We start from the raw sequence: 477,846 nt of genomic DNA, 5'->3' as shown, positions 1-477,846 counted from the left end.
GGTTCCCTTTTAACACTGTTCATTTCAACCAACTCTAAAACCATTTAAAAGTGGAATAATCGATTAAAAGCAACAAATCACATTTCACGCAACACACGCAGAACCGTTATGTCGCCGAATAAAATAATTGATATTCCTGTAAATTTGTTATACGACTAACACGTGACGAGGCCCTACGAGGTGTAAATGTTCCTTAGATTTTTTAAGCAAACATTACCGATTTCTCTTTAATAGCGAAAGATGGCATCGCCTGTGTAAATATAAACCGAGAAAAAAAACAATGTACTTTACATCCAAAACGAAGGCCATTTTCATGTTCAACAACTAAGCCAACAACTAATAGCAAAAGAACAACCACAAACACACACACTTGAAGGCTAATTAAGTCAGTTTTAATTTCCTGTGCTAAGCATTTATCCTGCAACTGATTACACTTGTTTCTAGGTTTCTGTAAGATATGTGTATAGCGATCGTCGTTTAGTTACAATTCCTGCTCAATAGTTAATGTTCAACTATGGAATGTGAAAAATATAAGTACTAATTACCGTTTTGATAAGCGAAAGCGTTGTATTTCAACCGTCCATCTGCTGGAACAGAAGCACTTCTTTTCCGAGTACATTAAGTTACTGAATATGATTCCTAACTTTTATACTGGAGGGAAACCGACTTACCTACTGCTGCAAAACTAACTCGAAAACGAATGTCCATGGCAGAACTACACATGAGAATAGAGTAAAGCTAATTCATCTTGAATATCCGAATAACTAGTACCAGTAACGTGAAATGCATTCAAATTAAATCAATCATTCTACACACTAAACTAAATATCTGTGTAATAAGAAGACACGTGTATTTTTCCGAAATCTGTGATAAATTAAAGAAAATATTTCATAAATTGAAGAACATAAACCTTGTCCATACGGAATACGATTAGTTTTTAAGCTCAGTTAAGTATCAGTACCACGTACACATTGTTTTAGTTCAAGTTTAACGCATTTAAAATTTTAGTTGAATAGCATTTTCTATACTTAGTAAAAAATGAACTTTTTGGTTTTGTTGTTCAAGCAACAGAGCAACGAACATTTTTCGTTATTTTTTCCCCGCTGGTTCGATTTGTTGAAGAAGAAAAAAAACTACTAGAAGAAAAAGACTACCTTCTGTTTAGCATACGAAATTCGTACTTCATCAAAACAAGTGAAAAAAAAGAATCTCTGAACACGTTAGAACGAATTAACTTTTTGTCGTAAAACTATAGATGTAACCAGCAACATCAGAGAAAATGGAAACAAGTATTGACATCCACAATGGAGATGGTAAATCCCTACGAAATACAGATAATTTTAAACTCCAAAATAGTAGCAAACAAATGAACAGATTTAAAGACACTATATAAGCTAAGGATCTAAGCTGCAATTATATTTATATGATAGGACGTAATACTGAAGCAGACGGACGAAATGAGGGCGAGTCCTGCCTTCCCGAGGGCCGCCGCAAAGACAGAAATCGAATAGCAGCAAATTTAAACATTAAATAGTAAAAACTGAACAATTTCCAAACACACAAGACAAAATCATACACACTATCGAAAATAAAATCACTATTTCTATCTGGAAAAAATATAAACTAATAGAAAGAAGATAAAAACGAAAAGATTTAATTATAACAAAAAAAACAAAAACCCCCAACGCAATCATTCCACCGCTGGATGGTTGAGGAGAGAGGAAGTATCTGCATATTTTGTAATTTACACTATTTGCAATTGTACATCTTGACCTACTGTAAACAATTTCGAGAATCAAACGATTGAAATAAAATCCATTAAATGTATGTAATTCGAATGTGTTTCATTATTGGTGTGGTGATATTTGAGCATCCCGATTAGCCCCGGCCGGTGTACGTTTCAACTTTTATAGGACTGACTGACAAAAATCTGCCTATATGCCTAATGACGGTTGAGTACATTGACAGCTTCGCACGGCGGTATATGCTTCTTGATCGTAACCAATGTTTCCGTGCGCCGTGTTGTCCGCGGTCACAAGCGTTCCCACCCGAACTCATCTACCATTTCTAGTTCATCACCGTCAACGGTTACCGTCAGTGAGAGGTGCGAAAGCGAAACTCATCCTTTCATGTAATTGATTTCGACGCATTTATTGGTAGCCTAATCTACCTAGACTCCGCTTTCTATCTAGCATAGAATGCTTTCGCCGTCACAAAGCTCCTGACTATAATATCAAAGTCATCTGCGAGTCATCAGTCATCACCTTGTCTCTCAACCCTCGCCGCGTCTCGAAGGGACTCGAGTATGTCCCCGAAAGCGCATGAAACACTTGACTCGATTCAATGTGGTTCTGATCAGTCGTGCCAGTTTGTCCGGTAACACGTGTTCCTGCATAATCTGACATAGCATTCAATCGAGACTGAATCGTATGCTGCTTTGAAATCAATAAAGATGTGATGCGTGGACGCCGTTGCGTTGCACTCTCGACATTTCTGCAAGATCTGTCGGATGGTAAAAATTTGGTCCGTCGTACCGCGAACCCCCATGAGGGATCGAGTCCGTCTATTAATTTCCTACGAAACCTACCGGCGACAACCGACGTAATAGGATCTTCTAGACGGTGTTTACCAGCGTTATTCCGCGATAGTTGCTGTAGCCGAACCGATTGTCCTTTTTGTAGATGCCATGACTTCTTGGTGATTTGACTTCTTGGAGATCACGTGCTGGACATGACTATATTCTGTGGGAATTTCTAATTTATCTTCCATACCACCTCCTTTTGCAACTTCGACTTTGAGATGTTCATCGAAGAACTGCTTCCAGCAGTCGACAACCTCGCACACGTTTGTGATTAGATTCATTTATTGGTAGTCAGCAGCAAACCAATTACTTTGTATTCCCCGGGCCTTTTCACCTGATACCGTGGCCTCTCCGATATATCTTTTCCTCGTATAGCTGGAAATCTTAGAGTAATATGTGTAGTGGTATTTCGAGCTCAGGTTCTGGTGTTTCCGGACAGGCCTCGACTGTTGACTGTTTATATCATATCATATCGAGAACATCGTTGGTTAGTATGTGATTTTATCCCGGGGGGCCCTGTAGCCGCAAGGTTACCGAGTCTGCCTTGACAAGCGAGTGGTCGTGGGTTCGAATCTTAGTAGAATCAGGCCACTCGATGTTAAGTGACTTTAGCATGGGTTTATTCCCAGGCCCCTCCTTATTCTTCCTTCTGCATTCTGCATTTACTAACAATGAAAGCCTCTTGCCAGGGCAAGTTGTAAGAGTGGTACTTGCTTGAGGTGCGAATGAAGCCTCTTGTCCAAGGACAAATTATAACTAGTCTCCGCACTACCTGGCTCTAGAGCTAGATTGGTTGAAAAGTAGTAAGAAGCGTAGAGGGAAAAAGGGGTGAAAACACACCGACACTTTAAGCACGGATAATAAGCAGTTCGCTCACTCTATAGCGATACTGCAATAACAACGAAGTGCGGAACAACACCTGGATAAGATCACAATAGATCAAAATGCTGGTCGTAGTGATAATATCCACACACAAAAAAAATGTGATTTTATGGGACGCTTGTTGTTTTCCAGCCAGGTATTATAGTTTACCACCCATATACTGTAAGTATGGGAAAGCTCACACTGCCCTGCTAGCTCACTCTATCTACTCAGGGTCGTAGCGTGTTCGGGGGACTCAGTACCTGCGATTACTTACCATCACGAACCAACTGAAGCGGACAACAAAAGAGAATTTGATAGAGAAAAGGATCGGCTCTTTAGACTTAAAAGAAATTATTCATCTTAAACGTTTATTAAACCAGGTTTAGGGTCACGATGCGGTACCGATCAGGAACACGACGCGTTGGGGCCCATCGACGACATGCAGAACGACGAGAGGGAGAGGGGTTACATACCATGACCGCTTCACGGTCAAACTGTGGGTTTCCGAAGCGATGACAGGCCAGACGATCTTACTCGATGGGTATTCTTGCCCTCATCGGGGGTAATCCGCTTGATAACGCCGGCCAATCCAGAACCGGAAGCAGCTAACGTTGCTTATCTTCTCGGGGCAGTCGTCCGTAGAAGCCACGATCTCCCCTATTGAACAGGATCACCTCAATCACGAACAGCTGCTACCTTCCTATACTACAGCACTGCACTAAGTCTTCGAAGAGTATTTTTCTTCGAAAAATGGCTATCGGGATTTTTTCCCCGTTTCACAACCGAAATTTAACTTTTCGTTCGGTTTGGTTCGACGATTCAAAATTTAGCTTTTGTCTGCTGTCTAGTTCGAGCTCGACTGATCTCGAACGATTTCTGCCTTTTCCTCACGATGACATTTTCCACCCTCCATTTCCCTCTAATCTCCGACGATCTCCTCTCTCCCTTTTCTTAACCGGATGTTCAACGATCGCTAGCGACAACAACTCCCTTTTTTCGCCAATTCGCTGAACCGGTTAAACTTCCAGGGCTGTGCAGGATCTCTAGGGGTTAGTTTAGCGGTTCAATTTTAATGCGGACTATTTTGCCGTCTTTTGCCGTTGCGGTTTTTCCGGTACATCTGATCTTTCTGGTTTTTTGTAACCGTTTATATGTCGTGGCCGCCCTCTAGACGGTATCACGGCTCCGTATGAAGCACGTTCAATACCCCAACGTCTGGTCTGCACGTTCCGGGGTGGGCTCGCAAGGCCTCTTTTAGGTCTAGGTGTCAGCCGGCGGTGATTCCACGGGCTTATAAACGGCCACAATACATGGTTCTTTTTTTTCGCAATTTATCGTAGCCTAATTAACGGTTGTTTTTTATGTTAGTAGATGTTAGCGAATACTTAAACCTATGTTAAACAAAAAATACAAATTTTGAACAGCAAATAAAATTAACAATTAACGACAATATTTAAGAGCCGATCATACACAAAACAAAATATTGACAAACTTACGAACTAAAAACGCTAAACTAAAAAAACTCTTTCATTGTACCGATCATTTTGAAAGTGATCGGTAACAATACAACCACCGGAAAAGTTGTGGTTTCCTATATCGGTATGACAATTTTTTTTGTCGGAAGGTTGGACCACTGCGACCATTATTTTGATCTGTTGTCTATGGGTCATTCTACATCAAGTGACAGAGAAAAAGTTCAAGCGTGTAATCGACCCTCACGAATTTGAACCAAATTTTGCCAGATTGTTCGTTTTCGGTCAGAGAGTGAAAAGCCAAAACTTGGTGCCGATCGAACATTCCCTCGATTAATGGGAGCACCTCCATTTTTAAAGAAAATACCCGTTTTTGTCTAAACCTCTTCGAAAAAGGTATTAGTTATGAGTTTTGATTTAAACTCAATTTGAATGTAAATTTAGCATTTTTTCCTCAATGAATAGAATTTGATCTAAAAAACTTCATCGTGTTTCACAGATTTTGTGAACATAAAAGTCACTCATAGCCCCGCCTTGAAAAGAACGTATTTCACTGCACAGTCGTCCGGCAACCTTACGACATGACCAGCCCAACTTTCGCTGGGTGCACAATGGGAATCTCTCCAAGTAGTGCATCTAGCTCGTGATTCATACGCTTGCTTCAGTCACTCAACGCTTTCCTTTTGGACTCCGCCAAAAGTAGTCCGCAACACTTTTCGTTCAAATACGGGTAGTGCACGTATTTCCTCCGTAAGCATAGTTACTGTCTCAAGTCCGTAGAGGCTGATTAGCATTTTCTACATCGTCAGCTTTGTGCAGCGACGTATGCTCCTTGATCGAAGCGTCTTGCGGAGGGAAAAGCAGGCTCGATTTCCAGCTTGAATGGGTCGTTGGATCTCCTTACCCGTATTATTTTCGACGGTGACCAGATATCTCAAATATACCAACTCATCAACCACTTCCAGTTCATCGCCGTCAATAGTTACTGTTCGTGGGAGGCAAACGTTACTTTCTCTGGAGCCTCTTCCTACCCTCCTATATATTTGGTTTTCGATGCATTGATTTGTAACCCTATCCTCCTAGCCTTCGTTTTTAATCTGGCGTAGATTGCCTCCACCGTCCCAAGGTTTCTAGTAATGATGTCGAGGTCGTCTGCGAAGGCTACCCAAGCAACCAAAAGTTCGAATTTCACTTAAGGAACAAACTTGAAAGTTCATATTTGGTTCAAATTTAGTTCCGCAGAAATTTCTTGCTGAACAACCAGACACTACATTTGTAAACCGAACTTCATTCTCATTAAAGTACCGTTAATATCTATAGCAACTTGAAAGTCTAATATGCAGCTTGAAAGTTCAATATGCAACTTGAAAGTAACTTAGAGTTCGGATAATGGTGTCTAAGGAAGGTTAACAAGCTTTATGTCTATGGAGGTATAGCTCGCTAAGCAGCTTTACTCGCAATTAACCGAACTTCAAAGTTGCCTCGAGTTCGCTGCATAGAGCGCTAAGCAGCTTCTGAAGAAACTTTGGCAAAGGTTTATAAAACAGCACTTGCAGTTCTATTTTTATACTTTTCCATTTTCTACCTCCTCCTCCTCCTAACTTTTGTAAAGTCGGTTCATGCGATTAAGATAGACCATTAAAAAAAAGCCTAACTAACACCGACCGCTACTGGATTTGAACCCGAGCGTTCCTCGTTGCATGCCTATCCTGATGCATTGCGCCATCTCTGACGCCGCTAGTGACATGAATTTTGCCGATGAGTTGTTCTTAAGTGTAAGTTCGTTTCGGGGCTGTGATAAATGAGAAATTAGCACATCGAGTAAAAACGATGCAAATCGCATATTCCAGCAACGGAGCAGTGGTATGCGTCTAAGTTACCGAAAAGAAGTACTCGAGTTCAAATCTCCGAGGTTTATGTTGGTGGTGTGTGGTAAGTTACAATAACGTAATATTTATAAAAAAAAACAGTCGATTATTAACCGAAATTAAATACCTTAGTTAATGAGAAATGTCATGAATCTGCAAAACAGGAAGAAGTGGGAAAATATTCCCCCAATCTTTTTTATTTTGAAAATTATTGGAGTTTCTTTTTGGGCTGAACAGTGTTCTATATAGCGACTTAAGTGAACTTTTTGCGAACTTTCTAGTTCTGTTAGAAGTTACTTTGTATTCCCTTCGAAGTTTAAACATCAGATACGAAATTGAAAGTCCGGTTAATTACTCAAAAATGAAGTTGAATAGAGTTCTATTCATGATCATTTCGTTGGCTGATTAAGCCAAAAATCCCCTTTTATCGGAACTTTTGGTTACTTGGGTAGGAGTTGGCTACTCTTGCTGAAAATCGTTCCTCTCGTTTCGACGCCCGCTCGCCGGATCACACCTTCAATAGCGATATTGAATAACATACAGGACAGTCCATTCCCTTGCCGCAACCCTCTGCGCGATTCGAAAGAACTCGAGAGTGTCGAAACGCGCACGTAGCACATCACTCGCTCCAAAGTAGCTTTGATCAGCTGCGTTAGTTTGTCAGGAAAACCGTACTCGTGCATTATCTGCCACAGCTGTTCTCGTTCAATTGTATCGTACGCTGCTCCGCAATGCACAAAATATGATGCGAGGGCACGTTGTCCATGATTTCTCGGAGAGTAAAAATTTGATCCGTAGTAGCACGGGCCCTCATGAAGCCCGCCTGATACTACCCTACGAATTCTCTTGCTATTGGAGATAAACGACGCAACAAAATCTGGGAGAGCACCTTGTAGGTGGTGTTGACCAGCGTAATGCCGCGGTAGTTACAGCAGTCTAGCCGGTCGCCCTTTTTGTAGATGGAACAGACTACGCCTTCCACCCACGCCTCCGGTAGTTTCTCTTCTTCCCAAATCCTTGAAATCAGCCAGTGAAGTGCCGTTGCTAGCGGTTCTTGGCCATTTTTGTAGAGTTCTGCCGGGCGTGAGTCTTTTCCGGCGGCTCTATTATTCTTCAGCAGATCGATTTCTCGCCGGATCTCTTCGAGATTCACATTGTCAGGTTTTGGAGTGTCGGCCTTGCGAGTTTGGTTTACCTTCTCGTAAAACTTGCGGGTGTCATTAGCCCGGAATAGTTGTTCTAGCTCCTCACGATCTCTGTCTTCATTCTGGCGCTTTTTCCTCCTCAAAATCGTGGCCAACTCATTCCTCGCTCGTCGATACTTGGCCAAATTTTCTTTCGTGGATATGCTCAGATAGTTTTTACAAGTTCTTTTGTCCTCTCTATCGCTTCTTGGCATTCCCCGTCAAACTCATCATTTCGTGCACTCGAGGTTTCCACGCCTAGCACCGCGGCTGCGGCCTCGTTGACGGCCGAGCGTATCCTACTCCATCCGTTTTCGAGGGTTGAAGGTCGAAGCATCACCAAGCGTACGTTGATGATGTTCGAGAAAAACCGGCCCTCGATGAGAATATGGTCGATTTGGTTCGAAGTTCGTTGATCAGGTGATCTCCAGATGACTTTGTGGATATCTTTGTGGGGAAAGAAGGTGCTTCTGATCACCAAGCCGCGGGAAGCTGATGCATCGCTGGCCGTTATCGTTCGTGTCGGTGTGCAGGCTATGGGTCCCGATCACCGGTCTATACATTACTTCCCTGCTGACCTGGGCGTTCATATCCCCGATGACGATCTTGATGTCCCGTGGTGAACAGCTGTCATACGTTGCCTCCAGATGCACATATAACGCTTCCTTCTCGTCGTCGGGTCTACCTTCGTGTGGACAATGCACGTTTATGATGGTGTAGTTGAAGAAGCGGCCTTTTATGCTCAACACGCTCATCCTCTCCTTGATCACTTGCTAGTCCATTACGCGATCTTGCATTTTGTCCAACACTACGAAGCCCATTCCCAGCTCGCTGGTGGCTCCACCGCTCTGGAAAAATTGGGCTCTGCCGCCCCGCATCCTCCACACTTTCTCACCTCTGCGAGAGATCTCCTGCAGTGCCACGATGCTAAACTTTCGGGGTTCTAACTGATTGAACAGCACCCTGTCGCCGCCAACGAAATTTAGCGATCTGCAGTTCCAGCTTCCAAGCCTCCATTCCATGGCCTTATTTCGTCGCCTTTGTCCATGCCGAATGTTCCGGGTAAAATTTTCTTGACTCTTTTTAATGTTTGTAGATAAGTAGCGGTACTAGGGCTTGCGCTACCAAGTCTCGTGATGGGACTGTCACCTTACAGTGTCGAAACAACACTGTGCCTCCTTCCCTGTTGGTATACGACCTTAGTTTCCACCGAAGTTGGTTACCCGATCTCCACTAAGGTTGCTCGTATTCCGGCTGGTACCACGTGGAGGTAGGGGTAGGAGTTACTGTATAAGAGGCTAAGGACCACTATGGGGTCTGTTTTACGCATTATACAACTATTTACCAACCCCTTCACTGGTGTGTCCTCTTAATTTTTAATATGGTAGCAATTACCATGATCCTTATTGCAGTGTAGCTTAGCTTAAAATGTTCCTAGCGAAAAGAATCTGGACGGAATTGATTGAAGTTCTGATCTGAATTACAATCCAAATATTTCCGAAGAGCTTGTTTAGACCATAAATTTGAGATTTTAACTTTATTCGCTTCCACATGTTGAATGTGCCTTCCGAAGCAGAGAACGAAATCCGGTAAATCCAGGCAAGAATATCGATATATCGTTTTAAACAAATCTTTCGATTCTGTTTTCTCTGTTCTCACATCATTCCTCGTTTAGCAGCCATAAAAAGCTGCATAATTTTATAGCAAGCTACACAAGTAACGCAACCGTCTCAGACACAAACCACCAAGGGAACGGTCATAAATTACATAACGCAGATTTTAACATGTTTACAACATCGCTTTTCGTAATTAAGGCTGTGAACCATTTCACGAAATTTTTAACTTTTTGGTTAAAATTTGACAGTTCGATGGTTTTTCGAAAATAACCCTGCTCGGGAGCATGGTTAGTTTTGACCAAGGTTTTGACAGTTCGATGGTTCGCATCTGAGAACCAATGAGATATGCACAGGTGAGGAAGAGAGCTTCGACGTGTTTCACTGATTTTTGTTGCATTTTTTTTTACATTGGTATGGATGCTTATCGCTAATAAATTTCTTCAAACAACCCGGGTTGAAATGAGATGAATTTTATCTATCAAATAAAAGCAAATGAACATCAAAAATTCATCCAATTTTAACTCGGAAAGAATAAACAATATTTTCATCCTCACCTTATATGCTCTCATTGAGCAGAAAAAACTATCAATCCGTCAAATATGAAATGGTTCGCATTCTGAATTGATTTTAACCACTCGAGGAGAAATAACCATCGAACTGTCAAATTTTAACTAAAAAGTTAAAAATTTCGCGAAATGGTTCACAGCCTAAATCACGTGTTCGCATTAATGTGTTAAGGGGTATAATGCGGCGATTTTTATACCCTACAAGAACTATAGACTACAGAGGCGTCGAAGCACTTAAAAACTGCTAAATTTTGAATCGAAACGGAGAGGTACTTTTATTTAGAATGAAAATGAATTAGCGGTTTTTGGATGCCTTGACGCCTCTGGCACCTTACCACACTGTAATATATGTACCTGTGCTTTACGTAATTTGTGATTATTCCCAGGCTAACGCTATTACCAAGGTGGCCGCTGTAACGGCGATTACGCGCGAAAGCGACATCTGCAATAATTGCTATAAAATTAAGTTACCATCGTTAGCTTTAACCAGGCATAGTGGCACAGCGTAATCAAGACTACCAAAATCATATCTAGTTTTAAGAAAATGTTCAGAGAATAATTTTATAATTTTATATTTATATTTAAGTCCCAGTCATATATAACTACTTCAAAATCATACAGAAATGCGTTGAATTTATTGTGTTTTCTTTCCAATATATCGCATGTAAATGAATATTAACTAGTTAAATAATCTCTGATGAAATATACATTTTATCCAGAAAACAATTCTGATTAAAGTAAGCTAAAACAAAATTTGAGAGAATAACGTCAAACAGAAGTTTTGTCCAAACATTAGTATGATGTAACCCCACTGTGCCACACAAACGTCACTTTTGTAATAATAACAAAAGCATGGGAAAAAAGGGAAAATACAACAGTACGGCATTTGAAGCATTTAAAATCTAGGACTTTAAAATATTTGTAAATTCAAGACTGGATTTAGTGCATTTTTATCTATAAGCATGGCCGACATAACGGGCGAAGATACAGTCTGGGATGATTTAGCTAACATTCCAGCTGATCCACCAAAAATGCGAGAAATCTGTGACAAATGCAGGTAAGTTTTTCATTGATGCCATATGGGAAACTCAAAAGCACCCTTTATTAAATAAATAAATTCAATTAATAATTTCTAGACGTCCAATGCCGGTTTGTTGGTGTTCTGCACTTCCTACTGAACCGTTAAATCCTAAGAGTCGCATTATATTGCTACAACATCCGGCCGAAGAAAAGCGAGCTCTGCGGACCGCTCCAATGCTTTCAGTTGGATTAGCCCCGGGAAAGTGTCTTATTTACAAAGGTGATATTCTATATATTATTACGTTCAAAAGTCTCTACAAATCACATATTTAACAGGTAAAAAATTTCCCAAATGTGACTCCGAACTGGAATCCATTCTCACCGATGAAAAATCGCTACTTCTCTATCCCAGCGCCCGGTCGATTCCGATCGAACAACTTGACCAATCCGAGGGTCCATACAATCTCATCCTAATTGATGGCACTTGGCCACAGGCAAAGGCCATTTACGCCAGCTCCAGTATACTGCATGGAATGCGGCAGGTTAAACTGGTCAGTTCGGGCAACAGCAGCTACATCATCCGAACGCAACCGACGGACGGGTGCTTGAGCACGCTGGAAACTGCCATCGAAGCGCTTAGCATTTTGGAACAGAATGCTAGCTACCGAGAGCAGCTGCTGCGCCCGCTGCATGCCCTGTGTCAGTTCCAGCTGGACAAGGGTGCGGTCACGCATCAGTCCAAAGAGTTTCTCATCAAGCATAACCAGTATCCGAAGCTGATCGGTAGGCGGCTGAATAAACTACTGCGGAATGCCGAACATCTAAAGGACACCAATCATGATTGGACGGAAAGTGAAATAAAACACTGACGGTATGTTTTTTACAGGCTTTTATTGTTAGTTTCCTCTTTATATGTATGAGTCATAACATAAAATAGAGAGAATATGGTACGATTTATACGTTATATACATTTATTCTACGCATTTTGTTGCTGTAAATAAATCTATTGAGTTAAGGAAAAATAAATAGCAGATATTTTTATTTTGATACATTCCAATTAGTAACGATTGATTTTTTTATCTCTTATTAAGAGCTTAAGTTGAAAACCGAACCAGGTAACAGACGTAACAAGGGCAGGATAATACCAATTTTTAATTTTGGATTTCTACCGAGTGCTTCATTAGCGGCTAACAGTTTTTTATCTACGGTGTGTCAGTGATAGGCGCAAGCCAATAGAATCCGTGGAGTGCGTTTTTTGTTCTTTAACAAATGAAGCTTATGCAGTCTATGGTCTAGTTGGGTTAGTACTGATTCTCTTATGCTATATACTATGTATAATATGCTTAAAAAGTTACAGTTTTACCTCTATGGTTACATTCGAAAAAATGGGAACGTGTATGGTTTTCGTTCATTTTGCTCTGTCTCTGGACAAGCTAAACAGATGTAAGCTAGTAGAGCTGTTGTTTCTACCATCATAAAGTGTGGATAATTGGTTTGCATATACTGTTTTTTGTTTGAATATCATATGAGATCGGTTGTTGTATTATATTTATCCAATTTGATTCGTTCTACTTTCGTACCATCATCATCGCAAAAACACTTTTGTTGTTTTCCTTAATCTTAATACTAATACTTAATCGTCTTTTCATCATTTCTGCTGCTGACTAGGTAATTCCACTCGAAGCGTAACCATAAAAAGCGTTTTCTAAAAATAAATACAGCCACACTGTCCTAATCTGCGGGTTCAACCCAGGTACAATTGAACTTTTTGCTAAAAACTGACATACACATACCTACGTATTTTTGGAGTTTTACTGATCGCAAAGAATAGGAAAAAATAGGCTCATGCCAAACTGCAAAGGATCATCTTAATGTTTCATTCCACGTTAATATCTGAATGTTTGCGCGCTATGATTTTGCATATCAGGCTGGCCCATTGTAAATGCTACATAATATAGTGGGGTTGTAAGATTGTTCTAAGAAGAATTTCCGTTTACAGCATAGTTTGACACACTTCATACTACCTAAACAGCAAATCGTTGTAGGCCAATCAGTCAATCAAATGTTTTCCTTAAACCATCCGAAGTTGCAATGTTGTGATTCATGAACAAAATTTGCCCTGTCGCCAATTGGATCTTTTGTTATTCATTTTTTTTTTTGATTATTTGCACCCGTAATTCACGCTAGGGTCCGGAGACATTTACGAGTAAAAATGTCTCCTACTTATTAACATTTATTTAAGATGTCGTAGCGGTTTTTCACAAAACACTTCTTCTGCTTCTTCTGCTTCTTCTTCTTTTTCTTCTCCTCCTTCTTCTTCCTCTTACTCCACCTCCTATCTAGCAAATTAGTGCCGTGGTTAAATCGTTAAATCAAGAACTCGCCTCCATTTCATTCGATCTTAAGCTACTCGTCGTCAATTGGTAGTGAACGATAGGATTTTTTTCAAGGAATGCTGGCAGCTCGTGACTGAGGCACCTGTCCCAATCTCTGCTTTCCGTTTGTACTTCACATCTTCTGATCGAATGCGGCAAGTATGTCTTTCGTAAGCATCTCTCAAGTTCGTAGTAGATGACTACCGGTTTTATTAGCATCGCACGGCGGCGTATGCTCGTTATTCGATATGTCTTGCGGAGATTAAAATAGGCCAGATTTCCAGCATAAATATCTCATAGCATCTCCTTACTCCTCACTGGTGTAGTTGTTGGAAGAGATAAGAGATTTCAAATATATGATCTCATTAATAACTGCATGGTCATCACCGAAAATAGTCACTGTCCATGAGATGCGAACGTTGTCCTTTGATGCTTTACTTCATTTAATTCTGATACCTAGCAGGTTGCACCATACAGCCAGAGTATCTATTGCTGTATCAATATTTTCTCTCCACTGTATCCGTTCCTAGGCTACTCGTTGCCAATTCGTTGAGCGTCTCGCACACGCAAATCGGCTTCAACCACGTTGGGCTCCTCTATTCTTGGTGCCGGTGGGGTTATTAAAGAGAACGGATTTCACTGCATAGTCGTCCCGCATTCTTGCGACGTAGCTAACCCGCCATAGCCTCCCAACTTTCGCCAGGTGAACGCCACTCTACGCTTCTCGTTTGTACTCCGTCAGAAAATAGTTCGCAGTACCTTTCGTTCAACTACGACAGATGCACGTATGTCTTCCATAAGCGTTTTGTACTTCGTCAGCTTTGTGTTGCTGTTTGAACGAAGCGTTTTCCAGTAGGAAAGTAGGTCCGACTTGTTGTCAGCGGTGACCAGAGATTCCAAATATGTGAACTCATCAGCCTGTTTCAGTTTATCACCGTAAATAATTACTGTCCGTGGGAGGCGAACGTTGTTCGTCGGAGCCTGCTTCTATCATATGTTTGGTTTTGCTCGTACGTCGTAGCCTCCGTTTTAAGTATGGTGTAGATTGCCTCCCCAGTCCAAAAGTTTCCAATAATGATGTCGAACTCATTAGCGAAAACTGGTTACCTTTGCGGGAGATAGTTCCTCTCGTTCCCACTCGACAGATCGCACAGTTAGCCTAGCATCCACTTTACGTCTGCCGTCGTAAAGTTTCAAGTGGTAGCATCGTTCGCGAAGCCCAGAAATTTCCTTCTTGCACTTGCTGAAAATGGCGCCTCTCGTTTCGATGCCACAAGTCCTAGTTGGACAATCTACAAAGTTACGGTAAATTTCTGCCTGCTTGTGATACCAACTGCAACTAGGGTATGAATCATCTCAGTGGAGAACCCAAGGTCGTTTCTTGATAGGGAAGATGGCGTCTGTCGTTGCCCATTAATACTACAAAAGCGGAGCTTACCCTGGGGATCTGTTTCCAGGTAAAGCTAGGCATTTGACGGAGATAAATCTACTGTGCTTTACCGTTACCCTAGGATTTGTGTGTCTGCACATCATACACATCACACTAAGAGCAGTGCACAACAGCATTGGTTCTAAAGCTCTACTAAGAATAACTAAGTAATTACGAATTGCACACTCTACAGCGAACAATGCCTCATAGCTTGCACATTGACTTTCAATCCGAATCAGCTTCTTCTCCTCAAAGAGACTGCTACATTCCAGGTGTTACAACCTTTGGAGGCGTTTGGGGTGGAATGAATATCGCCATCGAAGAGTTCGAAAAGGCACTAGATAATGTAGATCTGCAAAACATTTGGCGCTCAAACCAGATTACCAGATTACCGAAAACCCGAATTATTGACTCAAACGTTAAATCCGTACTGCTGTATGCTTGCGAATGAACTGCCTTCCAGTTGGCCTCGAGGTATGATGCTGGCCTAATAAGCCTCTGGGAGACTGGGAGCAACTGGGAGAGGCTCTTAGAGTCAATAGGATCGTAGCAACGGGCCCTGCAATTGTCCTGTACTCTAACAGCTCGCTACGAAGTCTGTCGTATAAATCCAGAAGGTCAAGTTACGATAACGGAATGTAGCATCTAGGCTTTGCTTTGTATGCCTGCGAAACGTGGTGCGTCTCAGCGGAAACAATGCAAAAACTGCAGGTATTTATTAATCGGAGCCTGCGATATATCATTCGTGCCTGGTGGCCTGACAACTGCCACTGAGGAACCACATCGTCGATGTCATGAACGGCCGATAGCAAACGAAATTCATGAACGTAGGTGGAAGTGGATCGGTCACACCTTAAGAAAAGGAACAAACTAGATCTGCATATAAGCACTCGGCTGAAATCCGCAAGTGTAGAAGAGGCAGACCTATACGCTCATGGCGACGCTGCTTAGCCAACGACATCAGGGCTGTAAACTAGAACCTAGCCTGGCGACAGGTAAAAGCCATCGCGGGTAACCGTCGGCAGTGGAGATCTCTGATTTCATCCCTTTGTTCTGCCGGACCAGCGGGCATGTACACATAAGTAAGTAACTAAGATCAGCTTCCCCGTTTTCATTCACAATTTGTAGCCCCGGTTATCGCACGACAGTTCAACTTGTCACCTGTAGATCGAGCAGATAATTCCATTCTTCCATTCCTGCTTTCAGCATCCAAAAAATTCTTACAACCAAACGTTGCAGACAAATGGCCAGCTCCGCTCCGAAGCTATTGTTCTCAGTCTATTTCTTGTTCTTCAGTTGATTGATGGCGTCCTTAACTGAAGTATTAGATGTGGGATAAACGACTCTTTTATAGAAGCGGAACTGAACGGTTCATGGTTCAGGTAAAATATGTTTCGCGAACCGAACTTCGTGTTACCTTCGGTACGTTCAAAGAACCTAGATTTTTTTCCGGATCCGCTTGAATATTCTTTTCTGCGAATTGATTCATTTGAACGCCGTTCGCTTGCTTCTTATCTTTGCCACCGCTACTAAGTTAATAATATGTATTTGATAATTATCCATTCTGTAAGTTACTGGTCAGCCTCTGCCGCGAGCGTTGCTGAGACTCCCTGAACAAGCCTCAGGGTCGGCACACTTTCTTAAACTATCTTCTTCTTCTTCTTCTTCTTCTTCTTCTTCTTCTTCTTCTTCTTCTTCTTCTTCTTCTTTTTCTTCTTCTTCTTCTTCAGCATAGAGCCGGGGTGGCTCGTGCTGTTTCAAGCAATCGTCTCCATTCAACTCGGTCTTGGGCCACTCGTCGCCAATTTCCTAGTCGTCTCAGAAGTCGCAAATCACTTTCGGCCTGGTCGAGCCTGGTCGTAGGGCCCCCTGTTCCTGGTGCCGGTGGAGTTGTTGAAGAGGACTATTTTCGTCGCACTGTCGGCCGGCATCCTTACGACGTGTCCGGCCCACCGTAGCCTGCTAACTTTCGCTAGATGTACGATGGGAGTCTCCCCAAGCAGTGCCTGTAGCTCGTGATTCATACGCCTCCGCCACTCTCCGCTTTCAGTTTGTACTCCGCCAAATATCGACTTTCCGCTCCTCCGTGTCCTCCGTGAGCAGCGTCACGGCTTCAAGTCCATAAAGAACTACCGGTCTAATAAGAGTTTTGTACATTGTTAGCTTCGTGCGGCGGCGAACGCTTCCTGATCGTAGCGTTTTACGAAGGGCAAAGTAGGCCCGATTTCCTGCTTGGCTGCGCCGCTGGATCTCCTTACTAGTGTTGTTGTTCGCGGTCACCAGCGATCCTAAATACACGAACTCCTCTACCACTTCTAGTTCGTCGCCGTCAACGGTTACCGTCCGTGGGAGGCGCGCGTTTGTTTCCTTTGAGCCTCTTCCTTTCAAGTATTTGGTCTTCGACGCATTTATTTTTAGCCAATTCTCCTAGACTCCGCTTTCAGTCTGGCATAGATTGCCTCCGCCGTCGCAAAGTTCCTGGCTATGATATCGAAGTCATCTGCAAAGCCTAGAAGTTGGCTACCCTTGGTAAAAATCGTGCCTCTCGTTTCGATGCCCGCTTGTCGGATCACCCCCTCAAGAGCGATGTTGAACAGCATGCAGGATACACCGTCACTTTGTCTCAACCCTCGCCGCATCTCTAAGGGACTCGAGAGTGTCCCAGAGATGCGTACGAAACACATCACTCGATTTAGTGTAGCTCTGATCAGTCGCGTCAGTTTGTCCGGAAAACCGTATTCGTGCATCATCTGCCATAGCTTGAAATCAATAAAGATGTGATGCGTGGGCACGTTGCACTTCCGACATTTCTGCAAGATCTGTCGGACAGTAAAAATTTGGTCCGTAGTTGCGCGAGCCTCTTAAACTATCTAACCTGGATTTTCTTCTGCAGGGCCCCTTTTCTTCACCATCGCAGCCTGTACCACCTTTTCAACTTTCCAGCAATCGCGGTCGCCCGCGATCGCCGCTTCCAGCGTGGATACACGTCGAAACTCTTAACCAGCGACGTATGTCGCTAATTGCGTTTGAATTCCATATAAACTATCGTTTTTACAGCGCAAGTAGAATACAAACAGGCATTCGCGTTCACACAGTCACAATTGATTTGCAGTCCTTCTCCAAATCCTGATTACAGCGTCATAAAAGTACACACGAAAGAAACTGAACGATGAAACGCACCAATCGCACAAGGTAGTCATTTGGGACCGTTGATCTTCCTGCTCTACTTCAATGAAGTCAACCATGTACTTAAAGGTCCTCGTTTATCCTTCGCGGACGATTTGAATACAATTTGTTGCGTTTTGCTCCAAGATTGATACAATTTGTCTTCAACGAGAGTTTGACATCTTTATGACTTGGTGCAAGCTGAACTGCGGTTCAGACGCTCATCAATCCTGAAAAATACTGTCGACCAGGTGAAGGATCTCGGCGTTACGGCATATTTTCTACATCGTGGACAAGGCACCCAATAGATTGCGAATTGTTTTCCGCATTGCTAAGGGCTTTTATGATGCAACTCCACTCGTCCATTTGACTCTCGAATACGGTTCCAGGTCGGTGAGTTGGTGCAACGCCGTTTCTTGCGCTGTACTCTCCACTTGCGAAGTTACAACAATCGATGCCGATTAATCCACTTGGACACGATGCAGATACGAAGGAACATGGCAAGAACGCTGTTTGCCGTCAATACGTTACAGAGAATAATCGATTGTCCGGTCATTCCTGGGGCGATTGATCTGAACGTACCTCCCAAGGTACTGCGAAATAACTCGATGCTCAGAATACCATTTCAACACACGAACTACGTACGTACGTTCTTCCACAAATGACGACTAAGAACATTGTTTGTCCCCAAGTGAATTCTATGACTGTAATTGTTATTAGTTTAAGTTACTCAACCATCATTGGGCCAATAGTCTATTGATGTCGACATAATAAATAAATACTAAATAAATACTGTTACCACATATTTAAATCCTGCAGGTAACCTTTAATCGATTGATGTACGGTTTCCTAAAATACGAATTTCAGTTTTTTCAATGAAGCCGTAAAAGAGTGGTAGCAATTATATATATTGACGTGGCTTTCAACGTTAGCCACCGTTCAGATTTGTTAAATGTCAAGGTTAATATATTGACATAATGGAACATTGTAATGTACATAAGTTTTAAGCTACCTGACGTTCGTGATTTTAATTGGAACGAATTTGCTTTTAATGTTAGCCATGCCTTGTAACCAATTTTCAAACATATGTTAAATACTTCTTTTAATTTTTTTTTGCGCGTGTTATGGTGCTCATTTTGAATTTATAATTATGTCTGCCGTAATTTCATTTTAATGAAAAAATTGATTTGGAATTTCAGCAAACAACTTTTCAGTTTGGGTTTTACTTTTGCCTTTCCCTTTTTTTATTTTGCGTGGCATGAAACATTAGAGATTCTTCTTTGTTTAGCGGTGTGGGCGTAGTGGAGCATTGAATGATAAATTCTATGCTAGAAAACAATTTTGCTGACGAAAATTATTTACAAAAGTATTGGTGGTAAAATAAAAATTACCTTCCACCTCTATGAACAGACAATGGTAAACGACTGCTCCTGCTTTCGCATTTCATTCACCTCCTGTCTTATCCACTTTATATTTCTGTCGTAACAACCACGCGCTTTGATGTCATAACGGTAGTCAGTCATTACTAAGTATAATTTTCTGCTGTCAATAAGTTATCTTTAAATCTGTGTATGTTTATAATATCATCATACCGGTTACCACATTAAACTTATTACTAATTGTTATTATACATCTATGCAATGAGTATCAGAAAGTTTCTTTTATTCTCTTTATACTTCTGGTTTGTTACTAACTGTTTCCCTCTACAGAGAAGTACATTTTCGTTATGTCTGTTTTTAATTATTACAATTTCACTCCACATTTATCAACGTGTGTGTATGTGATTTCAATTGAACTGTCACAGTTTGTCACGTGTGGCCGTGATAACAGGCGAAGAACCTTTCTTTTCCGATTGCAATAGGTTGTGCACTTTAAAAACATATTACGTACACCGCTGTGTAATTAATTGCTTTAAGCAATTGATTTTAATCGATCCTTTCAGAGCACACACAAGTTTGAACCTGTAAAGGCTAACAGGAAGCTCATATTGCATTGGTTTTGAACCAAATAGTTGGAATACTTCGAATACAGAACACACACGGGGTGTCCTATTGGGATGACAATACTCTCATCGTTCCTGTCAAAAATCTTGCAACTACTTCAGTCCATAACCAAAGGAATATGAGGACTTCGACTTCGGTTTTCAAATCTCTGATACGAAAATACCGTGCCCATGTTCGTTTTAGTGTCATTTTTTACTTGATAATAGTTTCAACATGAGCACACCGATATTCTAGCAGATAATGTTTAAATATGCATAGCAAAAAAAGGGTGCTGCCTTCGAAACTTTGAGACTTTTTCTCTGCTCTTAAACCTTACGGTAACGTCTATATTTAGCTCTCATTTTGTTTTTTGTTTTGTTCTGCTAACTATTTGCTCATATTCATGAAATAGTGCACTTAGCATGACAGCTACATTACTTAACTGTATTTCATTCAGATTTTTTATTTTATCAAGTTATACCGTTGACTTCAGTTTGAATTGAAAATGCCTGCATTATTGATACAGTTTTATGCGTTGAATCTTATTGAAGCTTGTCTCATGTTATTGGTCTATATTTTCAAACTACAGAAGCTTTATTCGTTAGGTGATTCCAGTCATTTGTTAATTATTTTTAATTTGCGTAAATCGCTCTGTAATACAGAGATTAATTATCAGCAACATTACTTTACTAATAAGTTGTGACAAATGAGCCTTCTGAATGCATAAATTTTTGAAAATTATCAAACGTTTGTATTTGAACAGAAATTAGGTTCAAATTATGACATTTTTGATAGCCAAACAAGAAATATTTCATCAATCGTTGAATTCACTGTGTAGCATCACTTTGAATATCAATTAAACGTCAACACTTGTTCAGATGCTGCAAAACAATAAAACTACCTCGGAACGTTATCGATGCTCCCCGCTTACTCCCTTAATTTGTGCCAGTCGGCAATCTGTCGGCGGGGCGAATTGCACACCTCCTTCCAGTGATTCAATGCCGACCCTGTACTACGTGGCCCGCCCAGTTCCAGCCGGCCGATAACTTCGTTCTTCGTTACCCGGTCCCAATCGAGCAGCATCAGTTCGAGCGAAACGCCTTCCAACGTAGCTCCGGTTCCCTCCGTAGACGGGATGTCGAACGCGAAACTCTCGTTGAACACCGGACTGAGCGTCCGCTTCTTGACGTGCGTTTTCTTCTTCGCGATTCGCTGTCCATTGTACAGAAGGTAGATCTTAACGTACGGGTCAGCCAGTCCCGTCACGTCCATCCGCGGGAGGTTGCGAGCTTTCAGCAAAACAACGGTCAATCTCGCGGCGGCCGGTTGCCAGCAAAGGGAAATCAACAGTTCACCACGGCCTTGGGCACGTATCTTCAGACTCCGCGGTTGAATTTCACGGCTCAGAGCTACCTGTTGATTCTCGATCTGGTGCAGGTCGATTCCGCTTAGTGGACACACCACTTCGCCAATGACATCATCTCGGCTGTAACGATCGAAACTGAGCACAACGAAGTGCAGCGACATGCCGGCCAGCTCGTTCAGTGTTAATCCATAGAAAGTAAAGTCTTCATCATACACCGGATTGCGAGTATTGCGGACGACTCTGAAAGTAAAAGGTTAAATAAATATCAATTGCAAATCTAATGTTATTTCAGTAAGGCAAAGTTTATCAGCTGTAATCAGTGAGTTTGCAATTACAGAAGAAAGTATTTGGCCCACGCAGCATAATTTAGACGTTTCCAACCGGCAAGCCACGGCTGTTTGGAGCAAGAATCAAAAATACCTACCTTCGCACCCAAAGGCAACAAGTAGAATGTTTTATCGTTTACATTTGCCGGCGTTCTTCAAAAATTTACGTAGAAAGTTTTCCAGACAGCAGTAATCAGTGACGCAATCTCCATCGATTGTTGCTGTTGCTGTCGTACACAACCCAAGCATACAAAAATGTGCTTTATTGCCATATATTGGATAGATTAACGTGCTTTTAAAATAAACGTGAAAAAAAATTTTTTTTTTTTGAGGCTTTCATGCTACTAATAACGTTGATGTAACGGGCAGCATCATAAGAAGATTGTGATCAAACCAATAATTATTTTTCCAAGAAAATGCATTCAAAAGAAGTTCAAGTTTTGATTTTCAAGCAAAAATAATTATCTGGACGAGCACCAGGTGAGAGGTAATCCATTTTTAGATTTTCATGCTAACGCAACGCTTTATTCGAATGGATCAGATCTGATCGAATGTATTACAAAATGCAAATAAAAGCATGTAAACTACCCACAGACATTATTTTAGGTAAATTATTTTGTTTTAGATGTCTCTTTTATCAAAACTGAAGATGACTTAAGTTTGCGAAATAATTTTAGTCGCAATTTCCATGAATTCTTGTTTTTGACAGATGATAACTCTTGAACGCATGGTCAGAAAGTTGTAATGTTGGTGCCAAAATGTTAAGAAATCTATTCTGGATACATTTTTCATATTTTGTATTTAAAACAAATTTCTTATGTGGCTATGAAGGCTGGTAAACGGCTGAATAATGAGTACCGTCGGTACCTTGCGCATCTGTAGGCATAAAATAGAACCCACAGTGGTTCCCAGCCTCTTATTCAGTAACTCCTATCCCTACCTCCGCGTGGTGCCAGCTGGGATTCGACCAACCTTGGTGGAGATCGGGTAGCCAACTCCGGTGAAAGCCAAGGTCGTATGCTGACAGGCAAAGAGGGCTCTTTCGAGCTTCATAGGTCCTCTAGCGAAACAGGGGGTGGTGTGGCAAGCTTTGCAAGCCGGCGGAAAATCATGGACGAGAACAGTTTCCCCAGGAAGCTCATCAATCTGATCAAATCTACGATGGATGGTACACAGGGCTGTGTTCGGATTTCGGGTGGAACGTCAAGTTCATTCGAATCACACAGCGGGCTTCAAGTTGATGGTCTCTCATACCTGCTGTTCAACATAGCACTATAAGGTGTTATGAACCGAGCGGATATCAACACGCGGGGCAAGATCTTCAACAAATCTAGTCAATTCGTCTGCTTTGCCGATGACAAGGGTATTATCAGCAGAACTTCTGTGGCGATGGCAGAACAGTACACCAGAATAAAGCACGAAGCAGAAAAGATTGGGTTAAAGGGAAATACGTCTAAAACAAAGTACATGCTGGCCAGCGGAACCGAGGTCGAACGACACCGCTTGGGCAGTAGTATATTGATCGACGGCGATGAGTTTAAAGTAGTCGATGAATTTTTCTACCTTGGCTCACTGGTAACGGCGGACAATGATACCAGCCGTGAGATTCGTAGTCGTATTATCAGCGGAAGTCGTGCTTACTATGGGCTCCACAAGCAATTGCGGTCGAGCAGACTAAGTCCCCGTACAAAGTGCACCCAGTACAAGACGCTTATTAGACCGGTTGTTCTCTACGGGCATGAAACATGGGCAATGCTCGAGGAGGACCTGCGAGTGCTCGGAGTTTTCGAACGACGAGTGCTAAGAACGATCTTCGGCGGCATACAGGAGAACGGAGTATGGAGGCGGAGGATGAACCATGAACTCGCACAGCTCTATGGCAAGCCCAGTATCCAGAAGGTGGCTAAAGCTGGACGGATACGATGGGCAGGGCATGTTGCAAGAATGCCGGACAACTACCCTGCAGAGATGGCGTTCGCCTCAAATCCGGTAGGAACAAGACGACCAGGAGCGCAGCGAGCAAGATGGTTAGACCAGGTGGAGCGAGATCTGGCGGAGAGTACTCGGTGTCCCAGGAATTGGAGAGCGGTAGCCCTCAACCGAGTTACATGGAGAAATTTTGTTCAACAGGCGTCTTAGGACGGCAAGCCACCTAAGTAAGAAAGTAAGCATCCAAAAGAAAGCAACGATCTTCAGCAAGAGTAGCCAACTTCTAGCCATTGCAGACGACTTTGATATCATTAATAGAAATCTTGGGAGGGTGTCAGGCTGCCAGACTAAAAACGGACACTAGGGGGTTTGAGTTACAGATCATTGCATCGGACAACAAATATATTGTAGGAAGAGGCTTCAAAGAAAACAATGTTTGTCTCCCACGGACTGTGACTATTGAGGGCGAACTGGAAGAGGTTGATGAGTTCATATATTTGTGATCTCCGATTACCACCGACAATAATACGAATAAGAAGATTCAACGATGCATTTAAGCTAGAAGTCGAGCCTACTTTTCCCCCGCAAGATGCTTAGATCTAGGAGCATACGCCATCGCACAAGGCTGATGATGTAAAAAAACGCTAATCGGACTGTACGGACTTGAGACAGCAAGTTTGCTGTCATACGCCATATTTGAAAGAAGGATGTTGCGGACTATTTTTGGCGGAGTACAAACGGAAAGCGGAGAGTGGCGTAGACGTATAAACCACGAGACTACGTCGTACACCAGACGAAATTTGAGGGACTACGGTGGGCCGGCCACGTCGCAAGGATGGCAGAGGACTGCGCAGTGAAATCCGTTCTCTTCAAGAGCCCCACCGGTACCAGGAATAGAGGGGCCCAACGTGCTAGATAGCTCGACCAAGTTTAAGCCAACTTGTGTATGTCGAGACGCGCAACGAATTGGCGACGAGTAGCCCAGGATCGAATACAGTGAGGGGAATGCTTTTTTTTTTTTTTTAGAATGGGATTTGACTACTTTGTCCATTAATTTGAACTTTTGTAGAGGGGAATGCTTGATACAGCAAGAGTCACCAAAAGTGCACACACACACACACACACACACACACACACACACACACACACACACACACACACACACACACACACACACACACACACACACACACACACACACACACACACACACACACACACACACACACACACACACACACACACACACACACACACACACACACACACACACACACACACACACACACACACACACACACACACACACACACACACACACACACACACACACACACACACACACACACACACACACACACACACACACACACACACACACACACACACACACACACACACACACACACACACACACACACACACACACACACACACACACACACACACACACACACACACACACACACACACACACACACACACACACACACACACACACACACACACACACACACACACACACACACACACACACACACACACACACACACACACACACACACACACACACACACACACACACACACACACACACACACACACACACACACACACACACACACACACACACACACACACACACACACACACACACACACACACACACACACACACACACACACACACACACACACACACACACACACACACACACACACACACACACACACACACACACACACACACACACACACACACACACACACACACACACACACACACACACACACACACACACACACACACACACACACACACACACACACACACACACACACACACACACACACACACACACACACACACACACACACACACACACACACACACACAATATGAATGTATAACAGTGTAAATACTGGAGAAGAAAATCAGAGAAGATTCGCTACCATCGTACTCTGAGAGACTGAGCACAATTCCAACTGTGGGGATCTCTCAGCGGATAAGCCAATACACAGCACCGACACTGCACTCAATTACCAAAAGTACCCTGTGTTAACAGGACTCATACGAATTGTGAGTCTCGGTATAAGGATTTGCCTTGCCAGCCTCTATTGACGGTGATTCCACTGCAAGGCGACACATCGTTTACTCAATCCTCAAATTAGCGTTTGCACTCCATTTTGGAAGCGGTTCACAACAGCGTCTGATCCGAAAACGGACGGCTGAGTCAAGAAGTCAAGCGGGCTTCAAATGGTGAGTTGACAACCTGGAAGGAGCGTCAAACACAGCTCTGGTCCTCACAAGCTCCCGCCTCACGCCTCCACGAGTCATATGATACCAAATGCGGCGTAGCCTGGGCAATGTTGTCAATCTGACAATAGCGAAGTGAGGAGGTGCGACGCGAATACTGGCGCGGTAACCATAGCATGGCGGTAGAGGAAATGCTTCGTCAAACACGAGCGTCTGTTCACCAAGGAGGTGCGGCTCAAACAGCGTCTGTTCTCCATGTTAGGGGCGGCTGATTATTATACTCGTCCTTGTGCCAGCAGGAACTCTAAACAGTGCTGTGCACGATGGTCCTCCGGCGAGACAGGGGGTTAGGGGCAGGCCCAACAAGCCGCCCTGGAAAACTAAAAGTTACCAACAACGAAGAAGAAAATAGGGATCGGAACAATCGGCGTCGACCCACGCGACGAAATAAGGACTACGATTGGAAACTCGGGACATGGAATTGCAAATCGCTCGGCTTCCCGGGTTGCGATAGGATAATATATGATGAATTACATCCCCGAAACTTCGAAGTCGTAGCACTGCAGGAACTTTGCTGGACAGGACAGAAGGTATGGAAAAGCGGGCATCGAGCGACTACTTTCTACCAGAGCTGTGGCACCACCAACGAGCTGGGAACCGGCTTTATAGTACTGGGAAAGATGCGCCAGCGTGTGATTGGTTGGCAACCGATCAACGCAAGGATGTGCAAGTTGAGGATTAAGGGCCGTTTCTTCAATTACAGTATCATCAATGTGCATTGCCCACACGAAGGGAGACCCGATGACGAGAAGGAGGCGTTCTACGCGCAGCTGGAGCAGGTGTATGATGGCTGTCCGCGACGGGACGTGAAAATCGTCATCGGTGACATGAACGCGCAGGTAGGACGGGAAGCTATATATAGACCGGTAATCGGGCCAAACAGCCTGCATGCCGCAACGAACGACAACGGCCAACGATGCGTAAATTTTGCAGCTTCCCGCGGAATGGTAGTCCGAAGTACCTTCTTCCCCCGCAAAGATATCCACAAGGCCACCTGGAGATCACCAGACCAACGAATAGAAAACCAAATTGACCATATTCTAATCGACGGTAAATTCTTCTCTGATGTTATAAACGTTCGCACCTACCGCAGTGCGAATATAGATTCGGATCATTTCCTAGTTGCAGTTTGCATGCGCTCAAAACTCTCGACGGTGCATAACACGCGTCGAAGTCGTACGCCGCGACCCAACATCGAGCAGCTACGAGTCACCGGAGTTGCCCAGGAATACGCGCGGCAGCTGGAAGCAGCGCTACCAACGGAAGAGCAACTTGGCGCAGCAACTCTTGAAGATGGTTGGAAAGGCATTAAGACCGCCATCGGTAGCATTGCACTAGCGGCACTAGGTACAATGAATCCGAACCGAAGAAACGATTGGTTCGACGGCGAATGCGAGCAATTAGTGCAGGAGAAGAATGCAGCACGTGCGAGGATGCTGCAATACCGTACGAGGGCGAATGTGGATCGATATAAACAAGCACGGAACAGGCAAAACTCAGTCTTCCGGAGGAAAAAGCGCCAACAGGAAGATCGGGATCGCGAGGCGATGGAAGAACTGTACCGTGCTAACGATAAACGGAGGTTCTACGAGAAGTTAAACCGCTCGCGCAAAGGCCATGTGCCGCAGGCCGATATGTGTCGAGACTCAGACGGTAATCTTCTCACGAACGAACGTGAGGTGATCGAGAGGTGGAAGCAGTATTATGACGAGCACCTTAACAGCGATGTAGCTGAACATGGAGGTGACGATATGGCAATAGATCTTGGAGCACGTGCAGAAGACGACAGAATACCAGCCCCTGACCTCCAGGAGGTAGCAGAAGAGATCGGTCGGCTGAAGAACAATAAAGCGGCTGGGGCTGATCAGCTACCCGGCGAGCTGCTGAAACAAGGCCTACAAGGTACTCTCCCAACTTTTATGTCGTCGACTATCACCATTTGCAAAGGAGTTCGTGGGGCAATATCAAGCGGGATTCATGGGTGCCCGTGCCACCACGGACCAGATTTTCGCGCTTCGGCAAGTGTTGCAGAAATGTCGCGAATACAACGTGCCCACGCATCATTTATTCATCGACTTCAAATCGGCGTACGACACGATCGATCGAGATCAGCTATGGCAGATTATGCACTACTACGGATTTCCGGATAAACTAACGCGATTGGTCAAGGCGACGATGGATCGAGTAATGTGTGTTGTTCGAGTATCAGGGGCAGTCTCGAGTCCCTTTGGATCTCGAAGAGGGTTACGGCAAGGTGATGGGCTTTCATGTTTGCTGTTTAACATCGCTTTGGAGGGTGTGATAAGAAGAGCGGGTATAGACACGAGTGGCACGATATTCACGAAGTCCGTCCAGCTTCTTGGTTTCGCTGACGACGTTGACATCATTATACGTACCTTTGAGAGGATGGCGGAAACGTACATCGGACTGAAAGCTGAAGCCAAACGGATAGGACTTGTCATTAATGTATCGAAAACAAAATACATGAAAGGAAGAGGTTCTAAAGAAGTGAATGCTGACCTCCCTCCCCGAATTCATTTAGACGGTGATGAAATCGAGGTGGTAGAAGAGTTCGTGTATCTGGGCTCACTGGTTGCCGCAGACAACGACACCAGCAGAGAAATACAAAGACGCATTATGGCAGGAAATCGTGCCTACTTTGGACTCCGTAGGACGCTGCGATCGAACAAAATTCGCCACCGCACGAAGTTAACAATCTACAAGACGCTGATTAGACCGGTAGTCCTTTACGGCCATGAGACATGGACTATGCTCGTGGAGGACCAACGCGCCCTTAGTGTTTTCGAACGGAAGGTGTTGCGCACCATCTACGGCGGAGTGCAGATGGAAGACGGAACGTGGAGGAGGCGAATGAACCATGAATTGCATCAGCTGCTTAGGGAACCACCCATCGCTGCCACTGCAAAAATCGGTCGCCTGCGATGGGCTGGGCATGTCGTGAGGATGTCGGACGACTGCCCGGTTAAAAAAGTTCTCAATAACGATCCGACTGGAACGAGACGGCGGGGCGCGCAGCGAGCAAGATGGATCGATCAAGTGGAAGGCGACCTGCGGACCCTACGTAGACTACGTGGCTGGCGAATTGCGGCCATGGACCGAGTAGAATGGAGACGACTTCTTCGTACAGCAGAGGAAACCACGGCCTGGAGCTGATTAAGTAAGTAAGAGTCAAGAAACATATTACCTCGCGCGCTAAAGCCAAGGTGCCAACACCATTACAAGACTTTGTAGCGTGACCCTAGAAAGACAAACAACACAAAGTCTAGGTACTACTTGCCGTTTTCAAAACTTGAGCTTCTGTTTTTATTCAACAGACTTCGCAGCCAGCTGTTAGAGTACAGAACGATTGTATGGTTAGAACTATAGTAGTTAGCAGACTCTAACAGCCTCTGTTAACTAAGATTCTAACATCGGCTTGTTAGACAAGCGTCGTACCTCAAGATCATCAGGGAGGGTCCTAGTAAAGCAACTTATCTCAATATAATCACTCCGAACAACAAAGAAAATTGTACTCAGAACATTAGGTGTAGACCCAAGCAATGAAATGAAGAATCATAACGGAAGGTTGTACCTGGAACTGCAAATCGCTGAATTTCATCGGTTGCGACAGAGTGCTCAAGCAGTTAAAGCCCCGAGAGTTTGGCATTATAGCACTGTAGGAGCAAAGTGTTGGGGCCTCCAACAAGCTAAGAAGAGGCTTTTTAATGTTGGGAAAAATGGTAGATCGCATGATGAACTAGAACGAAGGCCAGTTGAGGATGAGCGGCCGTTTTCTTTAATTACAGCATCATTTAACGCGCACTGCCGCACAAAAGTGTTCTTCACGCACCTGGAAGTAACACACCACGACTGTTAGCTACGAGACAATAAGATTGTCGTCAGAAATATGAACGCCCAGTTCGTTTGGGAAGTTATATAGGGTAACGACCCCAGAAATCGCCCCTTTTATCAGGTTTTTATGTTGTAAAATGAATAAATCGCCATATTATTATAAAATCAGCCCTAAACTCAGACAAGTATGACTATATATTAATAATCTATTTATTTTGGCCAAACGGAATAATGAAAACTCAAATTTGATAGCAAAAGACTCAATTTTGAGCAGGAACCTCTAATACCACATTTCGCCCATAGCGATCCAAAATTCGTCCCCCATGTGACCCAAATTTCGCCCACTTGTTATTTGTTGCAAATTGTCCAAATAAACTCAATTATTTTGTTAGAATTGTTGTTACTATTATTTAACGTTAAGATTATGTCTATCCAGTGCTTAATATGGCAATCAATTTGTATCAGGAATTCGTTAAATGTAAATCTAAATTGAAATGAACTGATCACCTCCTGATACCTGATGCGGTAAAACTAAAAAATACAGAGAAGGTGAGTTTTTACTAAATGTTTATTTTCATTGCAGTAAAATAAGGCTTGTGATACTCGTCCAAGATATTTAAAATGAATGGTCCTGCTGGTTCTTTTTCTGGTCATTTTTTGAATTCATTGATATGTGGGCGAATAAATACAATTCAGTGCATACGGAATGGCACAATGTTTATTTTGATAGTTTAAATAACCTTATAGGGTAGATGATCCATTAGTTGCGCCACTAAGAACAATATAACTTCATTTTGCTTGTTTATTGAGCTATATGCTTCAATTAATGCTTGTGGGATATAAATTTATCAAATACAAGGTATTTGTCACAAGGCAAGACAATTGCTTTCCTTGTACGAGAAGCTTTATAAAGAAAAAATGAATTTTCCGATTCAATTATATTGTACCAACAGTTGCGCTAATGTTTCCTTAATTAAGTTTGATGTTCCTGTAATTGTGTTATTCCATATACATTGCTAGGTTGCTAAGTGAAAAAACATCGTAGCAAAACTATAGATGAGCGCCTATAGTTGTGCGTTCCAACTGCGCGTTAGATTTTGGAAAATTGGCATTTTAGCAAATAATGCTTTAATTTTAAATGGTGTAGTCTAACTACCAATACTTCTAAAAGCCTGTTTTATATAATGAATGTAATGGTTTTATCTAAAATGCTAAGGTGACGAAAATATGCATTAATAATGAATAGTGGAGCAACTATTGGTACTACCACAACTATTGGATCAACTACCCTATAATGATTTACTGTGAAAAAAATTGTTTAGTAAATCACTGTCTGTAAATGGGTATGCCGGTTTACTGTATTAAATATTCCAGCAACTGGGAAGCATACCCATCTTACCTACTCAACTAGGAATACTAGGATATTTTTTGACATAACTTGAAATTCTTAGCTAGCATTTTTGGTTAGACCGGGTTTGTAATGCTAAGATATTAGAGATTTCATAATATTATCGAAATATTCTATTTTATCACCACGATTATTTCTTTGTTGTCTGCATTGCACTTTAAATACTTTTCAAAGGCTTATCCATCATAACAATTTTTTGCTCTTATCTGCTTTAAAATAGTAGACGGTTTTTTCGCGTGATTTTCCAATAGTCAGATTTATTCTCATGACAAGAAAGATTGTGATTTTTGAGAATATTATGCACGTCTTACTAATTCGTGCGGTTTTAATCTTATTATCAATTTAGATGTCGATTATTGCTAATTCAACATTTCGTTTGGTAAAAATCCTTATAAGCCCATGTTTAGAAGGTAATTCTTTTGTTAAATGAATTCAAGTGAAGATATGATGTGCTTTCTGCATCAAAATATTATTTATTCGATACTTTTACTCACCATTTTGATAAACGTAAATCAGCGAGCAAACTAATCGATTGTGACTTGCCTTTGTTTATGTGTGGCATATTTGTAAATGTTTGATAGATGAGGGCGAAAACTGGTTCCAGCAGTAAGTTCGGTTAAGTATATACAGATTCGACCGGGGCGAATTTTGGGACTCATGATTTACAATACCCGGTTTTCGCCCAGTGCATTTATGTTCTATTTTCAGCAGAATTACGATAAAATATTAAAATAAAAGCACAATTATGACATTTGAATCAGATATAACCAAATTGATGCTAAAAAAGTGCAAGGAGATACGATTTTTCGTTACTTTTCCGCAATTTTATTTTGCGTGCTCGTTCTTGAGAATGGAAAAATCGCGTCTTAAATACAATACCTATTTTTAAAACCACAATTAATCATAAAAATAAATAAAACAACACAACGAATTCTATTCAAATAACTGAAAACTGAGTTAAATTGAATATAAATTAGACTAACAACTTAAAATTCAACTATGTATTGAGTTAAATCACGGGAATACCAATAAGAGGGCGAATTCTGGGTGGGGGCGAATTGTGGGGTTCTTACCCTATAGATCAGAGACTACTTTCTTTCTTCGCAAAGATATACACAAGGCCATCTGCAAATCGTCTAATCAACGAACAATAAATCAAATCAACCATATTCTCATCGATGAGGTCCGGGTATTCACCAACCACCCTACCAAATTACATTGTCTGCCACCAATAGCCCGAGGATTTCTATGGAATTGCTAAGCGGACTTCATAAGAGTCCACGCCACTACGGACTAAATTTTTAACTAGGCAGATGTATGAGCCGACACAAGGAGGCTCCAGTTTCGGTCACTTACGCTCATTTGAAATTATCGCCTCATAGAAACAAAATCTGTAAAAGTCAGGAATTGGACTTTTGTAGAGCTGGTTATAATCTACAACCTTTCCAGCTGTTTGAAAAGTAAAATGCTACTAATAATCAGTTGATTAGAGGACTGTTTAAAGTCTTACTCATTCGATACTCAACAATTGTAAAATGTTGACCGACAGATACCTAATAGCGTTTTGATTTTTCTTCATTTTGAATTCGGCTTAACTTTCAATTTTAAATTAACAAAACATAAAATAGTTGTAATTCTTATTCAAAATGTCCGAATATCCCTGTAGCTAGAATATTTAGGTGGAAAATATGAATGGCACAGACGTAATAAATATCCGTTCCGCTTCTTTCATTGGCATTCCAAGCACCGCGAACTTTGCCAGCACCGTGTGAGATGCTAGAACCCACCGTCAAATCCCACTCGTCAGGTAAATCAAGGTCTATTTTTGGAACCAACCTTCAATGGATTATTCTCATTGGATGAATGGGTGTTTTGTTACCGGCTAAAGGAAGGCAGGCACATTACAAGCCCCACGTGTATCCTCTGAATGAAACCAACATCAAGTGGGTGTCGGCATGTTTCATTGACGCCGTCGCATGTATAAACGAAAAGCTTATCGAAATTAGCTATAACAGCTTCATATTAATCATGTTAATAATCTTTTAGAATTCTAAGTATTTTAAAAAATTACAACCTAGTTTGAAGACCACCAGCAAACGAAAAATACCTTTCAGTTCAGGTGATGCACTTTTATTGCGCATTTGCAACCCTAAAAATAACCATCGTTTGCCTGCCCGGGGTTGGCCTGATTTTGTAATTTTTCACGACAGAAAAGTGTAGCTTGCGAGAAGCCCGGTCTGGCGCTTTTCCAACACAGCGCTGGCGCTGCTGTCATTGCTTCTTTCTAAAGATGGGGGCGGACGAACCGTGAACTGGGCAGCTTTCACTGATACCTATAGGATGAAAGATTTTTCTCCATAGGTACTGAAGCAACGAATGTAATGGTACGGTAAATGAGGGTATGTGTTCTGTTTTAAAAGCATTTAAAATTCTTTGTACTAAAATAAACTGCACAGCTATTATTGGAAAAGTAATTACACTGATAACTGGTTTGCATAGCAATTTTCTTAACAGTCTATGGGGCAAACCACGAAGCATAAATGATAATGGAAGTCACTGTGACACCCACAACACTTTGCTGAATGAATGAAAACCTACCTTGTCTTGACTTTATGTTGCTTATCGGGTAGCAGCTGCAGTTTCACGTATGGATCCGTAGCTGTTTGCTTTACGTTCCCGTTGCCATTGCACAGTGGTCCACCGGACGGATCCGATCCACTGGATGAGTTATGATTCTTTCCCGGCAATCCTCTGCAGCGAACCACAGAAACGACCAGCGCATTTCGATCAGCCAAATAGCGTAACTTAAATACAATTGAGCCCAGCTTCCCGTACTCGGTTTCGTTCTCATTCCCATCCACAGTATCACCATCCGGCGATTTGGGCTCCAGGTGGCTCTTTTTGGGTGTTAATTCATTTTCCTCGCTGTACTTGGTGGTGGTCGTTGTGATGGTTGCCGTCGGGTTAGTCGGTATACAGCTCTGTTCCGTGGGCGACTGAGCCGGCAGGTGCCCTCCCGGTGGGGGTTTGATGCCCGTGGGCGAGGGTGACTTTTTCAGATATTGCGGAGGCTGACCGCTCGGAGACCGTACCGCCCGGGGCGGTCGCGGGGGCTGGAATGGAAGTGAGGATACCTCGTGTCCGGCCTTCTTTTTCTGTCGACGGAAACGCCTAGCACAAAAACAAGCCGTGACTGCTAGGATCGCAGCCGCTGTTAATCCGAGCACCGCTGGCACCACTGAAATTAACACAACATAATCTATACATAAATAGGATCGATAGTTTGCACTATAATTGATTGATCTTAATCTTTGCATATGTTGCGGTAAGTAGCGGTAAAGGAGCAACTGTAAAGAACGGCTGGTAGTGAAGCAAACCGTGGACCGTCGACGACATTTCACACTCAATCAGAATGGCGTAGAATTAAACGACCAAAAAGGAACGTGATGAATATCAGAGATAAAACGTGATTGTCTATCGTCTTTCCGCCTTCAAAGGCAGCATTCAATATCGTAAATGTGAATTGAAAAAGGAGCCTCTTCAGCGTACTACCGCATTACGATAATGGTACGATCATTAAACGACAAACAAATGGATTCCTTATCGATGCTTGAGAGTAGCTCAGGGACCTTTTGAGTTAACCTGCATTGTTCCAAGTAGTGTCCCTTTTCTTTCGGATGGAATTGTGCTCTTTTGTAAGTTTACTGGGAGCATATTCAAAACAAAAGTTATATATTATAGGTATTTTTTCTGTTCTGATAAACGAAAAAGGTGAAGTGAGAATAGTTTCATGAATAGAAGTTTTATTATAAGCATAAAACTGATTTTGAAATTCCACAAATCAATGACCCGTATTTGAACTTTAGAACATATTCTACACTGTTAAAAATTTAAGAACAAAATGTCGGGTTTGATATTTTTAAATTTAAATTTCTTAGAGTAACATTGCTAAATTAAAACCTTTCAAATAGAAAGCAGTTAAAAAACATTCCCTGATAATTTGAGCTAGTCGGATACTAAATTGCATTTCCCTGCGAACACGACAATGTGGCTGGCTGCAACTTATAATGCGGGCTCCCCATTCATTTTTCTTTTTGAGCCGGGAATCAAAGTGAACTCCACCGCGTACTAGCAAAATGTTCTCGAAAGTGTCGTAAAACCGTGAATGCGAGACTATTTTGTTTCAAAAAGTTGCCATAAAAGATGATTCGATTCGATTCATAATTCACCGTCATCTAGCATCAAGAACAACGCTAGAAGCGCAAGAAGATCGTTGTCATGTTCAAGCCTTTTGAGAACCAGGCCCGTCGTGTTGCATTCAAACGGAATTGAGTACACAGTAAGATGGGATGTCATTATCTCAAATTTTACAGTACGAACGAAGAGCCAGTCAATTGAAAAAATTGATTGCGACAATCTGCAACGGACCAGATAGCTAGGAATAGTTTTAGATCGTTGACGTACACCAACGTGCATACATCACCCAAAAGTAATGCTAAGACTTCAAAGTAAAACGAAAAAACTAACAGGCCTATATTGCTGCCTTGTGGCACCTCCGAACTGTTGAAGAATGAGAAGGAAACTTGAAGGCATGAAACTGAGAAACTGGGCCACTGTATAAGCTACTGTGAGGAACCAAGTCGTATCCGACGGTCCATACTGTCAAACAATGTTGTAATGCGAGCGAGAAGCAACCGATGCCCACTCACACGCGAGTATGAGAAGTATAGCATCCAACGCTTATGACACTGCCGCAAGCGTACGACAAACAACCGCAGATGCTGTGTGCATACATTCTGCTACCTACTCACTCGCGAATGCACAGCCTCGTAGCGTCTTTCTGCACAACTCACTCACGAGGCCAGCAACTCGTGAGCAGCCGACAACCCGTGAGGCCCGCTAGGTTGTATAGATACAGATTTTGCATTGCTTTTTCTTATCTTCTTCATTTTACGCCCATCTTTACACATGCGGTTGAGAGTGCGAGCCCTCGCGAGGAATGCGAGCTTCGCAACACTGCTGTCAACCCGATCAATTAGAGATAACAAATTTATAACAGGATGAATTCTACATAACAAGGTTTTTATTACGAAATCTGCTTAGCAGTTTGTTATAAACTTGGTCTCGTTAGTAGTTAAAATAACAAAAAATTGCAGCAAAATCCGATCTAGGCTTATCACAAATATATCAAATTATGATATAATTCGATCTAGTTTGTATCAAGACCTGTCAAAAAAACCAGAATTCGGCCCTGCTTTATAAATAAAATGTAACAAACCATATTATAACTTAAAGGTAACAGAAGGAGATAGATTCGTTGCAAAACATCTTGTGTGTCGGAGTTTTTCTGTTACATTTATTACAAACTTCGATAGAAATATCAACTGGAACTACAATTTTGTAATATTTTTATGCTACACCATAGTATTTATGCTACACCAATTTAAACCTTCTGCTTTATATGCTAGTCGACGTCGAAGTTGAACGGACAGTTAGGGCAAACAGATCGTTCTGGTATAAATCTGTGTTGATCGTTAGAAATGTAACTTTTCGTATGACAAATAACAACAGACCCAAGTAACAATTTGGGTTTTATTACACTCTCATGATGGCATTTAAGACCAAAATTGGTACAATAAAACTTACATTGTTGCTTGGGGAGTTTAACTTCAAATCTAATATATAAGAGCCTTGTCATATTTCCGTGGTGAAAATCGCAGCTCGCTCATGCTTTATACAAAACTGAAACTAATGCATGTTCCACCTGTACAGATACCAATATACTCTTGTTAAAACCCTAACGCCACAGTAGGCAGTGGCTAATTAGTACATAAATGTAAACAAAGACTCAAACAAATTAAGCCAGTTTGCATTCAAAACAAGTATCAGCATGATCTCATAAAGTTTCATAGAGCTAGAGGTACATTTAAGCGTTTTGATCACACATTCCGGTTATCTCCGTTACAGTGAATCTAAATGGTCACAGCAAGAAAGTGTTTTTCATCTAAATTAGAGCAAAATAGGGTAAGGTATCTCCGATTCACTCTCAATTAGACTCGAGACGACGCATGCGGGCTACAGCTAATAGCTTATACCGTGGACCCTCGTTCGTTTGACCATTTTTAATCTGAACACTTTTTAATTTGAACCCCGGTGGTTTGCACGACGTGCAAATTAAAAATGGCTCAAATGTCATTCTCAACTTGACATCATTTGCTTATCCAGACAATGCACATAAGTACGATTTGTTTGTACTGATGTAGCGTGTTTAATATGTTTCACGTTGCGTTTTCCCAACGATTATGAATCATAATTTATGATAGAAATCCGATCGGAGAATAAAATATTCGCTGCTTGCAACTGCCAACTGCATCAAACCACCACAACAATAACAAAGAGCAGGCCGACCAGTTCATACAAGTTCCAGAATATTTGGAGTTGTCAATTGTTCAAATTAAAAACTAGCTCCGTTAGTTTACATGAGGAATCGTTCAAACGAACGGGGGTCCACTGTATTACGCTAGTTATGCCGCGACAGTCCTTTGAATTGAGTATGTTTCCCGTAACTGCTCCCAGTGTTGTGAACGGCGTTGCATTCGCTTTTCAGGCTGTCCATAATTAGTAACCGGATAAAATACAAAAAACGAGACAGGAAAAGATGAAAAACGCGCCTAAAAACGTTGTAACACAGTTCAGAAAAGAAAAAAACAAGAGGAAAATCAGGACTGCAAAGGCTGAACAGACTAAAGATAGAAGAAGAAGTGGAAACAGAAAAATAAGGAAAACGTGTAGAAGAAAAGGAAAAACGGGACACAAAAGGTAAGATAACGAAAACGAAAAAGAGAGAAAACGTGACAAGAAAATTTTCCAAAAAGACAGACAGAACGAAAAACAATAAAAACTAGGAAGGAAATGAAGGAGAGAGAGAGAGAGAGAGACGATAAAGAAAGAGAGAACCGATAAAGGAACGAGGAAAACAGGAAAAGAGGTCAAATAGGACGTAAGAGGAGAAATATTGAGCAAAATAGGCATGCGATGGGAAAATGGGACAGAACGGGAAAAATAGAAAAACAAGAATAACGGTCCGAAAAAAGTTAAAACTGGAAAAGACGAACAACGGGAGAGCGAAGAAAAAAAGGGATACAAAAATAATAAACGTGCTAGAAAAGAAAAAAACAGGCATAGATGAAAGACATTCGAAGACGAAAATCGAGAAGGAGGAGATTTAGAAAACGACGAAAACAAGAAACGGAAAAATGAAAAAAGGAAGAGAGATGACGGAAAACAGAAAAAAACATAAAACATGTGTGAAAAACAAGAGGTAAAACAGGATTGAACACAAGAAAAAAAGTAACTGGAAAACGGAACAATGAAACAGAAAACTATTTTCTGTGTTTTCTGTTCCATTGTTCCGTTTTGCAGTCAGTTCAAAAGGGAAATTAGAAAAAAGAGGTAAAATGGAAAGAATAGTGGAAGCAAAAATCGAAAAACGGTACAGAAAAGAAGTAAATACGGAACAAAAATTTGAAAAAACGGGACTGAAATAGAGAAAAAAGGACCAGAAAGGCAGTATAACGTGCAATGGTCTGCACAGGATGGCCTGCTAACCTCACTTTTTGGACAGCCGCAGGTGGTTTATTTACATGATATTATATTTCGACATGAGGTTTCTACTGTCACTCGACGATTAATGATCAAATTATCCAGCTTTTATTGAAGAAAAAGTGCTTAAGATACATTTTAAAGCAATCGACACAGCAATTTTTTACGTTGACTCTAATCGAAACCGCAAGATGTGATAAAATTCATATAAATAAACCATCCGAGATATCATTTGACAGCAAAATGACGATCATGCATGACGATCATGATTTATACACTCAAAAGAATCAGCACGTTAAACTTACGTGAAAATGAAAACACGTTACGGCCGTACGATACCACCTTCAAAAGGTTATTATTAGAGTTAAGAAAATTAGTCACAAATTTTCATTCACGTGTGGGTATTTCTATAAGTGTACAAGAGAACTTTTAAAGCCATCAACGCGAATTACACAATAAACATAAATGGGAACTATCGTATATTGCAGATCGCAAATTTGGTTTATAGTTTTTTTGTTCAATTAAAATTAATTTGGCGCCGCTCATTAAATATGTTTCACAGAGCCAGTTCTGGTGGTAGTTTATTGGTTGAAAATTATTTTTCTATAAAATTATTTATAAGCGCCGAACATTATATGATTTTATACCCAAAGAAATTTCACAGCCACCTCAACTGGACCAAGCATCAGTAGAACGAAAATATTTGACCAAACCGATACGCTTTGCAGATACTGCAAATCGATATCAATAAAACATGGTACGATTTCATCGTTATTGTTTATGCCACGGACGTTCAGTAAACATGGCAAACATATATGTCAATCAACTGAGTGACGATAAAAGTTGGCCAACATGACAAACTCGACAAATAGGGTTGTTTTAGCAGTAGTGGTCTTTCTCCCTCTTCCTATACTGGACTTTCTGTTGGACTCGAGCTTCATACACACTAAAGATGTACTTTGAATATATGATAAAATCATATGATACAAGTCAGTATTTTTATTTAATGCCTGTGTTTCGAATGTCTAAAAAATGTTTTTATAACCAAGCCACGAAACACCAAACCACGCTTCATAATTATTGCAACAATTTTTAAAATATCAGCTACAGAAATGTCACAAGATGTATTATTATTGTTCAATAAATATTGTGTCATATTAACATAAGCCGACTACCAATAAACCCACCCTATTCTCGGCTCAAACCTATTGCCATGTATGTTGTTGTCACTCAACACCCATTACGCCATAACTTCATTCGAGTTTTCGAAAGTTGATACACACGGGTTGGCTAAACTTTGTCGGAAATATTGTTATAGCAAGTTGCAGAATAGTCTGGTTAGCCTGTCAAGAACATTTGCTCTACATTCACGGTAATGATGGTGAAAGGTTTTCACGGGAAACCCCATCCCGACCGTCACCGCAACATTTTAGCGAAAGGCAATTTAATAACTCAATGCGTTGCAGTAGATTTGCGTTCACTCAAATGTGATAACATCATTTCATCATCACCTTCAGCACGGCTGACAGAAATCAAATTATGCTTTTTCACGCACCTTACGGCCGTCGGTCGGTGGCTAACGACATCCGACGTCGTCGACACGTCGCAAGTTTATTTCCCCAGTCGGCTGGTGTGAAAATTGCTAACAATAATAATGGCAAATGATAGCGAGCAGCATAAGGAAGCAGGTAAATGTCAAAGCAATAGTGTCTTGTTGGATAAATGGTTTCTAATCGGCAGTGAAACACCTTGCGTCTCCATCCAAGATGTGAACGAAGTGGAACTGTTGGTATTTTACCTGGTTGTGTGGTTGGGGTATGAAATTGAATTCCTGAGTTGATCTGCTCATGAAACTGATTAATCTGTTCACGGAAATGGAATGGCACTATGATTTAATAGTTTTAATCGTCTTATTAGCCTGTGGAAACACGAACTTATTTACATTTGCATAAAATCCAAACTACTCATTGCAGTTCAGTTGATTATATTCAACACGTCATTCGAATAAAATCATAAACATCATATTAAAGTCATGTTCTTGACAAGCAACCGGATCAGTGAAACTCCTATCAAAGGTGCCACTCTGCCCCAACTCGTTTGTTTAGCACGAAAACACGTGAATAAAATTATCGACCTACAATCTGATTTGAGCGGACGCACGCGTATCCATAAATACTGCTGTGCCACTTGAATAAACTTCAGCTGCTGCTTCGCGGTGCAAGGATGCACGACCAACATCAACAGGCGGATAGGGCTGTGGCAGAAAAGATGGATGGGTGGTTACGAACTGACTGAACCTCGTCACTTTCTCGCAGTAGGTCTGTAGGTGGCATTTGTTTTTCGTTCCAGTCACGCTCTGCAGAAAACCGTGACTGGTTCATTGGTGCCGGGACCAAAAACTATGCTTTTTTCTAGTTCTAGAGTAGTTGAACGTGACTAGTGTTCCACTGGAGTTAATCTAACCTTTACCGAAAACGAAAAACGCTGAGGTACAGCTACCGCAACAAAAATGGTGCATAATTGAATTATGTTGATTAACGAACACGGCGATTTTCGGTAACCAATAACAGGCAGTATTAATTATGATAACAAGATAAAAATGTCGGTGGATTTCAAGTGCTTATTTTCCGACCTAAGATATCATGCGAGATATAAAAGTTAATTAATAAACTGGTGCTTGCAATTACTCATTACATTGCCTTTGGTTACAAACGTCTTTCAGACATGACCCTTCTTCATCGACAGACTTCGTAGGCGGTTATTATTGTAAAAGGCAATTACGGGCCTAGTGGCAACGATCCTACTGACTCTAGCAGCACCGCCCAGTCGAAATTTGAACAACGACGACTGAGCGGTAACACTTTTAGCAAAAAACAGAAATGGAAATTCAAACAATGGAGTTTAAGAAAATTGGCAAAAAAAATTTTGTTCGAATTTGTCTTTTTCCTCGTTGGTTTTTGCATGGAAAATAATAACGTAAATCTGAAAATCAAAAATAGATTTGGTTTTCACGTTTTAACTTTAGGAAAAAATGCTTAAAACACTTTTTTTTGCTTGAATACTAAAATCTCATTGTTTTTTTTTTAGCCCCTCCCCCTTCAGTTACCCAACACCGGAAGAGCAATTTATACTTATAAAAATGGATTTCTGTCTGTCTGTATGTATGTATGTCTGTCTGTCTGTCTGTCTGTCTGTCTGTCCGTAAGTTCCTTGTAGACTCGGAAACTACTGAACCGATCGGCATGAACTTCCAGAAATGTCAGGAGCAAAACGTGCCCAGATATCACATTTTTATTTACTTCAAAGCAGCATACGATACAGCCGATCGAGACCTGTTATGGCAGATACATGAACATGGTTTTTCGTATAAACCATCGCGATTGACCAGATAAACCAGAGCTACATTGGATTGAGTGATGTGTTTCGTGCGCATCTCGGAGGCACTCTCGAGCAGGGATGGTTCGATCACTTTGACTCAATTTTGATTCATCAAAGTGATCGAACCATCCCTGCTCTCGAGTCCCCGAAAAATGTAAAAATGATACAAAAATAATGCTGAAAGGTCACCACCACCCAGGTAACTACTAGTAAATATTAGTTTAGTTTGTTTATTTATCCAGTAGCGTAAGGAAAACCTTATTTATATGCTATTTCCGAAAGTCACTATTGGTAATACTAACAAAAATTCACTACTTATTATAATAATTTTCGTTTAATACTTATTACATTAACATTAAATTTAACGGTTCCGAAACTCTAGGCAGCCTGCTGCTTCCGATGTCGATTGCTTAACAGTAGCAGGCAAGGAGTTGTAACCTACCGCACCTCGTACGAATAGCGAATTGGAGTAGATGGTAGTATTATTGCACAGAATGATTAGGTTTTGAAGGCGACGCCCTTGGGTAAGAGTATAGATGTTGCAATGGGCAGCCGATCAGGTTTTCATGCAGATGACTAACATGAGCGAGGCGTCCAAGTCCATATACAAAGCGAATACAACAGTTCAGTGCAACACGTAACCGGTTCATAGAGCTAACACTTGGGTTGACGTGCAATAGATCTCCGAAAAGAAAGTGAGGCAGTATCAAGGCCTTGAAAAATTTGAGCCGAGTGTCTACAGGAGCAGCAGATGCACAACCATGAAGCGAACGAAGACAAGCATAGATTTTGCCACATTGCTGGTTTAAAGGACCGTCCCATTGGAGGTCCGCTTGAAAAACAAGGCCAAGATTCACCGCTCGATTCGTCCAGGCAATAGTTTGGTTGTTCAATGTGATTGGTGATGGCAGATCCATCCGTGTGGTATTTCTGCGTCTTCCTCGTATAAACAGTACCTTACTCTTTGACTGATTAACGTGTAGTTAACTGGTTTCTTTGGGACCACTCTGGAATTCTGACAAGATCTGAGTTCACCATTTCAACGAGGTTTCGAAGGCAGGTATCCAGGCGGCCAATATATAATTCCACATGGTCCGCAAAAAGTTGGATAGAACAATCTCGTAGAATTGTAGTTAAATCGTTAACATGGCAGCAAAACAGTAATGGGCCAATCACCGAGCCTTGTGGCACACCAGAGGTGCAGTATCCTATTTCAGACTGTAAACCTCCGCAAAATACAATTTGTGTTCGTTCTTTGAGGTAAGACTTCAACAAACTCGTAGCAGATCTGGAAAAATTGAATTGCGTTTCCAGCTTCGTGCATAGTAACCAGTGAGGGATCGTGTCGAATGCTTTAGAGAAACCTAGTAAAAGTAGTATAGATGATCCTTTCATATCAATTGCGCTTGCCAGGGCATGTGTTTGTTGTTGTTATTAAAGCTTGCTTCATTTAGAATTAGAACAAACTTTTGCTCATACTGTGGCGCTCTTGGTGGACGGATTTGGAAGTTCTTGGCGCCCATGTGTCGAAAATTTTGTTAGCTTCACCTATATATTTTTGACATTCCGCAAAACGACTGTATTTTGTAAACAAACAACATGGAAGCCGAAAGAAGGGAAACAATTGTGCACAGTTATTTGGAAAATCCACTGTGGTCTGCATCTAGGCTAGCTTAACAGCTGAACTTGTCCAGAAATACCGTATGGCGCGTTATCAAACGGTATGAGGAAACATTGACGACGATTCGGAAGCCTCAAGCTATACATCGGACTGGCTCTGTCGACCGGAAACTGCGTGGTAAGATTTTGAAGACCATTAAGAGGAATCCCAATCTAACGGACCGTGATTTGGCCAGAAAATTCGATGCTGCCAATAGTACCGTGAGGAGAATTCGACTCCGGGAAGGAATCGAGTCGTACTGAGCTAGCAAACAGCCAAACCGAATCATAAGACAGAATAGTTGGACCAAAATCCGTGCTCGAAAGCTATACGACTGGGTTCTAATTAAATTTGACGGGTGTCTTCTGATGGACGATGAACGCTAACTTCGGGCAAATGTCAGGTCAAAAATTTTACTTGGTAACGGCTTTGGAGGATGTTCCAAGCAAATTTAAATTTGTTTTTGCCGACAAATTTGCACGAAAATTTATAACTTGGCAGAGCATTTGCTGCTGTGGCAGAAAAACTAAACTTTGTTACAAATAAGGCAATGACGTCGCAACTGTACCAAAAGGAGTGTTTCCAAAAACGAATTTTGCCGTTCATTCGATTCCACCATTATACGAATAATTTTATCCGTATTTTTTCATAAAAGTCTGAAGAAAATGCTACATTTTTGCAAGAGAAGGTCTCCAATTCAATAATAAACAACTGAAATACACGCAATTGTTATCGTTCCAATACTATCTGAAGCAAGTTTTAGCAGTGCTATTCAAATGCAAGCCAATAAGTATTCAAGTCACCTTAACTGCAATTTAAAAACTACTGTGGCAAAATATACAGCTACTTTACATCTTATAGTGTTGATAATGCTTATATGCAGCTGATTACCGACAAGAAGAATTTAAAGAGAATTTTGGGTGCCAAATTAATGCGAATAGGCTGTCAAAAAGCTAATAAACAACAACGTGCAATATAAAATGCCAGAAATGCTAATAAGGAAAAAATTGGCAAAAAATAACACAAAAATAAGAAAAAATTAATACAAAAATGACAAGCGTAACACAAAAGACGGATTTCTCGCCAACTCTTCTATGAGGTTGGCAGCACCCTCTCAGATTTCAGTAAAACTTTTTGTGTGTAAAGAGTTCATGTAAATAAATAACTTTGCATACTTAGTGTTGCGTATTTAGATGAGGAAAAGAATGGTTTACTACTGACTACACTAAGTTTATTAACAATCAAATACGTTAAGTAGTTAAGATTCAAACGACTACATTTTGTGACCCGAGAATAAAGAATGGTGTAATAATCATTTCCGCTTCGGCTGACAGTTGTCAAGAGTGCCAACTATCGAGTGCAGGGTTGAGCACAGTCATTGACTCGAAGGGCCTCAACATCTCCCTTTTCTCTGCAGAAGTACGGGTTGTATCTAGTGGGCATCCGGCGGATCCGAGTGGACCGACGGAGCGGAACAAGCGGGCGGTCCCGCGGTAGACGTGGCGCAGCAGGAACCGGTTGATCTGCAGCGGTCGATGACCCTTCGATGAACTTGAACTCCTGCAGCAGGATATGCAACGGCAGGTGATGGTTCGACGAAGCTTCTTCCATATGGACCACGACTTTAGTGTTCCCCCGAGCACGAAGTTGATTGGTGTGTGATCTGATTAGCCTGCTTCCATCCAGCAACACATTGTAATTGACACTACCAACACGTTCGATGACGGTACCAGCTAGCCATACGAGTTTTCCATGCTTGAGAGTGCTTGCATACACTTGATCGCCTTTTTCGAAATTTCGCTTCTTTGCCCCTTGGTGTTTGTTGAATTGATTTTCCATGTGCTGATTTTTCTTGAGAACGAAATCTACAGCAAATCCACTGTGGTCCGGTGTTTCCTCCCCATCAAAATTTCAGCCAGTGACAGTCCATACGGAGCCGACTTGTTCGGTGTTGACCGGTAAGCGGACAAGAAAATTTGCAGAGAACGGGAAATAGAGTTTTGCGTTTCTGGCATTATTTTTCTTAAACCTCGCTTCAGAGTATCCACAAAGCGCTCCGCTTGTCCATTGGACTGCGGGTGATACGGAGCGGTGCGTATGTGCACGATGCCAAGAGACTCGCAGAATTCTTTGAATTGGCTGCAAGAAAACTGCGTTCCATTATCGCTGACAATGGTTTCTGGCAGTCCGTACCGAGCGAACGTTTCAAAAAGCAGTTCGATGGTCGTCCTACGGGTGATGGTTGATGTTCGGATGATCTCTGGTCACTTACTGTAGGAGTCGACAATGACCAGAAAATACTGTCCTTCAAAAGGACCAGCATAATCCACGTGTAGCCGTTGCCAGGGATGACTAGCTTGTGGCCATGACGAAAGTAATGTTTTTGGCGAGATTTGACCACAGATGCGCAAGCGCTGCACGACGAAACGAAATTGTGCACATCTTGATCTACGCCGGGCCAGTAGACATGGCTCCTCATCACCGACTTCATCCGCTCTTGACCGGGATGTCCTTTGTGGATGGCCTTGAGTACGGGTTGCCGATACACTTTCGGCACAACGATTCGACCAGATAGCATGAGGCACCCTCGCACGAGAGAAAGTCCTTCCTTGCGAGCGTAGAACGGACGGAGATCATTATTGACTTGCCTAATCGATCTAGGCCAACCAGTTTGCACGTGTTGCATCACTTCCAGAAGCAGCTTGTCCTTGTTAGTGGCAGCTTGAAGGTGTTTGAAAGTGACCGGCAGAGCAGTTAGTGCTGCATTTACGGTGGCAGACACGTCCTCTTTCATTTGAACCGAAGCAATAACGAAATCGTCATCTGGTTTTGCTCGCGGGTCAATGAGCCTAGATAGGATGTCCGCATAGCCAAAATCCTGCGTAGCGACGTGCGTGATATCGAAATCATACGACAGCAGAATGAGGGCCCATCGTTGTAGGCGGTTGGTTGTATGGATTGGTATACCTTTCTTGGATCCAAATACTGCGACCAACGGCTTGTGATCGGTGTGTAGGCTGAATTTTCTTCCATATATGAAGCGATGAAACTTGGTGACACCGAAGATTAGCGCCAATGCCTCCTTTTCCACTTGACCGTAACGCTGTTCTGCTGGAGTTAGCGTTCGGGAGGCATGGCACACGACTTTCACGGAACCGTCTGGGTATCGATGCATAAGACACGCTCCGACTCCATGGCTGGATGCATCCGCTGCGACAATCGTTTCGAGGTTAGGGTCGTAGTGTGCAAGCAGCAGATCTGAACGGAGCAAACTTTTGAATTGCTCAAATGAACGTTGGCAGCTCTCATCCCAGTTCCATTTTGAATCCTTTTTAAGAAGTGAATCGAGTGGGCGTCGTAGATCGTGCATGTTGCGAACAAATTTGCCATAAAAATTTATAGCGCCGAGGTATGATCGCAAGGTACTGACGTCGTGTGGGGGCGGCATACTATATATCGCTGCTGTTTTGACAGGATCGGGCCGGATCCCTTGATGGTTGATGATGAAACCGAGATAGTGGATTTCCGGCATGAAAAAAGAACACTTTTCAATGCGCAGCGTAAAACCCCACTCCTGGATACGTTCCAGCAGCTTCAAAAGACGGACTCGATGTTCCTTGGCGTCCTTTCCGTGCACCAGTACGTCGTCGAGGTACGTTTCCACTCCTTCCAAACCAGCTACCATGGCGTCGACGATCGTTTGAAACGTGCCGGGGGCAGATTTGACACCCGGTGGCAAGCGATTAAACTCAAACAATCCGCGATGAGTATTGATCGTGAGGTACTGTCTGGAATCTTTCTCGACCGGTATTTGCAAATACGCATCCGATAGATCGATGTGCGAGAAGACTATGCTGCCGGAGAGTTTGGCAAAAATCTCCTCGGGGAGCGGGAGAGGATGCTGATTGGGCTGAATGGCGCTGTTTAGGCCAGTAGAATAGTCAGCGCACACTCTTACTCTCGGTGGCTGTCCATTCACTGCTTTCTTACGAACGGCAACGATGGGTGCCGCCCAGTCAGAGAACTCCACCGGCGAAATGATTTCTAACTCTTCCAATCGTTTCAGCTCAGTCTCGATCGGTTCAAGTGCGGCAAACGGAACAGGTCTTTTACTACGGAAAACGGGCTGAACATCCGGCTTCACATAAAGTTTTGCTTCTGTTTTATTACAGCAACCCAGTGAATCCGAAAACAGTTGCGGAAACGATATTTTCAACCATTGAACGTTGTCGGTTGCTGCCGTGACGTTGTTGCAGACCGTGCTCAGGGGAACGTGCCACAGGTTGAAGAGTTCGATAAAGTCGAGGCCTAGAAGATTGAGATTGTGAACGTTGGTAATAAACAGTTTACCTGAACGATGAACTCCTCTCAGCATAACGTCACAATCAATTTCTGCGATGAGCGGTAGCGGTTGACCTGAAGCCGTCCGGGCTTGTTGTGAAGGTGGCTTAGTTGATGGTCGTCCGATCCGATTCCAGTTGTCTTCGGTGATGATGCTGATGTCTGACGCGCAATCTAACTGGAGCTCAATTTTGACTTTATTTACAACAACGCAACGGTGACGTATTTTCTCCGATCCCGAGCAGCAACTTATCGAACGGAATAAATGCCTTTTGTTTGTGGGGCTTGTTTCGATTTCCTTTTCTTGCCTGGATTCGATGACACACAGTGGCAATACCCTTCTTTGTGCCCAATAACGTTACAATCATGGCAGCGATGGTCTTGGAAGGGGCACTCGCGAACATAGTGGAGCTGTCCGCATTTCCAACACGGCGTTCTCGGTTTATTGTTGCTATCACTATTGTTACGATGAGCCGGATTGTTGGGCGTCGGTGGGTGTTTAAATGCAGGCTTAGAGACGACTGATTTCTTCGGGTGCTTGATCGGATTGATAGCGTTGACCGATGCCTTCTCGCTTGGGCACTCCACGATTGAAGCGTCTTTCCGAAGATTGATAATGCAATGACACTCTGTGGTGAGATCGTTGAGCGTCATTGATTTGTTGCCTTCCAGCTTAGCTAGCAGAGCGGTCTGGATCTCAGCATCTTGGGGTGCATGTAGGCCACAAACGTATATTAAACACTTGAACTCGTCGACGGAACAATTAGCAACACCGAAATCTTCGCATAGGCGATTCACAAAACCGGCATACATTTGAAAGTCGTCGGAAGCTTTCTTGTTAAGCGTGAGGCAGCGGTATCGCTTGCAGAAAAGGGATACGTGTGCACTAAAAAGCTGCTTCAATTTAGACACCGTCTCGTCGAACGAAAAATCTCGTGTGGTCTTCGGGAGAATGTGGTTCATGTACTCCGCATGAGTACTATCACTGAGTTTGAGGAGCAGCAGACGTGTTTTGGCGGCATCATTGAGTTTACCTGCATCGACCCGAAATGTGTCCTCATGACGGGTGTACCAGTTGTCGAATGTGAGGTTAGACTCGGGATCGTAATGGAATTCTGTCATAGAATTGGCAAGAGATTCCATGCGGGCATCAGTCGATGATGTTCCTGCGGCAGTCGTGGACATTGTTCGGCTTATAGCAAGCTCGGACAAAATCTTCTGCTGTGTACTCATCATTTCGATGAACATTTTCTTAAAATCCTCATCCATTGTTAGTGTGACGGTGTGTTGTAGAGCGGACGAACGAAATTTACCGCTTGATCACCGTTTTCGCGGGTTTCACTCACAATCCTCGTCGCCAGAATGCGTATGCGTATTTAGATGAGGAAAAGAATGGTTTACTACTGACTACACTAAGTTTATTAACAATCAAATACGTTAAGTAGTTAAGATTCAAACGACTACATTTTGTGACCCGAGAATAAAGAATGGTGTAATAATCATTTCCGCTTCGGCTGACAGTTGTCAAGAGTGCCAACTATCGAGTGCAGGGTTGAGCACAGTCATTGACTCGAGGGGCCTCAACACTTAGTTTTTCGAAAATGGGTCCAGACCAACTATAGGAAAGTCCTTAATTTTTTTTCTCTTTTTTGTTGTAAAAAATATAACTCGAAAATTATAGGACCTACAAAAAAATGATCTATGGGTGACTTTTAGAAAATCTTCTGAATTTTTATTAAAAAAATACTGAAAAAATTAAAAATAATTTCTACACTGAGAAAAAAGCTTTTTAAAAACTTAAAATCGATTTTCCAAAAAAAGCCATCTCAGAAATTTATGAAATTTTTTTTGAAGGTAGATAGTTATATGACCTACAATTCTTCCATACATTGCAAAATAGGCATATTTAAGGGAAAAAAGTGTTTCTAACAAAAACTTTTTTAAGTCCTTTCCGGAAGAAACCGTATTTGAATATTTTCGAAAATTATAGCACCTACAAAAAAGTAAAGTATGAGTGACTTTTATAAAATCTTTTGAATTTTCATGAAAAAAAAAACTGAAAAAATAAAAATCATTTCTACACTGCAAAAAAAGCATTTCAAAAACTGAAATTCGATTTTCCAAAAAAGGCCATCTCAAAAAAAGATGAAATTATTTTTGGAAATAGATAATTATATGGCCTACAATTCTTCCATACATCGCAAAATGGGCATATTTAAGGGAAAAAAGTTTTTCTAACAAAATTTTTTCCGGAAAAAAGGTATTTCAGTATTTTCGAAAATTATAGCACCTACAAAAAATGATCTATGAGTAACGTTGATCTATGAGTTTTTGTTAGAAAAACTTTTTTCCCTTAAATATGTCCATTTGGCAATATATGATAGACTTGTAGGCCATATAATTAGAAGACCGCAAAAAAATGTTTTTCTTATTTTGGCAAGGTTTTTGCCCTAGTTACTCCTCTGTACAGCGTTATAATTTGGACAAGTTTGGGTCAATTTCGGTTTCGTTCATTTGTTTCATTCATTTCATTTCACTTTTTCCTAAAATTCAATTTAGAATATTGTTTGAACCCTACTCAAAGAAGGTCTCTTAAGGTTTTACCTCGTAGCTCTATCAGATGAGTAATTCTCGCTGAAACGGGACACCTTCTGACACGAGGTGTTTAAATATTGGAGCTTTTGCACTTGATTGGTTGCAAATGGTAAAAAATAAGAATTTCACGTTTAATACCTCGAAACAATGGACCTTCGTTCGCCAAGGGGATCGAAATTTTCAAAAAAAGTTGAATTTTTAGCAAACTTTGAAGTCTAAATGATGTGATATTTCTTAAATTTGCAATAAAACAACTTAAAAAATGGCAAAAGAAGAAGAACAAGGCATACAAATGGAGTAAACATTTTTTGGTGACCATCTTGGATTTGGTCGCCATATAGGATTTTATCAAAAAATCACCGTTTTCGCCATGAGTCACCCAACCGATTTTCATTTTAGGACCATTGGAAAGCTGAGAAAAAATGCTACAAGAAACTAAAATCTTTTATTAGTTAAACTAATAAAATTAGGTATGCATTGGCAATAATTGAATAAACTACCAAATATCTATAGCATTATTATTGTTATACAGCACCATTATTCTTATACTTTGGAAATTAAGATAAACTATAATTATCATTAAATTTAGTTAAAGTTACTAACACAAAATCGAGAAAATTTTGGTTTCAAGTCAAAATAAAATTGAGGAAAAATAGTTTAAGAAATAAAAAATATTAATTTAACGATATTACGCCATGATGACTATTTAGGAAGCTAAATCGGAAAGCACTTAACTGGCCAAATAAGCAAGAATCTGAAGTAATTATTTCTGATTTGTATTATATCAACTGAACCTTAACTGAACCTTAAGTTTTCTACAGAAATGGCAACATTTTGACACGAGGATCATTTTTAAAAAGGATGACAGCTTTCAATTTTTGTCATTACCTTTATCACGTTCAATTGCTTATTAACAAAAGGGGTTTACTGCGTATTGCAAACGTTTTGTACGCCGCCTTCTACTAGGATTTGGGCACACTAGTGACTTGCTAAGCTTATGACTTTACTTTAAATTGAAAACATACATATTTTTGTCAACTTTTAATTTGAGGATGGTGAGGATGATAAATACAGAAAATGCGACCTTGATCCTTCGCCCAGAAACAACCGCTAAAAGAATCAATTTGTCATTCTGGTTGGTTTTCTCGTGAAACCCACAATCAATACAATTACCGGAGCAGTCATTCTCTCATGATGAACCGCTAGACAAATCAAAAAGCAAACCGAAGTATATGATTAAACCGAAAGCCACAATAGTCCACACAAAAAAAAATAAACCGACCGCTCTGAGGATGAACAAACATCAAAGTGCCATCAGAAAATATGTCGAATCCAACACCCACACTGAACCAACAGTTCAATTTTTCCCAACACAATCTCTCTCTCTCTCTCTTTTGGTTGGATGACGTCAAACATCGGCCCGACAAGCCCGGCGAGAAGGTGATATGTGTGCAAGTTCGACGATCCCCTGGGGGCGCACCACCTTTTGCCTGCTTCCCAATCGGCCGAAAGCTTCCCTCTGAAACTCTGCATCATCTGATTTCATAGCATCGTATAGATTTTTGTTACAAAGCGAAATTCTTACACCATTCCTCCTCCTGGCTCTTTGCCAGCTTTAGCCCTAGTAACTTTGCTGAATAACCACCCGGCGAGGAAGGACTTTTCGAGAATATGCCAGCAAATAGAAACAAATAAAAAAGAGATATTAAATAAGCATCATTGCCCCTGCAGGTTTCTGAAATAGTTGCAACTAAACAACTTTTTCTCTTTCGTCTTTCACTTCTTTTTTCCTCTTGTAGCCATTGAAAAAAATGCACTATCTATAGAGTACTGCGGAAGTTTCAATAGTCTCCTCACTGAAATGAAGTTCAGTGCATAAGGTGGGGATTCCAGTTTATCAAAACTTGAAACTGTCCGCTCTGAACTCGGTTATTATGCTGCCTTTGAATCGTCCGTTGGTTGGCTTAACTCGAAATAGCTCATTAAACGGACTTTTTTATCTAAACGCTGCGACTCTTCTTCTGTCCCATACAATTCGACCAGTAGAGTTCATCTCCATCCAAATGCATAGCAGTCATGTACACAGTTCAAATACAGCTGGTACAGGCTCATTTTTATCCTTGCTTGCTGTGAAAAAGCTGTATAGCTACAATGCGACGCTGCCGCTGTGAAGTACCACCAACTCTTTGAGTTTACACGATTCCGCTCGCCGAGCAGGGAAAATTTACGACGACCATAAACGGCAAGATATATGGTTCTTTGCCAAAAATTTATGATTCACATGACTGCCTCTGCAGGAGACAAGTAGGTACCACAGCCGAAAAATGTTGCTGATCTGGTAGGATAACTTCAGCCGGACTAAACATGTGCATTCAAAATGGCTTGTAAAAGTTTCATACTCGACACGAAGCGACAGAGGAAGCATACCCCGGATCGGAATCGTGTGAGAAAAATATATAATTTATGGTTGATTCTGTTGTTTTTTATAAAGTAGATAAAGGAAAAGCAAAATGAGATTTGGACTTACTTATACTTTTGTTCTATCATTTCGAATTATTCTACCTGTTGATGTTTTTCCATGTGTATTGACACTTTAGCAATAAAACATCTGAGATTTAGTTTACAACGTAAATTTGGATTCCACCTGGATGGTCAATTATTTTTCAAAATCTGCATACCATTTTTCCCAGTTCATGCAATGTTCGTTCTTCACAAAAGTACTAAATTGAGATCCTTTCGTGTTTTTAGTGAAAATTGTCGAAAATTTGTACGCAAGTTGCAAGACAACCATGCGTTCCGGTCAGTCCTGATGTAGTGGTTAGCATTCACGCTACTCACACCGAGGTTCCGGGTTAAAATCCCAACCCTGCAGAAGTCTCGAATGGCCCAACCTGTTAAAGTGACTGTAATAAACAAAACCATGCGCTCCCTTTTTCTGTGGGATCTATGGAGGTATCTCATCAAGCTGGAATTAGCGACGTGCAAAACAGTGGTTTTGATTGTACATTGCTCAACACTTAGAAAGTGAAGTTAGAAGTGAGTTTCAACTGAAAATAATAGCTAATTACTAACATTTTCATAATACCTAATCAATTCGATGACAAACCCTCAAACTTTCCGAGCCATTACGTAAGCATTAAGCTTAAGAAGCTTTTTTCTCAACTTGCTGTTTTGACGTACGAAACGGACCTGTCGATAATGGCAGTGTAATCTATTCGCTCTACCGCACACCGTTGAGAAAACATCGAAGGACGACATATTTTCCTTGAGCACGTCACATCGACGCGACCGGCGGAGCTTTGTCGATAAATCCCACGTGCAAAAGATATCATCCAACCCAGTGGTACAGCAGACAGTGCCATCGTTTCACGTTTTCCAAGCACGTTCATCTCGGCCGGTAACGGTAAATAACGTCTTTGTACGGGCATTCGAAATTCAACCTGACATTCAGCATCGTCAGTATTACCCGTCGGATTGATTAACCGTTGAATACAGAAATGACTAAGCCCGATGTTTTTCTAGTGAAATTGGAGTTGATTACATTTTATATTCTACTAGCCCGATCTTGCTAGGGATTCAAAATTAGCCTGACCAACCGAAAATTCGAATGAGCCGAATGGTTGGTGAATGGCTGGGTAATGCGTAGGGAAACTGTGGGTTAAATGAACAAGTAACCAAATTATCAGCAAATCGATTAAAATCTATTTCAATTCTACAATTACCTTCTCCTAGGAACATCCCAATCTGTTATAAACGTTTCGTGCTGATCATAAACTGTCTAATCATCTAATCAATGTGAAAACAATTGGAATAGTTGAAAATATTAGCAGAAAACTGACTTGTAGAGTAATATTCACAAGCAGTAAATAAGTCAAAAAATTAAATTTCAACTATCGGTATCATTTAGTGTTGTTTACTTATCAATATCCTGTGAATCTATCAAAAGTTTTTGGAGCGTCTTAGTAGAATACGAAACCTGAAATTAAATAAAAAAGACAACTTATCCAGATAAGTTCTACTATGTATATTTCTTCGCGACTATGTATATTTCTTGTGACATGTCGCGAAGAAATGTACATGTTAAATTTAATTGGATAAGTTTTCTTTTTTATTTGATTTCAGATCTATTATTTGTTTGTGTTTATATGTCAGGTGCTTATACCTGATAACTATTTGTGTTTTGAGTTCATTTTGCCCCTCTTTCATGATCATTTTACCCACAAAAGATCAGAATTAGATTTGACGGTTTCGAAAATAAAGAAATTACCAATAATAGTTATTTTTCAAGCATTGTTATTTTTTGCTTTGTAGAATATGAGTCGAGTTTTCTATACAATGCATGCAACATTTGGTTGACTTCAGACGAACGAATGGGGAAATTGCTAAGCGTGCTCATTTACCTTACCTTTCACTCTAAAAAATCGACGTATCGCATCCACGTGAAAAATAATGTAAACTTCTGCACAGCAACCTACATGAACTTCAGGTAGTAGTTAATGGGAAAGTTGATAAAATTTATCGGGATCGCACGTAAACCGGTTAGTATGAGTGCAAGTTACCAATAATTTACGTGAACGTTAGATGAAAAGTGCGTTGGATGAGAATTACCCATGTTTTCACGTAAACTTGACGTGCCGATTTTTTTGAGTGTACGCTTACCTTATCGGAATGTACGGGTTAAATAGACAATGGTCCTCAGCCTTGTGTCCAGCAACTCCTATCCCTCCCTGCTCGTGCTACCAACAGGAATAAGAGCAACCTTCGCAGAGATCGGGTAAACAACCCCGGTGGAAACTAAGGTAATATATAGGAGATAGGGCAGGCATTCATGCGATAGCTGAGTGTCGAACTGAGAGCCATGCCAGTCACTTGACGGTCCTATATTCCACAATCCACCAACCAACTGATCTCCTGCTCTCCAGGTTAGGAGCGGCTCACGACAGCGTCCGATCTAGAGCGAGCGGCTGAATTAAGCTACGTGGTATCTCGGCACTAAAGCTAAGATGGCAACCTCATCACGAGACTCGGTAGCGTGGTCCTAGTTAAGGTAACTTATTTAAACAATGTTTGCTACAAACATTCAAACAAAAACGAATAGGAATATTTGGCATCGACCTAGACGACGAAATAAGGACAACGAATGGAATCTCGGTACTAGGAACTGCAGATCGTTCCCAGTAAACATTTTCAAATGCATATCAGATCAATAAATGAGTTATATGTACCTATATATACCATGAAAAATCGTATCTGATGCACAAAACTAGCATATGCGTACTAATTTGGAGGCCATATACGTACTACAAAATATACGTTAACAATTCAACTGTATAAGTCTTTGTATGCGATAAGATACGACTCAAAGCGATTTGTTTTATTATGCTATACAATTCTGTACTGAAAGTCGTAGGTCAATCACTTGCTATCGTCAAATACGATAGAATATAAACTTATGTGCGTTTCATTAGACTATATTTACGACACTGAATTTATTAAAAGTCAATAACGATAATTTTCGTACATTGATATACGAGTTGGTGTTTGCTGCGTTGAGTTTCATAGAAGGCGACAGGATGCTGCTCGAACAACTGGAACCCCGTGACTTTGGTATCGTAGCGTAGCACTCAAGAAATCTGTCGCAGAGGAGAGAAGGTTAAAAGATCCGTGGCATAAAAGGCCCAGTTTTACCAGAGTGATGAAGCGTTGCCATGAAAGAAATGTATAGACCACTGATAGGGCCCCAGAGTCTGCACACCGATACGATCGATAATGGCTAACAATGTATAAACTTCGCACCTTCCCGACAGGCCTGGTGATCCGAAGTAACTTTTATCCAGGCCAAGATGTCCACAAAGCCTCCTGGAGATCACCCGACCACCGTAAATCAGATTGACTGCGTCCTCATAGGTCAGACTGGTTCTTCTCTAACATCACGAACATACGTTCCCTACGGGGTACGGATATTAACTCTGACCATTACGTAATAGCAGTATAATTGCGCTCAAAACTGTCAAAGCCGTCCTCCTCAGCTGAACATTAAACAGCAATCGGCCAAGTACTATCATGGGAAGTGCCACATCCGGTGCACTGCCTTCTTCCGAGAAGTTAAGTGCTTCAAATCTCGAAAACGGTTGGGCAGAATACGCTCGGTCTTCGGAGAAACCGTTACCGCGGTACTAGGTACCGAAATTGATGGGTTTGATGGGAAATACCAACAAGCGGTGGAAATAAAAAAAATAGCTTGGCTAACTTATATGCCCATTGCCGCTAAAGATTGGCTCAATGTTGACGAGCAAGGGAGCAGATGGCCACGATCCTGAGAAATAAAAACCCAACAAACATTTTTATTGAATAACAGATTATCAAGCGCTTGTTTACTGGATATTAGCTGTATAATTGTTGAATAAACTGCTCTTCAAATAAAATGTTTGTTGAGAAGCGCCAGAAAGAGTACAGAGATCGTGCAGAATTAAAACAACTATTTTGAGCTACTCACAGGCGTAAGTTTTCCATGAAGCTTAAACAATGTCGTAAGGGCTACACAACGAAAGCTAAAATTGGCGTTTTGTCTTCGACTCATCAGTATAGAACAGATTGATTTGTAACGTCATCAACGTCAAGACGCAATGTCGAGTAGGCTCACTCTTCTCGACTCCATCTATAAAAAAAAGGCACTGTTGCGATTAGCGCGCCATATCGCTGGTAAACCGCGCTTAAAGATCCTGTTACGCCTGCTGTCACCGATAGTACAAGGTATCATAGGGAATTGTTAGGCGGGCTCGCGTCACTGCAGACCAAATTTTCACCATCCATGGATCCAGATCCAGATCTTGCAGAAATGGCGGGATTATAACCTATCTGCGAATCACACCTTTTGTGACTTCGAAGCAGCATACGATACAGTTGATCGAAACCAGCTATGGCAGATAGTACACGAACCCGGTTTTCCGCACACACTGAAGAGACAGTTCAAAGCTTACTGGATCGAGCGATTGTTTCGTGCGCATCTCGGGGACACTTTCGAGTTCCCTGGAGACCTAGTGAGGCATTATGCAAGGTAACGGCTTACTCCGCTTGCTAATCAGAATCGCTCTGGAGGAGGTGATCCGACAAGCGCACATCAAAACGCAAGGCAGAGCGGAAAGTGCTGCGTACGATGTATGCCGAAGTACAAACTGAAAGCGGAGAGTGACGGAGGCTAAACAACAGGCACTGCTTGAAAAGATTCTCACCGTGCATCTGGTGAAAGTCGATAGAGTAATACTTTTCATTTGCCGTGTTTATGCTTAAAATCGATCAAGTGGTGCAAAAGTCATGATGTTTCATAGTTAGTAAGGTAGGTAAAAATTACGTTTTTGGGACCACCCTTGCTCAGAAAGGGCCAAAGTACGGCGAGTCATCTTGAAGAAGGAGAATGTAAGAGAACAAATATTCGTCAAGAACGAATAAGGCGATTATTTTATAAATGTACATTCTGATTACTATTGTAGTATAAATCAAATAAAAACAATTCTCGTTGACTGATTATTTTTGTAATATAAAACAGATAAAAACAATTCTCATTGAAACGGGGCCACTACTGACACGAAGTTAAGAATATTAAAAAAAATATGCTTGATACGTTGGCAATGGCTAAAAAATGTAAATCACACTTCAAGCACCTCGAAAAATAGACCCCTCGTTCCCCAAGAGGCCAGAAACAGTTTAAAACAGTTGATATTTCAACAAGCCTTGACATTCTTATCATCTAATATTTACTAAATTTGCTAGAAAATAAATAACAATCGATTCGCTTTTGTGAAGAAGATAAGGCAAATAAAGTGAAAAGTTTTATGGCAGCTGTCCTGTATTTGTCAGAATTTATCAGAAAATCGCCTTTTCCGCCATCAGCGCATTAACCGATTTTAATTTCAAACTCGTCATTGGACAACTGAGAAAAAAATTATAAGAAACATGCATCAAATTACAGTAATCATATGCTGCAATATCCCGCAATTGTCAAGTACTCTAACAGTTGGTTGGAAAGTCTACCCAAGCAACAATTTGGATTTTATTACACTCTTATGATGGCATTTAAGACAAAATTGATCTTGCAGACCACCATAAGAGTGCAATAAAACTCACATTGCTGCTTGGGTACCGACTACAAAACTGAAGGTGAAATTTCGAAAATAGAATCTTACCACTTAAGCTTTGCTTTAATTTACAAAAACAAACAATATTTGAACTCCATCGGACAGCAATCTGGAGCAGCAAAGTAGTTCCCTATTTTGTCAAAATAGTTTTCTAGTAACATTTAAAGTGAATTAAATGCTTATGGGCTTGCATTTAAATTGCGTTGGTAATGCTTATTTGTTACCAATCTTTACTGTACTGTACTTTAATACTGTAACATTGAGGAAAAATAGAAAAAAATTAAACTTTGGTGGACCCAAACTGTTTGTGCTCTTATCGTTGAATACTGGATCCCTTAAAAAGGAATATTAAATTCCACTGTGCGCCCATTAAATAGTTCAAAAAAAACTTTTAGACTCTTACGGCTGACACTAGTACAGGAAACAATCATAATTCTCTGTTCTTGACAATCAAACTATCTACCTACTTTTGTTTGCCAAGCTTTTATATCACATGCATTGGCAACGGAATGCAATTGATTTTCAACTGTTTTCCAATTTTCATACTCTTTCTTTCGCAGAACGATTCCTCGATTGGCACGGTCGTAGGCGCCTTTTGTAATCATCCTTGAGGCATGACTTGAAACGAGCAACAATGCACTCTGTCGGGTGAGAGTATGCTGTGTCCGTAGCTTAGGTACGTATACGCGACTACGGCACAGCATCCTTGAATTGGTTTTGTTTCTTCTTTTATACTGTTTTCCACTTCATATTTCCAACGGGAAACCACGGACGACAGAGGTCATATTGATATTGATTTAGCATGCAATAGAGGAGATGTTTTGAAGAAGAAAAATGATAGACGAAGAAAATCGAAGGACAACTCAATAACTAGGAAAAGCTTGACTAGGTTGTGCCAATGAGCTGGCAAACATTAAAAAATTGAAGAAGAGTATTTCAAACTACTGTTCATGAAATAACTGTTCAGGAAGAAGAGTATTTCAAGTTACTGTAAGCTATGGACATAATTAATAAATAAATTATTAACAAATTCAATAGCTAACTGCTTTATAATTAAAACTTCTCTTCAACAGAACGCTAATCGCTGATAAATAAAGTACTTCCATCGACACCAAAAGAAGTGGTAACAACAACTTGGTTGCTTTTCATCTTACAGTACGATACACGTTCTTAAGAGTGCTGCACAGAATTGCGACTCCTAATACACGCCAATCAATTAACTTTCATCTCTCGTAATTTGTTTTAGTTTGGAGAATCCTTGAACTGTCCTGATTGACCAGTGTAATCGCTCTGACGAATATCTCAATCTTCAGTTGTTGTTTCGCACTTTACCTGATGCCCTTGACCTTACGCTATTAACCTTAAGTCAGTCATTTTGTTGCTTCAGCCTGGCATGGAGATGATTATGGAATATCGATTTATCTCCCAGCGGCAGTCTGTGTTTTGATAACAAGAGGGTGGCACATTTAGAGAAGGTTCGACGTTTGATATCGCTGCTAAAAGTGAGGCAGTGAAGATTCGAGTCTATTTAATTTTGCCAATTCTTTGATTATCTAGGTAATGAAAGTTCATTCAATTATAGTTTGAGTTTTACTCGAAACTCCAGCACAACTAAACTTTTATTTCGGTTCATTTATTATAAAGGAAAATCAAGAGTTAAAATAACCTGATCATCTGTATGATAATAAATTTTCTCGAATTAGTTTTAAAACCGTCGTTCAATCACCAACTTTTTTTTCTTTTCTCTTTCTTATCCCACAAATTGCAACGCATGATTCATCGGAAAAGTTAAACTGTTTCCCATCACGCTCGGCTAGTCGTCAGTCATGGATCGACGCCAGAAGGCGGAAGCCAACAATTGTGCCAAGTCGAAATCATATTCATTATGCATAATAGGCCGACCCACAAGCGGCTGTCAGCCATGGTGGCTCCATGCAAAATTACCCATCCAAGCTGGAGGTTTACTGTTCGAAAGGAAATTGTCGAGAGCGTACGAGAGAAACAGAGAGAGGGTTGTGTTGTGTATGACGCCAAAGCTTCTGCCTATAGTCAACCTGCAGTGAATTGGGGTGTTTCTGCAGTTGTAGTGCACTATTAGGCGTTGATACTCGCTTCTTGCTTTGCCCGGAAACTGGACCGACTGGAGCCATCATCGGTTTTCCGTGCGATTGGAATGAGTCATATCCTGGGAAGAATGAGGGGATATAGTACAAATGAGACATTGTCGTGTTGGTAAGCAGATGATTGTTCCCTTTTATTATATTGTTTACGTAAATATGATTAGAGCGCAGATTCGAGTGTAAAGTTTTATCTCACTTATACGTTGTTTGATAGCCAATGCAAACTTTGAATTGACAGTCTGGTATCTGATGATAGAGAAACATCGGTGAAAGTGGAAAACAATGTTACATTTTACCATATGCTTAAACGCGGTTTTGTAGTAAATTGTCTATAATTTATGACCTGCGAATAAAATTTTGATAGAAAAAAATATCATGCTGAAACAATTGATGGCTTGATGCGCAAACAAGTGCGTTGGTTCACCGAAATTGAACAGTTCCTCCACCTTCGAAAAAGTTCTAATGCATTCAGTAATTGGCTCGTTGTAACCGAATGCGGTCCGGCTGCGTTTGTGACTAACTCGTGGATAGCCAGTTTAAATATCAATTAACTAACGTTCTCTGCATCTAGCTATCTAACTAGCTAGCCACTCTACTTTACAGTTATTTGTATTCTTGACAGAAATACAATTGAAATTCTGAAAAGAATTGCAAGTAACTAACTGACACAAAGCAGTAAATGAAACGCTCAAAAACTTTTCGCGGATTAGACAGTCGCTGATTTCCTCGCTTTGAAAATTGGTGCGTTACGTCGCATGAACCAATATGCCTTCAGCTCTGTTTCCGTGCAAGACAACAGTTCCGAACAAATTCTTGCAATACATAGATGCAATCTGGCAAAAGGAAAGGATAATCGCTCACTTTTCTATAACGTTTCACTTTCAGGACACCAAATTGGACTAGGTTAAATGTTCAAACGATAAAATCGGTTGAAGGGGACTCAATCCCGGTGTAGTGGTTAGCATTCACGCCTCTCACGCCGAGGACCCGGGTTCTATTTCCAACCCCGCAGAAGTCACGAATGACCCAATCAGGTATCAGCATCTTTGGCTCGAGCAGCACGTTTCTCACAGTCATGTGGAAGATTTGTGCCTTGCCCATCTTGCCCGTGTCATCATTTACCTGATGAGGACGGAAAGGAAAACAGGAGGAATAGGAAGGGGTGGATGAGGAATTTGGACAAACACAAAGAAACACATACATACAGAGAGATTTTTGTACCCCCGAGGAGATACTGGAATCCTTGGTAGTTAACTTATCAATAGTACATCCCCTGGGGGGTATACTCATGATAAATAAGAGCCTATAGCTCAATACCGCTTTCGGTAAGAAACATCAAAATGTCTCGTAATCTTAGTTTCCTAAAATCCGATTAAGTTAAGACGTAGGATCCAAGGATCCTATGACGCAATTGTGCTACTGCAGGACAGTTGCAAATTACGTGATAAGGTGTACCGTAGTCGGATTCACATAAATTATAATGATATATAGCCGTATGATAATTTAGTCTGTAGTGACCAGTCAGTGATCTGACAAGAATACTGCAATTTAACTTTGAGTGTTGCAAAAGAAATTTCGCAACCTTCTCACAAGGCTTAACAATGAAACTTTTCGTTTGACGACCAGTTTCAAGATTTTCCCAATAACGTTCATGTTCAGATGAAAACCAAGATCGAATCTTTTGTTTTATCCAACATGCCGCAACATGATAAAGCAGGTTCCGGTCCGAAAACCGACTTTTCTGGTCCAGATCTTGCTAGTTCATCAGCCCACTCATTTCTGGTTATACCAGAATGGCCAGGAACCCAAGCCAGATGAACGGCATTTAAAATGCTTAGTTCTTCTAATTGGGTGTGGCAGGCGATGACTGTTTTAGATTTAGAATTAGCCGCACAAAGAGCTTTTATAACGGCTTGACTATCAGAACAGGAGTAAATAATCTTGCCTATCAGTTCTTTCTGAAGTGCAAACTGAGCTCCGCACATAAATAAATTGCAAAGATTTCTGCTAGAAAAACGGTGCAGTAACTACCCAACGAATAGGATTCCTCCAATTCTAGCTCACGGCAGTAAACACCAGCATCCGCGCGACCTTCGTACAGGGAACCATCAGTATAACAGACCACATAGTCGGAAATTTTCCTTTCCATGTAGCCTGACATCCACTCCTCTCTAGGAGGAAAGTCACTTGAGAATGTCCTATACGGGACGCATGAGCGTTACATCGCTAGGAGCAAGGGCAAACTTGTCCTCAGCAACAATTTGCGACCACAATCGAGTATGACCAGTGGAACCGTCCACAGACTGCCAAAGGCCAATCGCGTGTAGTCGACAAGCACATATTAGTCCCAAGTAACATTTTTGTTGTATAATAGCTTATCAAGCACATGTACCACGGGAATTAACTGTACAATAGTTTAATAAGCTACTATACAACAAAAATGTTTCTTGGGGTGCCTCTTGCTTGCAGGTGGAAGTGTAGGGGTTTAATATTGAATATTAAGACAACCATACGCCAGTATTGGTCTGACAACGACCGTGTATAACCAGTGTATGTATTTGGGTTTAAGCCCCCAAGAGTTGCCAATTGCTCGTCTACATTTCCCAAAGGCTATGCGAACTTTTTTTATTCGGAAATCAATATTTGTGGACCAGTCAAGCTTGGAGTTGAGAATCAATCCCACGTACTTCACCTCGTTCACAACAACAATATCCGAATCGTAAAAGCGCAGAGCGCGAGCTGCATTGGTATTTCTACGTCTTGAAAATAAAACGATAGATGTTTTGCTCGGATTTACCGAAAGTGCAGTTTCTCGGCACCACGTTTCCACGACGCGTGGAAGTCATTAACTCAAATAATGTGCTTATGCACTTTCCAACTACTAGGATGAGATAGTCATCCGCAAAACCATATGACGGATCGCCTAGACCATTGAGTTACCTCAGTAGACCATCCGCCACAAGGTTTCATAAAAGAGGCGAGAGAACGCCACCTTGTGGACATCCACAAACACTTTGCTTCCAAATGCTTGCTTGCCGTAAGGACGAAAAAAGCAATCGGTTACTAAGCATTTGTTCTATCCACTTTATGATTATTGAAGGCACATTATGATAACGAGCAGCCTCCAAAATGGAAGCGAAAGATACGTTATCAAACGCGCCTTCAATATCCAAAAAAGTTCCTAAGCAAGATTCCTTTTGTGATAAAGTAACCTCAATTTTATTCACCACATCATGTAATAAAGTGGTTGTAGATTTGCCACTTTGATAAGCATGTTGTGCTGAATGAAGAGGAACTTCAACTAAGCTTGTTTCGCGGATGTGGTGATCAACAATCTGCTCGAGTGATTTAAGCAAGAAAGACGTTAGACTGATTGGTCTAAAACTTTTTGTTTGCTCGTATGTCGTGCGTCCACCTTTAGGAATAAACTTAATTGTTATTTAGCGCCATTGAGTTGTACATCCCAACAGCTGTACATCCCAATAGCAATACTACACACAAACATCTTTCTTAGAATGTGTTTGAAGTACTTGAGTCCTTTCTGCAGTAGAATAGGGTATATTCCATCTGTTCCAGGAGATTTGTATGGAGAGAACCTGTTCACGGCCCACTCAATCGCTTCAGTTGTGACAAGTCTACGAGTAGGATTCCCTGGTCTTTAGTACCAATAAGTATTGGACTAACATTCCTTCCCACCCTACCAGGACCCGCATTCGGACGTGGCCGGCGTCGGCATTGATCAGCATGCAGGGACTTGATAAGGTTGCACAATGAGGAATAGCGTGCTGTATGCTTTTTCCAGCCATCATTTTGCAATTTTCATCGCTCCTGGTCAATAACAGAGTAGCAGCACAAGGGCGGTATCCTATGCTTATGCTTATGATTATTTTGATTACTAAGAGTATAAAAGATTGTTATAAGTATCCCGCATTTTGCACCTTACTGGACACCGTAGTGTAAAAGTGTGACTGGGTACAAAAGTGCGACATGGTGAAATCGCTGAAGTAAGAAAGAGAAAGAGCGACAACGGCAACGTTGCTGTTTTCTTTTGTCATATACATTGGTGTTAAGGAAAAACATCTAGATTAATCTAGGTTCAGCTGCAAAGCACAATATGTTACTATAAAATTGCTGGACATTTTATCCATCCAGCGACATATTAACAATTATGTTTCGTTCAGTAGTATAGTAGCTATTAGCATTTGAAATCTTTAATTCAAATGTTACACTTCTATTTTCTTTTTCAAAGAGTGCTACCCGGTATAGTAAACAAAGACGTAGTCCTACGTCAAAATACCTTAATGTATTGGACATAGGATATCTCAAATTGTCCGGAGAAGAAGAACAGGATTTTCAAATGCAGTAAAAATAAAATTTTTGGTGGTCATCTTGGATTTAGTCACTATATAGGATTTTAAGAAAAAAAATCGCCGTTTTCATCATGAGCACCCTAATCGATCTTCATTTTGAGACCACTATTGAAAAGCTGAGAAAAAATGCTATTCGCAGCATAACTATTTCTATGACAGACCGGCTACGACTGAGAAGAGCTGAGACTGGTATGCGATTATTTTACTAGTCGATGGCCTAAGTAATCGCATAGCAGTCTCTGCCTTATTTTTCATTGAAATTTCCACAAAAAAAAATGTGGTAAAGGTCTATTTCATTATATTATGTAGAAAAAATAGGAATAAACCACAATATTTAATCTAGCGAACCATGTTGCTCCAGCACTGCATAGAAGTAATTTCCTATTAGTGTTCTCTTTGGCTATCGAATCTTTATTCATGATTACTATAAAGTAAGGAGGGGTAAAAGTGCGATGCGGGTAAAAGTGCGATTCAATGATTTATCAGTGCAGATTCCGAGTAAATTTTCTACATTGGCATGGATCGGTGACTACTTTGACAGCTTGAATCTAACATAAACTTTGGTTGCTTACGAAGCATAGTTGCTGAGTTATGTGCAAATGTTATTTTAGGGCGGTTTTGATGTAATTTTTCGTTATACGGCAAATACGATATCAACAGGAGGATATTACTTGTTGAAAATTTGTAGCAGCATTTTACATCACTCACATATCTGTTTTGAAAATACGGCGAAAATAATTTACAAAATATATTTCGCTTTTCCGTAATTTAATCTAACCCCGTCAAGCGCCTAGCGGGGTAAAAGTGCGAATCTGCACTTGATCAGAAGAAAGAAGAATTTATTCGGCAAAACACTATTACCGCAGATGGTTTGTAGTTGAATGTGAAGAGATTGAATTACTGCATCACTATAAAATATATTATGTTGTAGTCCTTCTTTATATCTCACGAAAATTGACGACAACTTCAAACATCGCACTTATGCCCCGCCCTACTCTATAGCCAAAGACCACCACTGGCAGCGCAAAGGTTTCTGTCGAATTTGTCAATATCTGGACGGATCTATTTCGGAACCATGTCGATGAAATAATCTCAAGTACTACAAAAATAGTGAGCAAATTATTTCGATTTAGGAAATATTTTCCAACAAAAGGTTGCATGTCAGCCCGAGCAGGAGCGAAGAGCAAAATAATATCAAAACTATATCAAACTAAAGTAAAATACTATATTTTGTTATTGAATAGATATGGAGATACATTGATAGCACATTTTGATATTAAGTAGATATTTAAAACATTGTTTGTAAGATGAGTTTAATAACTGATTTTGTTATCATATCTTATTGTGACCTTAAAATGACATTCGATATATTTCATAATTTTTTTTTGATTGAAGAGATTTTAAATTATGAATATTTTATAAAATTAGTTTTTTATATGTCATATGCTACTACATTTGTTATTCAATACCTTAATAATACTAAAATATTTTATTCCAAACTCTGAATACAGTCATGTTGCTCCTTTGTTATTCAAATAACACAAGTAGTTATTCTTTTGGCCTTAAAGGAACAAAATTTTGATATTATTTTTTGTTATTTTACCTACTATGTCAGCCAAGACAAGATCAAATTTTGATATGAGTTATTCGATTTCCATAACACATTTTGATATTAATTTGCTCTTCGCTCCTGCTCGGGAGTTACAACCAATCAGAAAGTGGATCAAGTTTGGATCAACGTCGCGATTACTTCCTGGAACTTTCTTTTCTAGTTACCAATAAGCGATTTTGTAGCATTTCGTGGTGCTCTATCCACTTTAGAGGACAAAATTTTTCTAAGACCTTCGTATGAAGCACAACACACATATTTTCAATACCTATCATGATAATTGCATTTCATGAATCATTTCTTGAAGAAAAGTTCACTTAAAAAAGGAAAACTTGAAATCGGTACGCAAGGGTATTAAATGGGGAAGGCAAACACGAAAGCGACCAACATAGCTCTTGCCATCTCAAGCCCCTACCTAGCGCCTCCTCGCGGCCATACCCGGTAATGCTCTATTGACTAGCTAAGCTAGGAGGTGCGATGCTGCGTGGTTCCCGGCTGCCTGATTGCAAAACTGCGATTTTGGGCAGACGGCTGAACCACACGAAATCGGTACGCAAGTTTTGTATATTGCTGATTGCAAGGAAAATTATACCATCCAAAGTGCGCAATCGCTCATAAAAGTGCTATTTCACATCAAATCGTTTCGGTATCTTCGGCGCACTTTTTCGTAGCAATAGGCAAGGAAGCAATAAGTGCGCCGAAGAGACCGAAACGATTTAAGCTCAAATAGCACTTTTATGAGCGATTGCGCAGTTATTGATTGGACAATTTTCCTTGCAATTAGCAATACACAATTAGAACTCACAATATTTTTGAAGAGTTAGCTTTCACTGTAAGAAGTTTTACAATGATTGCACATAGATAGTAAGAGCTACTAAAACTGCATAAACACGGTGGCCCAACTCTAATCGCATTACCCTTCCTGCTTCAGATATGTCCAATCAATTTGATTTCAAAGCTACTGAGAATCTGAGCTTTCATTTGCACTTAATATCTGGACGCACTGTTCATTTTACTATACAACTAGTGGTTGGATTTGGAATCTTTTGATAGCGTTTTTTTTACAAAAGTCTCCTTTTTATCTTTGTTTATTTTAAGAGTTGAAGTTTGGTTACATTTTATTCGCTTCAAAAAATGTTGTGACAGATGGAGTCCGGAAGAAGAAAATTAATTTTGGACACCCACGTTGAAAATCCAGCATGGTCGAGATCAAAAATTGCGAAATCATTCGAATTGATCAGGTCTACCGTATACATTTTTAACAACAGTACCGTCTTGAGAATTCGTCTGCGTAAAGGTTATCGTTCACTTCGTGCAAAACACTGAAGCAGAACGTAGTGGCTAAAAGTCACGCTCGAAAGTTGTCCAACAAGGTTCTGACGAAGGACAAGGGCACATAAATATATGAATAAGGATTTTGGGCACCTTCCAGCGCAAACGTTCTTTGTGGTCAATACTCAAGGAGATGTCCTCAGCAAATTTAAGTATGTTTCTGCAAATTAATTTGCCAGGAAACTCTTGGTCTGGCAAGAGATCTGCAGTTGCGGCTGGAAGTTTTATAAAATTTGTCACAAACGACATATACCGACGCTTAACGAAAATAATTTTTCCAACTCCTAAGTGTGAGATAAACGAGTCTTTTTTCGCCTCTTCACATCGAGTTGCTCACGTAAAATATTATGCTATTACGGTCGAGATGTTATCCATCAGGAAGTTAGTTAGGGAGGAATAATAAACGTGAATATAACGTGACCCCTAAGTTTTATGTATCCTGTTTGCCATGTTACAATTGTTTTGACCGACGTTTGAAGTGAACGTAGAAGTTTAGTTTTATAAAAATTTGCATGTCTTGATACTTCATGTTATATGCAGGATTATAGCTGATGACAAAACTAGTATAACTAGCCATTAAATATTTACATATCTCGGAAACGACTTAGTATACTTGAAACAGACTTGAGAAAAAATGCATGAATTTTGTATAATGCGTTGCCAAGTTTGTTTGAAAATAAAATAAATTAGGGTGAAACACTAAATCAATGAACGAATTTGAACAATATTTATCTCGAAAGTGCTAAATATTTTGATATTAGTAGTAAAGCAAAATTGAGAAACCGTGGTAAAATTTAATAGCAGAGAAAAATTTCTTCATGATGAAGGAGATAAGATTGACAATCAATGCGGCTGTAATATTGCAAAACTGAGACTGAAAACATGATCGAGAATTCATATCTGATCCAAATCAGTTTTCAGTTAAAAATGTGTTGGTGTGAAAGACCATCATTTATAAAAGTAAACTCTTTAATAGAAAATTAAACCAGGATTGGAATGAAGAAATGTTACGATCGAATATGTAAGAGTTTTTTTTTTTCTAAAAATCACTCATATAAAGATGTCAATGGATGTTATCGAATTAATTCAATCCGAACATGTAGCACCAATATATGCCAAAGGTTTTACACCTATTATTTCAACGCTACGGATTATAGGACATCAAAACCGAAATGAGAAACCCAATAAGATTCAATTTGCCTCATCCCTCCATTCGCTTTATGTAATCACATACAAATCAATTTAGCAGTCACGATTGGCTTGCTGACGGGGTCAACTCAATCCCCCCGTTATCCGGTAATCGTCATTTTTTCTCTGTAACAGCCACTGGATTATACCTTAACTTACCTCAACATATGCAAAGATTAAGCGACTTCAAATGTTAGCATAAAAACAAAGTTATTTTACCAGTTTCCAGTATGTTCATATCCGGGCCGTGGTCGCCCATTTTGCGTCGTTTTTCACCAGCAACAGACTAGCTCGACAAACACACGACTCCCCTTTTTTATCTGCCTCGATGTCGATGAATATTCCAGCTGGCAGGAAAATCTGCTTCCGCAGCTCGCACACAATTTTATATTTCACCCTCCACTGTGCACTGTTCTCAGTACGGAACCACTAAATCGATATCTTTCTTCCTGCCTTGTGTTAGGCACTGGTTCATGAGTAAGATTTTCCTTGAATGATTATCCTGCTTCTATTTGTCACTAGCAATTGGAGATTCACTCAGAAAAATAATGATCTGACACCTACTAAATATTGCGACACTTTGCTAGCAGCAAATTCACATCCTTATTTCCACTCTGCGGGGGTGAACAATTTTTCTTTTGTCCTAGCAAAACCACCAACCGCAAAAGTAAGCAGATCCGTCCCGTTACAACTAACTGCTCATTGATACCGTTCGATACAGAATGAAGATTTTTGGTCCTTCCAATGCAGCAGCGCTTATGGCTGCCGGAGAAAGCTTTTACCTACCGTTTTGTCAAGTTTAGAGAGCGCTCTTATGTAGTGTGTGCACGAGAGAACCGTTGACGATCGATATTGGAGCAACGCGATGCGCGCAGGCGTCTCCATCATTTCGCACCCACCACACACGGCTTTCGCGGAATGGAGCGAAGCTTTCGGTGAAATGTCAAACAAAGTTTGCACTACTGCGCCGATTGTTTTTCACCGGAGCGACATGTAGATGAGTCTGTTTTTGTTATTTTTGTGTAACTCTGTTTTGGACTGAATATTGTGGTATTGGTGGCAGGAATCCGAGTGAGCTTTCACACACATGATGTGTGACGAAACCGGAGGGCTTTGTGTCATATGAATGAAAAAAGTATCCGTATGCACCACTTCTACAATATGCAAATCTGCGAAACTACTTTAATTTGAGCCTGGCTGAACTGAGTTTCAACCCTAGAGCGGTCGCGCTAGTGTACTGCGTACACGCGTTTTCGAAAAACGTGAAAAAAATCATCGAAATTTTAATCAAATCACACCGGGTTTTGGTTGGATTCGAAGATCTACTCTTCCTCTTTCTAATGATGCCAAAATATAGCAAAAAGAAATAAAAATAGTGGTCGAAAATTGCTATACTCAGAGTACACCAGCGCGACCACTAACGTAACTTTTTTGAAATGAAAAAAGTTAGACAAGCGGTCGCATCGTGTACTGAGTACACGGCGGGCAATAGCTCAAGTTTGTGAAGAGTTAGAAGGTTGCGACTTCCGACCAAGTTGCTTATCTAGTTAAGACACATCCGGTGACATACAACAAAGTTCGGAACTGATTCGCTAGATGGCGCTAATAATGAAGAAATTAAATTCATTTAGGAATATTTTAGAACCGTAATGAGCTAGAAGGTTGCTATTTACTACAAAGTTGTTTGTAAAGCCAAGACGCATTTGGTAACGAACACTGAAGTTAGGAACTAGTCCGCTAGATGGAGTATACTTACTTACTTATGTGTCCATGTCCACCGGTCTGGCAGAACAAAGGGATGAAATCAGAGATCTCCACTGCTGACGGTTACCCGCCATGGCTTTTACCTGTCGCCAGGACAGGTTCTCGTCTACAACCCGGATGTCGTTGGCCAAGCTCCGTCGCCATAAACCTCTGGGTCTGCCTCTTCTACGCTGTTCTTGTAGATTCCAGTCGAGTGCTTCTCTGCAAACCTCGTTCGCTCCTTTCCTCAAGGTGTGTCCGATCCACTTCCATCTACGCTCACGAATTTCTGTGGCTATCGGCCGTTGATGACACCGACGATGGAGTTCCTCATTGGATATCCAATTATCAGGCCACCAGGCACGAATAATATATCGCAGGCACCGGTTAATGAATACCTGCAGTTTTTGCGTTGTCTCCGCTGAGACGCACCACGTTTCGCAGGCATACAGCAGTACGGATTTAACGTTTGAATTAAAGATTCGGGTTTTCATACGTAGAGTGATCTGGTTTGAGCGCCAAATGTTTCGCAGACCTGCAAAGGCACCCCTGGCCTTCCTGATCCGTGTGGCTATATCAGTCTTAGTACCACCATCGGGCGTTGTTTGGCTACCAAGATATTGAAAGGCGTCTACCTGCTCAACTTGTTGTCCCGCTACTGTGAAATTGGTGGAATTGTCAGTGTTCAATACCATAGACTTACTTTTCGCTACATTGACTGTGAGACCTGCTGCCTGGGAGCTCTCGGAAAGGTCATCTAACTTACTCTGCACATCGTTTCGGCGTTGTGCGAGCAAGACAATGTCGTCGGCTGGGTCGAGGTCATTTAGCTGCTCCATCGTTAGAGGATTCCAAGGCAATCCTCGATTTGGTCTACTGTCAATTGCTCCAACTAATATCTCATCCATAACGATGAGAAACAGAAGCGGTGATAAAATGCAGCCCTGTCTCACGCCAGCAGTAACTCTTATGGGGTCAGACAAGACGCCGTCGTGCAAAACCTTGCACGAGAACGCCTCGTACTGAGCCTCGATGAGATGGACTAGCTTATCTGGAACTCCTCTACGCCTAAGTGCGCCCCAGATGTTTTCATGATTGAGTCTGTCGAACGCCTTTTCGAAGTCAACGAACACCAGCAGAAGAGAGTCCTGGAATTCGTTGATCTGCTCCAATATAATGCGGAGCGTTGTGATATGGTCTACACATGATCGGCCAGCACGGAATCCTGCTTGCTGCCGCCGGAGAGTAGCGTCGATCTTCTCCTGGATCCGGTTGAGGATTATCTTACAGAGTACTTTGAGAGTAATACAGAGCAACGTGATGCCACGCCAGTTACCTCATTCCGTTAGGTCTCCTTTCTTAGGGACTTTGACCAATATGCCCTGCATCCAGTCCACCAGAAAAGTTGCGGTTTCCCAAATATTGCTGAAAAGCTGATGCATCATCTGGGCTGACAAAGATAGGTCAGCTTTAAGCATTTCGGCTGAAATACGATCTATCCCTGGCGCTCTAATGGATTTTATACTCTTGATGGCTGCTACAATTTCATCCAGCGATGGTGCCTCCGAGTTGACGCGATTAATTCGACGAACTGTAGGCGTCATACGCTGCTGGTTTTGTTGGTCTCTGACATTTGAAACTCGGAAGAGATGTTCAAAATGTTCAGTCCATCGCTTAAGCTGTTCTGTACGGTCAGTCAATAGCTGACTAGCTCTGTCCTTTAGCGGCATCTTTGTATTCATCCTGGCACCACTAAGGCGGCGAGAAATATCGTACAACAAACGGATATCACCATTGGCGGCGGCGGGTTCTCCTTGTTCTCCTTGGATTTCGCCTCTCTCCGCTCGTCGATCTTCCTCCAAGTTTCATCCGAAATCCATTCCCTCCGCCCGCTGCGCGCTTTGCCGAGTGTTTCATCACTTGTCGTGATGAAGGCGTTCTTGATGCCGGTCCATTGTTCTTCGACGGTTCCACCAGGTGGCAACTCCGAGGCTCGAGATTCAAGTTGTTCGACAAAGGCCCTTTTCACCTCAGGATTCTCCAATCGGCGGACGTCGTAGCGGCATCCAACTTTTTCCTCCCGTCGTTGGACACGTGCGACGCGCAGACGTATCTCAGCGATAACAAGATGATGGTCGGATGCAATGTCAGCGCTGCGTATGTTGCGTACATCAAGAAGGCTCCTTCTCCATTTCCGGCTGATGCAGATGTGGTCGATTTGGTTTTCTGTTCGGCCGTCACGGGAAACCCACGTGACTTAATGTACTGGTCTATGGGGGAAGAGCGATCCACCAATGACCATGTCGTTATTACCACAGAATTCTGTAAACAGCTCCCCGTTTTCGCTCATCTCTCCTAGGCCATGGCGTCCCATGACGCGTTCAAGGTCCGCGTTGTTTGAGCCAATCTTCGCGTTGAAGTCACCCATATGAATTTGGATGTCCCCCTTCGGGATTTTCTCAACCACGCTGTTCAGCTGGCTGTAAAAGCTCTCTTTCTCCTGCAGGTCGGCAGCATCTGTTGGCGCATAGTACTGGATTGCCGTAAGGTTCCTAACCCGTGTTCCGAATCTGGCAGCGATTATTCGCTCATTTATCGGTTCCCATTTCATCAGGGCCGCATCTGCCCCTGGGCTCAGTAGGAATCCAAATCCTCTTTCTCGAGTAGCATTTTCACCTCGTATGCCAGAGTAGAGCAAGACTTGCCCGGATGATGTCCTGTGCAGGGCTTAAAAAGGGATCGCAAGTTGAATGTGACTGCCGTGAATGCGAACTTTCCGCATTCAAACTCCGATTTTTGAACGATCATTTGACCGTTTTTTTAATCCAGTCAAACTGCCGCTTGCGCTGCTGCCGTCGTACAATTCATGCGGCATCTCAGCAAAAGCAAACAGTCGATCTCCCGTTTTGCTTTGCGCTTTGAGAATATAAACTGCAAACTGACTGGAAGCATACGGTGACGTATTTTTTCATTTCTCTTTTTGTCTCCAAATCGGCTGCTCACAGTAAAAGTTTGTCACCCAGACGTCGGTCCGACGCAAGCAAAATATTCGTTTGTATTGGACGGAGTCCGACCGACTTCTTCCATGCACATGTAGTGGTTGTTTTTTTTGTAGTATTGAATCATACGATTGTGCGGTTGCTTTTCGTTAGCGTGGTGATTGCCAGTCATTTGACTGTTTTGCAGTCATTCGCTGCTCCAAACGGTAAAGGCAACTTGATCGAAACGAAAATGTCAAAAAGTTTTAGAAGCCGTTCGTTCTGCAGCGTACAGTCGGCGTTTGACTGAGCAAAATGCCAGTTGTGTTATGCATAGCATTCGTATTCCACCTCTAAACGGACGGTGTGAACTTGAATGCGCGTTGGTGTGACTGCGGTAGAAAAAAAGGATCGGTCGAAGCCCTGGTCCTGTGTTCCCCAGTACCCGGCCAGCGGACCTCGCTCAGCCCCAGGATTTTAAGCTTCAGGCGGCTAGCTTCCCTTGCAAGTTGAGCCAGCTTGCCCTGCTGGGCAAGGGTCAGTATATTTCATATGGTATATTCCATATAGTATATTCCATTCCAGATGGAGTATACGGTGAAATTTAATTCATTTGGCGATATTTCCAAACCATGACGAGATAGAAGGTTGATGTTTTCGACAAAGTTGTTTATCAGGTCAAGATACTTCCGATTATGGTAAAAAAAATTCGGAATTAAGTCAGTAGTAGGTGGAGATGATGAGAAAATATGATGTGAAAATTGCGAAACCATGATGACTAGAACACTGCTGTTCACTACAAAGTGGTTTCTGTAGTCAAAACACGTTAGATAACGCATCATTGCACAGTGGTCCAGAAACGAAAGTTAAGTGGAAACTTACTTTTGCGGCTAAGCGTTTTATAATAGCTCTCTACAATGTTCAGCAAAGTTGTCCAACTCTAAAAGACAATTAATGTGAAATCAACGACTAAGTTCCAGTTTGGCTTGTAAACACATAATCCATAATAACTTTTTATAAGAAAGAGATAGAAGGATAACTTCTTCGACAAAGTTGTAGCCAAAGATTATATAAGTAACTTTGCCAAAGACATAGTAGGCGTATTGTTAGGCGTTTCTAACTTACAGGGTGTTTTACAACAAGACCTCTCAAAAATCACTTTTTCGCTCATTTCTTCAAATGCAGTGGTTTTATTGCATCATAATGTATTACAAAGTTTGCTATCTTATCAAAAGACATATTTTTGTAGAACATTGTATGTTGAAAACTCATACGTATAACGAGTTCTAACGTTTTCCCTGTGTTTTTTTAGTCTTTTTTGGAATAGAATATCTCAAAAAGGGGCAAACGAAAAAAATCAAACTTGGCCGTTTCTGAAAGCTTGGAGTTTTATCTCAAGCATATGTGAAAATAAAAAACTGGTTTTTTCTCTAACTCGAGTAATTTCAATTTAATTATTTCATGTTTGACCATTTTCTACTATGCAGTATTTTCTAATATCTTCTTGAAGACGATTAAAGTCAACATGTCAATAGTAAAAAAGAAATTTGTCGTATCTTGACACAATTTCTTCTGATTGTCACGTAAAATAGTCTTCGAACTCCAGATATAACATCAGTTTTCTGTCAGCACCAGCTGTTTTTGATAAATATCTATCTTTCAATTTTCATTATTTTGCAAATATGCTCAATCTACCATCAATAATGTTTTAAAATTAATTTTCAATAAAAAAGCAAAAAATATTGGTTATTTCATACGTAATATTGTTAACTGTTATTTTAGTTTTATTCCATTTTTTAATAGCAGGTAAGTATATCAAAACAGGCAAAGAGGTAAAAGAGAAAAAAACCTATAGATCCTTTTCGAACTTCAACCATCGTATATCGTTGATTTGGAAAAAAAAGCGTAGTCATTTATTTGAGAGATTCAATAAATGTTTTGTTTTCGAAATATTTTATTATTGTTAGCAATATAATAATTTATTATATTAATAATTGGTTTGCGCTTGGTGGAAGCTCCAGATTACGTGTACAATAAGAACGATTTTGTATTGCAATGACTGGATCGGACGACAGCAGGAGGTGTTTGAACACATCCTCCAAATTGGCAATCCGGTTAAATTTTCTGACGTGAAATTCCCTGAACTTACAAATACATTTATATCGCGTTTCCTGTACCTCTTCGCTTCATAACGCTATGAGTTGTGCCGTGGCCTTAATAATATCTGCGCCGTGTACTAACAGTATATAGCTAATATGGAATTGAATGGGAAATAATCTCCTAAACTACTGAATTACTTTCACGAACATTTTAGATACTAATTTAAAATAACAGTAACGGTACCCTCAAATCTTTTGACAAAAAACTCCAGGACTCTAATAGGATTTGCTTGAAAATGTTCCTCCTTTTTTACTACGATCATAGTCATGTTCCTGTTCCTAAATACGTATAAGACATCAATTTTGAAGACTTCTCAGCTTTCTGACACTAAAGTAATTTAAAAGATTACTTTAGACTAGAATCAGAAATATCAATATAAAATTTAATTTCATGTGCATATATCCAAATGAAGATTTCCATGACTATTTGTAAAATAATGAAAATTGTAAGATAGATATTTATCAAAAACAGCTGGTGCTGAGCTCCATTTGCAGAGAGGACGATACGACAGTGATTATTTGAAATCCAGGATAACTGCTAACCAGAGTACAGTAGTTCTGTGGAGACCAAGGACCTTCACTCTAAACCACCGTCGAACTAACTACGCGCGCAATGAACCAGCCTGCCGCTGTATGCAGCTAATGAACAATTTTAGAAACATACTAAACTTAAACATGTCATCTGATACTATTAAGAAAAAACTTTCTGGCTATTTCTGAGAGGTCAATTTCATGTACACTAATACCACTGCATTTTATATTATTTTGTATTTGGTATTATAATTTATATTTATATGTATGGATTGGATGACGGGCGAAGTCCATATATCTTGACAATAAACAACTGTAAAAACTACCGTTATAAAAACTTATTTGATGAATATTTCAGCAGTGGTTCGAAAACTAGCACAAGGTCAAAAAACTAGATCTCTAAACTTATCCGGAGTTCGAAGACTATTTTACGTGGCAATCAGAAGAAATTGTGTCATGGTACGACAAATTTCTTTTTTACTATTTACATGTTCAAGAAGATATTAGAAAATACTGCATAGTAGAAAATGGTCAAACATGAAATATTTAAACTGAAATTACTCGAGTTAGAGAAAAAACCAGTTTTTTATTTTCACATATGTTTGAGATAAAACTCCAAGCTTTCAGAAACGGCCAAGTTTGATTTTTTTCGTTTGCCCCTTTTTGAGATATTCTATTCCAAAAAAGGCTAAAAAAACACAGGAAAAACGTTAGAACTCGTTATACGTATGAGTTTTCAACATATAATGTTCTACAAAAATATGTCTTTTGATAAGATAACCAACTTTGCAAGACATTATGATGCAATAAAACCATTGCATTTGCAGAAATCAGCGAAAAAGTGATTTTTGAGAGGTCTTTTTATGAAACACTATGTAAGTTAGAAACGACTAGAAATACGCCTACTATATCTTTGTCAAAGTTACTTATATAATCTTTGGCTACGACTTTGTCGTGGAAGTTATCCTTCTATCTCTTTCTTATAAAAAGTTATTATGGATTATGTGCTCACAAGCCAAACTGGAACTTAGTCGTTAATTTCGCATTAATTGTCTATTAGAGTTGTATAACTTTGCTGAACATTGTGGGGAGCTATTTTGAACCACAAAAAACTTTCCACTTAATTTTCGCTGCTGGACCACTGTGCATTGTCCTTTTCATCATTGATTGCGCTGTCAATTCCAGCCAATCAACAGCTATTTATAGGGTTTCCTGACAGAAGCAATTGATACGTATTGCTTCAACTTTTATCAAAAGACAAGATGAAGAGCACAGACTGATCAAAATGCTTTTGGCGAAGCATTCGTCGTCTACATCGTCTAGCCAGAAAGATCAGCCAGGAAAAGATTCCTGGAAACCCGCGCTGTGTTTCCATCACATTGTTCAAAAATATTTTAGAAAGTGTTTGAGCCCCTATTCTTCCCAGGGTCGCTAATAGGTTTATTCGAAAATCTGGCAAACACGAATAAATATCTGGCTAAAATCTGGCGATCAATTTGACCGATGGGAAGGACTTTTTTGGGAAACGTCTTGCCAGTTTTGTTCAACGCAGATACAAAATGTTGTCTGAAATTAGGAGTGATGACTCTTTTGCAGAACGGAGAAATAGAAATCTGGCAAAAATCTGGGACATTACCAAATATCTGGAAGATTTTGCACTTTGTCTGGCATGCAATAAAAAATCTGGTAAAATCTAGATTTATCAGCAAAGCAAAACCATGCATGGGAATAAACGTCCTTCAGAACTTGACCCTTCTTTATCGATAGACTTCGCTGCCGGTTATTAGAGTACAGGAAAATCACTGGGCTAGTGCAAAGATCCTATATTCGTACAAGATTGTCGAAAACCGTAACCTTCTATCTCATGCCAGTCCTGAGATATAGCCAGTGTTATTCGCCGTGTACTCAGTACATGACGCGACCGCTTACGTAACTATTTTTAACGCGACCGCTCTAGGGTCTTACCTTTGTTAGCCGCTTATTTGATTCAGAAGATAATTCTTGTGACGGCCGAATATACCATTGACCATATATGTATACGTTTGCCATACAGAAGGTTGCCATATATGCTATACCATGAAGATAAATATCTAATGTATGTTCGCCATAATGTACTTATGTCGTTTGATAGATTTTTTTTGTATGATGACCAAGGATTGAAAATGGACCATTCAAAACTTGAAAAACTGCAGGGTGACCATGTGTTTTCAATTATTTTGCTAGAGGCCATTGACTCAATTAAAAAAAGCTGAAAACGGCTTAGCGATTTTCCAGTTCGTATAGATTGAATTGATGCGAGGATTAAGAAAAACTAACTAAAGTTGGTGGAGCTAGGATAAACAAATAAACTTGATTATGTGACCGGTGCTTCAGACGGCAGGTAGTCGGCAACACTCCCACACCCCTATTCTGCATTTCGTTCTTCTTCGAATTTCTTCGAAATCGAATCTTTCGAATCGTAAAGATTTCGAATCTTTATTTCGTTCAACTTGTATCGAACGAGATGTGTTACCCATTTGATTTTACTGGCAGAAATTTGATAAAACAAGAATAATAAAAGATAACAGAAATCATTTTACGGTACAGTTTCGTAGTCACCGTAATTTACATTGGAAGTTTGGGTTTATTGCCAACAACTTGAGTATGTTTTCGTTCTTAATCATCGTTTTGTCTTTGTTAAACCTTTAAGCTAGCCGCATTTTTCTAATTGGCGCTGAGAATGCCCCTTTCTGAGCTGGGGTGGTCACAAAAGTCGTCATTATGGCCAACCTTCCTTGATTTTAAAATTTAGAACTTTTGAATCATTCAATCGATTTCAATCATTTGATGCCACAGGGAAGAAATTTTAATAAGATTTTCAGAAAGAATCATGCCAAGCAAAGCAGCCAAAATATTGACAATACATATTCGTTATCCGGTGTTTTCATGGAGTGTAGATCAGGGAGACCCCAATTGCCTATTCCCGTCCTATCTAACACAAATTATTAAAAGTATCAGCATTTTTATGACACACAATGCAAAACTAGTTATTCCCTAATATTTTAGTTTGTTGTCTATCATACGCGATCAATCAAAGTGAGCTGAGATCTATTTAAATGCTTTTTATCATTAAAGAAGTCCTACCAGCTAAATTTCCTACGTTTTTTCGTGCGACGAAGAAGAAAATGTCAACTAATCGTTTTAATTTCCGTCATTCATAAATGAAAATAACTCACGCAAGGCATTGTCGTTATTCTACAGCCAGGAAAACTTGCCTGACCTGCAGAAATTTTGCAGAATAACATTTGCTATGCCGTCCTACACAAAGACATGCGCGTTAGCTTCGTAAACATGGTTGTGATTTTTAGTTCGGACGATGAAACATTTTGATGGACGGATTTTAAAACGAAACGACGAATTTAAGAAATAAAGTCAGTTGCGTAATTTCAATCAAATGCTTTAATAATCGCTTTTCAGTGATTTCAAAGTTAACGGATCGGAAGGTAAGTGTGTTTTAGTCAAATCAGCACAAGAATTTTTTAAGTATTCATTAAACACATCCAACAAATGATGAAAATTAGAATGGCTTTACTTACTACGACGGGAATTAGAAATAAACCCTATTTTTATTCAGCCAATGGCACGAGCCACCACGAAATGAATTTCCAGGAGAATTATGTGTGACCGGATTCGTGTACGCAAAGAGGCGGCAATACGCAATCTAAAGACGTTGAATCCCTATAAAAACCTGCAGTTGACTCAAACACTGAATAATAACAAACGCAGCACGAAGTGTATGTAGTGCAAAGAAAACTTTTTGCTTCATCGCAGAAAAATTTTCCCTTAGAGAAACAAAGAAAAACTCTACAGCAGCAGTATAACAACCCTAAAAGGACGAAGTGTACCTTAGCAATAGTTAAACTTTTATTGTACAAAATAAATCAAAACTTAGCATTACAATAAATAAGATTTTGATACGATTTCTGCTAAATAAAATAGAGAAATAGAGATTCCTAAGTTTCTAACTCGAGTATCGCATGCAATGGATGCACATGCGAATCGAATTAAAGCAGACACCTTGTTCCATTGAGCTTAGAATTGTGCTGTTATTTTTTTTTCTTTTAGTTAGCATTACCATTGTTTCTTTTTATTAACTGATAAAAGTAATACATTATTTTGATTATTTTTTCGAGTGCTACGACAAGTGCTTTTAGATCTGGTTTGATTGCAACACCAACTTCTTTGTCCCTTTCTCGACTTGACTGCGTCAGATGTTTTGTTAGAAAAAAAATCCTCCAATAAAATAAGGTTCTTCGCTTATTTTTGTTATAATATAACCTATATATTTAATAGTATCGAATAAAAAATCTTTTGATCATGAACATGATCTTGTTTGATGACTGAAACAACAACAACAATACGGCTTTTCATCTTCTTTTCGCGTTTTCTTTTTCTTTAAAAAAGCGATCTCTTACTTTTTACTTACACAAATGATTCTGATAATTAGACACTAATATTTTCCTATGATAAAACATGAATTTTTCTAATCGGTTCTTCAAGCTTGTCGGTGTTCGGGGCGTCGAATTCTTTTCTCTTCTCTTGTGATTGCGTACGGTACTTGATGGTGGTGCAATCGAGTGCGGAAAACTGCTGCACGAATTCCAGGTAGGACTGGGAAAACTTATCAATCAAAAGGCGCGAGTGCACCGGCTGTGGCAAAGGTGATCGGAGTATTTTACAAACAAGACAAGTACAAGACAGCTCTTTCAGTAACCAGCCAGCTCGGCGAAAGTGGAATCCATCTCGTCGGCCAGGGACTTGTACCGGTCCTTGTTGGTGCCCAATTCGTCTACAGGTGGGAGATAGGAAGAAAAAAGTGACAAAGAATGATGTTAGGATAGGAATTTGCACAAAACATCCTCCGAACAATATACAAAATGAAGATGGTACTGCGAAGAAGTTCGGTTTTTTGGAACCCTTCGGAAAATCGTCCAAAATGCAATAGGAAAATAGAACAGCATCCGATCACTTGTCTTTCGAGCGTCCTGCGGGAAAATGTTAGCACTTTTTGAGTGAAAAAGCAAAAAACAGCAAGTTAATTTAAAAGCACAGCAAAGCAAAAATGGCACATTTTTCGTAGAATATTTTGTAAACAAAAAAAAATCAAGTATCCCAAACCGGTGTCTGTTCGGATTTTTAACCGCTTTCAATATTCGACCAGTGCACTGCACTGGATAAAACATATAAACGAAGAAATGTATGGTTTTCGATTTGAATGGCGCGCTTGTGATGATTTTGAAAAAAACTAAATTGTTATTTAAGTCGGCGTTGTGTAAAACTCAAGTACTTTCACTAAGGCACTCACAGAAATCTTGCAGGAATTTTGAGTATTTGAAAATTAATCTAGATTCATCTGGTTAATCTGGGATATTCGATAATACAATTTGAAATTTCTATCTGTTCATCCAAAATCGTATTTTCAAAAAAATTAAATTCTTATGACAATTTTGCTTAATGTTGAATGGTGCATACTTAAATAACAATTTTGTTGACCAGTGACACTAGCACCGAATTCGTTTATTGAACCTCGTTTAAAACTAAAGTAACCAGTTTAACAGTACTTTATGCCAAACTGGATGAACCAAGTTAATAAACGAATTCGCTATTATATTTACAATGGGTGAACTCCAAAATCCAATCGCAAGTATGCCTGACGATTCAATTTGGAACCAATGGAACAAGAGGAAAACATTCTGGATGGTTCGCGGTATGAGAGAGAAGAACAAATTTTTCTGCACCAATGGAAAACTATTACAATCGTCGTAATGAAAACATGTACACATGAAGTATAGAAATTGTTCAGCAAACAACAAAACAGTTGAACAGTTCGTACGAAACAAAAACAGGAACAAACTTAAAGAAAAAATAAAAATACTCGAACAAACCTAAGCCGGATAACCATCTTTTCTCCAACAAAAAGTATTACGCCAGGACTGATTCTCAATAGCGATCGATTGCTTTACATGTGAAAATCAAAACAATGGAACTGATACAGGGTGTTTTGCATCGATTCCACATGGTGTCCTTGCCCACCAAAGCGATATGGACAGAAGCGAAGAGAAGGAATAAAAACGAACCGAATCTTCTGGATTTGAGCTGTTGACATTCTTGGCTGGCGGAGGGTTTCGAAATAGGCAAGCTGGTATTGGTAACAGTGCTATTGATAGTAGTAATAGTAGTAGAAGTAGTAGTAATAGCAGTAATAGTATTGGTAGTAGCTGGCTATCGTTTGAAAGATTAGTATCCAGTAAGTTCGGCGAAGGTGGAATCCAAGTCGTCGCAGATCGCTTTGTACTTCTCCTTCTCGTGCATGAGTTTGTCTGGAAAGAAGCGGTAGAGAAAGGAGTTGCGGTTTTATAACAAATCCTGTCAAATTATTGGTGATGGTTTGTACTGCTGTCTGCTCTCTGATCGTAGCGTGCGGAGACTGTGTGTTGATCGGTGTGTGAAGAGTACAGCTTGCTTCGTTTGGATATCGTTGACATTTTCAATTAGAATATTTACAAAGGATCGAACACGGCAATCCGTAGAAGTTGACATTTACGAGGAAATATTTACATTTGGAACTTTTTGAAATTTTAACCAACCCGATAGCAATTAAAGTGCTGGAATCAGTTAGCTGATGGTAGTTGCGCAAAGCCTACTTAGACAAACGGTTCATTAAATCCATCGAGTGCAAAATAGATTTGTTACACCAACGCACAACATCAGTTAAACTATCTACCGAGCGTCGGTAGTTGTATTATTTTTGTTTGGTAGTGTGGATAAGTGAGCGCTACATCAATCTATATTATGTCATCATTATCAATAGTGTACTGGTTATTGTTGGTGCTTTAGCAATTGAGAACTGTCCATGGAACGTAGACCCTCGCAGAATCCATCGTACCCAGGACACGATCCCACATCCCCATTCCCTCAACCTACCTTCTAGTCTGTCGACTTCCTTCTGGAGTTTCTTGACGTTCTTCTCGGCATTCTCAGCACGAGTCTCAGCCTCCTTCAGCTTGATGGTGAGGGTCTTCAGCTGGCGCTTGAATTCCTCGACTCTCTGGTTGGCCTTGTCTTCCGATACTTCCAGAGATTTGAGCGAGTTACCGACAACCTAGTCAATAATGTCAAATTCGTTAGCAAATCCTTCCCATCAAAGAAGTCCAGAAGACAAACCTTCAACTCTTCCTCAAGCTCCATGATCTTGGCCTCTCCGGACTTTACACGGTCTTCAGCGACTTCCAGCTCATCTTCAACGAAGGCCAGCTTGCGGGACACTTCATCAGACTTGCCGTCAGCATCTTCAGCGAGCAGACGGGCTTCCTTCAACTGGTTGGACAGCTGATCCATACGCTCCTCATCTTGCTGGGAACGGTTCTCCAATACTTTGCACATACTATGAAACAAAATGGGAACCACATGAATGCAAATTTTCCACCCAAACTAACTCTACGGCTTCACGTACCGGTTGTTCTCATCAGCCGACTGGGTGGCCTCCAGCAGCTTGGACAGTGCAGCACCGGAACGTTCCTCGGACTTTTCCAGATCCTCCTCAACCTGTTGGACCTTGCGGGTAAGAGCGGCTACGTTGGCCTCGGTGGCGGTGAGGTTCTTCTCCTTCTCCTCCAGGTCCTTGTTGGCCTGCTCTAGCGAGGCCTTGAACTGTTCGTGATCGCTGGTGACCTGGGCCAAACGTTTGGTCAGTTCAGCGACCTCCTCCATGATCTTGTCAGCACGGAGATTGGCCTCCTTGGCCTGGTTCTCGCAGGTATCGGCTTTGTCTTGAGCATTGTCCTTCTCAAGCTTCATCGCCTGCATCTTCTTCTTAATCGCGTCCATGGTGGATGGATTTTCTGCTTACTCCGGCCTCCAAACGAAAGATTGACCAACCGCTGTTACTACAAAGTGTAGAAAGAAGAATAGTTTTAATTGATTGAACTATAGAAAAATTTAGGTCGTAAAGAGATTTCTGCTGATTATTTTGGAAGAACCAATTACTTGTATGATACTAAAATCTTGCCCTGTTAGTCATCTACACCCCAACTAACAAACAAACATTTATAAAGCAAATATGTTGCGGCTTCGACTGTTTACCATATCCTAAGATGTCCAACAACAATTCGCAAGCCAGGTAGTGGAAGACCAGCCAAAATTATAGGCGCAGAAAGACATCGTTCTCTTTCTCGTTTCTTCAACAACAAGCCCTCTGGTATGACTATCAATTAAGATGCACCAGACGAATGTTTCAAGAAAATTTTGATCCCGTTTCTACAAAAACATCATGCAGATGGACAATACGTGTTTTAGCCGGATAGAGCATCATCGCATTACGCCAAAAACACACAATCATTCCTGAATACCCGTTCGATCCCATTTTTACCCAAAAACTACGAACCGAAAAATCTGTCTCAGTGCGCCCAGTCGAAGATTTCTTCGCATTTTTGAGTTCCTTGGTGTACAAAAATAACTGGAGAGCCACGAATTGCAAAGAATTGATTAGTAGAATCAAGAGATGCACTCGCAAAGTTGACATGACAGCCGTACAACGCTCCTGTTTCAACGTCTAACGAAAGCTTCGCCGAACAGCCGATTACCGACCGTTTTCAAATGTACACTAATTTTTTCTCAACAATGGATAATGTATCTTTAATTTCGGTAAATCAGATCTTCTTCATGTACCTTTGTCTTTTTTTGAAAGCTTGAGAAAAAAATTCCAAAATTTTAGTAACTACCCATTATTTTAACAGACGACCGTGGAAGCCACCCCATCGACATCTCTATATCGAGCTTCAGTGAACGTCAGCGACAGTATGTCCTGGGCTCAAAATTTGACAGCGGGCCCAAATCAGACTGCTGGCAGTTGAGTGAAACGCATTGCTGACATGCTTTCTTATTTTCGCACCCACGAGATGTTGGCAGCGAAAGCATGGTTGCCTGCCGATGGGGTGGTGGAAGCAGTAGTTTGATGGATTCCTGAACGGCGTGCATGTTGAGGCTAGTCTAGCGAATGGCCACCCCCAACGATAGCTGAAGCTAAAGAAGCCTTTTATAATGGGAGTCTTTCCAACAGACGGAGGGAACGGTAGTAGAAAGTAATAAAAACCAAGGTATTTATAATAGTTAAGTCGAGTTAACGGCGTGTGCCAAATAAATCAAAATAAATAAACCACCTTGTTTTGTTTCGAAAGGAACGTTGCCGCTCACGGTTTTCATAGATCTAAGGGAGTTATTATCAAAATTTAGTCGACTCAATTAGTATCCTTTAAACCGTGGATTAGAAAGACCTGAACACCCTTGACGTTGTAAATGTGTGCACGATCATAAAATAAATAGTTTTAAGACCCGAAAACCAGTATGATTCTCGATCAGCGTAAGACCCGAAATATTCGGGATGAGTCTTGCAGCTACATATTGCTTTGAGATCCGGAAAACGGGATGATTCTCGACCCATGCAAGACCCGAAATATTCGGGATGAGTCTTGCAAAATTATGTAATGAGCCCCGACGAAGATTTGGAATGATCCTCAGAGTGTCAGTGAGACACGGATTACTTGGGATATCACAAATGTATGAGTTGTAGGACGAAGTACGCGAAGGAAAATGAGGCCCGTAATGTCTGGGATGGCCTTCAAATAATCAAATGATTTCACATTTGAAATTTTTATAATAAAATTGCTTCCGTAAAATGTGATATCTGCTGTCTGCTATGATTTGCAGGTAAATCAAATCGTTCCACCGTTCATTGAAACTGATGAAGGCCCCCCAAGTAACAATACTGGTTTCACTACACACTTATGACGGTTCTGGTGACCAAAACTGGTCATAAAAACCACAATAAGAGTGCAATAAAACTCAAATTGTTATTTGGGCCTATAGCTGTTCAACCAGAAAAATGACGAGAACACTTCGTTGCCTTTCTTAAGTGGACAAATACGATCACGAAGAACAGCTTCCATCTATCGAGCGTCTTGCGCTAGTTTGAGATCAGGTGTTCTGCCTCGTCTCTACACATGGCAGGTATATTATGCAGAGCTTGCAGGATTGGTTTGCCTTCTGGCAACCGAGAAGTATTTTTTTTTTTTTTTTTTTTTTTTTTTTTTTCTGATAGGATTTGCGCTTGCTATTAACCGGGAATGTTGTTTTGAGTAGTTTTAATTCTTTACAATTTCAGTTCATCTCCTGGCACTGTATTCGGGATCTCTGATACCGCCAACAGCCAAGTTCACCAGAATACGGAGGAAATGCTCCAGTGAATATCTCAAACCGGTCCGTCGGTCGTTCTTTTCTAAAAAAATAAGCAACGGCCTTTCTTTCCTGTTTGGAAGTGCCACTATGCAGAAAAAATTTGCGGTCACCACTCCAAACCTTTCAGTGGCCAGCAACTTCTTGATGAAGGAAACGTTGTTGAATACTCGTGGTTGCGGCGCACAGTAGGACGGCTTCAAAAATAGGCGGACATCAGTTTTTACGTAGAAACTACTAAGTTTCCTGCATTTGTGTGTTCACAAAAGTTTCTTGATTTTCGAAGTACTTTTCTTTTATGCCAAAACAATTTGCATTAAGGGGGTGGGTCAATAAATAATCAATTTAACTTTTTTATTTAAAGCTAAAAATAAACAAAGCCTGAAAAAAGTTATACAAAATGTTATTTAAGGAGTTTTTACTGAAGAAAGAAAACTTCTGTCCCTTAAGGGAAAGAAGTTTTAGTGCTACAAACTAATGTATCCCCTTAATACCAGTTTTTCTAATTTTGTTTTGGTTATTTTCATTTCTACGCAGTTTTGATGTTCCACGAAGTTTAACATGCTATGAAAATATACCTTTTTGCGGATAGAAGTGTAGCTCTACTCTTCTTGGTTTTCGAGCTATTTCAGCTTTTGTCTAATTTTGAATCAATTTTTAAGGGGCTTTATTAGAAAAGGGCGCAGGTATGCGCAGCCAATCTCCGCCACTTTACATACTGCAATGTAGTGTGTTTCCTTTCATATGTGTGTTACGGTGGATCACGGTGGAACATTTGAGAGCCGTCCCACTGTGCGACGTCGAGAAAGCGGCTTTCCGGCACGCTTCGGAGACGGTGACTCGGTGCGCCTTGCGATCTATTACTCGCTGGAACCGAACAAAAATTGGAACGATCAGCAGAATGCTAGCAATACGTGCGAGTCCGGCAGAGCCTACTATCTGGAGTTCTTGCCCGATAAGTGTTGTTTGTCCCATGTACAAAAAGGGCGATCGGCTAGATTATTGCAACTACCGCGGTATTACCCTGGTCAACGTCGCCTACAAAGTTCGAGAAAGATTATCACCGGAAGAGGTCTTAGAAATCAGTTCTTTTGCAATTGAGTGCCTAGGAAAGCGGATCTAAGCAAAACAACATTTTCAACGAAATACATCTACCTATACGTTAATAAAAGAAAAGAAAGATATAGATAAAAAGAAGAGAAAGATGTAGGATCGAGTTACCATTGAAACTAATAAACATTCATTCTGTTTCCAACGGTTGTCTTAGTCACAACAAACATTCAGTAAAAATACCAGTAATGCTAATAAACGGTTGATTTACTACTTATTTTTATGGTCATTGATTACCCGGATACACGCACTTGGAGTTAGTGAAAGCATTAAAAGTGGTTAAATCAATTAGAATCAACGTAATAAAAGTATTTGGGGAACGTTTGTCGACAGTCCGAAAGCGTGGATCGCTAGGAAATCGAAAGCCGGAATCCATTGGGATGACAAACAGAGTAGCCAGTGATTTCAAGCGGAACTCCAACCTCTCCGTTTGAAATGTCGGTTACAAGCTAAAAATGTCGTCTACAAACGCGCATAGACCTAAAAACAGGGACCGGACCGTTTTTAAGGCAGAAGTTTGGTACGGCTGCCGGAAGCAGGAGAGTGGCAGACATTTTTAAGCATATGAAACTGTCGAAGTTCGCTAAGAGATATCTGGTTTGGCAAACTATCTGTAGCTGTGGCTTGAACAGCAACATTTTTGTTGCAAGCGAAACCATCAATCAGAAAATTCTCCGGACCGATTGGCAAGAAAAACGGTTTCTGCCTTTTTTGAAGCATCACTATTGTTCCGTGCTGCTTTGGACGGATTTGGCATTTTACTATTTCGAAACATTGGCCATGTAGTAGTCAGTCACCAACAACCTGCAGGTAGTCCCCAAACACAATACGACAGATAACTATTGAAAGCAAAACGCCAGTTTTAAAGAACCAGGCGTCCTGCAGTGAACAAAGTGGACGAAGTGGCCTTATAGAATGGCAGGAATTAAAGCCTTATGATGGCAGGAATTAAAGCCTTATGATGCAGGAATTAAACGAAATGTCCGGCAATTCCGATTCGGTCTACCGGAAGCTTAGTTGAATACATTTTCTGTATTTTATAGAGTAAGGAGGGGTAAAAGTGCGATGGGGATAAAAGTGCGATTCAATGATTTATTAGTACAGATTCCGAGAAAATAACTACATTGGCATGTATGGGCAGCTACTTTGACAGCTTGTATGTATCGTAAACATTTGTTGTTTTCGAAACATGGTTGCTGAGTTATGTGCAAATGTTATTTTAGGGCGGTTTTGATGTAATATTTCGTATTGGTTATACGGAAAAACGATATCGGCAGGAAGATATTACTTGTTGAAAATTTGTAGCAGTGTTTTACATCACTCACATATCTTTTTTGAAAATGCGATGAGACAAAAATATACTTCGCTTTACATTAATTTGATCAAACCCTGTCAGGCGCCTAGTGGGGCAAAAGTGCAATTCACGAACGGGGCAAAAATGCGATTCATGGACGAGGCAGAAATGCATAGGTGATTATATACAGTTTTAGGCACTATATTACAGATGCTAAAATGGAAAATCAGCCGAAAATTGTATTTTCCACAGATGCTGGCCGAAGTAAAACAGTGTCTATCCGCTGGTGAAACAAATAAAAACCTTTGTTAAAGTTTCGATCTGACGGAGGCTGCAGCACACCAGCGGAAAACAGAAAAAATGCAAATTGAGAATATTCCTTTCCGAAACAGATTGAAGATATTATGGTTTTGTTAGCTACTGCTCTGCCAATTTCATGGATTCGAGCACCCCACTAGCGGGGCAAAAGTGCGATTCAGTACTTGATCAGAAAATGAAGAATTTATTTTGCATAACACTTTTACTCCAGATGATTTATAGTTGAATGTGAAGATATTGCGTTATTGCATCAATATAAAATATATTTTATTGTTGTGCTTCTTCATATCTCATGAAAATTGATGACAACTACAAACGTCGCACTTATGCCCCGCCCTACTCTATTAATTAATCTTCGAATTAAAAGAATAATTTGAGTCTTTTACTAGAAATTCAGTCAACTTGCAGGCAGTTTTGTTCGACCAAATTTTAATAGTAACACTCCTGCTTCAAAAATTGTAAAATCTTCGTTGAGGACTCGTAAGAATCATAAGAAACTCTTATCGTTATCTTTATTTTAATTGAAGTCGCAAAGAAGTTGTTGTCAAAAACTCCAATTCCGAGAAAAGGCAAGACTACAAAATACAATTCTCTCATCGACTGCAACTTGAGCAGTAGTGGATCTTTGATAATTGTATTGTTTCTCATAGGAAATTTGAGCTGATTTCAAAGAAAGTTTTAAGTTGCCCAAAATTAAACTATCAAAAAAACTATCTTATTGTGCACCATTTGTTCTAAAGCATAGCACAAACATAAAGACGCGCCAGGGCACTTTCAATGGTTAAATTATTTTATTATTGGATATAGTGTATTGAGTTTTTTAGCTATAGTTATTAACCGATTATGAGCAATAAAATGGAACAGCCCTTGATCCGAAATCAAGTGAAATCAAAGTAATAACACAGTAACATGCTTCTCTTTCATCATCTTATCCATCTTTAGTCACGTCGTGCTCAGATCGTATCGCTAAAATAATAACACTAAACGGACTAAAATAACATTTCAAATCAGCTATAAACTGCTTCTGGTTAGCATTTCAACCCAGTTTTGCTATTATTTGAACTTTGAATATTTGAACCATTGATTCGCTCTTGCTTTGAATATAAAAATAGAAACAAAATATATGAATTACACATATATTTTGCTTCCGAAATCGCGTGTTGATTCTGTAGTGTACATGACTCTTGTGTTCGAAATCTACTAATACTAACAGCGAGTAACAGTACTAAATTATAATACAGCTCGTATAAAATTGGAACGAATTTTAGAATAAACAACTTTGCTATAAAAATGTTTCTAGCTTGGCTCAATGTGCGGATATTTTTGAACGAATCAAAATTACTGAAAATTGAAAATTCCAAAGAAAATGGCTTTATTTTACAAAAATTTCATACTTAGATCTCGAAAGATTTTAGAATGGTGCACCAGCATCTATTAATGTAGTAATTTACTTTTATATCATCAATAAAGATAATTAAAAAATCAATTACTGGCACGTTAGTTTTTTCGGTTTGAAATCCTTTTCAACATTTTTTTCAGTCTGATTCAGAGAGATAACTTTTTATAGCATTTAAAATAACATAGCCAATCTTGGCTAAACACCCCCATTATTAATCCATTATTAATCTAAGTCGGGCTACAGTTTCAGAGCAATTAGTCAATGACGGCACACACTAGAAGTCGCACGACCTCTAGTCTATCGCAGCTATGCTGTCCATCCCAGTCGACAGGCGGGAAAGTGTCAGCAGGTGTCATCCGTGTTGTTCGTGTCGTTAGACGAAATTTTCCAGCTACAATTTCTATTTATAATCACCCATGACTGTTTATTGAAGCACACCCTACATTCACTGTATAGGCGAAGTTCGGGACAATCTGTTTCGACGTTTGGCAGGCCCGAAAACGCCCGATAGGACAAATATGCAGGATCGTTTGGCAACCTACACACTACCTCAATGACTAATTGAATTGAATGCGTGTGTCTACATGTATGTGTATATGTGCGTGTCTGTGTGCAAGTGTATGTATACGGGTTTTGATTTTTTGAAACAATTTTCCGACTTCTTTTAATGGCCTCGATCAGTGCGCATTCGTCGCCGTTTGTTTTGCGCACACAGTGCGTTACTATTATTAGAACACGAGCTTAGCCTGTTCGGTGAAATGTTGAGGTTTTTTCTAAAATCCGTACTGCAGGTCCATAAGTAGGCAATGATCTTCTGCTTTTCCGATAGGTATGCGCGAGACTCCTCGGATCGGCTGTGCGCAGAATTCTGCGCACATTATTTATATTAATTACACACGCACACTCACTTGCACACGGACGCACACGATGGATTTTCCCGACGCCTGCCACCCAAATACTTTGTGCTACCCTCCGTGTCCGTTGCTTAACTTCTGTCTGGTATATTTAACCATTTTATAATTGTGTTTCTTCGCGGTACTATTTTTGAAAAATTTCACGCCGCAGCAATTACAACACCTTCATTATCTAACAGCAACCCGTCGATGTCCATCCAATTTAAAATATCTGTTCAGATCGTTGGCAATTATCCGCATAGTTGAAAAATTACTCAACACCAGTCATTAGCGCTCGCCAAACACCGTAATTCTTACGATATTGGCCAATCAAAGTCGAGATCAACGACCATAAATACGCTCACAGATTTCTTAAAACATAAGCCACTAAAATTGCACTTTACTGACCAACACCCTACAGGATAAACTGGAAATTTAAGCCTAGTGCACAGTTTTAACCAAATTAGACCTTAAATTATCAGTGGTAACCTACTGTACTCGAAACCTAAAATTCGAAGAAAAAATCAGCAGAAATTTCCCTTTGACGATTTTAAATCTGGGATTGAACGTAAAAAAACACACCTAACCTGAGCGCTCTCACTCAAATCCTCGCTAGACTAAAAACACGATAGCACTGAGTAGCGCAATACGTTAAAACGCCCGTTGGACCCTGGCGCTGTTTGGACACTGCACCACTACAGTGCCACCGCGGCACGGGACGGGAGCTGCAGGCCACCGAAGGACTAGCAACTTTTCGCACTGACGTCATCGATCCGATCAAGCCGATCGTTCTATTCTTAGCACCGCGTTCGGCTTAGCACACGAGTTTCCCCTGAATTTCTCCGAGGTGAAAATGCGTCCGTATGCGTTGACTACGGTTTTCCCCTTAAACCGGAGCGGAGGTCGAACGCACACAGCAGTACGGGCCTACGTAGAAAATTTTCCGAGCAATCCGAATCGCGCACGAAGAAAAGGCAAAATTTTTGCGCTATTTTAAAGCCGGTCGGTGGCAGCCAAAAGGAAACATCATTTCGGGTTTTCTCCACGCAGTCGACCCACATGAGGTGAAGGAAAAATTTTTATTGAACGTTTTTTTTCGTTACCAGCAGAAACTGCGAACGGATCGCGCCTACACAATGTGTTCTAATTTTGAAACTGCTCCTTCGGCCAGAAAATGGACCGAATCCGATCCACCAAGGTGTGTGATCATCGTTTCGAATTATGAAATGGTTGCACACGTGAATTCTGCTGGTGATTTTTCACCCGTACACGTATACATACTGGTGTTGCTTATTAATATAAATTATAATAACGATTTTTGTTCGTTTCGAAAAAAATTTAATTTCGCATCACTATTATTATCAATCAAGGCATAGACCTACAGTTTACATTGTAATATTATGTTTTGTTCAATTCCAAGAAATGGTACTTTGTTCACGGACACTCGGAGGCTTGTGTTTATTAGATGAAAGAATTAGATTCTATTTTTGGAACGTCTATATTTCGTGCAACTTTTGGTTTGGTCGAATATGGAATGCAGCTGAGCTGTGCTCTAGTGAATTGTACAATGAATTGAAAAACTTATACTTGCCTGGCACATCGCGCTGCAATGAAAAATTTTTGACCAGAAAGTTGCTTGAAATCGATTTTCACGTGAGTTTCATCGTCCTTCAAAATACATCCGTTGAATTTCGCCAAAACTTCCTCGTTCAAACACCTAGCACGCTTCTTCTGCTTCAAAATCTGCTTCAAGTGCCGATTAAAATGTTTAACCCTTAAATGCGCACGCTGAAAAAATTCATGTAAAAAGAAAACTTAGGGTATTGCATTGTCGTTATCGTCGGGCCACTGTTATGGTTGGGCCACCATGATTTTACAGTTTTAGTAACTCATGATATCTATGATACAACCATTGTAAAACTTCTTACTATGATAGCTAACTTTTCACAATATTGTGAGTTCCAATCGTGTATTCAAAACACCCGTACTGAATTCAGTGACTAAATCTTACAAAAATAGTTTTCCAGGCGCAATGAACTTTTCTTTAAGAAATGATTCATGAAATGCAATTATCGAGATAAATTTTGAAAATGTATTAAGTGTGTTGTGCCGCACACGAAGACTATAGAAAAATCGCCTTACTGAAATGTTTGGGAAGGCAAAGGTGAAAAGCGCTATTTGTAAAGGTCGGGCCACTTCAGTAGTCATGGCTGGGCCACCATAATTTTAAGCGCAGAAGCCCAATGCTTACTATGGGCTCCACAAGCAATTGCGGTCGAGCACTAAAAGCAGACTAAGTCCCCGTACAAAGTGCACCCTGTACAAGACGCTTATTAGACCGGTTGTTCTCTACGGGCATGTAACATGGACAATGCTCGAGGAGGACCTGCGAGTGCTCGGAGTCTTCGAACGACGAGTGCTAAGAACGATCTTCGGCGGCGTACAGGAGAACGGAGTATGGAGGCGGAGGATGAACCATGAACTCGCACAGCTCTATGGCGAACCCAGTATCCAGAAGGTAGCTAAAGCTGGACGGATGCGATGGGCAGGGCATGTTGCAAGAATGCCGGACAACTACCCTGCAAAGATGGTGTTCGCCTAAAATCTGGTAGGAACAAGACGACCAGGAGCGCAGCGAGCAAGATGGTTAGACCAGGTGGAGCGAGATCTGGCGGAGAGTACTCGGTGTCCGAGGAATTGGAGAGCGGTAGCCCTCAACCGAGTTACATGGAGAAATTTTGTTCAACAGGCTTTGTCTTCGGACGGGAAGCCACCTAAGTAAGTAAGTAAGCAGAAGCCCAATAATCGCTAGAGAATGTCAGTCACGTAAAATGTGATAAAATAAAGCAAAATTAATACGATAAAAACCTAGATTTTTGTTGTTTTTTTATTGCAGTTGTACACTTCGGTAAAGGCGATTGTAGCAATATTGATTTTACAAGATCGCCAAAATTTCGCACAAATGCAATTAAAAATCGGGTATTTTGAGTATAATATTAGTACACACTGCAGCGCTTTTTGTCACTTTCTCTGGCCCTAACACCGATCATGATCAAATTGGTCTAGGTTTATCGCGGTCCTAGTGACGTTGAAATTTAGAAAAGCATCGTTTCTCGATTCGCTAGTATCACAGAAAAAGATCATTGACATTTTGTGCCTTAGACAAGCCAATGACGACGATGGTTGGCTGTCAATCTGAATAGGCATTTATTCAGACCGCTCAATCCTCACTAACTAAAAATCTGAGCTCCTGTAAACAATTCACCGAAATGCCGATTTTTTCTGTTATTAAAGCTTCAGAACCACTAAAACTGGAGCCCTGATCGAACTAATAAGAATGCCGTTTATGCATAAGGATCTAAGGAACGTGTGCAACTTTACGAATTTTTGTTTCTGAGCTCTGTGAAGAAGGGCAGATAATTGAATTTTCTCTGGCTTAGTGCCTATGTTGATAGTACGTTGCAATATGTAATGTAAGTGTGGGACGGCCTGCTGGTTTTGGATACTTTTCGATTCTTTCCAAATTCATCGATATTTAGAAAGTATCAAACAGTATGCATCGATTTAAAATTATTAAAGATCACGAAAAACGGATCGATTTCGATTCAGTATCGGTAGTATCGTAACGTCACTACGCGGTCCTAAGGAAACTTGTGAGATAAGGAGCGTTTATCACTTTTTCTAGCGCACTTTTCTAACACAGACATCATATTCGTTTAGGTTAATCGTAATACGTAAAAAATCTTGTTGGAACGTTGGAAGACTTCGTCCGCTTTTTGGTGTACTCGCGGTTTAAACCGGTTCAAGTTGACAAGCGTTATTATTACTCCCCGATTTACTACTAAATGGCACCGAAGAATATTTCGATATGATCCTGGGAGAATCGGTATGTAAATATTTTTCCAAAGGCGATTTTGTACAGATACTAGACTTTCAGGTTCTTCGAAGTGCCCATTTAGTTTTCTTTCGCAGTAATCAGCGTACATTCGTTGAAAACTCAATTACTACAAGAAATCCTAAAAAAACCGGTTTTGTTTTTTGACTATAGAATTGGAGTTCCGTCATCAAGCGTAATTGTACGGATATAATTTTCGGCATATTCAAAAGCTTTTTTATATAAATCAAAATTTTTGTCTGATAGCGGTGCTTTAAAATCAGTATCGATTTCGTACATAGTATAACCTGAAAAAGTTAATCAAATCATCGAATCTGTAGAAATCAAACTCGTTTTTGGCATTTTGAGACTGATTTAGTTAACTAATAAATTCAAGAATGCTTAGAATTACCTATGTCGAAGTGGTTGTTGAATAATTCCATGAACTCTATCGTCCCTCGGCATTCACTAAACTTTTCAATACGGATCTGCATAAATCTCAGAGCATCTGCCACCGATTGGCTGATAACCTGCACAGCTAGGATAATCTACATTTTATTATTTTCAAAGTGCATATGATTGTCCGTCAGATTACTAGCTATGCGAAATCCTTTCACGTTTTTCCAATCATTCAATCCCGCAATGTGATTCCATTTAGCGGGCCCGCATCGAGTCTGCAATGTTCCCTTTATATGTAGGCGATTGCGTATTAATTTGAGCATCTGAACTAATAATAACAATAATATGTTCCACCGAATGCAAACGAAACAACAGTTACAGCGGATAAAGCGTACTCACTGGACTTTATTTTAAGTGACAGTAATGCTTCGCTTGTAATTCCTGGTTCACTTCCGACAGTAACATACCAACGTGCTTTATATTTAGGTGTTTAGGCTTTAGGAGAGCAAAAGTGTAATGTTGTTGCAAATGTCCACAATAGCTAGATGTTAGGTAGTCTCGATTTGTGATTCACTAGTTCCTTTATTGGTTCCAAAATCCTATAAAAATAATAAACAGGTAGGTATATCTCTGAAAAAACAAATGATAAAAATACGCGCAACCCATAGTGCATCACCGGTTGACGATGAGATAAGTCCTCTGATCCGCAAATTCATGAATACAACCTTCATGCCTTTTATTTTATGCTGTGGTTTTCTTTATTGCGCACGAGCCCTGACGAAAATTATCACGATCACGAGGTGACGAAATCTTCGACGTAGGACTACGTCTTATGGCAAGGTTTGGGATAGGGTGTCATTCCTAAAAATCAAAACATGCGAGCGTCTCGAAAAAATGAAAGATTTTGAACGCTAGAGCTCTGTCAATTCTGAAAGAATACAAATTGTTTGAATATCAATCAATTCATAATAAATGTAGCATTTATGTAGTTTTTATTACAATTTTCGTTTTCAATCACTAAATAGTGAAAATTAACGAAAAGTTTCAAGGTCAAATGTCTCCATAAATTTTCTTCATGATTACCTTGCTTCACAAGCAGAGACGACAGTTAAATATATCATATTTTTAGTGTGATTTCTGGTTTCCTTTTACAAAAAAGTTCGCAAAACTACCCCTTTTCTTCAACCGGTTTTATCTTTAAACATTGAATCTAGTCCAAATTGATGTCCTGAAAGTGAGATGACGTCATAGAAAAATGCTGCTTTGTTGGTTAGTTAGTTACTTGCAGTTTGAACGTAGGACTACGTCTTACGGCAAGGTTTGGCTGGGTAGCGTGGTCAGGTTTTGAACGCTAATTGCTTAGCGGTTTCCCGATCGATTTTCAATATTTTTTCACCAATCGATCGCAACACCTTCTAAGAATTGGCTCAAATGAAGAACGCTATTATTTCGTAAGTGTACATTATTGAAAAACTGATAATAATGAAGCATTGTCCAAATAGAAATCCTCACATCCTGATTGGTCGAAGAAAAGACGTCATCATGGTTTGCACGTGCTTTTTGCAAAAAAAGTGACAGAAACTCCTCGTCCTAATAGATACTTTACGGCGTTTAAACCTATCCCAATTTGATATCTGTGCTCGGGAAGTACCTCAGAGTGCAAAACCACCCCTCTTCTTCAACCGATGTTATCGTTCCAGCATTAAACTTAGTCCAATGCGATGTCCTGAAGGTAACCAATTTTCTTAAAGTATAAAACCAGCCCTTTTCTTCAACCGCCTTCAACAATTAAGATTGAAATTAGTCCAAATTGATGTCCTGAAGGTGAAACGTCAACGAAAAGTGAGCGGTCATCCTTCCCTTTTGCCAGATTGTGTCCATATAGATACTGCAAGAATTTGTTCGAAACTGTTGTCGTGCATTTGTGCATGTGACGTGACGCAGATTTCTCAATGCGAAGAAAATCAGTGAGTCTCTTATCCGAGAATAGTTTTGAACGTTTTATTTGCTGCTTTGCATCAGCATCATTCTCAACCTGCAGTGTCAACAAACCCTATATATGCTGCATGTAGCATGTATACATGAAGAATCGTATTATTACATGGATATATGCTACTATCGCCACAAAGAGACTTGCGTAGTATAGTTACTATATATATAGTTCGGCGGATAGAAAATCGGGAGCCAAATAAACGTCAAAAGCGGAGCCAAAAGCTTTTCAAAATCCAAAATGCTGGAGTAATGTTAAAAAAACACACTTTATTTTCATAGAACTAGTCATTTTCAACACCCGCCAGTGATTATTTTTCGTAAAAACGTGCACATTTCACCATAATTTCAAATTTAATTTCATAAATCAGGGATGCCAATTCGCCTGGTTTTCTATCCGCCGAACTATATATATAGTAACTATATTGCGTAGTCCTGCGTCACCTATATGCGGTCGTGGCTTGTACACAACCTCTCTGATTTTTTTATTTGTGGACAAAGCCACTTTCATATACATACTTTAGGAATACCTTAGCATCCATTGTGGACCTGGAAATCTCGCAATAAACGGTGAAAAACGGGAAAATCGCAATACGTAAAACCACGGCTCCCATCGCTTCCGTTGATAAACAAAAAGCAACACCGCAGAAAAGCGTACTGTCAAGAAGTGAACTGGCGTTGCAGAAAAAACAGGGGTTAGGACAAGAAAAAACAAGTGTGCAATAAAACTGGAAGGGGTGTTTTACGTTGCTCCAATTATTGAACTTACGAATTTATCGGCAATTTTAAAATTAGGCAAAGACCTCAACACTCATTGAATATAATATGTTTCTATCAATGCTACAAAACCAGCATAACATGTTTATTTGCTTCTAACAATCGGTGAAAGCTTATTTTGTAAATCACCTTCCTTAATAATTTTGTCAAGAAATCGTTTTGTGAAAGTAAAATTGGGACATAGGTACGCAAGAAAGTGTATTACTACGCTTAAAATCACGTTAATTTATAGGAATGTCTCTGAAGCTTCAGAAGTTCCTTAAAAACCCCTGAATCAAAATCCGACTAGTGTTTTTCTCATCACTGGTCCAAACTCTACACCAGTGATGGCCAAACTGCGGCCCGCGGACTGATTTGAAAGATGGTGGACTTAGGAGAAAGTTTTTTGATGACATAGGAGTCTCTCAGTTTAATCGTTATGCCTCGTGCATGTTGTGAATTTGAATGCTTTTTGGTTTAAATTTTATGGTGATTCCTAGAAAATGGTTTTTGTTGTCGCCTATTTTACATTTTGTTATGCACATGAATGGCCAGAGATTATTGCAGCCCGCGGCATTCGGCGGGCGCGCCCGGGCGATCTGATTTGGCCCGCACCATGCCGATGCCTGGGCACCACTGACCTAAACAGAGGTGATTTCTGATAGTTTTTGGTGGTCTTGTTATTGACTGTTATGTTTTATGGAACAGTCCAAAATTTCACTAGCTCGATTAGTTTTTGAGTTACGCAAACAATTCTGTTTCATTTCTATGAGAGTCCTTATCCCCCTACCACAGGGGTATTTATTTATTTAATTGCTTAGTCAACAGGTAAAAAATCACCCCAATGACAGATTGTGCTATATAACTATAGATGCATAAAGGTACACACGCATAGACAACATAAATTAACATAATACACGCTTAAAACTACACTTATTAGTTTGTCGAGATACATTAAAATTAAATACGTTATAACATTTGTTGAATACACGAGACATGCTACGCATTGGCTCGTTAAGTCCATAATTTCTTCTCGCAGGACCAATGCTGAGGAACGAATGGGACCGAAGATTACGGCGACGTATGCTGATATCCAAGGTACTGAGCAGCGCAGAACAATCGATGTGTCCTTGCAAGAGATCACCAATAAAGGACGCTTTTGCTACATTCCGTCTCTCCTCTAGTAGTTCCAAATTAATAAGCATGCATCTGCTTTTATAGCTAGGCAGATTTAATGGAGCCGTCCACCTGAGATGACGTAGAGCGAAGCGGATGAATTTTCGCTGAATAGCCTCAATGCGTTGAGTTTCGTTCTGGTAATAAGGAGACCAGACGATGGACGCATATTCTAGGACAGGTCGCACAATCGAGCAATATAGAGTTTTCAGGCAGTAAACATCTTTAAACTTCTTCGCAAAGCGAAATAAAAAGCCCAGCTGCGAAGAGGCTTTTGACACGATGTAAGTGACGTGATCCTTAAAGGTTAGTTTAGTGTCGATTAGGATTCCCAAATCTTTGACTGTTGATTCGCGCTTTAACTGCACACCCTCTAAGGCATAGTTAAAGTGGAATAGTGATTGTCTTCGACCAAAAGAGATTATCGAGCATTTGGATACGTTCAGCGACATGCGGTTCATTCGGCACCATTCTGCGAAAACTTCCAGCTGTTTTTGTAGGAAAAGTGCATCTTGTGGTTGTTTTATAGTATAGTATAGCTTTAAATCGTCGGCGTACGAGAGTTTCATGCAATTCAAAATGAAATTGACATCGTTCATATATGACAAGAATAAAAAAGGCCCAAGATGACTCCCTTGTGGAACGCCGGACCAAACTGAGAACGGAGATGAAATATGATCACCTATTTTAACAGACATACTCCGACCGCTTAGGTAAGATTGGAGCCAAAGAAGCAAATGTTCATCCATGCCCAGTTTATCAAATTTAGCTATCGCTATTTGATGGTTCATAGTATCAAATGCTGCGGTTAAGTCTGTGTATATTGCGTCCACTTGATTGCAAGTCTCTATTTGTCGTATTACAAACGACGTGAAGCAGGTTAAGTTGGTTGACGTAGATCGTTTTGGCATGAATCCGTGCTGATCAGGCGAAATGTAATGTTTGTATCTCTGGACTAGCTCTTGAAGAATAATTAACTCGAACAGTTTAGAAGTGGCACTTAACGCAGCAATGCCTCGATAATTCGATACGATTCGCTTGCAACCTTTCTTAAAAACAGGAAAAACATACGATTGTTTCCAGCAGTTTGGGAATACGCCTGTAGCTAAGGATAAGTTAAATACTGTTGCAAGAGGTGTCGCAAGGGTCTCCATGCAGCGTTTCAGAATGACTGACGGGATACCGTCAGGGCCGTGTCCCTTAGATGATTTTAAGGCTTTTCCAGCTGATAAAAGCATGTCAACGGTGATAACAAACGGCAATGCGGGTGCAGAAAGTTGGGGAACATTTCCGGTAGCGACAATTACATCCTGCGGTTCGAGACGTTCATTTGTGAACACGTTACTAAAATGAGAACGAAACAAGTCTGCGATGTCAGCAGTGGAGTCAGCTTCGAATAAACCATTGGACATCATAGAAGGCAACCCTGATTCTTTCCGTTGCTCATTCACGTGGCGCCAAAAGCTTCTAGGGTTTGCCTTGAGGCGGCGTTGCAGATTGTTCTGGTACGCGTTATACAGGCGATCGTTAAGTAGTTTATAATTAGCATTTGCTTCTAAATATCTTGTCTTCGTGGCTTCAATGCGATGCTTACTGTGTTGTCTAAGGGCAGCACGTTTCACCGTTTTAAGATCGCGGTTTGTCCAGGCTGGTTTAGATGATACACGCTTAGTTTTTACGGGTACAAACTGGTCGATAGCATAAAGGATAATGCTAGAGATAGTCGATGCTGCGAGATTGGCGTCATGATCGCGAAGGGCCTCGTTCCAATCAACAAGTGTAGAAAAATCGTTCATGCCGTGGAAATTTGCCTTAGTGAAATCATACGACAGGCTTTCAGAAGTGTCCCGAAAGCGTAGTTGTGGGCTAATCTTTAAATGCGTAAGCAAAGGAGGATGATGCCTACAAAGCTTTACGAGCGGTGACGGAGCCTCGATAACCAAACAGTCTGCGCATAATTCATCGGCAGCGAAACATAGATCAAGCGTGCGATGATTTTCGTTTACAATTCCACTTATCTGTTTGAGTCCAGCGGTGCAATATGCATCGAGCAATTTTCGCGGTGCTATTCCAATAGAGGACAGAGACGTGACCGGAAAGAAAGATCCGTAAGGGTTGCACTGCCAAGTAATCGCGCTTAAATTAAAATCACCAAAAATGATAATTTTATCTCGGGGCCCCAGTTGCGAAATAATCCAGTTGAGTGAATTAACATGTTTTTCAATTAGAGTTTCATCGTTTACTCGATCAGGAGGAATATATACCACGCATAGATAGAGTGTTCCGTCAGCAGTAGTAATTGCGACCCATAATTGTTCAACCGCTGAGCAATCTGGAGGATTAACCGTACGAGACTTGAAACATGAAAGAACAGCTAACAATACACCACCTCCTGTGCGTTTGAAACTATTTAAAGACGACCGGTCCTGTCGATATACGGAGTACGAGTCGTTGAACAGCTGGTTCGTCAACGTATTCTCGTTCAACCACGTTTCAGTGAAAGCGTAGACATCATAGCAGGCGTCGCTGAGGGCTGACTGGTACTCGGCTAGGGTATTGTTTATTCCGCCAACGTTTTGATAATAAATCAGGACATTCGACGTGGCTGGTGGGACGTTGCTTGCTAGGGGTGCCATCCTAGGAATTGAAAATTCATCAGAGCGATGGTTTCCGATACTGTTAGGATACTTGCCATGGAGGGCAGCGTGGAAAACCCCTTCGCCAGCACTAGACTCAGGGCCGGGACGACTTGGATGGCAGGAACGAGACAATTGCGATTGCGATTCGGAGACTACGGCAGGCTCGACTGAGCTAGGCGGATCAGGGGTTTCCATAATGCGTTGTGATAGACGTCCCGGACCGGATGACGATAAGCTTAACTGACTTGAAGTATGACGCAGAGGCGATGACTGACTTGAAGTATGACGCAGAGGCGAGGGGTATGGGGTCTCAAACCAACATAAAATAAATTCATGCCTCCAAAATCCTACACATGCCAAATTTGGTTTCGTTTGCTTGATTAGTACTCGAGATATCAGAAAATTTGTATTTCATTTGCATGGCAGCTCTCCCTCTTAAAGGGGGAGGGGTCATAATTCATCATAGAAAAAATTCCTGTCTCCTAAAACCCTCACATGCCAATTTTGGTTCCATTTGCTTAAACAGTTCTTGAAATATGAGGAATTTTGTTTTTCATTTATAAGGGAGCCCCAACGCCCACATGTCAAATTTATTTCAATTTGCTTGATTACTTGTCGAGTTATGAGGAAATGTGTATCTCATTTGTATGGGAGCCTACCCTCCTAAATGAGGGAGGGTCCTAAGTTATCATAGAAAAAAGTCTTGCATCCAAAAACCCCCTCATGTAAGCTTGGTTCCAGTTGCTTGATTACTTCCGAATTATGCAGAAATTTGTATTTCATTTATATGGGAGCTCCCCCCCCTCTTAGTGAGGGGAGGGGTCTCTAACCGTCACAAGAACCTTCTCCGGCCTCATATACCCCTACATGCAAATTTTCACGCCGATCGGTTCAGTAATTTTCAATTCTATAAGGAACATACTGACCATTTTTATATATATTCCATTTTTATATATAAGATACAAAGATTGTTAACTACGTTTTGAATCGCTCGTTATATTATAATATTGCGAGCAATTCAAAACATTTGATTTTCTCGGCTTTCTTTTCTTGTGGTTAGGCTTGATTTGCTCTTTTTGCTTCGTTTTTGCCTGTTTTACTACAGCCAAACAGCATTTGAAAAATGGGTGTATTGTGCAATTGTAGAGTTAATTATTACCTACAATATTGTTGAAAAAAGTATAGTTTTACCTTTTATATTTATGGCTGTAGCAAAAAGAGCGCTCTTTAATTTAAAATTAGAATTTTTTTATTTGTCATACATATCAATTTACATTTTCATGCTCGAACTGAGGACATAATATTCGAATACAGACATCGACCTAATTCGATATTCTTTTCGATAAGTTCGTTAATTCGCTAGTTTGGTAGAATCATTGTCATTCCATCGATAACTTCGCAGAATATCGTTTCGTGCAATTTACTCTACTTTAGCCAGGTAAGCAATCGGTTACTGAATGAATGATCATCATAATCATAAACATCATCAGCGTCATTGTGACGTCACCGATTCCGGTCCACAATGCTGCTGCTGCAGTGCATCACAGTACCTAGTTGAGAATTCAAGTTCACAAAGTTCGCACGCGCTTTTTCAATCCAGTCCAAAGCTTCTTTCTCCTGCGAACGATATAGGTGAATCCCAGCTCTGGCACAAAACAGGTTTCGACGGTCGGAGATAACGATTCTCGCAAGAAGCATCAGTGACCATCGTTTTTTCAGGAGCTATGAACTCCTGCTTCAGTGTGCTTTTTCGGACCGACAGAATCAGAAGCGCTGTATAAAGTGTGTCGCTCTAATAAATGTGGAAACGCAGCTCCGAAACAACAACGTGGAAATGCATTGTGTTGATCTGGATCGGTGCTGAATTGATGGCTCCTTCTATGCAGTTGCAAATTCAGTGTATGTATTTTCGATTCGCTGGGGGACAAACTGTGCGCCAGTAATGATACTAAAAATTTGTTTGTGACTTTCGTTTGCAACTGATAACACAGCCGAAAATGACCTTTCAGTCGTGACACAAACAACAGTTGATGTAAGGTATCACAGTAGGATGCACGTTAAGGTTGTTGAAATTGCGTTGATCGTGGAAAACTAATGATGCATAGAAACGTTGCGTGTCGGAGGGAATTCCCATCGCTAATAGTGCTACCAATTCAATTATCTGATGCACGGACGGTGTAATTACGCTCATAAACTCATTTGTAGCGCAAACGTGCCGCAAAAAGTGTAACGAATCGACTACCTTAATTACTGTCAATAGTGTTGTAATGATTTTATGATTGAAGGCATAAATTGGGAAGTCCTCTTAACATAACGGAAATGCCTGATATACCTCCAAGTCTAAAATCTTCATTAATCAGTAATATTTTAGTCGACGCTTATTTATGTATAAATCCTTTTCGATAGCATTCTTCCGAGATCGACGAAAGGTTTGTAACTTCTACGAATGGAAGTGTGCCAGCGGACAGTGCATCGAGTCCCACCAGCTGTGCGATGGTGTGGTCGATTGTAAGGATAAATCGGACGAAACGTCAACGGCTTGTGCTTTCATACGTTGTCCGAGCTATGCATTTCGCTGTCAGTATGGTGCATGCGTCGACGGAAACGCCATGTGCAACGGGATCAAGGAATGTACCGACGGTTCCGACGAACATCTGCACTGTCCCGGGTACAGTGAAACGTTGTTCACTGCCGGGAACTGTTCGTAAGCTCGCTCCACTAGTGAAAATGCGATTCAACGGAATTCATTTTGCTTTTCGTTTTAGGAGCATGGAATTTCAGTGCCAATCAGGGCAATGCATTCCAAGCGACTTGGTTTGTGACGGTCTGCCAAACTGCGACGACGAATCCGACGAACAGCAGAAGATCTGCGGATTGACATTCTGTCCGTCGTTTGCCTTTCGTTGCAGCTATGGTGCATGCATTGGCGGGTACTCTAAGTGCGATGGAGTCATCGATTGTCGGGACGGTTCCGATGAAGACGAGTTGCTGTGTGGAAAACCCCCGCCAACAACTACACCGAAAATGTTGAGTACGACAACAACGACTACGACCACAACCACGCCGTCACCGACGGTAACCGGAGCCCCAGGCTCATGCTTGGTACCTGAACAGCCGTCGAATGGTCATATTGTCCTCGACGAAATGGCTAAAGATGTTCTAATCAACAGTGGAGAATTTATCGAAAACTTTAACTCAGTGCACGTGCTGTGCGATGACAAATACACCATCAAGGGAGCTTCTACTATCACCTGTCTCGACGGAGAATGGCTGGATCCGTTCCCACAGTGCGAGCGTAAGTAATGAAGCGTTTTGAAACAACTCAACTTAACCAATTCCGATTTCAGGATACTGTTCGGAAATTCCAATCAATGGAATTACCGTCCAGCCAGCCTGTGAGTATCAAAGAAAACAAATCACGTGTAAACGTCCCCTACCTCCGACGACCAGAGTGCGTATCGACTGTAAGGTAGGATACCAGAAACCGGAAGGTCCTATTAACGAAACACTTACCTGCGTAGATGGTGTGTGGACTAGTCCTGTCTTTCGCTGTGAACCCGTCTGTGGAACGCCAACTCCAGACGCGGAAGCGTACATTATCGGAGGCAAAAACGCATCCATTGCGGAAGTTCCTTGGCACGCGGGTATTTATCGCAACTTGGAAAATGACACCGTGGATGATCTAAAATCAGACGACTGGTTGTACATTTGCGGTGGAACAATACTTACCGAGAGGCTGGTGGTAACGGCTGCCCACTGCTTCTGGGACGTTACGTCATTCCACAATTTAAAATCATTCCTGATAACCGTCGGAAAGTATCGACGAGATCTGAATGCCATCGAGAGTCTGCCAGTGCAGATCATCCGGGTGCGGGAACTCATAACACAGCCCCAATATCAGGACTTTTCCGGTTACTACAACCTGGATATAGCGATTGTTGTGTTAAGTGACTTCATTGTATTCAAGTCGCACGTGAGACCAATCTGTTTGGAGAGAAACCTAAGGACTGAAAGCGAGAAGCGAATCAAGCCCAACAGTGTCGGAAGAGTCGCTGGCTGGGGATTGACGAGTTCGGGTGGTCAGCTTAGTCCGAACCTCAAGATGGTCGATATTCCGACCGTAGACTACTACACTTGCAGAGATTTTTCCCCCGTTTCCTATCGGCCATTTTTGACCGGTGATAAGTTCTGTGCCGGCGATCCCGCGACAGGTAGGTCTAGCTTTCCGGTTTAACGTAACCTAATTAACGTAGGATGACATTCGATCTAATTCATTTTATGCAGGAACCAGCGTCTGCCAGGGGGATAGCGGAGGTGGTTTCGCCCTCGGTAAGGAGATAGCTGGTGAAACCGTGTTCTTTCTGTACGGTGTCGTTAGCTCGGCTCCCCGTTCGGCCAGCGGAAGCTGCGATAACAACAAGTATGTCGCCTTCACCGAAGTGCAGAACTATATTCCGATGGTGCTGGACGCCGAGAGTCAATATCCAGTTATTTAGGTTAAGGATTGTCAAAAATTTGTTCGGAACAATAAAACGATTCATGTTGATTTCGATTTGTCTATGATTTATAGTTTTATTCTTTTTTTACCGGAATGTCGCTAGAGAATTATTTCATCAGTTTCTGTTTAGAGTTCTCTCTGTTCATCAATCACAAAAAGCTTTACGATAATAAATTATTCTTTGATCATCACTTCGACGCTGGGTTCAACACGTAGCATTCTGCTGCTTTGGTTCAATTCGTGGCTTTATTGTAAAACGAAAATTTACGCTTATCTCGTTACGCTTACTTATCGAATAATGGAATGTAAAAATTCAATATCAAAACAGTGCAATTAGTTTGCAATTCTCAGATGTCGGTTTTAAAACTGGCAAGCTTCCCAAACAATCAAAGGCAGTTAAGCGGATTATTTTTAATAGACACAAAAAAAGAAATCTTTTAAAGATGTTCAAGGAGCAACAAAATCTCTCGTTTTTATCCAATTCAAAAAGCTTACAATCTAGACGAATTCATCGCATATAAATGAATTTAACTGTCCTTGTGCATGCATACAAGTGTGTTTGATCGTTCATTTCTAAATGATCCAAGCATTTGGTCACCGGTTCGCTTGTAAATATTGTCCCGGACTGCAACGACTAGGAGGTCATTCTTGGTTAGCGTTAAATGGTGAGCCGGAAAACAAATGTGATGACTGATTGTTAGTAGTTGTTTAGTATCCGGACAAATCGGCAAAGGTTAAGTCCAATTCGGCAGCAATTGCTTTGTACTTTGATTTCTCCTTGTTAAGATCGTCTGGAAAAGATAGATTAGCGCGGGTTAGTAAGGAAAATGGTTTGATGAGAGATTAGTTAGATATTTTTCGCGACATAAATAAACTAGCAAAAACAGACAATAGGTTTCATGGTAAATTACTTTAGTTTAGTATTAAGTAGGACCGACACCTCTATTTATTTTTTTATTTTACAATTCATCTATAATCAGTCTTAACGAACTAAGCTATAATAAACTAGAGCTTCACCAAATTCAAAGTATTGTTCAACAGGACTAGGCGTTCTAGTACACGATGCCATCAGTTCATTGCGATCAAATTCCGAGAAGCACCAAAGTCATTCACGTGCTCAACCCTTTTTAGGACATGGTTGTCAATTTTGTAGTCGAAAACTACTGGTGATTTGATTTGGTGGAACGTCATAACTTCGCATAGCCAAGTAATTAATTTTGCAACAATTTACAAACGTATCCAAGAGAAGTTGAAGACGGTGACAATCCTCGACGCAAAGAATCATCTAGTAAATTTTAAGGTCGTTAGCATAAACCAGTCTGCAGGCTTTTTCAATGACAGGCCTCGAATCCTTGTTGGTTAGAAGAAATGTAATGTTTAGCGCTACAAGCTAAAAACATTGCTCATTATTATTTTAAAAAGTTTGGATGCGGCGGACAAAACCACGAAAGTTTCTGACACTATTGAATATCGGGAACATGAACGAATGCTACCAAACTTTGGCGCTCTGGCCAAAAACAACGGCTGTGAATAGTGATGGGAACTATCATTAAAAATCGCTACTGATAACTATCAGTAATTTCAGTACGTTGCTGATAACTATCAGTAAATATCAGAAATTTTACTCATCAGGGCATTGAAGTAAAAAATGGCAAATTGTAATATTATAACTGCGTTCTTCATTGTAAGTTTACTTTGTAATTTACCAAGCTGGTTTTATGGAGGCTCGCACAACTACGAACCAGATTTTTACCACCCAGCAAATATGTTGGGAGCTCATCATACCTACGCATGACATGAATCAGTCGATCAAGACCAGCAATTGCACTTACTGGATGAACACGGTTTCTAAGATAAACTGACGCTACTGACCAGAGCTATTGGATCGAGTGGTGTGTTTCGTGCACATCTCAGGGACTCACCCGTCGAGACACGGCGAGGGTTGAGACAAGGTGACAAGATGACTGATATCATAGCTATGAACCATGCGATGGTGGAGGCAACCTACGCCAGGTTGAAGGCAGTAGTCTAGGAAGATCAGATTAATAATAAATACGTCAAAGATCACATACATGAAAGGAAGAGGCTCTAAGGAACCACACGCGTGCCTCTCACGGATGGTAACCCTCGACGGCGACGAACTAGAAGTGGTAGATGAACTCGTTTATTTTGGATTGCTGGTGACCGTGGACAACAGTAGTAAGGCAATCCAGCGGCGCAGTCAAGCGGGAAATCGAGCTTACTTTGTCCTTCGCTATACGCTACGATCAAGAAGCATATGCTACGGTACGAAGCTGATAATGCACAAATTTTTTATTAGGTCAGTAGTTCTTTATGGACTCGTAAGGTCGCTCATAGAGGATATACGCGCCCTTGCCGTGTCCGAACGAAAGGGTACTGCGGATACTTGGCGGAGTTCAAACTGAAAGCGAAGAGTGGTGGAGACGTATTAATCACGAGCTACAGGCATTGTTTGGAGAGAATCCCATCGTACATATGGCGAAAGTCAGTAGGCTACGGTGGGCCAGACGCGTCGTGAGAATGTCGGATGATAGTGCGATGGAAACAGTTGTCTTCAACAACCTTACTGGCATCAGGAACAGGGGCTCAATGTGCAAGATGGCACGATCACGTCGAAAGTGATTTGTGACTTTTGAGACGACTGGAAAATTGGCGACGAGTGGCCAAAGTTCGAGTTAAATGGAGGCGACTGCTTGAATCAGCGCGAGCTACCCCGGCTTTAGGCTACTAACGATGACTACAATATATTGTGTCATCCACGTTTATCGTACGCAACTACCGACTAATAAGTTTAATCCAATTAATTTTTCTAACGGGACAACGTGTAACTATATCAGTAAATATCAATAATAGTGAAACCTTACTGATACTTAGTGATATTATTGCTTACTGATAACTATCAGTAGTTAATGATAGTTTTCCCATCCCTAGCTGTGAAACCATCATGTCCAACACAATACGATGTTTTCAATGTCAAGGCAACATATTGTTCTTGATGGTTATAGCCAGCATCCAAAAGCACAAGGAAAGTAGATTTTTCTCCACAAGTAGGCCACATCTGCTTAAACACATCTAGGTTCCATAACTTTTCGGAAATAAACTGCAATTTTTGACAGTTCTGTAGCCACAAATATAAAAACTCGATTGTGTGCCTGTCTAAAGTAGACAACATGGAAACAAGAAAGAAAAAAAAACTGTACACAGCCACCTGTAAAATCCATTATAGTCTGTAAATAAGATTGCAAAAATGATGAGATTGTCCACAAACATCGTAGGACGTGTACTGAAAAACTAAAAGCACACATTAACGACGGCTCGAAAGCCTCAAACCAAACGTCGGAGCGGAACTGTCGACCGAAAACTGCCTAAGAAAGTCTAAAGGGTCATCAACAACGGCGAATAGGTCCAGTAGGTACCGCTAACAGTACAGTACGAACTCCCTTCGGGAAGTTTAGAATCCTACCGAGCCGAGCCAGCAAGCAACCAAATTGATCCCTTACTTAAACAAAACAGTATGGCCAAAATTCCTGCTTGAACGGTTTACGATCAATTTGATCGGATCAAATGCTGACCAAATTCGACAGACAGCATTCTCATGGACGCTGGAATGTTCGTGAAGCTGGACTTCAGGTCCAAATGAAGAATATCATGTGGACCAGTCGTAGGTCCACCAATTTTGGACAAGGACTACCTACGAAATTGGAAGGTCTCATACGTCATCCACGAAAAGGGCCATCCACACGAATACGGCAATTATTGGGACGTAACTAAAACTAACCTCAACTCTGCATACAAAAATTCTCTGCCGTATCCTGTTTCATACACTAAGGTTGCAGCAGAAAACTTTTGTTGATCAAGTAATCCGTAAATTCATGGTTAGGAGAGGCGTACCATCCGTCATCTTCAGCGATCGAGCTTCGGGAGGCTTTGAAGACCAAGAACAGCTCATCTAAGAGTTCACGACACCCAACACGGAATGGACTTTCATCCCACCGGCTTCCCCGCACATGGGCGGCGCTTGGGAACGCATGATCCAGAGCGTGAAGTCAAATCTGGATAAAGTGAAATGGGGAAGGTTTCCAACTGATGAAGCCCTACATAGTACGCCTTTGGAGATCGAAAACATAATAAATTCACGACCACCAGTTTATCCAGTGCGAAGAAGCATGTTCCACGATGGACCAAATGTTCACCTTGCGACAAATTCCCCGCCAACTGTCAGGAGAACGCGAATTCCGCACAGTAGATCCTGTTAGACATCTACTACAGTGCAGTGACGGCAATGAAGCAGAGCATGGAGTCAGGCTCGTATTACATGGAAAACAAATGAAGCGTGTCATTAGGTGGATGCCCATCAATAACCGTCTATGTGTGTTGAGGATTAAGGGCAAATTCTTCAACTACAGTCTAATAAATGTGTACGCAACGACGTACGACAACCGATGACGTAAAAAGGAGTTCTATGATCTTCTCGAAAGGGCATATGGAGAGTGCCCAGAACATTTGTTTGTTTTATTTGTTTGTTTTACACTTCATCTGATTTATAAGTCTAAATGAACTTACTCTAATATCTATAATAAATTTATTTTCACCAACCGCTTAAATTTACTCAGTGATTCGCCAAATTGGAAATACTCCTCAACACAGCTAAAAACTCTGACACACGATGTAACTGGTTCGTTGCGGCCAAATTCGGTACGGTGAAACAGGTTAGTCAGCAATGATGACGGCCTCAAAGTCCTTTCAGCTGCACAGAAATTCATAAGCGACAGTAATTTCGGTGAGTCAATTTCTCCATTTAACAGTTTGGCCACGAACAAAGCCTGTTGAATCTTACGTCGACATTCTAATGTATCTAATCCAAGCAAACGGCAGCGGTCAGGATACGGAGGCAAATTGTTTGGGTCACGCCAAGGCAGATTACGTAGAGACAGTCGTATAAACTTTCTCTGAACTCATTCAATTCGAAGGGTCCAATACAGCTGGTGTGGAGTCCACACTATACATGCGTTTTCGAGGATCGGTCGGACTAATGCGCAATAAAGTGCTTTGAGACAATGTGGGTCACTGAAATTTCGGCCAATTTTGGCTATAAATCCAAGCTGGTGCGTTGCTTTTGAGATTATCTGTGCACGATGACGATCAAACGCCATTTTCGAGTCTAGTGTGACACCAAGATCGTTAACGCAATCGACCCTTCTCAATACCTGACCGTTAATTCTGTAGTCATATACGATCGGCGATTTGATACGGTGGAATGTCATAATCTCGCATTTAGTAATGCTGATGGTCATGTGGTTTGAACATGACATAGAGATGGGGTCATCGGGGACACAAATGCACGGGACGGACGCAGAATTTTTTCGTGCCGTTATTGGTAGAGAAAGCCTCCATCTTACCACAAACGACAATGACCTGAGGCTAATCAACTTCGCTGCAGCCAGAGAAATGTCTTACAGTAGTACCTAATTCTGTACGACGAAACATTCGGAAGCATACCTGGAAACACCCTAATGCAGAGGCATGCTCTCAGATCCACCATGTTCTGGTTGATGGCCGGTACTTTTCAGATGTCACAGATCAAACTAAGACTAAAGTAAGCAAAATTCGCGCCCGGCGTCCAACGTATTTAAGTCGAGACCACCGAAGAAGATGCGAATAAATATTCCACAGTTATCAGCGGAAGCAGTTGCTGCAGAGTACTCTCAGAAAACTGATGCGGTGAACAAGTTGGAGAGAACATGAGCGATTCGGGTAGTACACAGGGCTTGAAAAGGGATCGCAAGTTGAATGTGACTGCCGTGAATGCGCACACTTTCCGCATTCAAACTCCGCTTTTTGAACGATCATTTGACTGTTTTTTGCATCCAGTCAATCTGCCGCTTGCGCTGCTGCCGTCTTACAATTCATGCGGTCTCTCTGCAAGAGCAAACAGTCGTACTCCCGCTTTACCCCACTTTGCGCGTTCATATGAAGAATCTGAACTGCAAACTGACTGAAAGCATAAGATGGCGTATTTTTTATTTCTCTTTTTGTCTCCAAATCGGCTGCTCACAGTAATAGTTTGTCACCCTGACGTCGGTCCGGCGCAAGTAAAATGTTCGTTTGTTTTGGACGGAGTCTGACCGACTTCTTCCATGCACATGTAGTGGTTGATTTTTTTGTAGTATTGAATTTTTGTAGCTTTCCGTTAGCGTGATGACTGCTAGTCATTTGACTGTTTTGCAGTCATTCGCTGCTCCAAACGGTAAAGGCAACTTGATCGAAACGAAAATGTTAAAAAGCTTTAGGATGCATTCGTTCTACTGCATTCAATCGGCGTTTGTCTGAGCAAACTGCCAGTTTTGTTATGCATAGCGTTCGTATTCCACCACTAAACGGACGGTGTGAACTTGAATGTACGTCAGTGTGGCTGCGGTAGAAAAAAAGGATCGGTCGAAGCCCTGGTAGTACAGCTGCAGCCTAGAGTACTGAATTGAGAGACTGGCCATGTCATTCAAAAACTCGAATCATTAAACCAACGACACTCACTGATTACGTGAAGGGTGTGTCGCTGGTTTTATGATGACAAGTTCTCGCGAGCTGAGTTACCATGGCCAGTCTCTGTATTCAGTACTCTACTGCAGCCACTTCCAGTGAGAGGTTCGTGGTAGAGTGCCAACGAGTGACCGACGAGTAGAATCGCGCCAGAGCTCTCATATTGGTTGCAACTGTGACACACAGAGCAGAGGGAGAGAGAGATATCGAGAAGCTAGAGCTACCGAAAAGAGACTTCTTGCGAAGGTGGAGAATTGCTTCGAGAGACACGATATGAGAGGCTTCTCTATAACGATCAACGGAATCAGAAACCGTACCGTGTTAACTCCTGTTGTGAGCAATGAAAAGGAGGTGAAGCTAATACCGAAAGATCGGAGGTGGTCAGGCGTTGTAAACTACATTCCGATGTACTCCCAAGTAACATTTTTGTTGTATAATAGCTTATTAAACTGTTGTACAGCTGATTCACGTGGAACAAGTGCTTTATAAGCTATTGTACAACAAAAATGTTACTTGGGCTGTTAAATAATTAATAAGATAGAGCTGTCAACAGAAATAGGATAAAGATTGAGGATGATGGATAAGCTGTAAATCCACCAACATTGGACAACCTCAAAACAGCAGCTAAAGAGCTGAAAAACGGCAAAGCATAGGACGGCATCCCCGCCAAATTGGCGAAATCCATCAAGTTATACTTCAGGTGCGGACTTAGGATTGTAGGATTTACCTACAAACTTCTCATAGGAATGTCTCAAATGCCCTATCAACAAAAAGTGCCATCAACTCGAATTTATCGCAATTATTTGGACATAACTCATCTTAACTCTGCATGCACAATTATCTCCAGAATCCTGTTTTATGGCTGTAGCCATAATAGGAAACCTTTGCGAAACATGTACAGTTTTCCAGTGCAGCACGACCCACGATGGACCAAATACTCACCTTGCGACAGATCCTCGAGATCTCTAGAATCCAACACTATCCGTTCATAGACTTAAAGACGGCGTACGATGCAATTAGGCAAAATGAGTTGTGGCGGTATGAAATGGGGAGTTACCTGGAAGAAGCATCGAATATAGATCTGGCTCTCTCAAGCTTCTACCTAGCACCTCCAAGGTCTAACCCAAATGATGACGATCGATGGCCATAACTGGAAATGCTTCATGTACACACTGGAGCAGCTAGACTAGGAGGTGCGAACTTGAACGGCTAAACCCCAGGTGAGGGGCGGCTAAAACAGCGCCTGTCTGAAAGCAAGCGGCTGAATATGAAATGCTGTATCCCGCAAGATGGCAGACTCATCAGCAGGACGTGAGTTTCGCGACTCCGGTAAGGAAGTATACCTAAACTTTCACATACCACGAGCAACGAAAATGGTCATACGGAACGGATCAATTGATATAGGACACCGCCAAAGCACAAGGAAACGAATAATAAATAATTGGAAACGAATTCCTCAAGACCCGGAACGAGCTGGCTTGCTTGCTCAAGAGCTACGTCGATCCGGATTGGAGATCGCTTCTGGAGATCGAGCGTCACTTCTTTCAAGTACATGTATATGTACTACCGTATCGCAACTTATAAATCCGGCGATGTTACGGACAAGTTCTACGACATGCTCAACAGGTAGGTCCTGAGCGCTCAAAACATGACGTGAAAATCATTATTGAAGTGCACGCATTGCGCAGATCGGGAGGGAGGCATTATTCCGTCCTGTCGTTGCCTGACATAGCCTTCAACTGTCGACCAATGATAACGGTCTAAGGCTCATAAATTTTGCCGCGGCCAGAGGAATGACGTTCTGCAGCACCTATTTTTCACATCCGAATAATCGGAAACACATCAGGAGGCAATCAAATCGACACCTTCTGGATGCCATCGATGTACGGTCTTTTCGGGAACCCAATATCGACTCTGACTACTATTGCGTCGTTTGTAAAACTCGTGCAAGGTTGTCGAATGCGGTGAAAACTCGCATTGAGAAGACGCTGCGTTTCATCATACTGCAGTTGACGGCAGATGATGTGACAACGAAATACGCCAGAAAAATTGATCAACGAATCGCAGAGCAATAGAAGGAAAGGAAGACTGAAACAACTGCTAGAGAGGTGGTAGGCACTACACGCGTAAGACAGTGTAACTGCCGGTACGTCAGAACACAGAAAGGCTTATACAGACTAGAGCTGTGGAAAAAGAACCCACCATCTAGAAAACGCAAGTACGAAAAGCACGTGGTCACCGCCACAAAGGAGCGATTCGCCAGTAAAGACACACGAAGTTGCTACAAAACGGTGAGGAGCAAGAATTTTGTCTTGCTCGTGACGTGCAATGATAGTGCTGGCAACCTGCTTACTGATAAAATGGCTGTAGCTAGATGAAAGAAGCACTTTCATTAGATGCTGTTGAATAGAGAGGTGAACGCGGAGATCAGCTCGAACAGGATAAGAATTGTGAGCGACGGTCAAGCTGTGGAACTACGAACACAGGAGGAGGTTAAGAAGGCAATCAGTTAACTGAAAAACGATAAGGCTGCAAGGATCCCAGCTGCACTTCTAAAAGCGGGGAGCGAGTGGCTGTACGAAGCAATCCACCAGATCATTGTCAGGAATCGGGATCAAGAACAAATGCCGGAGGAGTCGTTAGATGGTCTCATTTGTCATATTTTTGAACAATCGATCGATCCCGTATTTTGTTCTGTAGACTGAGACCATAAACCTTTGTTGGCGAGTGCCAATCTGCTTTTTGTAATGGTCGCTCCACGACGGATCAGATGTTTACTCTGCGTTACTAGACAAGTTACGGGAGTACTTGCATACTCATTATTTATTTACAGACTTTAAGGCGGCATACAATTCAGTCAAAGGTAATGAGCAGTGGCAGATAATGCTAGAACATGGTTTTCCAACAAAACTATTTAGTTAAGCTGAATCGCGTGATGCTGGATGGGTCAAAATCATGCGTCAGAATAGTGGGTACGATTTCAGCTGCTTCCGTGACGTTGGATGGACTGAAACAACAGGATGCACACTCTAACTTGCTATTCATCATTGCCTTGGAAGGTACAATAAGGAGGGCGAACGTGGTAAGAAACGGGAGTATCACCAAGAAATCTCACATGTTTCTTGGTTTTATGGATGACATCGATATCATCAGAATCAACCGCAGAGCAGCGGAAGAGGCCTTTAGGCATTTCAAAACGGAAGCAGTGCGACGAATTGAAGCCGCTAATCAGGTTTTCTACGGATTACATAGCCAGCTGAAGTCTTGTAGTTTACAAATTCACACAAAACTGGGACTCTATAGAACACTAATCCTCCCGATGACCTTTTACGGACTTGAATCCGGGACGCTAAAGGAAGCTGATCGACGAGTGTTTGAGGTTTTTAGGCGTAAAATATTGCGCTCAATACTTAGTGGCAAAATGAAAAATGGTGCAGATGCATGAACCACGTGCTGTATCAAGTGTACGTATATGCTGTTATGGTGAAGGTAGTAGAATGTGGCAGGCTGCGATGAGCTGGGCACATGTCCAGAATGCCCGACGAACTCACAACTATTTTCAGCGCTGCTGGGGCTCAGGAAGAGGCCGTAGACTTCGAGGCAGACCCCGCATCCGATGGATGTGCGCTGTCAAGGACGACGCACGGTCTGCTGGTATTTGAGGGAATTGGAGAACAGCAACCCAGGGCTGACAGTACTGGAGGATCGGTGCAGGATTGCTAACAAGCCATTGCCACTTAAGTAAGTAAGCAAACCTGACGAGAAATTCAACAAAACTATCTTTAGCTGAAAATCAGGAACAAGCCGTCGACTTCGGGGTACCGTCTACAATATTGTACAGCCTACTTGAAAGCCAAATAAACTCTATCGCATTGCTATAAACGGAATGGTATCCTCTATCTACTACGTTACGTCAACATATTGAACCTGAGGTTAAGAGAAGCGCTTTAAAATTATAAAAATCATAAAGATGCTTGATGGGTTGTAAGGAAGGAAAATAATCCAGCAGAATTAACCTGAAGTAATTCCACTTATTTCCTTCACTGCACTATGGTCCAGAAAGCCAAATTAGGTGGAAAAAATTGTTTACTCAGTAATCGTTGATTTTAGACTATTTACGTCTTAGCAAAAAAATCTTGTTTAAGGATGCCGCTTTTTTTGGCATGAGCTATTTTAGGGTGACCCTTAACCTTCTGTCTGTACAAAAAAATACTTACGTTGTCTGTACATTGGGGTCAATTTGACCCCAAAATTCAAACTGCTATAACTCAGCGAAAAATAGACGGATTTCCGAATTTTTAGATGTTTCAGAAAGGTAATCCAATGGACTAAATGATAAAATTATGAATGTCGACTTGGCAGGGGGGACCTTTTACAAGGAGGGGTTTAAGTAAAGAAAAGTCGGAAAAATCGGATTTTTTCAGATTTGTGACGTTTATATCACCAAACCCTTACCATCTAGAACAATGCTTTCTTCTACAAAAATATGCGCGAACACGAGATCTTCAAAGTTACTTGTGACATTTTACAGGATTTGCTCGCTAGGTGGCGTTTGTCCGGAAAAATCGATATATTTTGGTCGTAAATTTTTTGGGTTCTACTCGTGTAAATCGTTCTTGTTCACGCTAAAGTTGATTATTTAGACAAGATACGAAGTAAACATAGTCCGGTGGTAGATAAAAACTTGGTGAACGGCTCAGAATTCACCCGCCAGGTGGTGTAAGTGTACCATTTTATTAATATTGTTCCAGGTTAAACAAGATAGATGACATGCAAGTTTCTTGTCTTCGGCAAGATTGGTCTGGTCATTCTATAATAGACAATTTAGCACAATATTTAATGACTAGGTGGCACTGCTAGTGTGCTTTTTGTTTTGATTTATTCATTGTGTATGAACATATTGTTTCGACAAGAGGGCGTCGCCTTCGACATTATATCGCAAAATAAAACTCGTAACAATTATTCGCTATACTATATAGCTAAGTAATGTACCAAATCAGGCAAAATTTATGTTAAAATGATCCGCAACAATTGAGTATAGTACCGGAAAAAAATGAATACACCACTAGCGTCACCTGTCGACTGAATTTTGTACCAAAATTTTCAGAATAGAGTGGTCTCGACTATTTGAACAATTATGCCGTGTACAAAAAAAAATATATCTAGTCAGTATTCTAACCTGCTGTAAAAAATAAAAACAAATGAAGCCCCAATGCCACCTAGCGGTCAAATTCTGAACCACACTATAGGTTTTATTTGTCATAAGATCATGTTTACTGCAAATCTTGTCTATCTGTTCAAATTTTCCGAGAGCAAGAACGACTTACACGAGCAGAATTCATAAAGTTATGACAAAAAAAGTTGATTTTTCTCGCATAAACGCCACCTAGCGAGCAAATCCTGTAAAATTCTGCAAGCAACTTTGAAGATCTCGTGTACGCGCATAATTTTGTAGAAGGAACCATCGCTCTAGGTGGTAAGGATTTCGTGATATAAACGACACAAATCTGAAAAAATCCGATTTTTCCGACTTTTCTTTACTAAAACCCCTCCTTGTAAAAGGTCCCCCCTGCTAAGTCAACATTCATAGATTTATCATTTAGTCCATTGAATTACCTTTCTAAAACATCTAAAAAATCAGAAATGGGTCAAGTTTTCGCTGAGATATAGCAATTTGAATTTTGGGGTCAAATTGACCCCAATGTACAGACAACGTAAGTTTTTTAATAAACTTGTCGCAAAACGTAAGTTTTCGAAATTTTTTGATCAAATAACTACTATAATAAAAGATCTCCGGTAGACACATCTAGTCACGAAAGAAGTAGATTAATTCATTGAAAAACAAAAAAGTTATAGCTTCTCAAAGTGGCCTGGGGTCAAATTGACCCCAGTGTACAGACAAAGGGTTAAATTAACCAAGATCCAGAAATTATCTTCAAAACAAAACAAGATAGAGCGATATTTACTTCAACAATTTTATAGCTTGAAGTATTTTGAGTAATATTGCAGAAGACAAAATCCTTCTATCTCGAACCGTTTCCATATTAGAGCGATTTTCCTGAGTCAAGTTAGGGTGACCCTGCTATTTTGCGATTTTTCTCCATAACTTTTTTATTTTGCATTTCTCGCAAAACACTTCCTCAGATGACTTTTGAGACTCACTAAGACGCAACTTTTGGTGAAAAAAGAAATTGGCTATCTAATTTACTTCTACACTTATATTAAATTTTATGATAAAAATAGGCCGTTTTCAAATGTTAGTATCTCAGAAAGGTGCAAGCAGAATTAAAATCGGTTAATTGCGTTTGAAAGATCGTGATTTTTTGTGCATAATATCAAAAAATTGGAGAGTGGATTTTTGTCTATCTCAAATAAATCAACTTTGTGTGGTTTTAACATATTTAAGTATATAAAAGTAAACGAGTTGCGCCATAACTCCGGAAGGCCTTGACTGTTCTTGATTAAACTTAGCGTACACTCTTCTTGACATAAGTAAATCAGCACAGGGGGTTGACAAAAGCGGGGTGGTCGCTAAAAAGGGGAGGGGGAGGTACAAATAAGTAAAAGTGGCTGTAATTATCTTGCATTTAAACCGTTATAAGTTGTGTGAGTGGTCCAAATCTAAAAGAGAATGTATAAACTTAACCTCATGTTTGTTGACTTAAACTTCATAATGAGGTTAGACATTAAAAACGGTAGACTATCCAATAAACAGAGGGAATGGTAGACAAAGTAATGAAATCATATGTGTTTCATAGTATCATGGAGTGAAACTACCGAATGAGAAGTTTAAATAGTTTTCTACCCGCGACGGGGATTTCCGTGATTCGCCCCTCCCCTTTCATCAGAGGCCACCATTTTTTTGTCTTTCAGCCACTTGTACATCTGTTTTCGATAAGATTGAAAATCTCAGGCGAGCGAGTGTGAAAAGCATAGCATCCAAAGCTTACTCCACTGACGCAAGCCTACGCCAAACAACTGCTGGCACTGTGTGCATACATTCTGCTACTTACACACTCGCGAGTGTACAGCCTCATATCAACTTTCTACACATCCCGCCCGCGAATCCAAAGCTCACGAGCTGTCCATAGGTCGTGAGCACGAGCGGCACACTTGGATGTATGGATACGGATTTTACTTTTCTTCTTCATTTTACACCCTCGCTTACACACGCAGGTAAGTGTGCGGGCCAATGCGAGCGATGATAGGTATCAACTGCTGGGTTGTAATGACAAGCGTAAGCAACGAACGTGGCTGATAACTAAATAACAAAGCATTGCAAAGCCTAGGTGCTACATTCCGTTATCGAAGCTTGACCTTCTGTTTTTTATACGACAGACTTTGCAGCCAGCTGTTAGAGTGCAGGACAATTGCAGGGCCAGTTGCTACGATCCTATTAACTCTATCAGCATCTCCCAGTCGGGATTCGAACATATAACGACTGGCTTATTAGACCAGCATCATACCTCGAGGCCAACTGGGAGGTGATAACTAAATACGCTATGGCAAAAACTTGTCGCAGTGTATGAGAATATCAGAAAAGAAATCCGAAAGAAATGCTCATGCATATGTGTTCGTTAGAAGAAAATCGTGAGACAAAATTGGACCACACGAATGCGGGCTTCACAACACTACGTGTCAGTTTGCAAATTCTCATAATACAAAAACAAAGCTTTTTTCCTCATTTAGACATATCTACCCCTCCCCTTGATTAGCTCTCCTCGGTCAGCGGCCATTTTGTCTACAGCAACTTGTACGTCTCTCCGAAGATAATGAAAGAGAAACAAAGCCTTCCTTATATTGTTCTACTTCCGTAGTTGTGACCCTCCCATCTTTTCACACGTTCTTCATCTGGCTTATCTTGGCTGGGAGATAGCCACTTGTACAACTTCTAACAGACCAAATGCAAGATATTATTATTATTATTATTCTATGTTTGAGAGGTTTTCAGCCTGTGGCTGGTTCGCCCCTTAATGCAAGATGATCGCAGCCACTTTTACTTATTTGGACCTCCCCCCCCCCCTTTTTAGCGACCACCCCCTTTTTGTCAGCCCCCTGCGCTGATTCACTTGTATCAAGAAACTTGTACGCCAAGTTTGCTGAAGAACAGTCAAGGCGTCCCGTAGTTATGGCGCAACTCGTTTACTTTTATATACTTAAATATGTTAAAACCACACATATTCAAAGTTGATTTATTTGAGATAGAAAAAAATCCACCCTCCAATTTTTTGATATTATACACAAAAAATCACGATCTTTCAAACGCAATTAACCGATTTTAATTCTGCTTGCACCTTTCTGAGATACTAACATTTGAAAACGGCCTATTTTCATCATAAAAATTAATATAAGTGTAGAAGTAAAGTAGATAGCCAATTTCTTTTTTCACCTAAAGTTGCGTCTTAGTGAGCCTCACAAGTCATCCGAGCAAGTGTTTTGCGAGAAATGTAAAATAAAAAAGTTATGGAGAAAAATCGCAAAATAGCAGTGTCACCCTAACTTGACTCAGGAAAATCGCTCTAATATGGAAACGGTTCGAGATAGAAGGATTTCGTCTTCTGCAATATTACTCAAAATACTTCAAGCTATAAAATTGCTGAAGTGAATATCGCTCTATCTTGTTTAGTTTTGAAGATAATTTCTGGATCTTGGTTAATTTAAGGGTCACCCTAAAATAGCTTATGCCAAAAAAGTGGCATCCTAAATCAAGATTTTGTTGCTAAGACGTAAATAGTCTAAAATCAACGACTACTGAGTAAACAATTTTTTCCACTTAATTTGGCTTTCTGGACCACAGTGCACTGGTTGCAAACTTTTTTATCAGATATCTGATTGTATTTTGGAGAGTGAGCTGAAGCAACCGAAAAGTAAAGAAGATGTGCTCAAACAACTTTATACAGGCAGCTATAAAAAAATCTCGATTGAAAAGTGGTATCTACAGCCTCTGAAATAATAAGGATATTCTCAAATCAAAACCAACGATACCAAAAAAAAACAATTAACTAAAGCTTTGTGAAGAGATTTATTCTTGTTTTTAAATCATAGTTTTTCCTTTTTCTAATAAATAAATATCATAATACATCGAAATATAAGAAGATAGTGACGCGCTCGTGCCCGATTGAAACCATTTATTGCTTCCAGTTTACTTTCATGTTAAAATTTTCACTTATTTTTCTTTTCCAGCAACAGCTACGAATTGTACACTAAACTCTTCTTCTCGTCGCAGTCGACCAACACATTTTGGGTGTAAATCAACATCAATAAGAAACGTAGATATGTGACAACCACAAATTACAAACTGTAAACTGTACGATTCCCGTTCGCAGCCGATGGTGGTAATGGTTTGCAGTGACTTGGATAAGGCTGACTCTACGGGCATTCTTCTGAAGCAATGGCAGATGTAAACGGTTACAACCGGGACTGATGCCGGATTGGTTGACGGGCGGTGTTTTGTTTGCAGCCGTTGTTGTTGTTGCTGCTGCTTCTGCTGCTTCGAAGGCAGCCATTTTTGCTTACTGTTAAGATGATGTTCATGTTCAAAAGAATTTCTATCAAATCGATCGCTCTTGGTTGTTGTTGTTGTTGCAATCGAGCTCAATGGTGAAACAATGGTGATGTTGATACTGGTCCGGTCGGCTCGGTCGGTTGGCCTTGCTGAGCCGTAACCGCCACGGTTGTGCGAGCTTTCTATTCCTTGAGAATGAGCTCGACGAAGGCGGTGTCCAGGTCGTCTCCGATCTCCCTGTACTTCTCCTTCTCCAGGACGAGTTCGTCTGGTTTTCAGGGCGTTTTTTATTCGTAGGGAATCAATGGTGTAACGGAAGAGAAAAAAAACACAAATAGAAGAAAATAAAGAAAACAAAATCAGAACTAATGCCAAACGGATTTGCTGGGGAAAAAATATAATTGAATAATAAAATTGTAACGTTACCTAATTTGCGGTGAGGTTAGGAAAGCACAACTCTAGCTTGAAAATAAACGGTGTAATTAAATGATAAGCCATTCCAAAAAAAGATTCGCAGTAGTTTCCGGCCCCATCGTGTACACGTGTCTCGTTGTTTGCTACGCGTTTATCTGGGTAGGTAGACGTGACAAAAACTAAGGAAACTAAAACCGAGCTCAACAGCAGCGTGAGGGGGATTTGCACACTACGAAAGTGTCCTGCGGTGGAAAAGTGCTTTTTGGAATATAGTTCAACCTTTAATACCTACGCAGAAATGTATCAATGTCTGATTCATGGAGTTTAAATTGACGATGGAACGTTTATATATTACCGTAATATTCAAAAATCTTAAGTTAAGTTGAATTAATGCGCGATACTAATAAGTTTAGTGCCATTTCTAAATCCAACGACTGAGATTCCGCCTTAAAAAAAATCTGCAATATTGGCTTTTCAATATGAAGAGTGCCTTGTCGCCTCTGCAATCTGTAGTCTTTGTAGCTGACTTCTCTACCCTGCAATATGGGTTTTCCGGATCAAGAATATATATTAGAAATTAAAATTCGATGTCAGATGCCATGTTTAAACCCAAGATGGCGACTGGTTGTTAAACATTTAACAAGGAAGTCGCAACTTCTTAGTACGACAGTTGCTGTTCGAAGTATTATAACCGCTATTTAACATCTTGCAGTCGAAGCTAGGAGTTTACGAGGTAAAAGTATATGAATCTCATTTCATTAAACATATTTACATATCCTACTAGAATTAGATATCATTCTAACTAACTAACAGACAGAACTAACTTTTCTTCGATTAACCTCTACTGTACGTATTTTTCTATCTATTTTTACTGTATTATTCACGAGTTCAGAAAGTTTATCAATTTTTACAATCATTTTCCTAATCCAGAACTAGTACCGTTTAAATTTAATAAAAGAAAATGAATTCTGAACCATTCGTAAAGCACTTTTCCAACGCAGTGTTCCGTTGCCGGGAGTGGTTTCTTTTTCGTTCGGTTTCGCTTGGGTTTTACTGAAAGAACAACTACGATAGTTCGCGGAAGCTTTCGTCAGTGGGAAGTAAACTAGAGGAAATAAAACGTTATATAGTAGAAATCAAGCAATTAATTTTATTTTGAAAAATAAACAATAGCATAGTAGAAAAACTAAAACAGTTAAACGGAAAACTCTGTGATCGTGTGCAACAACAAATGTAGGATATTGCGGTAGGAAAGAGAACCATTCTTATTTAGTTTGTTCTGATAGGGCAGCGCAATAACATCCATCGTGCGAAACACGTTAAACAAAAGTTAAACGAAAGTGGTGATAATTAAAGAATAGAGAGTCAGGGAAGTGAGAGTAAGCGATATTTTGATGGCATGGCTTAGGACGCGGGCGCTTCCTCAGCTGGGGCGGCTTCCGCTGGAGCAGCCTCAGCGGGGGCTGCTTCCGCCGGCGCTTCTCCTTCGGCAGGGGCAGCCTCGGCAGCCCCTTCAGCCGGTGCAGGTGCATCGCCTTCGGCAGGTGCTGCACCCTCGGCCGGAGGAGCAGCTTCGGCGGCGGCGGCGGCGGCGGCGGCTGCGGTAGCTGCTGCAGCTTCTGCGGCGGCCGCTTCCGCAGCAGCAGCAGCCGCTGCAGCAGCTTCCGCGGCTGCCTGTGCCTCCGATTCAGCAGCCGTTTCGGCGGCAACATCTCGCGGTGGTGTAGTTCCAGTTGCCGAGCGCACGTACGGTACTTCGGCGCCCTCCGGTGGGAAGTGCTTTTGCAGTTCGAACGGGCTTGGAGAACGCGGCTTGACGGCTTCTGCTGGGGCTGCCTCGGCAGCACCTTCCGCTGGAGGAGCAGCACCCTCGGCGGCCGGAGCTGCCTCGGGTGCCTTCGCCGCTGGTGGCGCTGGTGGTGGAGTTGGCAGCTTTGGTGGCGGAGGCGGAGTCTTCGGCTTCGGACGACGCTCGGTCCAGATTGGCTCGACGCCCGGAATAAGGTCGACAAAGGCAAAGTCCAAATCGTCGCCGATCTCGGCGAAACGGATCTTTTCGATAATCAGTTCGTCTTTCGGTTGCCAATTGGTTTTTGCATTCGTGCGCAGCGGAGGTAGTCGTTTTTTGATGGTTGTTAGTTTTTGTTTTCGGGTTTATTGGTTTTTTTTGTTTGTCGAAAGTAATGCAGATTAGGAGGAGAAAGAAGCATAACAGAAGCAATAAATATAAGAGAAAGGAAATGGTACAGAACGAATACGACATTGAGTTCAAACCATATTTACACAGAAGGAAAACGCACGCAAACTCGGCTTTAAATAAAATAATATATTATTATAAACACTCAATATGATATTGTAGTTGCTGTTGTTGTTGTAGTTGTTGTGGTTGGTGTTAATTCCGCTGTTTGCCCTAAAACTGTATGAATTCTATGATCGACACGTTAACTTATGTTTGTTTGATATGGTGTACATTCACACCGGAACGGAACCAATTCAGCGGCGTTTAGAACTGCTAACCCTGTCGAGAATGTAAAGCATTTTACGTACGCAGAGTGGAATGAAATTGTGGAATAAAATTTACACTGCTCTTAAAACTTACTCGGTCGCTTAATTTAGGTTTCTGACACAAAAAAAAAGTAAATACTCTCAAAATGGCTATGCCACACAATTTCAAGTGCTTTCAAATGTGGCTCGAAATCGATCGGAAAAAATGTTGCTCTACGGCAACCAAAAGGCACTGTAACCGCACGTTTCCGATACTTCTTCCGATCAATTTTTCACCGTCTACAGTTTTTTCTTCGTCTCTGGAATATCTCATTTTGTTTCTTAAAATATTAATATTTAAAAAGAAAAACTGCTTGTTCATAAATTACTTCATTTCATCTGTTTCTCATCCTTTCTAATAAAAAAATATATACGGATAACTTATTGCAGAACGAAACGAAACAACTAAAACTTGAGAGGAAAGAACCTACAAGAAGCAAAAGAAAGCGCGGAAAGGAAAGCAATGAGAGAGTAAACAACATGGTTTCTAACATGTCAAATCAAATCGTGATGAAATGTTCGTTAATTCTTGGTTTTCCTGTTTTTTTTTTCTTGTCCATAACACGGCGGTGTTATCGATTCGACTCTGCTAGTATGAAACTACTTAGAACCCTAGGCTAACTATAATCTGAATCTGTTTCTTCTGTTACGCTTATTACTCTTACGTTTCGCTACAGGCGGCAGCGACAGCGCTTGTTTTGTGCAATTTATTATTATTGGTTAATTATTGATCGACTCAATAATATTTGCTCAATTGCTGACACACGTACGCTAAACTCGTTTTGCTTTTCCCGTGCAGCTGTGTGTAGTTAAATGCATTCATTTCTTTTGATTTTTCGTGGTGCAGTGCAGTGGTCTTAAATGCTGTACACATCTCGATTCAATTTGCGTTTTGGTTCAACTGTGTTTAAAGCGAACACTGTTCCGGAAGACTCGTTAAAAATCGGGCACAAATTTAAGGCAGACAAATAATAATACATTGCATCCCCTAGGTGGTTGGTACATCGTAATATAATTGTAACAGTAACCGACGGTTACAGGGTTTATCCTAAAATTTGAAAACTGATTGATATCTATAATTAATACTCCACTTTTCAAAATTAAAGTAAAGAAAAAAATGTCTTTTGATGGTTGTTGGCGCAAAATTGCTCTGTTGGAATGTACTGTAAATCTCTGTTTGGAATTATACTGATGTTTCCTCTTCTTGTTTCAAGCAATATCTGTGCGGTGGCGACGGATGAGAGCTACCGGACACGTGCGGTAGGTGCTTTCCGCAACTTTTTTGTTCTATTTTGTAGGTTTGTTGGTTCTTGCCCGAAAACAACAGCTCATCGATAGCAAGTGTGACAGCAGCAACGCGCAGAGACGAAGTACAAATTTCCTGTTGCTCGTATTTGTTGGTGTTGCAGAAGTATAAAGAAGAAGAAAACGATTTTTTAACGGCACCCGAGGACTAGTGGGTCCATCTTTTCCGCCATCTCTCTTTTTTCCTACTCTGTATGTGTGTGTTTGTTTTGATGGGCGACGATTGCTTCTAAATTACGAACCCGCTTTTCGCTGTCTTTCGCCGGTCTCTTACATATTCTGAATGTCGTGCAGCGTGGCTTCCATCTCCTCCTGGAGCATTTTGTTTTTGGCACGCTCGTGCATTAGTTCGTCTGGTGGCCGATGGGTGGCGTTGCGGTGTTGAGAGTTGTAATCAAAGCAGAAGTTTGTTGTCGTTTTGGTGTTATGGTTGTATTGATTTCAGTAATGGAAACACAAAAAATCACACAGCACATAAAAGTACGCAGTTTTTTTTGCAGGCAGCCGGGTTTAGTATAGAACAACATCAAAACAAAACGGGTTGCGTTGGTTTTTGTTTAAGGATTAGGATCAAAACATGAAAATAAAAATGAAAGTTGTGAATTAAAATAAAATTTAACGAAAACGTGGATTCCTTAGGAGAGATAGCATTTGATACTGAGGTAAATAATAAAATAGTATTATTGAACAAGTAAATCAAATCTACAAAAATATCAAATGCCTTCTAGGGAAAAGTTGCTGCCTAACTGAACTATATATTTTGAATAGAAATTGAAATACTAGATGAATCCATCATGATAGTTGCACTTAAATTCTTTTCAAATATCTAGCAAAATTACAACTGTTGCAATTATACTAGTATCATTCGTTATCATCAGTTTTTAGCACTAGAAAACGAAACACTCTTCAACAAAACTATGCGCGTGTTGCTTAGTAAGGATTAGTTTGTACTTTGGCTTTCTGTTTTGGGTGTTTGCTGTCTCTATTTGATTCACCTCTTTTTCATATGTTCATATGTCATGTAAATCACAATCGAACCACTTACCTTCGAGTCTGTCGACCTCCTTCTGCAACTTCTGAACGGAACGCTCAGCGAATTCAGCACGGGCTTCAGCCTATATTCGGAACAGCGCAGCACAGGATGTTCCAGGATGGAGACGGAGCAGGTTCAGATCAAGGTTGAAAAAAGGAAAAAAATACGAATTAGTTTCAAATTTCTTTGACCTTTTATTTTATGTAGTTTTTTAGAATACCGGCTTCATAGCTTAGAGATATTTTAATTTTCAAAAAAAAGCCAGTATTCTTTAAACTGTAAATCATAAAACTCAGAACTCCTGCATATCGAAGAAGAAAAGCATGCAATTTTCCCAGTGTTATAAGCAAACAGCAAAACTTTACCATTAAATCTAAACGAATTCACTTAAAACCAAACAAAGAAAAACAAACACCAATCCCTTACCTGTCTTAAAGACGAAAAAATAAAATTACTGAAAACATAGATATTTAACTACACTAACGAAAGATACACTTAAACGTCTAAATTAAACCCGTTTACATCCTAAAGCTACCAATCACCCAGCGCACCAGCGACTCCCACGTACGAAAAAAGCGGGCCGAAATTTGACTATCACGCTTCAATTTAAATGTCGGCAATCAATCGTCCGCCGTCCTGCACCCACACAATCCAATTGAAAATTTCGACCGTTCTACCTTCCTTCCGTCCTCTTTCCACCCACCACAGTAACAATAACGGTGCGGTGCGTCCTGCCCGCGTGACCGATATGAATTAAGCTAGGCTGTAGATATAAATGCGAGGTGCAACCGAAAAAGTGAAACCCATCTCAAATTGATTACTTCCAATTACCGTGAATGATGATAAATGGATTATGTAAGACTTAATGTTTGCTAGTTTAGGATGATGGCATATAACGAATCCGAAATTAAATTGTATAATAGTTAATGTGTGCCCATACAGGTTTACCCGATGATTTGGTTTATAATTCAGTTAATTAGTCTGGTAGTAGGCAAGGTAACCACCGTGTGTCGCTAGTATCAGCTGTCAGCCCACAATCGCGCGAATTTCGCCCAAAATATTACGACCTAACCTTGATACCTTTTACAGTTTAGAACAGTTTAGAAATTTAAAAAGAAATTATTTCCCTAAGCAGAAGTTTCGAACTGGATAACGAAATAAAATTCTAAATTAAAAATACAGGTGACAAAAAGGTGCCACCCAAAACTAGTTAACCCCATTACACTTACGTTTGTCAATTTGTCATTCAACTGATGGATTTTATCTTCAACCGAGTCACGTGATGCCATAGCCTGTAAGTGTTACGTGCAAGTTTTGTTGTTTTCGACAAAGTTGTGGTAATAGAAATGAGAATTATTTAGTAACTCATTACTGCTGTTGTTTAATTGGTTACACATTCGCTTTCTATTGTTGTTTTTTTTTCTTTTACACTATATGTGCATAGGTTACGTCAGTTTGTCAATCGGCTGCATTATGGTCATACTAGTCACGTGGTGGAAACGGTCTCGAATGATGACGATGGCGGTGACTGAATAGCTGAAGTACCTCAACCAGTGTGCAACAAGAATGCGACTTTCAACATACAGTATGTACATTAATCTTATCGGAATATCGAAAGCATCGAAAAGTAGACGCCGACTAACGCAAAGATTAAAAGGGCGGTTGATTTCACAGGAAAAACAAAATCGAAACAATAACTGTGCCTAGGCTTCGGAACAGTTCCAAAGCAAAGATCTGTTCAGCAATCGAAGATGATCGATATAATACATCAAATCTTATCTATATTCGGCAAGTAAAACGCTTATAAGCGGCATTTTGCTGTTTTTATCTTATGTCAAAGAATAATGTTCAATGACATTGGATTATCGGTATGTTACTATCTGAAACTATTTAAATCCATGATTAGATTGTATTCAACGTAAGACACTATTTTGACGGATTACACACGAGATCCACATCATTTTCCAAACTTTTTATAACGGTAGTCTTTCAACTAGACTTGGAATGTTAGAAGAAAGTATTGAAATCAAGACCTAAACAGGAAAGAGCGTAAAATTAGGTAAGGAAGGGTCATTGATGCAATGAGGCTCGCCAGTCCTCTATGGTTCAAGCGTTCCATAATACCGGCGAATCATGGGCCCTAAGGGATTATAAAGGGTGTCCACTATAAAACTGCAACACACTCAAGTTGCTCTAACTTTTGAACCGTTGGGTAGAATCAATTGAAACTTTGCATAGAGAAAGCTCAAAGCGCATTGTTTATACTGTGTGAGTCTTTTTATCAGGTGCGCAAAGATACGCCGTCGGAAGAACAGCTCGTTTGCGAAAAAATTCTGCACAAGTACATCGAAAATAAGAATATGTCACATCGTGCCATCAGTGAAAAGTTAGGAATCCCAAATTCTACTTACTGCAAAGGTTAAATTTGATGTTCCGGAGAACCTTCAAAAACAGAAAATGTTGAACTTTGCCAAGAAATTCTTGATTTGGCAAGCAATTTGTTCATGTGGAAAGCGGAGAACACCTTTCGCGACCCCAGATACCATGAATATAGGCAGGTGTATTTGAAGGAGTGTCTCCAAAAACGTTTTCTTCCTCTTCTGAAGTCTCACAACTATCGTATGATCTTCAGGTAAGATTTGACTTCATGCCATTGTGCAAAGACCGTGCTGGAGTGGCATAAGGCAAATAATGTTGATTTCGTCCCGAAAGATTATAACCCCTTAAATAAACCGGTGCTGCGGCCAATAAAGAAATACTAGGCTATTATGAAGCAAAATTTTCTGGAACATCCTAAAGTAGTCAAAACTGTTGAACAAATGAAGAAAGTATGGGTAAATATGCAAACCATGTCGATTGAGATTGTGCAAAATCTCATGGATGGGGTTACGGCCAAAGTACGGGCATTCGGGTACGGAAACGAAATTTAATAAACAGCGGACAAAAATAAAAGAGGGTAAAAAATGCGTAAATTTTTCAAGGGTGGTGTCTTCGGAGAAGTTTATATTAATAAAATACGGCGCATCTTTCTGCACTATTAGGGTGACCATGAATTCACCTATTAGGGTGATACAAACTTTTATTTTTTTAAACATTAATTTCAAAAAAAAATCCTCCAAAAAGTTGCTGAACATACTAAAATAAGCAACTTTGCTGAATATAGTAACTATCCATCTCTTACTGGTTGCGAAATATAAGAGCACTGAAGTCAATTATGCACAATAACTTTGCACACGAATCATTTATTGTTTTCAAATATTCTACAAAGTTATTCAGTATGTTAAAATACACATTTTCTGTGAAGACTGTTATTCACGCATATTTAATCAGATATAAAGTATTTAATCAAAAAATAGCACATTTTTCTAATATTTTTTTCCGAGGATGCTTCGGAGATCTTCTGACAGAAATATTTTTTTAAAACAAAATATATACCCAAGTAACAATTTCAGGCTGATCAAACGCTTTTATAGCTGATTTTATTCAACCTGTGGCTGATCTATGGTTTAGGTTTAGAAATGAAAACCTTTTTTCAGCTCTTAAACATCTAAATCTAGTGATTTTATCAAGCTTCAGGCTAATTAATAGTTGCTTTCGAAGCTGCAATGAAGCTTAATAGAAACTTTTTTGCACTTTTAAATAGCCAATTTGCGCAATGCTGTCAATTCTATTTCTAGAACGAGAAATAGTTTTGCAATCTACTTTTCCAGTCGCTTAATCAACGCTTCATCAACCTTTATGCTGCCAAAAATAAATCTATTTTTAAATTTAAAAAAATGGAACGCGTCATTTTTATTTCGCCGTGAACGCGATATTTTTAGTTTCGGATAACTTTAATTCGTACAAGTAAGCTAGCTAAGCTAATTAAAAATGCATGTCTTTTTTCCGGGAATTGAACCCGCCATCTTTTGATCCATAAGCAGTCACCGTATGATCCGCCCCATTTGCATCTGCAGAACAGACAGTGAGAATATCTTTACACCTGAAGCCTAGCCCGTCTAGCGTGAAGCAGTCGATAATGTCGATAACTGACAAACTTTTGCTGTCAGCCGAATTGCGAAATTATATGATGTGACAGTATGTGTGCTGTGAGCCGAAAGAAAACTTGGTAGAAGTTTGTAAATCCACTTTAACACCCTTAAGCAGATTTAAAGTAGTTTGAAAGCTGTGAGCCTAATAAAAGCTTCCACTCTACATTTTAACACCTTTAAGCTGCCGTAAAACGGTTTGATGTTTATGGTTGTTTAGAAGCAGATTGTTTAGCAGATAAATCCGCTAATAAGCTTTTTTATCAGCTTTTGGGAGAGAACTGGTTTGAAAAACTTAAAGTAGCTTAAACATCGCTTATTTAGACACCATTTGAGTGCTTACTTTATGCAGCTTTGATCGCCTTAAACCAACCCTTAAACAGCCATTGCTCTTGCAATTCAGCTACCGTTGTTACTTGGGTAGTACTTTTAACTAATAGTTGTCTGGTTTGCATTAAGTTGTCCGATATTGAATTTTTTTTTTGAGTTGTGAGATTTTTTTATATATATATCATAACTTATAAAATATACGTCCTAGCGACAAAACGTCTTCAGAGAAAATGTGTATTTTACCATACTGCATAACTTTGTAGAACATTTGAAAGCAACGAAAAAATCGAGTGCAAAGTTATTGAGCATAATTGACTTTTAAGGGCTAGAACAAACTTTTTTCTCTTAAATATTACAATTTTGCAATGTATGGAAGACTTGTAGGTTACATAATTACCTATCTTCAGTAAAAAAATTCATTTTTTCAGTGAGGAAATATTTTTTTCAGTATTTTTTTGTGAAAATTCTTAATAAGTATGCAAAGTTGCTTATTTACACGAGCTCTTTAAACACACAAAGTTTCATTGAATTCTGAGAGGGTGCTGCCAATTCCACAGACGAAAATCCGTGAAATCCGCAGATACGTAATTCGTGAAAGACTTTATAGACTTTCAACCAAACGGTTTCCACAGTATAGTAAACAGAAAGGAACTAAGCTCATACGATCTTGTTTGACTTTCCTTAAACAAGAAACCTCTCAGGTAATAGTAGCATTCCAATCACAGACATCAGAGCGATATACCAGAGATATACACGAAAAAAATTATGGAAGGCGTCTTTCAAACGAGCTTATTTGTTTGATGAATTAAGCAAGCATAGAAGTTCTAAGTTAAAGGAATGGAAATCCCATCCGACACTTACGCGTTACCATTTTAACGGGAGGCAGTCCCAGTAAAATCCCACAGTATCCGGAAGCAGTTCCGTCAAACCGAGCAGTGCTAATTTAAGCACAGAGACTTCCCATATACATAATTCTGCATTTGGCAGCAATGGAGCGTCTAGACATAGGGCAAGTTTTTAAAAGTTGTACTGGCTGGATGCGCATGAAGAAGACTCTTGTCCATGGGCAATTTATAACTTGTTTCCCTTCCTGATTCTGCGAGGAAGTGAGAACAAGATTGGTATTGCAAAGTAGTAAGTTTCCAAGAAAAAATACACACGTACACACATCTTTTCTTTGTGTTGAACTCTGCTTTACCGACGGTGAAGCTTCTAACCAGGGTTAGTTATAGAAATGGTACTGACTCGAGGTGGTGCGTAATGGAGCCTTTTGTCCAAGCGCAAATTATAACTAATCTCTGCACTTCCCGGTACTAGCGAACGAGATTGGTTGAAAAGTAGTAAACACCATGAAAAAGAACAAATAGGGTTGAAAGCACCGACACGGACAATACTCGTTTCGTTTATTCTATAGCGATACTGCAAAAAGAATGAAGTGCGGAATACAGTAAAAACCTCTGGACGATATCACAGTAGATCAAAATACTGATCGTAGTGATAATGTCCATGCAGAGAAAAGGCGCATTTCAAACAAACTTATTTGTTTTCTTCATTGATGATTTCGAAATAATAACGCCTTACGAACAATTAGCTGGCATCGTTTGAATACATACAAAAATTTTACAAAACTACAACTGCTTGTATCGAATGTACATGAGCGAATGAAAACTTTAACCATGTTTTTAATGCGGGTTCCATAAATATCTCAAGAATGATTACTTTTATTGTTTTAAAGGTGCGGACGTGTAACCACAAGGTGACAAGCGAACGGTCGGGGGTTAGAATCTTAGCAGAATCAGGCCATTCGATGTTAAGTGGTATACTTTATTTTTAGGCAACTCTATTGTATTCCGAATTTCCCATTGAATTTTGCATTTGCAACAATGAAATCACTTGCTAGGACCAACTATATAAATCCAAGTGACTGTTTTATTACATTCGTCTAAATTATATTATGTTCCGCTAGTGATTTTCATACCCAATATCATAAAACCGCTAATAAAACTATGAGTTCCAACAGAACTTCCTGGTGACCGCTATAAAACTACCTTCCGAACAACTCACTCTTTAGAAGGTTTTTAGAATCAGGTTATAAATTCAAGTAGCTGTTTCACGCTCTGCTGAAAGCAGAAACAAAATCGAATTTTGTTTTCGCTGCTTGACAGCCAACGCCATAATTCAATAAAACTTTTTGCTTTTCGCTCTGGTAAAAAGCTAAATCAGTCCGCTACTTGTTTGACAACTTGAAAATACATCTGTGAACAGAAAAGTTAAAGTTTTACATTTAGATCATCCTAATCGATTTGGTTTATAGTGGCCATAATAAAATGTTCCATAGAATATTTAATAAATTTTTAGCAATCTCCATTGGTTTGTAGCATATGCGCATTAAATAAAACCAAAGGTAATGAATAATATCGCAATAAAACCTCTATAAAATTCATCTATATATCTCTATAAAAGCAAGCGGCTTTAGAATTATTTGCTCTTCCGAAAGCCAATCTTTTGTAAATGTCACTGCCATTGGTAAACATTTTACAGTTAATCAGTCCTTATCATGGCTACCAATATTAGCAATTGAAGATTTGTATATGTTTTTCTACACTTGTATTTGATGATTCTCCCATTGAAACCCAATTACATGCAAACCTCGCTTCCAATGCTAGGTATTTCGTAGTTAATCGGGGGTATACCATAACTGGTCTTTAAAGAGTTATATTGAAATTCATGCAAAGATTCCAGATTTCAGCATTAGAAGACGAATTGCGTTATATTCGTAGTCTTACGTCAAGACGGCGCCCACTCCACTAGGCACGGATCCTTCTACTTTTTCTTTATAAAATTACTCCTACAACGTATGTAACTGCCTTGTCCAGTGGCAACTATCTTGTGTTTGATAAATTAATTCAAAAATTAATTGAAGCATTTATATCCTAGTGAACAAGAAAACCGGAATTCTATCAACCAAGTATACACATGGATATGATACTGCACAGGCACATGGATATATTCCATCTGTAAGCAGATCTTTCACAGCGAACCACCCAATATTTTATTTCACAATTTATTTGACCATCACAGCCGTCTTCTCTTGTTGCTATAAAACGAAAAAAATAGCAATTGCAACATGGATTCACCCACAAGGATAAGGTACGCTTGTCGTGTCTATGAAAACAAGATAAGATATGGTAGATAGCGCGTACACGTAACCGTATAAAAGTCAGCGTGCAATATTATGATACCGTTGAATTGAAGTGATTCATAAATGTAGAAATGTGTCTTTGCCCCGTCAAGTTACGCCATTCGTGCGAAGTACGAAAACACACAATCTGTGCTATTTTTGATAACTATAAACTTGTTACATCATTCAGTATGAAACTGTATCAATTGAAAAGATTAATATGAGACTGTGAAATCAACCGCTTGCATTAGTCAATGAAAGAAAACTTCAAACCCAATCGCTTGTTTGAAATACTTTCGTTGAACTGAACTGGATAAACAATTATGTCCCTCCGCTTCAATTTTGGACAGAACGATTTTTTCGGCATATTACTAAATGAAGGGTATTAAACATAACATTGCTAACTACTATTACCATTCACACATCCTTATACAATATACACTTATCTATAAAAAACACGTTACAAACAATAGATAAAAACAAGACAGACAGCAGACAGTGACAGAGAGAGAGAGCAAGAGCACGAGCCAGCTCGTACGGACTACGAAAATATAAACTAGGTGAGACACACTCCAGGCCAGCCGAGAAGCTGCTCTCGTGTGCTGAGAACATGTGCCGGTGTACCCCCCTGCTTGCAGGTTGTAGGCCACATAACTAAGCTAATACCTCCTTGAGACGCTGGTCCAGTATTCTGACTTGGCCGCCGTACGTTTCCTCTCGTTGCGTGGCCTGATCCGAGACGACGATCCGAGCGCGACGTCAGGATATCGATTTCGTTCGATGTTTACGACGGCGTTGGTTGGTTATTTATAACGTAATGGTTAAGGCGTTATGGCGCACACAGAAACGCGCGAGCGAGCAAGGGTTAGCGATCAGTTTAGAGACGTCAGAGTAATAAAAATAAAGAAAAACAACAATCAAAACGGTCAATTGATTAGTAAATGTTGAACGATCTTCGCCGACAACGGGGAACTCTATGGGGACTGGTCGGTGTGGGATTAAATTTTCAAGAGTTAAGTGAAGTCGCGATGGCGATGTTCAACAACGCTCGTTCAAGCCGCCAAGCGGCTGTTGAAAGAAGATAGTGTTAAACAATCATTCGTCAAAAGTCAAAAGCAGAGAAAAACAGAAACACAACAAACACACACACACACACGACAAAAAGAAATCTTTTCGCCGGTTCGGTGTGTACCTCCTTTAGACGGGTGGTGAGGGTCTTGATTTGGTTCTTGTACTCCTCCTCACGTTGGTTAGCCTAATTGTTTCGGGTTGGCGGTTTGACGTTCGAAGACAAAGAGTCGTTTGTAGTTTTGTAGAAATTAAAAAGAACAGAAGATTTAAAATCTAATAAAGGAAGGTACATATGTCTAATGTTTCCTAGTAGTATCCAATTGTCATAGATTCGTAGTTTGTGACGTTGCTGTAGCGAATGAGTAATCCTTTGGTAGAGGCAATGGCGACGAAAATGAAACTAGAGTATAAACTGGGAAGTCACACCAACTTCGTGCATGTGAATTCCTATCTCCACTTTCATCTTCTGCCATTTTAGATGGATGATTCGAGTAGGCGAAACATACGAGAAGAAATTTATGGAAATGTTGCTTGTAAAAAACAAAGCTTTAGATGAACTGTCCATAAATTTGTTCTCGGATGTCCCGTCAATTGATTGACTATGGTTCCTCTGACAACGTAGGATCACATCCGAATGTACAAGTTCAGTCATACCTTTTCTTCCGACACTTCCAGCGACTTCAGGTTGTTACCGACAACGCGCAGCTCTTCTTCAAGCTCGACGATCTTGCTGTAAGTTTTGTAAGGAATTGAAGAAAATAAAAAGAAAAAAAAGAGAAAATAGATCAGCACTAGGGCAATGAAACTGATATGTAAGATCACTACTACTGACGGACAAGTTCGCCGAGAAATGGAAAACGTCAGATCAAAACCTTGGAATTTCGCACTTGGCTGGACGTTACCGGGGATCGTTTGGGATCAGGTTACTCGATCTATCTTTCATCCCGCTCGACGAACTTTTCTGTCAGAGCAATGTAAATAATCGAACAGTAGTTAACCGGTTATTTTTACAGCCTATAATAGTTAGTAGCGAGTGCAAGCTCGACGCACAAACCTTTCGTTCATTTCAACCTTTTCCTCGGAACGTTCCAGGTCCTGTTCCATGAGGACCAACTTTCTGGCCACCTGTTGCATGGTTCCAATCCCGCCGCAGAACATCGCAGAACGGTTGGTTGGCAGATGGCAATATCACACGCACACAAAAATACGCAGAATAGCAGGCAGACAATAGCAGCGTTTTATTTTGGGTTAGCATTCATCGGATTTGTGTCAATCGTTCCAAGTGTGTAGAGATTGTTGCGTGTAGATTGGTTGGTTAGTTTTGATTTGTATCACATCAATTGGCAGCGCAAAACAACACATCACATTTAATTCATCCGCAGAGGTGGGACGACGTCGATGAAAAGAAAATCGTGGTTAGAAAATGTTCACACAAAGGTAGCAAGTTATAGTTCCGGGGAACAAGAGCTTTCCGCACGAGTGGGCAACACACCCGCTCGAATGGGTCGGCCCCAGCAGCCCCGGTGGTATTCTTATATAGACTAAATTAGATACAAAAAACTGCTAGCTAACTGACTCTTAGATATTCTAGTGATTAGATGAGATTAGTTAGTTGGGTATTTTAAAAATTCAGCTAAAAATAAATACAGCAAAAAGCTTGTCGTTTTAGCTCCAGCGCGTGCCACTCTCGATCGATGAGTTGCTCCTAAATTGACTGTAAATTAGAGATTAATTTCCAGAGACGAATACAGTGCAAATTTATGTGCCGAGAGAAATTTATATTTATTGAAATAAAATTACTGATCGACATGCGCATGAATGCTATTTCAACCCATAATATGTGTTATGCCTTTTATGTATTAGACGCAACCAGATAATTGGCACTAAAATTAGCTTTTCAACTGTAAACTACTGTATGAATGATCAAGATTGCTTCATTCAAGCAAATGTATAGAAAACTGAACGCGAAGTTCGTATTATTTTTAAGCTAAAATTTATTACATTTTCCGCATTATAACCACGCAAACGGCAACCTAAGTGTAATAGGAAACACTGAATCTACTATCTTGTATGTGTAGAGGGCTATTGCTATAAATTAAAATGCTTAATTAATGCTGACTCGAACGGAATTTCAGTGTAGCAATTAACTGGAACCTTATCGCTGTTTGATACTCGATATATTCAATTTTAACAGCTGCTAACAGAGCAGCGGAAGTATTTTCAAGACTACGTTGTGTACGTCAATCATCACAGGGATGCTACATTAATATTTTTAAGACGACGCTGTTTGCACAGACTATTTGAATACGTTTTTGTAGAAAAATCTATAGGTTTTCAGAGGTGTTTTATCTAAGAATTTGCAGAATGATTAATAAAACGAATAACCTACAACATCTTAACTACTTCCTGTAGATCCAATGTTCCTCAAGGCAGCCGGCTGCGGTATTCAAAATTTATTGAGATGTCATTTCTAACTACTTGGAACGAATTCTCTGTTTGAGAGTGTAGGTTCTCCTCACGCAAATTTCTTGTGAAACAGCGTTGCATTTCGATCAGTTTTTGATTTTTGGTATTTGGGTGATTTAGATCGTGATTATGCCATACCTACCATTTGCACTATATTCTCCTCTTTCTGTCTACTTAAAACAGACGCTGAAAACATTTTCCAAAGGCAGTAAAAGAATAGAAAATAAACTCCAATTGAAACGTTTCCGGCTGATGCAGCTCCGTAAATTGTCGCCTTAATTTCCAAAAGCGTACCTTTCCTAACAATATGCCCAAAATGCAATCAATTTCAGGCGGTGTACAAAACAACATAGCGACAGCGATTGTTGGTTGTTAATGTTGGATTATTATCATTTGGCGTCAAAAAAACAACAGCAAACAAAAACACAAACGCGAAATACGACGCAAGCGATCCTCGGCTGGTTGGTTGGTGTCAACCGACCAAAACACGTACCCTTCACCGGCTTCGGCACGTTCCTCGGCACGCTCCAGATCGGCTTCAACCATGGCCAATTTACGAGCGACCTGGCGCGATGATTTGTCGAAATACGATGCAAGTCAACGGGACATGACGGGGCGCAACGGGGAAAGAGGAGATAAACAATCCAAAGTTAGGAAAATTGATTGCAATTTCAGAAGATCTGCACTCCATGCGATCACGCAAGTGTCACGCAATGAATTTTTTTTCCATGAAGTTGTTAGACCGAAAAAGAAATAACGCTTTATGGGTTTTGGCCACGATAACAATTAGTAGCGTGAGAAATTGAAAGCTGTATTATATGTCCTTAGAATGCTTGAAATAATTTTTCTACCGAGGAGTAACCTTTACACTCGAAGCTGATGTTCTTTAGCCGGAAAAATGCCTAAAAAGACTCGATCCACAGATGTGAGTGCTCAGTGATTTCTCTCGTGCGTCATCAGTGATTGGGATTTTCGGATAGCTGCAGCAAATAGAGAGCACTTGATGTAACGAATTACTTCAAATATGAAGCCATACACTAAATAAAAACAAAACGAAATATTATGCCACCATTATGTGGGTTATTTCACCTCAAGCGTGCGAACCACATGTTAACGGCCTTTTTCAAATAGGAACCAAAAACTACATAATCCTTCGAAATAATGCTAATCTGATATCTTACGATTGAAAACAGTTGTATCAAAAGTGATATTTTTCGACCGAAAGGAATTTGAACAACCTATTGCTATATTTAATATTTTTTGAAACGATGGTTCTACAATTGATGAAGGGACGGTAGGGGAAAGAAATGAAAATTTTTGGTGAAGGAGGGGGAAGAGCGGAAAGGAAGGGAGGGGGGGGGGGGTATTGGTAGCTATGCTTGACAAGTAGTCATTTTGACTCCTACCTTTTGTCCAATGCTGGAAGGTGCATGAGTCGAACCAAGCTGTAATCTGAGATTATAACCGGATTCGAACCCACAACACCCTCCAGGGCATGTGGTTCGCTGGTACTTATACCTTTGAACCATAGAGGCGCTGGACAAAAGGAGACCGCAAAATCCACTTCTCAAGGATAGCTACGCGTGTTGGTTGTGTTATCGACACATATTGTGCCGCTTCCTGCATCAATTGCAGATTACCACCGAGCGAGAAGTTTTAATCTAACTACTATTTACTTTCAGGACGACGGCACTGTGCCGGCCCTTACGACTTGCAAGGTACTGCACGTGACGCTGTTCGTCCGTCAGCGTATGTTAGCCGCGTTTCTCGGCGCGGGTTTTCGAGGGAAGGCCCCGTTCCTATGTAATAGACTAATCTCAAGATTTTAGTCTTGACCTTGGAATGAGGTCATACATATATTTAATATTTTTTGAAACGATGGTTCTACAATTGATGAAGGGACGGTAGGGGAAAGAAATGAAAATTTTTGGTGAAGGAGGGGGAAGAGCGGAAAGGAAGGGGGGGGGGGTATTGGTAGCTATGCTTGAATCCGGTTATAATCTCAGATTACAGCTTGGTTCGACTCATGCACCTTCCAGCATTGGACAAAAGGTAGGAGTCAAAATGACTACTTGTCAAGCATAGCTACCAATACCCCCCCCCCCCCCCCCCCCCCTTCCTTTCCGCTCTTCCCCCTCCTTCACCAAAAATTTTCATTTCTTTCCCCTACCGTCCCTTCATCAATTGTAGAACCATCGTTTCAAAAAATATTAAATATATGTATGACCTCATTCCAAGGTCAAGACTAAAATCTTGAGATTAGTCTATTACATAGGAACGGGGCCTTCCCTCGAAAACCCGCGCCGAGAAACGCGGCTAACATACGCTGACGGACGAACAGCGTCACGTGCAGTACCTTGCAAGTCGTAAGGGCCGGCACAGTGCCGTCGTCCTGAAAGTAAATAGTAGTTAGATTAAAACTTCTCGCTCGGTGGTAATCTGCAATTGATGCAGGAAGCGGCACAATATGTGTCGATAACACAACCAACACGCGTAGCTATCCTTGAGAAGTGGATTTTGCGGTCTCCTTTTGTCCAGCGCCTCTATGGTTCAAAGGTACAAGTACCAGCGAACCACATGCCCTGGAGGGTGTTGTGGGTTCGAATCCGGTTATAATCTCAGATTACAGCTTGGTTCGACTCATGCACCTTCCAGCATTGGACAAAAGGTAGGAGTCAAAATGACTACTTGTCAAGCATAGCTACCAATACCCCCCCCCCCCTTCCTTTCCGCTCTTCCCCCTCCTTCACCAAAAATTTTCATTTCTTTCCCCTACCGTCCCTTCATCAATTGTAGAACCATCGTTTCAAAAAATATTAAATATATGTATGACCTCATTCCAAGGTCAAGACTAAAATCTTGAGATTAGTCTATAACCTATTGCTTCATTCTGTGATCGATGCAATGAACAGTAAATAATTAAAAATGATTATGAAACGATTCTTTTCGAAATCGTTTATTTATAAAACCAGCATTTTGGAGCTCGCTAGGTGCTAAGAGAGGCATGTAACGCCAATTGCATTTGAGCATGAAAGCCTTCTATTCCAGGGTGGTACGACAACTTGGGGCAATCGATAACTCGTTATCAGAAAGCGCCCACAACATGCATTGATAAATAACCTTTTCTGGTCGGACAATTGCAAGGTGATTCATATTACTGTTTCATAATCATAATCAACGCATTTGAGCAAAAAAAGTATAAACCAAAGCTGTCATTTTGGTTTAATTTTTTACTCAACTTATATCAATCGCAATGTCTCTTATTGCTTATAAATTGCTTTCATGCGAAATCGGCCATATCCATAAGTTACCCCGAACCTGTCCATTTTTAATACAACTTTGTACATATGCTGCTACCACAAGCTGTATTTTTCATTAAATTTTGACTTATTTTTTACACAAATTTCTGTATTTAGTTTTCATGCCATTATAATTTTTTTTAAATGAAATGTGTCAAAAAGTCTTGTCGGTCAAATTGGTTTTATTAATGACTCAACCAGTATAATAATATGTAGTTGGAAAAATATTTTATTTTACATAAAAAAAACTCCAGCTTGAATAAAGATCTTGTAAATATTTTTATCCTCTCCCGTGAGGAACACCTAAGAGTGCTTCAAGGAAGTAGTGTAGGCCCTGTTTCATTCACGACATATATTAATGTCTTACTTGCACCTTAACAGTTCTATTATGTCGCAAGTGCTGACCGAGACTACGCTTGAAATGCTGAATGCTAAAGGTTCAACTATACAACGCTTTTTTGAGCACCTCCACTGATATCTCACCAATGACCAATGACAATACTTTTAACGACGATTGAGGTCGTCGTTGGTCTGATCCTCACAGACGAGAGACCTTATGTGACCTCACAAATAGTAGTAACCAGGTGTCAAGGGGGGCTTCGTAGCCGCAAAGTTCCAAGTCTACTTTGACAAGCGAGTGGTCGAGAGTTCGAATCTTAGTAGAATCAGGCCATTCGATGTCAAATGACTTTAGCATGGGTTTATTCGCGCCCACCCCCCTCCCACCTCATTTACTTTTCCTCTATGCTGAATAGTAAATTTACCCACTCTTGACAGTGCAAAAGTCCCTCCTATAGTTAAGTGTACTGATCAGAGGAACGAATGAGTCCTCGCCAGGGACGGCTATAATATGGGATAGTACTGGCAGTGAAGAATAAGTGGGTAAAGTAGATCAAGCTTTGAAGGAAGGGGAAACCCCAACACATACAAGCACGCATAAAATTTAATAAGCATATCGCTCATTCAATAGTGATTATAGCAAAAAGAAATGCAGTGCTGGTCATACAGCAAACACCCGGGCAATATCACAATAGATCAACTACCGGTCGCAGTGATGAGTCCACACAGAAAAAAAACCAAATTGCTCACTCTAACCGACCAATTTACATTTCAAAATAAGAGGTTATTTGCCTACTAAGCTCGCTTTATTCCTGTAAGGAAACTATCACTGCGATCAATCCTAATGTCAGTCGCAGTATTTTCTGTATTCCGCACTTCGTTCTTCTCCGTAGTATTGCTATAGAGTGAGCGAACTGCTTATTATCCGTGCTTAAGTATCGGTGTTTCCACCCTTTTTTCCTTCAATGCTTTTTACCAGTGTTGCGAAGGCCTAACTCGTGATGTCTAATTTTCACTAACGCGCGTTTCGTTCTATCGAACACACTTGCATAAGCATTCTCTTTTAGACATCTTTTCTTATTTTTTCACGCACTGCGACGAATTTTTGCGAGCGAATGTTTGGCTATCAGCCACGGTTGTCGGAGACGCACGTCATTGCACCTCAGCAGTTGATACAACATCGCTCACGAGACCCCACGTGTATAAACGAGGACGTATGAAAAAGTGAAGCAAAATCTGTACCCATACATCCTAGTGTGTCGCAGTCGCAAGCTGTAGGCATTGGCTTGCCTTGTGAGCGGGCTGTGTCAGAAGACGCTACGAGGTTGTGAGCTCGTGAGTGTATAGGTAGAAGAAAGGATGCATATAGTCGGGTCGGGTAAGAGTGGCATCGTTTGCTTCCCGTTCGATTTGCAAAACTAAATTTTACTACTTTTCAACCAATCTCGTTTTCTAGAGCTAGAAGTGCGGAGACTAGGTATAGGGCCCGATCCTGTAGGTCACGTCTTGCAACTCGACTCGACTAAGTCACTGTCGAGTGTCGAGTGCGGGGAAAACGGGCAGCATAGCGGCTCGAAGAATAATCAGAACAAAGCAAGCTCAGGCGTCATTTGTTGACGGTTGAGTCACTACCTTTTTACCGATCGACTTAGTTAAATTACTCAATAAAATCGTGTTCGAGTCGAGCAAAGTAACACTCGACGTGCCTTACAGAATAAGGTAAAAAAATTTGCTTTTAGACAAGAGGCCTCATACGCATCTTGAGCCGATAAAAGCAAAGCAAATCCTAGGTACTAAATTCCGTTTTCAAAACTTGTCCTTGTTTTTTATTTGACAAACTTTGCAACAGCGTCGTATCTCGAAGCTATCTGGCAAGCTTTAGCCAGTACCATTCTCATAGCGTGCCCTAACAAGACGCTGCATTTAAATTAATTTTTTTTTATATTTTTGAGCGATTCTACTCAAATAGGAGTAAAAAGGAAAAAAGAACAGTTATTATGAATTTACAAAATATTCACACTCGAGTCATTCGTACGAAAAATATTCGCTTTAAAATAGTTTGTAAAAACAAAATACTTGGCCAATGCATATTTTGGCTGCTACTTATTGCCTTTATCAGTGCTGTGGTAAATACAGATTTCAGTATTAATATGAAGGGAAGATGTCTGAAAATAAACCCATATTAAAGACACTTAACAGCGAATAGGCTGATTCTACTAACATTCGAACCCATGACTACTCGCTTGTCAAGGCAGACTCGGTAACCTTGTGGCTATAGGGCCCCTCGTCTTTTAATTAGTCCATTGTTTCGCATGCTATGTGGCATGTAGTGCCATCTTGTTGAAACTGCATATCAACTACATCCGATGCTTACGTTTAGGATGGAAAAAAGACCGTAATCATCGACCGCCAGGGGGTTCCACTGTTAATAACGTGGCAACCTAAATTCCTCAAACTTGTTTGTGTAATTTGTGAACGTTGCTCGGGTTTTCCATAATAGAATGGCTCTCATACTATTGTTTTGACACAAATAACGAAACCGCTATAATCTTGAAAAACGACCCTCCAAAAATCGTACTTCACTTAAATAATCGCCAAAAAAATGGAGTGGAAAGGAGGGTAAAATTACTACCAAGTACAATTTGAAACCGCATATTTGAAGGGCGGGGCATAAGTGTGATGTTTGAAGTTGTCATCAATTTTCGTGAGGTATAAAGGACAACATAATATATTTTATAGTGATGCAGTAACTCAATGTCTTCCCATTCAACTATAAATCATCTGCGGTAATAGCGTCTTGCAAAATAAATTCTTCTTTCTTCTGATCAAGTGCCGATTCGCAGTTTTACCCCACTAGCGAGGCAAAAGTGCGAATACCGCGGTGCAAAAGTGCGAAGTTCGAATCCATGACATTAGCACAACAGTAGGTAACAAAACCATATTATTTTCAATCTGCGTTATGTCTCGGTAAGGAATATTCTTAATTTGAACCTTTCCTATTTTGCGCCGGTGCATTGCAGCCTTCGTTAGATCGAAACTTTTCCAAACGTTTGTTTTTTTGTTTCATCAGCGGAAAAACATTATTTTCCTTCGGCCAACATCTGTAGAGCACACACTTTATTGCAGATCTTACATTTCTAGTATCTGTAATATAGTGCCTAAAGCTGTATGTAATTAGCTATACATTTTTGCCGCGTCCATAATCGCACTTTTGCCCCGTCCGTGAATCGCACTTTCACCCCGCTAGGTGCTTGACGGGGTTAGATTAAATTACGGAGAAGCGAAATATATTTTGTAAATTCTTTTCACCATATTTTCAAAACAGATATGTGAGTGATATGAAACGCTGCAACAAATTTTCAACAAGTTATATCCTCCTGTTGATATCGTATTTGCCGTATAACGAAAAATTACATCAAAACCGCCCTAAAATAACATTTGCACATAACTCAGCAACTATGCTTCGTAAGCAACCAAAGTTTACACCCATCCATGCCAATGTAGTTTACAATTTACTCGGAATCTGCACCAATAAATCATTGAATCGCACTTTTACCCGCATCGCACTTTTACCCCTCCTTACACTATATGGTTTCAGGAAAAATTGTGCTTCGTAAATGAGGTCAACCTTCATTTCCTGTTTCATCACACATAGCACATCGTAACAATTCCTAGGTGAGAAAAACCTGGGTTACTTCCAACAGGACCACTGAATAAACAAACATTTTTGGGAGAATAAACAAACGTTTTTGGGTTGTCAGTGTTATGCTTGTAGCGGGGTTGAAACTGTGAAAATACCCAGTGCGAACCCGTGGTCTGAAAAGTGCAACCCAGAGCGAAACTAGATTCAACATGAGTGAAAAAACCAAAGGTTTTGACAGCCGTTCGAATGGAACTAGAGCGAATCTAGGTTGGACCTAATCAAAACAAAAACGGTATTATGTACAAATTCTTAGTGATGATGGCTACTTATATTTATTACAATTACAAAGTTAGAAATTGAATCCGCTGTCTCAAAGTTTCTCCACAAAAATTTTTTTGTCAGTATTTATAAAGTTTCGATCGGTTTTGCTTGAAGGATTTATTTTCTTTGACACGAGTTAGACTCAGCTGACTTTGTACCAAACCATAGCGTTCTTCGAGTTAATGTACCGATTTTAGGTCCGACCAATCCAACCAAACCAGTTCTATGTTGCCAACGTATCTGTTATTACTTACAAACGGTTCAGAAAGTGTTTTACATATAACTATATACCTTTCCAAACAGTCGTCTCGCTCTCGATTCTGCATTCTGATCATAATCCTTGCGAACTGAAATTCTGCACTGATCAGAATCAAGTCGTATGCTATAACACATGTTAATCAGAACCAAGAATAGACAATCTGATCAGAACGAGTTTGATCAACAATATGTAGAAAACTGGACCAAATCTAATTTATGTTTCATTGGCTATAGATACTTACGCATATCGATTTTTCACCCATTTGTTACCAATTCTTGCCTTGGTAGAAAGTAATATATCCGGTAATATTTGACTCCCATTATAACCTGATTCAATCCACGGAACTCCTAGCTTGGCAAAAAGAAACGGATTATTAACCTAGCAATACTGCTTCAGTGACCCTCCCTTCATCTAATTTTCCACTCTGTTCCCTTCACGTCTTGTCCCGCACTGGAAATAGGGTGTAAAACAGCTTTGTTTCTTTACTTTTTTCTACCATTCTCTTCATTTATTGGAAACATTCAAAGGAAGATTCTTGTTATGTAATAACTTATATTAACCAAACAAAAAAACGTAACAATATTACCTTTGAAAAACGCCAAAACTCAGGGCCGAAACGTCAGGCAGTATAAAATAGCCCTTTTCGAAATAGACCGTTTTTGAGCGATTTCGGTATCTATGTAAAATTTTAATATGAAAATATGGTTAAATAAGATATGCATGAGGATCTACATCTTGCTTACGTCTATAGATGTGATCTGTTGCTTCAAGTTTAGTATTTTATGATATCAATTTTTTTCCTTGGAACAGTATTATCGTCATAACTTACCCTCCTATGAAGCTCTATCGCAGTAATAAAATTACCTACGGAAAACGAATTAGCTGTTAGTTCCTGAGACATTAAAATGTGCATCCTCTTACTCTCTTAACGACTTTCGGTATCATCCTTCTAGTTAATGACTTCTTGACTCAAAAAACGCGACTCAACTAAAAATTGCTTAAGATCATTGCCACCGTATTCAAAACCAACAAATAGATTTTTTATACTTTACTATACACTTTTATACTATACACCATGCCCTGGCGGGTGTTGTGGGTTCGAATCCGGTTATAATCTCAGATTACAGCTTGGTTCGACTCATGCACCTTCCAGCATTGGACAAAAGGTAGGAGTCAAAATGACTACTTGTCAAGCATACCTACCAATCTGATTTAATTTTGATTTCGAATCCAATTTTAAGTCAAATTTCAAGTAAAATGTAAGTCCAATTTCAACTCTAATTTCAAGTGTAATATCAAATCCAATCCCAAGTCTAATTTAAAATCTAATTTAAGTTCACTTTATGTGCAATTCTAATTTTAAGCTTTAATTTAAACTTAATTTCAAATCCAATTTCAACTCAGATTTGAAGTCCAATTCTAAGTCTAATTTAAATTCTCATATTAAATTCTATTTCTAGTCCAATATCAGGTTCGATTTCATGTCCTACTTGAAGACCAATTCCAAGACTAATTTAGTTCCAAATGTAAAAACTTTCAAACTCCATTTTAACTTCGCTTTATTGTCTAATTTACAGCACAGCTTCGAATCTAATTTCATGACATTTTCAGTTTGAAGTAAAATGTAAAGTACAAACTATTCCAAATTCAAGGCCGATTTCACATCCAATATTAAATCGAATTTTAAGTACAATTTTATGTCCAGTTTTTAATTTAAATTTCGGTTCAATTTTAAGAAAAGCTACAAGATAAAATTAGTCTAAATTCAAGTCTAATTAGGCCATTACAAATATTTTAAAAAGTTGTTGTCCCTCCGGTGTTGGGCCACTGAACGGGGGCGCGAAAAAAACAAAGTGAATTTTTTAATCGAGCAAAAAAAATATGGATTTTAGGCATTTTTATTTTAAGTTTAAACGTGAAAACCAAATCTATTCTTGCTTTTAATATATACATTGTTGATTTCCATGCAAAAATCTACGAAAAAAAGACAAAAACGAAACAAAAATTTTTTGGCCGGTTTTCGGAAATTCCGCTGTTTGAATTTCCATTTCTATTTCATGCTAGAAGCTTTAACTCAACTCGTACACTCATTTTTCAAGTTTTTCAGGCTGTAGAGCCTACAGACAATTGATTTTATAAAAAAAAAATTAACTATTATTCTACAAATTATTTTTTGCCCTCCGATTTTTCAAGCCAATTTCCAAGGGGGGGATGAAAAAAACTTTTAAAATGATTTGCAATGGCCTTATGTGTTTGATGCCAAATCCAATTCAAGCCTAATTTCATGTCCTATTTTAAGCCAGATTTTAAATCAAAGTTCAGGTTCAATTTTAACTTTAGTTTCATATTTACTTACAGAGTAGTCTACTCACAGTTTACAATCTAACCAGCTGGTTTTTTGTGATAATGGATTCGTCATCCTACGATTTTCCTTCCAGAATCCCATAATTGTCGCAGCTGGACATATCAAAGAAGCTTCTTTGTGTTTTTTTACCGCAATCATTTCATTACATTTGTATTTCATATTCGTTTCTTTTCAGAATTTATTAGAAAATATTCTGATCAGCAAAAAGTCAGTGCCAATCTGCGAAAAATACTAAATTGCAAGAGAAGAAAGTGCTGCATGTAATCACTTTCTTATGTCTGTGGTTAAATAGTTGCAATAGTTTTTGAAAATTGTAAATTACCATAATCGCCCATCTTCGCGTTTCTGCTAACGGGCATGTATTATCTAACATTTCCGATTTTGTTTTTAAATATTCCTGCTCTCAAATATTCTAGTATAATTGTAAATAATGACGAAGATGTTCAACGTTTATTTGAGAATGATATTTGAGAAAAAAATAATATCATGGTCATAGTAATGTAGTAAAAATGCACAGAACTAGGCACGGTGACGGTGCTTTGCTGTTGGTAAAATGATAACCTTATCCATACGGTAATACGGTAATATTGAACCTATGTTCAAAACCTCCAATAGTTTTTGGCAAATCCTTGCAAAATTTCAAGACAAAATAAACCACTGCAAGCCATCTCCATTTTATGAGAATCACAATAAGACACACGAGAGAAATCACCAAGCACCTGTGAAAGAAGAACAAAATAAAACACAACACATTGCGTTTGCTTTTAAAGTGATCACTAGTATTTTTTATTAAATAGTTCCAATGTTTTTAAAATAAGATATATTTCATATATAATTTCTTCATCATTCATTAGTGTATAGATTAGCATTTTTTTCTTCTCATCTCAATCAACAGCACATTTTAATTACATTCTTTCCTAAACCTCACCGGATCGAGTTCCGTTCGTAGTGAAAACAAACACTTCCCTAAGAATAAGGCCTTTCTCGCGTCGCTTCCCGCCAATGCATATCGCCTTTTCATTAAACCTGCAATCGAGTATCTCTAGAGGTATCGCTAGACATTTGTTCGCACCTCACTTACACGGCTCGGCTGATTCGATTAATTAATTATGTAGAGTTATTGCATTCCTGCGAACAGTTGCTACTTGCTTACTAGGCTAGTGTGATGTAAATAGTTTGCGATTAGGTATGGGTATGGTAAAATCATCTCTATTACTGGCCGACTGGGCGATTGCAAGTGTGTAATTCATAGACCGTCGTCCTCCGCTACCGATTATGGTATTTAAAACTATCGATCGTGAGCAGGAGGCCGAGGAAAAGGAGGGTGTGTACAATTAAGACATTCTATCACGTTTTCCGGTAATTAATCCATTGATTAGAAATGATTTCAATTATGTTACCTATCCTGGACTCAAATTATTTATCGATTTAAATCAGAGTACGCGAAAAAAATCTTTTGTTAACGGTTCGTTTATAAAGCTGACATCTAATGATTACTGGTTAGTTTAGTGCAATTTCAAAAATAAATCTCTTCCTGTTTTTTCGCCTGCCATAACTTATAAGTTGACAGCATATTCAAAGGAGTGGCCCCTCGAAGGCACTCGTGCTTCGGTTAAACATCTTTGCTTATAGAACAACAGTAACTTAATGAATGACAGACGACAGCCTAACGGGAAGAAGGCACTTGAGTTCGCACGTTGCTGCCTATGTCTAACCTAGTGCTGGTATCTGATCACAAATGTGCTACTTCGCTGTTCGAGTGTAAAGTCTCTTCGATTTTTATTTTCTTCCTCAAGCGTTTACGTCTCACATACCATATGGAAGGAAAAATATTTCAAGCATTTTTTTCAGTTCAAATTTGGACAAATTTTAGTGTTGCAAGCTCTGATCTGGGGAGACATAATCGTGCCTCCGTAGACAACGGAAGCAAGTGACTGTGATTAGTTGCACAAACGAAGGGGACAAGTAGTGAAGTAATAAAAACCAAAAAAAAAGATGACTAACGAAAATAATGACAATGACAATGATTGGATGATTCCTTAACGCAACGGTTCTTAGCTTGACTCTGTGAATCGTAGACAGCATTCACACAGACATGATTTTTGGTTAATTTCCATCAATGTCGAAAACCTACTAGCTTTAAGTTTTCTTGTTTTATTGTTCAGTAGTAATTTCAAGTAATTTAAATCGAAAATTGACGGAATTTTTCTGTGATGCAACTGTCTACTCACACTTCATTATACAAAAAAATATAGATTAGAGACGATATGAAACATTAAACAGCTAGGAGCTGTGCAATCATACATTTATCATACCTTATCATAAAAATAATAAGCTTTTCGAGGGACGAGTCTACATTTTATTCTATCGATTGTCCTTATAATTCAAAAATTAGAAAAAATAGCTGCTATTCTGATACCCGACCATTACCGTTTGAACCGTAACTTTCCTTATTGAACAGGATCAATTACCAAAATAGACCATATTTTGCAGGTAATTTCATTCCTTAAGACGCTAAAAGTAATAGTACACTTTGTTACTAAAACTTTTTTGCATCTACTATATTAAGTTAACTACCCTAGATAATTTTATCTTGTTTTGTTCGAGATTTAACCAGTCGTTCAATTATAACATTAGATCTTGTTTGCCAAATTAACTTTCTTTTATTGAAGTAAGATCAATACCTAAACATTGTCTAAACACTTGCCTACAGATATATAAACTGACAAAATACGGTCATAAATTTCCTAATAATTGGCCTGTCCGCTGCGCGCAATTAGGTTTCACCAGCCTTCACCTGCTTTATCTTGCACAGTCTTTGCTAAACTCATAGTTGATGCTGATCACTGATGCCTTGTTTTCACTTTCGTAACTAAAAGACTAAATCGCTTAGACACACGCGAGCCGTGTTTGCTCCTTTCGAAAGATTACGAAGGTTCGCGTGCATTCGCACAAAGAGTGGTAAACTAGCTGCTCTTTGAACCTATCACGTGCCCGATCTTAATCGATGGTGATGGCGATGCTGATGTTGATGATTTCAATTAAAAAATGGTGACAAAAAAAAACAAAAACAAACAATACTACTAGATGTGAATATGAAACAACGAAAACGTCGAAAGGAAAACAATCGATAAAGATTTGATAGGGAAATAAATCTCGGTTATAACAAATACAAGCAACACTTCTTCAAGTAACGTCTGACTTTTGCACCTCATCGTATTTCTTGTCAGCCTCCTCAGCCATGAAGCGGGCTTCCTTCAGCTGGTTCTCGAGCGCATCCATGCGCTCCTCATCGGCGAGGGAACGGTTCTCAAGAATCTTGCGAGCACTGCGGAAAGCCAGTACATGTGATATAATAGTTCGAGAAACAAGTGACAGGAAATTTGGTAAAGAGAAAAATAACAGAAAGATTGGCTGTTGTTAGAAAATCGTTGTCAAAGGCTGAAAAATTTCGGACATTTTCGTTGGACGGTACTGCTGCGGTGCTTAAACGAGGGGTGCTGCCGGCTCCATGTTAATATCTGTGGAAAAATCGCTGAAAAACCCTAACAACCCTAACTAAGTTTGAACCAGTGGGCTCGGCGGTAAATCCTTTCCCACCGGTTCACCTAACGCTGGCCGAATCCACGACTGTCGTGGAGCAAGATAAGCGCAATAGAATCGTATACCTCTTCGTATTTTTTGTCTGCTTCCTCTGCTATTAGTTTAGCTTGGGCTAGTTGTGCTTCCAGTATCGCTACCCTATCGTCCTCCATATTTGTACGGTTTTCGAGGGCTTTCCTAATCCTGTGGAGGGGCGAAGATTAGTGACGGTTTGTCGAAGTAGACTGTAAACAGCTCGATGATTTGAACAAAAACAAAATAGAGATAGCGCGATGGCAGGTCAAATATGTGACGGATGACGTAGAACGCGTAGTTTAATAATTGATCAGCACAGAATGTGTCTTTAAATTGAGTGTTCTTTACATGAACACATCATTATCGAAAAAATAGAATAACGAATCGGCATTTTTCGTTGTTTCGAAATTTATTTCTTTACGAGCATAACTTGAATTCAAAAATATTATTTGTTCGAGAAAGGTACTACTTTAGTACCGAAACGTCAGAGATATATAACATTCTCTTGATGATTTTGCTGTAAATATTTCTAACATTAATCCAATTTAGTCGCTTCCAAGTAGAATATTCATTGCCAAAAAAGAGTTGGTAGAATGTTTCATTTGGGATAACAAAAAACTGGTTGTTACAATTGCTTCAAAACAAGATTGAGCGATGAAGTTGCAAGACAGCTCCTTGAGGAGTCCTTTGAGGTTTTTCCACAAGAACTTTGACCTTTAGCCAATGATCTCCAAAACCGTCTTATGGTTGGGTTCAGAAATTAACGAGTCGTATTATTTGTAAACCATTTTTGAAGCTAACTTTGAACAATATAACAAATCGTAAAATGCAACAAGGCATGAGACACTAATTTTCTATCACGACAATGCTCGGCCACATATTGCCAAAGAAAAGCAAAGCAAAGTATTGGCGTTACATACAGACGGAATTTACTTTTTTGTTCGACATACTTCGCCACTAAATGTTGACGCACATGACATTTGCGAGGCATAGTGCAACGATCCTATCGACTCCAACAGCCTGTTCCAGTTGAGGTTCGAACATACGACGTCTGGTTTGTTAGACCAGTGTCATATTTCGAGGCCAACTGTGAAGTTGCCACATATTGCTATACGATACCGATCAGAAAATACTTGAAGGGAATGATTGTAAAGTTTCATCTGCCCTGCCAAATTCATCACTTATTTCGACTGAAGCAAAAGCACGACATTTCTAAGCCAAACATCAAAAGTTGACCTGTTTTGTGCAAGGTGTCGGAGGGCTAAAGCCTTTGTCCGATGCGAATTTTATTTGCTGCTTAGAAAAATTATTTGAATGTTTTATTTATTTAACCGCAGTTGCCTCATTGTCGTGAAATGAATCATTGAAATGATTTTATGCTAAGAACGATATGATACGACAACATTAGAATCATTTTTTTTTAATTTCCGTCAGGTTTTAAGGTGAAATTTTCAAAATAACCTGCTGAGTAGCTCAGAAAAATTTCTTTGGAGTTTCCTGGGAAAATTGGAGACTGATTTTTTTTATTTTAGCGAACAAAATTCTATAAATTTCTGGAACCCACGGGCTCATTTTGAACGATAATTTTTACACTTGTGCAGGGATGGTTCCTCCTCAGAATAAAACAAGAGAAGAGAAAAAGTCACACTTTATTCAGTCGCGATTTATGTTGCTCCGTTTTGTTTGAACTTTTCTCTTTTTTACTGATCGCGATTGCTCAGCAACCTGCTCATTGTTTTTCTCATTGAGGAATAAACTGAGCAACAAAGTGTTAATACACTTTTTGGCTGACTGTTTAGACTTCTCGCAGCGGCAACAGTGCTAAAAATGTTGCATATGACGATGGTGGATGATAGATATGGCAACAATGTAATTCCCGTGCCGTTGCTTGCTGCAGTACGAGCGCACAATGAGAATCTAAAGTTTGTTTATATTTCTCTTTATTTATGGTCTGTTTCTCATTGCGTGGATGTATTTATCATTTGTGGCAGAAGTTCTGCTCATTGCGTTGAATGAAAAAAGTTGCACTTCTTGCACAATGAGTGAGGGAATGGCAAGCCTGGACTTGTGAAAGTACGCACTACACTACGAGCCATGCTAAAATGTTTTGCTCCGTTCATAGCTAGCATGCTTCCCGATCAGATTACAGAATTGTAGCTCCAGTTGATATTTCTATCAAAGTTCGTTATAAATGTGATAGAAAAACTTGCGACACACAAAATGTTTTACAAAGATTCTATCTCATTCTGTTATTTATAACATGATTTGTTACATTTGAATTATAAAGCAGGGCAGAATGCTGGTTTTTACAACTCATCTTGATATAAACTAGATCAAAAAAGCAAAGCCTTGGGCTTAAACGTCTTTCTAAGACTTGACCCTTCTTTAACGACAGACTTCACGACCGGCTGTTAAAGTACAGGACAGTTACGGGGCTTGTGCAAAAATCCTACTGACTCTATCTAGCAGCGCCGTCGACTAGATCAAGATATATCACAATTTAACATATATTTGTGATATACCTAGTGCGGATTTTATTACAATTTTTGTTATTTTAGCTACTAACGAGATCAAGTTTATAACAAAACGCAAAGGAGCTTTTGTTATAACATATTCATTACTCAGGACTCCTTATGTTGTAAATTTGTTATTTCAATTTGATCGGGTCTCGATTTCAGTGCATTTAACAGAATTGCGGACTGAAACGAATACGGCACAGCTACTCGGAGTCAATATCATTTGTATGTGTGTGACACTATTATATGGACCCGGAGAGCACCGTGCGGCACCGTGTCACAGCACAACAGCCGACAAATTTATTCATTTATCAAAGGCGCCCAACTATCGTTCATAAACATGTGGGCTATCACCGTATCGCACCGAACACTAAGTTTACGAGCGAAACCGTACCAGCCCACGAGGTCATATCGAACGAAAGTACAGGGACGGAGCCCATAGCCTGAGTGTTGAAGTGTCTAGCAGGTCAGTCACATACATAAAATATGAATGTGCTAGTGCTACGATCCTAAGTGACTCTAACAGCCTCTCCCAGCTTAGATTCGATCATACGATGACTGGCTTATTAGGGGCCATCCATATACCACGTGGACAACTTAGAGGGGGGTGGGGGGTACGTGAATGTCCACGCTTGTCCACGCAAGGGGGAGAGGGGGTATAGAAAATGTCCACGTGGACAAGCGACATTTTTTTCAATAAATAGAATTTCAATTTGTGCCTTTTGAATTAATTAAAATTAGGTCACGACGTGTATTGTACTTTGCCTTACAATCAAATGCACCTCGCCACGAAAAAGAAAATCCATTGACAGCGTATTTGAAAAATAACTTCTTAAAATTTCTTGAACCACAACGGAGAGGTCTTGTGATGTGTAAAAGTCAGCGACCAAGCTGAGGTACTCTGGTTGGACAGGGGTTGAAGCAGACGAATCTTCAAGCGAAGGTCAAGCTGGAACAGGCTTTCCTGTAGTCCATCATTTATTTGCAGTGGACAAGATTAGCATGGATAGAAGAACTAGATCTAGATAACATGCCTAGTTTAGCTTGCTTTTACGTGAGCTTTTTTCTTAATTTTTTTAAATTACAGAATAACGCAAATGAAAACAGAATTGAGTGTAGAATTTCACATAAGAAAAAAAAAATGTCCACGTGGACAAACAATGAAGGGGGGTGGGGATTGAGTCAATGTCCACGCTTGTCCACGGAGGGGGAGGGGGGTGTTAAAAATTGGCATTTTTGTGTCCACGTGGTATCTGAATGGCATAGACCAGCGACGTACCTCGAAATGCCATCTGGGACAGCACCGGTACTGCATTCAATTATCAAATGTACTCGGGGCGATGCATAAATGAGTCAGTAGCAACCGTGTCGCTCTGAGCAAGTCTAATGTCGTTTTCGTTTTTGCGGTGTAGCTACACCGGTGTAGCTTTTTTTGCACCAAAACTGTTCGTTTTCGATTTTTGTGCTACACCATTGCTACACTTTTTCTGCACCAGCTACACCAGAAAAAAATAGAGTGTAGCTGGTGCAGATAGGAAAACACCAACACACCCATACCACGACATCACTACTGCTGCACCGCGAGCGTTCGTTTATCCAGCGAAAAGTGTAGCACCAAACGGTGTAGCTACACCTCACAAACGAAAACGGTATAATAATAGTCCCGTGCATTACAAATTTATTTAAAGACAACTGAATACAAAATTACATATATTTTTCAGCTGAATAAACTAGAATTCTGAATATAGGACCAGAATTCTGTCATTATGTTCTTGCTCACTAGGAAAACTAAAATTTCTCTGAATTTACTGAAATCTGGATATAGAAGTATGAAATTTTCAAGATCATTCCCTTTCATAATGCAAAAATCTCCACCTGCAATATATTACAAGATTTTTATTTTATATTTGCTATGAACAGCTCGCATGGAAGCAGCAAAAGAGGATTCCCCATGCGTGCTCCCTTGGTTTGCTTGTACAAATTATCTCTAAAAGAACAATAATTTTCATCCAAACAAAAGCGTATACACGTTAACTGTGCATTTCCAAATGTCTATGCTCTTTTGTGAATCAGGACACAAAGAACGCTGTAGCAATTTTACAGATAACATTACTTTTTAGAATTTTGCTTGGCTGAGGTAATACATTTAGTTAAAACCCTTGTTCAAAAAGTTATTTCGTTGTTGGGAGAATTCGAATAAAATTTTTTTTTCTAGGCAATCAAAATTGTCATATTGAATATTGCTGAGAATATAGTTTCTAACTCAGTTTTCAAACATTTTAAGCTGAATCTCTACATAAAACAAAAACTATTTGTTTATGGCCTATTAATAGGGATCAAAAATTTTATATTGACAATCACATTGATCGTTATAAGTATTTTACATCTTCCATTCCAATAAACAATACTGAAATGTATTACAATATTAATTAGTCTTCTAACGAAATTCTGTATCATTCTGTATGAATTCTACAATTCTACATTGGCTTCCTTTTCCTGGAAGACAACAAAAACATATCATCTAAGTTGAAGTTCAAAATATTCTGTAACAATCAATCATTGAAACTAAGCAACAGACCTTGCCATCACATATTTGACCACTACCGAAACTGAAAACGCGACCGTATCAAACACGGGGCAATACATCGCTTCGATCTCCAAATTGTCGAGTCGAACAGGTCGTCCCGAACCTGTTCGCACAGCAGCGCGCACCACAAACAAGTACAACCTCTGCCAGGCAGCACCGGCAGTAAATCGAACCGTCAGACAAGACACTGACTGAGCGCACCACCCTTAGCTCAGTCAACGAGGAGGAATCCCGTCGGGCCACTTACCGTTCGCTCTCGTCAGCGGCCGCCGAAGCCTCTGACAGTTTCGCTGTGGCGGAAGCCAAACGTTCTTCCGAACGTTCCAGATCTTCCTCCAACAGCTGAATACGACGGTTCAGAGCGGCGACCTCAGACTCGGCCTGTAAAGGAAAGAAGAAGAAAAAGATAGTAGATTAGTAATGCTGTCATTTGTTTGCGCTGCAAAAACTTCAATAGTGAAATGACTAATCCTATTAGTGGCTCATTAGAATCGGAAGATTCAATGCTTCGTCCGTTCATTTGCTGCTGATACTGAGAAGTTGGTAACAGAGGACAATGTTACTACAATGTTATTGTTGTAATACAATCCAGCTAAAGCTTCATTACGTTCAGCGGCATTGCTCACGAATAAAAAGGTCGCACAACTCGCAGCTGATGAAGCAGCAACCAGTTAAATACCAAGCAAACAATAACAATATTAATGCACACGATAGATGAGACCTTTAACGGTTAGTGCCCGTCCTGTACTATGTATTCTGGTTAGAAAACGGGGTGTGTTGCATAACCCAACCAACCAACTAGCCGGCCAGACCAGTCGGCCGTTGTATTTGCATCCATTGACAGTTGAAATAAAGCATGCGACTTTACGGTCTGGATGGATGGTCCGTCAGCTTGTCAAACCAGAACCATGAAATATTTTCCGAAGGGCGCCGCAGCCAAGTGGGTAGTGATTTCAAGCTGTATACTATTAAAAAATGCAACTGCAGCATCATGCTGGGAGTAGCGTGGCAAATACCGGTACGCCGCAGTCTGTACAGGTAGGTATACGATTGCCGAGTAAACCAGTTCCGGACGATTGGAGACATACACACCAGCCAGAGCCCGTCCATATGCAGAGTTGGCGAGAGAGTGAACTTCCATTCTTTGAATGGAATTTCGGCCGAAAAAGGCCGAGTTGAAACATGAGCGCGCTCGCTGACAATGTGACGGAAGTAATTTTTTATCCAAAACGTTCACCTCATTGGTGAAATCGTGCTTCCTGTCTGGGCTCTACTGGTGATTTAGGTCGACAAGTGAAAAATATTGGATTTTGATTAGTTACTAAAACCTTTTTTATATTGATGCTAAAAACTAGCACCAAATTAGCTCGTTTTTGAAAAAAATAGACATATTCAGGGATGATTCGATCACTTTGAATCCATTTTAATTCATTTGACAGTATCGTCTCAGTCGAGCAAAATTTGACAGAGTTATGTATAAGATATTTGTAGAACTAGTTATTACCTTTTGTAGTTATGGGGCTCCAATGCTAGTAGCTCATTAGTAGCTAAGTGAACGTTCAACGTTCAGCTCAATAGCGATATTGCAAAAGAACGAAGTGCGGAGTACAGAAAAACACCTAGACCATATCCAAATAGAACACAATATTTGGTCACAGTCATAATGCCTATGCAAAAAAACGGAATTAAAGCAAAAACTAAAAGAGGTTAGAGGACTTCACAAAATAAAATCCTCTGCAAAATTCAAAAAGACTCCAAAGGGCCCCAAAACACACACACGAAGCGCATTATTCGATGCTGCTCATCCGGACTAACTTTATCGTACACTGCCTTGAAACAACAAATTTCGAGGCACCGTCATTCGGTATCCTCACGACGTGACCGGCTCACTGTAACCTCCCGACTTTCTAGTCTCACGTACGTAAAGGAAATCCAGTCTAATTTGAGTTTTGTCCGGTCTAATTTGAGTCTAATTTGAGTTTTGTCCATCGTAAGTCTCTAATTCTGACCTTCCACCGCCATCAGTTCAACCAATTTTGATATTTTTCGAACCTTTCTCTAAAATCCAGATCTTACAATCTTCCGAAGAACAAAAACATGCCTTAAAATAGTGTTCGGACATTACTCACGCAAAATATCACCGTCCTTTTATCTTTAGTGACTGGATTTGCAATGAACTTGGGGCGCTAAAATACTCCATAATAAAACCTGCAGGCCCTTAATCTGCTTTTGATAATCTTTGCTTTCGTATCATATAAAACACCTAAGCGGAAGTGACGAATTTAAACATAAGCAACGAACATACAAAGCATTGTAGATAAAAATTATCAATGACTGATAATCATACATATTTTTAATATTTCACTGGTTTAGTCATCGACTGTGTTGACCAGCAGTCGATTTCAGGTGAGCATTTATCTTAATGAATGTAAATAATGAGGAAACTTGCAGCAGCAAGTTATAGTCATTCTGTCACATCCACAAACACTTGATACGTTGATATCACACATCAATTTAGACACGTGCTTACCCGCTGCAACTGATAAAAATAAACTAGGAGTCAAATGCAACGCGTTCAACCTGTGTGCCGCCCTTGAACCGGCATGTCGCATGTGTGAGCACCATAATTGGATGCAGTTTTCGAAACTGCAGATTATGTCACACACATGATCTACACTAATGAGGCCATACCTGCCTGCTCTACTACGAGCTATCATACAAGGAGAGAAACTTCTCGCCAGCTTGGTTATTTATCTATCAGCTGGCCAGAGTATTTGTTGGTCCCGGATACCGTTCTACTTTTTTAAGTGACATTTTTCACAGCTAAACCACCGATAAGTTTCGGGATTTTCATACGATCTTGATTTTCATTTACTTTTTCTCTGTTTCATACATTAGCTTAGAATACTCAGCGAGTACTACGAGCACAAAAGTAGTGTAACAACTTCTAACAAGCCAATCACTCACGAGAAGTGATTTCACTGCCTTAATTAGTTTAATGAAGTTATTAAAATGCTCCAACACCATTTTTGGACTTTCTCAACGGCGGCGAAAGGAAACCTGCCCCGGTATTGAACGGTTTAATCATCTTACATCTGGAGTGCAGATCCTAAGTGGTCACATTACTTTTCACTGATTTAAAAAAAGCCTATGACATCATCTTCTGTCCGGGTTGTCTCGAGAGCACCTTCGACGAACGGCGAAAATACCTCCTTCAAGGCCGTAAACGGAAGTAAGAAAGCTTTCGACTTATATGGTCATATGTCTGCGGTAAGCTGAAGTAGCGCAAAGAAGGACAAGGTGAGATTTGCACCGCTGCTGTCAAATACCACGGTATTATAATTGATCGAACAAGATATGCGTCATAGGTGGTGGCGCACAAACGGCACACACAGGCTGGCTGACACCAGAGATCAAATACCGGTTCCCTGCGAAAGGTTTTGTAAGACCGAGCAAAACGAAGCATTAAAGCGCACGCTTTCGCTTTCCGTTTATCGCGGACAAGATGAAAGTACCGTCAAGTAAAATGAGCAATATGCGAAGCGGATGTACATTATGATACATGCTAGGGTTGATTAAATGAACCCTGGACATATTTGCATTACAATTCAATAGTTAATCAGATGGAACTTGAAAATTTTTGTACGTTTGTCTACAGACGACCTAGAAAAACTCACATCCGCAACAATCGGGCTTCACACCGACCGGCTGTAATAGACTCCCCGAAAAGGCCAAACTGTGGTGCGTACCGTATTTGGAAATCCTTGGCCGATTGTTCCAAATCGGTCACTCTACAGTGACACGTTCGCCATTTAAGCCACTCATCACGATCTTGCATCATTCATCACAAAGCCTGACATCATCGTCATCATCATCATCATCATCACCGACAAGCATAATTCTACTGTTTCCGCGACTCAAGGTCAATCGAACACCATTAGAGCGAGCGTCCGATACGTCGACTTCGAAACTTTTACAACTAAATATGAACGAAAGCCGGAGGTAATGTTAGCGGTCATATTGTTTTAGTCCCTGATATCAACCGGACTACCGGAGGTTAGTCGAACTTCACCGCTGATCGCGTTCCGGATGAATAAAACATGTGCGTTACGAACGATTTAATTCCTCGATTAATGCAATCGCACAAAAGACCTCGCGACTCGAAGAGCAGCAGACACTCTGCAAGTGTGCCGGCAGATGGAACCCACCGGGGCGTGGTAACCATGCTGCTTTTTTGCTGCTTCATGTACCGCGTGTCGTGAGAGAGTCGCGACAATGGCAAATCTGCTGGTTTAGAAAGACAGCCGTTGCGAAACCTTTCGCGAGGTGACACACCAACCAACAAGCTTACCGAGCAGCTCCGTTCGTCGGATTTCGTCTACGTCAGTAGTCGCGCTTCTACCGCGGAAATGTATGCGGTCATCAAGAATTTTATGGCTATGGAAACAAACCGTCCATCCACTCATCATGATGGTGTATGATGCGGGTTCACTAACATATAGGCTTTCTTCGGCGATAGACAACAGATAGTGGGTAAGTGAGTGCAGCTACAGCGGCAGACAAGGCAAAAGCTTGAGTTCACCACTACCACTACCAGCAGTGGGATTGGTATCCAAACGGACTGTTAAGCCGGCTTTTGGTTGTAATTTTTGCATTTCTTGAGAGCTGCATTCGTCAGTGGCATAACAGGCGAAATAAAAAAAAGCAGTAACAAAAATGCAAAAAAAACTTGCATTACACCTTGCACCAGCTAAGAGGAGCTATGAACTCACCCACAAGTCTATGTGGTACTGAAATATTACACTCAATTACATAAACTTTGCTCATCTGTTGCCATAAGAAAATTGCGGTTGATAACGTCAGTATTGGGAAGGTAACTGTACCTTTTCATTTGTGTTGTCATTAAGATGGATAAGACCATTATTGTTCATCTTGCCAAACTCTACTTTAATGAAGTTTGGAATAAGAATAACCACAGTACAAGGTGTGAAATGGCCAGCGACCCCTGCTTTAGCCCACAATTATGAAGTTAAAGAAAATTCGTGGTGAACAACAATGACGTTAAGACATTGACGATTACTCAAACGGTTATGTAACGAGCTCTGTCTAAAAAGTTGTAAGACCTTTAATGTTCAAAAGTGACTGTAAGATTTCAGTCTCGCAAATTAATTCATATTGGTCGAATATGAATTCCCCTTGTGGTGTGCCCCAAGGTCTAGTGTTAGGTCTTGTACTGTTCGCTTTATATATTAATAATCTACCATCACATTTACATAGCTGCAGAATTCACCTTTTTGCTGATGACAAGGAACTTTACTTTGACGTTTCGAACTTTCCGAAACAAGAAACGAAATGAAACTCTGGTTATAATCGCAGAATGGCCACAGAAAGTTTTTCTCAAACTTAATGCTTCTCAGACTCAAGCCATTTACTTGTCGAGGAGCAAACTAACTGAAGTGAAACCTGGCAACTTCCAAATAGACTATTAGGAAATGGTATCAGGTTTTGGTAGTGCTCCACGTAATTTGGAGTAGGATTCCTTTGTACTACAAGAGCGTAGTAAAATACAGTGGACTCTCGGAAAAGTTAACTCTCTGAAAAGTTAATTGTTCAGAAAAGTTAAGCGAATATCAGCTCTCATGCAACGCTCTAAAAGTTAATTTTCGCCTTAACTTTTCTGAGAGTTTGAACTTATTGGTTGTCCAAGCGTTCGTCCACACTCACGTGTTTTACCTTCTATCTTTATTTATCATTTTTCGGTTTATTGTCGCCCTTCCACAGTTTCATACAGAGTCGCACCATAACTGGGATTAAATTAAACTCTTATACTGGACAGTTCCAACAATAGTTCAATACGGGCACATAGTTACTTCAGGATTATTGATAACATACTGGAAAAGCGCAAACTCTGATTGAATTTTAAATGCAAAAGAAGGAACTAAAAATAAGCGCGAACTGACTACGAAAAAACAAAAGTAAACTAGTGAACCGACTATTTTAAACTTACTGAAAGGAACTAATTATTATTTCATAAAGATCTTACCACATATTTCTTTTAATTAGAACTTCTAAATACATAAAAATGTGTATCCCATATCCTGGAATGCATCTTACGCCTTTGTATTTATCATTTTCAATGATTTTTAGGACTACTCAGAAAAGTTAATATTTCGGAAAAGTTAATCGACCCATTCTCCAATCGATTAACTTTTCCGAGAGTCCACTGTATATGCAACGCTTTGCTGTCTTCGTCGATATGCATCCTTATTTAACTCAAGAATACATTTAATGCTCTTCAAATCACTTATTTTACCTCACTTAATGACTTGCCCTTAGCTAAATATTGGCGTACGCTCCCGGTAGATTGAAAGTTTCTCTTAACTACTGTGTTGAATTCACATTCGATTTTAATCGAATATCCAAGTGTGATTCACTTGCAGTACGAGCTGATTGGACAACCCGGAAGGGGTGTTACAAAAACGCGCGAGCATCTTAAGTCACACTCCACGATTCATTGTTATTTCTTTAGACAAGCAACTTTGGTCTGATATTTGCAATTCAAAACGATGTTTTCGTTCGTTGAGAAAGTAACGAAGCTGTTCGAGAACCAGTATCTTCAATTTTCAACGACGCAGGTATTTTACCAGAATATCGTCATGAGAAATCCTGTGATAAATCATACCACATTCCCAATATTTAACGAAAAAATCGAAAAAGTATAATTAAATTTATATTTTTATGTTTTGTGCACACACACACAAACATTTCGAGTCGGTGAGTTGGTCAGTGGTGCATTGTTTAGGGTGAAGGCTTAGAAATGATAAAAAGTAGGTTTTTTGTTCACCTTACTTAAGACTGTATCAGATTCGCGTGTTTTTATTCTAGACTCCATTGCGTCAATTTTCCAAGCTTCCTTTGCGATATATCTTGTAGCTTTAAATTGTTCCATAACTTTTTGAATCAACCAAGATTTTGGTAGCATCGACAAAATTAGAAGATTTTCTCTACTTGAGATTTCCTTCCATTTTCTCCGTACTCGTAGTCTGTCTGTCTGTCTGTCGGTATGTTCCTTATAGACTCGGAAACTACTGAACCGAACGGCATGAAAATTTGCATGCAAGGGTTTTTGAGGCCAAGGAAGGTTCTTATGATAGTTAGAGACCCCTCCAATCCCTAAGATGGGGGGCTCCCATACAAATTTAACACAAATTTCTGCATAACTAATCAAGCAAATGGAACCAAATTTGGCAAGTGGGTGTTTTTGGAAGCAAGAATTTTTTCTATGGTGGATTAAGACCCGTCCCCTCTTTAGTATGGGAATCATGACTCCCCCCTTCAAGAATACAAATACAAATTTCCTCTCATCTCGAGAACTAATCAACTCCAAAAACTTCCGTCGGTTGTTTATTTGTTTTCTTAGGCTTCTATTACTTTCCTTTAGTTGAGTCCGAAGGAGCGATAGCGAGTAAGGGGAGGATTACCCCTGCGAAATGAAACTTTCCACGAAAAAGTTTTCCGTAAAATGGTACATTCCGCGTAAGGTTTTTCGCGGAATGGTATTCGGCGAAATGTTATACAATCACGGAGAATATTTAAATTCTATCTGCTCTGTTTTACCTGGCTAAGCGACGGGGGCGGAGGGAGGGTGGGATTTGTTTGCTACTTTACTCTGAGAATAAATTCCAAATTTGTGTTAAACTACCCTTGCTTTCATAGTTACGTAACTGCCAAAATAAATCATCTAAGGATGAGCTCCGCAGAACCTTGCAAAACTCGAGATTGTGACAAAGGTCATCCGAGATTCACGATTGATGTACAACACAGTTTAATTTGTGGCAATACGAAGTTTGTCGGGTTAGCTAGTTTATCTATACCTATAAACATGGATTTCTGTCTGTCTATCTGTCGGTATGTTCCTTATAGAATCGAAAACTACTAAACCGTCGGCGTGAAAATTTGCATGAGGGGTTTTTGGGGCTGGGGAAGGTTCTTATGATAGTTACAGACTCCTCCCTGCCCTAAGGGGGAGGGGGGCTCCCATACCAATGAAACACAAATTTCTGCATAACTAGAGAACTAATCAAACACTTGAAACCAAATTTGGCAGGTGGGCCTTTCAGGGGGCAGAAATTTTTGCTATGGTGAATAATGACAGATGGACATGCCTAGTATAGCTATAGCCACGTGGTATAAGGATAGCTCTTTAGCTGGTACGACTAAATAAACAAAACATTCGTAATCAATTCTGGAATAGAGGCGTTAGCAAGCATCAAGTGTGATTTCTCACTGTATTGACTTGAAATCTGGAGATTAATGCGGCAATGCACAAATTTTATAATCCATTACCTAAGTTTTCACATGAGACTTCAGTTTCGATGGGATTCTAATAGAATTTCGATGCAAACTGTTGAACCTGAGAGGTGGTTGCACGATTTCAAAACTCATTTTACGTTCAGGATAGCAAATTCGTGTAGGTTGACATAAGGGAAGTAATTCGTGACCTTTTGGGACAGGGAGACCTTGTCACTGTTTTTCAGAAATGGAAACGAATTAAATCGCAAGTGTATACAGTGGTCGTCCCAGCCCTGGGAAGCAAAAATATGCTTACACGTGATCGGTTGAGTTATCAATCATGACAATGGTTGACGTGTATGCATTTATCAATAGTGAATGTTTAAAAATAAAATTTTTTCACTATATTGTTCAATTCACACAAAGATTATTGATCGACTGATGATAACTTATTACGAATTGGTTGAGAAATTACTAGAGTTATTACCGCTTAAAACCTAACCACTTTTAGTGACAACAATTCTACCACAATTTTGCTGCCCATAAATGCATAACAGTCCCATCTGACTTTTCACCACTTTTGAGATAAACCTGGGAATGATCTTTAAATTAACTGTTCTTTCAATATTTCAAACAAAAAAGTTATGTTTGTTCCCAAGATGTTGAAAAAACATATCAAACTATGTCAGTCCCATATTACAAATGAACGCATAACAGTCACAGTAGTAAATATATATCAATAAGCATCTGTTTTTGGGAAATGCCTGGACCGATTCGCCTGTAGCAAGTACCAAACGGAAGATTTTATGGCCTAGAAGAACACTATTGAGGAGAATTTGGATCGGATGTACGATTCCGAAGTTATAGTGGGAACAAGTTCCGGAATATATGGGACTTGAACATAGAAGCACCTTGAATCACAACAAACCCATCATCTGACACCTATAAATACACTGATTTGCAAATCTAGACTATTGGTAGTCGTATAAAGTGTTCAAGACGCCATTGACCACATCTAAACATGTCCGTGAATGTTCCGGATTGCTCTACGGGGATCAGTTTCTGAATTTAACTAAAATACAACATGTGACATCTCTAAGTCAGTACTCGAAATTGCAAAACTAGTTTGAAATAGTTCATTTGTTGTCACATATAGTGTCCAGGTTCACATTTGTCATACTCGGACACATTCTGGGAGTGTTCAGGATACACAGGAAAGCGACCAGCTTCTGAGTCAAACAAACCCCATCATGCAACCTCGCTATAAACTCAATGTAACAAATTACAATAAAAAGGAGAAAAGGCCAGGAAGAGATTTGAGTCAAAAAGGACATTTTGAACAATTGAATTGAACGAGCACGTGAATTATCAAAACAACGACACGTGGTCTTGAGAATACTGCCGAGTCACCGACAATGCAAGGATCAAGGCATGCTGTGCCTGTGACTGTTATGCGTTTATTCTTGCTTATTCAAGCACAAATAAACGCATATCAGTAACTTCGGCAGTTTTTCTAAATTTTGGAACAAATTTTAGGTCACTTGTGCACAAATTGTTTGTAAAAGTATTCTGTTATGTACATTCAAGTGATTTTATGACGATTTGGACGATTTGTTTCCAAAATCGATTCAATATTAAAGAAAAATTGTCGTGGCTTCAACAGCGCTTTTCGTAGTTGCACGATTTTGCAGATGTGAGTCACATGTGACTGTCTTCCATTTATGGGCAGTTTGGATAGTAAGTAGACCATCGATACAAACGATCGCACGGAGTGAAAGGTTTTGCACTTTTACAACGTGATTTACTTTCAAAATTTCACATGGGCTTAGGTAGAATGACATCAAATAACTCCCAAGTCTCACCTATTGGAAGTGGGGAAGCCCTGTCATTTTTTCCGAAACGGAACATATCGAAACTGCTGGTGTATAAAATCATTGTCAAGGGTCTGAGGAGCAAAAGAGTATAGTTTTTCATATTAAACTAAGGAAAATATTATACTATCAAAAAAATTTCACAATCAAATATTATTGAAGTCGTAGACAAATTTCTGATTAACTTATAGATTGATTAATGCTAATATCTTTCGTTAAATAAGTAGAACAAGGTGAACAAGTTATTAACATTCAAAACCTGACCGCTTTTTGGTCCCCATACCAAGGTTTTAAAATTATAACTAAACCAGATTACTATTGAAGCACTCGTTGATTTGCCAAACATTTCGTAAAACACAAAAGAAATAATATATCCAAAGGGCTACAAAACCTGCAGCACCACGCCATCGAATGTGGTGGAAAAACAATCGGTAAAACAGTTCAATCCAAGGTGAGTTAAAATAGGTGATCTAGTTTTCACAGTTTGTAGAAGAGAAGTGCGCGGAACGATTGGTTAGCAACCATCGACGTTGTTTATACATTCAACAGTTTCCGCATTGAAAATTTCGGTGGTCGTCAAGAGTAACCCAGCGGGGGTGAAAAACAAATTTGAACATCAGAAAACCTCTCTTGACTAACCTTGGTTCAATCATTGAACTAACAGAAATGAGCCTACTTCCCGAAGAATAACAAAGTTTACCCACTTCTGTGTGCACTCACACACTTGGCACCCATACATAGCAACACCTCGCCAGTAGCGATATACCTCGTCCCATCAATACTGAGATAGCCGTGCCCAAAAGCACTTACTACCGGTGAACGGTGTTTGCTCTGCGTACGTCAAAAGCCGCATACTGGCGAGGCACGGCGGTGATCTCGCTCGGTAGGGTAAAGTGGCCGCAAGCTGCCACTGGCTGGAGCAGAGCGCACCACAGTAATTGTGCTAGTAGTGGTGGTGCCTTTGTACGGCGAGCGCATTTTATGACTTTGACACTTCAACCCACCGTAGGCATGCGCAAAGCGGAACATCCCTTCGACTGTGGATGTGAAACACCTCTACCCGTCTTAGCTCGCACATCATTTCAAATTCCAGACCAAAAGAAAAATATCTACTTCTGGCTGGCTGGAGGCATGACCAACACTAGCTAAGCTATCACCACTAGGGGCGAGCTGAATCTGACTCTAAATCGTTTGCAAGGTGGTTGACTGACTGAGAACGGTACCTTGCAGAGGGTCAACCACTTGTTATTTTCAACATAGAGAACAATTAATTTCATATAAAATGAATAATGTTTGCGAACAGTTCTGTTCAAGGGAGAAATAATACAACTTCTCAGGAAATGCTTATTTAGTAGAGGTATCATTTCATCGGGACGGGATTGCCTTCTTGCTGCTGTAGTTGTGTGAATTTTGCTACCATCGAAAAATTCCAATTTATATCTTCGTTCACCTTCTTGTCCAAAAATGGTGCATGCAAGGACGTAAGCGAACAAAATTTTATGCTGCTGTCTGCTGATGGCATTGGCTGGCTGCTGTTTTGACAGAAAGCTCCCGTGCACAAACACCATAGCAAAACAACGTACTTTTTCGTGATAGCACTCAGCCTGTTATCTATTCCCTGAATTAATCACTTCTATTTTTATTCATGCTGATCAAATATATAGTTTTCATTTATTGTTTGCATTAAACTGGTTGCCAAATCAACCTTCGACAGGCTTTATTAACTGTCCACTTACTTCCTCTCGTCGCATGACCTCAGCTTGCAGCTTTTTGTGGAATTCCTCGCATTCGTCCTTGTACTTCTCCATCTCCTCCTTGGTCTGTCGCATCTTCTTTTTCAACACATCCAATAGGGTGCCACTTTGTTGCAGATTCGCAGCCATGATTCTTCTATTTGTATTTTTCTTATTCGACTTATTTAGACGTAAGAACTAAAAACTTATGCTAACTGGAATTTTTTCTCGAATTCCGTGCTAAGCTGGCAGAGGAACACAGTTGTTGCACAATTTATTTTAATGGAACTAGAAATACAGAAACATATTTTCGGCACTCGTAAGAAGTTTAATCCGCAAACTTCTCACGAATGAAAATTCCAACTAACAAACACACTAGCGCACTAATATCACTTGCACATGTTCAGCAAGTCAGAACTAAACAATTTTAGCTTGCAAACCCAACTTTTAAACCCCACTGAAATCTTTAATAGATAATATTCACTAAATCAATCACGAAATAACATAAATTTTCATATCCAAGTTGGCTGCCAAACAGGGTAACGAAACTTGATCCCACAGCCCTTCCCAATTCCTAAAGCACACTACGTTGCACAGATATGTCACATTCGCCAACCGGTTCTAGTAATCCAAATCGCAGCTATATTTTCTACTAATAAACACCTAAATTAACGGCAATTTTTGAAGAAAAAAACTGCATCTACAGCTAAAGTGCCACAAAAAGCAATAATCCTAGGGGCAGTGGTTAGAATGGCCACGGTAGAAACACCACTTCACACGGTAGGCACAGTACTCACTTCGCCAACAACTACTACAATACTGAACGGCGAGCCACACATCATGAACCGGGACCGTTCGTAACGTAGCATAGCACATTCGAATGGCAAGATGGCGACGCGCCCAATCGGCAGCGATGCCGTTTTTCCGGAATTTAGTATGTTGTCCAGCTCCAACATATAGGTTTTATTTACTTTGCCGATAAAAATGTTTTTAAAAATATATTTCATCAAAAAATAAGCACAAAGATTGAATGAAAAATTCAACATTTGTGCGATTTTCAAGTATCTATTAAGTTAAAGTAGTAATTACATCTCAAAGTTTTATTGATCTGACATCGATGCTGTACAACCGAAACCATTGCGATAGTTGTATGAGTTACGCTTACTGTTAATGCCGCTGGTACGGGAAACCTTTGCAACTACATGCAGAGATACTTGAAACTGTTTCAAGCTCGTCTGCGGTTCATACCTTGCAACACTCCCTTCGCACATCGTGTCAAAATAAGCACACACTCAGGTAAAACAACTCCGTCGCCGACCGGCCGAGCGCAAGCAGCCTCAAATTTGCGGCGACGGCACTAATCCTTAAAAGGACATAATTACCTGTGGCCCCCATTCGTTGTACACGATCATAAATTGGTCGAATGTTCTTGACCTACTCTCGCGCCGCGATGATAATGGTTGATGACGGTTGATGCCCACCTGATTCGTACGACAGCCCGCTGTGAGGCAGGAGTTCGTCGCTAGGCGAGCGTTCATTCAAACTTTTGAAAGCCTTTCATTCGCTTTTTTTTTTGCAAAGAAACGGTTGGATGGTGAGTCACTCGCGGCAATACGACCAGAGTTGCCAGTTGGCATATCTGAAATTAAATTCCAAGTTTCAGGTGCATTGCAACTACAGAGACTATAGATTACAGAGGCGCCGAGACACTCAAAATCCGCTAAATTTTGAAACAAAACTGTTGAACCTGAGAGGTGGTTGCACGTTTTAATAACTCATTTTACGTTCAGGATATCAAATTCGTGTAGGCTGACATAAGGGAAGTAATTCGTGACCTTTTGGGACAGGACAGGGGGACCTTGTCACGTGTATACAATGGTCGTCCCAGACCTGGGAAGTAAAAATAAGCTTACTCGTGATCGGTTGAGTTATCATTCATGACAACGGTTGACGTGTATGCATTTATCAATATAGTGAATATTTAAAAATAAATTGTTTTCACTATATTGTTCAATGCACACAAAGATTATTGATCGACTGATGATAATTTATTACGAATTGGTTGAGAAATTACTGAGTTATAACCGCTTAAAACCTAACCACTTTTAGTGACAACAACAATTCTACAACAATTTTAAATAGTAAGTAGACCATCGATACAAACGATCGCACGGAGTTTAAGGTTGTGCACTTTTACAACATGATTTACTTTCAAGATTTCACATGGGCTTAGGTAGAATGACATCAAATAACTCCCAAGTCTCAACCTATTGGAAGTGGGGAAGCCCTGTCATTTTTTCCGAAGCGGAACATATCGAAACTGGTGTATAAAAGTGTTTTTTGTTAGATTATAGTCACTTTAACAGCTTATGTCATTCGTGACTGTGTATAAAAGTTGGTAGATAATAACTAGTCCTACAAAAGTCCCATATGTACTATTGACAAATTTTGCTCGGCTGGGACGGTACAGTCAAATGAATCAAAATTGAGTCAAAGTGATCGAACCATCCCTGTTAACGTTTCTAGCGCGAAACAGACACGTAACGGCCGAAAACCAGTAAAATTTGTTTTTCGATTTTGTCGTTGTTTTTTGGTTGATTTTTACATAAAGAAAATAATGGCGCAGGTATATAAAAGCAAGAATTTATTTGGCTTTCACGATTAAACTTTGAGTTAAACGCTTAAATACAGGAAACTTTCGGAAAAGTTCACTCTCAGAAAAGTTAACTAAGTTAAGTTAATTTGTTTGGACAAGTTAAGCGAATTTCAGCTCTCGTGCAACACTTTAAAGAGTTAACTTTTTCTCAACTTTTCTGAGCGTTTGAATTCGCTGGATGTCTTAGCGTTTGTTCACACACGTGCGATTACCTTTCTTGTTTATTTTTCAATCTTTAGATTCACTGTCGCTATTCCACAGTTTTATGCAAAGTCGAATCATATCCGAGATTAAATTAAACTCTTGTTGCAGTCGCTTGCAAGTACAGTTTGATACAGACAGTTACTTAAGATACAGTTACTTAAGGATCCTTGGTAACATACTGAAAACGTAACACACACACAAAAGCAAAACCATGGGTATAAACGTCCTGTTGAGAACTTGGCCCTTCTTTATTGGCAGACTTCGCAGCCGGCTATTAGTACAGGACAATTACGTGGCTACCGCAACGATCCTACTGACGCTATAGCAATACCTCCCAGCCGAGATTCAAACATACGACGACAGGCTTGTTAGGCCAGCATCGTTCTCCGAAGCTAACTGGGCAGCACACAAGTTCATGTTGAATTTAAAATTTAAAAAAATGGATTCGATTAACTTTTTTCGAGATTCCACTGTATTTGTGCTTTTTTGTTTTTTTGTTTTTGTTTTTTGACCCTCTTGAGTTTTCATGAAACCCACCTCGGTGGGACAAAAGCTTTATTAAACATTTATAATAGCCTAATTTTATTCAATGCATTTTTATTTTTTTTACTGCTCTGACTCATACTGCTACATGTCGACAAAAAAATGGATGGTCATGGCATCCCTGCTTGCCACTGTGCAATAGTTTGACGAGACCCATTCTTCACACTACCGTAGAATTCAGTACGATACAGTTGAACACAAGCTGAAACTGGAGAACGCACACATTCAATTGAACAAACAAACACAAACAAAGAAATGAATGGTAGCTTCCAGCGTTTGAACTAACACACATGTTAACAAAATAACTATCTGACTTCGTCACTGGGTGGGTGGGCACTGGAATTCATGCGTTTCATGCTATGATGAACAACGTGAGAGAATCGGAAGGGGACTTTTATGTTTATTGTTCTCGAGGACTAGGGGAGAAATGTGTTCGAAATGCATTTTGATAAAAAAGCAACTAAGCCATAATCAACTGATACTTACTTAGTAAAAAATGAATAATTAATTTCGAGTTCAAAATTTTTAAAGCTCACATCTGAATACTTTCCTAATTATTCAATCTTTTCATTCAAATGGGTGAATAACAAAAACATGACGACGGAACCAACAATAGAATCAGAACACCTGTAAAAGGGTGGCGCTTCCGTTTCAGTTGAGTTCCTCCGTTCCCGCGTTGGCCCATATGCCATGCTGTTAGAAAAGCGACATGCAGGTTTTCCCCTCGCGGAGTTTTTTTTTAACACAGGAAGATCTATACGACAACGTTCAATATAGCATTGTTTTCAATGCTCACCGAAGACCTCCTATCATCATTGTAGTATGCAGTAGGCTATGCCACACCACGCAACGCACGAATCTCGATTCAATGATCGTGCCATCAACAGTAAAGCGAAGTTCAAATAAATTAAATTTATGCACGTATGCGAGAACATGGCGCAAAGTATGCTAAAGTACCCCCGGGCGCAGGCCGGATTGGGCCAGCAGAAGAGCGGTGCACGTTTTTCAACCGAGCGACCACGCGTCGCAGTCCAATGAATCCGAGCGAAGCGCGCGACCTATTCAGCGGGCATTCGTCGTGATCGATCTGTCAGCTATTGACGGATGATTGAACCAATAAGAACGGTCAGGCTGCAATGTGTTCAGCCAACCTAGTGTTTTGGACCTATGGTGAATACATAGTTCCAATGTTAAATTATGACTCGGATAACAGAGGCCAAGAATTTCCGATTAAATTATTTTTGTAATAAACTGAATTAATAATATTGCAGCCAAACTTGTACGAAAGGAAGCGAACGTTCAAACAACGATGCACCTTCGATAAATGTATAGCACGAGCGTCCATATGGCGCCATCGAAAATAAAACTTTACTCTGTCGAGCTCTCTACGAACCAGCCGATGCCCTTGACCCCCTCAAAAACCTGGGACCTTTTCGAGACTTGACGCGCCGTGGCGCCATCGAGTAGCGCTCGGTTTGCATCGACCAATTCGCTCGCTATAATGAACAAATGCACAATCAAGCTATAACCCCCCCACGGTGGGGTGGCTGTCATCCCCTTCCGGTGGTGTTAATGCACACCACCGAGAGCCGATCTCCTGCCTGTCCGACGTACATTTATGTGTTTAGTATGGAACCGTTGTGACATTGTAGACGTCGTCGTCATCGCCACCGATGTCCGAGCGACCGCCAGTCAGGGTCGATTAGTTCACAAGAGGAAAACGAAGGGAAAAAACAACTCCTTAAAAGGAGAAAATCACACCGGTAGTGGTAGATACGTTGCTAGCAGATGGTGGAATTAAAAAACACACAAATGTGAGATATGTATATCACGGTCGCACTCGAGTTTACTTCCAGCCTGTAACTTCAATCACGTTAAGCTGTTTGGTAAAGGTTGCCACAGCCGCCCATAACCGGCTCGCTTGGCTAGGCTAGTTATATGCCATGATATTCATAACAGCGCAAAACTAGTTGCAGGTATAGACAAGCGCGCAGCATCGCAAAGAACTGCCTATCTCTAGCTATGTATATGTTTGCAAAGAAATGATGTATGGATTAACATCGGCTCAGTGCCATGCGAAAACGAAGTTAACCCGACGCAGCATGGCGCCCTAGTGAACCATATATGCGGCAGGGGTTGCATTGCAGTGAGTCATTAGGTCAACCAAGCCCGAAGCTGTAACGAAATCCTAATTGCTAATAAACAGCAATTATCGGTTCAATATAATTTTCAGGTTCTAATGTGCTGCTATATTAAATCACATGGAAGATAAACCGTCAAAGATGAAAACAGTTCCTACATCCACAATTATTTTAATATTAATAAATTAAATGTACAATTTTATTTTTCGACTATGCTTTACAAAAATGTGCAACAGAAATGAAATTATCTGTTGCCTTTGTATTGCTTTTTCTGACAACCAGTTGGCGCTCGTGACAGCTAAAAGACTGACGTTACGTACGGAGTCGCTTAATTAAATAGCAAATTAAACGTATTAAATGAAGCAATGAATAAATCCATTAAAAATTTCCAACTAGGTTTTCAATGGATTCATTTTCTGATCCCAAAAATGTAATCCCCGAAAAGTCATTCTTGGTGTGACTATTTTTAGATCCCAAGCACCACCTCGGGCAGAGAGAACCACCGAAAATCCGTGCGAATTCGGCATGTGCAATGTCGTCAGCGGCGAAAGCACTCTTATTTCCGCCGCGCTGGATCGACGGTACTCGTTTACACAACAAGCATGAATTATTCATTCCAGATGCATACCGGGCAGCTTCTTGCCGGCCTGGCTCAGCTGTTCCGTGGCGTGCTACCGTGCAAAGGCGAGGTACCAGGGCACGGTTTTACTTCGATTGTGACAGAACATCGGACCAGAGTCGTGCGAAAAAAATTTGCTTATCAAACGCCCAGAGGGCCAATGGAAATATGTTGAGTAGTTCTTTGAATTAGAAAATCGGTCTAGGTGACTATTCTGCCCCGAAAATGTACATCTTAGTGTAGATTCTTACGGATTCCGGGTAAACGGGCATACATATTTCAAACTTCTAAAATCGCAAATTAGAATCAACGAGGTAACCGAATGTCTGAGCTGTTTTGAATTGTGACTTGAATAAGAAATCAGTCCATTAAAATGTGCTCCATTCTTTCAGGCGTTAAACTTTCTCACAGTTTACTCGCACTCAAGAAATTCGCAGATAGAAGATGTTCGATAATAAAAAGCAGGTTTCCGTGTTTTGCACTGGCGTACAACGCCGACGATGCGATGGTTCGCATTTTTTCAAACGTCGACGTTCTCGTGAACAAGAGAAACCGCAGTCCAAAGGCTGAGGTCGGTTCGGTCGCCACTTGAGCCGCACCCGTCCTGCTGCAGCTGCTGGTGCCGCTGGCTGGCGCGCGTTTAGGCCCGGGTTTGTGCTAGGTTATCCGCTAAGCTACCGGCAAAAGGCCGTGAGGAATTAATTATTGCATTATAGCGTACGTATAAATATTTACACGATTTTCTCTCGTATCGCACCTTTGGTTTGGGTTTATCCATAGAACAGTGGCACCAGCAGAGCAGCAGTAGCGCACTGCAGAAGCGAAGAGTGGAGAACCGAACCGTTACACAAAACCGGGCTGTTTGGTAACTGAACTGAACAGAAACCATGAGGTTTGAAGGAAAAACAACAAAAAAAAAAGGAAAATCTAAGCACACCGCAATGTGCGCAAAGTGCACTACTTGACTGCCCCAGCCAGCAGAGATAGATAGTATTGTTAGTCGGAATGTAGGTACCTACAATGGCGGAGGGCGAAATGGCTTTTGATATTCAAACAGAAAAATCGAATAATGGCTGCATTGTCTTCGGACGGGTTTGACTGATTTGTGAGGATGGATTCCATTTATGCCTTCGAGTGAAATTAAACGAGGTATTAAATATGCTCATTTCTCTAAGTTTGGCAGAAAATTTACATGCTTATTCAAAATGTCCAAATGCGTCATTGCACACCACCCATTTGACCTACTAAATAATGGCCTTTTTTGAACATCAATACTTTTCTTAATCCCATAATTACATTAATCGGTAATTTGTTGCTTGAATTACTCACAAGGATGTTGAGACGAATTTGACTTCATAAAGAACCTAGTGTTTAGACGACAAATCAACTTATTTTACAAGACAGGTTTTTTTTATCGTCACTTTAACAGCTTAGGTCATTCGTGACTTCCGCGGGGTTGGGATTTGAACCCGGGTCCTCGGCGTGAATGCTAACCTCTACTCCGGGATTGACCCCAGACAGGATTTTTGTCACCTTTAGTCGGAATTGGCCGGAAGAATATTTCTTCATGATGAGAGCTTTCTGGTAAAAATTTAAGTACTATGTGGTTTGATTTTTTGGAAAACATCAAGGATAGAATTTTAAAATGAATCACTGCCCAATTAAAAAGTCACATTTAAATTTCAAACCATTTCTTTTTTTAGCATAATTTCAGCCAATTTTAATGCTCCAAATGAAATGTTGTATGAAAAAAATCATGACCATTTACATGCGTTGGATCGACGAACAATAGAGAATTAATGTTATTGAATTAATGTTATAATGTCAATGTCGTTAAATTTATCTGTGTGTCATATCATTTGGTTGAAAGTTAGTTTGAAATATATCAAAATTCTTCTGGCACATTCTCTGCTTAACGTCACGGATTTTCTCCGACTAGCGATAGTTTCTTCTCCATAGGTTCCCCAAATTTCCGCCAAACTCAAATATCACTATAGATTCTGGAATTTTCGATAGAAATTTGTGCTTTTCGTTTCAAATTAAGTGCACATCTTTGAGAAATAATAAGGCATGAATTGGTCACTATTACCCGTTCGGAGAGCTGATTCGAAAAATTAGAAACCTCGAAAAAAAACTATGCGTCTTTTGAAACGATCAGCGAATCACTCTACTTTTTTACATCAAAAGCCCAGAAATAATGGTCCGCATACGAACGGAGAGAGCAACATCTGGAGAGTACAGCCGGTGAGGTAAAACTTGCTGTTTCAGAGTTTCAAACACGGTCTAGGTAAAGGTACAGATGTGTAAATGAAGGACCCGTTGATCCATCCACTTAAGTTACAGGATCTTAATGGTACCAGCCCGGATCGAACAACCTTAAGGGACATCGGGTAACCAACCGTGGTGGAAACCAATGTCGACTGCTGATAGGTAACGAGGCACTAGGACCCGACAACGTCGCCTTCAATTGCATAGCGTCGCTTAACAATGAAGCAGTGAAGCTTCAGTTTCAACAGTATCATGATCGCTTCAGTTTCAAACTGGTTTCAGTCAGCGTCAGCGGCACTGGCTTCACTTCACCATGACTATCGGTTTCAACTTTTCATTTGTACTTTTCTATCAAATATTCAGAAAAAGGCCAGCAACTATGAATGCAAATGAATTGAATTTTAGTAACATTTCCTACAATGCAACGCATACTAAAGTTAACCTTGTCAATGTCGACAAATCGTGCCTGACTTTCTGTCGTCGTCAATTGAAACAACCACCAACTTCAACTGAAGCTTGCTTGAAACGTTCTTTTCAACAAGTGAAGCAAGTCACTTCATGTATGAAGCGAAGGTAAGAGAAAGACAATTTCATTTATCTGTTTCGACGATGCCTGACCCTGGGAGGCACTGATGCGAATGAGTGTTGGCTCGAGGAATAGCCTTGCCAGCCTTGTACGTTTGCTTCTATGTTCTCCCTCCCTTTAATCCATCCATTGAGCCTCTACACTCCATGTTAGGAACGGATCACAACAGCGTCTGACCCGGAATTGCTGGTTGAGCTACGGGACCTGTTGTTTCGGAAGGCCAAGATGATAACCACCTCACGAAACTCGGGAGCGTGGCCCTAGTAAGGCAATCTATCTAAATATAAAACTCCAGAATTTCATAGGTAGTGACAGAGTGCTGCTTGCCCAGCTAGAAACTTAAGCTAGAAGTTAAGCGTTCTGGTACTACAAGAGGTCTGTGGTTAAAACCAGTAGATGTGGAATGCGGTGGCAAAACCCAACTTTACCACGAAGGTAGACATGACGTCGAGAATGAAGCAGGAAGGACGGTACGATACTGTTCGCCACAGAACCACTAACATCGTGATCAGGGATACCTGCTATAGTCGGCACACCGACACACGAACGAGCACGGCCAGTGGTTATACTCGAACATCTTTGCCACAGAGACCGGTGCTAGATGACGCAGTCCTAAGTCTCCAAATTACTGGTTTTAGACGGCGAATGCCATCAAGCGACAGTGTGGACCAAGAGGAGACTTACCTGAGCATTGCCCTCAGTGAGACTTTGGCCAAGTATCGATACGCGGAACAAGCTCACAACGATCATGAGGAGGAAAAAGCACCGGAAGATGAACAGAGATGGTAGAGGCACTAGAATTCGCCAATTTTATAGTGAGAAAACAAGGAGCCGCCTTCCGCCTTCATTTAGTGTTCCGGATCCCGATCTTCACTAGATCCGTCGAGATATCGTACTCAGAAGACTAAAAAACCTGTATAACTAAACCAATATGATAAGTAGCCACTAGTTACGGTACTTAATTGGGTATGAAATGGGGAAGGCAAATGAGCGTCCAATATAGCTCTAGCCATCCCAAGCCCCTACCTAGCGCCTCCACGTGGCCATACCTGGTAATGCTCTATTGAGTAGCCAAGCTAGGAGGTGCGTTGCTGGGTGGTTCCCGGCTGCCTGGTCTCAAAACCGCGGTTTTGGGCAGACGGCGGAGCCACACGGCCTAGCTAATAGGTAAGCCTAATAAGTTATTTTAATTATTTTTTTCGTTTTAGCTTATGAAGCATCTCCTGCTATATAGTAAAAACTGGCCAAAACGAGTTTTAATACTGCACATGGATACCAGAATGAAAAATTAAATTAACTTTTAAAAATTAAAATTAAATAAGAAGCATCTATGGAACCCAAAGGACGCTACTCTATTCCATACGAAGGACTGCTGGTGAGATTGTTCTATTTTTATCATTTATACCACATTTCATCTTAATATCATATCATATATTAACAGTATTATTATTGATATCATAAATGTGGAAGGCTGGATGACGGAGTGGATTGCCAACCTGAATCCTTAAGGTCTGAAGCAAATATGGCACTTCTCAATTCAAAACAAACAAATCATCACGTGGGTTAAAGTTGGTATAGCGAAATTGATTATTACATGGAAGGATCCTAATGCTGGAAGGCGACTCTTATAACCCCGGAATGCGCACAAGTGCCTCTGCTTGTGGGTCCGCCCAATCCCTTTTGGCCCTTCTATAACAGCATTAGTGTGAAATTCATTTGATAATCAAATTTGGATCTACTGTAATTCTACCCACATACATTGGCAAGTCCTTGAAATGATGGTGGCTTTCCCCTACTACTACTACTACTAGTTACGGTACTTAATTGGTGAACTTCCAGATTTTGGAGAAAAAACTTTCGAAAAAATGAATGTATAAGCAAATTGTGAATCTACAGAAAAAAACTTCTCAATGCCGCCTACAAGGTGCTCTCCATAATCTTGTTACGACGCCTATCCCGACGCCTATAGGAAGTTCGTAGAACAATACCAAGCGGGTTTTTATTTTGGAGACTATGGGTAAGATTTTGCTACTCCGAAACATCAATCCGAAATGTTGGGAATGCAATAAGCCCACACATCATCACTTATTAACTTTGGACGAACACTGACGAGGATTGGGATAAAACTTAATGCGTTGAACTTAATATGGAGGTTGAGTTTAGATATTTGGAATCTCTGATCACCACCGACAATAAACACGAGTGAGGATCAACGACATAATGAAGCTGGAATTCGGCCTAGTTTGCGATCTGCCAAATTTTTCACATTAGGAGCATACACCGCCAACAAAATACGTATGAACAAAATACGAGTATGAAACCGGAAAGCACCTAGGAAGAAACAACCAAGTCGAATGGCAACAGCTGTGGCGGATAATGCACAAGTACGGATTTCTGTTTAAACTAATGCGACTGATCAAAGCTACTCTCGAACGAGTGTGTGCTCGAGTCCCCTTAAATAGCTTTGGTCATCCTGGAAATACTTTAATTTGTAACGACTAACCCAACGACTGTTACTAAATTATCATCTATGAGGGCAGCGCTTGGAACGAGAGGTCTGCGCTTCCTTCCTTCCGTTTGATTTCAAGGAGCTAAATTGCATTTTGTATCATTTCTGGTTCCAATTTGTTCTTTGAAATTCTCTTTGCTGTACATACCGCGTAGTTGTCCTGGCCATTGACAAATAAAACGTTAAATTAAAGTAATCGTCATTTTCCAGAATGCTTTCAAGAATTGGCTGCGTTAGTTTGAGAACGAACGAAAGTACTATTCGTACACTCAATCTTGAACAGCAATTTTCATCAATTTTAATGCAGCGTATGATACAGTCAAACAGCTAAGGCAGATGATGCACAAGTACGGATTTCTGTTTAAACTAATGCGACTGATCAAAGCTACTCTCGAATGAGTAATCTGCTCGAGTCCCTTTGAATCACAGAGGCTTGCGACAAGGGAATAAACTACCGTGTATTGTATTTGACATATTTTCCGCTGACATATTTTAACATCGTCCGCCGTCCGGGTATCGAAACGAGAGGTAAGATTGTCAACAACTTGCAAGTTTCACAGATGAGTTCGAAAAGAAACTTCGGGACGACGGAGATAATCTAGGTCAGAGTAAAAACGAAGGCTCCTAGCTTAAAATTTAGAAAGAAAATCACTACAACTGGTTGCACATTCGTTTCGTGGCGATAAATTGGTTCTTCCGATGCAGGTAACACGAAAACAGAGTAGGCCCAATAATTAGAAACATACCGAAAATACCATCCAATGCCCTATGAAAGAAAAAAAAGCTGCAAAGAAAATAACGTTCGACTTCCATCAATTGTTAAGCGTAGAGCGAATGAAACCAATCGACACATCCTAGCTGTTTCGATAAGAAAATAAACAATCTACTAAGATCGTTCATAAGACAGAGCACTTAACGAGGACTAAAACTAACACAGAACCGAGTATACTCGTCTATTGATCCCATCTGGTGATAGAGTTATTAAAATCTGTCAACCGGGTTGATTTAAAATGTCTTAATCTACTGAATAATTTTCCTAAGCACAGTGAATTTTTATTACGAGAAACTCAAAGTATTCAAGATGAAGTTAACAATCTGCAGCGAAGGTATTTGGGGCCGGCAAAGTTGGTACTATTTTATAGTTAACATAAAATTGGTTACTCTTTGTTCCTGTCTTTGAGGGTTATTTGTCCAGATTCGTGACGTACAACCCAAGGTAGCAAAAGCCCAAACGGATGTTACTGACTGTACAATTGCAATAAGGTAATACTAAATCCAGGAACTTGGAAACTGCTTGACGGTTGTTATCTTATCAGCATTTGCACTTTCTTTTTCTTCCACTCATGACAATACTCATCTGGCAGGTAAACCCCTGTGCATGTTCTATTTAAAAAAATATCAGGTAAATTTTGTCAAGACCTTGAGTTTTCTTTTAAACGTCCTTTAGGTGTAATCTGTTTGTGCTTGGAAAAGTGTATTCTAAAGTATTTTTAGAACCACTTGTTAAAAATGAAACCAAAAAATTGGTCGGTAATTGTCGTAAGTGAATATGCTTTTGCAGACAGACAAAACTCACAACTCACGAACAGTTTAAAGCAGGAAAATAGCTTTTCCTTATTCCCTTTGCCTTCATAATTAACTCTTCCGAAGTGTATACCTAATTAACAAAATTTACGCTGTGTAGAAATGGCCTAATCTAAACCCTATCTCAGCCGATGTGTTATTTTCATCGCCACAAGAGCACAATCTATCCGTATGGCCTTCCGTTCGGATTGTCTACGTCTCTAGAGTACCGCAAAGCTGTCGATGATCTCATCATAAGCCAATTAGTAGCGCATTCTTCACGCGCAGCTACATATGTACATGCCCGCTGCAGCACGGACGGCGCGCAATCATTTCTCTGTAAACAAAAGCAACCGAAATATTACTTGCTAATACCGGGACAATTTTATGCAGTTTTCCCTACCGCGCTCGATACGATAGTTTTTTTCTCTCCTCTGTCTCGGCAAACCCCACCTAACTAAATCAATTTCAATTTTGATATTTCTATTTCTAGCGATAAGACTGAGTGATTGTCTCGAGGCAGACAACCAGCGAGCAAACATCGAAATAAAAAATGCAAAGAAAAAACATAAATTACACAACCTTCCCCTCGTTGTTTGTTCGTGGCTGGCAGCGGAGACCTGGTTTTACTTTACCCTACCGCAGCGCAAAAATTTTACGGCGTCTTAAAGTTTTTCTGTGATAAAAGAAAAACGCTTTTCATTACCACCACCCACCCGCCATAAAGTGATGATTACGCATCTAGTCTACACAGTGAAAGGGTAGGGTGGGTACGCACTTTGCCACTTCCTCGAACCGAGGAACCGAAAGCCTAAACAAAGCATGCCACGGTCACACAAAGCACACATCATAGTTGACCGATGTGCAAAGGAAAAATCTAGGTCTTTGTTATTGCACAGCATCGCGATCGCACGTTGTTGCGAGTACGGGAAATTTTCACGAATAAACAAACCGATTCACAGGGCACACCGAAGAAAACCCCATCCGGCTCGCTTGCCTGCTGCTTGTATCGCGACGACGACGTCGCGAGATGAATAAAATCAAGCGTGCACTCATACTTCTTCGACCGTTCGTCTTGTTTTTCTCGTTTCTTTTCTGGGACGATCAGTTCAGTGCACACCGATTTTTGCTGTTTTCTTCACATTTTCGGGTGGGTTTATGTGGGTTGAAAAATGTACCGTTCTGCCACAATCTGGCGTTCGCGAGGAAAGGCATTTTGATTTTTTTTTTTGGAAAATTTCCTCTCGCTAAAAATAAAACCATTCTGCTGCTATAATCTGCCTTGGCTTTGCTCACTCTCTCGCATTTGCAGGCCGATTTAGGTTTGTGCACCGATTTGTTGCTTAAGCTGACTAACTTCAGTTACTTTTGCGCACCGAACAATTTAAATTTCTTATATTAAATATGAAGGTATACAACCGCTAAATTATGGAAAAATCGCGGAATAATGCAATAGACAAGTGAAAATATGTGATATTTACCCGTTTCAGCTGTGTCTTCATGATGTTGTGCAGCTCATTCCGGATGATGTTGAACTTCATCATTGTGTCCGAGCTGAAAATGGATCGTCCGAAAGCCAGTCCCGGATAGTCGGCGCATCTTTTCTGCCTCCGATGTTCCCGCTCGGCTATGACTTCCGTCCGCTCGCTGGTGCAGCGTAGTTTCGCCCACTCGGCCGCATCCGGATCGTTGTCATCACCCAAGCCGCTATCGGTGCCACCACCGTCACACGGTGCCCCATCGCCCGATGCACGTTCCCGTTGTGCCGCCTTGGACCCATCGGCCGTCGTACGGATTTTCTTCCGCTGCTTTCCGGTGCTGCTACTGCCGCCAACCGTTCCGTCGGAATTTTTGGAAGATTTCTTACTACTACTAGATTTTTTCCTGCTAACACTAGCGTTGCTGGAATCATCCGAGGACGGACTCTTTTTGCTACGTTTCAGTTTTTTGCTGATTTGCTTGACTAGCTCCTGGCCGCTGCTCACCTCGTCCAGCTTTATTACCAGCGGTTCCCCACTAGCAGCACTGCCACCTCCGTCATCATCGTCGTCGTCTATTACTATTACATTGCTGGTAGTGCTATTGCTTAGATCGCTACTAACTAAACTATTGCTGTTGCTTTGTTGCAGTTGTTGTTGTTGTTGATCAACCAACTCATCACTTGGCTCTGTCAACCGTTCGTCACCCTCCACAATGATATCGATGGGATCGAGAAACGGTTCCTCTTCCGCATTGAGATCCTGGCCCAGATTGCTGCTATTATTATTTACAACATCGTCGTCATTGTTGCTGCTTACCATTTCGTCGTCATTATCAGCATCGATTAGCATTGGTGTTTGTTGTTTTTCTTTCTCCTCATCCGCCCCCGCTCGGATGACATTTTGCAACGGATTAGCATTTTCGTCGCTACAGATGATTATGTCTGTGTTTACCGTACCGTTGCCAATCAGCAGTGACGACGATGACGAACTGCTGCTAATACTTCCTCCTTCTCCTCGGACTCCGGTTACGCCCGTCGAAAATAGCACGGCAGGTAGATTTGCTCCACCGTCGAAGGCACCTCTAAGCGCTGCAATCACGTCCTCCGCTGGTACATTCGATTTCCGGCTGCCCCCGAATCGGGGGTGATGCTGATGACCTCGTTTTCTACCCGTACCAGCTCCTCCACCAGATGGAACGGGATTATTTTCGCACATTTTATCAGAAGCACCACCATCGGCCAAACTTGCCGAACTCGTCGATCGTCGTCGTACTTGTTCTTGTTTTTTACTTGCTGCTGTCACTGACACTGAGCTACGCCTGCCAGTTGCTGGTCTCGCTGCTCGGTGGCGTTTCGTTTTCGCCGAGTTTGCTCGTACCGTTTTCGCCTCCGTCAGCTCGACGCTGCCACAGTTGATCGGCACTAGTGCTGCTCTCTCATGGCCAGCACCGGATTTACCATTTGATATTACCGCTGCACGATTTCGTGCATGTCGTGTTTTTCTCGCACGTCTACCACCGGCATTACCTCCGCTGGGAACACGCTTTTTACTAGTGAAGCAACTGCAACCACGTTTCCTGTTTCCATACGATATCACGCCGATCATTCTCCAGTCGGCATAAGTAAACTATCGTTTTCCACTACTGGCAGAACCTGTTTTGTTTTGTACTTTCTGCGCCAATACACACACTGTCTGTAGTTTCCAATTTCCAATCAAATGCAATTATCGGTTGCCACTTAGTGTTTCTCCCTTGGCCGTGAGGAAACAGAACAAAATGCGGTTTTCACTGCATCCCGGCTCTTCCAACAGTGTGCCGGATAGTGTACTCATGTCATGAATGAAACTCCGTACCGATCTCGTGGGACCAGCCGTGAGCCGTATTCTTATAGTTCTTGTTCTTCTTCCCGCTGACCCTCGTCGACGAAAAATTTTCGTTCGTGAATCGCATCCACCACCCCCGCTATGTGATGTCTTCGTCGGCCGCCACGCCATACAACCACAGCAGCCAATAACACCGATAAACCGTTTTATAAAATTAGACGATGATTAGTTCTGCCGATCCCTAGCGAACTCAGCTAGTTTCGGCATGAAAGTCCGCTTAGTCATGACGGACAAACCATTCTAGGAACAACATGCTTCCATGCCGATTCCTCATTGGCGTTTGTAGTTACAATAGAACTCAAGTCATGCTACGAGGTAGAGAAATTTTCACATATTACACGCGCATGTCCCGAAAAGACGTCAAACATGACGCCATATTTAATGCCGATCTGATCCTGCGCACCAGCGCGCACGATCCTAAAAATAGTTTCAAACCTTAGTTCGAATCATTCCTGTAAGCTACAGGTACATCTTAAATAATTCGTTTTTACCAATCCAAAAAATTATCGCACCATGCTAGAACGGTCAATCATTCAAAATTATATAACAAACTATTCTCGAGATTGCATATTTGCATCCGATTTTAGCTGACGCGCAGGCGACATACCTCGGCCTGCACTCGTTGCACCATAAACCGTAAGTGCAAATTCCACCGCACACCGGCGGGGAGCTAAATTTAAACCTTTTGCTTAGTGTATACGAAACTATGGCACGCATACTTGACCGACAGAAAAAGAAAACGGATGCTTTACGTTGGATGGAAGCCATCTTGAAAATTCCGATGTCTTCACCGCCTTCAGGCGAGATATAGTCGTTGAGTTGGGAAATTTATGTGCGTTTTATTGAATGAAGCTGATTTTTCTGCGGATGAAGATAATCGGTTTGCGGTATAACAGCTATTGTGAGATATGAATGAAGACGAGGGCTAGATGAGTAAAGGATATTTTTTAAATTTTTGTTGCTTAATACTGCGAGAATTCAACATTTCAAATTTCGGAGTCGTTGATATGTTAATTAATATGAAAAATATGTTACTTCATATATTACAGAATCTGTGTAACAACATAAAATAAATCAAAATTTGCTTGAAGAGAGAAGGTGGATTCTTGTACATTATACAATGTGTACTGAAGAAGCCATTGCTGCTGTGCACTGTGCAAACGAGGATAACCTAAAAACAGCGACATTTTTGTTTCCAGATTGAGTGCACTTAATGTGGAGGAGTTGTGATTTCCACAAGACGGTACAGCATGTCAAAACGCGCGTGCTGCAAATGATTTATTGAAACGAATGTCCAGCGCACAAACAATTTCACCAAATGGACTTAGCTTTAAGATCTGACGATTTTTGGTGTAATGCAAAGTCGATAAACGATTGACACCTTAAGACAGGGATGGTTCTATCACTTTGACTCAATTTTGATTCATTTGACAGGTCGTCTCAACCGAACCAAATTTGATACGCAAAAAATCTAGTTGGGACTGGAAGGCTTCGTCAGTTTTTCTGACGTACTTCTCAGCCACAGATATCAAATTGGTATCCGTTCATTCGTCGCAAAGAATCTTCGACCTGTTGGGACGGGGAGATTCTGTCACTTAAAAAAACACGTTAAAACTTATACCGTCATCCGGGGATACTTGCAACACCGTGGTTACTTGCAACACTTCGGCGCATCGCGCTTTTGACAGCTCTAACGCATTTGTTTGTTAACATAACCATTTGTACCCAATGCCATTTTAAAGAAGGGACGTTTACCTATTGTTTAGTTAGGTTTAATCCATTACATTGTTGTTTTGCTTGTTTTTATCCGATTGGAAAGTAATTTCACTTTCAGAGTAGGAAAAATGGATGTTCAAAGTTGCGTCAGTTCATTGACATGGAATTATTTTTTATTGTTTGGTTCCTGTACACAATAAGTGCATCATATAAGCTAACAAATAGCAACTTTGAGCTTTGTTTATATTTTAAACTTGGAGAAGAAACGATGAATTCGTGTCGTAATAGTCGTAGTCGTAAATTATCGTAATAGACAGTATGTACAAAGTAAGTTTGCATCTTTACGATGTTATTTTGTCTACCACCATCTCCAGAAAAATTAAAATTGTGAAAAATTCCACGTGCCTTGAAACGGCAATTTGGAGCCGACATGCTGCATTTTCGCCGAATATCTTTAAAAAGGCGATAGACGAAATTTGGAAACAAAAAACGCCTCCACTATCTCTTGTTTTACTACAAACACATTTAAAATATCTAAAAATAGTCATTCGCGGTTTGAAATCAGATATAAAATCATAAGAAATGCAAAATCAGAAAAGTGTTGCAAGTAACCCCGTTTGCTGGGTAACTTGAAACACCCCTATTTTCGGTTCATTCTACACATTCATTTAGTTTATATTCTTTTTCATAATCATAAATCAAAAGTACTGACCACTATACAAGTTTTGGCTACTTACACTTGGACCTAAACGGTATACTTCGAAAGTTATACTAAGTCAAAGTTCAAAAGTGTTGCAAGTATCCCCGGATGACGGTATGACGTTTTTCAACCAATCACGAAGCGAGGATTTCTAGTTGGGTAGTACTTCATTATTTTCAATTTTTCAATATAAATCAATAGCCTTATTTATTTGGATCGACCCGTAGAAGATTTTCTGATCGATTAGTGCAAAAACGTACAAAAATTGATTAGAAAATCGCTAAGCTATCAGCGTTCAAAAGCTGACCACTTCCTACCATCATGCAAGACCTAGTCCTACGCCAAAATCAATCAAAAATTTAGTCTGTCGGAATCAAAACTGTAGCAAAATCGGTGGACAAGACACTGACTGTCTGAATAAATCTGAAGAAAATCTCATGAAACCTCAAAATTCTCGAGCAGTCTTGAGTTACTCTCGATTTCTCGAAAATGTTGATTTTGATTTTTGCCATCTCGATACTTCGGCACCAACTTTTCAAAAGTTTTCATTTCTGCAAAATGTAAACAAACCAAGTGAGGGTTTCAGTCCAGCAGAAAAGACCCCTCACTCGGTAATATTTTGCAGATTGGCCCTTTTGAAAAGTTGGTGCCGACTTGATCTACAAAAGTGAGCGTGAGTATGTTTGTACGTTCCACCGCAACTCCGGAACGCCTTAACGGTTCTCCACCAAACTTGGCACATATGTTCCTTGATATAAGGAAATTAACACTGGGGGTTACCATAACTCCGAAACACCTAAACGGTTCTTCATCAAACTTGGCATACATGTTCCTTGACATAAGGGAATCAGAACTGAAGGAGTTGACAAAAGGGGGGGTAGTACATAACAAGTAGGGAGACCGTAACTCTGAAACGCTTGGACGGTGCTTCATCCAACTTAGGACACATGTTCCTTAACATACGGGAATCAGCACTGGGGGGGTTGACAAAAAGGGAGATCTCTAACACGGGGGAGGAGTGGAACAAAGAAATAAAAGGGGTTGCGTTTCTCTTGCATTTAAACCGATTGCAGCTGTGCAAGTGACTTTGAGAAAAGAGAGGGGTTCCACTGAGGAGGAATATATGGTAAAAACCCTTTATTTCGATTTTCATAGAGCAAACCGATGCATAGTTAGCTACGTGTCAGAAGGAGGAGCTGACCGCGAAGGTACCGACAGGTATGAGGGCGAAGAGCGTGAGTATGAATGTATGTTCCGCCATAGCTCCGGAACTTCTGAACTGTTCTTCATCATATGTTTTTTGGCATAAAAGTATTAACGCAGGGGGGTTGACAAAAGAGGGAGACGGTCTCTCACAAAGGAAGAGAAAGGTTCAAATGGGTAAAGGCACCCCTCTGATACTCTGTCAAATCTCGACGGACAGGGTCAGTACGCCCTCTACGGATGACGGTGGTAACTTTTAAGTTGGATATGTGCCATCACTCTTGCATCACAACCCTAATGACATCATTGTATGATATTCTACATCAACATCACACGCATACATTCCTTCTATGTCCAGTCTTGAGTTCTGGAGTCTTCGGTAAAGGGGTACCCCGCTTACGAAAAAGTCGGATGCCTGGCAGAAATCGAACAGAACCAGTCTTCATTTTTCGCTCGATTCTCTTTATGTCAAATGTGACACTTTGAGGCAGGAGAAAAGTGATTCTTCAGTTCTGCAGTTTCTTGTAAAAGGTAAGAGAATAATATGGAACATAATAAAGCAGGTATAATTTAATTGTTAACCTGTTTATTGCACGCTTCTTGCTGCTACAGTCCGCTGCTGCTACCCTCCAAAAAAGGAGGGAAAGCTGAATCGGTTCAAACCCGGTTTTTATTCGAAACCTCTGGCAGAAATCCGGCAGAAAAACCAATCGTAATTTCTGCTCGAATCGGATGTTGCATTTCTGCTAGTTTTCACGGGTGACGGCGGCCAGAAATCCGGCAGAATGTCTGACAGAAAAAGTTTTTCGCTGCCAGATTTTTGTTCGATTTCTGCCGGACGCGCCTAAGCGGGACATTTCTCTTGCATTTGGAACGATAACAGTTGTACAAGTTGCTGGATTTCTGAAAGGGGAATCGGATGGCTATTCAAGGAGGAGATTCCAAAAACGTAAAAAAGCTTTACTGAGAAGAAGACAGATTTACAAGTCATTACAATATTACGAACATTTTTGTTTAAGAGTAGCTTATTTAACTATTGTATAGCTAAAACCAACAGAACAAGCGCTTGATAAGCTGCTATACGGCAAAAATGTTCCTTGGGTTATGCCGTCCGCCATTACGGCCCGTATAGATTTTTTCGCGTGCTTTTAGTTAAAATCCCTACAATATGTTCTGCCTCGCCTATTTTTTCACACTCTGGGTTGCCCAGTTTCATAACGATAATCAAAGGTAGGCATATTAGACCGATTAAGTAAAAGTTTGGATTGCTTTTTCCGTGTAATCCTTTTGGGAGAAGTAACTAAAAAACTGTTTACCACAATAGATCAGAATAATGGTGCTAAACTGTTTTATATATACCGGATGTAACCGAAACTGTTCATGCGGATTGGTTGTATTAAGTACCCGAATAAAAATATAAAATAAATACAAAGTAATTTCTCCTAGGTGCTCTATAAATTTTTCTTAGAAACTTGTATCTAATATTTTGAATCAAAATACGTTAATACCGATAATATTTATCTCAAGAAAGTAGAGCAACGGTGAAGCAAAATATCATTCACTGAGTACCCAAATCAATCAAAACAGGCTAAAAGCACGTTGTGAATGAACAAAGCACATTGTTAAGCTCTTTTTTGCGACTTAACTCGCGAATCAAATTCGCAAATTAACGCCTCATTTGTACCTTGTATGCAGAAAAAATCAGGTCAATCAGAATGGCAGAAATCAAAACTGTCTACTTACGTTCTGTAGATTCTTCTCCTTCTCCTCCAGCTTGACGTTGACGGCCATCAGCGCTTCCTGCGTCTGATCCAGATCATTCTCAATGGCCTGGATCTTCTTTTGCAGCTGGCGGGCCTCTTCTTCGGCCTTTTCCGCGCGCAGATTTGCGTCGCGGGCCTGCTGTTCGCAGAGAAGGGCGCGATCCAACGCGTTATCCTTCTCCAGCTTCATCGCCTGCATCTTCTTCTTAATGGCATCCATTTTGGCTGTGGATTTGAGCTTTGCTCTGCACTACACTAGAGATATAACACTAGGACGAACCGCCGAAAACGGATTTAGCTAATTGCGTATGAACACTGGAAACACCGCGAAAGCACACGTGACCTGTTTGGAAGAAAAAATGAAAACCGTTATTTATGAAGCGAAGTAAACAGACCATTTTTCATGAATTTCTGAGAAATAAGTGACATTCGAGGACACTGTTCAACCCATACCAATTGCAAACTACTCTGACACGTATCACTGAACGAGGACCACCCAAAAGCTAAAAATCTACTTTCACCCAGCTGATTCCGCGTATCAGTGCATTCATATCATCGAATTTCAATGCGTAAGTGCAAAAATAAAGACGTTGTCAATTGTTTCTTCTTTCGTGCAAAGCAAAAGCTCACCTGGCGTTAATCGTGCAGAATTCGATCAGGGCACTAAGCGAAAGAGTGAGCCTGACTGCAGTCACGGAAGAGCAAAACAATAAATTTGCGCAGCCCCTCAGCACCACCAGTGGGGCACAAAACCGGACGGGATCTGCCTGCCTGAACACTTCAAGAGGCTAGCACGCGCGAAACAGTACTTGCTCACCATCGTCGTCGTCGTCGTCGTCGACGGAGCAACGAAGGCGACCTTGGCGGATGGCCATTTTTGGTAATCGTCGAGAGCATGAATTTCAATTTGATTACCTTATTATGTCAGAGCCTGAGGGGCAAGTCTTGAGCATGGCTGCACGTATCAGTGCCGGTACTGTTGCTGTTGTTGTTTTTTTCAGCCGCGAAAGGTTGGGCTTCTAGCACTGCCGTCGCGGACCCTGGGCATATATTGCATGATCAGGGGGCCAAACGTGTGCTGATCATGGGTAGGCTTCCTATAATTATGTCAAATCTTCAATGGACAAATGAGAAATGATCTACTTTTTATGGTAATGAAGCGTTTTGTCCTTTCTTGTTATCATTTTAACTTTCAGGGATTGTTTTTCGGGGAACAGAAATATTATTATTGTTTTGTTATTTTTTTTTAGATTATAGTTACTTTAACAGCTTGGGTCATTCGTGACTTCTGCGGAGTTGGAATTTGGACCCGGGTCCTCGGCGTGAGAGGCGAGAATGCTTGTTTCATCAGAATTGAATAAACTTTTTGGAAATGGATTTTTATGTATTCTTTTCTCGTTTAATGTAGCTCAACAATTAGTTGGTTGCTTTTGAAGATTTTCGAAATGAACCCTAACCACAAAATTATTAAGAAAAACATTCTTCATACCAAACTGCTCGTATTTACAGGCAAATAATTAACCAAGCATGGCATTAGTGCTGTCACCACATCATGCTTACCAGTGATCATTGATGTTTAGCAAATCATTTTCAGCCCACTCCCAGCCTGTCTAGCAGCACCGGGTGCAAAAGAAAAACGAGCAAAAAACCGGTAGCCGTCTAACCACAACTAAACTCAAGTGTACCCTACTGACTTCAAAGTCAGTGTCAATAGCTGGTTGCTGTAACGAACGCCACTGCCCCCTTTCTTTGCGGTATCCACACTACGAGTTACGAGCACTCAATTAGCAGCAAATGAATATTGTTAGCCACAGTGATAGTAGCTAGGTTCTTTGCTGGTCGTAACAAAAAATTCAATTAAGCCAACCGCACGTCTCCATCGATCGTAAGAAACCAAAATAGTTTCCACTCATCATTTGCAACATTCCGCACCTTGTCCATAATAATCAGGTAATAAAAAACTAGAACACCGTCACAGACACCGTCGAAATCGCATTCGACCGCGGCTCCAGCCGGCTCCAATCTATCACCGGCCTAATCCGATCCGAAGGATGTTTTTGCGGTCGGAGCAAACCTATGTACGTACGTACGGTAGATTTATTAGTTATTGCCCGTATAAGTACCGGTTTTGGAATGCTTTATTGTGAACTTGCATCTTCCTTATATGGGTAAATCGGGGTGCACTTGTGCACCCAGTTCTCACCACAAGTTCACCTGTTTCGGTTTCGGTTACCACCCCCTGCTGACCGAAGTTTCCTTTGTGGCGACAAGTTTGTTGCTGTTGTTGTTGTGGTCGTTCAGATACATCGATAGCTGTTATTGGTGTGACTTATGAATGTTCACACTGAGGCGCCTCGATTCTGTGAACCAGATTTGTGGCTCGGTTAATAGTTCAATAAGTTTTTAGGTTTCCACCGAACTGGCAGTCCCAGCAGTTCATTTCAGCAAAAACCCAGAAACAAAAGCAACAACTAGCTGACAGGACGTGACATTTTTCAGGGTAAGCCGCGAAAAAATAATCGTTGACCATCCTTGAGCTGTTCTCAATACCGCCGCTGCCGGGGGGAGCAGCTATTCGGAGCACTTACGATGACGCGTTTTTTACGACCTTCAGGGTCCGCATTTTTGTGGACCAGTTTTGGTCCTTGATCGGGATGGGAGCGGTACCACGTAAAAGCACCGCATTTCTGACAAATTACCAGGCGAATAAATTGCGGGCTCCATAGGCACTGTGCACAGAGAGAAAAAAAACGAAATAATGTAGGTACTTGATTTCGTCGAAGTGTACTCTCGAATGTAGCGCCGATCAGTGAAAGGTCAATTCGCTTTGCACTTCTTACCATACTTTGTATCGTATACACTGGAAGGATCGCTCTGAAGGTTTATGAAAAAATGGTTAATTATAAAAAAAAAACACCTCAATAGTTTACGCCAATAAAATGCCGTATGTCATATTGATTAAATTGAAAAATACCCTTGTAGCAGGTTGTTTTACAGCTGAAAGGAATGTAGATCTGAACAAGCATCTCTTTGTATAAACATCAAGTGTTGTATTCATCATGGGTGTTTTATTATACAAATTTTCCTCACAGCAAAGTAGAAAACAACTCCCGCTATTGCTTAGCCTGATAAAATAAAGTGGAAAGCATTTCAATATTCACCATCATTACAAACCATTTCGCCGAATACCATTTTGCGGGACACCAATTCTCGGTTGATCATAACGCGGAATATGGAGTTTCGCAGACCATTTCGCGAAAAACCTTACGCGGGATGTACCATTTCACGGAAAATCTTTTCGTAGAAAGTACCATTTCGCAGGGGTGACCCAACTGTAGGCCCTGCAGTGGCCGGCACTTCTGACGGCAGGTCGCCTGCAGGAAAAAATTCCTGCCTCCAAAACCCCCCACATGACAAATTTGGTTCCATTTGATTAATTAGTACTCGAGTTATGAAGAAATTTGTATTTCATTTGTATAGGAGCCCCCCCCCCCCCCCCCCCCCCCGCTCCTAAACTAGGGAGAGGTCCTAATTCACCATGGAAAAAATTCTTGCCCCCAAAAACCTTCACATGTCAAATTTGGTTCCATTTGCTTGATTAGTAAGTTCTCGAGTTATGAGGAAATTTGTATTTCATCCCCTCTTAAAGGTGAGAGGGATCATAATTTCTCTTCTAAAGAGGGGAGGGTTCTCAATTCACCATAGAAAAAATTCTTGTCTCCAAAAAACACCCACATGTCAAATTTTATTTCATTTGCTTGATTAGTTTTCGAGTAAAGCAAAAATTTGTAATAGACTAATCTCAAGACTAATTCAAAAAAATATTAAAAATTTGTATTTCATTTGTATAGGAGACCCCCCCCCCCCTCTTAGTGTGGGGAGGGGCCTCTGACCATCATAAGAACCTTCCCTGGCCATAAAAACCCCTATATGCAAATTTACACGCCGATCGGTTCAGTAGTTTTCGATTCTATAAGGAACATACGGACAGACAGACAGACAGAAATCCATTTTTATAGGTATAGATAATGGTATAGAATTACAGTAATGGTTCATCTTACCACAAATAACATTTTCAGTAGAAATAAATTAATGATTTAGCTAGAGAGTACCAGTCATACCACAGATACGCGGGAACTACAGTCATTAATTTGGGTGTTTGCCTAAGACTTATTGACTTTGCCACCTCCAAGAACATGGTCGTATGAAGTTCCTTCTTCCGGCATAGGTTCCTACAGACGTATACTTGAACAAACAGAATCACAGATCGACTATCGGCTCTTCTTAGATATCATGGACGTCAGATCCTATCGAAGCGCTAATGTTGAATCGAACCGTTTCCTAGTGATGGTTGAAGCAGCCAGATGTCGCCGTAAACTATGCACATTCACGTGGCACAGAATCAGCTGAATGACCCAACAAAGATTTGTGTTGAATAACGACTTATCAAGCGCTTGTTATCCGGTAATTAGCTATACAAGGGTTGAATAAGCTACTAATCAAAAAAATTGTTTGTTGGGGACTGATTAGATGATGAATGTAAGAGAGTGATGGATGAGGAGAACGCTGCGCGAGCGGTCAACGTGCGCAGTGCCACACGTACACACGTTAGAACGTGGAAAGACACAGACTGCAGAAGATGAAGCGAATCCAAATCTACCGGGAGAAAAAAGCACTCCCGGGATGAGCACAAATATGCGGAGTTGGCGCGACTGCGTCGTTCTCCGAAAACGCAAAAGTTCTACCAGAAACTGAACGGATCCCGCAAAGGTTTTGTGCCGCTTGCCGAAATGGGATGGAATTTTGACGGGTACAAGGAGCACTTCGATGAACACCAGATTGGCGCGAAGGCAACGGACCATGGCGGCAGGGAAAACAATTTGGATGGTGCGACAAAATGGCATCATAAAATTTGGCCCCAGTTGGCCTTGCGAACAGATTTGTGCCGGCTTATCAAGCCGACTTAGCTGAAGGACAATGGTTAAATATTTATACTGCGGCAGATCCTCCATTGTTCCATTTGTTCGCTGACTTCAAAGCTGCATAAGATACTATCCACCGAAAAGAGCTATGGAAAATCATGGACGAGAATGGCTTCCTCAGGAAGCTTATCAAACTGATTTGATCAACGACACGGTGTTCAAAATACCGTTAGTAAAGTTTTTGTCATCCCACCTTCCCCCGCCCCCTTGAGCATTGAATTGAAAAATATTGAGGCAAAAGAATAGTTTGTGCAATATAAGTTGAATTATTTTTATAAAATGAATTATTTGTGGGCTCAAAAGCCTAAATAACTAGAAAATAGAATGTACGAGTTGATTTAACACTTCTAGCACGGAACAAAAATGGAAATTCGAACAATAGATTTTCGAAAATCAGCAAAAACAAATTTCTTTTCAAGTATTTGGCCTTCGATGCATTTATTTTTAACCTGAAATCCTCGCTTTAATTTAAATTCTTTTTATCATTAAAGAAGTCCTACTAGCCAAATTTCCTACGCTTTTTCGTGCGACGAAGAAGAAAATGTCGACTAATCGTTTTAATTTCCGTCATTCATAAATGAAACTAACCCTGCAAGGCATTGTCGTTATTCTACAGCCAGGAAAACTTGCCTGACCTGCAGAAATTTTGCAGAGTAACATTTGTCATGCCGTCCTACACAAATACAAGCGCGTTAGCTTCGTAAACATTGTTCTGATTTCTAGTTCGGACGATGAAAACTTTTGATGGACGGATTTTAAATAACGGTACGACGAATTTAAGAAATAAAGTCAGTTGCGTAATTTCAATAATATGCTTTAATTATCGCTTTTCAGTGATTTCAAAGTTCACGGATCGGAAGGTAAGTGTGTTTTAGTCAAATCAGCACAAGAACTTTTGGAGTTTTCATTGAATCCATCCAACAAATGATGAAAATTAGAATGGCTTTACTACGGCGGGAATTAGAAATAAACCCTATGAAAAGCAAGAATACATTGCGTTTTCACGTTCAAACTTTAAGTAAAAATGCTTAAAATTCATATTTGTAATGGCCTTATTAAAAAATAAAATGGCCGTTAGCCAATTTTTTTAAAAATCATTCGACGAATTTTTGAGTTGCGCCCTTTTCAATTTTTAAAGGGCTGATTGCTCATAGAAAGTAAATAAAAATCTTCAATGCCACTTCCAAAATGAATGTAAATCACAGCCGACATTGATTTTTTATGCAACATATAACAATTGGAAACCATTTAAGGAGTTTTACGCTGTATTGGGACCAAACGGATCCAAGCGAGAGGAGCAATGCATCACAATTTTGGTCGCATGGCGTGAAAACCTGAACTACTGGCACGTCGCGCTGGTTTAAAAGCTAAAATTCAAAGTTACTAATTCACCTGTCACTAGCATAATAAATGTATTCGGCCACGTTTGCCGACAGCCTGGATCAGGAAGGAAACAAAAGTCAAAAGCTGCAGCTACGATACTATCCGACAGATCTTGCAGAAATGTCGGGAGTACAACGTGCCCACGCATCACATCTTTATTGATTTCAAAGCAGCGTTCGATACAGTCGATCGACACCAGCTATGGCAGATAATGCACGAACACGGTTTTCCGGACAAACTGACGCGATTGATCAGAACTACATTGGATCGAGTGATGTGTTTCGTACGCATCTCTGGGACACTCTCGAGTCCCTTCGAGACAAGGTGACGGTGTATCCTGCATGCTGTTCAACATCGCTCTTGAGGGGGTGATCCGACGAGCGGGCATCGAAATGGTAGGCACGATTTTTACTAAGGGTAGCCAACTTCTAGACTTTGCAGATGACTTCGATATCATAGCCAGGAACTTTGCGACGGCGGAGGCAATCTACGCCAGACTGAAAGCGGAGTCTAGGAGAATTGGGCTAAAAATAAATGCGTCGAAGACCAAATACATGAAAGGAAGAGGCTCAAAGGGAACAAACGCCCGTCTCCCAAGGACGGTAACCGTTGAAGGTTTATCCAGCGTCACATCCAAGCGGGAAATCGGGCCTACTTTGCCCTTCGTAAAACGCTACGATCAGGAAACATACGCCTCCGCACGAAGCTAACAATGTACAAAACCCTTATTAGACCGGTTGTTCTTTATGGACTTGAAGCCGTGACGCTGCTCACGGAGGACATACGCGCCCTTGCCGTGTTCGAGCGGAAAGTGCTGCGGACGATATTTGGCGGAGTACAAAAAGAAAGCGGAGAGTGGCGGAGGCGTATGAATTGCGAGCTAAATGCACTGCTTGGGGAGACTCCCATCGTACATCTAGCGAAAGTTAGCAGGCTACGGTGGGCCGGACACGTCGTAAGGATGCCGGACGGCAGTGCGACGAAAATAGTCCTCTTCAACAACCCCACCGGCACCAGGAACAGGCGGGCCCAACGTGCACGATGCATGCACCAGGTAGAAAGCGATTTGCGACTTCTGAGACGACTAGGAAATTGGCGACGAGTGGCCCAAGACCGAGTTGAATGGAGACGTGTGCTTGAAACAGCACGAGCAACCCCGGCTCTATGGAACCTGGAATCCTGAAGAAGACACAAATACTGTTTGAAACGAGATACAGTTTAGGGCAAACTAGTACAGATTCCCAAAGCAGGAGATAAACGAAAGACCCGAATTCGGCTCATTCAATCAACCGGAAGCTTAACTGTCAATTAATTAATTTACGCGCATTCTTGTTTGATCAAAATTTGCTCGTAAAACCCTTTATATTGCTTTCATTTATACAAAAGTTTAAATGGCCCCACTTGCAAGCTCACAAGATCTCTTCTCCCAGAGAAAATATCCGCATCACTACGTCAAATAAAATTGTAGCAATACCTGATAAACAAAAGAAAAAAATGTGAATTTACACATTGATGTAAAATAATAAGAATTTAATGCCTTTCTTCTTCGATTTTCATTAGAAACGAATTTAATTATGTCTTTAATTTACTGGTTCTTATTTAAAATCTACGGCAGTAAGCAAATAATTAGTCCAAAAATAGCATAAATCACAAAGAAACTGAGAAACCTGCAAAGTGTTTAAACCAGCCATTCAACTTTCAATGTTATTTTTCTTTAACGAAGCTTCGAAGATCTGTTAAAAAAACGAATTCAAAACTAGCTGATGGATATTGGTATATCATAAAAAACCTCACAACATAGTCAAATCCTTGAGTACAAATGATTCTGTGATTTAACCAGATCTCGCGCCTTACAACTTCAAATTGGACAGTTTCAACACCAAAACTACAGACCATACTGAGAAGAAAAAAATTGGATAACCTCAAACATAAGATCGCATTCTTAAACAACATCGTATTCTTAGCCCGGTCATAAGCCTGCTGCTGGGCAAGGCGACTGACTGACACAACAAAACAATAAACCCATAACAATTTGACATAGCAAACGCACCAGTTTAGCCAACAAACGGCACCGGCAGCAGATCAGCAGAGGGTCCAAATGGCGAGTGCTGCAGCCGGCGATCGAGCGACTTACTGCCGGCTTGGCAGTTTGGTTTCGTTCACGCGTTGTACAGTTGCTGGAAGTTGCCTGAATCAGCGCAAAAACTTTCCGCGAAAGTACTCGCCTCATTTGCATTCAATATGTGTGTACTTTTGCGCGCTCAATTTGGTTCTCGTTTTATTTTTCGTTTTTTTTTTGTTGGTCGCTGGAATGCAATACACAATTTTTCATCAGAACATGAACGCACGCTGAAGTTGGTTTCCAAGCTGGGAAGGCTGCTTGGAAGGCAAATCACATATAATGCGTTCACAGACTGCGAAGGGGGGTTCGTGATACGCTCCAAATAAGGAATGAGCATTTTTCCAACTGGATATAAATACATCATCCTCGCGTGAGCGACGAGCAGCAACTGCTGGGCATCATCTTCATCGTTTGGAGGTCATGAACGGGCGACGACGACGGTGTTTATGGTGCGATGTTGCGCACATTTAAATGAACAGTTCGCAGTCCGTCCGGATGGTTGCTGACAGGATCGTGACAATATGATAAATTCCGTCAGTATTTCAATTCTGTGCCGCTGCGCTGCAGGCTGGGTCGAACAAGTCGCATCATAGTTCGAGTTCGATGCCGACCTACATGACTAATCTGGGCCAGACAGATGCTGCTGGGCGGTCACTATACTGTTGCACGAAACCGATTGAGATTTTTTCTCTACTTACAATATATGTACTCTTCTTACACTTGACAGGTTTATGCAGTATTGTGCTTCGGTCAAGGATGCCTCGATCGGCGCGGAGACACAATCGGAGAAGATGTCTCAATGAACTCTATACTGCCTCTATTGTAGGTACGGCGCGCCATCATACAGGTAGGTATCGCTCTACCGGTTTGGGAATTACAAGCAGACAAATGACATCGTGAGCGAACCTGAATTACCCATTCAAAACGCATAATACCTTTGTTTACAAGGCAGGTCTGACCGCCTGAAAGGCTCGTATCCCAAATATGGCATGGCGGGTCAGCTGATGGTAAAGACCAAGCACCAAGAATGCTTCATCTTGATTAATTTGATTTGTGGTTTTTGATGAAGGAGCCCGCGGTGCTTTTGGAGTGTCTCAGTTCCAAGAAAACAATACAAATAGAGACGTTATTCCAACAATAGTATAACAGTAGAAAATTATATAACAATGAATGTATTATTTTCTAATGTTTTTGTGTTAGGATTAGTTGAAACGTTTTCTATTTACTCGTGTTTTAGGCAGGTTTAAATATGCCTAATGTGTACAATCCATGAACACTGCTAAAGTAGTAAATACTCATGCCTAACTAAAGTAACACCTAACGAAAATGTTTTCAAATGTGCGTCCGGTATTGAGAATTCTAACTTAAATCTATGTTCACTATGAACATTTGTTTAAGCATTCTGGAAATTACCTGTTTCTTTTTCAAAATATTGTTGCGTCTTAAACCGCTCGTCAGTTTGGTTAATAAAGCGATCTATTTAAAGATATTTTGACATAATATTTGATAATATTTTCTATGGAAAGTGTTATTAAACAGTATCAATAAATTAAGGTTTGACGGGAATGGCAGAATGACTATCTAAACATTGACTCGAGGGAGAATTTAACCAAGTATCGACAAACGCGGCTACAGTTGACCAAGATCCTGAGAAGAAAAACGCACCAGAAGGAAGACAGAAATAGTAAAGAACTAGACAAACTAAGCCGGGCTAACGACGTGCACTAGGTAACTAGGTACGAAGGTAAACCGATCTCGCAAAGGTTACACCTCGAAACCTGGCATGTGTAGAGACGTGGAGGGAGACCTGTTCAAAAACAAGCGCAAGAAGGGCCGGCAAGTGGAAGCATTTCTTCGATGTGCACCTCAATGGCGATATAATCAAAAGAGGCGAAGCGGAAGCTAACCTATGAGTATCCATAAGCGGCAGTAGCATTCCTCGGAGAAATCCAACGAGAACACGGATAGCTGAAGACTAACAGAGCCGCAGGAATGGAGTAATGGTACTTAATTGGGCAATTTCCAGGTTTTAGGAAGATGTAAAATTACCGGAGGAATGAATAGAAGGAGTACCATTCTTGTTCTTATTCCGAGGTGCTACCCCATATCCTGTTATATCGTCGTAAGAGATAGAATAATAAGAGGTAGACTTTACGCCATACGACGAATCAGGTATTCATGCTCCAACACATCCTTCAGAAATGCCGCAGATATGTCGTGCCCATTGGAATTCAATCCCGGTGTAGTGGCTAGCATTCACGCCTCCCATCCCGATGACCCGGGTTTAAATCCAAATATTTGATAAGTAGGAGTTCAAGAGAAAACATCGTTTGTCTTCAACGATGCGATGAACTTGATATAGTTCATGAGTTAATATAGTTAGGATCTCTGGTCACTGTCAACAACACAACGCAACGACGCACTCAAGCTGAAAATCTAGTTAATTAATCGGGCATCCGCAGGAGTCGCTAGCAACAGAACTTCACTTGATAATTTTAAAGATTTGGGAGGAGGAGTACCCCGGAGGAGTGGATGGAAGGTCTGTCTGGTCTGGTCTGTCTCATCTCCAAAAACGGCGATCGGCTAGATTGCTGTAATTACCGCGGCATTACGCTGGTCAACGCCGCCTATAAGGTACCCTACAAGATTTTGTTACGTCGTCTATCCCCAATAGCAAGAAAATTCGTAGGGCAGTATCAGGAGGTCTTTATGGGAACCCATGCTACTGCGGATCAAATGTTTACTCTCCGACAAATCCTCCAGAAAGGTCGGGAGTACAACGTGCCCACGCATGATATTTTCGTGGATTTTAGGGCAGTATACTATACAGTTGAACGAGAATAGCTATGGCAGATAATCCACGAGTACGGTTTTTCAGACAAACTGACGTGACTGATCAAAGCTGCCCTGGTGCGAGTGATGCACTACGTGCGTCTTTCGGGGGGCATTCTAGAGTCCTTTCGAATCGCGCAAAGGGTTGCGTCAAGGGGATGGACTGTTCTGTATGTTATTCAATATAGCTTTTAAAGGTATGATTCGGCGAGCAGCCAGTGAAACGAGTAGAACGATCTTCAACAAGCCAACTCATAGGCCTCGTACAGAGTAAACGCGACAGCGACGCGACACGACTTCGCTCACATTCGTTTGAATACGCAGTCCAAGTAACAATTTAGGTTTTATTACACTCTTATGATGGCATTTAAGACCAAAATTGGTCTTGACGAGCCCCACAAGAGTACAATAAAACTCACATTGTTGCTTGGGAGACCTGCTTTCTGCGAAAAAGTGCTGCGTATTTAAACGAATGTGAGCGAAGTCGCGTCGCGTTTACTCTGGTGGTGCCCATAGACTGCACAACCGACCTCGGCATCGTTACTAGAAACGTTACTAGATATAGTGGGGAAATCTGTTCACCGCCGACAATAATACGAGTAAGGAGACTTAACGACGCACTCAAGCTGGAAGTCGAACCTACTTTTCCCTCCGCAAGACGCTTCGATCAAGGAGCACAAGCCGCCGCACAAAGCTGACTATATACAAAACGCTAATCAGACCGGTAGTCCTTTACGAACGTGAGATAGTAACTTTGCATACGAAAGACATGTGTGCCCTTCCGTATTTGAACGAAAAGCGTTGCGGACTATTTTTGACGCAGTACAAACGGGTAGCGGAGAGTGGCATAGGCGTTTGAACCATGACTTGCGGGCACTATTTGGAGAGATTGCCATCGTATACCTGGCGAAAGTTGGGAGACTACGGTAGATGCGGCGTGACCAGGGTGAAGCTGACTTGCGTGTGTCGAGACGCGCAACGAACTGACGATGAGCAACGCAGGACCGAGTACAGTGGAGAGGAATTCTGGATACAGCAAGAGCCATCCCGGGACTCGGTTGGTAGAAGAAGGAGAGAGAGAGTACCCCACCCTACACTCCTGAATACAAAGCGAAAATCAAAGCGCACAGGACGAACTTGAGACTGTAACTTTGCTTACACAAGTCATTCATGTCCAGGCCGTGTTTGGACAACAAATGTTAGGATCCCTTTGAATTCCAAAGGTGATGCAGGCGCAAGGTGATATAGGAGTATGGACCACGAGCTGTAGCCAGACTTTGAATATCTCCCAACAAACATTTTTGTTGAATAACGGCTTATCAAGCGCTTGTTACCCGGTAATTAGCTATACAACAGTTGAATAAGCTATTAATAAAAAAAATGTTTGTTGGGCTATCCGTGGTACACCTAGCGAAAGTTGTAATAAAAATGGACGACAACTCAGTGAGAGTTCTCTTCAAGCACCCCACCGCACTGGCGCCAGGAATAGAAGGGCTCGACTAGATTGAAACTGACTTGCAAGTGTTCAGATGCTCGAGGAATTAGTGATGAGCCTAGCCTAGGACTGAGTGCAATGGAGACGAGTTCTTGATACGGAACGAAATCTAAATTGCTTAAGAGGAAAAAATATTCCACTCGTTGTTGGGCTTATCATCTTGAAAAACAAACAGCTAGTTCAAGTTTGGTATACCAGGCTACGTAACCCGTTGGGGTATAAACGACCCATTGAAGTGGCTGCGGCCGGAAACATCCATAAATTTAACGCAAGTAAATAAGCGATAGCCGGCATACTAAAGATATCCTGAGGCATCGTTTTCAAAATTATGCATGTAAACTCCCAGTTGGCCTCAAGGTATGATGCTGGTCTAATAAGCCAGTCGTCGTATGTTCGTATCTCGGCTAGGAGAGGCTGTTGGAATCAATAGGATCGTAGCAACTGGCCCTGCAATTGTCCTGTATTCTAATAGCTGGCTGCGAAGTCGGTTGTATAAAAACAGAAGGTCAAGTTTCAATAACGGAATGTAGCACCTAGGCTTTGCTAGGTGCCTAGGTGCCGGTAAGTACCGTCTACCAGTATATCCCCACAAATATGGCTGAAAAACGCTGGTAACGGGCTCTATGTTGGGTTATTTCCAAGATTAAGAGGAGGAACTGCAAGTATCGCAGTATAAAGTTTGTAAGCGCAGCTTACAAAATAATTTTCCAGATCCTACTACGACGTTTGTCACCGATAACACATGGTTTCATAGGGAATTACCAGACGGGCTAGTTCATACCACCTAGTTAGCTCCGAGCTAATCGTGATGTACTCTAATACCCGACTGCAAAGTTTGTCGATAAAGAAGGGTGTTAAAGACGTGTATACCCAAGGTTTTGCTTTTTATCAGGCGAGCTTTATGAGAGCTTGCGCCAGTGCGGACTAAATTTTTACCATCCGATAGGGCTTCGATAGGTGTGTACGTATCATATCTTGCTCTTCACAACTATTGACTTTAAAGCAGCATGCGATACAGTCGATCAAGACCAGCTATAGCAGAAAATGCGCGAATATGGTACTCCGAACAAATTGATGCAACAGTCAGTGCTACATGGGATCGAGTGATGTTTCATGATTCATCTCGGGGACATTCTCGAGTTTTCTCGAGACGCGATGAGGGTTGAGACAAGCTCACGGCTGACGCCTCCAGCATGTTATTCAACATTGGTCTATTCGAACGGACATCGAAACGAGAGGCACAATCTTCAGTAAAAGTAGCCAACTCTCCTGGGTTTTGCAGATGACAATACGACATACTGGAAGCGGCGTCTAGTAGAATTGGGCTAAAAATAAATGAATCGAAGACCAAATACCTGAATGGAAGAGGCTCAAAGGAGACAAACACGCACCTCCCAAAGACGTTAACCGTTGACAGCGATGAACTATAAGTAGTAGATGAGTTCATGTATTTGGGATAGCTGGTGACCACGGATAATAGCACTAGTAAGCACAGCGGCGCATTCAAGCTGGAAAGCGGGCCTAGTTTACCCTTCGCTACGATCAAAAAGCATACACCGCCATATAAAGCTGACAATGTATAAAACGTTCATGTTCATTAGGCGAGTAGTTTTTACGGATCAGAATCAGTGACGTTGCTCACGGAGGACTTACGCGTCCTTGCTGTGTGTGTGAGCGAAAGGTGCTGCAGACGATAATTGATGGAGTACAAACTGAAAGTTACAGGCACTGCTTGGAGAGATTCCTATTGTACTTTGTACATCTGGTGAAAGTCGGTAGACTACGGTAGGCCTGACACGTGGACGTCAGTACGACAGAAACTTAACAACCACTCTGGCATCAGAAATAGAGGGTACGGCGTGTAAGGGGGCTCGACCAGATTGAAGCTGATTTGCGGCTTCTAAGTCGCCTCGGAAATTGGCAATGATTGGCTCAAGATCGAGTGGTCTACTGCTTGAAACAACACGAATAAAACGAAGGTGAAATTGAACGATTAGAATGACTTCCATACCCCCTATATATCCAAAAGAGGCTGCAAGGGAAAAGTTTTTGGTTTCCAAAATTAGATAATAGTATGTATGTACCTAATAGAGTCGAGTTTGTATCGATGCGAATATATATGAATTTCAATGTGCATGACCAGTAATAATGACAATGTAAGAATTGAATGTAATTAGAATGACCAATTTTGGTCACTAGAACGGTCGGACTAAAATTATTACTAAGTCTGATTGTATGCGACGAAAATCTTACTGTCATATTTCAAAATCGTTTGTCGAATGTTCAATTGTAGACCTTCTAAACCAAACCTGACAACAAGCTGCCTGGACTATTTTTATTGAATCCTAAGATTCTAAACTTCCATGAATTTCGCACCCCCAAAAGGCAACAGGTGCTGTACTACAAAACAGCATCACGATACGCAGCAAAGAGTTAACCCAGTGTCCGGTGGCTTCCAGCAGCAAGACATGGCGAGATGACGGTTGCCAATGGCAATGAGCGACAAAGGAAAAAAACAACCATTCGTTAAATGTCATACACACGGACGTCTGAATCCCCACTGGCCATGTCGCACAGATTTGCTTCAATCAAACCATACGGCGCGCCGCGGCGCCACCGAACGACTCAGAGCAAGCGAGACTGCGACTGCGACTGCGACTGCGTGCTATGCGCTGCGCACGCGGCACAGAACGGGCGGTGGTCGTCGTCGGTTGTTTCGCATCCAAACCGCACATTATTGTAGGACGAGAATTTTTCCGGCGCAAACGCAATCGAGCGACGTCTCAAATCTGAAGGCGATTTGTGCAATTTCACATTTGGTGAAATGTTAAAAATAGAATTCAGTTACGGAAAACAGTTAACAGGTAGTGCTTGTAATCAACGGTAGTAACACCGTTCTGATAAATACAAGGAGACAGTCATGTATGAACCTTCGCAATGAACACATACACAATTGAGATGATGCAACTGATCCGGTTGCATCTCCGATCCTGAGAAATAAAAACAACTGTGTAAAATTTCATAACCGACTAAAAGGGCTGCGGATAAAACAATCGTGTTTCACAGACCAACAGAGTAGCAGCTTGAGCGAGCTACGAACTAAAAATAGCGCGGTAAATTTCGCCTCGTCCCATTTAAGTGTGAAAAACTTTGACCAGACGCTTTTTGTATATTGCGGGCACGAATCGACTAAGATCTAAGTACACAAGACGAATGTGGAAAGAAACGTTTAAAAATAGGAGCATAAATTCTGACCCGATCGTTCTTTAACAACATGCAAAAACGCGATTGGATTCTTGAACAGGATCAAAGCGGTCAATCAAAATGTAAATGATTCATAACTGTCACCAGAAAGCTTTATAGTTCAGTTTGTGCCACAAGTTAAACTCAATAGGGAACTCCTCGTCAGTAATAGAAATTGTGTTAGTAGTTTGCAATTGATACCAATCCCGTGAGAATCCTTTATAGCTTCTCTCCTTTATTGCTATGTTAGGCAAGTGTCTGACACTATCAGCTGATTGTCTTCCGAGTTCTGCAGGCATTACAAGACTTCACCGATAGCACGTCACACACTCATACCCTCCGTGTCCTCCGTCACTTTTCACAGAAATCCTTAGCACAAAAACACAAACAAAACATCACTTTTCTGAATTTTGCTGGACGACGTACTTCCTTCGATTATGTTGTAATTCAAAAATTATTTAACCCTATATTCCGTCCAGCAAAATCCTTCGCAAAAAAAACCCAAAAACCTCGCCTGTCTCGTTTTTCTAGCAAATCTTCGAGCAGCGCGGCTTACTTACACTTGAATCCGCGAGTTTAACCGTTTAAAGGCGAACTGAGAAACGTTCGCAAGCGTTTTTTGATAGCGGCGCACTGTTTTGCGCGAGCCGGGACCGCACCAGCACCAACACCAGACAACGAGCGTGCGTGTCCTCACCGGTGGCACAGTGAAAGCCGCGCGAACACACCAACACACCGGAGTGCAACGGCGAACCCGAGCGCACCCCACCGCCATAGAACGCAGCGGATCGCACGGGTCGGCTGGTGTCCCCACCATCGGATTTTCCGAGCCGAGGAAAAATCCCACCACTCGCCATCGCCACCGCAGATGCCGTGATATGCTAATACAGATACTGTGGCTGCTGCGATGGCAAGCAAGGAGGCGCCGTTCTTCGGGCAGCACGCGAGGCATGCTCGGCGAGCAACGATCGACATCGGCTGTGCTCTCTATAGGTGGATGTTACCGAGTGCAAAGTTGAGCAAGATTCCGTATCCCAAAAAATCACATCACCCATATGACGTCACTAATTTTGGCACGAATTCAGTGTCTATCTAATAGTAAAGTATTTTCTGCTAAAAGGTAAACGTCTGAAACGCCTTTGAAGTTTGCAATGTACATTGTGAATCATGCAGATTACCTATCGATTAACTATACAAGTCAGATTTGCGGAATGCCAAGTGTCGGAAATGTAACGTTAGTTATTCGTTTAACGGGCAGCGGTAGGGTTTAAGGCACAATTTCTTGATCTTGATTCTTGAGATCTAGATTCCGGATCATAGAATGTGGAAAATAGAATTCACCAGTACGTAGCAAAATTTAGCCTCGAAAAAAAAATTTCTTTAATGAAAAAACCGGTCATGTGCCATCATTAGGTATTAGTTTTTCCGGTCTTAAATCAGGAACGAAACATAACACTGTCGTGAATGTTTTACTACTAAAAGATTAACAATTGATGAGCAACAAAACACATAGGGTAGACGCACCATTAGTGGTGGTAGTACCAGTAGTGGTGGAAACTTGAATTATTCCTTTATTTTTGCAGATTTTGGTACAAGTTTGATAAGTATCGAACCGCCAGTAACAGTATTATTTGATAAATATCAAACTTGTACCAAAATCTGCAAAAATAATGGAATAATTCGAGTTTCCACCACTACTGGTACTACCACCACTAATGGTGGGTTCTATGTATTTTATAATTTTCCATGATCTATAACATAGTTTGTTTCGGATATTATTTAGAGTTTTCCACCTCCGTGGTAAGCTTTGTAAAAAGCATTTCGAGATAATATTCTTTCAGTTTTCATTAGAAAATATTGTACAAGAGGTATGGTACAAGAGGTTGGATTTAGTTTGGAAAAGCAATGTTCGATATAATCGGAAAATTTACATTGGAGTTTTGTGGGAAAATTGGTGAAGTCGAATTTTTCATTCATTATTCAATTTACCATGAGCAGCAAATCCATAAAATTCCGGGCCTCTTCGGTCCCAATTGTTCGATGATTTTGCAAATCAAAACTATTGTTGATTTGTAATTGACATGTGTAATGTTAGCCTGTAACTGCTCAGCGGTTGGGTAGGGAAAAGGCAGATGGGGAATAGGGTGTGAGTCTCTGGGCTAAATTAATACAAGCACGTAACTTCACTCGGGGACAGCAATAGCCGTTTGCTTCACGGATAACTGTAACCAAAGGGATAATCTAACCATGTTCATAGATGCTGTAAAGGATCAACCAAACAACCAATCAATCGTTCCAAGTGGAAACCAACAGATGAGGACCGCTGACTCCCTTTGAGTCCGATTCGCGGACTGCAATAGTATTTCTACTATGGGATAAGGTTCAGTGAAGTTGACAAGAATAGGTTCAACGTCTACCTTGCCATTTTATTCTTCCCTGACCCTACAATGTTTATGCTTAGTCTAGACTACTTGCGCGCTTTTCATGTTGCTGATGTATACTGTACACTATCAAGGCTTTCCTCTCTCCTTCGGTCCGTTGTTAAACTTGGCGTTTCACCATCCTCGGTATAGAGCGAGCCGGTATGGTTACCCTCGCCTTGGCTAGTGGGATGATTCTGGCGTGGACTGGCTTCAACCGCCCCGCAACGTAGTGTCGATCTCCGGTATTTTTTTTTGTATGCCAGAAGGGCATTGGGTTAAAAGGCCACTGCGACAGTCTTATCTCCGGTATTGCTGGCTTTTGGAAAGCAACCAGTATGCACTGATGGTGGACGAAGTCGATCGTTACCGCCACGGATGTACGCAGCGAAGGTACCTAATTTAAACGATCCGATATCTGTGAAGACCAGAATTGAGAATAAAAGACCCCTCAAGGACCTATTCGAGGGGATTACCTATCGTATAACTTGCCTATAAATTTAAAATCAGTCTTTAATATCACATATTAACAATACAGGCCATTTTATCTATTAACAATTACCTATTTTACAATTTACACAAAACATTATACAGATAATACCAATTTAAATAAGTTTTCGCATGTTTTACTCTGTTGGATGTCCCATTTTTTCGTCTTTTCTGTTTGTTTATTTTGTTTTTAGCCCCCTCTTTTCACTCCCTCTTTTTCTTGTCCGTTTTACCTTTTCCTTCAGTACATCTTCCTGTTTTTCTCATCTTCTTTTCCTTTTCCTGTTTTCGTGTCATTTTTCTTCTTTTATGTTCTATTTGATCTCTTTTTCCCGTTTTTCTCGATTCCTACATCGGTTTTCTTATTTCTCTCTCATTATTCATCTTTTCCCTTTCGGTTTCCCTAGTTTTCTGTTTCGTATTCCCTTTCTTATCTCGTTTTTCCTTTCACCTGCTCGGTGTTTTTTCTTTCTCTGTTCTTTTCTATTCTGTTCCAGTACACTTTTCGCCCTTTCCGAAGTTTTAAATTTCCTCTGTTTCGTTTCCTAAATTGTCTCGTTCTTCTATCTTTTCCCCATTTCTACTCTTTTCCTATTTCGTTCATGGTAATTTCTATCCTATTTAAACATTTTTCTTTGTTTCGGTCCCAGTTTTCGTCTTTTAACGCTTTTTAACTCCTTTTTGTATCCCGTTTTTCGATCGTTCGTCGTTTGTTTTTTTTTTCTTTTGTCTATTCCGTTTTTTTGTTTCTTATTATGTTCTGCTTTCCTGTCCTGTCCTTTCCTGCCTGTGATGTGCAATGGTAGTGCCGACAAAACGGCGGTAGCATCCAGGTGGAAGGAGCACTTCCAGACACTGATGAATGGAGAGGTAAATACGGACGTCAGCAGGGACAGGATAGGAATTGTAAGCGATGATCAAGCTGTGGAGCCTCCAACACAGGAGGAGGTTAAAAAGGCAATCAGTGAGCTGAAAAACGGTAAGGCTGCTGGAAAGGACGATATCCTGACTGAACTTCTAAAAGCGGCGAGCGAGCGGCTCTACGAAGCAATCCACCGGATTATTGTCTGGAAGGAAGAACAAATGCCGGAGGAGTGGTTGGATGGCCTCATTTTCAAAAAAAACATCGACTGGAGTGTAAAAACTTTCGAGGAATTACATTGCTCAATTCTGCCTACAAGGTGCTTTCCCGTATCCTGTTCTGAAGGCTGAGACCGTTTGCGGAGTCCTTCGTCAGCGAGTACCAAGCTGGTTTTTGTGGTGGTCGCTCCACGACGGATCAGACGTTTACCCTGCGTCAGTTGCTAGACAAGTTCCGGAAATACAACTTGCAAACACACCATCGGTGTGTGGACTTTAAAGCGGTGTACGATTCAGTTAAACGAAATGTGCTGTGGCAGATAATGCTAGAACATGGTTTTCCGACGAAACTAGTTACGCTGATTCGTGCGACGCTGGACGGATCCAAATCATGCGTTAGAATAGCAGGTGAGACCTCAGCTGCTTTCGTGACGTTGCGTTGGATGGACTGAAGCAAGGGGGTGCACTCTCTAACCTGCTATTCAACATTGCCTTGGAAGGTGCATTACGAAGGGCAAACGTGGAAAGAAATGGAAATATCATCACGAAATCTCATATGCTTCTTGGTTTTGCGGATGACATCGATATCATCGGAATCAACCTTAGAGTAGCGGAAAAGGCCTTCAGGCACTTTAAAAGGGAAGCTGCGAGATTGGGACTTATTATTAATCCCGCCAAAACGAAGTACATGGTTGCTGGTAGGGAACGTGGGAGTCCAAGTGGTGTTGGTGCCGAGGTGGAGTTAGATGGGGAACGATATGAAGTAGTGGAGGAATTTATGTACCTTGGTACACTCGTGACATGTGACAACGATGTAAGCCACGAAGTGAAACGACGAGTTGCAGCCGCGAATCGGGCTTTCTACGGATTACATAGCCAGCTGAAGTCCCGTAGTTTGCAAATTCGCACAAAACTGGCGCTCTACAGAACACTAATCCTCCCGGTGGCCTTTTACGGATACGAATCATGGACTTTAAAGGAAGCTGATCGGCGAGTGCTTGGGGTTTTTGAGCGTAAAATTCTGCGATCTATACTAGGTGGCAAAATGGAAAATGGAGTGTTGCCACTAAAGTAAAGTATGTTCTGCTTTCCTTCCTTTACTGTCACGTTCTGTTTTTCCGTTTTATCCCTTTTATCTTCTATTTTCATTTCTTTCTTCCCATTTTGGTTCCTTTTTGGTCCCGTTGTTCCTCTTTTTCTATTCTACTTTCTCCGTTCTTCTGCTCCCGTATTTTATCCATTTCTATTCCTCCTTTACTATACCGTCATCCGGGGATACTTGCAACACTTTTGAACTTTGACTTAGTATAACTTTCGAAGTATAGCGTTTAGGTCCAAATGTAAGTAGCCAAAACTTGTATAGTGGTGAATACTTATGATTTATGATTATGAGAAAAAATATAAACTAAATGAATCTGCAGAATGAACCGAAAATAGGGGTGTTGCAAGTTACCCAGCAAACGGGGTTACTTGCAACACTTTTCTGATTTTGCATTTCTTATGATTTTATATCTGATTTCAAACCGCGAATGACTATTTTGAGATATTTTGAATGTATTTGTAGTAAAACAAGAGATACTGGAGGCGTTTTTTGTTTCCCAATTTCGTCTGGCGCTTTTTTAAGGATATTCGGTGAAAATGCAGCATGTCGGCGAACTCCAAATTGCCGTTTCAAGGCACGTGGAATTTTTCATAATTTTAATTTTTCTGGAGATGGTGGTAGACAAAATAACATCGTACAGATGCAAACTTACTTTGTACATACTGTCTATTACGATAATTTTCATTTTTACAAGTACTGCAAGCCGCGCCATATTGGAAGTAACAACACGAATTCATCGTTTCTTCTCCAAGTTCAAAATATAAACAAAACTCAAAGTTTTTGTGTACAGGAACCAAACAATAAAAAAATAATTACATGTCAATGGACTGGTGCAACTTTGCACATCCATTTTTCCTACTCTGAAAGTGAAAATACTTTCCAATCGTATAAAAACAAGCAAAATAATGATGTAATGGATTAAACTTAACTAAATAATAGGTAAACATCCCTTCTTTAAAATGGCATTGGGTACAAATGGTTATGTTAACAAATAAATGCGTTAGAGCTGTCAAAAGCGCGATGCGCCAAAGTGTTGCAAGTAACCCCGGTGTTGCAAGTATCCCCGGATGACGGTATCGGTTTTTTCTTTTTTTCTATCCAATTGAAGTTTCTTTTCTTTTTCTTTTCTTCTTTTTCTTTAAGGTGATTCCATCTTTTGCGTATTTTTCTATTTTTCTCTTCTATTTTTTTATGTCGTTTCTCCGTTTTTTCTCTCACGTTTTCTTCTTTTCCTCTTTTTTCTCAATTTATGTTCCGTGTTTTTTTGCCATTCTGTCACAGTTTTTCTTTCGTTCTTTCTTTTTTTTCATGTCAGTTTTTATTCTTTTCTCTCTCACCTTTTTCCCTTCCTTACCCGTTTTTTCAGTTATTGTAACGTTTTTCTTCGTGGTTTTTTCGTTTTTTCTCCTGCTGTCTCATTTTTTCTTTCTTGCTTCTGGAAAGCAGCAGGAGACGGGTTACCTCTAAATCTATCGGTAATTCATCTGTGAATATGCTATGAAAATTTACTAACATTTTCATAAGAAACTGTTTGCTCTAGGTTGTTTGGTTGAGATATGCTTTTTTGAATTAGGTAAAAATCGAGTTTTTCAGCTCTAACTCAGGAACAACAAAAATGATAATATTAAAAGATTCTGATTAGAAAGTAACAAACAAGAAAAAAATATTTCGAAAAACATTCATGTGACAGAACTGAACTTGTTCTTGAATTTGTCTGTCTCTTGTTTGGAGTTTTTCACCATCACTTAACTTAAGATTGGACTTAAAAATGGAAATGAATTGGTTTTTAATTTGACTTGAAATTAGACTTGAAATTATACTTGAAATTGAACTTAAAATCGAAAATAGAAGTTGAAGTTAGAGTTTGACATGAAACAAAATTGACCTTAAAACATTAATTGAAATTCGATTCAAATTGCATTTGAAATTGTGTTTCGAATTGGATTTGGAACTAGTTTGAAAATTGAACTTAAAATCGATGTTGAAATCCATGTTTACTGTGTTTCTTGTCTGCGTATTGTGTAGGTTGTGATACCCCAGCCGGCTTCAAGTAGAGTTAGAAATAGGCTGGTACATTTGCACAAGCTCTCTTATTCGCCAACTTAGACCACTTCCTCGGTAGTTTTTTTCGGATGACCGTCCGATTTCCTAGGATTAACGAAACCTAGGGACTGTCTCTTAATTTTAAGTCCGAGTAAGGACAGCGTATACCTCGATGATCAGCTCAACCAAAAGCCGCGAGTATTTCTTTTTTCGCATCGCGTCCCACCTTATGAAACAGTGTACAGTCCTATTTACTAATACTCTATCCATTTGCCCTAGCATTTAAGTTAGGATCGCAAAATAAATCGGCAACAGTCGAAACCGAAACGTTACGGTTACTTAACACATTTATGCACTGGCTGCAGGTTAAAATTTGACAATGAGAAAGTTTACTTGTCATGACAATCTACCATGAACTTTGCAGAACATTGAAACAGCAAACAACTCGTGCAAAACTTTTCTATGCGTACAGATTCATTATTTCCTTGAACTGTTTGTCGCACTATCCAATCTGCGAAATTTAAGTCAATGAGCATCGTTGGGAAAAGCTGTAACCTAAGTACCTAGTTACAATAAAATAATTGGACTAACATTAGGCTATCGTGTTGCTCTATTTTCTGCTTGCAAAATCCCATTTCTCAAAAATCAAAGCAAGTGGGTGCCATCTCGGTCGAATATGTTCAAAAATACCACACACCGTACGCATCCACCAACCGTGAAACGAGGAATTTGTTCCCGAAATCGGTTCAGCTGTGGGGTGTACTGAAGGAATGAATAGAAAAGCGGGCGTATTTTTAGTCCGGACGGACGTGTGCGCCAAGGAAAAGTTCGTTGAAAATTGTCATTCAATGTGGTCGTATTTCAATGAATGACCAGTTTTTTTGCAATATGGACCTAATTTTAAAGCCACAAACGATGCATGGAATGCACGTTCATTTAGTCACTAATAAGATACTAGCATTGTAGCGCCGTAACTACAAAAGATACAGCAAAACTTTATTCAACAAAATTATAGATAATAACCTGTTCTACAAATGTTCCATACATAACTTTGTCATATTTGGCCCCGTTAAGACGGTACTGTCAAATGAATCAAAATTGAGTCAAAGTGATCGAACCATCCCTGTTGGTAACAAAATCACTTGAATTGACGAATCAGAAACGGATTTACATTGTATCATTTTCCTTCTATTTCTCAGTCAAACATATGTGTTCTAATCGAGATCAAATCGTGCAATATTTTGACGAACGCAGCTAGACAATAATATCGCACGACGCCTGGTCTGAAGGCTGTTTCTAAAGGTTTGCAAATTAAATTACGTTGCTGTCTATATGTGGTGCTGAAAGCCGGTGCCGCCTCGAGCTGTCCAACCAGCTGATGCCTTCGAAGTTATACCCATTTTAGCAAAGTCGTAAATTGTCGCCTGCTAGTCCAGCACCCTTTAGGAGTCACACGAGAACGCGCCTTGGCGCTTTAGATTATGACTTACAATAATTAGAAGCCTGAGAAATAAAATCTATTAGCGGCTTAATTGCCCGGTTATTGTAGCACCTACTCAATGAAAAATATGGCGTGTGAAATTCTGTGTTCAATAGCTTTTGATCTAGATTAAAAAGATCGTCCAGCTATTGAGAATAGCAGTATTTTAATAAATGTCAACGTTAAGTGGCGCTCACTTCGACTACCTATCTAAGTTTAATAAGAAACCGTTTTGCATCCAAAGTGACCTCAAAATGTGTGTACATATATTGAAATGCGAATAGTAAAATCGGTTCCGTACTCCCTCGTACCTTTCACAGTATACTTTCCGAGCATTCGAAATGTTTTTTCGTGCCAAAAATAGCAACCTTCGTACAAACGTACAAATGTTAGCAACGCAAACATAAACCCGGGGAGAAAAATTATCCTCGGTGAGTCATTAGCTCGAGATTGTTTTGCTATGTAGTCGTGCGGAGCTCGTCATTTTTCTTTGCTAGATAGATGTGGTGGCATTTAGGTACAATAAACTTAACATGAATTTGAAATTATATAATGGTGCTTTAATATCAAGCTCTAACGAAAAGATGCAACATTTAAATAAAAAGGGGTTGAATAGAATACTCGATTACCTGATAGAGAATTTTCTAGGCAAAATTTTTAACATATTACGAATTTTACGAAAAAAATTGATTGAAAACTTAGAAAAATCTTGGATACTATTTTTGTTCTATTTTTCTCATCACAACCTCTGAAATATGCTTCTTGAAATGAATCGCAATCATTCATCTAGCCACTTATACAACTACCTTCAGTCCAAATGCAAAAGAAGTGCACCCATATAATAGTGAAGAGAAACAAAGTCTTTTATTTTTTCTTATTTTAGCCTCTCTTCCTTGCTGCAGATCACCACCCCCTTTTTGTCAACCTCCCTGTGCTGATTCTCTTATGTAAAAAATAAACATGTGTGTCAAGTTTGATGAGGAACCGTCTAGACGTTCCGGAGTAATGGCGGAACATACAAACTGGGGGACTCCGTAGCCGCAAGGTTACCGAGTCTGCTTTGACAAGCGAGTGGTCGTGGGTTCGAATCTTAGTAGAATCAAGCCATTCGATGTCAAGTGACTTTAGCATGGGTTTATTCTCAGGCACCTCCATTTACCCTTCCTTCATGCTGAATTCTATATTTACCACCTGAAGCCTCTTGACGGTGCAAATGTCCCTCCTATAGTTAAGTGTACTGGTCAGAGGTACGAATGAGTCCTCGCCAGGGACGGCTATAACATGGGATAGTACTGGCAGCGAGAAATAAAAGTGGATACAGTAGATCAACCTTTGAAGGAAGGGTAAACCCCAATACAAGCACGCATAAAATTTAATAAGCATATCGCTCATTCAATAGCGATTATAGCCAAAAGAAATGCAGTGCAGGTCATACAGCAAACACCCGGGTGATATCACAATAGATCAACTATACTGGTCGCAGTGATGAGTCCACACAGGACAACAAAACATACATTCAAACTCTCCTATTCATAGGGTGCTCTCGTAGATTTTTTTACGTAATCTGTTCCCAATAACAAGAAAAATCGTAGTGTAATATCATGCGGGTTTTACGGGGACCCGTGCTACTACGGATCAAATCTCCGACAAATCCTGCCGAAGTGTCAGGAGTCACATTTTTATGGATTTCAGGGCAGCATACAATACAGTCGAGTGTGAACAGCTATGGCAGGTAATGCACGAGAATCGTTTTCCGGACAAACTGATGCGGCTAATCGAACCTACCCTGGAGCCAGTGATGTGCTAAGTGCATATTTCGGTGGCACTCTCGAGTCTTTTCGAATCGCACAGAGGGTTACTGTCCTGTTTGGTACTGTAGACCCCCATTAGGTTGTGCCTCGGAAGAAGTCTCTCTAAGATGAACTTCAACTTTTCTGGAGATAACTCCATTGTTATCTTTGGATCTTTGATCTTCGTTATCACAATGCGGTACAATGTACCCCAGGGGTTAGCATCAGCGTCATGGCACAGCTCTTTGTAGCAGTTCGCTTTGCTTGCTTTTATCGCTCTTTTTAGTGCGGCTTTTGCTGCTTGGCACACCAACCTACGAAATTTTCGCTCTCTGTACTCGTCTTCTGGCTCTGAAGTAGGGTAAATTAACCATTTGTGGACCAGTTAGTTCTTGAGTAGTTTTCTTCCACGCATTATTTTAAACTGATAATGCTAAACACGCAACCGATGGCACTGACAAATGCGAGTAACTTTCGATTAAGCCTAAAAAAATATCAATTTATTTTGCAAGTCTCTATATTTTACACATATTATAAACAGATTGGAATGTCCGTTTTCCTTTTATGGACCTCAAGGGGTTTCCAACAGCAATGATTACTACGCACCTTTGAAAAAAAATATTTTTGATTACTTTACTGATTACCTCTGATTACCAGTAATCAATCTCTTGTGATTACTATAAATAAATTGTGATTACCAATGATTACTTAGGATTATCATTGATTACTCTACTGATTACCATTGATTACCTAATTAATTCGTAAATGATTACAAAAGTAATCTCTGATTACTACGCACTTTTACGCCTTACTGGAAACCCCTTGATGGACCTTTTGATTTACAATAGGATGGCGACCGGGTCCATTATAGGAATTCTAGTGTATTTTGCATGGACCAATGACGACATATCACATTGTTAACCATGAAATGAACCATAGCTTGTTGAAAATGTCGATTTTAAGGCATATAAACTGAACTGTGTGTGTTATGTTTAGTACTTTTTGTTTCATGTCATATATCCTCGAAAATAAGAAGCACAAACTAATAAACGCCAAAACTGCACCCGAGGTCCATTATAGGTAAAGGGTCCACTATAGGTTAACTTACCCCAACTACTGCGGAGGTTGCTGAGTTATTGATCCCACCATTACACTGATCGACGTTCGTTCTCGGGTTCCAGCTTTCTTAGCATGCTCACATCACATGCCCTAACTAACATGTTTGTATACCCTTCCGCACTTCAATTCAGAGGCTCACTGTCCGTTCTAAGTGCCTCGACGAAAAGATCCTTGTCGAAGTTTTTCGTCTTCCATTTCCGTCCAACTCTTTTTGCCCACCTTACTGCTACGGTCTCTTCCCAAGTAGCACACTTTAGGTCCATTTAGTTGAAGCAACCGTATTACGACTGAAATTAGTCATAATTCGGTTACCACAACTACTTCGTAACAACCGTGCTAGTAGGGTTGTTACCCTACGCAGTACCGGATCGCCTGATGATCGCTGTAAGTATACTCCTCGGACACCCTCCAGTTTGCTACTAGCGACGGACTGCAAAAGGTAACGTCGATGGTAGATTTACGACCGTCATTACGCAAAGTACTACTGTGTTACCTGACTCATAACGAATATACGTTATATACGGGGGACGGTCTCGTAACTCACAAACTTTGTGGTTTTTCGTTTAATAGATCATAAATTCGAATAGAGCATACAAATATCAACTATATAACATAAGAAATTGCATGCTTACTCCAAAAATAAAAGCATAAGAGATTTTAGAATTTCGGAAATAGGGGTTCGTATCTACGTTCAACAGCGCTACATCCAACTTTGTGAGGGCTTCTAACAGGCTATACCCTCTAGTATTAGTCCATGTACTACCCCACTCTACTGCATTGCATACATTACCCTTCCGATGATTACAGGGCTTCTTTCGATGGGCTACTCCGTAACTGTTTCCAGCATGTGATGGAACTACTCCGTTGTCTACCTAGAAGGTGCCTAACAACTGCATATGAAAGTTCCGTTGATTTTGGCAATCTCGAAATCTTCAAACGCGTCGGAAATCACCTTCTGGATGGGATCCTCTATCTTTAACCCAGTTACCGTTGTCGGGAGGTGGGACTCGATACGGTTCAGTAATTATTAAAACGTCGCACTTAGTTTCCGTTGTCGACTGCAGCAACAGTTGCTGTTCGGTGTCGCAATGGTCGAGATTGATTTGGGTTGCCTCCATCAATGTTGGACAGCCAACGCTGCTTTGTACGCCTGGCAATAACAACCTTCCGTCATATGGTTGTTACCATGCTCTTTTCTGCAGAGCAGGTACCTTGTTTTCTTCGTGCAATCTCTTGCAATGGGCCCCTTCTATTCTGTCAGGGCCTTTGCAGTCTTTCACCAAATGACCGAAGCCAAAGTAACTCTTGGGGTGGTTCTCACTTTCTCAGGGAGCACACTGACCAGCCGGCTTTTATCCTGCCTACTTCCAACCAGGCGTGTTATTTCCTCACTCATTGTGCAAAAAGTGCAACTTTTTTTGTTCAACACAATGAGCAGAACTGCTTTCAGAAATGAGAAATAAATCCACACAATGAGAAACAGACTAAACATAATGAGAAAAACTGACGCGCAGAAAAACTTCTTAATGCGCTCTTTAAATGAGCAACTTTCGGTTTTGCTCCCGGTCCTCTCGGTAGCTATAGCAGTAAACGTGAAAACAAAACAACCGGCGCGTACAGCAACTATAGACTCAGAGGCGTCATGACAATCAAAGGTCGTTAAATTTTGAATCTTAGCAGAGAATTACCTTTGTTTATAATGGGACTTTCCTGTTGGTGCGCGTCAAGAAGCAAATGCATGGGAATTCAAATGTTGTCATATCTAAATAACATTTTTCGCACTGTTGCCATTGTGACATGCCTAACCATATGATGCAGTTGCGTTCACGGGCAGCCACGCTCAACTGAATATACTAAATGTAAGAATCATGATTCAACTGCATTAATGGATTAATATTTTTCTGATGGCAATGACCGCTACTGACAATCGTCGTTTTTTCTCAACGCACTACCCATGTTAAAACTACCCGTAGTAGTCAGCGCATCGCATCAACGTATTCAAAGTGTATTAACATTCTCCTCAATGAGTAGCACAGTGTGCGGTTGCACAACTGCGTTCAGCAAGAAAGAGAAAAGTTAAAATGAAACGGAGCAGAATAAATCGCGTTGAAGACTGAGCACAGTTTGAATTTTTCTCTTCTCTTTTTTTCTTCTGAGGAGGAACCATCCCTGGTTCCAACAGCTTGTTTGCAACAGCCATCACGATCGATGTAGTCTGCATACCACTATATCTTCTACGCATCTGGATCCCATCACTTACTGTACTTTGAACGTGCTCTGTAACTCCCACTGCGTAATGATTTCATATATGAGATTAGTTTCTACATTCGATGACTGACTATTTGGGATAGGGCTCGAACATTTGCCTCATTTGCCAAGTACTTTTTGATAAGCTCCTGGAAAGGCCAAACTCTTAATTAGCGGATCTCTCTGCAGCTCGTAGAGCCCTTTTTTATGTGCATCTGGTCTTTACCATACTCTCCCCTAGTTCCCGCAGTTACGGGTCTTACCTTACTTTCCGGAGAATTTCTGCGCACGTAGTTTTGTCCGTAGCATCGCCCTGACATTGCTCTCGACGACGCTTCGGTTTCTCCTTCGTTTTATCCTCCTCTTGCTGCTCCGTTTTCCTATTTTGGTTTTCGACAGTACCACCTGCTGCTTTCGCCAACCTCCTCGAGATCTGCCTCTGGTCATCCTTGTATTTTTTGACACCCTCGTTCTCTTCAGGTGCTTCCCTTTTCCGTTTCTCTGACCTTGGATTTGAAGGGCCCCTTGGGGTTTTGTGTGCGCACGCGCGTGTGTGCATATTATAAACTATCAGTCGTCGTCATTTTACACAGTCAGCTTGCTTGAAACGGTTGCGTTGAAATGAAAAAATTCGCTTCATGTATGAAGCGAAGGCAAAAGAAAGTCAGCTTCATTTATTTGTTTCGACGATGCCGGGCTATACGAATACGGGGATCTTTGCGCTTTTTTAGTGTTCTGGCCAATAAAGGATCTACCAGGAAGGGAAGTCTTTCGGGTGATACATTGATTAAACAAGCAGATGAAATCACACCGAGGACCCGGGTTCAAATCCCAACCCCGCAGAAGTCAAGAATGACATAAGCTTGTTAAAGTGAAATCTTCATCCCACTATCTTCGAAAAGTGGGATTGAAAATAGAGAAGAGAAGGTATCTATGAACGATGATGGAGGATGACGTTACGCAAGAGTTCCGATTTGGGGATGGTGGAAAAATTCGTGAAGAGACTGTAGGAGACCGAGGCATTCATTATGCTGCAAGCTACAATGCCAAAATATTTGTGAATAGTTAAAGATGGGTTTCCCTACTATAAATTTGAAGAAATGAAATGAATGACGTTCGTCAAACATCGATGAAAGCGGAAGTTTTTTCATTTGTTGGAAGCGTTGGCAATAAAATCCGTTCTAGTAAGGGAAATAAATCGCTAGGCGTATTATGTCTGCCTTAATTCTATTTTACCAAACAACAATACTGAAGCTAATATTTGTTTTTTTTTTGAAACGATGGTTCTACAATTGATGAAGGGGTAGGGAAAGAAATGAAAATTTTTTGGTGAAGGTGGGGAAGAGCGGAAAGGAAGGAGGGGGGTATTGGTAGCTATGCTTGACAAGTAGTCATTTTGACTCCTACCTTTTGTCCAATACTGGTAGAACCATCGTTTCAAAAAAAAAAATATTAATATATATGTATGACCGCATTTCAAGGTCAAGACTAAAAACTTGAGATTAGTCTAATACTGAAGCTAAAATTGGATAAAAATATTTACTGAAAAACATCAACATTTCTATCGATTTCGAATAATTTGCCAATACCGGTATTTTACCGGTATTACCGGTATGTTCTACGCTAATACCGAAATACCGGTTTTCACCAAAAGCGCCCAATACCGACAGCCTTACCCAAGCAACCAAAAGTTTCAATAAAAGTGGATTTTTTAGCTTAACCAGCTACCCAAATTATCATGAATAGAATTCTATTCAGCTTAATTTTTAAGCAACTAACCGTACTTTCAAGTTTCAAGTAGGAATGCTAAGCAACTTTTAAACAGAACTAGAAAGTTCGCAAAAAGTTTGCTTAGGTCGCTGTATAGAACGCTGTTCTGCTCGAAAAAAAACTTCGATAATCTCAAAATTAAAAAGTAATTTTCCATTTTTCCCTGTTTTTTTCTTAACTAAACCATTTGTTTTGGTTATTAATGATAAGCTTAGATCGAAAACCTAGATCAGAAGAATAATGATTGTTTATTAATATTAATTTATTTTCATAACTTGCCTCGAGTTTCGAACTCGAGTACTCCTCTTGGTAACCTAGACACATACCACTGCTCCATATGAGATCTGCATAAATTTCACTTGATGTACTGATTTCTCATTTACTGTAACATCAAGGACAGCCCCTGGTTTCATTTTGAACTTGAAAGCCATGATCTCAACTTGAAGTTCAGAAATAGTACGCGCAAAACTTGATCCGAACGTGAAAGTTTTAAAATAGTACGCGCGAAACTTCATCCGAACGTGACAGTTCAGAAAAAGTACGCGCGAAACATTTTTCGAAGCGCGAAGCTTTATGTGAACTTGCGTTTGACAGTTCACCAGTTTGTTTTGAATGTTTCAGCAGGAGCAAGCGATATTTTTTTCTGCAGCAACATTTTTCGCAAAATCCAGGTTAGTAATTATATATAATGCAAACAATATTGACTGACGCAAAATTAATTACAGCTTCATTGATTACAGATATGCCGTTTGCCGTAGTCGAGACTATGAACGCAAGGGGCCACAATGAGCTTCCGGCGGTGCCAGAAAAATGGATCCGAAGCTCCAAATCCGGAAACTTTAAGCTGTGGCCCAATTCACAGCGAGTTCAAGATGTGAAAAAAATGCTTCGGGATGCCAACATCACCCCCAAAAAAGCATGACTAAAATATAAATGTACAAACGGAATGGCATCCGGTCCTGCGATGAGGCGACTCTCCGGCGAGTCCTCATCAGATGCGCGGCCAGCCAACAGCCAACGCAAAAAAATGTTAACCAGAATCCTGAGATTTCAAAACAGGCTGGTTCTGGATAGTGCAGGTCTGCCTCTACCTCCAGTAATTGCAAAGCTGGAACCACCAGTCACTCCACTACGACCAACCGCCGCACCGTTGCAGCCAGAGGACAATACAATGCATCCACCACTCGCTTGACCGCAAGCATAAAACAAACCATTTCTTTTTATTGCTTGAGAATAATCCATTTTAGGGTAAGGAACGAGTTAAGCAGTGTTACCTATTTTAATCAGTTGAACATAAATGATCCGAAAATGCACTTCTTTATTCATATTTTCAAAATCTTTTGATAGGATCATCTTCACAAATCACTTAACCATACATTTGATTCACACAAACACAATTTACTGGTTTTCCGACAAGGAATACGATGAATTAAAAATTGTTGTCCAAAAACGTACATTTTTCAGCTGCTCTTCAGCAATCGCCACCTCGCTACTAACGAATTCATCAAATTTTCAGCACTGATTACAACCACTCTGAAAGTCAAGCACTCAATTGTCACATACCATATTATTCAGTCTCTTTTTTTCTATTATCTAAGGCTTTGTCACTAGCCAAAAGTTTTATTATTTTCTAACAAAACTGAAAACAAATTCTGAATTGACGGAACCTGTTCACCAGTAGCAGCAGCTGCAGCACAACTGATGAACTATCGTGTTGCCAAGACACTGTTTCGGTTCTGGAAATAAGAATTTTAAGTTTGAAATTAACTGAAACCTCCTATGGTGAAAACGTGGTTCAATACTTTCAAGAGAAATGTATGTTCATAATTAATTTTTCTTTATTAAAAACAACACAAAAGAAAGCTTTTGTCAATAATTTTCGAAGATTTTCTCAGTGATTTAATGAAGCAACGATGTGTTTCAATGTTATTTGCTTTGACAACACTGTTCTAAAGTTAGATCGTGTGCACTTCTATGTTTGCCTCTTTTGTTCTCCCACCATCCTTATGAACAGCGAGTGAGACGTCAAACTCGCAGTTTCGCATAAGAATACCAGAGAATAAAAGAGACGACGAATACCGTTTGCCGAACGGTGCGGTGAGTGCATGCCCCGATAAACAATCTAGACAGATGGCATTTTACGCATCTATGCCGATACGCTATGCCGATTAGTAGGTCGCGGATAGGAACGCGAACTTACTGAATAGGGGGAAAAGTTCGAGGGGTTTTTTAACGGGACGTAAAAAAAATCAGATTTCAGAATTGCTTAAAATAGCACCTTGCGGGTGAAAATGGGTTCGGTGTGTTCAAAATTAGTTCCACCGCTCCAACTTTTAAAGCGAAAAATCAAAAGTTTAGCTCAACAATAGTGTCTTCCAATGGTAACAGCTTGAAGAACTAAAGATAGCAAGAAGATTGGTATGCTGATATCCCCCACTTAGTCAACCCATCGCTTGTAATAAGGTAACACAATCAGTGACCCGCTTAGACTGCTTAAAACTAGTTCTTTACCCTATGTTTTAATACCGGAGTATCAATTTCACTATTCAATCAAAACGCCGTTTGAGTGTCTTCGTCGAAGTTTCGCTTCAATTTCAAACTTTCAAATCGCATGCTAAACTTTCAAATCGCTCATTAAACTTTTAAGTCGCATGTTGAACTTTCAAGTCGCATGATGAACTTTCAAGTTGCTACAAATATTAACGGTGCTTTATTAGGAATCAAGTTCGGTTTAAAAATGTAGTATCATGTTCAGCAAGAAAGTTGAACCAAATATGAACTTTCGAGTTCGTTCCTTAAGTGAAATCCGAACTTTTGGTTGCTTTTGTAGTCCGGGCCTACTTTGCCCTTCGCAAATACTGCGCCGTGCAAAGCTGACAATGTACAAAAACCTTATTAGACCGGTAGTTCTTTATGAACACAGTACTGTGATGCTGCTCACGGAGCACAGACGCGCCCTGCCGTGTTCGAGCGGAAGGTGCAGCAGACGATATTTGGTAGAGTACAAACTGAAAGGGAAGAGTGGCGAAGACGTATGAATCACGAGTTGCAGGTACTACTCAGAGAGATTCCCATCGTGCATTTGGCCAAAATTGGCAGGTTGTAGGGATACCGAACGACGGTGCGACGAAAATGGTTCTCTTCAACAACCTCACCAGAAATAGAGGAGCTCAACCTACAAAATTGCTCCAACAGACCGAAATTGATTTTTGATTTCGGAAACGTCTGGAAAATTGACGTAATCGAGTTGAATGGAGACAAATGCTGCTGACGACAATGACGACGACATTGTCCGACACAAGCGAACGTTTTGCTTGCATCTGTCCCACGGAGTATATCCGAATCTGTCGTCAGAGCATAAAAGGAAAAACTAAAACAGAGAATGATTAAGGTGCTATCGTATCCGGTGCGGACGGTGCCACCCAAACACATATAGCACTGCACCAAACAGAATCAATTGGAACTGAAGTATTATGTCATATTTTTTCTGATGAGAGTCAGTATCGAACACTATCAATCTCGTCAGCTTTCGCAGTAGCGGGAGGAAGCTAAGTGGGGTGTGGAGAAAGGATGTAAAGGGAGTAGTGCGTATCGGTGGTGTCCGCAAAAAAAATATATCATTCGGGCTTGGTGCACTCACATTTTGATCCTTAATTCGGAACTCCGTCGCGTTGGATCGAAATGAGAAGATGCCCGAACGAAGACTGTAGGGAGGCACTTAACTGTTATCCGCAAGGACAATACAGAAGCTGAAGTTTTTGGAGCGCCTTAGTAGAATACGAAACCTGCAAATTAAATAAAAAGAAAAATGTTCCCATTTACATAGATACATAGTTGAATTAAATTGGATAAGTTTTCTTTTTATTAAATTTCCAGGCAATACAGAAGCGTCAGGCCCTCGGTTTCACGGCGGTGTAGGCTAGCAAATGTTATTCAGACTGTTGATGCGAACCTCTCCTGGCGGTAAGTGACAGCCATGGCGCGTGGCCGTCGATGGGGTAGAAACCGGACTTCATCTCTTTGTTAGTAAATTGGCAAAACTACAAAAAGGCTTATTTGTCTCATATTGGCCAGATTCCAGGTATGTAGCATAATTTTCCAAAGCGGAACTTTTTGTCATTAATATGTTGATTTTGCGAACTAGTGATTTTCATCTTTGGTTATCGGCATAACTCTGCGATGGGAAAATTATGCGACTTCTGTAACAATAAATCTTGACCTTATCAGTGCAATATCGTCTAATTGAAATCATTTAAACATTGAAATTAAAAACCATTAAGCTCATAACGTTAATGACAGCTGGTAGTCCGCCTTAAGAGAGCAAACGAGGATTGCCCGTCAGTCGAACTGTTTAAATTATCCCAATTTGGTCAAAATCACACCAGGCATCTTACCGCTGCTGCCGCTGGGCCCGACGCGACGGTGAGGTTGAAGTAAGTAAATATTTCGCATCCGTTCGGCTGCATGGCTTGCATGACAGCTTTTCTGATGTGCATGCTATTTACACATGCGCAGGCAATAAAGGCGACCGTTCGTAGATTACCGGTGCAGTATTACCTGTACAAGGGAAGGCATGATTCATTCAATCAAAATTGAAATTAAAAGCAGCTTAAATGGCAGTAGAATAATTATGCGCTAAAAATACTAAATATTTTCACAAGATGCAACTAGATTTGTCTACTTCAAAACGGCAATCAATGAGCGGTTAGCCGGTTAGCATTTGAGGTTTTTCGCAATTTGATACAATGTATTAGCGTTTGATTCTGGGAATAATTAGATTGTCCTAAAGAGGCTTCTTCAATAACAGCGTATCAACGTAAAAACAGTTACGGATGCTGTCTCAAAGTTAATTCAAGATGTCATTCCAACTCTGCGCCCGGCGTCGCTTTTCACGATCACGTAGATTGCGGTCGGAAGATAAGCCTCGAACCGCACACAGCCCTCTGCAAGAGCAGAGGGCTCCCATAAACGAAGGAGAGAACCCCGGCTCGCGTGTCTCATCGATGACTCGACGACAGCAAGGTCGACCTGTTGGTGAACCGAATCGAGCCGGTCAGCCTGCAACGCAGTTTGTACACCCGATGCGATGGTAGTATGTAATGGCTTGCGTCTACGGTTCTCAGTTTAAGTTATGACCATAAGCATTGCTCCTCTCTGCAGCGAAGATAAAATTGCTGATTAATAATTTTTCTCCTTGTTCGACAGATTCAGCCACTTGCTCATTTGTTAATTGAATGATATGGCCGACCTCCAGCGAGCTGCACCGCTCATGTAGTGATCGCGGAACGGTTGGCGACAAATCACGGACTTCGACGGATGAGAATAGCGTTAAAAAAGTGTCTAGCAGCTTTCTGATTTTGGATGTTTCAAACTAGGTAGAACGTAACTAGTTCGATTCGCTGTGGGAGATTCTCCGATATGAATTGCTGCTTTTTGCCGCTGTGACAGGTGATAGTCCTCGGATTACACATAGGTGCGCTGAGTGTCTAGAGAGTTTCAGTTTCAGGTCCTTTCACAAGCATCGATCTCGATCTAGGTATTCGAAATAGATGAAGTAGGACATTTTCCATTCGGGGAACTATATCTATATCGCTAGCAGCTAAAACCATGCTGTTTTCAACCCAGATGTCACTGATACGAAATGACGATCAACAGGGCATCTACTTTTCAGGGCGCAATTACTTATTTTCAGACATACCAACCAGAAACTTTATTTATTATGTGCCTTGTTTATTCAAACCTGGGGGAAAAGTTGGGTTCGCATCCGGTTATAATTGGTTCCCATGATTGTGGAACATGATTGTGAGGAACGTGCTGCTCGAGCCAAAGATGCTGATACCCATTAAAGCTTGGTTTAATTCGCGAATCTCCCGGCTTAGGTTAAACGGAACGCTATAAAAACTTAATAAGCGTTGCTTCAATTTCGTCTTCACGCCTTATCTCCCCTGAGATACTATCAACACCTTTGTATCATTACTTTCTTCTACCGTTCCCTCCGTCGATTGTAAAAACTTGTTTTTTTCTGATGACTCCGGATCATTTTTCATGACTTTTAGACTATCGGTTGATTTATCCTCGGAACAGTCATTTGAGAACAGGGGTTCTTTGAAAGTTGTTTGTTGGCACCTACTTGTATTTGTTTACAATAACTTAAAGCCTGATTTTGCTTCAAAATGACAAACAATAAAAATTAAACCAGCCTAACTCGCATTACAATCCAAAAAGAAAAATATCCTAAATGACCGTTCCATGGACAAGTCAGCAAATCACCCTCAATAAACAAAAATAGTCTCCTACTGTGATTTTATAATCGTGATTTCGAAATTTGATTTGATGAAATTCTAATTGCATGCACCTAATTTCAATATTTTAATCAGATTGGAGCATACTATATCTATGAGGATCCAATGTCAATACTTTTTCGTTCAGTTGAAATAATTACAGAGGAGTGTTCTCTATAGATTCTTAAAATATACCGTTCATCTGGCTACATAACAAATCTCGTCTTACTAAACATGTTCACACTCGCCTAAAAACCAATGGGTTTTCAAAAGCAAGACACAATACATATACCTTCGTAAAATTTAAATTTTAGAAACGCTCCATTATTTATTCGCAGCCACTAAAACAAACAATCTATTTCGGGTAAGTCTTGCAACTTTGGTTGCACAGTCTAGCGGCTCTAACGGCTAACTGAGAAGCTTGAACTTCTTCACGTACTTCTGAACGACCTCCTTTCGGTAGGGTTTTAGGGCGATGCAGGTGGGTATATTTTCCGGCTGCTCGATCCACAGTTTGTGCGCTATGTCGTTCTGCTTCAACACCTCAGCCAGACCGAGTAGCTTCTCGGCATCCGGTGCCTGCGTGGGAAATAGAAATGTTGAAACGATAGAAAAAAACGGGAAAAATGAAAACCATTTCGCATGTTAGTCGGCGGTCGAGAATTTCACATTTTGCTGCGAAGCGATAACTTTTCTTTACGCTTTATAAATAACTCGAAATACTACTACTAGGAATATCAACCCACGCGCTAGCGCTGATTCGTCATGCGAATGGAAGGAAAAAATCTTTGAGATGGAACAACATACTACGGCGGTGGCGACTCGTGCTACTACACGGAGTTTTTCGTTCTACTACTCGTCGAACCAAGCCGTCGAATGACGAGTAATTTTTGTAGGAGTTGGTTTTCTGTTTACCGAAATAGTTTAGTAAAAAAATCTGGAACAAACGCTCGGGGTTTTGTATATCAAGAACGGTATGCAATCACCCTTGGTGGGCGATACAGTACGCTCAATAAATATACTGTGTTCGCAAAAAATTATGTTTCCAAAAATAGGTTCTCGAACCAACCTAAAACGAAAACATAGTTTAAAATGGCTTTTCGAAACCAATTTATAGCTTTGGTCTTAATGACACCTGTCAAACGTTGTAGAAATAGATGACCACAACTAAAATATACAGGGCCGCTACATTAGAATATAAAACACCAAAAGCGTTAACGTTGGTGTATCTGCACTCGTTTTACTGCTCAATTTGCTTTGAATACAAAAGAATTTTTAATGAAAAATACACCAAAACAAGCAATAAACTGATTAGGTACCGCCATCCGGGGTGAGATTGGGCCAAGTGGGTGAGATTGTGCCAAAAACCAAAAATGTTTATTTGTGAAAATTTATTATATCTTTAAAAACTGGCGACCTAAATACAAAATGATCTTGAACATAACATATTTATTCATAACTTAGAATGAAACACAGATAATATTAGCAAACTATTTAGCCTAAACAGGGTTTCAAAGTTCACGATCAAAAATACTCGGAAATAACGCTTGTAAAAAATGTCCCGTATAAATCGCATCAACTTGCTATTTTGACAGTATATAAACTAATCATTTACAATGTATTGAAAGGTTATTATGCGTTGGATAAGTTTTGATTACGAAAATGATATTTTTCGAAACTTTGTACTTTGCGAGCTTCACGGGGGTGAGATTGTGCCAAGCCATAATGATTGATCCAATTTGTGGATTTCACATACACAACAAAAATACGTCAGTATACACCAGACCACTTACATTCTCTACTATTGAGCACAATATTTTGACAGATTAGATTGCATCATCCATTTTGGAGCAAACAGCGTCATAGGTCTGCTAAATAATTTAAACTAATTTTTACTTTTTCTCTGGAAATGTCAGATGCTTTGAATAAACACTCTAATATAAGACGCATATATTATACCGTGTATAAACTGCCAGTTTTAAATAGGGGGAGGGGGTGGGATGGGCCACATGTTTCGCGGCCGCCGGTTTTCGAACGAAGTAATGGTTACTTTTGTTAAATGATCATATAGGTATGCCACCTTAGGATACACGCCCTCCATGTATCTCCCCCTGTTAACCCTAGAAACGCTACTGGCTATATAAAGGCTGTTCATTGACTACGAACTCATTTTTAGTTATTTCAAACCTCCCCGGGTTATTTTCGTTCACACTTTTTGTATGATGCGTTGTTTTTGACCGACCGCCTGCCCCTAATAGTCCACTTAGTTCATGGACGGCCCTATATGAACAACTTTATACTGACATTTATGTGTATTGTTTATAAACATGCTAATGTTCACTGTTTAGGTATTTACCTCGACTTTATGTTTTTGGCACAATGTCACCCCCTAGAAGGGGTGAGATTGTGTCAAAGTTCATGCACTTCCAGTAAAATTAGGTTTCATTGTAACTAAGCCATCTCTACGATAGTTGTTAATTGAACAATTTAGTATATATTGACAGGTTTGAATTCAACTTAGTTTCTAAATTGTGTGTATACTGAGCTAAAGAACAAAAACATATGCTTTTTTGGCACAATCTCGCCCCGGATGACGGTATATATCTTTTAAGTGGCACTTGATCACTTTTAAGTTAGTCTTGAGTCACTTTCAGTGCAAAGCATTCTTCGCTCAATTCTAGAGAAGGTTATGCAACTTGGACCCTTAGAAACAAAAAAAAAGACGTAAAAATTTCAAGGCGCACATCCACATGGGATGTACCTAATGGTAACGCAGGACATATTAGGACATTAGGGGAGGGAACGGGAGGGTATTTTCAGCCCACTAAGCGACTGCATCTATTTTTTTTGGCCTATGGCCTAGATCTAGTGGAAGAACAGGTGGTTTTGACGTTCTTTTAATAAAAAATAGTAGATTACTTACAATCTCAAGAAAATAGTTATAACATATTAAAATTGTATGTCGGCAAAATATTTTTATTTGCGAAAGAAAAGGCAAATAGGCTGAATTTAGAAGGATGCTGAAAATACCCTCCCGGAGCTTATTTAGTTTTTCATTTTTTTTTATGAGTTTCTTAGAATTATTGGTTCTGCAATTATGATTTAATAATAATTCAATGTTGTTCAACAACAGGTAAATCATCCAGTGGCATTTACATTTACTTTGCTATATGCGGTAATTTTTTTCCTTTTTTCATCAAAAACTCAAAATTTTGGAAAAATAGCTTCTACTCAATAACCTAAGAACTGGTTCAGCAGAGTAGTTTGAAAGTTATATCTATATATGGAGGAGATAGCTGCAGGTTGAGATCAATTTAATTTTCGGTCCATAAAACTTCATCAGCACGTTTTATTTATGCGTTTTATACATCATTGGAAAGGTTGCAAAAATACTTGATTTTAGAAAAATAAAGAAATTATGGTCATTTCCGTGAAGGGGGACCGGTCATTTCCGCCTGAGGAAGCAGACCCCCTCCAGAAATTTTCCACATTAGAATTTAAAAACCGAAAAAAATCAGAGTAATGTTCCCACTTCGTAGATGTATTTTTTCACTAGGCCTCGCAAATGCGTATTTGTCGTCGTCGTCCGTAGCCGTCAGTAGCCCAGTAGTCACCCCGGTTCATGCTGTTTCAAGCAATGTTATCCATTCAACTCGATCTTGGGCCACTCGTCGCCAATTCCCCAGTCGTTGCAGAAGTCGCAAATCACTTTCGACCTGGTCGAGCCATCTTGGACGTTGAACCCCCTGTTCCTGGTGCCGGTGCAATTGTTGACGAAAACTGTTTTCGTCGCACTGTCGTCCGGCATCCTTACGACGTGTCCGGCCCACCGTAGCTTACTGACTTTCGCCAGATGATGATGGGAGTTTTTTCAAATAGTACTTGTAGCTCATGGTTCATACGTCTCCGCCACTCTCTGCCTTTCAATTTGTATTTCGCCAAATATCATCCGCAGTACTTTCCACTCGAACACGGCCATGGCGCGTATGTGCTCCGTGAGCAGTGTCATGGCTCAAGAAGTCCATAAGGAACTACTGTTCTTCGTACGGTGGCATATGCTTTTTGATCGTAGTATTTTGCGAAGGGTAAAGTAGTTCCGATTTCCCGCTTAAATGTGTCGCTGGATCTCCTTACTAGTATTGTTGCCCACGGTCACCAGTGGCTCATCTACCACTACTAGTTCGTCGCCGTCAACAGTTACCGTCCCTGGAGCCTCTTTTTTCATGTATTTAGTCTTCGACGCATTTATTTTTAGCCCAAACTTCCTAGACTCTGCTTTCGGCGAATAGGCCCCTCAAGAGCGATGTTGAATAGCATGCAAGATAAGCCGCCACCTTGTCTCAACCCTCGCCGCGTCTTAAAGAGACTCGAGTGTCCCCGAGATACGCACGAAACACATCACTCAATCCAATGATAGCTCTGCTTCCGAAAATTCGTGTTCGTTCATTAACCTCCATAACTGGTCTCGATCGACTGTAACATATGCTGCTTTGCAATCCATAAAGATTTGATGCGTGGCCACGTTGTACTTCCGATATTTCTGCAAGTTCTGTCGAATGGTAAAAATCTGGTTCGTAGCTGCGCGGGCCCCCATGAAGTCCGCCTGGAAATTCCCTTCCCTACGAAACTCTGTGCTATCGGTCCGACAGCCAGCATAACAGGATCATAATGAAAATTTTTTGGAAGGTACCCCCTAGGTCCCCTCCAGGAATTTCCTAGTTACGCCAATGGTTCTAGGTGCGATCTTGTTAGCGGATATAGACCACTAGTCGTAAATGAATGTTCATATCATCTGTCAAGTTTTGTTAATTCTGTGCCCTGTGTCAATAGTTATCAAATGCGATAAATATGAATGAAAATAAGTAAAGAATTACCAGCATCTAACTGGAACGATGTACCAGGAATAAATGCCTACAAATAATTTAAGAATAAAAGAACAGCGACAGGGTGGCAATTCTATCTGCGATTTCAAATTCCTGGTTGTTTTCGTAGCCGATTTTGAAAAAAATCCTGGTTTTAGAATATAACATAAAATTAGCTACAAGAAGGGTATAAAATGGGGAAGGCAAACGAGGAAGCGTCCAACATAGCTTTCGTCATCCCAAGCCCCCACATAGCGCTTCCACATGACCTTACCCGGTAATGCTCGATTCAGTAGCCAAACTAGGAGGTGCGATGCTGGGTGGTTCCCGGCTGCCTGATCTCAAAACTGCGGGTTTTGGTGACGGCTGAACCACACCATCTTGCTAGTAGGTAAGCTTAGTATAAGTTATTTTAAATATTTGTTTCGTTTCAGCTCATAAAGCACCTCCTACTGTACAGTGAAAACTCTGGCCGAAAAAGTTTAAATAATGCTCAATGGATACCAGAAGAAAAATTAAATTTATAATGGAAACACACTTATGGAAACTCAAATGATACAACTCTATTCCATTCGAAGGACTGTTAGTGAGATTGTTCTATTTTCGCCCATATATATTTCATTTCATCTCAATGATAAAAATCATAGTGGCAATATTTAGTAATCTTCATATATTGCATATGATGCTCAATTGCTATGAAGGCAGAATTATTTCATAATCATGGGGCCTTGCGGACCCTTTATTGTTAAATGGTTCGCACAATTCAAGATTTAGCTTACAAAAGGTCGCATAATCATCCCTTTTGCATAGTTTAATCAACTATTTGAAAAATAAATGCAGGGTCTACTGACGTTGTGTGGGAAACGTAAAATTACTGAAGAAAACAGAATAATTAACTAAAGTTTTGATTGTGATCATTGTGATAGAGGAAATGTGCTTGTGATTAACCTTGTGCGTCTATTCCCAGGAGCGGCTCTCGATGGTAAATCCGGTAAATCCACTGCAAGGCAAAACATGGTTTCCTCAATTTACTGAGCGTCTGCATTTTCTGTTAGCGGCAGTTTTCGAGAGCGTCTGACCCGAGGAAGACAGCTGAATTAAGAAACGCTAAAGGCGAGGTAATAGCAGCTTTCAACCTTAGGACGAAAGATCGGACAGCTGAAAATTAATATTAGAGCCACCTGAAAAGACTGACTCTCGACAGAACTGTTCAATCGTGATTAAACACCACTAGTAACGCCACTTCATTGGATAATTTCCATAATTTGGAAGGAAAAATATCAGAGGAATGGATTAATGGATGGATGAGTGGTTTAGCCCATCTACAAAAAGGAAAAGGAAGATTACTATAATTAGGTATCGCTGCATCACACTAGACAACGCCATTTAGAAAGTGCGCTATCACAGCTTGTAACATAATCGAATCCCAATAACAGCAAAATTTGTAGGACAGTATTAGGCGGATTTTGAGGGACCGCGCGGCAACGAACTCCAACAAATTCTTCAGAAATGTCAGGAATACAATGTGCCCACACATCATATCTTCGTCGATTTCAGGATAGCATACGACGTGCAAGGATACGATGCAAAGCAAAGCATACGATAGCAAGTGACGTGACAAGTCCAATATCACTGCAAATAACATTTACATAGCATCCGATGCAGTGGCCTATTCTGTGAGGCGAGTGACGTGACAACTCCAATATCACTGCAAATGACATTTACTGCGCTGTTATGTGAATCAAGTAACGTGCCAAGAAAGGTTCTTCTAGAAATTCTTAGCTCATTAATAAAACGTGAAAGGCAGCTGCCATGTCACGTTGCTTACATCACAGAATAAGGATTCATTATAGGTTTGGATAATCTCCGGCCAATAATAATCTTGCGAGAATGTTCCTACCAAATTCCCTTACGTTTTCAGTTAAGGTTTACTTCAGCCTACTAACCTCCAGCACAACCTTGTGCATGTTGTCTATATCCTTAAAGTATTCCACCGTATCCGGGTCACTAGCGTAGGTATGTGCTACAGCGGAAACGGCATGACAACATTGCGCTATCACAGCTCCTTTTGGCCATGTTCTGCCAATTTCGCCATTTACTATCACGTACTGGGCAATCCTTGCTGCGGCCGACATGTTTATCCTAAAATGTATATTATTCTTAGGAGGTAGGATTAATTACAAGTTATTGCCACATACCGAATAAAAATTAAGAAACACAACCGGCAAATTTATCAAACTGGCGGATCGATGACTGACTGCGACTGTTTACAAACATTCAATAGAAATATACACTCATATTGTGATATAATAAATTATAAGATGAAATCAGTATTCCCGGGATTTTTTTTCGTAAATGTTTTGTCATCGATTTTTTTTTAAATATTGCTGATTGCATGAAAAATTTTACCCCGAAAGCGGATCCCCCAGCTTGGGTAGCGATAGCGAGTCTCACTCTGGTTTGGATTAAGGTATTGTGCTTTGCAGCTGTACCTGGATAAATCCAGATTATTTTCTCTAATGCCAACGTATATGACAAAACAAAACAGCAACATTGCATTTGTCACTCTTTCTCTTTCTTACTCACAGCATTCGCATTGTCGCACTTTTTGTGCCAGTCGCACTTTTAGACTGCGGTGTGCAGTAGGGTGCAAAATTCGAGATAATCAACAGAAAATTATAATCGATGATAATCTTAAGATAAATATTTTGGTAATCGGAGATAATTGGAAAATTAACCAAAGGTAACATTTTTAAAGGTGCATATTAATCATGTGTGCTGGAAAACCCTTGGGTTGAGCTAAAGCTTGGATGTCTGTTCTCTGTGATATTATTTAAATATCCGGAGTGATTCGCAATAAGGGCGCAACTAACAAAACCTCATTGTTTACAATGAGGAATATCACTGTGATGATTTGCCAGTACATCTTCAAGTCTTAATTTTAATGAAAGTTACTAAAAACAAGTTTAAAGACATAAATTGGTGTAGTTATTCTACAATTCAATCTTATAATTTCACAACATCGCACAACATACAGCTTAAAATTTGTGCGAAGCTCAAATTCTAAGTTTTATAGTTGAACACCTTGGAATGAGCCTCAACGCATTTTGACAATGAGATTCTCCCAGTCCTGTTTTGCCTTTGTCGTAACAGAAATTATTGCTTTTATTTTCACCAGCAAAAACCATGCGATTCTTCCAAGTTTAGCTAACAGACTGATTTACGAATTTCAATCCTCGCTTTTTCAACTCTCGGTTTCTGCTTCTATCTGAAAGCCGAATATCTTCTCCCTCTCACCAAAGCGTTCGGTTGTTGTTGCTTACGTTCAGAAACGAATCGATTTTTTTCCGATCGGCAGTGTACTCCCGTCTTCTTTTTTTGCGACAATAAACTCGGCTACGAGCAAGCTGTTCTACAATAGCGATATATCCCACGTATTCTCCCGTGATTGCTCTAGTCAACGGTAAGTTAACGTCAATGCCGAACTCTTGAAATTTATTCCCACATATACAAGTGTTCTTCTTTTCTTTTATGCCATTTTCTCTCTCCAGAACTAAGAAAGTAATTATGTTTCGAGTGTGTGTGTGTATGTTTCTTGTAATTTCATATTTTTCCATTACATCACACATATCTACTACAATATCCTTCGCCCCTACTCCTTGTTCTGAATTTATTTATTACTATTTCATAAAATTGGTTTATCTTGATTTTATTTTAATTTTTTTTAATTTTGTAGTTTCATTTATCTTTTATTTTTTTTTTATTTTTTTTTTCAACATCAAAAGTATTTAAATATATGCAACTGCTCGACAAATATCATAAAACTTATTTAAACAAAACTTTTTTGCTGTTTTTGTTTAGTTCGTTATTTTCGCATTAGCTAAAAATCTTTGACTTATGTGATTTATATCGCATAGTTGCATGGTCTTATAGTGACTCAAATCATTAAAATCATACAATGTCCAATCACTGTTATCATATTTCGGAGTCCTATCGCTCCTTCAACTCATTCGGAGTCCAATTGCTCCGTATCGGCCCACAGTGTCCAATTGCACTGTTACCACATATCGGAGTCCTATCGCTCCTTCAACTCATTCGGAGTTCAATTGCTCTGTACAGATTTACAATTCAACAATTACACAGTGTCCAATTGCACTGTAATCTTTTAACTCATTTGGAGTACAAATACTCTGTATCGACCCACAGTGTCCAATTGCACTGTTATCATATTTCGGAGTCCTATTGCTCCTTCGACACATTCGGAGTCCTATTGCTCCTTCAACACATTTGGAGTCCAATTGCTCCGTATCGGCCCACAGTGTCCAACTGCACTGTTACCGCATCTCGGAGTCCTATCGCTCCTTCAACTCATTCGGAGTCCAATTGCTCCGTACAGATTTACAATTCAACAATTACACAATGTCTAATTGCACTGTTATCATTTAACTCATTCGGAGTCCAATTGCTCCGTATCGACCCACAGTGTCCAACTGCACTGTTACCGCATCTCGGAGTCCTATCGCTCCTTCAGCTCATTCGGAGTCCAATTGCTCCGTATCGGCCCACAGTGTCCAATTGCACTGTTACCACATATCGGAGTCCTACCGCTCCTTCAACTCATTCGGAGTCCAATTGCTCCGTACAGACTTACAATTCAACTGTCACACAGTGTCCAATTGCACTGTAATCATTTAACTCATTTGGAGTACAAATGCTCCGTAACGACCCACAGTGTCCAATTGCACTGTTATCACATCTCAGAGTTCTAACGCTTTTTCTACCCATTCGGAACGTAATTGCACCGTATCATTATTGGCCAAAACTATTCAGCGTATCGTTTTTTTATAATCATTATCGGTTTCACCATCATAAAGTTGCTAAATAATCATCAAAGTTCCAAATCATCATTGAAGTAACAAACATTATCATTAAATAACTTAATCATATCAGCAATCAAGTCATCAATTAACATAAACCTTCTTCAACCTTCAACCCATCATCAACAAGATATAAAATCATCATCATGTTATTAAATTATCGTCAAGTTCCTAGCATGATCACCACCAATATGTTACTATCCTATTTTGAATCTGGCTCTTACCTTTTTGTCAAAGTCAACTCATTAACAGAAATCTCCCACTATTGCTTATTAAATGGTTATTAACAAGTTACCAAATCATTGTCATCAATTTACAGAATCAACGTCCTCAAGTTATCAACTCATCGACATCGAATAGCTAAATCATCATCCTAATCCATTAACATCAAATTACTAAATTATCAACAAATTACTGAATCATCATCCTCAAGTTACCAAATCAAAATCATCAAATTACGAAATGAGTTACTACATTATCACCATTAAGTTTCCAAATCATCATCAAATTATTGAATTATCGTCATCAAGATACTAAATCATCATAAAGCTGCCAACTCATCATCATCAAGTAACTAAACCGTTATTATTATCAATTCAAGTTACGTAGCTACGTAAGTCATCAAGTTACGTAAACCATCATCAAGACACTAGAACATAATTCTCAAAATATTCAATCAACATCATAATCAAGTTACTAAAACAGTCATCAAGATACATAAACCGTTATCAAGTTACCAAATCTGTATCATCAAATTACTAAATCATAGTCATCAAGCTGCTAAACCTTCATTGATCATCAAATTACTAAATCGTCAAGTTATAAAATCATAAGTAAGTTACTAAATCATCATACTGTAACTGATTCATCATCAATCAAGTCATCAAGTTACATAAAACATCCGAAATGTTGCTAAATCATCATGTTACTAACCTTTTTTCCAACATGGCTTTTACCTTTGTTTGTCGCATTGATTCATTAAAAGAAATCTTTCCCGTCATTCTTTAATTGAGCTTACCAATATTTATCTATCATCTCTCCAACTCGTCTCCCATCTAATAAGCAATTCTGCCAGCAGAATCTTGCTTCACTATCTTCAACTGGGTGCAAGTGCCCATCCTTCATAGAGCGCACTCGTTAAATCAAAATTCACACTTTTTTCCGGAAAATTCCACTCAAAATTAACTTGCAATAACACAATTTATCAACAAAATTCGCAAAACACATGGTAGCGCATCCACCATCTATGGACTAGTTCTTTTTCTTTGTTTCTTCAACTTTCAGACAACGTATCTAAACTTCGGCAGAAGCTAAATCTCTTTTTTTTACACATTTCTGAGCATAATAAAACACATAGGTACGATTTCATCACTTTGCACAATGCGACGCCTTGCTTCCAGCTCTATCATATTAATGTTATCAAACCACTTCGTTTCCTTGAAAACGTCTACAAACTTATTTACCGGCCCGTCGGGAGCGTTTACTGCGCCATGTCGTAACAGAAATTATTGCTTTTATTTTCACCAGCAAAAACCATGCGATTCTTCCAAGTTTAGCTAACAGACTGATTTACGAATTTCAATCCTCGCTTTTTCAACTCTCGGTTTCTGCTTCTATCTGAAAGCCGAATATCTTCTCCCTCTCACCAAAGCGTTCGGTTGTTGTTGCTTACGTTCAGAAACGAATCGATTTTTTTCCGATCGGCAGTGTACTCCCGTCTTCTTTTTTTGCGACAATAAACTCGGCTACGAGCAAGCTGTTCTACAATAGCGATATATCCCACGTATTCTCCCGTGATTGCTCTAGTCAACGGTAAGTTAACGTCAATGCCGAACTCTTGAAATTTATTCCCACATATACAAGTGTTCTTCTTTTCTTTTATGCCATTTTCTCTCTCCAGAACTAAGAAAGTAATTATGTTTCGAGTGTGTGTGTGTATGTTTCTTGTAATTTCATATTTTTCCATTACATCACACATATCTACTACAGCCTTGTTTTGATTTTTTTAATTAGTTTCGCCTGTTTACAATGCGCCTGTGTTTTGAAAACAACGCAGTTTCGCTCTTCACTATCGACTGTTTACAAAACGATTTGCAAATAAGCCTGTCACTTCATAACAATGCAAGGGGCTAAACTGCAAATTGTCTTTTGTTTTGATTGAACACTTCTATCGCCCATCACTAAAAACTTGTTTTATATCAGTCTAAAGCCTAGTATCGACCTGAAAAGAAATGGGCAAAAAGATAGGCCAAGAAATGCTATAGAAAAGATTTTCCGTTTGCGATTTCTTTACCAATACCAATACCAATACCAATATGCACCTGACAAGAAATATTGTTTCACTTTCAGATGGCGCAGTTTAACATGCAAGTGAATTGAAACGTCACTTTTCCGTACGGAATAATATCCGGCGCAATTATTACTACAAGAAAAAATGACAGATAACTGCTTGCCTTGCAGTTGTCAAATTTTCTTCGATAAATAGCAAAATTTTTTCTTGAGCTGTTTTCTTTTCAGCTGGATACTAGGCTTAACAATTAAAACTGAAGAAAGGATTCTTGCCAAGGATATTATCAGTCTTTTTAAGGCTGATGGTGTAATAAAACGATTTGTTTACAATTTGCCAGTTGAGCCCCAATCGCGAATCACTCCGGATATTTTAGTTAACCTAAAACAACAATCATATTGTTTAAAATATCCAATAATTATTGTACAATTATGGTAAATACTTACCTTGATACACAAGCTCGCTGAAATCATTAATCGCAACCAAGGTTAGTCAAGAGAGGTTTTCTGATGTTGAAATTTGTTTTTCACCCCCGCTGGGTTACCCTTGACGATCACCGAATTTTTTAAAGCGGAAACTGTTGAATGTATAAACAACGTTGATGGTTGCTAACCAATCGTTCCGCGCACTTCTGTTCTACAAACTGTGAAAACCAGATCACCTATTTTAACTTACCTTGATCGCAACCTTCATCACAACTTTCTAATTCCCGGATTCAACATTTTAAAACGTTTAAAACACAATCTGGCAACTCAGACTAGGAAAATCGATTCTTTATTCACATTTATCGATTTGCTTGATTTTCCCAAAAGCTTCTTCGACTGTCATAATCGTTTTCGTAAGCTCTTAGGCACTAAACATCGGCATTATTTAATAAACAGACAGAACTGAATTACTGAATTTATCAAAGCATTTTCATTATTTCCTTCAGATTTTCAAACCGGAATTGTAACGAAATCATGCCACCCAAACTTAAATTCACAGAAGGTAATAGCTAAACCATAATTGAAGGTTTTGTTTTAATAATTTACATCTTTTTAGGCGAGAAAGTTCTTTGCTTCCATGGACCGCTTATTTACGAAGCTAAAATGCTGAAAAGTATGGTGATGAAGGATAAGCAGGTCAAATATTTTATTCACTATGCTGGTTGGAACAAAAAGTATGTATGACGGTAATTCGTAAACCGGCGTATTCTTTATCTTTTTCTTCTACTCTAGTTGGGACGAGTGGGTGCCGGAAAATCGTGTACTCAAGTATAACGATGCAAACGTTCAGCGACAGCGAGAAGTAACTAAATTGCACTCTTCTTTGGCGGCTAAGAATAAGAAAGTAAATGCCAAAGCTAAGAAAGCGGACACCAGCGCTGGATCTAGCAAAGATGGAGATTCACGGGCGTCAACTCCGTCTAAGGAAGTAGCAAAAGAAAAAGAACATACACCAAGCACTTCGGGCACTGCAACGCCTACTGCTTCTAGTTCCAGTACTGCCACCACAAGCAATACACCATCCACTACGAGCCGTAGCAGATCATCCGCTAAAACCGCCGCCGCAGCCGCTGCTGCTGCTGCAGCAACACCAACCCAAACAGCAAAAGAAAAATCTGAAGAGAAGGAAGCACCGGCCGAGAAACGCAAATCTGAGGATACTCCGGAATGCTCTCAAGCATCCGCTAGAAAGAAACGTGGTCGCAGTGATACCACTTCGTCAAATGTTGAATCGGAAGATCAATTTCTGTCAAAAGTTGAAGTTAAGATAAAAATTCCTGATGAATTAAAACCCTGGCTGGTGGATGATTGGGACGCAATCTCCCGACAGAACAAGCTGGTAGAGCTACCGGCCAAAGCTACGGTTCATGAAATAGTTGATAATTACGTTCAGTATAAGAAGTCCAGCAAAGCTTCGACGGCTTTGAAGGAGAACGCCGTCCAAGATATTGCAAATGGAATCGTCGAATATTTCAACGTAATGCTCGGATCTCAATTGCTGTATAAATTCGAGAGGCCACAGTACGCTGAGATGATTCAGCTGCATCCTGGCGTACCGATGGCAAAGATATACGGCTCGTTTCATCTGCTGCGGCTTTTCGTTAAGCTGGGCTCGATGCTGGCTTTTACGGCACTGGATGAAAAATCCATTCAAACCTTGATTGGCCATATACAGGATTTTCTCAAATATCTGGTGAAAAATAGCAGCACATTGTTCTCGATGCAGCAGTTTGTGAACACCAGCCCGGAGTACCATCGGAAAGCGCAATGATTTTTGCTCACGCTTCATCGCATCGAGATGAATCAGTACTTGGACTCGATATAAGAATTTTATTAATTTTTTTAAGTTGATTACTAGTATCTAAATATACATGCTACTATATGTACTCTACCAATAATAATCATGAAATAAAAACTTTAATTTAATATATGAATCAACAATATTGCTGTATAAAATGTAACCTGTTTATTATAATTAGTATAATATACTTATTTCAAATGGTTGAAAATCTTTGTATACACTTAATCGGTTCGGTAAAATTTTACCGAAATCTAAACAACAGAACGTTCGGTAAAATTTTTTATTGCACCAAACATTATTAATGATCTGTAAACGTCGATTGGTACCATCGAATTTTTTACCGAACGTTCAGCTGTTTAGATTTCGGTAAGATTTTACCGAATTCGGTGCTTTTTGTTAAGTGTGTAGCATACTGTCTTATTTTGTATTCCAACGGATAGATGGTCGAAGAAAAGAAGGTGGTATTCTCCATTCCGCCAGCAATATCAAATGGGGGAAAAACGCCCGATAAAATTAAGATCCGTCAGAAAACAGAACGAGGATGATAGTGATTAACTATCCGCCTTTTCGCGCGCCCAATGGCGGCTAGTGGGTACACTTTTCGACAATGTTTATTTGTTTTTGGAAACTCCGCTCACGTGCGCTTGAAACTTTTACAACAATCAAGGCTGGAAATATCAACTTGACGTGAATAAAGTTGCCAAAGGCATGCTAACGTTTTTCAAAAGTTGTACCCACTAGCCGCCATTACGCACGCGAAAAGGTGGATACTGTACTGATACTTCTTAAATTATTCATAAAATATCGATACTCTTCTATCAATAGAACATCTTAAATTACGTAGTAATGCAGCTCTGTGATGGGTCACTAGCATTGATAAACGCACCAACAGCAAGTTCGTCAAATAGGAAAATAAAACTTGAATAATAAAATTCTTGTTACGTAAAGTGGTTCCGTGGTCCTCAATGAACATTATTAGTAACGCATCATTCACAAGCCCCTTTGTCACAGCTCTGCCCAATGAAAAAGCCCGAGAAAACTCGATCAAAACTATTCTTCTTTACCGACAGCGTTCGAATTAGCGAGTAGCGACTCTCTCGCCGCAGCAGTCGTAAACTTTTTCGTCGACGCTGTGCCGCTCTAAAAGCTTTACCGTTCTTCACAGCGAGCGAGCTTTTTTTGTGTCGGCGACAATGAACAAAACAGTCTACGCAAAGATGGAGCTAAATTTTGTAGGAAAATTTTCAATGTAAAAAGTGCTAAACTAGGTAAAAATTCTAGCAGAAAGTTCTACCTAGACTTACACCCGGCGATTAAGGATTAAGTGAAGCTCAAGTGAAATGATATGCAGCCTTCATAAGCGAGGTGGGTGGTTAGATTATTATGGCTACTGTATGAAGGCAATCTGCTTGTAATACTGGTAAAATTGAGCCGTTCGTGGTAGAAAGAGGTGAGAGATACGCGGAAGCAGCCATCTTGGGAGCCAATCGAGCAGCGAGAATTGTCAAAAGGGAGCCAATCGAACACGCATACTGTTTGCTTAAATGTTTGATTAACAAGTATTGAAATAGTTATGAAATCTACTTAAGCTATTGTCACGCACCTTGAATATTATACTCGGACACCGTATGTATAAAGCTTTGCAATGCATTTTACACTGATTAAGTTGAAAGATATATCGCTCTATTGTGCAAAATTGATGTAAATAAAACAAGCGAATTATGTTGAAAACAATCAAGTCACACTGCTACAGCATTTTGCTCTGCAGCAAGTGCTGGCAGTTTTTATACACTGATGCCAAATCGTTCTGTTTTATTTGCATCAATAATTTTGCGCAATAGAGCGATATATCTTTCAACTTAATCAGTGTAAAATGCATTGCAAAGCTTTACACTCAAAATAATTTTCACGTCGAAATTACGTGAAAAGTTATGTGATTATTTTCCATCTAACTTTTCCCGTACTATTTACGTGAATTTAACGTAGTTTGCATTAGTATGCGTGCATTTACGTGGAAATCAGATAGATGTTATTGTATTTTCCAATAATGTTCAACTGAAAGTCACGTAACTCCCTGTAGAGAAATTTATGTGATTTTTCACGTGGAAAGAACGTGTGGATTATTTTGCGTGATATACACACTGTGTCCGAGTATAATATTCAAGGTGCGTGACAACACCTTAACCCTCTAACGGGCAACACCGTAAAAACGATGCGATCAAGCTCACGACTATTTTGTCATAAAAGTACACAGAAAAAACCTTAAGTTCTGATTTTCATGCAAAAATAATTATCTGGAGGAACGTCAGGTAAGAAAAAGTCCAATTTCTCTTTCTTTTTTCATGTCTAACGCTCTGCCCAGACATTTTTTTTAACTCAGATATATTACAAAGTTAAAATAATGCATGAAATTCACTCATAGAAATTTTTTTTAAGTCAATCATTTTATTCTAGATGTCCTTTTCCTTCAAAAGTAAAAAAGGGAATATTCGCGCATTAATTATTTTCGGGATTTTTCGGAAGTTTTGCTTTTGAAAAATGATAACTTTTGAATGCATCGTCAGAATGTTATGATATTAGTATCAAAATGTCAAGAAATCTGTTTTGAACACATTTTGCATATTGCCAATTATAAACAAATTTCGTATGCGGCTCTGGAGCTCCAAAAGAGTAGAATCAATATGTATAGAATGCCAGTGTCGCTGTTTTACTACAGGACTCATTGTGGTAAACATGGTGCTAACAATCTGTATCAAATCTGTGAATCGGGAACTTCATTGTCAAAGTTGCTCATTGTTATTTATCTGTTCTTTATCTGTGTGCTGGTTGGTGCTGTCATCAGTGCGCTCATCGCTGTGTTTTCATGGTTTTCATGCCAGTGAAATGTTTTTAAACGTTCTTTTTCTTTTCGTCCGGATGTATTGAATCCCACAACTGCGCCCTTTTGCACCGATTTTTTCAGAAATTTGCAACAAGCAAAGTTTGCAATCACATTACTTGGCAACCATATTTGAAATTTTAAACTGGTTGTCAAAGTTTGACAATGAGATTCCCCTTTTGATGAATCTCAGGCACACACACATATGCATATATAATGTAAATACATTATCTGAACATGTGTGATGTTTACCACACGCACTGCAGCGACACTGGCATTCTATATATATTGATTATACTTCTAAAAGCGAAAGCCGTCTACAGACGGTCTAACCCGTTAGAGGTTTAAGTAGATTTCATAACTATTTCAATACTTGTTAATCAAACATTTACGCAAAAAGTATGCGTGTTCGATTGGCTCCCTTTTGACAACTCTCGCTCGCAAGATGGCTGCTTCCGCGTATCTCTCACCTCTGAGTATTTCCATTCCAAACTATCCAGCTTTTTACGAGCCATAATGGCGGACGGGTTCGTAATATTTGAACAGCATTTTTGACATTTTCCTAATACATCGCAAGTTTTCTTTCCGTACATTCCTTTAGTTTTACCGTGAACACGCGGAAAGAAAACATGCGATGTATTAAGGAAATGTCAAAAATGCTGTTCAAATATTACGAACACGCCCGCCATTATGGCTCGTAAAAAGCTGGATATAAAGTTCGGCCGATAGAAAACCAGACCAAATGGCATACCTGATTCTTATCCAGCTTTTTACGAGCCATAATGGCGGACGTGTTCGTAATATTTGAACAGCATTTTTGACATTTCCCTACACTTCTCAAAAAAATCGGCACGTCGCATCCACGTGAAAAATCATGTAAACTTCTGTACAGCAACTTACATAAGCTTCATATACTAGTTAATGGGAAAATTGATACAACTTACCGGGATCGCACGTAAACTGGTTAGTATGAGTGCGAGTTACCAACAATTCATGTGAATGTTACATGAAAAGTGTGATGGATGAGAATTACCTATGTTTCACGTAAACTTGACGTGCTGATTTTTTTGAGTGTAATACATCGCACGTTTTTTTTCCGCGCGTTCACGGTAAAACTAAAGGAAAGTACCTACCCCGTAACAAAGTGACAGTTATTAACAGTTTCCCATAACACCCGCCAGTGTCAAAAATGTCGCGACGATCGTTTTTACGTGCCGTTCAAAATTGACGCACCTTCGATTTCCAAAGGAAATATTAATTTTTGTTACGTTAAATGTGAACGCAAAAAGCTGTCTGGACAACGATTTGAAAAGTGCGTGTTGATTATTTCAGCATAGTTTCATGTTTTCGGTAAAACTGTTTGAATTCTTGGTGGGTTGTTTGATTGATTTGTTTACAAGATAAAAAGCGGTATTTATTACAAGATTGTCACTCTTGTGTACGAGTTGTCTGCTGTAAAGTATTTAAATATTGCTTGTTTCATTGAAAGTTATCCGCTGCGCAATTCAAAATGAAATGCTCTTTCATGATTGCTGGATCGATTTTGTCGTTAACAGAACAAGTTAAGCAAAATTCAAGAGTAAATCCAAGCAATTGAGATCGTTGCAGTTGTACAAAAACACTCTGTTACATGACAGAACTAAAATACTCTATTGAAATAATAAACCAATTCAGATCTTATATGCACAAGGGATTTTTTTGCCAAAACAAATGATAATAAACTCTTTCTACGATATTTACGCCGCTTTCAAACATCTGTCGTGAACCATGAACCAGCAGTTTTAGGTACGTTTGATTAGTATGGGAGCTGTCACATTGTTACCGGGTTGGAAAGTACGGAAAGAAAACGTGCGATGTATTAGGGAAATGTCAAAAATGCTGTTAAAATATTACGAACACGTCCGCCATTATGGCTCGTAAAAAGCTGGATAGAATTAAAAATCAGAGGGGTTGTGCACAAGACACGACCGCATATGTGACGTAGGATCACGTAAGTCTCTTTGTAGCGATAGTAGGATGTATCCATGTATATAATAATACGATTCCTCATATATACAAGCCATGGGCGTAGCGACGGGGGCGGGGGGGCGGTGTGTTTGGGGGTTCAAACCTCCCCTGGGAGAAAATTTTTTATACACTTTCAAGCTTGAAATTTCACAGCCAGCTGTTGTTTAAAGCATAGGAAAATGTACGGGGCTGATTGTACGATCCCCGTCGGCGTCGTGAACTGGGAACTCGGTGGTTCGTGCTGTTTTAAGCCCCATTTAATTCGATCTTGGGTTACCCGTCGCCCATTTTTCAGGCATCTCTGAAGTAGCAGTTTTTTACTTAAAAAATAAAAAATGTCGCTATAGACCTGGACGAGCTATCTCGTACGTTGAGTCTCTCTGTGCCGGTGTCGGTGGGGTTGTTGTATAGAGCCGTTTTCCTTACGACGTAACTGGTTCACTGTAGTTTACCGACTTTCGCCAAATGTCTTCCCAAGCAGGGGATGTTGCCCTTGATTCATGTACCTCCGCTACTCTTCGCTTTCAGCTTGTACTTCGTCAAATGTCGTCCGCAAAGGCGCGTAAGTCCTCCGTGAGCATGACCTATCGGTCTAATAGGGGGTTTGTACATTGTCAGGTTCCTAAGGTGGCTTTTGCCTCTTAATCACAGCGTTTCGCGAAGCTCAAAATAGGCCCATTGCACCTGCTTTGCAGTAGTAGTGCGTTTTACATGAGCAGAGCTAAATTTCTTGACAAGAGATGTTTATCTCCTAGTGAAATTTGGTCTGCTAATCCCGGGAAGGTTATCGGTTTCATAAACCATATTATGCCTGACTGGGAACGTGCAGGAGCAAATAGCTAGTTGTCTATAAATGGCAATTGGCTTGCATGGCCCGTACGGTAACAGGGATATACTACAAAAGTTCAAATTAATGGACAAAGTAGTCAAATCCCCTTCAAAAAAAGGCCCGTTACGCTTGATTATGCCGCTGGATGTCCTTATTTGTGTTGTTGTCCGCGGCTACCAGCTATCCCACATACACGAGCTCATCTACCACTTCTGGTTCGTCGCCGTCAACGATTACCGTCCGCGAAAAAAGCACGTTCGTCATTTGGTCCGCGTTAAATCAGACCAGACCGAATCGCAAAATTTAAAAGAATGTGTTGAAACTATTTCAACAGGATTTCCGGAATTATGATTCTCAACGAAAGTAAATTCACCACGTGATTCGTTTGTATAGTGAGAATATAATTTTCCTGCCAACAAGATTTATACATAATGGTATTACTAGCATTGCGATGGATATTAATGAATAGGGCTCGTAACTTACGTTTACTATCCCTTTTTTAGTTTCCTCTAGGTTGTGCCGAGTATATGTTGTTCAAAAGTGGTTCTATATAAAAGCGTGAATTATTTAATATTCTCGTTCTTGGCATTATCATTAACCTTACCACTGTATCGGCGAAATCTTAATTTAGGTTAGCAAATTATTGAACAGGTTTAATGCAGATTGTTCACTAGATAAGTATAGATAATAAGTATTAATTAACTTTAGATATTAAGCACTAGATAAGTTTTTCAGTAAATAAGTAAGCTTTTAAGTACTTTAACGTTGAATATAGTAGCAGTGGTTTTTCTTTAGCTTTAAGTTTTACGTTGTATCAGGAATCGAACTAGACATCTATTGATCTTTACCAAACATTTGTTTTTGCAATCTGTCATTCCTTGACGTCTTTTCTGTCGCCGCAGGGCTGGGAGCAATCGGACAGCTATGGTAAGGTAAGTTAGCGCGTCGGCCAAATGGGGTAGGCCAACAGAATGAGTTAATGACAGCAAACGATCAAGAATTTTTTAAGCTACATTTTACTCTAATAAGACTACATAAATGTTGCAAACAGCCAGTGTTATGAGATGATTTCGAACAATTAATAGGTACAGCTACCATACAGAGCAGTAAATTTTGAACGCGTTTTTCTCGAAATAAGATTTTTGTTACTTGGCTCGGTCTGACTTAACAACGACCAATTATTAAGTTATTATCATTCATGTATTTGGTCTTCGATGCGATGCGATGATTTAAAGCCCAATCCTGCTAGGCTCCGCCTTCAGTCTAGCACAGATGGCCTTCGTCGTGGCAAAGTTTCTGTCACCGGATTAGCCACCTGGCAAAGTCATCTGCTTAGCCAAGAAGTTTGCAACATTTACTGAGAATCAAACCTCTCTTTTCGAAATTTGATCGTCGGATCACCTTAAGAGCGGTGTTGAGAATCATACAGGATAAGTTGTTCTTAAGCACCCCCGCTGCGTCTCGAAGAGACTCAGTTCTATAGACTTTAACAGCCTCTCCCAGCCGAGATTCGAACATACAACGTGTGTGGTATGCAGCCACCTGATAAATAAGTGTATAACACGTATCGTGAAATATACGACAGACTGCGCATCAGCATATCCCTCAGCGCCAGCCCGAAGTCGTGCTGTTCGTTCTTCGGTTTTCGTATGCGTTGTGAGTTCGGACATCTTTCGGACATTGTTCGGGGACGTTGCCATCGTAAGATGATCTTATCCCTCATTGTGTAGTTAAACTCCTTGAAGGTAAGTTGTGTGTTCTAGATGCTGCATGTTGGGTGATTCCCAGCGAATGGCCGTTTTACACACAACGTACCTCAATGCCTGCTGGGAAGCCATAACTATAACTCTGTTATTTCAATTTGATTTTTTGTTTGATGAGCAAAGCAAAGCCGTGGGTATAAACGTCCTTTCTAAGACTTGACCCTTCTTCATCGACAGACTTCGCAGTCGGCTACTAGAGTACAGGACAGTTACGACGGGGTTAGTGTAAAAATCCTACTGACTCTATCTTGCAGCATCGTCTAGCCGAGATTGAAACATGCGACGAGTGGCTTGTGAGACCAGCATCGTACCTCGAAACCAACTAAGCGGCATTTGTCTGAAGAACACTCAATTTGAACCAAAATAGTTTTTAACTGAAAATAATTTTCCATTTCCTGAATAAGCTGCTTACGGTTAGGCTATGTCAGATTTGTTCTTGTAAACCCCCCCAAGGAACTTTTCTGGCTACGCCCGTGATACAAGCTACATACGTAACGTTTATCAAAGTAGTAACATTGTATACATTCAATCCTCAACCGATTTTGGAGTTATATCCATGAATTGATTGAATCTATTTTATTAAAACGAAACCAAGTCAGTAACTAAACCAAACAATAAATAAATTTTTTATGATATGTTTCTACGTTGAATAGTGCTTTTCCTCTGGTAATCGGTAGACGGTACGCGCGAGTTTTCAAAAAGTCGAAAATTTTGCGCAACTTTTCTGCGGCTTACAAAATAACACTGATAAAGCATTTACAACCTGCAGACGTTTTGGAAGTCGCAGAAAATGTCGCCCGTGACCAGAAAACTTATTTCCGTCATTTGTTGGTCGTCCGCAATGGCGAAAAATTCAACTTTTCCCTCGTTGCCTGTATTATTGTGGTATTAACTGGGCTAGAAAAGCCAAAGCAAGAAAATATAATAAACTCTTCAATTGTTCTGTGGCCCTTAAAAGGACCGATTGTTTGATTATCATAACTCCAGCTTGCAATAAACTTGCACTAACGCACTTAACGTATTTCTCTGTTCGGAAAATTGGAGTACCGGTAACCGCTAAACAGGCACGGCTTGTTGCAACGGACCAGCCGGAAAGCCTCAGCGGCTATGCGATCAACGAAACCGTTCGTGTATGGTCCTGAATCACGATGAAGTGCCACCCCAAATGGCCAGCTGCAAGTGACGTGGGATGCTTCTGGTCGTTTTGTTGTCGCGTGCAGCATGTTTCCTGCCAGTTCCAGAACTTCGGCAGCCAGATATTCCATCACGGTAGCGAAACGAGTGCTCCAGCTCTAAGACACACTAAGCATACTTTTGTTTCCTCAGCAACCGATGAATACGACCGAGACCGACCGGGAACTGCAGACGTGCACGACTGCGTCACCGCTCGTATTGCCGTTGGTGGTACATCTCAATAAAGAATTTTCAAGCCAATTAGCAATCAACGAGAAAGGGTATACGATTCCATTTAATTTTCTTGTAACTTTGTTATAGTAGAAGTAAATGGAACTTTTCATCAACTTTTTCGGTGATTCCTGAATTGTACCAAGACTTGTTCGATAATAATTGGAAATTATTCCAACCAATCACAAAGTGACAATTTCTAGTACGACCGAGTTAGTTATTTTCAATTTTTCAATGACGCGCATTGAAAATCAATAGTTTTCTATACCCAAGTAACCAGTGAGCACTTAAAGAAGCAGAAATCTAGCTTTTTATTAGCCTATGGTGCACACCATATCGTGCAGCATAGTTCAATATGCCAATAAAAAGCTGCTAGAAAGCCGGTTTTGGCGAAATATCCGGCTACATTAGTGCTTGGAGATTTACAAATGTCATAAAACGTAACACCTGTTGCGTAACGGTAAAACGTCAAACATAAAAAAATGCGAAAAATAATATTGTACATCCTTTCTTTATCTTCCCTCTCTGTTATGCTTATATAGCGTACTTTGTTGACGTTTCAAGATTGCTTTTTTGTTATTTTCTTTTTTGGTTAGAATTGAACCGCCAGCCAATCTGTCGATTACGTGGCTTGAAGTGGAAGAGTAGGGCAACGCCTTTACCAGTTGATCTGTTAACGGTAGTTGCGAATCAGCTGCCAATAGCTCTACTTAAATTACCGAAATTCCTAACGCGGATATTTGATTTGCTTATCAAGGCGGAATGGAGGGAAAGATTTTGTTTTTCACATTTCTTCCATAAGTTGCACTTTGGGAGAATTACCTACCTTTTATTTTCTTTTTATGTGATGGCATACATGTATAGAAATATTTCTTGCATATTATTGTCAATTGCAAGGAAAATTGTCCAATCAATAAGTGCGCAATCGCTCACAAAAGTGCTATTTTAGCTTAAATCGTTTCGGTCTCTTCGGCGCACTTATTGCTTGGAAGATAACGAAAAAGTGCGCCGAAGATACCGAAACGATTTAAGCTAAAATATTGTTGTTGCAGTTGAAAACCGTAATAACCGACTCGCGACATTCGGTTTTATTCTTGTTATGTGTGTCGCATCTATGTCGCACGTGGTGCGCTGTATAGCGCATCAATGTGCGAACACAGCGCACCACGTGCGACGTAGTTGCGACACACAGAACAAGAATAAAACCGAATGTCGCACGTCGATTATTACGGTTTTCAACTGCAACAACAATAGCACTTATATGAGCGATATCGCACTTTGGATGGTACAATTTTCCTTGCAATTGACAATATCAGTATGCATATGCCCTATAGATTCGTGTTAATGTTTAGTCAATCGGTGGTGCAAGATTTTGCGTAAGATAAAAAGAGAGGGAAGCATTTTTTCTGTTATCACACGTACGTTCGCAAGGAGATTTCCTGCAAGTGTGAGCAGTGTTCAAAATCTCTTTTGATGCCGGTAACGGCAATAAAGCTTGCTTAGAGCACCTAATCAGCTTTTCATAGTGCTTCAAGTAATTTTTAATTCAGCATTGAGAATGCCGTTTTAAAGCTGCTATGCTTTGACAATGCGGAATTATATCTGGCAGCATGTAACTTGCAAATATAGAGCAGCTTTCAAGCTTAATTCAGTGCTTAGCGGTTACCTGGGTATTTTCCAAATCGGAAATCTATTGAAAATTGACTGAATTATAAGCCGAAGCGTGAAAACGCGTTTCTACTTTGATGACGTCATTTCCAACAACTAATCACGAAGCGAGAATTCTGGTAAAACATAAGTCCATTATTTTCACTTTTTTAATAGTTTAACATCAAGAATTCATACTTTTGAATGCATACAAGATTTTCCGATCGATTGGTGTAAGAATATTGAAGATCGTTCGGGAAACCTCTAAGTTATTAGCGTTCAAAACCTGGGGTGATATTGCGACTCTCGTTTCGAGTGATTTTAGTTTGTTTCGCCCATTCGTTTAACGTGGTTGAAACGAACCAAAGTCACTCGAAACGAGAATCGCAATGTGACCCCTGACCACTTTTCGAGAAAGATTTTTTGGAATGACATCCTATACCAGCTACCTTCCTGAAAGACGTAGTCCTACGTCAAAAGTTATTTACCTAAACTGGATTTATATAGGTAGCAGAGCTTCCGTATTTCTTTTATTTTAATTTCAAATCAAATAAAAAATATTTTTTGAAATTGGTGAATACCGCCCGTAAGTGATCCCGTTACCCTCTACAAGCTTTTGCTCCTAACTGTATTTGTTTTCCTGCAACTTGAACGGACTCTCGAGTAAAAGCTTTTATCAATAATTATTTTCGTATACCTCACTCGTGTGAGACGATACTTCTCTAGTGAGTAGCGCATCGATCGGTTATTCTCTTTTTTCTCCCATTACGAGATAATCGATCAAAAACAATCAACTTGCAGCCAACTTCGGCTCGGGAGCTTTTTCCTATGCCTGAACGTCGCCATCTTAGTTTGTATGGAAAGTTTTGTCGAGCGAGATTGTTCGCGACGGTGACGGCGGTGTAGCTCAAAAAGTGGTGCTTGTGGACGTCGGCAGTAACTTTCGAAATTAAAACAAACGCATTGTTGCAATTGAAGAGCAATCGGTTTCGGTTCTAGGCGGGACAGTGATTTAAAATTTGGCTTGCTCCGTATTTGCCGAAAGAACCCGTGCATTTCTCCGACTTGAAACGTTGGTTTTTCACACTCGGTGTACGTAAATAGCCGAGGATTAGTGTAGTGGTGGTGAAAATTTCTGTTTCCTAAAAACCCTTAAAGTGATTGTCTATTACGATTTTTGTTTGAAAGTGAATCAGTAAATTATAGTGCCACATCAAGCTGGTTCCGGCAATTTAGTGGAATCGAGTGCGGGTTGTCCCGAAAGAAATTTAGTTTCCGTAGTAGGTAAGATGCGGTCGTATTTTTTAAATGTCATTTTTGTGTATGTTTGTGACTAGTGACCAATGTGTAAATGTAAGGTGAGGAGCAACTTAACGTTTGCCTTAGTTTAAAATAGTGTAAATATTTCTGGAAGAATAAAAGTTTTATCAAAGCACTTGTAAATTTTTGAATGAAAGTTGAATAACTGCTTGTTAGTTCATTTTGTAACTTATACTGGATGATATAATAGTAATAGTTAAATGTATCACGAGTTTGTGATTTTTAATGCAAACGTGCTACCGCCGTACCTGTGTGATACAATACATGGACTTTAGGCGAAACGACGCTTATTTTACCGTTCAAACTAGCGTTATGGGGTGTTCAAAAATTAACCAAGAAAAACTAATAATTCTACTTCATGTAAAGTCAAAAAAAGTTTTACTGTAATATAAACTGTTTGTGCGAGTAAGAATGCATTTTTAAATGCATTTCAATATTTGTCATCAAATAACATAACCTTAAAGGTGCTTAAAGTACATAATACTGAACGCAATTCGCTTCGACGCGGCACGGCATAAATCGTAACATTAAGCATGCATTTGAATAAGTATTTATCTAAACATATGTTTTTCTTTTTGTCATTGCAGAAATCCTGATGTGAACATATTTGACCTTAAGCGAAATATTTAGTGCATAAATACCAAGCAAAAATGACTCGCATTACGGAGACCAAGTCGGTGAAGGTGGATAACTGGGGGGTATTTTTCCTCCAAAAATTGCAGAACTTCTTTAACAAAACGGATCATTGCGATTTAACGTTGCAGTTCAATGATAATTCCCAGCTGAAGGTGCATCGTTTGGTTCTAAGCGCCTGTACTGACTACTTCAATATGTTGGAAAATACCTGTGAAATGTTCGAGGATGTGTTAATAATGCCGCTTGACCTACAGGCAGATGTGATTGTCCCTATCGTAAACTTTATGTATACTGGAACATTAGAGTTCCAGTATAATATGTATGATAAGCTGCTGAAAACAGCTCGAGACATGAATATGACAGTATTGCTAAAATTGCTTGAAACGCACAAGCAGGCAACGTCGCGTTTGATGCCAGGCGGCCGACAACCGATTTTGCTAAATAAACAGGCTCCAAACCGCGGCAGACCTGCAGCTTCCAGTAGTGTAAACTTCCAACCACCTGGCATGGCAGCCAAGAATCCGAGACATCCCGTTCCACACAGTAGAACGCCGGCAATGGCACAGCGTGCAGCTCCAATTGTGAAACATCAAACAACGATACGTCCCGTATCAGTGTACGGAAACAGTAAAGCAATGAAAGAAGCTAAACCAGGTCCGTCTAGGTACGATGAAATTGCGACCACGGACACCTTCGAAGGTCAATTCGATGATATATCGTATGAAAGCAAACCTCTTGTGACGGCAGACCAGATCAAGAAGGAAGATGAGCCTTTCGAAGAATTACGCAAAGGTTACACCAATGTCAGTGTTGTTAAGCGGCCAGCCACAGCTATGCTATCTGCTCCGCCTGCGAAAAAGCCAAACCTAGAAGAGGTAAAAGAATTCACTGAGGCAGCTAGGTTGCGAAGTCAAATGGCTACCGAAGAGGATGATTCGCCTGGGTTTGCTGACGATACACCCTTCGACGATGATGACGATGACGAACCGCAGGCACACCATAGTCGGGCGCCACCTCCAAAATCTAGCCTCAAGACAGTAATTAAACAAGAAATTAAAACTCCACCCAGTGCGGGGGCAGTACGACAAATTACGGTTAGAGATGAGTCTGGCAGTGTTGACCATGCTAAAATCATAAGCGAAGTGCTGAAGAAATATCCACACTTGGTGAAAAAGAACAAAAATATTAAGCTCAAGATAATGCAGAAAACATCGCCGTCTGCAGCGCCTCAGACCAAGCAAGCTCCATTGAAAATGGAAGTGCGAACAGCGACTCCGCTTCGGCAGGATATGTCGATGGTTCGAAAGGCCACCGAAGCCATTCGGCAGCATCCTCAAGCGACATCAACTCCGGCACAGGCACCGCGTAAGATTGACTCAAAATCTATGCACAGACTAATTGCTAAAGGTGCAGAAAACATGACTGGACCATGGCTCTGCCTTCGTTGCGGTATTAACGGGCGTCCCATTTCGATACCTGACTACAAATCCTTCCGCAATCATCTGACCGTGAAGCATCGAGAGCGAATCGATTCGCGCATTTGCGAACATTGCGGTTGGAAGGCAGAGCAACGGAATCCTCATCTCTTCTATCACTGGCTAACAGCTCACAATATTAAATCCACCGTTAAGTTCCCGTCATGTTCCGAATGTGGTCATTCTGCGATGAACGACGCAGCCCTGCAAAAGCATGAAGAAGAAAACCACCAGCGGGGAGATTTGCAACAGTGCATTTATTGCAACAAAGTGTTTGCCAAGGAGATGGATCTTTACGAACATATGAAGAGTCTCCACAAGGAGAAAGCACGTGAAGACGGTGTCATTGATTTTTCCGACGATGAATATCACGTAGATGAGGAGGAAGAAGTTTCGGGTCAACAATCGCAAAACTCCAGCACGGAGAGTAAAATAAAGATTCTTTCCAACATTACGTTCAGTAATAGCAGCGCCATACCGTTCGTGATCGATCCCAGTCAGGCGCAGACCGTATCGCAAATCGGGGGCAAATCTCAAATTCAACTGCAGCAGATTACGCTGGAACCGTCGTCGGAAGCGGAAGCTCTCAGTAATGTAGCTTCCGGGATTGCAACCAGTCTTGGGTTAGTGGATAACGCCAACGTCGTTATCGAGGATTCCAACTTCCATCAGTCCGGTCAGCATTACATCGAACATCAGCTGGCAACGGTACACGGTGAAACTGGAACCACGACAACGGTCACGGCTGCCGGCGGTGGATCCGAGCAGCTAACCAAACTAATCACCGAGGATGGAACGGAGCTGCAGCTAACGCAGAGCCAAAAGGATGAGATTATCTCCCAGCTGCAAAACACCGCAAACGGTAATGATTATTTTAACTTTAAAGTTTTGTAGATTTTAGTTGGTAGTTGTCGAAATTTTGTTTTGCTAACTTAAACTACATTCATTATCTTAGAATCATCCAATCTGCTCCGTTAATCGGTTAATCGATTATTATTATCTAAAAAGTTGATGTCGTATTAAAAGTTACAGTTTTCTCATTCAGAGCATTGGTAATGAATGCGACAACGCAGTTCCTTCCGAACTTACAATTAGTTAAAAAACAACACGATTTAATACACATAATTTGTTACCCATTTAGATTCAGTGTGGGTCGAACCTACCTTCTTATCCTATAATAGCGATTACTAATTACTACCAGGAACTCTCGTTTTATCCTCTTCTACAATTGTTTAATTGTGTTGTAATCACATTGTAGCATATTTATAGATCATTTAAACAAACATGACACCTGCTTCTATATTTTTGGCATGTTGTTATTAATAACATTTTTACCTTTGTTATACTATAACAAAGGTTTAAAAATTGGTCGAAATACACAAAGTTGATCTGAGGCCCGGAGGGCCGAGTCACATATACCAATCGATAAGGTTCGACGAATTGAGCAATGTCTGTGTGTGTGTGTGTATGTATGTATGTATGTGTGTGTGCGCTTCATTTTTTATTTTAGCTATAGTTGCCCTATTGTAAGTTATTGCTTAAAAATATCGATTATAGGGGTGTTAGGATATACGCAAAATGCACCCTACGATTGTACTCTCAATTAACTTGATAGAGCTTATTTTGGTCACCTTACTTTATATGAAATGGGGCCGAATAGCCAAGAGAGACTCCGTAGTTCCACCATTTCACGGCCTGCCTAACTAGCGAATATGAGGTGGGCCTAATATACAACAGAGTCAAAGCTGTGGTGAGGGGCCATGGGCCAATCTAATTGAATGTACTTACTACAGTTTGTCTGCGAAGAACTTATAGACATGCAAATATCTGTATATTTTCTGATAGCCAGGCTGCTTTAAAAGCACTGAAGTCAGTTTCGTATTCATCTAAACTGGTTTGGGAATGCTTTCAATTACTACAATAGGTGGCTAAAAAAACACAGTAAGTGTTTTTTTTGGTGGTTTGGGCACTGTGGAATTGAAGGCAATGAAAGAGGGGATCAGTTGGGAAAAACTGAATTGATAAAATCTTTCATTGGACCAGAAGCATTCTCTATAGCGTCAGCATGTACCTTCAGAATGGAATTTAATAACTGGGAAAAATTAATGATAGATGACATATTGAAAAATAATTTAACAGTTCGCCAATCAAAGCGATTGTGGAAACTGTTTCTGATCCAGGGTTGCGTACAATGAAATGAAGTTGGATCGATGAGGCAGCTCACTTTGTATTTTGGAAACGGCATCGTTAGTTTTTCGGCAACGGACCGTTGGCCAAGCTTCTGCTCTGTTGCTCCGTTCGTTATTCACTTCGTTATTCGTTCAGCAATATCTGGCAGTGCTCCTTTCAACTGACTACAACCATCACTATTGGTAGTTCCTTACATCGTTTATGCAAAAACTGTCATCTCCGCCGGAGAGCACGCCGTCTTCCACGCGTCGTACTAAGCGGATCCTTTGCAGTTGGTTCAATGGCACCGTGAATCTACCTTCACTGCTCATTCATCTTCTACCCATTCCCATCTCCTATAGGAGATGGTATACCAAATCCTTCTGCTGTTCTGATATCCATTGATTCAGCTCCCTAGCGTAAACTGCCCCCAACCGCTGAGTATTGAAACAAAGTTTCCTATATAAAGATCCCAGCACATTTGGCAACTGTACACGAAGTCGATGTACGATTCCCGGAAAGTCTTCATAATATCCAACGAGTACCGTCCGTAAAATAACGAAAAGTATGCGTAACAGAGAAACGTGGAGAAACATTTCTCTGGATGCGGTAAAGTTCACAAGCCTCAGACAGCTTTGACTGGTCGACAAATAAAGGTTATGCAGGGTGTCGATTACCTGGAAAATCAGGGAAAACCTGGAAATGTCAGGGAATTTCGTTTTAACCTGGAAAAGTCAGGGAATGTCAGGGAATTTCATTTAAAGTCAGAGATTTTTGGCACTGGAAGAAAATATACCGGCGCTTAGCAACAGTCTGCAAGGATAATATTTATTTCTAGTCTCTGGCACCTTTTTGTTCAATGCCTCAGCGTGTGTCCAAATGAAATAAAATATAACACGTTATTTTTACTCATGTGCATCCTATTTGCTGTGTGTATATTTCAAAGAGTTTCGAAATTTAGAACTTCATGAATATACCTCTGACCCACCTAACCAAACAACGTTTCTCAACAATGGCTGGACCGATTTAGGTTTCAACTGGAAGAGCTCACAGCCTAATTGTTCATTATTTACTGTCTGAAAATTCTTCGATGTTGATTGGATATTTAGTTCAAAAGTTGTGCATAAAAATTTAATTATTTTGTATGGAAAATTATATGAAAAGTCTGTACTAGGTTGGTGGATGTTGACACGCCAAGTGTATATTTTTTAGTCTATACAGGACTTTTGTTTGAACAATAATTTCTCTGTTTTCTTAGCGGCCAATTTAGCAAAATTTCTATGTTTCATTTAGCAAAAGACCATTACTTGAAACTGCCCAATTTTGCATTCAGATAATTCCGGATTTCCAGACCGAAATCGCATTGTAACGTATTGTCGTATTGTAACGAAGACTAATCAAACTGAACCAAGACCAGACCGTCATTTGTTTGAAACTCGACTCGACTCGGAGATAGAACCCCAAAGTAGCTCCAAAGTAGGATCGAATAAAAGCAGAACGTCAGGTTTTAAATAGTAGAACGAAGTAGTTTGCTTAATTTTCACTTTGCACATAGAAATTTCGCATAAAAAGATGAATTTGAACTGAAAACGAAAAATGTATTCATCAAGAAATCAAAATTGAAGAGTACACAACCAATTTAAATAAATAAACGCTTTGAAAATAGAAATTAACGAGATATTTTGCTTCTGGATTTTTTCGAAATATTCTTTGAAAAACCTGGAAAAGTCAGGGAATTTTATTTTCGCTAGATAATCGACACCCTGTGTTAGTAAGAATCGGTTGCTTGCCAAAATAAACTTTGTTTCATAATTTTGATTATTTTTGTAATTTTACGATAGGTTTAAGCTTTGCGTTGCGAAAACGCAACGCCAAGAAGAAACGATATTCAAAATTTGCAACGGGAACGTTTGTTTTCGTTCGATCGCTGCGGTGTTTCTTTTGATGTCGTTGCTTTTTAGTAAACAAATGAATGTAAATCTTATCCTTCGGTTGGTCAAAATATCCCGGAAACATTATCAAAGTTTACATAACATAAAATTCGCAGCTTCAAGCACTGATGGCAGATGGAGTAGCCGTTGTGATAAGAGTGTAATAAATTCGTTAAAGTAACTTTGCCTTCGGAATTTATGGAGGAATTGAGTGACAGCAACGACAGTTTCATGGACTCAAATTTAATGTTACAACCGTTTTGGAACGTGTTGGTAGGTATTTAATCATCTGCGATGACATGCATTTAGCATTCAAACTGCATACTATGCGTCATGGTGCAAAGATGGTCTCTAACCCAAATGTTTCGATATTCATCATAAAACGTAACATGTAATACATGTAATCTTACTCGTTCATTTAATCTTTATTAATACTCAAAATCCGAAGTTTGATTTAACGGTAAGGAAATGTGAAGTATTTATATGCACAATAATGGAAGTATGCAAAACCGGTATACCCTTACGCAACGTAGCTTTGCGGGACACAGGGTCAAAATTAAAAATACATGTCAGTGGCATTTTCTTAGTTGACCTAAAAGAGAATTTTCCTGAAAGTTTCAACTTTCTATCCCTGCTGGGAAAAGTGTGGGGCTTAATGGGTTAACGACTAGGTTTTTCCTTTCTCACCAATGGATATGCACTTCCATTGAGGATTTTTACATAATGGTTTAGGAGCTTATCGTCGATCCGTTCAAACCTCGCCCTTGACGTTACATTGGGGGCAGAATGCAGGATCGCGTGATGGACTGGAACGTGATTAACGAGAGGATATATCTATTACGGATAAAAGGCCGTTTCTTCAATGACGCCATCATAAGCGTGCACTGTCCACACGAAGGTAGACCCGACGACGAGAAGGAAGCGTTTTATACGTAGCCGGAGGCTACATACGATTCTCATTTGTTGGGAAGTGATGAAGCGTATGGTGCAAAGAATGATAAATTGGATGAACTGGACAATTTCGGCATATGGACCAAAAATATATCGGAAGTGCCCAATATATAACTGGTGACGGTAGCTAAACGCAAAAAAACCTTCGGGTGTCAACCGAAAAATTGTGGGTCGAAATCCCATCTGTCATTGCACTCCCGCCATATTTTTGGTCCATATGTCGAAATCTAATTTATCATTCTTCACAACATACGCTTCTTCACTTCCCAGCCAATGAGTTTTACATTCGACTGCGTATCAGTCGGGGACAAGTACAAACTAAAAATCAACATACGATAGCTGTCCTCACGGGTCATCAAGAACGTCATCGGGGATATGAACGCCCAGATTGGCAGACTGGTGATCGGGCTCCATAGCCTGCACACCAACATAAACGATATCGGCCAGCGATCATTCATCTACTGATGATTTGATGTACTTTCTTTCCCCCCAAAGATATCCACATAGTCACCATGAGATCGCTTGACCAACGAACACTAAACCAAGTCGACGACACTCATCGATGGCCGGTTTTTCTCAAACACCGCCAACGTACGCTCTTTACGGGGTGCGATTATCTACTCGAATCATTACCTAGTAGCAGTGCATGTGCGCTCAAAATTATCGACGGTATATACTTTGCGACAAAGCCACCCTCCTCGGTTAAACATTCGGCAATTAAACAATTCGCAAGCTGCTGAGAACTATGCGCGCTTTCTGAAAGAAGCTCTACCTTTACCCGCGGAGTTCGGTGCTTTGACTCTCGAAAACGGATGAAGCAGGATACGCCCGGCCGCAACTGCGGTGTTAGGTGACGAAACCTTTCGCACGAAATGACGAGTTTGACGGGGAATACCAACAAGCTCTGTAAAGAAAAAGAGAGCTTGGAAAACCTGTAAGGATTATCACGAGGTTGAATTTATCTTACGGACATGGACACCGCCGATCCGGCAGAACGGCTATGGCTTTTACCTGTCACCAGGAGGTTCTCATCTACAGCCCGGATGTCGTTGGCTAAGCTGCATCACCATGAGCCTCTGGGTCTGCCTCTTCTACGCTGTCCTTGCGGATTGCAGTTGAGTGCTTCTCTGCAGATCTCGTTCGCTCCTTTCGTCAGGGTGTGTCCGATCCACTTCCACCTACGTTCCCGAATTTCTGTTGGTATCGGCCGTTGATGACAACGAAGATGGAGTTCCTCATTGGTTTTCCAGTTGTCAGGTTACCAAGCACGAATGATGTAAATACCTACAGTTTTTGCGTTGTCTCCGTTGAGACGCACCTTGTTTCGCAGGCATACACCGGTACGGATTTACCGTTTGAGTTAAAAATTCGGGTTTTCGTATGTAGCTGCAAAAGCTCCCCTGACCTTCCTGATCCGTGTGGCTATATCAGTCTTGGTAACACCATCGGGTGTTGTCTGGCTACCAAGCTATTAAAAGACATCTACCTGCTCAACTTGTCCCACTACTATGAAGTTAGAGGAATTGTCAGTATTTACTACCATAAACTTAGTTTTTACTACATTGACTGTGAGACCTGCTGCCTGGAGCTCTCGTAGAGGTCATCTAACTTGCTCTGCATATCGTTTCGGCGTTATGCGAGCAAGACAATGTCGTCGGCTAGGTCGAGGTCATTTACCTGCTCCATCGTTAGAGGATTGCAAGGGAATCCTCTATTTGGCCTACTGTCAATTGCTTCAATATTTCATCCATAACGATGAGAAACAGAAGTGGAAATAAAATGCAGCCCTGTTTCATGCCAGCACTAACGCCTGCACGACCGTTAAAGGGTCGGGCAAGACGCTGTTTTGTAAAACTTTGCACGAGAATGTCGCGTACTGAGCCTCGATGAGCTGGACTAGCTTATCTGGAACTCCTCTACGTCTAAATGCGAGATGTTTTCGTGGTTGAGTCGGTCGAATTTCCTTTCGAAGTCAACGAACGACCAGCAGATGAGCGTCCTGGAATTCGTTGATCTGCTCCAATATAATGCGGAGCGTTGTGGTCTACATATGACTGGTCAGCACGGAATCCAGCTTGCTGCCGCCGAAGAGTAGCGTCAATCTTCTCCTGGATTCGATTGAGGATTACCTTACAGAGTACTTTGAGAATAATACAGAGTAACGTGATGCCACGTCAGTTACCGCATTCAGTAAGGTCTCCTTTTTTAGAGACTTTGACTAATATGCTCTGCATCCAGTCCACCGGAAAATTTGCGGTTTCCCATATAATGCTGAAAAGCTGGTGCATCATCTAGGCTGACAAAGATGGGTCAGCTTTAAGCATTTCGGCTGAAATACAGTCTATCCCTGGCGCTCTGTTAAATTTCATATTTTTTACTGCTACCTGCATTTCATTCGTTTCAGAGTTGATGTGATTAATGCGACGAACTATTGGCGCCATGCGCAGCTGGTTTTGTTGGTATCTGAAATTTGAAACACGAAAGAGATGTTCAAAATGTGCAGTCCATCGCTCAAACTGTTCTGTACGATCAGTCAGTAATTGACCAGGGGTGACATTGCGATTCTCGTTTCGAGTGATTTTGGTTCGTTTCGCCCATTTGTTTAACGTGGTCGAAACGAACCAAAATCACTCGAAACGAGAATTGCAATGTCACCCCAGATCTGTTCTTTAGCGGTGCCTTTGTATTCATCCTGGCACCAGTAAGATCACCGTTGGCAGTGGCGGTTATTACTTCTTTGGATAGAAAGTTAGTCCAGACCCTCCAGTTCGGTGTATCGTTGGCGGAAAGCTTTCTCCGCTCGTCAATCGTCCTCTAAGTTTCATCCGGAATCCTTTCGTGACTGGTCATGAAGAGAGCGTTCTTGATGCCGGTCCATTGTTCTACGACAATTCCCCTAGCTGGCATCTCCGAGGCTCGGGAGTCAAGTTGGTTGACAAAGGCCCTTTTGACCTCAGGATTCTCCAATCGGCGGATCATAACCCAGCTTTCTCCTCCCGTCGTTGGACACGTGCGACGCGTAAATACTTTGTGATAAGAAATACTACTCAGTGATAAGAAGGTTAAGGTCGGAGGCAATATCAGCACTGCATTTGTTGCGTACATCAAGAAGGCTCCTTCGCCATTTTCGGCTGATGCAGATGTGGTCGATTTGGTTTTCTGTTCGGCCGTTGCGGGAAACCCACGTGACTTTATGTACTGGTCTATGGGGAAAGAGCGATCCACCAATGACCATGTTGTTATTACCACAGAATTCTGTAAGCAGCTCCACGTTTTCGCTCACCTCTCCTAGGCCACGGCGTCCCATGATGCCTTCAAGGTCCGCATTGTTTGAGTCAATCTTCGCAATGAAGTCGCCCATGTAGATTTGGATGTCCCCTTTCGGGATTTTCTCAACCACGCTGTTCAGCGCAAGCGCTGAAGAGCAAGACTTGCACGGATGACGTCTTGTGTTCGTCAGTACCCCGCCAGCGGACCACGCTCAGTTCCAGGATTTCAAGTTTCAGACGGTCAGCTTCCCTTGCAAGTTGTGCCAGCGGACCCTCCTGGGCAAGAGTCAGTATATTTCATGTTCCGATTTGTGTCCGTGTTTTTATGCTAAAGGCCCGCAGCGATTTCTTTAATTTTAAGTAACGTAGAATTTTCGGGTACAGCAGGTTGTTAGCCTAAAGTTCCTATCCCGCTGACGGGGCTGTCACCTTAGTGTGGGCGAGAGCCTTTGTGTCCCCTTTCCTGTTTGCGTACGACAGCCGAGGTTGCGTACCCCAGCCGGCACCACGTGAAGGTAGGGATAAGAGTTAGTGAACAGAGGTTATATATATACAGAGGACCCCCGTTCGTTTGAACGATTCCTCATGCAAACTAACGGGGTTACTTTTTAATTTGAACAACTGGTAACCCGAAATATGCTGAAACCGCTGTGAACTGGCCGCCCTGCTCTTTGTTATTGTTTTGGTGGTTTGTTAGTCGGCAGTTGCAAGTGCGAATATTGCATTTTCTGATCGAATTTCTATCTTAATCGTTAGGAAAACGAAATGTGAAACCGATTAAACACGCTAGGTCAGTACAAACAAATCGTGTTTATGTGCATTGTCTGCATAAACAAATGATGTTATGTTGAGAATGACATTTGAACCATTTTTAATTTGTTCGTCGTGCAAACCAGCGGGGTTCAGATTAAAAAGTGTTCAAATTAAAAATGGTCAAACGAACGGGGGTCCACGGTATATAGGTTTGTACATGTTCATTCTTTGCAAGGCCTTTACGCTTAATCGTTTTCGTGATATTTTCCAACTTATCCAATAAAAATTACTTGATTTTGTGGAGGCGATGTAAGCCAGTCGTCGCATGTCCGTCGCAGTGTCGAACGCTGAGGTCTTGCAGTTGGCCTCGTAGTACGATATTGGTCTAACGAACCAGTCGTTGTATGTTCGAATCGGGACTGGAGAGGTTACAAGAGTCAATGAGATCGTTGCTCTAGCCCCGCAGTTGCCTTGCACTCTTACAGCTGGCTGCGAAGTCTCTCAAATAGAAACAAAAGGTCAAGTTTTGAGACCGGTAGGCCCTAGGCTTTGTTTCGTTTTTGACTAAGTGCAAGATTTCCATCAAAACCGCTGACTTGCTTCGAGACAGACGCTGTTTAAGTTGCCCCTTACTTAGGGCAGCCCCTAGTTTTACGCTTCAACAACAAGAGATTTTTCGATATTATGCCATTTACTGGTAATATCTGATAACGGTAGAAATACTTGTTGCGAGATCTAGGTTGCGAGATGTTGAAGGCCACGTTACCTAGGAATAGCTAGGAAAAGCTCTACTGCGGTGAGAAGATCAGTGATTCTCACGAACCGATCTCCGTGCAATGTACAGTATCGCGTCGCTCGAAAATTGGACGGTTTGAGAGATAATAAAAACGTGTGATAAGCCAGATAGCCGGATTCAAGTCAGTTACCTCGTGGCGTTGTAAACAGCAATTAACTAAAATCCCGTGTCTGAGCTAAAAATAAAAGAGGGTATTACTAGAATTAGCACGATCAGTTGCAAAACAGGAGACCAAGGGTCTCATATGGGACCCAATAGACTTGTAGTTTTAGAACCATCTGAACAGTATTAAAAACATTGTACCAAGAGGACTAGCTATTTTGCCAAACGTTGAGAGACTCTGGGCCCCATTCTCACACAGTCATTCAATCAATATTTTTTTTGTTGAGAGCACAATTTGTGATTCTGAAAGTCACCATTCAGATCAACTGAAAGAGTGCATGATCGATGCGTTACACGACGACAATCCACTATAGACTATACCAAAATGCGTTTAGGTAGAGGGTGTTCAAATCTGCATTATGAAATTCATTAATGTTCCCTTGAGGTTATCTAAAACGTAGTTGAAACTACTCAGAATCCTATTAGAGAATTTAAACCAATAATTGAATTGTTGGTTTAAATTCTCTAATAATTATGCTGTTGAATACCATCCTCCAACTTTTAAATTCAAGACTACTCAGAATCCGAATTTTATACTTCAAGAGGATCCTGAATGATTTATATGGGAGAATTTTTAAAAAAGCACTATTCAACGTAATGAATCCTGTTTAAATGCGGTATTATGACACCTAATATCCAAAATGCAGCTCTTAAAATTTGCTGTATTAACTTGAATTCTTGAAAAATATATTAGATTACTTTTGGCGTAAAACGGAAAAAGTGATTTGAATCATGTCGACAATATGTACCGTTTCTTGAGTAAAAAGCAAGCAGCGTTAAATAAACCGCTTTTACTATATGATAAAATATCCTCTTCATAACATACACACTGCAAATTTGTAAGCATGTGATAATGAATTTTCAGCAATTTTAAAATTGGAATACTTGTTATTAAAAAGTTCATGTTCGCTGCACGGTTAGGTGGAATAAATAAGATTTTAGAATTTGTGCAATTTCGTGCTTGTGTTCTTATTTATGATTTTGTGAAACACCCTGTACCTGGGAGTGTCATTAGTTTGCCATAAAATTGAAGGTAATTGCACGTGTCGAAACTCGAAACATTGCTTTTGATCGATGGAGTTGCCAAAATTCGCCTAATAGTATACTATTAGCTATTCACATTACTGCAACATGCGCTATATTGGAGGGTTGATGCACCTAGCGCAACATGAATATGTTCATATGCAATCGAAATTTTTGCACCATGTAGTAATACGATTTGTTAAAAAAAGATGTATTATCCACATGACATTTACTAATTGTTCACATCTCTTTCTTTCAGGTGGCAACGTGGTGATGGTTCTCAACGACGATAATTTCATTGGTGGCCCCGGTATACAGTTGGCCGATGGATCACAGCTGATGAATGCTGCCTCTGTCCCTGCCGGACAGGATACTAACATTGTCGTTATGTACAGTCAACCCACAGATGGTCAACTAGTGACGACTACCAATACAATCACTACAGCAAATTCGGTAGTACCCGTTGGACCTGCTGCTGGCGTGCATGAGGAAGAAGTTGCCACAGAAGACGAGGCCAATAAAATGGCAGTAGCAACCGAAGACGAAACTTCACAGGTTTCGACACAGCCTTCGGAAAAAACTGGCGATACTCAACCAATGGAAGTGTACACGGAATGCAGCCAGGATTTGCCAGCAGAGGAGAAGAATAAAGACGCTAATGTGTCATCCGAAGTAGAGCGACCGGTCAGCCAAATGGAAGACGACGACGATGAGGAAGAAGATGAAGAAGCAAATGAATCAAAAAATTCAGAGGCCGAAGAAAAAGCGGCGAAAGAGCGGGAAAAACAGAAACTAATATCGGAATTAGAAGGAGATTGGTCCGAAGACACTGAAGAACAACCAACAGCAGCTGAGGAGAAAACAGAGGAAAAGGTAACTGAGGCAAAATCACCTACTGTTCAGAAGGAGAAGCCTGCCGCAGAAAAACAGGAAGATAAAAACAAGGAAGAAGAAGAAGAAATAGGACAAATGTTAAACGAATGGAATAATGAAACTAAATTCAATGAAAACGATTCGGATGGAGATTTGGAGAAAAAGTTAGAGAAAGTTGTGGGTGGAAAGAAAAACGAATCAAAAGAGAAAACGCCCATGGAAACTTCCAGCGCCGATAACACGGCCGATACGGTGGATGACAGTCTCAATAATAGCGGAACACAGGTCGTTATAATGGCTGCAGAAAGTGAAACTGAAGTTTCCGTAAATGAGTCCGATGCCGAAAAGGCTACAGAAAATAAGTCGGAATCGCTAGTGGAAACAGAAGAGCCGGAAAAGACAGCATGTACAGCAAAAGAAGAAGAAGACGCCGATGACGATGAAAAGGATTCAACGTCGAAAACGGATCAACCTGCTACAGAAAAGGAGGAGACCAAAAGCGAAGATGACAAAACGAAGTCTAAGGAAGTTGTCAGTTCGCTGCTAGGAGATTGGGATGAAGACGATGATTTGTAAAAAAAGGAATTTGCAATCGCGCATCACACACAAGTGACTTTTAATAAGATGAACCATAAAAAATTTGTGCTAGCAGAAGAAGCATTAGCGTTAGTTTTGAATAAGAGTAGCATTACGAACAATGTTATTAAATATTTAGAAATTTTATTTTTCGTAAAGTAATTGTACCGTACCGTACGTCTTCTATGTACATTTAAATTCATATAGAAATATTTGGATGCTTATGAAAGTAGATTTAACATTGCCCAAAAACTACTTTCAAAACCATCGAATTATAACAACTGATTAAATTAAGTGATGTTGTTCAACCATCAATTTGCCTATTGAAGAGGCAAAATGATGATTGAAGGCCAACATCGTTAAAAGGTCCACTCTTTTTTTTTTAACTTGGCATGCTTCATGTATTTGCAATTATCAATTAATAATCCTAGACCATTTGAATCTTTGCGTTTAACGTGTCACGTGAACATTAACATTTTAGGTTAATTTATCCTGAAAGTACTAAATGTTTTCTTTTATTTCTCCTAGGGAACATACAACAAATAGCATACATGTAAAGTTCATGAATGTTTCAGTTCAGAACAATGTTCTTCGTAATAAGTTTTGATGTAAACAGAGTTGAATAAATAAATTTAGACTATATCGTCGAACGCTACAGTTCGTTTTTTATCAAAAGAAAGTAAAATGCAAAACTAACGAGCAACCCTAATATAAATATGCAAGTGTATCAGCTTACTTAACTTCGCTTTTTCGACAGTAACCCGCTTATCGAATCGGTGCGAATTTGGGAGCCATCTCCACCTCTGTCAGTTTTGGGCTGTCACTCTCCAATCGCCCCTAACACCCGCTGTTCTAGCATCATCGTCAACAACGCTCGTCCAAAATATATTCCGTTGAGTATATTTATACCTATACATTTACTTCTTTCGGAGTTGCTGGAGTGGAGTTTCAAACAGGCTTCATTCTCGCATTTTTGCTCAGTAGATGCCCATTTGACTATAGCGCCACAACTAAACAGAATTCAAAAAAGTAGTGTAAAGGGCAATTGTAGAGCTAATTATTGTATACATTATTGCTGAAGAAAGTATAGTTTTATCTTTTGTATTTAGGGCGCTATGCGATTGTTATCCCGTTGGTAGCCAAATGAGCGCTCTTTTTGCTACCAACAGGGTAGCAGCCACATTGCGCCGTAAATACAAAAGATAGAACTATACTTTCTTCAACAATAATGTAGGTAGTAATTAGGTTTACAATTGTCCTTTACTCAACTTTTCTGAATTCTGTTACGTTGAGGCGCTGCAGTCAAATGAGCATCTACTGAGCAAAAAACTGAAAATGAAGCCTGGTTTCAAACCACCATAAAACAATTCTGCTTTCAGAAACCCCCACTTTCCAAATTTGGTTCCGTTTACTTGATTAGTTCTTGAGTCATACAGAAATTCATGTTTTATTTGTATGGGAACCCTCCTTTTAAAGGGGGAGAGGTCTCAGTTCAACATAGAAAAATTTCTTACCTCCAAAAACCCGCACATGCCAAATTTGGTTACGTTTGCTTTATTAGTTCTAGAGTTATGAGGAAATTTGTGTTTCATTTGAATGGGAGTCCACCCTTCCTAAAGCGGGAAAGGGATCTCAAACTATCATAAGAACCTTACCCGGCATAAAACCCTCTGCATTCACATTTTCACACCGATCGGTTCAGTAGTTTCCGAGTCTATAAGGAACATACAGACAGACAGACAAACATTCATTTTTATAGGTATAGATATTTTCAAATATACCTTAACCAAAATATCCCAAATTGGGATTCCCAATATTTAGCTTTAATTTCTGCATCGGAAAAAATCACGAAAATCCATTTTTTTTGCGACTTTCCAGAATGCTTCCCTCTTTAATTGCATTTTTAAACCAATCGTTATGTTTTGCAACCAGTAAGAGATAGATAGTTACCATGTGAAGCAAAGTTGCTTATTTTATTGTGTTCTACAACTTTTGGTAAAGACACTATATTTTTTTGAACGTGTTTAAAAATGCAAAAATTTATTTCACCCTAATAAGTGGATTCACAATCACAATCACCCTAATAGTGTAATAAATGTGTTATATTTTGTTAATAAACTTCTCCAAAGACACATTCCTTTGAAAATTACGCATTTTTAATGCTTAAGGTAATGATCGCGTTTTTGAGGTTTGGTCCCACCGTGCATTCTACTTGAATCATATCAGTAGTTTTCTGAAATAGTAGCATCAATGTTTCATTAAATGACTTTTGACAGGTAATTTTGACCTCTTCTAAACAAATTTAGCATATATGTTCAGAATGTTCAGGCCTTTCATTTGATACTAAAATAATTGAAATCTGTGTAAATCTCTGGTTGAAATCGTTGTATATACTTGTAAATTTTATTGTGTTCTACGCGCATGCTCATTAGTTTCATGTTAAACATCCAATCAAAAAAATCAGAGGGGTTGTGTACAAGACACGACCGCATATATAGGTGACGCAGGACTACGTAAGTCTCTTTGTAGTGATAGTAGCATGTATCCATTAGGGATGTGCGATATTTTATCGATACCGGAGGTATCGATATTTTGATTCAATATATCGAGTATCTGGCATCGATATTTTGCCTTGCGATATTATCGGATATCGATACCTTTTCATCCGATATTATAGGTATCGAAAGCTGCAAAAATGCCAGCTCTTCACGCATAACTTTTTGCCAGCCCGGTGTCACCAATATACTCTCACATATGATTTGACAATACCCCCATACTGGTGGGCCCCTCGTTGCTGGGCCCCAAACAACAACGGCCGCTCCATATATTTTCTATGAGTTGATTTCCCGCCCAGTGTTTCGACGTTTTAGATTGCGGTCATAGAAAAATGGCGACGTGCCTGGGGGTCGCTTTTTGCCAAATCATCGAACTCACGTTTTTCAGTTCTCAACACCCCATCGGCAGGCAACCATGTTTTCACCGCCAACATCTCGTGTGTGCGAAAATGAGATAGCATGTCAGCACTGCGTTTCACTCAACTGCCAGCAGTCTGATTTGGGCCCGCTGTCAAATTTTGAGCCCAGGACATGCTGTCGCTGACGTTCACTACAGCTTGTTATAGAGATGTCGTTGGGGTGGTTCTCAAGCATTCCAAACAGGCATATCTAAAAGCTGAACCATACTGCATGCCGCATTTAAAAAATTCTACAAAGTTTATTTGAGTCGATACGCTGCTGCCGTGCCTGATGAAATGAACTGCACGCTCAAAAAAAGCATCCGCAACCCGTTTCGGTGTTGTCTTTCAGACGTCGATTTTTAACACTTCGGTAACACTCAGGATTGCGTGTGCTAGCTGCGTAAAAGATCCTCGGATATAGGGCACAGGAGGGTATTTTCAGCCCATTAAGCGATGGCGTCTATTTTTTCGGTCTATGGCCTAGTTATAGTGCAAGAACAGGTGGTTTTGACGTTCTTTGAATAAAAAATAGTGGATTACTTACAGTCTTGAGAAAATAGTTAAAACATATTGAAATTGTATGTCGGCAAAGTATTTTTATTGGCGAAAGAAAAGGTAAATATGGTGAATTTAGAAACCTGCTGAAAATACCCTCCAGTACCCTATGCTGGATGTGTGTCTCTTTGCTAGCGTTAGGTTTTCGTATTCCCTTATCTATTTCATTCACTCACACGGCCAACTGAAATGAATATGAAGCGCCTCCAGGTGTGTTTTTGCAAACTTGAGAATACTCTTCTACAGTGGATGCTGATATCAACGGACTGTTGGGTTAATTGTTTCTTGAAGCCACCACCGAACATCGTATCGCAGCAAGCGCTGATTGATTTGCAAGAACCATTCATACTGTGAACTGTGAAGCGAGCTACGTATGATAGCTTGCTTTAAACCGATCCTGCTCCTGATCAATTATTTATTCTCTCCATAAAAATGCGTATCTCATAAATCCAGCCATACCTTGTCACTCAAAATATTTCAAAAAAATCGAAAAACTTTTTTCTTAACATCAGTTTATTAAATGTTTCCGGAAATGTGTTAACCGGGTGCATTGAAAACTGATGCTAGAAGTATTACAAATTCAACACCACCGATAAATTGCTAGCCACAATTCGTGTTTGTTTGAAAAAGAGATGAACTTTGTTGCGTCGTTTTAGGAAATGGTAACGACCGTATACGCTAAGTTCGGTGTTTTGCCAATGCCTGATTCTAATTTTGAATTTTATTTCTTGAGATGTAGATTATCTTAATATTTTCCCCCCTAGAATAACACAATGTGAATAAATAATGTGAGAAGGTTAACTTATGCGAATCTAAATTACATCTAACACTTTTCTGATTATAGGAGTTAATGTAAGCATTTATGCTGCTTCTGTTGAAATATAACAAACTATGCAGCAAATCCCCGGGTTTTTCAACAAAGTCTTGCCAGGATATTTTGTTGCATTTTAGACCAATCTATTGAACAAAAAATTGTTTGAAACTGTTTAGTTTTAGTCCTGCTGCTTCCAGTTAAAAAGCGCCCACCTAACCGATAAATCTGGGGTGACATTGCGCATCTCGTTTCGAGTGATTTTGGTTCGAGACGCCCATTTGTTTAACATGGTCGAAAAGAACCAAAATCACTCGAAACGAGATGCGCAATGTCACCCCTGATGTGAACACTGTCGAGAGGAACGTATCCAGCTTTTTACGCGCTATAATGGCGGACGCTATAAATTGTGTTCGTAATATTCGAACAATCTTTTTGACAACTCTGCATCCATCAAAACTGGGCACTCTTCTCATGTACGGCAGTGTTGCTCTTTCTTTCGTTTACGCAAAAGAAGGAGAGCAATAGTTTTGTTTACATTTCGCACATTTTTGCTCTCCTTCTTTGGCGTAAACGAAAGAAAGAGCACGGTAGTGTTGCAAGAGAAAAGTGCCAGATTTGATGTATGCAGAGTTGTCAAAAAGATTGTTCGCATATTACGAACACAATTTATAGCGGCCATCATTATAGCGCGTAAAAAGCTGGATACGGTATCTTGGAGGTGCGGAGATGCCGGTAACATAAACGAGGCAGGTAGCCGCATCGCAAGCCCGTGCCGGATCGTATCTGAAAACTTTCTGAATATTTCGGATTCCGATATCGGTGAATATCGAAGTATCGATATTTTGGTTGCGATATACTCATTACTCAGTATCGGATCGGTCCGATATATTGCGATACCAAATATCGATTCCCATCCCTAGTATCCATGCATGTAATCATTCGATTCTTCATGTATACATGCTACATGCGTGTTGTACGTAACATTTATCAAAGTAGTAACGTTGCATACGTTCAATCCTCAAAAGATTTCAGAGTTATTTCTATGTGCATTTTGAAACAATTTATTGTCAATTGCAAGGAAATTCTTTGATTTTAAGTCACCGCAAAATCACTATCTTCAGGTTTAGTTGAAAAAACCTGAAAATTGCAAGGAAAATTGTACCATCCAAAGTGCGATATCGCTCATAAAAGTGCTATTTTGCATTAAATCGTTTCGGTATCTTCGGCGCACTTATTGCTTGGAAGATAACGAAAAAGTGCGCCGAAGATACCGAAACGATTTAATGCCAAATAACACTTTCATGAGCGATATCGCACTTTGGATGGTACAATTTTTCTTGCAATTGCTTTCCTGCTATCTTACAGAAATTAAAGATTGTTTTTGTTACCCATGGTTCCCCACGTTGAAGTGATTTTACCTAGTGATGTCTGTTAATCGTTCGATTAATTCAACTAATCGAATAACTATAAAAATATTCGAATAATTTTTAATCGAATACTGCCAGCACGAGTAGTGGAATTAATCGAATAGTTCAAAGGAAATAATATGAATGCGAATAATCCCCGAATAATGGCCGCTAATCGTTCATAATCGTTCGATTAATCGAATTAATGAAAAAAGTATTCGAATATTTCTAATCGAATACCACTAGTACGAATAGTTGAATTAATCGATTAGTGCAGACAACGCTCGCCGATTAATCGGTAATCGAATAATTGAAAATTTCGGACATCACTAACCAATTCAATCCTATTTTATCAACAGCACATCTTTTCACTGCACTACTAATGAATCATACAGAGTCATATTATAACCGAACACTACAACTGTAGCACATTTTTCCAACACAGATATCGAATTCGCCTAGGTTTAATCGTCTCGCAGTAAAAAATTTGCGATCTGTTGGGACAACGGACTTGTGTCATTTTTTCTGGCACATTTCACTAACACAGACATCAAATTGGACTAGATTTAATCGCGTTCGTAAGAAATCTGTTGGCACGAGGGGGCTTTGTCACTCTCTCTGGCGTACTTCCCAAACAAGGATATCAAAATGGTCTAGGTTTAATCGCGGTGTTAAGAAATCTTGTTGAAATGAGGGAACTTAGTCACTTATTTCCACTTACTTCCCAAGCACAGGCATAGGTTTAGATCATCGTAAAGAATCTTCCAACCAATCACGAAGCGAGAATTCTGGTAAAACATAGGTTCAATATTTTCAATTTTTCAATCGTTCAACATCAAGAACCCATACTTTTCTTCATTTGGGTCAATTCTTAGAAGATTTTCCAATCGATTGGTGTAAGAATATTGAAAATCGATCGGGAAACCACTAAGCTATTAGCGTTCAAAACCTGACCACTTTTTGAGAAAGATTTTTTGAAATTACCCCCAATACTAGTTACCTTCCTGAAAGACGTAGTCCTACGTCAAAACAAATCAATAGTGTTTCCGTAGAAAATGATGTCACGTAGTTTTTACAATTTTGCTTCAATAGTGATAGTGATATGCTAGGCGGTATCTTTCGAACGAATGAAATAGCGAATCGGTTCGGCCATCTTCGACGAACAGGCGATAGAAAATCAAAGCACATCCCCCCCCACACACATTGCTCAGTTCGTTGAACCCGATCGATTGGTATGTGGCTCAGCCTGACATCAATTTCATGTGTAACAAAGGTAAAAAAAATGAGTAAAATTCAAAATACATAGTTATGAAAAAGATGCTGTTGACTTGTCTTATATGTTATGAAAGAGTGTTACCTATTTTTACTCTTCGAATACAAGTACGATCGATGAAGCGTAGGTACGTGTTTAATACATCCTCCGTGGTTTTGATTCCCTGGCTTATAGGATGCTCCGCATTTAGCCATAAGGGGTCTTTCTGGCTTTGGCTGAAAAATTTTCCGTGGTGTGCTCGTTCCAAAATAGATTTTCCTGTGATTGAGCTCTTCAATAGAGACAACAGTTTTTCTGGACAAAATGGATCAATTATTTGCTGTGACAACACTGACTAAATTTTTCTTTCTGCGGCTTGTATACGGCTAGAGCTGTGAGCACAAACAGATGAGTTTTGAGTGTCAACACATGGCAAAAATGGCAAAAGGTTCGAACTCTCAATTTCGATATCAGTATCCGGAGCTAGTTCCTCATTAAAAGCTTGTGCGCTGGATATGTCTTCCGCGCTTATACCATCCGGATCGACATTTCTTCCTGCTGTAATCATGCTTGTACGATAGCATTGTTGTTGCCGGATTCTGAAAACGTTATTATATTTTGATTGCCCGGCCACTTTTCCTGCACCTCCACTTGTGCAAAACTGAGTATCGGAGAGCCCTGTAAACATAGGTGATTTGTTTATATTTATTTGGAAAATTGTGCTTCCAGCACAAAATTGGACTTCCGAAAAAACGGCCAAAGATTTTTATTCCGATTTTTCTTCGGAAGAAAATACAATACAATATCTAAAAAAGTTTACTTACAGTATCTTGCCGCCAAGCAAAAATTCGCTGGAAAACTTCGTCAACATTAATCAATAAAGTTGAGCCAAATAAATCTTACGCAAGCTCGTCTTTTGTGGTGGTTGCAAAAGTCGTTACACTATAACCGCGATCTGGTTAGATATTAAATATTAGATATATAAAAATATAAATTTAAAGTTACGTTACCTTCGAAAAACAGCAATAACTCCTCGGGAAGCTTGAGAATATCCAAGATAAATTCTGAAAACGAAAGCGTACGCGCTTGTTGCTCCGCCATTTTGAGTTTTTTCTTTTCGTTTATTATACGCCAATATAATTTATGTGCGGGTCAAATAAATCTCTGCCATAAATCGCTACACTGAAAATTTATTTTCGCGTTAGGCCATTACCAGGAATGGAAAAAAATCGCTTCTACCGATCAAGATCATAGAAGCGATCAGATTCGGATTCATTTTTTCAGATTCAGACATCACTACTTGTAAGCGACAAACACTTTGTCGCGATCCGTGCAGATTACAACAAACCTCATGTCAGATCATGTTCATTGCATGATTGCGATGCGAAATATAACAGATACAGACGATTGGTTGTGTGCATCGTATGAATCACAATACAAACAACATGTGTAACCTTTTTTCTCGCAGCTAGGTACCTAAGATGTAACACTGTGATCGACTGCTGAGACTGTTTAGAGAACAAAATCTTGTGATCAACGCTAAAGATTCACTGTTTGTCATGATCTGTACGGATTGTGATCTGTGCGTGTGGCGATAACTCACAGATTTGATCAATATCACTGATCTTTCATCCCTGGCCATTACAAATATTTTATAAATTTTTTGTCCTTCCGGTGTTCGGCTACCGAAGGGGGAGGGGCGAGAAAAAACAAAGTGAATTTTTAATCGAGCCAAAAATAACATGGGCTTTAAGCATTTTTATGTAAAGTTTGAACGTGGAAACCGAATCTATTCTTGCTAATAATATATACGTTATTATTTTCTATGCAAAAACCTACGACAACAAGACAAAAACGAAGGAAATTTTTTTGGAGCGATTTTCGAAAATTCCATTGTTCGAATTTCCATTTTTTGTTTCGTGCTAGAAGCGTTAACTCTACTTGTACACTCATTTTTCGAGTTTGTCAGACTGTAGAGCCCACAGACAATTGATTTTATAAAAAAGAATTTGACTCATGTCTTACAAATTATTTTTTTGCCCACCGATTTTTCAAGCCAATTTCCAAGGGGAAGGGGGGTGGGTGGTTGACAAAAACTTTAAAAATGATTTGCAACGGCCTTATCGTTTTTTAATTAAAAGACAATTATGTTATAAAAGAATGTAAGTAAAAACTATATGCATCGCTGATAAATTTAATTTGTATCAAATACAATCTAAGTGTTGCAATAAAAGTAAGTGAAGTGAAGTAGAATAATGTTTATCTGTTTATCGCACATAAAATATAATGTAAATTTCATTTCAGTGTACCAAACGGAAGATTTTATGGCCTAGAAGAACACTATTGAGGAGAATTTGGATCGGATGTACGATTCCGAAGTTACAGTGGGAACAAGTACCGGAATATATGGAACTTGAACATAGAAGCACCTTGAATGTTTAATCACAACAAACCCATCATGTGACACCTATAAACACACGGATTTGCAAATCTAGACTATTGATGGTCGTACAAAGAGTTCAACACGTAATTGGCCATATCTAAACATGTCCGTGAATGTTCCGGATACCTCTACGGGGATCAGTTTCTGAATTAAACTAAAATACAACATGTGACATCTCTAAGTCGGTACTCGAAATTGCAAAACTAGTTTGTTGACACATATAGTGTCCAGGATCACATTGGTTATCCTCGGACACGTTCTGGGAGTGTTCCGGACACACAAGAAAGCGACCAGCTTCTGAGTCAAACAAACCACATCATGCGACCTCACTATAAATTCAAGATAACAAATTACAATAAAAAGGAGAAAAGGCCAGGAAGAGATATGAATCAAAAAGGACATTTTGAACAATTGAATTGAACGAGCACGTGAATTATCAAAACAACAACGACACGTGGTCTTGAAAATACTGCTGAGTCATTTGGTTTGGATGGTTTTGAAAGGATTTTATTCTATGTGTTATATCAGTTCGTCAGTGGTAGGACCTTCAGTAGCGTATCGCGTATCACATTTTATTACAAATTGCGTACTTTCGTAGAAAAGAGGGGTGCTCTTTATGCCCCTAATCCCCCTAGTCATCGTTAAAAATCTAAAATCGATTGTTTTTCTGCAAACTGTCTTTCTCCAATTCCCATCACCAATTCCCACTGATAGTGGGTATTTTTCAATATTTCAACCAAGTGAAATATAAAAAGGTTGTATTTATAGGTCACAACACTTTCTCTGCACCTCAGCTCTACATGAAAAAGATCTGTGAATTTGTTTATCGACGTTACTTATTTGGTGCCTGCGTTACAATCACTTCTGTGGTTTCCACTAGCAGATAAATAATCGAAGGGAGGAGTTAATTTTATGTACCTACCTTTTGAGCAAACATATTTATTTTTATTTGAAATTGCTCATAGCTATCCTAAAAATTTCTTATTTTTTCAACCGATTATGTTCGAAGCACGAAAGCTTAAGCCACAGTACGAAACAGAAATCCATTAATTATTCCCACACTTCATCAATCATCCAATAAACCTCGGACACCCCATCGAAGCCAATAATGATCACGGTTGAACCTTTCTCCAAACAAAACCACTGTACGTAGGTTCCGTTCTCCGTTCAGTTCACACCAGGAAGGAGACAATGCGCATAATAATCAGTGTTCGATATAATCAAACGTTCCATCACAATACCTGCCACTTTCTCGTTCTCCTGGCCGGAGGAATATCGGGCAAATCAATTGACACCAAACCCTCCTCCCCTGCTGATGTACGTTACAAGATAATAGATGGTGCCTTCTAGCGGAATAGCAATTTGGATTCAATCGCCACTCGGGTATGGGTTATTCCACCTAAAAATATTCAAGGGAAATGGAAAGGCCATCTGATCAAATAGTGAAATAGCGTCCATTGGATAATTAATGATTACAGTTCTGAATTGCTGCCAAAAGTTTCTAGTCATGATCTTTAGCCAAATTAGTGGGAAATTGGCGATTCAGTATCAATTTGTCATAGAACGAATAAATTGATTTTTGTCAAATTTATCTAAGATTGGTATTTATTTAAAGTAAAGGCAAATTACGTACGAAGAAAATACGACATCTTTTCCTTTATGGAGGAGCGTTCTACATTTAGGTACTAGACAATGAACTGCGGAATGCGTGTGCTACCCCAAATCAGGAAGTGTTTTAAAATTTTCTCCACTATAAATTTTTTTTGGCACGAGATGTGTTTTACATATACCTACCATCACCATGTGGATACATAACGTTACTTTGGCGAGCGACGGACTGAGGAGATGATTACTTGTTGCTTGTAATCCAGGTTCGGGTATACAAGCGAAACCTATTCCAGAAGATTTTGATAGTACATCGTAAAGGCTTCTAGCCCCTCACAATGGAGTACTGTTTGGCATACCGGGGTATTGAAGGTCGATAGGAGACTATCATTCGCCTGCGTGTGCAGCGGAATGCTTCACTACACCGGAATTCGGAGGATTTGGTTGCCACATATACCATGCATATTGCGACTTACACCAACAGGATTAAGAAGTTTACCAGTAAAGGTGCCACCGTTGACATCAGAACGCCATTTAACAATCATCAGTTCCGTTGCATCGTCAGCCTTGAGATCGTTGACATCTTCAACCTTTGTACCATCTACCAGAGCTGCGGCAATACACATGAGCTGGGTACAGCTTTCATCGTGATGGACGGGATGCGGAAACGGGTGATTGGGTGGTATGTGCAAATGTGCAGGTTGAGATTCAAGGGCCAGCTCTTCAACATAAGCATCATCAACGTGCACAGTCCGCACCTCAGAAGTACCGATGACGACAAGGGTGAATCATACGCGCAGTTGGAGAGTGAATACGAGCGCTGACCAAAACATGATATCAAAATCGTTATCGGGGATTTCAATGCTCAGGTCGCCCAGGAGGTGGAACACAAACCGATAATTGGGGGATTCGGCGCACATCAGCGAACCAATGAAATGGGCCTAAGACTTATCGAATTTGCCGCCTCCTAGAACATGACCGGACGTAGTACCTTCTTTCAGCACCAAATCAGACAGAATCACAGATCGACCGCGTTTTGACCGACGGTCGGCACTTCACAGATATTTTCGACGTCAGATCCTATCCAAGCGCTAACGTTGACTCAGACCACTACCTAGTCATGATTAAGATGCGCCTAAAATTCTCCGTTGTGAACAACATTCGGTACCGACGCCAGCCTCGGTTAGATCTCGCTCGGTTGAAGCAGCCAGATGTCGACGTAAACTGCGCGCATTAATTCGAAGCCGCGCTGCCGGAAGAGGACAAGCTGGACGAAGCCCCTCTCGAAGACTGTTGGAAGTTTGAAACACCATCAAAACAGTCATCAGCAGTGTAGCGGAGAGCTCTATCGGACATGTGGCACGATGCGGAACGATTGGTTTGACGATGAATGTAAGAAGGTGATGGATGAGGAGAACGCTGTGCGGCTTCGTCGGTCTAAAACAGATCAAATATTTACACTGCGGCAGATCCTTCTGGCTGGTAAAGGGCTTGGTAATGCGTATCATTGGTGCCTTGTGCACTGGGTATAAAATACACCCCATTGTGGTCCACAGCCTCTTACCCAGGAACTCCTACCCCTACCTGCTCGTGGTATCAGCCGGGATACAAGCAACCTCGGTGGAGATCGGATAACCAACCCCGGTGGAAACCAAGGTCGTATGCTGACAGGAGAGGAGGACTCCTTCGAGCTACGTTGGCCCTCCGGCGATACTGTGGGGTTGGTTGCGGGCATTGCAAGCCTGAACCCCTTAAAAAATCAAAGCTATGGACTCCGTAAGTAATAATAATAGCTCTACTCAGAACAATCGGCAAAGACCCATTCAACGAAAACGGACTAACGATTGGAAATTAGGAACATGGAACTGCCGGTCTTTAAATTTCCTCGGAAGTGCCCACGTGCTTTCTAAAGAAGTGAAGAGCCGCAAGTTCGACATCGTAGCGCTGCAGGAGATATGCTTTTTTTTTGTATTGTTTATGCAGGGAGAAAATCTTCATAGACAGCACCTTCGCGGTGCCGAATAGGATTCACATGGTGCCAACATGCGCCTACCTACTAGAGATGGTCGGGTAGCGGAAAATTTGCCCGAAACCCGCACCCGTACCCGTACCCGCCGGGTTCGGGTCGGGTTCGGGTACTGAAAAAAAATAATTTGCGGGTTCGGGTCGGGTACGGGTTCTTAATTTTTGTTTTTGAAACCGGGTACTGGTCGGGTCGGGTATTTCTATCGACCACATTTAACACTAAAGATAGTCGGGTACCCGGGCCCGTCCCGTACCCGACGGGTTGCGGTCGGGTTCGGGTATTAAAAATAATAAATTTGCGGGTTTGGGTCGGGTACGGGTTTTAAATTCTACTACCATCTCTACTACCTACTAAAAACTATCCTGCTGCCCGTTCCTGAACCCCTCCCGGAACTACTGTTAGGTTTTATTTCAGGAGGGAGGACGTGCCGAAGCACTCCGACTTGTCCGTTGCGTGTGTGGGCCTGGGCTGCCCAATCAGCCCATTACTGACCCTAGCAAGCTATGTCAGGCCCTGTCGTTGCAACCGTTCTAGCCGTTGCAACTCCGTTATCACCGCCGTTGCCGCCCTATCGACGGCACCCCATGCGCGCTGCTCAGCGCACATTCTCTGCACAATGTTGTCGGCGTTGGTGTCTTCCCCAACGACCGCAAGCATCACCCGCCGAGTGGACGTAAACCGCGGGCAGTGAAAATCACATGCTCCGCCGTTTCCTCGGCTACCGTGCAAACGGGGCAAAAGGGTGAATCTACCCGCCCGCGTGTATGTAGATACTTCTTGAAGCATCCATGACCCGACAGAAACTGGGTAAGGAAAAAGTTTACCTCACCATGACCTCTGCCGATCCAGGACGATATGTTCTGGATCAGCCTATGGGTCCACCTACCATGGTCGGTGCGATCCCATTCCGCCTGCCAACGCCTAATAGAGTCCAGCCTAACTCTGTCCCTAGCGCCCCTGACGTTCCTCTGCCTATGGCACTCGATATCCTCACCTAGGAGTATGCATATTGGAATCATGGCTGCAATAACCCCAATCGCATCCAACGATATGGTACGGTAGTCGCACGCAACGCGCAATGCTAACAGCCTGAACACCTTGTTCAGACATGCCTGATTGCGCTTACTCTCCAAAGCTGGGGCCCACGCCGGTGCACCGTATCGTAGCACCGACATGGCAACGCTGGCCATCAAGCGTCTCTTACTGCTGCTAGGACCGTAGCCGTTCGGCATGATCTTAGACTGCGCAGTGACCGCCGTTGACGCTTTACCACAAGCATAATCCACATGGCTGGTGAAGTTCAGCCTGTTGTCTGTCATGACACCCAGGTACTTCACACTTCGTTTGGAGACAATCACCTGCCCCCCCACGATTACTTTTGCCTCTAGGGCCGACTTTCGGTTGCTGACCATCACAGCTTCCGTCTTATGGTGGGCCAATCGCAGATTGACGCCCGCCATCCAACCCTCTATTATGCTTATGGCGTCTGATGCCAGCATTTCCACCTCCTCCAGAAACTCGTCTACCACTGTAAGGACGATATCATCGGCGAAGCCAGTGATATCGACCCCAGTGGGTAGTTCGAGCCTCAGCACCCCATCGTACATGGCATTCCAAAGCGTGGGGCCGAGAATCGAACCCTGTGGAACACCCGCTGTCACTCTGTACCTCTTCGCCCCGTCCGCCGTGTCGTACACTAGCGTCCGGTTCTCGAAGTAACTCTTAAGCAACCTGCATAGATGATCCGGTACCCTCATCCTATGCAGCGCTAACGCAATTGCACCTCAGTTAGCGCTGTTAAAGGCGTTTTTGACATCGATTGTGACTATGGCACAATACCTGTCGCCTCGCCTTTTCCGTTTCATAGGCTTCTCGGCCCTCTCCACTACGGACTTTATGGCATCTACAGTGAACTTCCCCTTACGGAAGCCTAACTGCGTGTTTGCCAGTCCGACATCACTTTCCGTCACAGGCGTTAGCCTGTTTAGGATTACCCGCTCTAGCAATTTGCCTAGCGTGTCCAGTAGGCAAATTGGCCTGTACGACGAGGGATCACCAGGCGGTTTCCCCGGCTTTGGCAGCAGTACCAATCTTTGGACTTTCCATTTGTCTGGAAATTCGCATACCTCTAGGCAACTCTGAAGCGTCTCTCTAAACATTTCCTGCGGCGCAGATGTACCCTTCATCTTTTTCATTACCACCTGGTATGCACCTCCCCAGGGGTTTGAGTCCGCATCGCGACATAGCTCCTGGAAACAGGATTTCTTACTACGCCTAACCTCCTTCTTAAGCGCCGACCTTGCCGCTCTAAGATCAACTCCCCGAGCTTCAGCATCTGCATCGGTCCGGGCCCTCTGCGCTAGCCTTCTCGCTCTGTGGCACCTGGAACGGAGCTGGGCAATGGTATCACTCCACCAGTATACCGAGCGACGACCGTTCATTGGCTGCCCCGTCCTAGGCATAGTGGTATCACATGCCCGTACTAGGACGTTGGTCAGCTCACGAGCACTCAGGTTCGAGCGGGTGCTCTCTGCACTGAGTGCTTCAACGAACGCAGGAGATATGCTGGAAAGGAACGATGGTACGTACGTATAGAGATGGTCATGCCATCTACCAGAGCTGCGGCAATACACACGAGCTGGGCACAGCTTTTATAGTGATGGGCGAGATGCAGAAGCGGGTGATCGGGTGGTAGCCGATCCACCCCCGAATGTGCAGATTAAGAATCAAGGGCCGTTTCTTCAATATAAGCTTAATTAACGTGCACAACCCTCACCTCGGAAGTACCGATGATGATTAAGAGGAATTTTACGCACAGATGGAGCGTGAATACGACCGCTTCTCAAGACATGATGTCAAAATTATCATCGGGGACTGTAATGCTCAGGTTGGTCAGGAGGAGGAATTCAAACCGGTGATTGGACGGTTCAGCGCTCACCCGCAAACGAACGAAAACGGCCTAAGCCTTGTCGACTTCGCCGCCTCCAAGAACATGGCCATACGTAGTACCTTTTTCCAGGATAACCTCTACCATCGGTACACCTGGAGATCACCCAACCAGACAGAATCACAAATCGACCACGTTCAGATAGATGGTCGGCACTTTTTAGACATTATCGACGTCAGCGACTGAAGCAACCGGAGGTCGCCGAAAACTACGCGTTATCTCTCGAAACCGCGCTGCCGGAAGAGGGTGAGCTGGAAGAAGCCCCTCTTGAGGACTGTTGGAATGCCGTGAAAACAGCCATTAACAGCGTAGCGGAGAACGTCCTAGGCACCGAATCGACGTAACGAATGGTTTGACGAGGAATGCCAGCAGATATTGGCTGAGAAGAACGCAGGGCGGGTACAAATACTGCGTAGAGCCACCCGTCAGAATGTGGAACGATACAAACAGCAGCGGAGGCAGCAAACCCGACTCTTCAACGAGAAGAAGCGCCACCAAGAGAAGAAGGAGTGCGAAGAACTCAAACAGTTGTACCGCTTTCACGACACACGGAAGTTTTATCAGAGACTCAACGGATCTCGCAAAAGCTTCGCGCCGCGGGCCGAAATGTGCAGAGATAATTAATTGACTGACGACCGTGCGGTGATCGAAAGGTGGAAGCAGCACTAAGATGAACACCTGAATGGGGTGCAGGCAGAAGACCATGATAGCGGAGGAAGTGACCACATTGGTGTAGCAAGCAACGAGGATGTGCCACTCCCATCGATGAGGGAAGTTAAAGAAGCCATCCAGCGGCTGAAGAACAACATTGCACTTGAAGGTGTTATAAGACGAGCGGCGATCGAAATGCGGGCACGATTTTCAATAAATCTAGTCAATTTATCTGCTTTGCTGACGACGTGGATGCAGTCGACAGAACATTTGAGGCGGTGGAAGATCAGTACACCAGACTAAAATGCGATGCAGAAAAGATTGGATTAAAGATAAATACGTCTAAAACGAAGTAAATGCTGGCAGGCGGGACCGAGCGCGACAGGGCCCGCTTGGGCAGTACCGTGGTAATCGACGGGAATGAGTTCGAGGTAGTCGACGAGTTCGTATACCCTGGCTCACTGGCAACAGAGGACAACAATACCAGCCGTGAGATTAAAAGACGTATTATCAGCGGAAGTCGGGCCTACTACGGACTCCACAAACACTTGCGGTCGAACAATTTGAGCCCCCGTACAACGTGCACACTGTACAAAACGCTAATTAGACCGGTTGTCCTCTACGGGCACGAAACGTGGACACTGCTAGAAGAGGACCTACGAGCACTCGGAGTTTTCGAATAGCGGGTGCTGAGAACCATCTTTGGCGGAGTACAAGACAACGGTGTATAGAGGCGAAGAATGAACCACGAGCTCGCGTGTCTCTACGGCGAACCAAGTATTCAAAAAGTGGTTAAAGCTGGACGGATACGTTGGGCAGGACATGTTGCTAGAATGCCGGACAACTATCCTGCAAAAATGGTTTTCGCATCAAATCCGGTAGGAACAAGACGAAGAGGGGCACAGCGAGCGAAGTGGCAAGACCAGGCGGAGCGAGATCTGGCGAGCACTGGGTGCCCGCGGAACTGGAGACCAGCTGCCATGGACCGAAATAGATGGAGAAATTATGCTGCGCAGGCCTTGTCGTAAGACGTTAGGCCAATTAAGTAAGTAAGTGACGTTTGTTTTACCGGTTGTTCTCTACGGGCAAGAAACATGAACAATGCTCGAAGAGAACCTGCGAGTGCTCGGAGTTTTCAAAAGACGAGTGCTAAAAACGATCTTCGGCGGCGTACAGGAAAACGAAGTATGGAGCCGGAGGATAAATCATGAACTCGTACAGCTCTATGGCTAACCCAGTATCCAAAAGGCGGCTAAAGCTGGACGGATACGATGGATAAGGTATGTTGCAAGAAGTTACTAGACATGAGTCGGGAGTATAACTTGCAGGCTCATAATCTGTTAGTGAAGTTTAAGGCGGCGTACGATTTAGTCAAACGAAATCAGTTGTGGCGGATAGTGAACATGGTTTTCCGGCGAAACTAGTTACGTTGATTCGTGCAACCCTGGATGAGTCAAAATTATGGGTCAGAATAGCGGGTGAGACCTCCAACGTTGGTCATGTACGTACGTCACGGAGGGAATGAAGCGAAAGGCTCCATTCTCCAACCTGCTATTCAACAATGCCTTGGAAGGTTCAATACGAAGAGCAAACGTGGAAAGGAACGTATTAAGTATACATATATGCTGATATAGTGAAGGTATAGTATAAAGTGGCAGGCTGCGGTGGGCTGAGCAAGTGGCCAGAATGCCCGACGAAAGAGTAGCCAAAAGTATTTTAAGCAGAAAATTAAGAAAAGGCCGTAGACTTTGGGGCAGACATGATGTGCGCTGTCGAGGATGATGCACATTCAGTAAGTGTTCGAGGGGAGAACGACAGCTCAGGACAGACAGAACTACTTTACTTTACTTTTACTTTAGTTTAGGCTCATTGTTGTATATCGGCTTTGATTACTTAGGGAAGAGGAGTCTGGTGGATTAATTCTTGCACCGCTGGGCCAAGGAGTATCTTTCCTTTATAGCAAGTTTCAGTAAGTGGTCCGAAAAAAAAACTATCGCTAATAAAAATCGCAATACCAAAACGCTTGCAGAGATATTTTTTCAAAGCTGCAATTTTCTTACTCATTTGGCAGGCGACATAGATTTAGCACACAATTGGGCAGGTTTTTGTGTTCAACTATTGCGTTTATATTTTAATCTGTTGAAATTGAAGCTTAGGACTGTGAGGGAAGGGAGTTTTGTGAATGGTTTTTGGAGAAGGGAATGATTAAAAGTATTGATATAACCACCTTTTTCGTGAGAGATTGTGTTAGGTTTTAGAAGAATGTGAGTTGAAATCATTGGTTAGCGACGTGCGTTGTGCTGAAAACTTAAATAGTGTGAATTAGGAGGGAAAGGTGCAAAAATGTGTGAAAAATAGTAAAATTAAGCGTGCTATATCTAAAAGTAAGAAAAAAAAAATAAAACGGTTTGGGTAATTATTCTTTCTATAAACATATCAAAAGACGATCCGCATTTGCAATTCTGTTTTTTTATAATTTATTTTTATGTACACAATTTTATATGCCGTAATATATTTTTGTATTCATATTCAGTAGATTATTACACTGCTTATTGGCTTACACTTAGCCTACTTTCAATTAAATATCGTTTGCTCTCTTTTACCAACTTTTTTCTTTGTTTCGCAATCCGCGTTTACCGTAACTTATTGGCATCATTCATTAAGATTAGATCTCCCTTTGCCGCGATGCCTTGGTTGACACGAAAACTACGTGTGTCTTGTCACCTTCATTTAACTAACTGCCACTGACTGCCTATGATCCGGAAATAACGGGAAGTACGTTCATTTTCTTTATAGTATAATATTGCAAGTAAACAAACAATTTTGTCTAAACTAAGGAACAAACTGACAAGTTTTTTTTTGCTTCTCTCGATTATTTGCATTTCTCTTCTCAAGCAGAAAATGTTTTGATTTGTTTCCGATTCCAAAGTGTATGACTTCCGCAACCACGGTCCGTTGAAAATCCGTAGCATAATATTTACATAAAACAAGTAGAAAAGTTGCATTGTTTTAACTAGGGCCGGCTGAAGCTACTACATAGTTTCCATTTCTTGTTTTTTTGTGGGATTAACAATTTTGTTCACATCCATAAGAATTTACACAGTTTGATTTTTGCTATGTTCTAGTTTTTGTCTAATGTTAATAGTTTTGGAATTTTACAATGGTTTGTTTCCTTTCCTTTCTTTCTACACTGATGGTACGAATAGTTCACAAATTTCAAGAAAAAGTGGGATCCTGGTATGGAAGCGGACTGGATTGTGGATTTCAATTCCTCCCGCGTGGGCAGGGGCGACTTCTCGTGATTGATATTTACAATAGTCGAGTCTATGGACGGCCATCAGATTGCGATTGTTTACTGTGGATTTTGGCTTAGCATTATATTCCGTTATATGATGAGAACAAAATAACAACAAAAAGTCGGTTCGTAATGTTTAAGTAAACCACTAGCACTGTCCTAGCAGGGGCCACAGAAGGAGACTTGCTTTTTTTTGTACACTTTGCAATAAATAAATATATATTCTGCTAAAAAATAGAACAACTTCACAAGAGCATGTCATATTATTGCATTTTTTTTCTTTTTTGACGAAGTACGTTTCGATTACATCTCGCATGTTTCCAACGGAAATGCGCCACAGGTTTCACTTTGTGAGAATTACACCGGTCTCGCACGTTTAATTTTATACACTTATCGTTATTTTGATCTGAAGAAAATCAACTTAGCTAATCGAGCGAACGATGGCACCGTAAACAATTGTCTTTTACAACTAAAATTGAGCGTTGAGTGGATTTGTTTGAAGGATAGACTCATTGTAAAAAATGGCCGACCTTAAATAAAATAAAAAAACGGCAAAACTTGAAGCAGCCGGAGTGAGTTTTGTCAATTAACAGCTTAAATTTGGTTGGTCATGAAACAGAAAAAAATTTGATTCTTTTTAGTATCCAACTTTTGGTTCAGTTGTGCTGATGCAAATGAAACCTGACCGTGGACAATTATTGTACTAAATAATGCGTGAAGCAGATAAAATCGTTTCCAGTGCTCTATTCAAGTGATGTCATCATCCACGACCGAAACGTTAGCCTCGGAATCGAGTTGCTGCTGCTGCCGATGATGCTGAGTTTGGTGTTGTCGGATGCTGTCATGATGATTGCTGTCCGAGTCATTGTTCCTATCGCTGTCGATTAGATTAATGTTGGCTATGTTACTACTTTCTAGAATATTAGCACCCATCAAGATAGCTGGTAGTTCTTCCTGTCCTTGTTGTTGTGACTGCTGCTGCTGCTGTTGTTGTTGTTGCTGCTGTTGATGGCGTTGCTCTGTTTCGGACTCGTCCTGCGCCTGCTGTGATGTCGTGTGGTTCGATGAGCTCTCCATTGCTGACAAGTGATCTAAACTGTTTACATTATTTGTGCTGCTGCTACAGTTGCTATTGCTGTTGTGGTTGATGTTATTACTGGTAAAATTGAGCGAACTTTGAAACTGAGAAAACTGGCTGGTGGATGCCATCAGAGAGGACAGAGCAGCGGCCGCAACGTCCGAGCAGCAACTGCTATAGTACGACGTGGACGACGGCGAAAGCGCTCCCAGCGCGGAAGAAGATGCAGCGACCTGCGCCTGTGACTGTGACAACTGATGCGACAGTTGATGGTGATGTTGTTGCTCTTGTTGCTGTTGGTGATGTTGCTGATGGTGTTGTTGCTGCTGTTGCTGCTGCTGCTGGAGAGCTGCTGCGGCCACTACCGTGGACGACGTGCCGCCCATCATCAGTGAAGATCAGGTCGTTGTCAATTGACGCCACACAGCCGTGTGTCACATCGAAGGTAGGTAAGGCCAAGAAAAACTACTACCAGACAGTAGCATATCCCGGATTAACGTTTCGATTGGCGTTTTACCCACTAACCGAACGAAGAACAGTTGCTCTATCACCTGGAATCGAAGAAGGCGTCAGCTTTATTAGTTGCATGCTCTTGTGGCAGTAATTTTAGCACCTTTGAACCCACCTGCGAAGAAACTGTCCGCAGCGAGGGTAACCTTAGCAGCAGTTTACCGAAGCGGGTGGGCTGGTTGGGATACTGGGACCGGCAGTACTCTTCCAGAGCGCACTGGGACTTTTCCTGCAGCGATTCGATGTGGGCCACATCCGACAGACCGCAGGCATCTGGAAGGAAGGCAGAAGGAACTTGTTAGCTAAATTTTTCACTCCGTTACGGTTCAGCATGGAAGCCAGGGGCTGTGATGGTAGGGAGTTTTGCGGAGGGTTTTTGGAGAAGGGAATGATTAAAAGTATTGTTATAACCACCTTTTTCATGAGAGATTGTGTTAGGTTTTAGAAGAATGTGACTTGAAATCATCGGTTAGTGACGTGCGTTGTGCTGTAAAACTTAAATAGTGTGAATTAGGACGGAAAGGTGCAAAAATGTGTGAAAAAATAGTTAAATTAAACGTGCTATATCTGAAAGTAAGAAAAAAATAAAACGGTTAGTAAATGGTATAAACAATTGGATAAATGAAAAATGAAGAAAAAAATAGTGTGAAAAAAAGTTGCAGTTTAAGGAAGAAACGGAGCAGGAAGGTTTTAAAATCTGTGCATGTTTCAATAACTATGCTAAAATGGTTCTCAGCATACGGGCTACGACCAACCTTAATGGAGATCGGGTAACCAACCCCAGTGGAAACAAAGGTTGTAAACTGACAAGGAAGGGGAAATAAGCGTCCTCGTGTCATTGGGACATGCTAAACAATACTGTCACGATGGTTCTTCGCACACAGGGGGTAGTTCAGGCTTTACAAATAGCAAATAACGGTAGTGCGGACCGCGACAATCGGCGTAAAACAAGGCAACCGAAAAGGACTTACGATTGAAAGCTTGAAACTTGGAACTGTAAGTTTCTCAATTTTTTGGAAAGTACCCGCATTCTTTCCGACTTATTGAGGGCCCGCAAATTTGACATTGTAGTGCTGGGAGAGGCATACTGGACGGGGTCTACGGTACATTCGTATAGGAACAGATACATCACTGACGAACTGACATGACACTTAGAAGAAAATCCTTTAAAAACCATCGTCCTGCACATTTTGCTTGCACACTAGCAGCCTCTGTTATGCATGTTGCGGAGTAGCATGCAAGTTGCATTTGCAGGGTTTTATGCTGTAGGGTTTTGTACATTTGAATGGTTTTATACTGAAAACTCAAAGCAATACTCGCGCGCCGCAGTGTGGCCATGTTGCGAAACATGCTTTTTTGAAAAACGAGTGGGTTTTGATTAGACGATGGAATTATCGCGAGTGTCTCGTCTGTTGGTCTGTGGATACATCATTTACCAGAGCAATGGAAATACACGTGCTGTGTACAGCGTGATGACCGCCAGGTAGGACGTTTCTTCGATGTTAGCATGATTATGATGGATGAGGACGATAAGGACGCTTTTTCACGCACAGCTTCAGCGTGAATACGACAACTGTCCAAGACAGGTGTCAAAATCATCAGCGGAGACCTCAACGTTCGGATTGGCCAGGAGGAGGAATTCAGACCGGTTGTTGGAAAGTTCAGCACACATCCGCTCATGAGCGAAAACAGCCTCATTGACGGCGCCAAAAATATGCCCATTCGACCGTACGTACCTACTTCCGGCATAACCTCCTATATCGGTACACCTGGAGATCACCCCTGTCCCGCAAATCGACAAGGTTTTAATCATTGGCGGAACTAGCGCTCAATACTAGGGAGGGGGGGCTAAAGCCACCGGCATTTTTGTCGATCATTTTCTTTCGTCGGCATATTAAAAATGGGATCTTATAACTGTGGTGCATATAAAAACTACTCTCAAGTTTTTATTATCTAAAGTTATCTACCCGAAACCGGTCGGCATGAAGGTAATTTTTATATTTTGTAAGAACAAAAAGTAAAGTGTCCAACGGTACTTAAGAGTTAAAGTTATCTAGTTATGTTTTTTTCTTAAATTTAAAAGTCCAGGTCAATTTTTCTAGGGGGGGCTAAACATCCCACCCCCCTAGTTCCACAAATAATTGATTGATGGAAGACATGTTCGGACATCATCGACGTTAGAACCTATCGTGGTATAAACATCGATTCTGCCCACTGCTTTTTGATAGTTAAAGTGTAGCCCGCTACGGTACAATCTTGAACGACTAAAGTTATCAGAAGTCGCTACCGAGTACGCGCAAATCCTTGAGGCAGCACTGCCGAGTGAGAGAGTGCTAAAGGAAGCTTCTCTCCAGGACTGCAGGAATAGCGTTAAAGTAGTCATCCATAACTCAATGGAGGGTGCCGTTGAGACCGCTGAAAGGAGTCGACGTAATGATTGATTTAATGAGGAATATCAGACGGTGTTAGATGGGAAGAACCCAAGGCGGATGTCGATGCTACAGCAGGGAATCGTGAAGCGATATAGATAGCAACGAAGATCACATACTCAGTTTTTCTGAGATAAGAAGTGTCGTGAGGACATAAAACAGCCGTATCGCTCTCAAGAAAGGCGTAAAGTCTACAAGAAATTGAACGCATCCCACAAAGGCTTTGTACCGCGAGCCGATATAAGTCGAGATAAAGACGGAGGGATCTTGTCGGATGAGCGTGAGGTAATCGAAAGGTGGAAGCAGCACAACAATGAGCACCTGAATGGCGCGAAGACGGATTACCAAGACAACAGAGAGAATGACTACATCACTACGGCGGATGATGGTGATGTGCCGACTCCTGCAATAGGTGAAGTGCTCGAAGCTACCAAGCAGTTCAAAAGTAACAAGGCAGCTGGCAAAGATGGCATCGCAGCGTAGCTTATCAAGATGGACCCGCCTGTAAGGTGCTTTCCGAATCATTTTTCCAAGGCCACCTATGATATTATCGATCGTAAAGAGCTATGGAATGATGAAGTAGAGAAGGTGTGAAGTATTCATACCGAAAGTCATGCTTACTACTAACTCCACAATATCGCAAGGTCTGGTAAACTTCACCCCCGTACGAAATGAATCAGGCACAAAAACCTAATAACACCGGTAAGCATCTACTGGCACAAAATGTGAACATCGTTAGACCAACGACCAAGTGGAGCAAAACCTAGGAAGTGTGGGATACTCGAGAAACTGGAGACGGACAGCCTTGGACAAAGTATGTTGGTTTGACTTGTGTATTACTGGTAGAGTGTGCATCTATCGGCTCTTGCTTTCACCATGAGCAAAGCCATCAATAAGGTGGGAATTCATTCGAAAATTGAATGTTTAACGCTGAATGTTACCCATTTAATGGATATAGGATTTTTTTTTCTTGTGTGGACTCATCACTACGACCAGTATGCATGACCTGCACTGCATTTTTTTTCACGTAGGACTACGTCAGATAGGGTGTCATTCCAAAAAATCGAAAAATGCGAGCGTCACGAAAAATGAAAGGTTTTGAGCGCTAATAGCTCAGCGGTTTTCTGATCGATTTTCAATATTCTTATACCAATCGATCGGAAAATCTTTTAAGAATTGACCCGAATGAAGAAAGGTATGGATTCTTAATGTTGAACTATTGAAAAATTGAAAATAATAAACCTATGTTTTACCAGAATTCTCGCTTCGTGATTGGTTGGAAGATTCTTTACGATGATCTAAACCTATACCAATTTGATATCTGTGTTTGGGAAGTAAGCCAAAACAAGTGACAAAGTTTCCTCATTTCAACAAGATTTCTTAGCACCGCGGTTCAACCTAGACCATTTTGATGTCCTTGCTTGGGAAGTACGCCAGAGAGAGTGACAAAGCCCCCTCGAGCCAACAGATTTCTTACGAACGCGATTAAACCTAGTCCAATCTGATGTCTGTGTTAGGAAAGTGTGCCAGAAAAAATGACACAAGTTCGTCGTCCCAACAGATCGCAAATTCTTTACTGCGAGACGACTAAACCTCGGTGAATTTGATATCTGTGTTGGAAAAATGTGCTACAGCTGTAGTGTTCGGTTATGATACGACTCTGTATGAATACGCATGCTTGCCGTTTCATTAGAAGTGTAGTGAAAAGATGTGCTGTTGATAAAATAGGATTGAATTGGTAAAATCCCTTCAACGTGGGAAACCATGGATAATAAAAACAATCTTTAATTTCAGTAAGGTAGCTGGAAAGTAATAGTTTGTGTTCTTGATTTTGTTAAATTGTTTTCAAATTCACAATCTTTTGAGAATTGAACGTATGCAATGTTACTACTTTGATAAACGTTACATACAACGCATGTAGCGTGTATATATGTTGCATGTAACATGTATACATGAGAATCGAATGGTTACAAGCATGAATACATGCTACTATCACTACAAAGAGACTTACATAGCCCTGCGTCACCTATATATGCGGTCGTGTCTTGTACACAATCTCTCTGATTTTTGCTATGATTGCTATTGAATGAGCGATATGCTTATTAAATTTTACGAGTGCCTGTGTATATTGGGGTTTACCCTTCCGTTAAAGCTTGATCTACTTTACCCACTTTTTCCTCACTGCCAGTACTATCCCATATTATAGCCGTCCCTGGCGAGGACTCATTCGTTCCTCTGACCAGTACTCTTAACTATAGGAGGGACTTTTGCACTGTCAAAAGGCTTCAGTGGGTAAATTTAGAATTCAGCATGAAGGAAGGGTAAATTAGGGGAGGGGCCTGAGAATAAACCCATGCTAAAGTCACTTGACATCGAACCCAGCTAGCACCAACTCGTATATCAATGTACGAAAACTATCGTAAATATCTCCTAACAAACTCGAAATCGGAACTAAAGCTCGATCAAGTGGGATCAAGTTGATTTTTTGTCGTATATAATGATAATGACTGACTTACATACGATTTTCAGCACAAAATCGTAGAGTAGTATGGAGTGACTCGCGCTTAATCGGATATTATCGTATATAAATACTTATATAGTCGTATCGCCTCCAAAATAGTACGGATATGCCAATTTTGCGCATGAAACACGATTTATTTCGCATGTATATCTGTACGTAATGCTGATTTTTACCTTTTTTTATACATATGAAAATGCTAGCTGGGAATGGCTTGATTCTACTAAGATTTAAACCAACGACCACTCGCTTGGATGTAGGATACTCGGAGGGATGGATTAAGGGCAAATTCTTCAATTACAGTCTAATACGCACTGACAAATGATAAATCCGATCGCACCAAGGACGAGTTCTTCGACATACTCTAAAGGGTCTATGGGAGTGTGCCCAAAACATGATGTAAAAATCATCATCGGAGATGCAAATGCGCAGATCGGGAGGGAGGATTCTTCCGATCTGTCATTGGAAGACATAATCTACATCTGTTGACCAATGATAACGGTTTGAGGCGCACGAGGCGCCATCTGTAGCACCTACTTTTCGCGGCTAAATATTCAGAAACACACCTGGAGGCAACCAAATGGAGACTCTAGCTCTCAGATCGATCATGTCTTGATTGACGGTTAGGACTTTTTGAATGCCACCGATTTACGGTCTTTTCGGGAACCAAATATCGACTATGATCGACTATTATGTGTAATTTCGCACAAGATTATCAAACACGGCGTATGCTTCAGTGAGAGGACACTACGTTTCAACATCCAGCAGTCGATGGCAGGTAGCGTGGCAGCGGACTAAACCAGAAAGCTTGATTATCGAATCGTAGAACAGCAGGAAGAAAGAAAAAATTTTAGTTGGATGTGGAGAAAGCTCACTGCGTCTACACGTCAGAACAGGTAAAGGTATAGAGAGACTAGAGCTGCAGAAAAAAGAACCCACCGTCTAAAAAACGCGAGTGCGAGGAACACGTGCTTTCCGGCGCAGAGGAGAGATTTGCCAACAGCGACGCATGGAGTTTCTACAAAGCAGTGAGATGCAGCAATTTTGCCATGTCTGTGATATGCAATGCTAGTGCTGGCAACCTGCTCACTAGCAAAACGGCGATAGCTACCAGGTGGAAGGAGCACTTTCAGATGCTGTTGAATGAAGAGGTAAAAACGGAGATCAGCAGAAACAGGATAAGAATTGTGAGCAATGGTCAAGCTGTGGAGCCACCAACACATGAGGATGTTAAGAAGGCAATCCATGAGCTGAAAACCGGCAAGACTGCTGGGTGGTGCTATCCCGGCTGAACTGCCTATAAGGTTTTTTCCCGTATCCTGAAGGCTGAGATTATTAGCGGAACCCTTCGTCGGTGAGTACCAAGCTGATTTTCGTCAGGGTCGCTCCCCGACGGATCAGATGTTTGCCCTGGGTCAGTTACTAGACAAGTTCCGGGTGTACAACTTGCAGACTACGATTCAGTCAAACGACATGAGCTGTGGCAGATAATGATATGACAGAACATGTTTTTCCGAAGAATTGTAATGTAGTAGAAAGTAATTGCGCTGATTCGTGCGACGTTGGCTGGGTCAAAATCATGCGTCAGAATAACGGATGAGAACTCAGCCGCTTTCGTGATGTTGGAAGGATTGAAGCAAGGCGATGCACTCTTTAACCTGCTATTCAACATTGCCTTGGAAGGTGCAACACGAATAGTAAAAGTGGAAAGCAACATGACTATCGTCACGAAATCTCACATGCTTCTTGGTTTTTGCAGATGACGTTGATATTATCGGAATCAACCGTAGAGGTGGAGCTGGAGTACAATGCGGCCAGCTATGGCGGGCTGGGCACGTGGCCAAAATGCCCGACGAAAGAATAACCGAAACTATTTTTAGCAGAGAACAAGGAAGAGGCTATAGACTTCGGGGTAGACCCCGCACCCGATGGAGGTGCGCTGTCGGGAACGATGCACGTTCAGCTGGTGTTCGAGGGGATTGGAGAACGACAGCACAGGACCGATAGTACTGGAGGACTATAATTCTTTTGGCCCGGTATCTAACCGTCGCCAATACAGTAAAGTAAGTAAGGGTATCCGGAGACGTCAAGTACAGGAGAAAACATAGTTTGAAGTAATGTTAGTTGATTCCGAGATTAATTCTGAAGATGCAAAAAGTTTTCCTGCGCACGTTTACGATATACTTAAGTTTAAGATACTCTTCGAAGTACTACTTCGAAAAAAAATATACGATTAATTTATATTAATTTATAATTCTGATATACATCAACCCAAACCTGCACGATAATTAAAAAGCATCACATTATGCAACAATATTACTCTCTGTTGCTGCTGGTTCATAACTCCCCTCGTTGTGAAAGGATATAGTAAACTGTTGCGTCGTTGTCATCGTCACCTGCGCAAGAAACTGAGAAGATGAGCCAAAATGTCAACCCAAGCACATGAAGCACATGCAGCGCGCGATCATGTTCGTTCGTGCTGTAGTCTGCAAACAATTACTGTCAATTCATCTGCCCAATAAAAAACAATTAAAGGGGGTAGTAAATAAAATTGAACTTCGATGGCGTAAACCGCGAACCTCCGCTGCCGACGACAACGATGACAACGTGACTCCAAAGCAGTCAGTCAGTCAGTGTGCCTTGATTTCTTTCGGGGGCATCCGCAGTTCACGCTACCCAGATGATAGGTATGCTAGACGGAATATTGCGATTGTGGTCGAAAAATCCGATGGCAGCTACGATTCGATTGAATTGATATTTTCAACGAGTGATGAGCACCGCGCTCTGGCGCTGTTGGCGCTGCTGTCGCGTATGTTTATCGACCTACATATGGGTGTATGTATATAATCAGAGACAATTTTCTTTAATTGATCTGAATGAACGAAGAATGTGTTTGTTTTTAATGTTTGAGAATCTTCGTTCCCCAGCAGCCAGCAGTGTGGCCCACGACTGGCGGACAGCAATGGTGCGGTAATTGTTTCAACGTAGTCTCGATTAGACGCGAAGTTGAAGCTGACGATTAGAAACGGTTTTTTTCTGCGACTGAGGCACATAGTTTTATTGCCTAGAGTTAGAATGTTTAGACGAAGGATGAAGATGATGGAGCTCAGTAAATTGGAAACAATTTAATTGAGTTTCGTCACCCTGATCATAGCTTGACATCGTTTGGGCACCCGTATCACTTCCAGTGGCGCAGTTCAAGCGAGGAATTGCGTAACGTTAGCCAAGTTGGTTTTAATTGATGTTGGAACTTGGTCGCGTTGGCCTAGAAAATGACAATTAAAAATTAACTTTTAACGAATCTACAGCCTTCAGCGGATCATTCTAGTCAGCTGTGGATGCTGTGATTATTTCAAAAACTTTCGCTAAGCCCAGCAATGGGAATGGAATGACAGCCGGTTGAGAACACGACAGGTGATAGAAGATTTTCAGAAGCGATTCTTTATGGGTCTTCTAGAAAAAGGGGTTCCCCAGAAGGAAATCGTCTTGAATGACGTCGTGCACGATGTCAAAACGTGTGTTGCTAACAGATGTTATCGTATCTACTTTATTGGTTAACCCATTAGGAGTCAAGTGCTTTAAAAGTATTTAAGAGATTTGTAACTTTCTCCGTTAAGCCTGGCACAGGCTTAAGTGGTCTACCAGTCAGTTAGCTCTACGGAAGAGGGGACACAGCGACAGCGCATACTTAGTTGGAATAAATTTTAATTAGTCAAGAGACAGAGCTACTCGATTATCACTGTTCAAGCTTCCCGAAATCATACTTGTCTCCGGGACGAATAAAGCAAGTGCTGTCGTCAGACTTGCTTAAGATGTTTCTACGAAGCAGGGCACGCGACAGTTTCGGTATGCCGTTCATGCCGCATCGAATTCTTTCTGACATATTTTCTTCCCGTCACCCCAAAACATTATTGTGGGACGCTGTTGAGTGGCCAACAAAGCAGCACATCTTCACCCATCTCGCAGCAGTGCTACATGAGTTGGCGAGTATTAATTATTATTTATACTTTTTTCGCGTTTATTTAGTCTTATCACCATCTTCGCCAATTGAGCACAATTAAGTCCGTCATATTTTCGATCGAATCAAATTGCCAGAGCCGGCAACCGACGCGACGGCTTGTGGACACAAAAAAATGTAAACAAGCTCCGTTTGTTGCTAATGTTTATCAGATTGAAGTCAGTTCTAGTGGACGTCTTATTCCTGCGAGCGCAGAAACAAATAAAAATGATGCTCGCTATTTCGGTCTCTAAAAATAAAGTCCTTTATATGCTTCGGTCTCCGTCTCTTACCGATGGATGCGATGGATGGGCGAAAAAATATGTAAGGGCCCCGAAAATTGCTCATGATGACGCGCGGCACTGGCCGTGATTTATGGACTCTTTTGTGGTAATGTGGACGCCGAAGCCAAAAACTTGCCGGATTAAACCTAATACGAGACAGCGCATACGGTTGCTGCGACAACGAACGGCATCTACCGAAATTGACAGCAACCAGGCGTACCACGTTGTCTCAAGTGCTTCTTGGTTCCGAATCTTAATGGAAAGTGAGTGATTTGTTGTTCTGTGAATGAGCGTGTGTTTGACTGTTTGTTTCTTGTTTTTTTGTCTTTCCGAAAGTCAGAGCCAGAGGAATTATCGCTGTTGTTATCTGTTTGGAAGTTAACAATTTCAGCGATTTGTTGGTGGCTCGTTTGCCGCGAGGAGGAAAAATTTGATGATCAAGTTGTACTGTTTTGACGTACGAGTGGTTCGGAATCAAAATATTCATCCATCTTTATATACACGCCGGCTGATTAGAAGCGGTATGACAACTCTCTTTGTGAGAACCAATTGACGCACGGAAAAACAAGTGGGGTTTTAACAAAAATTGAGCAAAGAATCTAATTGTAGAAATCTTACTGGAGATTGTTACTCACAAACAGGTGCATAATTTTTCAACGTGTATTTTGCTCATATGTCAGAAATACAAATAGAAAACTTTTGTTTACGTTTACGACCATGCTTTGAAAATACTGCGGATTGAATCAACCATCAGAAACGAATATTTTTCACTTTTGTTGAAATGAAGTGTTTTACCCTTATTCTGCGAGGCGAGTGACGTGACTATGTTGCAGTCACCGCGAATCAGGTGACAATTGTCACCTAGGTGACTCGCCTTGTCACTTAGGTGACAAGGGTTTCTTACCTAGGTGACACGAGTGTCACTTAGGTGACTCGACTCGCCGTGGCGAGTCACCCAAGTGACAATTGTCGTATTGAGTCATGTGACTCGTAGAATAAGGGTGTTTGTAACACATAATCCAATCGCGGTAAGAACTGAGATTTTTAGAAAAGTTTGAGAGTTTGCAAGGAAATTTAACTCGAAACATTCGGCATGGACCGGGACAACGAAATGAGAACATGGAATGGAAGCTTGATACCGGACTTTCGTTACTGGCGATAGGCTGTTACCCGAGCAGCTAGAACTGCCGGAAACTCGTCACAAATGCGAGAAGATGTGGAGGAACAGTGGCTGCAAAACCCACGGAGGAGCCTCCAACGAGCTGGAGACAGGAATCGTAGTGTTGGGCACAATGCTGGATCGCGTGATAGACTGGAATACGATCAACGAGTGGATATGTCTGTTGACAATAAAATGCCATTTCTTCAATTACAGCATCGTCAACGTGCGTTACCGCGTACCACGCGACCCGACGACGAGAAGGACGCGTTCTACGTCCAGCTGGAGATAAAAAGCTGTTCAACTTCGCGGACATCAAATCGAGAGGCGAATTTCTCCAAAGATAGCCAACTATGGGCTTCAAAAATGACTTTTATATCACAGCCAGGAACTTTGTGAAGGCTGAGGCAATTTTCGCCAGATAGAAAGAGGAGTCTAGGAAGATGAGGCTAAAAATAAATGCGTCGAAGACCAAATACATGACAGGAACAGACTCAAAGGAAACAAAAACGCACGGACGGTAAGCGTTGACGGCGACGAACTCGTAGTGATACATAAGTTCCTGTATTTGAGATTGTTGGTGACCGCGGAAAACAACACTAGTAGAGAGATCCAGCGGCGCATTCAAGCGTGAAACTGGACTACTATGTCCTCCGCAAAACGCTACGATCGAGAAGCATACGCTGCCGTACAAGGCTGACAATGTATAAAACACTTATCAAACCGTTAGTTGTTTGAATTTGAATAGATTTGAAACTGTTACGCTGCCCCGTACTCGAGCGGTAGGTGCTGCGGAAGATATTTGGTCAACTACAAAATGAAAGCGGAGAATGTCATCATGAGAGGATCGTGAGGTACTGCTTGGAGAACTTTTCATCATACATCTGGCGAAAGTGGGTAGGCTTTAGTGGGCTGGACACTTCGTAAGGATACCGGACGACAGTGCGACGAAAACGGTTTCCACAACAATCCTATCGGCACCAGGAACGGATGGTATTAACGTGGCTCGAGTTGAATGGAGACGACTGCATGAAATAGCACCAGCCACCCCATCTCTATACTGCTGACGACCATGGCGATGTCAATAGGGAAGCGATGTATAGACCAGTGGGTCCCATAGTTTGCACACAGACACGAATAATAAAGGCCAGCAGTGCATCAACTCTGTGGCTTCCCAAGGTCTGGTGGTCAGAAACGCTTTCTTTCCAAATAAATTCACAAGGCCACTTGGAGATCGCCAGGCCAACAAATAATAAACTCATGGATGGTTTTGGAGCGGTTTTCCTCCCAACAGTTAGTTAATCGTCGTTTTCAGTCAATTTCAGTCAATTCTATTTCAGGAAGTAAAGCGTCATATCTCCTGTGACCAGCATGGATTTTTTCCAGGGCGGTCGACCACCGCAAATCTCACAGAGTTCACATCATTCTGCATCCAGAACATGGAAAAGGGAACTCAAATAGATACTATTTACACAGACCTGAAGGCGGCCTTTGACCGTGTGGACCATGATTTGCTTGTGGCCAAAGTAAAACGGATGGGTGCGGTACCGACCTTTGTAGACTGGCTGAGGTCATATCTGGTTACTCGCGTTTTTCTGTGAGACTGGGCAGCGCACGTTCGAATCAATTTTCTAATCGATCTGGTGTTCCGCAAGGTAGCAATCTTGGCCCTTTGCCGTTGGCGTACACCTGGATGAGAAGCTCTCGTTCCGTGAGCATTAGGCAAAGGCCAATAAAAACTTGGGATTTATCTTTCGAGTCACCAAGGAATTTCGGGATCCATATTGCCTGCGCGCTCTTTACTACTCCCTTGTGCGATCCGTAATTGAATACGCAGCTGTAGTGTGGAGCCCTTATTCAGGTATTTGGTCGTCCATATTGGAAGCCATCCAGCGTAGATTCGTTCGATACGCGCTTAAATATCTCCCATGGAGAAACACATACGATCTGCCTCCGTATCAAGACCACTGTCGTTTGTTGCATATGGACACTTTGAAAAGACGACGGAAAATTGAAAGAGTCCTCTTCATTAGAAAGGTTTTAGTCGGCGAATTAGATTGCCCAGCGATCCTGGCTCAAATCAACATCATTGCCACCCCAAGTTTTCTACGAAATAGAGAGTTTCTTCGACTGGACTTTAGACGCACCGAATATGGCCAGAATGAACCCATTCGTGATACGTGGTGTTTGTTTAACAGTGTATACAATTATTTTGATTTCCATGTTTCATGTAGTAAATTCAAAGTACAACTGCTGCTCTCAACAGCCTTTAATTAAGTTAGTTAGTAGTGTTTTTATTCATGTAGACAACAGCGTCAGCTGAATTATTGAACAATATAAATATAAATATTCGGCAACTAAACAACCTGCAAGCTGTCGAGAGCTACGCGCGCTTACTGGATAAAGCTTCAGTTCACTTCGACCCGAATGGGGCAGGATACGCTTAAACTTATCCGCAATCATTCCGCATATCCGCAAGAAACCTTGAGTAAAACTGGTAAAAACTGTTAAGCATTGCCTCGGGACACGTCAATTAGCGTCCAGCGAGTAACCCAATGGCCACGATCTAAAGAAACCGCGCGAAGTTACCCTAGGAGTGCCCATAAACGATGGTAGCGTTCCCACTTTCGATCTCGAGTAGAACCGGTAAATCGGACAGCTGGAGACTGTTAGAGCTGCCGAAAAGGGTGGAGTAGTAAGGAACCACTAACAATAAAACTTAATAATTTCCAGGATTCAGGAGGAAGAGAAACTATTGGCTGCGCTGGTCAACGCCGCCGGGAGAGCACCTTTTCCAATCCTTGTAACGTCGTCTACTCCCAATAAAAAAGAAAAAAAGCTGGTACCGAATGGCCGAAACACAAATGGCCGAATCACGAATGGCCGAATTCCAAGAACAGTCACAGAAGGCCGAATGACGAAAGGCCGACTTTTCCCGGAATGCCTAAATCAACAACATTTTTATTGCTCATTTTATGAGACCTTACACATTTTGAATAAATTTTTTCATCTATTTCTCTCCGCGAATTTGAAACATCTCCCTGAAAAACCTTTAAAATTTTCCCCTCCATTGCCTTTTGTTCCACTCGCAGTTCTGTGATGATCCGCGTCATTGATAGGTGTAGGAAAAAAGCTTTTCGTAAAATTCTGTACCTTAGTTTCAGAAGAACAAGACATACTCTGCGTCTTATTTTTTATTTTGGTAGATATAGTATAGAGGATTACCTACGAATGGCCGAAACACAAATGGCCGAATCACGAACGGCCGAATCACAAATGGCCGAATCACGAATGGCTGAAACACGTATGGCCGAACTTCAAATTCGGCCGAAAATAATCACGGCCTTCAAACTGCACAAACAGGGTATACGCTGTCCTTACTCGCTGCCACTCGTTCGGACTTAACTAAAGGATAATCCCTACTTGTCAGTAAACCTAGGAAAATGCATGCACCGAAATTGTAGTGGTTTTTGCAGGGCCGGCGCTTCCGACGGCGGATCACCGGCGCACACTCGCGGCCTTCGGCAGTCTCGCCCTGAATCATCTAGAAAGCATTTGTTACTGACACGATCAAGAGGCCTCGTACGCTTTAATAAACGTAAATCACTCGCGCTTAGGAGAAGAAACAACTATCAATCATCTATACTCTATCTACCAAACTAAAAAATAAAACGCAGAGTATGTCCTGTTTTTCTGAAACTAAGGTACAGAATTTTACGAAAAGCTTTTTTCCTTCACCTCATCACAGAGCTGTGAGTGGGACAAAAGGCAATAGAGGGGAAAATTTTAACGGTTTTTCATGGGGATGTTTCAAATTCGCGGAGACTAATAGACTAAAAAACTTATTCAAAATGTGTAAGGTCTCACAAAATGTGCAATTAAAATTTTGTTGATTTAGGCATTCCGGGAAAATTCAGCCTTTCGTGATTCGGCCTTTTATGATTCGGCCTTCTGTGACTGTTGTTGGAATTCGGCCATTTGGATTTCGGCCATTCGTGATTCGGCCATTTGTGTTTCGGCCATTCGGCACCAGCCCAGTATAGATGATTGATTGTTGTTTCTTTCCATAAGCGCGAATGATTTACGTTTATTATAGGATGAGATGTCTATTGATCGTGTCAGTAGCAAATATTTCTTAGATGATTCAGGGCGGGACGGCCGCAGGCCACGAGTGTGCGCCGGTGACCCGCCCTCGGAAGCGCCGGCCACTGCGGGGGGGGGGGGGGGGGGGGGGGGGAAGCCCCTCGCAGAAACCTCTACTATTTAGGTGCATGCACTTTGCTAGGTTTACTGACTAGTAGGGATTATCCCTTAGTTAAGTTCAAACGACCGGCAGCGAGTAAGGACAGCATATACCCAACATTTGTGCAGGTACCGTGATTATTTTCGGCCGAATATGACGTTTGGTCATTCGTGTTTCAGCCTTTTGTGATTCGGCCATTTGTGTTTCGGCCAATCGTGATTCGACCACTTGTGTTTCGGCCATTCGTAGGTAATCCCAAAAAAAGCGAAGCCATCGGTATAAACGTCCTGTTGAGAACTTGACCCTTCTTTATCGACAGATTTCGCAGCTGGTTATTAGAGTACAGAACAATTACGAGGCTAGTGCAACGACCCTATTGACTCTATAGCAGCACCTCCCAGCCGAGATTCGAACATACGACGATTGGTTTATTAGGCCAGCATCGTATACCCCGAAGCTAACTGGGCGCTTCCAATAACAAGTAAAGATTCAAGAATGTACAAATAGGGTGCTGGATGGGTTCGTCTACGGCGGGTCTTCGTCTACTTTCCAGACATATTGACAAAAAAACAGTGTTATAACTAATTTCGATGCGAATTACAGTCAAACCAACCGGGTATTGATATTTATGGATTGTCTCTTCGCTATCGAGGAAAAAATTAAGTTAGAAAATTAATATTTTTCAATATTTGTTCGAAAAATAGAAATTTTCTTGGTTTTTCTAATAGTTTTGAGTATGACGAAGAGAAGCTTAAGTATGACGAAAAGAAGTTTGAGTACGACGAAGAGTAACCTTGAAATTTTGAGCTGTGATATAAACTATTTCCACTTTTTTATAGTAGTTGGGTAGCTTTTGGACACGGCTCAAAGAATACGTGCATAGATTTTTGTGAATAATTGCTGTCTGTCCAAGATAAACGAAAGAAATATTGCTTATGACTAAGTGAATTTTCGTATGGCAAACTCCCGCTGGAGCATGAAAAATTATTCCACTGAGAAATGTAAGTTCCGAAATATTTTTTCGGGGTAAATGGGTATACATATACATGCAAGATGTGTCAGATTTATCTGGTGTAACAAACTTATTAATTAATTCTTATAAAAACTCGCAGTAGAGTATGGATCGTGTTAACGTATGACGAACTGGATCCGTAACCCTATAAATTTTTCAGATAAAATTACATTAAAGCAACTCTACGCAACGAGTGATGTGCTACGTGCGCAATTCGGGGATACTCACGGGTCCCTTCGAATCGTGTAGAAAGATAATGGACGCTCTTGTTTGTTATTTAACATTGGTATTGACGGTAGAATCTTGTATCAAAACTACCCGGATGATCCAAAAAGATTCTCACAGAATCTCTGGGATTCCTCGCATTGGAATCGTGTTTAGGAATCTGCATAAGATTCGTGCAGAATGCTTTGCTTATACAACCAGGAGTCTTGTATGAGAATTCAAAAGGCGAACCCCAGCATACCTCCCAGCTAGCACCAACTCGTATATCAATGTACGAAAACTATCGTAAATATCTCCTAACAAACTCGAAATCATAACTAAAGCTGGATAAAGTGGGATCAAGTTGATTTTCTGTCGTATATAATGATAATGACTGACATACATACGGTTTTCAGCACAAAATCGTACGGAGCGACTAGCGCTTAATCGGATATTATCGTATATAAATACTTATATAGTCGTAACGCTCAAAATTATTCGTAATCACGTATATCGCCTCCAAAATAGTACGGATATGCCAATTTTGCGCATGAAACACGATTTATTTAGCATGTATATCTGAACGTAATGCTGATTTTTACCTTTTTTATACATATGAAAATGCTTGCTGGGCTGTAGCTCGATAAAGGAATCCCCTTTACTATGAAATAGGAATCTTTAAGATTCTGGAACAGGAATTCAGTATGTGTTTTGACCACGAAGCATGCGGTGGCGCACAAACTAAAAGTAGTGGCGTAGATTGAAGAAATTCCCTTCTAGTCGAACGGTTACCGTGGGTCGACGTTCACGTCGTGAGAATATCGGAAGACAGTACTGCAAAATCTGCTATTTTTAAGGACTCCACCAGCATCAGCAATAGAGAAGCCATCATGCCATAACTCGACCAGATAGAAGCTGACTTGCGAGTGTTGAGAAGCTCAAGAAATTAGCGACCCAGAGTTGCCCAGGATCGAGCACAGCGACTCGACTGTAAAAACTATAGAGACATTTCATTACTCAATTCTGCCTTTAAGGTGCTCTCCAGTATTCTGTTCTTAGGCTGATACTGTCAGTGGAGCCCTTCGAGTGGCAAGCGGGTTTTCGTAAGGGTCGCTTCACGACGGATCAGATGTTTCCCCGCTTGTCAGTCACTAGACAAGTTCCGGGAGTACAACTTGCAGTCTCATCGTCTGTTTGTGGGCTTTAAGACGGCGTACGATTCAGTCAAACGAACTGAGCTGTGGCAGATAACGCTAGAACATGGTTTATCGTCGAAACTAGTGAAGTTCCCTGATTCGTGCGACGCTGAATGGGTCAAAATCATACGTCTCAGAATAGCGGGTGAGAGATCTTCGTGAGATCGTGGGAGGTGCAATACGAAGAGCAAACGTGGAAAGGAACGGGACTATCATCACGAAATCTTACATGTTGCTTTATTTTACGTCGATATCATCGGATTCAACAGTAGAGTAGTGGAAGAGGGCTTAAGCCCTTTAAATGCGAAGCAGTGAGATTGGGACTTACCAAAACGACTTACCGCCAAAATGAAGTATATGGTTGTATCAAGTATACAAATAGGCTGCGGTGGGATGGGCACGTGGCCAGAATGGCCAACAAAAGAGTAGCAGAAATTATTTTCAGTAGATAACCAGGAAGAGGTCGTAGACTTTGTAGCACAGATGGATGAGCATTGTTGAGGACGAAGCACGTATGCAGCTGATGTTTGAGGGGTTGGAAAACGGCAGCCCAGGACTGAGAGTACTGGAGGACCATAATTTGTTCGACGCCGGTTCGGTTTTACTAAAGTAAAATAATTCATTAGCCTAGTACCGAGTGGAGCGAAGACGAGTTCTTGATATGGCATGAGCCACGAGGAGAAGAAGAGTCACGAGGAGGCGGCATATATTTTGCTCAAAATTTCTAAACTCAGTTAGGGAGTTTAACTCTTTAGATTGACAACCTATAAAAACACATTTCCGCACAGATCCGCAAGAAAATGAAAAATAAAATAAAAGCAACCAAACAATTTGTTTGTTTTATTCTGCGTTAATGGTAGGTACTTGAGCAAAAGAAAACTAAATAAACAACCATGCGTAATCCGGAAGCCACCCGTTACCATGCCGACTTGATTCGCATTGATCATTCCGAACGATCCGTAAACAGGTAAGTCACCGAGATCATCGCAGGATTAACTCTATACCCAATAACTCAAGTGCGCTGAGATCATCATCCCATTGTCAAGGGGTTACCGCAGCTCGCCGACCGACCCGGCGGACGTCACACGGACAGAGGTAACGGCGGCAACAGTCGGCGGGTGCTGCCGCTGCTGCTGCTGGCTGAGCTATCAAACGGATCAGTGACAACTTGTTTCGATCGCCGCTGCTGCCGCCGCGGGAGCGCAGATGCCGCAGCAGCCTAGGAAGGAAGAACGCTGCGCTGGCTGGTGAACCGAACTGTAAAGGCGCTAAGAATGTTGAAAACATTCTTAAACGATTATAAATAGATTAATGAGTTATTTCAGATAAAGTGCTGTGCTGCTGGCTGGTTGGTGCCTGTCCTCGCAGCAGCGGCTTGTCGACGAACCGTCATGACAAGTGAGTTTTACATTTTATGAATGTGGCGTGTCTCTTAATTTATCTGGTGCTGAACACAGTAGAATGGAACGAAGGGAATTAAAACAATCTAAATGTGATCTATTAGTACGTACTAGACCGTTCGTTGGTGGATAGAGATGAATGGGTTCACTGGCGGAGGAAAAATTCAACAAATGATTCGACGACAAACCATGGAACTTCCACAAAGATAGATTTTGTAGAGGTCCAAATCGGTTCGATTCGTAGGGGGAAAATTCATCATCAGAAGATTACCCTGGTAATCCGTCTGATGCAAGGATGGCTTTGAAGTTTGCATTTTTTTCTGTCGTTAACGACGAGATGCCAAATAGCCTCTTCCATTATCAAACAACGTTCCTGGTGGTTGAGGTACCTAATTGAAATTTATTAAAGTCAGAATTTATTAAATTTAATACCTTGTGCAAGCAATTTTGTGGGCCTCTTCTGTAGAAAGTTATCATGTGGGAAAAGCTACGCACAGTTCCTTGTGCCGGCAACGAGACTGACTGGACGGTGTTCTTCACTAAAATCTTTTAAAATATCAATTACATCATTAGGAAGGAAGAAACAGGTTTGGCTTTTGTCGTCTTGGGCGCATAAGAAAAGGTATGCAGGAGCATCATTAAACTAATGAATTATAAATGCGTATTGACGACGGGTTGAGAAGTACCTCGCACCTGAGGAAATTTCAGCCAAAATATAACTAACATTTTTAAAACGCGACATAATTTGTATAGATAACACAATTTACAAATTGATTGAAAGCACTTTATTAAATCCATTACCCAAGGGAAGTTGGGAATGAATCGAACCGTGCTTCCATTCGCTGGAAGTTTTAGATTGTTAAATATTTGAAATATTATTGTTTGGCCGAGATATGCTGTTGCACAACTGGTTTTAATACCGAACCTGATGGCCAACCACCCTGCAAATTTGCTGCACGGTCTGGCTGGCTGGCTGGCTGGCGGCACAGCGGACTGAAGGAAACCGAGAGAAAACATTTGAATCTGGCATCGATATCAGATGGAGGTGGGCCGTCGGGATTCGCAGTGGTACAACAAATATTTGCCTTCAGAAAATGCGCTCTCTATCGGTGCAACTCGGGCTCGGAATCAATGCGGGTAGCACTGTATAGCGAAGTAGAAGTGGTCGCTGCGCGTTTGCGAAGACTCCCTTCCCGCGGGTGACCACAACGCAACGGGAAGACGGGGACGGGGCTGCGAATACTCGAACACGGTGCTTGTGAACGCCCTCTTTCTGTTTATTTCTCCGCCGTTAACCTCCTTGATCTTGTACGCGCTGTGACTATTTTTATGGCAGTGCGCTCTACATCGCAACCGGAGCACCACCCTTTGTCTGCCTCGTTTGCCAAGTTGGAAACGGAAGATGTTCTGTCCCCACTGGCTGGGACGGAACGCAGATAGTGGGGGTTGATATATGGCCAGTTTTTGGAACAATTGCAGTGCTTTCGCCCGCTTTAAGATTGTCGCTGTGATGTTTTCTATGCAGTCTGACAAACTGATCGGTACGAGTTTAAACGGTTGCAATTTCCTTTATTCTGTTAGTTAGTTAAGTTAGAACCCCGCCTTTATTATGTACGTAGAATGAACATTCAACGTTTGCTGCATTTTTTCCCGTTTTGATTTGTCGCCGCAGTCATTCGCATTAAGAACGAAACATACAATTTGAAGTCAATGATACAGAAAAAATGATTGCTCCATAAAATCTATGAAAACTTACACTTTTATCGTGTGTGGGTACCCGGTCTTTTCTTTTATACTTTATTCGGAAAGAGGAAAGGATATCCTTATATGCACTAAATTAAAATTTCGACTTCTCCCTTCAATAATTTCGTATTATAAAAGAATCTTGCATGGAAGATGACTTTTTAATACAGCCCTTAACCAGTTCGCTTTTACCGTAAAGGGTAGAATAAAAGTTTTGCTTCCGATATCCTCCTTCAGTGCTGGAGAAATAAATGGTTTTTAGCTATAAATTATGTATGGAAAACCCGCCACGCAGGAGGAGAGCATTTTGACTTTTTAATCTTTTACCTCGGCGGCGGTTGTGGTTCATTTAATTTTTCCCATTTTACCCCTTGCTCCTAGTTTGAGCGCACCAGACCCAGCAATCAGATAGGACTGTGTGGGCTTATCTGCTTTAATCTTTTGTTCAAAATGCGCCCCAACGAGCGAGGTGGGCTTTGTGCTGCTAACGCTCTTTGAAGTTTTTGTTTTCACCATCCGTCGTCACGGGTGGTGAAAGAAGTTTGACAGTTGTACAAAACCTAACCTCAATCAGCGCGATACAGTGTGATTTTTTCTTTTCGGCCCTGTTTTGAAGATAAAACAAATGAAAGAAATCATCAAAACACTTGCAGAAACAATAATAAATTGCGGTTGGTTTTTTATCCTTCCTTCCGCTGTACGTTACTAGGGTCAGGGCGAAACCACGTTCCGGTTCTGTGGCAGCCCGGAAGAAATTCAATCAAGTAGAATTACTCTTGATGTGATAGCTTCCTTCCATTACTTATTGTCGATTTACTGACACGTTTTTTCCACCAGGCAGGGACAGCGAGGGAGACGCAAGCCGCCCGAATGAAACATATCACACACTTAATTTAAAGGTTATGTTTATGGGCCAGATTTGCTTTCAGCCGAAGTCTGCTATTCGTAACAATAAAATCGAATCTTCTGGCTGCCTTCTAGCTGCCACTTTTTAGGGGTGCATTTTTTATGAGTTCTCCTTCTCTCTGGCATCTAGCTCGAATTCTCGCCTCGCCAGCCACCACGCTGCTCATTTGACGTTTGACATTTTCACCACCCGCGCGTGCAGTTCATCGGTTGAAATATTTATTAACATAATAAAACAGTTGCCTCTCGATGGTAAGTGGAGAACGTATTTTATACGGTATCAACCACATTGGTTTTGATTTCGAACTTTTCCTTTGCTTGCTGGAGGTATTCGACACGATGGATGAAGAAAAATATCTGACAAATTGTCCAGCGTGTGGAAGATTTATTGTGGAAAGCTCTTCGGAATTCCCTTAGGTGTCCGAAAAAAGGGAAACCCAACTGAGGCAAGTGCGGAAGTAAGAAATATTTCTTTTATTGATTTACAATTCTTTACTTTTTTTTATAAGTTATAGCCTTGAGAGTGTATAAGCGAAAATTTTCTGATGATTTTTATACAAGAAACGGCCATCCAGAAAGCGTAAGTTGCTGTCTTACAAATAACTTTACAAGCTAAAAATTGACACGCAACTTTCAGAAAAACAAACTACCGAAATATTCGGCACAAAAATCTAGCGACGTAACTTTTAGTAACTGCCAACATGAAATAACCGACGAGGCACAATCTAAAATTTAATTAGCGTAATAATCTATTATCCCATCTTGCACCTAACTTTACCCCCGCCCAGTAGCAACGGTGGCCTTCAACCGTGTTGGTAGTGATGACAACATTGACTGGCTTCTGCCTAGTTTTACGATCATCACCGACAGACCATCAGACCGACAGAGTCAGAGTGTGCAATAATAGTAATTAAACATAATCACATTGTCGTAGCAGCATCAGCAGCAGTAGCAGCACCAACCTCTATGTTGGGAAGATGTGCCCTTGTTCGATGGACATACTTGGATATCATTCATCTCGTTATGACTCATTGCTCCCCTATCGTGCCGAGAACACTTGCAGAACATGTGAACTAAGTAGGGTATCACCAAACATCGTCAACATCGTCAACATCATCAATCTCCCGAAGAAGTGTTGATCCGAATAATGGTTAACAGTATGGAGGAAAGCATCGCTTTCTCCAGAATTTTCAAGAGCATATTTTTAGAGCGGTTTTAGGACAACTGTAATCAGTAAATATTTACTGCATTTTGGATGCAATTCTCGATTCTAGTGAGTAAGTGTATACATTTATAGTTTTAATAACGAAGTTTGGTAAACATGTCCACAAATGTCGTCGTCGTCAGCACAGTCAGCGGGGAGGCTCGTGTCGTTTACAGCAATCGTTTTTAGTCAATTCGATCATGGGTAATTCATCACCAATTTCCCAGGCGTCACAGAAGTCGCTTTCGTTCTGGTCGAGCCACCTCACACGTTGGTGGTGCCTGTAAAGTTCTTGAAGAGGACCACTTTAGCCGCAATGCCGTTCGGCTTCCTTACGACGCTACGTGTCCGGTCCACTCCAGCGTACCGACTTTAGCCTGAGGTCCGCTGAGAATTTCGCAAAGCGGCGTCTGTAGCACGTGATTCATACGCATCAATATCCCTGCCGGAATCCTTTGTTGGCAAATACCAGTGCAGTTTTTGAGCGGGGTGCTCCACGATGGACCAACTGTTCGCCTTGTGACAAATTCTCCAAAACTTCCGGGAATTTAATTTGCAGACTCGCTCTTTGTTTGTAGACTTCAAGGCAGCGTACGATTCAGTTAAACGAAATGAACTGTGGCGGATTATGTTTGAACATGGTTTTGCAACAAAACTGATTAGGATGGACACGTGCTACCCTTGATGGGTCAAAATGAAGTGTTAGAATAGCGACAGCAGACTCGTTTGTGATGTTTGATGGTTTGAAGCAAGTACTGGAAGATGCTATTCGAAGAGCATGCGTGCAGAGAAGCTCGTCCGCAGCACTTTCCGTTAGAACACAGTAAGGGTGAATATATCTTCCATGAGCAGTGTTACAACTTCAGGTCCATAGTGAACTTTCGGTCTAATAACTATACACTTCTATACACTGTTAGCTTCATACGGGGCGTATAGTTCTTGATCGCAGCGTGTACGAAAGGCAAAGTTGACCCGATTTTCATCCTAAATACGTCGTTGGATTTACGTTACTAGTTATTAGCACCGTCAGATTATACACAAGACGTTCTTTTGACCGCAATAGAGCCACAAAGGAATGAGCAATTCAACAGTTAATTTAACTAATGAGGGATCAGTCCCGGCGTAGTGGTTAGCATTCACGTCTCTCACGCCGAGGACCCGGGTTCAAATCCCAACCCCGCAGAAGTCACGAATGATCCAAGCTGGTTAAAGTGACTATAATCCAACAAAAAAAAAAATTGACTACTCGTATAAGTTTTTTCTATTTTCTAAAGATCAGGAAATCTCGAACCGACTGACGAAAATGGTTTCCAGCTACGTCCTGTGGGATGGTTCGATTAGTTTGACTCAATTTTGATTTATTTGACAGTACCGTCTCAGGCGAGCAAAATTTGAGAAAGGAACATATGGGACATTCGTAGAACTGGTTATTATCTACAATTTTGCTGAAAAAGTTTTGCTGTATCTTTTGTAGTTACGGCGCTACAATGCTAGTAACTCATTAGTGACTAAATGAACGTTCACTTAGTTACTAAAGAGATACTAGCACTAGCATTGTAGCACCGTAAATACAAAAGATACAGTAAAACTTTATTTAGCAAAGTTGTAGATTATAACTAGTTCTATAAATGTTCCATAAATAACTTTGTCACATTTTGCACATGTTGCTCTGGATGCCAAAAATATAGAAATTCCTCAGATTTGTTACAAAGTATACCTTTCGATGATCTCAAACTCTAAACTCTCAAACAGACTCAAAAGATAGAGAATCAAAAGGAAAACGTTGTTAAATGTTAGTCATTGAAAATGTTAAGGCGAATTCTACAGCGATCTAATGCCAATAAAATTTATGCGGATTCAACCTGTAAGCACGAACTTCATCTACAACTCTACAGCGTGAGGAAGCTTAAGTTTTAGAATCAGTATTAGCACATTCAAACATGATCTGGGTTCCGTTGGTACAGAGCCTTAAATCTCCATGAATCCTGACAATCTGATGACTTTTGAATACGGTGTCCCAAATTTATGGTTCCATACGCAGTTTCAGGAGGGTTTCTGGTAAGGTGAAGACTCTTCGTGGTAGATCTCCGAAATCAAGGACTTTGGCAGTCTGGTTCTTTCAAGGCCGAGCCGTAAGTGGTTCACAGATGTCCAGCATGATCTGTGATGAAGGCCGTAGTAGGAAATTCAGGAAACAGAGTATCTGCAGATAAACTTCCATCACGCGAAAGCAGCGTTAAACGTGTTCTCCAGAAGGCTCATCCAAGATTAATAAAATCTCAGCGCATCTGCAATAGAACCGCAGTTGATCCAAGTGGGTAAGCTCTCCAAGAGTCGAGGAAAGATCTAAATTTATCGTCCATTCCTGGCGATGTCCTTGGGGTTTTTATTCTGGCTGATCATATGTAGACTATATCACAACGCTCCGCATTATATTGGAGCAGATCAACGAATTCCAGGAGCAGATGCCGAATTCTGCTGGTGCTCGTTGACTTTGAAAAGGTGTTTGACCGACCCAATTGCGAAAACATCTGGATCGCACTAAGGTGTAGAGGAGTTTCAGATAAACTAGTTTTCGTGCGAGGCGTTTAGTTGGAGCGATTGGCAATAGACGAAATTCAATCCTGGAAACTTCACATTAGCGGGACAACAAGTTGAGCAGGTGGACGCTTTTCAATATCTTGGTAGCCAGACAACACCCGAAGGTAGTATCTAGAGAGTTTTGGCCACACGGATCAGGAAGGCCAGGGGTGCCTTTGCAGGTCTGCGAAACATTTGGCGCTCAATCACTCTACATATGAAGACCCGAATTTTCAACCCAAACGTTAAGTCTGTATTGCTCTACAGCTGCAAAACGTACCTTTTTAATTAGTTTATTCGACGTGAACGGAGGGAGGGTGGCTACCGTCTGGTGAGGATTAGTCGGTGTGATGCAAATGAACCTATCAGTTCGTGTTCGGATTTTACGATGGTCTGGTGACATCTAGTGGGCCACAAAGCGGGCCACTCGACGCTTCGCTGCGATTCGGTAAGGTTATGTTTAAAGCTGAACACTGGATAACGCTCACCACGATCCCATTTCATCGAGATCAGCGTCGGATAATGGCAGTACCTGATGCGGTCTGCGGCCGAGGAATCCTTAAACCACTGTTTCTATCGACTGGATGGACGACGACACTGGTCAATCACCTAGTCGCTGGTGCGTGATGAGGACGAGATTAGCGGCCTTGGTGACGTCTACCGTGATCCCGTTTTACCGGGCTGGTTGTCCGCTGTGCTGATTGGGTCCTCGAGGGAGAATAGTCTACCCCAGAAGGTTCAGTGATGACGTTCCGGCTCGCCGAAGTATCTTGAAGAACAAAAGCTTAACGTGGCTGAGCCTATCACTTTATTACGTCTCGTCCACGCGAAAAAGGTTCGTTCGCTTCGATGCCTCGATCAGCACTGCCAACCTGCTTCTCGTTTCGCCAACTCGAGTTCGGCTCAATTAGACAGTTCAGTGGAATGACACACAGCCGTGCCCTCTGCATCGAAATGCCGAACGTCGACCGTATTCATCACCCTGGTTTTAAGCTGGTTTTAAACTCTATCTGTACGTAACTAGGCCCTACATTTCCACACAATAATTAAAGTTACTGACGAACGGCAACAAAGGTAACCCAGCTAGCATTTTTATATGTATACAAAAGCTAAAAATCATCATTACGTACATACAGGGGTTAGACAAAATGATCGGGACAGGCAAAATTTTGATTAAATTCAAACGACTATAACTTTTACAAAATTGAACATTTTTAGATGAAACATTTCGCATTCGACGGGGTTTTCCTAGTTTTTCAAAAATATTTCAAAATTTGCAATAGTCAGCGGACACCGGAGATATTCCGGGTTGTCTGGGGGTATGTCAAAAACTGATTTTTTTAATCGCCTGTATCTTTTCCTGTTGTGAAAATTTATTAATTTTCATATTTTATCCCAAAACTAGATTTCATTTCCAGTCGATTGGTCGAAAAATAACGGAAATCCAACGAGAAACAACAGAGATATGGTCATTTCGGTGAAATCAGTTCTGGAAATGTTGCCAGTAATGTCTTACCTTTATGACCATTTTAAAACATGACCAAAACCATTCCAATATGGATGTCAAACATCAAAAATTTACGAGGGTTGAAAATTCTGAAGTTTGACATCCATATTGACATGATTTAGAATATTCCCTGAAACGACGACTTCCGCCGGGGTACCTAGAACCTGCTACAGGGTTGCCATGACACGCTGCGGACCTGGAAATGCATCCAGTGTCAATGGCTCATAAAACTTTAACGTTTGATGCTCATATTAACATGGTTTGCGTCATGTCCTAAACTGGCCAGAGCAATAGATGTTACTAGTGGTGATTTTACAAAAATGGCCGTAACTTGGCTGTTTTTCGTCGGATTTCCGTTCTTTTTCGACCAATCGACTGGAAATGAAATCTAGTTTTGGGATAAAATATGAATATGAATAAATTTCCATGACAGAAAAAGATACAAGTGATGAAAAAAATCAGTTTTTGACATACCCCCAGATAACCCGGAATATCTCTGTTGTCCGCTGACTATTGTGAATCTTGAAATATTAAAAAAAAAAACCATAAAGATTTCCCCGTCGAATGCAATTGGTTTCATCTGAAAATGTTCAATTTTATGGCAGTTATGGCCGTTTGAATTTCATCAAAATTTTGCCTGTCCCGAACATTTTGTCTAACCCCTGTATATAAATGCTAATAAATCGTATTTGATGCGCAAAATTGGCATATCCTTGGTTGTTGTTGTTGTTATTTTATTTGAGGCATATCCGTGGTATTTTGGAGGCTATATACGAGATGAGGAATAAATATACGCATTTCATCGATATAAGTAATTATATGCGACAATATTCGATTAAGTCCGACCCGCTCCGTACTGCTATACGATTCTGTGCTGAATATCGTATGTATGTCATTATATACGACTGAAAATCAACTTGAGCGGATTTTATTCAGCTTTAGTTACGATTCCGATTTTGTTAAGAGTTATTTACGATAATTTTCGGTTGTTGATGTACGGTTTGGTGCTAGCTGGGAAGCTTGTAGAGTAATAAATAAAAACTGGCTATACTATAATAACTCATATACCCTATTTACAAAAAGGGTCATCGACTCGAATGCTGCAATTTTTAGGGTACCACTCTCTTCACTTTCGCATACAAAATTCTCTTCCGCATCCTATTTCATAGACTGAGGCCTTTGCAGGACACGTTGGCGTTGGTGTTGGCAAATACGGTCACGGTAGACCAAATGTTCACCTTGCGACGAATCCTCGACGATTTTCAGGAATTGAACTTGTTTATAGACTTCAAGGCGGCGTACGATTCAGTTAAACGAAATAAGCTGTGGCGAGTTATACTTGAACATGGTTTTGCACTTGGTAGCTTTAATTGTTCAAGATCAAGCATTCGAATAGCGGATGAGACAGCAGACTCGTGTGTGACGTTTGCTGGTTTGAAGCAATGTGATGGCCTATCAAATTTGTTGTTCAACATTGCACTGGAAGGTGCTATTCGATGGTTGGATGAACGCTGTTTACGAGGATGCTAGAACTACGAGTGTTAACCCTCTAACGGGCAAGGCCGTCTGTACTTTCATGAACTAATTGTAATAAGTTTGATCGCATCGTTTTTACGATGTTGTCCGTTAAAGGGTTTCAAGTTTAATAGAAATTGGACATTCATTTGAACAAATCTATACCTATAAAGAAGGATTTCTGTCTGTCTGTCTGTCTGTCTGTCCTGTGTTCCTTATAGAATCAAAAACTACTGAACCAATCGGCGTGAAAATTTGCATGTAGAGGTTTTTGGGGCCAGGAAAGGTTTTAGTGATGGTTAGAGACCCCTCCCCCCACTAAGAGGGGGGCTCCCATACAAATAAAACACAAATTTCTGCATAACTCGAGAACTAATCAAGCAAATAGAACCAAATTTGGCATGTGGGTGTTTTCGGTGACAAGAATTTATTCTATGGTAAATTGAGATCCCTCCCTCTTTATAAGGGAAATTGTAACTCCTCTCCCCTTTGAGAGGGGGGGCTTCCATACAAATTTCCTCATAACTCGAGTACTAATCAAGCAAATGGAACCAACTTTGGCATGTGAAGGTTTTCGAGGGCAAGAAAATTTTCTACGGTGAATTAGGACCCCTCATCACTCTAAGAGGGGGGGCTCCTGTACAAATGAAATACAAATTTCCTCCTAACTCGAGAACTAATCAAGCAAATGGAACAACATTTGGCATGTGGGTGTTTTTTTTGGTGACAAGAATTTATTCTATGGTGAATTGAGACCCCTACCCTCTTTATAAGAGGAATTATAACTCCTCTCCCCTTTAAGAGGGGGGACTTCCATACAAATTTCCTCATAACTCGAGAACTAATCAAGCAAATGCAACCAAATTTGGCATGTGAAAGTTTTCGAGAGCAAGAAAATTTTCTATGGTGAATTAGGACCCCTCCCCACTTTAAGAGGAGGGGCTCCTGTACAAATGAAATAAAAATTTCCTCATAACTCGAGAACTAATCAAGCGAATTGAACCAAATTTGGCATGTGTGTGTTTTTGGAGACAATTTTTTTTTCAATGATGAATTGGGACCCCTCCCCACTTTAGGAGGGAGGGTCCTATACAAACGAAATACAAATTTCCTCATAACTCGAGAACTAATCCAGCAAATGGAACCAAATTTGGCGTGTAGGTGTTTTTGGAGGCAAGAATTTTTTCTGTGATGAATTAGGACCTCTTCCCACATTAGGAGGAGGGGCTCCAATACAAATGAAATACAAATTTCCCCATAACTCGAGAACTAATCAAGCAAATAGAACCAAATTCGGCATGTGGAGGTTTTTGGAGGCAAAAATATTTTCTACGGTGAATTAGGATCCTTCCACACTTCAAGAGGGGGGGCTTCTACACAAATGAAATACAAATTTCCTCATAATTCGAGAACTAATCAAGCAAATGGAACCATATTTGGCATGTGGGTGTTTTTGGAGGCAACCATTTTTCCCATGATGAATTAGGACTTCTTACCTTTTTAGGAGGGGGGGGGGGCTCCCATTCAAACGAAATACAAATTTGCTCATAACTTTAGAAGTAATCAAGCAAATGGAACCAAATTTAGCATGTAGGAGATTTTTGAGTCTTGAATTTATTTTATGATAGTTAGAGACCTCTCACCCCTGTGGTAGGGGGATATGGACTCTCATACAAATAAAACAGAAATTTTTGCGAAACTCAAAAACTAATGCAACTCGAGAAATTCGAGACTCTTCCATAAAACATTAATCAATAACAAGACCACAAAAACTATTTATAGTAACACTAGATCATTCAGGACGAGCCGGTCGCGAGTGTTGCCGGTGACCCGCCGTCGGAAGCGCCGCCCACTGGGGGGCTTGCAAAACTCGAGAAGTGACAAAGATCATCCGAGATTCATGATTTATGTACAACACAGGTTAATTTGTGGCAATACGAAGTTTGTCGGGTCAGCTAGTATCTGCATAAAAAAAACAAAGCAAAGCCATGGGTATAAACGTTCTTCAAAACTTGACCCTTCTTTATCGACAGACTTCGCAGCCGGTTATTAGAGTACAGGAAAATTACGGGGCTAGTGCAAAGATCCTACCCGAGCAGCACAATGTTAGCACTTTCGGTTGTATAATCTTATGTATGACTAGAATTAATCATATATCGCTTGCCGCAACTACTTTGTAACAACTGTGTTAGTAGGGTATTAACTCTATAGCGGCACCGCCCAGTCGAGATTCGAATATACGACGAATGGCTTATTAGGCCAGTATCGTACCCCGAAGCTAACTGGGTGGGCGTGCACGAAACTTATTTAAATTTGTTAATTTGACACAAGAAGACTTTTGATTTCTGAGTCTTGCAAAAATTTGAAATCAGGAACATTTATCGGCCTTCTCATCAAATTTTAAATTATTGGAAACCAATAAGTACGGAAGACAATTTCATCTACAACTTTTTTTCTATGAGCTAGTTAATAGATGGGAAAAGACCAGCATAAAGATTGGAAGCTAGGGAAATATGTGGATGGTTACAAGCGTTTGGTGATTTGGTATTATGACAACATTTTATTCATATTATATACATTTAGCGTATTAATCAAGAATTAACTAAAAGCTAATTATAACGAGACTGGGCAACTTTTATAAGGTTTATGAAATCGTAATCCTTTTAGGATTTGCTCCGCCCGGAAGTGTGTCAACTTCTCTTAAAGAAAATTGAACAGATTTGTATGATTTCCTTTGTCGAATCCTAAAGAAACCTTCCTGCGGTCGTTGCTGCGAGTCACCATCCCTTAAGCCAGCGAAGCATTACTGAAGGCTTTGTAATTAATTTTTATCTAACACCCGGATGCCAAACAACCTTCAGCCGCAAACCTTCTAGCCTTGCGGTGGGGAAAAAGAAACTATTAAAACTTTGTGCCTCCTCCAGTGCTGTGCGTCTTTAAGCAAATTTGTACGATGCGTGCGCTGCGCCGTATCAGGGTTGAAGATCAGCGCCGGTCGCCTTTTGCGGGGAATGTCAAAGGAATGTCCGTCCCCAAAGCAGCAACAACAGCAGCAGCAGCAGCATCCACATCGGCTACATTCGCAGCAGCCGCAAAGGGAGGCTGTTAAACAATAATTTTAATGGCAGCAAAATTGCTAATCATAATGATGATCGTAATCGGGTGTAAAACACATGTCTTACATGGTAGCATATGTGCCTCCTACGTGGGGAGTTTAAGTGGGGTTAGAAAGCGGTAAAGATGTACGATGTATTTAGCATAAAATGCAAGGCGGCTCATAAAACGTGCCCAAGTCGATGTTTTTAAAAACACCCTTGCTCTGCCGCTTACAACTAGGGAGCAGGGGTTGAAGAGTGCCTGACAGTCCTTCTCACACACGTCGTCTTATACTCACGCGGGGCATGGTATGATTTTTGGGGAAAACTTTTCTGATAGCTTTCATTCACAAAGAACGGAGGTAAATGGGTGTTTGGTAACAATTAAAACCATATTAAAATATTTAATTAGTTTCGTCTCGCTCGAAGAGCTCGGTAGAACAAGTGTGTAAAATAGCTCTTCCGAAGAACAACAGCACATGCCACGCCCGGGGAAGGTGCCAGCGTGAGGGGCTTTCGATTTTCTGGTAAATTTGTTTCTTTTTTATGAGAGCACGTGCTGCTTGCAGTTTTAAGTGCAACAACGCAACGGTTTAATTGAATAAATTTCTTACACGTTTCGGGTTGGCGATGATGGGGTAGGCGTTGTACCGCAGAACGCGAGCGCCGAGGTTGGCACTCTTGTTAGACAACTCGGCTACCTTGATTGACTGGAGGAGAAGTGATCCGAAGCAATCCCGTCGTTGTAAAGAATAGAATTAATCAAACAGTTCAGTTCGTTAGGCACATTTCAACCCGCGTCTGCCAGTTCAGTACCATCAGCCGGCAGCCGGAATTTCGAGTTTCATGTTTTCTCCACCCGGTGCTAAAAAATGCCAACAATCCCCGCACAGCATAGCATAGTTTGCTGACTCGCGCGCAACATCTGAATGCCCCTTATCGGTCCAAGTGTACACTTGAATTGGAAATAACAAATGAAAAATGGTGGTGTAAATGTTCTTTTGTTACTTTCTGGATGGGCGAGAGAGTAAAAAACCACATCCAGATTCCCCGAACGAAGTAAGTCGTCTCGTCTCTAGTGAGGTGATAGAGTAGGTACTGGGGCAGCTGGTGGCGGCCATGGCCCGACGAAGAAGTGAGTTCTTTTCGCGATCGCAATATTCGTTTCGTTTGCCGCATTACAATCGTGTAAGAGAACATATAGACGCAAATGCATAAATTATAATTGACATTATCTTCGCACTGTTGATTTGTTTATTTTGACTGTCGGTCGGTGCGTTCCATTGTGGCATTTGGGTGAACCCTGAACACGCGCGGTTCAAATGGAAGTCGAAAAATTTGTACCACCATTCCACCTACCGGTACCTACCGGTTGTCTGGGATGTTTGGTTATTGTCAAACCGGGGGACGACGACCAAAACGACGACCGACGGCCGAGTTGTTTGAACGACATTAATCGACTGTCGTTTGGTTGTCCGCTATCAGCGCCATCTAGATAAGGCCAGTCATTCCGGGCGAAAGGTGAGTGGCTGACCGGAACGCCTTCTGCGATCCCCGGGTCGGTCGATGTGTGTACACATGCTTCCTCGGAGGTGCGGACGTTTGTGTCCGCTCTGTGTAACGCTGTTTTTTCCTAATGAAATTATTTTTAATTCGTTTTGGCTGCCGGGAATTTCTGGTTTCTGTTGCTGACGGACGGGACGAAACAGTAGAACCAACGTGATCCGGCGTGAGGGTCGCTTTTATTGGGGTGATTATCGCCTTTTTTACGGTGGCTGAACGTCTGTTTGCTGCAGCTTCCGCAAATGTGCGGTCTGCTGGCGGATTCCGGTCGAGGGGGAGTCCTGTAACTGAGTGAATTTAGGGTGCGAATAACGTAGATTACCGCCGCTCTAACGATAGAGTTGTTTCGGTGTTCTGAGGCAGTGGTTTTGCACTTTCTAACAATGGATTACGGTCGATGGAAGTGTGGTGTGACTTTTCGATTCAAGTTCAAGGTTGCTCTCGGATGGTAATGCGTTTATCTCACGACTGGATTTCGGTTAAATTTAGCTCATGCCAGTAATGAGCAGCACTTTGTGGGTCATCGGAAGATTAGATCCGAACGGATTAGAACTAAAGTATGGCCACATTTGCGGTTTGCGGATGGTGAAGCGCCCTGTCCAAGTGGCCATAACGATAAACCACAAATATTTATTCACATGCTCTTTGCGAAACCACTGCACTGTTGGCTATGGGAAGGATAGTGTATTTATCGACAGTCGAACGAAACCGACGTTGGAGGCCTACGACGAGAGGCTGTCTGGGAAGCACTGTTAAGTCAGTGGGCTTTAATAGTGGCTTAGCCAACGTCAATTGTAAGTTGTGTTTTGCGGTCTGAATAGCAAAGCTTGTTGATGGTTCAACTCAGCGAGGTTGGTTCGGTGCCTTTATTGGAGTTCCTCTATTTCATTCCTTTGGCGTGCCAGACCAGTGTTTAGAGATTAGTGAGTAGAGCAATATGCTATTGCACGAATGTAGGTCGTAATTTTAAGTTTGAATTTTAATTATTTATAATTATCACTGGTTAGAACAGAGCATTTTTCGAAGCGAGTGGCTGAGAACGAAACGCGATTTTTGTCGACTCTACCTGAGATTTTAAATGAGTGTGTGCTGTGCCCGAAATCATAACATAAGTTGGGGAAATTAAAGAAAAAACTTATCTTAGTTTTGGCAATAACTTGTGATAGAGAAGTTGATAGCGGAACCCCAGGATTAAGTAAGGTTCGTTGGACGTATGTCGAACTCATGAAATCCTTGAGGAATGAGTATATACAACATCACATTTATGAGGCCAACCTTATAATGGTATGCCAACTTGTCTGAAGAGAATTAAATGATACCTAAATAATAACTAGCTGAAAATGAGGATCTCGTCACCTTGAATAAATGGAAATGTTGCGTAAGTAGCAAATTCTATTCTAAGCAATACGAGAAAATACAAGAATAGAACCACAGCCGGAACTGAAGAAGAAGTTTTCATGATGCATGCAACAAATTTAGTGCTGATATTGCAATTTGCTACCTATTATTTCACGACGAGAAGATACAATGAAATGTAACAAGATTTGCTTGTTAGCGAATCCTCAGACTAAGAGTCTTTGTCAAACCGTCTGGTTGAAGTGTCGAATAGGTTTCAACACACAGACTATGTATAAAATCTGAGCATTCTTCGACGAATGGAGTAGATTAAAGCCAGCATTCAGTGGTCATCTACTAGAATATTTGATGAAGCTTTCCATCAACAGCCAACCTTCACCACAAAGATATCTACAAAACCACCTGGAGATCACCTGACCAACGAACATTGAACCAAATCGACTACATTCTCATCGATGATCGGCTTTTCATGAATATTACCAACATACGTCGTCTTCGGGCTGTGGATATTGACTCGGATAACTATCTAGTAGTAGTACAAGTACGCTCAAAACTGTCGACTGTATATAACTCACGACAATGCTAATCTCCTCGGTTAAACATTTGGCAAGCGATGGAAAGGAAAAAAGAGCTTGGAAGAACTATCGAAGCATTAGCACGAGGGAGAATTTGACGTATAGTAGTATCGACCAGCGCAGGATGAGTTGGCCACGATCCTGAGGAGAAAAACGCGCCAGAAGGAGGACAGAGATCGTAAGGAGCTAGAACAACTATTCTGGGCTAATGAGACGCGTAAGTTCTATGCCGAAGCCTGGATATGTGTAGGGATGAGAAGGAAAACCTGATCTCAAACGAGCGCGAGATGGTCGACAGGTGGAGGTAGTCCATCGCTGGGCATCTCCACGAAACGGAAGTTAACCTGAGAATGCCTCAAACGATAACAGTATACCAGCTTCCGATTTTGAAGAGATCCGGCGATCAGCTAAAGAATAATAGTGCCGCCGGGAAAGACATACTTCCGGCAGAACTCTACAAAAATGGCCAATAGCCGCTAGCAACGGAGCTTCGGAGCGCGGAGAAACTACCGGAGTAGTGGATGGAAGGTGTGGTTTGTTCCATCTGTAAAAAGGGCGATCGGCTCGATTAGTATAATTACCGTGGCATTACGCTGATCAAAGCCGCCTACAAGATGGTCTTCCAGTTCCCGTTTTTATTACGTCTTCTATCCCCAATAGTAAAAGATTTTGTAGGGCAGAATCCTGCGGGCTTTATGGAGACCCGTGCTATTATAGATTAAATTTTTACTCTCCGACAAATCCTTCAGATATGTCGGGAGTACAACGTGCCCACGCATCATATTTTTGTGAATTTCAGGGTAGCATACGATACAGTCGAGCGTTAACAGCTAGGGCAGATAATGCACGAGAAAGAACGGGTTTTCGGACAAACTGACGCGGTTGATCAAAGCTACCCTGGAGTAATGTGCTTCGTGCGTATCTCGGGGACAATGTCGCATCCTTTTGAATCGCGCATAGGGTTGTCCCAAGGGGGTGGAGTGCCATGTATGTTATATATCTGTTGAAAGTGTGATCGAAATGAGAGGAACGATCTTTAACAAAGGTAACCAACTCCTACCCTTTGCAGACGACCTTGACATAATTATTAGAAGCATTGTACAGTGGGCAGAATCGACCGAAAAAACGAAACTTTTTGTTGTCGCTGTTTTAAGGGGTAAAAAGTGACTTTTCTTATGTAAAAAATCTTGAGAAATCGATTGCTGATAGTCTCAACGCGCGGAAATGACGAGAAGTAGCCCATTTTGCTCCATTCACCCTTTCCAATAGTTTTATTTTTTATTTTACAATTTTATTTTAATGCAACATAATCTACAAGTGTGTTTTGCTTCATTTTACTCAAGGTTTCTGTACTACAGGTAAAATATACCAATTCAATACTTTTACCAGAGATTTTCAAAAAGGCATGCCTGTTGGGCAGGTTGAAAAAGTTAGAAAATTGAACTACGATCAAGTTTTTCACTACAATGTCATGTAAGTGAATGTTTTGCGTTGTTTTACCTAACAACTTTTACAGAAATCTGAGAATGTATTGACAGGAAAAGGAGCAAATGTGAAAGTACTCCGAGTTCGTTCAAATTTGATGTTCCTAGTTGAAAAATTATAGACCCATATTTTTTTATTGGATGCTTAGAGTGCTTAACGGTTTCAGTTCTAAATAAAAGATATTTCAATCAACTTTTCAGAAAATATATTCGACTGTAGCTCAAAGCATTCCGAACTACAAAAACTTTGAAACTTTTAAAAAAGAAAGAATGGCAAACATGATGATTTTTGAAGCCACCCTAACTCAGAAAGGGACACCCTAAACGTCCGATGAAAAACTATGGGTCTGAAATTTTACGACTAGGGACAAAACTGCCAAATTTGAACAAATCGGAGCACTTTCACATTTGCTCCTTTTCCTATTAATACATTCTCAGATTTCAGTAAAAGTTGTAGAGTAAAACAAGGCCAAAAATTCCCTTACACGACATTTTTGAGAAAACTTTGATCATCGTTCTATCTTCTGAATTTTCAACCTTGCATGCCTTCTTGATAATCTCTGGTAAAAGTATCGAATTGGTATTTTGCCTGTGGTACAAAAACCTTGAGTAAAATACGGCAAAACAGACTACTAGATTTTCTTACATTAAAATAAAATTATTCATATACCTTTTTTCTAAAATTCCTCTTCTTTTCTAACCATGGAATCTCAAATTAGAGAAAGTTTGTGTGTGATTCTTTTAAAATTATTAGAAAATAAATGTGAATGGGGCAAAATGGGCTACTTCCCGTCATTTCCCCGCATTGAGACCATCACCAATCAATCAATTTCTCATGTTTTTTTTTATAAGAAAAGTTACTTTTTACCCCTTAAAAACAGCGGCAAAAAGTTCCGTTTATTCGGTCGATTTTGTCCACTGTGCATTGGGATGGCGAAGGCAGTCAACGCTAGACTAAAAACCGAGGCTAGGAGGAATGGGTTACAAATCAATGCGTCAAAAACCAAATATATGGTAAGGAGAAGCTCCAGCGAAAACAACGTTTACCTCTCACGAACAGTGACTATTGACTGCGATGAACTGGAAGTGGATGAGGAGTTCATATATTTGTGATCTCTGGTCATTATCGACAACAAGGAGATTCAACGACGCCTTCAAGTTGGAAGCTGGAGACTCCTGCACAGTGGTCCAAACGGGTGAAAAGTGGAACTTATTTCCTAGTGTCTTTTGCTTTCATTTTATCATTTATGGTCTTCAGAATTTTTGTTCGTATGAATATCCCGCTTAATCTAACATGATCATAGGTTGGTCATTGCTTACTATGATGAAAATTTAAAAAATAACTTTTTTGAGTTTTTTGAGTTAGGAAATATAGATATAGTTTCTTCAGCAAAGTTGTAAATAATGTAAAAACAACTTTGCTGAAGATATAAAATTTCTATTATTATCGAGTGCTGAACTATAGGGAATATTCTTTAATAATTAGTTTTTCATGCTTAGCTTTTGTTAGTTGCATTTTACAAGAACACATTGTTCTAGACAATTATCGAAGCGCTCAAAACATACGTTTTTGCAGAAGACCGTAAATCTCTGGGACTTTTACTTTCTAAGTTATCATTCAATAAAAGCTTAGAACCATATACTCCTGTTAAAAGCAACCAACATACGCTAAGTATGAGAAACTTATTTTTAAAGAATTTCCAAAGAAAATGCTCTATAGCTCTACACTCGATAGAGATAGAAATGTCATTTCTTTAGCAAAGTTGTTTGCTTTTGTATTTTCTATAATTTTGCCGAAGAAACCATGCGTCTATCTACTAACATAATAAAATGGACGTGCATCGAGCCTTTAGCGAACGCGAAACACATAAAACGTATGCTTGCCGTACTCTCATTTGGGTGGTTGGGGACTAGTGGAACGCATACAGTTACAGTTTATAGTACTCGACTTAAGCTTTAAGATGAAGTGTTGTTTTCATAAATTCGCTTGCCCCCATTTACCCCAAGGGCTCGTGAAGCTATGGAAATTTCAAGCTTGAATATGCGATAACTTAGTAAGTAAAGGTCGAAGAGATTTTCGGTCTTCTACAAAACGTGTATTTTGAGTGTTTCGATAATTGCCTAGAACATTATATTCTTGTAAAACACAACTAAGAAAAGCAAAGTATGAAAAATCAATTTTTAAAGAAGTTTTGAAGAATATGCCCCGTAGTTCAGCACTCGATAAAGATAGAAATTTTATTTCCTTAGCAAAGTTGCTTGTTTTTACATTATTTACAACTTTGTCAAAGAAACTATGTCTATATTTCCTAACACAAAAAAGTTATTTTTTAATTTTCATTGTAGTAAGCAATGACTAAATTTTGACAGTTTTAGATTAAGGTGGATATTCATACAAGCAAAAGTGCTGAAGACTATAAATGATGAAATGAAAACATAAGAAACTAGGAAAAAAGATCCATTTTTCGCCCATTTGGACTACTGTGCGCTGATCAGACCGATAGTCCTCTACGTACTTGTGACTAAAACTTTGCTTACGGAAGACATACGTACCCTTGCCGTACTCGAACGAAAGGTGGTGCGAACTATTTTTGATGTAATACAAACGGGAAGCGGACAATAGCGGAGGCTTTTATGAACCACCAGCTGCAGGCACTACTTGGAGTGGGTTCCCATTGGCAAAAGTTGGGAAACTATGGTGGGCCGGTCACGGCACAAGGATGCCAGATGACTAGGCAGTGAAATCTGTTCTCTTCAAGAACCTTATTTGCACCAAGAATAGAAGGGCCCAACGCGGCTTGACCAGGTTGGAGCAGACTTGCATGTGTCGAGACGCTCAACGAATTGGTGACTGGACCGAATACAATGGAGAGAAATTTTAGATATAGCAAGAACCATTCCTGTTCTATACTGCTAGAAGTAAATAGTAACTTACTAGTAAGTACATGCAATGCTTTCGTTGACTTAAAGATCGTCGCACATGTTCTTGTTGAAGTACTGCTTCCATCTCTTGATCATCTGATGCTCGTTTCCGGGAAATTTCTGATACACATGCAGATCCATACAAAACCTGTGTTCTCCCATAAGTATCCCACAAGAATAAAAAAAACGTTTTTTTTTCCTTGTTGGGGACCTTGGACCACTGCGACCAGTTCTTTGATCTATTGTGGTGTGTCCTCTTTTGCTGTATGCCTTTACTTATGAACAGCTACTATGTTGTTTAGTAATTGTTATTTTAATTGAAGGCATCGTCCCAACACGGTAATATGTTGAGAATAAATTGTATTACTTTCTGAGGAGAACTAGCCCATATTTCCGAAGGCTCCAACAGTCCTTTATCAAGAAATTTGCGCCTTTTATTGAATAATGCCGTGCATTCGCACAGTATATGATGAGCACTTTCACACTCTAGATTGCAGAAACGACATCTATCATCATTAAGCTTTCCTATTACCTTCAGATGATATTTGCTTGGACAATGACCAGTAACCACTCCGCTAAAAGTACTCAAATCTTTTTTTGAAAGATTCAATAGCTTTTGCGTGATTGAGGCATTTGGCTTAATAAACCGTTTTGCATGACGAGCTGATAGAGTATTATTCCAGTTCAATATGACCTGATTCTCTTCCCATTTTTTCAGTTCCATCTTGCACGTACTATTGGATACCCCACAGAAAGGTTCGGGACCTATAAATTCCATTGCAGATCCAGTTCTGGCTAACTCGTCTGCTCTTTCATTACTTTCTATACCACAGTGCCCGGGAACCCAAAAGAGGTTTACCCTGTTGTGTGTAGATAGCTGTTGAAGCAGTTTTACACAGTCCCAGACTAATTTGGAAGTGCAAGCAACAGATTTTAGAGCTCTCAGAGCTGCTTGACTGTCTGAGAAAATACAAATATTTGCATACCTATATTTTCTCTTCAAGCAGATCGAAGTACATGCTAGAATCTATACCTATAAAGAAGGATTTCTGTCTGTCTGTCTGTCTGTCCGTATGTTCCTTATAGAATCGAAAACTACTGAGCCAATCGGCATGAAAATATGCATGTAGAGGTTTTTTGGGGCCAGGAAAGGTTTTAGGGATGGTTAGAAACCCCTCCCCCAACTAAGAGGGGGGGCTCCCATTCAAATGAAACACAAATTTCTGCATAACTCGACAACTAATCAAGCAAATAGAACAAAATTTGGCATGTGGGTGTTTTCGGTGACAAGAATTTATTCTATGGTAAATTGAGACCCCTCCCCTCTTTATAAGGGGAATTATAACTCCTCTCCTCTTTAAAAGGGGGGGCTTCCATACAAATTTTCTCATAACTCGAGAACCAATCAAGCAAATGGCACCAAATTTGGCATGTGAAGGTTTTCGAGGGCAAGAATATTTTCTATAGTAAATTAGGACCCCTCCCCACTTTAAGAGGGGGGGGCTCCTGTACCAAAGAAACACAATTTTCCTCATAACTCGAGAAGTAATTAAGCAAATGGAACCAAATTTGGCATGTGGGTGTTTTTGGAGACAAAATTTTTTTCTATGATGAATTGGGACCCCTCCCCGTTTTAGGAAGGGGAGGATCCTATACACATGAAATACAAATTTCCTCATAACTGAAGAACTAATCAAGCAAATGGAACAAAATTTGGCATGTGAAAGTTTTCGAGGGCAAGAATATTTTCTATGGTAAATTCGACCCCTCCCCACTTTAAGAGGGGGTGCTCCTATACAAACGAAATACAAATTTCCTCATAACTCGAGAACTAATCAAGCAAATGGAACAAAATTTGGCACATGGGTGTTTTTGGAGACAAAATTTTTTTCTATGATGAATTGGGACCCCTCCCCACTTTAGGAAGGGGGGCTCCTATACAAATGAAATGCAAATTTCCTCATAACTCGAGAATTAATCAAGCAAATGGAACCAAATTTAGCATGTGGGAGTTTTAGATGGCAGAAATTTTTTCTATGGTGAATTACGACCCCTTCCCCTTTTAAGAGGGGAGCTCCCATACAAATGAAATTCAAATTTCCTTATAACTTGAGAACTAATCAAGCAAATGGAACCAAATTTGGCATGTGGGAGATTTTGGAGTCTTGAATTTATTTTACGATAGTTAGAGACCTCTTACCTCTGTGGTAGGGGGATATGGACTCTCATACAAATAAAACAGAAATTTTTGCGAAACTCAAAAACTAATCGAACTCGAGAAATTCGAGACTCTTCCATAAAACATTAGTCAATACAAGACCACAAAAACTATCTATAGTAACACTACATCATTCAGGACGAGACGGTCGCGAGTGTTGCCGGTGACCCGCCGTCGGAAGCGCCGCCCACTGGGGGGCTTGCAAAACTCGAGATTGTGACAAAGATCATCCGAGATTCATGATTTATGTACAACACAGGTTAATTTGTGGCAATACGAAGTTTGTCGGGTCAGCTAGTTGCATATATTTCGGTTTGAAAGACCGTTGGCCATTTGCCCATTGCCACTGACCTATTCAGTCCAGGACCAGTAATGCCAGCCCCCACTCAGTCCAGAAAAGGACGCAACGTCCTCTGAAGGCACTCTTGTTCATTAATTTCTCGTTCCATGATTCCAGAAATTACGAAGGCATCCATTTTTTAGTCCACATGTGTAGGTTGCTTGTTAGGAACTCTCTCAGAAAAATCGTCATACCTTTATTTTGCAGTTTTCCGGGAACTTTTGTTCAACTATTTTCGAAAACGTACTTGCAGTATGTTTCATCGTCCGTAACGACGCAGTAGAATTTGGTCAGTAAATTGTCGTATAGTTTCTTTACCACGAGATTTACTCGTACCTTCAAACTTCAGCCTTCTTCTTTCCCTGCAAGTATTTTTGTTGAGTAGTAGCTTATTCAACCGTTGCTGTTATACAATAAAAATGTTTATTGGGTTGATCTTTGCTTTCTGAAAAGTGGATTGCGAAACTCCTGCTATATCTTCGCCGTGTGGCTCGAATACAACTTCAGTTTGTGTCAGTTGAAAAGAACCACACATTCCAGTGAGTTTTAGGATTAGCTATGGATCGGAATTAATTCAATGGTTTAGTCAAATCACGAGTGGATAGCCTACATATTTCTTTGTGAGTGTGCAGGAATGATCTGCGATGCGCTTGTGCAGTTGACGCGCAACAAATGCCTACTCTGATCCTCTACACTCTTAACATAATTTAGTGATATTTTAAAAAGTTTTACTCATATTTTTTTCGTAGTCAACCTTTAGAAGGGTGTAAAAGCGCTTTCAAAAGTTTTCAAATTTGATTTGTCATTTCATGGACAAGTGTTCTCTTTGATATTAATAAATAAATATACAAATAAATAAATGAGTAAATGAAAATATAAATGAATAGTTGAACAACTAAATAAATAAATGAATATACAACATCTGATTCTTTTCTTGCTACGCAGTGTCAAACTAATTTCGACGGATTTCGTCACTGTCATAAAATATACCGATTAATTTTAAAACTGGGTTGCAAACGGTTTAATAACAAAGTGCAACGATTGACGCATGACTTGCAAACCATATTGATATCATCCTATTTTCCATTAGGCAGTTTTTTTTCTCCTTTCAATATTTATAACGCACAGCAATAACTATTGTACGCTACGCTATACTAACCCAAATGCGCTCATCAACCAAATTTATCGAGGGTTCGTCGTTGCACATTTGGTCATTATTATACGACTTTTTTTTTGTCCTCAGTACATGCTATAAATTGCAAAATGACCAAAATTCGGCCCGGCCCGGGGGACAACTGCCGCTGCCGGGGCTATGCATGCTGGCTGGCAGGCTACGTTTATGACGCGAGGAAAAATATATTACCTCAATTTTTAGAGACAGAGAAAGCAAATATAAAGTTCTTTCAGGTCCGGGTTGGTTTTTTTGCTTCTATGAAATTTTGAACTTATCCTGCATAAGGGAGGGAAATCCATTATGCAGACTTTGTTATTTGGTTGGGAGGGGCAATTTTCCATACAGATTTTACCGGACATTCGCTGGTGAGGGTGATTTTGCCATACGGTAGGCAGTAGGTTGCATCGTTGTAATTGATGAAGATGTTATGATGATATTTTAGAGCAAAAATTATGAATTGTTTTTTTATTTTATGTTTGCATAATTCAGTAAAAAAACTAGCAATTACTTTCGTAATTTGCGTGTTTGATACCTGGTGAAGAACTATTAGCGGAATGTATACCCATTTGTAGGAAGCAAAGCTTTCGAAGAATGATCAGATCATTAATTTTCCTAAGTTCCTAAGTCCTAAGTTCACAATTCAATGATCACTCCTGTCGTAAACGGCACGAAAACGGATCGAACTTGAGCCAGCGGGAAAAAGATACGTTGTAAAAGTGATCAATTTGTTTAGCACAGCTTTTATAATTTGTAGTGATTTATGAACTCTTAAATTCACTTCTTTGTATTTTGTTATGTTTTGTTGTTATAAACAACATTACCAACAATCGGTCTGTTTCTTTTCACTCGGATCTACGGCCCCTTTGCGGAGAGACAGAAAGAGACCGAAGGAATCCATCGAGAGAAACGGGCCAGCCGTTCTGTCTGCGTGGTCATCAGTCTGCGCGCTTTGGCAGCAAATCTCGGGCTGAGGAGCGGAACTGAATGGAGCAGGAGCAAACGTGGAAAGGTGCTGTCAGTTTGGTAGGGAATTGGGACGCTGCTGCTGGTGGCCGGGCTGAAACCGTTGTCCAATGCGGGTAGGAATCACCAATGATTAAAGCTATAAAAACGTGTTACTTTTCAAAGAGAGCGAGCAGCTCAGTGAGAAAAGAAGCACGAAAAGTGCTCTTTTCTGAAGAGCAACGGCGGCAGCCATCCGTAGACATGCAACAACAGAACATAAGGTAAACACCTAATTTATTATCCACTTCAGCCGGTAAAACTGCGGAGTATCTATCAGGGTGAGGGTGGAGGATAATGTTTTGAATGCTTTTCGATTAGAGTGAGTGCGAGTGGTTTGGCAGCAACGTGCTGCTGGTGAAAGCAGCACTTTAGCGATCAAATCGTTTGATTCGCGTCAAAACACTACGCAAAGTGTCGTCCCGTCTCGAACGGTTTTGAACGATGCTTTACTTTCGTCTTCACCATGCTATTGGTCTAAGCATTAGCCAATGAGCGTGCTGCATTGATGACTTCTTGGTCCGATAAATACCTTCGTTACTAAGTATCAATCAGCATGCAAACTTAAAATATTAATGACGCACCCCAACTTTCTACAAATGTAACTTCAGCAACGAAACGACAGTAAACGACAGCTCATTATAATAAATCTCCAGAAAAGACAAGCAGCACTTCAGGACCCAAAGCGAGAGGCGAAACATGTTAGACAATCCTATTTACAATAACTTAAATCACAACAAATGTCAAAAAAGAGGAAATATCAACAGCATCACAAAACAAAAGACTCCTCACGATACGGGGTCCCATTTCTGGGTTGAAGATCCTCTTTAGCTGTTGTGTGCGAGCGCGCGCGCAACAATAGACATTAGTACGAACGAGAACCGGCTTAGGAGACGACCGGGGAAGGAAGGGACGATCGATGGAGTGCCGCCGCCGCGCCGGTGCGGGTCTAAGCGTATAATACGCGGCAGAATATTTATGCTCGACAGTTGCTGTCACGCTTTGTGTATTTCCAATTTACAAACGATCGAGTTTATTGTCCTTCCCGGTGCATACAGAGAGCATGGCAAAAAGGTGTAGCATATTGGTCAGTAATGACGATCTTTTTTTTTTCTCCGGGATAACAAATAAACATCGTGGAGATTTATGGGTTAGAAGATGCCACGAGAGATCGAACAACAATCCGTCGTTAAAAGCGCATACTTTGGTTCAACCGAAATTGAACCAAAAGCGAAGTCACTGCGAAGCTTGAACAACGGCAGGAGCAGTTCAAGGTGTTAAATTTATAAATTGCACTCAAAAACGCAATTTTCCAATGCCTACTACACCGAACGATCGGTCGGTCGGCCGGGCGGGCGGGTGTCGTGACCTACAAAAAAACCGCCTCACTCGAGAGTCCCGTAGTGTGAATATCGTAGGAAAGCAAAACTTATTATGTCCACTTGAGCCGGCTCAGCGGGAGTTTTTGTCATTTTCATTTATTCAATAATAAATATTTGTGTTACTTTTGTAACCTTTCGCAGCCCGGTCACTGGGCTTGCGTTTGGGTAAATTTTTGGTCATTTACCAATCCGGCATACACCTGGACCTGGACGAGGGATGCGAAATAATTCGCAGACATGTTAGACCACTGTGGGCTATTGGCTACAAATAAGATAATTGCATAATTAATCTAAAAAAACAGCTTCAGGAGTTTTTCTGAATCTGAGGAACTCCGCTAGGCGCAACTTCAAGTGCAAGAACCATAAAATCAAATCGATTTATGATTTTGCATTCATTCCATTCGTGACACTTGACCTCAACTGGTTAGTATTTGTCGCCGGTGCCGGTGGTAGAGCATTCGATACGCTGCTATGACCTCATCTCGTTGGTTCGTGTCAGCCGAGAAGTGGGTACAACTAGAGTCAGTCGGTTATGATGTCCTAACCTAACCTCACTCAACACATCGCGGCCGCGGCGGCGGCAGTCAGTCAGTCACTCAGTCAGTCATAAGCCGCGGAATTATGATTGATCCTCGTGTCTGATGATTTGTGACCCTGAAATTAACACGCGTCGTTCGAGCCGGGTCGACTCTAATGTGTTAATCACATTTAGTGATTGTATCTCCATCTGTGGGACAAGTTTCGTCAAATGTTCAACACAATTCTTCTTTCGCGTGTAACCTCCTTTTTCGCAACTCATTGGCTCCCAGGAGAAGATGGTTCTCGCGCCATGTACACAAGTGTTCATGCATATACGCCTATTTCGAGCCTATTGTGAGCATGTCAAAATATGTTTTCCATTCGTGGATTTATGAAAAATACACTGTCAAAGAAGTCTCCCTTCGAGAGATATGAGTATTAAATACCTGTGCCCAGGGGTGTTCAGATCGGTACCGTGGCCAGGTTGGCCGTGTTGATTCGAGTATCACTGAACCGAGCAAAGTAAACATGCCCACTACGGTCCGGGTCTGAAATACAAAGTGCGAAGCTGCTTTGTGGGTTGAGGTTATCTCATGCTGCTAATCAGCCAAAGAGTCTCAGCAGGCGTGTAAAGATCCCAACTCGACGTGAAGTTAGTGCTGGTGGTGATGGTGGTGGTGGTGCTGTTTGGTGATGATGACGACGATGACGGGCACAGGTTTAGGAGTTCAGCTCGTTATACGGAGGCATTTGCGAACCCCGCTAGGCGGCCTCTACCACCAGGCGATCGGCTATAATCTGGTTGAGGTTAGGAAAAATTAGGGTTATCACCGGGGCACCATCGTTCTCACCGATCACACTTTGAACTCCGCTTCGTTGGGCAGTCCGCCGTATATTGAACAAATCATTAATAATTAACTAATCGGGCAATATTTACACTTCGTTCTGGAAGCTGATTAATGGTACCTCGGCGAGGTAACATGCGAAATTCAAGCACAACAAAGGGGAACCAGTTGGTTGGGGAGAGGAGAAACGGGAAGACTTTCTAGTTAATAGGCCCAGCTGAAGAGATGTAGATCTAGTCGAGATGAGAGTTGAACTTTGATGGTTTAACATTGTTGACTTTGGCCTTTAAGCATTATCTAATATAAACGTGTTCTCTCTGCATTCTAGAACCATAGTATTTGACTGGAAATATATAATTTTTCAAATTCAAATTATGCAATTTCTATCAGGTCATAGTTGCAGGACTCTTTAGAAAACAAGCTATAGTGCTTCACTTTCGGTTTACAGCGACAGTTCTTGCCCACTTCTCGCGCTGATTGTTGGGTGCATAAAAGAAACAGTTTTCAGGTTTTCAGGAGCTTGAAAGTAGTTTGCGAGGTTCAAAAATTGTCTGAAGTAATCGAAAAAGTATGAAGATGAAGAATTGATGAAACTGTTTGATGGTGATCCATGCCTAACACTTCTAGAGTTGTCCAAATACCTTGAAGTCTTATATATGGTTAGTTGGAAAACACCACAATGCCATGGTAAAAATGTAATTCTTCCTTGAACTCAAATTAAACATGAAATTGAACTTGAAACAGGACTTAAAAAAGCAAAGTTATGGATGCAAATGCCCTTAAGAACTTAACCTTTTTTTTATCGACAAACGCAATCGGTTATTAGAGTACAGGACAATTACGGAGCTATTGCGATTGCGACGATCCTACTGACTCTATAGCAGCACTTAATATGGAGTTTGAAATTGCAATTCAATCATACTAGAAATTGTACCTAAAATTGTGCGTTAAATTGGCATGAAATTAGACGTAACTTTGAGCAACTTAGACTGGAAAGTATATTTACAATTAAGTTGAAAGTTGAACTTTAAATTGAACTCAGGATTGAATCGAAAGTTTGACTTGAATTTATACTTCAAATTGCACTTGAAATTACACTTAAACTTGAATTTGAAGTAGAATTTAAATTGGACTTGAAATTGCACAAATTTCGACCTAAAGTTGGACCTGTAACTGGACGTGAAATTGAACTTAATATTAAACTTGAAATTGGACTTAACATCATACTTGAAAATCTCTTCAAAATAGACTTGCAATTGGATATAAAATTGGACCTAATTTGGACCAGTGTAGAGTTTTAGCTTTGGACTGCAAATTGGACGCTGGAATCGGACTTAACAAAAAACTTGAAATTAAAGTTGAAATTGGACTTCAGTTTGGATCAATGAAGACTAGAAGTTGTATTTCAAATTGCAGTCTTTTTCTATGCTTGGACTTATCACTTTACGTTCCTCTAACCAGTACCACTAACTACCGCGAACCCCCAGTAATTCGTGCGCCAAGGATTAAAACAGTTTCAAAAAAGTTGAATTTTGAGCAAACCTTGAGATCTATATCATGTGATATTTCATAAATTTGCCATGAAACAACTAACAAATGGCCCGGTTCTGTAAAGAAGAAGAACAGGGCTTTCAAATGGAGTAATCATTTTTTTGGCGGCCATGATTAATCTTTCTTATAGCATTTTTTCTCAGCTTTCCGATGGTAGTCGTAAAATTAAAATCGGTTGGGGGGATCATGGCGAAAACGGCGATTGTTTGATAAAATCCAACATGGCGGCCAAATCCAAGATGGCCGTCGATTTTTTTTCACTTCGTTTATAAACCCTATCTCGCCTCTGTATAAAACCGTGTCGTTTGTAGTTTGTTTCATAGCAAATTTTGGAAATATCACAATAATTATGTGAAAATTGTGAACCTTGTTACAAATAACTGGTTGTTTTATTCAGTTTATGCCATTGCACACCTAATTTTGTGAATGTTTCTTGTAGAATTTTACCTCAGCTTTGCAATGGTGACCTTAAAATAGAAATTGGCTGCGGGACTCATGGTGAAAACGGCGATTTTTTAATAAAATCCAATATGGCGACCAAATCCAAGATAGCCGCCAAAATTTTATTTAATCCATTTGAAAGCCCTGTTCTTCTTCTTTACAGAACCGGGTCATTTTATAGTTGTTTCACGGCAATTTTATGAAATATAACATGATATAGATGTCAAGGTTTGCTCAAAATTCAACTTTTTTTTAACCTGTTAGGCCCCTTGGCGAACGAGGGGTCCACTATTTCGAGGTATGAAAAGTGTAATTCTTATTTTTTAACCATTTTCAACCAATTAAACGCAAAAATTCCAATATTTGAAGACCTCGCATCAGAAGTGGCCCCGTTTCAGCGAGAATTTGTTATTTGATTTGATGAAAATAAACGTTTTAAAAACGTATCAAATGTGCGTGAATTCTCAAACTTGTGGAAAATAGGAAGAATCGCTTTGCAGTTCCACCAAAAACGATCTATTTTAGGAGCAGACGTCAGGAGCTATATTGCCAAAGTTGCAGTTTATCCGATCAACTTATCCGTCAATTGTGCATGGGGTTTGATCAATTTTTATTGTGAACGCATTCAAACTACCGGGGCTCCGAGTAAAGATGTTCCGTTTAAAGAAGGTCACGTAAGCGGGAGTTCATGGTACAAGAGCAACTTTTACACTGTCAAAGAGGCTTCATCGGGATAATTTATATTCAGCATGAAGAAAGTATAATGAGGAGCCTGAGAATAAACTCATGCTAAAGTCACTTTTACGTTGAATGAGCATGACCATGACTCGCCTGTCAAAGCAGGGGTGACATTGCGATTCTCGTTTAGATTGATTTTGGTTCGTTTCGCCCTCGTTAAAACGCGTGGTTGCGGCTATAGAGCCCTTGAAATTGCAATGTAACCTGGATTGGACGTGACATTGGACTTAAAATTGACCTTGAAACTGGACGTGAAATTTGACTTTAAATTAGCATTAGACACATTCCAGCGTTACGGGACACTATCCCTACTATGCAGATCGGTTCCTGGTTCATGAAATCCCTGGTATTCTAGTGGAAGATAAAGTGCTCTTCAAACAACTATTTTACAAGGTATTTGCCAAAAAATTGGTGAAACAGGAGGCAATTCACATGGTGACAATGGTGCTAATTGTGTCCCGTAACGCTGGAATGTGTCATTATCATTTGACTTGAAACTAGACTTGATTTTGGACCACCTCGGGCTTGAAGCTTTGTTTCATTTGTTTCAAATTGAGCTGGAAATAGGATTTTCAATTTAATTTTAAATTGATCTTGAGGTTGGATTTGCATTCCTATAAATAGCAAAATCAGTTTCAAGGTGCACTTTAAGAGATATTCAGCACTTGCTATTTAAAACTGAAAAACTTTAATTTTACAAAACTCCGATAAAACGACCATAAAACTCTTATAACTAAGGGGCCAATGCCAAAGAAGGTTGTCGGGAGTATTTCTAAAGGTCCTCTTAAAACTTGAAATTTTTCGTTTAAAATATCCACAATTTTTTAATTTCCTCCAGAATTTGGCGTTCATTTTGACAGATTAGTTTTTAAGGCTAGAATGATCTTTCCTGTGCGAATATTTTCTTTTTCCAGAATATACGGTTTTAAGAGAATTTTATGGGAGCATTGTTAAGATAAATCCATTCTGCACAAAAAAGTCATACATATTTGTCAAAACTATAGTCAAGTTTTAAGGAAGCAATATTAAGCCTTTTTCAAACGGGAATCAAGTATCTTTAAAAACTGAATTACACTTATTGATAATGCAGTTTTATGGGCGCTCTTTTATCATACTTCAAAACTGTTAATCCAATAAGGCTAAATTCACTTGAGGAAATCTATTATAACAGCTAACAGCTCTAGTAAAATTACTATAAGAAATGATTAAAACCAATTTGTTATTGAAATGTTACTTGGGTTATATATTTAAATTGGACTAAATTTAAACATGAGATAGTAATTGAAATGAGGCACAAAATTAGGCTTGAAATAGAATTTAAATTGAACTTTAAATTGCACGAAATTATGCTTCAAATTGGACACAAAATTGACTTGATATTAAACTTAAAATTTGACCTGGCATTAAACTTGAATTTTTTGCTTGAAATTGGACATGAAATTGGACGTTAATTTTGATTAGTTTAGACTAAAGGCTTTGTTTCAAATTGCAGTTGGACCTTGGACTCGATATTACACTTTAAATTGGAGATGAAATTGGACTTTGAATTCACGTAAAATTTGACATGAAATTGAATTTCATTTTATATTCGACTTGAATTTGTACTTAAAATGAGATATGACATAGGGTTCGAAATGGGACGTGAAATTGGACTTTAAAAGGGTCTTAAAGTGCACTTTAACCATTCATAGGCATTCAGCATTAAAGAGGGCTCAGGGGGGAAATTAATTTATATCTAAATCACTTGACTTCGAATGGCCTTGACGTTGACGTTGCATTGATGCAGATCCTGTAACTTTGCGGCTACGAAGTCTCGCTTCTATTTTATATACAGTCGGTCCACAATCATGGGCCACACACAATTATGGGTCATTTTAGCTTTATCTGCTGATTAATGCGTAATTATTATACTAATTGATTGATAAAATTGTTGCTTACAAATAAAAATAATAATATGATCAATCATTAGATGATATTTAAACGAAAATTAGCAGCTAAAGCTAAAATGATCATATATATTGGATCCAATGTGGAATGACTGTATTTATTTTTTAGAATACGTGACTGAGCTGTTAGAGAAATCGGGCTTGGTACCCAGGATCTGTGCTTGAAGTTAGTATAACTAAAGTTAGTAGTGTCGCTCGTAAAATTGGTTATCGGTCTGACACGGTAACATCTACATAGGGCATGTTGCTGCTTCGTCGTAATTGCCTATTCCCGTCGTATCCAACACAAGTTATTAAAAATATCAGTATTGATTATGACATACAATGCAAAACTAGTTATTCTCTAATATTTTAGTTTGTTGTCTATCATACGCGATCAATCAAAGTGGGCTGAATGCTTTTTATCATTAAAGAAGTCCTACCAGCCAAATTTCCTTCGTTTTTTTCGTGCGACGAGGAAGAAAATGTCGACTAATCGTTTTAATTTCCGTCATTCATAAATGAAAATAATTTACGCGAGGCATTGTCGTTATTCTACCTACAGCCAAGAAAACTTGCCTGACCTGCTGAAATTTTGCAGAATAACTTTTATCATGCCGTCCTACACAAATACACGCGCATTAGCTTCGTAAACATTATTGTGATTTTTAGTTCGGACGATGAAAAATTTTGTTGGACCGCTTTTAAAACGGTACGACGAATTTAAGAAATAAAGTCAGTTGCGTAATTTCAATAATATGCTTTAATAATCGCTTTTCAGTGATTTCAAGGTTCACGGATCGGAAGGTAAGTGAGTTTTAGTCAAATCAGCACAAGACCTTTTGGAGTATTCATTAAATCCATCCAACAAATGATGAAAATTAGAATGGCTTTACTTAGTACGACGGGAATTAGAAATAAACCCTATTTATGAACTGTAGTGCGTGTTTTTGACAAATGAATGCGAATGAATAATTGCCACGGCTACCGTGCTCTGGTACGGTGACGCGCGGTTTGCTCCGAAAACATATAGCACCACACAATACTAACGATATTGGTCCCGAGGAACGGTGCCTTATTCGTTGCTGTAGTAGCGAGACGGCAAAATGCACCGAATCCGAGAGCGTGTTAGCTATGTATAGAGCAGAACATTTTAGCACGGCTCGCGGCGCAGTGCGGGCTTTCTCTAGTCTGCTCAATGGGGTTTTTCTTGATAGCAAGGAAAACGTGTACCGAGCGTGAAAACGTGTTTTCAAATTTCTACACATAATTTAACTTGTGTTTTAGAGTGGATTAGCTAGGAGGTACAAGAATTGGAGTTCAGCACTTCAAGCAGCAAAACTTAATACTGAAAAACTTTTAAAAATAACAACAAAACATTTAAAAATAAACTCGCAGGTTATCTAAAACTACACTGACACGATAAACTATAAGAACCTCTTCTAGTCATACTAACCGCATACAAATGGCATCTTGTTAGCATTCCGGTTGCAGCCATCCGTGCAGAACCTGTGTTCTGTGTAACTGATGGTCGCTCAGCGAAACGATGATGCTGGCTGCCGCAGGATGACACTCTGGGCTGGCCAGGTGGTGGTGGTGGTGAACGTGAAACAAAAGCGTCTTTTCGCGGCGTGCCAAACATGCGGTACGCAACATTTTTGTTCGGTGGATTCATCCCTATACAGAAGATATCGATAATGCGAAATTCATTGTTTCGTTCGCAGAATCTGCCCGCCAAGTTTTGTTAGTTGTAGCTCCTTAATCCCCTCGCGGAACTTGCTCGACAAATCGGATTTTTTCACGCCGTTCGGAGAGGGGACGGTGTCAACACAAAGAAATAAATCTTGCAAATATGATTAATTTGCATAATGTAATAATGTGTGCACCGGGAAGATACGTCCCGCTTCTTTTTATTTTGCTTGGATCTGACTAGTAGAAATGCTGCGGGTTCGGTTTCCTACTCGGACGGACGGAGATTGCACCGCATTTGCACATATTCGCAAACTGCACGTGAATCGCGCTGGAGATGTGCGTGAGAAAACTCACAAGTACTTGCGGTTTTTCGAAGCTTCGGTTTCTCTGGGGATGAAAGGATTGCACGCGTTCCGACACGCTGGATGCTGACACATCCAAAGCATGACTGGAATTTTTGATCAATTCCTGACCGAAAGGCACAAACTGGTCCAGCTGACAGACCGCTGCTGCCAGCTGTCTTTGCACAGGCCAGTGCGAATCCCTGTGACAGTTTACCTAATCCTAATCCTGTTTATCGATCATCTTTGATCTGAAGAATCGGTCAAGAAAGAAAACGGTAAACACTCCAGAGAGTGCTTTTGCGAAACAAAAGTGAGCACAGCTGCTTTTCACTTCAATGCAGATTTTGGCTTGCAGTCAGCTGCAGTCCTATTGCTTATCTGCATTTAGCGTTCTGACTGAGTGACCAAGCTTTCCGTGTTGCATAATGGGAAGCAGAAAGACAAATTCATCAGATTAACTTATCGATTCTGTTTTCGACAGAGTCATGACAGCAGTTTAGTCAGACAAATAGGTAGCTGCGAAACAAAACTTCATTTCTGGCTCGAGTGTCGGTCTTGGTCGGGTCCAACTATCACCAGGTGCCAGAAATGAAAAATGACGACCTCTTGCGCAAGCAAAACAGGACGACACTGACTGAGTCGGCTCGCAAGCGGCCCGCTGCTTTCAGGCAATTCAGCAGTTGCCCACGTAATCGGGATTATGCGCACTAAGAAAGCGGCTTCTGTGACGGAATTTTATTTGCTAAAGATTACCGTGCCATTGTGCACTGACTGGAACAAGAAGTTAATCACATTAGAGAATTTTTATTGGCACTATAAATCACACCTTTTTTTCTTGGACGGTAGACAATGTCTTTTTTAGATGTTTTTTTTAAATTTACGATCATAAACTATTCAAACGATGCAACTTTTCACAAAAAAGCTGCTTTTACTTGAACTTTAGATAAACTAGAAATGCATCCCTCAACGGGTGGTCCATCGGATTTGCGATCGTATCCGATTTAACGATGATCGGATGTAAACACCTTACCCAAAACACGGTTCCATGCATGCAGCATTTGAATGGACAATCTCGAACCATATTGTCGAATAGGTACTAACGAATAACCGGATTTTTACGATGCCAACTTTAATGTCTTCCACGCTGCCGGGGACGTCCATCCGATGTTGTGCCATCAGCTATCGTTCCGATTGATGATAGTCCGATTGGATTTTACAATCATGACTAGCGGATGCGTTGAAAGCCTTGCTTGCTTGCGCTTTAGGGGCCCCACTTTTACGAGCCTTCATTGTTGCTTATCTTGTGCGCGTGTTAGGTCGTCAAAGCCATGCCGAAGTGACATCTTTTATATTGGATAGCCGGTTGACGTTCCGGAGACCTCTATAAGAATGGAGTCGGAGGAAGAAAGCGCTTCACTGCGTGCTGCGGTCGATACAAGGCGACAGTAATTAAATGGCGATTTAACGCTTCGGTGGCGCACGGCGGGACATAACGCTGTGAGATTTTCTTCCTTGTCATTTTTTAATGTACGCCTGTTTGCGGTTCCATCCAGCAGCAGCGAGATGGCGAAAAGCCGATACCTACGACAAGTGCTGTTGCTGTCGTAAACTAGCTTTTGATTGATTCCGTCAGCGTGTCCCACGGCGAAGTGTAAAGCAAGAGCTGTTTAATTTTTAATTCGAATGAAATCGTCGGTTTATGTCTGAATAATAATAGTATGATCATTTAACCACATCAAGGGATAGGAATCAGCATAAGACAACAGCACTGGTTCTACATTTTAATTTTAATCAACTTACACTTTAAATAGAATCAGTAGATGCAGACAAAATTTCTTTAGCCAAGAATTCCTGTGTTACGCTTTCATTAGGCGGTGGTACGGTCAAATGGGCATAATACTTGGTTTAAAAAAATCAACATATTTCTAGCATTTTTTTACAGTTTCGAATTTTCAACGTACCCTATGTCATGGTCTTTTAAAAAAATTAAAAACCATTCCGGTCCAAGTTGCGTATGGCCGACATCCATATAGGAGATTATACATTCGATGGAAAATCAACAAAACAAATCAACATTTTCGTTTTTGCAAAACAAAAAGAAAAGCAAAATTTGATCAACAAAAAACGTAATCTTGTTCTGATAATGCGAGACCTCTTGCATGTTACCTTTCGTTCAGATACTTCGTAGATTTGGAATCTTGAACCTCTAAAGACGGATCTCTAAAAGTTACACATAGTACCGTTACACATAGTCTAAATAGTTACATATATGTGAATGTCAGGTTATGTTTCTATTCATTTTTTGGTGTTACGCGTTCCATTCTATACTTGTTAAAAGAATTTAGTAGAGATTTTAGTTCATAGTCCGCGAACATTCTGGTAGTACAACCTAAGTATAAACGCGAGAATATAAAAAACAAGATGACCTAAATACTATTCGGGAAACTGTACACAAAGTTCGGTTGCGTGATAAAGGACGAAAAACCATCGTCAGACAGCGTCTTGAGCAAGTTTTATGCTGCAACCTGAAGAGCAATGATGGCTGACATTTTTAAGCATATGAAACTGTCGAAGTTCATTAAAAATATCTGGTTTGGCAAGCTCTCTGTACCTGTGGCTTGAAAAGCGATATTTTCATTGCAATCGGGACCATCAGCCAGGGAATTAACGTGAACAAGTATCTGGAAAAACGTCTGCTGCCTTTACTTTACATTGCCAGTACAGAGGTAAGGCCATGGAGTGGTATGCCACCAATAACGTGTAGATAATGCCCAAGCACAAGAAACCTTACAACACACCAGAGCTCTGACCAATCGACAGACGTTAGGCTATCGTCAAGCGATTAATTCTGATTAATTTGAGGCAAACTGGCGTTCTGCGGCGAAGTGGACGAGAGACTACACAGAATCTGATAGATCGAAAGATCCGACAGTTCCGGTTCGGTAAACCAGAAGCTTAGCTGAATCGTTTTTCACTTTTTATGTGAACCATTTTGACAGCAGTCACTTGTTTTCCATTTAGTTTGGTTCGTCATTCAATCATCAATAAACGACATCTAAATAACGCCTCCAAAATGTCCAGATTTTTTGCGAAAACCATAGATAACGAGAAATTAATTGCACTCTTCGTTCATTTTGCGATATTTCATCCAAGCAGCCATGAATCGTATGTGCACCACTTGTACCTTACAGGATAACATTTATCATCAGAGACGTTTCACAATGCATACTGAAGAAGCTATTGCCACTGCAGAGCTACGGCTCTGGAACTAGGTCTAGAACGTAGGTCCAAGATATGATAAAAATTAGGTCTAAAACAAAATTTAATTGAAAATGTGGTGAAAAATCCGGTTTATAATCCAAAACATGGACCAAAAAAAATGTGGTCCAGAATCTGGGTCAAGTTCGGAATCTTGTCTGTGGTATGAAATGGGAAAGGCAAATAAGGAAGCGTCCTACATAGCTCCAGTCATTCCAAGCCCCTACCTAGCGCCTCCACGTGACCTTACCCGGTAATGCTCTATTGAGTAGCCAAGCTAGGAGGTGCGATGCTGGGTGGTTCCCGGCTGCCTGATCTCAAAACTGTGGGTTTGGGTGACGCCTGAGTCACAAGACCTTGTTGTAGGTAAGCTTAATTTCATGAAGCTAAGCGTCACATTTCCTGTGACCAGCACGGATTTTTTCCAGGACGATCGACTACTACAAATCTTACAGAGTTACTGCATACTGCATTCAAAATATGGAGAACGGTACTCAAATAGATACTGTTTACACAGACCTGTAGGCGGCCTTTGACCGTGTGGACCATGATTTGCTGTTGGCCAAAGTAAAGCACATGGGTGCGGTGTCTAACTTTGTAGACTGGCTAAGATCATATCTAGTTAACCGGCGTCTTTCTGTGAGGCTAGGAAACGCACAGTGAAGTTCATTTTGTAATCGACCTGGTGTCCCACAAGGGAGCAATCTGGGACCTTTGCTCTTTTCACTATTCTTCAATGATGTATGCGCAGTGTTACCTAAAGGATGCAGACTTTTGTATGCAGGCGATTTGAAAATCTTCCTCAGTGTTCATTCAGTCCATTGAAGATTGTCGCGAGCTCCAGCGGGTTGTCAATAGCTTCGTCGACTGGTGCAAAACAAACGAGGTCATCATCAGTGTGCGTAAATGCTCGGTCATCTCTTTCAGCCGCAAAAAGAATCCGATTATATGGAACTACAACATCGATGGTGAGTCATTGGATAGAGTCTCCGTTATCAAAGACCTCGGTGTACACCTTGATGAAAAGCTCTCGTTCCGTGAGCACTACTCTTACATAATTTCAAAATCCAACAGAAATTTGGGATTCATATTTCGAGTCACCAACGAGTTTCGAGATCCATATTGCCTGGGCGCTCTTTACTACTCTCTCGTGCGATCCGTAATTGAACATGTAGCTGTGGTGTGGAGCCCTTGCACAGGTATCTGGTCGTCAAGATTGGAAGCCGTTCAGCACAAATTTATTCGACACACGCTTAAATATCTCCCATGGAGAAACACATTTAATATGCCTCAGTACCAAGACCGCTGTCGTATGTTGAATATGGCCACATTGGAGAGAAGACGAAAAATTGAAAGGGTCGTGTTCATTGGGAAGGTATTAGTCGGCGAATTGGATTGCCCCGTAATTCTGGCTCAAATCAACGTCAGTGCCATCCCACGCCCTTTTCGGATTAGAGAGTTTCTTCGACCGGACTTCAGACGCACCGAATATGGCCAGATTGAGCCCATTCGTGTTATGTGTTGTTTGTTTTATAGCGTATACAATTGCTTCGATTTCTCTGTTTCGTGTAGTAATTTTAGGCAACAACTACTGCTCTCTAGTGCTTTTAGATAAGTTATAAAGTAAGTGTTTTTTTTTATTCAAGTAGACAATAACGTCAGATGAATCTTAAGCGAATAAATAACTAAATAAATAAATAAATAAATATAAATATTTATTTTTGAAACGATGATTCTACAATTGATGAAGGGACGGTAAGGGAAAGTAATGAAGAAGGATTTTTTCGGGAATGAAGGGGAAGGGTGGAAAGGAAGGGGGGGGGGGTAATAGGTAGCTATGGTTAACAAGTTGTCGTTGTGACTCCTATCTTTTGTCCAATGCTGGAAGGTGCATGGGTCGAACCAAGCTGTAATCAGAGATTATAACCGGATTTGAACCCACAACACCTGCCAGGGCGTGTCGCTCACTGGTACCCGTGTACCTTTGAACCACAGAGGCGCTGGACAAAAGAAGTCTGCACAACCCCCCTTATTAACCATAGCGCGACATGGGTTGTTCTATTTTTAGACACACAATGTGCCTCTTCCTACACCTACTGTAGAAACCATCGACCGAGAAGTTTTAATCTAACTTGTTTTTACTTTCAGGACGACGACACTAAGCAGGCCCTTACGACTTGCAAGGTACTGCGTGTGACGCTGTTCGTCCGAAAGCGTGTTAGTCCGCGTTTCTCAGCGCGGTTCTTCGGAGAAAGGCTCCGTTCCTATGAAAATTGACCAAACTCGTGACTTTAGTCATGACCTTGAAATGCGGTCAGGCATATATAAATATTTATTTTTGAAACGATGATTCTACAATTGATGAAGGGACGGTAAGGGAAAGTAATGAAGAAGGATTTTTTCGGGAATGAAGGGGAAGGGTGGAAAGGAAGGGGGGGGGGGTAATAGGTAGCTATGGTTAACAAGTTGTCGTTGTGACTCCTATCTTTTGTCCAATGCTGGAAGGTGCATGGGTCGAACCAAGCTGTAATCAGAGATTATAACCGGATTTGAACCCACAACACCTGCCAGTCGCTCACTGGTACCCGTGTACCTTTGAACCACAGAGGCGCTGGACAAAAGAAGTCTGCACAACCCCCCTTATTAACCATAGCGCGACATGGGTTGTTCTATTTTTAGACACACAATGTGCCTCTTCCTACACCTACTGTAGAAACCATCGACCGAGAAGTAGGTGTAGGAAGAGGCACATTGTGTGTCTAAAAATAGAACAACCCATGTCGCGCTATGGTTAATAAGGGGGGTTGTGCAGACTTCTTTTGTCCAGCGCCTCTGTGGTTCAAAGGTACACGGGTACCAGTGAGCGACACGCCCTGGCAGGTGTTGTGGGTTCAAATCCGGTTATAATCTCTGATTACAGCTTGGTTCGACCCATGCACCTTCCAGCATTGGACAAAAGATAGGAGTCACAACGACAACTTGTTAACCATAGCTACCTATTACCCCCCCCCCTTCCTTTCCACCCTTCCCCTTCATTCCCGAAAAAATCCTTCTTCATTACTTTCCCTTACCGTCCCTTCATCAATTGTAGAATCATCGTTTCAAAAATAAATATTTATATATGCCTGACCGCATTTCAAGGTCATGACTAAAGTCACGAGTTTGGTCAATTTTCATAGGAACGGAGCCTTTCTCCGAAGAACCGCGCTGAGAAACGCGGACTAACACGCTTTCGGACGAACAGCGTCACACGCAGTACCTTGCAAGTCGTAAGGGCCTGCTTAGTGTCGTCGTCCTGAAAGTAAAAACAAGTTAGATTAAAACTTCTCGGTCGATGGTTTCTACAGTAGGTGTAGGAAGAGGCACATTGTGTGTCTAAAAATAGAACAACCCATGTCGCGCTATGGTTAATAAGGGGGGTTGTGCAGACTTCTTTTGTCCAGCGCCTCTGTGGTTCAAAGGTACACGGGTACCAGTGAGCGACACGCCCTGGCAGGTGTTGTGGGTTCAAATCCGGTTATAATCTCTGATTACAGCTTGGTTCGACCCATGCACCTTCCAGCATTGGACAAAAGATAGGAGTCACAACGACAACTTGTTAACCATAGCTACCTATTACCCCCCCCTTCCTTTCCACCCTTCCCCTTCATTCCCGAAAAAATCCTTCTTCATTACTTTCCCTTACCGTCCCTTCATCAATTGTAGAATCATCGTTTCAAAAATAAATATTTATATATGCCTGACCGCATTTCAAGGTCATGACTAAAGTCACGAGTTTGGTCAAATAAATATAAGTTACTAGCTGTAACCCGCGTCCGTCGCCTCACGTCTAATTGATAGCAAATCGGAGGTACGCTATGTAACGCTAACGCTATGTAACTCAAGGACGTGCAACTACGTTACTTTTGCTCGTCTTGAATGCAATCTGGTATGATTGGTTTGAGTCTTTGCTTAATGTGGGCGATTTTTACCACGAAAATATACGGCGCCCCTCGTTTTGGCTACAGACAAGGCTCTTATATACATAGATTTTAATTATTTGTTTCGTTTTAGCTCATGAAAGGTGTGTCAAACAAGCAGTGACAAACAGATTGAAAACTCTGGTCGAAAAGAGTTTAAATAGTGGATACCAGAAGAAAAAATAAATTAATAATAGAAGCACTCATGGAAACTCAAATGATGCAACTCTATTCCATTCGAAGGACTGCTGGAGAGATTGTTTTATTTTTGTCCATATATCTCCATATAACACATATTTTATTACATTGCCATATACCATCATTATCGTAAAGAAGCATCAGGGTATCGAATGAATCGAAAAACGGATGAGAGATGTGGTAACCAGCCCTAGTCATGTAAGGTTGGAGAAGATTTTGACGCGTCCTTCTAGCACACAAATCATCACGGAAGATAAGTTTGCCCGGCGAAGTTATGTATCTAGAAACCGGAAGTATATATTGAAAGGAGTGTCTTATATTCCCGCGGAATCATATAAGCGACTTTGCTTATAGATCCACCCAACCACTTTTGGTCCTTCATGAACAGCATTGACATGAAAGTTGATGGGTAGATAAATTCAATTCTGCAGTAATTCTGCTTCCATACAATGGGAAACCCTTGAGATGATGGTGAACCCCAATACATACATACATACATACGTACAAAATCTGAAGCAAAATTCAATTAAAAAAATGTGGACCGCAATCTAGTCCAGGTCCAAAATATGGTCCAAGTCGAGAATTTAGTTCAAAATTTGATAAAAATGTGGTCTACAATCAAGGCAAGGTCCAAAATCTGATCCAGTTCCAGGATGTGGTCCGAAATTTCATAAAAAAATGTGGTCCAAAATATTATTCAAAATCTGGTCCAAATCTAATAAAAATGTAATCCTAAATTTGGTCCAGATCCACAATCTCATCTAAAATCTGATCAGAAATGAGACCCAAAATGTGATCAAAAATATGGTCCAAAATCATAATCAAAATCTGGTCCAGAATCTGCTGCAGGTCCAGAATCTGCTGCAGGTCCAGAATTTGATCCAGATCAAGTCTAGAATCCGAGCCCAAAATCCAATCTAAAATCTAGTCAAAAATCTATTCTGATCTGATCAAAATGAGTCTCTTAATTTGGTCCAGAATCTAGTCCACACCTGTTCTAAAATTTGAAAGAAAAGTTGAAAAAAAGTGTGGTCCACGATGTATTTCAGGTCCAAAATATGATCCAGTTCCGCAGACTGGTTCAAAACGTGATCCAAAATCTGGTTGGTTGGTTAAAAACTGATCAAAATAGTTTGGCCCAAAATATGCGCCAGGTCCTAAGTCTGGCCTGAAAAATTTGATCAAAAATGTGGTCCAAAATTTGGTTTATAACCTGGTCTTCTTTTAGAATCCGATTCAAAATTTGATCCAAAAGCTGATGAAAATATGTGGATCGAAATGTGGTCCAATACCTTGTCCAAAAACTGATCAAAAATGTCCAGAACTTGGTCCAGTTTCAGAATCTAGTTGGTGGTTTAAAATCTTACAAAAATTAAACAACTTGGAAGGAACACGGATTTAAGAAACGAGGAAGTGCTAAATCGGGTCAGCCGGATTACCTACGAATGGCCGAAACACATATGGCATAATATATCTAATGGCCGAATCACGAACGGCCGAATCACAAATGGCCGAATCACGAATGGCCGAATCACAAAAGGCTGTAATACGAATGGCAGAACAACATATTCGGAAGAAAATAATGACGGCCTTCAGCCTGCACAAATGTTGGGTATATGCTGTCCTTACTCGCTGCCGCTCGTTCGGACTTAACTAAGGGATAATCCCTATTAGTCAGTAAACCTAGGAAAATGCATGCACCTAAATAGTGGCCGGCGCTTCCTACGGCGGGTTACCGGCCTGCGGCCGTCTCGCCCTGAATCACCCAGGAAATATTTATTACTGACACGATCAATAGGCACCCTATAATAAACATAAATCATTCGCGGTTAGGGGAAGAAACAACTATCAATTATCTATACTCTATCTACCAAAATAAAAAAATAAGACGTATAGTATGTCTTGTTTTTCTGAAACTAAGGTACAGAATTATGCGAAAAGCTTTTTTCCTTCGCCTATCAATGACGCGGATCATCACAGAGCTGCGAGTGGAACAAAAGGCAATAGAGGGGAAAATTTTAAAGGTTTTCAGGGCAATGTTTCAAATTCGCGGAGAGAAATAGATGAAAAAAATTATTCAAAATGTGTAAGGTCTCACAAAATGAGCAATAAAAATATTGTTGTTTTAGACAGTCCGGGAAAATTCGGTCTTTCGTGATTCGGCCTTCTGTGACTGTTGTTGGAATTCGGCCATTGGTGATTCGGCCATTTGTGTTTCGGCCATTCGGTACCAGCCCGGATTTGCCAAGGGCACCACAATGTAACACTGCGGCGGCTCAGCAAAGAAGACCCATAGGATTGCTCAACAATTGGAACTGTATCCACCTACTGTTTACGTTGGTGCATTTTTGTAGCCTGAAATAGTGACTTTTTAGTATACTTTATGGGCCAGTCATTTCATTTGCCGTATTTAAAAAAAGACATCGATTCGAGTGAAGAAACTATCGTAGCATAACATGGGCGGGTCTAGGGGTCAGTCCCGACGTAGTGGTTAGCATTCACGCCTCTCACGCCGAGGACCCGGGTTCAAATCCCAACCCCGCAGAAGTCACGAATGACCCAAAACTGGTTAAAGTGACTATAATCTAAAAAGAGAATAACAACAAGGGTTCGGTAGCCGTAAAGCTACCTAGTCTGCTTTGACAAGGGAGTAATTGTGGATTCGAATCTTAGTAGTTTCTAGCCCCTCATTTGCTTTTCTTCGTTCCAGATGAAGTCTATACTACCCAGATGAAGCCTTCTTGGTAGTGCAAAAATAAAATTTTTTATGGTTAACTGCATACTGGTCGGAAGCACCAGGGATGGCTATAATTGGAGATAGTAGTGATATGAGAGGTGGTGGGTAAGATAGAGGAAGGGTAAACCTAAATACCTACAAGCACGTATAAAAAATTATATCAAAGCAATATAATATTCACTCAATACCGAATATAGCAAAAAGAAATGCAGAGTAGACCACAGCATAAACCCGGGTGATATCACAAATGATCTACAGCACTGGTCGCAATGATTAGTCCACACAAGAAAAATATCGAGGCATGACACTACTCAATTTTGTTTATCAGGATCTCTTTCGTATTCTATTCTGTAGACTGAGACCGTTATCGACCTATACGTCTGACACTATAGATAATAGTGGTGTAGTGTCTTAGAACGTTAGAACGTTAGTCATATGGAGGTTAGGCATAATGGATAATAGGCATATCGGACGTTAGACGTTAGATAATTTTCAAATTTCACTTTTTTATGAACAAGGACTTGAGCCCATTAACGCTCCATCACAATTCAATGAGAACGGAAGCTGCTCATTTAGCATAATGCTGTTTGTCATAACGCTGTTTGGTAAAAAAGCATTGGCAGAATCATAAGGGACCACTTAACATAAAGACATTTGGTATAGCGACCATTTGGCATAATTCGTTAAAAATAATTTTTCGCCGGCACCTGTGAAGGGGAATATACTTCCAGCAAAAATTATATCTGTCTAGATTTATTCGTTTTCCTAGATCTAACGATCTATATTGTAGTTTTCCTCAGTCTTCGTATCGACTCACACTATACGCAATAGAAAGCTTCGAAGCTACTTTCTGCTTTTTTAAACTAAATCGATAGAGTCTCCTCCCAAGCAACAATGTGAGTTTTATTGTGCTCTTATGGCGGTTTTTACGACCAATTTTGGTCTTAAATGCCATCATAAGAGTGTAATAAAACCCAAAATGTTACTTGGGCTGCGAGCTAACGACAGATAGTTAGTGCAAAACATGCCTAACGTTGGAAATACTATATTAGAGGGTAAAAATAAGATGACACACCAGTATTTTTAACTACAAAGAGGGTCATAAATGACTAAGAAATTTAATCAAAAAAATCACAGTTTTTTTTATTTCAGATTTTGATTCTGTAGACCTTTCCGCTTATTTTGATACTAATTTTGTAATAATCCGACTGCGGAAAATTGATGAAAAACTAACATACACATAACCAATCCTGTGCGGTGTGGAACAACCTCGACGGATAAAACGCCGCTCCTATCAAAATGCAATTTTCAAACTTTATGTACCTTTTTCTTGGAAACTACTCAATTTATTGAAACAAACTTTTTTTTCGTATTGTTAGTAGAAGTTTGTAATAAGATAAAAATTTTATTATTTCAGCCGCCTGCCGCCTGTATTTTTGGTCTATATATATATATATATATATATATATATATATATATATATATATATATATATATATATATATCGAATTTTTCTAATTCATCCAATCAATCATTCTTCGTATCAGACAGTTCCCCACTTTCCACAATAGTTTACATCATGACCGCGTATAGTCATATATAAGTAAATAAAAGAAAAAAAACACGCCACGGTGGTTTAATCCGGTCCGTGCCTGGCGAATGACGGCAACGCACTGTTTTGCTTCTATCACACTGACCGAGTATATAACATTTTTCTGGGTGGTTGAAATAAAGAGCGGTTATATAAAAATAACCTCGTCGCATGGGGAAAGGTATGTCGCGTATACGGGGAGTGATAGAATTAGGAGAATAACACAAAATTAGGTAGGTATTAGACTACCTAACATAACGGGTGGCGGTAGTTTAGTTAGTAAAACATTCGGGTTCCAACCGAAGAATCGTAGGTGTAAACCCCACCTGTCATGGTCTCCAAGATTTCTTAGGCCTATATCGAAATGTTTCAGTTCATCCAATTCTTCACATCAGACACAAAGTGAGGAATCACTTTCCAAAGAAAACAAACGATTATAATTTGGTTGGAGTATTAAAAAATCTCTTTAAAACCCCAAAAAGATTGCTATTTTAAATGTTAATATTCTATGAGGAATATGCTTGGAACAATTTGCAAAACCTTTGTAGAGTTTACAAAACTACAGATGTGATTTTTCTAATCAAAATATTGTTTCTTTTTTACGGAATTCTATGAAACAAACAAAATAACTAACATAATGATAATCTATGGTTTCTGCCACACACGTTGGAATAGTTATTTTGAAAGCGTATAGTCTTACAATACAAAGAACTCTTTAATCTTAACGAAAAACTTATAACTGCATCCCAGAAAGCATAACTTATTAACACGGAGGGCTAAATGCCCTCCGGATAATTATCAGTCCCCAAGATAAAGCTGCCCATTAGCCAGAAAGCCTCGCACAGCCACCCACGTCGAACAAGTTAATTGGCCGGTCTTCGGTTATTGGCGACCGATTGCACTCGGTGCGAATAAATAACCGTTTGCGCACCGCGAGGTCGATAAATTTCTCAGCTCTGATACTCTCACCGATTCTGTTCGCCGCCCGGCCCGCGAGCCCATGATGACAGAGATAATATTGATGATGATAATCATCGTGATGATGATGCACATTTTCGAACGAACCGCGTCGCTTCTGCTGAGGTATAATACCCTTTTCGGGAATGCTAATGAGACCCGAGGCCAAACGTTTATGCTTTTTATTTTCAATTTTCTTCGGCCGAGTTAAAAAAATGGATCCGATTCTGTATAAATCACTGTTGCACCGTTCCGGCGTTTTTCGTTTCATTCAATCCTTGTCAAGGCGAGTTTTGTTTGGACTCTTTGGTCCATTCGGAAAAAAAGAGTTTGTTGTTACCCTATTAAAAACTTTTAATCGATTTAATCAGCCATATGGTAAGCAATTTGTTCGGTCGTAAAATCGATCGTAAAATCTGTTGACACCGCAGCCAATAAAAATAGACGACGGCTAGCCGGTAACTATCATGCCAACATGTCGTTTACACCTTTGCATGCCATATCTGGACCGCGGATGAACCATAATCGACGGTTGGTCAGCCCGGAGCTCACCGGTCTTGGTCACCGGCCAAGCTCAGGTGACATTGTTGGCTGGAAGGTTGAAGGCATAACGCCGCACGCGGTACGCGATCCGGTGCCAAAACAAAACCTATCGATTTTATGGCATCGTAAAAATTCTGCTTTGGATCCAGCCTTTGGATGGTTGTGGCCAATGTCGATGTTTCAGCGCAATATTCATTATTTGATAACAAGACCAGGAACTCAGGAAGATAGGGAAATCAAACCTAAACCTGGCAGCACTGACGATCCCACCGAAGCGCAACCATTGTCGCTTTTGCAGAGTTTTAGTTCTTCGAACAATAATTGTCAAACATTTATACATCGTTTTATTGCACTTAGCATAAATTATAATCTCATTAAAATTGATCTGTCGGGCGGTTGCGGCTGTTCCAATCGTAATTCCACCCAAAGCCAATCCATTCGTCGGATTCTTTCCACTACCGACAACGACGACGACGCCGCCGTCTGCCGGACCTCAAAGAAGCGAACAAAGATGGGACAATTTCCTCAAAGCATAAAAATTTAAGAAAGAGAAAAACTTCTTTCTTGAAAACTTTGCCGTAAAATCGCCGATCGCTTTCGTTCGTTGGCGGGTGCCGGTGTGATTTTAACGATCATTGCGGTCTAGAGTCGGTTACGGGGGAATGGAAATCTCGGAGCCCATAACCGTAAAAGCGAAATAAAAGCAAAATTTGAATAATTTTCCAATAACATAAAATCGATTAAATGCTGAACCTGTTTGTTTTAATTGAAAATTAATATCGGCGATATTTGTCCCCGCTCTCCCCTCGAGCGAGCCGTTCGTCGGTTCGTTGAAGAACCGACCACAGCCGAAACGAGACCTGGATTATGAAGTCCATTTCACCGATCGTCAGATTCACCTAGCCGTTCCGAAACCCGGCACGGCCCGGCCGGGATCATCGCCGTGTCGCGCCCGATTTGGTGCTTGTCAGCTTCGGCCTTTAAGTACCCATTAGGCACTTAATTTACAGCTTTTTATTCGTTATTTTTATAGTTTTATGATTGCATTATTGCAAACGGGGCCGGGCGGATGCCCCGGAGAAATGGACCCTCCGCACAGCGACAGAATAAGCTTCGAATTATCATCGACATTATTATCGCGCGCCGCTAAGCATTTTGGGCCATCCGCGATGTGATGCGATACGATGCGCGGTGAGCTGATGGATTCGGAGAGTTAACCGGATCGAACCGAGCCTTGCGGAACAGCAGCAGTGGAGGTTAAGTTGTTAACTTGGAGGCCGATTCAGAGGCCCATTAGTGTTATGGTAGCATAAGCGTATTTTGGGCGTAAATGCACCTGACTACAAAGTCAAAGGATTTGTGGTTAAGTCTAGAGGATTAAAGTTCAGTTTATTGTGCTATTTTTCTCGATTGAATTTTTGAAGATTATTCATTTTTCGCCTCTTTCAAATTCAAGTACGTCAAATCAGTTTTAAAGAATAAGAAGCTGCCATTCCATTCTTCCAACTCCTTGCTTATGTTTTATCCTCCCAATTCAATAATGCAGTATTCCCTAGCCAATGCCGTAAACTGGCGATGGTTGGAGTTACCGAAACGGCCCCTGATACAAATCATCATACTTTACGTTTTTATAAACGCGGGACCAAATCAAATTAAGTAGATAAACAAAACAATAACATTTGGGACTGTGCCAGTGCCATTGTTGAGTGGGTGATGAAATTTAACCCTTCTGTGTTGCTGTCGACCCGACAGACGCGTTGCCGGGTGATATCCGGTGCAAGAGGAAGGCAGAACATTTTGATCTCCGTATCTTTCAACGCCGGTCTTCCGGCGCGGCGTTGTGTCGCTACATTCAGCCAACTTCCGCAATTTCGCGCGAATGCTATCTTTCACAGTCCAAGGATCGTCTCGGCTGTCGATGGTGGGGGAGGATGGTGGGGGCTAATGCGGTCTGCAGCCCGACTGGGAGTTGTTTGATATTTTTATTTAATTTCACCGGTATTGTTTTCATTATTTTGCTTCCGCTGTTTCGAACACGGTTTCAAACTGTTATCATTATATCCGTTGACTCCGTGAACCGGCCAAGTGGGAAATGTTTGATTTGCCGTAATGCGAAATGTTAGTTCAACGCAGATTGAATCGGTTTGTGTTTTCGTTTGCAGTGCACACGAAGCAGATTAAACAATTGTGGAGTGTTTCGGTGTTCCGTTGTATGAAATATTTTTGGGTAAAAAATAATCGATAAAATTCAAATTTAAATAGGTTTATTTTCCAAAAAAATCGTTCCTCCATTTGCCACCTAATAAAATACGAAAATATTATTTTAAACTTAATTAAATAATTGAGAAATCTACACATTTTTCAATCTAATGGGATACCATAAGCAATCCCTCCTGATCCTCAGTCTGCCATCGCTTCTGCTACCTTGCCTCCAGGAGCAAGCGAATTTGCAAATGTGAGTTCTACCCAGCCACGCATACCATTTCTGGCGTTCATTGTTCCCCTATATAAAGGTTTTATGCAAAATTTCAGCGTGAAATATCGGAAAACAATAACAGATGAGCTTCTTTACTGGCACTGTTCACGCAGCATTCGTCAGTTTTTCCTCCTTTCTCTGCTGGCTGGTGAGGCGGCTATTGCCTTGTGAAAAAGATCTCACAGCCTGACCGGAGCACCGGTCCTGCAGGGCCAACTTCGGCTCACTACACGTCCGTTCCGCTCCATAAACATAATCGATATATTTATTATTTTTTCGTATTCAGGAGGAAAAAATAACACCCTTGGTCACCTTCGGGAGCAAGTTGCCTCGCGCTGCCATGTGGCGTACAGTCAGTACGTGTACAAGTCCTAGCGGCCCGCAGTCCGGTGACACTCGTACGGTCCGGTCGGTCTCGTGGCCTAATAATATAATCGAGTACGGTTCGAGCGTTGAAGTTACCAACCACCCTTCTCGCTCGGTTGACTAGCCATCGTCGGCGACGCCTTCCAATGGAAGGCTTTATTGGCCCACGGTCAACTTCGATGAGGTGGAAAGGCACAAACTGAAAATTGATAAATTCACCCGAATGTGTGCCACTGGTAGTGTCTCCACTAGTGTGACCGGGAATCACTAGATATTACACGTGAAATAGGACGCTAATCTATTAAATTTTTTGTGCTTACTTTACAAGTGTTTTTCATTATTCAATGTTGTATGAGAAGAACAAAACAACCCCTAATATTTGTAAATCATTTTCTACTGGTTAAAAATTTGGACACATTCCTACTAACGTCAGCTCTAAATTTTGCGGAATACTTTATGGAAGATATTTTTGGGAATAGCATGATATTATTTAGATTTATCAATTATTCGGAATGGACATTTTCACATAAAAAATATAAAAAACTTTAAAATACAGTAGTAGAGTTGACTGTTTTGTATAACAATGTAAGAACATTTTTCCAGCAATTCAGGAAAATATTAATTGGAATTGTTTGCGGAATTCAAGGTGGCGTACAATTCAGTCAAACGAAATACGCTGTGACAAATATTGCTGGAACATGGGTTAAGGTTTATGGTTTTCCGACGAAACTAGTTGGGCTGATTCCTGCAACACTGGAAGGGTCCAATTCATTCGTCGCAATGATTGTCGTGACCTTGAATGGACTGAAGCAAGGGGACGCACTCTGTAACCTACCACCATTAAAGACTCACTTGAAAGGTGCAATACCATATGTAGCAAACGTGGAAAGAAACAGGACTATCATCACGGAATCGCACATGCTTCTTGGTTCTGCCGATCACCTCGACATCATCGGTATCGACTGCAGAGCAGTGAAACAGACCTGTAATCCTTTTAAATCGAAAGCATTGAGATTGGGGCTTACCAGACGAAGTACATGGTAGTTGGCACGGAACGTGGGAGTCCAAGCCCAACTAACAATTCTAAAGCCGTTTGGTTTTATTTGAATTTTTGTAAAGATTTTATTGCGGTATAAATCATTACCTCTGGTTTTATTATGGTCTTGCGCAATACTAAAATGAAAGAAATCAGGAACTACCTATAAGTAGTTAACCATAAAACCATAATAAAACTGCTAGTGAAGCAAATTTATTACGTTGGCTTACATTACCACGATAAAACTGGTTGGCTACGACACATCTCTTATAAACAGACAGAGTACATAAAGAGTGCATTATTTTCAGCGTATTACTGACTTAGTTGCCGAAAATGGAAGATGTGAGCATCTGAGCAGTCTGTAAGTCTACTCGAGGAGGCACAAGTCCTCTACGGGATTGTGAGGAACGTGCTGTTCGGGCCAAAAATGCTGATACCTGAGCTACTTGAAGGTATGGTGAGGAGGGTATCTTCCCGAAAATCTGGACGCAAATTGACCCCTGTGGACCATGCTTATGTCGTGCTCTGAAAATAATCTCAATTTCCACCGGTTTTCCTGCAAAGAGCAGAAAAGTAATTGATTGGTCTCTCTGTCAGATGTGTCGGAGAAAGTACTCCGAAATGCCAAGAAAAGTTTTGCTTTTGCAATGCTTTCCAGCTGTGCTTTGGCATCCCAGTGCGCGTCAATTTTGGCTCATCTGTTCTTTTCTGCCTGAGTACTTCAGAACGCATACCCCCAAGGACACGGAGCAAATCATTTCAGTTCGACAGTCTATCGTCCATTATTCTCCTTGTGACATGGACCAAATAGTCTCAAGTGCCCAGTGTGCGAAGAAAAACTAGCTCTGTTTGTAGTACTGCTCTTTCTTCACAAGATGAGTTGTTTTAAGTGAGTAAACAGTATTTGCCATCAATCGGGAGCAGAGCAAACGTTTAAACATAAAGCGAAAGCACTTGGTCGTTGTGACTAGTAAATACTTTCTGTCTCCATACGATTAAGATGAGCAAAAAGAAGCCTGCTGTGGACCAAAACCTGTACCAGAAAATCGTGCAAGCTTTTTTCCGTTCGAGATATGGCGGAAAAGACTGGGAGAGACTGTTAGAGTTAATAGGAACGTAGCACTAAGCCTACAATTGTCATCTACTCTAACAGTTGGTTTCGCAACCAACCGAATCTGCCGAATAAAAACAAAAAGTCCCGTTCCGAAAGCGGAATGTAGTGTCAAGGTCTTATTTTGCTTTGATGGCCAAGGTATTGATAATACCGATAAGTCAATTTTTACGGATTTGAGGAGAGGGTAAACTACCCGAAGGAGGGATGAACGGAGTACTTTGTCACGCATACAAAAAGGGCGATCAGTTTGATATCCGTAATTACCGTGGGGCATTGTGCTGCGAAGTCTGTCGATAAAGAAGGACCATCTCTTTAAAAGACATGTCCAAGTCTTTGCTTTGTTTGCCAACTACGAGACTACGCAAACGACGTAAACACTAAAAACTGTAGAATGGTGAAAGTCTAAAAGTCTAGTTCTAGTGAAAGGTTGGTCGAAAGTCAATGCCTATAAACGCAAATACATGGTAAGTTGCGGCTCAAGAGAACAGAACGTTCCAACGGGCGTCGATTAATGATGGCGATAAACTCGATGTGGTGAGCTCATATACTTGGAACCTCCAGTTGTTGCCGACAAGACATTACGCCACCATTTGAAGTTGACGATGTGAAACACACCGGTGGTTAGACCGGTACAGGGATACCTCGATATTAAGACAACCTCGTTTTAAAGCAACCTCGATATAAGACAATTCGATATAAGACAATTTTTACCTCGAAATAAGACAAATTCCTTTGACATAGTTGGTAATGACACCTGAGCTAATTTTCCATTCCAAAGCGGCGTCATGAAGATGTTCATTATTTCAAAATAATCCTAAAAATTGTACAAAACTAACAGCCCACGTGACAGGTGACAGGTGACCCCTTAGTCAGCAAAAAAAAATATTCATAATTTCACCGTCCCTCAAATCAGTCTGGTTGCACGAATCATTTTGAAGAGCCGCAGTTTGGCCTCTCTATAGTAGTCCCACTAACACAGTTGTTACAAAATTGTTGTGACAAACTATATGTAACTAAATCTGGTCATAAATAAGTTTATGCAACTAAAAGTGATCCACATTGTTTTTTGTCAGCCACGGAATGAAATGTTAAGAACAAAATTACCGTTACGGATTTTGCAACTATTCTGGATTTTTGATTGGCCTATAGAATGACCAGCATTTGATATTTTTCTTTTCCCGGCTAAACTGAGGCGATTGGTACGTCGAAAAAAATGCACACGCCAGGAAGAGGTTTCAAGGAGACAAATACTAGCCCGCCACTAAGAATAACTCGGATTGATGGTTATGAAGGATCGAAGTGTTGGGCGAGTTCGTGTATTTGGCCCCACCGGTGGACACCGAAAATAACACCATCAGAGGAATGCAAAGACGCCTTAACGCTGGAAATCGTGTTTATTTTGAACTCCGGAGATAGTCTAGTTCGGTCTAGTAAAATTCGTCACGCTACGAAGTTGACCATCTATAAATCACTGATATGATTGGTAGTCCTCTACTACCATGAGCATAGTTAAGATCGCGGTAGACCAACTCTTGGTGCCTTTGAGCAAAAGTTGTTTCGCAGATGAGTGGCAAGATGGAAAGTTGGAGGGCAGATAGATGAAGAAACGTGGAGAAGATGCATATATCATGAATTGCACACCTGTCACTGGGAGACCTACTGGGAGAATAAAACCAATCATAAACCTAAGAATTTTAGTGCTTCGCTGAACAAACTCGACGCAATAAAACGGCCGTCCAGCAAAATCGTGTTTTTCAAACTTTACGCACCTGTTTTTGCTAAACTAATCTACGTATTTTATTTAGCTTTGTTGATAGACATTTAAAAAGCTTATTGTACATTTTCCGACGTTTCGGTTATCTTTTTGTTATCTTTATCAACGTTACAAAAATAGTCAAAACGTCAAAGAAAGTACAAAATCTGTTCTGATTTAGTGAAACTGACAGTCGGTAAAAATAAAACAGTGAATGTCACAGTCGACAAAATGCTTTTATAACTTTTGAACGAATTACTTTCCAAGCAGCAAGCATTACTCCCAGTCATGTTTGTCGATTTTGTTCTTTTGTGTTCTGTATCACATACAAAATGAGCAATTTCACGGTCACCCTACCACATAACGTCACGTCCCGGCGTCCAAATCAGCATCATAGGCCACATAGAATGGAGTCAGTGGTAACAAAAAACCACCAGAAATTAATAATATAGCTTACTGGAGATTAGTTCCGCCCTCGTTTGCTTGCTCGCACTAGGGATGATTACACTGACTGCCTGCCTGCCTGTTTAGTCAAGCGGGACCGGAAAATGTATTGCAGCCAAGTCCAGGTCCGTTCGGAAAACCCGAATTTTGTTTGTTATTCCTGTACGAAAAGCGTCGTCGTTGTTGCAACCTCGGACGGTGTCGGAAGTATAGTGGATAAATTTTGAACACACAGTTGCACCACCACCGACCGTTGCGTTCACCCGATCATCGCTTCGGTTCGGTTGTTTGCTAGGCCAATAGGGCCGTCCGCTTTGGGCCAGCAATTGGCAGGCAGGCCGAAACCTAACAAGCCACCAGGATCGGCCGAAAAAACAAAACCTTGCGCTGGAAAAACATGGCCATATCTGGGTACATTCAGCACCTACACGGTCGTTGCTGACTAGATGATAGGTGATAGCAAAGCAGCCATTGGTCAAAGCAGGATATTGTTTCGTTTGCCTGTGAGTTTCGGGGGGTGGTGGAAGTTTGTATCGGAAATGACGCCACCGAGGCGCCACTCTGGTAGGCAGATCGAGTGGAACCGTGAGGGTACAGGGATTATTTTCTTTTATTATATTTAAAGTGATTAAGGTTAGAGGGTGTCTATCTGCGGTTTAACATCGTATCGCCAATGTAATTGGATAATTTGATCGATGGGATCGACATTGTTTCCGGTTTCGGCCGTATGTAGTGCATTGGCCAGGTCATTTTAATGTAGAGAGTAATTAGGAACGCCATTTGTTATTCCACATTTTGTCAGTAAGCTGCAATTTGAGATTTAATTTACCTATTGTTCTTTGGTAGGTACCAAACAAGCTCTACTGAAATTTGAAAGTATTGCAAATTCACACAAAATTATCAAAGATCAACAAACAGAAATTAGAATGCATAATGATGCTGGTACAATAAATTGAAACCAACTTTATCTGTTGAGCAGGTACGTTGCACAATGTATCTTTTCTAAGGCATCACTTCCAACATTAAACTAAATCCTTCCGGTCTTTCGGCTTTGGAAGGCAACGGCTGAACAAACGTGAAAGTTTTAAAATGTTATCCCTCACTCATCCCAGCAGATAATGTGCGCATGAAACCGGCAAAAGACAAACGAGCCGGTAGATATAGTTAAAACTAATAAATTAAACTGTTTGTATGCAACCCAAGTAGATGTTTGCAGACACTTGTTCGCACATTCTCTCTAATCGCCGGCTATGTCAACTCTGTTCGGTAAAAGTCGAAACAAAGCGTGGAATACAACGGTATTGTTTACAGCTTATCGTAAACTAATCTTCGGGATGACCTTTCCTGCCACTAAGATAACCAAAACACCACCGTTACCACCCACTCTCTGTTCTAATGACATCGACCAGTCAAGGACATTTGTTGTGGTGCCAAAATTAATTCACGCATGGCACGTCCCATGCAGGCTGTGATTCGGATTCAGCGAGGATGCCAACATTTACATATTAATTCACCCTTTCCGCAGAAGGCCGACAGTATTCGGATAGGGATATCTTACAACAATAACCATATCCCTTCGTTTTAATAATAATTTAGCCGCCCGCTTCAATTTTGTTACGGTTATGGACACATTAGAGGTGATAGTTTCATCATAACCTTTAAATGAATTCCTTCCGAGTGTAAGTTTGTGAACGTTTTGCCTCTGTGGGGCTCTGTTTAACCTTATTTTAAGGTTCCATAAACAGTGCGACGCCATTAAACCCTTATTCCTCCAGCGTTCAACAGATGACATTTAAACATGTCTGTCTGTTTGACATTTGACATCGACAGATTTCAAGGCGCTTGGAAAAGGTTGTTGGCCGCGAATACGAAATAGCTGTTGAGTTTTCCACCCCTGTTTTTCCCTGTTTGCACCGAAGACGCAGCATGAAAGAGTTGAGTTGTGGTATGGAAATTTCGAGTCAAAAATAATCTTGATTAGCGCCGTGAATAATCAACTTATCCGTGAGCCCTTCACTGTGTAGATTAAAGTGTCTCTCCCCTGTGTCGTTCCTTCCCCAGACAAACAGTACGTACTGACAATGTGTTGTTGTTCATTTTCAATTTCGTAATTTAACGAGCGTTAAAGGTAAAACGTACAACGTATTGTGAAAAAGTACAAAAGTTGGCGACTATCGAAAAATAGATTTGATCTAGTCTACTACCATTGAACCATTGCTTGTACTACACCAAAACATAAATCATTACTTCATTAGTTAAGCTAAACATATGCCATATTAATCTCCTAGCGACAGCAGTGAAAACAACAACTTCTAATTGAATTTAACCACATTGTTCGTTTGACCTCGTTATCCACCCTGTACATTCTCGGGCGCCAAAGTGCTAAAGGTTACGAAGAAGTGTGATGTTTTGTTTATTTGCCTCCCCCCTCTGTCAGCCAGTTCCACCACAGAGTGCGGATAAGCGGTTATGAATATCGTTTTCGCAACTTTCCGCCGTCGTCGTCATCGCAAAGTGGCACGTGCGCCCTCTTCGCGCACCAATTACGTTTTCCTGCATAAACAGCACAGAAATGGTTCCAGTAGTTCCATCTCCCAATTGTGTGAGCCATTCGACCGACCGGCTTGGCTTATTAGAACGAAAGAGTACAAATAGTCGGCACACGACTGCAACTCGGAAGCCCGCAGGTCAACCTGGCCTGGTTATACTGCCGTTTGGTGGGTCATTAATGATAAGCGTTAATTCCGATTCTGGTAGGCCACACTAAACAGCATCACCACCACCACCGGAACAGAGGCTTTAGGAAGTTAATCTCTCGGGCTGTGTTTTGTACGAGGGATGATTATTATCCTAGAAGGAAAACCGGTGGGAGGTTACGTCTCATAGATAATTTATGGTGATGACACGTTTGCCCTTTGGCAAAAGAGTAAAACAGGCCCGGCGACCTTTATCGAAGTATATGAATACTGATATAGCCGGGAGTTTGGTATTCAAAATGAATTATCGAAGCTAGTTTGTTGAATCAAATGGAAGTGATTGAGTTAAACGTTTCGGTATGTGGGTATGAAGAAATTCGTGAACCGGATCGCTAGGAATCGAGATTTCGTTTTTCATAATTACCCCGAATATTCTGACTGAAAATGTGATTTGACTATGTGACAATTTGTTGTCTGTTTCTCAGAGCTGTGTATTAACGCTCAATTTTCACGTTATTAGTCTTATTCCAATGGTAAGTGAGCTTATATTTACTTATGTACACATTTCGGAGAACTTGAAAAAAAAACACCGTTTGAAGTAGTTTATTTCATTGAGAACTATTAATTTTACTCTTCCAATTTTTGTGGCCCTGAAAAGGGCCCTTTATGCTGAATAGCTCAATTAGTTGACGAATTTGATGGTTGTTGTCACAACCTCATGCGTGACGCATTGATTCCTCGGGTGTCTAAGGTAATGTTATGGTTACTGGCAAATTTTGCAATTTGCAGTGAGCTTTACCAATTAGACTTCTGCAAGAAACATTTAGTTTCCTGTAGTTATTTTCATCTCACACCGGTCTTGTCCTTGCTAGTGATAATAAATTGAGCAAAAGTAGCACGTTTTGAATTTTTTTTGTATAAAAAAGCGCGCTCATTTGAAACCATACTTGACACATTTTACTTCTACTTTCTATACATTGCATGGTGGTAAATAACTTACCATCATTTCTACAAAATTTCTACAAACTCTAGTCTTATACTAGATACCTCTAGATACATACGTAAAAAAAGCAATAAATTTAGGTGCTACATTTCGTTATCGAAACTTGACCTTCTATTTTTATACGATAGACTTCCAAAGATCCAAAAGCTTTGAAATCCGGAAGTCTATACTGACTGTCTGGTGCGGAAACAAGAATCTGGCAAAATTTAGATTATCATTAGGCACAATGGCAACCGTGGCTTTGTTTCACAGGATCCGAAAGGTGATAATATTGTGAAACGACTATACATTGCAGCATGCTCGATCTTACAGGTTTCGGTAAAGGGGGAGGTCAATTTTGGAATGAGCGGCTGCTCAGTGCTCTCCGATCACCGAAAGAGTAAGGACTGGGTTTTCTGTGAAACTCGTTTTTGTTTCCTGGCACTAGACGTAATGCAGCATTCACAAGAAAGTAAGTCCTTACTCTCCGAATGGTCGGAGAGTAGTGAGTTACCATTCCTTCGAAATCTGACTTCCTTCTCTATACTTAAGCAACACAATTTTTGGTAGGGAATGTTGCTGCTTCATCGTAATTGCCTATTTCCGTCCTATCCAACACAAATTATTAAAAATATCAGCATTTTTATGACACACAATGCAAAACTAGTTAGGGCATAGGAGGGTATTTTCAGCCCATTAAACGATGGCATCTATTTTTTCGGCCTATGGCATAGTTCTAGGGGAAGAACAGGTGGTTTTGACGTTCTTTGAACAAAAAATAGTAGCCTACTTACAGTCTTGAGGAAATAGTTATAACATATTAAAATTGTATGTCGGCAAAGTGTTTTTATTAGCAAAAGAAGACGTAAATAGGCTGAATTTAGAAACCTGCTGAAAATACCCTCCCGTACCCTATTTCCCAATATTTAGTTTGTTGTCTATTATACGCGATCAATCAAAGTGAGCTAAGATCTATTTAAGGGGGCATAGTACTTTTTCAATTTAAAAAAATCGAAATTTTTTTTATTGATTATTTCGAAAGATTAACATTTTGATCAGATGTGTTTCAAGTCATTTCGATGAATTCCAAAAATTGGCAAAGTTACAGCTATTTGTACCGCGCATGTCTGGAGCGATTACACAGCGAATAAAAACTTCAACGTCGTTTTTCTCTCAGGTTTTGAAAGTCGGTACCATAAATATCTCAAGAACGGCTGAAGCAATTCTCATGATTCTTTTTTTGTTTCAAAGCCAAAATTATCCAGTGTTTGTCCCATCCTTTTTTTGATATTACAATTTTTGTATTTTTTAGAAATGTTTAAAGTCAATTTTTTCGACTAAAAACCTTACTTTTATGTTTGAATGTCCGCCATTTTGTTATGTGTTCGAATTTTAAAAAAAAGATGGGTCAAACACGAGATAATTTAATATACTTTCATGTCGTTTTGGAATTTTCCAATTCGGATAAGCCCACCAGCTCCAATCCATGGTACCGCAAATCATGTTTTTTTCGAATGATCATGTTCAAGGAGCCGTAGGGGAAAGGGGAAGAGGTTCACATATGCAAACAAAACTGCAAATATTAGTATAAAGTGCAATGTTTAGAATGCAAAAAACCCGAATCGATTCGCTTTTCGCGTTATCGAGAAAAAAATATTTGAAATAAGGCAAAAAATATGGTGTAAAAAGTACTATGCCCCCTTAAATGCTTTTTATCATTAAAGAAGTCCTACCAGCCAAATTTCCTACCTGAAGAAGAAAATGTCGACTAATCGTTTTAATTTCCGTCATTCATAAATGAAAATGCAAGGCATCGTCGTTATTCTACAGCCAGGAAAACTTGTCTGACCTGCAGAAATTTTGCAGAATAACACATTTGTCATGCTGTCCTACACAAATGCATGCGCGTTAGCTTCGTAAACATTATTGCGATATTTAGTTCGGACGATGAGAAATTTTGATGGACGGATTTTAAAACGGTACGACGAATTTAAGAAATGAAGTCAGTTGCGTAATTTCAATAATATACTTTAATAATCGCTTTTTACTGCTTTCAACGTTCACGGATCGGAAGGTAAGTGTGTTTTAGTCAAATCAGCACAAGAAGTTTTGGAGTATTCATTAAAACCATCCAACAAATGATGAAAATTAGAATGGCTTTACTTACTACGACGGGAATTAGAAATAAACCCTACTTTTAGTTATAATGAGTCTCCCAGTTGGCCTCGAGCTATGATGCTGGTCTAATAAGCCAGTCATCATATGTTCGAATCTCGGCTGAGAGAGGCTGTTAGAGTCAATAGGATCGTAACAACTGGCCCGGCAATTGTCCTGTACTCTAACAGCTGGCTGCGAAGTCTATCGTACTAAAACAGAAGGTCAAGTTTCGATAACGGAATGTAGCACCTAGGCTTTGCTTTGCTTTCTTTTACCAGTTTATACAACAACTCAATAATACCTAAGTTAACGGCAAGCATTAACTTTTCGTCGGAGAGCCCAACTTCGGAAGCAGTTTTTGGACCCAAAAGCGGAGTTCTGTCTATGGAAATGTATTCAGTCCATTCTTCTTGACAATCTGAACACAGCGAATATATTTTCATGAAAATTTTTTGTTTGCATCGATGATTATGATAATGATGATGATGATGATGGAGAGGACGATGACCCTCCTCCACCCCCGTTTGATGGGATACATAGTTTGTATTGCAGTTGTAGGTATTCATTTTTGAGAAGTAATTGAATTTCCGGAAAAACCAACTGCAATTTCTCAACCAACGAACGGACCACTTCTATCCATCATCATCATCAACTACTTTACTATGCAATGATTACAAAGACTACCAATTGGAAGGTAACAGTTACGAAAATTACGAAATGTCAATTTGAAAAGTACGGAAATACACTACGGTATGTTCTAGATGTTTCTAAACTACTTGAAGGATGTTGCAGTTGTGAAAATAAAATAAACGGGCTGGATTTTTAACTGGCAAAATGTACTTTCAAAGTAGCATAAACTTGCAAAGTAACTCTTTGTCAAGTCACTGAGTTACTGAACTTTATACAATGAAAATGACCGATTACTCGCCCGAACTCCATTCGGTTAATTTATTGTGTAAATTTATTAACTCTGGTTGCTAAGCTAAACTAAACTGAAACTACAAATATTTGAACAGCGACTTTCTATAAGGGGTTTGTATGCAAATTGTAAACAAGTCAAGTAGAAGTTTATTTTGCTATGCCACACAATTAGGTTAATTTACAAAAAAAGACTTTTTTCAGACAACGCTTATTAAGTTTGTATAATGTTCCTCGTTCCCTTTTTTACAAACTTAATAGGCGATGCTTCAATGGGAGGGAGGGCCTTTACCAAAAAATTACCCAATTTTTCGCTCTTACCGATTCACGTCTTGTCTCGCCCTGGAGACACTATCAACACCTTTGTTTTATTATTTTCTACTACGGTTGCCTCTGTCGATTGTAAAAAAAACTAGCATTATAAAAAAATTAATGAAATCCCTGAACTCATTACTAAGGTCAGGACAAAAACACAAGGTTGGTCTATAGTGTTTCGTGTTAGATTGACAATTATTTACATTCCAAATGCTCTCAAAATAAATCCAAAGAACTATGAGGAATAGAAATGATTGTCAAGCTGAAGGTTATCATAATAAACACCGTTCAATAACTTGACGAACGTTCATTATGGTGCCACCCATCATAGCCGGTAAAAGTTGGATATGCAAACAGTCGATGTCAAAATAAGTGCAAATTTCAAGAGCATGGGTCGGATCAGTGTGTCGACACGTAGATTAATGCAGCACGAATGGTGCTCCGAGACGCTATCATTGCACAAATTGGCGAAAATCGCAAACTGTTCAAAGTTTGCAGTGTTCAAAATCAGGCAGTAGGTAGGCAGTATGGAGAAACTTATACTATAGAGGATTTATCGAGAACTAGACACACCTGGAGGTCACCCAGCCAGACGGAATCACAAATCGACTACGTTCTGCTGTCGACATTGATTGATTCGGATCGGAACTATCTAGTAATGGTTAAAATTTATATATGTAAGAGTCTGCAACCGAAAACTGTCCTCTGATAAGATGCCATATTTTCGTGGTAAGAATCACCTACATTAAGCAAAGACTCAAACCAATTAAACCAGATTGCACTCAAGACAAGCAAAAGTAATGCAGTTGCGTTTCATTGAGTTACATAGCGTTAGCGTTACATAGCGTATCACGGATTTAATCTCAATCAGACGCGAGGCGATGCACGCGGGTTAAACCCGTTACATCTAGTGCTGCATAAGACTTTGTGTGAGAACCACAGTGAACCCTAACAGTGGTTGAAACCCGTCATAAACCAGCTGTTTTGAATAACATGCGATACCGACAGCCCGGCACGGTAAAACCTAGCGCTCCTGAAACAACCAGATATCGCCAAAAGCTACGTCTTATCACACGAAGCTGCGCTGCCGGAAGAGGGTAAGCTGAATGGAATGCCGTTAAAACAGCCATTAGCAGTGTAGCGGAGAACGTCTTAGGCCCCGAATTGACGTAAAGAATGGTTTGGAGGAGCATCAGCAGATATTGAATGGGAAGAACGCAGCGCGAGTGCTAATGCTGCCTAGAGCTACCCGTCAAAAAGTGGAGCAATACAAACAGATGCGGAGGCAGCAAACCCGACTCTTCCACGAGAAGAAGCAGTGCGATGTGCCCGAGTTTCATGATACGCAAAAGTTCGTCCAAAGACTCAATGAATTTCGCAAGGTCTTTGTATAGTGGGCAGAAATGTGCAGAAATAAAGATGGAGATATTTTGACAGTCGATAGACGATGAGTGATGGAAAAGTGGAAGCAGCACACCTAAATCACGTGCAGGCAGAACAGCATGATAGCGAAGGAAGTGAAAGGAAGCAGCAGAAAAGGATGATATTGAAGCGGAACTTATCAAAATGGGCCAGCCGGCCATCTGGAACGACTATTGAAGATGTGGAAAGATGGAGATGGTAAGATGGAGGAAGGCGTTTAGCTGGATTGCGAGAACTGCTGAGCGATCACTATCCAGAATGTTGCCAACATGGTGCTTTCTCAAGTCACCTTCAATCTACTATCGCTAACAGCCTAAAGCCTCGTAGAAAGTTATCATGCCAGCTTCATAACTGTCCAAATCTTCACCCTACGGCAGATCGTCCAAAAGTGCTGCGAACTCCGAGTTCCCAAACATCACCTGTTCTTTGCTTTCAAAGCCGCATATGATAGTGTAAGCCGACAAGAGCTATGGAAAATTTTGGACGAAAGCGACTTTCCGAATAAGCTTACTAGACTTATAATGGCTACGATGGATGGGATCCAGAATACAGTGCTGTGTGAGAATCTTGGGTGGGTTGTCTGACCCGTTCGAATCTCGCAGGGGACTTCGACAAGGAGATGGTCTTTCCTGCCTGCTATTCAACATTGCGCTAGAAGGTGTTATAAGACGAGCGTCGATCGAAATGCGGGGTACGATTTTCAATAAATCCAGTCAATTTATCTGCTTTGCTGACGACAGAATATTTGAGGCGGTCTAAACGAAGTATATGCTGGCGGGCAGGACCGAGCGCAACAGGGCCCGCTTAGGTAGTACCGTGGTAATGGACGGGGATGAGCTTGAGGTAGTCGACGAGTTCGTATACCTTGGCTCACTGGCAACAGATGACAACAATATCAGCCGAGAGATTAAAATGTGTATTATCAGCGGAAATCGGGCCTCCTACGGACTCCACAAACACTTGCGGTCGAGCCTTCTGTACCCCCGTACAAAGTGCGCTTTGTACAAAACGCCAATTAGACCGGTTGTCTTCTACGGGCTCAGAGTTTTCGAACGTCGGGTGCTAAGAACCATCTTTGGCGGCGTGCAAGAGAACAGTGTATAGTTGCGAAGAATAAACTACCAGCTCGCGCGTCTCTACCGCGTACCCAGTATTCAGAAAGTGGCTAAGGCTGGATGGTTACGTTGGGCAGGACATGTTGCTGGAATGCCGGACAACTATCCTGCAAAAATTGTTTTCGCATCGAATCCGGTAGAAACAACACGAACAGGGGCATAGCGAGCTGGGTGATAAGATCAGGAGTGAAATCTTGCGAGCACTGGCCTGGGTGCCCGCGAAACTGGAGACCAGCTGCCATGGACCGAATTAGATGGAGAAATTATACTACGTAGGCCTCTTCATAAGATGTAAGGCCAACTAAATAAGTAAGTCTATCATAGGAGAGAGGGAGAGAATTACTGACATCGTGTCAATCAATCAATCTGTCGATATCTGTCAAACAGCGAATCATTAGATTTTCGATTTTTATTTTATCAACAAACACTGACTTAACTGAAATAAACATAGTACTGCTAGATTCAGAAAATGAAGAGCCATCAAATGAGATCAAATGGAAAAAGTTGGTTCACAAAATTTGTTTTATAGTGTTACTAAAACAGCACTTGAATTGATAATATTTAATCAAGTCGAAAATCTATATGGGCATTTTCTCAATCTTAGGAAGGAAGAACTGGGCATGTGCCTTCTTAGCTTTCCTGGAACATCTCTAATATTTAGATGGATGTGACCTACTTTCCCAACCATAGCCAGCGTCCATCCTACCAGACAGATGACAGACTTAACCTAACGCTATGGCTTATTTTGAAGACGACCATTCAAACCGGTAGAGAATTTTAGTGCTGAGCTTAGCCCTTTCGCTGACACGTGAATCGTTGGGTTCGGGGAAAGCCCCTGACACGGGACCATCTTCCGCGAGTGACGGTGTCGCGATTGATTCATTTCATCGAAAGGTTAACAAAGCTCTCTAAACCTGCGCACTACAATCCGGCAGTCAGTCAGGGTGTGTGTAGGCCCATATCGATGTTGCGCGAATAAAACTGCATGCCAATAAAATTACGAAAATAGGTGCGAAAGGTTAGCTTCGGCTGGGGATTAAAGGAAAATGCAACCGTGTGGTTGCGTGGGGGACGGGGAAAGATGGGTAACGAGGAGAAGGAGGAGGAATTCGACGGATGCGACTACGAGCCGTATGCCGTGTCAATATTACCGCGCAATAAAACATAATCATCACAATAATCGTAAACGTTGAAATTATTATTAATACGGTAAGTTTTAGCGTGGTCGTAAAATTTGCGATTTTACTGCGAATAAGGGTGGAGTAGAAGAGGCCTACGGCCACAGGCGCACAGTTGGTCATCTTTTGTTTAGCCGGGTGAAATGATGGCAGACAGCGAGAGGGGCGTCGCGGTTGCTGCACTGACTAGACTGCGATAAAGGGTTAATAAACAACCGCGTTAAGTTGGACATTTGACTGTCAGATTCAATTAAAGTTGCTCTTAGGTTTGTAGGTTTTATGGGATTGTTTGACGACATATTTTTTCCGCTAGAAACTTCAAAGCAGTGTGTCTACGGAATAGACGATGTCGAATTTCGGTGGAAATCTGTTCAAATCGGAGGTCTTTTGGTAATTCTGTCTGATTGAGTTTGTTTGCTGCTGTCGAGGTTGTCTGATTCTGGTGGCACGTTTTTGTTTCTCGTCGGATCGTTTTTATCAGCTGAACGTTCAAGACGTTGATATGAAAGGTGGGTTAGTTTTGCTCCTAGTTGAATGCCAGTGAGCAAATGTTAAAACTGAATTTTTCAACGAACGGCAGTCAAAGCCTTGGCTTGCTGCCGTGGATCTTGGCGCTGACTGCTGCTTGATATACGGGCAGAAAACGGCTGATGAAGATGAAAATTTCGCACGAGACATGAATTCATGTTTCATGTCTGTTTTATTTTCCACTCGTTTTTTGTTTTTCATCGTCTTCTTGAGGAGGTTTGTCGTGCATACTTGTGTGCACTGTCTTGTCTTAGATCGGGTCTGCCTGAAAGGAACAGCACCTATATTGGAGAATGGTGTTTATTTGGAATTTCTGCAAACATTCCTGCTCGTTTTCTTCTACCTACAATAAGCGCAGCTTTACACGGACGATTGTAATTCGATTGAGCCATGCCTCACAAATTTTAGGAGAACTCGGTAACCCTTAATCTACGCAAGGCAAAGTACTGTCGCGACGGTCTAACAATTTCTAATGCCTATACATGCATCACGGAACGGGAACGATACGAGGATACGAGTTTCTACGGCCTACTATCTCTCTCGTTACAACCGTTATTTGTTGATCGCTTGTTGTAAAGCTTACCGAAACCTTGACCGATACCATAAAGCTCTATTTTATCTAACCTAAATAAAAACAAGCGATTTAATGCTGATCAAAACGAATTACGCTGATTTATTTCCCCTTTTGTTTGACATCGCGCCCGTTTTAAACTACTGGTAACTATGCTAACGAAATAAGTTAAATAAATAATAAATACACTAAAATAAATAATAACGTACGTGACTATTTTTTACAAATCAATAAATACACCGAGTCAACTCAACTATACAATCTACACTAAACTATACAGTGTTACGACGCTTCAAGTGTCGAGAGCAGTCGAACCGTCATAACACCACCGAGCCCGCTACCATTCTACCGTCGATTCCACGGACTGTACGGAGAGAACTTATACTCGGAGTTGGCACTGTGGTTCAGATACTTGGACGCGGCGGAAGCGCCGCCCTGCAGACCGCCACTACCGTACGGACTAAAGATACCGCCCGACCCGAAGCCGGCCGCTGCCGCTGCAGCGAACGGTGACGACCCGACGGACGCGTACGGACTACTGCTGCTCAGATTGACGAAATCGTCCAACGTTCCGTGGTAGGACCGGTTCGGGGTCGCTTGGAAGCTGAACAACGACGTCGGCAGCGGTGGCGTTTTGGACTGGGCGCTGCTGCCGAACAGAGCACCCACCCCGGCCGTTGTCAGGGAGGAGTTACCTGTGTTCGTCGATTCCCCGCCAGCCGGTAGATTGTTGTTGGCAGTTTTGAGATCATTGTTGTTTATCGGGGTCGTCGAGCTGGAACTGACGGTAGCTGCGGTTTCATTGGCACCGGCCGTCGTAGAGGTCGTTACCGATGGCGAAGCCAGAGAGGATGGCGTAGCTTCGGAAATGGCTACCGTCAGCGAACCAGACGCCGACGAGCCCGAGAGATTGTTCAGTGAGGAGTTCCCACTACTGCTATTGGTTGTGTTAAGTGAGGTATTTTGGGATGAGCTTGTGTTGTTAGTGGTGTTAGCGTATGACTGGGAGGAAACGTGGTACAGTTGCATCTGCACCAGATGAATGAGATCGGATTCGGACTGCAGGGTTTGGATGGAGGAGCTGATTTTGGCGAGCAGAGCATGGACATCTCCGAAGAGATAGTCCAGCATTTTACCTGTTGTGAATAGGACTATTGCTTTTAGACAGGAGTACTCGGCCGAGTCTACGTGCAGCGCCTTCAGCTTTTCCACCTGTTCCTGGAATATCCGAATGTGGTCCATGAACGCGACCACACGATCGGCGGCCATAGGCGATGCGTGTAGACCGGCAGCTGCCAGCAGGGGCGCCACATGCAGCGGCATCGAACACTGGGAGGCGTTCAGCACAAACAGTTCAGACCACACTAGCCGTAGCAACGCAACTTGGTCGGTCACTTGGAGATCCGGAAAGAAGGGTATATTTCGGGCCCACTCGACGGCGGAGAACAATAACCGGGCTGCCAGTTCGCAGATATTATCGATGCCCATAATGTTGTTGGTCTGCATGCACTGCCCGTACCGAGAGGTGGGGTATGGTTCCGCTCGGAGCAGTAACGAGATGTAGGAACTAAGGTACGAGTGCCCATTGAATCCGGCGACGGCATCACCGTTTGGTATCGAGTACTGACCGTACGGGAGCCCTGGAGGTTGCGACGGCGGAACGCGACCTCGTTGCACAGCTGAAATGAGAGAAAGAAAAACGAAATGAAATTAGAATGATTGTCAACGTATTTTTTCAGCGGTTGTGAAATACTTTCAAGGGTTTCCAAGGGACCAAGTGAGTGAGAGACACAATTGTCGGAATTGATAATCGGCTCATTAGCAATTCAGCCATGTTGGAAACCGATTAACGCATGCAAAGTGTTTTTGGCCGTCCTACACACCGCTTTAGGTTCGAGTGTGGCTCGGTGCCGTAGTGCGACCGCGCGATATTGTAATTCGATTTCATTTGCTTAGCCATCGATTTAAATATTCATATTCCGACGAGGGTCTTTTTTGTCTTCCGTTTTTACTACACATCAACGAGCCACTTAAGCACTGCGTCACTTCGCGGTAAGCAGGTCACCTCGCCGGTAGTAAAAACAGTGCTTACACGAGCTGTATTATGTTGTAATTGTTAATCCACTCGAACCCAACCCGGACTAAGCCGTTCTGTTTATACCACTCGTGCAGGCAAAAAGCCAACCTTCATTATTGATGAACACTTAGGTTGGATAGTTAGACAAGAGAAGAAAAACGTTGATTAGCGGCTGGCGCGAGGGCAGCCAGTAGCGCACTGCTGTCAGCCTTATCAGCTTGATAAGCGCTTAACTATGGCCACCGAGCGGCAGCCATGTTCCGTCTGATGATTCGAACTTTGACAGAACAGCGGGCAAATAGCGTGAGAAATTCGCGATGGTGGACAGCAAAGGTCATAACGCCGTCGTCGCCACTGTCGAAGTTTGAGCCAACTAACAGCCAGGCTTGCTTGGATGAGTAATGATGTCAATAAAAATAAAACAAGACTCATTACACTTTTCACGCGAGCCTGTTTTGCAAAGACGTGGGCAAAAATGACAGGACTTTGTTGTTGGTACGGTCGTTACCGTCTCCGGTCAGTTGTGGTGGGTAACAAAGTTTTCTCGCTGCGCTTGCATTGCTTTGCGGCCGTTTCTCGATGCTGGCCGATCAGCAAAATTATGTAAATTGCGCGGAAGAAAACATGGAATTAACAGAAGTTAACCGATTACCGCTCGCTCGGTGAGGAGATCGAATCCGAGTGATTTGCCGCAGCGGACAACGACGGTTATGAAGATGACGGCCGGCGGCTGGCGGCTGTGGTGGTCGCTTCTTTAAAAAGATGTAAAGCTGATGTAATGATGATGAATATATTTAGCACAAATTGGCCGCTGGCGATATTCGGGAGGAATGGTAATTGAATAAAAATTGAAAAAACCGCAACACGATCTGATTCGACAGGCCAGCTGCGGCCGAGCAGCAAGAAGAAAACGGCGGCTCAATTGTGCGCTTTCGGGCGGCTGCGACGTAGAAAACATAAATCAGATAATTAAGCTTATTGCTTTTGTTTTCACGGCTTCACAGTCGGCGATGGTGGTGGTACGAGTGCGAGGCCGCGCGATGGGTTTGGCCGGTGCGCGGTGGTATCGGGCCAGGTACGAACTCCGAGGTCCTGTATGTGAAGTATCGTTGCGCTGTTAGCCCCCCGGCGGCTAATTCGTTATCTTCACCTCTACGGATTAACGGAGGCTTGCTCGCATCGCGACTCGTTGATAGTTTAGCGTGGTAATCATCATCAGTACCGAGGGCTTCTATCGGTTGAAAGTTTTTTTTCTGTTTTTCTGTGCCACAAAAGCTGTTAAGGACGCACATACAAACAGCAAACGGCCAGGGCGATGGTTATTAATGCTATTTAAAACAAAATAAAATAGTCGATAAATCTTCGATTTTCGCCCTGACTTCGGCGCGCTTGACTGGCGAACGGCGCACAAGTTACATCGACTAGGCGGGCGCACGGCATTTTCCCACAAATCATGGCGGCACACGAGATGACGACTGCTGCTGCCGGGCAAGTCGAAAATAATCATTATCGTCGTTTAGAAGATTTTCACTCAGCAGCCTGCCGAGCAGCCTACGGTCGGTCGATCGGAAGATCGGTTGCTTTCGAAAATAGTTCTACTGATCGTTTGAACTTTCTTTTTCGTTTCTGCTCCGAAGAGTTGCATGTAAATGTGCTGTTTTGATCCGTACATTTGCGCAGCAGATTGCTTTAAAGAAGTTGTCACTTTGTCTAGAGAAATGTTGGATTGAAAATAACTCTGCTGTTGATATCCGGAATCTATTTTGGGATTGTGTTGTTTTAGCTTGTCTGCGACAATATAGGATTTCTAACAAAGCACACAGATGTCACCTCTCAGTGGATGTAAGTTCACTTGTGATCGTGTGGAATGCACCTATTTCAGCGTAGCATTTTGAGAAACAAATGTTTCTCTAAAAATTTGACTTCAAGGGCTACCTGAGTTCAAGGACTACACCTACTATGGAGAAAGGTAGTTTTTGTACTTTTCCGGTCTGCCGGAACTCTATGTTAACTCATACCCTTACCCTTAGTCCTTGTCCATGATCATTGTGAATATTGTGAGCGGCAGACCGGAAAAGTACAAAAACTTTCGTTCTCCGTAGTTTGAAGGGGAACCCTGCCCAATAATAAACTTTTCATTCATTTCACTCGAATTTACGTAAATCGCGTTTGCAAGAGTCGATTAACGGGTAGTAAACAAACCACCGATAGATGTCAAATGAGCAAATCGCGTTTATTTGTGAATTTTAATTAGAATTTTAAACACACACACACACATGTAACTAAAAGGGTACTCTTGGATGGATTTTTTAACGGGGAGAGAGGAACCGTACACTTACTTCCATACCTTAAATCCAACTGTTTTGTTTAAAGACCAGAGGGTACCACCAGCGTGCAAGTCACCTGCGACGCAACTTGCTGTAGTTATACGCGCAGACCTTTCTCGCCCGAAGTATTGTAAACAACAACATTTATTGTTTAAGTCGTACGTATGAGTGTGAATTAAGGGCAAAAGAGAGGCATTTTCGAGAGGTTTATACCTTCAGAAATGCCACGCCAAAAGGATTTTTTGATATCTGATCTCGTTAAAAGGTTATGGCAGAAACTGTGGGGTCACCTCAAGGGAAATTTTTTTTCAGCATGTAAAAATGAATTATCTAAATTGTACCGTAGCCGTTTTTTGATATCTCAATTTTTAAATTTTTTATGAGCTCGCAATTGGCGATTTTTGATGAAAAAACACTTTTCTTTTGGAAAAATTGCCACCATTTTGGTAATTTTTCGAATTTTGAAAAACCGCTACGTAACAATTTAGCTATTGATGTAAAGCTTCCAAATCATCCTTGAAATCCGTTTTCTGATACTCCGTTGGTTCCCGGTACGTACCGCCAGTAAGGAACTATTTTCCAGAGAGCATCCACGCGCCCAGCTGCCACCAGCATAATATTCACTATTTTGGCATTCAAAAAACAGAAAATACATGTTCGAATATAGCTTAACCTATAACCAAAATGCCCCAACGCTTAACTATAATTCCAACATGCGAGAAAAATTCACGAAAGTCCGTTATTTTTTGACCTTCCAGAGTAGGGTCCCCCCTTAAGCCCAAGGCTTTGCTTTTTTACGTTCCTTCAGTGGTTTTCATGGCCAATTTCATAAAACTGCTAATGAAACTATGAAATCCTCTAGAACATTTCGATGACCGCTATAAAACTTCCTTTTGACCAACAGGCGCATTCTTCAGAAGGTTTTTACAATTTCTTGTAGAGTCAGGCCATACGCTCAAGTAGGTTTATTACGCATAAACTGATTGTGCTTTTCGCAGCTTGACGGCAACCGCCATGAGCTAATGAAGCTTTTCGCTTTGTTCGTCAAAACTATAAGGGTACAGCCAGAGTGCAAGCGACAAGCGACGCGATGCGACATTTCTTGCTGTAGTTATACGCGCAGCCCTTTTTCGCCCGAAGCAGGACTGTGCATTTAGCAACATGAGAGCGAAGTCGTGACGCGTCGCTGTCGCGTTTACTCTGTACGGGGCCTAACGCATAAAGCATGCTGCGTAAAAAGCCGTGAGCAGGAAAGGTAAAGTTTTACTGCCAGATCAACCCGATCGATTTGATTTACAACGACCATAATAGAATATCCGATAGAATAAATAATAAATTTTCTGCAGTTTCCGTAGTTTTGCAGCATATGCTTATTAAATTTTACCATGCTTATTGGAGTGATAAGCGGCTAAAATTAACGCGCCATCAAAATTGTGTAATTTTCGAAAACCAGTTGTTTAAACAAAATAAATTTTCACGATTAGTGGATCCTAGCTTCTAGCAAAATCTTTTTAGGTGCATTCTGGCAGGAAACCTCGATTAATAATAACTTTCTTTCTGAAACTCACACTTTGCTTTGATGAATTGTTGTTTGGAGACCAAAAATATTGATTTCAGTGTTGAACTCTAATATTCTTCATAATAGTAGCAATAAATCTGTTTGGACAGGGTGTTTCATATTATTAGCACCATAAAATTAGCAGTTTTCTTGCGGTTTGACAAGCAACCGCTATAAGAGTAACCTTAACTGGAGCGCCATATTGTATTGCAACGCCTCACTTATAGTAGGGTTAAAAGAAATTATTTTTTTATTATAGTGGTTTTAACCCAGAGGTTCATTATCCACTTAATATAAAAAATGTGTCGCAGCCAACCAGTTTTATCGTGGTAATATAAGCAATCACAATAAACAGTTTTATTATGGGTTTATAGCAAGCTATAAGCAGTTTTCGACTTGTTGTATCTTGCTGTTGTGCAACACCATGATGAAATCAAAGAAAATGATTAATACCGCAATAAATCCTTTAAAAATTCAAATAAAACTAAGCGGCTTTAGATTTGTTACTTGGGAATTAACTAACATATTTTGCACCAACGAAGGCGGCGACACAGTGTGCTGCTGTTGCAAAATGGAAAAACACATATGGTCTCACTAGGGCAAAAATAATAAATACCGCGAAACAGCCTGACAGTTCTGCTGACAGAATGCAAAATATTAATCTTTCGGGACAAAAATCCGGGGTCAGACAATATTAAATGAGGACCGACTTTGCGTACAGATCACCCGTAAAACCTACTTATATCGTTTTGGAATGTTCTTTATAAGGTAAACATACGATATTATCTAATTAGCAACAGAAATCAGCAATGTTGTTTGAATCAAAACGGTTGATCTTTGCATAATTGACGTCATAATTTTAGGAATCAAATAACAGTTCTGGTTGGTTTGTTTACATGTACCTACTCTGTCATTTTCGGTGATACACATTCGAGTGTGCATAGAAATTTACTGTGATAATGACGTCAGAGATAGGAGATTATTGCGTTTTCTTTAATAAAAACAAAACGATTTCGTTATTATCTGAGAGGCGAAGACAGAAACATAGAAATAATGTTGAATTTTAACACCTCGTAAACAAACAACCCAAGACTGTCAAAAAAGTGTAGTAATTTTGTCTCGTGTAATGATCAATGTGAGAATTAAAAACACAGAAAATGCCCATGTAGCCAAGAAACATTGCCAATGTAATTCAAATGCATTGATTATTTGCAACTGATTAATGACAAGTAAATTTCGAATAGAATTTTAGGATGTCTTTCTACAACAGCTATCCAGTCAAAAAGCCAAAGTGCCAAACAGAATGCTGCGTAAACGCATCCGTCAGCGTTAATTTGACAGTAAACCCATAGTAAACCCAACTGTCTGAAAAGCGCTGACGGGCGCGTCATATATTGTCTATTATTAAAAGTGCGTTACTTTGTGTATGTGTGGGTGTAGTCGCTTGAAGCGCTATTTCACACTGCCTGAGTTTCATTCTTATTGACAGGAAGATGAATTGAAGAAAACAATAATATCGAAATATCTACTGACCTGATATCAGTATTTGGATCTATTAGGAGTCTGAGATAAGTATTCGATTTTTCATTTATGTATTAAGTTATCCCATGTAACAAGTTAAGGGGCATAGTATTTTTTACACCATATTTTTTGCCTTATTTCAAAAATTTTTTCTCGATAACGCGAAAAGCGAATCGATTCGGGTTTGCTTGTTGCTAAACATTGCACTTTATACTAATATTTGCAGTTTTGTTTGCATATGTGAACCTCTTCCCCTTTCCCCTACGGCTCCTTGAACATGATCATTCGAAAAAAACATGATTTGCGGTACCATGGATTGGAGCTGGTGGGCTTATCCGAATTGAAAAATTCCAAAACGACATGAAAGAATATTAAAATATCTCGTGTTCGACCCATCCTTTTTTTAATATTCGAACGCATAACAAAATGACGGACAGTCAAACATAAAAATAAGGTTTTTAGCCGAAAAAATTGACTTTAAGCATTTCTAAAAAATACAAAAATTGTGATATCAAAAAAAGGATGGGACAAACACTGGATAATTTTGGCTTTGAAACAAAAAAAGAATCATGAGAATTGCTTCAGCCGTTCTTGAGATATTTATGGTACCGACTTTCAAAACCTGAGAGAAAAAGGACGTTGAAGTTTTTATTCGCTGTGTAATCGCTCCAGACATGCGCGGTACAAATAGTTGTAACTTTGCCAATTTTTGGAATTCATCGAAATGACTTGAAACACATATGATCAAAATGTTAATCTTTCGAAATAATCAATAAAAAAATTTCGATTTTTTTAAATCGAAAAAGTACTATGCCCCCTTAAGACCAAAATTAGTCTTGAAGACCATAAGAGTACAATAAAACTTACATTATTACTTGGGATGCTGAAGTATAAAGTTAAAGATGCTGGGATGCTGAAGTTAAAGTATGTATGCGTGAATAATTTTTGCTTTTGTTGCTATGCATTCTGTTCTATGAGAGATATCGTGTTGTTTCGGGCGGGCGGTCTTCGAATTTGCTCTCGCTCTCGGATAGTTTTCGTTGTCGATGCATTAAACTACCGATGATATCACAGCGTCGCGCGCATAATTTAGTGATACTGTTCTTTATACTGATGCTTGATTTGCTACCAATATATATTGGGTTCGTAAAGGAAGAGTCAGGTATTCCAATATGTCTTGTCTTGATGGTATTTTAAAACAACGTGTCGTGTGCGAACATGAATAAGTAACTCATTCACCGCGATGAACGAAGCAGTTTACGGAATCTGTATCATGTATTCGATTGAAATAAACGAATATTCGAGTTAGTTGATGGTTAGAAATTTTGCGGGCGTTTTAATAAAACCACATCGAAACCGTGTGTAGCTTTGGATAGATCACATTATCCATTAAGACAGAACTTTATCTAAGTCGTCCTTCTACTAACAACAATTCTTTTCTCGAAATGCTTGTGAACATGCAGAGAATTCCCTGGTCTTTAGTAGCAACAAGTATTGGACTAACATTTCTTTCCATCCCACCAAGAGCCGCTATCATTTTCAAATTTTCACCGGTCCTAGTCAATAACGGAGTAGCAGCACACGGGCGGCATCCTATGCTTGTGTTTTCACGAGGCGAATATTATGACACTAGTTGACAGGATTTTTCGTGTAAGCGCGAGCCGGCTTCGAAAATTCTAATTATAGCAATTAAACCACTCTGAAATATAACCCCTCATCAGCACTTTTAAGACTTTTTTGTAACGACTATTTGACAAATTTAGCTAATTTAGACTTATAAATTTACGTGAGACAAAATAAGGAGCGGATATTTGATATAGGCTTAACTTTAATTTAACATACGTTTCTCAGTACTAATCAAACAAGCGTCGACAAATCTGCGACCCACGATCCTTGACACCAACTGTTCCTTCACTTGTTTTATCAGCCAAATTCCATTTTTGCTTGAAATTTTTTGTGTTACCATACCATACCATACCGACCATAGATTCCTTAATTGACCATAGCTCCAATAGAAGCCACCACTCATTAGAAACCACAGGAACGCCATTGTCGTTGTACCACTGGTCAGAACTGTTCTCCTCTTTGTACTTCGATTTAACTTATTTAGCCGTACTATCTCAGTCAAGCTAAATTTTGAAAAGTTATGTATGGGATGCTTATAGAGCTTATTATTATCTACAAAATTGGTAAATTAAGTTTTGCTCTATCTTTTGCATTTACGGCGGACTCTTGATTTGCACTGAGTGCTACAGAAAGAGCGCTCTTTGTGTACCAACGGTTGTAAGCCAGGAGTGTGAATGTAAATATAAGGAATAAATGAATAAATAAGATAGAAATGAATGAATCTAGCTTAGTAGTTTTACAAATTAGCTCTGAATTTGAAGAGCTTGATTAGCTCTTCAAATACGCGATACATCACTTTTTTAAATTTTGATTGACTGGGGTAAAAAAAAGGAAAATTGTTGTACAAGGAACACATCCGGCCTAATCCGATCTCGCGAATGTTTTGTAAAACTGGACCTCTCGCGCGGACCACATCAAGGGTATTCGAGGCCAGGCATCGGAAATTTTCTCCAAAAACTAAATGGCAAACGTCTACTGAACTCCCATTTATGTGTTAATGATCAAACCACAGTTGATCAAACAGCTGCTTGCTTCATAATTTATCAAATGAATATTTTTGTTTTCTTATCAAACCAACTTTGATTTCTTCTGAGAAAAAGGAAAACAAAGTTGCATCGAATCGAGTTGAAACTCAAAGTAAACTGCCAAAACATTTTCCTCCCAAACACACTGGAACCGAACGAGGAACAACTTGGAAATGGCACTGAACGAAGCCAGCTTTTCGCTGGCGCTGGGGCAAAACTTTCCACATTTTATTTGCTCTGAAAATGCTTTCTTGTGGTACAGTAGTTTCGTTCATCCTTTTCGTTCTATCACCATAGAAGATAGGCATTCCCATTGGCATTGCCACCACCGCCACCCGCCGCACCGAATGCGGAACCATCAAGAAACAGTGGAAGAGCAGGTGGACCATTTCGTCCGAGAGCAGGCCGTGCTGCAGCACAGGGGGATGCATGGTAGGGGTTTTTTAAGATAATGTCTTCGCAGACAGCAAACGGTCGTTACGAAGCTAATGTACTCTGCGCTATTTTTAGCATAATGAGTCGTGCTTATCTTCCTCCTGCCCGCTCCTGCACCACCTAGTTGTAGTGGTGTTCATTAGGATGAGGTTGTTTTCTTTCAGGTTGCAGCAGCAACAACAACAGCAACCATTGTTCAAACCCCACACCCCGCGTACCGACTACGTGGCATCTGTTCGAAAGCATACCGATAAATTTAAGTACTGTTTTAATGTCAGTATCGAGCCCAAGTGTTCGTGTAAAGTATCTGCAGCCGCACCGAATTGATTGAAATCACGTCCATGACCCCAAAACAAGCCCAGTTAGCGTAATACGTGGTCCGGCAGGTCCGTGAGATGATGGTACTGCTAAATTGGTATAAATAATATCAATTTCATAATCACCATCACGGTTATCTGAACATTGAGCAAAAACAATTTGCGGTTCGTTCCATTTCACTCGGGATGCGGCGAGCAAAAAAGTGTGATTCCGGTTATGGCCCAATTTCACTCGGCTTTTGGTTTGCATCATCCATTATTCTGCGCTTATTGGCCTGTATGTGTGTATGTGCGATTGGGAAATTTGAATTATCCGCCAAGTTATTACCGGGACGACTCGCAGTCTGGCCTAGCCGATCGATCGATCGATTCCCGTAAGTAGGGAGTAAATCCAATCTCCATCGGCTTGCGGGATAATGATATCGCACCACAGCCGGTGCTGGTTGGTTCGGGACTTCGATGCAAATTGGAATTAACCCAATCAGTGTAAAGGTGCGAAATGGATGTTATCGATGCTGGCCAGCATCACGTTTTGTAGTCGTTATTTTCTACGACCATTCCCGACCCAATCTACAATGTTGTTTGATTCGAGATGCTGATTGATGGATCCGATGGATGTCGTGCATTTCCTATCAAAACGACATGCCTAACTAGTTACGGCAAGTATCAAGTGTTCGGTTCGATTAGTAATGAAATATTTCCCAGATCCATCAAAGTTTCCGGAAAGGTTCGAATTAGAACCACGACGTTATAAACAGTTTCGGGTCAAATTCCGCTCAACGGTGATTTACCAGAACGTGTCGCGACGACGTCACGACCGCACGAAAAAAGGCAGAAGCAAAATGTAGGGTCTAGCTGTACTCTCGCTCTGTCTTTCGCTCTGTCTCACCCTCTTTCACTGTTTCACTCTGTGCTGCACAGTGCTGAGCTGTCAATCTTAATGAATTCCACCCCCGCGGTTGCCGCCAGGGGCGCCACCTGTCCGCCGGGAACAACGGCAATCTCACGCCACACCGCGGACGACGGGAATTGTCGTTATCCGATTTGTACCGACATGAGTCCTGCCAAAGTTCGTGTCGTTCGCGAATCAGTTTGGGCTTGTTTGAACAAATTAAAAGAAAGGCGAATGGGTTCCGCCCTTCGGTTCGGCCCCTTCGTTGCAAAAGCGTTGTTTCAAGCGAAAGGTCGAATAAAGTAAATAAAATAAAGCACATGAATCTTGATCCCGCTCCGTCTCGGATACGACGAGGAACTGCTGCTGCTGCTGCCGCTGCAGCAGCGGCAGCCAGAGCCCGAAGTCCAGAGATGAAGATTTCAGCTGTTTGGCTCGAAGCTAATTTCGTGAGTTTCGAGTTTATCCGGACCTCAGAAATAATTAATTATTTGCCGGTATTCAAGTCCATCTCGTTCGCGAACCGTACCGTATATTCCGTGCCGTCGGTTGGCATGATTGTTGTGGTGCACTCAATCTCCGCCGCGTCCATCCTCGCCACTCACGGCGGCGGGCGACGCGACGGCCAGATCGGACAGAGATGTTAAAACAAATACGCCTTTGGGGTCCGCTCCGTCGTGGTGGCGACTCGGGAGCGAACCCATCACGAGCTGTCAAACTGGTTTGGACTACTATAGGTACCACTAAGGCCGCCTCGCGGTAAAGCCGGGCACCTGTTACAGTGCAAAATTTATCTCTTTTGGTACGCACACGAGCCAAAAGGTTACCACCCGGAGGCGCAACAATTTAATATATTTTATAACAAAAAAAAAACTCCGTTGACCACTTATCTAAATCAGCTGTCCACGCTGATAGTGTCGCGCGGAATTGTAATTTATTCATTTTCAATTGAGCACCAATTGCGGCCGGAACTTCCCCGACGGCGGTTGTTTCCTGCGCTCGAAATTCGTTTCCTGCTTCAAAGAACTGAGTTTTTTGTTTTGGTTTTCGATGGCCGAAACTTTATATCACGATAAAATGACTCTTTTCAGCGTTTTCAATTTTCCATCGGACGACAGCGGCAGCAGGTATGGGGGAATGGATGGGAGGCCTATGTAACGACACCTCATCTGGTGTTATCTGGTGGTCGAGCGTAAAAAAGTTCAGCATTTTTTAACTGGAAACAATGTCGGCCGGCACTGCATTCCGGCTCGCTTTCCGAACATTGCTGCCTGCGTGCTGAATTCATACATACATACGGGTGGAAACTGCACTTATCTGTCGGTGTCAGTGCGGTCGCATACAACCGGGGAGGCTGGCTCGAGGGGAAGTGTAAGAGCGCGCTTCATCAATTCCTCACAAATTCAATAAAATATTCAAATTTTATCGTGATTTCTGCCCGGTTTTTTTCAGTTTTTTTGTGTCTGTTTCTGCATGTTTCCACTCTGGCTCGTGGGGCTCGTGTAGTGTCACGTGCTGTGTGTGTATTATTCAATTTGCTGGCCGAGAGGCTTTTGTGAATAGTGTCAGTGCTCTGGCAGGCACCTAGTCAAAATCCGAAACGAAGGTAGGTGAGTTTTGATTCATGTAAACGTTTAATGACGTGAAACGGTGTCAGATTTGCGTAGAAGTTGCAAAAAGTACGCCAAACTTGTGGCATTGCAAAGTGGGGAAAATGTATTCTGCGGTTCATTTTTATATGTTAGTGGTTTGCACTGCGGTGGCTGCACACAGTAGACGAAGACAACGAAAAGAATATCTCGTAAATTAAATGTTTGCGGAAAATGCGATATTCTATGAAATTTGTTGTTGAAATTAGTGAATGCATGCCTCCGATGATGACCGAAGCTCGATAAACCGAAACGTTGCTTAGGTAGCGGTGATGAATTCATTTCTGATTTCGATTCTATAGCCTTTTTGTTTTCATACTCTGATGCTGAACATCGACAGGATCCAATCCTGCCCCCGCTTCCGCTCAACAACCAAGTATCAGCGCTGTGAGTTCAGCAATCTACCAAACAACTTCAATTTTCGCCCAGCAGTAACCTTAATGTAGGACAGTAAAAGAAAAACGCAGAGCGGGGCCATGATGGCGAGCGACTGCAACGTCTTAGCGTTGAATTCTCCGACCAGGATCTCTACACCAGAAGTTTATTCCATTCTGGATATCTTCCCCATGAACGTGGCCCCCATTGCCGTAGTCCTGAAGGTATTCGGTGAATTGTTATTCGATCATTACCACGTGGCTTAAAACTATACCGGTCCGTGACCGAGGTCCTCAAAAAGAGCTCAAACCCCATCCCCCTTTTTATCTCGTCTGCAGGTTTAGTGAGGGGATTGGGGAATCTACTGATCACTAAATAACCCAATGTAATCGCGAACGCGTTGGGACAGCAGATTGTGTTGTCCCACAACTTGAGGTAAATACAAGTAACAATCTAAATTTTCAACCAAATTTTATTTCAATATAATACTCTTCTAATGGTTCTCAACCCCAAATTTATAAAACTGTTTATAAAACTAAGAGTCACTAGATATTGTTAGCTAAAACTTAGAGATTCCCACAAACTTCTTTCTGACGGCAGGTATGAAACCGTTATACTGTGACCACCTTCCAAAGGTTTTTATATCCTCTTTGAAAGTAAATTTGTAAGCTGAAGTAGCCTTATTATGTCCTGTTGAAAGCAGCAATAAAATTGATTACGTTTTTTTTCGCCGCTTGACAGTAACCGCCATAATTTAAAGTAGCTTTTCGCTTCGTTCTACACAGCTGTACAGCATACAGCTTGTTGTAGTATAAGAGCTAAATCTACCAGCCAGTCTTGTTAACTAGAAAATATATACCTAGCCGTGAGCAGAAAAGTAAAAGATTCACTGCCAGATTATCCTGATAGATTTGGTTTATACCGAATATCCAAAAAATATACATGATAAAATTTCAGCAGTTACCGTAATTGTGCAGCAAATGCGCATTAAATTTTATCGTGCTTATTGGAATGGTAAGTGCCTAAAATCAATGCGCCACCAAATTTTGCAATTATAGAAAACTAGTGGTTTAAACAAAATAAATATATTCAATCTCAATTTCCAGCCAAATCATTGTATTTTGTGACAACCGATTGATAATAACTTCCTCTCTTCTTTTACTCAAAATAGTAAAATATGGCAATATGCCCAAGCATGAAAAAATGTTTCCAGTGTTAAACTCTAGTATTTTTCATGATAGCAACAATAAATCTGTTTGATCAGTGACTCACGATTTTATTAGCACTATGAAACTAACAGATTCATTGCGTTTGGAAATATAACCACAATATGATCAAACTTGTATTGGTACGCCATTGTATTGCTACACCTTCTCGCAGATTCACTTAAAGTAATTTGGTAAGAGATGTGGCGCAGACAACTGGTTTTATCGGGGTAATATAATCAACTGGCTGCGAAGTCTGGCGTATAAAAACAGAAGGTCAAGTTTCGATAACAGAATGTAGAACTAACCTACGCTTTGCTTTGCTTTTATAATTAACCACAACAAACTTTCATTATTATCAGTTTTATTACAGTTTATTTACAGTTAGCTTCAATTATTTTTTCTTTCGTATCTCTTTGGTATTGCATAATACTATAACAAAACCAATTGGGCTATTAGTGCACTAAAACCTTTATAAAATTCAGATATAACCAATAAGGCTTCAGATTTGTTACTCGGGAACATCGCTGGCTCATACCACTGTGGTAAAAAAGAACGAAAAGTGCAACTTTTTCCCTAGCAACTTTTGCTGTCATTTTAGCAATGTAGTGTCTTCGGAACTTTGTTCGTATGTATACACCCGCTCATTATCGGTATGTGTTAAAAGTTAGTCATGGTTTCTGCGATAAAAATCGTAAAGCAAACTTTTTGTGTTCAAAAGTAGCGGGGTAGTTTCTTCGGCAAAGTTGTAGAAAATACAAAAACAAATTACTTTGTTGAAGAAATGATATTTATATCTCCATCGGGTGCAGAGTTATAAAGTGTTTTCTTTGAAAGTTCCTTAAACGTTAGTTATTCAAATATAACTTTAGTTAGTTGCCTTTTAACAGAATACATTGTTCTATGCAATTATCAAAGCACTCAAAACATACGTTTTTGTAGCAGACCGCAAATTTCTAGGGCCTTTCCTTGCAAAGTTATCACATATATTTGAAGCTTAATTTTTCTTTAACTTCACGAACTTATAGCTCGAATTTTGAAGCTTAGGTCAAGTAATACCAACTTGCGCAGGTCCCGCCCGTGATGTATTTTGCGTGCGCCGTAGGCTCAATGCACGTACACTGGAAAATCATTTGATAAAACACAAAAAAAAACAAGAGATTTCCCAGCTTTGACAACTCTCTAGAAACTTTCTACGCCGTTCGTTAACCCGGATAACACAAGATCGTAATAGAAAGTTCATTTTAATTCGTTTTCATGTCAATTTTAAATTAGAATTGTATAATGATTAGAGTATGTCAAAACAAAGTGAACAATAAATTGCTTTGCAGTCGTGTGTGTCCTCATATGGAACTCATGATTGTGAATTATAAAGCAGTATAGATGATTGCAATATTTAGTTATATCTTAATCATATATTCAGGAATATTAAGTTGCGTGTTGTAAAAACCGATAGATAGAATAGAAGATAGAATTACAAATATTTGTCAAAATTTTCGCACGTATATTGCCTCCACTTTGGTACATATATGTTCTTATATGGCGTGAAACATAACTTTTTCGTTCAGATATGATGTCATATATCTCAGTTGCAAACGAGATATACAAACCAAATTGTTTACTGGGAAGTAGCCAAGGAAGTACAGAAAATGTAACCTGCTGCGATTCTGTAGCCTACAACTCCGTACAAATCTGGCAATCTATAAGATACCATTTCTCACGGTGGTACTTTATGGCCATGAAGTGTGGATGTTGAAAAAAAAAGATCGATGAGCTCTTGGTGTTTTGAGCGTAAAATCCTGCGATCAATTCTTGGCGGAAAATTAAAAGAAGGAGTATTTCACAGACACGTGAATCACGAAGTATACCAGATATATAAAGATGCGGATATTGGGAAGCGACTAAAACACGGCGCGTTACAGTGGACTGGTCACGTAGCAGGGATGCCGGATGAGCGACCAGCAACAACAATATGCTTCAGGGAACCCAACAAAGGCCAACGACTTCGAGGCAGACCCCGTACCCGTTGGATGTGCGCTATTGACGAGGATTCTAGAACAACAGGTGTTAGGCAGAATAGCAACTCAAGACCGACAAATGAAGAAACGGATCCAAAATTCGGCACTAATTGGCGATTAATGCCGGAAAAGAAAAGAAAGAATGAAGGAGAAGTCTCTAGACCATTGTAAGCTTTGAAAACAAAAGAAAAATTATTCGTCCCCGAAAAGATTGAAGCTATTAAAAAACTATTAGGGTTGAACTGTTGTGAAATCAATTCAAATCCGAATTCTTCGCTTTGTCGACGAGAAAAGTGTCTTCATAGAGCTATAGTTTCTGTTGCGCAAGAAAAGGTACACCATCACTTAGCTCAATCGTTTTGCCAATATTATCTAGCGAAGCGACAGAAATGCATGTCTGATAAATTTTAAGCAACCCTGAAAGATGTCTGTTCGCAAACGTTCATCACCTAAGCAGGTGTGCTCCAAGGAAGTAACCTGGGGTCTCTTCTGTTTAAATATACCTTAACATCGTTTACGTAGCAAATATTATGTGTTAAAATCCAATGATGCCAACGCTTGCTTTACTTTTCTCGTGTAAATCTTATGGGAGATGTAAAGCTAACTCTTTTACAATATGGCCTAGTGTTCCACTAAAATGATAATGGGTTGTCATGACAGCAGAAATGTAGGTTGCGCGGCAATTCTAGAAAGAAACTTGTCTTTTCCTAACAAGTAAAGTCATAATGGTCGATGCTTTGTATGTTCTTCCATATTGGTCTTTAGATGGTGCAAACATATCGATGAATTCAGAAACCTCAAAATGCCAAATGTCAAACAATATGATAATAGTTCTAATTGCCGTTTCTAATGAATAGTACACTCAAGTCTTTTTTTACACGGTTTGTTTTTTCCGATTACTCAAGAACGGTACAACTGAGGGACCATTTACAAACTACGTGACGAATGTCGGGCCACGCCAAAATGTATTGGGATATAAATGAATGGTCCCTAAGTCCCCTCTGTTCTTATTAATCGAAAAAACAAACCGTGTAAAAAAAGTACTTGAGTGTAGGATCATAATTCTATTCGTGTGATAGGCATTTGTCTCCTGGTCCTGGATATTAGCTATTTCTCCATTAATTTGAGGTTAATGAATTTTTTTGCTGCCACAATAAATATAAAGAACATCAAAAGTAACATTGTAGAGCAGTGGTTCCTAACCTTCCTCCTGACAGAATCCCCTAAACTATTTTGCTGCTAGTCAAGTTTTTGACCCCTGGGGGTTCACGAACACTAATTTAAGCAACGGTGAAGTAGAGGGTAAGTCGAAACATCTTAACAGATAATCGTCAATGATTAAATTTTTGCACGAAAGAATAGTCGACCTGATAAGGAATTCAAATTTGAATTGAATTTGATTTCCCTACTGTGGCCAAAGCAAGTCAACCGGCATCGCTCACACTAACAGAAGTAGAACTGATCGCTGGGTTTTACCTTCTGTGACAGCTCTGTAATTTGAAGACTTGTAATAATTACCGAAAATGTTTATAAAATTTACCGCTTATCACTGATGATCTGAAACGAATTTCATTAGAATTAAATTAATTGTACATGTGATTTGAAAGGTGGCAATGAGGTTTACAAATTCTTAGACAAAGATTTGCAAAAATCTCTTTCAGCATTTCCCGGATCCTTGCTGCCCGTTGAATTAACAAATTAGGCAGCAAATTACATAAAACATTTAACAAGTAGTGTGGATGAAACATAACTTAAAATGTTAAATCATTTTGATTTTAAATATACCCCCTGTTTACGTGGGTAGACTGAATTCACCTGTGCAAAACCATTAGCAATCCAGCCAGCCCGTCAGGCGCCTCCGCTTGAACTCGTCGCCGATGGAAGCGCACGGTCGACGGTTTCAAAACGGAAGAAAAATCATACCCATAATTGCTTTCAACCACTCGAAGCATTAAGCCAATAGGGAAATTTCCCAGCCGAGAGAGATTGGTACTGCAATTGGCCCCTGTTTTTTCGTTATTTTGTTTTCTACAATCGCCTGCCTTTGCCGCTTGCTTGCTCGCAACTTTCCTTAATATATTAGCTGTCGGCTAGATAAAAATGAGCCACTATTTGTCTTTTCGTTCTGTTTCTGACTCTCTCATATGCATGCGCTCGCGCTATCACCCGGGGAAAGCCTATGCACATGAACCACATGATCAGTGCATATTTCTTCCCGGTGATGCCACCAACCAACCAGCTTCCCGAGAAGGGTTTTCTCGGAATTGGCCTGACGGTTGGAAAGCTGCGCTGCACCGTTGTTGTTTGGTGCTGGTGCTGAAATATTATAAATTTAAATTTAATTTGCATAGAATCATTCAAACGGGTTCCTTTCGCTTCGCTCGATGGATCCCGGTAGGAGTGAAGGGATCTACTACGTATGAAAACAAACGATACTGCCGTTTCTTTTCTTTACTACTATTCGCTTTATTTATTGTTAGGTTGTAAATATTCCGTCAATGCGAAGCCGGGATAAAGCGCGTAATCTGAGCGTACGAGTACTTGTCGATTTTCGGTTTGACACTCAATACTGTGTGCACACCCCCTACTTCGGTGCTGTGACCTATGTATAGCGCAAGCATCGGAGACAGCGGGGGTGAAAAATGACTTAATCATAATTATTATTTTCCGGGTTATCGCCCGGTTGATTAATGGCCATAACGCGATGACCCAATGGGTCGTGGCCGATCTAATGAATTTGTTTGTTTACCCGGGCCCAGCAGCAGCAGCAGAGCGGCGTGTGCAAATTTGCACTCTACGCAACACTGCAGCGGGCCGGGCAGTGCAAAAAGATTTCGGATTTACCCAACAAACAAACAGCCGGTTTGGTGCCTTCTTCGGCGCGTTGAATTATGCATGCAGTTTCACACGCGGCGCGGCGTAAGCTTATCGGCGGGCTTGGTACGCGTTTGAGTGTGAGTGAAGTGCCGAAATTTCGAGGAAGTGCAACTAAACAAACGAACCATATAGGTATCCATCGGTGCATGGTGAGTCTCGTTGGGCGATTGGGGGTTTTCCGATTTCGAACAAAATTTTGTTAAATCTCCAAAACCTTGATTACTGTTTGTGTTGGATAAAAAGTTATTTTCGAAGTATCGTGTAACAGTTTCGAAAGCAGGAACACCCCATCCGAAAGTTCGAAGAGACCCAGAGCAATGAAATCATGCCCAGCGACGTAACGCCGCAGAGCAAAAAAAAAAATAATATAATTTATTTTTAATCTGATACATAATAATGTTAATCTTATAAACTCAACACGATATTTGATACTCTCGCGCGTTCTCTCTCACTGACGACGAGGAGGAGGAGGAGAAGCAGGAAGGATACCGAATGCCGACACACGGACACGGCACGGGCTGGCTGTGTGTAAGGATTCGTACCCTTCTTGTTCCGTCGGCGCCGCCCGGCCATCCGCTGTTCGGCCAAATCGCTGCTCTTCCGTGGCCGATTCGTGTACGGTGGTGACTGCAACATATTGTTCGGTATGCGAGCTCGACTGTTACATTACCACCATTTTTGTGTGTGTAAGATTTTTACCTTTTGTTTCGTTATCTTTGTGGGGTCGAGTGAAACGCCTTGAATTTGATAATAATTTGGCGAAGAAAACTATGAAATGCTTAGAATGAATGGAATTGACTAGCCAGTATTTGTCTAGTAAGATTGTTTTTACCTTTCAAGTTCAATTTGTCTATAATACATAAAAAATCAGCTTAGCTTCCGATTGACCGAAACCGAATTACCGGTCTTTCCAAGCAACAATTTGAGTTTTATTGCTCTCTTATTGCCTTTTTCACCTGCACGTTGTTGACGGCATACCACTCAATGGTCTTTAAGTCGTAAAGGCAGTCTGCCAAATCCACCCAAAATGGCACGGTACAATCGTGTTGCTTTAGGAAAGTGTTGCAGATGTGTTTTGAAACTCTTGTTTCAAACAGAAGGTACAGAAGGTCTTCCAAACCAGATTCTTAAAACTTAAAATATTCGATGAAATGTTGACGAAAATACGATGCACGAAAACAAACAATAAAGAAATGCAAATAGGGCGACGAAAACAGGGCGAATATACGTCAGAAAGCCGACTCAAGAACGATAAAATGACGACATTTTTGTGAGCATAACGAGGTGACGAGATGAAGCATGATGACGATTGATGACGATTGATGAGGATGACGAGAAAAGTGTAAATAAGTAACGAAAAGACATCAAAAAACGCTGACGTGACGACAAAAGACAATGAAAAGATGTCAAAAAATTACCAAAACAGCAACAACAAAAATCGACAAAACAGGCAAAACTTCGTCGAAAAAAGCAAATGGAAAACTAAAGACAGATGTCATAAAGGGATAAAGAGACGACGATAATACGGTGAAAGGATGTCAAATAGACTATGAAAAGATAATAAAAATACGATAAAGAGATAACACCAGGAAAACGAATACGCAGAAAAGACAACAAAGAAATGACAAAAGACGGTGAAAATGCGACAAAACAACAATAAGACGACGAAAATACGATAAAAGAACGACGAATGGATAGCAAATAGACGACAAAAAAGCAACAAGGTAGCGAAAAGATGATGAAAATTTTTTGACAAGCAGGTGAAAAGACGATGAAACGATACGAAAAACAATGAAAAAAGACAAAAGACTACAAAACTACGATAAAAACAGCGAAAAAATGCCATAAAAGAGATAATAAGAAACGACAAAACGGCTGGAGATAGCTACAGAAAAGGCGATAAAGAGAGGATAGCAACTAGGAACGCCAAAAAATACTACAATGATAACAAAATGACACCACTTTGTGCTCATTATGTGCTAAAACGCCTCGAAAAAAGATAAAAGACGACTTACAAGATACGTCGAAAAGATGACGCAAGAAAACAAAATACGTCAGACATAACATAAAAATACAATGAAAAGATACCAAAACAGCGACAAAAAAAAAAACAAAAAGCATGGTTAAAACTGACCACAAGATGGCTAAAAAGTAATAAAAAGGTGACAAAAAATGCAAATCGGGCGACGAAAAGAGGACGAATATACGACAAAAATAAGTCTAAAGAACGCTAAAAAGATAACATTTTTGTTGTTTTGACAACGAATAGAATGACGACAAAAGTCCAAAAAAGTGACGAAAAGACAACAAAAAATGGTGAAACGACAATTAAATACTGTGAAAAAATGTCAAAAAATGAAGAATAGCCGCTAAAAAATCGACAAAAACAGCAAAACACTATGAAAAAAAAAAACACAAAAAAAGCGGACGTCATAGAATGACGAACAGACACAAACACGACAAATACGATTCACACAACAAGGAGATGACGAAACACGGCGAAAATTTAAAGAGACAACAGTAAGATGATGAGGCAGTGGAAAGACTGTACTATACGTACTTCCTCAGATTACAAAAAGGATTGTGAAAAACAATCATTACGATTCCTGAAAGTTAAATCATAAATTTAGTTACAACATCGGGTTTATGTCTTCAGCAAACCAAGCCATTGCACAATGGGCAAAAACGAGCTCGTAATCCCAAGAATTAGAAGCCGCTGGTTTGGAATCTTACAAGATACCTATGCTTATGTAAAAAAATGCAAGAAATCGATTGGTGATGGTTTCATCCTACGCATGATTTCGGGAAGTGGTCCATTTTGCCCTATTTTACCCAAAAATCATGTTAAAAGCTAAATAAACAGTATAAAAACTTATTTGCCGCCCGTGAAATGAACTCAAATAGCTTACAAATTTTATCAAAACATCAGAAGAATCAAATTCCATCCATTGTATACTGTGCGAAATGCAGGAATAGTCCATTTTGCCCAAATCACCCCCATATACATAGATAACCTAATTAAAGCGATTAAAACTTACTCAAAGGTAAAAACAGTCTTCATCAAAATGTGTAGTTCATCATACTGAATAACTTTGGAGAACAGTTGAAAGCAATAAATTAATTGGATGCGGAGTTATTGAGCAGAATTGATTTTTATGTGTACTTTTTAAATAAATCATTATATCTCGCAAATAGCAAAAGATAGATAGTTACTATATTCAGCAAAGTTGCTCATTTTAATGTGTTCTATTATTTTTCTGAAGAAAATTTTTTTTGCGTATTCAAAAAAACAAAAGTTTGTATCACCCTGATAGATGAATTTAAGATCACCTTGATAGTTTGAAAAGATGCGCTGTATGTTATTGATAAACTTCTTTAAAGACCCCATCGTTGAAAAATTACGATTTTTTACGCAATAGCAAATGAACGTGTTTTTGTAGATCTAGGAGAGAATCAGGTAAAACGAACCGATTGTGAATTCATCACTGTACTAAATCGATGACAATCAACTCTCCTAATGTCTTTCGAGTAAATTGGTACTATTCGAGTTCATCCCCCTGTCTTTGAATTAGTTTTAATCACTCTAATTAGGGTTTACTATGTATTTAGGGGTGAACTGGGCAAAATGGACTATACCTGCATTTCGCTCAGTGTGGAATGGATGGGATTTGATTCTTCTGATGTTTTGACAAAATTTGAAGCTATTTGAATTCATTTCACGGGCGGCAAATAAGTTTTAATACTGTTTAATTAGCTTTTAATATGATTTTTGGGTAAAGGAGGGCAAAATGGACCACTTTCCGAAGTACGCGCAGGATGAAACCATCATCAATCGATTTCCTGCATTTTTTTACATACAAATAGATATCTTATAAGATTCCAAACCAGCGGCTTCTAATTCTTGGAAATACGAGCTCGTTTTGGCCCATTGTGCTTTGGATGGAAAATTATAAGCTCCGCCCTCCTGAATTTAGACGTAAGAAGTCAGAGTAGGGATTAAAAATTAAGCATCTAAGAAGTGTTGAATTGAAGATAATAAAGGCAGTCTTAATTTGAGTCTTAACCTAGACAGAGTCTAAAAGTGACAAAGTGTTTGCGATACTATGGAACTAATGAAAGACCACAATAATTATGGTTGAAGATAAAAGGTGGAGTCATCAGTTAACAAATGCTAATTGAACTCTTACAAATGATGTTAAGAGACGTCGGAAAGATGGTGAAAAACTATTGACAAATAGGAGAAAAGACGATGAAGAAACGACGAAAGTCAGAAAGAATACGATAAAAACCACCGAAAAAATGTCAAAAAAGGCAGTAAAAACGACTATGACGACAAAAAGGCTTTAAATAGATATACAAACAAAAGGTGATGAAGAGACGATAGCGAAGAGGAATGCCAAAAAATACTCCAAATGATAACAAAAAGTCGCTATTATAAGGAACTAAGAACGTCACAGAAAACAAAACCACGACAATGCCAGAAGATGCCAGAAACGGAGATGCCAAAAAGAGCAAAAAACGGCTAACGGAAACGGCAGATGACAGCAAAAGGTGATAGAATACACACTACATAAAACGATAAAAAATTAAAAACAGAAGACTGAAAATAAAAAGATAGAGCACTGAAAACTAATATAATATAACACTGAATATATTGCGAATTGTTTTAATTCGAAAAAGAATTAATTTTCATCAAAAACAATCAAGAACTATACCTTAAAACAAATGCGATAGATGATCGTAGATACGAAAGATGATTGAATTTGGTCAGTTTTTGTCATGTAGTGTATATTTTCTATGGAAAATTGTTTGATCGCTCAGAAATTCGTATTAAAAATAACCATGCGTTTCCTTTGACTTTGGATTTCATGGAGGCGACTTGCTTTTTAGTGATCAGTGATTATTAGTGAATGACATGTGTAGTTCACCAGTATGTATTAAGTTTAATCATTAATATAGTCTTATGGGAAAGTCTCTATTTTAAGAACTAAGTTATTCATCTTATCTTTACAAATGAGGTGACAGCGTAGCACCCTTTTCGCCTTCAATAAAGGAAGTCTGCTATAATTGTAAGGAAAATGACTACTTTTTCGATTCCAAAGCGAAAGGAGACTAGTGGTTATTTTCCAACTAGCAGTTGTAAACATTTTTTTTTATAGAACTGTATAATTTTAACTGCTATAATGTATTTTACTAGTAATAGATAGCTAAGTTCAGGCTTGTATTTGCTAATCTTAATCATAAAGAGTCAGATAAAACTGCTTCTGTCAGCGGCTAAACCTTCCGTTTAACACTAAGTGGTTTGTTCTGACCTCGCAAATACTATTTTCTCTTACAACAGCTCATCTTGTGAAGAAAGATCACAACTACGAGAAAAGCTAACCCCTAGGAACTAGACTCTATTTGCTCGGTTTGCTACTGAGCATAACGAGCAGCCGATTGTATGGATTGAAGTGATTTGCACTCTAATTTTGAGCGCAAGCATTCTGTTGTGCTCCGGCAGAAATAGAAATATGAAATAAAATACACGCTCATTGAGAGCAATACAAAGCAGCAAGGCATTGTAAAAGAAAAAAATCTCTTCGCTTTTCGAATGACATAAAACTTTCGAAAAACTCTTCCGCTGTGCTACAACGAAACTTTATTTACAGATCACACTGTTGAGTGGAAATTTTCTTTGTAAATATCCGCAAAAATTTCTAATTACAAACCTTCTTCTGAGCTGAGTCGCCCAAAAAACTTCTCCCCACTGCTAGGTGTTGTTCAGTGGACGTCTCCTCTCAGAGTGGCTCTGATCTTCCTGCCGAAACAGCAGCCAGCCAGCCACCCAGTTTCTATTTCATGTGAAACAAGCTTCACAAGCAATTGCGCTTTCTGCGTCTCTGCTGCTCGTCTCGAGCGAGCATTGTGCGGCAATTTTTCTCGTGTGGATGAGCCTTATCAGCAGCGAAAGATCACCACTCCGCGCCGTCGAGTCAGTGACTCAACACGCTCCAGTTCGCTCCGACCGTCCGATCTTCTGCTATCGGGCACCCAGGCTGTACCTACCCGGCGAGCTAGCTGCAGCAGAATTCATTGCCACTTGCAAAGAACCGTGTTGTTTTCGTGTAAATCTAGCCGTAAATTCAATTTTCTATCACGGTTTTGCCACTATAAAATAAACGGTTCCGATTTGCAGTCGAGGATCATCTATCGTTCGCTCCGATGATCAACCCGGATAGACTAGCGGACGTAGCAAGTGCGATACAGAATCGTTGGTTTTTCCTCTTTACCATGGTCCAAAACGTCTTTGAAACGTTTTTTTCCTGTCCGGCTTCGTGTCTGCCGTGGCTAGTGAAAAGCGAGATTGGCTGAAATTGGTTGATGGAGTATAATCCAGGCTAGACAACCAGACGATCGTCTTATCCGAAGCATAGGTTTAAACTCAGGGCTGTGCTACGGTTTATTAGCGGGCAAAATACCCTAGAGAGTAGTACGATGCAAGCAGTTTTTCATTCAGGTTTTTGCAAAAGTAAAAAAATAAAAATATTTTTTTTTCTTAAATCATAAACCATAATCCACCAATTCATCCCTGTGGTGGCTTCATTTCTCGCGTTGATTCCATTCTTACAAATCATTTACGAGTTTCTCGGTTGCTTCCTTCCGCGTGGATCCACCACGTGATTCTTGCCTATCCTAAATCTCACTGCCCGGGCCCGGGCTCGGGCTGGGGAGAAATGCACTCGCAAGCAAAACGTACCTACTGCAGAAGATATTTCGCGCACATCACGAGAGATTGTACATCATAAAAGTGGAGGAATTTTCTCACGGTACTTCCCCTCCTGTGCCGCGTTTCGGCGGTGCACTTGTACGTACACAAAAACGAATCCAGGCCGCGCGCGGTGGCACTGGTGGTGGCGGCGGCAGTCGGAACATGATCAGGCGGAGGCAGTTCGTTGAAGTTTATGGGCTTCGCTGCACCGATCCAGTGCTGCCAACGTTCTAAGGATTATGTTGGCATGTTTCGGCTGATTTTAGCTTTTTCAGCAAACTACGTGTGAAAAGAAATCGAGTGGTATTATCATTAAATCGTCCTAAATGAATGCGTAACTACTGAGACAAATTCGCCCGGCCTCAAATGGCTGCAACTCACGATATGCCCTACTATAAAGTCAACGAGAAACACCAAAGGCGCACGAATTACAATTAATCATAACGTGTAATTGAATCAATTAAATGCCTCCTCAGTGTTTCTTTCCCTCGAAGCCACTCACTCGTACGTAGTAGAAGAGTATGCAGACGATCCCACGGACAGAAGCCGGAGTTTTCTGGCTGCTCAAGGCAGACAGCTGAATCGGGCGACTCCTTTGCAGGCCAAGCTGATGATTGTTAACGATCTGTGCCGCGTAAACGCGTCCTCATCCATCGCTCGGAACTACTCTAGCCCAGGCGAGATCTAAAGTGTGAGAAATCGAGCCCAAATGGACCTCACTATCAGGGCCCGGTATCGCTTGGGCAAATAGATCCGAGACACTATCCCTCCGCTTCCGCTTGCCTGGCAGTCGTCGGCAGACGCTTTCCTCAGGATCATCATCGTCGTTCGGTCGTTTGTTGATTTATTGAGTGATTAATGATGTGCCGTTTTTTCGCGCGTTCAAATCCGCCCGGAGGTAAATAGTAGGTACCTCCACGCTGTCGGCAGGGAATTACGCACGGATAAAATGTTTGATAAAAGGTGCAAAAGAAAGCCCTCGGGGTCGGGTTTGTCGTGTTCCGTTTGCCCGGAGAACGGGACAAGCATTCATTCGCTAGCGCTCGATCGACAACAGCAACGGTACCGTACCGAGGATGGTTGGATTGTGTAATATCGGAAAGTTTCCTGGTACAGCTTCGGTACATTATTGAGAGGAAACATTATGCGAGGACGAATTTCAGAATTGTATTGGGAAATACTGCACAAATTGCTTATGTATTCCATTATATTTGATCACATATTCGACTAGATTAGAAGGCAAGCTCAAATAGCAAAATGTTGATTTTTTCACGTTTACGTTCCACACGTACTGATTCTGTTTGGAATTTTAATATTTGACAAAAGAAGAGATTTTAAAGATGCTAACAAAACATCAATTTTGGAGGTTCACTACCGAAACTTTCTTCTTCTGAATATCTCATATCTCAAGTTCAGTATCGTATTGTGAATTGAAAATCACTTGAATACAAATTAGTGTGAAATGCAAACACAGCGCACAATGGTCAAAAATTGGCTCGTAAACCTAATTATATAGAAGCCGCTAGTTTGAAATCTTACAAAATACTTATTCTTATGTAAAAAATGCAAGCAATCGATTGGTGATAGTCCAATTTAACTGCAAAGAATATATCCACTTTGCCTTATCAACCCAAAAAAACACGGTAAAAGCTAAATAAACCGTATAGAGTAAGGAGGGGTAAAAGTACGATGGGGGTAAAAGTGCGATTCAATGATTTATCGGTGCAAATTCCGAGTACATTAGCATGGATGAGTGACTACTTTGACAGCTTCAATCTAACACAAACTTTGTTTGCTTACGAAGCATAATTGCTGAGTTATGTGCAAATGTTATTTTAGGGCGGTTTTGATGTAATTTTTCGTTTTACGGCAAATGCGATATCAACAGGAGGATATTACTTGTTGAAAATTTGTAGCAGCGTTTTACATCACTCACATATCTGTTTTGAAAATACGGTGAAAAGAATTTACAAAATATATTTCGCTTTTCCATAATTTATTCAAAACCCTTCAAGCGCCTAGCGGGGTAAAAGTGCGATTCACGGACGGAGCAAATGTGCGATTCATGAACAAGGCAAAAATGTATAGTATCTCATATACAGCTTTAGGCACTATATTACAGATACTAGAAATGGAAGATATGTAGAAAACTGTGTGCTCTACACATGTTGACCGAAGGAAAACAATGATTTTCCGCTGATGAAACAAAAAAACAAACGTTTGGAAAAGTTTCGATCTGACGGAGGCTGCAATACACCAGTGAAAAATAGGAAAGGTGTAAATAGAGAATATTCCTTACCGAAACATACCGCAGATTGGTGATACGGTTTTGTTAGCTACTGCTGTGCTAATTTCATGGATTCGAGTTTCGCACTTTTGCCCCGCGGCATTCGAACTTTTGCCCCGCTAGTGGGGTAAAAGTGCGAATCGACACTTGATCAGAAGAATGAAGAATTTATTTTGCATAACACTATTATTCCAGATGATTTATAGTTGAATGTGAAGACATTGTGTAACTGCATCACTATAAAATATATTTTATTGTTGTCCTTCTTTGTATCTCACGAAAATTGATGACAACTTCAAACATCGCACTTATGCCCCGCCCTACTCTAAAAACTTATTCGCCTCCCGTGGAATGAACTCGAATACTTTCCAAAGGTTTTCAAAATCACATACATCGTTTATGAAGGAGTGAGAGGGGAGCAAAGAGTGAAGAAGGGCTTCCGGGAGTTTGAAATTTGATGTTGTTGATATTATTTCTACTGCAAACAGCCTCAGCGAGGGCCCCAGCTAATGTCTTTATATGTCGTTAAATCTTTATGGGTGTGTGGTGGAATACTTCATTGTGGAATTTAATCGAAAAAGTTTTCAGTTTTCTTTAATTTTTGGTTCAAGATGAAACTAATTGGTAGCGCCACATCTCACAATTAAAATGATTTTGCTAGAAATTGAGATTGATATTCAGTGGTGAAAACAACTAGTTTTAAATAAATACAATTTTTTGATGGTGCGTTGATTTTATCCACCTATTTTACCAATAGGCACTATAAAATTTAATGCGCATGTGTTGCACAACTACGGAGACTGCTGAAAAGTCATTATATATTCTATAGGCTATTTAATTATGTTTGCTATAAACCAAATCGATCAGGACGATCTGACAGTAAAAATTTAACTTTCCGATTTAACTTTCAGAGTAAACTGTACTGTATGCTTTAGAGCTTTGTAGCAAAAAGTTTCATTAAACTATGGCGGTAGCTGTCAAGCAGCAAAAAGCATTATTGCTGCTCTCAACAGAGCGTGATAAGGCTAATTAAGCTTACGTTATACCTGATTCTTAAAGAGGATATAAAAACCTTCTGAAGAGTGCCCTTGATTTTCTCATGATTTAAAATCAAGTGACGTAAAGCGTCATATCTTCGTTTGTGAAAAATTGCTATAGTGGTAAAAAAGCGGGTTTCTTCATCGCACCAAGACAGGTGATGAAAATTGGATTCATTATAACAACCCAAAGAAAAGAAAGTTATGATAACTGCGCGGTTACGCTTCTAGGCCTTCAGCCAAATATTCACGCTACGGAGGTTGTGAAGGTTGTATTTGGTGGGATCGTACGAGTTTGGTGCAATTTGTTTTAAGCTGCTCAACCCTAACGAACGATATCGAAAAATTCCCACAATACGAATGGAGGCAGGAAAAACTAATTCCACATAATGACAACGCTCCGCCTCACGTTGCCGTTAAAAGCTGGTTTAAGAAGGTTGGGGGGTTTTAAACTAACCGGGCGTCTCGGATTTTGCGGTCAGTACCGAATTTTGATGATTTGTCACGTATGACCAAGTGTCCCAGATAGTGTCCCGTATTGATTGATTTTATTATCGTAGCAGTTGAAAGTTCAGAAAGCGTTCAGAAAAGGATAGAAGAAACAGAATTTTTCTGAAAAAGGATTACGCTTTCTTTTTAGATTATAGTCACTTTATACGCAAATGACACAAATTATTTGCCAAAGAAAATATTTGCATACGTTGTGAGTAGTTAAATGTTAAATGTTAGACTTGTATAACTATGTAACAAATTTTGTAAATCAATAGCCGTCCTTAGGATGAAGGATGATCCTTCGAAACCTCGACATTAAACGAAATATAAATATTTTCGCACGAAACCAGTGACCAAAAGCCAGTATCACATCTATACCAAAACCAACGGTCGTTTTTATTTTTATTATCATCGAAAGTCACTTTAACAGCTTGGGCCATTCGTAACTTCCTCGGGGTTGGAATTGGAACCCGGGTCCTCGGTGTAAGAGGCGTGCATGTGACCACTCACCGGGACTGACCCTGAGGATTACACTTTTATCATGCACTAAATAACCAATTTGCTTTCTTATTGTCATCCAATATGTCCCACATTCATCTAGAAATAATATCGTCTCTTTAAGTTTATTTGAAAACACTGTAACATGAAGTCATACGCTACCTGCCAGATTCTTCAGATTCTGCACCATTCAATTATTAATTGTTCTATTTGATTGCACATGATCACACTGGTTAGCACATGAACACACGTGTAAAGCCCCAAAAGACGAAGTCTTTTACCGTATTGCTTTTCGATTAAAATATAAAAAAGCGGCAGCTAATGATAGGTAATATTTTAAATGATTCATTTCTAACCATCAGTGTTAATGAAATAATAGTAGCATGAAACATTAAAAATAGAAAAAAAACTCAAGTGTTGCGCTGGTGACTACTTCCGTGGGACAAATGTAAAATATTGGTTACTTCAATCAGAAGCGATTTTGATTGAACGGACTAGCCGTTTCCATGATCCACCCGTGTGTGGCGTAGACTGGGGATTAAAAATCCACTTTTTATTGGCAGTAGTGAAAATTTCCAACAACTGTTGTTGCTATTTCCAGTGGAGTCCTCAATTACTGAACTACCGGGTCACAAGCCAGTTTTTTTTTCAATCAATCAATTACCAAACACATCCAAGAACCTTTAAAGCTGAATATAGGCCTATAGACCGAATTACCGAATATAATTTAAAGTCATTAGCGTACATCAACTCGCTTCCCACTCCAACCAGCGACGCAACATCCTTAAAAAACGATACAATAAAAGCAGAGTCTCATGTTGCTACCTTGCGGAACACTCGAGATTTTGGTAATCCGGGAAAAGAAGCCAATTACAAGGATAAGATTTCCTTTGAGGACCGGCCTCAAAGTGGATGCAAAAAAACCGCTGAATCCCAAATTGTACAAAATAAATTGAAACAAGTCTTTTCAATGCGGTTAAACTGTTCAGTTTGTGAAGTAAACAAAAAGGACTCCCGAGCAGGCTGCAAGAAACTAAGAGCTAAAATTTTGAGTGGCACAATGTTCACCAAAATAACCATTGCGTATAATAAATAGAAAGAAATACGTTGAATTGGACCACAGATCATCACTTGGACCTTAATATTAAATAGTTTGTGAAAGAGCAGTAAATTTTAGAATAAATCATATTTCTATGGACAAGTAGATTAGGGGTTGTTTTATTATTCAATTTGAAAAAAATAGTGGAACTCTCAGAAAAATCAAAGTTTAACTCACAGTCACAACGCATTCTTGTGCCCTACATACCATTTCAACTTTTACGCAGTTGTAAACAATCAAACACCCAAATTTCATCCAGTATGCTTCTCTTTCACAAGGCACTTTCCGAGATGTATCCAAGATGCTGGGCGTTTATTTTGCTGCTACGCCAGCCAGTTGGCATATACATACGAAAAACCACGCAGCAGCCCCGATTGTACCACACCTGGATTACTGCCGAGGATAGCAAACGATGACGACGACGACGGCGCGGCGGGAGTGCGTTTTCACCGTGCGAAACACCGTGCTTGCTCGCTGACTGCGCGGTTATCTTCGCGACGAGGTTTTGGTTCGGATTTTGCGATATACTTTATTCCGTGGTTGGTTCAGGGGGACTTCTCCGGAGGATTGCCAGTGCGAGCGGACGGACCGGCGGACAACGATGTTGGTTGGGTGAGAGTAGCTTAAAATTGAATTTACACCATATGGCTTGCTGTTCCTGGGTCACGTTTTTTTTTCTCTTCAGAATCCTCGTCCGTCTGATGGGGGAGAATAAAATGTTGGCTTTGCCAGGTTTTATCTCTTGTTTCGGTTTTTTCCTGGGAAGAATCCTTGCAGCTAGAGTGAATGACCTGAACATATGTGGTCTATTGAGAAAAAGGTAATAATACGATGAAATCGTTATCTGCAAATCGAAAATTGTTCGATTGTACATAAATTACGAAGGTTTTACAAGCAAGTGCTCGCTGACAAGAGCAACTAGAGGGCATCTAATTGCGCCTTCACTGGAGTTGGAGTAACAATACGTCTTCAAACGCCTACACAGGTCAAGGAAGTCCGGCTTAGAGACCGAACCCTTTCACTTGTGCTCCGCATGTAACCGCGCTAGAGAACACGTTCACGATCGTCGCTTGTGTCATATTCAATAATTCGACGCTACAAGCACCAAACAACAACAAAAAGCATCAATCAAAACACTTGCCTGGTTTTGTTCAGCAGCGACGACGGTGCCGCGTCGGAGAGGACCTAGCCAGGCAGTTTCTAGACCAAGGTTCGCCAAGCTCGTAAAAAACAAAACTTCTCCAGCAGCCCGGGTGTCTCTAGTTCTCTTGCTAACCCGGCGCTGCTGTGATGTCGTATATATCTTCTTCGGCCTCCTGCGCATGCGATCTTTGATTCTCCACTTTGGATAATCGATTTCGAGTTACACACATCTCAGCGAAGCAGGGAACAAAAACGACTTACTCACTACACACGGTTCGTAAGGTATGCTGCCGGTCGTAAAAAGGTCTCCCCACTTGCCCACTTGACACTACGACACTACGATACTCCATGTATGACACGACACCCGGCCCAAACCCGGCGATCATCTGCGCAAGAGAGATAGACACTCAAGTGTTGATCTCAAGACGCTGCTGCTTTGGGACCCGGGCTGGTGCTTGAATCCACTTGAACCTTGTGGCTGAGACTCTCGACTACGCAATCGAGGCGGACGGGCACACAGAAGAACGAGCCTCTGGCCGGCCGTACTCCGGTCGGCTTCGCAGCCGGTCCCTATCGGATGTGATTCACTCATATAGGTTAAGCGCATCAGTCGCAAGCCTACGGCAAGGTGAATACCGACTAATTTAACCATAATTATATATCTGTTATGTTATGCATTTTACAGCATCACCCAGGTTGTTGTATGTACCGCCACCGCAGCCGCTGTGGCTGCCGATGATGGCAACCCAGAAGGGAAGCGTCGTGTTGTATGGACATAACCTAAAACTTTCGCGCCAGCCCGTCAACGGGCTGGGCACAGGGATGACGCGCTGTATCAGTTGCGTTTCGGAATGAGGTGCTGCACAGTGAGAAAATAAGCGAGCTTGACTGGTGGAATATGATGCGAAAGAGCGGTTTGTGAGCTCTGAGTTGATCGTTTGTTTTGAGAAAATCGGCGTAAAACTTATACCTAAGTTTTCAACTGTGCTGTCAGTGAATGGTGGTGGAGAAGAACACGCTCACTGACCCAGAGTCTGCGTTCGCAATCTGGCGGAATGTAAGAGGATAACAATAACACAAATAGCACGTTAGTAGGCTTTGAACTATAGATATAATAACAATCGGAAAAAGTAATCTTCAATTTTTGACTTTTAATTTAACTTTATCAACGTGGGGGATGATTACGTAGTTTCTTGAAAAATCTAAGCATACTAAGGTTATCTAAAACAGCAGGGACTATCCTCTCATCGCTGGAGCGTCATCCGCGAGGTGAAAACTCGATTTGGTCTTGATTTGCTGGCAGGAAAGTAAGCATCTCAGCTCACCACACGGATAATATCGGTCGAACCAGATAGGAGCGAAGGTAATAAATAAAATAACAACCAAAAACAGAATCACCGCTACATATCCTACCTTGCCCGCAGACTGCCAGCATTTACTTGCAGGCATCAGCAGGAGCTGGGGCAGTAAAAATGGAGTTGAAAATCTTCGGTTAGCGCGAAGGAAATGAAATGTATACGCTGGGCAGCCGTGGTGCACCACTGCACTGCAGCAGCATCCAGGAAAGATATGTGTAACACGAACCAAATGCTGGCCGGACAAGGATGCATCGGCGCGGCACAGGTACGTGGTGTTTGTGGCCGGGGGCGCGACGGAAGAAAACGGTTTTTATGTATCGATAACGCGCGGAACGATACTGTTCGCTCTCGCGGGTGTACATCACGTAATCGGGTAACAGCCGTTCCGGAAAGTTTTTTCCCATGGTTTCGGAGATTTCTGTTATCTGCTGCCTTTTCGCCCGATTGTTTGGGGTTGTAGTTGTGAGTGTGCAGGCTTAAAGGCGAGGGTGAACGAGTAGGATGTTTCTCCGAAGGAATGCAGAAAGATTTATATCTTTTTGGTAATCTGGAGTGGTGATAAGCGCTGAAAGTGTGGTAATTTAATATCCTGTCGTGATCTATGTGGCGAGAGGGAAAACAGGAATTGGAACTCTCAATGAATAATCTACTTTGGTCTTGATTATCCTTTGATTGAACGGGACATTATACATGTTAAGGATTTTTAAACCCTGTTTGTAGATAAGAAACTTATGTTCGTACAGTCACCACAACATTGCTTATTCATAACATCGCAAACTGGGATACCTAAAATGTTTTTTCTCTTCTTCGAAAAAAGACGCTCACAAATTCCCAGTCGCAACCAAACAAATAGCAGCTGGATGCTGCTGGTCAATTTTTCGCTTACGTTAGCCCCGCTTCCACCCTGGGTCCGCGCATGATTAATGACCCGTTATTCAAAGCACAAGAGCCATCAATAGCAGCAAACGATTTCGGCCCGGAATCCCGGAAGGTGAGGAAAAATTAAGGAACCCCAAGTAAACCGAATGCCGTTCAATGGTTTCCCCTTTCCTACACGGGGTTTCCCCTGGATGGCAGCGGCAGCGGCAGCGCGGTGGTACGTAGTAGAACGATTTGCCTTGTGCTGATCGTACATGATCGTACATCAGGCTGCCAGCCTGACTCCGAAATAGAGGCGTCAAAGACGAACCTATGGGTGAGCCATATGGGTGAACCCGCTCGAAAGATGCCCCGTCATGGCGCATTCCATAGGCCACTCCGGACCGAAATTCATTGAATTCCCGAACATATCGATGTCCGATCCAGACGTGATTAACTGTTTTGTTAAGGCCCGTGGCAAAGATATTCAAACCCTTAATTTGTTTTGTGGAGTGCGACTCCACGCCACTCTGTATCAATAAGTGATTAATTTCGTTGGAAAAAAATGAAGAATCACCATCACGGTTTCCTCCTCCCGCAGTGCCAAGATTCCGCACCGGGGAGCAAGTGTCCGTAATAGCTTTCTGCAGAGATGGCTACGGTATCGATACAGGATGATTGGCTATTGACTTATTGTTGGAACGCCTGTTAACCCCATTCAGGCCTGCCGGACCTTTGCAGCACTTTAACGGGGACCGTGCCTGCTGCATCATGACGGATCACTTTTCGCGAATCAGCTGATATGCATCGCTGTTTTGACAGCGCCACGCTCGCGGCTGTGTTGTGATTCTCGGAGGTCCCGCTATCATTACGCTATCTTTTGAATTATTTAAATTACCACCGAAAAACCTCGACACCGGGCGCCGGCCGATAGAAAAGTATCGGATAACCAAAACCCGAAGACAAACCGAACCGGCTGCCGTGAGTCGAGAACAAAAGCGAACCAGCGTTTCCAAATGAACTGTAAACGGATACTTTTTTCCTATCCGGTCACCGAAGACCCTCGCGAACCGAATTTCGTGGAATATTATTAGCTCCTATAAATGACTGCACCGTCGTTCGGTGCGGGCCTGGGAACATCTTCTTGTCTTGTCCTCACAAGGATATTTGATAATGTTCTGACCATCAACGCAACGACGCAGACGACTGCAAGTTTCTCCTTTTCAATTATTACGGAAATAAATCTTCGGTGAACGCGCACACAAGAGGGACACACGGAGATTACCTGCCAAAATTTGACCTTTTTCCCGCGTGGTTTTGGTCGGCACGATAATCACCACGACCTGCCAGCCTGCCAGGAGAGAACGGTAAGCGCATTACCGTTCTTCTTCGTGATGGACGGACACACTGGCGAATAGACAATAGGGTTATGCAAAAATTGCTGGCCGGGTGTGCGTTTCTTACCCGAAAAGGGACCTGGGACTGTGCAATATTTTGCATGACTGATTTCGGTTTTTCGCATTGTGCCGTGCACTTCAGGAAGCAGCAGTGGAATGTACGCAAAGCGAGCCTAATTAGACATTCCGATGATGGTACCGGAAAGCAGCCGCGTGGCGTGGCGTGGAGGATCGGTAACTGCATACTCATCGTGATTTGGCTGGCTTTATGGAAATTGCATCCTGATTTGTATTGTGGCACGGTTTTTTCTTCCTTCACGATTCACGGCTGTTATTGTTGTTGCCCGTATCAATAGGAGCAGATGTTTGCGGGTCAAGAGTGCGAATTCCCGACCGGATTCCCGCGAATTTGGGGTGCGCTAGACCGTAAGATCGAGCGTGCCGAGAGAAAGAGGATTGAAGGAAGAACGAAGTCCAAATATGTTGCAAATCTTAGAATGCTACAGTTGGTTCGATCAAAAGTTTGAAAATTATAAGAACACTAAATTCTTAATTTTTTTTGTCGGAAAGCTTTGACTGATGCATTATTTTTTTGTAAATTGAGCTGAATATGATAAGAAATTGTGTTATATTATACCTGAGATCTGCCTAATGTTGTGATTCGAGTATGGAATGCGGTGCTTTCCTGAAGATTGAAAAGAAACTCATTTCAGATATCTCACAACAAATCAGATTCAAGGTAAATATTCATTAATTTCAGTATAAGGATTGTGAATATTCAATTAATTTTTTTAGTGAATATTCATCAATTTATATTACACATAACTGATTTCTATTGAATGTTTCTTAAATTTGATTATTTTGCAATGCTTTTCCAATCAATTTTCACAGCGATTGATTGAACAATAGGATAGTTCATTAGTGTTAAATGTTTTAGTGAAACTTTCTAGCTCTAGTCCATCCAGAAAACTGGACTCAATAGTTTATTTATTCTTAAGCAAAAGAGAGGAACCCAAATCTAAGCATGCACAAAAATCTTTAGATCCTAACGGGTGGCAACTAAAATTTTGGAATTTTTTCTCAAGCTGTCAAAAAAAGACAAACATACATAAAGAAGATCTGATTTACCGAAATTAAAGATACATTATCCATTGTTGAAAAAAAATTAGTATACATTTGAAAACGGTCCGTAATCGGCAGTTCGGCAAAGCTTTCGTTTGACGTCGAAATAGGAGCGTTGTACGGCCGTCATGTCAACTTTGCGAATGGATCTCTTGATTCTACCAATCAACTGTTTGCAATTCGTGACTCTCTGGTTATTTTTGTGCACCAAGGAACTCAAAATCCTGAAGAAATCTTCGACTGGGCGTACTGAGACAGATATTTCGGGTCGTGGTTTTTGGGTAAAAATGGGATCGAATGGGTATTCAGGAACAACTGTGTTTTTTTTTTGGCGTAATGCGATGATGCTCTATCAGACCAAAACACGTATTGTTCATCTGTATGATGTTTGTAGAAACGGAGTCAAAATTTTCTTCAAATATTCATCTGGTGCATCTTAATTGATAACCCATCCAGATAACTTGTTGTTGAAGAAACGAGAAAGAGAACGATTTACTTCTGCGTCCATAATTTTGGCTGGTTTTCCACTACCATACTTGCGAAAAGTTGTTGGGCATCTTAGGATATGGTAAACAGTCGAAGCCGTAACATATTTGCCTTTTTAAATGTTGTACCGTATACTTTTTGCCGTGATTTCTATTGCAGTTCGTAGAAGTGTACAACGCGCTCCCGGAATGCTTCTTGTTTCGACGCCTGTTTTAGCAAAACTGGGCAAGCATAAATAAAACAAAAAATATTAACAAAAAGAGGAGAGAGAGAGCTAACACATACATACCCTCATTTCTCTCTGAGCTCGTTTGTTGTTAAGCATAAGGGCCGCGAAAAATTCCAAGATTTTAATTGCCCGTTACATCGCCGTCAGGCAATACCGAGTCAAAATACGAAGCTCGAATGCCATTATTATTCGGATATCTTCTTCATTTGGTGCTATCCACTTATATAGATATTTAACAATTCAGTCACACACACAATATGACAGTTCCGCTCCACCCGGTGCTCAAATCAGGTCTGTACATGACCAACTAATGTTTACAGCTGCTCACAGCGTTTGGTTTAAAAGGACCACAATAATCGCCGTGAATTGTATAAGAAAAGGTGAATGTCCGAAGTGTCTTCCCTGCGGAACATCGAACTGCTTTCTAAAACCATACAACACGATGCCTATAACCTATGTTTATTAAGCGGTGATACCACTGCAGTGTTTAATCCATATCCAGTGCAACGATTTGAGGCAGGTAAGACTTTCCAGCTCCATATGGCCGGGGTACCGGGATAGAGGAATAGGAAATAAAGACTGTAAATTATGTACCCGAAAATCTGTGCTACAGAAGTACTTGGAGAAACCATCATTCCGAACGCCATCTTTACAGAGCTTAGTTGGAGGGTTATAGGCGCACTGCATACAGGCGTCGATGTTAGCGGTTTCCTGAATGCACAAGAGAGCGAACAAGGTTCGTTGACTATACGTGGTGGTGAGTAGTAGGATCCGCTAATATACTTGTATATGGTAAGCTTTCCTTAGTTCGTTCCGTATACAGATGCTTAAAGACGTTGTTTTTGGTTTTGTAAAATGCCATGATTCAATTGTTGCTTTAGTATTTTTCGTTTGTTTTATAACAACACCAACTAGCTGACAATGCTTAAACTAAGAGAGTTTCAGCACGACGTAGTTTATAAGTTTACTTTCTTGATTCTTTAAGTTCATCTATTGAAATTGTGGTTGTAAGGCATAATTATTCATAACATCTTGCATCCCTGGTAACAATCAAGAAACAAATAAATCATTTATTGATTTTATTCATTCCTTATAGTATTCCTTATCCGTTCTTTGCAGAGTCTGTCAGGTTTTATAATAGTTTTCCTCCGGTGAATTTGGTTTTATTTGATTAACAGTTTTAAAGTATGATTGAAGAAGACTTGAAGAAACATCGAAAAAACTGCATTGTCAATAAGCGTCATTCATCTTGTAGGTGATGTTGAAGCATATCTTATTTCTGTTTGAAAACGACGTTTTTTTAAACTTTTAAACAATGTTAACAATAGTTTTGCGCCATTTTTTACCAAGACGGATTTATCTTAACAATGCTGCCATAAAACTCTCTTAAACCCGTATATTTTTGAAAGAAAAAAACACTTTTAAGAAAAACCATTATAGCATAAGCAACTAATCTGTCAAAATGGATGCCAAAAGCTGGAGAAAATTGGAAAAGGTGGATCTTTTAAACGAAAATTAACAAAAATCTGTCCAATCTTTTGAACACTCCTTCATCTGAATAGTCAACGAAGTAACAAAACATCGAATGAATGAATATTTTTATGAACTTTACATTTCGTTGACGTTTCCGTGGCACATGTTGCACCAGGACCGTGACGGGAATCAAACTCGGCGGGCAAAAAAAGCTTAAAGATGCTCTACGGGACTTTGCCGGTCATGCAAATTCGTTGTAGCATCCTAGTATTTATGGTATATTAGAGGATTTGCCTGCAATGTGTAATATGTGCTAATGACAAATTGTTTGGCTATTTGTCAGTAGCGTGTAACTGGTACAGAGAGAAAGTGTCCGAGTCGGTTAACAACTTCCCACGTAAATGGGACGAGCTATCAGTTTTGTATCAGATAGTGAACCGCAGGATTTCACATTGGCGATCTTTTGACCAAATTCTACCTTCAGTGTGATTTTAAGGGTAAAATCTGAGCTAAGAAATTTGGAATATATTTTATATCGCAATATATAGACTATTCGGATGGGATTCCGAATGCAAGGTGCAGGCTTGTTATTTCCTCACTCATTGTGCAAAAAGTGCAACTTTTTTTGTTCCGCACAATGAGCAGAACTGCTTTCAGAAATGAGAAGTAAATCCACACAATGAGAAACAGACTAAACACAATGAGAAAAACTGACGTGCAGAAAAATTTCTTAATGCGCTCTTTAAATGAGCAACTTTCGGTTTTGCTCCCGGTCCTCTCGGTAGCTACAGCAGTAAACCTGGAAACAAAACAACCGGTGCGCGTACAGCAGCTATAGACTCAGAGGCGTCAAGACAATCAAAAGTCGTTATATTTTGAATCTTAGCGGAGAATTGCCTTTGTTTATAATGGGACTTTCCTGTTGGTACGCGACAAGAAGCATATGTATGGGAATTCAAATGTTGCCATATCTAAATAACATTTTTCGCACTGTTGCCGTTGTGACATGCCTAACCATATGATGCAGTTACGTTCACGGGCAGCCAAACTCAACTGAATATACTAAATGTAAGAATCATGATTCAACTGCATTAATGGATTAATATTTTTCTGATGGCAATGACCGCTACTAACAATCGTCGTTTTTTCTCAACGCACTACCCATGTTAAAACTACCCGTAGTTGTCATACGTCAGCGCATCGCATCAATTTATTCAAAGTGTATTAACATTCTCCTCAATGAGTAGCACAGTGTGCGGTTGCTCATACAACTGCGTTCAGCAAGAAAGAGCACAGTTAAAACGAAACGGAGTAGAATAAATCGTGTTGAAGACTGAGCACAGTTTGAATTTTTCTCTTCTCTTTTTTTCTTCTGAGGAGGTGCCATCCCTGGCAAGGTGTGATTTGCTTCGACTGGCGTATGTTTTGCGACGTTGTTCTCACTATGAGTTGTTTTCTGGCTTGTTTGGCAATTTTTGGCGGCATTAGTTGCGTGTAGTGTTCATCGAGCTTAGAACGTTTTGAAGAAAATGGGGTGGATGGTTGCAGTCGCCATAACAAACGAAATTGGCCAGACCCCATCTGTGAATTAAGTTATACATGCCCGACAACAAACCCCTCCAACTTTTCCTCTTATTTAGTAAGCTTGCGTTAGGCTAAATCGCCCGACTGTGCAACATTTCTTATGAGCGATTTAAAGATGGATCTGCTGATTCGTCTGTATGTTTAATTGTGCGTACTACATCAATGACAAGATATCTCGGGTACTTTTTCATTTCGACGTATCTGCAAATGAGAGACTCTCTTCGTGTCCCCTCTCTTCCGCCGTTTACGGCGATACTAATGCATTTTGACACATCAGCTTTGCATGAATCGGTTGCCGGAGTCACTAGCTAGCCAAATGTTTTGAAAATTTTGTTTTCAATGCATTAGTATCGCCGTAAAAAGCGGAAGAGAGGAGACACGAAGAGAATCTCTCATTTGCAGATAAGTCTAAATGAAAAAGTACCCGAGATATGGTAGATACTGGGACGACAATGCAAGTCCTATCAAAGATTTATTCTTTATTCTTTATTCTTCGAGAAGGGAAAAGCCCGCGGAGTGGATCGACTTTAGCGACTCCTTCTTCAGCAGGCACAAAACCTTCATTTTTTGCATCAACAGTTTACAAACCAAATGATACAACTTAATTAGTAACTGTACATTGGAAACTTAAAATTATTACATGTATTAAAAAGTAACTATATCCTAACGGCTAACACTACACAAGAGCAATAACGTAATTTACTTTAAAGCACGCAAAAAACTTGTTTCAGAACAGAACGAGACAAATGGAAATCGAATACATTATAACAACGGTTGAACACACGACACATGCCAGAGAAAGGTTCGTTTCGACCATAATTGGTGCGTGATGTAGGAAGATCGAGAAAATGGTGAGATCGGAGATGCCGACGACGGATGTTGATGTTCAGGAGCCGAAGTAAATCTGAACTGTCAATTTGAAAGGTTAAGATGTCTGAAATGAAGATTGCCTTAGCAACCTCTCGCCGTACAGCCAAAGAATCAAGCCCAATTAGACTACAGCGGTGTTCATAGGTTGGAAGATTCAAAGGGTCGTTCCAAGGGAGGAGTCGTAAGGCGTAGCGGACAAATTTACGTTGGATAGACTCAATCCGTTGAATGCTGTTTTGATAGTACGGCGCCCAGACTACAGCGGCATATTCTGATATCGACCGCACTAATGAGCAATATTAAGTTTTTAAGCACTGGATATTTTCGAAATACTTAGTAAACCGGAATAAAAAGCCAAGATTTTTCGATGCTTTGGCTGAAATAAAAGCTACATGTTCTTTGAATGTTAGCTTGGAGTCTAGTAGAATTTCTAAGTCCTTTACGCACGTTTCCCTTTGCAGCGTTGTTTGAGATACTTTATAATCATGGCACAGAATTGATCTTTTGCGTGTAAAAGAAATACAAGAGCACTTGGCGGCATTTAGGATCATTCTATTCGTTGTACACCAGTCGGCGAAATTATCTAGTTGCATTTGTAAGAACTCAGCATGCGTGTTGTTTCTGATAATTGCAAAGAGTTTGAAATCATCTGCGTATGATAATTTCATACAATTCAGCGTAAAATTGATATCGTTCAGGTAAAGCAGAAAGATATACGGCCCCAGATGACTACCTTGAGGTACGCCGGATGTGACAGAGAAGGGTGATGATATAACGCTACCTATTTTGACGGACATTGAGCGTCCTGTGAGGTAGGACTCGAACCAGCGCAACGTATTATCACTTATTCCAAGTTGCTGAAGTTTTGCTACTGCAATCTGGTGATTGATTTTATCAAAAGCTGCCGGTAAGTCGGTGTAGATTGCATCAACTTGGAGATTTTATGATAAGTAGTATTTTCATCAAAAGAAGTGACTTCAGAATAGGTTGCCGCATTTCAGTAGTTGAAGAAATACACAACGACAATGGCGTCGCAGTGGTTCCCAAAAAGTGAAATCTGGTCGGAATCCCGGAACTAAGGATATATTACTACTTTACTAGTACTAGTCGATTGTGTAGGCAAACTGAAGAAGAAGTAGTGGAACTGCAAGCGACTAGAACAAGTTTAGAAAAGATGGAATTTGGCTGCCAAAAAGAGAGGAAAAACAGCTGGCGCAATAGATAGAGCGCCGCTTTCGGAAATAAGTACAGAGCAATGGTCTTCCTGGAGAAACATCATTTTAAAACTAATTTCGCTGTGACCATCTCTTTCATTATTATTCAATAAAAATAGAAATATTTTTTCTATAAATAATTAAAAGAAAGAGACCCGAAGGAGAACCTTGAGGAGCACATGCACTAACTTGTATTTGTTTACAAACTGTACCTTTCGTTAGTCATATGGGTAATTTCATATTTAGTACCCTCAAGTCTTTTTTTACATGGGGAATACGTGCCGTGTAAAATAAAACCGTTAAAAAACCACGTTAATGCGAAAAATGTTGTAAAAAACCGCGTTAATTCAAAAATCGTCATAAAATAAACCGTGTTAATTCAAAAATCGACGTAAAACCGTGTCAATTCAAAATCATCGAAAAAACCGCTCGAATTTAAAAATCGCTGAAAACCGCGTTAATTCTACAAACGATGTAAAAAACCGCGTTAATACAAAAATCGTCATAAAAAACCTTGTTAATTCAAAAATCCACATTAGTTCAAAAATCGTTAAAATAAACCGTATAAAAAATGTCTCGAGTGAATGTTTTGTCGGGCAACCTTGCCGCTTATGCCGGCTAGACTTAATGAACTGTATGAACAAGACTGTTTGCTTTACTGAAGTTTTTGGAGCGTCTTAGTAGAATACTTTCCCCGTGTAAACCTTATCGGGGAAGTAAGGAAAACTCATTTATTCATATGCAAGTCGTCGGCGAAATACGTATCTGTAGTGAATAAAATTAATAGTAGACTTTATTAGGAAAAAGTTTTCTTCTTTCCTTTGATTTCAAGTCATTAAATGGTATTTGTAAATATTTTTAAGAGCTTCTATGAAAATTAACATTGATTTAATTAAACTTTGTAGTTCTCAAAAGTTTATTAAGCTTTATTTTGCCGGAAGGACAATTAGATAATTGCCTCTAGGTCAGCTATCGTATGAGCTGTATGAATAACGCCACACTCAGCGCTAATCCTGGCACTGGTACAATCCAAGAAATTCACACTTTTCCGCAAACGATTCCTCGCCGATATGACAAACGGAATGCAACAGCCATTTGTATCGGACCGTCGCGTTCTCAAGCCCCCTCCTTCCCAGTGCAACGCGCATGTGTGCATCCCACCGAACGAACGGACAATCTGCCACTCTCTGACGGACAACGGAAAAATGTTCCGTTGATGTACACACATAGCTATACACGCATCAGATTAATTACCACTCATAACTCTTCGACACATCCAGCGAAAACCGAGTGATGCTTGTCTGTGCCTTGTGCCTGCATCGAGCCTCGTCAGAAAGTGGCCTTAATTGCGCAAATTCCCATGTAAATCTGCACCCGCTTTCCCGCTTCGGGTATCGTACCATCGCAGTCCGTGTCCGTCGGTACGGCTCGGCTCGGCTCGATTAGGAAGGATTCACGCATCTTCCTACCTACCGAAGGTCAAATTTATGATCACTTATTAGTTTCAGGTGTCGGCACACAAAGGCCTAATCTAACCGAGCTACAACAGCCGCTGATTGCAGCGCAGCGGCAGTGAAGACGTACGGGAAAAAGGGGTCACTTAATGCCTGACGGCCTACCTGTGTCTGTACCATTGAACCCTTTGGCTTCAACAGTTTTACTGTGCTATCCTATTTTAACCCTTCGCAATGGATCTACGTCGAGAGATCAGTTTATGTGTCCGGTATTTATAACGCTGTTTTGTCACTTTAAAAATGGTCATTTTATTTTAATTAAGTTTTTTCCTGAATGCGGCACGACCTTTTTATTATTTCACATCCCGAAGAAGGACCACGCACACGGGCACAATACCGGGTAATGATGGCCAGTGGTCAAAACATTTAATGGACCCACAGCGGAAGAAGGTCAGTTTTGACACCTTTCTTTTTCCTCGGTTCCATACGGTTCCGTGGTCGAAGAGTTTCCTAACGGTGCGATCTGATCCGTGGACAGATGCGTGCGACTGTGGCTGCTTGCGGTGATAAGTCATCCCCGAGTACGGGCAAAGATCTATCGGAGTTCCGGATTGAGCGTTGCATCGCACCGGGACAATAGAAGATGCAAACATCATCATTTACATGTGGCGTGCTTTGGCATTGTCATGTGGGGTCGAAGAAAGGGGAGAAGAGCAACTGTCAATCTTCCATCTTGGAAGGAAGGACGGGGGACGTGGAGTGGCTCTTCAAACGATTGTGTTATCTTGTGCACCAAAGCCAAGCCAATAGCGATGGAACGACGAAGTTGACAGCCGGCGAAAAGAGCGATGAGCTCGTGATAATGATGTTACGGAGCAGGAGAGAGAAAATATTTTTACATTCATCGACGCACACACCAACATAGCAGTAAAAAAAGATCACTTATGATTGACATCGAGATAATGTTGTTGCCGTTATTGAACGGAGCTTTTACACACCCCTGTTTTGTTGTGGACGCCGCTGTCGTTGTCGTTTTTCAACGGAGTAAAAGACCGAGGCAGCCCAAGATTTGAACATCATAATCATCATTGATCACCCACACAATAATTGTTTTACAAAGTTTCCACGGGGAATCGAAGTCAGGCTGAGGCGGCGGCCCGGTGAACGATGATGTCCCTTCCTCCGATCCGCCGCTGGCCGGGGGAGGGTAATGCATACGCATGCTTCCACCCGACTGCAGGGCACAGCTGAGGGGAGTCTTGCCTAACCGCGTGTTGCTGTTATTGTTATTATGGTTGTACGATGCTCTTGTTAACAATATAATCATCAATTTCAGGTCTTCAACTAAGCGAAGCGGGCGAAGGATGTGTTTCGCGAGAGCGAACCGGCTCATAACCTGGATTTATGACCGATGTTCTACATGGGAAATAATATGCGCTTATTGGTTATTGGCTTCGGCGACCAAATTGATGGGCGGGATGGGCATTTTCTCTGCGTGTTTATAACTTACGGCACACGGGCAAACGAAGGTGAAAAACGAAATCATGGTTGAAACGACAGTTATCGAGCTCTGGTTGAACTTCGCTACGGCTTTTAGAGTTTTGGTTCAACGGAAACTGGTGTTTTACCATTGTTTTCTAAGATGAAAGAAAAATTTAAATAAATGTGTCATAACTATTATAATTTGCGGGTGACACAACTTAAAATGTTACGTCCAGTTGAAGGCTTCGTCCCAAACCACAACATTCAACGACGCACCGTTGTCGTCGGAAACAAAAACGATAAACCTCTAATCCTCACGCCGAACGTCCTTTGTCGTGATGCCAGCGTGTACCGAAGGTCACAATCTTATCCTCTGACCGACATCATCTGCTTTCGCCGCGCCACGGTTCCGAGCTCACTCACGTAAGCGCGGACAAACGGATGGTCAAATATTGTCCTTCAGCGTGCTTCGTTGTGCTCGGGTGTCGCTGTCGTGTTGTCCCTTTAATAATAATAATAATAATCCTTAATTTATTCCAACGGTCAGTTCGGCGCTTCTTGACCGCTCGAGGAACCGGTTCCCAAGCATGGTGTCGGCCACAACCGGAGAGCCGGTTTTGCCGCAGATTGTTTTTCTAAGATTCACCCCTTTTCTCGGGCACTCTTCCGATGAGTAACCGACTGACCAGTGGTCAGTCCTTTTTCGTGTCTTTTAATTTTACATCGGACTTACTTGCGGGCTGGGGGAAAAGGATGAGAATGGTGCAAATATACACCGAACCATAAATCTTTCTTCGGGAACAATAGAAAATAGTTTCAGCCGGTATTGTTCTTACACAGCGCAGGAGACGGCGGAAGAAAACCGTCCTGTAAGTGAAGCTCAACCGGCCGACAGACAGACAGATTTTAATCCGTATCTCGCTATGGCGCGAAATCCCCTCATCAATTGTCTGTCTATATTTGCTTTACATATTAAAAAATTTTGTAAGGATCGAATGGAACCCAACAGCAACGGAAAGGGTTCTTCCTTCGGCGCAGGATCTACGGGAAAAAATCTGGTACGATTTCGGGCAAACGGTATTTGTTTAAAATATTAAAAATCATAACCATTCCATAAATCACAAGCTGTGAAAAACAGTTTCTCGGATGGCCGCTCGGACCGGAACTTGCCACATCATTCCGGGAGCTGCCGAGCTTACTCTAGCGTGACCACTGCTGTAGTACTTGCGTTTGACATGCGACGCCACTGACTGAGTAGTCGTATTTATTTACAACGGAAAATGTGTTCATTGTGTTTTTATCCACACACAATGGTAAGCTGTGATTTTCGTATCAGCCGAGTTTTTAATATTTATTAAGCAATGCATACTTGATGTCTCCATTGAGTGCCGAAGTGTCACGCTCACCGGGGCATCCAATTCGAATGGTTCTTGACATTTGCACCGCCCATCGATTGACAGTTGCACTCTCCACCTGGGCGGTCTCAGGTGTGTGTAATGTAACCTCAAGTTGAATTGTTGCTGTTTTTTCTTCATTCAGCGGAAGGTCTTGTTTTCTAACGATTCTTATTTTGCGATGGCAAAAGAAAGGAAACAGTGTTTCCTTTTCTTTTCTAAGCCATTTCCAACCTGGCGGGAGGGCGCTCCGATGGGAACGGAGAGTCTGTGCCTACTGTGTTCCTGCAGGGGATTTTTGACTTAATAACGATATTAGTGAACTACCTTTTTCTCATGATTGTTGCAAATAGAATGGTAACTGGAAAGGGTTTCGCATCGAAAAGTGCAACAAAGAGTTATGCAAACAGCGCGCAGCGCCAACAATTCGTAATTGATGAAATTCTCACAGCAAATATAGGAAAACCGTACCTAATTGTCGCCGTAATACTTTCATCAGTTTGACAGCTCAACTGTGCTGCCAGCCAGCCAGCCAGCCGGTGAACAGAACAGTGACAAATGTAATCCAATATGTTCTTCTCCCGCATTCTGACACTGTTTATACGCGAGATGAATGACGATATTAATATGCATTCATTACACCGTTATTACGTTTGACCGTAAAGCTCTCGGCCGTAATAACATTACGATTTACACAGCCGATAAATAATGACTGCACATTGGCGAACGCCGGCTTAAGCAGCATAAAATAGCCGTGTCACAGAATAATGCAGCGTTAATAATACATAAGTAATCTCGCCGGGCGGCCCGCGTTGTCGCCAAGACGCCAACAACAGTGTCTTCTCGGTCGCTCAGTCAAGATCCTTCTATAGCAACAGCAAGCTGAATGCGTACATAATCTCAAAAGGCGCTCAGCGAGTACCAACAAAACTAATGAATTTAATAGGTTATTGTTCCATAGAGAGAGAGATTTCAACCGAGACCGTAATTCCCTCCAACAACGTACGGGATATGAGCAGAGGGCAAGAAGGAACGACCTTGCTGTGTCGTCAAGTGTCAGCTCGTTATTGTTATGGCCATTTTCGTGTTTTGTTCCGTCAACAAACGCATCGGTTTGACATCTCTTATTACGGCTGGCGGCCCATTTTACGTTTTGTACAAATTGGCTTAAAATGGCACGACGAGTCGCGGGCGTTGGCGTGTCAAAAGCGACAGTAGCTCCGCGATTGCCGGTAACCTAACCTTTAGTCTTGCCTTTGTTTGAGGTGCAGGTGCAGAGTGCATCGCTCCTGTTTAGCACCTGAATACCCGCGCCGGGCGGCCGGCCGGCGGCAGCGTGGTGCTGAACCGCAACGCAAGGTCCTAACTTGTTAAGCTTTTTTTTTGCATACGAGCGGCCAGTCCGGCAGTAAGCGAGGTGTTAATTAAATTTAAGGGACTGTTGAGTTGGTTTGAGCAAGCACAATAATTGGGACTTACCTTCGCGTCGCATTCCCATTTTGAGGCACTTTCGTAGACGACAGAATTGACACTGATTCCGGTGGTGCTGGTCGATCGGACAGTTTCGGTTTCCGCGACACGAATAGGTCAGGTTTCTCCGAACCGATCGTTTGAAGAATGATTTGCAACCTGAAATGAGTGGAAAATAGGGGGAAAATGTCACTAATTGTTGAAAATTTGGTATTTCTCGCAGCACTGCTGCGTGAACTGACAACCATAAAAACAAAAACACAGTCACCTTTGATAATCTTCAAAGCTTTTCAAACCGTATTTTTGTGTCAAACTACGATGAAATTTATCAGGTAAGCAGCATAAATATTACGTTAGTTTCATCATTTACCGAATTAGCCTAATGTTGTTTACAAACAAAAGCGTGTGTCAAAACTCGTCAAGAAGCGGGTTAAGGTTTTGCAGCGAATCAACGCGTTCGTTGTTGGCTTGACTGTGGTGGCCAACCTGAACGGAAAGATTAATTGTTTTAACCTTTCTGGTGCGCTGGCACAGACACACAGACAAAACTCCACGCGGTAATTAGCCGCCAGTGAGGATAAGAGATTCACGGTGCTTCACGGTTAGGGGGCTGGTACGGCACCGCACCACGTTCGTTCGAAAATGGGAGGTCATCTTGGGAAACATGTTAATTATTCATCCGTTTTGGCGTGCAACGGTACAATTCGGTACGTCTCCCGTTGATGGGAAGCGCAGTCGTTAGTCTCCGAAGCTCCGAAGCTCCGAGGGGGTAATATTTTGATCCAAGATCACCGGGAATCGCGTTCCTTTTCTTCGATTGGCACACTGTGAAAACATTCCAGCGATGCCAATAATGACGGGTAACGTTCTGAGGAGGCTGGCAAGCAATAGAATGAATGGTGGCTGCTGACTGCGCGGTCGCCTGATGGGAGGCTGGTCCCGATAAAATGTCAAACAATCGGAAACATTGTGTCGCATTCGTGTGTGCACTTTTGTGTTGAATGTTTGTCCGTCGGTATTCGGAGTGGCACGTCAGGGGGGAAAAGTTTCTAATAATTAGGAGATTTTTTGTGTGTGTTTTCGGTTTATGTCGGAAATTGAAGGGACAACTAGTCAATGGGGCCTCCCGCTGGGCATTTGCTTCCTTTTGCCCTCCGTGGAGTGTATGCGATCTCAGCAGCAGCGTAAGGACACCGGGAGGGGAACGGACTTTCCATTCATTATCCTTCGCTGGCGATGGGCATGAATGGCAAGAACATGCAGTTCCTGAGAAACAGTCCTGTCCGGATGGAACGAGCGGTGGCAGCAACAATATTTGGCTGACAATAGCGGTGAATGTGATTATTCTTTTCAGTACACAATGTGCTCTGTTTGGATAGAATGTATGGGCACAAAAGTACAGCCATTAGGATACTTTTAGCAGTTTTCAATTTGCATAATGTTACCTGTGTCGGCCGGTGATGCCGGAACGAAACAGATGCACAAACCATGGTGGAGAGGAAATTCATTTTTCAACCTCACGTCCGTCCGAACTTTGCCCAGGGAGTTTGATTGCAGATTTCAGAAGCCTTCCGTCAGCACGATCATCAGCACTGGGACGTGAGCGTTAAATAAACACATCAAGCTCGGAGGAAATTAAGACCTACCGCAAAGGCTGTTCGAACGCCGGTTTGCTCCGAGTGTCTGATAAATTGCGAAATGATCGGTTTTTGGCCACCGTGCAACCTGGTCGAAATTCAACTAAAACCGTCATAGAAGAGATGAGAATATTACAGAGCAAATAAATCACAGCCCACCCAAAACAAATCGCCGTCGTCGCCTCCGTTCGGCTTCACACTCTCTTGCGTTGGCTTTTCCGACGAAACTAATAATTTGGGATTCCCTGTTTTGCCGTCAGCGCTACATTTGCTAAACGTGGAACGAAAATCTACATAATCGTGTAACGACGGCCGCCACCAGCAAGATCCTCGCGAGGATGCCCGACACTCTGGCCGGGCTGTGCCTTTTCATCCGACATCCAACAACTCATCAAAGAACGGCGCGCGGTGTGTACGGTAACCTCAATCAGTGCAGGGTCACCTGCGGGATCAGACACGGAAGCCGCCGAGCCGGTCTACTCGGCCTACCGTTGCTCTCCGGGGTCACGCTCGATTATTCCCAGTAACGGAGCGAGTTTCAATCAGTGTGCCGCCCACCGTGAGTGCGTGTGCGGTGAGTGGGGCACACTGATTGTGGTCATCAAAAAAGTATAAACAAATATTGCAACTTCGTCAGTAGGTTCGTCAGTAGGTTCGTCAGTAGGGTTTCGCAGGTGTGCAGACATTATTATCAGTCACTGATTGAGGTGAAAGGATTGCGATTAAATTTGTAATGAATGTATTTACTTGCAGCTTTGCTGGGTCCACTGGACTGGAGCGGAAATAATTTCTTATTATTTATCTCATTACTGATGAGAGAAGCTGTCGAACAGAAAAAAAGCCTTTATGAATTTACGCGAGCATTGGTGGAAACTACAAAACTGGAAACGGGAGGCAATTAACAAATACCGTGAAGCGTTGAAAAACGGTGTTCTGATGTGTTCTACTAGTCGTTAAACATCGCTCGAAACACCGATGATTGCCAACCGAAGGTGCAGCGAAAACATCTTCACCGTCGTCATCACGGTAAGATTGCATAATTTGACGGGCGCACACGTGTTCACTTTCTATTGTTGTGTGAACGTCAGCGCAGCGCAGCGTACAGCCCGTAAGTAATTGAAACCGTTCAGTCTGGAGCGATCGGGCTGGCCAGATAACCCACAGCAAATCTAGGCTATTCATCATACGAAGCAGACAGCACTTTCAAGCTTCCCATTAGCGGACAACTAGCATTCAGGATCGGCGTCAGATCCATCAAGCCGCCCCGGGCCACGAAAATCGGATAATTAAATTAAAAAATATATGATACACCTATTTATCTAGATTCACATTGTGGTCCCGCAATGCAGCCGGAATGAATATATCGGACACCGACCGCAAAAGCTATCTCTCGTGTGCCGAAGGCCCCAGAGGGAATCCTATACGCGCTCACCCACCCACTCGGCAACGGACGCGGACGGACGAGACGCTCACACGAAGCGGGCGCAGGATTATTCACTCATTTGTTGCAGAAGTTCAGTTCGGTTTCAAGCCCGGAAGGAACGGGAAGATGTATCACATTCGGTGCTCGGCTTTCATCCTTCTACCGGGAAGCCTTTCTGCGCCCTTTCGCTTCATCTCTCGGAAAACTAAAGGAGTAGTAGGAGGTGACTGCGGGTGCCTTCGGCAACGAGATAATTTTGAGGTTCGTTGGTAGATAATTGATTATGAAACCCCTTTTTGCGACGCTGCTGCTCCGACGGTTGGTTGCACCGTCGGTCGTCGTCGTCGTGATAGATCGAGAAAAGTGATCCCTGTGAAATTATACATTATTCATAAACACAAAAGGGAAGACACGGCCACATCGGAATCGGTCACATATGCAATATTGTAACACGTTCACGTTGTCGTCCACGGTTTAACGGGGAACCAGCAGAGGGGGGGTTGAGAGGACAATTGTCCGGAAGGCATGCTACGAATGGAACTTACATACAGGGAATTGAACTAGAGCAAACCGGAGGCGCTATTTTTATGCTGTTTTATAGAATGTTAACAGGAAATAATTTTGCATAAATTTGCATACAGCGAGTGGCTGGCTGCTAGGATTCGGACGGTCTTTGTCGGACGATAGCTTTTTTTCTTCTATTTTTTTTTTGGTGAAATGATACCGCAATCTGACACCACGTGGACAAACGGGACAACTTCGTCGAGAGGGTCCAAGTTTTGAACGCATACATCACAATATTTAATTCAATTACGTTTGATTAAAAATCAGCAAGTTTGAACGTTTGTCACCAACTGGTCGGCCACATGTGCCTGAACCGAACCGCTGTCAAGCGGAGTTATCGAGTGTCAAATTTTAATAAATTTAATCATAAATTAAAGCAGAATACCCTTGCGAAATGGGTAGAATGTGTGTGCTGACAGCCGCACGAGGTACCGAGAGTGGCCCCGAGGGAAATGGTATATAATTTTCCTCTCAGCGTGGGTGTGTATTTTTCCCTCCTCGTTGGCCCGGCGGACACGATGATCACGCGGTTTCCACCATCATGAGCAATCGATCATACGAGCACGTTTCGCCTTAAAAGAAAGCCAACCTGGCCGTATTTCTGTGCCCGGCTGTATTCCCGGGGAACACTACGAGATTAAAAGCTCTTCATACTCACATATAGATTGTTGCGGCACTTCGCTTCGCGTCGCCATCGTTTTGGGTCGGCAGAAAATGTATATAAAATAATAAATTATTTTCTGATCGACGATGATAGCAATCCTCTGCGCGAACGATCATCTTTTCACTGCTGTGGGAAGACTGCACTTCTAACTGGGACGGGAAAATCGTTACCATCGCATTAAAATACGACTCTTGAATCTGATGCGCAGCGCAGCGGCATGCTGGGAGCACTGGAGCTCTCAAGTTTTGGCATTCAATACCAGCGTTGCCAAGAACAAATGCCTATCATTTCATTAACCTTATTATTATTGTTTAAATATAATTAAACCGTTAGCGGGAAGATCCGCGCGCGCGTATTCCTGATCAACCGATTGATTCCCCGCCAGCGCCAACCGCGTCCAAGCCCTCCGAATCTAGAAACTATCGAAAACGACTCTCATTGCATAAAGAATAAGATCACGACTTTCGGTGGTACTTATGAGTTTATTTCTTTCGATTTTCTTTTCATTTCCCCCTAGCACCGCCCGTCCGGTGAGATTTCGGTACAATGGGAGGTGGAAGCGGCCGAGCGCGCGCGGTCTGATCCAGGTCGTCTCTGGCGCCTGCGGGTTAGCCCCTTCGTGAGATCAGCGCTTACCGATCGGCTTGGCAACCTGGCTAGCGGCGAACGGTGCACCAACAGCAACAACAACAACAACAGGGACGACGACGACGACGACGACGAGGACGCAACTCCGGTGACTTACTGGCTATTAACTCTGGTGGCCTGTCCCGGCTCGCCTTTGCGCGTCCAATCTACGCGAAAAATAAAAACGGAATCAGGAAAAGCAGTTTGTCGTAGCGATCGTCTTGCTGTCCGATAGCGGGCCTACAGCACACAGAGAGCAGCAAAGTAATATTGAATTGAAATCGATTGGTAGGTAAGTAAGTGTATTCGCGGAGACAGAGTGGAGTGCGATAAAATTTCAACTAAACGACTCACAGTTTGTAGTTTCGTAGAAGAACTATGGCGAATTTGTTAGATCATTTTCAGCTTTTTTCGCCGTGATTAGGGCGTTTAGCTCTGCTTTAGCTTTTCTGATGATCCTCGTGCGCTTTGAGATTTTTTTCCGAAACGCTAATCTAGAATAATCCTTTTACCAATCTTATTAGCGAAATGTAGATATTACGAGTTCGGTTAAAGGCAAACAATTGAAAACTCGTTACTTTAAATATCCAATCTCTTAACCGATTCTAATAGACTTGATTGCTTGCTCGACAGTCACAACAACGGTCAGTTTAGATCACAGTGATTCACGAGGCTCAGTGGCTGAATTCAGAAGAAAGGGAGTTCCGTGCAATTGAACTTAAAGCATCATTAAACTTAATGTAGGGTACGGGAGGTATTTTCAGCCCATTAAGCGGTAGCTTAAACAATATTCAGGAATTACGTTGAAACTATATTCATTCGAGACAAGATTTTTATACCAGTTGATAGAATAATATTTACTGAATATCGGCGTGTAGTTTGGTCTTAATGAGACGCTATTGAATTGGAGCTATGGTCGCGAGAAATGATGAAGTCGCTGTGGCTAAATTGGGTCCATTTTCTATAGTGATGTTTGTGTTTTACCTTTGTTATACTATATAACAAAGGTTTAGAAATTGGTCGAAAAACACGAAATTGATCCGAGGCCCGCAGGGCCGAATGACATATACCAATCGATAGAGCTCGACGAACTGAGCAATGTCTGTGTGTGTGTGTATGTGTGTATGTGTGTATGTGTGTATGTGCAGCTCATTTTCTATCGCCTGTTTCTCGAAGATGGCTGAACCGATTTGATCGCTTTTACTTTTGTTTGAAAGGTATTATTGTCTAGTATATCACTATTGAATTGCTTTGCGGTCCGACGTTTCGTTTAAAAGTTATAAGCAAAAATGTGAAAACTACGTGACACGCGTTTCTCTTGAACTACGCAACCAATTTTAACAATCTTAGTACCAAACGAAAGATCTTGCTGTTACTAAACTTTTTACTAAGTTTTATTGAAAACGGTCAAGCAGTTTAAAAGTTAGCCTTAAAAAACCATTTTTGATAAGGTTCAAATGATCGCCTGTTTCTCAGAGATGGCCAAACCGATTTATGCGCTATTAGTTTTATTTGGCAGGTAATATAACCGGATAGATCACTATTGAATGGTTTTTTGATTGGACGTTTAATTTGAAAGTTATAAGCAATCGTATACACCACACCAAAATTAACAATAATTTATAATGATTTTAACCAAGATAATTTACCTAATTTCAATTATTTTAATATCAAACGAGAGGTTTTGACACTACGAATATATATGCAAAATTTCATAAGAATTGGTTTTACCGGTCAAAAGATATTAACCCTCGAACACTCGCGCCAACTTTTGTAACGCAGTTACTCGCGCGCACGATAGCCCAAAACCAAAGAAAACGTGCGCACTAGAGTTTTGACTAGGAAAACTTGGTTTTAAGTTTATCGAACCTTTGAAAGAGTTTCTTGAAATTGAATGCTCTATCATTTGGTAGAATTTAAATTTTGATTAATCCCCCTAAAAGTGAAATAAAAAAATTATTTTTCTTCAGTTTCAATGTAACACATTGATGTGTTCTGCAAAGTTTTAGAGCATATTATTACAAGAAATTTTGCTGAAGACTGTAACCTTCTATCTCTTCAGTGAAGACAGAGAAATCTTATTTATTGTTTCTGTATTTGTAAAATCAGTTTTTCTATTTTAGCTCTTTTTGTAATTGTTGTATGATTTTTTCATGCGTTTCAAAGTTATGCAAATAGTAAAAATACACAACTTTGCTGAAAATAGTATACCTCTATGTTTGCTTGTTTAGGAACTGTAGAACTTTGATTATAAAAATACCCTGATTTTAACCCCGAATTACCCGACTACCAACTGACGGATACATTTTAAACATTTTACATTTGCTGATAGTTTTGCCACATACAGACACCATTTTCCATATGAAGTAACGTGAAAAAATTCCAGTTGGGGCCAATTGTGGTACACCTCACATGCTGCTTGCTTCGTTTCTGTGCTGTCGGTTTATGCTGATCTATTTTCCTAACAATTTAAAGTATTATTGCATTGAATAATTCAGACATTTTGCTCATAACAAGTTTATTGAAATATATACGTTAGTTAAACAACGATTGGTAAATATGGCATTCAAAAACCTACACATGTTATTCAGAATACAACAGCGTGAGTAACCGAAGGTTAATAAAAATTACTTCTTCTTCTTATTTCTTCTTACAACTTACTTTTACTTGCACTTACCCACATTAGTAACAACTTACTCAGCAATTTCATGAGAAAAGGAACTATCAAAATTTGTAAGTGCTTCTATTTTGTTCAAATTTTGTAAGCTTTTTCAATTTCCAAAATTTTTATGTAAACCAACACACAATGTAACGTTAACTAATAGATGAATTATGTTCCGAAGACGTGTCGATTTCTATCTCAAATAGCAAGTAAGACCGTATAACAAAGGTTCTTTTCACCAATAGGTGGATTAAATCAGGTTTTAAGACAGATTTCGGATTTAAAATCCGACCGACCGAAATAGTCTGCACAGGGATTAGATGCTTTTTGAAAACAGATCAAAAGAGAGACCGATGGATAACGTGTCGGTATTGCCTAGATACCGGCTCATTGAAGATAACTAGTTTTGCAATGACAACAGCTTACTGCTGGCGCTAGTGTATCATTGAATCGCTCATATGCACTAGCACCAAAAGCAAGTGGTTGTCACTCAAATACTAGCTATGTCAACACGATAGAAGATTTTCAGGCGCTACTGGATCACACATTGGTAGTAGTGTAAATAGAGCACCATATGCTGAAATTAAAAACAAAATGCTGCAAATGGCTAGTGAATGAAAATTGATTTATATTTTCATATCAGAGGGGAATTTCTATGTTCTTCCGTGACAAAAGAAGTAGGATTGTTTTGTGTGTGCAATAACATTTCGCCGAAGACCATATCGCGGAGTACTCATGGGTATTTCGTGGAAAACCGTATACAACCCAGCTGAAAACGGACAGAGACGCCTGCTCTCAGATCGACAATTTTCTGGATTTGGGCGAGGTATTTTCGAGAGACCATCGTCAGAAGTATGAGCAACTCTTCAGAGAACGCTGGACATGACCCAGAAAGCTACTACATAAAAGTCAACTCATACTCATAAGCAGAAGTTTTCTTACGCTGGTAATGTGTAATGAAAAGAATGGCAACTTATTGATAAATTGATTTTTCAGAATGCTAGAAGAAATCGTCTATATTTTCCGTACCAAAAAACGTAGTTAACGTGTCTAACTACCGTGGAGTAACATCACTATATGCGGCTCAAAGCTTTTTGAGAGACCAATAAACAAGAAACTTTTACAAGTTGTAACACGTAGACATTCACCATTTTTTCTTGCTACTTGTCTTGCGACATGTTACTGGTACACAAGCAACGAAAAGAAATGCAAGAACAATGAAAACATCTTTTATTCTACGTGTCGTACACTTTTCGGTATCGGGGAGAAAATGTTACTAGTCTTAGAGACACTTTTTTGTATTCTCCTTTGCTGTTGCGCACGTAAACCAAACATATAGCTTTCCCCTAAAGAACGCGGTTTTAAATAAGGAGGTCCCCAATACACTTTATTCTCTTTTACTTCTCCATACTATTCCAACTACAACTGTAAGCAAAAGGCGGCAATTGAATGTCATTTCTACACGACATTTCGTATGAATGGTCAGCTGACGTACGAAAATGTTTGCTTATTATCATGTACGTATTCGGGCTAGCTGGACACTTACAAGAGATAGTCACTGTCGAGACATAAACAGCACAGGGCGATGGTATTGGCTAAGAATATGACACGGCATTGCATGCTGGTAAATGTATAGAAAAAGTTTAACCGTTTCGGTACCTGTTTACAACTCGTCAAAGCTACACGGATACCTTCCTGCTATATCGACCGTCACCAATCTCGCCCAGTTCCCATCGTTGTCCCTTACGTCCATCGATCAGGTGTTTCAAGTTGATGCGGTTTATATCGACCCAAAGGCAGCCTCCGACAGAGTCAGTTACCATATTTTGCTTGCCAAACTGGACCGTCTAGGAGTTCCAACGAATCTTCCTAGCAGGCTTGGCATGGACTTTTCGTTTCTATTTTGCTCTTTTGATTACTGCGCCTCAGCCAGGCAAAATTTGAAAATGTAGTGTATGATGCATTTGTAGAACAAGTAATTATTGTCTACAATATTGCTAAAGAAAGTAATGGTTTATCTTTTGTATTTACAGCGCTATAGGGATGCAATGTCGTTGTTAGCAAAAAGAGCGCTCTTTTTGCTACCAACAGGGTAGCAGCCTTGTAGCGCCAAAAATACAAAAGATAAAACGTGACTTTCCTCAGCAATATTGCAGATATTAACTAATTCTACAAATGCTCCATACACCACTTTTTCAAATTTTGCTTGGCTGAGGTGCAGCAATCAAAAGAGCAAAATCTAAGCGAAAAGTGCTTGCCAAGCCTGCTTTCTAGGAAACCAATAAGCATTATCAATGCAATTCAAATGCATATTAAGTATTTAAGCCATATCAAATGCTACTTATAAACTAGCTTGGCGAAATATACGGCTAATTTACTGATAACATTCCTATAGTGTTGGCAATGCTTATCGCAACTGTCTACTATGTCTCCTGTTGTCTATTGGGCGTCAAATTTGGATCAACAGTATAAGAAGAATTTCTCAACCTTTCAAGCGTCCCATAAGGCAGTAATTAAGGAATATTATTATTTGCTAGTTTCTTTTTAATAAGGCGTGCTGAAGATTCTTAAATCTACTAGGCTACTACCCTAGGGAACATGATGCCCAGATTTGGACACCCCTGAAAAGTGACAAAACAGCCAGCCCTCTTCGACATTAGACTAATTTTAGTAATTTTTCGTACGATTACCATACCACCTTGCGGTGAATCCACCTATGCATCGCCAACCGTAGCAATACAGTTATGTACGGAAAAAAATTCACAGCATTATCAGTTGCTTCGCAGCAGCCATGGCGCAAACAGTCAAGTAACTACGCTGGACGCTTCGTTCGTACTGTTAGTACGTACCCAGGAGGGAATAAGTTCGGCAAAACACTGGGTATAACCGAATCAGCATTTACGACATTCTACATTCTGGAGAAAACTAACAACGTCGAACGAATACCTGGTTCTTCCTGTCCGACGCAGAAGCTGAAGAGGAAGACCGAAAGCAAGCTGGCCTAGTCGTTCCGGGCCCTGAGCTGGAAGACCGGAGCAACCGGTCAAACGGCAAAAAGTAGCTGGTCAAAAAGTACATTTTTGTGCGCAAGCTTCAGCTGAGACCGACCGTGTCTGAGCAGCAGGCAGTCACCCAGAAAGGTCCGACTTAAGTTGCTGGTGAAAACCATCTTCATAATCATGATGAATGTTGGGTTTGTCCAGAATACCTCATATACGCCGCCGAAGATTGTTCTTAGCACTCGTCTTTCAAGAACTCCAGGTATTCGCAGGTCCTCCTCGAGCATTGTCCACATTTCATGCCCATAGAGAACAACCGGCCTAATAAGCGTCTTGTATAGGGGCCCTAGCGACATTGGTCGGCCTTGGTTCTGCCGGTCGCCGTTCGCCGGCTTCGTGCAATGGAAGAGCGTGCCGTGCGTGTTAATATCCGCTCGGTTCATAACAACTTGTAGCGCAATGTTCAACAGCAGGCATGAGAGACCACCACCTTGACGAAGCCATCTGTGTGATTCGAATGAACTCGACAATAATTGATTAACTTTATATTTTTAGTCACCGTAACGTTATTAATAACATGTGTCGTTGATTCTTCTCGGTGAAAAAAAGACTTTTTTCCTTTTCTGCGTAACGTTTCAGGCTAGCCGGGGAAGAAAATAATTAAATTGGAAATGCGTCTGACGATAGGTGAAGCGTACTAGCCTGAAACGTTACGCAAAAAAGGAAAAGAGTCTTTTTTTCACCGAGAAGAATCAACGACACATGTTATTAATAATTGATTAAATCAGTTTGATGAGCATCCTGGAGAAGCTGCTCTCGTCCATAATTTCCTATAGATTTGTTCGGGCGATGATATCATAAGCGGCTTTGAAGCCAGTGAACAAATGGTGCGTGGGAACTCTATATTCACGGCCCTCTTGGCAGATCTGCCGCAGTGTGTTTGATTCGTTGTCGACCGTCCTTCAACGAAGTCTGCTTGTTAAGTTCTCACAAATCTGTTCGCAAATCGCGATGTATGACGGAAAATGGTTTGGGACAGTATTTCGTAGGTGGAATTGAGAACGGTGATCGCTTGATAGTTCTCACAGTCCAACTTGTCGCCGTTTCATCATCGGTGCCATCTTTGACAGCCGATTTATTGTTCAACGAGAGATATACAAAATAAAGTTCTTACCAGAAGATGTCACCAGTATCACGCGAATGAGAATGCGGTTTTTTGGCCGGTCTCGGTGTTGGTCCATTATACCTAGAGATCACTTGAGTCTGGAGGAAATGGACTGCCTGAAGATAAATGTATCGAAGACTGTCGATTCTTCCATTGTGCTCCAGATGCGACCGATAGAAGATGTTTTGGGGGAACCTCAAAAGAAAGTGCCTTACATTCATGGGTCACAGGCTACAAGTTGAGCCATTTATATTGAACAAAAGGCAGCTTTTGATAGAGTGAGTCATCATTCAACCATATTCAACCATTTAGACGTCCCACAAGGCAGTAATCTTGGGTTATTGCTGTCTGCCATTTTTCTTGATGACGTCTGCCAATCCATACCAAAAGGTAAAAAGCTTCTGTATACCGACGGCCTTGTTTTTTTTGGTTATTGGAACTGCCACAGAGAAAAACACCTAATTCAATGGAAGTGCAGCATAGAAAAAGAAAGAGTAGAAGGAAGAAACATTTTACGCATTCCGAATTGAATTTATGACGGCATTACTACCGCATTATTGCCAAAACTCGACGAAAACATGGCCTTGTGTTCGGCCGAATTCTGCGAATTGTATGACATGTGCGCTTTTTCTTTATACTTCAGCCTGATAGATTTAATTTGGAAACTGCAGAAACAGCTGATTCGAAAAGGTTATATCAAAATTTATAGAACTAGCCTCGAGTATCTTCCAATGGTGAAAGCCAGTCGAGCTATTACCATAGACAAACAGACGAGACATTCATATAAATTCTATCATCTATGCTAAAATCACTCATTTTCGGTATGTTTCTCAATCTGGCCACACCGCTGCGCTTGAGTGTTGCTTCAAGTTTTCAGTATGAAACGTATAAATGTACAACTACAGTATGAAACCCCTCGAATATAAATTACTCCGTAATATGCATAACAGAGGGTACTACTGTGCAAGCAAAATGTGTAGGACGATGGCTTTAAAAGATTTTCTTCAATGTGTCAGGACAGGTCGTCAGTGCTACTGCCTTACGAAGCATGATGTCAAGTTCTGAGAATGAATATTTTTGAAATGCGACTAAACATCCAAAGGAGTAAAGGTCTGCTGAAACAGATCGACGCACCGTGGATACTCGCTTTGTTCGACATTGGAACATTACGAGGCTGTAGCAACACAAGAAAGACTACGTACAAAACGAGCCCATTCGATCAACGTGCTTGAATGTGGACAAATATATTCGCGAACTGCAACCCGGTTAAGCCGCTACAAAGAACAGTATTCCGGTCAACTTTATGAAAGCGGGGATCCGATGTGTTTATGAATTTTAGACGGCGTACGATTTAGTTGAGCGAAATAAGCTGTGGTAGATAATGTTTGGATTGATGCTGCGCTGGAGGGCTAAAATTTTTTCATATGAATAGCGAACCAACAAAACAAAACATGACTTCAGGCTTCTTACCAGGGCCTTTAATTATCACCTAATTTCAAACAAAACAGAAAATCTTTTTTCTCAGCATACATTGTTTTTTATGCCTCTGAGTTTCGTATGTACAACTCCATATATATCGTTCAATATATCGTGAAAATAGAACAGGAGAAAGTGATTTTCAAATCCACAAGGTGATATTCACTTCAGGAAAAAAAAAATTTAAATGCAGTAAATGAAAAGAAAAATCTTATGTCCAGCAGCTGAACGCAATAGATGCTAAATAACAACATAATTTTTTTTTGTTGATTTTCACTGCTCAAACGTGAATATCAGTTTGTTACAATATCACAGGGCGCTGATATTATATATTCTCGTGCATGAAGTTCATGCTTGCTGTATATAGTTATTATGTACGTTTGATCAAAGCAAGCAGATTTTCAATGCAAGGTAGACTGATAATCCAGAAGTTTGGACGTTATGCTGATGAATATTAACAGCACTGCTTCTTACAATATTTTTTTCGCTTATCAAGAATTGTATCAAGAACTGTAAGGAAATATGTTTTATGAACTGAATTGCTTAATGTAGGTAAAATTAGTGTATGCCGAATCAGTTTATTAACCAGTTTAATTCCGGTTTGCCTCCCACTTGACCTCGAGGTACGATGTTGGTTGACCAAGTAAGTCATCGCACACGCGAATCGCGACTGGGGGAGGCTGTAAGGGTCAATGGAATACAACGAATGGTAGGCACAAGTCCCACAATTACGATATACCCTAACAGTCGGTTGCGAAGTCTGTCGTATAAAAACAGAAGATCAAGTTCCGGAAGTGGAAAATAGCACCAGGGCTTTGAATTCGTGTTAGAATGAATCAACAATGAAATGTTGCCAAATAAATAAACAAATAGCTCAGAATTCATCTCAAAAAACACGTATTCAATTCGGGATGCAATCAATTTATCAAAATTCGAATATCGGTACGTTTTAACACTGATCTAAGTAATTATACGAATGTGCCGTTTAATATGTTCAACATTTAAACCAACATTTGAGAAGTCGTACAAATTACCACATAAAATAATATATTGGATTTAGATAGAAATCTGCTAATTAACAACGAGCATGTATTGCTTAAACCTCAGCAGCGGAATGCATTGCTTTGCGATATTCGAAATTATATAAATCGAAAATTTATTTCCAACGCGGCTCGTTAGCTAAATATGTTTCAATGCAGGATTTAAGCAAAGCGAACTTTTGCTTCCCATGGTGAGGCAGCAACCGCATTTGTTGCCGCGCTGTGCATTTGCACCAGCACAATCGTATGGCGACTAATTTAGAAAACCGATTCCGATCTACCTGTCAAATTAGTAGCGACATTGTGCGCTAGAGGCGCTCGTTCGTCCAACAACACGGCACAACTCATGCACAGTTAGCTTGGCCGGTGCTGGTGTGTCTAAATGTTATCTACTCTCAACAACATGCGAAGCTAAACACAACGGCCAGCAAAACGCTCCCGCACCGACGACGACCGTGTGCCGCATGCATGGACCCGTTTGCACGTCACCGTCGCTGCCGCCGCCGCCGCCACCGTCGCCAGCCTGTGTGTCTGCGCTGTGCTCGCTTTCGTGGGGGCAAATTTATTCCTCCTTCGCGCGCCGGCCGGTCAGATGAGTTCCCATTCGAGGATTTATAGCTCGGTCTGTTCTAGCTTCCCCACCTATTTGATAAGCGCCTTCGTTTGGGTGAACTATTAGCACTCGCTGGACCCTCACATTGTTCATAAATCAACGGCATTTATGTCAGAAGGTTGCGACGTTCCGGCAGTGACCTCCTGCTTAAAGTAAACATCCTTGCGAGAGACCACCGAGAATAAAAACCAATAACGCTAGTGTGGCAGTTATTTGTGCGCGTACCAACGAAAAAATATATTTGTGCCAGCGAGAAAATGGTTTTTCATTAATTTTTACGATGCTTTCGGGTATAAATCATCGCATCGGCTGCAGTTGAAACTGTTCGTTCCAATACGACCCAGACGCGACGGATCATTGCAAGGTTTTGCAAATTTTGGGTGCAAAGTTCAACGCATTTCCTGACTACGGAAATTCTCCCGACGGCAGGTTGCAAACTACATTTCGGCCCGGTATCGGAAGTTACCAAAAGGACATGATGTTAATCCTTTTCGGTACAGTCACAGCCCACTGCGGGGTGAGGTGGATGTCTTCATTTCGATGGACTGAAACCCAACAAGGCGATGAGAAACACGAACTCGGAACGGCAGTTCTCCTTTTCACGGCCCCACAGTTTGGTATTAGAGGAAGGGTACACAGACAAAAAAATAAAACAAACCAACACACAAATGTCACACATTCTCGGTGTGATGGGGGATTGCTCTTTAGCTGCTGCTCCGTTGGTACCGCCCGAAGGTAAGTGAGCAGAATGAAAGGTTCCATTCGGCCATTTATATGTTAAAAGGATTAGCAGCACTTCTCTGTTTACAAAGAGCTCACTCTTGTGCCCGACGGGGCAGACCGGACAGACGAACGGCCGGCAGCGTCATCGATCGGTTCAGGTGACCTGTCACCGCATTCCTTACATCAATCCTCTCTACCACATTCGAGCCGACCGCGCTAGAGAGGTCTTAAAATAAACCCACAGTTGATCCGCGAGTATGCTGTTGACATTTTGACATTCTGATCGCTTCACCGCGCACTTCTACGGCACAGACAAAGAGGTGAATGGTAAGTGATCGGCTGATCGAAGCTAGCAGCGAGGTCGGGTGGGTTGGTGATTCCTGAAGATTCGATAATCATGATCATTACGCTCGCTTCGGTTGTCCCGGGCGATGATGATTATATTGATCGTTTTCATCATCATCATCAGTTTTATTATTAATAAGTGAGTGAGCCAAGCCGCTATCAAGCTGAGAGAAAAGGAAGGAAGAGAATGAAAGAGAGAGAGAAAGCGAGAGGTAGGACACTACGATCGTGTGTTGTGTTCGCGAATTTGGTGTTCCGCTGTCGTAATAGGGTGAAGGGCTGAACGAAGATCGCGGGTGTAGGGCGTAGCCGTAGTACACAAAGCGCGAGTGCCGAGTGATCACGGGGCGCGAGTAGGTCACGATTTCTTGCATTCCACCAGCGTTTACCTACCACCACCAGTCACCAGTAAGCAGCGGCAGCAGCAGCACCGGCGTGCAGTATGGTGCGTCCTGCTGCGGCGAAGATCCTCTGAGAAATGCGAGAAGCACTACTTCAGAGCAGTCGTCGTATGCAACCGATCGATCGATCCATCGATCGACCGTCGGTGGGGAAGCAATGAATGGGTGAACCGCAGAGCCAAAGAATACGATTGAGGTTAATAGTTAATAAAATCTCAGCAAGTCGTTGGGTACTTGCTGCTGATGCTGCTGCTGCAGCGATGCTGTTGGTGGAAACAGGAGGCAGCGGCCGGCGTGGTGATGGCGGTGAGCAGTTCTCTCCGCGCTGGACCGACGGAGAAGGGTCTCAAGAATCGCAGTAGGCAGATGACCACAGTTTTCAACTTCCGTAAAAGGTTAGAACATGGGAGTTAATTTCATTTATTCAAATCGTATTACGTGGAAGATGCGCTCATTAGCGTATTTATTGGGTTGCCGGCGTCCGGAACGACATGGTTCGCCGCCGGTGGCAGCAGCGTGGCAGCCGATTCTGCGAGAATTAATCATTCACATCCTGTTTTTTTAAGCGCAGTGGAGACAATATGTAGCGGTGACGTATTGGCGACTAGAGGCGACGACGTCAGCGATGACGTCTGTGCAGCTGAGTCCATTAGCCTATTAAAGGGTGTCCACGGTAAAATTGCAACACACACACACACGCACACACACACACACACACACACACACACACACACACACACACACACACACACACACACACACACACACACACACACACACACACACACACACACACACACACACACACACACACACACACACACACACACACACACACACACACACACACACACACACACACACACACACACACACACACACACACACACACACACACACACACACACACACACACACACACACACACACACACACACACACACACACACACACACACACACACACACACACACACACACACACACACACACACACACACACACACACACACACACACACACACACACACACACACACACAAATTGCAATAAATTCGCAAAATACTACCTAGTTTTAGCTCCAACTTTGTCAAACAAGAAAAAGTTATACAAGTTAAACAACTACAAAAAGAACTAAAATAGAAAAACTGATTTTAACGATTTTTAATAGGATTTTTCTATCTTTGCTGAAGAGATAGAAGGTTACTGTCTTCAGCAAAACTTCTTGTAATAATATGCTGTAAAACTTTGCAAAACACATCAATCTGTTATATTGAAAATGAAGAAAAATAAATTTTTTATTGCCCATTTAGGGGGATTAATCAAAATTTGAATTCCACTGGACGATAGAACTTTTAATTTTAAGAAACTCTTCCAAAGGTTCCATAAACCTAACACCAAGTTTTCGCGCTTAAAGCTAATGCGCACCAAAAAAGGTTCTGGACCAGTGTGTTGTGACCGGTTCATTGAGCTTTCGGTTGACCAATTGAGGGTTGAAATATAATTTTTAGTAGAAATCTTCGACAAAAATTTGCAAATTTTTTTTCCGATTTTGTCAGTTTCCCCATTTTGTCAGCCCAAAATTCAACATGGGGCTGACAAAATCTGAACATTACTGTATTTCTAGAAATTTTTGTTAGATAAAACGGGAATATTAAAGAAACAATAAAAAAAACAGTTCAAACAATTCAAACTAATTGTGTAAAAATAGATCCAGTTTCAAGTACAGTAGGATTTCGAATTTGGCAACAAATGCGTGTCGCCTATGTTGCCAAAATCGAAACCATGCCAAAATCGAGACCCTTTTTCGATATGAAAAAATTTAATGTAAATGCTTTAGAAATTGACTAAGTATCATTAATCAACGATTGCAACCATTTTATGTTTAAAAAGTCCGCTAAGTTATTGATATTCTACGCTAAGACGTAGTCCTACGGCAATAAAAATATTATTGTTCGAAACCACTAGGGATGGGAAAACTAGTAGTAGTAGTACTATTGTTAATGATTATGAATATTAATGTTGTTAATGAATGTTAAAGTAGTTAATGATTACTAATAGTTATCAGTTAGCGATAATATCACTAAGTATCAGTAAGGTTTCGCTGTTATTGATATTTACTGATATAGTTACGTTCTGCCCATAAATAGAAGACAGTCACATCTCACATCTGCAAAAACGTGCAACTACGAAAAACGCTGTTGAAGCGACGACAATTTTTTTTTAATATTGAATCGATTTTGGAAACAAATCGCCCAAATCGTCATAAAATAAACTTGAATGTACATAACAGAATACTTTTACAAGCAATTTGTTCACAAGTGACCTAAAATTTGTTCCAAAACTTAGAAAAACTGCCGAAGTTACTGATATGCGTTTATTTGTGCTTGAATAAGCTAGAATAAATGCATAACAGTCACAGCATGCCTTGATCCTTGCGTTGTCGGTGACTCGGCAGTATTTTCAAGATCACGTATCGTTTTTGTTTTGACGTGTTGTTTGTTTAACGTGCTCGTTCAGTTCAATTGTTCAAAATATCCTTTTTCAAAATCCAAATCTCTTCCTGGCATTTTCTCCTTTTTATTCTAATTTGTTATCTTGAGTTTATAGTGAGGTCGCATGATGGGATTTGTTTGACTCATGTCGCTTTCCTGTGTGTCCGGAACACTCCCAGAACGTGTCCGAATATGACCAATGTGATCCTGGACACTAGATGTGACAACAAATGAACTATTTCAAACTAGTTTTGCAATTTCGAGTACCGAGTTAGAGATGTCACATGTTGTATTTTAGAATTCAGAAACTGATCCCCGTAGAGGTATCTGGAACATTCACGGACATGTTTAGATGTGGCCAATGACGTCTTGAACACTTTATACGACTACCAATAGTCTAGATTTGCAAATCCGTGTATTTATAGGTGTCACATGATGGGTTTGTTATGATTCAAGGTGCTTCTATGTTCAAGTCCCATATATTCCGGAACTTGTTCCCACTTTAACTTCGAAATCGTACATCCGATCCAAATTCTCCTCAATAGTGTTCTAGGCCATAAAATCTTCCGTTTGGTAGTTGCTGCAGTCGAATCGGTCCAGGCATTTCCAAAAAACAGATGCTTATTGATATATTTTTACTACTGCGACTGTTATGCGTTTATTTGTAATATGGGACTGACATAGTTTGATATTTGTTTCAACATCTTGGGAACAAAGATAACTTTTTTGTTTGAAATATTGAAAGAACAATTAATTTAAAGATGATTCCCAGGTTTATCTCAAAAGTGGTGAAAAGTCAGATGGGACTGTTATGCAGTTATGGGCAGCGTTGTCCCGTTAGAAAAATTAGTAAGATTAAACTTATTGGTCGGTAGTTGCGTACGATAAACGTGGATGACACAATATATCGTAGTCAACGTCAGTAGCCTAAAGCCGGGGTAGCTCGTGATGATTCAAGCAGACGTCTCCATTTAACTCGAATTTTGGCCATTCGTCGTCAATTTCCCAGTCGTTTCAAAAGTGACAAATTACTTTCGAGGTGATCGTGCCATCTTGCACGTTGAGCCCCGTGTTTCTGGTGCCGGCGAGGTTGTTGAAGACAACTGTTTCCGTCGCACTGTCGTCCGGCATCCTTACGATGTGTCTGGCCCACCGTAGCCTACTGACTTTTGCCAAATGTACGATGGGATTCTCTCCTAGCAATGCCTGTAGCTCGTGATTCATTCGTTTCCGCCACTTTTCGCTTTCAGTATTCCTCAAATATCCGCAGTACCTTTTGTTCGGACACGGCAAGGGCGCATATATCCTTTGTGAGCAACCTTACAACTTCAAGTCCATAAAGAACTACTGACTTAATAAAAGATTTGTGCATTGTCAGCTTCGTACGAAAGCGTATGCTTCTTGATCGTAGCGTATAGCGAAGGGCAAAATAGGCTCGATTTCCCGTTTGAATGCGCCGCTGAATTTCCTTACTAATGTTGTCCGCGGTCACCAGCAATTCAAAATAGACGAATTCATCTACCACTTCTAGTTCGTCACCGTCAAGGGTTACTATCCGTGAGAGGCACGCGTTTGTTTCCTTGGAGCCTCTTCCTTTCATGTATATGATCTTTGGCGTATTTATTTTTAATCTGATCTTCCTAGACTACTGCTTTCAACCTGGCGTAGGTTGCTTCCACCGTCGCAAGGTTCCTAGCTATGATATCAGTCATCTTGTCACCTTGTCTCAACCCTCGCCGTGTTCATCCATGTGCCATTGCTGGTCTTGCTCGACTGTATCGTGTGATGCGTAGGCACGATGTGCTCCCAACATATCTGCTGGGTGGTAAAAATCTGGTCCGTAAAGCTCGCTTGGTAAATTACAAAATAAACTTACAATGAAGAACGCAGTTATATTACAATATCCTATTATATGCTTCAGTGCCCTGATGGGTAAAATTACTGATATTTGCTGATAGTTATCAGTAACGTACTGAAATTACTGATAGTTATCAGTAACGATTTTTAATGATAGTTCCCATCCCTAGAAACCACATAACTTTTTTTCACGAACATACTGAGGGCATCATTTCTTCGTCATTTAAAGCATGTATGCAGAAATTGATTGATATTTAAGCATATTTTTAGAAGCAAAATATCTTGTGTTGCCAAAAACGAATACTTTTGTTGCCAAAATCGAACCATGCCAAAATCGAAATCCAACTGTAAAATTTAAATCCAATTTTAAATCTAATTTCATGTCTAGGTTTAAAGTTAATGTTCAAGCCCATTTTAAACTCCAATTTAGCTCCAATTGCGAAACTATTTTCAAAATCAATTTCCAGTTTAATTTTAGGTCCGATTTCCAAGTCCAGCCCAATTCAAGTCCAATTTAAAATGCATTTTCAAATCCAATTTCAAGTTTAATATTCAGTTCAAATTCCTATCTGGATTAAAGTCTGATTGCGAGATTAAATTGAAATAAAACTTCAATCTGAAATAAATCTAAATGTCGCTCCGATTTCATGTCCAACTTTTGTTTAATTCGTATCCACTTTCACGTCCAATTTCAAGTTCAATTTATTTCCAATTTCCATTCTTGAAAGCTGTCTTTTAACTGACTTTTAACCTTTTGTTTTAGAATGGGTGGAAGTCTCTGGCACGAAGAATGATAAATTCGATGAAATTTCGATATATAGGCTAAAAACATACTATAAATTTGAAACTTAATGTTAAAATGATTACTTGTACAATTTTATCGAAATTTTTACCAGTGTTATGTCTATGTTTTCTGTGTTTAATATTACTTCAATATTGCTGGAATTTTATTGATTTATTTAATTAATATTTTTTGAAACGGTAGTTCTTTTACAATTGACGAAGGGACGGTAGAAGAAAGTACAGGAATCCCCCGAATAATGCGATGGGTGGTGCTGTACCCAGCGCGATATCTCAGCTGTCCATTAACCAATAAAAGTGATTTTTGGTAGTTGACTAGGTTATGCCAGATATTAACAATGTACCAAAAATCAACATTATTTATTAATGGATAACTAAGAAATCGCCGTGGGCGTACACCACCACCCACCGCCTTATTCGGGGGACTGCTGTAATGAAATTTAGAGTGAAGGAGAACGAGCGGAATTGCACGTCTTTTTTAGTAAAAGTTAAAATAATAGAATTAGGACCAACTTTATAAAAAATGAAGAAACACAATACGTGCATAGAGTGTAGTAAAAATTCAGGTCAAACGAAAACAATATTGAAGTAATAACTAAAATAAAACATAATTGAGATTGAAATAAAATAAACGGCATGGCGAATGACGAAGGTAATACAGTGCCAATCGAAAGCGTACTTCTGAAGTACTTATATTATTTATACTGAAAATTTCGTGTGAAAATGTTAAACGTAAAATTAGCAACTATGGTCAATGTCATACCATTCTGAATTTTTTTTCCGGAAGGCGGTTGCATTACTCACAAAACGTTTGCTTAAAAGCTTTCATGATTTCTACATAAGCGTCTTAATTTTTCTCTATAGTTAACAGCAACTGAAACAGTGCTTTTGGAACAAAATCCACGACCTCTAACTATCCTGCCGCGAAAGAACTATGATCGCTAAATTACACTTTGGACCGGTTTCGACTGATACCTATATGCCGCCGCCGCGCCGTTGCAGTATGCAGGCTAACAGGCTGGCAGGCAGGCGTTCAGTAACCCATTACCGCGATAGTAATCCGGACCACGGGCCCTCCGATAAGGCCGAAACCATAATTGGACAAGATCGGAACCCACTGACGTGTTCTCGCCCAGGGTTTACACCCCGTTCGGCCGGCCAGGCGAAGACCGTGAGCTATGCGGCTGTGCGCATACCACACCGTTCCGCAGCGTTCCGTGTCCGTGCGCTATGGTCAGTGATTAAATTACTTAATTATAATTAATATCGGTTTTTATAAATCAGCTTCGCGAACCGGTGCTGGAGTTCCCACCGGAGCCGGACCTGCCGGTCGGTGTCTATAATTTCGAACCGATAAGATAGCAGACTTCTCCGGATTTGTTCGCGCTCATTTTCTCGACGGACGAACGAACGAACGGACAGACGGATCGAGATCGTGCGGTGACTGACTGATTGACTTCAGTCTCAGATTCTATAGCTGCAGCCAGCGGTGCGGGGGCTCAAAATTCCGTGAAGTGCCGACGAGGATTTCTCGCGCCTCGCAGAAGGTGGCTGCCCAATGGTTCGCAAGTGTTGCATGTTTTGAATAAATTTAATACCTCTGCGCTATACAGGTTCAGTGGCCAGTTGAAGCCACAAACAACAGACAGACAGGCAGTCAGTCAGCTGCTCGGCTACTTTTCTGGACCTGCTGTTTGTACTAATGCTCCTGGCGACTAGGCCGGAACTGGCGGAACGGAAGAATCGAGGTGACGCGGGGATGCAACGGAGCGCACTCACCTGCAACGAGATAGCGTGCACACAAATCCGATGCACATCTTGTTGTCTGATTCGAAAAGGTAGCGACGGGAGACAGAGAGAAAATGAGAGGATCACTTGAAGTCGGTTCCGGTTAATAAATTCTAACATTACTGTCTTTCGCGATGAGTACTATGTACTGCTATGGCACAGCTAGAAGCACGGCTAGGCGTTATCTCATCTGTTTACTTCGGCCAAGTGTTTCCCGTTGTGCGATATGGGCAATTTCTAGGCATGCTCTAATATAGATAATGTGGCCGGGTGCTGCACCGCATTTCGCACATGCAGTTGGCAATTATATTCGTGATATATGGAGCTGTGATTAGCATAGATATGCTGTGGGTACGGAGCAGACGAAGCCCACATACAGGTCTGGTGATCGAAATAATTGTCGGACCAGGTACCCCAACTGGAACGCGATCGATCTGAATCGTTGAACTTGCAACGGGAACGCCAACGGTTACGCCGACGATGTTAGCTAGGAGCTCCGGCAGTGGGTAATTTGCGGCAGCAGCGCTGTGAATCTTCGACAGCACCGAAAGGGCACGATCCAATCCGAGGGGCTTATCGCCAGCTGTTTTTCTTCTCGGATTTCTTCGAGGAGGAACAAACCGAAACCAAACAAGCAGGAGATAACGACTGCCTGTTACGTTTTTCCCCGTCGTTGTCGTCGCCATATTGCTTTAAACTTTTGCGTTATCTCGCCGCACGAATGTGCTCCGAGTTCCAATAAAACTGCTGCTCCGGGATCGATTCGGCTGTCGTGTTTACGAAATCTTTGCTTTAATTACCGGCTGCTCTTATCGGTTCAAAGTACATATACGCGGTTGATTCCGAAAAATGTGGTAAAAAACAAGTAACCCAAAATAGCTACAGTTGCATCTTCTTGTATCAAACGGAGCAGAGCTTGCACGGAGAGATGGCGTGGCTAAAGAACTGAACCAGGATTAAAATGTAGCAGAATCTTCTTGCAGAAGTTTCTACTAAACAATCAATCTTTTTCATAATGGCCGAATGACATAACTGAAATCAGCAATCGCACCCTTTCTATCGGCTGACGGGCCCAGGGCTTCACGCCATTGACCTCTGACCAGTTCGGTTGGTCCGACTGTACATTAGATTGCACTGACAAGTCACTCACTGCTTGTCACGCAATGCTCAAGGCGGCGGCGGCGGCGCCTATTTTACCACAACGATTGTCACCCGGCAAATACATAAATGGCCGTTTGTTTAGTGTAATCATATCCAAACAAGCCAGTTGAGCACGGCTTCTTGGTCAGGCTTTGCCTACGGTACCCAAAGGGTGATAATAATGATGATGGTCATTTATATTATTAGAATAGGTAAAAAGGTTCGGGCGTCAATCGCGAAGAACAAAAACTAGTTATTATAAAACCAGTTAAATAAGAGGTCTTTTCCGGCTCGGCTACTGTACACAGTCAGCCAGGCAGCATCCAACCGACACATTTATACACACATACGGGTTGAGATTAATTGATGCCCGGTGACATTTGACCAAATTCCGCTCGATTCACTCCTTTCGGAGCGGGTTTTTATTTCTAGGACGAACCGGTTCATCACTCATCCGGAATTTTTTTTTTCTACTTTTAGCTAGGTGCAACTTTTAGTCCGGAGACAATTACCCCTCTCGTCTGTTGGTTGAATGGATGGCGCCGCGCGGGTCGTACCAGAGCAACAGAGAGGTGCAACAGTTCAAGATCAGGCACCGGAAGAAAGTGAAAGAGGGTTTACCGGGGATGACTTGCTGCACAGCCTCCAGCATCGGGAGCGGCAAAAGGGGTGCTTAGGATCGGTGCAATAGTGAGGTGTCAAATGTCACTAAAGTGTTTGCTTTTCTTTGAAAAAAAAGTTTGTTATTTATATGTGCGTGCGTACGTTACTGTGTGCGCAATGATGCTTATCGCTTAATTGAAGGATGTTTTTCAGTTGCCATTTTCGATCCCTCTGCTGTTGATCTATGCCCACTAGCTGCTATGGGTTTAAATCGGAAAAGGGATTGAGCTGTTGTTGGTTATTATTTGATTGTAATGACTGGTGCTCATTGTTCTGGGGATAATTGTGAAGTTGATTGGATAATAAGCGATTGACTGTAATGGTAGTTTTGTGGCTGACTGTAAATAGGTACAAGTGCGACGTGAGATTCAAACATCTCGGACGCTTGAAAATAGCAAAATGTTTTTATAAGTTACCCTAGCCTTTTTCACTGAACTTTGAGAATAGGTGAAATATTCTCTTAGACTCTAGTCATGTTATGAAATTCATAACAGTAGAATTTATGCGGGCTATACTGCCGCTACTCACATAATAGTCTCATTTATATGGGAAACTTCATATAAAATGGAAATGTTATGCGAGTAGCGGCAATGTATTAAATTTGTATGAAATCGATACTACAACACTGTCCTGAATATGTACAATTCATGATTAGTATTTTGTAATAGGTTCGGTCCGATTAGCTCTTTTTATTAGGAATAGATTCAAAAGCTTCATGAGTCATGAAGAATCATGACTAATTTTTCAAGAAGAGTTCTACTTGTGTTGAAAACAAAACTAATAAAAAAATATTTATGAACTAATAAATTACAGGCTTGACGGATTTTTCTTACTTTTTCCGACCCCTCGCTAAAACAGGTCTGATGAAATTTTAGGGTAGTTAGCAAAGTGTAGTTAATTTTACAGACATAAAGGTAACATCAAAATACAGTTGTATTTTAAGTATGTATCGTGTAAAATAAATGAGTAATAACTATATTTTTAGACTCACATCTCATTTTCATACACAAAACGATGTTTACGCACATAGCCAATGTGCCTCAGTTAGTGTATTAGTGTAATATACATTTTCCATGCGCTACTGTGACCGTGTGTTCGTTGCATCTGTCAAACAACCACGTGTTTTTGAAAAATCAAGTGTGTGCTTGTTATTGCCGAAGTGTTTTTCTAAGTTTTTTTTCCGGCCTTGTAAGTTGGTTTTTGAAAAATTGCTCGATTGAACAACCTAATAACGCCAAAATAACGTGTTTACAAGTGTGAATGGCTAAGAAAGGAAAATGGTACTTTTTTGCTTAGCATCATGATGGAAAAGCACTTCCCAGGGTCTTTTCCGATTGACACTGAAATAGGTCAGGAACTAACTGAAGTAACGCCTAGATCTGTCGAGTCTAGGACAGAAGCTCAGTTACTAGCTAGCTCCATATTTAGTGAATCGAATGTCGATTGGGCAATTGACTCTTACCAGCCGTTTAAATCCCCAGGAATGGATGGAATTGTGCCAATCATGCTTCAAAAGAGTAAGCAGCTTGTCGTTCCCCTCATCTCCGAAGATTGTCGCGGTAGCTTATTACTAAACGATATACCTAACAGTTGGAGGAAAACGAGAGCAATTTTCATACCAAAAAATGGAAGGCGTGATAAGACACTTCCAAAGTCATTCAGGCCAATTAGTTTAACTTCCATATTTCTGAAAGTAATGGAAAAATTAATTGATCATCAAATCAAAACAAAGGATCTAATTACTAATCCTCTAAGTAAATTTCAATTTGCTTATCAAAATAACAAATCTACAATAGACGAACTACACAGATTGGTGGGGAAAATTAAAAGCTCTCTATTGCAACTAAAGAAATCGTACTAGCAGCCTTTCTTGATATTGAAGGAGCATTTGACAACACTTCACATTATTCAATTGAAAAGGCAATGAGAAAGCACGGAGCTAATCACAATATAATCAGTTGGATTCAAGCCATGCTTGCTGGTCGAGAAATTACTGCCCAGCTTGGAGGTATGTCCCAAATAAGGAAAACAACTAAAGGTTGTCCTCAAGGTGGGATACTTTCGCCCTTACTGTGGTCGCTAGTCGTTGACGATCTGCTCAATAGCCTGACTGACAAAGGCTTTGAATTTGATAATGTGATATCCAATAGAATGCAGTCTGCATTAAATTTCACAGTTAAATGGTGCAGACAGAAAGGCCTAATTATAAATGCCTCCAAAACAACAATCATTCCTTTTACACGCAAGAGAAAATACACCATTTCGAAATTACAACTCGGTGGTACAGAGATACAAATGTCCAAAATAGTAAAGCATTTGGGAACAATATTTGGACCAAAAACTGAACTGGAATGCACATATATAACAGGTTATAAATAAGGCTACTAGTTCTCTATGGGTGTGAAACCGAGCCATTGGTAAGAACTGGGGTCTTAGACCTAGTATGATACACTGGATGTACCCAACGATAATTAGACCAAGGGTAACCTAGGCCTCGCTAGTATGGTGGCCCAAAATATCAGAAAAGTCAACGCAAACTAAGCTCGACAAGCTACAAAGACACTTCTTCCACTTTACCAGATGCTGCAATTGGAAGCGAAAAAAGTGCCCTACCCAAGCAACCAAAAGTTCGAATTTCACTTAAGGAACGAACTTGCAAGTTCATATTTGGTTCAAATTTAGTTCCGCAGAACTTTCTTGCTGAACAACCAGACACTACATTTGTAAATCGAACTTCATTCTCAATAAAGTATTGATAATATCTGCAGCAACTTGAAAGTTTAATATGCAACTTGGAAGTAACTAAGAGTTCGGATAATGGTGCCTAAAGAAGGTTAATAAGCTTTATGTCTATGGATCTATAGCTTCCTAAGCAGCTTTACCTGTAATTCATCGAACCTCAAAGCTGCCTTGAGTTCGCTGCATAGAGCGCTAAGCAGCTTCTAAAGAAACTTTGTCAAAAATTTATAAAACAGCACTTTAGATTTTATTTTTGTACATCGAGTAAACTCGATGCAAATCGCATATTCCAGCAACGGAGCAGTGGTATGCATCTAAGTCGCCGAAAGGGAGTACTCGAGTTCAAATCCCCGAGATTTTTGGTAGGTGGTGTGTGGTATAAAAAATAGTCGATTATTCTTCTGTTGATCTTACATTAAATAAAATAATTGACATTGGTTATCATTATTAACCGAAATTAAATGTGCCCTTAGTTTAAATTGGAAAATGTCATGAATCTACAAAACAGGAAGAAGGGGGAAAATTCTCCCAATCTTTTTTTATTTTTAAGATTATTGGAGTTTCTTTTGAGTTGAACAGTGTTCTATATAGCGACTTAAGTGAACTTTTCGCGAACATTCTAGTTCTGTTAGAAGTTGCTTTGTATTCCCTTCGAAAGTTTAATAATTAAATACGAACTTGAAAGTACGGTTAATTATTTAAAAATTAAGCTGAATAGGGTTCTATTCATGATCGTGTCGTTGGCTAATTAAGCCAAAAAAACCCTTTTGTCGGAACTTTACGTTACTTGGGTTCCTTTCATATATTTGGTCTCCGACGCACCTATTTTAATTCAATCCTCTTCAGTTCCTTCATCATATCTAGCCAATTTCCTGATGTAAAGAAAAAATCAAAAATTATTTCAATAAACAACAACATCCGATAGGTATTTTGAGCACTTTATCTAATGTTTGTTAAAATTATAAATTACCTAATACGTCGTCCATAACAATATGCTCAATGACCATCAATCGGGTTACCGACCAAAACACAGTGCCAAATGCCAATACGGCTATGTTAGAAGGTTTTGACGATACGGAAATGGTTTTGGGTAATGATAAGCCCGTCGTGTTAATACTTTTGGACTACTCAAAGCTTTCGACACTAGTTCTCATAAAATTATATGTAAAAAGCTTAATCAAAATTTCCATTTCTCGAACCACACCACATACTTTATACAGTCGTACTTAAAAGGACGACCAGAAGTTGTTTGGAACAATAAAAAATATTCGTCATTCGTTTCCATTTCATCGGGCGTACCACAAGGTTCTATTCTTGGACCTAATTGTTTTTGATGCACAGTAACGATTCGCCCAGCATCCTCAAGAGTTGTAGCATTCATCTCTTTGCTGACGGCGGTAAACTAATTTCGCTTGTTCAGAACTTTTCGTATCTCAAGCCGCTGCGAAAATTAATTAAGACTTAGCCTGCGTGCACGAATGGTCTTCTAATTACATGTTGTGTATTATCCTTAATGCATGCTACTTTCATCAGCAACTTTAGAGCTATTCATAGAACGAAACCCACTTTAAAACTTAACAACAAAGTAATCGAATTTCAAAACGCAAGCTGCTAGCCTTGGAATAACCATTTAAGAAAATTTCTCCTTCGACAAACATATTTTGCGACAGTGAAGAGAAATATTTACTGGTCTAAGGGCCCTAAACTTAACTTTTCTATTTCCTTAATGTGGATACCAAGATTAAATTATGGATTAAATTATGGATGGATACCAAGATTAAAAGTTCACTATTTCTCTACTTTGCAGCGTGCAACTTTCGCTTATTCGACGTGCTTTTTCACTTTTCTCTGCTTTTCTGCTCTTTCGAGGCTACGGGTTGCGCCTAATGAATGCGTTCGCTATGTTTTTAACCGAAGTAGATTCTCCAGTGTTTCCCACTTACAACATCGACTTATCGGTTGTCCTTTCGATAAATTTGCACACGAATGTGTTTGTTTCTTTTCAGTTTTGGTAACACAAAACAACCAGGCTATTTGCTAAATAAGTTGAAAGCTTTTAGAAGCAATCGATTGAGAAAATACAAACTGCCGCGCTTCCATACTTCAAAGTATGGAAAATTCTTTATTAGATGCGTGACCAGTGCTGTAAGCAATTGACATTCCTACGTGAAGGTGAACACAAAACGCATTCAGCGCATACAGTTTTAGCATTCCTTTATCTGTCAGTCCTTGGACTTGACTACTGGCCTGCTGACAGTGCACTGTGGTCCAGAAAGCCAAATTAGGTGGAAAAAATTGTTTACTCAGTAGTCGTTGATTTTAGACTATTTACGTCTTAGCAACAAAATCTTGATTTAAGATGGCGCTTTTTTTGGCATGAGCTATTTTAGGGTGACCCTTAAATTAACCAAGATCCAGAAATTATCTTCAAAACGAAACAAGATAGAGCGATATTCACTGCAGCAATTTCATAGTTTGAAATATTTTGAGTAATATTGTAGAAGACAAAATCCTTCTATCTCGAACCGTTTCCATATTAGGGCGATTTTCCTGAGTCAAGTTAGGGTGACCCTGCTATTTTGCGATTTTTCTCCATAACTTTTTTATTTTGCATTTCTCGCAAAACCCTTCTTCAGATGACTTTTGAAGCTCAATAAGACGCAACTTTTGGTGAAAAAAGAAATTGGCTATCTATTTTACTTCTACACTTATATTAAATTTTATGATAAAAATAGGCCGTTTTCAAATATTAGTATCTCAGAAAGGTGCAAGCAGAATTAAAATTGATTGATTGCGTTTGAAAGATCGTGATTTTTTGCGCATAATATCAAAAAATTGGAGAGTGGATTTTTTTCTATCTCAAATAAATCAACTTTGAATATGTGTGGTTTTAACATATTTAAGTATATAAAAGTAAACGAGTTGCGCCATAACTCCGGAAGGCCTTGACTGTTCTTGATTAAACTTAGCGTACATGTTTCTTGACATAAGTAAATCAGTACAGGGGGTTGATAAAAGCGGGGTGGTCGCTGAAAATGGGAGCGGGAGGTACAAATAAGTAAAAGTGGCTGCGATCATCTTGCATTAAGGGGCGAACCAGCCACAGACTGAAAACCTCTCAAATATAGAATAATAATAATAATAATAATAATATCTTGCATTTGGTCTGTTAGAAGTTGTACAAGTGGCTGGGAGATAAGATGAAGAGCGTGTGAAAAGATGGGAGGGTCACAACTACGGAAGTAGAACAATATAAGGAAGACTTTATGTCTCTTTCATTATCTTCGGAGAGACGTACGCGTTGCTGTAGACAAAAGGGCCGCTGACCGAGAAGAGCTAATCAAGGAAAGCGGTAGATATGTCTAAATTAGGAAAAAAGCTTTGTTTTTTGTATTATGAGAATTTGCAAACTGAAACGTAGTGTTGTGAAGACCGCATTCGCGTCATGACTTCTAACGAACACATATGCATGATCGTTTCTTTCGGATTTCTTTGCTGATATTCTCATGCACTGCGACAAGTTTTTGCCATAGTGTATTTAGTTATCACCTCCCAGTTGGCCTCGAGGTATGATGCTGGTCTAATAAGCCAGCCGTCATATGTTCGAATTCCGACTGGGAGAGGCTGTTAGAGTCAACAGGATCGTAGCAACTGGCCCTGCAATTGTCCTGCACTCTAACAGCTGGCTGCAAAGTCTGTCGTATAAAAAAACAGAAGGTCAAGTTTCGATAACGGAATGTAGCACCTAGGCTTTGCAATGCTTTGCTATTTAGTTATCAGCTACGGTCGTTGCTTACGCTCGTCATTGCAACCCAGTAGTTGATACCTATCATCGCTCGCATTGGCCCGCACACTTACCCGCCTGTGTAAGCGAGGGTGTAAAATGAAGAAGAAAAGTAAAATCCGTATCCATACATCCTAGTGTGCCGCTCGTGCTCACGACCTATGTACAGCTCGTGAGCTTTGGATTCGCGGGCGGGATGTGTAGAAAGTTAATATGAGGCTGTACACTCGCGAGTGTGCAGGTAGCAGAATGTATATCGGAGACGAATGAATCTAATGATTTAAAGTCTCCGTTAACAAATAAAAAACGAACGAACGCAGAATGTATGCACACAGTGCCAGCAGTTGTTTGGCGTAGGCTTGCGTCAGTGGAGTACGCTTTGGATGCTATGCTTTTCACACACGCTCGCCTGTGATTTTTAACCTTAACGAAAACAAATGTACAAGTGGCTGAAAGACAAAAGAATGGTGGCCTCTGACGAAAGGGGAGGTGAGAATCACGGAAATCCCCGTCGCGGGTAGAAAACTATTTAAACTTCTCATTCGGTAGTTCCACTCCATGATACTATGAAACACATATGATTTCATTACTTTGTCTACCATTCCCTCTGTTTATTGGAAAGTCTACCGTTTTTAATGTCTAACCTCATTATAAAGTTCAAGTCAACAAACATGAGGTTAAGTTTATACATTCTCTTTTAGATTTGGACCACTCACACAACTTATAACGGTTTAAATGCAATATAATTACAGCCACTTTTACTTATTTGTACCTCCCGCTCCCATTTTCAGCGACCACCCCGCTTTTGTCAACCCCCTGTACTGATTTACTTATGTCAAGAAACATGTACGCTAAGTTTAATCAAGAACAGTCAAGGCCTTCCGGAGTTATGGCGCAACTCGTTTACTTTTATATACTTAAATATGTTAAAACCACACATATTCAAAGTTGATTTATTTGAGATAGAAAAAAATCCACTCTCCAATTTTTTGATATTATGCGCAAAAAATCACGATCTTTCAAACGCAATCAACCGATTTTAATTCTGCTTGCACCTTTCTGAGATACTAATATTTGAAAACGGCCTATTTTTATCATAAAATTTAATATAAGTGTAGAAGTAAAATAGATAGCCAATTTCTTTTTTCACCAAAAGTTGCGTCTTATTGAGCTTCAAAAGTCATCTGTAGAAGTGTTTTGCGAGAAATGTAAAATAAAAAAGTTATGGAAAAAAATCGCAAAATAGCAGGGTCACCCTAACTTGACTCAGGAAAATCGCCCTAATATGGAAACGGTTCGAGATAGAAGGATTTTGTCTTCTACAATATTACTCAAAATATTTCAAGCTATGAAATTGCTGCAGTGAATATCGCTCTATCTTGTTTCGTTTTGAAGATAATTTCTGGATCTTGGTTAATTTAAGGGTCACCCTAAAATAGCTCATGCCAAAAAAAGCGCCATCCTAAATCAAGATTTTGTTGCTAAGACGTAAATAGTCTAAAATCAACGACTACTGAGTAAACAATTTTTTCCACCTAATTTGACTTTCTGGACCATAGTGCAGTGTTTGTCTTTTTCAGTTTTCTACCCTTCAAAACCCTTTATTCGTGAACTGCAGTGCTGAATGATCAGTCAGTTAGTCAGACAGTTTTCTTTCTATTGACTGATATTTTAGAGCTCCTTATTAAAATCTACCAAAACCTGGCTGAAGAAAAACTAATTAAAACTTCGGAGCAATGTTATAATTTCATTTACCGCTGTGAGCATTTCAAAACGAATTAATGATTCACATTTAATTTCACGCACTATTGTTGATAATGAATAAATGTATAGAATAACACGAACATAAACGCAAGTGATTAGCTCGAATCGTTGGCTACAGGTTGACAGTGCTGAGTTCCTTTCATCTGCATTAGAAAGTGCAAAGAATGAGCAGAATATTTCATCAATTCAGGCGTATTCCATAAATTGAATATGAGATGTGCTTAGAAACTGGGCGTGATAGAGAGGAATTTAGTCCCCAATGACCTAAACATGAAAAGATCTTTAATAACATTTAAGAGGAGATGTGTTGAGTACTTCAACTAAACAAAATAAATTAGTGAATTTTGAGAGCTAAAATAAATTGAAATGTAAATCGTCGCGCTACTTTTGAGTTTAAAAATACATATGTAACAATTGTAGAAAGACGAATGTCTTATGTTACTGCTTAATAATAAATGAAAAATACGCCGTCGTACGAAGCTGACAATGTACAAATCCCTTATTAGGTCGGTAGTTCCTCACAGACTTGAAGTCGTGATGCTAGGACCGACGCACCCTTGCCATTTTTGAGCGGAAGGTACTGCGGACGATATTTGGCAGAGTACAAACTGAAAGCCAAAAGTAGGGGAGACGTATGAATCACGATCTACAGGCACTGTTTGGAGAGATTCCCATTGTACATCTGGCAAAAGTCGGTAGGCTACGGTAGCCGGACACGTCGTAAGAATGCCGAACGACAGTGTGACGAAAACAGTTCTCTTCATAAACCCCACCACCAGGTACCAGGAACAGAGGGGTTCAATGTGCTCGACCAGGACGAAAGTGAATTATGCGACTTCTGAGACGACTGGGAAATTGGCGACGAGTGGCCCAACCCGAACAGGAGCGAAGAGCGAAATAATATAAAAACAATATCAAACTGTGTTATAATGGTATATTTTGTTATTGAATAGATGTGGAGATACATTGATAACACATTTTGTTATTGAGTAGTTATTTAAAACAGTGGTTGTAAGATGAGTTTATTAACTGATTTTGTTATAATATCTTATTTTGGTCTTAAAATGACATTCGATATATTTCATAAAATTTTATTTTATTGATTAAAGAGATTTTAAATTATAAATATTTTATAAAATGATTTTTTAATATCTCATATGCTACTGCATTTGTTATTCAGTACCTTAATAATATTAAAATATGTTATTCTAAACCCTGAATACAGTCATGTTATTGCTTTGTTATTCAAATAACACAAGTAGTTATTCTTTTGGAGTAAAATTTTGATATTATTTTTTGTTATTTTACCAACTATGTCAGCCAAAACAAGACCAAATTTTAGTATGAGTTATTCGATTTCCAATAACACATTTTGATATTATTTTGCTCTTGGCTCCTGCTCGGGAAGATCCAGTTGAATGGAGACGTCTGCTTGAAATAGCACAAGCCATCCCAACTCTTTGCTGCTGAGGACGATGACGACATGAATTTGCATAGTCGATATTTTCGAATTGATATTTCATTTGCGAAACAATTTGAAAAGTTTTGTTCTAGCTACATATACACCTAATGATTATATTTATCTTTAACCATTTCCAAAATATCTATATTTTATTGTGAAATATATAGAGGAATTGTCACTAATGAACAATATAAACGAGTGAGAACCTAGATGAAAGCCTTGAGGAACGTCAGAGGAGGTTCGGAATTCAGTCGAACATCATTTTAAAAAATCAGGCTGCGCGATTTTTTTCATTATAAAGTACATATTTAGTTGCGCTTATAGGTACGGTTTAAAATTTCTTGTACTTTAAAACCTCGATATAAAGCTTTTTTTTTATTTTCGTTACGTTATAATGAAGGTAAGACGAAATTTATTCCCATTTAAACGAAATTGATTACAAATGAAAACGGAACCTTTCAAACCGTTATCTTTCAAATTGTATGATGATTAGTCTTGTAGTTTGAAAGATACATTAAGAAATGCGAGTAAGCGAAGTATAACCAGGCCAACCGAATAGGAATGAAACCCAGATAACACAAGATCGTAATAGAAACTCTACATTAAGTCTTATACACATCAGTTTTATATTGGAATTACTCAATGAAAGGGTATATCAAAGTAAAATGAACAATAAGTTATTTTGCAAAAAACTGCATCAAACACTTTCTATATTCATACATTTACAGTCGTTAATAGAATTAATTACAAATCCCTTATTAGATCGGTAGTTCCTCATAGACTTGAAGTCGTGATGCTAGGACCGACGCACCCTTGCCATTTTTGAGCGGAAGGTACTGCGGACGATATTTGGCAGAGTACAAACTGAAAGCCAAGAGTGGGGGAGGCGTGTGAATCACGATCTACAGGCACTGTTTGGAGAGATTCCCATTGTACATCTGGCAAAAGTCGGTAGGCTACGGTGGCCGGACACGTCGTTAGAATGCCGAACGACAGTGTGACGGAAACAGTTCTCTTCATAAACCCCACCTGTACCAGGAACAGAGGGGCTCAATGTGCTCGACCAGGTCAAAAGTGAATTATGCGATTTCTGAGACGACTGGGAAATTGGCGACGAGTGGTCCAAGATCCAGTTGAATGGAGACGTCTGCTTGAAACAGCACGAGCCATCCCGACGTCGCTGCTGACGACGATGACGAAATGAATTTGCATAGTCGATATTTTCGAATTGATCAATTAAAAAAAATATGCATTTGCGAAACAATTTGAAAAGTTTTGTTCTAGCTGCATGTACACCTAATGGTTGTATTTATCTTTAACCATTTCCAAAATATCTATATTTTATTGTGAAATATATAGAGGAATTGTCACTAATGAGCAATATAAACGAATGAGAACCTAGATGAAAGCCTTGAGGAACGTCAGAGGAGGTTCGGAATTCAGTCGAACATCATGATTTTTTAAATCAGGCTAAGCGATTGTTTTCATTAAAAAGTACATATTTAATTGCGCTTAAAATTTCTTATACTTTAAAACCTCGATATAAAGCTTTTTTTTATTTTCGTTACGTTATAATGAAGCTAAGGTGAAATTTATTCCTATTTAAACGAAATTGATTACAAATGAAAACGGAACCTTTCAAACCGTTATCTTTCAAATTGTATGATGATTAGTCTTGTAGTTTGAAAGATACATTAAGAAATGCGAGGAATCGAAGTATAACCGGGTCAACCGAATAAGAATGAAACCCAGATAACACAAGATCGTAATAGAAACTCTACATTAAGTCTTATACACATCAGTTTTACATTGGAATCGCTCAATGAAAGGGTATATCAAAGTAAAATGAACAATAAGTTATTTTGCAAACAAAAAACTGCACCAAACACTTTCTATATTAATACATTTACAGTTGTTAATAGTGTCTTGTCTAATAATGGTTATGTGATACTTCGAACTCTCAGGGATGCACGCATTTCATTTTAACGAAACGTTAGGCTGTTGTTAGTTAAGGATACATCCCTTTGTTTTATCCACAAATAAGTGAAAATTTTACGCACCCATCATGGAAAATGTGTCGAATAGACTATAAATTGAGTTTGTGCTTTCTCTACTTTTAATCCCAATATGAACAATTTTCGAGAGATTTTTCACTTATTTATTTTAGTCTTATCATTATATTTCACTCTCAATGTTTAAGGTGAAATTAGTCGTCATCGATTCAGCCAATTTCAAAAGCAGTTTATTTGTTTGAAACAAAAATTCTGTTCATGAAAATATATTTGAACTGTTCAGATTCGCAAGAAGAATGCAGTATTTACAATTTGACGAACAAAACTCCGTTTTTGGGATCAAAAACTGCTTCCAAAATTGGGCATTCCGACGAAAAGTTGATGACTGCTAATTTCCCGTTAATCTGAATTCTTCAATCATGATACTAATGATTAAGTTCAACAAACCACAGATGCCGTTGGCTACGTTACTGTCACTTTCATAATCTCGATGTGTTTAAAGGGGTTTACCAATAGGAATGATACAGTGTAGACAGGATGTCCACGGTAAAATTGCAACACTCTCAAATTACTATAACTTTTGAACCGTTGGGCAAAATTAATGGAAATTTTGCATGGAGAAAGTTTAAAGTGCATTGTTTACACTGTGTGAGTCTTTTTATCAGGTGTGCAAAATAGCCAGACTCCGGGGAACCAGTATTTCACTGCAAAGGATAAGTTTGATGTTCCAGAGAACCTCCGAAAACTAAAGATGTCGAAGTTTGGCAAAAAATTCTTGATTTGGCAAGTAATTTGTTCACGTGGACAGTGGAGCACGCCTCTCGTGACCACAGAAACCATAAATGAACGGGTGTATTTGAAACAAACGCGATTTCTTCCTCGTCGGAAGTCTCCTTCTGAAGGATTTGTCTTCATGCCATTACGCAAAGGCCGTGCTGGTGTGGCATAAGGCAAACAATGTCGCTTTCGTGCCGAAAGATCATAACCTCTCAAATACACCGGTGCTCGAGCCACTCGGCCATTCGAGAAATACTGGGCTATTTTGAAGCAGAATCTTCTGAAACATCCTAAAGCAGTCAAAACAGTGGTTGAAGCTTTGATGATCCATTTCGCTATGAATATTTTCACTTTTACACAACAATTCTAAATTGTACAAGCACTTTCACTATCAAAAAGATTCGAAAAAGAGTATTTTGTGCAAAATACCATCGTCACGGAGCACCATTTCGCCTTGCTATACATTGAAGTCAACAATTATTGAAAGTGAATATTCTTTCCACTATATTAAGCCATTTTCAGGACTACTCACTGACCGTAGTGAAGAAAATGTTACTGCTCTTTCAAAGAAACATTACAATTTTATTTCACGCTATTCTCGAGAGCTGGAACTTTCCATAATAACAAGCTGACGTGTCTTGCGATTGAACCTTTGTGAACCTTGCAACCTGCATCGTGTGCTTTTGGACTGGGCCTTAGAATCAAGGGAACCGAAGCCGATTTTCTACTGGTTGAATTGTATATGTAAACGAATAGAATTGTTAGCATGGTGGCATCACAGGTCCGTAGGTTCTTAAATAAAAAAAGAAGGTACGATAGTAACCCATGGTATCGCGACATATTAACCAGCGTTTTTTCCAACAAGACGGTGCAACATGCCATACTACGGCCGTAGTAATGGACTTATCGCGTGTAAAGTTCACCTTATTGGCTTTATTGACTGTATACTAGCCGAAAAAATGAGTAATGTAGATCATATTTTCTGATTAACAAAAATTTTAGTATATCTTCAAGTCCATAACTGTCCACACTGAAGAAAATTACAAGTAGTAATATATTAGTAACAAATACGCGGTTCTGTTAAGAACTGGAACGGAATTTATGTCTATCAAATGATTTAATCCCAGTTAGTAATCGATTCCATAATAATGGAAGAGATCACTAGATTGCAATATCCTTCTTAACATAAGTACGAGGATTTTTCAACAAATAGCAACACATTTTCTACTATCAACATCACATTTGCATATCAATTTATCAAAGTCTACTCGTACCTCTTTCATAAAACACATTCAGTATAAGATCGAAGAAAAATGATTTTCCATAAATTTTCCAAACATAAAAAAAACGAAACAAATACGAACCTGTAAAAACCGTTCCCTATCACCCTCGACAAAGGCAACGTGGGGAACGAAAAAAAAAACGAGAGGCCCTCTAAATAAAATCATAACAATTACGCACAGCCTTTCCCATTGCACTGCAAACGGTTTTCTCCGATCGTCCCGAAATGCAGAATGACGACGACGACGACGACGAAACCGTCGGTTGGCCGACCGGCAGGCCGGGTCCACTAGCAGGAATCCCTCCCAGGGCAGAAGAATGCATCGGGTACCCTCGAGGAACAAGATCGAGCAACGAAGAGAAGCAAAATATTACGAATAAAAAACCTGCAGCAATAATAAGAGCAGCAGTAACAACGCAAGCAAACGGGCAGGAAAAAAAAGTGCACACACGAACGAAGCGCGCGCCCTTTGGCCCTTTCTCTCCCGGTCACCCGATAAGATGCGCACCGCACGGCAAGAGAGTGCTGTGTACACGGTGTGTAAGGACTACAAAGGCAAAAGTCAAATCTCCCGGATCCCATCCGGGCATCGACGGCCCGCCGCCGGTGCAGGGGCAGCGAAGAAAAATTGCTTTTTTATGCTTATTTGTTTTGATTAATTGTGTCTCAAATCGGGACTGAATGGTCCCCACGATGGCCGAGAACCACATCCACTGGACCATAATGTTCCGATTTGCCAGCAACAATAACATGACGAATCAGAGTGGAAACGGCAGAGTCCCGAAAGTGTCCCCCCGTTTTTATCTTGGAAGACGACCGAGGATTACGCGGTTCTCGAGCGAGGGGAGAAGCAATCCTACAATAATCATAATTTTATTAAGTCCACGTCCGGTGCGATGGTGGGTTGTGCCGAGGTTAGGCGGGAGCCTGCCTTTTGGGAAATGCTGATAGCAATCTCGCAGATTGAGTCCCACGGTTTAAGGGATAAGCCCTCGTCGTCGTCTTCATCGTCATCGTCGGCGGTTCGCGTGTAGAACATATGTAAGTCTGGTCCGGAGAAACGATTCCGCACGTTTGGTGGAATTTATGCGGCGGATTCGCCAACCGGATGGCAGACATGAAAATTTTATGAGAATCCACCTTTTACGAATGGCACGGACTTACCTTCACATGTGAATTGTCCGTAGTGTTTGCCGGAACTTTTATCGCCACAGACGACACATTCGATGTTTTGATTTTTGATGTCCTGTTGGCTTCCGTTCTGAGAGTTCATACTCTGAGATCCCGGAGTGGTGCTTTGCTGCAATGACAAGAACTCCTTCTTCTCGACGGAAGAGTGTTGAGAAACCGCTAAACTGCTAGCGTTGTGCTGCGATCCGGTACCGGATACCGAGGACGATATGAAATCTTTCTTGTCTACCGAAGTGTTGGATTGCATTGACGAAACGTTCGACGGAGCGCTACCGCCGAGGGTTGTGATGTCCTCGCTGGTGCTGGACACTGGAAGGTGCGATCCAAGTGAGGTTGGATCTCGCCAAGCACCGTGCGGCGGTGGAGGCACCAGAGCCATCCCCCGGGGGAATCCCAGCTCTAGGGCACCGATTTCCGATCCCTGACCGCGCGGATTGTAGAACCCGGTCGCCGTCGAAGGCGACGGGCACAGGACACCGCCTCCGTACATGCTGAGGGAGTTGTGTGTTATAATATTGCCACCGGTTTTGGCCCCACAATCGGGGCCTACGCTATCGAGAAAAATTTTTCCTGATTAAATCAGCAAAGTTCGCACGAAATCGGTCCGCGTATTGATTGCCTGTCCCGAAATTCACTCTCGTTTTGCACGAAGTTAGAACAGAGACGTTAAACAAATCAAAACACAAACTAAACCAGAGCCTCCTCTTATCACAAACACATCATATTTTCTTCCAACAGTGCAATTTTGCTGTTCAACCCGTACACAGTGGCACCAGATTCTTTTTGTTTCCCAACGAGTTTTTCCACTCAGTTATTTCAATTCGAAATTACTGTTTGATCACTACCGAATCACGTGAGTATATCTGTTGGTCACCAAAATCACGAAATGTTTCCTAATGAAATATTTCCCATTCACTCGCGATCGTAGTAGGCCAGGGCGGTCTCACACACGTACGCGTTCGGATCAAGCAGTGTCACGGTTGGTGTCACGATTGATTATAATCCGCAGTCACCGGAGAGCACAGAAAAGTCACGAAAAAATCGTTTCGCAATAGGTCGTTGCTGATAAGCCGTCGCCGCAGGCCAGTATAAGATTGCGGATGCGTCATACAGTAGAAAGTACCATTCACTCTCTTGTCTGCCGTCGCACGAATCTCAAAAAATCACGGACTACAAAAAAGCGCACACAGACAGCACCGCGTACAGCTACCACTATTCAAAAGGCCTTCTTGTGCCTGACTGCCTAGAACAGTCAGTGCAAAAGGTACGCGACCCGACCCGACTCGACTCGACCTGTTTACCCCACTCTCACTCATACCCTAGCGTACCGAGAGCAGCGCAGCCTCATACTACACACGTTCGCCCTGTCTCGTTCGGGCGCACACACAGACCGGCTGACTGACTGACTGACTGACAATGCTTTGCACGGCTGGTCAGACTGCTGTGTGTTGGCATGCTTACGACGACCGACCAAATCCCAGCAGGCCCTGGGAGATCGTACACAAAAGAGATGGCTGTCTGCCGCAAAGTACGGAAGTGACCCAGTGCAAGAGAGAGAAAGAACAACCAACTGTTATACACATATCGCTATAGAGACTCACCGCAGACTGCTGTTACTTCGAATTACACGAATGAGAGATGAAAAGTGTATGGCACAGTCTCCTCAAGCAACGGTTTCCAATGATGAGAGAGTTAGACACGAGAAACTCGCACTGGGTGGAAGGCCGGGAAGGAGGAGAACAGTCAAACAGCCACGGTCGAGGTTGTGCTCTCGCACACAGAGCACAAAAAATTCGCCCCAGCCCTCTCCCACCTCCGACAGAGGCACGACCTCTGACAAACAATTCAACAGATGTGTTTGTGTGCGTACCAGCCGAAACCACGCCCATCGCTGCATACCGCTTTGATATTGGTCTCACAGCAAAACTGTTATACACCCGATATAAGTGTAACTGTTCGAAAACTTAGGCCACAACGATCTGTCCCGTTCTCTCGGCTCTCTGTCTAGCAAAAAGATTAAAGGAGAAGTGATATGTTTACAACCTTCTTCCCCACCCATACAGCAATGCTGCCGGGAAATGGTCAGAAGAGTGGGAAAGCAAAGGCTGGGCGCAGCAAAAAAGGACCTCGTATAGAAAAATCAGTTACCATTCTGTTGCCCAACGGGATAGGACTTTCTGGTTTGGTGGGGTGTTGAGGGCAAAATTCCGTCAAATCGAATTATAATCGAGTCGTCACTTGGCCAGCCTTTGGACTTTTGTGTTGAACTTGCTAGCGCTGGAACGCCTGGTCCTCAATTCCCCTCGGCAATCCGCTGCTGCTGCTGCTGCTGCTGGAGGGTCCTTTTGCACAGAAAAAGTTTGCAACGGCTTTATCGATTAACTGCCCGTTCCCGGTTGGGCTTTCGGGGCGGTGAATGATAACAGGCGGATTTTCTGCGTACTGATTTCTAGTGGTATCTGTGTCGGGAAGAAATTTAGGTTGGTGTGAGTCGACAGTTGGCGGGCGTGTTTGTCGTGACTGACAGACGAGTGAAAGGTTTTGCTCCATCACGGGCATCCGTCCAACGGTCAACGTTCCGGAACCGGATTATGGCATCCTTTTGCTTTCCTTCGCGCGCCCCTCAAACCAGGCGAAAAAAAGGAATCCTTTCATTCTCGGTCCGATTGCGTCCGGCAGAGGACGACGACGACGGTTCGCGGTAACCGTTGAATGGTCGAGAATGGACGATGTTTGATGGCTTGCGCGCGCGGGAAAAAAACCTAGTTTAAACGTTTTGTGTGCTCAGCGTTGGCCTGGCTGATGGTAGTCCTATTTCCCGAGCTCCCGATTGCGCTTCCTCTTTTGTCGGAAAGTTTAGAAGATTATCTGTTGACCGGACGAACTGACCGCCGGCCGCTGGCCGCCGTTAGTCGTACCGCCAGTTGCTCCGCAAAAAAAAATCCACCAACCGGACCAACTTCAGTGCGCTGCAATTTTTATCCCCGCTCACATGGGTTGTTCATGCTGCTTTGCTGTTATGATTCGCATTGTGCTCGAAATCTGGTTTAATTGTGCGCTTGCTTTCAATTTTTGCCTAACGGAAGATTTTTTTTCGAACTTGCAACAGTTTTGGTTGAAGGTTGAAATCTGGCACGAATAAAAATCGATATTCATGAGTAGGCCAAACAGCCCCATTTTGCTGTGCCTGCAGTTCTACATTTTGAAAATAATCCGCTATGACATTGGACTCGAAATAGTGAAATTTGTCTGGTTTGTTTGCTTTGTTTTCCGCACTGAATTATTAATTGTGCTCTCTCAAGGTCGGGAGTTTTTTCTTTAAGTAGACGGGAGTACCACCTTGTTTTCAAAACTTCAAATGTGATTTAGCTAATTTGTAGCAAACGATTGCGGTAGAATTATTGACTCACCCATACGCATCAGTGAGCTTGGGAAGTACTACAGCTAATGTAATTACAGTTGTAATATTTATTTGTTGCATGTCGGTTATATCCTCATTGCCATGATAATGTAAAAAATATATGTTATATACAGCAACTTGCTTGGTTTAGATATTTATCGTCAACATTCATACATCTATGTATTGATATAGAAGAAAAACGTTTAGTAGAAAGTGGAGTAAAACCTCATGCAAATCGACGAGAATTAGTAAAAGCTTGTGGATATCTCCATGAGCGAACGATAGTAAGCATAGTGAGCATTAAAATTATACAAAAATACAAAAAATACAGAATTCATGTAAAATTTTGGAAATGCTAGCACCTTTTATACAGTTTGAAAAAAGAGATGTTTGACATTAATTCCTGATAACGACTTTTATTTTTCACGTTCAATTTTGATCACAACAGTTGAGCTATTTTTATTATAAAATCAGTTATACACAACTTACAAATTTGACCTTATTTGACATCAGAACATCAGAATAAAAATAATCATTTTTCAAAAAGCAGCTTGGAGACAGGTTAGAACATGATTTTGTAAATTTAATTTGTCTATAGGTATATCTTATTGTATTGTGGATCAATTTACTTGTACTTGTACTTGTAATTGAACAATTTACTTGGTATTACACATCGGTTTTTTCTTTTCGAGATGATGAACATTTGCATTTCATTTCGTAAATTGAAGACGCTTTATTCCTTAAACTTGAACCATTTTTGCTAACAATTCGGCTTATTTTTGTCGAATGTCCGGTAAAGGCAAACCGGGTATTAAAAAGATATTGATAGAGTAAATTCCCAACCATTGGATCGTAAACAGTAAAATGCGGATTTTCAAATCAATTTACCTGCATTGTCAAAATGTACAAATTACTCGCTTTGTTCAGTTTCAGATTCATTTGCTCGAAGCGAAAAATTGGACAAGCGAATTAGGAGTACGGCCATTTTATTCTGTGTATCATCCAAATAAATATAGAAATAAATACCTAAATAGGAAAACGATTTTCGAATTCCGTGTGTACAAATGCCGATGCTTCCTAGCTTTTCTTCACGCTTCATTTGTAACACAAATTGACAAAACGGGTCTTTACGGGAGTCCTCTAAACATGTCCAGATATCACCAGTGTGATTCGACTTTCATTGAACTACATGATTTTTGAATTGTATTGTGATTTAATGTACCGAGTGGTTAGTTTTTCAATCCCCGGAACATATCTAGATATGATCAATGTGGTCAGGGCTAGTAATTTGACTTCCATTGATCCAGTTGATGAATTATAGTGTCATTTGAGGATGTCTACACAGCTTGCTGAAGCTGAAGCCACTCGGAATAAACGAACGATTCATCTTTCGTATCATCAAGCGATACAAGCAAACCGATTCTTGGAAATACTCCGAACACACTGTAAGCACACCGGAAGCCAACAAACAATCCAGAGATGCTGGAGTGGATCATCGAGGACCTCTTTCCGCGCCACGAGCCAAGACCCTGGCCCCTGGCCGCTGAGCCGTCCCACGGCCGACGTTCCAATATCTCACACCATAGCGTAAGATGGTCGGCCTCCATGCCGAACATCTAAAGTAACGTGGGCGACGACGGTTTAAAGGGCGGGGAGGAAGCGTCGGTAACGAACGAGGAACTCATTGAGATCGCTAAATTCCTAAAAGTGAGCAAGGCACCGGGACCAGACGGAATTCCAAATTTGGCCCATAAAGCGGCTATTTTGGAGGCTCCTGAACTATTCGGGGCAATAATGAGTAGATAGATGCCTGGAAGATGACCACTTCCCGAACAGATGGAAGCAACAGAACCTGGTCCTATTGCCGAAGCCGGTAAAACCTCCGGGGGTCCACTCGTCGTATAGGCCGATCTACCTGCTCGATGGTGCCGGTAAGGTACTGGAGAGGGTTATCCTTAACAGACTCGTACAGTACACTGAGGGTACAAACGGTCTGTCAAGGAACCAAATCGGCTTCCGAAAGGGTAAATCTACAGTGGATGCCATCTTGTCTGTCACTAAGACAGCCGAGGTGGCAATCCAGCGCAAGAGGACTGGTATCCGCTATTACGCAGTTGTCATGCTCGACGTGAGAAATGCGTTTAATAGTGAGAGTTGGGGCTCCATAGCCAACTCGCTTCGGAAAGTTCAAGTGCCGGTGTCACTGTACACAGGATTCTGGAAAATTATTTCCAGAATCGTGTGCTATGCTACAACACGGAGGAGGGTCAGAACTGCGTTTCAATCACCGCAGGGGTTCCGCAAGATTCCATACTGGGCCCGGTGTTGTGGAACGTCATGTATGACGAGGTATTCAAGCTAAAGTTCCCGGTAGGGGTTGTGATTGTCGGCTTTGCGGACGACATCACCTTGAAAGTCCACGGTAAATCTATCAGAGAGGTTGAGTTGACGGCCACCCACTCTATAAGTATTGTTGAAGATTGGATGCGCTCCAGGAGACTGGAGCTCGCGTAGCATAAAACGGAGGTTATCGTGGTGAACATCCGCAAGTCGGTGCAGCAAGCAAAGATCAGCGTCGGGGACTGCACTATTTCGTCAACGCGGTCCTTAAAACTCCTGGGAGCCATGGTCGACGACAAGCTCAAATTCGGGAGCCACGTCGACTATGCCTGCAAGAAGGCTTCCACAGCTATTTCGGCATTGTCTCGTATGGTGTCTAATAGCTCTGCGGTATATGGCAGCAAGCGAAGGCTATTAGCCAACGTGGTCCAGTCCATACTCAGGTATGGCGGGCCGGCGTGGTCATCGGCGTAAGGAACCAAAAGCGACCTAGGTAAGCTGGAAAGTATCTATCGTCTCATGTTCTTGAGAGTGGCGAGTGCGTATCGCACAGTTTCACATGACGCAATCCTCGTCTTAGCGGATATGATGCATCATCATCAGCGAAGACGTAGAGTGCTTCAACCAACGTGGAACTAGAGGCTTACGGAGTACCACAAGATCGGCCTCGATGACCACATGGCAGCGGGCATGGTCTAATTCCACAAAAGGCCGGTGGACACATCGACTTATCCCGGAACTATCCGGGTGGGTCGACCGACGCCACGGCGAAGACAACTTTCACCTTACACAGATTTTGTTAGGGCATGAATGTTTTAGACAGTATCTCCACAAGTTCGGGGATGCGGAGTCCCCCGCTCCCAAATGCGTGGATGTTGAGGAAACTGCAGAATATGTTTTCTTTACATGCCCTCGTTTCGCGGGCACGAGAAGCAACATGATGGCAGTGAGCGGGCAGGACACTACTCCGGATAACTTAGTCCAAAAGATGTGTTATAGCTCGGACGTCTGGGGAGCGGTCAATGCGGCTGCTACCCAGCTTGTACTTGAGCTACAAAACCGCTAGAAAGCCGATCAACGGCGAATAAATAGCCTAACTACCATAGTCCAGTAGTTATCTAAGCGAGTGCGTTAAGCACAATAGCCCCTCCCTGAAGTAATACCGATAAGGTGGTGCCAGGGGGGATTGAGGCTGGAGACTCGAGTAGGGTTTTAGTGGGTAAGGATCCTCACGCCCCATTAGTGGGGTCAGGGTACCTAAACCCCACTCCCTGAGTTGTCTTCCCAGGTGTCTGATAGTACCGTATCTTCTAAGGTACTCAGCAGGTTTCCCTACTCGTAGAAAAGCCATCAAACAAGTAAGAGAGCGAATGCGACTGAAACCAGATAAGTCTGAACGTAAGATGGTCAAGGAACTGAGAATTTTGCAGTTTACCATGTAAAATGTTTTGAAAAACTATCTTCGAATGATTCCGTTACAAAAAAAAAAAAACAACGGATGCACGGATTGGCTGAAAAGCAGAAGATTGCATGAGTCGAAAGATTTCGGCAGCTGCTCAAGCGGCATAGTAATTGTGAAATTCTGTTTTCAGACGGAAAAATGTTCCTGCTACAGGTTCACCACAATTAACAAAATGATCGGATAAATTCAGCACATCATTTTAGCATAGCATAGCATAGTTTGACCGCCCGTGAGTTGCCCGCGATTGATCTAGATCAGCTGAGATTGCACAAAGGACCTTCAGAACGATGCTTGGGAGTAGCAGATCATTCTCAGTGTGCATTTTCTAATTCTTTGTGATGATCAATAGCAAAGCTGGCCACGCCCATGCAGGTCAATTTGGGAGGGAAAGGAATGTTAGTCCGACACTTGCTGCTACTAGAGACCGAGGAATCCTCTGCATCATCCACAAGTATCACAGGAAGGAGTTGTTGTTAGTAGAAAGGAATTGATCTGGATTCACCGAGGCAGGTGGTGCGATCACTGTCATTCGAGCTCGCGTACGATTTGAGGACGTTTTTGGTTACGTGGCCATTGCGAAACAGGTTGTGGAGATCCGACATACCGATATAGGAAAAAACTATGAGAAATCATCAGTTTACCGCACCGAAAGTTATGTGCTATCAACATATTCGATTCGTTCCAAATCGCGCGCGGTCAGTTATTAAATACCGATAGACATTTGTTGCTATGCACGAAAGCTGTCCCGAGCCAAACGGGTTTATTTTGGCAATTAAATCGAAAACATTGACTGCGCGAGATACCTTTTGGCATCCTTCGATCATAGAACTTGCTTAAAAACACTGACTACTTAATTAGGGAGCTGTATAAAAGCTATCAAGCTTTTGATATTTGATATTCATATGATAGAAATAACGCGCGATGTTCCTAAGTAACCGATTTTACGATTAAAATACACGTTTATAAGATTTCAAAAAAAGTTCCGGTTGGTGAACGCACCATTGCTAAGTGTGCTCAAATGAATTCAAAATGGCGTTCTAAAACAACCGCTGTCGGAAAAATGCAAGGAGCGAGACACGAAAGCAAACGATGCTAAACTACCATACGAAAAGATTCTCAGTATGTAAGTACCGGTTGTCTGAGACTAACCTGGATATTCGGAAATTTTCGTGTAAAGCCAGTAATTAAAAAAATTAAGATAAAAAATACAACTGTTTTATAAATGAAATATAATGGTAATGGTACCACATAATGAACCAAAGTTTGAAAATTTATATCGAGAAATATTATACACATGCGAGATTTACGGTGGCTTGAAAACCTCGTGACAAATTTAAATTTATTATAGCTGAAATTAAAAATCAGGCACAATGAAGTGTACCAATCTAGTCCCTAGGTTGATAAGCATTTCCTCCTATCAACACTAATATGCAGAGATATAGCGCCCTGCACGCGTAAATTCAGCACATCATTTCACAAACCACAACCACAAACACACAAACTGGCTGTTCAAAGGTTCCAGAACTTTTCCAGGGTGTGGGCATGTTTCTCCGAAAATTTGAACCTGATGTTGAAATCAGCACTAAATATTACATCGATAATGTACCATTGTACCATGTACCATGTACCATTTGCTTCCCATCGTCAAAAACACTACAAGAATGTATCATACTGCTTCCAAGAAGATTCTGCTCCGTCTCATCAGGCGAAAGCTACAAAGGCTTGGTATAAGGATAATTTTCCGGATTTTATTTCTTCGAAGGAGTGGCCTGCCTCTTCGCCTGATTCGAATCCCCTCGACTGCTATGCATGGGGTTACATGCTAAGTAAATTAGGGAGCCCCAAGCGATTGACTGTGGATATTTTCAAGCAACGTTTGAAGAAGATTTGCTATGAAATGCATCAGAATATCGTGCGTGCCAGCTGTTACGCGTTTCAACAACGATTGTTGCGACTGGTTAATCAAGCAAAGGGAGAAAGCTTTGAATTGGACTAATTTAAGACCAATGTTATGGATATATTTTAAACATTCAAAATTAAAATTTATGCAAGCGTCGTATTTCTTTGACCATTCACTTTACTGGCATCTATTACTCCTCAGTAAAACTAAAGCGTATTTAAGTGAATTGAAAAACTTTAACCAAATATTATGTTTTTGTAACCCAATGTACATACTAACTAAAATTTTATTTAGACCCAGGAATACGAAACGAATGGATACTTAACAAATATTGGATTGAATTTGAACTTAATTTTGGACTTAGGCTTGGGCTTGGGCAGGGACTGGAACTGGGACTTGGACTTGGACTTGGACTTGAACTTGGACGTGGACTTGGACTTGGACTTGGACTTGGACTTGGACTTGGACATGGACTTGGACTTGGACTTGGACTTGGACTTGGACTTGGACCTGGACTTGGACCTGGACTTGGACCTGGACTTGGACTTGGACTTGGACTTGTACTTGGACCTGGACCTGGACCTGGACCTGGACTTGGACTTGGACTTGGACTTGGACTTGGACTTGGACTTGGACTTGGACTTGGACTTGGACTTGGACTTGGACTTGGACTTGGACTTGGACTTGGACTTGGACTTG

At 40.9% G+C, this 477,846-nt stretch overlaps 10 protein-coding genes across 15 annotated transcripts; 4 read left to right on the top strand and 6 right to left on the bottom strand.

The window, feature by feature from the left end:
* The first annotated feature begins 11,058 nt into the window (after positions 1 to 11,058).
* On the top strand, positions 11,059 to 12,168 carry LOC128743421 (tRNA-uridine aminocarboxypropyltransferase 2). The gene is made up of 3 exons (XM_053839995.1): positions 11,059 to 11,208; positions 11,288 to 11,451; positions 11,508 to 12,168. The coding sequence occupies exons 1-3, from the start codon at positions 11,114 to 11,116 to the stop codon at positions 12,038 to 12,040; spliced, it is 792 nt and encodes a 263-aa protein (XP_053695970.1). The 5' UTR covers positions 11,059 to 11,113; the 3' UTR covers positions 12,041 to 12,168.
* Positions 12,169 to 21,049: 8,881 nt separating this feature from the next.
* Positions 21,050 to 69,951, bottom strand: LOC128743101 (synaptotagmin-11). The gene is made up of 3 exons (XM_053839624.1): positions 69,869 to 69,951; positions 33,918 to 34,578; positions 21,050 to 21,728 (listed from the first exon to the last, which is right to left on the bottom strand). The coding sequence occupies exons 1-3, from the start codon at positions 69,906 to 69,908 to the stop codon at positions 21,050 to 21,052; spliced, it is 1,380 nt and encodes a 459-aa protein (XP_053695599.1). The 5' UTR covers positions 69,909 to 69,951.
* Positions 69,952 to 80,966: 11,015 nt separating this feature from the next.
* On the bottom strand, positions 80,967 to 92,973 carry LOC128744047 (tropomyosin-1). Of its 2 annotated transcripts, none has more exons than XM_053840794.1 (5): positions 92,926 to 92,973; positions 84,553 to 84,985; positions 84,264 to 84,483; positions 84,024 to 84,201; positions 80,967 to 81,888 (listed from the first exon to the last, which is right to left on the bottom strand). In XM_053840794.1, the coding sequence occupies exons 2-5, from the start codon at positions 84,924 to 84,926 to the stop codon at positions 81,806 to 81,808; spliced, it is 855 nt and encodes a 284-aa protein (XP_053696769.1). In that variant the 5' UTR covers positions 84,927 to 84,985; positions 92,926 to 92,973; the 3' UTR covers positions 80,967 to 81,805. The 2 variants fall into 2 exon arrangements, with proteins under 2 accessions (XP_053696769.1, XP_053696768.1); XM_053840793.1 differs by lacking the exon at positions 80,967 to 81,888 and adding an exon at positions 83,228 to 83,419.
* An 11,923-nt stretch (positions 92,974 to 104,896) lies between these two features.
* On the top strand, positions 104,897 to 107,672 carry LOC128743636 (modular serine protease-like). Its single transcript, XM_053840250.1, has 5 exons — positions 104,897 to 105,075; positions 105,583 to 105,880; positions 105,942 to 106,471; positions 106,524 to 107,387; positions 107,461 to 107,672. Exons 1-5 carry the CDS (start codon positions 104,976 to 104,978, stop codon positions 107,670 to 107,672), a joined length of 2,004 nt encoding a protein of 667 aa, XP_053696225.1. The 5' UTR covers positions 104,897 to 104,975.
* Positions 107,673 to 124,021: 16,349 nt separating this feature from the next.
* On the bottom strand, positions 124,022 to 187,127 carry LOC128743388 (uncharacterized). 2 transcript variants are annotated; one of them, XM_053839951.1, is made up of 9 exons: positions 185,523 to 187,127; positions 159,304 to 159,437; positions 153,546 to 153,663; positions 140,603 to 140,673; positions 138,298 to 138,373; positions 137,765 to 137,827; positions 129,046 to 129,115; positions 125,827 to 126,223; positions 124,022 to 125,751 (listed from the first exon to the last, which is right to left on the bottom strand). In XM_053839951.1, the coding sequence occupies exons 1-9, from the start codon at positions 187,125 to 187,127 to the stop codon at positions 125,556 to 125,558; spliced, it is 2,730 nt and encodes a 909-aa protein (XP_053695926.1). In that variant the 3' UTR covers positions 124,022 to 125,555. The 2 variants fall into 2 exon arrangements, with proteins under 2 accessions (XP_053695926.1, XP_053695925.1); XM_053839950.1 differs by lacking the exon at positions 124,022 to 125,751 and having other exon boundaries at positions 126,219 to 128,353.
* Positions 187,128 to 230,110: 42,983 nt separating this feature from the next.
* LOC128743179 (putative peptidyl-tRNA hydrolase PTRHD1) lies at positions 230,111 to 237,782 on the bottom strand. The gene is made up of 3 exons (XM_053839705.1): positions 237,724 to 237,782; positions 237,472 to 237,667; positions 230,111 to 231,242 (listed from the first exon to the last, which is right to left on the bottom strand). Exons 2-3 carry the CDS (start codon positions 237,658 to 237,660, stop codon positions 231,072 to 231,074), a joined length of 360 nt encoding a protein of 119 aa, XP_053695680.1. The 5' UTR covers positions 237,661 to 237,667; positions 237,724 to 237,782; the 3' UTR covers positions 230,111 to 231,071.
* Positions 237,783 to 243,560: 5,778 nt separating this feature from the next.
* LOC128742887 (mortality factor 4-like protein 1) lies at positions 243,561 to 245,063 on the top strand. The gene is made up of 3 exons (XM_053839378.1): positions 243,561 to 243,676; positions 243,731 to 243,848; positions 243,907 to 245,063. The coding sequence occupies exons 1-3, from the start codon at positions 243,649 to 243,651 to the stop codon at positions 244,943 to 244,945; spliced, it is 1,185 nt and encodes a 394-aa protein (XP_053695353.1). The 5' UTR covers positions 243,561 to 243,648; the 3' UTR covers positions 244,946 to 245,063.
* A 1,146-nt stretch (positions 245,064 to 246,209) lies between these two features.
* LOC128741124 (centrosome-associated zinc finger protein CP190) lies at positions 246,210 to 271,978 on the top strand. 4 transcript variants are annotated; one of them, XM_053836707.1, is made up of 3 exons: positions 246,210 to 246,340; positions 257,411 to 259,796; positions 270,248 to 271,978. In XM_053836707.1, the coding sequence occupies exons 2-3, from the start codon at positions 257,474 to 257,476 to the stop codon at positions 271,435 to 271,437; spliced, it is 3,513 nt and encodes a 1,170-aa protein (XP_053692682.1). In that variant the 5' UTR covers positions 246,210 to 246,340; positions 257,411 to 257,473; the 3' UTR covers positions 271,438 to 271,978. The 4 variants fall into 4 exon arrangements, with proteins under 4 accessions (XP_053692682.1, XP_053692683.1, XP_053692681.1 ...); XM_053836708.1 differs by lacking the exon at positions 246,210 to 246,340 and adding an exon at positions 247,261 to 247,284; XM_053836706.1 differs by lacking the exon at positions 246,210 to 246,340 and adding an exon at positions 256,385 to 256,787.
* A 20,156-nt stretch (positions 271,979 to 292,134) lies between these two features.
* LOC128739730 (GATA zinc finger domain-containing protein 10-like) lies at positions 292,135 to 292,851 on the bottom strand. The gene has a single exon (XM_053835228.1). The coding sequence runs from the start codon at positions 292,849 to 292,851 to the stop codon at positions 292,135 to 292,137; it is 717 nt and encodes a 238-aa protein (XP_053691203.1).
* LOC128739205 (nuclear receptor subfamily 2 group F member 1-B) lies at positions 292,814 to 468,553 on the bottom strand. Its single transcript, XM_053834640.1, has 5 exons — positions 468,019 to 468,553; positions 427,962 to 428,111; positions 379,489 to 380,031; positions 293,091 to 293,248; positions 292,814 to 293,016 (listed from the first exon to the last, which is right to left on the bottom strand). Exons 1-5 carry the CDS (start codon positions 468,533 to 468,535, stop codon positions 292,900 to 292,902), a joined length of 1,485 nt encoding a protein of 494 aa, XP_053690615.1. The 5' UTR covers positions 468,536 to 468,553; the 3' UTR covers positions 292,814 to 292,899.
* Between the last annotated feature and the right edge of the window lie 9,293 nt (positions 468,554 to 477,846).

This window comes from Sabethes cyaneus, chromosome 3 (assembly GCF_943734655.1).
Source record: "Sabethes cyaneus chromosome 3, idSabCyanKW18_F2, whole genome shotgun sequence".
NCBI classification, from domain to species: domain Eukaryota; kingdom Metazoa; phylum Arthropoda; class Insecta; order Diptera; family Culicidae; genus Sabethes; species Sabethes cyaneus.
The sequence above is the reverse complement of the archived record's forward strand: the minus strand, read 5'-3'. Positions and strand labels throughout refer to the sequence as shown.

What these genes read in the sequence shown, in the direction of transcription:
- LOC128744047 (XM_053840794.1), bottom strand. Translation starts at nt 84,926, where the DNA reads ATGGACGCGATTAAGAAGAAGATGCAGGCGATGAAGCTTGAGAAGGAC. An exon ending in AGCTTGAGGAAGAGTTGAAG is followed by an intron (nt 84,202 to 84,263) that starts GTTTGTCTTCTG and finishes ATTATTGACTAG; the next exon opens with GTTGTCGGTAACTCGCTCAA. An exon ending in GGAAGTCGACAGACTAGAAG is followed by an intron (nt 81,889 to 84,023) that starts GTAGGTTGAGGG and finishes TCCCACCTGTAG; the next exon opens with ACGAATTGGGCACCAACAAG.
- LOC128743388 (XM_053839951.1), bottom strand. Translation starts at nt 187,127, where the DNA reads ATGATCGGCGTGATATCGTATGGAAACAGGAAACGTGGTTGCAGTTGC. An exon ending in GCCGCTGACGAGAGCGAACG is followed by an intron (nt 153,664 to 159,303) that starts GTAAGTGGCCCG and finishes GGCTTTCCGCAG; the next exon opens with TGCTCGCAAGATTCTTGAGA. An exon ending in CGTGCCGAAGCCGGTGAAGG is followed by an intron (nt 138,374 to 140,602) that starts GTACGTGTTTTG and finishes CAAAACTTACAG; the next exon opens with CAAGATCGTCGAGCTTGAAG.
- LOC128742887 (XM_053839378.1), top strand. Translation starts at nt 243,649, where the DNA reads ATGCCACCCAAACTTAAATTCACAGAAG. An exon ending in CAAACTTAAATTCACAGAAG is followed by an intron (nt 243,677 to 243,730) that starts GTAATAGCTAAA and finishes ACATCTTTTTAG; the next exon opens with GCGAGAAAGTTCTTTGCTTC. An exon ending in TATGCTGGTTGGAACAAAAA is followed by an intron (nt 243,849 to 243,906) that starts GTATGTATGACG and finishes CTTCTACTCTAG; the next exon opens with TTGGGACGAGTGGGTGCCGG.
- LOC128741124 (XM_053836707.1), top strand. Translation starts at nt 257,474, where the DNA reads ATGACTCGCATTACGGAGACCAAGTCGGTGAAGGTGGATAACTGGGGG. An exon ending in GCTGCAAAACACCGCAAACG is followed by an intron (nt 259,797 to 270,247) that starts GTAATGATTATT and finishes TCTTTCTTTCAG; the next exon opens with GTGGCAACGTGGTGATGGTT.
- LOC128739730 (XM_053835228.1), bottom strand. Translation starts at nt 292,851, where the DNA reads ATGGGCGGCACGTCGTCCACGGTAGTGGCCGCAGCAGCTCTCCAGCAG.
- LOC128743636 (XM_053840250.1), top strand. Translation starts at nt 104,976, where the DNA reads ATGTGGAAACGCAGCTCCGAAACAACAACGTGGAAATGCATTGTGTTG. An exon ending in TATGCAGTTGCAAATTCAGT is followed by an intron (nt 105,076 to 105,582) that starts GTATGTATTTTC and finishes CCTTTTCGATAG; the next exon opens with CATTCTTCCGAGATCGACGA. An exon ending in TGCCGGCGATCCCGCGACAG is followed by an intron (nt 107,388 to 107,460) that starts GTAGGTCTAGCT and finishes CATTTTATGCAG; the next exon opens with GAACCAGCGTCTGCCAGGGG.
- LOC128739205 (XM_053834640.1), bottom strand. Translation starts at nt 468,535, where the DNA reads ATGTACGGAGGCGGTGTCCTGTGCCCGTCGCCTTCGACGGCGACCGGG. An exon ending in CGGACAATTCACATGTGAAG is followed by an intron (nt 428,112 to 468,018) that starts GTAAGTCCGTGC and finishes CACTCATTTCAG; the next exon opens with GTTGCAAATCATTCTTCAAA. An exon ending in AATGGGAATGCGACGCGAAG is followed by an intron (nt 380,032 to 427,961) that starts GTAAGTCCCAAT and finishes CTCTCATTTCAG; the next exon opens with CTGTGCAACGAGGTCGCGTT.
- LOC128743421 (XM_053839995.1), top strand. Translation starts at nt 11,114, where the DNA reads ATGGCCGACATAACGGGCGAAGATACAGTCTGGGATGATTTAGCTAAC. An exon ending in GAAATCTGTGACAAATGCAG is followed by an intron (nt 11,209 to 11,287) that starts GTAAGTTTTTCA and finishes AATAATTTCTAG; the next exon opens with ACGTCCAATGCCGGTTTGTT. An exon ending in AAAGTGTCTTATTTACAAAG is followed by an intron (nt 11,452 to 11,507) that starts GTGATATTCTAT and finishes CATATTTAACAG; the next exon opens with GTAAAAAATTTCCCAAATGT.
- LOC128743179 (XM_053839705.1), bottom strand. Translation starts at nt 237,660, where the DNA reads ATGTCGGCCGCAGCAAGGATTGCCCAGTACGTGATAGTAAATGGCGAA. An exon ending in TGCACAAGGTTGTGCTGGAG is followed by an intron (nt 231,243 to 237,471) that starts GTTAGTAGGCTG and finishes TTTCCCACGCAG; the next exon opens with GCACCGGATGCCGAGAAGCT.
- LOC128743101 (XM_053839624.1), bottom strand. Translation starts at nt 69,908, where the DNA reads ATGGGCGACCACGGCCCGGATATGAACATACTGGAAACTG. An exon ending in TATGAACATACTGGAAACTG is followed by an intron (nt 34,579 to 69,868) that starts GTAAAATAACTT and finishes ATTTATGTATAG; the next exon opens with ATTATGTTGTGTTAATTTCA. An exon ending in CAACATAAAGTCAAGACAAG is followed by an intron (nt 21,729 to 33,917) that starts GTAGGTTTTCAT and finishes TTTTACTTTCAG; the next exon opens with AGTCGTCCGCAATACTCGCA.